Raw genomic sequence first — 576716 nt, 5'->3', positions numbered from 1 at the left:
TCAATGTTTCTAACAATACACGAACTGACGATTAATTATGTATTATACCAATTGAAGATGGTCCAAGCCCAAAATTCGTATTAGCATAAATAAAAACACATAAAAAAGTGGGCGGATGCTGTATTTCTTAAAATAGCAAATGGTAATGAACCTGGAGATATTTATAGGAAGCAGTCATCCCCTAGAAACAGCTACAAAAAAACTATTAAAAATTTTGCACTGTATTATAAGCAATGTTTTATTATTTGGGCAACGGCCTTGCCGCAGCGGATACACCGGTTCCCGTCAGATGACCGAGGCTCAGCGCCGTCGGGCGTGGCCGGAGCTTGGATGGGTGGCCATCCGGGCCACCATGTGCTGTTGCCATTTTTCGGTTTGCACTCAGCCTCGTGATGTAAACTGAGAAGCTACTCGAGCGAATAGTAGCGGCTCCGGTCACAGAAAGCCATCATAACGACCGGGAGAGCGGTGTGCTGACCACACGTCCCTCCTATCCGCATCCCCATTTGAGGATGACACGGCCGGCGGATGGTCCCGATGTGTCACTTGTGGCCTGCAGACGGAGTGCTTTATTATTTGCATTCAGTTCAGCAGACATCTTGTGAACGTGGGCAGGAAAATACAGTTATCACCGCTACCTACAATACGTCACAATGCATTTGGACGCACCAAAAACAAAAATTTAATTTAATTTCTTTTTTCTTTCATTTAGGATCAGAAGTTCATACAGTGTCAGTAAACAAGGGGCCTGTTACAACATCAAGAAAATTTATACACCCACTTCTTTAACTCTTCAGAATTGTACTCTTTTGGTCCACTGTTCGTTTGCCAATTCGTGATTCAACTATGCAATCAACAACCTACACTACTGGCCATTAAAATTGCTACACCACGAAGATGACGTGCTACACACGCGAAATTTAACCGACAGGAAGAAGATGCTGTGATATGCAAATGATTAGCTTTTCAGAGCATTCACACGAGGCTGGCACCGGTGGCGACACCTACAACGTGCTGACATGAGGAAATTTTCCAACCGATTTCTCATACACAAACAGCTGTTGACCGGCGTTGCCTGGTGAAACGTTGTTGTGATGCCTCGTGTAAAGGTCAGATTGTAACCTATCGCGATCGCGGTTTATCTTATCGCGACATTGCTGCTCGCGTTGATCGAGATCCCATGACTGTTAGCAGAATATGGAATCGGTGGATTCACGAGGGTAATACGGAACGCCGTGCTGGATCCCAACAGCCTCGTATCACTAGCAGTCGAGAGGACAGGCATCTTATCCCCATGACTGTAACGGATCGTTCTGCCACGCCTCAATCCCTGAGTCAACAGATGGGGACGTTTGCAAGACAACAACCATCTGCACGAACAGTTCTACGACGTTTGCAGCAGCATGGACTATCAGCTCGGAGACCATGGCTGCGGTTACCCTTGACGCTGCATCACAGACAGGAGCGCCTGCGTTGGTGTACTCACCGACGAACCTGGGTGCACGAATGGCAAAACGTCATTTTTCTTCGAATGAATCCTGGTTCTGATAACAGCATCATGATGGTCGCATCCGTGTTTGGCGACATCGCGGTGCACGCACATTGGAAGCGTGTATTCGTCATCGCCATACTGGCGTATCACCCGGCGTGATGGTATGGGGTGCCATTGGTTACACGTCTCGGTCACCTCTTGTTCGCATTGACGGCACTTTGAACAGTGGACGTTACATTTCAGATGTGTTACGACCCGTGGCTCTACCCTTCATTCTATCGCTGCGAAACCCTACATTTCAGCAGGATAATGCACGACCGCATGTGGTAGGTCCTGTACGGACCTTTCTGGATACAGAAAATGTTCGACTGCTGCCCTGGCCAGCACATTCTCCAGATCTCTCACCAACTGAAAACGTCTGCTTATGGTGGCCGAGCAACTGGCTCGTCACAATACGCCAGTCACTACTCTTGATGAACTGTGGTATCGTGTTGAAGCTGCATGGGTAGCTGTACCTGTCCACGCCATCCAAGTTCTGTTTGACTCAAAGCCCAGGCGTATCAAGGCCGTTATTACGGCCAAAGGTGACTGTTCTGGAAATTGATTTCTCAGGATCTATGCACCCAGATTGCGTGGAAATGTAATCATATGTCAGTTCTAGTATAATATATTTGTCCATTGAATACCCGTTTATCATCTGTATTTCTTCTTGGTGTAGCAATTTTAATGGCCAGTAGTGTAACTGGAGAAAAGAAACTAACTGTGTTTCCACCTGTAAACTGTAATTGGCGAGAACCCATGGAGACACAGCATTATAATTTTGATACCGTCGATAGTTCTGACGCCACTTAGGGTGAGTGAATGTGTACTTTCCGCGACACCTACTGGATCGTCGCCGGTAGCCACCAACGTTTCGACGCTAGACGGCACGTCTGAAGACTGCACACCGCCCTCTGCCGGAGGCCTGGGGCTCCTCTCATAACACAAAGCACGAGCTCTGTAATGGCCTCCTCAGACATATCGTCACTGCCGCTGCAGAAAACGATAACAGAACTTCTGCGGCTGCAGATGTCGTTCGCCCACAGCTGCCGCTCCCTAAACGGCTGCAGAAACGGTCGGAAATAGCGCTATATTCAAATGGCGGCGCACGCCAACCTGTACGGTTGTGGAGCGCAATAATCCGCCCATAGAAGCACTGAAGGCTGTGACCCAGATTATGCCGCGTCCTCGGGAGTCCAACACGCCGCATAAAAAAGAAAAACGGCGCAGTGACGTCCTGCGAAGTACACTTTTGGTCTTTGTCATGAGAGGCATAAAATGTTCATACTACAGGACATGGGCGGTATTTTCTTTTTGGTGCAACACGCGATAAAAAATGCTGCCCACAGTAAGTTGAAAAATTTTCACTTTTTTCTATGATCTTTATACTAAGTTGTATGTAGGCTCTTTAGGTTTTTATGTTGGTAACGCCATGTAGCGCTCTGTATGAAAATCACTGACTGTGGTGTGTGCAGTCTGTGGCTGGGTGACATTGTTGCAATATTCGCTATTGTAGTGTTGGGCAGTTGGATGTGAACAGCGCACAGCGTTGCACAGTTGGAGGTGAGCCGCCAGCAGTGGTGGATGTGGGGAGAGAGATGGCGGAGTTTTGAGAGCGAATGATCTGAACATGTGTCCATGTGTCCATCAGAGACAGTAAATTTGTAATACTGGATGTCATAAACTGATATATATATATATATATATATATATATATATATATATATAAAACTTTTGAACACTATTAAGGTAAATACATTATTTCTTCTCTATCAAAATCTTTCGTTTGCTAACTATGCCTCTCAGTAATTAGTGACGTCAGTAGTTAGAATATTTTATTTAGCTGGCAGTAACGAAGATTTTTGTGAGGTAACTGATTCATGAAAGATATAGGTTATTGTTAGTCAGGACCATTCTTTTGTAGGGATTATTGAAAGTCAGATTGCTTTGTGCTAAAAATATTGTGTGTCAGTTTAGAGTTGATCAGAATAAGTAAAGAGAGAAATGTCTGAGTACGTTCAGTTCTGCTCAGCTGTTGGAAAATCAAATAATGTAAGGGTTTTATCAGCACAATGATTCATAAATTTTTCTAAGGGGACATTTCATATGGCGACCCTGCCAGGATTCTGCATTGGGTTTCACCCAATTCGCTGCCCTCCATCGGGCATGGGTGTGTGTTGCCCTTAGTGTAAGTTAGGTAGAATTAGATTGATTAGTGTGTAGGTCTAGGGATCGATGACCTCTGTAAGAAAGAAATTCTATGACAAGAAGACATAAATATATTGAACTTAACCTGGATGTGTATATTATGAATTAAATATGATACAAGAGAAACTTTTAATGACAAATGATAGTAAAAGGACAAAAGAAGATTTCCAAGCAACATTCCAGAATAAAAGACAAGACAAGTACATAAACTTCAAATTTTCGTATTTACAAATTAAGTGGCTTGTGATCATGTTAATAAAACTAACAATAAATGAAGATAAAATCTATCAATGGAAAATTCGTTAACAAATAAAGAAACAGTGAATCAGGCAGTGGGACTGCTACAGCGTAAAGAAAAATTAATTAACTTGACCTTCGACTTTGACACAGATTTGGCAGGTACTGTGTTCAAACTCTCTCTTGATTTTTTTGCCTGAACTCATAGATTTTAAAATTTTGATGTGTCTAATATAAAACTATGTGAAAAAAAATTATCTATACATGAATATATTATCTTTGTGGCTGCTGTAAGGAAAGAACAGGTTAGGTACAGGATGAGTTGGAGCTCGGAGGCTTCTGTTTCTCTGGTTCTCACAAACGCCAGGCAAAGTCGGAGAAAACTGCTGCAACTCGCAATGAAAACTCCACCTCTCGTGGCAGCTAAAGTACTTAGAGTCACCATAAGATTTACTGGAAACACTTTCTGAATGAGAAGCTTGAACAACAGTGGCAGTATGATGCCTTCTTACTAACAAACTGGTCACTTAGGGAACGTCTTCAACACACAAGCTGACGGCGAAATATTTCGCATCGTTTGGACCGTGATAGTAGCAGATTCACCAAGTATTGTTAATTTTCAAAGAAATCGCTATGCACTGGATTCCTAAATACACTCATCTTTTTATGTAGGTCTGGGGATTCAACATCGAATAAACGTTTGTAGACTATATTTACCTTATTTTACACGAAATGAATTTGTTATTGTTAATAATTGCGAATACAAGTTGTATCTCCTCTGTACTTCAAATAGTCCTTACCACAAATTTGCAACTAAGTAATTCAATATAATTTTGTCTCGCGTTACCTTAACATAAAATTAAAAAAAAGGAAGTTGACACTTCAGCGTTTCGATAAATGTTGACGTTTACTATGTAAGTCGCCGACGGAACACCGTGAACGGAAACTGGCCGACTAGACGCCATCAGGAGTAGTAGTGGAACTGTCGATCCTGATCAAAAGAACTCTGTTGCGAAGTAACGCCTAGATTCAGTGTTGTCGCTTACAATATTATTACTTCCGCTTAATAGAGAGTCACGAAATACTGATTTTACAAAAAAATGGTTCAAATGGCTCTGAGCACTATGGGACTTAACATCTGTGGTCATCAGTCCCCTAGAACTTAGAACTACTTAAACCTAACTCACCTAAGGACATCACAAACATCCATGCCCGAGGCAGGATCCGAACCTGCGACCGTAGCAGTCGCGCGGTTCCGGACTGAGCGCCTAGAACCGCTAGACCACCGCGGCCGGCACTGATTTTACAACTTAAATGTAATAACATCTAAAATGAGTTTGTATTCGTACCTTGGAGAACATCGTGATCACACTCTGTTGCAACTGAACATTTATTATTCGTCAGAAACGGAAGTATTTATTTCTAGTACCGGTTTTGATATCTAACAAAGTACCTCACATCAGCGAAGAAAATACAGAATATGGAACCACAATCTCAGAAAAGGTTTTAGGACAAAGTTCCAAACAGAGATATGAAAAACGGTAGATGAAATAATTTTCCTTCAGCTGGGAAGACACAGGAAGAAATGTAGTTATCTCTCTAGATAGATATTGTTTAGGGACACAGCCGAAATTTTTTAAGACTAATAAGCCACTCATTAGTTACAGCCCTTGTCAGAAAAGTCAACAATGATCTTAGCAAGAAACTAAAATCCCACTGTCTATGACTCACTACCGTACAGTGCTGTGCTCCAAACGTACATGCTCCGTGATTTTTTCCTCAATTTAAGGCATATGTTTGGCACCAATAGGCTTCTCCTGACCAGGAACGCCCTTTTTGTGTGTGCTAGTCTACTTTTTGTGACCTCGTTGCTTCATCCCTCGGTCATTTCGCTTCCAAGCCAACAGAATTGCTTAACTTCATCTACTTCGTGACAACCAATTATGAAGCTATAGTTTCTCGCTATTCTCATTTCTGCTATCTCTCACTACTTTTGTCTTCTTCCAGTTTACTCTCAGTCCATATTCTGTACTCATTAGACTGTTCATTTCATTCAATGTATCCTGTAATTACTCTTCGTTTTCAGGATAGCAATGTTATCAGCGAATCTTTTCACTGATACTCTTTCACCATGAATTTTAATCCCACTCTTGAATCTCTCTTTTATTTCCATCATTGCTGCTTCGACGTATAGACTGAACACTGCTTGCGCTATCAAGCGCAGAATCAGAACTCCCTCTCTGGTACCTTTTCCCTTGCTAAAGCCAAATATGACTATGATAAGTAACCAAAAACATACTGTGGGATCGGTGTATCTTCCGTGATAAGACGAGAAGCGTTAATGACATTTCCAAGTGTAACTACAGCACAGTGAAGAAATCACGTGAGATGCAGGCCGCTCCAAGTCTGTGCTAAGTAACTCTTGCTGACAGACGCGTTTACTCAAACGCTGCGGCTTCCACACCACGCAACGGTCGCGTCTGGTAATGGCGGACTCGAAGCGTTGATACCATGTCTTCCATCAGAGCCGCAACATTCGCTTACAAAACGTCAAAAGTAGTTTTCAGTGATGATAAACAAAGCTAAAATGCACTAACGCAGTGCCTGTAGCAGAACACATAATACTTTTAAAAACATCTGCAGTATTCGTCTTTTCAGAGCCGCAGCAAGCGAATGGTATTCTCACATTTTGCATATGTGCTTTCAGTAAAACAAAAAAAAAAAATCTAGGAAACACTGATTTACGAGGAAGATACATGCAAGATGTCTCTCTCTCTCTCTCTCTCTCTCTCTCTCTCTCTCTCTCTCTGTGTGTGTGTGTGTGTGTGTGTGTGTGTGTGTGTGTGTGTGTGTGTCCCAAGGACACTCTTCAGAGAGGAACAGAAAACGGAGCATTCAAGTATAGGAGGACAAAACCGATATCGGCCCTCTTCCTATTTCGTAGTTCCTGTAAAGCACAGTGGGTGAATGTCGTGAGAATGCTTAGAATCTAGCTACGGCCAAATTCTTGCTCTGTCGTTGTTGCTCTGAGGCTCTGCTTGCTTTCCATTACCTTGGTACATTCAGTATGTTAATGTATAACCCTCTTCAAAAATAGCAGGGACATCGTTAGAGTCTTTGATGAACTTACCGACAAATTTTGAGGAAATATACAACGATGTGGCAAAAATCGTGGGACAGCAACACGTGCATATTCAGAGAGCGGTAGTATCGTGTATTGTTTCTTTCTTTTGCTACTGCCTTTATCCGGCATTGTGCGCAGGGTCGGCAGGGTTAAGTACGGAATTGGCATGGTTAATTTTTAAGGGGTGGTCGGATGCCCTTCCTGGCGCCACCCCATACCCCCTGGGACGGAAGTAGTGTACCGTAGCTGTCTGCGTCAAGTGTAAATCGTGAAATAGTGTGAATGTGTTTCAAATGTCTGAGAGTCGTGTGACTGAGGCGGTACGTGGTTCAAAAATGGTTCAAATGGCTCTGAGCACTATGCGACTTAACTTCTGTGGTCATCAGTCGCCTAGAACTTACAAATAATTAAACCTAACTAACCTAAGGACATCACACACATCCATGCCCGACGCAGGATTAGAACCTGCGACCGTAGCAGTCGCGCGGTTCCGGACTGCGCGCCTAGAACCGCTAGACCACCGCGGCCGGCACGGTACGTGGAAACAGCCTGGTATTCACCTAGTAGAATGTGGAAAACAGCCTAAAAACCACATCCAGGCCAGCTGGCACACCGGCCGTCGTCGTTAATCCGCCGGGCGGATTCGATCCAGGGCCGGCGCGCATACCCGAGTCAAAAAAACCAGTGTGTTAGTGCTCTCAGCTACCCTGGCAGGTTGGTAGTATCGTGTATACAATGCATAAAATACTACTGCATTTGCACAGCTGTCATTTGTGCTCACGTGATTCATGTGTAAAGGATTCCGAAGTCATTATAGCCGCACGATGGGAATTAACAGACTTTGAATGCGGTAAGGTAGTCCGAGCTACAGCATGGGACATTCCGTTTCGGAAATCGTTGGAGTATTCAATATTCCGAGATCCACAGAATCAAGTGAGTACCGAGAATACCAAATTTCAGGCATAACCTCTCAACAGGGACAACGGATTGGCCGCCGGCCTTCACTTAACGACCGCGAGCAGCAACGTTTGCCTGGAGTTGTCAGTGCTAACAGACAAGCAACACTTCGTGAAATAACCTCAAAAATCAATGTGTGACGTACGAAGAAAGTGTCAGTTAGGACAGTGTGGCGCAGTTTTTCTTTACTGAGCTATGGCAGGAGAGGACTTAAGTGAGTGCCTTTGTTAAGAGCACGACATCGCCTGCTGCGCTGGTGACTATGTCGGTTGGACCCTAGACAACCAGAAAACCTTGCCCTGGTCAAATGAGCTCCGATTTCAGTTGGTAAGAGCTTGTGGTAGGGTTCCAGTGTAGCGTAGTCCCTCGAAGCCATGGATACATGTTGTCGACAAGGCACTGTGCAAGCTGGTGATTGCTCCATAATGGCGTAGGCTGTGTTTCCGTGGAACGGATTGGCTTCCCTGGACCAACTGAGCCGATCATTGATTGGAAATGATTATGTTCGCCTACCTGGAGATCGTTTTCAGCCATTCATGAACTTCATGCTCCTAAGCAAGGATGGAATTTTTATTGATGACAATGCGTCACGTCACCGAGCCGTAAGTGTTGGTTTGAAGAACATTCCAGACTATTCGAGCGAATGATTTAGCCACCCACATCGCTCGGCATGATTCCTATAGGACACTTGTCGGACATAATCGAGAGGTCAGTTCGTTCACAAAATCCTGCACCGTCAACACATCAGCAGTTATGGCGACTATAGAGACAGCATCGCTCAGTATTTCTGCAAGGGACTTCCAGCTACTTGTTGAGTCCATCCGACGTCGATCTGCTGTACCATTCACCTCAGTATGCGTCACTTACAGGTTATCGATTATTCTTAAAAACCATCTTTTTCCTGAATAGTCATTTACGAGTTTTGCGCTGGAGATGTCCATTACGTTCTGAAAACGAACATCACGAATACTCTTCTCATTCTATGACAGGAGCGTTCTATTACATTATTATAGCCAACCAGCTGCAAATCATTATATAATACATTTACGTAGGGTTCGACACTTCTCAGGATGTCTCGCAATTTAACTTTAGGGCCTCTAAATTTTCATTCTGATGAAGACATTCTTAGAGGTCGAAACCTAGGTAAAAGTATTAAACAGTTATCTGCAACCAGTGGGATGTGTTATTTCTCCATTGAAACTTGTATACGGTGCTGAAAGGCAGCCATGTTCAAAACTACTATAGTTGTTCATTTTGTCTGGCCGGATACTAATTACAAGAATGGTTCAAATGGCTCTGAGCACTATGGGACTCAACTTCTGAGGTCATTAGTCCCCTAGAACTTAGAACTAGTTAAACCTAACTAACCTATGGACGTCACACACATCCATGCCCGAGGCAGGATTCGAACCTGCGACCGTAGCGGTCTAGCGGTTCCAGACTGCAGCGCCTAGAACCGCACGGCCACTTCGGCCGGCTACTAATTACATGCTGCATATCTTTGTAGAAATGATTATGTGCAGTGTGGCAAGATCATTCCATGTGTCGTGTGAGAACTCATAAGCTCTGCTGGAGTAATTCACAGTTCACGGAAATTGCAGAATAAATGTAAATCATTTAGAAACGAAATCAATGTAAAATGCTCAGAAGATAAACCGAAGTGGTTCAGGAAGACTGTATAGAAATTGAAAAGTAGACCATAGTCAGAAGGACAGATTTGGCATACAGAAAAATAAAAATGAATCCTGGAGAATTCACAAGCAAAGCCGTCAAATTTAAGTTAAAAAAACCTCTCTACGAGGCGTGGCAACAGTCTGATGACATGAAACCGGTACAAAAAGGAACGGGTGTCGATTTGGAGCACGCGGAAGATAAACTCAGAATTTGACAGAAATCTAGAGAATCTGAGGCAGAAGGAATATATGGTATTCGTCCAGCATTTCAAAAAACCTATGGAAGAAATGGCATACAACGGTTATTCATTTTCGTGTGCATAAAACATGAAACTAGAGATATCGACAGCACAGTCGCGAAACAGAACGGTCATATCAACGCGATAACTATCGAACACTGAGGTTACCAAATTAGCATCGCTGTTGATGGAAGAACAAACACAAGAAATTAGAAAGAAAATTAATTCTTATATGGCGAGCAGTTTCGCTTTAGGAAGGGTAAAGACGCCAGGGGTGCAGTTATGAGGTTATGCTTGTTAATGGAAGCAAGACTTTACAAAAATGAAGACACCGTCATAGGATTTATGGATCACAGAAAAGCGTTCGACAACGTAAAATGGATCGGGATGTAGGTAGGCGGTACATAATTTGTATAAGAACCAAGAACGAAGTGCTTTGATCAAAAAGGGCGTTAATAACAGACGAAGCTTTTCTTCTTAACTATTCCACCTGTGCGTCGTAGAAGAAACGCAGGAAATAAAATTCAGGGATTAAAACAGAGGGAAAGAATAAGAGAAAAAATTACACCACCCGTTGAATATAATGGAAAGTCTACTAAACAGCTAGCTGAGAGTAAGAAAACGAAACACGAAAACTGTGTAACAGCAATAATAACACTATCGGTAAATCAAATATCACAAGTTAAATCATCTAGTTAACGAAATGAAGCTATGCTCGTACCTCATAAGAAAATTACATATACCGAATGAAGTAAGGAAGACAAAAGAAGCAGAGTACCATCGGTAAGGAAAGTGTATCTTGTCAAAAACGGAGCTTCTAGTATCAAATATTGCCCTCAATTTCCGAGAGTGTATCTGAGCAATACAGCATCGTAAATCATGGAGTGGGGCAAAGCGGGGAAGGAACAAATCCAAGAGTCTGGGATCGGGTGGGTTAGAAGGATGATGATGATTAAGTAGACTGATATGGTTAGAAATGAAGTGGATCTTCGAAGAATCGTTAAGAAAGGGAACACGTGCAAATTTTTAACTAGAAGAAGGGGCAATATTGAAGCAAATGTGTTGTCAGAAATTAGTCTCTACGTAGGGACAACAATAAAAGAAAATTTTTTAAGGGAAAACAGAGACTGGAATCGATACAAAAAGAGTACAGGATGTTGGACGTAGGTCTTACTCTGACACTGGAGCATAGGTCGTGTTGAAAAGCATTATATCAACCAGGAGACTGCTGACTAATTGAAGAACGCATTTTCTTCACATAGTCCCAAAGAAACCAACAGGCGTTAACCAACTCAAACCCACGAGGTAGGTATTCTTAGACTTATTCAGCGTTCCGCAAATGTTACCGTCACTTGCGCTGACAGCATTTCTTTTTCATGAAGTTCAGGTTCACTCGTCGTCAACAAACGAAGAAAATTGAAGGATCTGTTGTAGATCTCCGTTTGTAGATGACTCTTCGAACTTGAGACCCACTCTTTTTTTCTTTTCCCAGCATTCCTTCTTCTCCACAATGGTATATAATGTTTTTGTTGTTAAATCATCCAACATCCTTGTACATACACTGACGAGATGAAAACCAGCACTGAAAAATAATTAATTTATAGTAATACAATTTAGGGACTACGTTTGTCCAGGTAACATATTTAAGTGACTAACATTGCAAGATCGCAATGAGGTTATTTCACGAAGTGTTGCTTGTCTGTTAGCACTGACAACTCCAGGCAAACGTCGCTGCTCGCGGTCGTTAAGTGATGGCCGGCGGCCAATCCGTTGTCCCTGTTGAGAGGTTATGCCGAAAATTTGGTATTCTCGGTACTCACTTGATTCTGTGGATCTCGGAATATTGAATAATCCAACGATTTCCGAAACGGAATGTCCCATGCTCTAGCTCGGACTACCTTACCACGTTCAAAGTCTGTTAATTCCCATCGTGCGGCTATAATGACTTCGGAAACCTTTACACATGAATCACGTGAGCACAAATGACAGCTGTGCCAATGCAGTAGTATTTTATGCATTGTATACACGATACTACCAACCTGCCAGGGTAGCTGAGAGCACTAACGCACTGGTTTTTTGGACTCGGGTATGCGCGCCGGCCCTGGATCGAATCCGCCCGGCGGATTAACGACGACGGCCGGTGTGCCGGCTGGCCTGGATGTGGTTTTTAGGCGGTTTTCCACATTCTACTAGGTGAATACCAGGCTGTTTCCACGTACCGTGCCGGCCGCGGTGATCTAGCGGTTCTAGGCGCGCAGTCCGGAACCGCGCGACTGCTTCGGTCGCAGGTTCGAATCCTGCTTCGGGCATGGATGTGTGTGATGTCCTTAGGTTAGTTAGGTTTAATTAGATCGCAGATTAATGTTGTGCAAGTGTGAAATGCTGGTACATTAACAACCGTTGTGACCGCCACAATGTCGAATGAAAGCATGCAAACCTTTATGCTTTATGTTGCACAGGTTTATGGGATGGATTTCCTGCCTGTTGCATTTGGTCTGTATATACAGGGACTGTTAATTCTGTTTGTGGATGACGCTGGAGGTGTCGTCTCATGATGTCCCATACATGCTGCGGGCTTTCAAATAAAAAAATGGGTGGATGAGGTGACCCTCAACTACGTACCCTCAAACTCAGAGTTGAAATATTAAAAGTTTTGGCTGCTTTCTTTGTCTAGGGGCTGGGATACGTAGTTGCCGCATTACAAGCCAAATACTGCTGAGTCTACAGTATACAATATGAATATACACATGAATCGAATGGTCACTCGGCAACTGCGAATTTTGAATGCAACATAGAAATTTATAAATGAAAGATTGCAATTAAATAAAATCTGCAGGTACTATTTATAACGAATATAAATGATGAGTACGATAGCAGAAGTACCTTTAAGAATGCCGTTTATTACTGCAAAACACTTATTGGTGTCGATGGTCTAGCAATTAAATAAAATGTAAGTTGCATAACAGGGAAACAATAGATTCCTACTTCACGTGATTAGCCATGAACAACAACCTAGCTCGCGAGATATTCACTTCTAAACGCATACTACGTCTTCACTGCAGAAGCCACGGAAATCTCACAAGTGAGCAAGTCGGCACTACGAAATATTTCTATCTCCTGCGACCACGCCCAAAACTCCACCCTCGACGTAGTTCCTGCGACCGATCATCGCTGCTTCCCATCCAGCACTCTTCTGTCCTGTCCATCACTCCCTCGTGTCCTGTCCATTAGCGAGCGCTGTGACTGGCTAGAGCGCTCTCGCCATTTCTCCAAGCCAACGCACACTCACAAACATATTGAAACACATACGAAATACTGGATTTACATAATAAGTTATTTAAATTTAAGTCCCATAGTCCTCAGAACCATTTGAATCATTTATCTTTTTCAAAAATAGCGTCACGGGAACCTCTAGGATAGGACACAACAGCCAGCTTTAGTATAACGCCTGCAGTCTAAAATTACTGGCTACGCGAACAAGAAGCAATCAGGTTGTGTACCCAACGACACCTGTACCAGTACGCTAGATTCTGGGCTCACACAACATCGACGAATGTTCCCTGGCAGCTTTTGGTGTTCTCGGAACCTTCACAATGAGCCGTACGCGGCCCCTGTTCATGCTGTTATTCCTTGACATCTTGTCTTGGTAGTACTCCCGTCTCGTTCCTTATTCGATTTACTGGAGTCACTAAGATGCTGGCTTGCCTGTCCATGAGTGGCAGCAGCAGCGTTTGTCGATAAGAGCACTGTCGTACTATCTTTAGAGCGACCACTAGTATTTCCGGGTCGTCGTGTGTTGGGAGCTCAGTGGGGACGGAACAGCAGTGAGGTCCGGACAGCCATGATTCGCCCGACCATTGCCAGCACAAATGACTTCAGTGGGGACGACCTTGATTGGTCGTTCAGTCTGTCGTCTCATCGGACGATGTGTATTTGATTGCCGACCGCTTCCGGGTTTCTGTGTGTGTCGACTTGTGATTCCTCCTAGTTGTTCCACAGTGACTGGTTTTAGTATTGTTCGAGTAGTTTGTGGGATTGTTTTGCGGAACTGTGGGTAGTTTGTGTGGTTTTGACTGAGCAGTTATTTTAATGCTTTCTGCATGCTGGATCGAGTCAGTCGGGTTGGACAGAGCAGCAAGGAACTCTGCGGTGTGAGGCCAGGCCAGGACCACTGGCGGCTTGCACGCGCTGTCAGATCGTGAGGCGCTAGCTGCGAGAGCGACAAAGTTCGTTGCCCACCGAGCCTGGACGCTGAAGTTGAGTGATCACTTAACCTGTTATGACACCTCAGCTATTATGACATTTCTTCGTTCATTTGCGGGTTGTTGCTCCAAGGGCCATTCGGGCTAGCAGCAATGTGTGATGTGTTGGCCTTGGCAAAATCTTGCAGCCGTCTTCCTATATTGTGATTAATTATTAACTTGACTGTTACTTAAAAGTGAAGTGCACCAGCGGCATTTTCTGCCCTGTTGCCGTTAATTCCCCATTTACCTCCCCTTGGTCGTTAGCGTACTTTTCCGGCAGTGTGCCTTTCCTTGTCGTGTTGATGCTGTCCGGCATGGCGTGCAGTTCGACTGCCTTGTAAATTGTTTGGTTCATATTTTGCTTAGAGTGGTTATTGTTCCCTTGGCTGTTTTTAGACGCCAATTTCTGAAGACGTAGTTCTGTTCGTATCCTCGTCCTTGACCGATATTTGGCGTCGTTGTGCCGTTGGTCGGACGGAAGGGAATTGGTTAAATTGTTGGTCGGTCCTTGAGCCGTCCCTAGTTTGGTTTGCCATCCGATTATTTAACTTCAACTCTTGGCTGCCTGTCTCACCTCACCTTACGTTTGAGATACCTTCTCATGCCAACCCTTGGAAAACTGCTAAGCACCATTTGTTCTGTTTGCTTTTGATTGATTGTCATTTCAGTTTGAAGTATTGTGCGAGGCCTTCGGCCGCGTATTAATTCAGTTCATTTTAAATTTTACATAAAGGTCTTCAGCCATGTTAAATTAAAATGTTGAAGATGGATTTTATTTTAAAAAATATATTTTTTCCTTAAAATTTGTTCTAACTGAAACTGTTTGTAATCCAGGCTCTAAGCCGTTAGTTGTTCGATGTGTTATGTGTGACCTTCAGCCAAGGATTTATGTGAACCCTTTTTAATAAAGCCTTCAGCCGTGTGCATTCTTTAAAGGAAAATTTTTATAAGAAGGAAGGGGTTTATTTTAAATTGTTTGTCTGACTTGTTGTTCAGGCCTTCAGCCGTTGTTTCTAATTTGTTTGTGGTCTTTAGCCATGCAATAAGTTAATATTTCTTTAATTAGGCTTTTGGCCATTCTGTTGTAAGTTTAAAAAGAAATTTCTTGGATGGAAAAATTGTTATTAATGTGTTTTAATTATAGTAGTGCTTCAGACGTGTAGTGTAGGCCTTCAGCCGCCAATTGTTTTCAATTGCATCTTTTTTTTTATTTTACCTTCTATTTTTAATTGCTTTTGATTTCTTAGCCAGGCCTCCGCCATTGTTGTTTTTGGTGTGGTTTTGGGCCTTCAGCTCAGAAAGCATCTCAAGTTCTTTAACTAGGCCTCCATCTGTATCGTTGTGATCTTTTAAAGCAATGTATAAATGAGTGGTTCTTAGAAAAACAAAGCCGTGTGTTTGATTGTGCAACTCACAGTAACTGTTTACGGCCACATCCTCAATCATAACGTTATCCTGTGCGCTCTCTGAGTACCTACCAACCAGGTTTCATTCACACACTGATAAGTCCATCTTGACTCTGAACGCTGAACTGGTACTCTTATGACGAGACGACGTGGCCACTCCTATGTTTAGTTCTGTTGTTGGGTAGGCGCTTCACATTGCGTCCCTCTCTACTGCTACGTCAAGCAAGACTTAAGAATGATCACCATGCTGCCAGTCCGTGATCCTCCATATGTCGTTGTACCGTCAATGTGCGTACATATTCTAACATTCTGCGTGGTGTCTGTTTGTTCTATATCGTGTCTCCCTACCACTTTCGCGCAACGACACTCTGAGCGTGTTTTTTAGGGAGTTGACTAGTTTGAACCTGGGACCTGTTGCTGGTAAGGAGACGCCAGACCACACATGACATGTAGAGTTCAGAAGAGTTCAGTGAGACTAGTGATGATATAACCAAATACTCAATGATTTCAGCGTCAGCTCCACTGCACTCCCTGTAAAAGAATCTTAATACTAACTAAATTTAGTGGAAGGGGTTCAAGGCTTTCCTATTTTTAGTTAGCTGGTAAAATAACGTCGAAAAAGCAGTTAAGTTTACCATTGGAAATTTTATTCTACTCACAAAACATTGTTTATACATTTCACTATTGATAAAAGGAAATGTTTTAATACAGGATGGTAAAAACCAACTGCGTTCAACAAAAATGTGAACGAATATTCCCTGAATGGGTTTCCAAGTTCTACAATGGATCGAAGGATGACCTATGCCATATCACATCTATAATCTAGGTTTAAATTAAGTTTCACAAGAGAGGAAACTATCAAAATGGTCTACAGTGACCCTCAATTATCTTTAATTACTTATCTAACTTGTCGTAAATTACAGTGGCTGATGTGGCTTCTCAATAACTATATAACAGAAAAATCATCGCGTTTCAGATTTTTACTTCAAGTAGCAAATGTGAACACCATGAGCTTTAATTGACGATCGACACTAGTATTACGCAAAAACGGGGATGTAACAGATGGGACTTCTGCAGTTCTGAGTGAAGCTTTATGGGCTGTTATGCGGCATCACGTGCGTTCATTACCTTGTCGGTGTTCGTCAGGGGGCGGCGGGCAGCACAGCTCCACTCACATCGCCGTCTCGGAAGCAACTCTTCTCCTAACTTCTCCTTACTACAATTTACCGAAGTTGGTTTAAAAAAACTATCTGGCTGTGTTTTCATCTGACCAATCAGGGTCTCAATGTTAACCTTAAGCTCCGCCTACAAAAATTCTGTCCATCCAATGAGAAACGTTATACTTTTCGTGGTGGGGCAATGTTTTTAAAGTTTGCAACGTAACAGAGATGCGAAAAAGTCTCACGCTAAAACTTGCGGGTGGTGTGGTCCTAGCGGTTAGCTGGCGACGTGGGTGTCCGTCCGTCCCTTATCGTAGGGCCTTCCAGCTTAACACGGTTCTGCTCTCGGCTTCTGTTCTCGTTTTCCCCTCGGAACTGCGTCTGTCTCACGGTGGGAGGGTATGACATGCATTTAGGCATTCTTGTGTTAGTCTGTGGTATTCCATTTGATCACTCGTTTCTCGTATTACTTTGGTTAATTTAATGTCACGATTTATTCGGAGCTATGTGACATACTACTGGTTTTTCTTATCGTGTCAGGGTTTTCATGGAAGGTGTTGGATTTGCCTGACACCTTACAATATCTTGATGCAAAGGTGCCCAATTCCTGTATAAAAATACTGGGAGCTGGACAAAAGTATTGAAACACAGCGTGAAATGCATGCTCGAACATAAAAACTGATGCAAGCCAAGCCTACAGGTTGCTCTACGGTACCTGACCAGGAATGGCACCTGTGCAATGGCCCACAATACGTTGCAAGTATCATTCGTAGTCAGAACAGTGTTCCCTGTAGTTGTGAGTGCATTTGTCGGAGCTAAGTGAACTCAAACGTCGGCCAATTGTTGATGCTCGTATGGTCGGTACTTCCGTAAATAAGGTAGCCGAAGTGTCTGGTATTTCACGAGACACTTTGTCGAAGATTTGTACCAGGTAGACGGAAAGCATAAAAACATCATCCGCTATGACAAAACGCGGACGAATGAGTGTCGTACTTGTGAATCCTATCAGCATCAAAACAACTGGAAGGGAGCTCCAAAGAAGCAGGGAAATGGAGGACGAGCTGGAATTCCAAAACCTCTCATCAGCGATGCCCTTATAAGATAAACGTGGTGACAAATGAATAAAACCTGGACTGTGGAGCCGTGGAAGAAAGTCATTTACTCGGTTGAGCCTAGTTTCACATTGTTTCCAACTTCCCACCGAGTTTACGTACCAAGAGTGAAACATGGTGGCGCTTCAGTGATGATTTAGGTAAGTCATACGGTGGTATTCCATGAGACCCATGGGTACTCTACAAGACCACATTACTGCCCAGGATTATGTGACAATTTTCGCTTGTCAGCTCCTTCCCGTGGTACAACGTTTCTTTGCCAATGGTGAAGTTGTGTTCCAAGAAAACAAGGCCCCGTTTCACACAGCTCGTGTAGTCGAGTAATGATTTTGTGAGCTCGAGGATGAGTAGTCGCACCTCCCCTGCCCAGCACAATCACCAAAGCTCACTGTTACTGAGCCTTTGTGGTCTACTTTGGAGAAAAGGGTACGCGATCTCATATCGACTTCCACCATCGTTTCCGGAACTTGCCACTATTTTGCAGGAATAATTGTATGGGACTTCCTCGGAAACTATACAGGCGCTATGTTTACTCATCCCGAGACGTTTGGACGATGTTTTGAAAGCCAAAGCTTTCCTACACCATACCAGGGATGGTAATGAGTTGTGTTTGTGGTGTTTCCACATTTTATCCACCCTCTCTACACGACGCTGCTGTACAGTTCTACAGGTCCAAATGAACAATGCGTCAGCACGAGGCAATTGAGGCCGCTGAGAAGGCGTTAAATGTGGCCGTCTTGAACCCAGCAATACCATAATCGCAAGTCAGTCGTGGTATCATGAGGAACACGTGCAGTAGTAATCTCGATCATCTAAAGCTCAGCAGTTGATCCTTTTTAATATTAACAAGAATTCGCAATGTCTATGTTGATATACACTGTGTGATCAAAAGTATCCGGAAAACTGCCTGAAAATGACTTTCAAGTTCGTGGCTTCCTTCGTCGGTAGTGCTGGAATTCAATATGGTGTTGGCTTACCCTTAGCTTTGATGACAGCTTCCACTCTCCCAGGCATGCGTTCAATCAGGTGCTGGAAGGTTTCATGGGGAATGGCAGCCCATTCCTCAAGGAGTGCTGCACTGAAGAGACGAATCGATGTCTGTCGGAGAGGCCTGGCACGAAGTCGGCGTTCCAAAGCATCCCAAAGTTGTTCCATAAGATTCAGGTCAGAACTCTGTGCAGGCCAGGATGTTACTGTCGTGTAACCACTCAGCCACAGGCCATGCCTTATGAACAGGTGTTCGGTCATGTTGAAAGATTAAATCGCCATTCCCAAATTGCTCTTCAACAGTGGGAATCAATGTAGGCCTGTGCTGTGATAGTCCTACGCAAAACAAAAAGGGGTACAAGCCCCCTGCATCAAAAACACGACCACACCGTAACACCACAGCCTCCGAATTTTACTGTTGGCACTACACACGCTGGCAGATGACGTTCCCCGGGCATTCGCCATACCCACACCCTGCCAACTGATCGACACATTGTGTACCGTGATTCGTCACTCCACATAACGTTTTTCCACTGTTCAATCGTCCAACGTTTACGCTCCTTACACCTAGCGAGGCGTCGTTTGGCATTTACCGGCGTGACACCTCCCGCCTAACTGTCATAGTAATTGCAGTGGATCCTGATGCAGTTTGGAATTCTTGTGTGTTGTTAAGGATAGATGTCTGCCTATTACACATTACGACCCTCTTCAACTGTCGGCGATCTCTGTCAGTCAACAGACGAGGTCGGCCTGTATGCATTTGTGCTGTTCGTGTCCCTTCACTCCACTATCACGTCGGAAACAGTGGACCTAGGGATGTTTAGGGGTGAGGAAATCTCGCGTACAGACGTGTGACACAAATGACACCCAATCACCTGACCACGTTCGAAGTCCGTGAGTTGGCAACACTGGGCCGACGCGGACTCTTCGAGTATTTGCTGCAATAAATAACTATAAAAAGCGTTGTTAGTAAGCTCTTTTTAAACGTTTACAGTTGTTATAAATATAATCTAAGTGTTGTTAAATTGGTGGAAGTGTTAGTGAAGTATAAAATAAGATTGAACGGGATAAGAAGCGTATTTTTCTTCTCACGCCTGTAGGACGAATCCTAGGCCTAATTTCACGCGAGCGAATCGTAAGTAAGCAGTGAATTAAACTTATAGGTAAACGTTTCCTGTGGGTATAAATATAATATAAGTGATGTTACATTAGTGGAAGTGTTAGTGAAGTGTTAAAGAAGATTAAACGGGCTAAGAAGTTTATTTTCCTTCTCGCGCCTATAGTACGGATTTTAGGCTTAATTTCACGCGCGCGTATCGTAAGTAGACAGTGACTTAAACTTACATGTAATCACCAGTTTTTTTTTTCATTCAGTACTCTTTCAATTTCTTTATATCTGCCTGAATAGTTTCTATGGTCCTTTTTTTACGTTTTAGTCAGTACTTAAATCAGTTTACACGATTTCTGTTTTTACCATGAGTGAGAAGTGCGTGACATGCCGTATGATCGTTAGTTCCGGGATGTGATGTGATGGGTGCTGTAGTTTCTTTCATTGGGGCGAATTTAGTGGGGTGGGAAATGGGGACATAAATGAGGCTCACCAGTGGTATTGTAGGATCTTCAGTAGAGACAGGAAAATACTGGAACAGGAAGGGAAAAATGCAGCTCCTCAAGCTGACTTAGACAAGGCAAGGGAGGAACTGGACAGGTTAAAGATGGAGAAGGGTGAACAGAGGCGGGAAGTGGCAACTGATAATAGGGGGAACAGGCAAAGGAGAGCATCAGACAGCTTTGTCATAAATCTTGAAAATAGATTTGAACTGTTGCCTCAGAATCGGATGAACCACATGTAGCTGAAGCTGCAAAAAGGGCACAACAAGCTTTCAAGGACTTGAAAAAGGTAGGGAAATTTTTAAAGAGAAAGAAAGTTCTGTTGTTAGGTAGTTCCCATGGTAGAGGTGTTGGCCAACTACTGCAGGAAAATCTAGGTCCAGAGTACCAGGTCACAAACTTTTTGAAGCCTAGTGCAGATCTGGGTCAGGTAGAGGATGTAGGTTCATTATGCAAAGATTTCACGAAGGAGGATGCCGTGGTTATAGTGGGTGGTCCGGGAAACAGCATTGACAGAGACTCTGAATATTCCATAGAGAGTGACCTGGTGAAGATAGCATCAGCAACGAAGCATACACGTGTAGGATTTGTGTCTGTGTTGAGACGCCGTGATCGGCCTCATTTGAACTCTTCCATCGGGAGGGTGAACTTGGAGTGGCTGCTTAGGACGGATATAGGGTCCCATATTGGTTTGATTCCTGTGGATGCTATCGATAGGTGGAACTACACTAGGCATGGCCTTCACCTCAATAGGAAAGAGAAGAGAAAACTGTCTGGGTTGATTGCAGAAAACTTAAGGAGGGACCCTGTCGCAAGTGGTAAAATACCAGTGGTCACAGGTGTCAGAGGGATGCCTTTTTTAGGATAGGGAAGGGGGAAAGAAAACGAGTTTTAAGAGAGACTGGCAGACACACTCAGTTTGAGAAAACAGATGAACAGGGGTCAGATTTTAGCATACAGCCTCCATTTAAACAGTGTTTAACAGAAAGTAATCAGAAACTGCAGTTCAATGTTCGCCAAAGCAGTTATAATCCCATTAGTATGCAGTATCAGTTATCTTTATTACACCAGAACATTCCGGGACTCAGAAATAAAGTTGATGAACTACTCATTTGTATTGATGAAATGAATTCATCTAACCAAATTGACATAATCTGCCTCTCTGAACATCAAGTGACGACTGGTATAGATATGTTAGACATTTCAGGGTTTAAGCTAGCCTCCTATTTCTGCAGAGTAGATATGGATGGAGGAGGACTTGCCATATTTATTAAAAACTTCCATAAATTCAAGAACATTGATATTAATAAATTCTGTTTAGAGCAGCATCTAGAAGCATGTGAACAGAAGTAGAGTTCCATAACAGATCCTATGTAATAGTAACTATTTACTGAGCACCTGCAGGAAATTATAATCTATTCATAAATCATCTAGAAGCTCTTTTGGGTTATTTAACAGAAAGAAACAAAGAAATTTTGATTGCTGGTGACTTTAATACAGATTTTCTAATGCAGTCTTCCAGTAAACCTTTACTGCAGTTAGTAATGTTGTCTTTCAATCTAACTCATACTGTAAACTTCTCAACTAGGATCACTAAATCCTCAAGGACAGCCATTGATAACATTTTTATAGACAAATCGAAGGAACAAAATCATATCATAAAAGATATAATAAATGGACTATCAGATCATGACACGCAGCTCCTTGTTTTAGATGTAAATTATAAGCAGATTATCAAGACTGGTAAATCTGAGTACAGGAGAGTAGTCAGTCAACCAAAAATTGAATGTTTTAGATAACTGCTCAAAGATATGAACCGGAAAGTTGTTTATAGTGCTCATGAAATGAATGAAAAATATAACACATTCATGAATAATGTCAGTACCCTGTTTGAAAACTGTTTTCCTCTAAAAGTTACTCAAATTAAACAGAAGTCTTTTATAAAACCATGGATTACACAAGGAATAAAGATTTCCTGTAAGACAAAAAGGAAAATGTATCTGTCGAACAAGAATAGCTCCAATGCTGATGATTTAGCTAAATACAAAGAATACTGTAAAATATTAAAAAAAGCAATTCAGACATCTAAACAAATGCATTATGAGAAGAAGATAGCAATGCCAGGGAACAAAATAAAAACAATATGGGATATAGTGAAAGAGAAGACTGGTAAAACCAGAAAGGAACAGGAGCAAATAGCATTAAGGGTAGATGACACATTAATAACCGATGGGCATAGTGTGGCAAGTGTGTTTAACAAGTACTTTATATCCGTTACTGATAGAATGGGATTGTCAGGATCAGCAAATAATGCCCTTAAATATCTGAAACTAGCCTTTGCAAATAGCTTCAGGTACATGAATATGTCACTCACTTCACCAAAAGAAATAACTTCCATAATAAAATCTTTAAAAACAAAGCATTCTAGTAGTTACAATGAAACATCAACAAAGTTAATTAAAGCATGTTCTTGTGAGTTTAGTACAATTCTAAGTTACTTGTGTAACCATTCAATTATAACTGGGACATTTCCTGACTGGCTAAAATATGCAGATGTTAAACCTCTATTCAAGAAAGGGGATAAAGAGATACCATCAAACTACAGACCGATTTCACTTTTGCCAGCATTCTCAAAAATTTTAGAAAATGTAATGTACAGGCAGCTTCTCAACCATCTGACCACAAATAACATATTATCAAGAACATAGTTTTGATTTCTGAAGGGTTCTAATGCCGAGAAGGCTATTTACACCTACAGTGAAAATGTACTTAATTCATTAAATAATAAATTACAAGCAGCAGGTATTTTCTGTGATTTGTCAAAGGCATTTGATTGTGTGAACCACAACATCCTTTTAAATAAATTAGAATTCTATGGTGTCACGGGCAGTGCTGCAAAATGGTTCAAAGTATAACTTGCTAACAGGAAACAAAGGGTGTCATTGCAAGGGCGTAGTGAATTAAGTCATCAGTCATCATCAGAATGGGAAGAAATTACATGTGGTGTCCCACAAGGATCCATCTTAGGGCCATTGCTTTTTTTGTGTACATTAATGATCTCTCATCAATTACACTGCCAGAAGCAGAGTTCGTTTTGTTTGCAGATGACACAAGTATTGCAATAAACAGTATGTCGAGTGTAGTTCTAGAAAGATCTGCTAATGATATTTTCATGGATGTTAATAAATGGTTTAAAGCCAACTCACTGACATTAAACTTCGAAAAGACTCACTATATGCAATTCAGAAACTGTAAGAGGTTTCCACCCAGCATATGCATAAAGTATGAAGAAGAGCAGATAGAAGAGGTTGACAGTCTTAAATTCCTGGGATTACAACCTGATAATAAATTCAGTTGGGAGGAACACACCACAGAACTGCAGAAACACCTTAACAAATCTGTATTTGCAATTCGAGTGTTAGCTGACATAGGCGCCATAAAAATGAAAAATCTTGCATACTTTGCCTACTTTCATTCCATAATGTCATATGGTATAATATTTTGGGGTAACTCTTCAAGTCAAACAAAAGTTTTCAGAGTCCAAAAGCGTGTAATACGTATTATTTGTGGAGTAAATTCACGGACGTCATGTAGAAACCTCTTCAAAGAACTGGGTATACTAACTACTGCCTCTCAGTATATTTACACCTTAATGAAATTTGTCCTAAAGAATATGTCTCTTTTTCCAACAAACAGCTCAGTTCATACATACAATACCAGGAACAATAATGATCTGCACAAGGACTTAAAAGCACTTACTTTAGTTCAAAAAGGGGTCCACTGCTCATGAACACTCATCTTCAATAATTTGCCAACAAACATATAAAATTTAGTTACAAATAATGATCAGTTTAAAAGGAGTCTCAAAGACTTACTAGTGGCCAACTCCTTCTACTCCATTGACGAATTTTTTAATAGAAACAAATGATGTATTGTATGTATTCATACTATTAGTACTGTTATTTCAGCTTTTAAAAAAAATTGACATGTTCCACGTCGACGAGGATCTCCTCAGCACGTATCTATGGAACGAAAAACTAATGTAATCTAATCTCTAATCTCCGTGGACCGCCCCATTCTGCTTTCTCACGATATCTAACGACTACTGAGGTCGTTGATATGGGGTACCTGGCCGCAGGTGGCAGCACCTACTATCAAAAACGTATGTTTTTGTGGGAATCCGGATACTTTTGATCACATAGTGTACATTTATTACGTCACAACCTGTTTTCTGCGAAAGAACGCCGTCTGGTTGCGCTGCTAACAGCGTAGTCATTTCTACGTCCAAACATGTGGTACTCCGCACAGCGGTTTGATGTTTGTTGTCTGCCACTTTCGAGCAACTGCACTTTTAATGGGCAGGAGCGGATAGTCAAAGTGAGAAGATGTAAACTGCGTAACTTCGTGTGGCGGCAGCTCATGAGGGTGCTATTAGGAGGACGATGTGACTAACGGTTTATGAATCGGAACGCAGAATTTTAGAAGCACGAATGTTAAACGAAAGGTGGAGGATCCGAAAAATGCGCGGGCAGGTTAAAAAACTGAATAAGGATTAGTAAGGTGAAATTGTAAGGGTTAAAGATTTCTGTCAAGACGACTGTAGAGTAATAATAACAGGGTCAGTGAAGAGTGTAAAAGGTCGAAACAAAAATACAGATAGCATGATATGTTGCTAAGAGCAGTCTGTGACAGAATTTTTCTTCTGTGAATTGAAACTAAATGAACACCAACTACTGCTCTACAGGTTTGTGTGCTAACATCAAAAGCTGATGATGGGGACGTACGGAGAATATCTGATTAATAAAATACGTAAAGGGGAACAAGAATCTGATAGGTGGTTCAAATGCTGTTGTAAGAGTGGTAACAGAAGACTAGCAGGTAATGCAGAATATGACCTGACGGGGAAAGGGGAGACGGGCTTTAGGGTTCGAACTACCTTAACTCGATGTACAACACGCTGTTACAGTCCTCACACTAAGAGAAACTGCTTGCAGTTTTTGGGAACAGAACCAGTGCTTCTACCGCTCCGTTACAGAGACGAGCGCAAGTCAAGGCACTGGGCTCGCTCAAATCCCATGTGGGGAACCAGATTTATGTTTTTCTTTGGATTCCAATATCGCTTAACAGGAGTATCAGGATGATAAATTAAAAAGTGCACAGATAACTTCTACTCTTGTTCTTTCTGCATGTGTTAGGCATTTGCCTTTAACGTTCAAACTGTTGATGCCTCCATTCTTTTCCGGATCTCTCTGAAGATCTTCTGCCTGCTGGTTAATAATTCGTCATTAAATTTTGGTATTCTGTCTTCTTCCGTTCTTGTGACAAGGTCCTTCCAGTCGTTCTTGTATTCTTCAAAATGTCCATTTCAGCTTTCCACTCCTAGTTCTTTTCTGATGTCAACATTCCTCCTCCCGTCGGGTAACTACTCTTCTTAGGGCTCACATCGGTTTCCTTGTATTGATTTTCCATTTTTTTTTTTTCAGTCACGACTCACTCCTGTATGTCACGGTTTGCAGTGACATAATTTTGTGGAACTTCCGATGTGTGTGTGAAAAATAATGAGACTGACAACACCGCAAGCTATCTGGCAACACTCTGTTATGAACCGGCACGCAGAATTTTAGAAGTACGAATGTTATACGAAAAATGGAGAAACCGAAAAAAGGCGTGAGCAGGTTAAAAAAACTGAATAAGGATTAATAACGTGAAATTGTAGGGGAAACTTGTGTAGGCGGGCGTGTTATTCCCTTTCTGATGCTCAATTCGAGTTGCAGCTCCGTACAGCCATCACGAATTTTAGAGTACCATCAGCGAAATTGCGTTTTTTTGTTCTATGTTATCAAAACTTAACAGTGAAATTTAGAGCAACGTTATGCCAGCAAGTTTCATGATACACTTGGGGAACCGCGAGTGCGACCATTGCAAAGTCGAAACAGGTCAATGGGGAATATTCCTTATCAAGAGGACAAGTTATCACTGGCACAAATCATTTTTGGATGACCTTGAATATGTTGAAGATGAACTCTCAGCGAGACCTTCAACTTTAAAACCCTAAAAAAATGTCGAATGTGTGCATGCTCTTGTGAGATCAGACCGGCGTTTAACAATAAGGACGGTAGGTGACATGTTAAACATTTCCACAGTACATCAAATTTTGACCGAAGATTCGCACACGCAAAAGGTTTGTACCAAAATGGTGCCGAGAAATCTCACAACTAAGCGAAAGGACAATCGAAGATATGTGTGTATTGATCTTCTTGAAATGGATGCCAATGGCCGCGAATAGTTCAGTCGTGTCATCACAGATGATGACTCACGCATTTTTGAGTACGATTCTCAAAGAAAGCGGCAAAATGAGGAGTGGTGCACTGAGACATCGCCTCCACCGATAAAAACTCTAATGAGCAAATCAGAGATCAAAGGAATGTTGATTCCCTTTTTTGGCAGTAAGGGTTATCGTGCATAAAGAATCTGTTCCTATAGGACAAAGTATCAACTAAATGTTTTACAAATATGTTCTTGGAAGTCTACGGAAAAGGGTGACTTGAGTGAGACCGGAGTTTGGAGACAAGTGGATGCTACACCATGACAACGTCCCATGTCACATGACCACACCCGTGTATCATCGAATTTTCGTGCTCAAAAGGCATTCCTGGTGTGTTACAGCACCGCCTTTTCACCTAATCTGGCTCCTTGTGATTTTTTTCTTTTCCCGAAATTGAAAAAATTCTTAAAAGGGCGTCATTTTGAGTCATGGAGAACATTCAAAAAATGTGACGGACATGTTAAAAAGGCCTTACCACTGAATGACTTTCAGCGCTGCTACTAAGACTGGAAACAACGATTCCGCCCTTCCATAGCTGCCGAACGAAAGCAGTCTGAAGGAGACAATATTTTTGTTTGAAGAAAATAAATTTGGTAAATATAAAATCATCAACTGAAGACATAAAGTCTACATCTACATCTACATCGATACTCTGCAAATCACATTTAAGTGCCTGGCAGAGGGTTCATCGAACCACCTTCGAAATTCTCTATTGTTCCAATCCCGTAAAGCGCACGGAAAGAACAAACACCATACCCAAAAGTAGGTCGGTGTCAACAAAGTATTTTCGCATTCGGAGGAGAAAGTTGATGATTGGAATTTCGTGAGAAAATTCCGCCGCAACGAAAACCGCCTTTATTTTAATCATGTCCATCTCAAATCCTCTATCATTTCAGTGACTCTCTCTCCCCTATTTCGCGATACACAAAAGGTGCTGCCCATCTCTGAACTTTTTCAATGTACTCCATCAATCATATCTGGTAAGGATCCCACGCCGCGCAGCAATATTCTAAATGAGGACGGAGAAGCGTAGTGTAGGCAGTCTCCTTAGTGGATCTGTTACATTTTCTAAGTGTCCTGCCAATAAAACGCAGTCTTTGGTTAGCATTTCCCACAACGTTTCCCATGTGTTCCTTCCAATTTAAGTCTTCGTAATTGTAATTCCTAAGTATTTAGTTGAATTTACAGCCTTTAGATTTGTCTGATTCATCGTGTAACCGAAGTATAACGGATTTCTTTTAGTACTCAAGTGGATGACCTCACACTTTTCGTTATTTAGAGCCAACTGCCAATTTTCGCACCAAACATGTATCTTTTCTAAATCGTTTTGCAATTTGTTTTGATCTTCTGATGACTTTACTAGTCATCTGCAAACAACATAAGACGGCTGCTAAGATTGTCTCCCAAATTGTTTATATGTACAATGAACAGCAAAGGGCCTATATGGCTACTATGGGGAACGCCAGAAATCACTTCTGTTTTCCTCGATGATTTTCAATCGATGACTACGAACTGTGACCTCTCTCACAGGAAATCACGAATCCAATAGCTGATGCGATATTCCATAAGCACGGAATTTCACTACAAGCCGCTTGTGTGGTATGGTGTCAAAAGCCTTCCGGAAATCTAGAAACAGGAATGGATCTGAAATCCCTTGTCAATAGCACTCAACACTTCATGCGAGTAAAGAGCTAGTTGTGTTTCACAAGAACTATGTTTTCTAAATGCATGTTGACTGTGTCTCAATAGACCGTCTTCTTCGAGGTACTTCATAATGTTCAAACACAATATATGTTCCAAAATCCTGCTGCATATCGACGTTAACGATATGGAACCTTTCTTGAACATTGGTGTGACGTGTTTAACTTTCCAGTCGTTGGGACGGATATTTCGTGACTGAACGGTTGTACATAATAGTTAAGTATGGAGCTATTTCATTAGCATACTCTGGAAGGAATCTAATTGGTATATAGTCTGGACCAGGAGACTTGCTTTTATTTTGTGTTTTAAGTTGCTTCACTATTCCGAGGATATCTACTTCGACGTTACTCATGTCGACAGCTGTTCTTGATTTGGATTTTGGAGTATTTACTTCGTCTTCTTTTGTGAAAGATTTCGGATGGCTGTGTTTGGTAAGTCTGCTTTGGCAGTACTGTCTTCAATAGTATCTCCATGGCAACCGCGCAGGGAAGGCATTGATTGTGTCTTGCCGCTACCATACCTCACATACGCCCAGAATCTCTTTCGATTTTCTGCCAGGTTTCGAGATAAAGTTTCGTTGTGGAAACTATTATAAGCATCTCGCATTGAAGTCCGCGCCAAATTTCGAGCTTCTGTAAAAGATTGCCAATCTTGGAGATTTTTCGTCAGTTTAAATTTGGCATCTTTGTTTCGTCGTTTATGCAACAGTGTTCTGACCCGTTTTGTGTTCCAAATAGGATCAGCTCCGTAGTTTGTTAATTTATTTGGTATAAATCTCTCAACTGCTGCCGATATTATATCTTTGCATTCAAGCCACATCTGGTCTACCCTTATACTGTTAATTTGGAAGGAGTGGAGACTGTCTCTCAGGAAGGCGTCAAGTGAATTTTTATCTGCGTTTTTGACTATGTATATTTTTCGTTTATTTTTTAAGGATTTGGGGATTACAATATTCAATCTCGCTTCGACAACCCTGAGTTCACTAATCCCTGTACCCGTTTTGATGCTCGCTATTAACTCAGGGTCATTTGTTGCTAAGCGGTCAAGTGTGTTTTCACAGCCGTTTATTATTCGCGTGGGCTCATGAACTAAATGCTCGAAATAATTTTCAAAGAATGCGTTTCATACAACTTAGGATGGCTTTTTATTCGTACATCCGGAATTAAACACGTATTTTCGCCAACTTCTTTTTTTTTTTTTTTTTTTTTTTTTTTTTTTTTTTTTTTTTGGGACCATCAGTCATCAGTTTTCTGACTGGTTTGATGCGGCCCCCTCCTGTGCTAATCTCTTCATCTCATACTAGCACTTGCAACCTACGACCTCTATTATTTGCTCCCACTAGTACCATGAAAATCATTCCCTCATGTCTTAAAAGGTCCAATCATCCTGTCCCTTCTCCTTATCAGTGTTTTCCACATATGCCTTTGCTCTCCGATTATGCACAGAACCTCCTCATTCCTTACCTTACCATTGGTCTGTAGCACCACATCTCAAATGCTTCGATTCTCTTCTGTTCCGGTTTTCCCACAGTCCATGTTTCACTACCATACAATGCTGTACTCCAGATGTACATTCTCAGAAATTTCTTCCTCAAATTAAGGCCGATATTTGACACTAGTAGACTTATCTTAGCCAGGAATGCCCTTTCTGCCATTGCTAGTCTGCTTTTGATGTCCTTGCTCCGTCCGTCACTCGTTATTTTACTGCCTAGGAAGCAGAATTCCTTAACTTCATTGACTTCGTGACCATCTATTCTTATGTTAAATTTCACGTTGTTTTCATTTCTGTTACTTCTCATTACCTTCGTCTTTCTTCGATTTACTCTCAGTCCATACAATGTACTCATTATACTGTTCGTTCCGTTCAGCAGATCGTGTAATTCCTCTTCACTTTCAGTCACGATAGCAAAGTCATCAGGGAATCCTATCATTGATATCCTTTCGCCTTGAATTTTAATTCCATTCCTGTACCTTGTTTCTATTTCCATCATTGCTTCCTCGATGTACAGGTTGAACAGTAGGGGCAAAAGACTACATCCTTGTCTTACTCCCTTTTTAATACGAGCACTTAGTTCTTGGTCGTCCACTCTTATTATTCTCTCTTGGCCCTTTTAAATATTGTATATTGCCCGTCGCTCCCTATAGCTTAGCCCTATTTTTATCGGAACTTCGAACATCTTGTACCATTGTACATTGTTGAACGCTTTTTCCAGGTCGACAAATCGTATGAACGTGTCTTGATTTTTCTTTAGTCTTGCTTCCATTATTAACCGCATCGTCAGAATAGCCTCTCGCGTGCCTTTACCTTTCCTAAAGCCGATCTGATCGTCATCTAGCGCATCCTCAATTTTCTTTTCCATTCTTCTGTATATTATTTGTGAACGCAACACGCAACTTGGATGCGTGAGCTGTTAAGCTGATCTTGCGATAATTCTCGCACATGTCAGCTCTTGCCGCCTTAGGAATAGTGTGGATGATGTTTTTCCGAAAGTCAGATGGTATGTCGCCAGACTCATACATTCTACACACCAACGTGTATAGTCGTTTTGTTTCCACTTTCCCCAACAATTTTAGAAGTTCTGATGGAATGTTATCTATCCCTCCTGCCTTATTTGAACTGAAGTCCTCCAAAGCTCTTTTAAATTCTTATTCTAATTCCCTATCTCTACTAAATCGACTCCTGTTTCTTCTTCTATGACATCAGACAAATCTTACTGCTCATAGCGGCTTTCAATGTATTCTTTCCACCTATCCGCTCTCTCGTCTGCATTTAACTAACAGTGGCTTTCCTGTTGCACTCTTAATGTTATCACCCTTCCTTTTAATGTCGCCGTAGGTTGTCTTTACTCTCCTGTATGCTGAGTCAGTCCCACCTATAATCATTTCTCTTTCGATTTCTTCAAGTTTTTCATGCAGCTATTTCGTCTTAGCTTTCCTGCACTTCCTGTTCATTTCATTCCTCAGCGACTTGTATTTCTGTATTCCTGAGTCTCCCGGAACATTTTTGTACTTCCTCCTTTCATCGATCAATTGAAGTATGTATTCTATTACACATGGTTTCTCCGCAGTTACCTTCTTTGTACCTATGTTTTCCTTCCCAACTTCTGTAATAGCCCTTTTTAGAGATGTCCATTCCTCTTAAACTGTACTGCCTACTGAGCTATTCCTTATTGCCGTATCTATAGCCTTAGAGAACTTTAACAGTATCTCGTCATTCCTTAGTACTTCTGTATCCCACTTCTTTGGGTATTGTTTCTTCCTGACTAATGTCTTATACTTCGGCCTACTCTTTATCACTACTATATTGTGATCTGAGTCTATATCTGCTTCTGGGTATGCCTTACAATGCAGTATCTGATTTCGGGATCTCTGTCTGACCATGATGTAATCCAACTGAAATCTTCCCGTACCACCCGGCCTTTTCCAAGTATACCTCCTCCTCTCGTGATTCCTGAACAGAGTATTCGCTATTACCGGCTGTAGTTTATTACAGACCTCAGTTAATCTTCCTCCTCTCTCATTGCTTACCCCAAGCCCATATTCTCCTGTTACCTTTTCTTCTACTCCTTCCCCTACAACTGCATTCCAGTCCCCCATGACTATTATATTTTAATCTCCCATTACATACTGTATTACCCTTTCAGTATCCTCATACACCTTCTCTCTCTCCTCATCTTCAGCTTGTGACGTCGGCATGTCTACCTGAACTACCGTTGTCGGTGTTGGTTTGCTGTCGATTCTGATAATAATACCCCTATCACTGAACTGTTAACATTAACACACTCTCTGCCCTACCTTCATATTCATAACGAATCCTACTCCCATTATACCATTTTCTGCTGCTGTTGATGTTACCCTGTACTCATCTGATCAGATATCCTTGTCTTCCCTCCACTTCACTTCACTGCCCCCTACTATATCTAGATTGAGCCTTTGCACTTTCCTTTTCAGGTTCTGTAGTTTCCCTACCACTTACAAGCTTCTGATCTTCCACGCCCCCACTCGCAGAATGTTATTATTTCGTTGATTATTCAATCTTTTTCTCATAGCAATTTCCCCCTTGGCAGTCCCCTCCCGGAGATCCGAATGGGGGACTATTTAGGAATCTTTTGCTAAAGGAGAGATCATCATGATACTTCTTCAATTACAGGCCGCGTGTCCTGTGGATACACGTTTTGTGTCTCTAATTCAGTGGTTTCCATTGCCTTTTGCATCCTCATGCCGTTGATCTTTGCTGATTCTTCCGCCTTCAGGGGCAGTTTCCAACCCCTACGATATGAAAACGCCCCGAGCCTCTGTCCGCCCCTCCGCCCCCTTTGAAATCAAACTCAAGTTTTCTTCGAACCTTTCAACATTTGTATCATCTTAACTGGGAGATTGGTTAAAGCACCGATTTATTATTTTATTCCGGTTGACATGAATGACCTCTGCCCATACTAACTCACAGGAACTATCTACTTCAATTTCGCGACAAGATAAACTACTTCTAACAGCAACAAACACGCCACTGCCAGCCTTGTTTAGCTACCCTTTCTTAACACAGTTAGGGTCTTCGAAAAAATTTCGGCTGAGATTATCTTCGGCTTTAGCCAGCTTTCAGTGCCTGTAACGATTTGAGCCCTAGTGCTTTGTATAGGCGCTTGGAGCTCAAGTAGTTTCCCTCCACAACTACGACAATTTACAACTGTTATACCGATGGTTCCTGTATCTACGTTCTTCCTCTGCTCGGCCTGCACCCTTTGTGACTGAAGCCCTTTTTTGTTTTCCCGAGACCCTCTAACCTAAAAAACCGCCCAGTCCACGCCACACAGCCCCTGCTACTCGTGTAGCCGCCTCCTGCGTGTAGTGGACTCCTGAGCTGTTCAGCGGAACCCGACACCCCACCACCCTATGGCGCAAGTTAAGGAATCTGCAATCTACACAGTCTAAAAATTAGTCTGTGTTCATATTTTGGCCCTTTATTTTACAGATCACACTAACTTTCGCACTTCACTATCATCAGTTTCGGCTATGCCACAAAGATGGCAATAACAGCAACAAATATTTGTACTCTGATGTCTATAAGACCAGTTGCCAAGACTGTGACGAGTTTTATATCGGTCAGACAGGAAGAAATTTCAAGACTCGTTTTAGAGAGCATACGTATAACCAAAATAAGAGCGCTTTCGGTACACATTTGGACAGAGAAAAACATTCGGTAGGAAACACACAGAATAATATGAAAGTGCTGCATAGGGTGCCAATGGGGCAGTAACTAAACCTACTCGAGGAAATGAAGATTTTTGTGCACAAAAAACGGCAACCGGAATTACAACTGAATGAACAGAATGAGTTTAACCTAAATGCCCACTCTGATGTATTCAGAAAACTACTAGTTTGAGCAGCGTCGAGCGCCTCAGCGCATTGGCGTGCGGTCGTGTATAACCCATGGCCAGCGATGTAGAAGTCGTAGGATACTCTTAGCAGTGCCAGTTGTGTTGACAGTTCGAGCGGCGCGGTCTATTGCCCGACGAATTTGTAGCAGTTGTGAAGCAAATGCCGTGAAGTGTTTCCTTCAGGTTAGAAATCGAGTTGGACAGACGGGGGCTTAAGTCAGGGGAGTGCAGTAGGTTCAAATGGCTCTGAGCACTATGGGACTTAACATCTGAGGTCATCAGTCCCCTAGAAATTAGAACTGCTTAAACCTAACTAACCTAAGGACATCACACACACCCGAGGCAGAATTGGAACCTGCGACCGCAGCAGCAGCACGGTTCCGGACTGAAGCGCCTAGAACCGCTCGGCTACACCGGCTGGCGTTGCCTTCTTACGACTTGCTATTCATTCTGTTTCTGTGTTGTGTGGGTGAATGAAGGAGTGCTTGAACAGTGTAGTCTGGCATTTGTGTTGTTACAGATGAAGGGAAGGCATAGGATGAAATCTGGTGCTGGCACACGGATTATTCCTCTCTAACAGCTCCCAGGCGACCGCCGAGCTTAACTTCCCCATCCACAGAATGTGTTCATCAGTAGTGTCGTATGCTCTTTCTCTGTCAAGGAGAGGATACTGGTACAAGTCGAGAGACACTGCACAGGCGCGCATTAACGATCTCTCTGCTGGCTCTGCACGATGCTCCTCACATATAAAAGGATACTAAGTCACCTGCTTTCTTCTTTTTAGTTTTTTGTCCTTGAGGTAAAACTTGCACTTGAGTAATTTTCTCTCTCCCCCTCCTGTCTCTACTATACTCACAAGAGCACGCGAGACGCAGTACCGTACATTAACGGACCTCAGTCTGGCATTGCGTTGCTGCCTACAGCCTCATGCATAATTGCCCACACTGCGCCCCTCATCACTGGAGTTGTTTGCTAGGCACTCTGCGAATGCCTCTGCGTAACTAGAGAAGTTACTAATGTGCTGCGCGGTAGACGTACAAACATGAATTATTCAGCGCAGGAAACTGCAGACAGGCGTTTAATATACGTTACTGCCACGTTTAATGCAGCAGAAGCAAGACGTTTTCTCAGCGACTGCCTTCAAGACGAGTAAACATTTACAACTGCTACAATTGTAAGAAACTCGTGCGATAGACTGTGGGGAACTGGCGAGTGTCAGAAATTTTGGTGTCACAAGTGAGGGTTATGTGGTGTACTGAAGGGACTGACGTACTGCTGTGTGGACCGAAACAGCAGCGGAGGACGATGTGGAAACTTGAGCTAAAATATAAATTTTACCCGTTCCCCACTGGCGCTTTTATTTCACTCACTGAAAAGTTGTCACTTTTTTCTTTCGTACGCTTGGCACAAGCCAGAACTTTACCATCACATAATCACTTTTTGAATCTGAGATCCACATCTAATGCATACAAGGCTTTCACAGATATAATGATAGTACTTCGCGTGGCTGCTTGAGGGCAACAGTCTGTACGTGGGTGAAATGCCGGCTTTATGTAGCTGCTCGGATACTGTTCTGTTTCTCCAGGTTATTTTAAAGCGTCTTTGGTACGACAGTCAGCTATCGCTTTCACACAGAATTTGTTTACATCGCAATATGTTTGTTATTCCTTAAGGCGATTCACGGCCATAGATAAAAATATTGTCTCAGACTGTTACACTCGCAATTTGAGGAAGGGAAAAACGACTGGTTATATGTCTCCGTACAAGCCCTAACTTCCCTTAACAATGTATCACGTCGATAATTGTACTAAAATTACACCGATGAATGCCCATGTACAATGTACACGGAAAACATTGTATCCGTCGGTCAAGTTTTTATTTTGATCTGATGGTGAGTATATACGTACATATACATACATACTCAACAAGCAATCGTACGGTGCGTAGCGGAGGGCACTCTGTACCAATAGCAATCATTTCTTTTCTTGTTACACTCGCAATTTGAGGAAGGGAAAAACGACTGGCTATATGTCTCCGTACAAGCCCTAACTTCCCTTAACTTATCTTGGTGGTCCTTAAGCGAAATGTTCGTTTGCAGCATTAGAATCATCCTGCAGTCAGCTTCAAATGACGGTTCTCAAAATTCTCTCAATAGTGTTCCTCGAAAAGAACTTCGCCTTCCCTTCAAGGATGCCCATTTGACTTCCCGAAAAATGCTCACTCACCTTTATAAGGATCTCCTATTCTATGTTGTAACTTACCTTTGTTATTCATGTACCAATTGTAGTTCTACTCATCAATAGCTTAGTTTTACAGTGATGCCAGACATAAAGTACTATCACTGTCTAAAAACAGAAAATATACTTCATGTACACTGACATTTACATACTTGTAGTTCTAGTTTGATAAGGAAGAGACGCGTACTCCACTGTGGCTATATGGCAGGGACCATGTTGGCGCTTACAAAACTTAGTGTTGCACTGTTCATCCATTTCCGAACACCAGTAACTACACACACTGTCAAATGATATCACGATTCTGACGATGGTATTTGGTTTCAACTTTGTGTACCGTAGCTTCTCATTACCTTATTTAAAACACTGAATCTGCGTAATGAGTGATGTGCTATGCTCAGAAAGAGGATAAGACATTAGTTTAACTTTTGCAGGGCATTGATATTAGGTTTTCCACGAAAGGAAATATATTACAGTGCGAAAGTGTGTTGCGAAATAACAGAGGTGTTTTATTATAATTTCCCTGTACTGCATGTTTCACTAAATCCCTACACTACTTTTTACACGTAATCATTCTCTTTTTAAAATGTGATATTTAACAGATACTTTTTGACTGCCTTCTTAAAAAAGTTTTCTTTAGTAATTTCTTTAATATCGTTATTCAGTTTGTTGTCTAGTTTTATTAGGTTTATGGGCACTCTTTCTTGGTAAATGAAAAGTTATGGATAAATGCTGTTAAAAGGCCCTGCATGTGTTAAATTTTTTATTGCTCGAGATCAATAAATTCTCTATCCGTTAAATGATTCACCCACGCCACGTTTCAAGAAAATCTTCGACATACGAGAAACTCTATAAATAGAGACATCGTAAGCTGAATGTGAATAATGTTGTGGTTGATTAATACCTGTATCCAAGGTTATTTCTATGACAGAACTTGTTTAACAACCTTCCCTCCTTTAAATTAGTTGCTGTTAATTGCCAGTATTACTCTGCCGTAGTTCCTCTCAATGTGTTGGGCCCTATGACGAAGTTGATTAGTTGCTGCGTGCTTAGCAAGGCACCTCGATACAGTAACTACTTTTTGTGGCAGGGGTTGTCTTCCTGTCGTATTCTTGTTGGATACCTAGCTTATTTGGTAAACACGAGAGTAACTTAGTTTCTGAGTTTTCCATTGAAGTTCCTGAACGCCCGGTGTGAAGTAGAAAAAGTATGACTACATCTGACAAAAATTTTAAAAAAATCATCACTTTAAAAAGGTCCTAACTAATACATTACCTATCTCTCTGATTAACTATCACGACTCTTACTGATTTGGTTAACACAGTTTCACAAAAGTGCGTGGAGCTTGTAAATCGTTGACGTGCTTTACGACAACTAAATGGCTCTGAACACTATGGGACTTACCATCTGTGGCCATCAGTCCCCTAGAACTTAGAACTACTTAAACCTAACTAACCTAAGTACATCACACACACCTATGCCCGAGGCAGGATTCGAACCTGCGACCGTAGCGGTCACGCGGTTCCAGACTTAAGCGCCTAGAACCGCACGGCCACACTGGACGGCTACGATAACTCCGACTGCATTAACAAGTATTAGCCACACCAATACTCGGACCACGCTGTATATAACACAAAAAGAATTCGGTATAATGTAGACGATACTAAATCTTTTATTATCCGATGCGGCCTCCAAAACACCTCACTGACCAAAATGAACTCGAAGTATAACGTCTCTTTGGCAGATTTGCCTTAACACAAGATGTCACAAATTCAACTTGAAAAATCTCTGAAATCTCATGTCTGAGATGAACAAGGTAACACGTTCAGACACTCACATTCACTCTTCCAAAACAATGACTACATATCACCATATAAACTCACTATAAGATGACTGAAATAGATAGATGGTTATTAATACACAAATGCTACGAAGTTCGGCTGAGATGATGATTACTGAGAAGCTGTTGGTTATTTTAAGTGAATATATGGACAACTTCAAAAATGGTTCAAATGGCACTAAGCACTATGGGACTTAACATATGAGGTCATCAGTCCCCTAGACCTAGAACTACTTAAACATAAGGACATCACACACATCCATGCCCGAGGCAGGATTTGAACCTGCGACCGTAGCAGCAGCGCGGTTCCCAACTGAAGCGCCTAGAACCGCTAGGCCTCAGCGGCCGGCTGTGGACAAGTATGTCATTTACGTATCTATTAGGTTGTTATGCAAAGAGTAAGTGAACAGAAATACACTGACGGAAAGAAATACCAAAGCTACTGATTTGTCACATCATTATGCACCGTTTACTGCACAAGCGTTAGAGCTCGCGAAGCGACTAACATGGAAGAAAGCAAGTGGGGCAGCATCTACGAGACGAGAGGAAAGCAAGTTGGCTACAATTCAGTTACGAGAAGTAGTCGAGGCGGGAGTTGGGGGGGGGGGGGGGAGGGTGTTGCACTAGACTTGAATCTGTAAATCACACGTGGCATCACTGTGCGTCCCTGTGTACATATTGTGGCACACGATATTTGCAACACTCATTATCCCCTCTAGTGTGATGATGTTACACATGGCATCCCTGTGCGTGGACGTGTGACTAAAGCTGCGTTGACAGTGGCCCTGACAACGGTCGTCAGACACCGTCGCCAGAGGTCGCCCGATAACATCAGCCGATAGTGTGGTCATAGTGCGTCCGATTTTCTCCGTCAGTTTTTGACAGTGTCAAGGAGGATGTGTGAGGTTAAAATCCATTCTATGTAAGGAGTAGGTTAGATTTTAAATTCTCAGTGTCGGTGGATATCACGACGTCTCTGTCCTTGGATGCGAGTGCTCCAATGTCGCTTTTGCTGTTAAAGAGACACCGAATGCATGAGAATGAGCTTTCCTGTATCGTAAAGAACGTAGCGAGTGAAATACACACTGTCCTCAGTTATCAGAATAACTAGACAAGTTTTATAAATATACACACATTAAAAAAGTTTTGCATCGCCCAGTTCCCAGAACTTCTGAAGATAGACATTGACTGTGGATATTGTACCACAGACACAGTCCCTTTGACTGTTCAGAGATGTCACATAAGCCAGCAAAAGATGTAAACAACCATGCATGAGCAGCACCTATTTGAGGGAGGCGTCCGAATTGTTACGCTGGGCCAGGAACTGGCCTCCACAAGGGAAGTGTCCAGGCGTCTCAGAGTGAACCAAAGCGATGTTATTCGCACATGGAGGGAATACAGAGAGATAGGGACTGTCGATGACATGCCTCGCTCAGGCCGCCAAAGGGCTAATACTGCAGTGGACGACCGCTACCTACAGATTGCGGCCTGGAGAAACAAATGGCTGGTTCAAATGGCTCTGAGCACTATGGGACTTAACATCTATGGTCATCAGTCCCCTAGAACTTAGAACTACTGAAACCTAACTAACCTAAGGACAGCACACAACACCCAGCCATCACGAGGCAGAGAAAATCCCTGACCCCGCCGGGAATCGAACCCGGGAACCCGGGCGTGGGAAGCGAGACCACGAGCTGCGGGCGAGAAACCATGACAGCAACGCCACCATGTTGAATAGTACTTTTCGTGCAGCCACAGGACATCGTGTTACTACTCAAACTGTGCACAATAGGCTGCATGATGCGCAACTTCACTCCCGACGTCCATGGCGAGAGTTATCTTTGCAATCACGACACCATGCAGCGTGGTACTGATGGGCCCAACAACATGCCGAATGGGCCGCTCAGGACTGGCATCACGTTCTCTTCAGCAATGAGTGTCTCATATGCCTTCAACCAGACAATCGTTGCAGACGTGTTAACAGGCAACCTGGTAAGGCTGAACGCCTTAGTCACACTGTCCAGCGAGTGCAGCAAGGTGGAAGTTCCGATACGTGAATGCCATCCTCCGATCGGTAGTGCAACCATATCGATAGCATATTGACGAGGCATTCGTCTTCATGGACGACAATTCGCGTCCCCATCGTGCACATGTTGTGAATGACCTTGGATGACTTTCTTCAGGATAACGACATCGCTCGACTAGAGGGGCCAGCATGTTCTCCTGACATGAACCCTATCAAACATGCCTGGGATAGATTGAAAACGGCTGTTTATGGACGACGTGACCCACCAACCACTCTGAGAGGTCTGCGCCTAATCGCCATTGAGGAGTGGGACAATCTAGACCAACAGTGCCTTGATGGGCTTATGGATAGTTTGCCACGACGAATACAGCTATGCATCAATGCAAGAGGATGTGCTACTGGGTATTAGAAGTACCGGTGTGTGTAGCAATGTAGACCACCACCTCTGAAGGTCTCGCTGTATGGTGGTACAACATTCAATGTGTGGCTTTCATGAGCAATAAAAATGGCGGAAATGATGTTTATGTTGTTCTCAAAAAATGGCTCTGAGCACTATGGCACTTAACTTCTGAGGTCATCAGTCGCCTAGAACTTAGAACTACTTAAACTTAACTAACCTAAAGACATCACACACACCCATGCCCGAGGCAGGATTCGAACCTGCGACCGTATCGGTGGCGCGGTTCCAGACTGTAGCGCTTAGAACCGCTCGGCCACCCCGGCCAGCTATGTTGTTCTCTATTTCATTTTTCTGTACAGGTTCCGGAACTCTCGGAACCGAGGTGATGCAAAACATTTTTGATGTGTGTATGTGATGATGCGAAACGTTTTGTTACCTACTTTCCAATAAAGATTTTGCCTATTTGAGGCTTTGAATAAACTTGCGATTTCAGTCCATAGATTCCGAGCTATATCCGAATTATGATATTTCATCCTCTAGATGCCACAAATTCACTCTTTCTAGTCGTAAACTTATCTGTTGCTCACGCTCCATATTTCGTGTGCGAGAACGTCTGTCTATTTGACCGAGGAAAACAAACTGATCTGAATTTCGCCGATTGTCGTCCGAAGTCTGTTCGTCTGGGACGTAAGATCGGTTGACCAAGCACGTAGTGGCGTAGCGAGAGAACTGCCGTCTCCGGCCAGTTCGGTCGGCGGCGGAACCCACCGATGTCGAAACCGTATGACCGCAGCCTAAAGCGACAAATTACATTTTGAATAAGTGTTTTTCTAGCCCTCATCTGATAGTTTTACACTAGGCATCCCTTGTGTGCGAAAAAATGCATTTAAACAGCGTTAATACACTACTGGCCATTAAAATTGCTGCACCACGAAGATGACTTGCTACAGTCGCGAAATTTAACCGACAGGAAGACGATGCCGTGGTACGAAATTGATTAGCTTTTCAGAGCATTCACATAAGGTTGGTGTCGGTGGCGACACCTACAACTTGCTGACATGAGAAAAGTTTCCAACCGATTTCTCATACACCAACAGCAGTTAACCGGCGTTGCCTGGTGAAACGTCGTTGTGATGCCTCGTGTAAGGAGGAGAAGTAAGTACCATCACGTTTAAGACCTTGATAAAGGTACGATTGTAGCCTATCGCGACTGCGGATTATCGTATCTCGACATTGCTACTCGCGTTGGTCGAGATCCAATGACTGTTAGCAGAATATGGAATCGGTGGGTTCAGGAAGGTAATACGGAACGCCGTGCTGGATCCCAATGGCCTCGTATCACTAGCAGTCGAGATGACAGGCATCCTATGCGCATGGCTGTAACGGATCGTGCAGCCACGTCTCGATCCCTGAGTCAACAGATGAGGACGTTTGCAAGACAACAACCATCTGCACGAACAGTTCTACGACGTTTTCAGTAGCATGGACTATCAGCTCGGAGACCATGGCTGCGGTTACTCTTGACGCAGCAACACAGACAGGAGCGCCTGCGATAGTGTACTCAACGACGAACCTGGGTGCACGAATGGCAAAACATCATTTTTTCGGATGAATCCAGGTTCTGTTTACAGCATCATGATGGTCGCATCCTTGTTTGGCGACATCGCGGTGAACACACATTGGAAGAGTGTATTCATCATCGCCATACTGGCGTATCACCCGGCGTGATGGTATGGGGTGCCATTGGTTACACGTCTCGGTCACCTCTTGTTCGCATTCATGGCACTTTGAACAGTGGACGTTACATTTCAAATGTGTTACGACCCGTGGCTCTACCCTTCATTCGATCCCTACGAAACCCTACATTTCAGCAGGATAATGCACGACCGTATTTTGCAGGTCTTGTACGGGCCTTTCTGGATACAGAAAATGTTCGACTGCTGCCCTGGCCAGCACATTCTCCAGATCCCTCACCAATTGAAAACGCCTCGTCAATGATGGCCGAGCAACTGGCTCGTCACAATACGCCAGTTACTACTGTTAGTGAACTGTGGTATCGTGTTGAAGCTGCATGGGCAGCTGTACCTGTACATGCCATCCAAGCTCTGTTTGACTCAATGCCCAGGCGTATCAAGGGCGTTATTACGGCCAGAGGTGGTTGTTATGGGTACTGATTTCTCAGGACCTATGCATCCAAATTGCGTGAAACTGTAATCACATGTCACTTCTGGTATAATATATTTGTCCAATGAATACCCGTTTATCATCTGCATTTCCTCTTGGTGTAGCAGTTTTAATGGGCAGAAGTGTAGGATGCATTAAACCCTCATCATGGTGTTACAAGTTCTTGTTCGAGCATCATGAGTCCTCTCCATCAGTACACCACGTAGGAGCAATCGGCTCTTCTATCAACCGGGCGAGTCGGACAGAGGGGATAGTGGACCTTCTCTCTACCTTTCCTGGGCGCAGATTTACTGGGTGCAGCTTACAGGACGCCGCCCCAGCTGCACAGGGTCGGGTCGGCGTGGGCGCGTGACCGACAGGCGCCGGGCGCGCTTTAAATGTTTAAACTGCTCCCTCCCCCCCCCCCCGCCACGCAGCCTGTGCACAGAACCGCGCTTCAGCGAGGATCTCGCGCTAATCCCCTGCCAGCCCCAGGGATGGATCGCCAGACTGTGCCGTCGCCACCTTCCCGGGATATCCAATGAAGCTGGGATTACTGAATTAGGCAGACCTCCAAACAGGACGTGCACGTGGAGAGGGAGGAGAGTTGTGACGTCATACCGCAGAATTTCACGTTTCAGACCATTCCCAAAATACCGACGAAAATGAAACACCGAACAACAGGTATTTAACGATCTACGTTGCAGACATAACCAAGCAGAAACCAAACTGGAATATGGCTTTCTTCTTCTTCTTCCTTTCTTCCTTGGCTGACGGCTACTTCCTTCAGTAGCCTGGGGTTGTCGCGCCATCTTTTCTTTGCACGGCCTATATTTACTTTGCCAGCTGGTAATTTATTTCTTCCGATTTGCTCATTAATAGAATCCACTTTACATCCTTTTCTAACGCTTTCATTATTCTCTCTGTCTCGCAGCGTCTTCCCTGTAATCCTTCGAAGTATTTTCATTTCCATGTTTTCTAAAAGACTTTTTGTTTTTGATGTTTCCAGTCTTGTCTCAGTTGTGTATTACATAATTTGTCTCACTATTGTTTTGTATATTCTTGCCTTTGCATACTTTCCTACATGTTTGTTTTTCCAAGGAGTATCATGTAAATGCCCTGACACTTTATTCGCTTTTTCTTCTTGCTCCCTAACTTCCTTTTCGGCTTTTCCATTGCTGGACAGTCCGGACCAACAAATTTAAATGTCATTACCTACTGATCAATTTTTCCGTCCCCTTCCAATTTGCATTTAATTGCTTCCAGAGATGTGGTCATACTTTTTTTTTTGAGTGGATGTGGCCACATTTAGGTTTTTGGATGCCACGACTTTTTTTGAGTCGTCAGTCTTCTGACTGGTTTGATGCAGCCCGGCACGAATTCCTCTCCAGTGTCAATCTCTTCATCTTGGAGTAGCACTTGCAGTCTACGGCTTCAATTATTTCGTGGATGTATTCTAACCTCTGTTTTCCTCTACAGTTTTTCTCCTCTACAGCTCCCTCTATTACCATGGAAGTTATTTTTCTCCTCTACAGCTCCCTCTATTACCATGGAGGTTATTCCGTGATGTCTTAACAGATGCCCTAATGCCCTACCATCCTGTTTCCCATATATTCACTTCCTCTCGGATTCTGCGCAGAACCTCGTCATTCCCTACTTTATCAAATTGCTCTGAGCACTATGGAACTTAACATCTGAGGTCATCAGTCCCCTAGAACTTAGAACTACTTAAACCTAAATAACCTAAGGACATCACACACATCCACGACCGAGGCAGGATTCGAACCTGCGACCGTAGCAGTCGCGCGGTTCCGGACTGAAGCGCCTAGAACCGCTCGACCACTGCGGCCGGCCCTACTTTATCAGTCCAACTGATTTTTAACATTTGTCTGTAGCACCACATCTCAAATGCTTCGATTCTCTTCTCACAGTCCACGTTTCAATACCAAACAACGCTGTGCTCCAAACGCATATTCTGGGAAGTTTCTTCCTCACATTGAAGCCTTTGTTTGGTACTAGTACACGTCTCTTGGCCAGGAATGCCAGTGGCAGTCTGGTTTATATGTCCTCCTTGTCCCATCCGTTATGTGTTATTTTCCTGCTTAGGTAGTAGAATTCCTTAACTTCATCTATTTCGTGACGATCAATCCTGATGTTAAGTTTCTCGCGGTTTTCATTTCTGTTGCTTCTCCTTACTTTCTTCTTTCTTCGATTTACTTTCAGTCCATGTTCTGTACTCATTAGACTGCTCATTCCATTCAACAGATGCTGTAACCCCTCTTCACTATAGCAATGTCATCAGCGAATGTTATCACAGATATTCTTTCACCTTGAATTTTAATTCCACTATTGAACCTTTCTTTTATTTCCGTCATAGCTTCTTCCATATATAAATTGCACAGTAAGGGCGAAAGACTGCATCCCTGTCTTACACCCTCTTTAATCCGAGCACTTCATTCTTCGTCTTCTACTGTTATTGTTCCCTCTTGGTTCAATGAAAGGCAAAAAGATTGACTGGCCCGGATAATTTACAGTCCAAGACAGAGTACTGCGCATTCCTTAGATCAGAAGTGCCAGTATCCACAACTCCAGCCGTCTGTGGAGCTTCAGTTTATTGTTTACATCGTCAAATAGAAGCAATATAACAGCTGCAATACAGCATATGTCGAGATTCATTGCAATATAACTCATCGTACCATTTCTTTCGAAAATCATTATTAGAGCACGTAGAAACGGTTGAAATACAAGAACTCCACGTCGGCAGAATTGATACATCGACTAACATTTCGCACCTGCTTCAATGACTGAGTGTATACAGCACGGCAGCTCAGCGTGTTCGGTCAGAGGGTTTGCTGCCCTCTGTAATGAAGCACTGAGTGAATGGATCAACGATGAACGGGTGTCGTGGGACGTCCGGCCCGCACAAATGCAACGAACAAATTGAAAGCAACAACAAAAAAGTCGAAAAAACCAGATAGTCTGATGGTTTAAGGACGTAAAGGACGAGCGCTAGAATCTAACTGAAGTCAGTTGCCCTTTCTTTATATAGACCTGTGCAGGTAATATTTTAAGCCTTAATTCACTACAGATTGTGTAGTTGTAGCCTTTTCTAGATTTCACGTTCTTTCAACAGATTCCGTTTTATAATAGGTTTTATCTTTAGCCGCGCGGGTTTAACCGAGCGGTCTGAGGCGCTGCTGTTACGGACTGTGCGGCTGGTCCCGGCGGAGGTTCGAGTCCTCCCTCGGGCATGGGTGTGTGTGTTTGTCCTTAGGATAATTTAGGTTAAGTAGTGTGTAAGCTTAGTGACTGATGACCTTAGGAGTTAAGTCCCATAAGATTTCACACAACTGCAGTTGAGATATCTGAAGCTATAACGAGTGAACCATTCCTATTAAAGTCAGCTGTAGAACTGGGCAGTGCCCTAGCTTGTCTCGTAAGACCAGCCGAGTGGCGACTCGCGGGTCCGATGTGTACTGACGGACCGCGGCCGATTTGAAGCCGCCTACAGCCTAGCAAGTGTGGTGCCTTGCGGTGACACCACAATTTGTATTTTTATGGGAAGTCGGATGAATACCACCCTCCGAGGACGATTATTTTTATTGTTGTGGGAGCTCAGATAAACATTATCTTCCAAGGAAGATTAGTCTCAGACATCAAATTTACAAACCATAATTAATTGTTTACCGAAGTGAACTCTGAAAAAAGTAAAAGAAAGAAAGAAAATATGATTTAATAACGAAAAGTAAATAAAGCACGAAACATTTGCGACGCAAAAAACAAAAATAAAGGCCGCTGTGAGATTGTATCCGATGCATACTACAGGTACCGATGGAGTAAGCTGACGCGCTATCAAAGAACTACCGTTCTCTTCTTTTTAAAGTATTTGTCGAATGGATCTCCCATAGTTGAAGAACGAATATTGAACTGGAAACAACAGATACTGGATGGCACATCCACTCGCTCGTGTAATCCGCACGTAAGGTCTTAGAAAATTTGCCAGTCAGCTGATACGTCTCTGTTAGCTGAAAACTATAGAGACACCAGGTGGCGGTCGAAATAATTACAAATAAATACGTCCATTTTCAATATTTTTAGTATGGCCATTTGTCTGTTTGTTTAAAGGCTAGACTATTATAGAATGGAACCGTTTGAAAGAATGCGGAACTTACAAAAGCCTACAACTGCACAATTTGCAGCGAATTAAGGTTTAAAATATTGCTTGCACGGGTCTAAATAAAAAGAAACCAGTTGCCTCCACTTACATTCGAATGCTTGTCCTTTACGTTCGTAAACAATCAGCCTACCCACATGTTTTGTTCCCCCCGCCCACCTGCCCACTTCTTTTTTGTCATGGACCTATCTTCTCATCTAGCTAAGTGAGTCGTGACTGGCTCATGCTATGCGTTGGATTAAACCTTGGTTCCTATTCTGTGTTAAGTCTCCCGCGGTTATCGCGATTATGCTGTTATCCTGTCTTTCCATGGGTGGCAGCAGCGGTGTGTATCGATTCATAGTTTGTCCGGGCCCGCTGGCGGCCTCTATGTGTGTGGTGCTGTTCCCATTGCTACGAGGTTCGTGGCTCACCGATCCTGGACATGAAATTTGAGTTTTGACTTAATCTACCGGCAAGTCACGACTGTTCACATTGTGGCGTTTGGAGTTTGTTGTCAGCTGTTGGACATTCCCGCGAGCGACAACTTGTGTTTTCAAGTTGGCAAATTTTAGCCATCATCCGGTGGAGTTTAACTGTACTTGGTTATTTGAATTGAAGTGCACCAGCGGAATCTTCTGCCTTGTGGCCGTTAACGTTCCTGTTACCTGCCCTGGCCGTTGACGTAAATTCAGGCAGTGTATTTTCCTCACCGTGTTTTCGCTGTCCAGCATGGTGCGTAGTTTTACAACTCATTGTATAATTTGCTGTGGGCGCCAACACCTTCTACGTTCTACATTGAATTCCCTGTTGAGTACTGGTCAGGTGAGGCAGAAGTTATCTTGTCGGTGGGTCCGTTGACTGTCTGTCTTTTGGGTTGTCGTCAGATCGACAATGGTTGGGCCGACTGCCTGTCTCACCTAAGCGAGCGTTAGTGTTTGAATTCCAGGCCGACCCTCGGAACTTCTGAGCGCCCTTGGGTGTACTGCCTTTTCTTGTTTGTTCTTGTTGTTTGTACTTGTATGGCTTCTAGCCGATTTTTAAATTATGGTTGCTTTGCCCTTAAGGCGTCACATAGTTTGGGCCTTCAGCCTAATTTAAGAACTGTTTTACATAAAGCCTTAGACATTTTTAAAATTGATGTTATTGAGTCTTTAAGTGTTGGGCATTCAGCCGATTTTCAATTTAAGTTGTTTTGCTGTTAAAGTGTCAGATTCTTGGGGCCTTTGGCCAGTTCTGGATTAAAGTTGTTCTGCTCTTAAGGTGTTAGATGGTTTGGGCCTTCAGCCTAATTTAAGAACTGTTTTACGCAAAGCCTTTGGCATTTTTTTTTTTAATTAATGTTATTGAGTCTTAAGTGTTGGGCCTTCAGCCGATTTTGAATTTAAGTTCTTTGCTCATAGAGTGTAACATTATTTGGGCCTTCATTCTAATTAAGGAACTGTTTTAAGATAAGGCTTTGCCTTTTAAATTTCTGATTTTGGTTGACCTTTAAGTTATTGGCTTTCAGCCGTTTTTAAATTATAGTGGTATTGCCCTTAAGGCATGAGATTGTACGGCGCATTCAGCCGCTAATTAAGTTCCAAAACTAAAGCTATAATTTTAAAAAAAACGTTCTTGGCTCTTGTAATGTTTGATCAAATAAAAGGTTGTATGTTCTGGTGTAACTGACAGACGCTTATTTTAGCCCCTTTCCACAACTTAAACTACCTGTCCTGCCCTGCACAATTAGGAGGGCGTCTCACTAAGTTTAATCTCCAAAAGTAAAAGATACAACAATCAAATCTACCGCTACTTGACAGCGCCACATTAATTCTACCATACAAAAAGAAATGAACTATCCGTCACCAGTAGTTGCTCCTAACAGTTCTCAAAAATTCTCCCAAGAGATAGGTTTCACTCGTCTATAATGTTTTTTATTTCTTTATTTTCTATATTTTATGCAATTACATGATTATAGTTAGTAAATGTGTACAAATGAAAATTTTATAAAGCAAAATGTAACACTAAAATGTGATTCAAAGTATAAAGTAAGGAATCAACTAATCGAAGTAATGCCTTTCCTTTGTCACTGCTTGCAATTCAGGTCATTCTGTCCTCGATGAGATGCTGCGCCGTACGTTACAGTGAGCCTGGCACTCCCCAGGTAGCCGGGGGGGATTACGAAAAAGCTGCGGAAATAATTTTACAGTGCGTGCGGTATCTCGGTGTGCGTGCAAGAGCGGTCTGAGCGTTTTGCAGGTACCACCACTAATCAAGTTCCATTTTTTCCACTTCGCCTGAGATATAATCCACCGTCATTCCCTTGAACCAGGTAAGAGCATGGTATTGGGTGAGGGGAAAGAAACAGTCATCCCGACAAAGAAAGGATCGAGGCTCAATCATGTCAAGTGGAACACACAGGTAACAAGCTGAGATCCTCTATGTCAGTCGCCAAACGCCGGAAGACGACACTCACGTGAAGCGATGTTCGTCAGTTTCCAGGAGGCGACAGCCGGGGCAAAGTGGGGAGTCCGTTAATCCGGTAGTGTGGAGCCTGTGTCTCATCACATATTTTTTATTGGAGACTTGATATCATGTCGTATGTACGGCGGTTGGCAGAAAGTGGTGGTGTATAGTTTTCCACACTCCTGGCCAATTGACAATTGGGTTCTTTGTTTCTACCACGTTACGCGGAATTGCCCACAGAAGGGTGGTATAAAAGTCTTTCGCCTTGGCAGGGTGCGTTTTAGGGAGATCCGAGGCCACATAGACGTATTCCAGAATGAATGTCGATACATGGGGGAGCACCGGCACCTGTGGGGCGTGAGAGACAGGCATCGGGGCATCCAACAGACGACCCATGAGGGAAGTGTGTTGACTGGTCCATCGTTTCCATATACTACTCATATGAAAGGCAGCTACTCATGCTCGGACATTAACCAGTCCCAGCCCTACATTGCGTAGAGAGGAGGATAGAGTGTCATAACGCATGTTAAATGTGTGCCCCTGTGGATAGTCGGCCGGGGTGGCCCAGCGGTTCTAGGCGCTACAGTCTGGAAGGTCGCAGGTTCGAATCCTGCCTCGGGCATGGATGTGTGTGATGTCCTTAGGTTAGTTAGGTTTAAGTAGTTCTACGTTCAAGGGGACTGATGACCTTAGAAGTTAAGTCCCATAGTGCTCAGAGCCATTTGAACCATTTTTTGTCCTGTGGATGGGAAATAAACGAAGGCCACCTGAAGTCTGCGACCTGTCGCCACTGGTAGAGGGCGGACCGGTGCCAAGTGATTATTGATGCCACGTAGTGAATCAGGAGTTGATCTGCCAGAGTAGCTGCTTCCTGGACTCGGGTAGGCGCTCGGGCCCAGGATCGAATCCGCCCGTCGGATTAACGACGAGGGCCGGTCTGCCAGCTAGCCTGGATGTCGCTTTTAGCGGTTTTCCATATCCCACTAGGTGAATACCGGGCAGGTCCCCTCTTTCCGCCTCAATTGCACGACTCGCAAACATTTGAACATGTTCTCACACTTACATGGCTTCCACTAGATGCAGACAGCTGGGGTACACTACTTCCGTCCTGGGGGGTTTTGGGTGGTGGCAGGAAGGGCATCTGGCCACCCTCTGTAACTAACACTGCCACATCAATAGTAACACATCCAACCCCGCGTTGAAACGGGATATAGGCTACAAGAAAGAAAGAAAGAACTGCCACATGTTGCAGCTGGTTCAAGTCCCGGAGAAGGTCTTGGCGCATTATCACCCAAACAATCTATAGCAAACCGTTCACAGTTTGCCGCGGCCGTTCCGCGCACATCCTTCGTAAACGAGACTCCTAAACAGGTCAGTAACTGGCGGGAGGGGGGCGACAGCGCCCGGCTCGAGACCACGCCCGACATCCAGCGCTGTCGACTTGTTGAAACAGCAGTAGTAGGTCGTCGGCGTACGCCCTAGAGTGGAAGGTGGTGTCTCGAACGATGATGCCAGACAGCCTGTGGTTGAGACCCCCGGGAAGTGGCTAGAGCGCGATTGCAGAGAGGTAGTAACTTTGTCGCAGAGTCCTCTTGACGGGTATCGGACCACCATCCGTAAGCTGACCTGGATCTGAGAGCTGGCTACCCTCAGAGAGTGCTGCATGGTGTCGGTGAGCCTGGGAGAAAATCCCATACGGTCCATCACCTGTAGTAGAATGTTGTGGTGCACTCTGCCAAAGGTCCGATTGTAATCGGTGGAGACGATTGCCGCTCATAGTCACAGCTGGCATGCCGAGGCGATTGCTATTCTCTGCAGTCGCCAGCGGCCATTTGTTTGTTGGCACCTCCCCCCTGCGTCGTCGATTCTGTGGCGAGAATCACTGGCGATGTCTGCTTATGCTAAAAGCCTAGCGAAGATCTTGTAGTCGGCGTTCAACATTGTAAGTGTCCGATAGTCATTGACCGATTGCCCTCCTGCTGGATTGTGTAGTAGTATCAGGAGTCCTTTTACGAAGGAAGACTGGAGACATGAGTTCTCAGAACACTGTAATCCACTGGGGCATCATCATGTCAGGGAAGGTGCGGTAAAATTCGACAGGTAATGCATTGGACCCAGGAGACTTGTTGACCACACCTTTGTCCAAGGCGTCGTCCACTTCCTCAGACGAGACTTCCTCCAGCAATGACGCTGTTGTTACCCAGTCAATAGCGCATGTCACCTATTGTAATGCTTTCCCAGTGGTCTCGTCGTCTACATCTCTTTCCTGGTAAAGATGACGAAAATGATCCGCCATGACTCTACAATGGTTGCTTGGCTCGTACAGGAGCAACCTTCTTGCGTCGTAAGGAGTGTGATAAACTATCGGAGGTGTCGGCGCACGTCCACCGTAATGTGTTGCTCGGTGGGGACCTCTTCTGCTGTTCCGTCGTGTCTTCGCGAGCTAACTACAGTGCCTTCTAAGCGCCGCTTCAATAACAATGTGTGATCTTTGATTCGGCGTCGTTCTCGTTGTCTGTCCGGTGATGGGGTTAGAGCACCGAGGCGCCTGAGGGCCGCATAGCGCAAGTCCCAGCTCTGCCGGTGCCACACAGCTGCGTCCTTGCTGAACTGCATAAGTTGCTTGCGGACTGCTGGTCTGGCGCAGATGAGTCGATTCGTATCGGGACTGACATCTTTCACAGTTCGCACACGTTGTGGCAACTTGTCGTCGGCAGTCCGGGTCTTGGAGGTACGTTACATTCATCTTACAGAGGCTGTTACTACGCCAGTAGTTTTGGAGATCCACCGTGGTAATGTAGCCACTATCATCAGAAAAAGCCAGAGGTCATCGTTTAGCGGCCACCAACTCCTGTGTAAGACCTTGTAACGCATATATGCGATCCAGTCGCTTCGCAAATGACTGGTAAGATGCGTGTGTGTGTGTGTGTGTGTGTGTGTGTGTGTGTGTGTGTGTGTGTGTGTGTGTGTGTGTGTGTCTGTGTGTGTCTGTGCAGAACTGTCGCCGTGTATCTTTTTCCTCGTGTCGTACAAATGAATATTCTGAGTCACCATACCCAGTTCCTGACAAGGAGTATAGTGCGGGATTTGGTCTTTGGGATGAAGGACGCAATTAAAATCGCCACACTGTTTGGATCTTGGGAGGAGATCTAATTATGATGATATTCATCGTGGCAAGGCGGTAAGCCTGGCAGTGTGGTGGCTGGGCAGGGTTATCCATGGTGACAGTGGAGAAAGCCCATTGGGCTCCAGATCGGGGTTCTGCTGAGTCTCGGTGTCCTACGATGTGGACGCGGAAGTCTGCTCATGTTCCATAACATCATGGTGGTTGATAGGGAAGGACCGAACGGCTTCGCAGCCTGCAATGTGAGCCGTACTGTCTCCTAACTCTGTGTTTTCGTGAACTTTGCTGTCTATCTGCGTTTGGTTTCCCGCCCTTGTTGCGGTTACGTCGTGGTTCTTCTTCCTTCTATGTGTGGCAGCAGTGATGTGTATCGATGTTTGCGCCGTGTACCATCTTTGGTTTGGTGCATATAGTTTCTGGCAAGGGGGTCTAGAGTGAGTCGGTCGGTTGTTGCGGACGAGGGAAGTTCTCCGCGTAGTGCAGTTCGGCTATGGCTGCTGGCAGTCCCTGCACAGTGTCGGAGCGTGTGTGGAGCTGTGTAATCGCTACGAGCTTCGTGGTTCACCGACCCAGGACGTCAAAGTTGAGTAGTGGTTTCAACTACCCAAGCCACGTCTATTCTTGTTGTGGTGGTTTGCTTCGGTGGTTTGTTGTTGGGGAGGTTTTCCGGTGAGCAACACCGAGTGGTTCTACTACTGAGATTTAGCCGCCATGCGGTGCAATTAACTATTTTGGTCGACTACTATTTGAGTGCACCAGTGGAATTTTCTGTCTTGTGGCCGTTAGTGTTGTGGTTACCTACCCTGGGCACTGACGTAAATTCAGGTAGTGTTCTTTTGAGTGAGTTAACTATTACCGTGTTCCAAACTCAAGCGTACCAGCGGAATTTTCTGCCTAGTGGCCGGTAGTGTTCCGGTTACCTACCCTGGCCACTATCGTAATTTCAGGCAGCGCCCTTTCCTCACCTGTTGTCACTGTCCAACATGGTGTGTAATTTTGACAGCTAATACGTACTCCATTGTGGATTATCACGTTTGTAACATTGCCGGTTCGGGTTCTCATGCACTGATTGACGGGAATCAAGTTGTTGTGCCGGTCGGTCCGTGGCTGTTCCCTGGTTAGGTTCCGACGGATCAAGTGTAGTTGGGCTCACCACCTGTCTCGCCTAAGTGAACGAGGGCAGACCGCCCTCCCTGGAGACCGTCTGAGTGCCACCGGTGTTTAATTATCTGTTGTCAGCTATTTTAAATTTTAGGCTTATGGCTATTGTTGTTTCTTAAAATTTTGCAAAATTAATTTTTAAATTTACCTTTCAAGTTTAAACACTGCAGCCTTCTGCCTTTGAAGATTATGGTAATATATTTTGAAATTTTGAAGTTTGATTGTGACCCTCAGCCATTAGTATTGCACCTTGCATGTGTTGTTTCCTCAATTTATTTTATTGCTATCTTAATTGGATTTTTATCTTGTTGATTGTTAAGATTTCTTGTTAAAAATGCTGGCCTTCTGCCATTAAAGGTCTATGTAATATATTCTGAAGTTTTGAAATTTAATTGTGGCCCTCAGCCATTTCTATTGCACTTTGCGTATAAATTACAATAAATGACAATTAGAAGCACAAACTGACCTCAACACTTGGCCCTTTTCACAGTCCTATTACCTGTTCTGCCCAGCGAGTTTAGCTGGCATATCACAATGGAACCTTCGTGTTGATCATTGTTCTTCGCAGAGGACTGGCAGACGACTCCGCCCCCCCCCCCCCCCCTGCTATCCGCTCTGGAGGGGTGGAGTCAGTGGCAGTGGTATCAGTCTCATAGTCGGCGTCCTGCACGTTTAGTTCTTCTTTCTCCAACGAGTGGGAGCCGCCGTGTTCCGACTTGGTCCTACGCCGTCGTTTCGGCGTTTCGGTGAAAGTTGTTTTCGCGTGTGGCGTCCGGGTCGGACGATGGCGCTGACTCACGCCTCCCCAGCACAAAAGCTTCCCTTGGTACGATAAGTGCATCGATTGCCATCCTGCTGTCGGCAGTGCCTGCAGTGTCCGCTGCTATCAATGGCCCTGGACGGAGTTCCGCCATTGGCCAGTCTGATTGATGGGCCTGGTGTCTGTGACTGTGACGTCAGTAAATTACTGGGAGGATTGCGGCGTTGGTGGAGGTGCCACGGGATGTGGTCCTGTCACGACGTCCTCGGTTCACGATGTGGGCGCAAAGTCTATTCATGTTTCATAATATCGTGGTGGTTGGTAGAGAGGGTCAGAGCGGCTTCTCGGCCTGCAGTGGGATCTTTCTGTTGATCACTGTTCGTCGTGTGTGTGATCCGACGTTGGAGGGACGTAAATGACCTTCCTTGCCGCATCCAGAAACGTTTTAGGCTGATCATTATAAGTAACTATGACCCGGCAGCCTCCTGTTTGTAGGTATGATGTTACGTGCCGTCAGAGTTCAGTGCGCACCTGGCGTACGCCGTTGAGGACTGCATACGTCTTAAATTGGGTCCACTTTTTCGTGTACTGTACCGGAGTGGTGGAGCGCTGCCGCGACGTCCGCCGCAAGGAGTTCGAAGGCAACCTCGAATATGCAGGGTGATTATAATTATATATATGAAGATAGTAACTGTTCTCGAAAGAACTAATACCATTGATGACCGTGCAGCTTCTCTAGAATAAATGATAATTAATTGAAACCTTCAGCTGCCGACAGGTGTTGTTGACATACCTCGATGGGGACAGCTGAAAATGTGTGCCCCGACCGCGACTCGAACCAGGGATCTCCTGCTTACACAGCAGACTCTCTATTCATCTGATCCACCGAGGACACAGACGAATGGCCCGACTGCAGGGACTTATCCCTTGCACGATTCCCGTGAGACACACATTCCCAACTGTCAAAATCTACATACGTAATGTACCTAATAGATATTTGCCCATCCACTCATTACTCTCGCACACTGAGGTGGAGATTCCCGTAAGAGTTCGGGCAACGTGTGCGCATTCGCACAGACGAAGGTCAATGGCTGCGTAATCTTTAACCATATATATGAAGATAGTAACTGTTCTCGAGAGAACTGATACCACTGATGACCGTGCAGCTTCTCTAGAATAAATGATAATTAATTGAAACCCTCAGCTGCCGACAGGTGTTGTTTATATACCTCGATGGGGACAGCTGAAAATGTGTGTCCCGACCGGGACTCGAACCCGAGATCTCCTGATAAGTACCTGCAGTCGCGCTATTCATCTGTGTACTCGGTGGCTCAGATGGATAGAGCGTTTGCTAGGTAATCATTAGATCCCGCGTTCGAGTCGCACACATTTTCAGCTGTCCCTATCGAGGTATATCAACAACACCTGTCGGCAGCTGAGGGTTTCAATTAATTATCATTGATTATAACAAAATTTAAACTTTCAAACCGCTGTAGAAATAACACCATTGGTCAGAATGACGTCCAGTTGCAACGGAATATTATCGGAGAAGGTGGAAACGTATGGCAGAAGGAAAATAAGTAGTTACAAAATATAACAATATGTGACTCTGTAAGCATCATAATTTAATAGTGGTCAACTACAAATGACAAATGAATCGTATAACAATGCCTAAGGTGTACGTTTGACGTTAAACAAACTGTAATGCTCAGAGTTCGTGAGTGTGATACTGTTAGTTACATAAGCCCATCCACCACGGCAAGCCCATATCACATCCGATGGGAAAAATCGATTTTTAATGGTCCTGAGGCCAAAGCCCGCATAAAAAGTATCACTCAAATTGTTTTTTAATTTTCCTGAGGCCAAAACCGCATCAAATCGGATTATTAATTTCAGTGTGACTGGTCCAAAACATTTTCAATATGCTGTCCACCGTTTTCTGCAACAAGTTGAAATCGAGAAACAGCATGTTCCGCAACTGATCGAAGTGTTTCCGGGGTCACGTGCAGAATGTGTTGCGAAATGCATGCCTATAAAAAAATAGCTCTGAGCACTATGGGACTCATCTTCTGAGGTCATTAGGCCCCTAGAACGTAGAACTACTTAAACCTAACTAGCCTAAGGACATCACACACACATCCATGCCCAAGGCAAGGTTCGAACCTGCGACAGTAGCAGTCTCGCGGTTCCAGTATGAACCGCCTAGACCCGCACGGCCACTCCGGCCGTGCGTGCCTACAGTGCAGATAAGTTTGCAGTCGGAAATCTGATCACATCTTCCAGATAGCCTCACAGCCAAGTCACACGTATTAAGATCAGGTGATTGGGACGGCCAGGCTGTAGGGAAGTGCCGGCTGATAATTCTAGCATTTCCGAAATAGCGCTTCAGCAGCTGCTTAATAGGATTTGCAATGTGCGGGATCGGCCATCTTGCACAAAAATGATCCCATTCTCGCTGTTGGAGAGCTGGATTGACGTGGTCGCGCAAAAGACACTCACAGTGCTTACCAGTGACGGTACACGTAACAGGACCGGAAGCATCAGTTTCTTTGGAAAAATATGGCCCTATGATAAATGATGCCGTAAACCAGCACCACACAGTGACTTTTTCATGGTGAAGTGGTGCTGGTTAATTTGCGTGTGGATTTTCCATTGCCCATATTCGACAATTCTGTGTATTGACATATCCTGTCAGATGGAAGTGGGCTTCGCCTGTCCCCAAAATCTTCCACGGCGACTCGTTGTCCACTTCCATGCGAGCAAAAACTTCTAAAGCAAAGGTATCTCTTGCTGGCAGGTCAACAGGGAGCAACTCGTGCACATGGCTAATTTCGAATGGAAAGCAAAGAAGGATATTTCTTAGGATTTTACGCACCGTACTGACGGGTATGTCCAATGTTCGGGACGTTGGACATTGGACATTACGTGCACTACATGTTTGCACACCACCACCCGTCTCCTCCAACATTGCTGTGGCCACTTCTTCCATTGACGTCGCATCAATTCGTTTCCTCTCTCTCTACCGCATTGCAAACCAAAGGAACCCATCTTTTCGAATTTACGAATCATTTTCTCCAGACCTACAGCAGTCATCGGACCAACGCCTTTTTTCAAACACTTGAGTATTCGGAACTTGTGCAGAGCAACGTGTGCACACTCATAATTCTCGTGACACAGCTTTACAAGCAGAGCGCGATCGTGCATTGAGACGGTCATGGCGAACGTCGCAGACGCGAAAGGAGGGGAAGCCGTGTACCCGGCGTGTTTATACCAACTTCAGTGGGTCGTGCGCATGACAGGTGTTTTCGTTTACGTATTCTGACACATACAGCGCCATCTATTGATCGATTTTCACACTATTTTTTTTCCTTCTCCCATACGTTTTCCCCCTCCTCCGATAATATTCCGTTGCAATTTGACATTCTGATCAATTGTGTTATTTCTACAGCGTTTTGAAACTTTAAGTTAAATTACAATCACCCTGTATATGCAGTCTGCAGTCTCAGTCCGGAATGAGCAACCACCTCGTTGCCAACTTTTCCGTCTGTCTGCCAGAAGCATAGTCCTTGCTTCATGTCTTGAAAACCCTGCCGCACCTTGCGTCGTTAGTACAGGGTGTTTCAAAAATGACCGGTATATTTGAAACGGCAATAAAAACTAAACGAGCAGCGATAGAAATACACCGTTTGTTGCAATATGCTTTTCAGGCGGACAAACTTTCGAAATTATAGTAGTTACAATTTTCAACAACAGATGGCGCTGCAAGTGATGTGAAAGATATAGAAGACAACGCAGTCTGTGGGTGCGCCATTCTGTACGTCGTCTTTCTGCTGTAAGCGTGTGCTGTTCACAACGTGCAAGTGTGCTGTAGACAACATGGTTTATTCCTTAGAACAGAGGATTTTTCTGGTGTTGGAATTCCACCGCCTAGAACACAGTGTTGTTGCAACAAGGCGTTCAACGGAGGTTTAATGTAACCAAAGGACCGAAAAGCGATACAATAAAGGATCTGTTTGAAAAATTTCAACGGACTGGGAACGTGACGGATGAACGTGCTGGAAAGGTAGGGCGACCGCGTACGGCAACCACAGAGGGCAACGCGCAGCTAGTGCAGCAGGTGATCCAACAGCGGCCTCGGGTTTCCGTTCGCCGTGTTGCAGCCAACGTCCACGTATCGTCTCATGCGCCAGAGTTTACACCTCTATCCATACAAAATTCAAACGCAGCAACCCCTCAGCGCCGCTACCATTGCTGCACGAGAGACATTCGCTAACGATATAGTGCACAGGATTGATGACGGCGATATGCATGTGGGCAGCACTTGGTTTACTGACGAAGCTTATTTTTACCTGGACGGCTTCGTCAATAAACAGAACTGGCGCATATGGGGAACCAAAAAGCCCCATGTTGCAGTCCCATCGTCCCCGCATCCTCAAAAAGTACTGGTCTGGGCCGCCATTTCTTCCAAAGGAATCATTGGCCCATTTTTCAGATCCGAAACGATTACTGCATCACGCTATCTGGACATTCTTCGTGAATTTGTGGCGGTAAAAACTGCCTTAGACGACACTACGAACACCTCGTGGTTTATGCAAGATGGTGCCCGGCCACATCGCACGGCCGACGTCTTTAATTTCCTGAATGAATATTTCGATGATCGTGTGATTGCTTTGGGCTATCCGAAACATACAGGAGGCGGCGTGGATTGGCCTCCCTATTCGCCAGACATGAACCCCTGTGACTTCTTTCTGTGGGGACACTTGAAAGACCAGGTGTACCGCCAGAATCCAGAAACAATTAAACAGCTGAAGCAGTACATCTCATCTGCATGTGAAGCCATTCCGCTAGACACGTTATCAAAGGTTTCGGCTAATTTCATTCAGAGACTACGCCATATTATTGCTACGCATGGTGGATATGTGGAAAATATCGTACTATAGAGTTTCCCAGACCGCAGCGCCATCTGTTGTTGAAAATTGTAACTACTGTAATTTCGAAAGTTTGTCTGCCTGAAAATGTACTGTTGTCCCAAGCATATTGCAACAAACGGTGTATTTCTATCGCTGCTCGTTTAGTTTTTATTGCCGTTTCAAGTATACCGGTCATTTTTGAAACACCCTGTAAGTTTCACATAGGCCGTGTTACTTACGATCGGAAAGTGGATGCCGACGATGTCGGCAGCTGCGATCTTGGCGGCTTCCTTTAAAAAGCGCTCGATTCCCAATACTTTTGGTCTGGCAAAGTCGTTCGTAAAAGCGAATCTCAGTGTTGATTTTAGGTATTGATTCGCCATAATCTTGTGGCGCTACGGCTTTAAGTCAGTGTCAGCCGAAGAAAGTCAACAAGGCGAGCGGGCCCGCACTGCAGGCGGAAATACACAGCACGTCCGCGCTGCTAGGCCGCCAAAGCCGTACTGCGATCCTCTCAGTCACTGAAGCAGACGCGAAACTCTCGTCGTTGTAGTAATTCTGTCGAAGATCTTATATTTCAACCGTATCTATGTGCTCGAATAACGATTTTTCAAAAGAAATCATACGATGAGTTATACTGCAGTGAATCTCGACATATACTGTATCCTAACTACACTCATGCTCATAAATTAAGGATGTTGCAGAATGTGGTGCCACACAACGTGGCACTACACAAACCTGGTGCTAATAGCATAGGAACACAGGGAACACACACGACACCGATCTGTGAGTCCATAGTATTGGTGATAAGTTGCGAAAACCGTCCCGAAACACTTGTCCTACAAAACGCCACTGTTTCCTGCGCCTGTACCCCGACATCGATTTGGGATATGATCACTATGCACACGTACACAGGCCGCATACTCTGGATCAAGTGGTCGAGCAGCTGCTGGGGTATAGCCTCCCATTCTTGCACCAGTGCCTATCGGAGCTCCTGAAGTGCCGTAGGGGTTTGAAGGCGTGCAGCGATACGTGGTCCGACAACATCCCAGACGTGCTCCATGGGGTTTAGGTCTGGAGAACAGGCAGGCCACTCCATTCGCCCGACATCTTCTGTTTCAAGGTACTCCTCCACGATGGCAGCTCGGTGGGGCTGTGCGTTATCATCTGTCAGGAGGAAGGTCGGACCCACTGCACTCCTGAAAAGGCGGACATACTGGTCAAAAATGACGTCCCGATACACCTGACCTGTTACAGTTCCTCTGTCAAAGACATGCAGGGGTGTACGTGCACCCTAATCATAATCCCATCCCACACCATCAAACCACGGCCTTCATACAGGTCCCTTTCAAGGACATTAAGAGGTTGGTATCTGGTCCCTGGTTCACGCCAGATGAAAACCCGCCGAGAATCACTGTTCAGGCTATACCTGGACTCGTCCGTGAACATAACATGGGACTACTGTTCCAATGACCATGTACTGTGTTCTTGACACCAGGCTTTACGGGCTCTCCTGTGACCAGGGGCCAATGTAAGGACCTTGCAGGTCTCCGGGGGAGTAAACCTTGTCCGTTCAGTCGTCTGTAGACTGTGTGTCTGGAGACAACTGTTCCAGTGGCTGCGGTAAGGTCCCGAGCAAGGCTACCTGAAGTACTCCGTGGCCGTCTGCGGGCACTGATGGTGAGATATCGGTCTTCTTGTGGTCTTGCACACTGTGGACGTCCCGTACTGTAGCGCCTGGACACGTTTACTGTCTGCTGGAATCGTTGCCACAATCTTGAGATCACACTTTGTGGCACACGGAGGGCCCGTGCTACGACCTGCTGTATTTGACCTGCCTCCAGTCGCCCTAGTATTCTACCCCTCATAACGTCGTCAATATGTGTTCTTTGAGCCATTTTCAACACGCAGTCACCTTTAGCACGTCTGAAAACGTCTGCACACTTACTTGCTGCACCGTACTCTGACATGCACCAACACACCTCTGCGTATGTGGAATGCTGCCAGCGCCACCGTGCGACGACCGCAGGTCAAATGCACCGCGTGGTCATATCCCGAGGTGATTTAAACCCGCAAATCGCCTACCAGAGCGTTGTTTCACCATGTATCAACATTATCCTTAATTTATGAGCATTAGTGTATTGTACTGCGTCTATTTGACCATGTAAACACCAAACCGAAGCTCCAATTACCGGTAGAGTGGTGAACATTGGCACATTTGAACTTCGGCATGCGCAATGCTCTGTTCTTGTACTCAGTTATTCGGGTCGGTCAATCTTTTTGTCTCTCATTGTACATATTTTATACTATCCGTTTTTCCCTATAGCTTACCTTTATTGCACCATCTGACATTGTGGAACGATTTTTCCAGGTCGACAAATCCTATGAACACGTCTTGATTTTTCTTCAGTCTTGCTTCTGTAATGAACCGCAATACTGCCATGTTAAATATATGTAAAAATTTTGCAGGCTATCTTCACTGTTTGCCTGCAGAACTGCATCATCAGCATAAAAAAATTATTTTTGTTATTTCGACCCCTATTCTATACTACTATCAGCCAGTACCTTCTTTATAACCTCGTCCATGACAATATTAAAAAGTAGAGGGCTCAAAGAGTGGCCTTGTCTAATAACAGTATTAACTGTTATGCAGTTACTTAACCTGGAACCAATTTTCGCCTGGATGTAGTTGTTGGAATAAATATCTTCAGTTGTTTCTATTAAGTTGGAAGGAATCCCCCGATTGTAGAGCAGGATTACCACACTTGTTAACTGAATCCTATCGAAACCTTCCGTAAATCAATGAAACAACGATAAACCGGTCTGTTGTATTCAATGGACTTCTCTACAACAGGTCTAAGAATGAATAGTGCAACTCTGCGTGCCCTACCGGGTCTAAAACCATATCGCTCCTCTGCGAGGGTTGCAATGCTTCATATATCTCATTAATTTTTGTTATGAATTTATGGACTAAACTCAGTGGATTTATCCCTCTGTAGTTGGAAAGACTTTTCGTATCTCCTTTTTTGTACATGAGAATAATTGTAATAATATTTCTCCATTCGTTTGGAATTGTTAACGAATTTGGTTAATTGTTCAGTCAGTGGATATCCTCCATATTTCAGTAATTCATTGGGGATCGCACCTTTTGCTAGAGTCTTCTTCTTTTTTTAATAGACTCACAGCTTCTTCTACCTCTGCTTGTGAAAGTTACATCATCATTTACCTGTATACAGGTATCTTTTCATTTTTTGGCGGTTTTTTGCTTTAATACAATTCTGTTAAATATTTAACCCATGGCTTTCTACTGCGTAAAAATTACTACCTGAACATTTCCTTTCTTAAGGGGGCAGTCCTCTGTAAAAATTTGAAAAAATCTATTTCTTTTAAATTAAAGTGTTTTGGGGAGTCTACGTTACTGTAATGTTCTTTCCGAGTTGGCCAGAAACTCCGTTATCGAGTTACATTTGTGAAAAAATGCCTCCGAAAACCATTACGTCGAGAAGAAAAGGTCAACATCGCGTCCAATGTGGTAGCACGTAATTTCAAAGATAGCTTAACAGGCATTATGGAAATTATGGACGTGCTCAAGTTGAGATCTGACCAGCCTGACTTCTGCACAAAAGCGAACGACAAATGTATCGAGCTAGAAGATCAACGAATGAAAAATCTGCCTAAGAGGCTCGCAGGATCACCGTGGTCACAAAGAGGATGGTGGAGGACTTCCTTTTAGAGCCTTTTGCTACATTGTCCAGGGATCGCTGACTAGAGGTGTGTTTGACTTAACTAAAAAAAATGTACCATAAAATTTTAGACGCGCTTTCCTCGAGGCCGTATTTCTCAAATTGGCGAGAAACAAAACGTGAGACCGATACATAAGCTTTTGACGGGAATTTGAAGATATCTGATGAGAAGCCATCATGCAACTTTTATTCATCCAATATTGAGGATATTGAGCCCAGTTATCAATTGTGTGATTGTTGCCGCAACTTGTTTCGGGACAACTTTGTCCCATTTTCAAGGGGTGAATGCAAGGACACCTTATACCGACAGACCCGTAAGGATTACAGATGTCCTGAGTTATAACCTACCTTAAATATTTTTTATGTCACTATGCCTCTTCACAACCTAAAAACAAACTGCAGACATGCACTGTCAACTCAAACAATAAAATTTAAAATGTAAAACATTACCAGCTGCTGGGTTCACCGTTCCCGAGGTACAGTTAAAAACTGAAAGCCGCTGCCATCACCTACCAAAGATGATATTTACTTAGAGCTTAATGCTCAGCACCAATGATACTACTGTCTATCATAAAATCTAGCCCATACTAGCCATACTAACTTAAAACTACTTCTGGGCTGCTATCTGAACAGAAATAACATGTGCAAATCGTATGACACTAGGTAAAATACGTTAGTGGCTGCTTCTTAAGAAGGATATCGCTAAAGTATGCACATAAATGCCCACAACACTCCCAAAACCCCAAGTGTATAACTCTGACATACGTAAGTTCACCTTTTACTATTTGGCAAGTAGCAGCCGCTCAGGCAGTTGCAGATGGCATGATGTATGGTGAGAAAAACGGCAACACAAAAAGCACAGAAAATATGCCGCAAACAGCGACAACAGTGCTTAAAAACATGCCAAAACGTACATAAATAAGATTCAAAACAACAATAAAAATGTAATAATGTGCAACAGTGTTTGCATAACAGTGCTATTTTCCACATGTTTTAAAGTACTCACCCGATGATGGCGATATTTGTCGCTGAAACTAGTTTGGGGAATAAATAAGTAAAAAAATAGCAAAGTGTTTCGCATCAAGGCGGACTCACAGTTACCAAATTGTCTTTTTTTCTAAGCAAACACAGACCAAATGGAAGAGTTCCAAGATGAAGTTACTGTTTCTACGCCATGCGAGGCATTTCCAGTAAAGCTCTTCAACAAACTTAAAAAAAGATGGTGAAACTACATCAAAGAAACATGAACCTCAAGTACAACAAAATCTGCTCAGCCAACATCATTCCTAATTCTATAAAAATTCATGTAAACAACATGTTACCTGCAGCACAGCTTGCTAAACAAACAGCTTAAAGAGCTTGGCTGAAATACGTAATCCGCTCCCTATACTAAAAAAAACAAGAACTGAATGTCAGTTTATACAAATTACACCTATAAATAGGAAACCAAATCACCAGCTTCTCAATATTGTATGACATAATGGATAGAATAAATCACCACTCACACTCAATAATGCGAAAGAAATGGCACAAACAGGAATAGAAATTAAATAAACTCATGAACAAAAACAGCTCCAAAACCAAGACGCACACACAAAACACATTCCATGAACGCTTCATTAATTTTACTGACATAACACTCACAAAAGACGAACAGCAGCCACTTTGAAAGGCCCTAAATAGATTTTGAACATCCAAATAACAAATAAGGCCATAGAAAATCTTATTACTGAGGCTGAATACTTCATAGGACAACATGAAAAACTAACACATCAGACTTCAGCGCAGGCCTAACAAAAGAACTAGCAACAGAGGAAATGAAACAAATCATCAGAAAGAACAAACCATCCATAAACACAAATACAGAAACATCTGATGAGAAAACCATAAACAGCACACACAAGAAACTGAAACAACATAATGCACTCATCACCAAAGCGGACAAAGGCAATGTTCTAGTCTTAATAATACACACAGAATACATTGAGAATACAGGAAAATATCTGAAACAGAATAAAACAAGCAAGCTAACCAGTGACCCACCACAAAGGTACCATAGAAACCTGAAGACTCTCTTAAAAAGCATCATACACACCCTGACACAGAACCAGAAAAAAAGAATGACACAAAAGAACCCTAAATCTCCACTCTTAACAAGCCTGCCAAACGTCCACACACCTCACATCCCAGTGGTGAACTTCAGAAAGGTCCCATCTTACCTTTTAGGGAGACATATGCACATATTCCTACAGAAAACTACACATATACAAACAACAGAAGCCTCAAAAATACAGGAGACATAATACAGAAAATTAAGAATGTCAGCATCCCCCAACAGCAAAACTGGTATCTTTTGACATTACAACCATGTTCACACACATACCCACTATAAATATTACAGAACAACAGCTAGAATTCAAGAAATTCTCAGACATACAAATAAATCAAATCTCATCCATTCTCAGGCTAATCACGGAACAAAATTATTTTACTTTCAACAACGACTTCTATTTGCTGCAACAGGAGGGGCTACCCATGGGGTCCCCCATCAGTGGAACCTTATCCAACATTTCGTTGGATGATATAGAAATCACAATATTCAACAACATTATAAAACAAGAACGGTACAAAATAATCTACTGGTACCGATATGTAGATGACATAATTTGTCTTGTAGATGAAACACAAACAGGGATACAAGAGCTACACTGTAATGTCACCACAGCACACCCACAAATCCACGTTACAATGGAGGCACAAAAAAAATTTCTTGGATCTTAGAATCACAAGAAACAACCATCAACGTGAATTCTCCGTCTACACAGGACCCATATCCACAAGCACTGTTGTCCATAGCTCATCGAACCACCTGACATTGCATAAATACGTCAGTTTCATACACATGCTCCACAGGATAAACAGGACACATCTTAAGCCACAAAACTACACACAGGAACTAAATATAATCAAATATATTGCTGTTAAAAACGACTACAAAACAAACATGACATACAAATTCAACAACAAGGTAAAAGTGAAACACAAAAATAGCGGCCACCTACTCAAGAGCACAACAAAAGGATCTAAAAAAACCAGAGGCAGAACTGCAGACCACACCACATCAGGAAAAAGAGACAGATGTTATCGTAAATAACAAAATATCTCATAGAACTGGAAACATCTTGAAAAAGCAAGGGTCCCAGTAACATTCAGAACAAACAGAGAAAAAGGCTAAGACCAGACAAAAAAACCCACAGACAAACTCAACAATGCTGGAGGTTCTCAAATCATATGTGACCCCTGTCAGGCCAAATACAAAGGACAAACAAGCAGAAATTTCCGAACGTGGTACACAGAGCACATGTGAGCTCTAAAGAATGACAGCACACATTCAACTTTCGCAGAACACCTAATGGACAAAAACCATAACCCCACTAACATCGAAAGCGGTGTACACATTCTGAAGCACAGCAATAGTCTATAACGACAACTAACAAAAGAAGAAAATTACTGTTTACACATGGCTATAATGGAAGGCAAAAACGTAGTAAATGAAAACACAATACTATGCAACAACACACTCTTTACCTCTTTGAGAGAACTGACCCAGGACTTAGAACAAAAAGCACAGGCAAAAGAACCACTTCCCCATCACACACAGAGACATAAATAAGGAACAGATGTCGTCAGAGCTCCCGCTACAGTTTTCATATCCTCCTCGCAACATGCGACACATTTCTCGCGACACACTCGAACAGCAGAATTACGAAAGTTCTGCTTTGCTATGTATAGAATTAGCTGCATGCCATCCAACGAACGTGAATACACACAAACTAACAGCCTGATACACACCATAACTGTATCCACAACACTACCGCAACCCCAAGTGTGTAACTCTGGCATACGTAAGTTCATCTTTTACTATTTGTTTACTAACAGCTGCTCAAACAGTTGCAGATGACATGATGTATGCTCAGAAAAACGGGAACAAAGAAGTACAGAAAATGTGCCGCAGTCAGCGACAATTCTTAAAAACATGCCATAACGAACAATAAATACGGTAGTATGAAAGTATCCACAGAAAACTGTCTTTCAAAAAACGAGCAGTAAAAATGTAATCATGTTTTACAGTGTTTGTGTAACTATGCTATTTTCTGCATGTTTTAAGGAACCCACTAATGTTGGCGATATTTTTTGTTGAAACTAGTTTGGGGAATAAATAAGGAAACCAATAACAGAGTGTTTTGCATCAAGGAGGACTCACAACTGCCGTATTGTTTCAGTCTCTGAAGTTTTTGGAAGGAGAGTGTATGTAACCTAACTGCGGAACTGTCGTCCATGGATTATTCAATCCTAAAGATTAATCAGTCTTGATATTTTCGTTCTAAAGACTACTAACAATGTCGAAATAACCCTCGCCTCATGGCGGCCCTATCAGTAACCGCTTTCCCTTCTACAAAGGTGTATCAGATAAATCTTTCCAGTTCACTACTGTGTCCATTGGGAAGAAACGTTCGGTCTGGTTGTTTCTGAACGCAGACAGAAACGTTACAAACGAGCTCATTATCTCATCATTCAGCCCACGTAACCATTAACGTACCGAGTGAGGATGGCGTTACGCGCGCGCGCGCGCGGGTGTGTGTGTGTGTGTGTGTGTGTGTGTGTGTATGTATGTATGTATGTTGTCAGAGAGAGAGAGAGAGAGAGAGAGAGAGAGAAAGAAAGAAAGAGGGAGGGAGAGAGAGTTCGTACAGATATACATGCGAAAGTGCCTTTAGTGTAAATCAGTTTACTAATTTGTTATTTATTTCACTTGGTCCAAAAAGCTGTAGATAACGGAGCCTTGCTTCAGAATTTAGTCGTTGGCTTCTGGAAAGCCTTCGGTGGAGAGCCCCTCTGTTACATAGTAAACAAACCCCTTGTTTACGGAGTAATGCTGCAGATTTGTAAACTCATTAAAGACTTCAAGAAAACATAATTAAGTCCGTCGTTGTTATTGAACAGGGACATGATCAGCGTCAGTCATTGTCTACGTAATGCGATGAGATCTTTCACCCTTCAAAATAAGCGTTTTCACGGTGTTTCAAAGAAGTGTCGAATGCTTTGAGAGGCGGTGTACTCATCGACAAAAGAGCAACAAATCCAATTAATTAGGATCTGGAAAAGTATAGTTTTGAGGGTATAAATACTTATTCATAATAGGAGGTGAAAGACATATAGTTGCGGATGTGAGTACAGTCGTTGCATTGACTCTCAGAACTGTGTATGGTCCAGGTTTCATCGAATTATGTTACTTCTCAGTGACGCATTATGTAAAAAATATTTTCGTCCTTAAGTTATGTGTGCCACTGTACTTCTCCGAAACTATTAGGCTGCATACCTAAATAAAATTTCCTTATTATCTAGTGCTCTAACCATTCGACGTTGTCGTAAACTCTCTGACCTCGATGTGTTTAGAAAACTCAGGTCTAGTAACCTGAATCTATTCATGGGACGAGTATGATGGAAATTGTTAAAGAAAATGGTTCAAATGGCTCTGAGCACTATGGGACTTAACATCTGAGGTCATCAGTTCCCTAGAACTTAGAACTACTTAAACCCACTAACCTAAGGACATCACACACATCCATGCCCGAAGCAGGATTCGAACCTGCGACCGTAGCGGTCGCGCGCCTCGAGACTGAAGCGCCTAGAACCGCTCGGCCACACCGGCCGGCGACTGTTCCAGCTGTAGGTCACAGGGTCTGCAGCGCCTTGTTACTAACTACCCTGAGGCTGGGGTTCACCTCAACAAAAATGTTTTCTCAGAGGAGCTGGTTTCAATATATGCAGTTTGGGAATTTGGACAGGTTGGGGGTTGCATCAATCTGTGAAACGTTCCCGGATAGCTGAATGGATTGGGCACTGCAGGGTGGAATAACGTTTAAACCCTCCGAAGAGACGTACATGAAGTTAAGGCAAGTAATTTAATATAAGACACATGGGGTCGCAAATGTCGGGAAACACCCCCAAAAGTGAAAAATGCTGAACATGTGACGTCACCAGATGACATAGCTCGCCGAACACACAGCGGTTGAGCCTATCGGTCCGTCGAACCTGATCGTCCGAAATGGTTCAAATGGCTCTGACAAGGGAACCTCCCCATCGCACCCCCCTCAGATTTAGTTATAACTTGGCACAGTGGATAGGCCTTGAAAAACTGGACACAGATCAATCGAGAAAACAGGAAGAAGTTGTGTGGAACTACGAAAAAAATAAGCAAAATATACGAACTGAGTAGTCCATGCGCAACATAAGCAACATTAAGGATATTGTGAGCTCAGGAGCGCCATGGTCCCGTGGTTAGCGTGAGCAGCTCTGGAGAGAGAGGTCCTTGGTTCAAGTATTCCATCGAGTGAAAATTTTACTTTATTTATTCTCGCAAAGTTATGATCCGTCCGTTCGTTCATTGACGTCTCTGTTCACTGTAATAAGTTTAGTGTCTGTGTTTTGCCACCGCACCGCAAAACTGTGCGATTAGTAGACGAAATGACATGCCTCTCCAGTGGGCACCGAAAACATTTGCTCGCAAGGTCATACGTCAACCGATTCCTCCACAGGACAACACGTCTGATATATTGTATACGACACTGGTGACGGCATGTGCGTCACCTGACAGGAATATGTTGTCGACCCATCTAACTTGCACACTTCGCGAATGGGTAAAAAGATTGTTCTACCTTGCCGATTTAGGTTTTCTTGTGGATGTGATAATCACTCCCAAAAAAGTGATGAAAACATAGGAGTTTGTCACATGAACTGCAACAAATGACTGCAACAGTTTCACAGTCGCACAGTTTTCCCTGTGCTCTGTCAAAACATATGTTTCTAACGTTTTCAAATTTTTCCGTGTGTAGACCGTCAAATCCTGCATGTGTCCAAGCAAATCGGAACATGTCCTGGAATTTTGGAGAGCGAAGTTGATTATGTTTGAGTGCCTTAACTTTGATAATAGTCTCAAAATAAAAAAGTTTTCACACGAGGAAGACTTGAACCAAAGACCTTTCGTTTCGCAGCTGCTCACGCTAACCACGGGACCACGGCGCTTCAGAGCTTATTATGCTCTTGATGCTGCCTATCTTGTGCATGGACTACTCAGTTTGTATATTTTGCTTATTTTTTCATAGTTCCACACAACTTCTTCCTGTTTTCTCGATTGATCTGTGTTCAGTTTTTCAAGGCCTATCCACTGTGCCAACTTGTAATTAAATCTGAGGGGGGTGCGATGGGGAGGTTCCCTTGTGAGCACTATGGGATTCAACATCTGAGGTCATCAGTCCCCTAGAACTTAGAACTACTTAAACCCAACTAACCTAAGGACATCACACACATCCATGCCCAAAGCAGGATTTGAACCTGCGACCGTAGCGGTCACGTGGTTCCAGACTGAAGCCCCTACAACCGCTCGGCCACTGCGGCCGGACCTGATTATCCAAACGCAAGTCAATAATTCACGAGTGCGCGACTGTACCGCGTGGAGCGCAGTATTCGAGTAATGTGTTTGAGCAGGCAGTATTTTTTTCATCGCCCGAGTTTACAATGAGGTAGCAATCTGTTTATGTATTTACCGGTCTCGCGCTCTCCACCAGTTTATTGCAAAGTACAGGACAACAAAAACCTAACATCTTGCGTCATAAATAAATGAGTACATACCCCATAACAGCGTCGTTACCAGTAAATAACCTACGTTTTCACTATTACGTAATGTCTATAAACAAAAAAGTAAAAAAGAAGAAGGGAGAAAAGGGAAGAAATACAAAATAAGAACAGCTTTTGCCTGGCTATAGTGAGGACAATACCATTGTATCTTTGTACATTTACAACAGATCACATTTACAAGAGGTGTTCGAAATTTGCACCGTTTGTTTGAACACAAGTATTGCATCACTCAGTCAACAATTCAAGACCGCACTCGATGATACCGTCCATATTCTCAATGTGATGTTGTAAGTAGGCTGTTTAGGTTTTTATATTGGTAACGCCATGTAGCGAAGTGTATGAAAATCACTAGCTGTGCTGTGTGCAGTCTGTGGCTGGGTAGCATTGTTGTAATATTCGCTATTGTAGTGTTGGGCTTTTGGCTGTTAACAGCGCGTAGCGTTGCGCAGTTGGAGGTGAGCCGCCAGCAGTGGTGGATGTGGGGAAGTCAGATGGCGGATTTTTGAGAGCGGATAATCTGGACGTGTGTCCATCAGAAAAAGTACATTTGTAAGAATGGATGTCATGAACTGCTATGTATATTATGACTATTAAGGTAAATACATTGTTTGTTCTGTATTAAAATCTTTCATTTGCTAACTATGCCTATCTGTAGTTAGTGCCTTCTGTAGTTTGAATCTTTTATTTAGCTGGCAGTAGTGGCGCTCGCTGTATTTCAGTAGTTCGAGTAACGAAGATTTTTGTGAGGTAAGTGATTTGTGAAAGGTATAGGTTAATGTTAGTCAGGGCCATTCTTTTGTAGGGATTATTGAAGTCAGATTGCGTTGCGCTAAAAAATATTGTGTGTCAGTTTAAGCACAGTCATGTATAATGTTTCTAAGGGGACGTTTCAATGTCATAAGTTTAACATTCCTCATCCACTTTTTGGGTATTTCCAGACCTTTGCAGCTCCATGTGTCTTACGTAAAATTACTTGTCTCAACGCGATCTGCGTCGCTATGGGGTTCTTTAAACATTACTAAGAAACACCCTGCATAGTCTGACACATGGTTTTAAGCTATCGTAAGAGCTCAGCAGGAAAAATTATTTTGACATTGATGAAGTGCGAAATTATAGCGTACGGTCGTGTGTTTCATCTACAATCGTCATAGATGTGCTTCACGAGTCTGTAAAATACATCTGTTTCTCAAATGTTCAAATGTGTGTGAATTCGTAAGGGACCAAACTGCTGAGGTCATCGGTCCCTAGACTTACACACTACTTAAACTAACTGATGCTAAGAACAACACACACACCCATGCCCGAGGGAGGGCTCTGACCTCCGGCAGGAGGGACCGCACTGTCTGTGTCATGGCGCCTCAAACCGCGTGGCCACTCGGCGAGGCATTTATTTCTCAACTGATTGATATAACTGCTACACTAGAATGGCTAAAATTACTCTCCATGCACGGGGGCACAATGGTGAAAGCAACAGATCGGCGTTTCTGGTTACTGGACTGAAATCCCCATCGGGCCATTCAGGTTTTAAACTTCGTGTGGCTTCCATAGATCGACTAAAGCGAATGTCGGAAGATACATTAAGTTTTTCTTAAAGGAAAAAATTAAGTCAAACTGCGATTCAGAATGCTTTGTTGGAACTTTCTCAAATAGGTTGTGAGCGGAATAAAATTGGCCCGGAAAATACTTCATGCAGCTTTCAATCCGCGTCTCAACTTAGAGCATTGGCCCCAGTTGTCGATGTGTGGGCTAGGTTGGCTATTTTGAGGTACACGAAATATTTTCTGGACCAGTTTCTTTTTACCCATCCTGTATGTCTTACAGATGCGAAGCAAACACTGTTTAAAATTAACATCTACTTTTTTAACAGAAGTAATTCAAAGAATTTTTTTCATAGATGCTACTATTACTGAATTTCAGCTAAAATATATGTTAGTGCCCATCACAAGACAAAATATTACGATTTAAATTTTCGTTTCATTAAGTAATTAAAAAAAATGAATTGAAATTGTAGAGCGCCACAGGCCCCATGTAACTTTTTCTGTGTGTTACATGCTTCACTCGAACAAGGGGAGCATCTTGAAAACTGTGGAAATACAATGTGTTACACCAACGTAGGACAAATTTATAGATTCAACCTAAATTACGCAGCCGACGGTCACGCGTGAACACTGGTCATGTGCATTCTAAAATACACAGCAAGACACTACTTCTTGCTGAGCGAGTCAAAGTACTGTCGTCATCCACTTTCGTTGGAACTATCTCTTGAAGCCTAATGTAAAGCTATTTAACACAAAAAGCACTAATGTCACTAAACTAGGGCAAATATCCGCAGCTTTTTCAGGCGTTCACACACACAAGTCTAAAAAGCATACCTGGTTGTTAAAATAATTTCAAAAGACAAAGAAAAATTACAAATTAAAATCATAATTGCAACTTTCACAGGAGTTAACACACAGGGTGTTCCAAAAAAGTGTCGAATACTTTGAAAGATGGTAGTGCTCATCGAAACCAGAAAAGTAAGTCCAATAAACATGGGTCCGGAAATGCATCCTGACGGAGATAATTCCAGCAAGCATGGGTCCGAAAATACATACTTTCGGCGATAAGCACGTGTTTACAGGAGGTCTTCAGTGTGGCGTCCATTCATGAAGTGGACCCCACTGCCCTCCGCCGTAAGGAATGATGCACCCTTTGAAGCATACCCAGTTGTTGTTATACCTGCTGGCATGCATTTGAGACGCAATCCTGTAGTGTACGCACATCGTTGATTGGCGTGGCGTAGACCAACTCCTTCAGGTGTCCCCATAATCAAAAGTATAGGGTCAGGGGAACGAGCAGGCCAAGGTGTGCCCTCTCCCCCCCCCCCCCCTCCCAATCCTCCCCCATCCCCCGACCACTCCAGTGGTCCTGAAATGTCCGAATCAGATGTTCGCGCACATTGTGACGAAAGTGCGCTGGTGCGCCATCATGAGTGAACAACATTTATATTCGTTGCTGCAATGGCACAGCCTCCAGCAAAATAGGCAATACATTAATGAGGAAGTCCAGATAATGCGCCTCGGTTAACCTTTGTGGTAGCACATATGGCTCTGTTAATCTATCTCCAAGTACACCTGCGCATCGGTGTCGGTGTCCTCTTTCCTGAATTCCTTGGGGATTTACATCTGTTGGCTATGAAAATTAGCAACACCGTCTCTTCCGAACCCTGCCTAATCATAACTAAGATCTTTCACGTGCACAGTAGATCTGTGGCACATTTCTTCAACAGCCATTGACAGAACCGCCGTCTGCCAAGACGATCTTGTGCCTTTATGGCCTGAACGCGCTGTAGATTGTAGAGGTACAGCAATTGCTCATGAAGTACCCCCCAGATAAGAGTGAGACACGCCTTCTTCTGCTACTGCTAATCATCGGACTCTGGTTTCAGGGGTTTCTTCCACCGAACGTAGCACACATCCGTCCATGTCAGGCGTGCGGACTGTGTGGGGCCTTCTACTGTCAGTCTTCCGAGGTGCAAGGGTCCCTGTGTCCCTCAGACGGCGGAAAAATCCGTCCAACAGCTTACCAGAGGGCACTGGGCGCTGTGGATACTTTTCAGCGTAGAAGGCGCGGGTTCGCAGGCTACGTCTATTTCGTAAACCATAGTACACTTATGCTCATAAATTAAGTATAATGCTGATACTTAGTGAAACAATGCTCTGATGGGTGGTTTGCGGGTTTAAATCACCTCCGGGTATGACCATGCGATGCATTTGACCTGCAGTCGTCACACGTTGCCTCTGGCAGCACTCCACATACGCAGAGGTGTGTTGGTGCATGTCGGAGTACGGTGCAGCAAGTAAGTGTATAGACATTTTCAGACGTGTTAATAGTAACTGTGTCTTGATATTGGCTCAAAGAACACATATTGATGACGTTATGAGGCGTAGAATACTAGGGCGACTGGAGGCTGGTGAAACACAGTAGGTCGTAGCACAGGCCCTCCGTGTGCCACGCAGTGTGCTCTCAAGAATATGGCAACGATTCCAGCAGACAGGAAACGTGTCCAGACGCTACAGTAAGGGACGTCCACTGTGTACAACACCACAAGAAGACCGATATCTCGCCATCAGTGCCCGCAGACGGCCACGGAGTACTGCAGGTAGCCTTGCTCGGGACCTTACCGCAGCCACTGGAACAGTTGTCTCCAGACACACCGTCTACAGACGACTGAACAGACATGGTTTATTCGCCCGGAGACCTGCAAGGTGCATTCCACTGACCTCTGGTCACAGGAGAGCCCGTGAAGCCGAGTGTCAAGAACACAGTACTTGCTCATAGGAACAGTGGTCCCAGACTATGTTCGTGGACTAGTCCAGGTATAGCCTGAACAGTGATTCTCGCCGGGTTTTCATCTGGCGTGAACCAGGAACCAGATACCAACCCCTTAATGTCCTTGAAAGGGACCTGTATGGAGGTCGTGGTTTGATGGTATCGGGTGGGATTATGATTGGTGCACGTACCCCCTGCATGTCTTTGACAGAGGAACTGTAACAGGTCAGATGTATCGGGATGCCATTTTTCAACCAGTATCTCTGCCTTTCAAGGGGTGCAGTGGGTCCCACCTTCCTCCTGATGGATGATAACGCACGGCCCCACCAAGCTGCCATCGTGGAGGAGTACCTAGAAACAGAAGATATCAGGCGATTGGAGTGGCCTGCCTGTTCTCCAGACCTAGACCGCATCGAGCACGTCTGGGATGCTCTCAGTCGACGTATCGCTGCACGTCTTCAAACCCCTAGGACACTTCAGGAACTCCGACAGGCACTGGTGCAAGAATGGGAGGCTATACCCCAGCAGCTGCTCGACCACCTGATCCAGAGTATGCCAACCGGTTGTCCGGCCTTTGTACGTGTGCATGGTAATCATACCCCATATTGATGACGGGGTACATACGCAGGAAACAGTGGCGTTTTGTAGCATATGTGTTTCGGTGCGGTTTTCTCAACCTATCACCAATACCGTGGACTTACAAGTCTGTGTCGTATGTGTTCCCTATTTGCCTGTACTATTAGCGCCAGTTTTCTGTAGTGCCACGTTGTGTGGCACCACATTCTGTAATTATCCTTAATTTATGAGCATGACTGTAGAATGCCATATTCCCCACTTCATTTGTCGAGCAGTAGGCTTCCATTGCTAACAAGTGGTGCAAGAGACAAAAAGCGCAACAATGCGCAATGATAGTAAATTCATAAGTGAATCCGATGTTCTCAGTGTTGGCAGTACCGTACAATAAGGCACACAAACACGACGAAAACTGATGGAGGCTACAACACGACTTAAACCACACAACTGACTACAGACCACGTAATAGGAGGTAGAGGACTGTGGGTAAGACATCACGTTGCCCTGCCAACATATTTGACGGAGCGCCAATGCAAAAACTATGCTGATATTCGCAACCAAGCGTCGCACAGCCATTCCTATAAATAAGTGTTTATTTCTAAAAGTGTACGTTTCAGGACCCATGTTTATTGCCCTTATTTTTCTTGTTTCGATGAGTACTATCACCTTTCAAAGTATTCGACAGTTTTTTTGGAACACCCTGTATATGTCACGTATCTTCTTTCACTTACGCCATAGTGCTGCAGCGATCGCAGGGTCGGCGTGGTTAGAACGGATTTTGCAAGGTTATTTTTAGGGGTGGCCAGATGCCCCTTCATGCCCCCACCCTGTACCCCCTGGGATGGAATCAGTGGACCCCAGCTGTCTGCATCTAGTGTACGTCGTGAAATAGTGCCAACGTGTGTCAAATGTCTGCGACGCGTGTAACTGAGGCTGAACGTGGGGACCAGCCCGGTAGTCACTTAGCAGGATGTGGAAAACCGCCTAAAAACCACATCCAGGCTGGCAGGCGGATTCGATCCGGGGCCGGCACGCCTACCCGAGTCCAGGAAGCAGCGCGTTAGCGCTCTCGGCTACCCTGGCGGGTTGTATATGTCACGTATATAAGAAGTTATTAATGGCATTGAAATTGGTTCTACAAACGTTGGTTAAACATACCGTTCAGACGTTCAGACGTTTGACACGATTCCTCTTACATTTACAACTACTAGATTGCAGCATACGGAGACGATGTTATTTACAACATACATATTTTATTGCAAAGCACATGTTTGGTACATAAACGTATTTGTTGATACACATGAAAGTACCAAATTGCATGGAACTTTCGTATTTCAAACAGACGGCAGTTAGCAAGACGATTCATGTTGTCTCTGTTGACGTCCTAATGATGGCAAGGGGTTGCCACTGTTTAATCTTAGAATGCACCTTCACAAAGTGTTTGCGTTAACTGTACACAACCAACTAGTTCCATTTCATATTTAACGGTGGCGCTGTGCACAGTCCGATATTTGCAACTTCACGGTAAATGATGACAGTCAAAACAGTTGCAGGATAAAGATTTGCCGGCCGCGGTGGTCTCGCGGTTCTAGGCGCGCAGTCCGGAACCGCGCGACTGCTACAGTCGCAGGTTCGAATCCTGCCTCGGGCATGGATGTGTGTGATGTCCTTAGGTTAGTTACGTTTAACTAGTTCTAAGTTCTAGGGGACTGATGACCTAAGATGTTATGTCCCATAGTGCTCAGAGCCATTTGAACCATTTGATAAAGATTTATTAAAATTCTTGACCAAGGTTTCGGTATATATAAATATACCTTCATCAGAAGTAAAATATCTAAAATTACATCCTGCAATGGAGATTAAAAAAACAATTGTGCCAAAGGCGTAGTAGTTTGGCTGTCATCATATACCGTGAGGAATTTCAACAGTTGATGTTTCAGCCATGTTTAAAATCTTGCGATATTTATAACTTGTGGCTCTCGCCTGTGTGATGTAAGTTACCATATCGTAAGGTGGATCTGAACGTTGATGTAACACATCGAATTTCCAGAGTTCTGAAGATGCTCGCGTTGGTTGAGCGAACCATGTAAAATAAAGCAAAAGTTACATGCGACTTGTGGGTGCTCTATAGTTTTATTTCTAACGGTCGCTATTCCTCTCCAGGCAAATGCCTGCGATCGCTAAACAAAGAGGAACATTTCAATTTCTCTTCGGAAGAACTCTCTGTCAGTTGACGAAATTCAAACGAAGACAGAGTGCTGCAGCCAGCATCTGTTCTATCACACCATCCACGTACGGAGTAGGAAGGAGTGAAACAGTTTCTCGCAGTCCGTCACTCGCCTCTCGATGGCATGCGCGGCGGATGTCACTCACGCCACGCGAACAAAGTATCGAAAATGAATTTATGCAGCAGCGTTGTCTGAAATGCATACAATACAGAGGCGGGGCAGGTGCGAGCAGGGTGGCTTCTGTATGACGCCGACGGGGTAAGCTCAGAGAGGAGCGCTCCGAATTGCGAGGCGTGTTTGGAAAAGTCAGGGGTCACACCGCCCCCAGCCATACATCAAGAGCACGCCGCCGCCTGCCGCTCCCCGTCAGAATGCGGCCCTCAGCCGGCATAAAAGACACAACCCAGACGGAGCTCCGGCAACGTTCTGCCAGTCTTTCGCCTAAGTGGACCACATCTAGACATTTAAAGCAACGTGGCGGCTTGAATGCAGGGTATTACGAACCAGCGACTGGCCGATATTACACCGGGGTTAGTCCTAAAGTGTTCACTACAAAATACGTGATTAATGTTTTGTTTCTTTGCAGATACGTGTGTACAGTACTATTAAACAGTGGAATCCCCGCTTCGCAGTACCATAGCATGCCGCTAGAGCGCAAAACGAATGGCGAACCTCACTGATAAGATGCAGTTGGATGCAAACATGCGAACAAACAGAAAGCTACACTACTGGCCATTGAAATTGCTACACCAAGAAGAAATGCAGAAGATAAACGGGTATTCTTTGGACAAATATATTATACTAGAACTGGCATGTGATTACATTTTCACGCAACTTGGGTGCATAGATCCTGACAAATCAGTACCCAGAACAACCACCTCTGGCCGTGATAATGGCCTTGATACGCCTGGGCATTGAGTCAAACAGAGCTTGGTTGGCGTGTACAGGTACAGCTGCCCGTGCAGCTTCAACACGATACCACAGTTCATCAAGAGTAGTGACTGCCGTATTGTGACGAGCCAGTTGATCGGCCACCATTGACCAGACGTTATCAATTGGTGAGAGATCGGAAGAATGTGCTGGCCAGGGTAGCAGTCGAACTCTTTCTATATCCAGAAAGGCCCGTACAGGACCTGCAACATGCGGTCGTGTATCGTCCTGCTGAAATGTAGGGTTTCACAGGGATCGAATGAAGGATAGAGCCACGGGTGGTAACACATCTGAAATGTAACGTCCACTGTTCAAAGTGGCGTCAATGCGAACAAGAGGTGACCGAGACGTGTAACCAATGGCACACTATACCATCACGCCGGGTGATACGCCAGTATGGCGATGACGAATACACGCTTCCAATGTGCGTTCACCGCGATGTCGCCAAACACGGATGCGACCATCATGATGCTGTAAACAGAACCTGGATTTATCTGAAAAAATGACGTTTTGCCATTCGTGCACCCAGGTTCGTCGTCGAGTACACCATCTCAGTTGCTCCTGTCTGCGATGCAACGTCAAGGGTAACTGCAACCATGATCTCCGAGCTGATAGTCCACACTGCTGCAAACGTCGTCGAATTGTTCGTGCAGATGGTTGTTGTCTTGTAAACGACTGCTAGTGATACGAGGCCGTTGGGATCCAGCACGGTGTTCAGTATTACCCTCCTGAAGCCACTGATGCCATATTCTGCTAACAGTCACTGGATCTCGACCAAAGCGAGCAGTAATGTCGCGATACGATGAACCGCAATCGCGATAGGACACGTGATGGTACGCATTCCTCCTCCTTACACGAGGCATGACAACATCGTTTCACCAGGCAACGCCGGTCAACTGCTGTTTGTGTATGAGAATCGGTTGGAAACGTTCCTCATGTCAGCACGCTGTAGGTGTCGCCACCGGCGCCAACTTTGTGTGAATGCTCTGAAAAGCTAATCATTTGCATATCACAGCATCTTCTTCCTGTCGGTTAAATTTCGCGTCTGTAGCACGCCGTCTTCGTGGTGTAACAATTTTAATGGCCAGTAGCGTATTTAGCTTGGGGTGCTGACCTTCCTCCCTTAGCCAACTACCGAGAAGATGGCCCAAAGGTGCTTAAGAGTCTTCATGAAATCGCAGAAAAAAGCGGGTCTTCAAATTTTCTTATGAAATGAAAGATTGTATGGAGTACAGGCACCGAAGTGAGAGATATGTGGAAGTAAATCGTGGGAAGATTGAAAGGGCGGAGAAGTTTAAATACCTGGGACAATGGATACAAGACAACAGATAGGATAAGGAGGCAAACAAAGGAAGAGCCAGAAAACTAGACCTGCCCTATAAAGTAAGCCGAACAGATACAGCAAACGGGCACTATCCTACAAGGACAAAATCAGACACCATAATTCGGTAGTACAATCTGAAGCATTGTACGCCTCGGGCGTCTTATTTTACATAAAAACGAGGAACTTCAAGAACTCGAAAAGAAAGAAAGGAAAATACTCCGATCACGGAAGATTACGGATGGGACTTGGAAGAAAAGGGAGAACGAAGAGCTCTAGAAGTACGCTGAAAAGATCACGGACACAATGAGGAGGAAGAGGTAGAATTTCTACGGACACCTTCTAAGGAAGAATGATTCACATTGACCAAAAGAATCTTCAGCTACATCGTTGGGTTAAAGGCACATCTAAATGGGTAGATGAGGTGAAGAGGGATGCAGTAAAAGCTGAAATTACGTCATAGAGGGTCCACAGTTGAAGAGAGTTCAGAAGCAGAGTGAACAGTATAAAATGATTTCAATACAAACCATCAAACAGGAGGATCATTTCTGAGAAGCAGAGGAAACACAGAAGTGAAAGAATGAAGAGATTCCGGGAGGGGAAGAAAAGAAAAGTCAAAAAGTCTCAAATTCTTTGCGGTTCATGGTTGGCCAAATTCAAAAATTAAAAAAGAACTGAAACATTATGACCATCCCTCGTGAACACAATTAAGTTTGTGCCACACACACATCAAGGAAAAATGGAAGTGAGAGAGATAGATATAGACTTCCGTCACAGTGAAGCGATTGGTTGTGTCACGTGACTGATTCTGGCATGACATCCCAGTTTTGGTATTACACTCTGGTGCAGGGTGGAAAAGACTGGCAGCATCATTGCTTTAGATCGGTACCGAGTCGTAGGTGCTACGTAAATAAACTACTAGTGACTTAAACAGTAAACTGTCACGAAACACGCAGAAACATTCCCACTTTCAGAATCGAGAAAGTTACATGCATTTCTCAACATATTTCATTGCGCGGATAATTCCGTGGTGTGAGAAAATAAAAAACAAACAAAAAGCAGGAAAATTACATGACATTCAGATCAAAACCCGCATTGGAGCTAGTGCTGCAAGTCATCAAGTAATCCTCTCATGAGGTGCATTTATATAGGAATGACTTCTGGGTGCAGAGGTGTGGCCTTCCACAATCTCTTGTTTTGTTTTGAAAGTTACAAGGGAAGGCTGGCCATGTGATATTTCGGGCGTTTATTTGTCCTGTAAGAAAACAAGCCTTTATACCATCGAGAGGCACGAATGCTGATCTGTCCCCAGGAATTTCCAAATAGAAAAGACTTCTGAGAATCGCCCGACGAAAGAATTTATGTTTTTATTCTTAATATTTCCAGCTACTTGCTGCTTCTGTTAAACTGTATCATATAGGTAAGAAAAAGTTCTGTCTTTAACAACCCAATGTTTTATTTTCGTCTACCAAAAACGTTTCGTCTATTCATGGTAGACATCCTAAGTTCCCGATAATACAAAGAAAATTATTTAATTATACATATTTTTAAAGATCTGCAGCGATTCTTGGCAGGTCATTTATGTTATTTAACTATTTACAAATATATGGCTGTGTCTTTTTTTACTTACGCTTACATTCAATTTCATGACCTATTGAGGTATCAAAATTTTATTGAGTAGGATAGGTTTGTAGTTGATAAGTCACCTTTAAATATTTCACAACATATAACCTGTACTTAAGCACTCTGCTCATGGTCTTGCTCACATGGCGTAGGGCTGACTTAGGCATTATCGGAGCTGTAAATATTTGTAAATAGCTAGATCTTTTAAATGAGCTGTCAAAAATCAATATAGATAGCCAATCAAAAAATGTGTAACTAAGTAATTTCTTTGTGTTATAGAGCGCCGAAGATGCCTACCATGAATGGCTGAAACATGTTTGGTTGACAGAAATAAAACATTCGGTTGAAAAAGACGGATTACTTTCTTATCTGATAAAATTAATTGTAAGGAGAGGACGACGGACTTTATGGAGTACAAATAACACTCCCTTGTCCCCAAATCACATTGCTTCCACACCACAAAGCCGAAGGATAAGCTTGGCTGTTTGAGGTTGGATGGCCACGCCTCGAGTGAGAGAACTGGATGAAGTTCCCTCCAGAAAGGACTCAGAAGAGTGCATTCATGTTTTGGAAGAACGTGTGTTTCTAACAGGTCGATTTAATTCTGCAGAATATATGTCTATAAGCAACATCATAAATGATAACAGCGAAGTATCTAGACTTATATCTGGAAGAGGAAGTTGTGACATTAATGGTTCGAGACTAGGAGCTATGTCAGGATCGTACGCAAAAGAGACCTATTTTGACGTGTGGGATAGTTGTAACGACATCACCTCACAGATACCTCCATCGACTCTTCCATTCCTCGACGACTCAGGGAAGTGTTGGACAACAAGGATGGTTGACTTCGTATTAAAAAATTAAAATTGATGATTTTTGTGGTACGTAGAGTTCGTTAATGTAGCAAAATGTGAAGAAATTAAATTAATTTTGTGCTTTGTAATCTAACATTTGCATAAGTGAAACTTAATTTAACAGATGGGAAAAGCAAATTGCGTTTGATCATTTAAAACTAAGCTAGTATTCTGTTTCATATGTTTGTAGATTTCAAGTTTTTCGAGCAGCATCATGTTTCTGTTTTTCTTAATAATATGTAAAACGTCGCAGTCTACATCGAATCGGTGAATTTCGTTAAAGGTGTTGGGCAGAGGTTGCATCTGTGTTTCCTATACTCCAGCTCCTCTCATGTTACGATAACTTAACTGCCACAGCACTGACCGACTGACCGACGTATACATTTCCACGGTACTTCCAGGTGATTTTTACACACCACATGGTGCCAAAGGTTTCATTTTGTCTTTACTGTTGAATAATAATCTAGCTACCCTGCAGCTTTTTTAGTTGAGAGACCTTAAATTTTTTGTAGAGATATCTAAGAAGTTGTCAACATATGGGCTAGCATATCCGTTTTTGCAACTACCGACAGGTTGCCTTTGGCCAACGTTCAGAAGCACCGTCCTCCGATGCATTTTCCTTCTTCGTAGAATATTAGAATATCATCTGTCAGGTCAGAGCTGTAGCTATTACTGAAAATGTTAAGTATGATAGTATATATTTCGGTCTGAGAGGGAGAGTCAGATAAGGAACAGGTATGAGAGACTATTCCACATGCTGGCTATAAAACCAGATAGATGATACTGCTCGAAATACTTGAAATCAGTGAACATGTGACAGAGAAATGCAGCTTAGTTTTAAGTGACCAAACACAGATTCCCCAATTCCTTTGTTTAATTACATTTCAGTTATGCAAATGTTATGTTACAAAAGTAAATTCTATTTCTATTTCTTTTGTTACATGTAATGAATTTCACTTCACTCTAAAATTTAATTTTAATTTTATGTTGCTGTTAAATATAACGATATTTGCGTAACATTAAAACGTAATATGTCTAAATTAAGTCCCAGTTATGATTGAATTCACCAATGTAATTTAGTTGCACTGGTAAATCAACTTTTTACTTTTCATCCGATATAACACAAAAGCTTTATTTTTGCTTTTTTGTTAAATGGGACGATATATGCGTAACATAAGAATATAATAATTTTGTAAACGCCTAAAGGCTATCATTTTTGTACATTTTGAAATATTCTGTTCAGTTAATTTCTGTGAAAGTTGCACATCATTTTATCTGTTATTGCGACATACAGTTGTCACTTGAAGATCGTCTAAGAAAAGGAAACTCACTTCGTGACGAAAATGATAGAAACCGAGCGAGGTGGCGCACTGGTTAGCACCCCGTACTCGCATTCGGGAGGACGACGGTTCAGACCCCCATCCGGACATCCAGATTTAGTTTTTCTGTGATTTCCCTAAATCACTTAAGGCAAATGCCGGAAAGGTTCCTTTGACAGACCACAGTCGATTAACTTTCCCATCCTTCCCTAATCCGAGTTTGTGCTCCTTCTTTAATGGTCTCGTTGTCGACGGGATGTTAAACGCTAATCTGCTCCCTCTTGCTCTTCCAAATGAATAATATTTTTCAGAACATCAGGGAAGTGTTTCCGATTTAATATTACTGTTCGAAAAATTCAGTTAATTTGAAAATATAATTCATTGGATTCTCATTTTTAATTCATAACTATACATTATATTAATTATAGCTAAGCTAACAACTGGAAAGATTCTTGAACCAGCTCACATAGGTGCAAACTTATCAAGTATGACGGTGTTTGTTTTATAGAGAAAAAAAACCAACCAGTTGCTTTTAAAAATTATTGATGGGTGAACGATTTTCAGTGTTGATGGTCTGTGAGTATAACGTCAGCCAATAATGAGATGGGATTACAAAATTTATAATGTATTTACATTTTAGTAGTATGAATCTTCATCTAAAAAGGTCGTTATTATTATTACTATTATTATTTTAATATTTAGGCACGTGACTTATTGGCATTCGCATTCTTGCTTCCCAAGACAATGTTTATAAATGAAAATTGCAATCACTTAATTTTGTACGCTCTTTTAAATGTTCTTTGTTCATTATCGAACCAATCTTGCTACGCAAAACACATTATGGAGACGAAAGGTGAGGGGTCAAACAGTCATGTCAAGTATGCAAGCATAATAAGGCTATTATTTCTCTTATTGGTTCACTAGGCATTAGTGAGTCGCTCCATGAGGCTTTTGCAGACATTTCCCTCACTTGAAATTTTATTGTATCGTTTTAATTCGTATCGAAATATGTTGCTGTAATTTGGTTTCTGCAGATGTTCCCCTCAAATAAAATTTTGTTTTAATTCGTCTCGAAATATGTTGTTAACAGTGCATTTCACTGTAAAATACGACATTAGTTCTTGCAATCTGTTCAATGTTTGTGTCCTTCAGACTCTAGAAAATTTGCTTCCTCATTCCCGTCTAAGCCATAGTGAGATGATATCCACTAAATTACAATTGTCTTGTTCTTTTGTTGTTGTTGAATTACTTCTTCAACTTATTCAGTCTGAATGATTTTTGGAGCTTGTGAGATGATAACTGCTGCTATTGCTGCTCTGGGATCACAAAATGCGACTGCTTCGTGGAGTGTGTCAAAAATGCTGTTTATCTGACATTGTATGTGAGATGGCTTCAACTTAACCATCAACATTTAAGCGGTGTGGTTTCTAAGTATGATAAAGCAAAAATTTTGCTTTATATTCCTCGTGTTGAACTACATTTTAATCTGTTTTAAAATGTCCATTCAGTAAATCATCGTTGTCAGTATTGCTAATTTTTGAGAAAGAATACATATCATCAAAACAATAATGTTTCGTCGTAAGCTTCTATAAAATTTTACAAGTCTCGTCAACAATTTTAGTAAAGGGTTTGGCTGTTGCTAAGAGTTGTTCGCTCTCTTAAACATAACATGCGAAACGATGCACACTCAGCCTGTGTTTTTGACAGCGTCAGCCGAACATAACGGCTGTACAGTCTTTTGAACACGTGTGCACTATAGCACTGTTCTGAAGGTGATCGACCCATTTCGTTAGTAAGAGATTATTTTACCAAACCATAGGCGAAGTTTTCCTGCATCCTAGATTCTTCACAGCAGGTTCGTAATTTCACAACTGAAATTAAAAAAACAAATGGCATTCCACTCGAGGCGAGGCTGCGATGGTAGAATCAATCGATATCATCTGCAGGCTCAGCGAAATCGTAGCTGTGTGGCTGCATCGAGCACTGCAGGAACTGAGCCACTACCGGAACAAGGGAGCCAGTACAGTGCGAATTGCCACTACTGCAAGCTGTCGTCCGTACTGATAGCGAGGAAACATTTGAATATTATATTCTGCATTCTTCCATGACGTCCTCCATTTACGACTAATTGCATTGTTAACGACTTCAGGCTGGAAGCGGTTCTGTGAGTTTCAGGGCAGAAGTTAACAATGGAGTAGACGTCTCATCGAGTGGATTGGGATAGAGGAAGAAAGAAATTCGTTCAGTCTGCACGAGAAATGTAAGAAGGACGTAGAATAAGATGGCATCATGATAGAACGGGATGCGATTCTGTATGAAGGCAGATCGATGTCCTGTTTGAAATACAAAAAAATTGTTTATTTATACCCGAGCGACATTTCGATGCTCAGGAAATTCTAAGTACATAAAAATCAGACGAATGTTTCTCGTTCCTTTTTTAATCTATGATTCTCTGACTGGCCAGAGAGCAAATCAAGACCACCCCTCCCCTCCACTCAGTGACGTAAAACTGAAGTGGAATACCCCTGGAGAAAAGCAGAGTACGATCTGTGACTAGTAACGTAACAACGTCAATTAAAGACAGCTACCAAAGGAAGGGTCAGGCTAATTTGACGCCTACTGCGATATTCAGAAATAGTTCACTTGGTACTGGAAGCCACAACAGAAGGAGAAAAATAGTAGGAACAGACACTAGAATATACAAATCGGATGATACAGATTGTTAGAAATTGCAGTGCATCAGAAGATGGAAAACGACAACAAAGCATGAGATGGACAGTTGTCTTTAGGAAAAAATAAAGACTACACGACCACAGCGCTCAATGTACCTGAAATACAACGAAAAATAAGGGGCATAATTCCTAACACATCTAACTTTGAGCACGTGAAGGCTTTGGCTGCGACCTCTTATTAATCTTATCAACCGCATATACAATTCTCAGTCTCATCTATATGTCATGAATGATTAACGAAATTGAATTACAGACTTACATTGCCTACCCACAACCCAACTATATGCTACAATCTCACCATGCAGTAAATTCAGCGACCAGCAATAGCCTTCAACCCAAACACTTTTCTGTGCCACAAAAACACAAGAGTAAGTACTATTCGAACACGGGTTCCAGCATTCCTTGTGACCAGGCAGAGTTCACATTGACTTGTTTACAATGATCTGATTACCCAGATGTGCAAAGCATGAATCCTGTAAACCTTACTGACTAACAATGAAAGGTAACAAGTTGGTTGTTGTCGATACTTGGTACAGAAACGCATCTCTGCAGTAACCCTACAACAGCTAGCACGTGAAAAATCACTGAATTGTAGAATAGCAAAACTGAATAATGAAAGTTACAATTTAACAGCCAATTTTCAAACTTTTTGTATTTGCTACCAAGGTGAGCAATCCGCTGCAATGGATGCACTCAGGTAGTTAGGAACAATGATACATTCACTAAGTCTAATGAACAACATACAACACAAGTTTCTGGGATAAAAGTTCATACTACTTGGTTCAGCATTAAATCAACACTGACATGGTACTGAAAGATTCTTGACTGAAATTCTATCACTGACACTGTAGTCCAGCGAGACAGTGAGCTCGTGGATGGTTGAAAATGAGATCCAGTGAAATGGTTATCTTGAGAATGGTTGAAGGTGAAGCCCAGCAGGGTGAGGGATTGAGGATGGTTGATACAAGGTCCAGTGAGGCACAGGCTGAAGGTCAGCTGAGATGAGGTCCAGCATGGCATGGGTTCGAGGATTAATGATATGAGGTCCAGAGATGCATGGGCGAGGACAGTTGAGATCAGATCCAAAGAGTGTGGGCTCGCGAATTGTTCAGGTGATGACCAGTGAGGCATGGGAGAGAGGGAGAGCTTAAGGACAGTTGAGATGAGGTCCAACAAGGCAAGGACTGCAGGCAGGTTGTGACAGGGCTTAGTGAGGTGGGTCCAAGGACAAGTCGGACAAGGTCCATCGAGGTGTGGTATGGAGGACATTTGAGATGCCTAGCAAGGCATTGGCTCAAGGACAGTTGAGACAAGGTCAAGTAAAAGCATGGGCTCAAGGACAGTTGAGATGAGGGTCAGCAAGACAAGTGATTGAGGACATTTGAGGTGAGATCCAGTGAGGATTGGGTTCAAGAACGTTTAAGAGAGGTGAGATCCAGTGAGGATTGTGTTCAAGAAGGTTTAAGATCAGTCCAGTACGACATGGGCTCATGAACGGTTCAGATAAATACCAATGAAGCATTGACTCAGGGATGGTTGAGATGAAGACCAGAAAGGTTGGCTCATGGATGGTTGAACCAAGATCCAGTGAGACGTGGGCTTAAGAATGGTTGAGACAAGGTCCACTGAGGCTTGGACTCAAGGATGTTTGAGACAAGGTCTAGCAATGTCTGGTATGTAGGATAGTAGACATCCAGCAAGATGTATGATCAGCGACAGTTTAGATGGGGTCAAGTGTGCTCAAGGATGCTTGAGGTGAAATCCAATGAGATGCGACTCAAGGGTAGATGAGATGAAGTCCAATGAGGTGTGGGGTCAAAGACAGTTCACATGCTCCAGCAAGGTGGGCTCAAGCGTGATTGAGGTGAGGTTTAGCGAGGCAGCAGCTCAGGGATGGTTGAGGCAAAGTCCACTGAGACAAGGGCACAAGGATGAACTCTGATTGACGATTAGCAGAATGTCCAGATGGTGAGTAAGAGCAGAGTGTTACTTCCGATTGATGGCTTCTAAGCACGCCAGTGTAAGCCGACAGTGTACATTGGTTTGAGTTTGACCAGGCAGCGGCTCACAAAGCCCAGCTGAAGGATAAGGTGCAGCGTAAAGCACGCATCTGATTTCGCCAAGAAGAAGTTGTGCCCACGATTGCAGCGCTGTTTACTGAAATATGCGCACTGCTACTGGCAACGCTCGCGCTTCATGGTACGTGTTGGTTGCTGGAGGGAAGGCTGAAAACAATCCAGCGTGCTTGCGCCAACACCGGAATGTTTCTGTCGACCTCGCTGATCTCAGCTGTGGCAACCAACAGTACACGCCTATATGGTTTGGTGGTGTGTCGTAGGTGGCAGCCTGTGGGTACAATAACATTCATTAAAAATCTTTGAGTTTTCGTATTCATGATCCTTGTACTTTGTTGATATTCAAAATTGAACTTTCATTGCAGTTTGGTGTCTCTGGGAAGCCACATCCACCGGCAGCTGTAGCTTTCTTCCTAGGCCTTGGTCCACTGTGTTGCTGTGTATTTATATTGATAGGAGCCTCTCGGGTTGGTGTTCTTTAATTGTTTGCTGGGCACCCTGGTTGTTGATATTCGTCACAGTTTTTAAATGCTTTGTTTAATCCCACAGATAGAAATTCATAAAAGTTTCTTTATAGTGTGATGTTTCCCTTGCTTTCTCATCTTGGTTCCATAGATACGATAGAAATCGAAATACTTCGGTGTGACATGGACGGAAGGTGACACGCACTATGCGGGCGAGTATCCATTTGGAGAGTGATCTCTTGCATGCAGGGAATGGGCTAAAGCCTGGCGCCATGATGTTGATGCATCAAAATGGTTAGATGCATTACTGATGATCATGCTGAGCATTTGTTTACTAATTCGCCAAACGGCTGCGACCATTCTTTACAAAAATCTGTGCTCCAGAACGACTAGTTCAGTGAACGTGTCTCAGGACTCTGGATAAAGTGTATGCGCTGATATGAAACTTGTTGGTCGATTGAAACGGTGTGCCAGTCTCGAAGCTGGGACCTTTGCCTTCCACGGGAGAATTCCTAATAAGTTTAAAAGATAGGGATGAGGTACTGGCGGAATCAGGACAGTGGAAGCGGGTAGGGAGACGTGCTTGGATGGCACTCAAGGTCAATTACGTTGTTAAATTCTGACTTCAAATTGTTGATGGGCACTCTTAACAACGTACTCTCAATGACGAATGTTCAGTCGCATATACATGTTCTGACAACCAAACCCATCAACACCATCGTATTTTAAGACCTAAGTTTGCCTAATGCATATACTATCTGCTCCCGATTTACACTCCACCTTCACTGATTTCATCGTCACATGCATCAATTGCTCAAAATCGAGTTAAAAAACAGATGAAACGTTGAGAAACTAGTCTCTTATCAAACGGGCCTTCGACAAGGTTGGCCTTTATTGCTGGCTTGTTCGTGGTCGGCATGGAATCCTTGCTGCAACAAGTCCAACACACTCTGTCGGGCATCAATCTATATGTCCTCAAAACAGATGTCCAAGCCTACGCAGATTATGTCACCCTGCTACTCCAAGACAACGGAAACACACAACTCGCGCAACAGATTCTACTACGGTAGTGTAAGGTTGAACGTACACAAATTTGTAGTCTCACTTACATGTTGGCATCTGCACGAACAACAACATCGCTGGTTGCAACGAATGTATATCGGAAAACATCTGTGGATTTCTGCCCAAACGATATGAGGAGGATGAACTGGCGCATTAAGATGCAAAATATAAAAGCCATCTCACGTAGGCAAAACTTGATACACCTTGATCGCATCCAAAAATGTCATCTTTGTCAACCTTTACCTTGTTCCGCGACTGCAGCATATAGCACGTGCTAGCCTTAACATCCTGATATGTCTCGCAGATACAGCAAGTAAGGGTGACTTGGGCTTGATCCACTGCATGGCGATTCTCCTCAAACCCAAACCCCGAGATGTCAGACACTCAGATCGGTATCAAACATTGTATGGTCGATAGAGTATCAACCATAGCTCCGATTTAGTTCTTACTAAGTGCTGTTGTCCAGAAGAACGTACGTAATCGTTAATTAGAAGTAATACCTGAACCATGGAGTACAGGAAAGTACTCACGCATGTTGCTTCCTGTGGGGAAGTTGGTAGCCCGTTAGATCCCAGTGCACAAAATACCCGGTTTAAACTCAACTACGATGAAATTTTTTTACTGTGTTATGCGTGGAAGTAATATATGGGACAACGTGTTTATATGACATATAAAAGAACTATTTCGAGTTTACAGCAACGTTCTCTTGGTCTATCTGCTTTCGCTTCGTTTCTTTGAAAGTAAAAAACCTATACAGTACATTTTTATTTTCACAGAATATACAATCGGAACAGAAAAATAAAGAAGCAATTGCTTCACAAGTGCGGAAGTAACTAATAATAATAATAATTAATAATAAACAAAATAATAAGGTTAATTATAAGTACATAACGTTCAACTAACGAGGCGAAATCAGAATGCCAAAAGAACATTTCCACAAACTCCAAAAAGTTCTTTTCCATGACAGGAAAACGTTTTTCCACATAACAGTGCCACGCGTAAACAGTTAAAAGAAATTGTTATCAGCGGGGTATCAACGCGGAACCTTTGGTACGCTCTACTTTTCACCCAACCTTTTATTTTTAGCTGATTTTGTTCGTTATTGTTCGTTGAGTTTGTTCTGGGCAGACGTCACATGACACCCTTTCAACTTCATCGTTGATGCATTCAGTCAGTTTCTTTTACTACAAAGGGCAAATAACCCTCTGACAGAACACGCTGAGCTACAATATAGTCACTCACAGATACACTTTTCCTGTGCTGCGTAGCTATGGTGACACTTTTAATTACTGGACGACGGCACACAGCACGAACTAAATCGGTGTTTTGGTTGATACTCTATCTACATATAGCGTTTGGTACCGATCTGAGTGTCTCACATCTGGAGGTTTGGGTGTCAGAAGGGCGTACAAAATCATCAGTAACAACTAACGACAGCACATCCAAATACCTCTCTGGATTCCACTAGGAAATTAATCCATCGCTGCCTCCAGACATCGCTGCTAATGTTTTGTCACAAGATGTTACCATTTACTAGCAAACCCTGAACCAACTGAGCAAGAAATTGCTTCGCAGCTCCACGTCATTCATCTATCAAACATTGCTTAGTACTCTTCCGCCGTCGCCCTAGCCATCTAGTTGCATAGTTCAATCTGACCAGGGTATGAAGCAACGTCTTCCATCGAATGATACCCGCCATCGCACAGATGACGAACTATAACATGTCCAGCAACTCCGTACCTACGCGTGAGGTGTTGAACTGAGCCAGACTGGTACAGAGCCCGCTGAAATGTTGCTTTTTTTTAATAAGAAACAGAATAACCCCCAATCATTTTATTGAGGCTAAAATACATTAAGAATTAATTTTCTCCATGTAAATAAATGTGTAAAGTAGGGAGAAAAGGTCTCGATTTAATGTAAGGAATGTATTTTTTTGCTGTTCCGATAAAGAATGTTCCAGAGAAATGTTTATGTATCTAAACAGTAAAACAAGTTGAAGGCAGTAGCCGTTATTTCTTTTTGGATTATATAAAAGCAGGAGCTGTGAGCTCTCTCTCTCTCTCTCTCTCTCTCTCTCTCTCTCTCTCGTTTGTTTTCGACGGCTGTTTCACAAAGAGTCGCTCTGGTAGCTATAACTTTTGATTAAATAGTTACGCTAATTTGATTACAATAGCCGTGTTTAATTTAACAATCTACTTTCCTCTTTCATTAATTCCACATATCAAACTATTATGAAGCATTTTAGAACTTTTTCAGGTTGCAGCGAAGGAGAGTTGCCAACGACCTGTTTGGCGGCCGCAGCCGGACGCTGCTAGTGTTCTGTCGGCTATTGCTTTACCAAACTTTTATTTCAGCATCCCTGAGATCTCTTTTACCGGTCGTTTCTATCAGTATCCGGGCAATGTAATTACGCAAACTGCGTAATTTTGAGATCGGTTACTAGCCTCTAAACAAAGCCGTCGCGCAACGTTCTCATCGGTCTGATGGGAATCTGATACTGGTTGGCAGAATATAAAATTTCATTATCCACAAGTAAAAATTTCCTTTGCACCATTTTACCATTTCAGAAGCTTTGCCACCAGCAAAAGCGATAAATATAATATTACATTTTTTTAAAAAAATACCAGCCCACTCAGCTACAGTGGCGGACCTGGGTTCGATTCCAAGCTTAATTGTTTGGTAGCTTCAGTTAAATTGCTCTTTTCCTCATTTAATGTTTGTTTGTTGTCTTCAGTCAAATAGAACAGTTTCTAATTTTAAAAGTGTACAGTTCATCTCTTTCCAGTTATTGAAGTTTCTCAGAATCATTAAAGAAGTGCTAGTTCATACATCTTTGCAGTACTGTTTTTGATGAATAGTCTTTTCTGGTTCAAATGATTCTGTCAGCTTAGCACTCCTAGCTCCTCGATAGCTAAAGCATTTCAACTTACGCTAATATTTTCATACTTTTATATAAATAAATATTGTTTTTCATTTCTAAGGCATGGTAAGTCTGCTTTCTGCTACTTCACTTGAATTTCCATTACAAGTGATTTACCTGTAATTAGTTATCTTTGAAAGATTGTTATACACATATTCTTTTTGAAAATCCCTCTGTTACATTCGCAAACTAATATTTTATAAATCTAATTCTGTTTTTTATTCCAACCTACAATCAAATAAGACGCCCTAATTTCATAAAAGCACGCAGCAACTTTGTATACGATCAGGGTGCATCACAAGAACAAAGCGAACAGCAGAACTTCATTCACTACACAGGTTTTAATTCCAGAGAATGATTTGGAAAAATAAATACATTCTGTAAGCGAAGTTCGTAATTGACTTATTTTATTCTCTTATACGTTACTGACTGAATCGCTGGGGTGTTTCTCAATACAACCACTTTCAACCACAGAATTATCTTCCTCATACTCTATAAGAAAAAAATCACAACAAAATGCGCCAACACTTCAATTTTAAAATATGAGAAACACAAAGGTATGTCATAACTGCACACACAATGAAATGCAACATTTTCCGTACATATGTGTCTTTAAATATAGAAAAAATTGACAGTCAAAACAAGAAGAACAGGGAATTTAATAGTAACAACCGGTATTGGATACAGCAAAATACGCAGTGACCTGTTATGCCCGCACACACACCGTCGTCGCGACTGCATAGATATCGCTTCGCCATTTCCCCCTCCCCCCCCCCTTCTCCCCGCAGCGGAGCTGATCTCAAAAGTTTGTGTATACATTGTCCCGGCTAGTTAACAACCATTCCCTGCCGTGTGGGTCGGGCATAAAACATCTCTGAATCACGTTGTGAATCTAGTCGTGTGAACTAGCAGTTGAAAATTGATCGCGTTTTTTCAGAGATATTTCATACACTTTCGACCACGACGGACCCAAAGACAGTCTTTTTTTATTACTCTGGCGTAAGATATCAATTGAGTTCCAGTCTATTTTTAATTATTTGTTTCCCTGAGTAATTTTATATAGTTACTTTAGCAGTCTGTATGCATTCGTTGAATCCTATTAAATCTGTCTGTAAATAGATTTATCAGCTTCCTTCAACAACCCTTCAATGTACACAGATATTATTGTTTTTGTACTAGCTGATTATGAAATTTAGTAAACACTGGCAATGTCTCGTAGATTTCTGTTTTATTGACACAATGAAGTTCGTGAATTAATGTGAGATGGCACTGGGGGATCAATGAAAAGAGAGTTGATCCTAATGTGTATTGTTTCGGTATGATAACAGTCAGTACTACATTACTTCGTGTACCTATCACCAAAGAAATGCTTTCCCATGAAACTGTCCTTTGCCATTAATGTGCGATAAATTATAAATATGTCTCTGGGCCTTACAATGTCTCAAATTCTCAATTCTCACGACACAACATTAATTAGGGGTTCGAATCCCTTCAATGTCTGTTCAGCACAAGTTTAGTCTTTCAACAGGCACTATTTTTCACTTCTCGTTTATTAGCGGAATTACCTTGAAACGAGCGACAAAGATACTAGTGTGATAAGGTCCAAACTATTTTCCGTCCCAATACTCTTTAATAATTTGCATATAGCAAATAAAGTCCTAACTGAACAAAAAAGTTTCCGTATTGTCAATAAATCTCTTCACAATCGTAAGTATACGATCGTAGCGTTTCGTTTAACACGTACAATCACCATTCACTGGAATATCAGTGTTCGTACACGCAATCACCTCTAATTGACTCCGTCTCTGAATTTTTCCTAAAATAATCTATTCTACACCACTCCAATGTCTAATCCAGTTCTAAGAATGCAGTTTAATTAGGCTTCTAATCCCAAAATTCCGACTACCACGGAAGAACTGCGAACACTCGCCACCACTGAAAACAAAAATTCAAGAGACCTAACAATGCTGCGCATTGGTTTATATATTACATTCAGAACAAAACGCAGCTCTGTCATGCCTTCCTTGGATTCCCTTTGTTCTACTTTGCGTTACTCTATTTCGAATATCTACCCTTTGTAAAATCTTAACTAGCTGTTACTTAGAAATACTACTACCGTTTTTTGGCCCTTAGGTCATTTCGTATTACAGAATTTAATCTAATATTCGTTTCTGTATAACCACTCACTAAAGAGTGGTTACACTGTACAGAAGTAAAAACATTTAGATTAATAAACCGCTTCTATTTGATATGCAATGAAATGTATAAGATTATAATTAAAGGTATAGGTTTACTTTTTATTTTAGTTTACAGGACAGGGGCGTGTATTAAAGAAGCAGGGAAATGAACAGATTCTTTGCGGCTGATTTAGGATCACCACAAAGAAGTACTAAATTAAACCATTAAGTGCTAATACATTGCAAATAATTCAGCAAACTACATAAGTGATAACGTACAGGAGAACGATTTTGGTTCAGATAAGAAGAGGAAAGTCTTCAGGAAAATCTATGATGTGGTACAAGAAGAGATCGTGGGGTAATAGAGGATCCGGCGTAATTCTGAACTGGATAAGGTATACAACAGATCAACTTTTGTACGCTTGATGAAAACCAAACGGCTTATAATTGCAGATTATCTCGCTCAGATGGATAAACATCGATGGCCTGCGAAATCCATGGATTTTATTCCCCGCAGAAGATGATCGTTAGGTAGACCATAGAAAAGGTGGAGCGATGGAATTCATGACGACTTGCTGCAGATCGTTGAAGAGGGTGACTGGCGGCAGAAAGCAGGAAATAGAACCCAATGGAAGACGAAACTTGTACGAGGGTGAGTCAAATCAAAACCTTAATTTTTTTAAATATTATTTATTGTGCAGAAGTGGTACAAAGCTGTATCAATTTTCAACTTAATCTCCCCCACGCTCAGTGCAAGTCCTCCTGCCCTTACAAAGTGCATAAATACCTTTAGAAAAAATTCTTTTGGTAGTCCGCGCAACCACTCATGCACCGCGTCGCGTACCTCTTCATCAGAACGGAACTTCTTTCCTCGCATTACGTCTTTGAGTGGTACAGACATACGGAAATCACTTGGGGCAAGGTCTAGTGAGTATGGTGGATGAGGAAGACACTCAAAATGCAGGTCTGTGATTGTTGCAACTGTTGTACGGTCAGTGTGGGGCCTTGCATTGTCATGTTGCAAAAGGACTCTTGCTGACAGCAATCCACGTCGATTTGATTGCCGGCAGCAGATGATTTTTAGGAGATCTGTGTATGATGCACTGGTGACAGTGGTCCCTCTAGGCATTTAATGCTCCAAAATGACGCCGTTTTCGTCCCAAAAGAGAGTCAGCATAACCATCCCTGCTGATGGTTCTGTTCGAAACTTCTTTGGTTTTGGTGGTGAGGAATGCCACCATTCCTTGCTCCCTCTCTTCGTTTCCGGTTGGTGGAAGTGAATCCAGGTTTCGTCCCCAGTAACGATTCTTGCAAGGAAGCCATCACCTTCTCTTTTAAAGCGCCGAAGAAGTTCTTCACAAGCATCAACACGTCGTTCTCTCATTTCCGGAGTCAGCTGACGAGGCACCCATCTTGCAGACACTTTGTGAAACTGAAGCACATCATGCACAATGTGGTGTGCTGACCCATGACAAATCTGTAAACATGCTGCAACGTCATTCAGTGTCACTCAGCGGTTTTCCTTCACTATGGCTTCAACTGCTACAATGTTCTGTGGAGTCACAACTCGTTGTACCTGAACTGGACGACGACCATTTTCCACTGAAGTCACGCCATTTGGGAACTTCCTACTCCATTCGTAGACTGGCTGCTGTGACAAACATGCATCACCGTACTGAACCTTCATTCGTCGATGATTTTCAATAGGCTTCACACCTTCACTATGCAACAACAGAATAACAGAACGCTGTTCTTCCCTGGTGCAAGTCCAAGTGAGGCGGCCATCTTTATACTGATACTGCGACGGTATGTGTGCATCTGCACTATGCTGCCACCTACAGGACATTCTGCACGCTGTTTCTAGCACGCTTACCAACTTACAGGATAACGGCGCGAAATTTCGATTTGTTATTAGAAATTTAAGGTTTTCAATTCACTCACCCTCGTAGATGCGTGCAGTGCTCTTGGTCTATTCTCGTAAAGTAAGCAAGAAGCGAACAACGAAAAAACATCGGAATACATCACGAGAATACTTCCGGGTACAGTCGTCACACTGGCAGCATTTCAACAGGTAACGGCCCCGTCATTGTGAAGGATTTTCTAATATTTATTTACTCATTATTTTTTCATGCCTTGAGAGTAACGCTAATGTTACTCGTCAACATACAGCCGCTATCTGAAGATACACATTTAAAAAAAAAAATCAGCCACGGAACGTTCCTGACTGATTCAGCGAATGTCAAGTATGTGAGTACATCACGGTTGCTTGCCTCAAAAGTCATTCAAGTCAGCATGTAAAATAGTGGCTAAGAAAATTCAGTAACTAGCACAAAAGTTACTAAATATGTTAAATATGTGTCAAAGTAAACTTCATGGGATCCGGTCAGACGTGTAGCTTTTAGATATTGCAATACTGTGTGTCTGACAGTAAAAACCAAATCCGAAAGTAGCTGTGCGACAACAGGCAAAATCAAAGATGATTCTAACGTACTTTCTATTGTTAATTTTTAACAAGCAGTGTCAAATGTTGGCGCTTCTCGAAAATTTCTTTAAACTTTTGCTTTCTCCATAAGTATGGAGTAAATTGGTTAACAAGTCGCCTTGAAAGAAAGGGTACAGTAAAACGCTACGGTATTCAGTCAATTCATTTACATATTAATAATCAGTAGACCTGTGAGTAACAGGACAGGAGAAATTAAAAGGAGGCGTTTCTACGAATATCGATAGATTTAGACCGCGTAAAACTTCGAGTCGCCTACAAGAGAGCGGAATAAAGTGGGAACCTCCTCGCCCCAACTCCAGTACGCTGGCATTTGGCTAAACCGAGTGAATTAAAAAAAATTACGTCCATAAAGATCTTGTACAGTGGAAGAGATGGACTTCATTCACAGCAGAGGCTTTTGAATTCTAACAGTTTCTAGAAACTCGAATGGGCACTAACTACACCTTCGCGGCTACCTCAAAACATTGTATTTGTGTTGTCTTACTTATGATTCATATTCATGTTGTTCACAGTGAGTGTAATTCTGCAAGAACGCAGTGTTCATTTTTAATTGACTATCCAGAATTATTTTTAACTTTTTGTATGCCGTGTGTCCCATTGTTGGAGTGGATCATTGTTTTTATGTTCTTCGTTGTACGCTACAGCACTGGTCGCTTGTCACCCGATTCTGTAATTTATCATTTTTATTTATGACCCTCCTTTCGATTCCATGGAGGCTGCGCATCATTAGCATGCCTGCACAGTGTTTCGTGCCTCTAATTTTTAAAACTTGCATATTTTATGAAATGCAGAAACAGTATCGTTCAAATGTAATAGAAGGGCACTTGCAATAAAAATTCATAAATTTGGGGAACCTACTCAGGCTTCACTAGATATGGAATCACATCAGAAAGATTTTGTAATTGCTGGAGCACATTAACTTACAGGATGAAATTCATTACCTACATGAGCCTATTTTCTGTGTTTCAGATCTGCAGAGTCATTAGAGGAAGATAGATTCACCATCTGTGAGTATAACGCACAATATCTTTCAAATATACATACAGTGGTTTCTACCAATCAAGGAAAATTGCTAAAGTAGTATTTAGTATGAAAGATACGAGTAGTGCAACTACAACAATTGTCTCGAGAGAAATAAACACAACGAAGAAACACATTATATAGACTTGTATACGAATTAAATGCTTCAAAATGAAATGAATGGATCAACGGAGATGAAATTATTGATGATGCTATGACATGAAATGACCTGATCTCATCCAAACCGGCCATTTCCAAAAAATGGCTCTGAGCACTATGGGACTTAACATCTAAGGTCATCAGTCCCCTAGAACTTAGAACTACTTATACGTAACTAACCTAAGGACATGACACACATCCAAGCCCGAGGCAAGATTCCAACCTGCGACTGTAGCGGTCGCGCGATTCCAGACTGAAGCGCCTAGAACCGCTCGGCCACTGCGGCCGGCTCGCTCATTTCCATCCAATGATGTACATGACGAACGTTCACAAACTGAGGCCCATATTTCGTAAGACCTGTTTCCTTTTGACGGAGAATACTCCCTTTACCTGTTGTAGCCTGATTATTCTGACTTACTTTCTGTCTCCACCATGCGTCACTTCGCTTCCGACGTAGCAGACTTCCGTCACTAAGTCACTTTCGTCGCTTCGTCTATTACGTACTCTCCCAACTTTTACGGTGGATTTCTTGCTTATCTCATTTCCGCTGATCCTCGAAACTTTCATCATCCTATGCTTCACTCGCGGTCCATATTCTGTGATCACTAGGCTGCTCATTCCATTAAATAAGTCCTGTAGTGGACCTTACCGAGGTGGAGTGGCTTACATGCCACAAAGATTCAGCTAGCCGTAACACACGTGCGGACACGTCGAAGGAGTTTCTGTGGAAAGGGCAGACTAACATATGCTGCCTGAGGAGCAACTTTTCGGTAGTTGCAGGTGCAACAGTCTGGCCTTGTTATATTGGTACTGAGGACAGCTGAAGATTAGGGGTAACCCCAGCCATTTTTCTTTCCAGAGGCATGCATCTACTGTGAGGTTCAATGATGATAGCATCATCTTGGGTAATATATTTCGGAGGTAAAATAGTCCTCCTTTCGGATCTCCAAGGAGGTTGCCATCAGAAAAAAAAAAACTGGCGTCCTAATAACTGCTGTGTGGAATGTTCGACGCCTTAATCGGGTAGGTAGATTCGAGAACTTCTAGAGAGAAAAGGATAGGCTGAAGTTAGAGATAGGCTGAAGTTAGATATAGTGGGATTTAGTGAAGTGTAGTGGCAGAAATAATGGAGTACAGAGCGAGAAGGGGCGGCCGCAGAGAAATTCCACGACGCCCAATAGGATGACTTGAACCTCTATCTGCTCAGCCGCCTTCTTTCGAGTAGAACGTTTACATAATTTGGGTGACTCATACGGGAAGCTTCGGCCGCCATATCTGTTAACTTTCATTCGGTACTTAAACAATTGTTGGGGGCTAGTGGAGGGCTCTTTTCCTTTGTATTCATGCCCCGCAACAGATCTGTAGAAGTCACGTTCTTATGTCTCTTCGCCATACAATATTCTCTACAAATTCTGCTCTACTTTCTCATCCCTGCTGTTAGGCACCAATCACCCACTCCAAATTATCAACTCCATTTGGTTTTTAATTAAAGCCTCTATTTCCTCAAATATTCTTTCCATTCCGTGTGTCGTGAGCAAGTTAAGCTGAGCAATACTAGATGTCGTTGGTTTCTGTACAACAAGGGGAACATACAAGGTGTATAACTTTGCTTCCGCCATTTGCCGATAGGTGGCGACAACGGTAAGTAGCGGTCGAAAGAAGCAGATCTCAGAAGTCAGGTAGCTAGCTTGGACCTCGGTCAACATAACTTCATTCAAACATTAGTCGATTTGTGTCTGCATCATAAAGCTGTTCTTGATTGAAAATGTCAGTTTATGAGCCTAATTCTCGTCATTTGCGGGAGGTGTCACTGTTTCTTTTTTCAGTATGAAGAAAACAGCGGCTGAGTCTCATCGAATACTCTCAAGTACGCGTGGTATGGACGCTATTAGTGAAATAACGTGCCGTGAGTGGTTTCAACGCTTCAAGAACGGTCATTGTAACGTCGTAGATCGGCACAGTGGTTGAAGAGAGAATGTTTGCAATGATGCTGAGTGAAGACTCGCGTCAAACTCAAGAAGAACTGCCACGATTAGTGCGAGTGACACAGCAAGCCGTTTCAAAACATCTGAAGGCTATGGGCTTGGTTTAGAAAGAAGGAACTTTGGTCCCATGTGAGCTGAAACCAAGAGACGTTGAACGGCGTTTGTGCGTTTGTGAACAGTTGGTTCAGAGGCAAAAACGGAAGGGATTTCTGCATCGCAATGTGACCGGAGACGAAAAATGGGTTCATTACGATAACCCTAAACGTAAAAAATCATGGGATATCCCGGCCATGCTTCCACGTCGACGGCCAAACCGAATATTCACAGCTCCAAAGTCATGCTCTGCATTTGGTAGGACCAGCTCGGCGTCGTGTACTGTGTGGTGTTTAAACCAAGTGAAACAATCACAGGTGCTCGTTATCGAACGCAGTTAATTTGTTTCGTTAAAGCATCAAACGTTGGGGAAAAAGCGGCGGAAGCAAAGTAGTACACCTTGTATTTATGCGGTTACTACATCGCTAACAAGAGCCGGTTCACTGATGCTGTTGTTGTAGTTCTGCGACCAACAAACCCGAAATCCTGTTTTCAAATGGTTCAAATGGCTCTGAGCACTATGGGACATAACATCTAAGGTCATCAGTCCCCTAGAACATAGAACTACTTAAACCTAACTAACCTAAGGACATCACACACAGCCATGCCCGAGGCAGGATTCGAACCTGCGACCGTAGCGGTCGCGCGGTTCCAGACTGAAGCGCCTTTAACCGCTTGGCCACACCGGCCGGCGGACTTAACATCTGAGGTCATCAGTCCCCTAGAACTTAGAACTACTTAAAACGAACTAAGCTAAGGACATCACACACACCCATGCCCGAGGCAGGATTCGAACCTGCGACCGTAGCGGTCTCACGGTTCCAGACTGCAGCGCCTAGAACCGCTCGGCCACACCGGCCGGCTCCTGTTTTCATTTAAACACATTAATCCCTAGCAAGTCTAACTTTAACTTGCTAGCCGCTGTGTTCATATTCTTCAGTTTCCCTGCAAACTCCTGACATTACACGTCTATATTCGGAGAACGTTAGTCTTACTTCTCCCCCTCATGAAGAATCCTTTCGAAGCAGTTTACACTCGCAGTTCGTGTCAGGAATATTTGTATAGAAAGTGTTCACCCGGAGAAGGCTTCAGATGTCTGCATGTTTACATACATTACCTGACCAAAAGGACCTGAACACCCCTATTCAATGAGGAACTGACCACTATATCTCAGGAGACGCGGACCCACCATTATAGAGGGATGTGGGAACTACCAGGAATGCAGTTAAATAAGACTGGGTTGGTGAGAAGGGCTCAGCGGCTTTCCTACTGGACTAGCCGTTGAGAACTTCACCTTAGCAACAAATCCAATATGGACATTTTAGCTCCTCCAACGCTGCCCAGGTTGACTGTTGCTGATGTGACTGTGAAGTGGAACTGCGCAGGAACAACCGTAGCTAAATCAACTCCAGACAGACCTTAACCACTGGCGGACAGCGACCGTCGAGTATTGCATATGGTGGTTATAAAAAATCGCAAGAAATCAGCGGAAGGAATCAGTCGTGAATTTCAAAGTCTACGAGCAGTGCGGCTAGGACAATGATTGTGCCTAGGGAGTTAAAAAGAATGGACTACAATAGTCGACCAGCTCATCAGAAGCCACACATGTCCGTTGTTAATGTTAAGTGACGATTGAGGTGGTGTAAAGAGCAACGCAACAGGACAATTTATATTAAAAAAGTAGAATCCCGCCTCGATTGCGAAAAAAGCACCTAGTGTTAACCTGGGTTTCGGCGTAGATAACTACACCTTCCTCAGAACAATAAAAAAGTTAAGTAGTGGTTTTGAGTTTAGACATATGTACTGCTTGTATTTTCCTTTTTTTCGGTTATAAATGTATAGCTATGGTGTTCTTTTAATCATTCAAAAAGGTCTTCTTAGGCACTTGTGGGTTTTATTGTTCTAAAGAAGGTGTAATTATCTACGCCGAAACCTAGGTTAACACTAGGTGTTTTTTTCGCAATCGAGGCGGGTTTATAGTTTTTTAATATATTAACCAACGATTGCTGACGCGCTGCGATGTTGAAGGTTCTCAACAGGACAGTGGCTGATTGGAAACAAGTGACTTGGAGTGATGAAGCACACTATATCATGTGCCAGTCCGATGGTAAAGTTTTGGTTTGGGTAATGCCTGCAGAATGCGATCTGTCATCACCGCAAACAGCACAAACAGTGAAGTATAGAGGTGGTTTTACGGTATGGGGTGGGTTTTCTTATTGCGTTCAAGAAAGCGCTAAATACGGAACCAAGCGAACAATTGTACAGCAGTAAATACTGCGTACAGTACAGCAACAGTTCGGCGTCTGTTATATCAGCATGATAATGCACCTTGCTCTAAAGCAACAAGTGTAGGGCAACGGTTTCCTGGACAATAAAATTCCTGAAATGGACTTGCCTGTCCAGAAATAGACCTGAATCCTACAGGACGTCGACTTCGCTCTAGACCTCACGTCCTAATATAACTACGCCATTGCTTTCGGCTCTTCAGGAAGAATGTGCCCCCATTCCTCAACAGACATTCAGACACCTCATTCACAGTAAGTGTCCCGTACAGATTTCAAGCCGTCATAATGGGGAAAGGCGGACACAGCCCACATTTTAAGTCCACAATGTCCGGATAATTTAGGTCAGATGGCGTGTCCTGTGTCTCCGTTCCTGTGTACCACATCGCCTTCTACATCGTCATGCCGTTGATCATTGCTTATTTTTCCGGCCTTAGAAGAAATATACCGGGTGATTAAACAGTCAGTATAAATTTGAAAACTTAATAAAACACGGAATAATGTAGATAGAGAGGTAAAAACTGACACACATCCTTGAAATGACATGGGGTTTTATTAGAACAAAAAAAAAAAATTAAGTTCACAAACTGTCCGACAGATGGCGCTGGAGAGCAAAACTGCTACCGGGACGGGTGAGAGGAACGCCAATATGTTACAAAATCGCATCATTCCCAGCATGGATGATAAACACGTGCTGGAACGTACGATTGAAACGTCCCCTTTGAAATATTATACAAGACTGTGCTTAAACTGACAAACCATATTTTTAGCGCAAAGCAATCTGACTTTCAAAAATCCCTACAAAAGAATGGCCCTGACTAACATTAACCTATACCTTTCACAAATCACTTACCTCACCAAAAGTCTTCGTTACTCGAACTACTGCAATACAGCGAGCGCCACTACTGCCAGCTAAATAAAAGATTCAAACTACTGAAGGCACTAACTACTAATAGGCATAGTTAGCAAATGAAAGATTTTGATAGAGAACAAACAATGTATTTACCTTAATAGTGTTGAAAAATCATAATATACGTAGCAGTTCATGACATCCAGTCTTACAAATTTCAAAACTCCGCCATTTCTCTCCCCACATCCACCACTGCTGGCTGCTCACCTCCAACTGCCCAACGCTACGCGCTGTTAACAGCCAACAACCCAACACTACAATAGCCAACAACAATGCAAACCAGCCACAGACTGCACACAGCACAGCCAGTGATTTTCATGCAGAGCGCTACGTGGCGGTGGCGTTACCAATATGAGAACCTAAACAGCCTACTGATACGATGTTTATGCAGGATGGCACTCCACCCCATATTGCTAAACGCGTGAAAGATCTCTTGCGCGCGTCGTTTGGTGATGATCGTGTGCTCAGCCGCCACTTTCGTCATGCTTGGCCTCCCAATTCCCCAGACCTCAGTCCGTGCGATTATTGGCTTTCGGGTTACCTGAAGTCGCAAGTGTATTGTGATCGACCGACATCTCTAGGGATGCTGAAAGACAACATCCAGCGCCAATGCCTCACCATCACTCCGGACATGCTTTATAGTGCTGTTCACAACATTATACCTCGACTACAGCTATTGTTGAGGAATGATGGTGGACATACGGAGCATTTCCTGTAAAGAACATCATCTTTGCTTTGTCTTACTTTGTTATGCTAATTATTGCTATTCTGATCAGATGAAGGCCATCTATCGGACATTTTTTGAACTTTTGTATTTTTTTGGTTATAATAAAACCCCATGTCATTCCAAGCATGTGTGTCAATTTGTACCTCTCTATCTACTTTCTTCCGTGATTTATTCGTTTTTCGAATTTATACTGACTTTTTGATCACCTGGTACTACCTCCAAGCAAAGAAGTTTCCCTGAGTTATCACTGGGTCCTTTGCCCATTTTTGATGGTTTTTAGCGATGAGAATAACTCGTATACGGATTCATCCGCCACGACGTTCATGACTTATTGAAAAACCTAGCGGTGTGTTTTATCCAAACCGCTTCCCGAGCCCCGGTTCCCGGGTTCGATTCCCAGCGGGGTCAGGGATTTTCTCTGCCTCGTGATGACTGGGTGTTGTGTGATGTCCTTAGGTTAGTTAGGTTTAAGTAGTTCTAAGTTCTAGGGGACTGATAACCATAGATGTTAAGTCCCATAGTTCTCAGAGCCATTTGAACCATATTTTTTATCCAAACTGGCTTTTTCCGATTAGTGGTCAGAGAATGACATGTGACTAGAAGACATGCCGATGCTGCCTATCAAATGTACATGTATTCGTGATGCCAATAGTCATTCAACTGGTTTATGGATTATAGCATATGGGAGGCAGAGTCTACGGAACACACAGTCTATGGAGCTCGCACACGATGAACAGGATGTAAAGATTCAAAAGAGAATATTTCTATTTGTACCGATGGAGCAGAGTCCCTATGACTGCCTTTGTCGTTACTTGTCGTTCGGCTACCTAGACTATACAGACGTTTTCGTAGTCGCCTTCATTTTATCTTGACATGCTAATGATATATTTTACTTGTATGATTTTTACTTATCATACACGTGCTTATATTGATAATACTGATGTTTTCTATCACTATAATCGCTGCAGTTGGAGTGGGAGTGGACGGGAGGGACTCCATCACATCTAAAACTGTTAACAGAGAAGGATCTCATACCACGCCCGCATTAGGAGGCAGTGATCCTACACTCGAAATTACTGAATAGAAATCAGTGGAACAGACTAGTCATACTTCCTTAGGGAACAGTGACCTGCTTGTAAATATTCTTTAGAATATATTTCACCTTCCAGTCACAGTTTTTGCCCTCTACAGCTCCCTCTAGTACCATGGAAGTCACTGCCTCAGTTCTTCACAGATGTCGTATCATCCTGTCCCTTCATCTTATCATTGTTTTCCACATATTGCTTTCCTCTCCGATTCTGCGCAGAACCTCCTCAGTCTTTACCGTATCAGTCCACCTAATTTTCAACATTCGTCTGTAGCACCACATCTCCAATACTTTTTTACGGGTTTTCCCACACTCCATGTTTCACTACCATACAATGCTGTACTCCAAACATAGATTCTCAGAAATTTCTTCCTCCAATTAAGGCCGATATTTGATATTAGCAGATTTCTCTTGGCCAGGACACCGTTTTTTCCAATGCTAGTTTGCTTTTGTAGTCCTCCTTGCTCCGTCCGTCATTAGTTATCTTACTGCCTAGGTTGCACAATTCCTTAACTTCATCCGCTTCGTGACATCAATCCTGATATTGAGTTTTTCGCTGTTCTCATTTCTGCTAATTCTCATTACCTTCGTATTTCTTCGATTTACTCTCAATCCATACTCTGTACCCATTAGAGTGTTCATTCCGTTCAGCACATCATGTAATTCTTCTTCACTTTCACTCAGGATAGCAATGTCATCAGCGAATCGTATCATTGATATCCTTTCATCTTGTATTTTAATTCCACTCCTGAATCTTTCTTTTATTTGCATCATTGCTTTCTCAATGTACAGATTGAACAGTAGGGGCGAAAGGCTACACCCTTTTCAATACGAACACTTCGTTCTTGATCGTCCACTCTTATTATTCCCTCGTGGCTGTTGTACGTATCCCTATAGCTGATTTCAAACATCTTGTACTATTTTACGTTGTCGAGCGCTTCTTCCAGGTCGACAGATCCTTTGAACGTTCTTGATTTTTCTTGAGTCTTGCTTCCATTACCAACCGCAACGTTAGAATTGCCTCTGTCGTGCCTTTACCTTTCCTAAAGCCAAACTGGTCGTCATCTAGCGCATCCTGAATTTTCTTTTCCATTATTCTGTTTATTATTCTTGTAAGTAACTTGGATGCATGAGCTGTTAACCTGATTGTGTGGTAATTCTCGCACTTGTCAGCTCTTGCCGTATTCGGAATTGTGTGGATGCCCCTTTCCCGAAAGTCAGGTGGTATGTCGCCAGACTCACACATTTTACACACCAACGCGAATAGTCGTTTTGTTGCCGCTTCCCCCAATGATTTTAGAAATTCTGATGGAATGTTATCTATCCCTTCTGCCTCATTTGATCTTAAGTCCATCAAAGCTCTTTTAATTTCTGATTCTAATAATGAATCCCCTGTCTCTTCTAAATCGACTCCTGTTTCTTCTTCTATTGCGTCAGACAAATCTTCCCCCTCATACGCTTTCAATGTACTCTTTCCACCTATCCGCTCTCTCTTCTGCACTTAACCGTGGAATTCTCGTTGCGCTCTTAATGTTATCACCCTTGCTTTTAATGTCACCAAAGGTTGTTTTGACTTACGTGTATAGTCTGTCCTTCCGACAATCATTTCTCTTTAGATTTCTTCACATTTTTGCTGCAGCCTTTTCATCTTAGCTTCCCTGCAATTACTATTTATTTCATTTCTCAGCGACTTGTATTTCTGTATTCCTGAGTTTCCAGGATCATTCTTGTACTTCCCCTTTTCATCGATCAGCTGAAGTGTTTCTTCTGTTCCCCATGGTTTCTTCGCAGTTACCTTCTTTCTACCTATATTTTCCTTCACAACTTCTGTGATGGCACTTTTTAGAGATGTTCATTCCTCTTCAACTGTACTCCCTACTGCGCTATTCCTTATTGCTCTATCTGTGGCCTTAGAGAGCTTCAGCCGTATCTCGTCATTCCTTAGTCTTCCGTATCCCACTTCTTTGCGTATTGATTCTTCCTGACTAATGTCTTATACTTCAGCCTACTCTTCATCACTACTATATTGTGATGTGAGTCTATATCTGCTCCTGGGTACACCTTACAATCCAGTATCTGATTTCGGAATCTCTGACTGATCATGATTTAATCTAACTGAAATCTTCCCGTATCACCCTGCCTTTTCCAAGAATGCCTCCTCAAATGGTTCAAATGGCTCTGAGCACTATGGGACTCAACATCTGAGGTCATCAGTTCCCTAGAACGTAAAATTACTTAAACCTAACTAACCTAAGGACATCACACACATCCATGCCCGAGGCAGGATTCGAATCTGCGACCGTAGCAGTTGCGCGGTTCCGGACTGAAGCGCCTAGAACCACTCTACCACCGCAGCCGGCTATGCCTCCTCCTCTTGTGATTCTCGAACAGAGTATTCGCTATTACCAGCTGCAACTTGTTACAGAACTCAATTAGTATTTCTCCTCTCTCATTCCTTGTCCCAAGCCCGTATCATCCTGTAACCTTTTCTTCTGCTCCTTCTCCTGCAACTGCATTCCAGTCTCCCATGACTATTACATTTTCATATCCTTTTACATACTGTATTACCATTTCAATATCCTCATACACTTTCTCTGTCTCTTCAACCTGAGTTTGCGACGTTGGCATTTATACCTAAAATATCATTGTCGGTGTTGGTTTGCTGTCGATTCTGATAAAAAGAACCCTAGCAGTGAACTGTTCACAGTGATACAATCTCTGCCCTACCTTCCTATTCACAACGAATCCTACTCCCGTTATACCATTTTCTGCTGCTGTTGATATTGCTCTATACTCATCTGACCAGAAATCCTTGTCATCTTTCCACTTCACTTCACTGAGCCCTACTGTAGCTAGACTGAGCCTTAGCATTTCCCTTTTCAGATTTTCTAGTTTCCCTACCACGTTCAAGCCTCTGACATTCCACGCCCCGACTCGTAGAATGTTATCCTTCCGTTGTTTATTCAATCTTTTTCTCATAGTAACCTCCCCCTTGGCAATCGCTTCCCGGAGATCCGAATGGGGGACTATTCAGGAATCTTATGCTAAAGGAGAGATCATAATGACGCTTCTTCAATTACAGGCCGCATGTCCTGTGGATACACGTTTCGTGTCTTTAATGCAGTGGTTTCCATTGCCTTCTGCACCCTCATGCCGTTGATCATTACTGATTCTTCCGCCTTTAGGGGAATTTCCCACCACTAGGACAAGAGAATGCCCTGAACCTCTGCCCGCTCCTCCGCCCTCTTTGACGAAGCCTTTGGCAGAATGAGGGTGACTTCTTACGGCGGAAGTCTTCGGCCGCCAATGCCTATTATTAATCAAAATTTAAGCAGCGGCGGGTTTCGAACACGGGACTGAAGATATATGGGTATGGTGTCTGTTCTTTCGGAGATGTCCGAAAGAACAGACACCATACCTATATAAGTATATAGTTCTGGCAATACCGGCCACGACCTTCTTCTTCTGTGCGGATGCACACATATTCCCCGAACTCTTACAGGACTTGGTAAAAATGTCTTCCACGAGTAATTAGTATGTTGGGGTGTGACACTACGAATGTAGTGTGTGGACATACAAGGTGAGAATGTGGGTCTCGCGGGGTGCGTGCGCGAGATAGCCCCTGCGGTCGCGCTATCCTCTGTGCCATGGGTGGCTCAGTTGGATAGAGCGTCTGCCATGTAAGCAGAACCACGTGGATTCGAGTCCCAGTCGGGACACACATTTTCACCTCTCCCTGTTGGTATATATCAACGCCTGTCAGCAGCTGAAGGTATTAATATAATTCTAATTTCGGGACCGAAGATGTTTATGAATGAAAGACGCTATCCCTAGATCACGGGTACTAACACCAAAAAAAGTACACTGCGGTGCCACGAGTCAAAGGGTACCCCTTAACATAGCGTTGGACCTCCTTCTGTCCAGCGAAGTGCACTAACAAAGTGTGACATGGACTCAACATGTCGTTGGAGGTCCCCTGCAGAATAATGAACCATGCTGCTTCTATGGTCGTCCGTAACTGCGAAAGTGTTGTCGGTGCAGGATTTTGTGCACGATCTAATCTCTCGACTATGTCACATAAATCTTCGATGGTATTCATGTCGGGTGATCTGGGTGGCCAAATCGTTCGCTCGAACTCTCCAAAATGTTCTTCAATGCAGTCGCGAACAAATATGGCCTAGAGACACGGCGCATTGTCATCTAAAAAAAATTGCGTCGTTGTTCGGGAACATGAAGTCCATGAATGGCCACAGATGTTCTCCAACTAACCGAACAAAACCATTTACTCTAAATGATAGGTTTAGTTAGACCAGATAACTAGTCCATTCTAAGTAAATAAGCCGACACCAATATGGAGGCATCATCAGCTTGTGTCTTTGGCTTCGTGGTGTCTGCGCCGCACTCTAATCCTAACATCAGCGCTTACCAACTGAAATTGGGGCTCATCGGTCCAGGCCACAGTTTTTCAGTCATCTAGGGTCCAACTGTTATGGTCACGAACCCAGGTATGGCCTTGCAGGGTATGTGGCGCTGTTAGCAAAGGCACTCGTGTCGATCCTCTGCTGCCATAGCCCATTGACGCCACATTTCCCCGCACTGTGCTGACGTACGTCCGACATTGATTCTTGCTGTTACTTCACACAGTGTTGCTTGACCAATCTACGGAAACGGGCGCTGCTCTCGGTCGTTAAACGAAGGACATTTGCCACTGCGTTGTAGGATTCTCGACACTCTCTTGCCGATGTGGATCTCGGAATATTGAATTCCCTAACGGTTTCCAAAATGGAATGTCCAACGAGTCTTGCTCCAACTAGCAAGTCTGTTAATACCCGTCGTGAGGCCACAATCACGGCGGAAACTTTTCACATATCACCTTAGTACAAATGACAGCTCCGCCTATGCACTTCCCTGTTCTACCTTGTGTACGCGTACTACCGCCGTATGTACACTACTCGCCATTAAAATTGCTACACCAAGAACAAATGCAGATGATAAACGGGTATTCATTGGACAAATGTGTTATACTAGAACTGACATGTGATTACATTTTCACGCAATTTGCGTGCATAGATCCTGAGAAATCAGTACCCACAACAACCACCTCTGGCCGTAATAATGGCCGTGGTACGCCTGGACATTGAGTCAAACAGAGCTTGGCTGGCGTGTACAGGTACAGCTGCCCATGCAGCTTCAACACGATACCACAGTTCATCAAGAGTAGTGACTGGCGTATTGTGACGAGCCAGTTGCTCGCCCACCATTCACCAGACGTTTTCAATTGGTGAGAGATCTAGAGAATTTGCTGGCCAGGTCAGCACTCGAACATTTTCTGTATCCAGAAAGGCCCGCACGGGACCTGCAACATGCGGTCGTGCATTATCTTGCTGAAATGTAGGCTTTCGCAGGGATCGAATGAAGGGTAGAGCCACGGGTCGTAACACATCTGAAATGTAACGTCCACTGTTCAAAGTCCCGTCAATGCGAACAAGAGGTGACCGAGACGAGTAACCAATGGCACCCCATACCATCACGCCGGGTGGTACGCCAGTATGGCGATGACGAATACACGCTTCCAATGTGCGTTCACCGCGATGTCGCCAACCACGGATGCGACCATCATGATGCTGTAAACAGAACCTGCATTCATCCAAGAAAATGACGTTTTGCCATTCGTGCACCCAGGTTCATCCTTGAGTACACCATCGCAGGCGCTCCTGTCTGTGATGCAGCGTCAATGGTAACCGCAGCCATGGTCTCCGAGATGATAGTCCATGCTGCTGCAAACGTCGTCGAACTGTTCGTGCATATGGTTGTTCTCTTGCAAACGTCCCCATCTGTTGACTTAGGGATCGAGACGTGGCTGCACTATCCGTTACAGCCATGCGGATAAGATGCCTGTCATCTCGACTGCTAGTGATACGACGCCGTTGGGATCCAGCACGGCGTTCCGTATTACCCTCCTGAACCCACCGATTCCATATTCAGCTAAGAGCCATTGGATCTCGACCAACGCGAGCAGCAATGTCGCGATACGATAAACTGCAATCGCGATAGGCTACAATCCGACCTTTATCAAAGTCGGAAACGTGATGGTACGCAATTCTCCTCCTCACACGAGGCATCACAACAACGTTTCACCAGACAACGCCGGTCCACTGCTGTTCGTGTATGAGAAAATGGTTGGAAACTTTCCTCATGTCAGCACGTTGTACGTGTCGCCACCGGAGCCAACCTTGTGTGAATGTTCTGAAAAGCTAATCATTCGCGTATCATAGCATCTTCTTCCTGTTGGTTAAATTTCGCATATGTAGCACGTAAACTTCGTGGTGTAGCAATTTTAATGGCCAGTAGTGTATATTTGCATGTCGCTATCTCATGACTTCTGTCACCTCATTGTAATCAATTGTAGAGTAATGAAATTTCTGGTATATATTTGTCAAGGTGGCATTTTTAAGCGATTAACATTGCAAGACCACAGGACGCAGTACGACGTTTCGCAGTGACACGCCGAGCAAGACGGTCTTCCCTCTCGGTAGTGCCCTGTGGCCGCCCGAAGCCCTGTCTTCTTACGTTGTACCTTCCCGCGACTGTCGCTGCCAGCAGTCATGTACAGTCGCTACATTCCTGCCAAGTCTTTCTGCAGAATCGCGGAAAGAACATCCAGCTTCTCGTAGATCCATTGCCTCTCAAACTCTGTGCCATGAGTGTTGGATGTAGGTATATATTTTTTGTTACATTAGCGACTACTGTAACGAAACAGTATCCGAAGTATTTCCTTCTTCTGTTATCTGTCTTCTCTCTCTGTTTTTTTTTTTTTTTTTTTGGCATTCCTTTTTCTGCGGGCTCACAGTTGTCTAACGGTAACTTGTTCTTTCATGCTGGCTGTTCAGTGTTCACTTCCGGTCACAAGGATCTAGTTTACTAACAACGGAACACGTCTGCAAGAGGCATCATCCATCCTACGTTCATATCGGAGCGTGTTTTGTGTCTCCAACTTACTAGATGGCTTACTGTTAGTCGTAATTACCTTTAGTTATGTACTGTGTGTGATTTCCAGCGTTGTTTCTGGCACTAGTACGTACAGGGTGATTGTGCTGGGATTGGATAAAAGTGGTGGCAACACTATTATAATTCATATCAGACCTTATTGACATACGTTCACCACATCACATGCCCTAAGTACAATCGCCCTGCATCTCTGTCTCTTTCCCTCACACAGATGGAAGGCGTCGTACACCAACAGCGCATTCATTGCTGTCAGTGTTTTGCAGGGATCACACTTTGTCAGGGATGATGTCTTCTCTTGTGTTGTGGCATGTGCCACAAACAGGTTAGTATTGGAACAAGGCGGATTCTACCCCAAAGTACCATTATCTAAGATGGCGGCCGTGATGTCACAGACACACTCCCAGTGACGTGATCTAAGATGTAGTTCGTGATGTCACAGACACACACTCCCAGTGACGTCACCCAAGATGGCGGCCGTGACGTCACACACACACACCCCCAGTGACGTCAATCAAGATGACAGATTTTGGCGGGAAGTTTGAATTTTGGCGGGAAGAAAGTCAATTGGGCTACCTTCACTAACCTAACCCCCCTTCCCCCCCCAGGAAATGTTGGGAAGTTCAAATTCCAACAAGATAATGCATCACACCTAGTAAAATGGCGGGAAAAATGGACTTGCCTTTAATTCATAACCAATTTCAAGCATGTGTGTTCACCACTGGGTCTGGACTCCAACTGGCTTAGTTCATATCGTCTCCACCAGAGAGAGCCACTGTGACATCAGATTATGGCACAAGTACTGTTATTTAAGATGGCTACACACAGTGTATCCACCATGTGGCTTGGTACACAGAGGACGCTGTGGTGACGTCAGCTTATCATGTGAATACCGTTATTCAAGATTGCATAACATCCCGAACACGCCACGCCGTCTGACAGTGCATGGGCACGTTGGGGCTGTTGATAGCTGCCACGTTGTCTGAGAGTTAGCGAGCACATGGGACTGCCCGGTCTCTGCAACGGTGCATGGGCTTGCGCTAATAGCGCGCCGTGGTCCTGCCTGCTGTGGCAGCGTAACTGTACATCACCATTTGACTCCACAGCCTCAAGCCCGCACCTTTATACTCGCGCCGTACATAGTCCTCTGTAAATATGCTAACTAAAGCAACACCCACATCGCCCATCTAACCTATCAGTTACCTAAATACTTAATTCCATTTCAGTTTTAATCATTTTCAATAATTCAATTTACAATTTCAATATTCAATGATCAAAGGAGAAGTTCCACAGTTTCCCACTATAAGCGTGGTGTTCATTCACGACCTAGCACCCCCACCCCTAGAATGCTGCACTCCTATTGGCCACGTGATTCGACTTCATATAGGTATGAACAGGTGTTCACTATACTTTCAACCACCTAGTTTCAACTACTTTTCAAGGTCCAGACCGCCACCTCTTCCTAGGAACCGCCGCCAAGTTTGAATTCTATCAATAAAGAAAGGTCAGTTGTGCTTTTGCCACCAACCTAAGAAAATTGTTGCAAACGAAGCTCACCACCACTAACCTAAGCCTCCAGGGCGCAACCTGTTCATAGGGGTTGCTGCTAAAAGGACTCAGCCTGCAATAAGCTGGTGGAGAGAGGAAGGAGCAATTTATTTAGGGATGGAGTATATGTATCACAGAACACATGTTCAGACAATCCCCACATCATACAGACCTGCAAACTACTCCTACATAACTTGTCCATAACCCTCTACACACAGGTTTGCTAATTGTAAACCATCAAAAATAGCACATTGCACTACCTACAGACATGCGAACCACTTGTAAATAATGCAAAACATTTACGTCCAGATAGCCAAACAACTCTTAAATTGTCAAAATAATAATCCATCTAAAAGACTCTACTTGCTAATCGTCAACTGTTGAAATCATACACCAACCTTTATTTAAAGAATTAGTGGCAGCAGCACCACCAAGCGTATTCGCCACTGAGCCCATAGCCCAACTGACTTAGTTCATATATATGCCACTAGAGGATGCTGTAGTGATGTCAGGTGATGACGCAAGTACCGATATGTAAGATGGCGCCACCTAGTGAGTTCACCATGAGCTCCAGACTCCAACTGTCTTAGTCCATTTCGTCGCCGCCAGAGAACGCCTCCGTGACACCACATGATGACACAAGTACAGTTATCCATGATGACAGCAAACTCTGTGTTCTACACGAAGTGTAACATTCAGTACCACCAGCAGAGGAAGCTGTCGTCCTTTTCGTGATGTAAACCAAGATGGTGAGGGAAAATGGTGGGAAAACAACCGAGCCTGCACTGGGCTGCTGGGGAGAGTAAGGATGGAGTGCACTCTATTTATTTTCAAATAACTTATTTAACGATAGAGTATATCTGTCACACTGTTACAAAAGGTCCACCCTGATGTGCCTAGGGTCATGTTGCACAGCCCACAGACACGCAACCAACTCTTAATTTCAGTATACAATAGCAAACTGCTCCTAAATAATTCTTCACACTGATGTGTAGACACGCTCAGTACTCGTAAACTGTCCAAATAGCGTATAGCAGGGCCTACTGAGCCACTCGCAAATTAATGCAATCAATGTGCGCAAGCACAGTCCACCGCCTCCTGTCCAGTAGAGTACACAGGAGGTAGCGCTAAGTGACTCATCAGCCAGGTGTCAAACCACACACAGCCCCTGCTCAGCTTCCACAAGGATGGGGTGGCGGCACCCCCATTCATACATAACACCTGAGAATTTTCTATCTGCTAGACACCGATGATGACGCGATCACACGTACTGTCGATGCAGCTGTCAGCTGTCAAAGCACTCACAGACCTCCATTTAGGGCCGCGCGCCACAACACCTGCAAAGTGAGGCTGCTGCAGCTCCTGTCCCATGCGCTCCGTCACAGTCCCTGAGCTGGCGTCGTCGAACACCAGTGAAAGTTGCATGCCTCTATACAGTCACCGTTACACTGTCATGGCATTCCAAAGTGTGGTCACGCCAGTCTCATATTCGAGGAATCTCCAGGTGTCAGTTGTCTTTACCATTGAAGGAAGGATGTCACAGAGCATGTGGACACATGCATTCAACAGCACGTACCCGCCCATGCTTGACTGACACATCACCATCTAAAACAATCTCAATATTATTCTTACATCACATGACTTTGTGAAAAAAATATCAGCCAAGTCCAAAAATAGTTAAATCCCGCTTTCTTGTTGTCTCAGCTTGTATGCGCCAAAATTCCTCCCCTAACAGAACCTGTTTACCAAAATATCGTCGAATCCAGTCTTCCTCCCAGACATAACGTGATAGCCTGCCTGCTCTCAACATACGCAAATGATCTCACAGCTCCTATATCCCACCACAATCAATCAAGTATTTTCTTTCAGGGGCTTTCTGTCGTTATTTTGCAAAGATTGCTAAATTGCACCGACAGGTCCCTCAATCTATACACCCCCAACCTGTTCTTTCTTTCTACTGATGCTACACTCAGACGCTACACTCAGTGGTAATAAACTATTTTACACTGATCACCATTTTACACCGAAAACTAAACATCGCAAACCTGCCTACAGGTCATCAAATACATACGATACTCGCAATAATATTGGAGCGTCAAACCGATCTCCAACCAGGGACTGTATCACCGAGTACTGTCTCGATCTAGTAAACATGCAATTCATATCCCCCACCATACCAAATCATCCCCTTTACATCAGCGAAACAAAGTCACTCTCTCAGAACTGATGTGCAAAGACAGGTTCGTTTCACCCCGGCACAAACACGTTACTGTTTCCGCTTCCTTGCTCGCATTTCTACAGACATCTCCATGCCCCTCGATTAAATGAACAACCATATTTTCGCCATAATATTATACGATTTTCGCCGTACTTCTCGATATCAAGCACACAGCAGAAGCCTCCCGATCGCTATCACGACATAATGCACTAGATATAGATTGTAAATTGTTTTTCCAAAAACACCAAACTATAGCGAGGTGCAGCGTGCTGTAAACCATTGACTAACTAGAAACAAATAGAATAAACATAGAGTAAACATATTTGCACTCTCGAATACCGAAGTCGGTGATGTAACAGATTCCAGATGATCAATATTTTTTATAAACCAACTATGGTCTTTCCCACGTCTAGAGAACGGGCAAACGTGTGTCCAACACACCACAATCGATATTCCCTCAACCAAATAAAGGCACCAAATGTACAGAAGCAGTCGACCGAACAATTTACATGTGAGGGAATAACGCTCCACCGCAAACGCACCATCTTCTCAAAGTTACACCTGATCACGAAAGCCGCCCGGCACATAGTACGTATTAGTTCGCTATTCCGTCGTCTAGAGGACGGTAAAGTTAACTATGATACATCCCTACACTCCAACAGGCCTCTGTATTCGGAAGACTGCTACCATTAACATGGGAACGCGAATCAATATCACCACAGACTTTGCATACACGAACACATTCTAGAAAACCCCTCACATATATCTCCTATCATTATATTTACAATTAAATCTTACGATCGGTGTCTCTACTGAACAGTATTCGGCAATGAGCGAAGTATTGGAAATACACTCTGTTGAACGCTGTGGACCTGGAAATACCTTTATATTCCTTACCACTAGACATACTCTGCCCTCCGCTATTACAGTACTCCAAATCAAATCCATACCCTCCCTACAACAACACATAGACATTTGCTTTACACAAACAGATATACTTTATAAACCTGATGCTCAAATGCGAACATATCACACACCCAGCACTAATACTAAGTATAATATTATCTCCTCAATAAGTGGACGCATACGACACCAAATAATACTGACCGAAAATCAACGATGGGTGAGCGTGGCTCTTACGTTATTCCTGCGAGTCAAACCACCGTGTCATAGACATAATGGAGCAAATGTTAAAGAAAAAATCCCGATCCCAACTACTACTCCATGTTACTCACACAAGAGCTCGTTGTTCTACAGGTACACCCAAGTATCCACGTTAAAACCTATAACCGCTTCACGAATCGAGGTACGACATTACCTCTGAATGAGGTAGTGTTTTCCGGACAAATATGCTGATCGTAGAAATGTGTGTATTAAGAGCCAACGATGCAACCTCGCGATAAACTCAATGAACTTTGAAAGTCATTTGGCTAAGGAACGTCATATGCAAGCGCTATTTGCGACTCCATCACACAACACGCAACTGCATAATTCATTAGTTTTTGCAACTCATTATGTCTCGAGACCATATCAGACGTTCCGCGATATATCCGCTGAGTTATAGGCGATGACAGACCGTAGTAGTAGTAGATGATGTGCTGGTTGAGGTCCTAAGAAGAAAAATATACACCAACTTCTTATATCTCTAACCTTACGCTATATACGAGAAATTACGTCCATTCAAACACATACTTACATAGGCTCACACCCACAAGTCAATCATATTTCACTCACTCTCATATCTCTAAACGAGCCACCTTCCTCTAATCTGTCTACTACAGTAAAATTACAACCTCATTTTAATCACACCCTACACATCCTCCAGTCGCACCCATTTCTACAGCTTTCCACAAGTGCTAGTTCCAATTTAAGTCGGAGAAAGACATATCCAAAACCTTCTGCAACCCGTGTAGAAACAGATCGAGCTGAGTTACTGCAACAGGACCGTGTTTTGAACATTCGGTGGAAATGCGCGCAATGTGGTGCATACCCGAACTAGATGCAAGTACTACAGATGCCCAACATGCTGTCTTCGTTATTCTGTACCCACCCCAACGTAGAAAAATTACGAACTATAAAAGCTCATCCTATTTACAAATCACTTAGGCGTCGATGCGGGTTCAATGACGCATAGCTACGGTGGACCTCCAGCGTGAAGAAAGACATTTCGCAATACTTCCCCAGACAAACCGCAGCTGCCTGTGTGTAGACGATCATATTAAATATACAAACACCGCATAGACCACTGTAAACTTTCATCACCTATACTGTGAGCGAATTATCGTATGAGACACTCCCTCTGCTCCTGTTTCAAACACTGTTTTCTAACACGCTTTTGTACATTGCCAAACATTTCGTTTTCTGCCACGACTTCGAGGTCTGTGTCAGATTCTAAACTGACATTAAGACGCTGTGATCCACGACCACTCACAGAAAATTAGACATCACACGGTGTAAATCATATTCTTACGGCGGATAGCATAAGAATCGATCATTTTTAAATAAAACGCACTCACAACATAAGGAAACTAGAAGAATTTGGCAGCGTTGTCGAGAGTAGCCAAACTACTGCCCGAAAGTGATTGACGACCTCTACATTTAAACTCATGTGCCACAATGATGGAATAGATGATGGCTCCGCGTTCCATTTCTACTCATGCCTCATGTTGAACTCATGTTCACGATCACTGTTTCACTGCTCGTAACCCCAGAAGTTGTCACCCATCCACAAAACGTCTTCCCCAACTCAAACAAGCGATGTCATTCAATCATTATCTGCTAACCAATGCAGGGATGCGATGGAAAAGACACAGTCGATGTAGCTAAATCATGCCCTCTCCACGTTGCGAGTATCATTGCGAACATCGATAGATGACTGAGCAGTACGTCCATTAACTCTTAATTCTCAAACACATAAATCATCAAAGTATACGAGACAGCGCTGTACATATTTCTATCACCTAGAGCATAGTGTTTAATTTACGATCTATCTCTCAGCGTATGGGAGTCACAGAGCATTCTCAACTCCAAATTATTGTTCTAGAGTCTAGGATCTGTACGTGGAAGGTATTGGTAAGAGAGAGAAAACATAAACACACGCACTCCTAAGACTACAACGTTCTGCACTTCAAAACGGGCTATAATGTTAGATCGATTACCTTTCCGGCCTATCAGACATACATCCTTCTTCCCAGTTTCTCTACGCTAAACTATCTTATTGAATCGTAAAACGAAAAAACTACTTCCATAAAACATTCACTTTGCATCATACGAGCACAATATAGCTTTGCGGAGGCGTATAGTGTCCGCTGTTCACATCCTATGACAGTTCAGAAATTATACCATGTCTGCATCAGGCCTATATAAAATGATAGTTAGTAGCTGTGGATACTTCCTACAAGGAAACAGAGAAAACACATAGCAGCATCGTCCGACATGTGAAAATTACAAGCCATTCCTCCACTAACTCTGCAAACACAACATATGTCAGGCAAATGTGTACACGGGGGTTGTAGCGCGTCACAAGCTCATACCGATAACTTAGTTATGACGCTGAAGTGTCGATTTTACACACACAACACGCGACAGGGGCGATCGCATAAATCAAAGCCCGTTTAGAGGATTGTGTCAAGTTTCTTCACACTTGAGATGGAAGTCCTCTGATGACAGACAGGTTTACCGTTAACGATCGCAAGTAGACAGTGCTTTAAAACACATACAGAACACGTGGCTGTATACGAGTAGAACGCTGGCTATGTCACGTGACTGATGCATCCGGACAGAAAGCTTGAAATTGACCTCAATCAACTTATCCTTCTCTAGAATGAATCTGGCAGCCATTAAATCGTACCTCGCTACAACTCCATCTCAATCAATCACCCGGTCCACTCTCTGTTATGCTCTAGCGCAGATGGAAGTAAGTTTAGGAATGAAAAGTTCTCTGTCATCGCAAAAGGCATCAACTACAGTAATCAACTCGCGTGTATCACTGGTGCCTCAATAGACATAAAGTATAATGCTGCGTCAATGGGAAAAAATTGACGATCTCCCTTATTTCCTTAGTTTCGATGTCCACGTTTTCCCGCATTCCTCCTGGTGCCGCATACTTGGTCCCATATACAAACTGTTCGGCGGGAACCAAAAGGTAGCAAAGTACTTCGTCAATTTCACCGCATTTGGGTCTATATTCGGTCAATTCATACCCATTCCCTCGTCATTTTTCTCAATTCTAATGATTTATGGTCAGATCTATCCATGCGATCATGACGTAACATCTAGTTCTATGTTCTAAAATTGATTGTAAATGTAGCACAGCTGCCAACATCTAGCCCAAATGCACTGATCGGGAGGTGTAATATAGCACTGCACTCGACTGTATCCAGTTACCTCCACATTCGGAGAGCGTTTTTGATATGCCATGTGTAGCCGAACCCATTTACATTATGAAGCCATCTAGTGGTAACATTTCCGTTAAATGTTTTTCATTTCTGTAATGTTTCCCCCATCTTCGATAATGTTCCATTGAACCTTGACCTGATTCTGAGCAGCGGTTCTTTTTCTACAGATTCTTAAACTGGAACTTTAATTATAATCACCTTGTACCTCCTTGTTCCAAAGCATCACTGTGCTAGATTTTAGATAAGTAACATTGATTTGGTACCTTGACAATCGTATTTTTGTATCTCAGCTTCAAACAATATTATTTTTATATCGTAAGACAGTTGTCTACTCCCTTTTCCTGTCAACTGTAAACAGGATGAATGATTGATGTTTTGTCATTTACATTGATTGTAATGTTTGCACATATCAATAATCTGTATTACGTTTTTCTCGTTTACGAGAAAAGATGTTTTTTATTCACTACACATTGTAAGAGAAGCAGCGAGACAGAGAGATAGAGAGCGAGAGAGAGAGAGAGAGAGAGAGAGAGAGAGAGAGAGAGAGAGAAAGAAAACGAGGTTGGGGAGAAGGGTAAAGCTGAGATTATATAGAAAAAAAAATGGAGAGAACCAAACAAAGAAGAAAGAGAAAAAGAAAAAGACAAATTATTTGCATAATTATCTTTCGTAAAGCATCTGTATATTGATTGCTCAATTCTGTCTTGGTATCTAGAAATTCGAATTAATTGTTGATAGGTTCTGCAGCTGAAAAATGGGTTTTCGGAAGCATAATGATTCTAAGTACGTTCTCCGAAATTTGCAATTGAGAAATTAGTACAAATGACAGAACGAAATGTTAGCAGTTCACTGTTCCTGAACCGTCCTTGAGGATCACATTAGGAGCATCAGTGAATCGTCGAGATAATTCACTGCTATTTATCTGCAACGGATAACGTTTTTATGGCAAAAGTCTGTGTAGCAAGCTTGTAACATTATAAAATAACGTATGTAGATTCAACAAATCTGTGCTGGTGAAATATCATTTTTCGTTGATTAGCTGTAGTTTAATACGTGCACCGTTAACCAATCACCACTGATCACGTGCACTGTGTCGCTAACACAAACTGCCAAGTTTCGCTTAAAGTCTGGCTGATAGAAATAAGCGTGCGCAGCCGCGCTGCTGAAATTTTCATTCAGCAGAAGGCCGTTAACGAAGGCAGTAATTACGGCTGGAAGAGGCAGGGCGTTGTTATACGTGTCGGCTCTCTCTGGCTGTTACGACATTCATGTTGCAATAATTACTAAACTTGGCCCGCGGCTGACGTACGGTAACTTGTGATTAAGGGATTAATTACAAAGCGATGCTGTCTACACACGTAAATTATTCGTTTCAAGTACCTTCTACTCTTAAGACTTTCAGAAAGGCTATGGAATATTGCAAGTGATACAATCGATAGAGAAATTATTACTTTGCTCAAAGACGTGATAAAATAGCGAAAAAACAACTATCTCATTTGGTTTATTAACTTTTAACCAGGCGAGGTTCGATCTATTCACCTGAATTTCCGGACGTGGAACTATACATCAGTTGTTGCTCCTACGTTCACAATGACTTTCGCTGCATATACTTTAATGTTCAATGATTAACCAAATTTTCAATGTTTTTCTTACTGCTTCCTACAGAGTAACTCTCCTCAGTTCTACTAGTGTTCCCCAAACTGGATTTGATATGCGTAGCATGACATTACCTTTCCTTTCGTTTACGAACATTTGAGAAATGAATGCATTTTCGCGAACATGTCGAGGTTACATTGACGCCTCTGTCATAGATAATTATATGAGGTGGGAACTTATTCTGAATAATTTTTCTTGAACCTTTCGATAACTATATCATCTAAGTCGGCTGATCGGTATAAGAAACCACTTATTAATTTATTTCGCTTGTCGATTATCACTTCTACCCATACTTACTCACAGCAATTTTGTACTTCAGTTTCACTTGAAGATAAACAGCGAACAGCAACAAACACAACCCTCAGCAACTGAATTCAGTCTGTCTTATATACACCGTTGATAGGCTCTCGATAAAAACTTTTGCTGAACTTATCTCCGCCTTTAGCCAGCTTTCAGTTCCTAAAACGATTTCTGCTCCAGTAGTTTCTATGAGCGCTTTGAGCTCTGGTTCTTTCCCACCACAGCTGCGACAATTTACAGTACCGATGTTTCCGAGGGCTACGAGCGTCCTGTGTTTAACCTGACCTTTTTTTTTAGAGACGCTCTAACCTACTGAACCAGCCAATCCCCTCCACGCAGACTTCGGTACCCGTGTGGCCGCCTTCTGTGAGTAATGCTCTGTTGGTAAAGCGAATACCGACACCTGTCCACGTTATGACGCAAATCAGGGAATCTGGACCACTCTAATTTGTTGTGTAACAAGTTACATCAAATTTAATAATGCTGTGAGGATCAGACGATGATGCACAACAAATGCTTCTGATTTAATTACTGTACCAGGAATACGCAGTCGAAAGAGGAACGACATTTGTTCTTGTGTTAGAATGGCTTCTCTAACTACACTTAACATTAACTGAATTTTCCATTTGTGATTGACAGAACATTACAATATCAAATAGGAAACACTCCCTAATGTTCTGCAAAATTATACACTCCCGGAAATTGAAATAAGAACGCCGTGAATTCATTGTCCCAGGAAGGGGAAACTTTATTGACACATTCCTGGGGTCAGATACATCACATGATCACACTGACAGAACCACAGGCACATAGACACAGGCAACAGAGCATGCACAATGTCGGCACTAGTACAGTGTATCTCCACCTTTCGCAGCAATGCAGGCTGCTATTCTCCCATGGAGACGATCGTAGAGATGCTGGATGTAGTCCTGTGCAACGGCTTGCCATGCCATTTCCACCTGGCGCCTCAGCTGGATCAGCGTTCGTGCTGGACGTGCAGACCGCGTGAGACGACGCTTCATCCAGTCCCAAACATGCTCAATGGGGGACAGATCCGGAGATCTTGCTGGCCAGGGTAGTTGACTTACACCTTCTAGAGCACGTTAGGTGGCACGGGATACATGCGGACCTGCATTGTCCTGTTGGAACAGCAAGTTCCCTTGCCGGTCTAGGAATGGTAGAACGATGGGTTCGATGACGGTTTGGATGTACCGTGCACTGTTCAGTGTCCCCTCGACGATCACCAGTGGTGTACGGCCAGTGTAGGAGATCGCTCCCCACACCATGATGCCGGGTGTTGGCCCTGTGTGCCTCGGTCGTATGCAGTCCTGATTGTGGCGCTCGCCTGCACGGCGCCAAACACGCATACGACCATCATTGGCACCAAGGCAGAAGCGACTCTCATCGCTGAAGACGACACGTCTCCATTCGTCCCTCCATTCACGCCTGTCGCGACACCACTGGAGGCGCGCTGCACGATGTTGGGGCGTGAGCGGAAGACGGCCTAACGGTGTGCGGGACCGTAGCGCAGCTTCATGGAGACGGTTGCGAATGGTCCTCGCCGATACCCCAAGAGCAACAGTGTCCCTAATTTGCTGGGAAGTGGCGGTGCGGTCCCCTACGGCACTGCGTAGGATCCTACGGTCTTGGCGTGCATCCGTGCGTCGCTGCGGTCCGGTCCCAGGTCGACGGGCACGTGCACCTTTCGCCGACCACTGGCGACAACATCGATGTACTGTGGAGACCTCACGCCCACGTGTTGAGCAATTCGGCGGTACGTCCACCCGGCTTCCCGCATGCCCACTATACGCCCTCGCTCAAAGTCCGTCAACTGCACATACGGTTCACGTCCACGCTGTCGCGGCATGCTACCAGTGTTAAAGACTGCGATGGAGCTCCGTATGCCACGGCAAACTGGCTGACACTGACGGCGGCGGTGCACAAATGCTGCGCAGCTAGCGCCATTCGACGGCCAACACCGCGGTTCCTGGTGTGTCCGCTGTGCCGTGCGTGTGATCATTGCTTGTACAGCCCTCTCGCAGTGTCCGGAGCAAGTATGGTGGGTCTGACACACCGGTGTCAATGTGTTCTTTTTTCCATTTCCAGGAGTGTATTTATTCTGTTACGAATCGGCTTTCGACTTCTTAGGCCATCTTGATGTGGTAGCTTAATGTCGGAAAAATTGGACCTGAATACAGATATCAGCACAAAGAGCCACTTATTACAGAAAAACAATAGCTACAGATGCAAACAATGGAAAATCCAGGATGGAATGCAACAATACAATGAAAAGGATAGTGGCTACTCGCCATATTAGCGGCGATGCTGCGTCGCAGAAAGGCACAATAAAAAGACTGTCACACAATTAGCTTTCGGCCAACAAGGCCTTTGACAAAATTAGACAACATACACATATGCACACATTCACATAAACGCAACACACATACACATGACCACAGTTTCTCGCAGCTGGAGCCAGACTGGCCACAGACTGTGTTAATGCGTGAGTGAGTTGCGTTTGCGTTAGTGTGTGCGTGTGCGTATGTATATGTTGTCTAATTTTGACAAAGGCCATGTTGGCCGAAAGCTAATTGTGTGACAGGTTTTTTGTTGTTCCTCTCTATGACTCACTATCTCCGCTATATACTGAGTAGCAACTATCCTTTTCGTTATATAGCTACAGATACAGTAATCTGTGCAAGCTCCAAGTTTTTGATAATATAGCAAGAAAAAATGAAATGCATAAAATTACACTGCTTCCGTACGGTGGCCAAGAGGAACTAGTCATTAGTTATAAAAACCGGTGCATTACCCAATATACCGGCAACATTTCGGATAACCTCGCTAAAATTTTGAAGTCCCGCAATTGCAAAACTGGATTTTATAATACTAATCACATACCTAAATTTTTATTCAGTAGTAAAGGCAAACTACAACCCATAAAATCACATTCCAGCACTTCGAGAAAGTATTGTTCAGAGCTGTGGCATTAAAATTATCTGAACATGAGAGAAGCTGGAGATTAAGAAAGAACGATTGAATCTTTTGACAGAAAACCGCTCATATGATATAGAGTGTGAAGTTTTAAAGTCTGTGAGGAAAAGAAGAGACATGACCCAGCTGGAAGTACTGGAAATCAACAAACAACATGTCATACAGCACCAGCTTATGTCACATGATCAGACTCAATTAACTTTTCTTCCTCCCTTAAATTAGGTTTAGTTACAAATAATCGATTGAAACTGAAAATTATTTTTTCATCGGTTGATAAATGTAAACACTCTATATGTCATTATTTTGTATCTTTAGCATGTAGGTAAAAAGCGAAGGGAGGGGGCGCTGTAAACTTTCGCTGTACATTGCTTTGAAACCAGAGCGGACGGGACTTGCAGTCAACTTAAACAATGCAAAACATCAGCAGATTACAGTCTACGATTGCTTCTTCTTCATTATTTCCGTCGCATGCACGCAACAGCTATTTTAAATACTAAAAATTGGATTGCCTACACGAATAAAGGCAATTTCGAACGCTTTTCTTTTCTCGAGTGTGTATTTCCTCTAATAATACGACATATTCTGCCTCGCTACTGTAACTTCTTTTTTGTTGATATATTTCGAATAACTCGGAAGAGAAGGACAAGATGCGAAAAGGATACTTTCGTAACCCATTTAATTCCACTTTTACTGTATCTGTATCTGTAGCAAACGAAGCTGAAACTCCGAAACCAAAGCTTGTTCCCTTAATGGTGCTGCTTCTTGCTCGTTACATTTCCAGCTTTCAACTCGTCTGCATAACATTTTTAATGTTTACGTTTGCAAAAAAACTGCCTACGTGCTCTTTGTTAGCCCGTAAACGTGTGCAAGAAGGAAAGAAGTAAGTATTTCTATATTATATCGTGAATGTGAGTCGAGGGACATGAAAGGGAAGCAGTGGTTGGGAAGGGAGTGAGACAGGGTTGTAGCCTCTCCCCGATGTTATTCAATCTGTATATGGAGCAAGCAATAAAGGAAACAAAAATTCAGAGTAGGTATTAAAATCCGTGGATAAGAAATAAAAACTTTAAGGTTCGCCGATGACATTGTAATTCTGTCAGCGACAGCAATGGACTTGGAAGAGCAGTTGAACGGTATGGACGGTTTCTTGAAAGGAGGATATAAGATGAACATCAACTAAAGCAAAACGAGGGTAATGGAATGTAGTAGAGTTAACTCGGGTGATGCTGAGAGAATTAGATTAGGGAATGAGACACTTAAAGTAGCAAAGGAGTTTTGCTACTTGGGGAGCAAAATAACTGATGATGGTCGAAGTAGAGAGGATAAAAAATGTAGACTGGCAATGGCAAGGAAAGCGTTTCTGAAGAAGAGAAATTTGTTAACATCGAGTATAGATTTAAGTGTCAGAAAGTCGTTTCTGAAATTATTTGTATGGAGTGTAGCCATGTATGGAAGTGAAACAGGGACGATAAATAGTTCGGACAAGAAGAGAATAGAAGTTTTCGAAATGTGGTGCTACAGAATAATGCTGAAGATTAGATGGGTAGATCTCATAACTAATGAGGCAGTATTGAATAGAATTGGGGAGGAGTTTGTGGCACAACTTGAGTAGAAGAAGGGATCGGTTGGTAGGACATGTTCTGAGCCATCAAGGGATCACCAATTTAGTATTGGAGGGCAGCGTGGAGGGTGAAAAAAATGGTTCAAATGGTTCTGAGCACTATGGGACTTAACTTCTGAGGTCATCAGTCCCCTAGAACTTAGAACTACTTAAACCTATCTAACCTAAGAACATGACACACATCCATGCCCGAGGCAGGATTTGAACCTGCGACCGTAGCGGTCGCGCGGTTCCAGGCTGTAGCGCCTAGAACTTGTCGGCTACCCCGGCCGGCGTGGAGGGTAAAAATCGTAGAGGGAGACCAAGAGATGAATACACTGAGGAGATTCAGAAGGATGTAGGCTGCAGTACGTAGTGGGAGATGAAGCAGCTTGCACAGGATAGAGTAGCATGGGGAGCTGCATCAAACCAGTCTCACGACTGAAGACGACAATAACAACAATTGTGAATGCTGAAATGTCAAAGAAACAGAACTGCATAGAATTGTGAATGCTGAAATGTCGAAGAAACAGAACTGCATAGAATTATACTTCCACGGAGATCAGAGTTTTTGTTTTATTAGGTTCTCAGTGCATCAGCCTCACTGTAGATTACGCAACTTCTCATTCCGAAATCTTATCAATGATGCGTTATTCAGTGTGTGACCAATAACAACATTTTAAAGGAAAAAGATACAATTTTAAAAAAAACTTTAGATTACTATCACATCGATTAGATACACTCGTAAACGACGATAGCTGCCATTTTTTATGAAACAACTACGTCTCCACACAATCAAAGTGCAAGATGCTATTTGGGATACAAACACGAATGCTGATAGATATCCCCAACGGTCGAAACGAGGCACGAGCACATCAGACTGACGTCACGAAGAAGTATTACCGAGGTGAAACATGGAGGTATAAATGCGGTGAACTTAACGTTATGGGCTGTGTAATACGACTGTCTTCGGCCTCAGGTTTCAGACGTAATGACAACTCCTTTCTTTCTTTTATTTCCATGATTTTTCGCATCTTCCGTGTGAATAATATCTGTGTACGACGAACGTCATTTTATCTCTGTTTGCAGCATTCACTTGTCAGCTGAAGATGGCCTAAGATGCCGAAAGCTGGTTCGTGGCCAAATAAATACCTATATAACTTTGGAGAACAGTAAAAAGTTTGCTGGTTAATATAAATACATTTCACCTTTTTACAACTTTTTTTATTGCCATGATTTTTCGCGTCTTCCGTGTAAATAATATCTGTGTACGTCGAACGTCATTTTATCTCTGTTTGCGGCATTCACTTGTCGTATGAAGATGGCCTAAGATACCGAAAGCTGGTTCGTGACCAAATAAATACCCATATAATTTTGGAGAACAGCAAAAAAGTTTCCTGTTTAATATAATTACATTTCACGTTTTTACAACTATTTTTGCAAATTTTGTACAGTAAACTTAATCCACGAAAATTGTTACATTCGTGTCTGTTCCCTTTTTTTAAATACAGAGCAGATGTTTAAGCGAAAAAAGCAGATGCTGCCTCTCGCATGCATTACATGAACACCACCGACAGAGGGCTAGGCGTCTAGGGATACCCATACAGAGGAAGCTGCCGGCAGGATCGGATAGCGGAAGGCTTCAAATTTCTGGCGCATAGCTGGACGGCAGGCTCAATTTGCTGTCGGGATATTGAGCCTCCGTCGCCGCAGCGCAGCCAAGGCCGCGGAAAGCGAGCCTGATTGAACCGCCAGCGATTAATTGCAGCTGATCCGGTTGCCGTCCGGCCCAGCGGAACTGATATCGCTCGCGCTGCTTCCTCCCGCTTCGACCCCCTTGCCAACGGGTTCTTCCCGCTCTGCACTCTCCTTCCTGACGTGAAATGTCGACTAGAGCATTTGCGGAGGGAGGAAGTTAGTCGCTCCGACTGAGATGTAGTACCAGTCAGTTTTGCTTCGAATCATGTACATCCATATTCCACAAGCCACCTAGCGGTGTATAGAGGAGGATACTTCCACTATCACTCGTCGTCGGCTGATACTCGTATCCGAGTTTTCATTTCTCTCCTGAGATTTCCTTTGTCACGGTTCAGGCGTGGAAGTGTCGTTGATGGCTTAGCAATCCAATCCTAGCGTGGAACAGGCGGCCACAGACATTACAGCTGATGGAAGGTGGAGGACGTGGCTGAGCCTGGAGGAGTTTACGTCTCTGGCGTTTGTCATTCTCCATTCTTCGACGTTCCAGCTCAAAGGTTTGAAGAGCATTTGAGGTAACTGAGCGCCAGCGACTTCAGTCTTCTGCTATTGTGGACCAGTTACTCGGATCGATGTTCAAGTTTTTCAGATTTTTCTTGTACTGATGCTTATAACGTTTGAGAGGGGCACCTCGTGGCCTTTTACCTGTGCTCACTTCGCTGTACAGCATTTGGCGTGGAAGTCTGTCATTTTTCATCCGCTGGACATGTCCGACCCATCTGAGTTGATGCCCAATGATAAGAGCTTCCATGCTATGATTCCCGGAAATACATCGCTTAAAAGCGATACGAGATGCAGCTGGTCGTGGTTACTCTTACGAGAGGTAATCATAAATTTTAATTATCAACTCGAAAAAATATGGCGACCTAGCTAATTTTCCTCACTTTGTAGTCGCAATAGCCACGCCACAGCATCGTAGAAGTCTGCTGTTGTTGTGGTCTATAGCCCTAAGACTCTAGAGTGGTGGCTAACTACACTGACGGGAAAGAAAGAGTTGTGCGATGTAACGAAAGTTTGACAGGCGTGTTTCTACATATGGAAGATGATTATTCAAATTTCGCACCAGTCGCACAAGAGTGCGCTAGTGGCGCCACTATGAGCAGACAAATGATGTTTCTTTTAAATAAACGCTGTAACCCTGGTAAGCGTTAATTGCCGTTGAGACTGCACGTGATGAGTTGATTTTTGTCAAGAAGACATTTAAGGCAACAAAGACGCCATTATCAACACCCCACTGAGTTTGAAATGGGTCGTCTAATAGGGCTATCAGAAGTGAGCCGTGCGTGGCTCGTGTTCGTGCCATATCTCATTTTACATCCTGTTTTTACTGTAGTACCACCTCGTTATGTTAATTTCAATTACTAGTGTCACTGAGTTGCCGCCTTGCCTGCCCGTGAGCGGCAGCAGCAGCGCTTATCGATATAAGCCCTGCTGTATTATCTTTGCTGGACTGCTATTACTTCCCGGTTGTCGTGTGTTCGCAGTTAGTTCGGATCTGCCAGAGAGTTGAGAGGCGCTAGCAGTGCAGTTCGGACCTGGCAGTGTTTGACTTAGGACGCGGCAGAAGTTCAGTCGGGGCGCGGCTGCAGTGAGGTCCGGACAGCCATGACGCCGGCCGCTGGTGGCCGAGCGGTTCTAGGCGCTTCAGTCTTGAACCGCGCGACCACTACGGTCGCAGGTTCGAATCCTGCCTCGGGCATGGATGTGTGTGATGTCCTTAGGTTAGTTAGGTTTAAGTAGTTCTAAGTTCTAGGGGACTGATGACCTGAGATGTTAAGTCCCATAGTGCTCAGAGCCTTTTGAACCATTTGAACAGCCATGACTCGCCCGACGGTTGCCGATACATACCACTTGAGTGCGGACCACCTTGGTTTGTCGTCGGTTGGTCGTCTTATCGGACGATGTGTGTGTTGGCCGGCGATCGCTTATGGGTTACCTGCGTGTGCCGACTCGTGATTCGTCCTTGTTATTGCACAGTCGTTGCCGTCAGTACTGTCTAGTCCTTCGTGCAAGTGTTCGTGAAACTGTATGTAGCATGTGATGTCGACTGCTCAGTTATTTTAGTGCTGTCTCCGTGCTGGGGTGCAAGGAGTCGGTCGGTTGGCGTGGAGCAATGAGGAATTCTCGGCGGGGCGTAGTTTGGTCGGGTCTACGCGGTGTCGGAGAGTGTAGCGCTGTTTCCATTGCTACGAGGTCCGTGGATCACCGACCCTGGACACGAAAGTTGAGTTTTGATTTAACCTACCAGCAAGTCAAGACTGTTCACATTGTGTCGTTCGTTGTCGGATATTGGGATACTCCCGCGAGCGACAACATGGTTTTCAGGTTGGAAGTGGAGTTTCACTGTAGTTTGGTTATTTGAATTGAAGTACACCTGCGGAGTCTTCTGCCTTGTGGCCGCTAACGTTCCGGTTACCCGCCCAGGGTGTTGACGTAAATTTCAGGCAGTGTAGTTTCCTCACCGTGTTGTTGCTGTCCAGCAAAAAATGGTTCAAATGGCTCTGAGAACTATGGAAATTAACTTAGGAGGTCATCAATCCCCTAGAACTTAGAACTACTTAAACCTCACTAACCTATGGACATCACACACATCCATGCCCGATGCGGGATTCGAACCTGCGACCTTAGCGCTGTCCAGCACGGTGTGTAGTTTGACAGCTCCGTGTATGATTGGTTGTGGGTGCCAATATCTTCTACGTTGTTCCGTTGAACTTCCTGTTGTGCCCTGGTCGGGTGAAGTGGAAGTTATCTTGTCGGTGGGTCAGCTGACTGACGGTCGGTTGGGTTTTCGTCAGATCGTGAATGGTTGGCCCGACTGCCTAAGCGAGCGTTAGTGTTTGAATTACAGGCCGACCCTTGAACATCTGGGCGCCCTTTTGTGGACTGCCTAATTTTTTTAAAATTTATTCTTGTTGTTGGTACTTGTATGGCTTCTAGCCGGTTTTGTGTTTTAGACTAGAGTTGTTTTAAGGCCATCAGTCTAGTTTAAGGTACTGTTTCACGTAAGCCCTTTGTCATTTAAAAAATTTTGAATTTTTAAGTCTTCAGCCGATTTGAATTTAACTTGTTTACTTCAACGTATTGAAATTTTAAGTCTTCGGCCTTCAGCCGGTTTGAGTTTCGTTGTTTGTTCTTAAGGCCTTCAGCCTAAATCAAATAACTGTTTCACGTAAGGGCTCTGGTATTTAAAAAAATTTAATATATTGGAGTTTTAAGTGTTCGGCCTTCAGACGATTTGCTTGTTTACTTCAGCCTAACTAAAGAACTGTTTTAACATAATGCTTGCCTTTTAAATTTCGGATTATGCTTGCGTTTTAAGTTATTGGCCTACAGCCGTTTTTAAATTAGAGTGGCTTTCAGCCGGTAATTAAATCCCAAAGCTCTGTGTTTAAAAAAAAATTCTGGGCTCTTGTGATTTTTGATCAAATAATAAAGTTATATGTTCGAGTGTAACTGACGGGCCTTATTTTGGCCCCTTTCCACAATTAATACTATCAGTTCTGTCCTGCGGAATTAGCAAGGCGTGTCGTCTGGTGATTCGACAGGTTGTGCTGCCGTTCATGACGAGCATTCCAGGTGGTGTTTTCCAGCAGGATAACGCTCGCCCACTTAACCGCTGTTGTAACAAAACCTGCTTTACAGAGTCTCGATATGTTGCCTTGTCCTGCTCCATGACCAGATCTGTCTCCAATCGAGCACATACGGGACATCACCGAATGGCAACTCCAGAGTCATCCACAACCAGCATCAACTGTCCCTGCATTGATCGATTAAGCGCAACAGGCGTGGGGCTCCATTCCTCGAACTGACAATACATTGCCTTCAACATACTGGCGGTTACTCCGGTTATTAATGTACCAGTATTCCAAATTTTCTGGCTTATCTCGCGCTTACATTCACTTATGCTCTTGCAATATTAATCCCTTAGATATCTTACCTAGTCAAATTTCATTACTCTGTATTGATTATTCCTTGGTGCTGCGATTTTTTCCCGCCATTGTATTACCAACACATCTGGATAAGAGCTTAACAATCCTACATGGCTATCATTGATACTGCCGCGTAACGTTGTTAATATTAACTACAAGTTGTTAGGGTTAATGTGAGGGTGGACGAGAAATTGAAACTTGGTGATGCTGGTATAGGTCGACTATGAAAGGTAGAGCCTTCCATGCAGCCGGCTGTTTACTCTGAAACCCAAGATGTTAAACAGCCCACACAAAACCTCGCTTTCATTCAGACCCGAGCTCTTCTGCAGTCTAGACGTGTTCCTGGGCTAGCACAACCAGTTCAAACTACAAGGTACTACCTGCTAGGTGCCACATGCAGCAAGTTAACTGCGTATCAGACGACAGGACAGGAAGTCGATGTAATGCTACCAGTTAGTCGGAGAATCAATCCGTGGTCTTGTTGCCTACTAGTTGCGACAATCTGAACATCTGAAATAATGATGTTCACCAGTAGTGTAATCGCCGCCCGACCATCCACGCCTCCATGCAGCCGCTGATGTGAACTACTTCGTTCAACTGCCGTGTGTCATCATTAGACAATATCTACCTCGCTCGCCCTCAATTATCTTTTCTGTTTCTCCCTTTTGCTAAGTGTCCTTTAGTAGTTTGTATGTACAATTTCCTCGTCTGACTGAGTATTGTCTCTCGATCCTGTAATCTGTGTCTTGATTAAAGGAAATGTTGCCACCAGTTTTAGTGCCTCTTTATCTTGTATGAATTCCATTGTTGATGTAATTCTGGTCCTCCCTTTACTTCCAAATTATACGTGCGTAAAATGGTCTGTACTCAGTATTTCAATACTGCTCTGCTATCCCCTTCTGTCCTTAATCTACGCTCACTTCGGATCTGTTCCCTAGTGATCACGTAGAAAAGGTCGAAATACGCTTCGAAGTGCAAGGTCGAAATGGTAGGGAACAAAAGTGATGCTTTAGGTACGATTTGGGCAGGACTTAGGGCTGTGGTGGCTCGTTTCTAAGCCACACAGCTGGGAACATGGTTCCACATTTACAATGGAAATGAGTATATGGCACCGTTGGCTGGGAGCCCCTATTCGGGGAAGTTCGGCCGCCAACTGCAAGTCTTATTTCAGCCGACGCCACATTGGGTGACTTGCGCAACGGTGATGAGGATGAAATGATGATGAGCACAACACAACACCCAGCCTCTTAGTGGATAAAATCTCCAACCCGGCTGGGAATTGAACAGAAACCCGCTTCCGTGGAAGGCGAGCACGTTACCAGCCAGCTAAGCAGGTAGTCTCCACATTTACAAAAAACTAGTCTCACACTGCTCTCTTTGTTAGTCTGTCCTTAGCATTACTGGAAACCTACACACATTTAAACATGCTTACTCTATTCATCCCTTTGTCTCTACAATTTTCCCCCCAAACCACACCAAATTTGCTATTTCTTGATGCATCATGATGTCCCCCAGGGGACTTCATCTAGAAGTTCATAAGTGGCATCTGCGGGGCCCCGAGCTGAGTCTGACATTACTTCCACTTACTTGTGTCAGACTCCACCTGTTTTCTTTCCTGTCGGCTTCCCTTGGCCGATTCTTGTTTTCTTTCAACCCCAAAGTATTAGGGGTCCCAGGCGATGCAGTGCCTGCGGAGAGGACACACCGCCTGCGCCTTCAAAGGTTCGAATGACAACACGGGGAGTCGCAGTTACCTGTTTCAAGACGTGACATGAGGAACATGTGTGCGGGCGCCAGGGGTGACTCTGAGTCGGTGAGTTAGTCCATTGTGACTAACTCGCTGGTAATCGCCTGCCTCAAGTTGGACAGCCCCAGTCAGTAAGGTACTAGACTGTCCCCCACATTGGGCTTCTAAGGGAGTATAGAGCAGCGAGCATCTCGCAGTGCTTGGTACAAGGTGGGTTACTGAAGCACCTGCAAAACACAACAATAAAGTAACTTTTATGCAAAAAACAGACAGTTAATTTACTCGATTTGCCACCTGGAATGTCGGGACTATGTTACCCTGACATGACACTTCTACAGACATTGCCCCTGTAGTCAGAAAATCAGCCATAATCGACAGAGAACTGTTGCGTCTTCGCATTGATGTAGCTGCATTACAGGGAACTCGTCGCTCAGGGGAAGGCAGCCTGCTTGAAGATAATTACACCTTTTTCTGGAAATGGGGAGAAATTGGAGAAAGACGTGAGCGTAGAGTTGGCTTTCGAGTATGAAACAGTCTTCTTAGCCGCTGCGAACAATGAAAATCTATTTCTGAGCGATTAAAACGACTTCGAGATTAAGGACAACATCGGGCCCCGTCACATTAATCTAAGCACATGCTCCCACTATGAAAGCGCCACCTGAATTCAAAGATAAGTCTTACGAAGATCTGCAGAAATGCTTGGAGAACGTTCGTGGATCAATAAACTCATGTTAATGGGAGGCTTCAATGCCAGGATTGGGGAGACATGGAACAACTGGTCTGACTGCATTGGCCCACACGACACTGGAAATATGGACGAGAATGGTCAGCGACTGCTGGAATTTTTCACCTCTCTTTCTCTCTGCATCACTAATACTTACTTCCGGAACAGAGCCATGCACAAAGTAACATGCCGTTGGCATTAGCTCGACTTCATCATAACCAGAATATGTAACTTACGTCATGTCCTTAACTCATGCACATATCACAGTGAGTTACTGTCAAATCACGGTTCACACCAAAGAAGATTCACTCAGCTGAGACCATTTATCAAAGAGTGAAGATCAACACTAAAGCCATCCAGGGTGATGCGCTATATAAAAAGTACAGAGAAGATGTTCAAATGAAACTGAACCCTGAGCAGCTGATAACTCCACAGAGCGTCGAAAATATGTGTCATCTAGCTAAACAAAATATTGTTCAAACACGTATTAGAACATTTGGGAAGCGGGGTAGGACTAAAAGCGACTGGTTTGCTTAATGTGAAAGTGAGTTGCGCCCATTTATAAGCAAGAAGCGTAATGCTCATATACAGGTTGTGAATAATCCTACAGACTAACGAGTAACGCTTACAATGCCTGCAAAGCAAATCTGCAACAAGTTTCTCGCCATTGTGAAAAATAGATATTGGAACAATCTTTGCAAATCTGTCCAGATCTGCCGAGACCAAAGAGATTAGCGTGGCATGTATTATCGCATCAAAACGGCCATTGTACCAACAAGCAGGAAGTGTGCTGCAATAAAAGATGTAAATGGTGCCCCAATAACGATAAAAACCAGCAGCTAGATAGATGGGTGCAGCACTATCCTAACCTATACTCAAAAGAGGTCAACGTTTCTTCAGAACCTCTGCGTGCTTCACCAGCTTATGCTGTTATTAAAGCTTTAAACATGGCTGCGTTGTCAGCGACCGTTACAAGGTAAAATTAAAACAATTACAGCCCTCGGTCGCGAAAATAAAATCTTTTTGACCTAGGTTTCGACCACTTCTAAGAGTGCTTTCATCAGAAGTAAAACATTTAAAATTGCCCTATAACATAAGTACAAAGCTTTACGAAATTTTTTTTCTAGTGTAAGTACTGACTAACAGTGTAAAAAGAAAAGGGCCTAGTACTTACACGTCACGTATAAAATAAATCTGAAGCGATAACGCTTTAGTCACAAAATATTAAAATAGAAACCCTTATATGTTTGAACGAAAATAATTTTTCGGAATTGCATGAGAATCCGACTCCGGAATTACAACAAGAAGTCAGGTCAGCTGTCAGTGGCGCAAAATTTTTAATCGAACCTTTCCATAAGAAAATGCTTATCAGTATGAACCCACAGCCCCCAAAACATCGTTCTCAATTCGAAATTGACAAACCTAACCATCCAATACACCCGATTTATAATAGTATGAATAGTGCACACCATGATTAAGCCAAATTTCTTCGTGAAACTCTGAAAAAAACCATACGTTTTCCAAAACAGTTATTTCATCCCTAATAGTCACGCCTTAGTCCATAACATAAAAGATTTAGAATGTTGCCAAAATACCAAGTTGTTTTCACTACACATCCAAAATCTTTATACAAACGTTACCGTACAAGAAACGCTTATAGTCGTGGAAAAAAATTTCCGCAATTTCAAAAAAGAACTTTCAGACAAACAAATAACTGACTTTACGAATTTAATTGCAGTAGTAGTCAAATACAACTATTTTGAATTTAATGAACAATTGTCTGAGCAATCCGACGGTCTCGCTATGGGAAATCCGTTAGCTGCATCCTTGCTGACATTTTCATTAACTCTCTAGAAGAAAAATTCTTCAACCGTTTCTCAGCTACAGCGTTACTCATTCTCTCCTATTTCGGATATGACGACGATCTTTTAGTCATCTACAAAGGACTTTTTGATGGCACTGACCGTATTTTCAATCTCTTCAATGAACCTCACGAGAAAATATCCTTCACCAACGAACTGGAAAACGTGGCCCGTCGATTGAATTTTCTTGGTTTGACGCCCTCAGTAGAAGGAAATAAAATCTCATTCAATGTTTTTAGCAAAGAAATATATACCGCTCAGATCGTACCTGCGTCTTCTATGCACCAACGATCTCATAAGAACGCCTTCTTTCACTTTACTATTCACAGAGGTACTTCTATTCCACTCTCGAAAGAAAAATTCGAGGAAAAAATTAATATAATCAAAACTATAGCAGTTACTAACGAATACGAACCTGCCATAGTGGATAACATCCTTAAAAAGAAAACTGTAAAAAGAGTTACTACAGTCGGCACCTCTATCATTGAGTCCTGCCTAAAGAAGAAGTTTTTTTCTATTCCTTGCTTGGGGTCCATCTTCTATCAGATTCAACGCCTTCTTCGTAATAAATACAACTCTAATGTCACCTTTTCAACTAATAATAATTTTTTAAAAATTTTATTCATAATGTGGTGTCACCGCCAGACACCACACTTGCTAGGTGGTAGCCTTTAAATCGGCCGCGGTCCGTTAGTATACGTCGGACCCGCGTGTCGCCACTGTCAGTGATTGCAGACCGAGCGCCACCACACGGCAGGTCTAGAGAGACTTACTAGCACTCGCTCCAGTTGTACAGCCGACGTGAATAGTAATGGTTCACTGACAAATACGCTCTCATTTGCCGAGACGATAGTTAGCATAGCCTTCAGCTACGTCATTTGCTACGACCTAGCAAGGCGCCATTACCAGTTAATATTGAAATTATAAAACATGTACCGTCAAGAGCGATGTTCTCCAATTATGGATTAAAGTTAAGTACTATATCAACTACGTACTTTATTTGCTACTATTAATTCCCTTAACTGTTCCAGACCTCGCGCCAGCCTGCGTGAGCTTTAAAAGCGTGCATTTCGGCCTCCTCTAGCAAAACGGTGTTGGCTCTTCTGCCAACACTTCACATAATTTAAAATCGACACATTCCCCTTTGAAAAACTCTGATTTCTATAAGATTGTTGCGACACTTGCTCTTCTTACTACATAGGACAAACTGGACGTGCCTTTACAGTGAGATTTAAAGAACGTCTTTTATGAAAAAATGGCACTAGCATCCAAAATTCTTCTTTTGCCGACCACCTTCTGATTACAGGTCACGCACCTAAAGCTGCTCACGATATCAACATTCTGCACACTGAGAAGAAAGGGTGTAGATTAGATGTTCTTGAAGAATTAGAAATGTTTAAACATCTTTCTCGAAATGATGGCCTCTTCTTCATGAGCAGCTACAATTACGTAATAAAAGTTTTTTGAACGGTTTAAAGCCGTTACTTGGTATTTGATTTCGTGTTCCCTCCTGCAGTTACTGAAAATTTCTTCTATATAAGTCGATTCATAACTGTTTGTTCATTACATGATTTATATTAACTACATTTCATGTTATATCGTTTTTCTACTCGCTGAGTTATTCAGCTCCCTTTGTAATTCTGTAATGTCGTTTTTCAGCCTTTAAACTGTACTTCTAAGCTCTCATGTAAACAAATTGTTACCAAGTCTACTGCTGACAGATAAAATATTGCCCCTTACTTCATGTATTAAACATTTCGCCTGTCTATATTTTGAATGTTAAGTAGAGAAAGAAAACTGGCGTTCTACGGATCGGAGCGTGGAATGTCAGATCCCTTAATCGGGCAGGTAGGTTAGAAAATTTAAAAAGGGAAATGGATAGGTTAGTGGGAATTAGTGAAGTTCGGTGGCAGGAGGAACAAGACTTTTGGTCAGGTGAGTACAGGGTTATAAATACAAAATCAAATAGGGGTAATGCAGGAGTAGGTTTAATAATGAATAAAAAAATAGGAGTGCGGGTTAGCTACTACAAACAGCATAGTGAACGCATTACTGAGGCCAAGATAGACACAAAGCCCATGCCTACTACAGTAGTACTAGTTTATATGCCAACTAGCTCTGCAGATGATGAAGAAATAGATGAAATGTATGACGAGATAAAAGAAATTATTCAGATAGTGAAGGGAGACGAAAATTTAATAGTCATGGGTGACTGGAATTCGTCAGTAGGAAAAGGGAGAGAAGGAAACATAGTAGGTGAATATGGATTGGGGGGAAGAAATGAAAGAGGAAGCTGCCTTGTAGAATTTTGCACAGAGCATAACTTAATTATAGCTAACACTTGGTTCAAGAATCATAAAAGGTTGTATACCTGGAAGAATCCTGGAGATACTAAAAGGTATCAGATAGATTATATAATGGTAAGACAGAGATTTAGGAACCAGGTTTTAAATTGTAAGACATTGCCAGGGGCAGATGTGGATTCTGAGCACAATCTATTGGTTATGAACTGCAGATTGAAACTGAGGAAACTGCAAAAAAGTGGGAATCTAAGGAGATGGGACCTGGATAAACTGAAAGAACCAGAGGTTGTAGAGAGTTTCAGGGAGAGCATAAGGGAACAATTGACAGGAATAGGGGAAAGAAATACAGTAGAAGAAGAATGGGTAGCTCTGAGAGATGAAGTAGTGAAGGCAGCAGAGGATCAAGTAGGTAAAAAGGCGCGGGCTAATAGAAATCCTTGGGTAACAGAAGAAATATTGAATTTAATTGATGAAAGGAGAAAATATAAAAATGCAGTAAATGAAGCAGGCAAGAAGGAATACAAACGTCTCAAAAATGAGATCGACAGGAAGTGCAAAATGGCTAAGCAAGGATGGTTAGAGGACAAATGTAAGAATGTAGAGGCTTGTCTCACTAGGGGTGAGATAGATACTGCCTACAGGAAAATTAAAGAGACCTTTGGAGAGAAGAGAACCACTTGTATGAATATCAAGAGCTCAGATGGCAACCCAGTTCTAAGCAAAGAAGGGAAGGCAGAACGGTGGAAGGAGTATATAGAGGGTTTATACAAGGGCGATGTACTTGAGGACAATATTATGGAAATGGAAGAGGATGTAGATGAAGACCAAATGGGAGATAAGTTACTGCGTGAAGAGTTTGACAGAGCACTGAAAGATCTGAGTCGAAACAAGGCCCCGGGAGTAGACAACATTCCATTAGAACTTCTGATGGCCTTGGGAGAGCCAGTCATGACAAAACTCTACCATCTGGTGAGCAAGATGTATGAGACAGGCGAAATACCCTCAGACTTCAAGAAGAATATAATAATTCCAATCCCAAAGAAAGCAGGTGTTGACAGATGTGAAAATTACCGAACTATCAGTTTAATAAGTCACAGCTAAAAAATACTAACGCGAATTCCTTACAGACGAATGGAAAAACTGGTAGAAGCGGACCTCGGGGAAGATCAGTTTGGATTCCGTAGAAATGTTGCAACACGTGAGGCAATACTAACCTTACGACTTATCTTAGAAGAAAGATTTAGAAAAGGCAAACCTACGTTTCTAGCATTTGTAGACTTAGAGAAAGCTTTTGACAATGTTAACTGGAATACTTTCTTTCAAATTCTGAAGGTGGCAGGTATAAAATACAGGGAGCGAAAGGCTATTTACAATTTGTACAGAAATCAGATGGCAGTTATAAGAGTCGAGGGGCATGAAAGGGAAGCAGTGGTTGGGAAAGGAGTGAGACAGGGTTGTAGCCTCTCCCCGATGTTATTCAATCTGTATATTGAGCAAGCAGTAAAGGAAACAAAAGAAAAATTCGGAGTAGGTATTAAAATTCATGGAGAAGAAGTAAAAACTTTGAGGTTCGCCGATGACATTGTAATTCTGTCAGAGACAGCAAAGGATTTGGAAGAGCAGTTGAACGGAATGGACAGTGTCTTGAAAGGAGGATATAAGATGAACATCAACAAAAGCAAAACGAGGATAATGGAATGTTGTCAAATTAAATCGGGTGATGCTGAGGGAATTAGATTAGGAAATGAGAGACTTAAAGTAGTAAAGGAGTTTTGCTATTTAGGGAGTAAAATAACTGATGATGGTCGAAGTAGAGAGGATATAAAATGTAGACTGGCAATGGCAAGGAAATCGTTTCTGAAGAAGAGAAATTTGTTAACATCGAGTATAGATTTAAGTGTCAGGAAGTCGTTTCTGAAAGTATTTGTATGGAGTGTAGCCATGTATGGAAGTGAAACATGGACGATAACTAGTTTAGACAAGAAGAGAATAGAAGCTTTCGAAATGTGGTGCTACAGAAGAATGCTGAAGATAAGGTGGGTAGATCACGTAACTAATGAGGAGGTATTGAATAGGATTGGGGAGAAGGGAAGTTTGTGGCACAACTTGAGTAGAAGAAGGGATCGGTTGGCAGGACATGTTTTGAGGCATCAAGGGATCACAAATTTAGCATTGGAGGGCAGCATGGAGGGTAAAAATCGTAGAGGGAGACCAAGAGATGAATACACTAAGCAGATTCAGAAGGATGTAGGTTGCAGTAGGTACTGGGAGATGAAGAAGCTTGAACAGGATAGAGTAGCATGGAGAGCTGCATCAAACCAGTCTCAGGACTGAAGACCACAGCAACAACAACAAGTAGCCGGTTTGTATTTGCGGCTATTAGATGGCACTTTTGGTATAGCGTTCACCTGCCCGCAATTGCTAACGTGGGCGCCCCAGTCTGTTGCCCCTGCAGCTCGACATGTGGTGCAGCCGTCAGTGGCCTGCCTTCTGTGTTATCTATTTTAATATTTTGTGACTGAAGCGTTATCGCTTCATATTTTATTTTATACGTGACGTGTAAGTACTATGTCTTTTCTTTCTACACTGCTAGTCAGTACTTACACTTAACATTTTTTCCCTAGAACTTTGTATATATGTTATAGGACAGTTTTAAATGTTTTATTTCTGATGAAGGCACTCTTAGAAGTGGACGAAACCTAGGTCAAATAGACTTCGTTTTCGCGACCGAGGGCTGTAATTGTTTTAATTTTACCCTGTTGTGTCTGAGCTAGATTATCCTCCTAGCCTCCTACCTACTCGCACTTGAAAGTCTAAAGCTAGGTGAGAGTACAGGCCATGATAACCTATCGGCTGAAATCATCAAACTTGATCATGTTTAGCCATACTGTGTCAAATTCTACTGCAGTGCTGGGAAGAAGGCACAATACCTCAAGACATGTGAGATGCAAATATACACTCCTGGAAATTGAAATAAGAACACCGTGAATTCATTGTCCCAGGAAGGGGAAACTTTATTGACACATTCCTGGGGTCAGATACATCACATGATCACACTGACAGAACCACAGGCACATAGACACAGGCAACAGAGCAAGCACAATGTCGGCACTAGTACAGTGTATATCCACCTTTCGCAGCAATGCAGGCTGCTATTCTCCCATGGAGACGATCGTAGAGATGCTGGATGTAGTCCTGTGGAACGGCTTGCCATGCCATTTCCACCTGGCGCCTCAGTTGGACCAGCGTTCGTGCTGGACGTGCAGACCGCGTGAGACGACGCTTCATCCAGTCCCAAACATGCTCAATGGGGGACAGATCCGGAGATCTTGCTGGCCAGGGTAGTTGACTTACACCTTCTAGAGCACGTTGGGTGGCACGGGATACATGCGGACGTGCATTGTCCTGTTGGAACAGCAAGTTCCCTTGCCGGTCTACGAATGGTAGAACGATGGATTCGATGACGGTTTGGATGTACCGTGCACTATTCAGTGTCCCCTCGACGATCACCAGTGGTGTACGGCCAGTGTAGGAGATCGCTCCCCACACCATGATGCCGGGTGTTGGCCCTGTGTGCCTCGGTCGTATGCAGTCCTGATTGTGGCGCTCACCTGCACGGCGCCAAACACGCATACGACCATCATTGGCACCAAGGCAGAAGCGACTCTCATCGCTGAAGACGACACGTCTCCATTCGTCCCTCCATTCACGCCTGTCGCGACACCACTGGAGGCGGGCTGCACGATGTTGCGGCGTGAGCGTAAGACGGCCTAACGGTGTGCGGGACCGTAGCCCAGCTTCATGGAGACGGTTGCGAATGGTCCTCGCCGATACCCCAGGAGCAACAGTGTCCCTAATTTGCTGGGAAGTGGCGGTGCGGTCCCCTACGGCACTGCGTGGGATCCTACGGTCTTGGCGTGCATCCGTGCGTCGCTGCGGTCCGGTCCCAGGTCGACGGCCACGTGCACCTTCCGCCGACCACTGGCGACAACATCGATGTACTGTGGAGACCTCACGCCCCACGTGTTGAGCAATTCGGCGGTACGTCCACCCGGCCTCCCGCATGCCCACTATACGCCCTCGCTCAAAGTCCGTCAACTGCACATACGGTTCACGTCCACGCTGTCGCGGCATGCTACCAGTGTTAAAGACTGCGATGGAGCCCCGTATGCCACGGCAAACTGGCTGACACTGACGGCGGCGGTGCACAAATGCTGCGCAGCTAGCGCCATTCGACGGCCAACACCGCGGTTCCTGGTGTGTCCGCTGTGCCGTGCGTGTGATCATTGCTTGTACAGCCCTCTCGCAGTGTCCGGAGCAAGTATGGTGGGTCTGACACACCGGTGTCAATGTGTTCTTTTTTCCATTTCCAGGAGTGTAGTAACAATCAAAGAGAAAAGGCGACAGAGGTGATTATAACAACTATAGAAGAATATCTCTCCTGAGCATTGCTGGAAAGGTGTATGCGAGGATAATCCTGAAAACACTGGAAACTTTGGCTGCTTGGATCTATTCTGAGTCACAGTGCAGATTTAGAGTTGGCAGATCCACAAGTGACATGATATTCACCTTGCGCCAGCTACAAGAAAAGTCCTGCGAACGTAGAGTGTCATTATATGTGGCTTTTGTCGATCTCAACAAAGCCAGTATGGAGGGATTCTACAGCACATTGGAAAAAATTGAATATTCACCAGCTTTGGCTTTGTTGTCCTTAATAATATCTTTTCATTACAATATTCATGGCTCTGTAATCTTCGATGGTAGTACGTCTAAACCATTCAATACGAACTTTGGCGTAAGACAAGACCGCAGTTACACGTTTCGGAATTTTCTTCTCCGATCTGCTCCAAGTGGCCTTTGAATGGAAGGCTTTTCAACGTCAGTCTTCTGAAGAGTAAGACAAAGAGCTCGTTGCTTTTAATTGATATTGTATAATTGCTTTTAATTGATATTTTATACAATATTTAAGCAGTTCCATGGTTGTAAAGAGATATTTTATGCATAACTATTTTTATGTTATTATTGTACTTTGTTTTTTTACGTTTTGACGATTATGTGAAACCGTTTTACACTGATTTGTTGACGTGAGGTAGAGGGAGAAGAGGTAGGCTGAGCATCTTCGTATTTAAGCGTATGCCCGTCACTTGCTGGCACCAGTTGACATCACAGCAGCTCAGAAGAGTGCTCCACCTACCATCTTCGAAGGATGCCATGGGTATAACAAGTCTTATTCTATTTTATCCTTATAAGCATTTTGTCGTATTTTATTGTCAATCTAGTAAGGTTTCTATTACTTTCTAAATTAAATTACAGGTTTGATGATGGTCATATGATATGACCGAAACCGGTCACCTATGTTGTTGTAGCATACGTGGTGCGATCGAGACTGGATTTTAGAAAGAAAATTTTTTTAAAAATTTTTTCGACCGCTGTTCCAAAAATGTTTATTAAAATGCATGATACTGTGAATAACAAGAGAGAAGTGTGGCGATGGAATCGAACAGCAAAATCAGGATTAACTTCCAGATTCTGTTACATCGTTCAGATGCTTGGATGTAGTTCAGGAAACCGGGGAAACTGCATGAAATGGATCAACGGCCTTGCTGCAGTGGTAACACCGATCCCCGTCAGATCACCGAAGTTACGCGCCGACGGGTGACCGTCCGGTTCTGTCCAACGTTTTTGGCAAGCGGGGTGCACTTTACCCTTGTGAGGCCAATAGAGGAACTCGTTGACTGAGAAGTAGCGGCTCCGTTCACGAAAACTGACAAAGGCTGGGCGAGTGGCGTGTGACCACTTACCCCTTCATATCTGCACCCAGTGCCGCCTGTCGTCTGAGGGTGACACGGTGGACGGTCGGTTCCGTTGGGTCTTCCGAGGGCTGTTCGCAAAGAGCGATTTGAAACAGGGCAGTCTCCTGAATGAGAAGTAGAAAAGAAGAATGGAATTCTTAGATTATTGAATGTGATCTGGAAAGCTGCGATTTATCTGTAAAGGAAATCGCAGTCAGGACGTTAGCAGAACCGTTTCTAAGAATGCTGCCCCTGCGTTTGCAGATGTTATCAAGTCGTCAACACGGAGCCACCGAACGAATCCAGAGGCGCTTAGTTAGCGCCGTATAAATTAGTGTGTTCAACGCAAAACTGTAACAGAGTCGCTCGTATATTTTAAATGGACATCTTTCAAAGGAACGCGATTCTGTCCTAGCCAAATCCTACAGAGTATAATACGCTAAAATATATTAGAAGATGACCGTTCATCAGTTCTACAGCCTCCGTCGTGTACTTTACGTAGATGTCAAGAGAATGGGATGAAATATGATAGGTGCTATTGTATGTAACATTTTCCTCTCTCACTTTATGAATTAAATAGCCCAGAATGTCTGTAATACTCATACAGTCTCCGTCATGCTCTCTGTACAAGTATGCAGAGCGGAGAATGCACATCCTGATGCTGAGCGTTACACGGCCTGTTGCACCAGTATTCGGATCATAATCAAGTTTCATCTCTACATCATCATCATCATCATCATCGTCGTCATCATCATTTAAGACTGATTATGCCTTTCAGCGTTCAGTCTGGAGCATAGCCCCCCTTATACAGTTCCTCCATGATCCCCTATTCAGTGATAACATTGGTGCCTCTTCTGATGTTAAACCTATTACTTCAAAATCATTCTTAACCGAATCCAGGTACCTTCTCCTCGGTCTGCCCCGACTCCTCCTGCCCTCTACTGCTGAATCCATGAGTCTCTTTGGTAACCTTGCTTCTCCCATGCGTGTAACATGACCCCACCATCTAAGCCTGTTCGCCCTGACTGCTACATCTATACAGTTCATTCCCAGTGTTTCTTTGATTTCCTCATTGTGGACAGCCTCCTGCCATTGTTCCCATCTACTAGTACCTGCAATCATCCTAGCTACTTTCATATCCGTAACCTCAAGCTTGTTGATAAGGTAACCTGAATCCACCCAGCTTTCGCTCCCATACAACAAAGTTGGTCGAAAGATTGAACGGTGCACAGATAACTTAGTCTTGGTACTGACTTCCTTCTTGCAGAAGAGAGTAGATCGTAGCTGAGCACTCACTGCATTAGCTTTGCTACACCTCGCTTCCAGTTCTTTCACTATGTTGCCATCCTGTGAGAATATGCATCCCAAGTACTTGAAACTGTCCACCTGTTCTAACTTTGTTCCTGTTATTTGGCAGCATCCCAAGAACTTGAAACTGTCCACCTGTTCTAACTTTGTTCCTGTTATTTGGCACTCAATCCGTTTATATTTCTTTCCCACTGACATTACTTTCGTTTTGGAGATGCTAATCTTCATACCATAGTCCTTACATTTCTGATCTAGCTCTGAAATATTACTTTGCAAACTTTCAATCGAATCTGCCATCACAACTAAGTCATCCGCATATGCAAGACTGCTTATTTTGTGTTCACATATCTTAATCTCACCCAGCCAGTCTATTGTTTTCAACATATGATCCATAAATAATATGAACAACAGTGGAGACAGGTTGCAGCCTTGTCTTACCCCTGAAACTACTCTGAACCATGAACTCAATTTACCGTCAACTCTAACTGCTGCCTGACTATCCATGTAAAGACCTTTGATTGCTTGCAAAAGTTTGCCTCCTATTCCATAATCTTGTAGAACAGACAATAACTTCCTCCTAGGAACCCGGTCATATGCCTTTTCTAGATCTATAAAGCATAGATACAATTCCCTGTTCCACTCATAACACTTCTCCATTATTTGCCGTAAGCTAAAGATCTGGTCCTGACAACCTCTAAGAGGCCTAAACCCACACTGATTTTCATCCAATTGGTCCTCAACTAATACTCGCACTTTCCTTTCAACAATACCTGAGAAGATTTTACCCACAACGCTGATTAAAGAGATACCTCTATAGTTGTTACAATCTTTTCTGTTTCCATGTTTAAAGATTGGTGAGATTACTGCTTTTGTCCAATCTGATGGAGCCTGTCCCGACTCCCAGGCCATTTCAATTATCCTGTGTAGCCATTTAAGACCTGACATTCCACTGTATTTGATGAGTTCCGACTTAATTTCATCCACCCCAGCCGCTTTATTGCACTGCAATCTATTGACCATTTTTTCCACTTCCTCAAATGTGATCCTATTTCCATCATCATTCCTATCCCATTCTACCTGGAAATCTGAAACATTACTGATCGCATTTTCACCTACATTGAGCAACTCTTCAAAATATTCCCTTCATCTGCCCAAGGCATCCACAGGATTCACCAGCAGTTTTCCTGACCTGTCCGAAATACTTGTCATTTCCTTCTTACCTCCCTTTCGAAGACTGCTAATTACACTCCAGAATGGTTTTCCAGCAGCTTGACCCATAGTCTCCAACCTGATTCCAAAGTCTTCCCACGATTTCTTCTTGGATGCTGCAATTATCTGTTTGGCTTTGTTTCTTTCTTCAACATAACTTTCTGTGTCTACCTGCGTTCTGGTTTGTAGCCATTTTTGATACGCCTTCTTTTTCCTTTTACAGGCTGCCTTGACTGTATCATTCCACCAAGCTGTTTGCTTCATCCTACTTTTACACACTACTGTTCGAAGACATTCTTTAGCCACTTCTAGTACTGTGTCCCTGTACCTTGTCCATTCCTTTTCCAATGACTGTAATTGACTACATTCAACTAACTGGTGCCTTTCTGAGATCGCTGTTATGTACTTTTGCCTGATTTCCTTATCCTGAAGTTTCTCCACTCTTATCCTCCTACAAATGGACCTGACCTCCTGCACTTTCGGCCTCACAATCGCAATTTCACTGCAGATTAAATAATGATCAGTGTCATCAAAGAATCCCCTGAATACACGTGTGTCCCTCACAGCCTTCCTGAATTCCTGATCTGTTATTATATAGTCAATGACAGATCTGGTTCCCCTGCCTTCCCAAGTATACTGGTGAATGTTCTTATGTTTAAAAAAGGAGTTTTTGATTACTAAGCCCATACTGGGACAGAAATCCAAGAGTTGTTACCCGTTCCTGTTGGCCTCCATATCCTCTCCAAATTTACCCATAACCTTTTCATACCCTTCTGTTCGATTTCCAATCCTGGCGTTAAAATCACCCATGAGCAGAACACTGTCCTTGTCCTTTACTCTAACAACTACATCACTGAGTGCCTCATAAAAACTATCCATATTATCTTGATCTGTCCCTTCACAATGCGAATATACTGACACAATCCTAATTTTCTTGCTAGACACTGTCAAATCTATCCACATCAGTCGTTCGTTTACATACCTTATTGCAACTACGCTGGGTTCCATTTCTTTCCTGATGTAAAGCTCTACACCCCATTGTGCTATTCCTGCTTTGACTCCTGACAGGTAAACCTTGTATTCTCCCACTTCCTCTTCTTTCTCACCCCTTACCCGAATGTCACTAACAGCTAAAACGTCCAGCCCCATCTTACTTGCAGCCTCTGCCAGCTCTACCTTCTTCCCAGAGTAGCCCCCCATTGATATTAATAGCTCCCCAGCTCATTACCATTTGTTTGCCAAGTCGTATCTTTGGAGTCCCTGGTTTGTCAGTTAGAGGTGGGACTCCGTCACCTCCAAAGGTCCGAGGCATTTTGCTCTGATTGTTGCCAGCATCATATTTAAAGTACCAGGTAAGCAGGTTGTTAGCCTTACTTGCCCCGAGTCCCATTGGGTTTTACCCCTAAAGGCTGAGGGACTAACCGGTGGATTTGGTAGTCTTTGCCGTATGAGCACAAAGGTGACCACGACTCAGAATATGTCCGAGATGCCCAGCTTTATTCCAAAGTAACTGGTATCCCGACTGTCGGGACCACTTACTTGACCACTCATATGTTGCCCGTGGTTCATGAACTAGGACATGACTACAGGAACCCACACCATGAACCACTCAGTCTTCACAAATACGGTACGGTGAATGGTGTTGACGGCCATGATGGAAAGATCTGGATCTGTCGGATGTAAAGTACCCCTTGCTCAAACCAGTTCACTACACTGTGTTACATCATGAATCTCACTTGGCGTTGCTTTACAGTGTGTTCATTACAGTTTCATATCAATGTTATCGAAACTGCTGCAAGTTAGAACCTAAACCGTGCTTTGCAAAAATAATCTTGATTTGTTGAAAAGAAATTTATCTTTGAAGTGATACTCTGTTGGTGTTCTGGTGGATTATTAGTTGAGAAGCTAAGTGCATGTCCGTTTCCATGCTGGCGTAACTATTGTGAACTAGAACCTAAACGAAATTACAGGAGTTAGCCTGGTACCATGGGATGTGGAAAGTTAGTTCCTTCAATCAGCAACGAATACTAACTCTAATAAACTCTGTCCGAACAGGCCTTGGAAGGCTCAACAGTACCGATCGGCCACCGTGTCATCCTCAACCCACAGGCGTTACTGGGTGCGGATATGGAGGAGCATGTGGTCAGCACACCGCTCTCCCGGCCGTATGTCAGTTTACGAGACCGGAGCCGCTACTTCTCAGTCAAGTATCTCCTCAGTTTGACTCACAAGGGCTGAGTGCACCCCGCTTGCCAACAGCGCTCGGCAGACGGGATGGTCACCCATCCAAGTGTCAGCCCAGCCCGACAGCGCTTAACTTCGGTAACGCGACGGGAATCGGTGTTACCATTGCGGCATAACCGTTGACAACGAATATGAACACTGGTCACCAATTCCTCTCCATGTGGTGTGTTGACTAGATATCACAAGTGGTAAGAAAAGATCTGGAATAATCTTTCCCCGCTTCCTAAAACGGATAGCAACATCAGTCGTCAATGGATTCATACTGACATCTGGTCAGCTGAGAGATTACTTCATTTGTATTTCTATTTTTAATCCCTGAAGCAAACAGAGGGGTGTCATAAGTTTAAGGTATGTATCTGTGTATCTTTCTGTTGCACCGTGGTTCCCAAAGGAGAGGTCCGATTTTAATGTAGTTTTTTTTTATTATTATTATTTGGAAACTGGTTTAATCGGAACGGTTATTAACTATGTTCTATGAAAGGTTGTCCAGGCGTTTAAATTTCATCAGCTAAATTAAATAAAAATGTTTTCCACCAGCGTTCTCTCTTGACATGCGCTACATGATACATAAGAGCTACATGAAGTTACGTAGAACCAAATTGTAGAGCTCAGAAATATGTACAAAAAGTTCTGTGAGAACATATGTTTATGTTTTAACGTTGACCAACAATGACGTATTTTGTATTTTGAAGTCGTCCGTTTCAGCACCTGCAAAGCAGAAATGGGGTGATTGCGATTCAGCTGTAAAAGATGCTCTCGCAGATTTTTTTGTAGTTATTTTTGAGGTCTACAATTCAGTACTAAATAAAATAATTTGGCAGCCTATTGTAGCATATTGCAAGAGATCACAATGACATCCCACTTTCTTCCGCCTTGATTTAGAATTATCGCCACTGCTAATTGCTTATGTCACCAACAGTAGATAAATATAAGCTAAAACATAGTCAATGAATATATGTGTGAATTAAAAAAAAAAAAAAAGAGACTCGTAATTTGCATAAGTGAAAAAGATCTTGTGTAGCAATTCCTTTCTTTCGTCTGGGCAATAATTGTGTGAATGTGGGGATAGAGTGCCGATTGTATCGTGTCTACTTGTAAAATACAAAGTTTACAAAGCATGAAATACAATTTAAATTAAAAATTTAAAAAGTTCGGACACTAAAAATATCTAAAAGAGAAAAATAATATGTGTTGTCCCATTAAATTTAAGGGGAGCACACCGCGGTTCAGGTTGAAAAAATCGATTTTCGGTTTTCATCATATTTCGAAAGATTAAGGTTTTATTTAAGTTCTCTGAAAAGGACTTTACTGAAAAAAAATTTTTTTCGAGCATTTAAAGAGCATTTTCCTACCACGTGTGTTTATGTGCCACGCCCACTTTTCTGTCACCCACTTTATGCATATATTTTAGATCATTATATCCCCTACATTGCACGTTAGGGTTTTTTTTTACTCCAGTGTGTGTTGGCTATCCTTGGAATTTAACGGTCGGTATTCTTTTGTTTCTGCTGTTTGAGCGGACAGGGTCGGTTAACTAAAACTGAAATAGAAAACTTGAAGGTATACTATGGGCAAGCAATTAGGAGAAATAAAGAAGATCTGGAGGCAATGAAAAGATATGTTTGGGCCATATTCTTCCATAAGTCCCCTACTGATGATAAGCCATGTCATGGATTGTGTCGATCAGGAGAAAATTCGTGGTGCAAATACAATAGGGCTCAGGCAACTGGCGAACCTGATTCTCACCAGCATTATCTTCCTGCTGCTGTTATTACAGCAATTAAACCTATTTTCAGAGACTTGGCTCACCCTGACCTTCTAAGGAAATGTCTGCATGGGCAGACACAGAACCCAAATAAATGTTTCAACAGCATAATTTGGAACCGCCTTCCTAAAACTGTATTTGTAGGCATTCATGCAATGAAACTAGGAGTTGTTGATGCTGTTATTACATTCGATTGCGGTAATATTGGAAAGTGTTGGGTACTGAAAAAGCTAGGAATTAATCCTGGCGAAAATATGATCACTGGGCTGCAACATTGCGATAAAATGAGGACAGCCAATGCTGACAGGTCTGCATCTAATATGTCCAAGAAAGCAAACATCCAGGAAGGTGAAAAAGGAGCTGGAAGACCTGCTAGAGGCTAAATAAGGGCTATCATATGCAGCAGGACAGTTTTAATTAACTGTAAGTAACAAATTTGAAAAGTTTTTTCTTTAAAGTCAATTTCCAGCAAACTAAAATTTTCAGTACATATGCCCCATTATATCAGAAACTATCACAGATAAATAAACGAAATTTTCAGAGACTCTGCATAACATAAAAGGCCAGCTGTGGTACTACATTCATTAATATTCCCACATTAGGGAGTTCACAAAAAATATTTTCTGCAGAAAAAACTTAACATTTTTTGTAAATAAATTTAAGAAGTATTTCTTAAAAATTATAAAATGGATAAAGTAGATTTTAGTACAGTTGACTCTATTAGCATCATGTAACATACAGTATAAATATTAAGGTCCTGTATCAAATAGTTTTTCAGAAATGGGTCAAATACTTGCCTAAATTAACGTGGGTTAGATAGGCAGGGCGTGGTCCCCTTAATATAAGTAGACATACTTTGATTTAAGCGTCGTCGTTGCGGGGAACCGCTAAGTAAATAAAATAAAAACAGAATACAACTAAAAATAAGGGGTTGATAACCTTGCACTTTAGTCCCTTTAACCTCCAAACCAACCATCTAAAAATGATAAACTGTGAAATTTAAATGCAAGTAAGCTACGTAAGCAACGTAGGTAAATACCTAGTCGTTGAGTCTAAGACTTAATTAGTTTGCTCCGAAAAATTCGCAATACAGACACAATGTCAACGACGCTTGTCCGTTCGGATCACCGAAATATGGCCACCTGACGCACCGCACACCGCATACAGCGCACCGCGCGGAACGCTCAAGCAGTTTGATGAAGCATTAATGAGTACCCGCTATCATCAGACCACTGCAAGATATAGGCCTCGTAAGAAAGATTAATGCATGAAATTAAGTGCGTACGTAATTATGTAAAATTGTGACATAAAATAAATAAGTAACTCTATTCTTCAACAATGTTAGGCTGCTTAATGACGGATAGGTTTTCATACTTTATGTAGTACATAATTATAACTTCACTAGCTATTATGAGCTGTGGATGCTGGACCCGCAGTACTGGCCGATGTGGTATGAGACAAGAACAACGTGCAAAAATCCAGAATGCAAAGGCACCACGTTTGCTTCACGTGAAAATTGTAAACTAAAATTTTGCTTGAATAAGACAAATAACTTTTTCACCTCATTTCACAAACAAATGGAAATCGCTTATACATATTTTGATTCCAACGCATTTAATTTTTTTCTCTATTGTTGTAATTTTGATAGTTTTGTTTCAACATTGTAAGAAAAATATGAAATAAATATTCGTTTGAATAATAAAAATAACTCTTTCACCTCATTTCATGGATGAAAGTCACTTAGTTCCATCCAAATATACTCTAACTGAAGGTAACATTTCAGTTTTTTCCACTGTTTTTGTTAATTCTGTAGTTTCGAAATGTTTCATTTTTTTTTGCTGTTGAGTTTACCTTATCACTTAGTTCGATTATAAATGCGCTGCTCTGCATATGCGCAAAGTTTCATAGAGTGAAATTTACGACTTAATCCGACAATACATGCGTGGCTTTGCATATGTGCTAAGTGTCAAAAAATCAACTGTTCTCAAAAACTGTAATCGGAAGATTTTTTTAAAAATATTTTTACAATGTTCTATAACCCGTCCTAAATGTCTGTTAGATTATTGTTACTGAGGAAAAAAATCGCGTAATGAAGGAATAACTCAGCAATCAGTAAAGTATGCTGTTCTAGAGCGGATAGCTGCTGTCAGTTTGTTATCTTTTTAAATTTACTTACCGGTCCCCCAAAGCGGTGACTTATGGATCAAAATATTACTATTTATATTAAACTTTAAGGGGCAATATATGCATTTTTTATTTCATATAGTTTTTGGTGTCGAAGAGCAACAGGCCCAAGATGTAAAGACGGTATAAGAAAGCAACTGTGGCGCCAGAAATTCACACAGGCGGTTTTGACAGAGAAAAAACGAAAGATATTCTCGATGATCCATGAGTGAAGGCGATCGAGACATCGCTGAAGACGCCTCTCAATGAGACAAGTCCGTGGAGAACTGCAGTTTTTTTTTGGGGGGGGGGCATCATTCTTCTCACTGGTTTGGTACGCCCGGCACGAATTCCTCTCCTGTGCTAACATCTTCATATCAGAGTAGCACTAGCAACCTGCGTCCTCTGTTATTTATTAGATGTATTCCAATCTCTGTCTTCCTCTACAGTTTTTGCCCTCTATAGCTCCCTCTAGTACCATGGAAGTCATTCCCTCATGTCTTAGCAGATGTCCTATCATCCTGTCCCTTCTCCCTATCAGTGTTTTCCACGTATTCCTTTCCTCTCCGGTTCTGCGCAGAGCCTCCTCATTCCTTACCGTATCAGTCCACCTAACTTTCAACATTCGTCTGTAGCACCACACCTCAAATGCTTCGATTCTCTTCTGTTCCGGTTTTCCCACAGTCCATGTTTCACTACCATACAATGCTGTACTCCAGACGTACATTCTCAGAAATTTCTTCCTCAAGTTAATGCCGATACTTGATACTAGCAGATCTCTCTTGGCCAGGAATGCCCTTTTTGCCAGTGCTAGTCTGATTTTGATGTCCTCCTTGCTCCGTCAGTCACTAGTTATGTTACTGCCTACGTAGCGGAAGTCCTTAACTTCATCTACTTCGTCACCATCGATCCTGATATTGAGTTTCTAGCTGTTCTAATTTCTACTACTTCTCATTACCTTCGTCTTCCTTCTATTTACTCTCAGTCCATACTCTGTAATCATCAGAGTGTTCATTCCATTCAGCAGATCATGTAATTCTTCTTCACCTTCGCTCAGGATAGCTGTGTCATCAGCGAATGTAATCATTGACATCCTTTCACCTTGAACTTTAGTTCCATTCCTGAACCTTTCTTTTATTTCCATCATTGCTTCCTCGATGTACAGATTGAACAGCAGAGGCAAAAGACTACATCCTTGTCTGACACTCTTTTTAATACGAGCGCTTCGTTTTTGGTGGTCCACTCTTATTATTCCCTCTTGGCCTCTGTACATATTGTATGTGGCCCGTCTCTCCCTATAGCTTATCACTATTTTTCTCGGAATTTCGAACATCTTGCACCATTTTACATTGTCGAAAGCTTTTTCCAGGTCGACAATTCCTACGAGCGTGTCTCGATTTTTCTTTAGTCTTGCCTCCATTATTAACCGCAACGTCAATACAAGGCAAAATTATCAATTAAAAGAGAGCCGGAGACGCCAGGCATGAGGCAGGCCATGATAGGGTTAATGGCGATAGCAAAGAGGACAACGCTCATGATGGAAAGCTGAGCCACACCGTCTTCCTGGATAAGGATGCCCGGCAAGGCAGAACCCACATGTACCTAGAAAGCTCGGTCTTTTAAAAATTCCTGAACGAAGGGGGATAGGCGGCCATAGAAGCCGCACTTGTAGAGTGTACGGAGGATACTAGTCCTCCTGCAGCCGTCGTAGACTTTCTCCAATTCAAACAACACGGGCACAGTCTGGGATTTCCGCAGAAAGCCATTCATGACATGGGTGGATAGAGTGACAAGATGGTCAACTGCAGAACGGAGCGCTCTAAATCCACACTGGGCAGTGGTTAGTAAATTACGAGACTCGAGCCACTATACCAGCTGGGCATGAATCATACGTTCCATCATGTTACAAATACAGCTGGTGAGAGAAATGGGGCGGTAGCTAGAAGGAAGGTGTTTGTACCGGGCTTAGGTATAACAGTGGTTTCACGCCATTGTCTGGGAAACATGCCCTCTGCCCAGATGCAGTTGTACGTATGCAAGAGAAAGATGCTGCAACATCTGAATGTGAACGTCGTCTCGCCCTCGTGCGGAGGATCTGGATGAAGTGAGAGCATAATCCAGCTGCCTCATAGTAAAGGCGGCATTGTAGTACAATTCTGAGAAGAGAAGGGTATCGCCCGGGCCTCCTCCGCACGTTTCCCATGGCGGAAGGCGGGGTGATGGTGGGAGGAGCTCGAAATGTCCGCAGAATGGCGGCCCAAGGTGTTGGAGATAGCAGTAGGGACCACTATGACATTGTCTGCTACTGTCAGGCCGGAAATTGGGGAATGGATCTTGGCTCCAGATAGCCGACTGTCGTTGGCTCACACGACGGAAGAGGGAATGGAACTGTTAAAAGAACTAGTGAATGAAATCCATCTAGATTTTTTGCTATCCCGAAGAACACTACGACACTGTGCACGCTTTATAATGAATGCAGTTTGCCATTGTAGGACGACGATTAAAAACGCGGAGAGCACGTCTCCGTGAAAAATTGCGTCGCGGCATGCCTCAGCCCACCAGGAGACTGGGACATGGCGTGGTGAAGAGGAAGTGCGAGGAATGGAACGTTCAGCAGCAGTAGGGATAACGTTTCTAAGATATTCCACTTGTTCATCACAACTGGGGAAATGGTTGTCGAAGATCGCCGGGGAGGAACAAAGCCTCCAGTCGACCTTAGAAAGCTGCCATTTGGATCTTCTCATAGGAGGGTAGGAGTCAGCAGACGGATAGCATACCGGAAACGGTCGCTCTAGTACGTGTCAGAGAGAACAGACCACTCAAGACGATGGGCAAGCTGCGCAGTGCAGAAGGATAGGTCCAAATGGGAATCGGTGTGCGAGGAGTCTCAAAGGAACGTGGGTGCTGCTGTGTTAGGGCAGAGGGCGTTAAGTTGATTGAGAAGGTCAGCCAAGAGGGCATCTCTCAGGTTCTAGAGGAAATGAGCAGCAGAAAGGGATGAGGTAGCTGCCCACTAAGCTAGAGCAAGTCTGCCCTGGTGTCATCGAATGACGGAGGGATGTATAAGGTATAAAGGGAAAAGTTCAATAGCTTGAAGGCGGGTAGTCAGGGAGCTGGGTTGCCTACAAACATCATTCTGTGTGAGCAGCATACCTCCCCCATGCGACGGAATGCCGTCCTCGGGGAGAAGGTCAAAACGGACCGGGAACAAATGTGAAAACTCAAAGCAGTGGAGAGGATGCAATTTTGTTTCCTGGAGGCAGACAACAAGTGGACGCTGAGACGCTAAGAGTAGCCGTAAATCCTCTTTGTTTGATCAAAGGCCACGAAAGTTCCACTGGATGAGAGCCGTAACAAGGAAAAGGGAGGAGGGAAAAAATGAAGGGGTGTCTCCTCTGTGTGCCAGCCTTCAAAGAGTCACTGCTACAGGGTGCAGAGGCTGGAGGTTCATGCTCCATGACATCTACAGAGGCGTCAGCACTCGTCGATCTGCAGAGTCCAGGGCAGAAAAACGGTTGGCGGTGTACACCAGCGACACGGAGGACGGCCGGGCAATGGTGTCACGTGGCGTGAGTCCGCGAAGGAAGAGACTGTGTGCCTTTGTTTGAATTCTTGGAGCCTTTCTGATTGGCAGAGGAAGACTCAGATGTTTGTTGGATGGAGGGACACAGGAAATCTTCGTGGGAGTATTTCTTCTCTCCTTTCTGGCCTGTCGGTTGTGTAGCAGATGACTTCGCCCTTGTGTGCATCCCTACCATAGGTAACACATTTGGCCGGATGTCGAGTGTGGTTGAAATGATGGCACTGATAGCAGCAAATTGGATTCGGAATGTACAGACTGTGAGAATTTCATAGTCTGTTTTGATCTTGGATAGAGGCACCACCCTTACAAAGATGAGAAAAAAAGTGCATTTAGGCAATAAGGATGCCTCTACTTTTCATTACCCGATGGACGTCAACGACCCCCTTATCATAGAGGCACGTTTGAATTTCTGCATTGGTCAGACCATCGATTAGCGTAGTGTAAATAACAACACGGGAAGAATTCAGTGTTCTATGGGCCTCGACACAAACAGGATAGCTGTGGAAAAGCAAAACGGCAAGCAGTTGTGCTTGAGAGCCAGAAGTAGTCTCCAAAAGTAAAATGCTATTGTGTAAACGAGAGCAGGATTTCACAGGGACGGCAACTGTATCAACACCTTTCTCAATAATAAACGGATTTACCTCAGCAAAGGACTGACCATCTTCAGTATGTGAAACCACGAGGAACCGTGGTGTGGCTGGGAGGGCGATTGAATCTTTAGCCTCATTCCGTTCACGTTTCGTAGTCGTTGACTGTGAAGATTATTGGCTGATGCGAGAAAATCGCCCACGATTGCCAGGGCCCCCCTTCAGGAGGGGGCGCACCAGCCTTAGGTGATTGTTCACGCCTCAAGTCAGACCTCCAGATCACGTGACCAATCGGCGTTTTGGGAAGGTAGTAGCTCAGGTAATCACCCCTCCCTGGGCCTGGTCTGTGCCATGGGTTACATGCGAACCCTACCTGTCAACCCGCGGTTGGGAATTACGCATTACCCAGTTACCTGCTACGTGTCAGACACATGGGCTGGCCTCCAGGAGCGCACAGGGAGGAAGAAGAAAAAGAGGAGCCTCAAACGCCGAGGCGGAGGAGGGATGGGAGAAGGAGAGCGAAGAAAGGAAAAAAGGAAACGAAAAACAGTGGAGAGAGTGATCTTATGTCAGCTACAGAAAATGTGGAACATTCCCAAAAACACCCTAGACACGTTCCCCAAGGGAGCAGAAAAAGAATATCAGGAGGACAGACATAGAGCACTGAAGGGGAAAGATGATGCAAAGGCTGGGGCCCTGTACCAGCAAGGCATAAACCCGCCAACGAGCGGCGAGCCCCCTGGGGGGGGGGGGGGGGGGCATTTCCTTATGTTGAAGATCATTTGCCTCTCGCTGCATCATACGTGGATGCTTTACAGATCTTCCTGTGCTTCACTACAATTTTCTGTATAGAACAGTATCATCCACAGAAAGACTCGTGGAACTTTCGATATTGGCTGCTGTGTGACATGCACTGTGAGCAGAATAGCGTTGCCTTGGGATACACACAAAGTTACAGTTACGTCTGAAGAATGCTCTCCGTTGTGAATGACATACTGTGTTCCTTTTGCTGCAAACTCTTCAATCCAATCACACAGCTGGTCTCATATTTCGTTCGTTTGTATTTTTTTCATAAAGTGGCACTGCGGAACTGTCCGAAGGCCTTGTGGAAGTCAAGGAAAACGTCACCTACCTGGGCGCCGGTAGCCACCGCCTTCTGGGTCTCGTGGATGAACAGGCCGAGTTGGGTTTCACACGATCGATGTTTTCGAAACCCATGTTGATTCCTACTGAAATGACTTATGCTTTTACCAATCATTAGGAACACTTCACTCGTTCAGATATCTACAGTAAACTGCTGCTAGAAGACGGGCAAGCTACTTCGCAAACTATATGTAGAATCTTATTGTTATCCCGGCAACTCCAGTGGCCTTCCCTCTGCTGAGCAATTTCATTTGCTTTTCTATCCCATGGTTACTTATTTCTATATACGCCATTACATCATAAGTGAGCCTGCTTAAAGGAGGTGCGACAGTGCGACATTTCTCTGTGAAATACACAGCCTTAAAATAAAATAGTATACCCTGAGCCGTGCGTGGCTCGTGTTCGTGCCACCTCTTATTTAACATCTTTTTTCTTACCATACTGCACCTCGTTATGTTAATTTCAATTACTGGTGTCACTGAGTTGCCGCCTTCCCTGCCCGTGAGCGGCAGCAGCAGCGCTTATCGATATAGGTCCTCCCATATTACCTTTGCTGGACTGGTATTACTTCCCGGTCGTCGTCTGTTTTGAGTTAGTTCGGACCTGGCAGTGTTTGAGTTGGCACGCGGCACAAGTTCAGTCGGGGCGCACCAGCAGTGAGGTCCAGACTGCCAAGACTCACCCCACCGTTGCCGACACACTTGATTCGAGTGGCGACAACTTTGGTTGGTCGTCGGTCGGTCGTCTTGCCGGAAAACGTGTATTTGGCTGGCGATCGCTTATCGGTTGGCTGTGTGCTGACTCATGATTCGTCCCTGTTATTGTGCAGTCACTGCCGATAGCGTTGTCTGGTTCATCGGGCAAGTTTTCGTGTAACTGTGTGTAACTTGTGTGATTTTGATTGACAAGTTATTTTATATGTTGTCGGTCTACTGGCTCTGAGCAGTCGCTCTTTTGGTGTGGATCAGCCAGGAAATCTCCTTGCGGTGCAGTGGGCCGGGCCCGCTGGCGGTCGGAGAGTGTGGGAGTTGCTTCGATTGCTACGAGGTTCGTGACTCACCGACCCAGGACAACAAAGTTGAGTGGTGATTTAATTACCGAAGCCAATCCGTTCACATTGTGCCATTGGTTTTTATGGTTGGCTGTTGGGGGTATTCCCGTGAGCAGCTGCCGGTTTTCGAGTTGGTGAAAGTTTGCCCACCATCCAGTGGAGTTTAACTGTATTTCGGTTATTTGAAGTCCAAGTGCACCAGCGGAATTTTCTGCATTGTGGCCGCTGACGTAAAATTCAGGCAGTGTCGTTTCCTCGCCGTGTTGTCACTGTCCAACGCGTGTGTGTAGTTTTGACAGCTTATGCATACTTGGTTGTGGGTGGCTACGCCTTTTATGTTTTGGCTTTGGAGTTCCTTGTGTACTGGTAGGGTGGAAAGTAAGTCGTCTTGTCGGTGGGTCCGTTGACTGTCTCTTGGTTGGGTTGCCGGCGGATCGGATATAGTTGGACTGACTACCTGTCTCCCCTAAGCGAACATTAATATTTCAAGCGCAGACCGATCCTCTGAAACTTCTGAGCGCCGCTGGCTGTACTGCCTTTTCTTATTGGCGTTTGATTGTGTAGTTTAATGGCTCATAGTCAATGGTTTGAATCTGTATTCTTTTAGTTGGGTTATAAATAATGGGACTTCAGCCATTTTAAAATTAAAATTCCTTACTTATCATGACTTGCATTGTTTGGGCCTTCAGCCTCATTTTAAATGTTATTTAAGGATAAAAGCTTGCACCTTCTGCCTTTTGAAAGTTCATTGTAGTTGTATTTTTCAATCATGGGCTTTCAGCCTTCTTAAGAATAAAATTCCTTACTAGTTAAGTCTTCGATTGTTTGGGCCTTCAGCCGCATTTAAAATATTTTTGGATAAAGCTTTGGGTCTTCTGCCTTTTGAAAATATATTGTTGTTGCGTTTTTCAGTCATGGGCTTTCAACTGTCTTAAAATTTAAATTCCTTACTTGTTAAATCTTAGATTGCTTGGGCCCTTCAGCCTCCTATTTTAAAATTATTTAAGGATAAAGTATTGAGTTTTCTGCCTTGTAAAAATTTATTGTAATTGTGTTTTGAATCATGGGCCTTCAGCCGTTTTAAAAGTAAAATTCCTTATTGTTAAGTCTTATATTGTTTGGGCCTTTAGCCTCCTTTTTTAAAAATTATTTGAGAATAAAGCTTTGGGTCTTCTGCCTTTAAAAATTTATAGCAGTTATGTTTTTAAATCATGGGCCTTCAGCCGTTTTAAAATTAAAATTCCTTACTTGTCAAGTCTTAGATTGTTGGGCCTTCAGCCTCATTTGAAATATTATTTAAGGCTAAAACCTTGCGCTTTCTGCCTTTTGAAAATTTATTGTAGTTGTGTTTTAAATCATGGGCCTTCAGCCGTTTTAAAAATTAAAGAGGTTGTGCCCTTAAGCCATAAGATTGTGTGACATATTCAGTCGATAGTTATGGTCGGAAATTTGCGCTGTAATGTTTGGGCAACTAAATAAAGTTATTGTGTTCGAGTATAACTGACAGATTCCCACTACCTGTTCTGTCCTGCGGATTTAACCAGGCGTTTCATACCCTTCTAGAGGTTTCCAATTCACTCAAGATTTATTGTTGCAACAGTGCATATGAAGTACATGAAATGATTACAGTTACATATCTACAGTACCAGCGGTTCTGAGGTACCAGGCATCGAGTAAGCCAGAAACATCCATATCAGCATGTAGTGTAGCCCTCACGGGCGGCAACGCAGGCGCTTACTCTGGCGTCCAGTGGATCGTAGAGATGGTGAAAACTCTCCTGGGAAACTTTATTCCATGCCTGCTCGAGCTGTTCAGGTACTTCTGTAAGAGTTACAATAGTCACTTCTCCTCCCACCACACCCTACCCATGCTCGACTGGGGACAAGTCCAGAGATCACGGAGGCGAGGGAAGTTGCCGCACGTCTTGCATAGTACGGTGAGTTTCACGAGCAGCGTGTGGGACGAGCATTATCCAGCTAAACAGCAAAATGGCTCTGAGCACTAAGGGACTTAACTTCTGAGGTCATCAGTCCCCTAGAACTTGGAACTACTTAAACCTAACTAACCTAAGGACATCACACACATCCATGCCCGAGGCAGGATTCGAACCTGCGTCCATAGCAGTCGCGCGGTTCCACACTGAAGCGCCTAGAACCGCTCGGCCACACCGGCCGGCGATAAAGAGCAGGTCCAACAACATTCTGCACGCACCGAGCGCTGATAAGCACCCTCTCCAGAAGTGCCAAAGATGAGCTAAAGTTGTTGCTTATCGCACCCTAGTCCATAAGGAGTATTGGACGAATGCACTCGACGAGACAGCTTTCACCAGGTCTACGTCGTACGCGCAAACGACCATCACTTCCGTGCAGGAAGAATTTGCTTCCATCGATGAGGACCACTGCGTATCATTCCATCTTCCAAGTGATCCTCTGATGGCACAAGTCCAGCCCTGCACGTCGATGCTGTGGCATGAGTGGAGGACGGGTTAGAGGTGTGTGTGCCGTAGTCCCATTGCTAATGACCAGTTCGCAACAGTCCGTGTCGACTCGTCTAGGCTCACAAGCCCTCTTATCTGTGCTGTGCTAGCTGTATGGTCTGTCACTGCTGCCCTTACAGTACGACGATCTTGGAGGACGTCAAAGCAACGTACATGTCAAGAAACTTCCAGGCAGATTAAAACTGTGTGCTGGACCGAGACTCGAACTCGGGACCTTTGACTTTCGCGGGCAAGTGCTCTACCATCTGAGCTACCCAAGCACGACTCACGCCCCTTCCTCACAGCTTTACTTCTGCCAGTACCTCGCCTCCTACGTTCCAAACTTTACAGAAGCTCTCCTGCGACCCTTGGAGAACTAGCACTCCTGTAAGAAAGGATACTGCGGAGACATGGCTTTCTTGCATGAAGGCTAGTTCTGCAAGGGTCGCAGGAGAGCTTCTGTAAAGTTTGGAACGTAGGAGGCGAGGTACTGGCAGAAGTAAAGCTGTGAGGACGGGGCGTGAGTCGTGCTTGGGTAGCTCATTTGGTAGAGTACTTGCCCGCGAAATGCTAAGGTCCCAACTTCGAGTCTCGGTCCGACACACAGTTTTAATCTGCCAGGAAGTTTCATATTAGCGCACACTGCGCTGCAGAACGAAAATGTCATTCTGTAGACGTCCATAACCTCGTCTACGGGTGTAAGAATATTCATGTGACCACTGATAGCAGAATCGTTGCACAACTGACGAGCTCATCCGACATGTATGGCAGTTCTCCGAAAGGACAATCCCGCTCCTCGGAAACCCACAATTTGACCTTTTCAAACTCGCCAGGTTGGCTATAGGAAACACGAGAGCATCTCTGAGGTATGGCTGCGTGCTTGCATCACACGTATGCACTGTATGCACTACACGGGGCCTTTTGCTGGAAGCATTACGTATTAAAGAATAGACGCAGATGGTGCTATGGTAGCTATACCACTACACTATCCCTAACGTCCCCCACGTGGCATATGTCGTCATTGGATCAAAATCGACATCGTCTTTCTAGGTGTACTAATTTCTTTTCCGGCAGTGTAATTTTGCAAAAGGACGTTCATTATTTCCGTCTTTTCTGTGTCGTCATTCGTTTCAGTGCCATTAGGATCACAGTGTCCGCAAAGATGGATGCGAGCCTCTTACAGTTTTAACAAAAGACGAAAACTTCTTAGGATTACTGGCTTATGGCAACGCAGTGGCCGTCTTTTATTTTTTTACCACATATTTCAGCCTCCGATCACACTGAGATTTATCTTCACCGGAGGCTGAAACACACATTGATGGGAATGTAAGGTCTTGCACGATGAACACCTTGACGGAACGCTATCACACTGATACTCCAGTATTTTCATCCCTGTTGGATATGTTGATATAAATTTCATGCTTGTGCGAGCTTGTTTTCAGTACGTAAAGAAAGTCATTCTTACAGATGAAGAATGGTGTAACTACACTCATGCTCATAAATTGATAATGCTGAAAGTGAAATAACGCTCTGGTAGGCGGCTTGCGGGTTTAAATCACCTCGGGGTATGACCATGCGGTGCATTTGACCTGTGGTCGTCGCATGGTGGCGCTGGCAGCACTCCACATACCATCAGTGCCCGCAGACGGCCACGGAGTTCTGCAGGTAGCCCCCGGAGACCTGCAGGGTGTAGTCCACTGACCCCTGGCCACAGGAGAGCCCATAAAGCCTGGTGTCAACAACACAGTACATGGTCATTGGAACAGTGGTCCCAGGTTATGTTCACGGACGAGTCCAGGTATAGTCTGAACAGTGATTCTCGCCGGGTTTTCATCTGGCGTGAGCCAGGAACCAGATACAAACCCCTTAATGTCCTTGAAAGGGACTGTATGTTGGTCGTGGTTTGATGGTGTGGGGTGGGATTATGACTGGTGCACGTACCCCCCCTGCATGTCTTTGACAGAGGAACTGTAACGGGTCAGTTGTATAGGGACGTCATTTTGCACTAGTATGTCCTCCTTTTCAGAAGTGCAGTGGGTCCCACCTTCCTCCTGATGGATGATAACGCACGGCCCCACCGAGATGCCATCGTGGAGGAGTACCTTGAAACAGAAGATATCAGGCGAATGGAGTGGCCTGCCTGTTCTCCAGACCTAAACCCCATCGAGCACATCTGGGATTCTCCCGGTCGACGTATCGCTGCACGTCTTCAAACCCCTACGTCACCTCAAGAGCACCGACAGGCACTGGTGCAAGAATGGGAGGCTATACCCCAGCAGCTGTTCGACAACCTGATCCAGAGTATGCCAACCCGTTGTGCGGCCTGTGTTCGTGTGCATGCTAATTATATCCCATATTGATGACGGGGTACAAGCGCTGGAAACAGTGGCGTTTTGTAGTATATGTGTTTCGGTGCGGTTTTCTCAACCTATCATATCACATATTGATGTTGGAATACATGCGGCAGGAAACAGTGGCGTTTTGTAGCACATGTGTTGTCTCAACTTATCACCAATACCGTGGACTTACAGATCTGTGTCGCGTGTGTTCCCTATGTGCCTATGCTATTAGCGCCAATTTTGTGTAGTGCCACGTTGTGTGGCAGCACATTCTGCAGTTATCTTTAATTTATGAGCGTGACTGTACATGATGACAGCGGAGTGTATCCGACGTTAGTGGTTAATCGAAGTTGTCAGGTGCAGGTCGCAACACAGAATGCGCAGGGACGTGCACTTGCAACTTAACGCCATCTTTCGGGCACTGAGCCACACAACAGGCCGTGTTGCAGTGACTACGGAACGAGCTGTGGTGAGACACTCTGGAAAAAAGCGTGGAAAGAAGAGTAATGACAAGCCCGTTTAGAAAGACTGTACCATAATGTTATCGGTTGGATCTGACGAACGGTTTGTTAACAAGGGCTGAAATCCAGGTGGAGACTACAGGTAGAGTGTTACTACGAGCCTTTGGAGACAGAGTACTGGAAGATGCGTTGACATATCGAGTTGCTGTGTGTCGTTTGCCGCTTACATCATAACACAGGGATTTGCACCGTTTCGAATCATACTTACCTGGGACATTAAGTCGCATTCTGTGTTGTTCACCGATTATCCTGGTGAAAGGTCATAGGGAGCAGAGACCAATACGTCTCCAACACCTGGAATTCTGGTGTGGGATGGCACTGGATGTAGTAACAACACATTTGGAAGTTGCTGAAGGTAGGCTGATAGCGCGCCGCTATGTGACAAGATTGGCAATCCCTGTTACTATGCCACTCAAGACCAGGGTACCACACGGCGTATTGCAGCGGAATAAAGCAAGACCCTACGCTGCAGTTCACACCAAAGACCCATGATGAATATACAGATCCTTCACGCCTAATCCATCCCCTGACCGTTAAGTTTTCATTCAGATTACAGCAGGTGGAGTTCCAAATCTTGTTGAGAATAGTTATGGATCCATGAGAGGTACTGAATATATGCAAATGGAATCCTAAATAAGTAGCTAGTTTCGCTTGATGCACGGTAACACGTGAATATCTTTTTTTTTTTTTTTTGTTTGTCGTATATCCTCAGACTGGTTTGATACAGACATCAAAGGCTTCCTCTCCTATGCCAGCCTCAGCATTTACGCCCAACGTCCTCAATTATTTGCTGGATTACATTCCAGTCTGTGCCTTCCTCTACAGTCTTTAGGTTCTACAGCTTCCTCTAGCATCATCATCGTGTACCCTCTTGAGTAGGATATTTCCACCTACTTCTTTCCTCACTAATTCTACGCTGAACCACTTCACTTTTTTTTGTATCAGTCAACCTAATTTTCAGTTCCTTTCTACAGCAAGACATACCTAACGCTTCGTCTCTTTTCCTACCGCTTTCCCGATAGTCCATGTTTCACTACCATAAAATGCTGTGCTCCAAATATACATTCTCAGAAACATCTTCCTCAAATTAAGGCTTGTGTTTGAACCAGTACACTTCTCTAGGCCAACAATGCCCTCTTTCCCTGTGCTAGTCTGCTTTTTATATCGTCCTGACTTCGACTGTCACGGGTTATTTTGCTTCCAAGATGGTATAATTCATTTACCTCGTCTCCTTCGCAATTTTGAAATTCTCGCTTTTGTAATGTGTGCTACTTCTCATTAATTTTCGTGTTTCTTCGGTTTATTCTCAAATATCAATCAAAATATACAAAAAAATTAAATCAAGATTATACAAATCCACAAAATTACCAGCAATATTGAACCAATAAACGTCTACAATAAATGATATGATATAGAACTTAGATAATTATTATCATTGCGATGCTGCGGATGGTGAATACCATCAATGTATGATTAAAGTCTATAACATGCAATCTGCAGAAAAATATAGAAAAAAACAGAGCGGAAAAATGGAAAATATCTAATTCCACTAGTTATGAAAATATATTTGCTATCAACTTTCCTTTACAAGAAATAATATAACAGACGTCAGTCTCCATTTATTTAGGAGGAAAAAAATTTCACGTTATTGTTTGGTTCCTTATTTTTGTAGATTTGTTCAATTATGATACAATTTTATTAATTTATATAATTTTTAATATAAAATGCTGATGTTCAGGAAGGATTTTAGAGGTATTTTAAGTTTCTGAATTTTCACACAGGAATTTCAGTTTCTGATTTCTAGAGATTTTCACATTATATGAAATAGCATAGATATCATCTTAGATTCAGATATTTTTAAAATTTCGATTTAAAAGATGTTAGAAAAGGCATTAATCTCCTTGGATTTTATGCTAAATTTACATGTTTTTTAGTGATATAATATTTTGTGGAAAATTCTCTGGAGCATAAAAAGAGGATTTTTATAAGATTCTTAAAAAACCTTGAACATAGGTGTAACTTGATGAAACATATGTTTTAAGGAAGCTTTTTATATTAAAATATCAGCTGTACTAGAGCTGTACAAGAAGACCCATTTTATATGTACTGAGATGCAGCTACATTCAGAGGAAAAGCAACAGGAGAAATTCAACAGATGCGGAGACTGAGTTGGTTTGTATGCTTTTCGACAATTCCACTAGGCAGTTTCAAGATGTACAGCTTATTTACCAGCTGTCGGATTGTATTGTCAATGACTCATGGCGACCCTCTCAATAAAATCTTCGAGGAACTTCCACATACACTTAATCTCTAATTTGGGACTTTGAAGTCCTCTTTGCTTTGCCTCCTCTTTTGATGGATGATCAATGACAACATGATCCTTCAGTGCTGTCTATGAGTTAGATCAGCAGGTTGCTTTCCCGTTATTAGGTTTGGAGTTGAGCAGTAAATTGTAGATACTTCTTGCAATGATATCTTTATTGTTATGTTCTCCCCAGTAGTCTGTATCATGGCTTCGTTTAAAGTCCTGTCAAATCTGTCTACTACATCATCTGAATCATCGTGAAACGGAAACGAAGTAAGGTGTTCTGAGCCATTCCTTCTATAGCAATCTTCGATTTCCTTTGATACAAAGTGTCTGAAATGTTTGTCTTCGGAAGTCCTTCTATTAAAAAGATTTTTAGTGTCTTTTGTGGCTTGTGTAAATGTTGAAGACATTGCAAATATATTTGGGAACTTTTAGTATGCTTGTACATGTGCGAACCAGGATGATTTCCAGAACAGTAAAGTATAATCAGTCTCAGCCCTTTCCCATGTTATTGTTACCTGCAGCAAATTTTGAAAATAGGTTTTGGAGTTTAGTTTTGCTGTTTCACAAAAATCACATTGTCAAACCATTTCTCAGAATTCTTTCTTCATTTATGGTCATTTGGGCCTTTTATCTCATTGTGACCATGCTCCAGCATCCGTCATGAAATTTCAGAATTTCCTCTCAGTATATTCTGGGTATAATGACTCTTGTGAAACCCATCTGAAGAAGTAACAAGCAATGACGGTGGGGATGGTTGTCCTTTTGTCAAAATATGGCTTTAAAATTAAGTTCTCATTTGTAAAGGAGTTAGACCATCAATTTTACACATAATGATTGTCAGTGCCACATCTCTGCTCATGGTTCAGCCGGAAATCTGACCTGTATCAGATCAGTTATACCCTATCAGTGTGACTGTCAATCTTTGTAATCTCTGGACTGTCATCCCTTGCAGGTATGTGGTCGTATGAAATACTGAAACCGGAGGCTTACGATCTGTGATCAGTTCAAACCTTCTTCCATAAAGATAGTGAAATTCGTTGACCCCATAAATAATGGGTACTGCTTCCTTTTCAACGTTTTGTATCTGGCCTGAAGTCCATCTAAATTCTTGGAAGCAAAGGCCGTGGGTTTTTCTGGTACTTTAGGGCACTTTCGAGGCAATACTACTCTGATTCCATATGATGATGCACCTATTGCTAATATCATATTTTGAGTTGGGTCAAAGTGCAGCAGTTACGTTTCCTTGATAATTTCCTTCTTGAACTTCACAAGTGCTATTTCTTCTTCTTTAACTCATTTGAAATACATGGTTTTTCTTCAAATTTGGCGCAATAGTCCAGCGATTTCATCAAACCTTTTGATGAATTTGCTGTGGTAGATTAGATAACTTTTCCAGTAGATTACTTTTCTAGTTCCTTGATATAGTTTTTTTATTGCTTATGTACTATCTTCTGGTGATTTGATTCCCCTTACATGAGTGACACGGCACTGGTATTTTAATAAGTGTTTGAACAGTTCACATTACTTGCTGAGGCCATTTTTCTTCCAGTTGTGTGAGAAACACGCTCAAATTCTTCATGTTATCAAGCATATTTATATCTGTCACAATTGCCAAATTGTAGCCTCTACAAGTGGAGTACTGACGACCATCAGCTTCTAGGATTCTTTGTCCATTTATAACTGGAGAAATGCATTCGCAAAATTTATTATTGTAAAATGTTTTATTTCATTTCTGGCCTTTCATTCTTCAGGCCTTGGATACTGAGTTGTTTCTAGCTGTGGATTTACATGAACTTTGAAGTCTCTACAGGTTCTTATTGAACCATTCGGATTTTCTGCAGCCACAATTGGTGTAGCCCACTGGCCCACTGACTGAACATCACTGGCTCCCGTATTCCTTCTTTGGTCAGCCTTTCAATTTTGCTGCATCATCTTAGTATAGTGATCACAACGGAACTCGTGATCAATGGCTAGTAATCCGACAGCCTCTTGAAACAGCAGTGGAACAAGACAAAAATGACCCTCAGAAAAATATTTCAGCGGCGAACCAGAAAATACACAGATTTTAGGAAAACAGACTAATATTTGGTCAACAAGGATTTAAAGAAACATGGTGCTTTCCAGCCCATCTTCAAATCAACTGGAGAGAAAGTGTATTTGAAGAGCCCCTGAAACTGTTTACGTTTTAATACAACTTCTGCAATGTATAGAAGTATCGTGATTGTCAGGTTTGTGTTCAGTTATTAAGCTGTTACGATATCATTCTGCTAACTTAATACCTTGTTTTCTGAGTTAATGAACGTGTGTATTATTACACCAGCCGTCTCAAGAATTACAGGTAATGTGGTTGATAACCAAAACCAGAGCTCTGTATGATTTTGTGAACTGTGACTATGGTGGTTCAAATGTGGCACCTGATTCCCGAAATTATCCAGACTAAAAAAAAAAAAAAAGGATGTGGCACATATGACATAGGCATCCACAGGCCATGCATGTAGAAGTTGACTTGTTACTTTCCAAATATCTAAACTACTACAACGTGGGCTCCAAAAGTATGTTGATAACATCAGATAAGGACATGTGAGAAATGATAAAGATGCCCAAATGGTCCTACTACTTGCATCATATGATGAGTCTCATTTTGGAGTCGCTTTTCAAATTTCCACCGAAACTATGCACTCCTGATTCTAAAACCTTGTGTACAACAAAATATGTTGAGCTATAAGTGACAAAATTCCCTAGCGGACTCCAAGAAGATGACTGTCATGTATGGGTACTAGCTAATTTAATGACGTGTTCTCTCCATAAAGCAATCACTTATTGGAACTACTATAGGCTTGGTCATAACTGAAGAGTGGTCTGTATTGTTTTGGAATCTAGGACCTTGGCGCTTTTAAATGCGTTCCCTGGTCGGATATATTACTCAGGTGCAACATGGGGCGTGTCACACAACTCATACTGATTTGGATATTACAAATGTAGGTGTACACTTGTGATATCTTTTCCAAATATACACCTGAACTACTGCATCATGTCGCTGACAACAAGTATGTACATGAGACGAATCCCATTTGGAAATTTCCTTTACTGTCTACAGTCTCGACTGTAGATCTGTGTTCATCACAGGAGATATGGAACTGTCACAAACGATAAGTGGTTTTGAATTTGAGTCATTAAATGAGTTACGTCTGGTGCATTGTAACTATCAATTTTAATGAGATGTTATCTGTATATACCTATTAGACATCATAGCTTATACAGACTCGCCAGTTGTTTATATAATTTTGAAATCTGGGAAGGAGGCACTTGTAAAAGGTTTCCCTCCATCCTAGATATTACCCAGCCTGCAAATGCGACGTATGATACACATCATAGTGATTCACAGACTATACTGTGTCTGTGAATCACTATGTCTGTGTCCAGTTCTAAGCAAAGAAGGGAAGGCAGAAAGGTGGAAGGAGTACATAGAGGGTTTATACAAGGGCGATGTACTTGAGGACAATATTATGGAAATGGAAGAGGATGTAGATGAAGACCAAATGGGAGATAAGATACTGCGTGAAGAGTTTGACAGAGCACTGAAAGACCTGAGTCGAATCAAGGCCCCGGGAGTAGACAACATTCCATTAGAACTTCTGATGGCCTTGGGAGAGCCAGTTATGACAAAACTCTACCATCTGGTGAGCAAGATGTATGAGACAGGCGAAATACCCTCAGACTTCAAGAAGAATATTATAATTCCAATCCCAAAGAAATCAGGTGTTGACAGATGTGAAAATTACCGAACTATCAGTTTAATAAGTCACAGCTGCAAAATACTAACGCGAATTCTTTACAGACGAATGGAAAAACTGGTAGAAGCCGACCTCGGGGAAGACCGGTTTGGATTCCGTAGAAATGTTGGAACACGTGAGGCAATACTGACCTTACGACCTATCATAGAAGAAAGATTAAGAAAAGGCAAACCTACGTTTCTAGCATTTGTAGACTTAGAGAAAGCTTTTGACAATGTTAACTGGAATAGTCTCTTTCAAATTCTGAAGGTGGCAGGGGTAAAATACAGGGAGTGAAAGGCTATTTACAATTTGTACAGAAACCAGATGGCAGTTATAAGAGTCGAGGGGCATGAAAGGGAAGCAGTGGTTGGGAAAGGAGTGAGACAGGGTTGTAACCTCTCCCCGATGTTATTCGATCTGTATATTGAGCAAGCAGTAAAGGAAACAAAAGAAAAATTCGGAGTAGGTATTAAAATTCATGGACGAGAAGTAAAAACTTTGAGGTTCGCCGATGACATTGTAATTCTGTCAGAGACAGCAAAGGACTTGGAAGAGCACTTGAACGGAATGGACAGTGTCTTGAAAGAAGGATATAAGATGAACATCAACAAAAGCAAAACGAGGATAATGGAATGTAGTCAAATTAATTCGGGTGATGCTGAGGGAATTAGATTAGGAAATGAGACACTTTAAGTAGTAAAGGAGTTTTGCTATTTAGAATGCAGAAGATAAGGTGGGTAGATCACGTAACTAATGAGGAGGTATTGAATAGGATTGGGGAGAAGAGAAGTTTGTGGCACAACTTGACTAGAAGAAGGGATCGGTTGGTAGGACATGTTTTGAGGCATCAAGGGATCACAAATTTAGCATTGGAGGGCACCGTGGAGGGTAAAAATCGTAGAGGAAGACCAAGAGATGAATACACTAAGCAGATTCAGAAGGATGTAGGTTGCAATAGGTAATGGGAGATGAAGAAGCTTGCACAGGATAGAGTAGCATGGAGAGCTGCATCAAACCAGTCTCAGGACTGAAGACCACAACAACAACAACTATGTCTGTAGGCGACAGACACCAATTTGATCCTGCAGCCGCTACAAATCAAGACACAAAATAGCTGAAGACATTGGCTGCCATTAAGCGTTGATTTATATCAATGTGCAGTTGATTATTTGGGCTGGAACAGGTTTCGAACCCCAGTCTCCCGCTGACTAGGCAGATGCACTGACCACTACGCCATCCGGACACACTATGTCATATGCACACAGTGGTCTCCGAAACTGCACGGACTAGCCTAGCACGCCTCCCATCAGACCAAAATTCTCAACTTACACCACATACTAATGATGCAGTGCTACTGTTGATTAGCCTAATTACTCACGGCACGTCGGTTCAAATGGCTCTCAGCACTATGGGACTTAACATCTATGATCATCGTTCCCCTAGAACTTAGAACTACTTAAACCTAACTAACCTAAGGACAGCACACACAACACGGCACGTCGCTGATTCGTGTAAGAGTTAAAGCTTGTTGTGCTTCTCCCCTGAAGGGATCATTGGCCGCATATATATACGACGCGTGTTTTTTAAGTAAGTACCGATTTGAAATTAAAAAAAGACGTGCTAATATATCTCAATAATTTTATTTTTACATGAAAGCCTGTACCTTAATCTAGTTTTCTACATAATTTCCGTTAATATTGAGGCACTTGTACTAGTTTTTGAATATCCTTCTCATAGAAGTCTGCCGCCTGACTTGTTTACCACAACGTCACCACTGTTTTGACTTCGTCATCGTCTTGAAGACGCTGACCGCCCAGGTGTTTTTTCAAGTACAGTAACAGATGGAAGTCACTGGGTGCAAGATTGGGGCTGTACGGAGGATGATCTAGAGTTTCCCATCGAAAAGATGTGATGAGATCTTTGGTCTGATTCGCCACATGCGGACGGGCATTGTCTTGCAGCAAAACGATGCCCTTGTTCAACTTGTCACGTCTTTTGTTCTGAATTGAACGGCGCAGATTGTGCAGTGTGTTACAGTAAGCTGCTGCATTGATTGTCTCATTACGAGGCAGAAATTCCACAAGCAATACTCCTTTTCTGTCCCAAAAAACTGTGCACATGATTTTATGGGCAGAAATTGTTTGCTTAAACTTCAGTTTTCTCGGTGAATCTGAATGGCACTGTTGCTTTGATTCTGGTATGACGTAGGCCACCCATGTTTCATCGCTCGTAACTATTTGGCTTAAGAAATCATCACCGCCATTGTGGTACTGCTCAAGGAAAGTCAATGTACTGTCTAAGCGTTTGGTTCTGTGCACATCCGTCAACATTTTCGGTACACAATGTGCGCACAATTTTCGGTAATTCAAGTGCTCGGTCACATTGCCATACAAAACACTACGAGAAACATTAGGAAAGACATCCCGCAAGGAGGAAATCGTAATGCGTCTGTTTTCTCTCACCTTATTGTCCACTTCCTGCACCGAACTTTCATTAACGACCGAAGGACGCCCACTCCATTGTTCATCACGCACAGTTGTGCGGCTATCATTAAATGCACTCACCCACTTTCTTGCCATTCCATCATAATGTTTTGTCCGTAAACTGCACAGACACCACGATGAATATCGATCGCTTTTAGGCCTTTAGCACAAAGAAATCTTATAACAGCCCGTACTTCACAGTCGGCGGCACTCACGATTACCGGAGGCATCTTAAACACTCAGTACACAACGTAAACAAGGATGAATCAGACTGTAATGGCGTCATTGCGTAGATTAAGGTACAGGCTTTCATGTAAAAATAAAATTATTGAGATATCTTAGCACGTCTTTTTTTTAATTTCGAAACGGTACGTACTTAAAAAACACACCTCGTATATATATATATATATATATATATATATATATATATATATATATATATATATATATAACGAAAAGATCGCACAAACACTAAGGTCATGACATCCAATGATCCCTGCAGTGCAGATGACGCACAACTTGCTCGAACTCTTAAGGAAATCGACGATATGCCGCGAGTAATATGGATGATGAGCAGGGGCACTGTATCTTTAGTGTGAGGCTTAAGTTTGGAAGCTGAGTCTGATGGGAGGCATGCTAGGGTACTCCATGCAGTTGCAGTGACCACTGTGTACAGATGGCATAGAGCCGAGTGAGCAAGAGACTCAGGTTCGAATCCCAGGCGGACACAAATTTTCACCTTGCCCTGTTGATATATATAAATATCTTTAATTCCCTTATGTATCTAAACTGTAAACGTTCACTTTGAATTTACTTTTCGTATTTTCGTCCAAAGTAAAACATTATAGATTGAAACCATATGATAAAAGCAGACAGGGAACTTTGAGAGACAGTAAGGACGTTCGAGTGGAGTCCAACTTGTGTCACAAAATGGGTCAAATGGCTCTGAGCACTATGGGACTTAACTTCTGAGGTCATCAGTCCCCTAGGACTTAGAACTACTTAAACCTAAGTAACCTAAGGACGTCACACACATCCATGCCCGAGGCAGGATTCGAACCTGCGACCGTAGCGGACGCGCGGTTCCAGACTGTAGCGCCTAGAACCGCTCGGCCACATCGGCCGGTTTGTGTCACGAGTCGAGTCAGATTTGGTGCACGGCTACTGAAGAGTTTAGTAATGTTTGGACAGTATCCTATAGGGCATTATACCGACTCTTTCTGAGCCTGAAAGTACGATTTAAATTAGCGTTTCGACCGTCTGCCCATCACTCTTCTTCAGGCACCAGAACCGCTAGTTCTGGAGACGCCCGCCGGTCGTTGTGGCCGAGCGGTTCTAGGCGGTTCAGTCCGGAACCGCGCTGGTGCTACGGTCGCAGGTTCGAACCCTGCCTCGGGCATGGATGTGTGTGATGTCCTTAGGTTAGTTAGGTTTAAGTAGTTCTAAGTCTAGGGGACAGATGACCTTAGATGTTAAGTCCGATAATGCTCAGAGCCATTTTTCTGGAGACGCCTGTGGAGGAGTGGTCGCACAAGCATCTTTACTTTGAACTGCTTAGTGACGTTCAGGAAAGCGACGTTGGTTGCCACATGACAGCACAGGTAGGACAGTGTGTATGGGAGACTGTCCCAAGAAACCAGCAGTTTAGTCTACCTGAAGAGGATCACTCCAATGACGGTCGAAACGTGGGTTTTAACAGTGATTTTGGTTTCAAAATGACGTGAGTTGATGTCCAAAAGGATTTTTCTCGACCATGAAAGTCTCTGCACGTACTTTCACGATATGTTATCTGCAATTATCGTTTTTCGTAACTACCGTAGACCAGGCACCAACTGATGAGTGGTCTGGGTGCTCAAGAACGTCTCCCCTGATGGCAGAGGTGACCCAGACCCCAAACGGGACGTGCGCCCAGTGCCCTGACCCCTCCAGCCGGCTGCAGTGGGCGGCTGGGGAGCAACTAGGCCGCCGCCGCCACCGCCGTAGCTACAGCTACAGCTACGCCGGCGCCCTCCCTCCTCCCCCCCCCCCCCCCCCCCCGCCATCCAGCGTCGCGGCGGCGGGCGTCGTATCGATCGTCGCTGCCAGTGCGCACGGCGCGGCACGCACAGCTGGCGCCATCTTGCCCTGCCCGATCGCAGCGCGGGGCAGCGGGGGCGACGGAGCCGGGCAGTGATGCGATAGCTGGCCTCTGGCTGCCACCTGCTCCTCTGTACTCCACTGTACTCGGCGGCCGGACCGCTCCCCCCTGAGGCTCTCTCCCGCGACGGCGACGGCGGCGGCGGACGCGGCGCCTGCGAACACGACGACGGCGGCGGAGGCGGCGGGGCTGACGGAACACCCTCAGGCCTGAGCCCGCGGTCACTTCTCCAGGTGGGTCCCACGTCCTCCGCTTGCGTTCCGCCACCCCGCCCATTGGCGCTCACCTCTAGCGAAATGCCGCTCAGCTTATTCCGTGTGAGCCCGTACCACTCCTTTTCTTCGATGTGTCCGCCATGTTTCTTGGCGAAACCGGACTTGGTTCTCCTGCTTTGCCAGTGTCGCCACGTATCACTTAATAAGTAAAGACTCTCAAACTACTACCGCCGACGTCGCCTACTTCACTTGCCCGTAACTCTGAGAATAACTCAGCAAAACTCTTGATTAGCGCGTACACACAAGAAACTGATTTATCAGGCAACATAAAATAAATATCGCCCACTAAATCTCATATTAATGGGCACGTTACAGAGAATGTAGAGCATGGCGCCTGTATCCAGAAATTTCCAATACTCTAACGCACTAACGGAGCTATATAAAACCCCTAATCATTTTACAGGCGTATCTTGCAGAAATACAAAATAGCATCTAGACATTACTTACCTGCGAAACGAAAATTATTTTACATCGTGTTACAGCACAATCGCCTTCGCAGTAATACGGTATCGGATACTCACTCCCTACCTTAATCCACTCACGAACATTTTTGACATGTTAAATATGTAATAAATACAAACATAGATTCTAAAAAGGTTAATTATCACGTAAGTTACTATCTCCGTCGGGACTGGAAGAAATCGATGTATATTATGAAAGTCATCTCAGTATCTCTCCACATTTGCGTAAAGCACAATGTCGCCCACGTCACCTACTTTTGCTCGCTCGTGCGTCTCCGAATAAAACTCAACAAAACTCATGATCTTCACGTGCACAGACGAATCGTAGATATAAGAATTTCAAGTACGACACGGAAGCGTTTATCGCAGAAAATGAACAGTATGGTGGCTGTACCCAGAAATTTCTGACACTACTCCACTAAGGGAAATATGAAGGGCTTATTTCAATAGTGGTACAAGTCCATTACCTGCACTTTTCTGTCTATAATGCTTGTGAAATTAATGAGCCAAACAAACAGAAAGAAAGGTTCATCTCTAGCAAGAATCCGTGTGCTTGAATATTTCTGGTATCTTAACTACAGATTTTTCAGCTCTCATTTAACTTTAGGACTCTGTGTCTCAATATGAACAAAAATGGACTAGTACCACTATTGAAATAAGCTCATCATATATGAGTCACCTTAACACTTTATAGGCGTATTTTATAGACCTATGCGACACCACAGTACCCGTTACTCCCTAAGGGCGAAATATACTTTTTATACCGTACTGTTTCACAAATTTCGTAACTTCTACACTTCTAAGTTTCCACTACTCACTAGCAATTTAAAAACTCAGATTCATGTTCATTACACATGTCATGCGTCAAAGAAATCTCTCTCCTAACATGTTCAGAAACAACATGAATAAATGACTCAATAACGCGTTAAACGCAGCAGCTACGTATCAGCTTTGTACAACGTTAACAGTGCAATTTATAACAACGCAAGTCATCACAATTATTACTGACATGTTAAATGTGCAACGATTATGCACTTTGATCTGAAAATGGCTAATGAGCAATCTAAACTAGTAAGTACAAAATTTACTGTCTCTACAGAGAATGATAAATTTTGGTGCATTTTAAGAACATTGTCGCAGTGTTTTCCCATTTGATGTTAACCACAGTGTCGGCAGTTTTGCGTGTATTTTAAGCGATACGTTTCGTATGCTTCAATTTTTCATCATATGTCAGATCTAAACATCTCACCTATAAAAGGATGAAGCCATGATGAAAGTATAGACGACACTAAAAGCAACATTCCAAAAGAACAGTTGTGTGAAATCATCAAAAATCAGTATGAAAATTTCTTAATTTTTGTTTGACAACGTATTGATAGCAAAACTCACAACTAATGCGTTCTGATTTAGTTGAAGGTGGAAGGAAATAGTAATTATAAGCGCTAACTGTAGTTACAATACCCACTTTAACGGTATGGCAATTACTTCGGTAATATACTGCAAGATACAGCCAATTTCTGAGAGTGCGCCGTCAATCCGGAAAATCAGACCCATGACTTTTTTTCTGTTAATTGTGTGTTTCGCTGCCTCAGTAACCCCTGTGATTGGAATACACGACAGCTGTGCTGTAAATAAGAAATACAAATTGCAGCAAACCAGACGAGTTCGCCTTCTTGCGATACGCCGACTCGGCTGCGTCCGGCAGCGCTTGCGTACGCTATTGATTTCTGATTCCTTTGCCGCTTACCGAAAGTCATTACTCCAAAGATGGTTAACTTCCTGTGCATTTAAATCGGTAACTCCTGTCAAGTTTCTTTGATCCTTATGATCAAAGCGTACAGCGACTCTTTCTAACATGCGCCTACTTTGGCTATTATGTTTTATCTGGTACCGAGCTGTGCCCCACCTTATACTTCTGTAACTGCTATACAAACCATTCGTAAACTGTGAGATTTATTGACATAATCAATGCTCCTGTACCTAAAAATGTCTTGGTAGTACTCGCGGAATTACAGGCATTTATGTACAGGAATTAAAGAACCCTCATTTAAGTTGAAATTAGAAGAAGGGTACATTTTTGCGTCCCTCAGTTTGTAGCTTGCTAATAAAACTTGTTCCAGTTCCATGTTCCGAGCTTCCACCGAGAGTAATACACATTGATAACAAAATTCCTATGCTGGTACCGAGTGAGGCGGTAGAAATCGCTTCGACTCAAGGGATTCAAAAGCATTACTACAGTCTTTAGCTGATTTCTATTTGCTTCTTTAAACAATAGTATCCTGAAGAGGAAAAAAGTTATAATTTCTTACGACGTAGCATTAGTCCTTCTCCAAAGGTGAATGGTCAGTACGGGTGACTGCCATGGGTGGACCCGGGTTCGATTCCCGGTGTTACTAGAAACTTTTCCTTGTTTGGAAGACCGGAACGAGGCCCACTCTGCCTAGCGCGGCCAATGGAGGAGCCGAATGGTAGCTACTCCAGGTCACCACAGCTGACAACGAGAGAGCGGTGTGATGACACCACGGCTTTCCATATCGCATCCAATGACCCCATAAGGAGGTTGACACGGCGGTCGGTCGATACTGATGAACACTCTAGGTCCTGTGGACGGAGTTTACCTTGCGACACGGCATTCGATCACTACTATTTTAATATAAATCTAACAGTTCTTTGTTTTAGAGCACAAAGTTTATACTTCTTGCCTATTTTCATGCAAGGTCAATAAAAACCAAGTTGTTGAGCCCCATCAGAACATTAACCCTCACTCTCCATCCATCGATTCATTGAGCCTCCTGCATGTCCTCACGGCCAGTTTATTATCAATGCAAACGCTCAGGCTTCTGGTCTCTAGAGTGACACAGCAGTATTACGAGGGTAATCCGAAAAGTAAAGTATCCTATTTTTTTATTAGTACATAGACCTCTTTATTTCTACAATGGTTTACATCAGTTTACAGCTTGAACATTTAGCTATTTTTCGACATAATCACCATTTCTGTCGCTGCATTATTATAGGCGATGTGGCAGTTTTTGTATGCCCATGTCATACGAGCTCGCCGCCATGCTGTTCAGAAAGTTATGAACCTCTTCTTTCACCTCGTTGTAGGATCTGAACCACTTTCCGGCCAAATGTTCTTTTAGCCTAGGGAACAGGTGATAGTCACTGGGCGCCTAGTCAGGACTATAGGGTGGATGGATGATGATGTTCCACTGAAACTGTTGCAGGAGAGCAACGGTTTGCGGAGCGATGTGTGTGCGAGCGTTGTCATGGAGAATGTGTACGCCCTTGCTCAACATTCCTCTTCTCCGGTTCTGAATTGCCCGTTTGAATTTTTTCAGAGTCTCACAGTACCTGTCAGCGTTAATTTTGGTCCCAACGATTCAGCTCCGACGACGAGATGAAAGAAGAGGTTGATAACTTTCTGAACAACATGGCGGCGAGCTAGTATGACATGGGCATACAAAAACTGCCACAGCGTCTATAAAAATGCATCGACAGAAATGGTGATTATGTCGAAAAATAGCTAAATGTTCAAGCTGTAAGCTCACGTAAACCACTGTAGAAATAAACAGGTCTATGTACTTATAAAAAAATAGGAGACCTTACTTTTGGGATTACCCTCGTATAATCTTCCGTGCTGTGCATTCAACACCGTGATTAATTTGTACCGGACGTATGTGACACAATATCTGCTCACCGAGCGACTGCTACAGAACTTTACACGCAATGTTCTTCCTCACATAATGAATTTTCGCGTGGGCCGTAGTGCTCTGGCTGTTGAACTGACAGGTTCAGTCAATCTTTATATTTAGCGTCTCGCTCCGGAATGATGTACCAGCCACAATTACGTCCATTTTTAGGGTTACGTGCTTCAGTCGGTAAAAACGAAACCCTTATTGGATTACTTTGTTGTCCTTCTTTACGTCTGTCTGTTTACAGACCTTTTTCTCAGGAATGGGTAGAGGTATCAAGTTGAAATATATTTGAAATACTAGCGTGTACACTCCCTTGACGCTGTATAACTTTCAGACTTGTAAGTCAATGCAATCAAAACGTACAGTCATTTATGTCACATATTTCGATACTCGAAACTTGACTCATCAAAACCAACAGATTAATCATCTATGTACATAATTAACTCTCAAAGCACCAGTCCTACTCGCTTTATCGGGCTTCTTTGTTCCTTCCCTCCACCCTAATCCCCAATTCTCCCTGCTAGATGAGAAGATATTTTTTGTTCTGTTTTGCAAGTTTTTCCGGTGCCACATCAGTGAACATTTATTTAATAAAGACGCGGAGGTCCCTTTCTAACGAAAGTGATTCGCTGTTCTTTCAACATTTCAATTATCTTCATTTTCATCGTCCCACAGCTAAAAAGTGCTTTGCAATATTTGTGTTTACTTCATCTACTCGGTTATGAGATACGGTTTTTACATAGCTAAGTAAGAGGTTTTTCTGTCATAACGTGAGCATCGTCTTTTCCCTGCCGGAGAATGGTCCATTCTGAGACACTTATTTTTCCTAAACTATCATACAAAAGTGCGCTGCAATTAATTGTATATCTGTAGCATTTTTTCCAGTTAATCATAGAAAACTTTCCAAATAATAATCTATGCCATTAATTCTCAAAGATATTGAGCGACGTAACTGCACTTTTATCAGACTTATCTGCTATGAAGCCTTGTTTGAGTAGACCCTCAGGGCCTCGCCATCTTGAAACTCTGGGTCAGCCGTGATGGCTGGACGGATTAGCTAAAGGGCAGGATAAACTGGACAAGACCAGTGTTCTGGTACATCCGCTGCTACCACAGCTACTATAATAGTGCACGTGTTCCTAGCTCCGTTTGGTATATTCGTTGTTCTGTGGCCGACAAATCATTTCACTATCTGCCATAAGGACCTTATCACTCATGCGCATCACCCACTATCAAGCTTTCTGGCTAGCGCTTATGTACACGTCCAACGAATCACATAATTGCATTCTTATGCAAAAGACAATTAGGATCCTTGTCGGACACTCCGAACCCAAAGGTATCGTAAACAATACGGATATATCTAGACAAAAAACTTTCTTGTAGGGGATGGATAAAATAAAAGTAGCCTGGCCTTAAGATGGCCAGTCCAAACTTACAACATCCGCCCCAGATTGAGGGAGCTAGTTCACACTGTGAGGAAACTGAGTTATTGTGTATGGAAGCTTGTTGATTCCAACAAGTGTTAAAATCTCTAGCAAGTGGTATGTTCCACTTCGCCAGCAGTTTCCACAAAGCCACCTATTTCAGTGTGATAAGACTCATTTGCAGCCTCAGGTATTCACTTCTGAAGGTCGATGGTTTTTAATTGTGTTTAATGCCATTACAATGACGTTTTAAGCTTCTTATTTCGAATTCTTCGATACTGAAATACACTCTGTAGGTTACACTCTCTTGTTCATGAAATTATTTAATGAATATCATTGTTATGAAACTAATGAACCCCTAATCTGACATCGTTATGAAGAGAAAATGAAGGAAAATGCTACAGGGAACAAACTAAAATGTAAGGAACCGTCTTGAGGAAGTTGCATAGCATTATTGTAGGAACATGTCACGTCGGAGCTGGACAAATGAAGACAACTGAATTGAATGTTCTCATGTTGACAAGTTAGAAAGAGCGGTCTGTTTTACTTTGTAAAAAAATTTCTGTATCCAAGATCGCATAAATTGTTCTTTGTTTTTGACAGTGGATTTCGACAGATATAACTGTCATCTTCTGGTTCTGAAAATAAAAGTAATGTGTCCAGTGTTAAATTTATTGGCCATTTTAATTGTTATCTTGTATTTGATGGCTTTAAGTCATCATAAAAAGAATGGTGAATTGAAAAATTTCATTGACTATAGGACTCGTAGTTTCAGTGTAAGAATACGCCTCCCTTCCTCAATCAACGATGCTAGCACAGCAATTAGTGCTATAAGAAATTATAGCCTTAGGATCTTTTCTTCGTTTAATAATTCCACTTTCCTTCGTAAAAAAATTGTCTATAGCCAAGTTTGCATAAATTCTTCTCTATTTTTGACAACCGGTTTCGACAGATATAACTGCCGTCTTCTGGTCTTCAAACATTTTTTGTTACAAAAGGTGTTCATTGCGATTAGAACCTCATTCCATGTTGTCATAATGATGGATAAAATGGAGCACATTATGCAAAGGTCTGTCAGAAATGAAACATTTACAATTAAAAATCATCTTGTGCATATGGTTATGTACAAATACGTGGCGCTCAAAGACGGTTTTTGAGTCTTAAAAATCACAATATACAGAAAAATGCATGTCTGCAAGCTGTTGACGTTTGCGTGACATGTTCCATACACTGACGATCCAACTTAGATTAGGAATATGGTTTAAATTCAACTGAAGTGGACCATCAATGTATGGAACATGTCACGCAAACGTAAACGGATGTGCATATGAGCATTTTACTGTATATTGTGATTTTTAAGACTTAAAAATCACCTGTGAGCCCTACGTATACGGACATGGCCACGTGCTTAAGGGCTGTTTAATTACAAATGTTTTATTTCTGACATACTTCTGCATCATGTGCTACATTTTACCCACTATTATGACAACATGGCATGAGGTTCTGACTTACAATGAAAATGTTGTGCAACAAATATTGTTTGAAGATCAGCAGACAATAGTTCTATCTGTCGAAGCCGGTTGTCAAAAACAGGGAAGAATTTATGCAGTTGCGGCTGTATAAAGCTTTTACTAAGAAAAGTGGAATTATTAAACGAAGAAGAGATCCTAAGGCTATAATTTCTTATACCGCCAATGGCTGTGCTCCTTCAGACTCATTCAGGAAGGGAGGCGCATTCTTACACTGAAACTACGAGACCTGTTGTCAATGAACTATTTCATCTCATCAGTTTACCAATCTTTTTTATGACAGCTTAACACCTTCAAATAGTAGATCTCAATTAAATTGGTCAATAAATTTAATATTGAACACATTACTTGCATTTTCCACACTTCTCAAATGTTTTGAGGACTGTGCATCGGACTTATTTATTTGCACCAATGGTTTAATCTGCTGACAAGTTGTGTTGAAAAAAGTATAAAAAATAATTCTTATGTTTCAGTTTCTTGTATTTTGCAGTTATCTTCAGTATGTGGATGAGACACTGAACTCAAGAAACTGAATATCAATTTTGGAACACGTATTGTGTTCGAGTATAATGACTTTTCTGGAGACAAGAAATCTACTCTGTAGGAATCAGCATGGGTTTCGAAAAAGACGGTCATGTGAAACCCAGCTCGCGCTATTCGTCCACGAGACTCAGAGGGCCATAGATACGGGTTCACAGGTAGATGCCGTGTTTCTTGACTTCCGCAAGGCGTTCGATACAGTTCCCCACAGTCGTTTAATGAACAAAGTAAGAGCATATGGACTATCAGACCAATTGTGTGATTGGATTGAGGAGTTCCTAGATAACAGGACGCAGCATGTCATTCTCAATGGAGAGAAGTCTTCCGAAGTAAGAGTGATTTCAGGAGTGCCGCAGGGGAGTGTCATAGGACCGTTGCTATTCACAATATACATAAATGACCTTGTGGATGACATCGGAAGTTCACTGAGGCTTTTTGCGGATGATGCTGTGGTGTATCGAGAGGTTGTAACAATGGAAAATTGTACTGAAATGCAGGAGGATCTGCAGCGAATTGACGCATGGTGCAGGTTCAAAAATGGCTCTGAGCACTATGGGACTCAACTGCTGAGGTCATTAGTCCCCTAGAACTTAGAACTAGTTAAACCTAACTAACCTAAGGACATCACAAACATCCACGCCCGAGGCAGGATTCGAACCTGCGACCGTAGCGGTCTTGCGGTTCCAGACTGCAGCGCCTTTAACCGCACGGCCACTTCGGCCGGCCATGGTGCAGGGAATGGCAATTGAATCTCAATGTAGACAAGTGTAATGTGCTGCGAATACACAGAAAGATAGATCCTTTATCATTTAGCTACAAAATAGCAGGTCAGCAACTGGAAGCAGTTAATACCATAAATTATCTGGGAGTACGCATTAGGAGTGATTTAAAATGGAATGATCATATAATGTTGATCGTCGGTAAAGCAGATGGCAGACTGAGATTCATTGGAAGAATCCTAAGGAAATGCAATCCGAAAACAAAGGAAGTATGTTACAGTACGCTTGTTCGCCCACTGCTTGAATACTGCTCAGCAGTGTGGGATCCGTACCAGATAGGGTTGATAGAAGATATAGAGAAGATCCAACGGAGACCAGCGCGCTTCGTTACAGGATCATTTAGTAATCGCGAAAGCGTTACGGAGATGATAGATAAACTCCAGTCGAAGACTCTGCAGGAGAGACGCTCAGTAGCTCGGTACGGGCTTTTGTCAAAGTTTCGAGAACATACCTTCACCGAAGAGTCAAGCAGTATATTGCTCCCTCCTACGTATATCTTGCGAAGAGACCATGAGGATAAAATCAGAGAGATTAGAGCCCACACAGAGGCATACCGACAATCCTTCTTTCCACGAACAATACGAGAATGGAATAGAAGGGAGAACCGATAGAGGTACTCAAGGTACCCTCCGCCGCACACCGTCAGGTGGCTTGCGGAGTATGGATGTAGATGTAGATGTAGATAACATTGTTTGTGTAAATAAAGTCTAGCAAACGTTATTTTTCTCAAGTTTATTCTCTCTTTGGATAGCTCCCTCTGTCATTGTTGTTGTTGAGGGGCTTCAGATCGAAAAGTTTGATGCAATGTCTACGTTATTCCGTGCGAGTCTCTTCACACCTGCATAACTATTACAACCTACGTACGTTTCCAACCGCTTGCTTTACTTGAACCATAATCTCCCTCTAATATCCCACCCAATGTTCCACTACCAAACAGACGATTTCTTGATGCCTGGGATGTGTCCAATCCACCGATGCCTCCTTTTAGTGAAGTCGTGCCATAAATTTATTTCTTCCACATATCGACTCAGTACCTCGTCATTTACTCGTTCCACGCTTGTAACCTTCAGTATTCTTCTATAGCAACACATTTAGAATACTTTGCATCACTTCCTGTGTGCGCAGTTTCTCATCCACGTTTCACTTCCGCACAAGGCTATACGCTGTACACTACATAAGCATCTTCAGAAAATACTTCCTAACATTTAAAGTCATAATCCACGTTAACAACTTTCTCTTTTTACGAAATGATTTTCTCTCTACTGCCAATCTGCATTCTACATCCTCTCTACTTTGGCCATCGTCATTTTGCTACCCAAATAACAAAACTCATAAACCACTTTTGGTGCTTCATTTCCTAATTTCAATCTTCCTTCATCACCTGATTTAATTCGACAACATTCTATTCACCTCGTTTTACCTTTTCTAATGTTGATGTTATAATCTCATTAATAGATGCTATCAATTCCATTCAGCTATTCTTCCACGCCCTTTTCTGTTTTTGACAGTATTATAATGCCGTCAGCAATTCTCAAAGGTTTTATTTCGTCTTTCTGAACTTTAATTTCCTTTACAAATATCTCCTTAGTTCCATGTACTGTTTACTCATTGTACTGATAAAATAAGATTGGGAAGAGTCTACATCCCTCTTCCGTCTCTTCTGAAATGCTGCTTCCATTTCATGCCCTTCGACACTTGTAACAGCAATCTGGTTTCTGCACAAGTTGTAGCCAACTGTTCGCTCCCTGTATTTTATCCCTGCTACCTTCAGAATTTCAAAGAGTTTATTCCAGTCAACATTTTCGAAAGCTTACCGTAATCCTACAAACGCTATAGGTTTTCCTTTCTTCAACCTGTTTCGCAGGGTAAGTCCCAGGATCAGTATTGCTTTGTGTATTTCTTCGGAACTCAAACTCATCTTCCCAAAAGAGGTCGGCTTCTACCAGCTTTCCCATTCTTCGGCAAGTTATTTGTGTCAGTATTTGCAGCCTTGGCTTAGTAAACTGATGATTCAGTAATATTCACACCTGACGATGTGCGTTCTTTGGAGTAGAAATTTTTACATTTTTCTTGATGTCTGAGAGTATATCGCCTGCCTCATATATATGTTGCACACTGGGTGGAACAGTTTTGTCATAGCTAGCTCCCCCAAGAGATAATGCAGAGAGTATAGGCCTTACATTAACCCCTTAATTACCGCTAACGAAGTATAAACAGATGGACAGTCTCTTCTTTCCAGTTGATATTCAGCAACAAAATGTAAAGGAGATGGTGTAAGTTATTGGCATGTAACTGTTTTAGACCGGAAATGTGTCTGTACACTATGTCAAAATTCGTAAAAATTGGTTTATTCGGTGGTCGTGGAAGAACATTCAATGCGCAAGAATATAGTTTGAGATCTCAAACAAGGTGCGCTCTAATATGGCACCAAAAATAGGACCTTGGTGATGTAATAAGTGTTGTGCCTTGTTCTCTTTCCTTAGTCTCGCATTTGTGTCAGATTACTAAAGTAATCAGAGTAAAGATTGCAGGCATACATTGTACATACGTGCTAAAATAACTTTTTAATACGTCGTCGCGCCAGTAATCAGCTGTGCTTTTACACATAAACTCAGTCAAGAGAATTTTTATCTTACTGCAACGGAGACTAGAGTGTATAAACTGGCGTGTAGAGCGTCAGGCTGTAATTCTGCTGCGGTGCTCTGGTTAATCGCAAAATTTTATCTTCAAATTTAGCGACAAACCCTCTCCTATGCCGATTCCATCGGTCAGGCTAAAGAAACCGTCTCAGTCGATTTATCCGGCCGTAGGTACAAATTCGTTCGATGTAAGCTCGCTGTAAACATGGTACAAGGTCTACCAAGAATACCCAACACTTTCTCAGTGATTCGACATACCAGCCAAATGTTTCTTGATGTTTTGTGTGCTTTGTTTAGACCTCATAGTTAAAGCACGTAGTTCTATGCGTTATGTACAGCGAAGATACAGCGGTCTTAATAATAATTATTTATCTATTTTTAATCCCGACCCTAACAATTTGTATTTGACATATGACCTGCCCCAAGGATCACTTTCAGGCATATAGAAAAGTACAGTAGTGATGTTAAGAGAAGGTTGAACTCGATCTCGGTTAAGGTATAAAATCAGTTCTTGCAGCGTCTATTTAACAATATAACTAATGATGAACTTTACTATTTTGTATTTTCTATCATACTGATTCAGAGGCGGCAAAGTTAAACGGAACAGACAGTGTCTCGAAAAATGATTATACGACAAATGTTAACAAAAGTGAAGCAAGGGTAATGGAGTCTATCTGAATTACGTCAGGCGACGCAGAAGGAATCAGATAAAGTATTGAGGCCTTAATTTAATAGACGAGTTTTGTTTCTTGTACAAGGCATGCTGGCAGGGACAGCTGCTTCAAATCAGTCTTCGGACTGAATGCCCCAAAGACAATAACGCCTACAGCCACTCTCATTTTTTATATAGTACTCACGCACATGAAACTTCAGCTTAAGAAAACTGTAGCTTCCATAACAAGAATAGAATGAAAGAAGAAGAATAGGAAGATGAAACCTCAATACACACAGCTGCTGCCGCAGATGGGAATTTTCATCTCTCTTTCTTTAAAATTATTTCTCTGAGTGGATTTAATACTCCTGTTTCTGAACTTTTTATTAATTTTTCTTTGTTTTATTTATACCTTACTCCAGTCAGCCATTTCGGTACCTCTATTTCTGAACGTTACTGGCTTTTTGTGGAGGGACACTACTATTTTGTAACCCTAATACTTCTGATCAAAATTTTCTTTCATATTCTCTATTATTTTTCTGGCGTTCAATTTGCACAACAGTCGCCGTAAACAGCAATTGTGATTCATGTTTCTTTTAATATGCGTTGCTCGTTTTTATATTCATCTTTACTGTTGCTAGCTGATTCTTGAGGGTAATTAAATGGCTCTGAGCACTATGGGACTCAACTGCTGTGGTCATAAGTCCCCTAGAACTTAGAACTACTTAAACCTAACTAACCTAAGGACAGCACACAACACCCAGCCATCACGAGGCAGAGAAAATCCCTGACCCCGCCGGGAATCGAACCCGGGAACCCGGGCGTGGGAAGCGAGAACGCTACCGCACGACCACGAGATGCGGGCTGAGGGTAATTACTATGACTTCCCGTTCACATTATTACTTCTTGATATTCTTTCTTTAATTGGAGTCGATGATCCCAAACATTGTCGTCATTCTACTTCTTTCCGTCAGTGACGACTACCTTCAGATCAGTTAAAAACTTACCCTAATGTAACAAAGCCTGTTCGGTAGCTTCAGCAGGTGTAACATAGAACTGATTGCTGGAGAGAGTGCTTATTTCAGTTCTTAATTCCTTTCTTAACGAAATGCGTAGAATATCGCATTCCAGTACGCAATGTCAAAGGAATTATGTCTGCGACTGTTTTAATTTCTTAGTCTTTCTTCCGTTACCAGGCATGAAGACAGTATCATACTCGTACGTTGATTACCCTTGTACGAAGCCGAAATGATAGGCATCGATTGTCTCGACCACGCCTAGGCTGGAAATCATTGTACCGACTGGAGGCCTGCGTTCATAAATCTCCTGACGTTTTTCTTCCTGTGGAGGCACAGATAGTCATCAGCCTGCTTTATATCTCAGTCTAAACCGAGAAGGACTCTCTTCCTATAGTAACTGCTGCCCGACTAGTTTTGTAATAGACACAGTGAAAGCGGCAGAATCTCGCGCACATTTCCAAAATATGTTTTGTGGTTGGTTTCAACAGCTATTGTCATCTGTGGGGTGTTTGTGTATATCAGGACCACAACGTCGATTTTTCTTGACACGTGTGCACTTCTACGAGGGCTATTCGGAAAGTAGGTCCTGATCGGGCATGAAATGGAAACCACAGCAAAAATGCTACGAAGCGTTGCACGGATGTGTTCCATTGTGTTTCTAGTATGCCCGCCACGTCGCTATTTCAGTTCTGAGCGCACAGTGAGCACGTAAAGATGCCGAGGAAATAGTCTCTCCCACCAAGTAAGTGGGAATGAACAATTTCGCCTGATGTCATGCAGCCCACATAACTATCATGCGTTTCCTCCTTCACGACATATCTCGGCCGCACTCTGCAGGGGCAATGAAGATGCTCCTGCAGCGTTTTCGATGGGAATTGTTTGATCACCCACAATACAGCCCGTAATTGGCTCCCCCTGAGTTTCATCTCTGCTCACATGAACCGCTGGCTATGAAGACAACTTTTTGGCACATACAATGAGCTCGAGACCAGCGAAGAGAATTTCCAGAAAGCACAGCCTTCTGTGACGAGGGTACTGGAAAGGTGGTACAGCGCAACGAAAAATGTCGAAGCGGCACCTCCGTAGAGAAGAAGCTAGAAGGCTTAGCTAACGATGCACAGAAAATATTTTCACAGTGGTTTTCATTTCGCAACCGATCGGACCTTACTTTCCGAATAGTCCTCTTACAACATTGAATTTTGTGATGTAACGTCAAGCAGTGATTTTGTGGATTACACAAGCAGTAATAACGATTATATTCGTCGTGAAAAAGAAATTTCGTCGTTTGAATGCCTATGTAGTCTATCAAGGGTCTGGAACATCGCAATGCTGCAGATATTTGTCAAATCTTATATTCATCTTTCCTAAACGAATACATCTGGAAATATTGGACCTGCACTGCCACGTCAGTTTTAGATTATTTTAGAAATCTGTGTGATTAAATTCATTGTTCTCCTTCACCTTATCTGATTTTAAAATGAATTTATTGAAAATTACGAAAAGTTACGTCCTTCTGGTAACTAAATTATCTGTTTCCTCAAGTTGGAGCAATGCAGTTTGGAACCTGTTCTACATCCACCGTTACGTACATACTCCTCAACCCACCGTACGGTGCCTGGCGGGAGGTACCTCTTACCGCTACTGGTCTTTCGTTTTCCGTTCTCCTCGCAAATAGAGCGAGGGAAAGACGACTGTCTACATACCTCCATACGAGCCCTAATTTCTGTTATCTTCGTGGTCCTTATGCGATATGTACGTCGGCGGTAGTAGAATCGTTCTGCAGTCAGCTTCAAACGCTGGATCTCTAAGTTTTCTCAGTAGCGTTCCTCGAAAAGAACGTCGCTTTCTTTCCGGAGATTCCCATTTGAGTTCCCGAAGTATCTCCGTAATATCTGTGTGTTGATAAAACCTACCGATGATAAATCTAGCAGCTCGCCTCTGAAATGCTTCGGTGTCTTCCTTTAATCCGCCCTGGTGCGGATCCCAGATACTCGAGCAGTACAAAATTGTTAAGGCTTTCGTGGCCACTTGTTGACAAACTGCCTATTGGCTTCTGTCTCGGGTTCCATGCCAACATAAAATTTATCGTGAAAGTAAAAAAGGACAAAAAACTGCCATTTCTAGATGTGCTGGTCACAAGGGATGGTGAAAACTTGGGACACAGCGTGTATCGAAAAGCGACAGACACGGACCGATACCTGCACAAACTATCAAACCACCACCCGAGCCAGAAAAGAGGCATGATTAATGCGCTCGTAACGCGAGCAGGACGAATATGTGAGCCGCAGCACCTCAGACGCGAAATGCAACACCTGGAAAGTGTTCTGAGGAGCAATGGGTACTCCACAAGTTATATTAGAAGTGTAACAGAGCCAAACACTCGGCGAAGTAAGGAATCAGAAAAAGAAATGTCGGGTGCGGCCTTTATTCCATACATTCCCAGGAGCGACGGACAGAATCGGCCGCATATTGCGCAAACATGGCGTAAAGACGATTTTCAAACCGACAACGAAGATCAAAGAGTGTCTTAGATCGGCAGAGGAGAAAAGGGACCCGCTTGCAATGTCGGGAATATACCGTATACCATGCGCATGCGGAAAAGTTTTTGTTGTAATGACTGGACGATCAATCAACATCAGGATCAAAGAACATAAGCGACATTGCCGGTTGGGGCAGATGGAGAAATCGGCCGTGGCGGAGCACGCACTGAGTGAGACCGACCACGTAATAACATTCGCCGACACCGAAGTTCTGGCTGTAGAGAAGCATTATCATACGCGCTTGTTCAGAGAAGCTGTAGAAATACAAAAAACAAGCGAACAGTTTCAACAAGAAAGAGGAAAGCCTTAAGGTAAACGAATCCTCGCTTCCCGTACTGCAGCGAACGACCATCGCAGGTAGCAAAAGGAGAACCGCACCGGAAATGACCGCAGAGAAGCCCTCGGACGTTGGCGCGCCAGGTACATATAGTCTGCGGCCGCGAGCACGGCTCCAGTTCACCAAGGCAATGGAGGGTGAAACTTTGACAATGCCAGCCACTCGTGCTGGCGAAACGTCAGTAAAATCATTAGATGAACGTCGGCCGAAGAACCCGAGACAGAAGCCGCTCGAGCAGTACTTAAGAATGGGTCGCTCTAGTCTTGTATAAGCAGTCTCCTTTCCAGGTGAACCACACTTTCCTAAATTCTCCCAATGAACCGAAGTCGACCATTCGCCTTCCACTGTACAATCCTTATATGCTTGCTCTGTTTCATTCCACTTTGCAACGTTACACCTTAGATATTTAATCGAGGTCGTATGTCAAGCAACACACCGCTAATGCTGTATTCGAACATTGCGGGATTCTTTCTCATCTGCATTAACTTATATTTTTCTACATTTACAGCAAGTTGTCATTCGTCGCACCAGCTAGAATTTTTATTCTGAAGAAACTTTTAATAGCTAAGGTCTCATTCAGTAGTATTGATTCCTTATGATCGATTCAACAGTTAAGACTTAAAGAACTTGTCTTAAAGAACTTGTTATTAGTCTTACTGTTCCATTTTGATTATATCATACATACCATGCTGACATTATAGTGGGCAGTGTGCAGCACTTTCCACACAGGTTTGTTAAAAAACTGGTTTGTCACAAATAAAACAACAAATTAAAAAGCGCCTTGTGTAACTAAGGTGTCCACACACACAACATTCCACTGATGTCTGTTAGGTGATGAATTGCGTAACAGTGCACAGATGTTCAAAATAGCTCTAAGCACTATGGGACTTAACATCTGAGTTCACCAGTCCCATAGACTTGGAACTACTTAAACCTAACTGACCTAAGGACATCACACACATCCATGCTCGGGGCAGGATTCGAACCTGCGACCGTAGCAGCAGGGCGGTTCCGGACTGAAGCGCCAGCCGGGGTGGCTGAGCAGTTCTAGGCGCTTCAGTTTGGAACCGCGATGACTGTCCCATGAAAGATTATGAACTAATACACATCCATACACTGACGGTACACGTTTATACTTCACAGATGTATACTTCATAAAAAGACAAACCTTCGTCACATTTCAAATGGTTCAAATGGCTCTGAGCACTATGGGACTCAACATCTTAGGTTATAAGTCCCCTAGAACTTAGAACTACTTAAACCTAACTAACCTAAGGACATCACACACATCCATGCCCGAGGCAGGATTCGAACCTGCGACCGTAGCAGTCCCCCGGTTCCGGACTGCAGCGCCAGAACCGCACGGCCACCGCGGCCGGCTCGTCACATTTCAAAACTTATGTAACAGTGTCAGAAATCAGAGTAGTCGGACATCTAAACTTAGGTTTCCCCTGATTTCGCTAAATCGTTTCAGACGTTTGCCGGGTTGGTTCCGCTGAAAGGGCAGGGCCGATTTACTTCTCCATCTTTCCACTATCCGAGCTCGAACTCCGTCTCTAATGACCTCGTTGTCGACAGGTAGTTAAACACTAATATCCTCTTACTGTCTTCGATCTCTTTATATAGGCTACACTGTGGTCGAAATAAAAATGGTCCGAAAAATATTTCATGCACCGTAAGACAGGTATCTCACTATACACCATCCACACCAAATGCTTTTAATTTGTTTTTGTTTGGATACTTTGCTCCAGTTGCACACTTTTAGGAACTGGTAGGAGCGGAGTTCTTTGACTGAAAATACATTTCTTCGCCTGTGGTGGTCTACTTGTAATACCGCCCTTGTTTTGGCTCTATTGAGCAGTATTCGTCCTTCCTATATTGCAGAATCCTTACCTTTCCTGTACTACTTGGTCGTTCAGTCTTGTTTTAAGGAGTCGTTATTCTCCTTCCGCTACTTCTAGTTACCTTCGTGTCGGGCTCGGTGGTCGACCGGTAAAGCGCCTGTCTGGAATTCAAGACAAAGCGTGATCGAAAGCCGGTCGCATCAGGGAAGTTTCAGTTTGCTTTTAATCCAGCTTTCACTTCTCAAATATGCGAGGACTGAACGTTAAACTTAGCTACCCTTTCCCTTGTTGCGTAACACCGGTAGATTAAGGACACGCAAGTCACCGGAGTGGCATCTAATTGAAAGACTCACACGCGGCCATTTAGTCACACCAATCAGCTTCGTCTTTGCTTTGTTTACCCTTAATCCACAATTATTTTCCACTGCTCTCGTAACTCTTCTTTATTTGTGGACAGGCGGCTCATGTCGTCTACAAAGCTGAACATTCATAACAGTCCGCCTCCAACTTTACTCCTTTTCCAAAATTTTCTTTCAGTTTCATTATTCTTCTTTGACGCACAAACTGAACGATAAGAATGAAAAGCTGTAACTCTGTCTTATCTCAGGACATCAAATTAAACACCTTACAGTCGTCTAGTTTCCAACCTTATTTTATTTGGCAACCAGTTTCAGCTCGTTACTACGACATCTTCAGGGCCCGACGTGTAGGAAGATGCTAGCTCGGTTATGACCAAAGATGGCGTAGTAAAACGCTGAAACTGGCTGCCAAATAGAATAAGGTTGCGTACTAGACGGCTCAAAGGTGTTTAATTTGATATCCTGTATCGAACAGTCCCGCATCCATCTCTAAAAAGATGGACATACAGAGACTGTCTTACCTCTGTCTTGACACGAGCCTGTACTTCTTGTCCTTCCAAATTTTTACTCTGACTTTGCTTTTGACCACTTGGGTGCGCTTCTTCTGCGTCTGCTTCTACATGAATACTGCAAAAACCACCCCACTGCGACTGGTGGAGGGTACTTTGTGTAGCACTATCATTTCCCCCTTTTCCTGTTCCACTCGCAGGGTGTAGGGCTGGTAACTTTCAATGGTGGTAGTGTGGACAAAAACGAGAAAAAATGTCCAATAAACCTGGGCTCTAAATTGCATACCTGAGGAGCTCTGACCATTCGTTCATCTTCGCTAATGTGAAACACATCTGCTCTACTGAGCAAGTGTTCATACCTGTTAAGGTACGCAGTTTAGAGCCCACGTTCATTGGAAATTTTTTCTCGTTTTTGTCCATACTACCACCATTGAAAGTTACCAGCCCTACACCCTTCGCAACACAAGAACCGGTACATGTATTCAACTCTCAGAGGTACCAGAGCGGTTTTCGTTTATAACTTTCGTCTCGTTCGTTTCCGGTACAGAGATCCTTACTTCACATTAATACATTTATCGTTCTCCATCATCCTAGAAAGTCTGTAACATCATCACGGAATCACCCTGTGTATACGTACATTTACAGATGCCCGCGCCTATAACTTTGACGCTCTGTAGTCTCGTTGGATGACGTTTCCGGACATGGGTTCCTTATTCAAAATACGATGTACTCACTCACCTCTACAAGTCCTAGAAGTCTGTAGCGGGAATTTCCGACCACCCTATATAATGATCAAGCACAGTTCTGTTGTGAAGCCGCGCAGGATTAGCCGAATGCCGGCACGGTAGCTCAGCGTGTTCGGCCAGACGGTTAGCTGCCCTCTGCAATAAAAAAACTGAGTTAATCGATCAACAACGAACTTAAACCGATGACATACGACGTCCGCCTCGAGCAGATGGAACGAACAAAAGCGAACAAAATGAGATTTTAAAATAAAATAAAAAATAAATAAAAAAACGGTCTAAGGCGCTGCAGTCATGGACTGTGCGGCTGGTCGCGGCGGAGGTTCGAGTCCTCCCTCGGGCATGGGTGTGTGTTTGTCCTTAGGCTAATTTAGGTTAAGTAGTGTGTAAGTTTAGGGACTGATGACCTTAGCAGTTGTCCCATAAGATTTCACACACATTTGAACATTTTTTTCCTGTTGTGAAGGTTTTAATTTCTTTCCACCCTAGTCCAGCTTTACAGATACAAAAGTTGCAGAATAGGCGCTGTGGTTTTCCTTTTGCTCGCCGACATATCGTACAACAACACACGGTTGCCGCGTGAGCTGAAGATAAGCACGGACGGAGTACGGGGCAGGCGACGCATTACTGCTGAAAGCGGCTAATGAGTTTGCCATGTAGACAGACGCACACCGGACCGATCGTTATCAGCGGCGATCGAACTCTCAGCTACATGGCGCCCCGCCAAAAAACGCACCGTCCGCGGAAGCCGACGGACAAACACGGGCGATCGCTTCCGGCTTACAGCAAACAGCGGTAGGTGCAGTTTACGGGGAAAATCTTCAAGTTAATCCCGTAGAGAGTACCGACAAGGCAATGCATACGGTTCTCACAGCTTCGACGTCACGTCCTGAATGCAAGGTCACACCAACCTTCCGTCTCTATGCAGCAGGGAAGACTGGGATTTAACCCACAAGTCACTGGAACACAAGCTAACGTTGGAGAAGGACGGGAAAGGAAATCGGCTGTATGTCTTTCAAAGGAATCATCCAAGCATTTCCAATTAAGCGATTTAGGGTAATCACGGAAAATTTAAATCTAGATTGCGAGACGAGCATCTGGAACGCCGTTCTCCCAGATGCTGGTGGCGTATCACAGCGCACTCGCAAACGATATGAGTGACAACTCAATACAGTGACCCCTGACTGAACAAACGAAGCGTGCTTTTTTTTGTTTAATTAGGGGGGGGGGGGGGGGGCAGGGGGGCTTCCGTCGTCAAATTGGTCTGAGGTTGCTGCCAGGAATTCCCCTCTCATTCTGAACCCTACATGCTCAACCTACATACATAGGGAGGAACGATCACAAAGATAAAATAAGGGAAATCAGAGCTCGTACGGGAAGATCTAGGTGTTCATCCTTTCCGCGCGCTATACGAGATTGGTTGGCTCAAATGGCTCTCAGCACTATGGGACTTAACATCTATGGCCATCAGTCCCCTAGAACTTAGAACTACTTAAACCTAACTAACCTAAGGACACCACACACATCCCTGCCCGAGGCAGGATTCGAACCTGCGACCGTAGCAGTCGCGCGGTTCCTGACTGAGCTCCTAGAACCGCGAGACCACCGCGGCCTACGAGATTGGAATAACAGAAAATTATGAAGATGGTTCGATGAACCCTCAGCCAGGCACTTAAATATGATATGCAGAGTATCCATGTAGATGTAGATGTAGAATTCTTTGTTGGATCTAATTCAATCTCCGTCTCCCCTTGTAGTTTTTTTTTCTCTCTACAGCTCCCACTAGATCCATGGATGTTATTCCTTAATGACTTATCACACGGCCTATCATCTATTCTTGTCAATATTTACCAGGTTTTCCGCGTCCCACCGATTCCGCAGAGAACCTTCTCGTCTTTTATATTATCCGTTCATCTACTCTTCAGCACCCTTCTATAGTACTACAACGCTTTCTTTTCTATTCCGATTTTCTCCAGTCCATGAGTCACTACCGCATACCACCGTGCTCCAAGCGTATATTCCCAGATATTTATTCCTCAAATTAATGAGGCATAGTTTGATACTAGCCGCGCATACCCTATTTGCCTATGCTAGTGTGCTTTTTATATCATCCTCGCTCCGTCCGTGACGTGTTACTTTGCTTCAACACAGCAGAATTCTTTCATTCATCTATTTTGTGTTCCCCGACTTTGATGGCAAGTGTACCGCTAATCACATTTCTGCTTCTCATTACTTTCGTCGCACTCCGGTTCACTCTCAATAATTGTTTTGCGCTAAGGAGACTGTTCATTGGATTCAACAGTTCCTGTAAATCATCTTCACTTTCATTGAGGATAGCAATGTCGTAAACGAATCTTAAAACTGATATCCTTTCACCTGAATTTTAAGCCCATTATTGAACCTTACTTTTTTCCATCATTACTCTTTCGATATAAAGACTGAAGAGTAGGGGCGAAAGGCTACATTCCTGTCTTACGCCATTTTTAATCCGAGCACTTCGTTCTTTGTCTAATAGCCTTACTGTTTCCTCTACGTTCTCGTACATACTGTATATTACCTGTCTTTCCCTACAGTTTACTCCCATTTTTCACAGTATTTCGAACATTGAGGATCATATTACATTGTCTAAAGCTTTTTCTGGGCCGACTAATCATATGAATGTGCTTTGATTTTTTAAAGTTTTGTTTCCGTTATCAAACGGTACGTTAGAACAAACACTCTGGCGTCTTTACCATTCCTAAAGCCAAACTGATCGTCATCTAACAGATTCTCAAATTTCTTTTCTGTTCTTCTGTATGTTTTTCTTTGCAACAACTTGGAATCATGGGCAGTGATTGTGCGATAGTTCTCGTATTTATCTGCCCTTGCCATGATCACGATTGTGCGGATGAAATTTTTCTCAAGTCTAATGGGCCGAGCGGTTCTAGGCGCTACAGTCTGGAACCGCGCGGCCGCTACGGTCGCAGGTTCGAATCCTGCCTCGGGCATGGATGTGTGTGATGTCCTTAGGTTAGTTAGGTTTAAGTAGCTCTAAGTTCTAGGGGACTGATGACCTCAGATGTTAAGTCCCATAGTGCTCAGAGCCATTTGAACCATTTTTGATGGTCTAATGGTATGTCCCCAGTCTCATATTTTGTACACACCAATTTTTGAACAGTCGTTTGGTTTACATTTCCGCCAGTAAATTTAGAAATTCGGAAAGAATGTTTACCCCTTCTACCTAATTTAATCTGAAATCTTCCAAAGCTCTGTTAAAGGCTGAATGTAATACTTGTTCCTCTGTTACGTAAGACATAGAATATGCTAAGAAAAAGAAAACATTACAATTACCCCAAGGAGGAGCGGCAGGGCTGATAATGTTCTCAATATACAGGGGTCTCATAGGGAATTGTCAATATTCACGTATGTGAGAGGAACGCTAATACGGAACGAAGAAGTCTAGTAACCATGGGCTGTAAAATCCATGCCTTGATAGCTATGGGCACTTGTTCATCTTTGCTACTGTGAAACACACATCTTATACGGAACTAGTTCTCATAGCTCTCAACTAAGGAATTTTGGAGCACATGTTTATTAGACAATTTTTTCTTGTTTTCGTCTATACTACCTCCTCTCAAAATATGGAAAGAAATAACTTGCAGTATAATAGATTTGCTTCGCAGTGTCGAAGACGAACAAATACTCTTAGCTCTTAAGAGACCGTGGTCACTAGGCTTACTATGATGTCCCTAAATATTGGCATCGCTCCTGGGACACCCTGTATGTAAACAGTTAACATATGCGTCAGTTACACTATGAGACTGTTCGTTTATGATTTACGTTACTTGGTTGGATTAAAAAGACATGCACTCTTAACCCGAAGTGAAGTGAGGGTTTTATTTGTCAATCACATATTACGAACTTCGGTTAGAACCTCCCTATGTAGAGTAGTAGTCAGCTTAAATTGTCGCTATGAAATATAAGTTCCATATCAATAATCATTTGCGGTCATTAGTTCCTTATCTTCTCAAATTGGAAGGGGGAGAAGGAGAAAGGGGAAGTTCTACGTCCCGTCGATGACTAGGTCAATAGAGGTGGAGCACAACTTTGTAATGCGGAAGGAGTTCGACTGGAAGCATCCGTGACCTTTTCAACGGTACGACAACAGAATTTACCTTAAGCTATTTAGCAAAAATCTCAGAAAACCTAAATCCTGGATTTGGTTCACCATTATATCGAATGTACGTTGAGTGACTTTATCATTGCGACCACCTACTTCGGCTATAAATGTCCATGCCGCGTGACAATTGCAAGAAGTTTCGAATGTTATCTGCTCTCCGCAGTTGCTCTTTGACCTTCACGGCCACAGTACAATTACTGCCTACAGTTCATTTACAGTGACTGTCAGCGATTCAATACGTAGCCATTCACCTAAACCACTTACAGGAATTAATGTTGCAACGCCGTTCTGAGAAATACAGCCCTTTCTTTCTCCTTGCCCTTGGCCTTTAGCTCGCCTCAGTACGACAACACTGCACCCCGGGCTATTTCCGCGCTGTCTCGGAAGGCAAATGTGACAGAATTAAACGCTAGCGCCGGCGCTCGAAATCTGCGGGTATCGACCGCCAGCCCGCTGCTACCAGCCAGCCAGCCAGCCAGCCAGCACGCGAGACGGTCGCGCGAGCAGGGATTCCGTCATGAATCATTCAACAGCTCTCTGCCTTCTCTGTAGTGGCTGCAGAGAAATCCTCTGCTGCCTGCCACTGAGGGGGCAGATTTAGTAGCTTTAAAACTCCTCCACTCGTTATTTGCAGTGCAGTGGTTGACTTTCGAGCACTGTGAACTCCTTAGCGGAATAGCATCCACAGGGTGTTACAAAAAGGTACGGCAAAACTTTCAGGAAACATTCCTCACACACAAATAAAGAAAAGATGTTATGTGGACATGTGTCCGGAAACGCTTGATTTCCATGTTAGAGCTCATTTTAGTTTCGTCAGTATGTACTGTACTTCCTCGATTCACCGCCAGTTGGCCCAATTGAAGGAAGGTAATGTTGACTTCGGTGCTTGTGTTGACATCTGTGAACGTTTGGGCAGGCATTGTTGGTGATGTCTTGATTGTGCCCCATGTTCTTCCACCTACGCTCAATGGAGCGCGTTATCATGATTTCATACGGGATACTCTACCTGTGCTGCTAGAACATGTGCCTTTACAAGTACGACACAACATGTGGTTCATGCACGATGGAGCTGCTGCACGTTTCAGTCGAAGTGTTCGTACGCTTCTCAACAACAGATTCGGTGACCGATGGATTGGTAGAGGCGGACCAATTCCATGGCCTCCACACTCCCCTGACCTCAACCCTCTTGACTTTCATTTATGGGGGCATTTGAAAGCTCTTGTCTACGCAACCCCGGTACCAAATGTAGAAACTCTTCGTGCTCGTATTGTGGACGGCTGTGATACAATACGCCATTCTCCAGGGCTGCATCAGCGCATCAGGGGTTCCATGCGACGGAGGGTGGATGCATGTATCCTCGCTAACGGAGGACATTTTGAACACTTCCTGTAACAAAGTGTTTGAAGTCACGGTGGTACGTTCTGTTGCTGTGTGTTTCCATTCCATGATTAATGTGATTTGAAGAGAGGTAATAAAATGAGCTCTAACATGGAAAGTAAGCGTTTCCGGACACATATCCACATAACATATTTTCTTCTTTGTGTGTGACGAATGTTTCCTGAAGGTTTGGCCGTATCTTTTGGTAACACCCTGTATATTGCCAAAAGGCTAAACCGGTGGTATCTTAGGGCTTCCAGCGGCAACAAAACTTTATTTTCAACATTTCATATAATTATTGGCCAAATTTAAAAAGCTGTCAGAATCTACTCACATATACAGGTTGCGGCGTTTAAACACGGACAAATGAAACTTTTTTGAGAAGCAAATTTATTACAACAAAATACAAACGAAAATGAAAACCCTTTTACATATAAGTAGTGGTATCTTTCAAGAGTAACATTACTCGATGTAACCCTCTTCAGCCGCAGTGATCACCTCCAAACTTGTCGTGAAGCGACTGCTATCCATATTCGCGAATGCTGCTTCGATAGCGGCTCATAGAGATGCGACATTACGGTGCCTCATCTTAGTGGTAACTCTTTCGACTATGCTCCACACGTAGTAGTCAAGTGAGCTCAAAGTTGGGCTATTCAGTGGCTATAATTACTTTGACCAGAACATATCAACCTCATCCGAGAGTCAGTTTTCGACTAAACGGCTCGTAAGAGGCCCTCCTCAGCCATCCCACGCATTGTTCGCTCGCTGACATTCAGTACTGACGCCAGGTACCTCAGCGATTGCTCCGGATCCTCCGAAATCCTGAACCTTTTCGATGACTGTCGCAGTTCGTGACACGCGTTTCCTCGAATGAGGTTTCCTCGCCGAGTTTTCGTAACCTTCCTCAGACTTCTCCAAAGCATTATACTTGGCCACAATATTAAACACTAGATCTCGGGTACCCAAGAATCGAACAATTTCAATGGGTGAACGCCCAGCGAGAAGATTTTCGATAGTCGCGGCTCTTCGGTTGTACTCCGCACTTGTACGTAACATCTCGGCCATTTTGAGGCTCTGATTGTTTACTGGATGCCTATAGCTTTCAAGAAACCCAATCGCGACCTCTGGCGGAACTACGATACGGCGAGAAATTCAAATTGAAATTTGTCCGGATTTAAGCTCCGCACTCTGTAGTCTTGCGTGAAAGGTTCAACGCAGTAAGACAAATACTACCGCTACAAACAGTGCACATGTCTTTGGGCAGAGCAACTCAAGGCGCGCATATTACCCGTACTCATAGTTGCGCCCTACCAAAACTACGGTCCGATAGCCTTGATGGACTACATAAATGAAGTAGTGAATGGTAGGATTACCGGTAGCATTGGTAGAATTGCAGGGAAAGAAACATAAATGTATGTGCAAGAGAGATAACGGGAGCCGACGACTTCTCTCTGTTTCTTTTTTTTTCACATAATGAGAAACTGATATTATTCAGGGTTAGTCCATTATGTATTTTATAACCTTACAGAATACAAATTGCGTTTTATGTGAAAAAATTAGTTGATCGCGTAACTTCTGCGCTTTTATATAACCAAAGCAATTACTTTTCATGCAAGTACAATTTACATTATTTTGTACTCAATAGCACTTTCCTTATCATGAGCAAAGGCAAGAGTTTTATATTGTTGTTGATAAATGAGAAATTTGTTACGAATAACAGAAACATGGTTTATATAAGTGCAACGAATTACCGAAGTGATGTTTGAAATATTTTTGTTTTGCGGTTTTTTTATTTTACCATTTTACTAAGGAAATATGGGTTTTCTTGCGCCATATGATAAATCAACGTCGTTTTATTTACTTTTACTACAACATCCCTCTGTTTAACTTACAAATCAGCAATTTTCCTATAACACCTGAATTAAACCTTGACAGTCTCAGTTTCGAAGAAATACTGCCTATTCTTAAGTAATAAGCACGTAGAAAAAAGTGGTCTGTAGGCTACTCGGCCCTTTTGTATATCTTTATTCAGTTTTACCGAGTCCCGTAAGTCCGAAAGAACAGATACCATCTCCATATAGTTAAGGCTAATCTGCCATTGACCTCCTTCTTCTGTGCTGGCTGCACACGCATTGCCCGCACTCTTACGGGACTCGGTAAGATTGTCTGTCGCGAGTAACAGGTGTAATGGGCAGGGGCACTACGAATATAGTGTGTGGACGTTAAGTTCGGAATGTGGGTCTCACGGGGAGCGTGCAAGGGATAAATCCCTGCAGTCGCACTGTCCTCTGTGCCACCGAGGGGTGGCTCAGATGGATATAGTGTCTGACATGTAAGCAGGAGATGTGTGTGTGAAATCTTATGGGACTTAACTGCTAAGGTCATCAGTCCCTAAGCTTACACACTACTTAACGTAGATTATCCTAAGGATAAACACACACACCCATGACGGAGGGAGGATTCTAACCTCCGCCGGGACCAGCCGCACAGTCCATGACTGCAGCGCCCAAGACCGCTCGGCTAATCCCGCGAAGCAGGAGATACCGGGTTCGAGTTCCGGTCGGGGCACATGTTTTCAACTGGCCCCGTTGATGTATATCAACGCCTGCTCACAGCTTAGGTTCTTGATTTACTTATCATTTCATTCTAAGAGAGCTGCATGTTCACCGACGGTATCTGTTCTTTCTAACATATCCGAAAAACAGATAACATTTTCATACTGTTGTAGCTGGTTTTTATCAGCAAACACTGGTATGTTGGTGCCTCTCGTTTCCACTAGAAACCTCGTAATGAAGATGTTACAGATTTTTTTAGTGACTGATTAACGGTAGCATAAGGCAAGGTGGAAGGTCGCTGAGATGATACAGTTGCGTAATTTTGTGTGAGGATGTGCAGAGATGTGTACAGTCATCAAATAAATAGCGTGCACTACTTCCCTCATGAAGACTACTTGCGTCGTTAAGAGAAACTCTGGAGCTCTTTGTAACATGACGCAGTAACAAATCTACAACAGATTTTACTGAAACATGCGAGACATTTTTGGCTCTACGTCCCGAGGTGGGGGTGCGCTGACTCTTCGCCGTGGCTCTGTGACATTCCAAGACGTGCATGTGATAGTGATATCCGGTGATTTTGACGATTTTGCTCCCGTAGTTTGTATAGCTGGAAAATACCATTTGCTCCGGGAAAGAAACATGTAGTTTCGAGGAAAACATGTTTACTGTTAATAATCTCTAATCAGTCATACTACTTTTGTACTACTGTAACAATGAAAATTGTTCGCTTCTTGTTCTCAGGTAGCCAGCAGATTAGTTCGTCCTTAAACGTTACGCTAGAAAGCTCCAGACGAACGTTTGCCGTAAACAACGGCCTGGCACGGTAGGTCAGGCCCAGTATTTATTTTTGCCTGTTCTTCACGTGCTGCTCCAGAACTTACAACTACATACTTTATAGCGGAATAATGCAAATAATTGTAAGTCTGAAATAATCTTCTACATATCATTTTGTTCTTCGAAATTAACATTTTTAAAACATGTAGCAAACAGCCTATAGCGCGAACACATAACAAACGAAGGAGTTGTAAAAGTAAAAACATTAGACGAGAAAATTTGTATAAGTGACCCACTGAAACCTCTTAAATTTTAATCCAAGTTTTTGTGAGTAGTAACATGTTAGTAAAAGGTAAAGACATCTAAAAAAACTGTACAAGAATCGGTCAAATCTTTTGTGAACAACTTAGTCTAAAAGTGGAAAAGAAAGTAATATACATTAGAGAAAAAATTCACGCGCCTTTGGGACGTACTCGAAATAATGTGCAGCAAATGAAGCGTCGAATGAGGAATCAAAATTGATTGTTTAACTTAGAATTTCAAAAAGTACAAGAGGAACTTCGTGTCGAACTATGTAGACCGTGCAGTCTGTTTTTGTGTGGCCTTGACATGGACGTCATTTGGAGCATCATTCAAAGGCGCTTTAAATATTTCTCTAATCTATAGCTTTTCTTTTGCATCTGACTGTTTTCTTTCTTTTTTTTATTTTTCGTGTTTTGTTAGGAAAAAGGTTTGTTTATAGTTAAATTTCACACCATTGTGGCTTTTTACGAGCAAAATAGCTAGGGCTTGAGGAAGTGAGCTTTTTGGCACTTCATTTTCTAGCAGCAGCAGAAATGAAACATTTCAATTTTCCCTCAAATCACAAGTTAAATTTTTCTTAATTATCGCGATTATTTTCAATTTACTGAAGCCTTTTTTGCAAAACTATACCACACGCTGTTCAACTTGGTAGCCTATTTTTTCGTTTTCCACTCCTTGTTTGCCTAGCAAAATTTGGACAAAACTCCATTGCGTACTTTCCGGGGTATCTTGTTTTCGCTCCGCGCAAACATGTGACCAAAAATGACTTAATCATTATCTGCACAATAAAATAGAGAATGTGAAAATCGAAGACAATAATCACGTAAGCTAACAGTATTGTTTACATTATTCCAGGGTAGATGCTAAATTTTTGAACCTTAGTCTACGGGCCTTATCATCCTGTGATAATTGAAATTCGAACTACCTTTGGAACTTAACAGTACAGGATTAGGAAAAGAAGGGCTCAGTTCCTCGATCAAGTAAAAGAAATGAGTTAATGGTCGTACTAATATTATACACAGTCGTTTATGGTGCTATCGTTCTGAGAGGTGAAGTGCTAATATTTATAACTGTAGTCCGGTGTTGTAATGACATGATGAGTGCCTCAGAACTGTTCTTTGTAAGGATTGTAGTTAAGGTTTCAGGTAATGTATTCTGATATCTATTACATAGGAGAGTTTAGTTACTTAATTTTTCGTAACTCGTGCATGTGATTCTCCCTTCCCACTGTTTGTTTTTGCGTAGTTAAATTGTGAAAACCACTTGTGTTTGACCTAGCTCCTGTGCGCGGCAAAGGACAGCTATCCGTTAGCAGCGCGTTCCACATACTGCGGCAGCCCAGTCGCTCATCGACAGCCTTTAGCTCGGTAATTGCTTCCCAGCTGCCCAGAACGTGTAACTGACAAGAGTGTTACTTCGCGTACGTCTTCAAGCGTGCTTTTTACGTAACTAGCTAGGTACGTAATCAACAGAGTCAGAATGCCTTTACTGCCATTGTACTGTTAAAAACGAACGCGAAAAAATAATAGCCCACAATAAAATCGACATTAGAGGGAAAATGATCTCTAGCTTTCAACTCTTTCAACTCATTACATAACTCTGGCACAGAATGTGGCCAATTGAATACTGCAATAATCTGCGTCGCCGCGATTACTTAAATTTGCTGTTGGACGATTCTGACATTTTGAAACTGAAAGAAGAATTTTACAATAGCTAAAGTGAGTGTGTGTATGAGAGAGAGTGTTTTACCAGTTCTCTTACTAGAAAGGCAGACAATGTTGTGCAAACACCTACATATAGTTCTTGCCAAATAGATTACCGTTACATTTTGACAAGACTCTGTACGGACACTCGATTACTTCTCACACAACTGCACACGCTGTAAAAATTGTCTGCTCACACAATGAAGACGAGACCTACATAGCGTTAAGCGTTTGGGACTACAAACATATCACAATTTGTGGAAAACTCACCCAGTAGAATTAGTGAAGTACCTCAATTGAGCTACGGTTGTAGTATGTGTGATTACTCCCATTGTCGGATTAAAAATTAGCTTATTCCGCATGTTTCCGTTAGACCATTACTGACAATTTCATTTTTTGCTGAATCTCAGTTTACAAGAATAATGTTTTCGGAATACAGAAAGGCGTTATTAAAATTATATCTGGTGTTAGTTCTGGACCATCCTGCTAGGTCCTCTACAGAAAACTTGATGTTTTCACATTTTAAACAAAACAGCGGTTTGTTTCCAATTCGATTTCTCTCCCATTGCTTATAAATAATTAATGTACCTACATTTAAAACCAAAACAGATGAAACGATTTTCAACTTTATGGCGACAGGCAATCTACCGACTATGACACCCATCACACACTTCGAACTGGCAAAGTGTTTTGATAATGACAGTACCACAAGATAATTGTTAATGTAGCAACTGTAGAAAATATTTCTTTGCTTGTCCCGTCTAGCAAAAACAAATGAGCAAACAAACCTCCTGAATGACGTAACAACTGGGGGAAGCAGGTAAAGCTGCTCATCCGAGAAGTGAAATCTTTCCTAGTCATACGATTTTTCTTCCACGGTAAAAGAAAAAAACTATGAATTACGTAGTTTTTTATTAAGACCGCTTTAGTATCTAGTGTTAATGGATTTTTCGTCTTGAACGTTTTCACATTGCCGGTAAACTTTTTTCTTTGTATCTCGACCCGGTACATAATTCACAGAATATTTTAAGTAATATAAATTAACATATGGGCATAAGGAATATAAATTACTAACACGTATAATTCGCTCGGCTAATATAATATTCCAGATAAATATCCCCTAGATCAAATCTTATCTTCTGATATGCGTAAATATAACATTCCATTCTATTCCATTACTATTTTCAGTATTATGCAAAATTCTGATCTTCGTGTTTCTATTCTTATGTCAACTCGTTTCAGTCAGTATCTAGTAAAGAAGATTTCTATACATCAAGAGCCACTGCTCTGATTGCGTCTCCATCTTGTATTGTGAACACTTGGCCAATGATAAATTAGTCTTCAAAGAAAATTAACAATATAACAACAAAAGATTGAGTTATATCTCCAATCGTAATAACGGCGTCACGAGCACACGTTAAAAGAATGTACGTCAATAGAAGTTAGTGCGTTATAATAATAGGTAGAGACATAAATTTTGCCTCACATTTTACGTGCAGTTATCAGTGAGTTACATGACAATTTTTATGTTGACAGTACTGTTTTTAAACGTTTGACGTTTGAGCTTATGTTAGTTTTAACAACAGTTTTTCTACGAAGGTGATAAATAAGTAAATATATTACATGAAGTATCTGATTAAGGGGGGTAGGACGTGAAACGGGCCGACTTCGAGCAGGAGAGGCACCACAGGACATTTTAATTTCCACTGTCTATACTTTTACAAAAAATGGTTCAAATGGCTCTGAGCACTATGGGACTCAACTGCTGTGGTCATCAGTCCCTAGAACTAAGAACTACTTAAACCTAACTAACCTAAGGACATCACACACACCCATGCCCGAAGCAGGGTACGAACCTGCGACCGTAGCATACACTTTTACAAATAAATGTATAGAACTTTGTCAGCATGACCAGGAAGGATTCAGGATTCACACTCATAGCAGAGGAAGTTCAAAAACATAACAAAACAATTTTTTTTTTACATGTGAATTTTCATCATTTTTTCACTTGGTATTGGCTGCATTTGTTGCTGTAGGTACACATTTCTTCATAAGTAAGAGAGATTCTTCGATGAATTTTGCACAGCATACAAATCATACTTACAGGTGTATGAAACTCTAGAATTTCCCAAATCTGTTAAAAACTGTGGTAAAAATTCAGATAATTAACCATAAAATTCGAGTTTTCTCTAGTTTAAATCGTAACAGCCCATTCATTTTTCAATAGATTAAATAAATTCTAGAGTTTCATACACCTGTAAGTATGGTTTGTAAGCTGCGCAAAATTGATAGCAGAATCTCTCTTACTTATGAAGAAAAGTGTGCCTATAGCAACAAATGCAGCCAACAGTAAGTGAAAAAAATCATGTAATTTCACATTTAAAAAATATTATTTTTTCGTGTTTTTGAACTTCCACTGCTATGAGCGTGAATCCTGAATCCTTTCCTGGTGATACTGACAAAGTTTTATGAATTTATTTGTAAAAGTATAGACAGTGCAAATTAAAATGTCCTGTGGTGCCTCTCCTTCTCGAAGTCGGCCCGTTTGACGTCCTACCCCCTTATGGTCGTACGAAGAGAAATAGATTCAAAACCACAAGATCTGACAACGAAGCGAAGTTGCAAAACAGGGGTGTGGTAATAACGAACTTCGTGTTTTTGTCGCCCGGCATATTTACATTGATGAGGCATCAAAACACTCGCTAATAAACAATAAACACCATCTTGACAGTAATAGAAACATCTGATAATGAGATTGATAATCTCAAAACCGACCATGTGAATACAAAAAGTAAATGTTCCAGCAGTGAGTGTGGAAAGACAATTTATTGTTTTCCAGCCTAATGCATCGCTTCGGGTGCTAAGTACCCGATGACAGGTAGCAACACGAAATATTTGTAGCGTTTGCGGCGTCCTGAAACGGATAGATTGATTTTGAACACTTAAAATTTGTGGAAAAATGATCTTTGTCCAATACTTTGTTCTCATTTTTCACTTACGTCGGCCATATATTCTGTAAAAATGTTTTCCCTTGTAACATTCGACGAGATGTGCTTGAGTTGTATCTACGCTGACGGAAAAAAAAATCGCAACACGGAGAAGGAATTGTGCGATATAAACGATGTCTCTTCAAATTTTGCCCCATTCGGATAATATTGGCGCTAGTAGCACCACAATGAGGATGCAATTCAGGTTTGCTTTAAATACATGCGGTAACGATCGGGAGCATTAGTTATCTTTGAGATTGGACGTGATGAGTTGATTGATTTGAGAATGCTTCTAACGGGCAAAGACGCCATTTTCAACACCTGACAGAGTATGAAGGAGGTCGTGTAATGGGGCTATGAGAACTGTAGTTCCTTCTGCGATATTGCTGAAAGACTTGGATGGAATGTAGCCGCTCTACATGACTGCTTACAGCGGTGATCACGAGAATGTACGGCCACAAAGAGACCGAGCTCCAGACGGCCAAGTGGCACTACAGAGAGGGCAGACCATTGTGTTCTGCATATGGCTCTGGAGCATCGCACTGCAACTGCAGCAGCTATTTGAGCAGCAGTTGGCGTCACAGTGACGCAACGAAATATTACAAATCGGTTACTTCAAGGACAGCTTCGAACCTGATGCCCTGTAGCGATTTATTCCACTGACCCCAAACCACCGCCATTTGTGACTACAGTGGTATCAAGCGAGAGCTCATTGGAGGGCAGGCTGACGGTCTGTTGTGTTTTCTGGAGAAAGCTGGTTCTGCCTCGGCGGCAGTGGTGGCTGTGCGTTGGTTAGCAGGCCACTTGAGGGCCTGCGACCAACCTGTCTGCGTGCTAGACACTCTGGACTTACACCTGGAGTTATGGTCTAAGATGCGATTTCGTATCACAGCAGGAGCAGTCTCGTGATTATCACACGCACCCTGACTGCAGTTTGGTAAATCTGGTGATTCGACCTACACTGATGCTTGTAAATTAAGGTTAACCCATTAAGTCCCAAATTAATTTTTTTTAATTTAATTTTTTATTCCTGAATTATAATGTAGATAGTGTATGAACCACAATAAGTACAAAAACAGCCAAAGAATATTTATACTTGCTGATATAAAGGCCGTCCTCAAAATAGGACTCTGGGATCTAACAGTATCGTATAGCATTCCAAACTGTTCTAGTCTCAACTATTTATTTCTTGTGAAATGGTACAATACACTTCACACACAGTGTTAAGGGCATTTAACACGATATGTGTAGTGTCACCGCCAGACACCACACTTGCTAGGTGGTAGCTTTAAATCGGCCGCGGTCCATTAGTACATGTCGGACCCGCGTGTCGCCACTGTCAGTGATCGCAGACCGAGCGCCACCACACGGCAGGTCTCGAGAGACTTACGAGGACTCGCCCCAGTTGTACGGACGATTTAGCTAGCGATGCAACACTGACGAAGCCTCGTTTATTTGCAGAGAAGATAGTTAAAATAGCCTTCAGCTAAGTTAATGGCTACGACCTAGCAAGGCGCCATAGCAATTGATAGTTATCGTATGAAGCATGTCTCATCATGAAAGATGTATACAAATGATGGATTAAAGTTAAGTATTCCAGAAGCTACGTACTTTTCTTTATAGCATTCATTACGTATCCTGTTTCAGACCTCACGCCATCCTGCGTGAGCTTATAGCGTGCATTTCGGCCTCCTCTAGCAATATAACAATATGTTTTTGGTTTCCCTTTCCATTTAGCTCTTACACATCTTTGCGCGCTTCTTTTCTCAATCATATGACCAATTCCATCAAACCTGATGTCTGGTATCACTATCAACTGACTTGATGGGTATTCCATAGGACGTCCAATATTCACTCTTCCAGTGTCCAATTTCAAGTATGTAACTGTAACAGTACGTCTGAAATCCAGTAAATCCTGTGCATTTTTCCCATGTACTAGTCTGTAGAAGAGTCAGGAATTAACGAGGGCAAACGTGTAATAGGACCTAGTACCATTTTTTCCCTCTAATTACCGTCGCATATTTTCCAACCAACCAGTCATGGCGGCCAACACCTCCCATGTACGCGTTATACGACTTCAAAACGGCAGGTTATTTCACTTGTGTCTTTTTACTTGCTTGTCTACTGTACCACGCAGCTGCTCCCAAAGGTTCAACTTGGTCAAAATTTGTATCAATTGAACGCATCTGTTGTCGTGCCATCGAACAAATAAAGACTTCACCATTCCTGTCGAACTGGTAGTATAGTTTCCTCGAACTGTCTTTTTCAGTTCATTGCTGCTCAGTAGTGCACAGTCACCGACTCGATTCTCTCTGACAGTCCCAGTTGCTCGAAAACCTAAATTTCTCAGATGAATCATAAGATCTCTACTAGTGAAGATGTGACGATGTACACACAATGATTCTCGGGTTTTTCAATGCAGTCCAACATGTTTAGGACTACTCTTGATCCCAATAGTAGGTCATCCCTTGCAGTATCTTCTGGATCCTTTCCACAGTATAAATCAAATTTGAAACAGTAGCCACTTGCTCCACAAAGAGACCGCAACTTATAGCCAAGTCTAATAGGCTTGCCTCGGATAAACGTCCATCTGGAACTGTAGTATTTACTAATGGGTAACATATTCATAAATATACTTACATAATACACTGTAAATTTCAAAGTAACTTCATATCCTGTAATTACTTACCTCAGCAACAAAATCTGGTAAAATTACCACGTTCTAAAAAGAAAATACATCAGCAGTAGCAGAGTTTCATATTGGAACGTGCAGCAATACAAATAACTGAAATGATAACACCAAGTCCCACTGTCCTATTTCGAGTACACCAAATTTTATAACGATGGAAAACAATGAATATAACTCCAATTGAGCTAAAAATGCAAGTAGTTCAAAAGACACATTGTTGACTATAAATAATCGCAAAAAGATCTTTGCCACATATTTCATATATTACTAAATTGTCGATAAAGTAAATACCTATAACAACGAAAAGTGTGCCTTGGTATTCAATAATCAATTAATGGTAGGATTTATTGCTTTTAATTTCCTCTAAGCATACATTTGTTATAAAAAGCATCAACAAATGACGTAGAACAGTAATAGATGCAAACTAATAATTTATTGTGTATTTATAAATAAATATGTGCTCTGTCCTCAAAATAGGACACTGGTACTTAATGGGTTAATTGCAGAAAGTGGTGCCACACAATGTGGCAATACACAAAACTGGCGCTAATACCATAGGCACATAGGGAACGCACACGACACAAGTCCACGGTATTGGTGATAAGTTGAAGAAACCGTTCCGAAACACATGTGCTACAAAACGACACTGTTTCCTGCGCATGTGCCCCGACTTCAATATGGGATATGATCACCATGCACACGAACACATGCCGCACAACGGGTTGGCATCCTCTGGATCTGGTAGTCGAGCAGCTGCTAGGGTATAGGCTCCCATTCTTGCGCCAGTGCCTGTCGAAGCTCCTGAAGTGTTGTAGGGGTTTGAAGACGTGCAGCGATACGTCGACCGAGAGCATCCCAGACGTACTCGATGGGGTTTAGGAGAACAGGCAGGCCACTCCATTCGCCTGGTATCTTCTGTTTCAAGGTACTCCTCCACGATGGCAGTTCGGTGGGGCCGTGCGTTATCATCCATCAGGAGGAAGGTGGGACCCACTGCACCCCTGAAAAGGCGGACATACTGGTGCAAAATGGCGCCCTGATACACCTGACCTATTACAGTTCCTCTGTCAAAGACATGCACATACGTGCACCAATCATAATCCCACCCCACACCATCAAGCCACGACCTTCATACAGGTCCCTTTCAAGAACATTAAGGGGTTGATATCTGGTTCCTGGTTCACGCCAGATGAAAACCCGGTGAGAATCACTGTTCAGACTATACCTGGACTCGTCCGTGAACATAACCTGGGAACATTGTTCCAATGACCATGTACTGTGTTCTTGCACCAGGCGTTACGGGCTCTCCTGTGACCAGGGGTCAGTGGAATGCACTTTGCAGGTCTCTGGGCGAATAAACCATGTCTCTTCAGCTGTCTGTACACTGTGTGTCTGGAGACAACTGTTCCAGTTGCTGCGGTAAGGTCCCGAGCAAAGCTACCTGAAGTACTCCGTGGCCGTCTGCGGGCACTGATGGTAAGATATCGGTCTTCTTGTGGTGTTGTACACTGTGGACATCCCGTACTATAGCGCCCGGACACGTTTCCTGTCTGCTGGAATCGTTGCCATAATTTTGAGATCACACTTTGTAGCACACGGAGGGCCCGTGCTACGACCTGATGTGTTTGACCAGCCTCCAGTCGCCCTAGTATTCTACCCCTCATAACTTCATCAATCTGTGTTCTTTGAGGCATTTTCAACACACAGCACCATTAGCATGTCTGAAAACGTCTGCGCACTTACTCGCTGCACTGTAGTCTGACATGCACCAACACACCTCTGCGTATGTGGACTGCTGCCAGCGCCACCGTACGACGACCGCAGATCAAATGCACCCCTTGGTCACGCCCCGAGGTGATTTAAACCCGCAAACTGCCAACCAGAGCGTTGTTTTACCATGTGTGAGCATTATCCTTAATTTATGAGCATGAGTGTATCTTGCTGCCATTCATGAACAGCACTCCAGGCGTATTCTCCCTCGCCCATACCGATATTGTAATCCAACGTCCTCTACAGAGGATCGACGTGTTGTCTTGGCCTGCTCGATCACCAGATCTGTCTTCCGTCGAGCACACAGGGGACACCGTCAGACGACAACGCCAGCTTATTTACTGGCGACTCCATGGAGTGCTGTGTGCACAACGACCATATATGTTAAATTAAAAGGAAGGTCAGCGTTGGACGTAATATTGATGATTTATTGAGAGCAAAATCGATTTTCAATCACATAGTGGTCATCTTCAGTGCTGTGCTGTACAAATTAAACTCATAGACACTGGTATCAAGTTATCAGTAACCAAAACTGAGAAGCGATCACAAATAACTCATCACGATCACAATAACTCATCGCTTCTCAGTTTTGGTTACTGATAACTTGATACCAGTGTCTGTGAGTTTAATTTGTACAGCACAGCACTGAAGATGACCACTATGTGATTGAAATTCGATTTTGCTATCAATAAACCATCAATATTACGGCCAAGGTGACCTCCTTTTAATTTTAATTTTTAATGACAACGCTAGCGTCATCCGCCGACCAAGTGCAACAGGCACGGAACTCAATCCCACAAACTGACATCCGGCACCTGTACATGCATGTCTGCATGCTTAAATTCAACAATCTGGTGGTTACACCGTTTTGTTGATGTGCCATCTTAGATTTATCATGGCTGATCTCATACTTACATTAACCTGTGATGTTAATCACTTAAATAGACGAATGTATTCCCGTAATGTCGTAACTCTATATTAATTATTTTTTGGTCTTCCGTCAGGGTAGTTTTATGATTCATCGTTGTGCTAAATTAGCTAGTGAAATTATCAGTGCCAATAATCTGAATTTAATGACTGCAGCGTACATACACTTTGCTTTCCATATTTTGTGAGGTGGCATTTTTGACCAAATAAGAAAGAAACGGCCAATAAATAATGTACTATAAAGTCGACACCTTTAAAGTTATGAGTGCTTGCTCATCTTCGCTACTGCGAAACACATGTCTTCTTCTTAAAAAATGCTCATAGCTCTTAAGGTATGCATTTTAGAACCTCGTTTACTAGACTTTTTTGCTTCGACTGGTCGTAAGCCTGAATATTGATTTTTCCTCCTGAGACACCAGATACTGTATATACAGTATGTCTATGTAGGACGTAATAGACATGAGCGCAGATATTATTTATATTTGATGAAAATCAGTGTGGGTTTAGGCTTCTTAGAGGTTGTCAGGGCCAGATCTTTAGCTTACGGCAAATAATGGAGAAGTGTTACGAGTGGAACAGGGAATTGTATCTGTCTTTATAGATCTAGAAAAGGCATATGACCCGGTTCCTAGGAGGAAGTTATTGTCTGTTCTACGAGATTATGGAATTGGAGGCAAACTTTTGAAAGCAATTAAAGGTCTTTACATAGATAGTCAGGCAGCAGTTAGAGTTCACGGAAAATTGAATTCATGGTTCAGAGTAGTTTCAGGGGTAAGACAAGGCTGCAACCTGTCTCCACTGTTGTTCATATTATTTATGGATCATATGTTGAAAACAATACACTGGCTGGGTGAGATTAAGATACGTGAACACAAAATAAGCAGTCTCACATATGCGGATGACTTAGTTGTGATGGCAGATTCGATTGAAAGTTTGCAAAGTAAAATTTCAGAGCTAGATCAAAAATGTAAGGACTATGGTATGAAGATTAGCATCTCCAAAACGAAAGTAATGTCAGTGGGAAAGAGATATAAACGGATTGAGTGCCAAATAGGAGGAACAAAGTTAGAACAGGTTGACTGTTTCAAGTACTTAGGATGCTTATTCTCACAGGATGGCAACATAGTGAAAGAACTGGAAGCGAGGTGTAGCAAAGCTAATGCAGTGAGCTCTCAGCTACGATCTACTCTCTTCTGGAAGAAGGGAGTCAGTACCAAGACTAAGTTATCTGTGCACCGTTCAATCTTTCGACCAACTTTCTTGTATGGGAGCGAAAGCTGGGTGGATTCAGGTTACCTTATCAGTAAGGTTGAGGTTATGGATATGAAAGCAGCTAGGATGATTGCAGGAACTAGTAGATGGGAACAATGGTAGGAGGGTGTCCACAATGAGGAAATCAAAGAAAAGCTGGGAATGAACTCTATAGATGTAGCAGTCAGGGCGAACAGGCTTAGATGGTGGGATCATGTTACACGCATGGGAGAAGCAAGGTTACCCAAGAGACTCATGGGTTCAGCAGTAGAGGGTAGGAGGAGTCGGGGTAGACCAAGGAGAAGGTACCAGGATTCGGTTAAGAATGAGTTTGAAGTAATAGGCTTAACATCAGAAGAGGCACCAATGTTAGCACTGAATAGGGGATCATGGAGGAATTTTATAAGGGGGACTATGCTCCAGACTGAACGCTGAAAGGCATAATCAGTCTTAAGTGATGATGATGATGATGATGATGATGTTGATGACTTTAACATGCATACACTTCAGTGTGTTGGTTGTTTTCTTTCCTGTGTCTAACAGTCGTCCCACAGACACGTCACATAATTTACTACCCGATGTTTCTGCACTGTCATAAATGCGGCTCTGCATCCACGTCACCACAATTCAACACCTGACCTGCTGTTCAGGGGAGAATAAATATAAATGGCTTGCTCTTACCAAGTGTACTTGGAGGTACTAAACAACCTAAAAACATACTATTCCTAATAGTTATAGTTATTAGGCAGCAAATGACGAAAATACTGATGTAATGTTGTTCAGTACATCAATAGAAATATCTGCACATATACCCATTACGCCTTGTATATATACTGAAGCCCAATATCAAGTGGTTACCAAATTAACATATTTGGAGCCAAACATTTATGGCAAGAAATAAAACGCCAAAAATTATTCATTGCATATCACTGTGCAAATTAACTTTACCGGTACTCTGTGACGAAGTCAAAGTATATGCATTGATACAAAGTGATGGGTTATAAATGATATTACTTCTCATTGGTAAGTGGTTTTTAAATTGTCAGTAGAGTTTTGCAGACTTATAATTCGGTTTTCGTGTTCCTTTATTGTGAAAATATAATATAATAATCAAATAAACAGATCCATTAAATTAAATGTCATTTGATATCAGCTGAATTTCTTTCCATAGCTTCGTAAAAGACAGAACAGGGTAATTTAATTTAGAAGTGTGTGAAACTCATTAATGCCAGAAAATATTTCGTTCAAACTACCAAGACCAGAGCACTTTCTAAAGGCAGCAATATAGCTGCATGAAGTGCGCACGGAAACAGTCGAATAAATTTCCAGTTATTTGCAATATTGCCCTCCACGCGAATGCAATGTGTGACGTATGCTGACATTTGAAGTACTCCGTATCCAAGAATTTGCATTCAGTGGCTCCCATATATGATGTTTATCATGTATGATTGCTATCGTGTACCAGCTAACTAATTGTGTAAGACGAATTAGCTATCACTCAGCGAACGTCGTGCCTATACCAACGTGTTGAGGTATTTCAGAAACTAAAAAAATCTTCTTCATACGAATCTTAATGACAATATTGGGCTCGCAGCGGACAGTGTCGCCTAAAAATTAGTTACCCTGTAGTGTCGTCGTATGACGTTTCGACCCTGGGTTCCTGTCCACGCCATCGAATACGTATTTTTTTTGTATTTTTTAATTTCATTAGTCACGTATTCCTGCATTTATTATGTCATACATAGTGGACAAATTTAAACACTTGCGAAATATTTAGTGCACCTTACATCATCTGCTTCTGGGGCGGATGATGTAAGTTGGGTTGCCTATCTTAATGTGCATTAAATATTGTGCAGGCCAGTTTCATTTTACCCACCTCGTTCATGTTTGATAAGTCAACAAGACCATCGCGTTCAGCATACCGCCTTGCAGAAGCCGCAACGTAATTATACGAGTGTGGCCAGACAGCAGGCCGAACACTGCAATGGACTGTCGACTTTTGATCTTGATGACTTGGCGAAATATGTACAGTAGAAGTACGGCTATGTCCTGATTGTATTTCACAGCAAGGAACCATCCTTTGCTCCGATGTAGTGTTAATCAGTGACCTGAAGGTGATCAGTTGACCGCAAATGGTTTTCTGTGAAGAAATATACATTACAGCAGCTTTTGGTGGCTTTATGACGCCGTTCTTTAAATACATTGAAGCTGTGCAGCGCTATCCGCAGTAAATATTTTGCTGTAATATTGTCAGAAGATGGCTCACAACGGCTGAAATCGGTTATTTCGTTATTCATTATCCAAAATTAGAGAGAGAGAGAGAGAGAGAGAAGTAATTTAACATAAGACACACTGGGTCGCAAATATCGGGAAATACCCCAAAACTGGATTAGTAATGTTGGACACGTGACGTCACCAGACGAAGTAACTAGCCGTGGAACGGTTGGGCTTTGTCGTGAAGGGGTGATTGAGCGATATAATACTTTCATTCGGACAAACGGACCAAATTTCGAACATATTTTGTAAAAGTGATCTGTTGTAAAAGTAGATGTTACAATAGTAGTGTCCTCTCCGTAACCAAACAATATTTGTTCTTATTTTGAGTTTATTTCCCTTTGTCTACTTTGTTTTTGTTTACAAACATTATTTAGTGAATAAAACCGTAGTTCATCTACTTGTAACGACGCAGTTCGGAAGCTTACTTACTTGTGGCGCAGTACGGTAGGTTTTTGTTGTACTGTACTTTGCAATAGACCAGTGGAGACGGCGAGGCCGGTAAATAAAATGATAAATCTTATCTCAGTGTAAACACATAGTTGTCTAGCCCAATGGAAAAATTACTGCCTTACAGATGCAAGAAGCGAATTTTGAGCCCCACACACTAAAGTCGTTGACTTGGGTTGGGATTATCAGCTGCGACCATCTGTATTATATTAAATTAATTGTCTCAGCATCATCTACTTCGCTTTGTAAGATTTTAAACATTAATAATATGTCTTCTAGTAAAGTACAAATTAAATGCGCTCTCTTCTTACGTAAAATTTCCAGGCGTCTAACTGATTTTGAGAATTGCTCCCCGTAGAGTCTTCTGATCATAGTATGAAGGCTTTCACGATTTGCAGAAAAATAATTGCTGCAGATACAGTGATACCTGAAAACTTCCAGCATCCACACAGCGACAAACCTGCATGCAGCTTTCCATTCGACGGTGCATCGCCTCATATCTGTGCCATTATCTGAGTCTGCCTTTCAAACAGAATGACAGATCATCAAACATATCGCTTGCAACAACGCCCGTAGCTCTGCCCTGATTGATAATACACAGCGAAAAAAGAAAATGTGTAGAAGTGCATCATTTCGGTATGCTGCTCAGACAGAACGATACCATTCTGATAACCTTGCAAAAAAGTTAAAGTTTCGCAGCTAAGTACCTGCATTTTGTAATACCAACAGCACATCAAAATTTTTATTGAATAGTAAAGAAAACTACAATCCTAGGCACGTAGTGGTGTGTATAAAATCACATGCAATCAGGATACTAATGTATACACAGGTGAGTCTGGCAGAGCTGTGGCAGTTACGTCAACTGTGCATGAAAAAAGCTCTAGATTAAGGAGGAAAAATTCAACCTTTCCTGACCATTTTTTAACAGAAGGCTGTTCATATTATGTACAATGTGATGTTTTACAGTCTATTAAGAAAGGCAAAAATGTTACCCCACTGAAAGTACTAGTAATCAACAAACACGTGACCCAGAATAACAGCTTAGTATTAAATTATCAGATTCAGTTTCCTTTTTCCCCTTTCTTAAATTAAGTTTTCGTTACAAATATTAGATTCAAACTGTAAATTCAACTTACTTCTCATCAACGTTTAAATATATCTCCACATAAAACCTTTTTACCACCCCGTCCCCCTTTTTCTAGTTAGTGTGTTTATTTCTGTGCCAAACAACGTAAGACTTCCCTATATGAACATACTATGTCATGTTTGTATCTTCTGCACAAATAATATCTCTGTGGCCGGCCGCAGTGGTCGAGCGGTTCTAGGCGCTTCAGTATGGAACCGCGCGACCGCTACGGTCGCAGGTTCGAATCCTGCCTCGGGCATGGATTTGTGTGATGTCCTTAGGTTAGTTAGGTTTAAGTAGTTCTAAGTCTAGGGGACTGATGACCTCAGATGTTAAGTCTGTGAGTCGCACATAATTTTTATACCCGTTTAGTTACCAAATAAATATAATTTTGGAGAAGATTTGGAAGGATTTTACCATTTAATACTACTATAATGTTCTGCCAAGCACCGATGGAAAATCTAGTTAATATTCCACATATATCTGTACACGTATTGGATTTGTATCTCTGGCGCAATTTGCCCTGCAGTTTAATCGAAATTCTAAAGAAACTTATAATTCTGCCAGCAACTGATTGTCGTTTCGAGAAAAATGACTGTTACTGCCACCTGTCTGATTCTCCGCTGTTTTAGGCCACGCGACTCTAGAGATGACATCAAAATGACTGTCGTATTGACGCATGTGGCATGAGTGTTGACCCCAAAATGGGCTGGAAAGACTATTGGCTCACGATGCAGTTGGTGCAATGAACAACGCAAATAAAAGAGAGATTCCCCTTCATACTTTTAAACTATTCGAAGTCAACTAATTACAGCCGGCCGTTGTGGCCGAGCGGTTCTAGGCGCTTCTGTCCGGAACCACGCTGCTGCTACGGTCGCAGGTTGGAATCCTGCCTCGGGCATAGATGTGTGTGATGTCCTTAGGTTAGTTAGGTTTTAGTAGTTCTATGTCTAGGGGACTGATGACCTCAGAAGTTAAGTTCCATAGTGCTTAGAGCCATTTGAACCATTTGAACTAATTACAGGGAAAATATACTAACAGGTATTCTACATGTCACCCCCTTTTCATCGTCACCCAAACCCCTTGCGGTAGTAGAAGTACATTAAACCAACAGCAGTTTTTGCAGATAATGTGTCATCTGTATGCCAAATTTAGTTTAAGTTGCTCCAGACGTTCGTGAACACTTTTACCTGACGCTATTTGACCCCTGCTCTCAGCCGTAGGGGTCTACATGTTTCTTACTGTCACAATAAATTTTCCGTTTAGAAAGTGATACTTATGCCAGTTTTGGTGTAAATTTATTTAGATCTTACAGAGATTGGTTGATGTCGAGGCCTTTGAGTCCCCTCTCATAACCGCAACTCTAGAGGTGAAACGTCATTGTGACTGCCACCAACATGTCTAGCGACACAGAAAACTATGGATTTGCTGCTAACATCGGTTGCCATTGAATATTTTTACATTTCAAGTCTTCTCACCCCCATCCCCACCCGTAGGGGTCATTGGGGTATATTACCCTACAATATCCGTATACAATTAATGATCAATATATCCCCAAAATTGTATTGAAACTGCCACAGATTTCCCTGCATGAAGCTTCTATGTCTCCCTCTTTTGACCCCCAACCACTTTATGTGGTATTTCCTTCGTACCGCCACAGAAACCTTGACAGGTGTCTACACAACAAGTCAATAAAATTTCATCAGCATTGGATAAATTTTTATTTTTAGGAGAGCCTTCAATAAGTAATGCAACACTTCTTTTCTTGGCCAAGTTCGACTGAAAAAATGCGGAATTTGCTGCGGGACATCGTGGAATATTCCCGCTTTAGCTCCTACAGTTTCGTGAAGCTCTGATTGGTGACGGCGCTGTACGTCGCCTGCAAAATGGCGTCTGTAACGGAGGTGCGCCACAAGCAGAGAGCTGTCATTGGCTGGCCGGGGTGGCCGTGCGGCTCTAGGCGCTACGGTCTGGAACCGCGGGACCACTACGGTCGCAGGTTCGAATCCTGCCTCGGGCATGGATGTGTGTGATGTCCTTAGGTTAGTTAGGTTTAAGTAGTTCTAAGTTCTAGGGGACTGATGACCTTATAAGTTAAGTCCCATAGTGCTCAGAACCATTTGAACCAAGCTGTCATTGAGTTCCTTTTAGCGGAAAATAAGGCGCTTGCAGAACGTCTATGGAGACATTGCAGTAAACAAAAGCTCTGTCAGTCGCTGGGCGAGGCGTCTGTCATCAACGCAACAACATCGCACAGACCTGTCCGATCTCCCAGCGGCTCACAGCAGTGTCTCCAGAAATGTTGGAACGTGCGGACATTCTCATTCGACATGATCGACGGATCACAGCCAAATATCTGGCTGCTCAACTGGACGTCTTTATTGGTAGTGTTGACACTCCCGCCAGTCGGGGTATTCAAAGATGAGTTCCTCGTCGCCTAACAGAAGACCATAAAAAGCAACGAAGGACCATTTGTGCGATACGTGGCAGACCGTGCCAATTTTTGTCGAAGCGCAACAACACCTCTCCTCCGAAGAAAAAGTTCAAAGCCGCACCGTCAGTAATGTCATGATGACATTCGTCTGGAATTCTGAGGTGTTATTCTGTTTGATGTCCTCCCGCCCGGCGCAACTCTCAACTCTGTAGTGTACTGCACTACTCTCGGGAACGACTTCAACGTGTTCATCGACATAAAAATGTGAACTAACTTCTCCTTCTCCATGACAAAGCAAGGCCCCATACAAGTATGCGCACCTCAGGGGAGCTCTCAAAACTTCATTGGACTGTTCTTCCTTGTTCACTCTACAGTCCGGATCTCACGCGTTCCGACTTCCATCTCTCTGACCCAATGGAAGATGCACTACATCAGAAACAATATGTGGATAATGGGGAGTTATCGATGCAGAAAGACGTTGCCACAGTAGAGTGGTACCAAGCGGGCATACAGGCCCTTCTCATAAGGTGATGCAAGATGGGTGCATTGAACTGAGATTATGTTGAAAAATAGGCGAATAATATAGTAAACCAGTCTGCTTTAAAAAAGTCTTTCATTACTTACTGAACGCTCCTCATATACAGTAGATTCGTATTTTTGTTAACAGGATTCTGTGCATCTGTTATATATTAAAAGTGGAAGTGCCAGAAAATTATTTTGGAGGAGGGGGGCGTATAAAGTGTGACACTTCTCCTTCCAGAAACCACCTCTCCATCCACACACAGCTGTAGCTTGCTTGCAAGTGTGCGATATACAGGTTTGCGCATAGGCTTCATCTGTCGAACTGCATCTCCCCTTTCTCGCAGCAGCCATTCACAGCGTAGCCACCACCACCACCTTTGTTCCCTCCTCTACCGAAGCGACTGCACAGAGACAGGTCAAGCTGTTTTGTGTGCACCCTGCATTACAGATTACTTGTCAGTCTCAGTTCCTTACAACTGTTTTTCTTCGGACTGCGAATATTTTAGTCCATGTTACAGTACCTGAGATTCGCTGTACGACGATCATCGAACGTATTCCTAAGAAAGAGAGAGAAGGAGGAAAAAATCCCGCTCAGGTGAAATGTGCAGTTACGGAACAGGCCTGCTCCTTGTAGGTAGGCTGGCCAAACAGCACCGCCGTGCGGCAGGCTGCCAGCGGCAGGCGCACTAGGGGAGCAGAGTTGGGTGGAGGGTGTTTGCTGTGTGCTGCGGCCGTGTTGAGGGTCCCCGTTGGCCCACATCCCAGCGGCCGCTGTATCGACGTTTCGCGAGATGAAATGGGCGCCCTGCCCAGTCCTCCTGCCGACGAGCTCCGCAATGCGACTACGTGTTTCTCACTTGGAACATCGCCTTGCACTATCGTGGCTATTGATTATCGAGCAGGAAGGCTGTTTCGTCCCTTACAAGAACCGTCTGCCAAGTGGCTTGCGCTCCACTTCCTTCTATCCAAGGTCAGAAAGTTTAAACACGAGCTTTACGGTACCCTTTTCATATTACACCTCATGTTTGTTTCGTGGAAAATGCTCACTTACTAGCATTTAAAGTCGTACGTTCACGACCTACTTTTTTACGCACTCGAAGATGAATATTCTATTGACACGCATGTTTTAAGGTCATTGAATATGGCAATGACTTCCCTTGGCAATCGGAGAATGCCGTTCAAATAAAATAAACAATTTTCTGCTTGAAAACCATTCAAAAGCTAAGATCGCACAAAATATTTTTATTCAAGGCTGTCGGTTTCAACAGTCTTAGCTGTCATCATCAGGTCTTAAGCATTTTGCTTTTAGTTCACTTTACGCTGAACCTCATGCACTAGATGTCAAGTGAATAAAACTCAGCACGTTGTAAACGTTTGTCATCGCTAAAATATTTAAAAACACGCAGCACCTTGTACAAAAGGTCATGTCCATATACAAATTGGTCACAGATGTTTGTACCGCATTTGTATCATGAACAGGCATGTGGTATTAAGTATCTGTGAGCGGTATTTATGTGGACATAACCTCCTGGACAAGGTGCTGTGTGTTTTAAATATTTTAGCGAAGATAAACGTTTATAATGGCTGAGTTTTATGCACTTGACATCTTATGCATGAGGTTCAGCGTAAATGAACATATTTTACTAAAAAAAATGTTTAAGATCTGGAGATGACAGATAAGACTGTTGAAACTGGTTGTCTTGAATAAAAAATATTTTGTGCGATCTTGGCTTGAATGGTTTTTTTTAACAATTAAAACAGATCACTCCTCAGTATTATGACGAGAAAAATCAAACATCTTTCTTTCTTGCCTCCGCAGTCGTATGAACAGACTCCTGGCGCCATCCTATCTGCTTACCAAACCCTGAGCATCTTGTTAACAACAGCTACTTGATTGCCGTACATATACATACAGAGAAGTCTAGAAAAATGTAGACAATCTTTGATGGTTCATATCTTTGCAACAAAATGGCATATCGTTGGAATTTTGCGCGGTAGTATTGTGCACTGTTTTGTCAGCAGGTCTTGGCTCGCATTTTCCAGCAGATGACAGTGCAGTAATGAGTGAAATATGATTGTCGTTGGAGCGAAGTACGAGAACATGATGGAGGTATAACGGCAGTATCGTAAAGTGTAAGAAACTCAGTCTCCCATACGTACAACAATTTAGCGTTTTCGGGATAAATTTGAAGTCGAGGTCGCATGAGGAATCATCTGGTAGACCAAAAACATCAACATGTCCAGCTTCCAGCGCTGCTGTGTTGGAACGTTTTACTAGGTCACCTCAAAAGTGTGTGAAGCGGGGTGTACGTGAAAGCAAAGTAAGCTGATCAAGCGTACGACGTATTCTGAAGGCTGCAAAGTGAGAAGTGTACATTCCAAGATCGCTGCACGCTATGAACGAGGATGACCCGGATCGAATGATGGAGTACTGCGAGTGGTCTGAAGGCAGGCTTTGGGACGATGAACAGTTTTCAGGGATGGTTATCTAGTCTGACGAGGCGCAATTCAAACAGAACGGTACTGTAAACCGTCACATCTGCGTGTACGAGGCTCCTGAAAGTACTCGTGTTCACGTTGGCAAACGTGTTAATCTATCGGTTATTAATGTGTGCTTTGGCCTGTCATCACGCGATTGGATTGACCCATTCTTCTTTGTAGGTATCGTAGCTGGTGAGGTGCGGCGCCATATGCTGCAAACATCTGTTTCACCTGACACCGGAGAGGTGTTTGGAAATGAAAGATTTTACTTGCAACAAGATGGCGCTCAATCTCACTCCCACAAATATGTCAGGGCCTAATTGGATGAAAATCTACCTGAACCATGGATAGATCGAAGAGGAGCTGTTGAGTACCCACCACGATCTCCAGACAATACACCTCTTGGCTTCTACCTGTGAGAGACCTTGAAAAATGTAGTTTATCAACAGAAGCCAGCTACACTGAACAAGCTACGAGAAACCATCGAGGTGTCCTGTGAGGCTATCACACTGCAAACACTGACAGCCGTAGTTCGGTCAACGGTTCAGCGGCATCGACGTTGTTTGGTTGCTAAAGTGAGTCACTTTGAACATGTAAAATAGCATTCTCACCGTGCAAGAATTGTCACGGTATGTAATTTTGCTCCATTAATGTTGATTAGCAAAGAGTGTCTACATTTTTCTGGACTTCACTTTATAACACAGGTGCCAGGCTGTGGAGTGCTCAGGAAATGTATCGTTCACCCTCGAAGGAGGTAGCTTACAAAACCGTCGTTCGATCAATACTTTAATGTTGTCCGTCAGTTTGGGATCCGCGCCAAATGGGATTGATAGAGGAATCAGACTAGATCCAAAGAAGAGCAGCGCGTTTCGTTGTACATGTAATAATAGTGAATGCTGCAGAGGAGACTCTCATCGAAATCCAGTGGCAAACGCCACAAAAGAAGCGTTATGTATCACTACGTGGTTTTCTGTTGAAATTCAGACGGCGTATGTTCCTAGAAAAGCCAACCAGTGTATCGGTTTCTCTTTCGTCTATTCCTCAGAAAGTTCATCCAGATATACACTACTGGCCATTAAAATTGCTACACCGCGAAGATGACGTGTCACAGACGCGAAATTTAACCGACAAGAAGAAGATGCTGTGATATAAAAATGATTAGCTTTTGAAAGCATTCACACAGGGTTGGCGCCGGTGGCAACACCTAAAATGTTCTGACATGAGGAAAGTTTCCAACCGATTTCTCATACACAAACATCAGTTGACCAGCGTTGCCTGGTGAAACGTTGTTGTGATGCCTCGTGTAAGGAGGAGAAATGAGTACCATCACGTTTCCGACTTTGATAAAGGTCGGATTGTAGCCTATCGCGATTGCGGTTTATCGTATCGCGACACTGCTGCTCGCGTTGGTTGAGATCCAATGAGTGTTAGCAGAATATGGAATCGGTGGGTTCAGGAGGGTAATACGGAACGCCGTGCTGGATCCCAACGGCCTCGTATCACTAGCAGTCGAGATGACAGGCATCTCATCCGCATGGCTGTAACGTAACGTGCAGCCACGTCTCGATCCCTGAGTCAACAGATGGGGACGTTTGCAAGAAAACAACCATCTGCACGAACAGTTCGACGACGTTTGCAGCAGCATGGACTATCAGCTCGGAAACCACGGCTGCGGTTGCCTTGGACGCTGCATCACACACCGGAGCGCCTGCGATGGTGTACTCAACGACGAACCTGGGTGCACGAATGGCAAAACGTCATTTTTCGGATGAATCCAGGTTCTGCTTACAGCATCATGATGGCCGCATCTGTGTTTGGCGACATCACGGTCAACGTGAACGCACATTGGAAGCGTGTATTCGTCATCGTCATACTGGCGTATCACGCGGGGTGATGGTATGGGGTGCCATTGGTTACTCGTCTCGGTCACCTCTTGTTCGTATTGACGGCACTTTGAACAGTGTACGTCACATTTCAGATGTGCTACGACCCGTGGCTCTACCCTTCATTCGATCCCTGCGAAACTCTACATTTCAGCAGGATAATGCACAACCGCATGTTGCAGGTCCTGTACGGGGCTTTCTGGATACAGAAAATGTTCGACTGCTGCCCTGGCCAGCACATTCTCCAGATCTCTCACCAACTGAAAACGTCTGGTGAATGGTGGCCGAGCAACTGGCTCGTCACAATACGCCAGTCACTACTCTTGATGAACTGTGGTATTGTGTTGAAGCTGCATGGGCAGCTGTACCGGTACACGCCATCCAAGCTCTGTTTGACTCAATGCCCAGGCGTATCACGGCCGTTATTACGGCCAGAGGTGGTTGTTCTGGGTACTGATTTCTCAGGATCTATGGACCCAAATTGCTTGAAAATGTAATCACATTCAAGTTCCAGTATAATATATTTGTCCAATAAATACCCGTTTATCATCTGCGTTTCTTCTTGGTGTAGAAATTGTAATTGCCAGTAGAGTAAGTTAGAGAGATTCGATTACACACAGAGGCTTACCAACAATCGTTCTTCCCTGGAAACATTCGCAACTGGGGCATGAAAAGTAGTATGTATATGGGGGAGGGTGGAGAAAAGCGACACTGGTACGTAAAGTATCCTCAGCCACATTGTGTAAGGTGGCTTGTGAAGTGTAGATGCAGTTGATGTTTATGTTGTGAGTCATTTATTTCTTGCTATCTTTAGATTTATTGTCTATGTTTATGCAGTGGGTCGTCTTTGCTACATTCTTAGAACACGTTATAAAGAAAATTGTGGTAAGATCTTATGGGACCAAACTGCTTAGGTCATCGGTCCCTAAGCTTACACGCTACTTAATCTACCTTAAACTACCATACGCTATGGACAACACACACAACCATGCCCGAGGGAGGACTCGAACCTCCGATGGGGGAACCGCGCGTACCGTGACAAGACGCCTAAGACCGCGCGGCGAACTCGTTATATTAGGTAACTAATAGCAAAGTTGTATCTGAGCACCAAGTTAACAGTAGCAAACATAACAATAATGTGAATTCGTCCATGTGTCTTGCTGTAATTATGGACGCATACGCATCTTCTCTAACACACCACTTCTCTCAGTTCATGTCCCAATCTTTCACAGCAGTAGTTTCACCTGCAAGCACATCGTCATACACATTTAAGCTTATACGTCTCCTATCACTTTCACTTCTGTGCACGGCTGGGAGGAGGGCGGTTGAGATTGGTAAGCGTAATTTCTTCCTATGTTTGTCTTTTTTCTGTAGAGAAAACGACGTTGACGACTTCGTCCGTTGTCTCTACCAATCTCGATATCTTAGAAGTTAGCATATGGGTTAGGGGGCTGAGGTATATAGCGGTTCGTTACAGATTTTAGTAGTCCCAGTTAACCGGAAGTGGGGCCAAGAGATTGCTGCTTTGGAGAATTTGGTAGGTGACGTCAAACACAGGCACTCGTCTACCAAGCAATGACGACCGTCCAAACACAATCAGAAACGGGACGTTGGGACGATGCAATAAACTGGGCGCATTCGGGGTCTTTCAGTGATACATCGACATTTAGACTACAGCGAAATCGTCAAATTAGGCCAGCGTGCGATATGAAGGAAGGTAAAACTTCAACCAATCGTCGACTTAGAGACCCTTAGCGTAGGAACACAAGCTTGGGTTGAAGCATCGTGAAGAACATCTTGCGCGTATATCCATAAGAAGCCAACCCAACATACGCCTAAATTGCTTTGCAGAAACTAGAAGTCTAAATGAGGCTGTCTGGACGGGAGCCCAGTCTGAATTTATCATCATACGAGATTTAAGCTATAGCTGCTCACTCATCCCATACAGCATAGAATGTCAGCTCAGTCGTTCCTAAATATATCCCCCCTAGTATGATAGTCAACGTGACAAACAGTGCAACTAATACAGTGATGGGTGATCCCCGGAGGAAACAAATAACCTGCTTACATAAATTCTTACACTTACACAGCAATTATTGATTTTGGGTATTAGGACACGTCATTATAAAATACTAAAAACAGCTATGAAAGTGTTTCGGCAGGGGCAGCAAGTCTCTTGAGAGTAACTGAACTGCTGACAAGGGAAATTCCGTTCGCACCCGCCTCAGCTTTAGTAGTAAGATGGCTGGGTGGATTGCCTGAAAAAACTAAACATAGATCAAGCATGGAAATAGGAAGAAGGTGTACTGAACTGTGAAAAAGAAGTAAAATCGGATCAGTGAACGGTCAAGTTGTAGGTGTGTAATATCGGTCAAACTTGAAGAACCATAGCGTCGTGGTTGTATGGTCACAGTGTTGGACTCAAGAGGGGGAATCAGTGTTCAAATCTCCCTTGTGCTCTGTATATCTTTTTCACAAAATTATGAACTGTCCGTCCAGTCACTGACGTGTCTGTTCGCTGTATTTAGATTTGTGTCTGTGTCATGGTGTAACGTCCGTTAGCAACAGCGAGGTGTAAGGTTCAAATGGCTCTGAGCACTATGCGACTTAACCTCTGAGGTCATCAGTCGCCTAGAACTTAGAACTACTTAAACCTAACTAACCTAAGGACATCACACACATCCATGCCCAAGGCAAGATTCGAACCTGCGACCGTAGCGGTCGCTCGGCTCCAGACTGCAGCGCCTAGAACCGCACGGCCGAGGTGTAAGGAAGGGACCTCCAGACAAACGTACAACCTATTAGTTCTACATGTACCACATGTTATGACTCTTGCATTCCATTTTGGAATTTTTGACTCTTGAATCCCGTTGTTGTTACATAGTGCACACCCCTTTATTTGGTTTTAATTTCTTTGACAGTTCCGTGTGGCATCTCGCACTCCACATGAGTGCTAAAAGGAATCCGTTAAGCCACGGTTACACGATAAATCAGTCAAATATCAAGACCGTAAATTCAACTAAATACCTAGGAATTACAATTACGAACAACTTAAATTGGAAGGAACACATGGAAAATGTTGTGGGGAAGGATAACCAAAGACTCCGTTTTATTGACAGGACACTGATCTACTAAGGAGACTGCCTACATTACACTTGTCCGTCCCCTTTTAGAATACTACTCGGTGTAGGATCCATACCAGATAGGACTGACGGAGTACATCGAAAAAGCTCATAGAAAGGCAGCACGTTTTGTATTATCGCGAAATATGGGAGAGTGTGTAACTGAAATTATACAGGATATGGGCAGGACATCATTAAAAGAAAGGCGTTTTTCGTTGCGACAGAATCTTCTCACGAAATTCCAATCACCAACTTTCTCCTCCGAATGCGAAAATATTTTGTCGACAGCAACCCACATAGGGAGAAACGATCACGAAGATAAAGTAAGGGAAATCAGAGCTCGTACGGAAAGGTATAGTTGTTCGTTCTTTGGAATAATAGACGATTGTGAAGGTGGTTCGATGAACCCTCTGCCAGGCAGTTAAATGTGATTTGCAGAGTATCCACGTAGATGTAGACGCTCTCACTGTTCGTTGCGTTTACTGGCGACAGTAATATATTCTTAGCACATGACTCATATTCTGTAACCAGTGTATAGTATGACGATTGGCAGGGCTACAAAAGGACGACAAACACATCAATGACCGGACGGAACGTTCATAACTTTGTAAAAATAATGGTATACAAGGGAGATTTGAACACGGATTTTCCATTTTGACACACAATCACGACGCCGTCGTTGTTGCATTTCAGTGTTGCACATCCAGAGCTTGGACCGGTCAATGTTTCTATTTTGATTTTTCTTCACAGTTCAGTACACGTTCTTCCCATTTTCATGCTTGACCTGTGTTCAGTTTTTGACGGGCTGTCCACTAGCCATCTTACCACTTTATCTGGGGGAGGGGGGGGGGCGCTATGGGGAGTTTCCCTCGTCAGTTCCGGGAATTGCTCTTCACTATATACATTATCAGATTGTTACGTGGTAACCGAAATGGTAGGGTATGTAGGATTGATGATTCTCGGAACAGAGGAGTATAGTTTCCAAGACAGGGCCCGCTCCACAGACTGTGTACACGTCGATTATGTACTAGCTTGTTCGCTATGTTTAGCTTCGACGCGTCCTAATTGCCAAAACTATATTCTTCAAATTAATTTGCTTGAGTGCCGATGCCAATAGTAAGTCCTGGCACTTGATCAAGTAAATTAAACAAATCCATCTAGCATGTAGCGTTTACTAAGTCCCTCGTGTCTTGGTTTTGGCAACGGTACGTCGTGAGATAGATTTACGCCAAGTGACATTAGGTTCCATAAAGTCCGTGAACGATTCCTCAAACTACTATAACATGAATGAGATTTTCACTCTGCAGCGGAGTGTGCGCTGATATGAAACTTCCTGGCAGATTAAAACTGTGTGCCGGACCGAGACTCGAACTCGGAACCTTTGCCTTTCGCGGGCAAGTGCTTCCCGAGTTCGAGTCTCGGTCCGGCACACAGTTTTAATCTGCCAGGAAGTTTCATATCAGCGCACACTCTGCTGCACAGTGAAATTCTCATTCTGGAAACATCCTCCAGGCTGTGGCTAAGCCATGTCTCCGCAATATCCTGTCTTCCAGGGGTGCTAGTTCTGCAAGGTTCGCAGACGAGCTTCTGTGAAGTTTGGAAAGTAGGGGACGAGGTACTGGCAGAATTGAAACTATGAGGACGGGTCGTGAGTCGTGCTTGGGTAGCTCAGATTGTAGAGCACATTCCCGCGAAAGGCAGAGGTCCCGAGTTCGAGTCTCGGTCCAGCACACAGTTTTAATCTGCCAGAAAGTTTACTATAACATGGTTCAGACGAGAGAGTGATATCTTGCCTTTCTGAGTGTACAGGTTGCTTGCGTGGTATTGGAGCTGAAAAAAAGCACACGTTGTAAGACAATTGTTTCCTGTATCGTTCGATGCTACGTGATGATGACAGACGTGTGGTAGTCTACATCTTCTTCTACATGGATACTTTGCAAATCACATTTAAGTGCCTGGCAGAAGGTTCATCGAATCACCTTCACAATTCTCTATTATTCCAATCTCGTATAGCGCACGGAAGGAATGAACACCTATATCTTTCCTACATAGGTCGGTGTCAACAAAATATTTTCGCATTCAAAGGAGAAAGTTGGTGATTGGAATTTAGTATGAAGGTTCCGTCGCAACGAAAAACGCCTTTCTTTTAATAATTTTCAGCCCAAATCCTGTATTATTTCTGTGACTCTCTCTCCCATATTTCGCGATGATGAAGTCCCATTTCGTCCCATATACTATGTGCTATGTGTGGTCAAACAGCAACAGGGCTATTACTTTTACTTCGACAGAACTTTGTTTATTTCTCTCCATTAATGTTACCTTATCCGAAATAGTAGACACAGCTTTTTCGACTCCCCGAAGCACTTCCGGAACTCGATCTTTGGGATACGTTTTAGTTTTCTCAGCTCCGTATCTAATGACCTCGTTGTCGACGGGACGTTAAACACTAATATCCTCCTCCTCCTAGCTTTCTCAGCTATGCGTTTTTAGTCTCATCTATGTTTGCATATCGACGGCCCTCTAAGGTTTTCTTTATTGTTGCGGACAGGAAACAGTGACAAGTGACATGGGACAAAGTCTTGTGAATATGGAGACTGGGGCAGCATTACAGTATTGACTTTGGCCGAAAAGTTCACGAACGAGCAACTGTATTATCGTGGTGTGGAAGGCCGTGAATAGTTTCCGTATTGCTTCACATAAACAGCGTTGAACTTTTCTGTAGTACTCCTAGTTGATCGTTCGACCTTATAGCAGTACTTCACGGTGTATTAAACCGTTAAATCGGACATCGTAGTAAGCATAACCTTCACATTTGAACGCACTGGCCGATCTTTTCTCGGTAATGGTGGTCCAGAATGCTCCCAAGATTCAGTCTTAGTTTCGACGTTGCCTCCGTAAACCCATTTTCATTACCTGTTACGACACGTCTCAATAGCTTTGCGTTGTGTTTTCATTTCGTCTAGCGACTGCTGACTGATTTGCATTCGCAGTTGCTTTCGTTAGAAATTCAACAATTTTGGAAAAAATTTTGTTTCCAGATGAGCAAGTGGACATGTTAACATCAGCGACTTTTGCCATTGTGATTCAGCGATCGTTCATATCATTTCTTACACTTTTTCCTCGATTTCTTCGGCTGATGAAGTGCTATGGCGTCCAGGGCGCCCATCATCTTCAATGTCTTCACGGCGTTCTTCGAAACGGCTATACTACTCATAAATCGTTGTTCGACTCATAACAGATTTGTCAAGCAATACTTAACATTTCCATACTTTATTACATTTATTCCATTCTTAGTATAAATGCTCCTTTCCATTTTTGTGCAATTTAAATTATCACCAGGTCTACCAAAACACATGTAAACTTTTCGACAGCTGAAAATAGACTGAATACCCGACTTAATTAACACTGTGCACATACCTTTCAGAAGGGCGCTGGTGAGTCCGCTGTTTAGTGCCCTCACCCACAAATCCTCAACATAACCTTTACAGACACGTTAAACAACATAACAGAAGCAACGCGCAAATCGGGCTAATATTACAGACCAAATTACAAATTTCCCGGTGCTTTTGATCACAACTTTTAAACATCCACCATACCAGAAGAGAACCTCTCTGAACGCGTCTTGCTGTCATGCTACGTGCGTCGTCCTATGTCGTATCGATGCACATACGCACTGCAATTTGTTTGCGCTAACGTATCGCGACTAGTTAGTCCTGCAGCATCCAATGGCGCCGTCGAGGTGCACTAAGAAAATATATACTTCATGGAAATAGAGGCTTTCTCGGCGAATTTCAACGATGAGGGGGTGAGGGGGAGCACTGGTAATGGAGGGGGATCTGGGCATTGAGTCCTGTGGGTGGTAACTATCTATTCCGCCCACTTCTTCAGAATCAGGAACGCTGTGACGCGGAAGTGCCCAAGACAACGGGCGGAATAGACAGGCAGCATCACAATTCAACGTCTGCCACACCTCCCCCCCCCCACTTCACCCCCTCGGTGCACTCCCCCCCCCCCCCCCCGGCCCAACATGGCCGCCATATCTGTCCTTTAAGCAGACGACTGGCTCACCGGTTCAGCCCTTCGGAGTCTTCGGTCCAGGGGCTGTGGGTAACGAATTGGACAAGAACCCTACACTTGGCCTGAAGATGACGAATAGGAAACTCGTCGAAACGTTGCAGTAACACGACACCACGACTCGGCTGATAATACGAGAAGATTTCATCAAGATGCGCTTCAGTCCGCCACAAAGGCTATATGTGGTACGACTGTTCACGCCATGCGTTCCAGGTTTAAACTGGCGCTCTCTATCTGCTGTCGCAAAAAATGGCTCTGAGCACTATGGGACAGAACTTCCGAGGTCGTCAGTCCCATAGAACTTAGAACTACTCGAACCTAACTAACCTAAGGACATCACACACATCCATGCCCAAGGCAGGATTCGAACCTGCGACCGTAGCGGTCACGCGGTTCCAGACTGTAGCGCCTAGAACCGCACGGCCACTCCGGCCGGCCTCTGCTGTTACAATCCGAGATAGTGGACACGATGTAGTTGTCTCTGAGGACGGTCTCTGGAGAATCGAGATACTCATAGTGCGTTTCATGAGCTAGATACTTCTGCTGTTTACCGCTTTCTTTGCAAAATGAAGTCATTTGGTAAACTTTATTGAAATAGGGCGTCGCCCAGCCGAGATAAGGCGTAAATGCGAACGTCTTGGCTTCCCAGAGCGCACAGGGATTCGCTGCCGTTGTTTGCAGTCTGCGCTTTCCTTCCACGGCTATCTCAGTTTTAAGCTGCCGACTCTCATTCCTGCAGTGCCAGCACTCATTTGCAAGTCGGAACGCCGACCGCCTTGCACTGTTTTGCTGCGAAGAGCTTCCCATGAATATTTTCTGCCTACTTGTAAGAATATCAAAGCAGGCTGGGTACCGCCTTAACGTCTGTCATACTTTACTCATCCGTTGACTTGATACGCAGATGTTTCATCGCTCTACAGTATGTTAAAATCTAGGACATTTCCACAACAGGAAAATACAATACACTTTGCTATACAAATCTTCGACTTTCTTTTGGTTACACCACATAAAATTTTTAATGCTACATGAGGGAACTACGAAAAAGTCATATTATGAAGGGCAACAAACATTCTGTGAAATGAAGAAACAAATATCAATTCCTTTATGCACTTCTGCCATTAAAATTACCATACCACGAAGGCTTCATGCAACAAAGGTCAACTCGCCATGAGGTGTGCTAGTCACTTAAAAATGTAAATGATTTTCATTTCACCACAACCGCACAATGCAGCTAGAAGTAAAACTAACGTCATCTACATTCTGTATACAAACAAAGACCGTGCAGCGGGTTTCTCCTTCATAAATCTGATCTGAAAGTTCATTGTCTATGAGATCTGATCTCGTCTCGTGTAAGGAGGAGAAATATCTAGCAGTACCTTTCGCAGTTTGACAGTAGCAGAATCGTGGCCTATCCAAGCTGTAGCTTAGCTACGCGACTAGCGCCTGAGAGGGCTAAAGTGCAGGGTGATTCAAAACGAATACCACAACTTTAAAAACGTGTATTTAATGAAAGAAACATAATATAACCTTCTGTTATACATCATTACAAAGAGTATTTAAAAAGGTTTTTTTTCACTCAAAAACAAGTTCAGAGATGTTCAATATGGCCCCCTCCAGACACTCGAGCAATATCAACCCGATACTCCAACTCGTTCCACACTCTCTGTAGCATATCAGGCGTAACAGTTTGGATAGCTGCTGTTATTTCTCGTTTCAAATCATCAATGGTGACTGGGAGAGGTGGCCGAAACACCATATCCTTAACATACCCCCATAAGAAAAAATCACAGTGGGTAAGATCAGGGCTTCTTGGAGGCCAGTGATGAAGTGCTCTATCACGGGCTGCCTGGCGGCCGATCCATCGCCTCGCGTAGTTGACGTTCAGGTAGTTACGGACAGATAAGTGCCAATGTGGTGCTAGCTCTGCGAGTCGATTTTCCTGGGCTGCGAACAAATCGGTAAAAACAGAACCTTATAGAATCATTTTGTTGTCTGTCTGTCCATCTGTCTGACTGACTGTTAAAAACCCTTTTTTCTCACGAACACGTAGACGTACAAGTTGAAATTTAAGTCACTTGCTATGGTATACGGTCCCTCGCCGGTGTAAGAAATTGAAGCTTCGAAGTTAATGCACTCAAAAGATACGGCCCTTTACGTAATATATTTTGACACTAGCAAACTCATACTTCCCGTTGGTCTAGAATCGTGAAATTTGGCAAGAAGAAAGGCGTCACAGGTATGTCAAGGGAAAATCCAAAATTATTGTCATTTTACTATGTAACACGAATTTTTCTCTGTCTGTTCGCCTGTCACTCCGTCTGTAAAGACCCCTTTTTTCTCAGAAACGAGTACGGGTGTATTAATTTGAAATTTATGTCACATACTGAGATCTATGGTCCTTTGATAATGCAAAATAAAAGCAGCACAAAAATAGCTGTAGGCAAGGCAGGTGGAAATTAAAGTGATCTGTGAGGGAGGTACAATACATTCGTTTGATCTTTTTTTTCTGCTATTCCTCGTCATTATGGGAGCATTATCAGGTAGGACTAAAAGATACAGGAAGATTCAAAGGAAAGATTCTTGAGATAGGTTCCTTTTTTGTCACCACAAGAGTGTCAACTAGATGCTCGTCCAACTTCAGGTAGACCCTATTCATCCGTCCACAGTGACAGATATTACAGAAGTTTGCAACACGAAGAGGTTTACTATTAAAATTCTGAGAGCGCGTCAGGTAGTACAGGACTGGTGGGAAAAAGATAACAGGTCCAGTAAATATTTTATGCTCCTTCAAATAGGCAACCCAACTTACATCATCTGCATCCAGAACAGATGATATAACTCGGGTTGCGTGTTTGATGGAGCATAAAATATTTACTGGGCCCGTTTTGTTTCCCCCATCCTGTGTATTATATCCGTCCACATATATCTCAGGTAGTGACTGCGACAGTAAAATAAGAGAAACTATCAAGTGTCGATTTTGCTATACATCATTCTCGCTCGAAACAGTAAAAGGGAGATATAATAAGTAGTTTACCTTCCACAATTCACGAAAGGTGTGCTGAAGTGTATTTATGCTTCTTCCCTCTGAAATTTTAACATGCAATCTTTATCATTTCTGTCTTTCTTTGTAACTTTTTAATATGAACAATAATTTTACTCCTCTTAAGTGTTTAGCACTACAACATGAAATTATTTATTAATATGGATTTATGTACTCTGTGCAGCTCACTTAAATAAGAAAACGAATAGTTGTTTAAGAATTCTAGGGGCAAGTGTGTAGATTTTAAGTATGTCCAAAAACTAATATGCACGGTTTCAGATCAAACGTGGTACGCCGCATTACATGCATAGAAATCAGATGGCTATAGATCATTTATTTTAAAATCCAAGGGTTAACGGGAGAAGTGTAGACTTCTCCGGAAATGCTAAGAATCTCCATCGCAGAAACTTCTGTGCCATGATGTAATATCGACCCCCATGTCAAGTTACTGTCATATCTTCTCCCACGAAGAAGTTTGGAACCGACAAGCAAAGTTTGCCCACAGCACGCGAAGCAACTACTCGTGCTTTAGGCAAGAGGTTTTCGTGTCCTTCACGAGAGTAATCTATATCTCAGTTCCGCGAGGTTTTGAAAGTTTTCTTCGCACACCAGGGAAAACTAAAATACATCTCGTCTAGCAGGACAATACTAATACGAACCTTACGGATGGTCTCTGAAATTTCTTGATAGGTTAAAATGACGTCCCAGACGGAATTCAAAACCGAAGTCATATTCCGCTGGAAACACCAATACCATCCGAGTTATCCAAGCACGAGTCATGGAATCAGGTACTGCGTTAACAGACAGTACCTCTCTGCTGCTTCCAAACATCCAAAGTGGCCCCTCCGCATTTATCGTTGGACTACTTTAATTCGCAGATCGCTTCATCACAGCCCTGAAGCGGAATGTATGCCGAACTGAAACTTGCTGATAAATGACAACTGCGTGCCGGAATAGCTCAAATGTTAAAGAGGAAAGAAAACATTCGTATTCGAATCCCTGTGCAACACATGCTTTTAATCTGTCAAAAACTTCGAATTCAACATACCTTCGCAGCAGTGCTAAAACCCTTTCATGACTGACTTCGGTTTCCTCTTCCCTAGATTTCGGGAATGTAGACAGTTAGCGAAGGTTCGAGCATACGGAATACTCGTAGGCTCCCAGATATGAGAGTGTCTCGAAGACTTCTGAAGTAATGGAACTCATCACGCAGTTCTCGATAGGCGAATCGTCAGCAGTGCCCCAGGGAAGAGTGACAGTGCGGCTGTTGTTCTCTACACTCATGCTCGTAAATTAAGGATAATGCTGATACATGGTGAAACAGCGCTCTGGTGGGCGGTTTGTGGGTTTAAATCACATCGGGGTATGGCCATGCGGTGCATTTGATCTGCGGTCGTCGCACGGTGGCGCTGGCAGCAGTCCACAAGGTGTGTTGGTGCATGTCAGAGTACGGTGCAGCGAGGAAGTGTGTAGACGTTTTAAGACGGGCTAATGGTGACTGTATGTTGAAAATGGATCAAAGAACGCATATTGATGACGTTATGAGGGGTATAATAGTAGGGCGACTGGAGGCTGGTCAAACACAGCAGGTCGTAGCACGGGCCCTCCGTGTGTCACAAAGTGTGATCTCAAGATTATGACAACGATTCCAGCAGACAGGAAACGTGTCCGGCCGCTACAGTACGGGACGTCCACAGTGTACAACACCACAATAAGACCGATATCTCACCACCAGAACCCGCAGACGGCCACGGAGTACTGCACGTAGCCTTGCTCGGGACCTTACCGCAGCCACTGGAACAGTTGTCTCCAGACACACAGTCTACAGACGACTGAACAGACATGGTTTATTCTCCCGGAGACCTACAAGGTGCATTCCACTGACCCCTGGTGACAGGATAGCCCGTAAAGCCTGGTGTCAAGAACACAGTACATGGTCATTGGAGCAATAGTCCCAGGTTATGTTCACGGACGAGTCCAGGTATAGTCTGAACAGTGATTCTCGCCGGGTTTTCATCTGGCGTGAACCAGGAACCAGATACCAATCCCTTAATGTCCTTGAAAGAGACATACATGGAGGCCTGGTTTGATGGTGTGGGGTGGGATTATGATTGGTGATCGTACACCCCTGCATGTCTTTGACAGAGGAACTGTAACAGGTCAGGTGTATCGGGACGTCATTTTGCACCACTATGTCCGCCTTTTCAGGGTGCAGTGGGTCCCACCTTCCCCTGATGGATGATAACGCAAGACCCCACCGAGCTGCCATCGTGGAGGAGTACCTTGAAACAGAAGATATCAGGCGAATGGAGTGGCCTGGCTGTTCCCCAGACCTAGACCCCATCGAGCACGTCTGGAATGCTCTCGGTCGACGTACCGCTGCATATCTTCAAACCTCTACGACACTTCAGGAGCTCCGACAGGTACCGGTGCAAGAATGGGAGGGTATACCCCGGCAGCTGCTTGACTATCTGACCCAGAGTATGCCAACCCGTTGTGCGGCCTGTGTACGCGTGCATGGTGATCATATCCCATATTGATGTGGGTACATGCGCAGGGAACAGTGGCGTTTTGTAGCACATGTGTTTCGGGACGGTTTTCTCAACTTATCACCAATACCGTAGACTTACAGATCTGTGTCGTGTGTGTTCTCTATGTGCCTATGCTATTAGCGCCAGTTTTCTGTAGTTGCACGTTGTGTGGCACCACAGTCTGCAAATATCCTGTAGATAAAAGATATGATAGATCAACAGCTATCTGAAACTGCTTGCTCATGACGTCCTAGTGTACGCGAAAGTATCGTCGTTGAATGACTGCTGGAGGGTACAGGATGACTTGAACAGAATTTCTATTTGGTGTCATGAAAGGCGGATTCCACTGAAAGTAGATAAATGTATGTTAATGCAGACGTGTACGAGAATCAATGTTGCAATTTTAGAATACGGTATTACTGTTGTGCTTTCTGACAGTCACGTCGATTATATGTCTATAACTTTGCAAAGCGATGCCAAATGGAACAAGCACGTGATGTCGGTAGGAGGGAACGCGAGTGGTCGATTTCGGTTTATGGGGAGAATTCTAGGAAAGTGTACTCGTACATAAAGCAGACCTCATGTAGATTGGTTGTGCGACTCATTGTTGAGTAATGTTAAAGTGTTTGGGGCATAGAATATCATCGGCGTGCCACTGTGCTCTAAGGGTGGCAGATATTATCATCGACGTACCACTGTGCTGTAAGAGTCACGGAGATTACCATCGATGTACCACTGTGCTGTAAGGGTGGCGTAGATTATCATCGACATCCCACTGTGCTCTGAGGGTGGCGGAGATTATCATCGACGTACCACTGTGCTGTAAGGGTGGCGGAGATTATCATCAACGTACCACTGTGCTGTAAGGGTGGCGGAGATTATCATCGACGTACCACTGTGCTGTAAGAGTGGCGGAGATTATCATCGACGTACCACTGTGCTGTAAGGGTGGCGGAGATTATCATCAACGAACCACTGTGCTGTAAGGGTGGCGGAGATTATCATCGACGTACCACTGTGCTGTAAGGGTGGCGGAGATTATCATCGACGTACCACTGTGCTGTAAAGGTGGCGGAGATTATCATCGATGTACCACTGTGCTGTAAGGGTGGCGGAGATTATCATCGACGTACCACTGTGCTGTAAGGGTGGTGGAGATTATCATCGACGTAACAGTGTGCTGTAAGGGTGGTGGAAATTATAGACATACCACTGTTCTGTAAGGGCGGCGGAGATTATCATCGACGTACCACTGTGCTGTAAGGTTGGCGAAGATTATCATCTACGTACCAGTGTGCTGTAAGGGTGCCGCAGATGTCAAGCAAAGGCGTCCTATGAAAAGAAATGCCACCCAAGACCAAGGGTGCTCATACAATAGTCTGTGGGAAGGGGGGGGGAGGGGGCTAGACTTGGGGTGCAGTATATTTTCAATATTTTCAAGACGAATGGTGACTTGTAAGTAGACATGGAAATGTCATGTTAAAAACCTGTGTAATACTGACTTAAATCGTTTTCGTGGAATAAAAAAGCTGAAAGCACTATATTTTTTCCTTTCCCTGAAAGCGCCTCTCCCCCTCGCTCCCCCTCTTGCTCACATGGACGCCCTTGCCCAGGCCATCATTCCAGGTTGTCAGGCCGTATAGTGGACGATACTCAGACTCCTATCCCACAGCTCTCTGGGGCGTTTCTTTGCTGGTCATTTTGGCTCAGTTCGAAGCGGGATTCATCACTGATGACAGTTATACTCTACTCAATGAGATTCTAAGTCGAATGTGGCGGACACCATTGCAGCCGGGCTTGTTGGTGTACGGAGGTCAATGGTATTAGGCGCAAGGAGCGCTGTGAGCTCAGCCCCCTTTCTATGAGCCAAGTGTTACCTTTGTAGTCAGTGAAGCACCAACTGCATTTCGAATGGTTGATAAAAGTGAATCCGAGGCTCTGAATGCGTGTCTTATGGTTGCTCTGTCCTCGGGCTCTGTCGTCTCTCTGTGTCGCCCACTTCCTTCTTGACGCTCTCTTCGGTCATGATTCACCCATTCCTGCCAATATCGTCGAATAGTGGCATCACTACTATTCAAATATCGAGAGATTCACCGATTACTGCAAGCGGCTTTCTGCTGGGTTCCAGGGCACGTCGGCTTTGCTGGGAACGAAAGGGCAGATTTCGCAGCCAAGGAGGCGTGTCTCGATCCGCAAGTATTTTAGTATGCTATCCTCCTGCACGCACTCACCTCGCTGCTGAGCTCACGAGTCATGCGTCGGTGGGAAGATGAGTGGCTGGAAATGACTGACAATAAGCTCCGTTTAGTCAAGCCCACAACGCGTGTGTGGTGTACTTCCTTCCAGCCACGTTGACGGGACGAGCTCTTCCTCACTCGGCTTCCGAAAGGCCACAGTCCTATGACGCATGGCTTCCTGCTCCGGCGAGAGGACCCTCCAGTGTCTGGTGCTTGCGGCGTCCAGGTCACTGCGCGCCACGTTTTATTGGATTGCGTTTTATTTTCTGACCAGCGAGGCCGCGGCTGACTTGCCGGCGGATCTGCCATCTCTTTTAGGAAATACTCGAACGGATGTGGTTAAAGTTTTAAAGTTCTGTGACTTGTCCAATGTTTTTACCAAGACTTTAGGGAGAGGGTCTTAATTTGTTCACAGGGTGACAAGCTCGCCCATATTTTATGTAAGTGGCCAGCCAATGACGATTCCTGTGGCACTCTTGAAGCTCCGTTTTCGTTTTCCTTACGTTTTACTATCTCATGCAGCATTTTCCTTCTTTTCCTGATTTCTTTGCGCGTTTCCTTAGGTTTTGCTAAGTCTGTCCACATTCGTTTCTCTCAATGTGTGTCAGGGCGCTGATGACCTCGACGTTGAGCGCCCGTAAGCCCCAACACACACACACACACACACACACACACACACACACACACACTTTGAACGTATATTGTTCACGCGCTTGTCTGCGAAGCATAATTACTGTTCATCTCAGTACACGGAATGAAATTAACGAATATTTTATGTCCTGTTATGGACTTGTCTCCTATTTATTACCTTTGCCAGCTGCGCGGTGAAATTACGCAGCAGTATCACACACTCATCCATCGGCCGCCGCAGTTGACAGTTATGCATTTTTCTTCGATGCCTTTTGTAACCTACCTTCCTAACTCAGTGGTACGTCTTTTTTTGTGTCTTAGAGTGTACACTGTACGGTGTGCAGATGAAAGTACATACTGTAAAAGAATTATTTGCCCCTGCTTATACATGGTGGGCAAAATAATCTGACTCTTAAAATTTAAGGGGCAGCCAAACAGTTTCCTTTCGAAGGCCTTACAATAGAGAATCGATATGCCAGTCGGCCAAAATACCCGTAAGCATTGAGTCAATCATACCACCGACGTACCAAGTTGATGACACCCGTTTGGTAAAACACCACATATTGCCGCGTGGAAAAGTCCGTAGCTGCCTGCTGCACATCCTCATCCGACTGGAATCTGTAATCATTCGAGGCCTTTTTTAAGGACCGAAGGCGCGATATTCGCATCGGGGAGGTTGGTTGGTTGGTTTTGTGGAAGGAGACCAGACAGCGAGGTCATCGGTCTCATCGGATTAGGGAAGGAAGTCGGCCGTGCCCTGTCAAAGGAACCATCCCGCCATTTGCCTGGAGCGATTTAGTGAAATCACGGAAAACCTAAATCAGGATGGCCGGACGCGGGATTGAACTGTCGTCCTCCCGAACATCGAGGAGGGATTGTGATTTTAGGGCGAGTATCTCCCACTTGAGTATATATAAATGACCTAGTAGATTGTGTCGGAAGTTCCATGCGGCTTTTCGCGGATCATGCTGTAGTATACAGAGAAGTTTCAGCATTAGAAAATTGCAGCGAAATGCAGGAAGATCTGCAGCGGATAGGCAGTTGATGTAGGGAGTGGCAACTGACCCTTAACATAGACAAAAGTAATGCACTGCGAATACATAGAAAGAAGGATCCTTTACTGAGTGATTATACTCGTATGATAGCAGAACAAACCTTGGTAGTAGTTACTTCTGTAAAATATCTGGGAGTATGCGTGCGCAACGATTTGAAGTCGAATGATCATATAAAATTAATTGTTGGTAAGGCATGGGCCAGGTTGAGCTTCATTGGGAGAGTCCTTAGAAAATGTAGTCCATCAACAAAGGAGGTGACTTACAAAACACTCGTTCGACCTATACTTGAGTATTGCTCGTCAGTGTGGGATCCGTACCAGGTCGGGTTGACAGAGGAGATAGAGAAGATCCAAAGAAGAGCGGCGCGTTTCGTCACAGGATTATTTGGTAACCGTGATAGCGTTACGGAGATGTTTAGCAAACTCTAGTGGCAGACTCTGCAGGAGAGACGCTCTGCATCGCGGTGTACCTTGCTGTCCAGGTTTCGAGAGGGTGCGTTTCTGGATGAGGTATCGAATATATTGCTTCCCCCTGCTTATACCTCCCGAGGAGATCACGAATGTAAAATTAGAGAGATTCGAGCGTGCACGGAGGCTTTCCGGCAGTCGTTCTTCCCGCGAACCATACGCGATTGGGAGAGGAAAGGGAGGTAATGACAGTGGCACGTAAAGTGCCCTCCGCCACACACCGTTGGGTGGCTTGCGGAGTATAAATGTAGCTGTAGATGTACAGTCTCCTAGCTGAGACGTGTTGTGCCGAATCGCAACTAGCTCGGAACTTGGTGCATTCCACAACGGTGCTTTTCGACACACATGCTACCCCATACAAATTCTTCGTTCTCCGATGAACGACTGAACGTTGGTCCTGTTTGGACGCATTTGGTAATAAAGTCGCCATAGTTCACGTTACCGCACGTACAGCACGCGCTTTGGAAAGACACGAATGTCACAGCTGTCCCTTGCCTTTATATCTGTGTTTATGTACCCGCCTCGGAGTTGCACCGGGCTGCAGCAACAGCTTCAAACGGAAATTTTTTTATCCCCCTTACATTTCATGCGCCTTGAGACAGCCAAGTCATCTTAGACCTTCAACACCTGGGAAGCATGATTTTAAAAAAATATGTGTGAAATCTTATGGGACTTAACTGCTAAGGTCATCAGTCCTTAAGCTTACACACTACTTAACCTAAATTATCCTAAGGACAAACACACACACCCATACCCGAGGGAGTACTCGAACCTCTGCCGGGACCAGCCGCACAGTCCAGGACTGCAGCGCCCCAGACCGCTCGGCTAATCCCGCGCGGCGCATGATTTAATGGCTCTGAGCACTATGCGACTTAACTTCTGAGGTCATCAGTCGCCTAGAACTTAGAACTAATTAAACCTAACTAACCTAAGGACATCACACACATCCATGCCCGAGGCAGGATTCGAACCTGCGACCGTAGCAGTCGCACGGTTCCGGACTGCGCGCCTAGAACCGCGAGACCACCGCGGCCGGCACGCATGATTTAAGCTGAGTTGCTTAACTTAGAGTATAATAAATATTTTCCTGTCCAGTTTTGTTTTATCCGCCCTGTACCATCAGTGGGTGGTGTGCGGGAAGAAAATTGTCGACAGTGCTCTCTATAACACCGAATTGTTTAACTTTTTTGATCGTTACGGTGATACATGTGCAGCAGAAACTGACATATTTCTTGACTCGTTTCGGAAAGCGACGTCTCATAATGTAGTTGTTAAGACTCCCTACAATGCTCAGGGTCCTTTCTGCTGTAACATTTTCCTCCGCAGTTTCAGTCTGCTTTCCGCAGCGCTGCGGCGAGGACGTCTTGTTTACGTCCTGTCCGCGCGGTCGCGAGTGCCCGTAGTTGTATACTACTGCGTTGACGCTAGTTTAGAGTCCATCACTACCGACGCAACATGGAACATTCATACAGACAAACCACCATCAAGATCAGTTTTCAACCCGATCATGCACGACCGCGAGCTTTTGAAGTGGAACGTTTTCTACCTGACGTCGTTAAAATTGAACCGCGAGACATAATTGGTATCCATCTCTCCATCACGAGCAGTGTTGTCTACGTCAAGTTGGTAAGTGACGAGGTGTGCAACAGAATCATGCGCGCACATGCGAACGATCTTAAATTCAAACATTCTGATGGCCATATTGGAGCGGTCTCTATCGATCATTCGGGGCTTGGCCTCCGTACGATACGTGTCTTCGAACTCCCTTTCGAAGTACCACCGGACGTAGTCACCGCGGCTTTGCAGCCCTACGGGAGAGTGATCAGCCATACGGCCGAAAAATGGACCATCTTTACAACGCACCCGTTCTTAACGGGGTAGGACAGATCAAAATTTAACTGACCAAACATGTACCGTCATATCTTGTCATCGGCGGATGTAGGGCGATCATTATGTATGACAGTCAGCCACGCACTTGCTCTGGTTGTAGCCAAGAAGGGCACGTCCGGTCGGATTGTCTCCGACGACGGTGAATCTATGACTCCTCTACGGTGACGACCCATCCTCTCAATTACGCCGAAGTTGCAACCCTTTCCGATGCTGACGACATTAGTCCGATAGCCGCCCCCGATAGCGAGACCATGATGGATTCTGCAGTACCGGATCCGGCCTCTACAACGGCACCCCCACCTGAAGATAATCACCGACCGACCTTGCAAGAAGGCGTGGATGCCGGGATGGACATTGACCCACGGGTTGTGCCGACAGCGGCTTTTCTTCCAGACACCGGAGCAGCTGAAGAAATCCACCCACATTCAGATACTGAAACACACGTCCGTAAACAGCGTTCCCCGCGAAAGCACAAGAGACGGCGGCGTGCTCCATCGGACGAGTGTTTGCAGCGATCGTCTGACATGGACTGTGGACACTCCGACGACGGTACCGGCCGTACAGAGGCCACTGTAACATCAAACTCAACAGTTCGCCGTGGTGATGGCTTCAGCCCCTCCGACCCCACAGAACAGCAGGATCACAAACAGACAGCCGCTGCCGATTCCCAGCCAGTAGAGCCGTTGGAGTCAGCAACGAGTGCCACAGCAGCCACCAATGGTATTTCATGGCGACTGGGCGGACGACGATGAGGAAAACTCCTTGCCCATCGTGTCGGACGACACGGGGGGAAATTTACCCCACCAGTGTTGATCCTTTTCCGCCATCAGATACAGTGACGAGACAGCCTTACAAGGGTATTGATGGCCAACACGGGTGCTATGGATAGACCTCAAACCATAAACATCAACACTATACTGACGCGCGCTAAGTTATCCTTGCTTCAGGATATGTTGAACTCTGCTTCCATAGATACAGCCCTTCTCCAGGAAGTGTATGTCGACGACTTCCCAGGCATGTACGGTTACGATGCTTGTGTCTCTCCAGCTTCCCCTACAGGCAGCGGTGTCGCTGTACTTCTTCGGGAAGGGATAGTGGCGGACGATATCCTGTTTCTGCCTGGGGCAAGAGGAATGGCACTCACAGTACTGGGTGTCCGCCTTACCAATATCTATGCACCTTCCGGGACGGACAAACGCCGCGAACGTTCACGATTCTTTGCGGAAGACGCCGCCCCGCTCTTCCAAGGCCGCCACGACCATCTGGTGTTTGGAGGTGACTACAATTGCGTACTGGCGCCCAGAGACCAACTCCCAACGACATAATCCGTGCCCGGAACTCGAGACGCTAATTCGAGACCTGCAGGTGGTGGACACTTGGGAACATCTTCACGGCCACCGACCGGGATTCACACACTTCACGAGTCACTCTTCCAGTCGTATCGATCGGATTTATGTCTCACGCTCTCTCGCCGCTGGAACACAGGATGCGGAACTGTGGCCTGCAGCCTTCTCGGACCACTCAGCTTACATTTGTGCCGTCACCCTGCGGCGGCAACAAGTGTGGAGAAGCCGCAGCCCGTGGAAATTAAACATCGCTCACTTGTCGTACCCGGATTGCCACCAAGCCGTTGAGGATACTTGGCATTCGTGTGAAAATCGCCTCCGTGCATATCCCACAACGATCCGCTGATGGTTGGACTGTGCCAAACCGGCACTGAGGCAAACGTTGATAACCTACGGTCGCGACCACACTACTTGGCGTAGACATCCACATACTTCAGGGTACTGCGTGACTGCGATGCTATGGCGCCATCTCCGGAACGGCAAACGGTGGTCCACCGTTCTAAGGCTCAAATCATCGCTCATATGCGACGCCACCTAGAGGGGGTAGTCATCCGCTCGAGGACGCAGGATCGGATACCGAGCGAACGTCCGTCAATGTTGCACGCCCTTCGTCAACGTAAACGACGCCAACGAGCGCTGATACGCTTCATCGACACGGAGGACAATCGTCGCCTCACCACGCAACAAGACATAAACACAGCGTTCTACGATCATTATTCCCAACTCTATTCCGCTCAGACCCCTGATCCGACAGCACTGGAGGACGTCTCTCAGACGATTTACGGCACCATCACCCCGCAATGGAAGCGGCCTTGATGGAAGAAATTACAGAAGAAGAAGTGATCGACGTCATTAGAAAAGGAGCTGTCAACAAGTCTCCGGGTCCTGATGGCCTCCCCTTGGAATTTTACCGGACTTTTCAATATTTATTAGCCTCCCGATGGACGGACATCTGTCGCGAACTGCTATCCCCGGAAGTGCGGCTCCCTGCGACCCTTGTGGAAGGGATGATTATTCCTATTCACAAACCGTCCGGTGGCTCACGACTGCAGGATTACCGCCCGTTGACGCTATTGAACTGCGACTTTAAGATCTTTTCTCGACTGTTGGCGGCGCGGATACGTCAGACCTTACGAACTGTCATCTCACCCGATCAAGCGTCATTAGGAGGCGACAATAATATTCAAACAGCACTCAGAGAATATCGTGACTTGATCTCACTGGCGAGGGAATGTCGTCTGAAGGGTGCACTGGCGGCAATCGATTTTAGTCAAGCTTTCGACCGAGTGGACCACGACTATTTGGAAGCGGTCCTCCATCACATGCGGTACCCACAGCCATTCGTCACTGTCGTCATGGGACTACTCCGTGGCGCGACGTCCAAGGTGATCGTCAACGGCCGACCTACGCAGCTAAGGCTGCCCTCTGTCCAATTTACTTCACGCTGTGGCCATGGAACCACTTCTCTGCGGCCAGTGCCAACGACTAACGGGTATGACGTTACGAGGCCACACTTTCCGATGTAAAGCGTACGCTGACGACCTGGTGACTGTCATCCTCAACGGTGACGACACCGCTAACGCACTGAATTGGATAGCGAAATATAGCATGGCCACTGGTAGTCGTATCAACGTCGCAAAATCGGTGGCGATGAACATCGGGGTCGGATTGTCTGAGAACAGTGTCACCCGCTCACAGCTCAGAGATAGTTTGAAATGTCTCGGCATTGAGTTCACAGACGATATACGACGGACCGCTGCTCACAACTTTCGACGGCTTTTACGAAATGTTCGGACAGGAATTGCCAACAACCACCTACGAGCCCTGGGCATCGTCCAAAGGACCCAGTATGTCAACACACATTAGCGTCACGCATTCTGCACATCGCCCAGATATTACCTATACCGGTGATGTTAGCACGCCGTATACTTGCGGCTTTTGGGTCCTTCGTGAGTTCAGGAATGCTTTTCAAGATCAAATATGAGACTCTCACCCTTCCCCCGGATCGGGGAGGGCTTGGCCTTTATCACGTTCATGACAGAGCGGTCGCCCTATTTGTGAGCACATTAGTCAAACTGTGGCACCGCCGTCCGGACAGTCTGACGAGTTTGTTAATAGAAGAACTAACACCGCCCTCCCTGTTGCCACCTGTGCCGACAAACCACGTCCCCTCCTCGCTCTTCTACATCGGTGTCTTTTACCTCGAACTCAGTTACGTTCGACTTGCCTTACCAGCGACTCAACTGGCGACGCCAAAGACGGTTTATCGGGTCCAGCAATGTGGACGACCCGATAACGTCGTGGAGAGGAAGCACCCGAACGTCAACTGGCGAGTAGTGTGGAGGACAATTCATGACGTAAGACTGGACACTGACGTCATGGCGATGTGGTATATCACCGTCAACGGTAAGCAGGTGACCAGATGAAGGCTACGTGCGATCCACGTGGTAGACTCACCCACGTGCACGAGCTGTGGCGTTCAAGACAACGGTGAACACCGTCTTAGCTGTGGCGAGTCTACGGCAGTGTGGCACTTAGTGAGGCAAATGTCAGCATACTTCCTTCGAGTGACGCCGAATCATATCGACACCAAGACTATCTTGTTCCCGGATGAAACGTATTACCCACGCACTAAAACTGATGCAATGACATGGCTTCGTGGACATGCAGTGCATTATTTGTTTCAAGACTGCACTAAGGACACTTTAGACTTTTGGAACTATTTGCAGGAACGACATTGCAAGATCCTCCGTAACCCAAAGCATCGACAATATTTTTCCAATTATTTGTGGAGTGCGTTCCACGACCCTCCACGTAGCTGGTACATCACGGGTAAGAGAAGCTAAAATTACAATACGGTGATAGAACACTACACGGTACAACGAGGGATCTACTTTCATCATTACGAGAAGTCATACCTGGATGATACAGCAGATGGAGAGTTTCGTTGTGAACCCTTACACTCTGTAGCAGTATTTGCCCCATTTCCTCTTTTTGTCCCCGGTGCGAAAAGGTCTTCACAGTTTTTGTTTCCCATCCGGTGCAAGATGTAGCACTGGTTAATGGTGGTATGGATTCCACCCTTCAGTTTTGTTTCATGGTTTCCTTAGCCCCGCACTTTGCTCTCTTTCTTTATGCCTTTTCTACAACCATTAGCATGTTTTTAGTTATGTGCGTCCCCAACTCGACGCAACGAGTGCACTTACTACTTTTCAGTTCCTTACTGTTAAAAAAAATAAAAAAAAATTAAAAATAAATAAATGAATAAATAAAATAAAAAAATTCACAATAATACACCCATCTCACCCTTTGTACCACATCCCCAGGATGGGACGGAGGAGACATCGTGGCCAGGCCTCGGGTTGCGATCCCTACCCACCTTGCCTCCACCATCCCACTAACCTGATCCATCTCACACACACAAAACAGAAAAGCGTGTTTGGTGACGGAATACAAACCTACAGCGCTAACTGTCATTGGTTCGCGTCCAGGAACGTGCAATAATTTTGAAATGGCGAGAGCGATGATGTGAAGTATACAATTTCTGATAACAAATGACAAAAATAAATGCACTGAGCTCTCTTAAATTTTATTTATCGAAATAAAACAATACAAAAAAAAGAGTAACGCGCTTGCGTGTCAGGTGCAGGCTGCCTTTGTTCGCCTTTCGAGACTCGCTGAATGCAAGACTTTTAATTCTTTTGTAGCAGAACTACAAGCAGGCAGATACAAATTCAATAAGGGAATGGTAAGACAACGCTCTAGCAAAATTCGTCTTGCTACTTTTAGTAACCCTTAGTGTCAGAGCGAAAAACCTAGCGGTACTGCCAAATTCATAATGCCACTTTTGTTTTCTGCCGACATATTTGTTGTTGTTGTGAATTATTATTATTATTATTAAGCATTACAATCCATGAAGGCTTTTTGCTGCAGAATGGACAATGTTGAACCACTTTGCTCTGTCTTTACAAGTAATTTGCCACTGTCTGTCATGTCCTAGTTTTCTGAGATCGTCTTGAATATTGTCCAAGTATCTCATGCGTGGGCGTCCAAGAGGTCGTCTTCCGGTGGGAATCTCTTCAGTCACTTTCTTGATGGTCCTGTTTGGTGGTGCTCTGATGACATGCCCTATCCATTTCAGTCTTTTGGCTTTAATTTTGGCCACTATATCGGAGTCTTTATATAATTTGTAAATTTCATTGTTATTTAGCAATCTCCATTCATCACTGATCCTATCTCTTATGGGTCCAAATATTTTTCTCAAAATTTTTCGTTCAAATACTCTTAATCTGTTTTCCTCTTTTTTTGTGAGAGTCCAGGTTTCAGATCCATAGGTGAGTACTGGTATAATCAATGATTTGTATACTTGTAGTTTGGTGTTCCTAGAAATTAACTTGCTTTTGAAAACTGTCAAGAGACTATAGTAGCATTTGTTAGCCTTCTGAATTCGTGATTCTATTTCAATTTTTATGGAGTTGTCAGAGGTTACTATTGTACCAAGGTAATTAAATTCATTTGTCTTTGTGAAAGCTGTGTTATTAATTTGCAGTACATTATTATTTGATGGATAGCGGGATAAGATAAAGTACATTGTTTTGTCTGTATTCAACTGGAGGCCTGTGCCATTTGTGGCTTTAATTAATTGTGCTGTAAGAAGCTTCAAATCATTCTCACTGTCAGATAATAATGCAATGTCATCAGCGTATGCTACAATGTTAATTTTGCTTTCCAGTTGTGCTCCAATTTGTAGTAGCTTTACTTTTTGGATTATTCTATTGATTACTATGTTAAAAAGAACTGGTGAGAGTGAATCCCCTTGTTTGACTCCAGTTTTAACCTCAAAGTCTTCAGAAAGTTTGCTAGCTACTTTTATTTTGTATTTTGAGTTTAAAGTGCAAGATTTTATTAAATTTATCAATTTGTTAGGGATGCCAATCTGCCTCATGCACTTCCATAAATATTCCCTGTTGATACTGTCAAAAGCTTTTTTAAAATCAATGAAAAGCATATGTACATTTTGATTGAATTCATATTTCTTTTCACCCAACATCCTGAGGACATATATATTGTCAATAGTCGATCTGTTAGGTCTAAATCCACATTGGGCATCATCTAGGGAGTCTTCAACGTAAGGGCTTATCCTTGCTAACAGTATATTTGTCAGAATTTTATATGTTGTGTTTAGTAACGCAATTCCTCTGTAGTTTGAACAATTTGTTGGGTCCCCCTTCTTGTATATAGGGCACACAACTACTTCTTTCCAATCATGTGGGACCTGTTCCTGCTTCCAGATGTTGGTGATGATTTTGTGTAAGCAGTTTACAAAAGGAAATTTACTGAGCTTCCATATATCTGTGTCTATACCATCACTTCCAGGAGCTTTATGTCTCTTCAGCTTCTTGATGCTTTCTTTAATTTCTGCTAAGCTGGGCTCTTCGTCCAATGGGTCAGCAGTAAGATATTCATTGTCATCTTCCTGAGAGACGCTTATAGTTGGAGCATTTAGTAACTCATTAAAATATTCCTTCCATCTGTTAGCAATGTCACTTCTTTCTGTTAGCAAGGAGCCATCTGGGTCTGTTATGAACTGTCCATAATTTTTTATATTCCCACTTTTAAACATATTTATGCTCTTGAAAAATCCTCTGGAGTCTGTGGTACGGTCATTCTCAGCTCTTTTTAATTTGTAATTCATAAAATCCCTTTTCTTTTTCCTAATGAGTTTCCTGGCAAGTTTCTGTTTCTCTTCAAAAATAAGTTTGTTTTGTGTTATTGGTTTTTGTAGGAATTTTTCCCTTGCTAATTTTCTATCTTCGATAGCGTTCGAGCACTCGGCATCAAACCAGGGGTTCTTAGTTGTAGTAAAATGTCCCAAAACTGAGGTAGTTGCTCGTGTGATATTTTCTTTCAGAGCGTTCCAGGCTTGATTAGTATCATCATTGTTAATTTTACTTTCCACTTCAGGTTTGTGTGTTTCTAATTCTCTAATGTACTGGTTGAGAATGTTTGGGTTTTTCAGTTTCATTGTATTAAACCTAGGAACACCATTTAATTTAGACCATTTATATCTTGAGAGTGAGATCTTGAACTTGGCTTTTACAAGAAAGTGATCCGAATCACAGTCTGCTCCCCTTTGACTTCTGATATCATGTATGCATTTATGGTGTTGTTTTTCGATTAATACATGATCAATTTGATTTTTTGTGATGCCATCTCTTGAAGCCCATGTTTGTTTATGTGAATACGTATTAAAAAAAAAAAGAAAAAGAAAAAATGAAAGCTGGGTGGTAACGTGCTTGCGTCCCATGCAATGGGCCCGGTTCGATTCCGTGCCGGGTTGGAGATTTTTCTCCGCTGGTGGACTGGGTGTTGTGTTGTCGTCATCATCATTTCATCCTCATTACCCAACGTGGCGTCGAAAGGGATAAGACTTGAACTTGGCGGCCGAACTTCCCCGAATAGGGTCCTCCCGGCCAACGATTCCAAACGCTCATTTCCATTTTTTATCCCGCCTGAACGACCCACGACGAAGCGTGCTTTCTCTGATATTCTCCATCACTTCCGTTATTCCAACCAGGTGAGAATCCTAAAACCTCGAATAACAACAATTAGTAGAACGAGGGTTATGTAAGCAACATCATTCGTGTCTGGATTACAGTCACCAAGAAGTCGTCGAATAAACCCAAGTCCAGCATCTCCCAAGTCAAGGTTTATGTGGTCGTTTCACTTTTTGCCTATTAATGCGCGTCACTTCACGTTTATTTATGTTAAAGTCATTATTAAAAAAAATAGTTCAAATGGCTCTGAGCACTATGGGACTTAACTTCTTAGGTCATCAGTCCCCTAGAACTTAGAACTACTGAAACCTAACTAACCTAAGGACATCACACACATCCATGCCCGAGGCAGGATTCGAACCTTCGACCGTAGCGGTCGCTCGGTTTCAGATTGTAGCGCCTAGAGCCGCTCGGCCTCTCCGACCGGCTGAAGTCATTATTACTTCAGCCACTAATCACATGCGAGTCTCTTTCCTAACAATGTCCTAGCGACATCACATCGCTCTACACACTTGCGTCGACTGCAAACATTATTTATTTATTTATTGCTGTATTTCGTTGCATATACGCTTTGACCACATTATATTAATTTGTTTACCATTGATGTCTATTTACTAGCTACCTACGTATACATAAACACTGGGGTACTGGAAATAGCTAACAACGTGCAAAGCAATTCTGATTTTACTGATTACCTGTGGATGAAGAAAGGCAAACCGCATTTACAGAATTTGTCGATTTAGACAATCTTTTCACACAGAACACCGCAATAAAGGCTTCGAAAGGTTAGCTACAAGTTATCCAGAAAACAGAATGCAGTTTTAACCCTTTCAGTCATTCTTTATCACTTCTGGGATGAAAATTTTATGATTTGATATCCAAGAAGAACTAACTTTTAAAAAATTTTCATACAGCAGAAACCAAAACTGGACTATTCATTTTATGGATCGCCCACTACAGAGGAATCTGTTACTTAAAGGTGAAATTCTTCATAGTTTCCAGAATTTTTATTGTGTACTTTTAATCTCTAAACTTATTGTGACATCTGTTTTTAGAGGAATGGAACACTTAAATAATAGTCTTGACAAATATTTATGGACATTTATTAGAAAAGACTTTACAAAGGCGAAATGATGCTGCTGACATTGTTTTTTCATGTAAATTTTATTTTCTATAGAACTGTAGAAAGTAGTTGTACCCTCTCACCATACAAAGATGAAGCTTGCATTTGGCACACCACATGTGCGTTTTAGTTTTGCACCCAGGATTTTTGCATCTAGACGCCGATTTCTGCTGATCAAAGCATGGTAAATGGTCCACAGAATCATACCTCATATCCTCTAACCGTTTCAGATTATTGCAGGCACATATGATTATGCTGGGGCAGTTTCATTTCAAAGTTTGCCTCCCCTATTTATGGTCCGTTTTCGTGCCATAATCCACGATTCTGCAATGTATTGACGATAACTGTGTAGTTCCAAAGTTTTCTTTTTAGGAAGCGCAAGACCTTTAGCCTCATGCAAAAAAAAATGGTTCAAACGGCTCTGAGCACTATGGGACTTAACATCTGAGGTCATCAGTCTCCTAGAACTTAGAACTACTTAAACCCAACTAACCTAAGGACATCACACACATCCATGCCCGAGGCAGGATTCGAATCTGCGACCGTAGGGGTCACGCGGTTCCAGAATGAAGCGCCTAGAACCGCTCGGCCACCGCGGCCGGCTCATGCAACAACTCCAGCCATGAATTGGCTGCCGCCATATCAGGAGAAAGCATGCGATGTGTCCACTTTTGTGATCGAATAAAGTTGCTGTAACTTGAAATCAAAAACTCATACTTGCCAACACTACCCATGGCCATGTTGTACACTTTCACAGCCTCATATCTCGGATAATCGACGTACAATTTATTCTTTTTATTCCAACATCTGCAGATATCCTTGGCTTAAATGCCTTTGAAGTTTCAACCCGAAGTCACTGTGCTGTTGTCAAAGCACTTTGTGGGTATTACAGCACCGTCATTGCTGATAACCTCCTGCATGAATCCTCATGGTCCGTTTCTCGTTATGTTTGCATCAGTAGATCAACATCAGGCTGACTCTCATATTACCTTCATCTAAATGTTCCTCCTCCAGATAATCCATGTCTGGGGAAGCTCATCATTGCTATCAACCACTGAAGAAAAATTGTCATCATATTCAATTTCATATTTTCCGGAATTTCTAAAATCTATTTCACACAGTTTTTTTTATAATTCCTGATCAATGAAGAAATAATTTCAATCAGTTACTAGCAACAAACTGTTGTAAAACTGAGAGCAAACACTTAGAACTAGCACACACGCAAAACGTGAATTGTCTCTGAAAACCAAAAATTAGGATGGCTGTAGTTACTTTGTTCACTGTCGTCGAAGATTTTTTGAAACATTGCTATTGTAACCGTAACTCCACTAACTTATCTTTGTAAATAGTTTTGAAATTACAGGCACCTCTTTCAAGTGGAAAAAATGCCAGAACTTCTTTGAACACATATAAAAATATGTACAATTATAAAAGCTTAGAATTCACACTCAGCCGCAGTCTTTGTTCAGGTGACGCTCTGTGCATGCAGTGGAAGTTCAGAAACCGGTCAACAGAAGACACTGGCATGCAGACTCGTAGAAGAGAATGTCCACGACAAAGTACGCTATGCCCAGTGCCTTACAATGCTTGTAGAGTGCGTATACTGCCTGCAAATAAAATCGTCCACTATAGGGGACGAATTCGCCGAAAGGGTTAAGAATCGAAGGACATGAAATAAAATGAGATTGTTGTAGCCTAACCCCTTATTAAATATGGGAATAGATCAAACAGTACACGAAACCGAGAGAAATTTGGGAAACGAATTTAACTCCAAGACGAATGAATAAGAACTTTAAGATTTACCATTACATTCTAATTCTGTCGGAGACAACAACGGACCTGTAAGATGAGTTGAAAGAAATTGATAGTATGTTGAAAACAAAGAATAAGACGAACATCGGTAATAGTAAAACAAGGGTAATGGAATGTAGTCGAATTAAATCAAATGATTTTGTGGCACTGGATTAAGAACTAAGATATGAGGTGCGACAATAAAGTAATGAGACTGATTTTCTTTGCAAGATGTGGCAGCCCTCCAGCCTTCCCTAGGCACAATATCTTTGACCGTGGTCTATAAGCTGCTTCTAGTCCAAGCGGCACATCGATGCAACTGCTCAGTCGTGAGTTGTGCTGTAATAAGTTAACACGTTTTTGTGTCTCTTGTCACGGAAATGGAACCGCATAATATTGAGCAGCGGTATGCCATTTCCTTTTGCGTTAAATTGGGTGAAAACGCGATGACAACTTACGGTAAGCTTCAAATGACTCTGAGCACTATGGGACTTAACATCTGTGGTCCCCTAGGACTTAGAACAACTTAAACCTAACTAACCTAAGGACATCACACACACCCATACCCGAGGCAGGATTCGAACCTGCGACCTGCCACAGCGGCCGGCTCTTCATTAATCCACCCCAGATGGAGGTTCCTTATAACAAGAACGGCTTTTCTAAAAAGTAACAAGCAGTTAACATCTGATATAAAGTTAACAACTGGTGGCAATACGATGAAAGCAAGCCTCATGGCTTTCGTAGCTTCATCTGCCTCTGTCATTACTGCAGCTGAGATTTGTAGATTGTTCAAGCGTCCATGTGCTTCAATGCCTTCGCATCGTTATTTAGAATGCATTGTTATCTAGTCGAATGCATTCTCCAAGACCATATCAGCTGCGAACCAGCCCAAATTTTGTAATTATTCCTTGCAATGGTCTGATGGCATTTCTACTGTACAGTTCAAAATGTGTTCAAATGTGTGTGAAATCTTATGGGGCTTACCTGCTAAGGTCATCAGTCCCTACGCTTACACACTACTTAACCGGCCGGCCGGTGTGGCCGTGCGGTTAAAGGCGCTTCAGTCTGGAACCGCGTGACCGCTACGGTCGCAGGTTCGAATCCTGCCTCGGGCATGGATGTGTGTGATGTCCTTAGGTTTAATTAGTTCTAAGTTCTAGGCGACTGATGACCTCAGAAGTTAAGTCGCATAGTGCTCAGAGCCATTTGAGCCACTACTTAACCTAAATTATCCTAAGGACAAACACACACACCCATGCCCGAGGGAGGACTCGAACCTCCGCCGGCACCAGCCGCACAGTCCATGACTGCAGCGCCCCAGACCGCTCGGCTAATTCCGCGCGGCTACTGTACAGTGACCAAAGCAAATGTACTAGACCATCGATCGCTATCTGAGGCGTCAAACACACGTGTGTGTATTTGTGTGTGTGTGTGTGTGTGTGTGTGTGTGTGTGTGTGTGTGTGTGTGTGTGTGCGTGTGTATGTGTGTGTGCGTGTGTGTGCGCGTCTGTGTGTGAAAACCCTTCCCGTCTCAGTAGCAAGTGCACATCGACTTACGTAAGTCCAGCACGTCACAGTTGATTCTAACTGCGATGAGCGAAGTGGTCGTTCTCTGAAAGAAGTAAACAAGCTATCCGCTGGACAGGAAAGTAAGCAGACAGCTCGCATTCCACACAGGCAGTGTCTGCACTGCATTCATAAAATGTGCCTTGCGTGGCTTGAGTGCAAAGGAAGACAATAAATTGCGTTTACGTCCAACTGGATAAGAATTTTCAACCGTAGATGTAGTGCAGGGGCTTGATGTATTCTAAATACACTGACTGGCAAAAGTGAAGCACCCAGAACGGGAAGGAGGAGACGGAATAAAGCTTCACAGTTCGGGAGGCTATGTGATGTTATTCCAGCGACTACAATTAGCACAAGGAGCCCACTTATCAGTAAGACGTTACTCTCCCTCTAGCCTTTATGCATGTACTGATTCGGTTCAGGAAGACGCTATAAATGTAAATAAGTTACATAAAACAGCAACCAGTGACTTTTTTGAATAATTATGCTTTATTCCATAAACCAGTTTTAGAACCTTTTCAGGTTCATCTTCAGATGATTTCTGGAGGTTATGGTCCAATGGCTCTGAGCGCTATGGGACTTAACTTCTTAGGTCATCAGTCCGCTGGAAATTAGAACTACTTAAACCTAACTAACCTAAGGACAACACACACGTTCATGCCCGAGACAGGATTCGAACCTTCGACAGTAGCGGTCGCGCGGTTCCAGACTGTAGCGCCTAGAACCGCTCGGCCACTGCGGCCGGCTTCTGGACGTTACATTAATATTTTTAGCATAATGCTGGTGCTGGCTCTGTGATAACAAGATGGAACACGCTTTAATGTATCGCGCTGACTATAGTTTATCTGACGATATGAATGTAAATTTAGTTTTTTACTTACTGCAACAGTATGGGCGGCTTTTCTCTTTAGTGTCCATCTGTCTGCTTCCATTTTGGTGGTTAGTTAGTATACCACTTCGCACACTTTAACACAATATATATTAATTTACACTCTGACAGCGAAACTTTGCCAGCATCCACAATGTGCTGTATAACTGTTGCTTGTAACAAATATGTTGACAAAAAGATATGGTATAGGCCTACTTTGCACAGAGATGTAATTTGTTCTTTTTTACATGTATTAAGGTCGTTATAAGGGCAAATATTTTAATCGGACTGGCGATAACATAATAAACACAAAATAAAATAAATAAATAAATGAATTACTACGAGGAAAAGCTACAAGTGATATGGTGTCTTATTTCTATTTGTATATTAACGTATAATACAGTCAGTTTATAGCATATATTTTAATCAAGATTGGCATTAACATGAATGCCCAGGAGTCGATAATACGGAGTTGTCGTATACGACACAGAGAATTGCCACTCTAACCATTTACCTACCCAACGATAGCGTATACGTATACGAGTGTTGACATCCGACTCCGTCTTCCGAATGCTTCCCTTTTGGTCAGGTAATGTATATTATAAATACGAAGATAACCTAAAAAAATATGCGAAAGTTGGTGAGTGTGAGAAGTAGATGGCGCTACAATAACGAGCATTACGTACCTTTTTTATTTTTATTTATTTACTCATTTTTGCGGGTCTGGTCATTTTCGTGCCAGCTCTGTGAGCATAAACGATGGTCCAAGACCACTTAAGCCTACAACATTAATTAACGATCAGAAAGTAAGGTTTCTGCCGGATGCTCCTGAAGGGCGTCGGCGTGTAAGGGTGAACAATTTTCTGAGACCACAGGGATTCTATCAACGACAGTATCCCGAATTCCGGCAAGTGTCTTAAACAAGAGAAAAATTTCTGCAGAATGGACACATCACTGCTTGCCTGCTGAGCAGAAGTATATCGAGGCGTTGTCGTGACAAATATTTGACGTTGGAAGTAAAGCATTCTTGCATCTATTACTTTCCTCTGGGCAGGTATCACAGTCTTAAAAAATTTCTGAAATGAAATCATTTCCGGCATCGGTCGCAGTTGTGGTATCCTTTCCCCTGTTATCCTGTTTTAGCTGTTACATCACTGTCAAGTGGTAGTTAACCTGCTCGAGGACAGACCACCAACTTATTGAGCCACCAGAATATGGTGGGCAAACACAAAACTTGGACAATTAATCATGCATCAAACTGGCATGACTACTTGTCGCAAGTTTTATGATTGTCGACTATAGACTAGTTGAGAAAAGAATATCGTCTTACTTCACAGTAAAATTGCCCGGAAAGGGTGTACAAGAAGTGAAAGTATTCAGATAGCTATCCAGAAAGCAACGTAACGCAGAATGCACCACGGAATACCAATCTGAGAAGTAAATAGGCACAGACGAAAATGGTTTCCTTCAGTAAAACTGCTCTACTAGCAGAGAATATTACTATGGAATTAAAACACTTTTTGAAAGCTTATGTGTGGAGGACAGAATTACCTGATACAGTGAAGTGAATCGGGAGAAATCCAGAAAAGAAATTGGACGAATATGCAATGTGGGGCTGTACAAATGTATTAAAAGTTAAAGAGGATAGCCTGAGTAAGAATGGAAGATGTACCAAAAGGAGCAAACGAAAAAAATGCATGGAGAATCATTACAGAAAGACGTAATAAATTAATGGCACATCTGCTGATATTCACAATTCATAAATGAGTAGGAATAATGTACACTGACGAATAATTACACGTAAAACACAAATCGTAATATTTTTTCTTCTTCTTATCCTATTTTAGCCAATTATACACAGTGTGGAATTCTAGCCTGTTTTGTCAGTCTCTTGTTTTCTCCTGAGAATGTGCTCGTTCTTTCACTTCTTATCTTCCACTCCTTCGTGAGTAGTAGAACTTCGACTCCAATTCGAAATGGTCTCTTCTGCTATCTACTGACGTTTTCAGTTCAGCTTCCATTCTCATTTTTGTCATACATCTGTTGCACGCCCTTCTTTATCTTCTCTGGTTACTATTAATCTATAGACAGACTGGAGAAATCCTATGAACAAAATAGAAAGGTCAAGGAAAAGAAAAGTGTGCTAAAAAGATGGAATGTAGGCTTCATGCTCATCTCCGCTGTCGGTTAAACATTCAAATTGTAAGGAATGACGTGAAAACGATTTAATATAAAAAGAAATATGGTTAGTACTAATGAAAATAGCGACTTCAGTAGTTAATAAATGACTGAAGACCATCAAAACTTCGAATGACTGAGTACCAATAGGTTTTAAGAAGCCTCCTATCTAGCAGGTAAGTAATTATGAGTTAGAGAGAACCGGCTTCTTTCAGGAACACAGTTTTCTTGTATTGTTTAATCCCCAACCACGCTCCACCACAGTCGTGCCATCTTCAGAGAGTTATTGACGTTATTATTTCTGAGAGATATACATACAATTTTTATGTAGCAAGCTAGTAATAACCAAGTTCAACCATGTTTCAGATGGCGCTAAAATTACAGAAATTAGAGCCCATACAGAAGTGTGGGGAGAGGTTTTAATGTAGCCTCTGCCACACACACACAAAAATGGCTCTGAGCACTATGGGACTTAACTGCTGAGGTCATCAGTCCCCTAGAACTTATAACTACTTAAACCTAACTAACCTAAGGACATCACACACATCCATGCCCGAGGCAGGATTCGAACCTGCGACCGTAGCGGTCGCGCAGTTCCAGACTGTAGCGCCTAGAACCGCTCGTCCACCCCGGCCGGCTGCCACACACACATTACTGTGGCTTGCGCAGTACTGATACAAGTGTGGTTCAGAGTACTCGTGAGTTTCATCAGCAATAGTTTCCATCTAGGCATCAGACGAGCCCCTCGAATTAAAATGTCCAATAATTTATCTAATAAATACTACTTCGTCCGTTGCATTGCTAACTTGAGATGGCTGTAAACAGCTGAACATCATTATTTCCAGCAAAAGCGATTCAAGAACCGTGCTTACCTGCAGTGCCCGATGATAAAAATAATTCCAGCTCTTTCATAGAAATTTGTTGCGCGTATGTCGACCTAGCACGTAATGTTGCCGTTTCCTATACCTAGTATCTGCCCATGGATATCGAAAACATCTTGTGTAATTCACATCGATAATCCTGAATGATGATAATATTAAATACTTTGAGAAAGACGAATTCGTGGATTTAAATACTGTTTCCTCGAAACAGAGGAGAGGGGGCTCGAAAAGGAACTGATGAATATGATATGAAGCAATTACCGAACATAACTGTTTGTTGTGGAAGGCCTTAACGGCATAACAACTACGTAACAAAGGGGCTAGAAACGGTCACCTCAGAGCAAGGGAGTGTAAAGGCGTGTCGCATTGATCTACCTCTAGCGTGACTGCATCGCTATCACTGTAGGGGCAGGGAGAGGAGCGGGGGACAACGTCAGCGACTTCCAACGACCACGCCAACAGACCCTAATACACTAGTCCCGAACTGCGATTTTTCCGTCAATATTCCGGGCAGAGTTCCAACTCTTCGGCGATTAATGTCCACTGCCCTAAATATAAAACGTCTATATATATCTATATACAATGGTGTCCGCCCCCGGTACCTGAGTGGTCAGCACGACAGAATGTCAATCCTAAGGGCCCGGGTTCGATTCCCGGCTGGGTCGGAGATTTTCTCAGCTCAGGGACTTCCATCCCCACAGACGCGCAAGTCGCCGAAGTGGCGTCAAATCGAAAGACTTGCACCAGGCGAACGATCTACCCGACTGGAGGCCCTAGTCGCATGGCATATATACAATGGTGTGCAAAACTTTCGCACGATATGACGTTGCGAAGCGACAGATTTCGATGAAACTTGGAGCATACACAGAAACAACTGCTACAGTACAGCAAAGCACATCATAGCAGGTAACAATAGAATACGACATGAGACGAACAGAAATAACTTCATTCAGAGACAGTAACTGCACGTAAGTCACCTGGACATTACAAAAGACGTGAAGTCGTTCTTAATAGGGCGTAGTGAAAAATTCATGCTGTCCAAAGTGCTCCAATCCTACGCACAAGGTTCCTCCGATTCCTCCACCAGCAAAGTTTACAACCGTTGGATGGTCGTTGCTGCAGGCGGACATGTCGCAATACGTCCCCACACGTGCTCGATGGCATTTAAGTCAGATAAACTGGCAGGCCAGTCAATTCACCGAATATCCTCTCGTTCCAAGAGCCCCTCCACCTGCGCTGATCGATGCAGTCGCCCATTGTCCTTCATAAAAATGAAGTCATAGCCAAGTGCTCCCCTGAAAATACACACATGCAGAAGGATTACAGTGTCACAATAACGTTGACTTCTGAGCGTACCATGTTCAAACTTTTGGAGCTCAGTTCGCCAATGAAACATCATACCTTCTCAAACCTTAGATGTGGACCACCAAAACGATCAGGTTCGACATTACTGAACGTTAATATGGCGAAACATGGGAACACGTGTTCAGCTGATTTACATTACTTTTAAATCTATGGAGTGTGATTGGTCTCCTATTTGTGCTGCTCCGTGGTTCAGCCAGGCCACTAGAATTAGCACTACAGCCAGTCATCATTTTGTCCACGTGTCTCCGAACCTAGGATAAAAGAGACCGCGCGACCACTACGGTCGCAACTTCAACACGATACCACAGTTCATCAAGAGTAGTGGCTGGCGTATTGTGACAAGCCAGCTGCTCGGCCACCATTGACCAGACGTTTCCAATTGGTGAGAGATTTGGACAATGTGCTGGCCAGGGCAGCAGTCGAACACTTTCTGTATCCAGAAAGATCCGTACAGGACCTGCAACATGTGGTCGTGCTTTGTCCTGCTGAAATCTAGGGTTTCGTAGGGATCGAACGAAGGGTAGAGCCACGGGTCGTAACACATCTGAAATGTAACGTCCACTGTTCAAAGTACCGTCAATGCGAACAAGAGGTGACCGAGACGTGTAACCAGTGGCACCCCATACCATCACGCCGGGTGACACGCCAGTATGGCGATGCGAATACACGCTTCCTATGTGCGTTCACCGTGATGTCGCCAAACACAGATGCGACCATCATGATGCTGTAAACAGAACCTGGATTCATCCGAAAAAATGACGTTTTGCCATTTGTGCACCCAGGTTCGTCGTTGAGTACGCCATCGCAGACGCTCCTGTCTGTGATCTGCGTCAAGGGTAACCGCAGCATGGTCTCCGAGCTGATGGTCGATGCCGCTGCAAACGTCGTAGAACTGTTGGTGCAGATGGTTGTTGTCTTGCAAACATCCCCGTCTATTGACTCAGGGATCGAGACGTGGCTGCACGATCCGTTACAGTCATGCGGATAAGATGCCTGTCATCTCGACTGCTAGTGATACGAGGCCGTTGGGATCCAGCACGGCGTTCCGTATTACCCTCCTGAACTCACCGATTCCATATTCTGCTAACAGTCATTGGATCTCGACCAACGCGAACAGCAATGTCGCGATACGATAAACCCCAATCGCGATAGGCTACAATCCGGAAACGTGATGGTACGCATTTTCCTCCTTACACGAGGCATCACAACAACGTTTCATCAGGCAACGCCGGTCAACTGCTGTTGTATATGAGAAATCGGTTGGAAACTTTCCCCATGTCAGCACGTTGTAGGTGTCACCACCGGCGCCAACGTTGAGTGAATGCTCTGAAAAGCTAATCATTTGCATATCACAGCATCTTCTTCCTGTCGGTTAAATTTCGCGTCTGTAGCGCGTCATCTTCGTGGTGTAGCAATTTTAATGGCCAGTAGTGTAAATCGGCATTGAAGAATACTGTGTAGTAACAAATACACAACGTAAAAAGAGAGCTAGTAAAAGTAAAAGGTATTGTGCAAGATCATAAATCCATAGGACACGATTCTGATAATAAATTCATCTCTGAACATTGAGCAGGCAGCAGGAACTGCAAGCTGGGCCTCAGGCATGGATATCCTTATGTTAGGTGTAAGTAGTTCTAAGCTCTAAGCCGGCAGCAGTGCCCGTGCGCTTGTAGGCGCTACAGTCTGGAACCGGGCTACCGCTACGGTCGCAGCTTCGAATCCTGCCTCGGGCATGGTTGTGTGTGATGTCCTTCGGTTAGTTAGGTTTAATTAGTTCTAAGTTCTAGGCCACTGATGACCTCATAAGTTAAGTCGCATTGTGCTCAGAGCCATTTGAACTATAAAAGAGACACGGCTGAATGCCACAGATAAATTTGTTGTCTTCTCTGGAGTCGTCTCGTGTAAAGCAGTAGGGCAGCAGACATATTTGTGTGTAATATACACTGATAACCCAAAACATTATGAGCACTGCCAACCACGACGTCGGTTACCCCCTGGTAGCGTTGCAGGAACGTGATGTGGTAACAAAAGTACGTGAGCGGAGGAGACACGGACAGGGGATCACCCTAGCCAGGATATGGCGTGCAAATGGGGAAATACAATGACACGAGCAACTTTGACAAAGGACAGATTATTATTACGCAGAGCCTGGGAACGAGTATCTCGAAAACGGCGAGGCTGGCCAAATGTTCACTTGCTACCGTCGTATCTACGGAAAGACGCAGGAGAGCGAAACTATCAATAGGCGCTAAATGGTTCGACGTCCACGACTCTTCACAGAATATGGGGTTCGGAGGCTCGTCTGCTCTGCAAAGTAGGATAGAAGATGATCTGTGGCATCTCCGCCGAAAGAGCATAATGCTGATGCACGTACAAGTCTTTCGGAGCACACCGTTCATCGGACATTGAAGCACATGGAGCTCCTGATCATTCCTACGTGTCCACGTTTAGCCCAACGACATTGTCGATTACGATGGCAGTGAGCACGGGAATATCGGCATTCGACCGTCGATCAATGGAACCGAGTCGTTTCTTCGGGTGAATCACATTTTTGCTACACTAGGACGATAGTGGTCTCCACAAATTCCGTCATCAAGGCGGAAGGCGGCCCGTAACGCTCAGCGCGCCACGGATGCAGTTTAGTGGAAGCAGTACGAGGTGCATTCAAGTTCTAAGGTATCCGATATTTTTTCTAACTAACTACTCACCCGAAATCGATTAAACTGGCGTTACTTCTCGACGCAATCGCCCTGCAGACGTACACATTTTTCACAACGCTGACGCCATGATTCCATGGCAGCGGCGAAGGCTTCTTTAGGAGTCTGTTTTGACCACTGGAAAATCGCTGAGGCAATAGCCGCACGGCTGGTGAATGTGCGGCCACGGTGAGTGTCTTTCATTGTTGGAAAAAGCCAAAAGCCACTAGGAGCCAGGTCAGGTGAGTAGGGAGCATGAGGAATCACTTCAAAGTTGTTATCACGAAGAAACTGTTGCGTAACGTTAGCTCGATGTGCGGGTGCGTTGTCTTGGTGAAACAGCACACGCGCAGCCCTTCCCGGACATTTTTGTTGCAGTGCAGGAAGGAATTTGTTCTTCAAAACATTTTCGTAGGATGCACCTGTTACCGTAGTGCCCTTTGGTACGCAAAGGGTAAGGATTGCGCCCTCGCTGTCCCAGAACATGGACACCATCATTTTTTCAGCACTGGCGGTTACCCGAAACTTTTTTGGTGGCGGTGAATCTGTGTGCTTCCATTGAGCTGACTGGCGCTTTTTTTCTGGATTGAAAAATGGCATCCACGTCTCATCCATTGTCACAACCGACGAAAAGAAAGTCCCATTCATGCTGTCGTTGCGCGTCAACATTGCTTGGCAACATGCCACACGGGCAGCCATGTGGTCGTCCGTCAGCATTCGTGGCACCCACCTGGATGACACTTTTCGCATTTTCAGGTCGTCATGCAGGATTGTGTGCACAGAACCCACAGAAATGCCAACTCTGGAGGCGATCTGTTCAACAGTCATTCGGCGATCCCCCAAAACAATTCTCTCCATTTTCTCGATCATGTCGTCAGACCGGCTTGTGCGAGCCCGAAGTTGTTTCGGTTTGTTGTCACACGATGTTCCGCCTTCATTAAACTGTCGCACCCACGAACACACTTTTGATACATCCGTAACTCCATCACCACATGTCTCCTTCAACTGTCGATGAATTTCAATTGGTTTCACACCACGCAAATTCAGAAAACGAATGATTGCACGCTGTTCAAGTAAGGAAAACGTCGCCATTTTAAGTATTTAAAACAGTTGTCATTCTCGCCGCTGGCGGTAAAATTCCATCTGCCGTACAGTTCTGCCATCTATGGGACGTATTGACAATAAACGCGGCCTCATTTTAAAACAAGGTGCATGTTTCTATCTCTTTCCAGTACGGAGAAAAAAAATCGGAGGTCTTAGAACTTGAATGCACCTCGTATTATGCTATGGGAGACATTCTCCTGCGCTTGCATATATCCGTTTACGAAGGCACATAAAATTTCGCTTGATGACTTCCTAAAAGACAGTCCCACCTCTAAGCCGTGTCAGCTCGTTTTTTGTTCTTGTATCTTTGCCTACCAGAGTCAGATCTCTAGACCGACAACCAAGCCCTTTGTTAGGTCCTTGCTCGACGCGAGAGACAGGGAGAATTGGTAGGTAGGCTGTCCGCATCCCCACCTTCCTTTCTCAAGTGTAGCATGTTAGAGGGTCTGATAATTTCTGACACATTTACTCGACTATTTGTGAAAGATAATGAGCCAGTTCTCTAACCTTCTCCTCATGCAGAGGTTCTTGTGGGCAGCATTCCTACTGAGGTTCCCCACCTTCCTAGTGATTTTAAGGGTAAACAAAATCAAAACCCCGACTTACCCTCCATTTGTAGGCACCTCTTGGCTGGTATTTCGGTACCGGCTGTACCTCGCAAGAGAGAATCCTTTCGCAAGAAATGGGTACGCACTTCCAAACCAAAATTTGTTTGCCTGTCTAGCTCGTTCGGTCAATTTTTCGTTACTACCATGGTTCTTTGACGGGAGGCCACTTAGGCATCCACAAAACGTAGTGAAGATTCGCCACCATGGCACTTGGCCCAGTCTTTCCATGGATGTTCGTTGTCTACTGGAGGTGTGTAAACTTCGTAAATCACCAAACCTAACCACAACTCACGCCAAGACCTATTCTCAACCCCTGGATAAGCTGCTTATTGATTACGTTGGCCTACTGTCCCGTAATAAGGCCGAGAACCGTTACATTCTGGTCTTCGTGGATGCCTGGTCCCGTTTTCTTTGGCTGCTTCCTACTCAGGCGATGACGGCACCTTCAATTATCAACCAACTGAGATATATTCTCTGTTGGGCCCTCATAGTGCATTAGCAAGTGATAACGCATCCACCTTTATTTCCAGGGATTTTAAGCGTTTTTTTCTGCTGCATCAAGCACATCACCACCCCTCCCTATTACCCACAGCCTTGCATGTGGTAGTTCAAAAAATTGTTCAAATGGCTCTAAGGACTATGGGATTTAACATCTGAGGTCATCAGTCACCTAGAACTACTTAAACCTAACTAACCTAAGGACATCACACATATCCACGCCCGAGGCAGGATTCGAACCTGCGACCGTAGCAGCAGCACAGCTCCGGACTGAAGCACCTAGAACCGCTCAACCACAGCGGCCGGCCGTGTGGTAGTGATCGAAGACACGCTGACAGCTTCGAATCAACTGCATCCCTTAAAGATTTATGTCTTCCCCGAAGGCAATGTAATATTTCAGCAGTATAATTGTTCGTGTCTCGGAGCCAGTGGTTTGAGGAGCACTACAGTGAACTCATGTCAATGTGTCGGCGACCAAATACTCCTGACGTAAATCCTATGGAACTCATCTTGGTCGCTATCGGGCGCCATCACCGCATGCGTAAATCAGCGGCTCGTTGTTTAGGCGAATTACATGACCTTAGCGTGACATCTAACGCCACATATCTCCACAAACCTACCAACAAACTGTTGTATCCATGATACGCAGAATCAGTGATGTATTTCATTCCAAAAGACAGACAAACAAGCTATTAAACAGATGGTCATAATGTTTCGGTTGATCAGTTTATGTCACACACGCATATGTCCAATATGTCCCCCTAAGACCCTGGATCTATTTCATCCAAACATGGTGCACATATTGTTTACAATCTGTCAAGAAATACTGAAGTGATAAAATCCACCAACCCCACACATAATGTTGTGATGGACAGGGAAGGCGGGCAGAAAAGGTGGAAGAGTGAGGAAGGTGGATTAGAAGATCTCTGAGAGTCATATGATTCGATTTTTTCTTTTTTCTTACATTTTGGAAGAGCTACACTATGTGATCAAAAGTATCCGGACACCCACAAAAACATACGTATTTCATATTACGTGTATTCTGCTGCCAGGTACTCCATATCAGCGATCTCAGTAGACATTAGACATCGTGAGAAAGCAGAATCGGGCCCTCCGCGGAACTCACGGACTTCGAACATGGTCGGGTGATTGGGTGTCACTTGTGTCATACGTCTGTACGGGACATTTCCACACCCCTATACATCCCTAGATCCACTGTTTCCGATGTGATAGTGAAGTGGAAACGGAAGGGACACGTACAGCACAAAAGTGTACAGGAAACTTGTGGTACGGTCTTCAAACTGCTGACGTCATCGCTCCATAAGCTTACGCACTAGTTAATCTAACTTAAACTAACTTACGCTAAGGACAACACACACACACCCATGCCCGAGGGAGGACTGCAACATCCGACGGAAGGAGCCGCGCGGACCGTGACAACACGCCTAAGATCTCGCAGCTACTACGCGGCCGAAAGCGTACAGGCCAACCTAGTCTGTTGACTGACGGAGACCGCCGGCAGTTGAAGAGCGTCATAATGTGTACTAGGCAGACATCTATCCAGACCATCACACAGGAATTCCAAACTGCATCAGGATCCACTGCAAGTACTATGACAGTTAGGCGGGAGGTGAGAAAACTTGTATCTCATGGTCGAGCGGCTGCTCATAAGCCACACATCACGCCAGTAAATGCCAAACGACGCCTCGCTTGGTGTAAGAAGCGCAAACATTGGACGATTAAACAGTGGAAAAACATTATTTGGAGTGACGAATCACGGTACACAATGTGGCGATCCGATGGCAGGTTGTGGATATGGCAAAGGCCCGGTGAACGACATCTGCCAGCGTGTGCAGTGACAACATTAAAATTCGGCGGCGGTGGTGTTATGGTGTGGTCGTGTTTTTCATGGTGGGGGCTTGTACCCCTTGTTGTTTTGCGTGGCACTATCACAGCGAAGGCCTACATTGATGTTTTAAGCACCTACTTGCTTCCCACTGTTGAAGAGCAATTCGGGGATGGCGATTGCACCTTTCAACACTCTTGAAATTCATACAGTTGGTTCTCTTTTCTCCAAAGGTCTCTTAGGTCTTAGAACGTAAGAAATTGTTTGTGGAGATGCCAATGTTTCGACCACAGTTGCAGTAGCCTTGTTCTGGTTGTACAAGTGTGTTTGAGCTGTGCAGAGTCGCTTACATTTTGTCATTACTTCTCACGGAGAAGATAGTTGTTTAGGAGATAGTCTAGGCCAAAGGAGTGAATATTGTAATAGGTTACAGCGGTGGAGGGAGCGGGGATCTGCTGTTGTCTATCGCTTCTGGCATTGTGTGCCTTGGTCAATGGTCAAAGGCGAAAGAAGTGTGTTTTCCTACTGCTGGATGAAGGCCGCGCGGCAGCAGCTGCTCGCCGGCAGACTTGGCGTCACTTGGTGCGGCCTGTTGGACTCTCAGGGCTTGCAGCCAGGATGGGAGAGAAAAGTTATGTCCACACGATGCCTTTTTCGTCGTGCGCAGTCGCAGAAGCACGGGAATAAAAGGGCATGCACATAAATCTGTGCAAATAACCCATGTATCCATGTGCATTCTCGTGTCCACACGATGGCTCATTGCGCAAGCATTCTGCTATGAATCTCCTCATTTGCTTGGGAGCTTATGTTGCGTTTATTGGGTGAAAAGACGACAGGGAAAGAAAACGCAAAAGCGACTGTAGGTAAAGCAGTATGTAAACAACAGAGATATGAGAAATACAAAGTGATGATAACGTTTTGTCCGCAAAATTCAGGAGGTCACAATGAGATTTTAGATTTTCTGCTTGGGAAACTGCAGCGATAAGGTCGACAATAAAATTTTGTAAGCTAGTAACTGTCATATATACTCGTTTGAATTATTTTTTCTTCATTTCAAAACAAAGCATTTCTGTTCTACAAAAATTTTAACTTATAACGTAGAATAATTGTTACTTATTATTTGGACATTTTATACCTCTTTTCACTCTAAGAAATGTCTAACCCTGCAGTTATTAGCATATTTTGTTCCTATATAATATTACAATTTGTGTGTATTAACATCTGTAAGTATTGTTCTCATGCACAATTATAATTCGTTCAATATCCATACAATTCTCTTGCATATCGTATCAACGGAACATGAATAAATAAATAGAAATAAATCTGATTACTCCTGAAATTGAGAAATACTTAGGGTGAGATTCTTAGTCTTTATGTGAAGGTTAATTTTTCTTCAACGCGTCATTTGTAGTTGATCATGATATATTACCCTACTGGCCATTAAAATTGCTACACCAAGAAGAAATGCAGATGATAAACGGGTATTCATTGGACAAATATATTATACTAGAACTGACATGTAATTGCATTTTCACGCAGTTTGGGTGCATAGATCCTGAGAAATCATTACCCAGAACAACCACCTCAGGCCGTAATAACGGCCTTGATACGCCTGAGCATGAGTCAGAGCTTGGATGGCGTGTACAGGTACGGCTGCCCACGCAGCTTCAACACGATACCACAGTTCATCGAGCGTAGTGACTGGCATATTGTGACGAGCCAGTTGCTCGGCCACTATTGACCAGACATTTTCAGTTGGTGAGAAATCTGGAGAATGTGCTGGCCAGGGCAGCAGTCGAACATTTTCTGTGTCCAGAAAGACCCGTACAGGACCTGCAACATGCGGTCGTGCATTATCCTGCTGAAATGTCGGATTTCGCAGGGATCGAATGAAGGGTAGAGCCACGGGTCGTAACACATGTGAAATGTAACGTCCACTGCTCAAAGTGCCGTCAGTGCGAACAAGAGGTGACCGAGACGTGTAACCATTGGCACCCCATACCATCACGCCGGGTGATACGCCAGTATGGTGATGACGAATGTGCGTTCACCGCGATGTCGCGCAAACACGGATGCGACCATCATGATGCTGTAAACAGAATCTGGATTCATCCGAAAAAATGACGTTTTGCCATTCGTGCACCCAGGTTCGTCGTTGAGTACACCATCGGAGGCGCTCCTGTCTGCGATGTACCGTCAAGGGTAACCGCAGGCGTGGTTCTGATCTGATAGTCCATGCTGCTGCAAAAGTCGTCGAACTGTTCGTGCAGATGGTTGTTGTCTTGCAAACGTCCCCATCTGTTGACTCAGGGATCGAGACGTGGCTGCACGATCCGTTACAGCCATGCAGATAAGATGCCCGTCATCTCGACTGCTGGTGATACGAGACCGTTGGGATCCAGCTCGGCATTCCGTATTACCCTCCTGAACCCACCGATTCCGTATTCTGCTAACAGTCATTGGATCTCGACCAACGCCAGCAGCCGGCCGCGGTGGCCGAGCGGTTCTAGGCGCTTCAGTCCGGAACCGAGCGGCCGCTATGGTCGCAGGTTCGCATCCTGCCTCGGGCATCGATGTGTGTGATGTCCTTAGGTTAGTTAGGTTTAACTAGTTGTAAGTTCCAGGGGACTGATGACCTCAGCTGTTAGGTCCCACAGTGCTCAGAGCCATTTGAACCAACGCGAGCAGTAATGTCGCGATACGATAAACCGCAATCGCCATAGGCTACAATCCGACTTTTTTGAAAGCCAGAAACGCGATGGCACGCATTTCTCCTCCTTTACACGAGGTATCACAACAACATTTCACCAGGCAACGCCGGTCAACTGCTGTTTGTGTATGAGAAATCGGTTGGTAACTTTCCTCATGTCAGCACGTTGTAGGTGTCGCCACCGGCGCCAACCTTGAGTGAAAGCTCTGAAAAGCTAATCACTTGCATATCACAGCATCTTCTTCCTGTCGGTTAAATTTCGCGTCTGTAGCACGTCATCTTCGTGGTGTAGCAATTTTAATGGCCAGTAGTGTATATGTAGAGTAACGTCCTCGCACTCGACAAATTTGGGAATTTCATAGACCCCAGAATGCACTAGGATGGTGGTTGTGTTTTTAACTTTCACATTTTTTGCGTCATCAGTGTACTTCTTTTGTATTTTTAGTAGTTTGCAGAGGAGCTACTCACACACACCATCACTTCTTTTGTTCAGATGCTAGGCTCCTCGGATGTGCTCTTAAGTCGCCATAACACGAATATTCGTCGACAGTTATCATATACACTTTTCATAAATTTTTGGCGTATTCTTCTTAGTTTTCCTACTTCGAAACTTACGGTATTTTATTCGTTACTGAAATATGATCGGAGACTTATTATCTAGTACGTGACGCACAGGGTAACACTTCTCGGATTTTTGTTCAAATAATCTTCAGTAGCGGCAGTGCACATGACTTTTTTTGTTTGTCTGTAATCATATAGAAACTTCAGCGTGCTTCCGTAAGAGTCAACAGACATCACTGCACACAAATCGCTTCACGGTATAATCTGAACACACCACACAATCAAACACATACGGTTCCCTGCTGCCTGTCGTCTGCAAAATAGCGCAAAGATTCCCATCGAACGCGGGTAAAAATGCTCACAGCCTCCACTTTCAGGAAATTACGCATGCACAAATGCGCATGCTTAGTTGTGGTGTTGGAAATTGATGCTCATGAGCAAAGTTGAATACAAAAAGGCGCCTTAACTGCCGCCGCGCAGGAGAAAAACTACAGCCCACATCTCATTCGCCGTTGACCACCAACCAAGGCACTCAATGCCAGAAGCAATAGACAACAACAGATCCCCACACCCTCCGCCGCATAGCTGCTCCAAATTCGGACTATTGCTTGTTTAGCAATGATTTAGCAACGTTTCATTCTGATGAAGATAGCCATAGTAGGTGTCGAAACCTAGGTCAATGCGCAACCAGTTGGCTGTTTTATCCTATGTTGAAATTACTACACAGTTGCTGAGTAACAGCAATGTTCAAAACTGTATTACAATAAAGTGTACACTTCTTTCGCCTCAAGAGACAAATTACAACAACCATCTTTTAAAATTGTGACTTAATGTCATACTCAGTGAGCAATAACGGCAAAATACGGGGTGTTCAAAACGTCTCTCCGCAGTGCCGTATGACTGTTAGCCGCGCGTGCCGTAAGCCGCAGTGAATATACCGAAATGAAATTCAGTGAAATACAAGTTATTAATTTATTGAACATTCATTTTTACTTAAAAATTTTCACATTGAATGTTGAAAGTGTCCCCACCGTTATTGAATACACAATTCAATTCGTCTAATCATGTTTCCAAACACAAGCTGTAACATTTCTTCTGTAACAGAAGCAGTGAAACTGGATATTGCAGTTTTCAATTCATCGATGGATTTTGGGCGATTTTTATAGACAGTTCCTTTCGCTGCACCCCAGGAGAAAAAGTCAGGTGGTGTAAGGTCAGGCGATCGTGGCGGTCAAAGTCCCTGTGAAATTATGCCATCACCAAAAACATCAGCAAGCAGTGGTGACATTGAAACGCGAGCTGTATGCATGGTTGCACCATCTTGTTGAAAATAACCGTTCAGTATTCCACTTAACACAAGTTCTCCTATGAATGGGTACAGAATATCACTGCAGTATCGTTGTGATTTTATTTGTTTCGTTGAAAATCCCAGGCAGGCGAACAATCATACGGCACTGCGGAGAGACTTTTTGAACAACCCATGTAAGACTCTGCAACACACCTCTATACCAGCCGCGCGGGATTACCCGAGCGGTCTCAGGCGCAGCAGTCATGGACTGTGCGGCTGGGCCCGGCGGGTGTTCGAGTCCACCCTCGGGCATGGGTGTGCGGGTTTGTCCATAGGATAATTTAGGTTAACTAGTGTGTAAGCTCAGGGACTGTTGACCTTGGCAGTTCAGTCCCGTAAGACTTCACACACATTTGAACATTTGAACACCTCTATACCCAGCAGATAGGCTTGGCTCTGAGCACCATGGGACTTAACATCTGAGGTCATCATTCCCCTAGAACTTTGAACTACTTAAACCTAACTAACCTAAGGACATCACACACATCCATGCCCGATGCAGGATTCGAACCCGCGACCGTAGCAGCAGCGCGGTTCCGGACTGAAGCGCCTAGAACCGCTCGACCACACCGGCCGGCTCTGTACCCAGCAGAAGGCCACGTAATTCTGTCCGAAACATCGGATTCTCAAGCAACAGTTTCTCACATTATAACGCGGTACGAGCTGCAGCATGTTCACACTGCCGTCGTGGTTCATACCGAGAATGGTCAATGATAGCAACAGAGAAGGGGACGCGTACGTTACTTACGTGCTCCGTTCGATAGTTAAGTGCTCGTTCTTAGCAGCTGGTGAGAAGTGAGTGATAAATAAGGGAACGAAATGCCCTGCACTGCCAGCTCACACATTGCACTTGTATTCGTGATATTTTCGGACATTTCTCTTACACTCACACTAGGTACGCGGACAGAGGGAATGCAAGCAGATGAAGGAACAGAGACAGCCAGCGAGAGAAGGGTCGAGTGGTGCAGAGGAGGAGGAGGAGGGTGGGAGGGTGGGGGGGCAAGGCGACGAGGGAACAAAGCGCTTCCAGAGTGGCAGGCAGAGCAGCAGCGGCTGGCCGTAATAAGGGAATTGCGCACGAGCGACTCGGCGGGAGGGTAGCCGGCGGTGCAGTAGCCACTAGCCGCTAGCCAGTAGCCAGTAGCCAGTAGCCGGTAGCCTCATAACGGGACCCAGCGCGTTCTCAGCAGCACCACCTGCGCCGTAGGTGCTCTGCTGCCCTTCTCTGTGTAATAACGAAAAGCGTCCTCAACTACTGCCCCGACACCAATTCGCTACCTCCTACAAAGAACACGAGCCAGTTACAGGGTGACAATTATTGAACTGTATCGAGAAAACATAAATTACACTACTGGTCATTAAAATTGCTACACCACGAAGATGACGTGCTACAGACGCGAAATTTAACCGACAGGAAGAAGATGCTGTGACATGTAAATGATTAGCTTTTCAGAGCATTCACACTAGGTTGGCGAAGGTGGCGACACCTACAACGTGCTGACATAACGAAAGTTTCCAACCGATTTCTCGAACACTAACAGCAGTTGACCGGCGTTGCCTGGTGAAACGTTGCTGTGATGCCTCGTGTAAGGAGGAGAAACGCGTACCATCACGTTTCCGAGTTTGATAAAGGTCGGATAGTAGCCTATCGCGATTGCGGTTTATTGTGTCGCGACATTGCTGCTCGCGTTGGTCGATATCCAATGACTCTTAGCAGAAAATGGAATCGGTGGGTTCAGGAGGGTAATATGGAACGCCGTGGTGGATCCCAACGGCCTCGTATCACTAGCAGTCGAGATGACAGGCATCTTATCCGCATGGCTGTAACGGATCGTGCAGCCACGTCTCGATCCCTGAGTCAATAGACGGGGACGTTTGCAAGGCAACAACCATCTGCACGAACAGTTCGACGACGTTTGCAGCAGCATGGACTATCAGCTCGGAGATCATGGCTACGGTTACCCTTGACGCTGCATCACAGACAGGAGCGCCTCCGATGGTGTACTCAACGACGAACCTGGGTGCACGAATGCAAAACGTCACTTTTTCGGATGAATCCAGGTTCTGTTTACAGCATCATGATGGTCGCATCCGTGTTTGGCGATATCGCGGTGAACGTACATTGGAAGCGTGTATTCGTCATCGCCATACTGGCGTGTCACCCGGCGTGATGGTATGGGGTGCCATTGGTTACACGTCTCGGTCACCTCTTGTTCGCATTGACGGCAGTTTGAACAGTGGACGTTACATTTCAGATGTGTTACGACCCGTGGCTGTACCCTTCATTCGATCCCTGCGAAACCCTACATTTCAGCAGGACAATGCACGACCGCATGTTGGACGTCCTGTACGGGTCTTTCTGGACACAGAAAATGTTCGACTGCTGCCATGGCCAGCACATTCTCCAGATCTCAGGTCAATGGTGGCCGAGCAACTGGCTCGTCACAATGCGCCAGCCACTACTCTTGATGAACTGTGGTATCTTGTTGAATCTGCATGCGCAGCTGTACCTGTACACGCCATCCAAGCTCTGTTTGACTCAATGGCCAGGCGTATCAAGGCCGTTATTACGGCCAGAGGCGGGTGTTCTGCGTCCTGATTTCTCAAGACCTATGCACCCAAATTGCGTGAAAATGGAATCACATGTCAGTCTAGTATAATATATTTGTCCAATGAATATCCGTTTACCATTTTCATTTCTTCTTGGTGTAGCAATTTTAATGACCAGTAGCGTAGTTACAAGCTACGGGGTGCACACACTTTATTCAACACGTAAACGTCACTACAAATATTCGGAATTAGGTTATGACATTTACGATGTGCCTGCAATCAAACTTGTTACCTCCTACAAAGAACACGAGCCAGTTACAGGGTGACAATTATTGAACTGTATGAAAAAAACGTAAGTTAGTTACAAGCTACGGGGCGCACACAATTTGTTCAACACGTAAGCGTCACTACAAATATTCGGAGTTAGGTTATGACATTTTCGATGTGCCTGCAATCATGGTGATGATGTGACGCTAACGAATAGCGGAACTCCGCATGATCAGCTGAAGTGTCGGATCATCGATGCTGTACGACCTTGTGAATGGCTGTTTTCAGCTCAGCAATGGTTTTGAGGTTATTTCTGTACACCTAGTCTTCAATATAGCCCCACAAAAAGGAGTCGCACGCGTTCAGGTACGGAGAGTATGGCGGCCAATCGAGGCTGATGCCGCTGGCCTCTGGGTGCCCAAAATGCTCCTCCGGAACTCACTTTCCTGCTTCGATGGTGTCGAGTTCCGTCTTACCTGAACCACATCATGTCGAAATCAGGATCACCTTGGACAATGGGAATGAAACAGTCTTCCAAAATTTTCACGTACCGTCCGGTAGTCAACGTGCAATCAAGGAATATTGCACTGATTACTCCTTGACTGGTCATTGCACGCCACACAGTCACCCGTAGACGGCGAAGAGATTTCTTGATCGCGAAATGCGGATTCTCAGTACCCCATATGCGCCAGTTTTGCTTATTCACGAACCCTCCCAAATATTCACATACTAATACCCATCAAGCCCCACTGCCAACCGTGCAGTTTGAATGTCCTAACGCAAACCGTTCAGAAGTTATGACGATTCTATTTCATATGGTTCAATAATTGTCACCGTGCAACATCACCACCTTCTCTGGTTTCAGCTCTTGAGGAAGAATTAGCTGCTGCCATTCCTCCAAAGACATTCAGACACCTCCCGGAAAGTCTTGCAGATAGAGTTCAAACCGCCAAAAGGGCGAAAGGTGGATATAATATCCACTAACCTGCGTCCGGACACATTTGATCAGATAGTGTACTCCACAGGTAGTTTTATTAAAGCGTGCCGTAGCGATGCCACTGTGGCGAAAATGATTGTTTTATCAAATTCTTTTGAACGTTTGGCGGAGACACAATGTTTGTACTGTAAAAAGCAGTTGCGAGGCTGATGGTCACTGCAAGACTTTCTCGCAATGTGTCGTGCGTACGGTTTGCTCCAGTACATAAATAAGAGCACACTGGCGAGAAATCTGGCACTCTAAAGCCTTTCGTAGTCCAAAAAGGTCCAAAGTTGTAGCCGATGTGTAAAAAAGCTACCTAACAGAGGATTCTCCATCCACAGAAGTTGAAGAAAGTTTGCATAATGATATCCATCTTGTTCGAGAGACGGTCTTTGTTTCGGCTTACAGTCCCTAGTTATTCTCTCGATGGATAAATCATTTTTTGGTGAGTGAATTCAGTACACAAATTATCCAAAACCTTACGGACTTCCAGCATGCTGGAATAGCTGTGGGTCAGCAACTTCTGTTAATCGTACAACGAAAAACCAGTTGCAAATTTTACTTTTTTTTATTAAAAAACTAGTCATCGAGTTAATAAAAAGAAGTAAAATTTGCCACTTTGGACTGAGGTTTCATTAAATTCAAATTCTTGCCTCCGTGTGCTGTATGGATATTTTCCCGAGTCGTGCTCATGGTTTAGCAAGTCACATATCAATGGAACAGAGCTCTACGTTATATAAAGTAAAAGTTTTTCACAAGACAAGGTGCCTGACGACTTGTCTAGGCATGAAAGTAGTTACGGTGCAATAAATCAATCATTCACATGATTTGCCTGGTCACAGTACTATACTTCAATGCTATTCTCTTTTCATTTCATTAGGAAACTGTTTATTTTCAATGCGTAATGTGCCTTGGAAGAAGACATAAGCAATAGTGGCCCCTTGTTGCTGGAATCAGTCCGTTTTCGCCTTCCCACACTCACCCGGCACTTACGGGGTTTCAAGCACGACGCGGCTTCATTGAAGCAGACTATGAGCTAAGTCGCTTTTCGTGTGAACGGATGGAGGAATGTTACACGGTATCGATCAAGTTCCTCGAGTAAGAGCCAGCAGTCGCTGACTACACCGCCAGCAATCATCAACGCTCCGCTCCGTCCTAATACGACGGAACACGGTAAAAAATAAATTAATAGAATAATTTTTTTTTTAATTTTGCTTGCCAAGAGAGCTGCAAGGTAGAGTAGCATCTCACCAGCGCCATTTTTAAACTAGACTCAATGAAGGAAGTGAAATATTATTTTAGAGGATGAATTAATGATACCACTGCTAACGTTGGCAGAGAAGATGGAGCTTATGACCGAAAATAAGAAATAAGGAGTCGTGTCGAGTGGAATGGACTGCATACTTTGTACACAGTGTGTAATATACATCAGCAAAACTAACACAAAGGTTGTCAAATCTGAAAAACTACTTCTTCTCATCCTCACTACCTTTCCCTAAAAAACTGGTATATATGGCCAATTTCCCCTCTGTCAAACAATGAAGCAAACGCTCCAATCTTCTCCGAGTTAACCTTCTTTCTCTTTTCACAGTCATCAAGCTACTTTCTTTGCTCCTCACTCCATTACTTGCGTCTGTCATGTTCCCTTTATCTCAGTCTCACCACTTAGATTACTGCGATTCGTTTTCGCGGCACTTTAGTTTCTGAGCCAGACTCTATATCTTTCAAAATGGTTCAAATGGCTCTAAGCACTACGGGACTTAACATTTGAGGTCATCAGCGCCCGGTTCTATATCTTTCAGACTATCCCACTTCAAAGCATCTTAAAATATTACAGAATCCAGCATTTTATGATGTTTTCACGTTTTCTGCGAACTCGAGGACTACACTGAAAGACCACTGGAAAATTCACCTCTTATTGAATGATATTCCAAATGTTTATTCCTTAAGGCATCTTTCTCTAGACAGGCGGCAATAAAATTCTCTTTTCCGAACATAAAGCTCTCGTAGCATATGAACGCTTCACATTCACGGACAAACGAAATGTCTTATTTCAAACAAAAACAGATGACATATTTTACTTCCTGGTCCCTGGCAATGACCTTGAGCTATTCGTATCAACTGCATTGTTTACAACTTTTTTCTCGAACGTAGATTTCATGAAGACATGTCCCAATCTATTCCTTGGCAACCCATGTCAACAGCAATGAAGCAATTAGTTATGATGGCAGACATGTAGAAGCACAAGACAAAATTACGTCTAGCGACCACATGTCATGTAACCTGCAGTGAGCGAAACTTCTGTTCAGTGGAACGAAAAAGGTGGCGGAATGGTAAGACACTTGTATTCGCTATGGCATCAGTTCAAATCCACCCCTCCGGTCACTCAGATATAGTTTTCCGTGCTTTTCTTAAATCGCTTATGGAGAATTCCGGGATGCTGCCTTTGAAACTGCACAGTCGGTTTCGTTCTCTATGCTTCCCCACCAAGTACCTGCGTTCTGTCTCCGATGACCTCATCATTGACGAAACTTTAAACCCTAGTATTATTTGATTCATTTCGGCAGAAAGAGAAAACCAAACGCTTGCCCAAATGTAATCCGCTTATAATATTTTATACACTTTCATTCTACGAAACATCTGCACATCACGATCATTGTGAAAATCACTGTCCACACATCTGCACAAAATTTCATCAAATGGTGCCAGCAACAACAGTGGCGTAGGGAGGTGAGGTTGTGGCATAAAGTTACTGGTCATCAGGCTTTACTTCAAAGTCACTGAACAATTTCTAAACCGCTCCGCATTGTTTCGTAAGGGACAGTGAGATTGTTGATGGTGATTAATGCCTCGAATGGGGACTTTAATTTCGCCCTGCCCCTTGGGAATATTGAAAAGGAGTAGGCTTAAAAGGGAATCGCGTCTGAATCCGCTATAACTTATAGAAAAAGTTTTTAATATACAGTGATGGATTATTCTATCTCTCACAAACACCACTTACCTGTAAAATATCATTTCGTGTTTGTAGATATGTGTGTGTGTGTGTGTGAGCGCGCGCGCGCTCGCATCGTGCTGTGTTTCTGCATATGCCCTACACACCAAAGTTTTTACACCTTCCTGCACAGAGGTCTCTCGTGACAGCTGTGCCTTGAAAGTAACTGGGTGTGCAACCGTTGAGATATCAGCTGTTGTCGGTGATATCACCCGGCAGAATTCCTGTTAGTTTTCCGGATATTTACCAGTATTTAACAAGGCCACCTAGTCAGAATGAGGTATGTAAGCCTAGGTTTGGTCGTGACCGAGCCTATTTGCTGAACGATTAGACAACTTTATGTACAAGAGAAGGCTCTCAAACAGAATTTTAACAATTTCATAAGAACTAATAAAGCACAGTAATATTAGAACAGATGTTTCTCAATAACGTCTGCCAAATTTTAAACTTACAACCACTTCGCTTTGCAATAAATTGACGACGTCAGAAAGGATATAAAAGAACACCACAAAACAATATACAAAGTGATTCCGCTGCTCCTATTGATGCAACCCGCTCTACGTCTTGTCAGAAACAGTATACAGGCAGACGACAGATGCATAATCGAACACAGAGGTGACAAAGGTCACGGGATACATCCTAATATTGTGTCGGATCTCTTCTGTACCGGCATAGTGCAGCAATTCGACGTGGTGTAGAGTCAAGTCTTTGTTAAATCTCCTGCAGAAATATTGAGCCATGCTGCCTCCATAGTTGTGCATAATTACGAGCGTTGCCGGTGCAGGATTTTCTGCACGAATTGACCTCCCGATTACGTCCAATAAATGTTGGATGGGATTCATGTCGGGCGATCTTGGTGGGCAAATCACTCGCTCGAATTGTCTAGAATGTTCTTCAAACCAATCGCGAGCTATTGTGGCGTGGGGAAATGGTGCATTGTCATCCATAAAAGTTCCATCGTTTTTTTGCAACACAACGTTCATGAATGGCTGCAAGCGGTCTCCAAATAGCCGAGAATAACCATTTCCAGTCAATGATCGGTTCAGTTTGACCAGCGAACACAGACAATTCCACATAAACACAGCCTACACCGTTGTGGAACCACCACCAGCATGTGCAGTGCTTTGTTGACAATTTGGGTCCATGGCTTCGTGGGGCCTATATTGCACTCGTCACCAGTTCTTACCTGCTGATATTGGGCCTTATCTGACAAGGCCAAAGTTTTCCAATAGTCTATGATCCAACCGAGAAGGTCTCGAGCACAGCAGAGCTGTTAGCAAAGGCACTTGCGTCAGTCGTCTGCTGCCAAAGCCCATTAACGCCAGATTTCGCGACACTGACTCAACGGACACGTTCGTCCTACGTCTCAGATTGATTCGGGCGGTTATTTTACTCAGTGTTGCTTGTCTGTTAGCACTGACAACTCCACGCAAACGCCGCTGCTCTCGGTCGTTAAGCGAAGGCCGTTGGACACTGCGTTCTCGATGATGAGAGGTAGTGCCTGAAATTTGGCATTCTCAGCACACAGCTGACACTGTGGATCGCGGAATATTCAATTCCCTAAGGATTGGTTCAAATGGCTCTGAGCACTATGGGACTTAACAGCTGTGGTCATCAGTCCCCTAGAACTTAGAACTACTTAAACCTAACTAACTTAAGGACATCACACACATCCATGCCCGAGGCAGGATTCGAACCTGCGACCGTAGCAGTCGCACGGTTCCGGACTGCGCGCCTAGAACCGCGAGACCACCGCGGCCGGCAATTCCCTAAGGACTTGCTTCTAGCTCCAACTACCATTCCGCGTTCAAAGTCTATTAATGTCTGTTATTTCCAATAGTACGAACATAATGACATCGGAAAAGTATTTACGAGAATCATCTTAGTACTAGTGACAGCTCCGCAAATGCACTTCCTTTTTATACCTTGTGTACGGGATACTAACGCCATATATATATATATATATATATATATATATATATATATATATATATCGCTATCCCGTGACTTTTCAGTATAAGTTCCCTCTCAGAGGATCCGTCCATTGCTGGAAACAAGTCACACCGTAAAAAATACAAGTGAGTGTTGGTCATGAGTTACACGGTATATTTGGACCGACAAAGGCCTTGCTTCTGCTTTACTTATCCAAATGTCTACAATCTTTATTTGTGTAATTAACGGCGTAGTCATAAAGATTTTGGAACGCTCTGAGGTTTGTTCCGTTTATAGTACTTCATCTTTTGTAAATGTTTCGGAAACGTTATCTTAAAGAGTGTGTTTCGCCATCCGAAACAACTAAATTAACAGGAGTTCTCGAAGTGAAAGTAACAACTTTCTGGTGTATAACACAATGAAAACATTAATATTTGACTCGCGGTGTTAACGTGCTAAAGTAGTTCCATAAATAAAATTTGTACAATAGGTCTAAGACATCTTCGTATAGTTTACCAGTTAGTCTGCAACGGTTTGGCAGTGTGCTTCACATCTTCACTGCGAACTGGCCAGCTACGTTGTTCTGTCATGTGGGGTTGCATAAAACGACATCGGTAGGGGCAGCTGAACCATCCTGTGTACAAACAGGTCAGATCAGTTAAAGCAATAGTGTACGAATGACAGATAGTATCAATCACTCTATAAAACGAAATACACTGTCCGGATCAGGATCGCTCGCATGCACGCCACACCCCCACAGCACTACCCAGTCGTCCGCTGTGTCTTTGACAGTTTGCCCCGCCCACACCAAGACAGCCGTCCACGGCAAAGTAGTTGCTACGGCCAGAGAAATAGTCGTCCTCTCGCCAGCGCACCGCTGTCCGTTCCTCAATGTAGCACCATCTCCCCAGCTCGCAAGCGCCGCCTAGTCCCCCAACTAGGGGTCCAGCACAGTGGACAGTCTAAAGTAGACGGCGCCGTAACTTAAAATTAGCGCGCCGAATAATGGTACAGTAACATTAAGAGTTTAAATAAAGTAATTAGTGTTAGGAAATTTTGGCAGTGCACAGCAAATTACGTTTATGGTACGGTGAATTAATGAGGTTGTCTAGTTTCGCCGCGTGCTGCAGAACCGAACGTCACGTTGTGATTTACGGAGCGCCGAGGCAAGTTTGCTGGAAGAAGATAATCCCTGAAAGAAAAAGTACTTTACGAGACAACTAAATTTAGGGTACGCCGTAAAAACGTGGAAATAGTCTCATTCATTCCAACAAAAGAGTGTATAATAAAAACGTCACCATAGCTTACGTTTAAGTTGAACGTTGGCACAGCTGCAGACACACATAGTACATCTGATGATAATAGGAAACGACTGACTTGTTACGTCATTCTATACGCTCAGTGAAATGATAGTAGATAGTGCCGTAAGCGTTCTGTTTACTGAAACGATAAAAGCGCAAGCTTATGGAAAACTTTTAAGAATCTCTTGTCAAACATTATGATACGAATTAATTCCAGAAGCTGTGGCAATATAGCTGGTTTCTGTTCCAAACTCACATTTCATGTGGTGTTTTTCTTATTTTTGTTTCACTCTTGCAATTATTCATACAACCAAGTAAAAAATTCGAAGACAAATGGGATGAAATTAAACAAAATTAAATTTATAAGTTATTTGCTGTCATGGACATAAAGACACTGAACATTTGAGATCCAAAGTTAAGTTCTGACATAAACCAATTAAATCGTAGAACCAAGCAGGTAACAAACCTAACGAATATGTAAATAATGTACTAGTTCGGTTAGTCCAATACTTTAAAAGTAATCAACAATTTTGAATTCTTTGTGCAATATTTCCTCCCCTTCTTGTTCATCTTTTACACATACCATTAAAAATGCAGAACGCGATCTTCAGTTGTAGAGTAACCGCAGTTGTGACAGGGCATTAACTTTAACACGGAAATCGTTTTGTTGGCAGCCACGTGACCTGCTCTTAATCTGGTCATGATGACTACTTGCTTAAGCGTAATCCTAGAATTAGTAAACCATGGCGTATGACGAAGGGCTGTTGGATATCCTAATACCAATTCTAAATTTAACTTCACTACATATCGTTGACCACGCTACCTTTGCCTTCGTTATCATTCGTCGATGGTAATCAGAGTGGGCAAGATATGTTAAAATGGGTGTTAATTTATACACGCTTTCTCTTATAAGCTGATAGGCGCTGTGACGTTATTCCAGATAAGATGGTTCTCAAAGGTGCAGTAGGAATTTAACATTTTTACGAACGGCGCGATTTAGAACAATACAATAGTCGCAACATGGAGTCAACCCTCATTGATGATAGATAATTTTACTAAGAAGTATACAATATAGCGCGTCACAGGAAAAGGTCTTCGCTTTTCTAGTGCAATTTACCTTATACAAATCCACAATCTTGCAATTTATTTGCAGATCTGCGTTGTATTGGCCATTGAGTACGCTGGCAGATCCGCGCAGTTTAAACATGAAATGATCGGAATAAAGACCTCGGAGGTGAAGAGGTGAAGAGGTGAAGACCTCGGTGGGGGGGGGGGGGGGGGGGAGGGGGGGGGGGTTCGAGCACTCAGTTGAAAAGTTATTAACGAAAGGACACTGATTATGTCCGATCGTTCGTGTCCGAGCAATCTGCCGCCAACCCCCCCCCCCCCCCTATTTTTTTTGCTGTAATATTCAGAAATCTTAACGTAAATGACTAAAAGACGAGGTAATGGCTTGAAGAAATAACGGAGCCGACACAACACACATATTTAAATAAAATGTATCGAACAAATATAATTACAACTAATACACTTAACATTTGTTCAACTCGAGCTCCAAACGACAAAAGCTGATAAGAGAAGAAGATAAAACAGCGCTCTTTCATATATTAACTGTGGCTTTGCATTCATCACTTTCACATCTTCTGGAAGTTACGGCACGTTAAATGCAGTCTTTGAACATATACCAAAATCGTGACTTCCTTACATTTATTAAACATGATTACATTAGCAATTATGAGAATAAAAATTAGGGCAAAACGTTAATGAAACGTTTCAGTGCGTTCGTTGCTCTCTTTGTGGATATGGAAACAGATCGAGCTATGGTGTTCTTCCAGTCTTGTAGCATGGCTTAGGACGCCCGACGCTGGATTGCAGATTTTGGCGATGCCGCTATTGGAAGGGACGACAGAACATTCGTGGAATGTGTACGTAGCAGAACTCTGTCAACTTTTATCTCTGTTGCATGTTGTATAGCTTATAAGGCAGCATGTAACTCAGCTAATACAACGCACATTTCTGCAGGTAGCAACAAGGACCGGTCGCTTCACGTCTACTTCATTCAATGAATGCAGCCCCAACAGAAATGGCTGGTATTTTAGAGCCATATGTAAACACTTTGTGCCGTTTCCACAGAAATACAATTTGAACAGGATTCAGACATATAAAGGCACTCACGGATATAATCACTAAACCAAATTGACAATTATTCGTCCGTTAGTTAGTGTTTACCTTGTTTCAGTTACGGGCTCCACTGTACTCAAGTTTATTTTTCTCTAACTCTGCGGCCGGATGCCCTTGCTGTCGCCGCAGCCTTCAGTTATTCGCGGAGGGAGGGGTGGGGGGGGGGGGGGGGAGAACTTGTGCGCCACCTGTCTGCGACTATATAAACTTTGTTCTGTAAGTGCTCGTATTTTAACTAACTAAACTAAGTTGATAACCATATATTTAGTAAAGAACATGAGTTGGAATACCACTTGATTAGCATTCGTTTCCCCAGTAGATATAAATTTAGACTGACAAATAGTCCACGACATTACGACTACAATGTTGATAACAATGGTTCGTCTCCCTTCTTTGTTCTATTTATCTATTTATTTAGCCTATAGCTGGCCAGATATTTAAGCACTTATGTTCTAATTTAATATGTTTACAAATTATATATCCATCTGTTATTTTAGAGCAAAGTTTCGATGTGTCTTTCTCTTTTTAAGTCGTATATTCTTCCTCAAAATAACATAAACATATAAACTTTCTTATTCTTCTTATTATTCTTTCTTTATTATGAGACCATTCGTAGTGTCGCGTATCTCAATCATTAGGGATGAACACTTAAGAGGGCTAGTGATTAACACTGTGCGTAAATAGTAAATTATAAAATTTAGCTTTCCTTGACGCGTCTCCTGTGGCTAGGCGTCTTCACGTAATGAATTAAGAGGTAAATGTCCATCTCTTCGCAAGACATTTTTGGCTGTTGGCTTCTTGCAACGTGTTTTATTCTCAACAAAGTATAGTAATATGGTCATTTTTCATTGCAGAGAATACGGAAGGAGACGGGTGTGGAAGTGGCAGTGGGGGGATGGGGGTGGGGGACTCGTTTATTAGATCCAGTGCCATGTAAGACTCAAAAGGCGACAGCGCGGATGCTTCGTTGCCAGTATACAGTTGCGCCATCTTGCTAGAATTTTACTCAGACCTACATAGTAAGCTACCAACGGGAAAAACGGATACCCTCGTATGATGCATATTCCGATATACTTAGTCACACAGCGTATTTTCAAAATGAATAGCTTAGTTAAATCTGTATGTGACAATCCGAAACAGATATTCATTAATTTTATACTGAGTTCCTTTTTCACAATACATGCGGACTTCGCAAATACCGATACACACAATTATTCCACCTTAATGCTCTGCTAAATTTAAAATCACCGTGTGGCAAGAAACTGTTTTTCCCTTCCCGTCCAGAAACTATTCTCAGAACGGCACACTCCGGAGAATCTTCACTTGAATCATACAAAACTTTGAGGTGCTTACTTTAAATCCTGCCGATTAAATCTGTGACTTACGCTGGTTTAGCTGGCTTCAGTCTCATCTGCAGAACTGCAGTGAGCCTACGAAATACTTCAGCACCGTAGCCGAATAAGTGGGAATTACTGAACACTTTTCCCATGTCTCGCTTTATCCACATCTCATACGTTCGCTTCAGTCTCAAGCCTGTTGGCTTTGCCAGAAAGGATAGCAGTGTCAGTACCTAAGTAGATTTTGTAGTGATCAGCGCACAGAAGTGACTGCTGTTAATTTTTAATTGCAACTGTGTGTAGATGTCCACAGGGAAATTTTGAAGTGTTTCCGCGAATGTAGATTCCTTATTCTGCTGTCAAGCAATAGAAAGTAACAGTTTATGGGGATTTTGATGTAGATTTTCTGAACGATTGTGACAGAAAAAAAATCTGGAAACTTTATTTCGATCCTACAATTCGATCTGAGTAGTTAACTTTAAAACACGGGTGGATAAACACAGCAGGACGGTAACTGATAATGTTCTGTTTGAAAAAACTCTGAGTTGGGGAATAACGGTATATCCAATAACAAATGCTCTCTGTGATCATAATGCACAGTTAGGCTGAATAAGACAGTGACTTATAGTATAGCTACACCTTAGTGTAAATCAGCTATAGTAATTAACGATTCCAGAGCAAGCAAGTCTAAGAATAATTTATAAGAGCTAACCTAAGACGAAATTTTTAATGACTTAGATGCTGACATAAAATTTAATTTATTCATTGATAAATTCACACTATTATTTGAAAATATCTTTCCACGTAAGCTATTCTCAAATGACAAACTGCCATGTTGAAACTCACGGATCATTAGAGAGATTAAAGTATCCTGTGGAAGAAAAATTGGTAAAAAGCCAGGGAACATGCACATTTCATCTGAAATCAGTAATTCCTATAAGGCTATGTGAAATTTAATAAAACGATAGTTAGGGCAACAAGCCACAAAATAGCATAACATTACCATCAATTTAAACTGTGAGGCTGTAGATGAGGAGGCGCAGGTAAGAGATATGTTTAATAATTATTTCTGAAGTGTGGTTCAAATGGCTCTGAGCACCGTGGGACTTAACATCTTAGGTCATCAGTCCCCTAGAACTTAGAACTACTTAAACCTAACTAAGCTAAGGACATCACACACATCCATGCCCGAGGCGGGATTCGAACCTGCGACCGTAGCAGTCCCGCGGTTCAGGACTGCAGCGCCTAGAACCGCACGGCCATCGTCTGAAGTGTGGTAGAAAATATAGTGATGAACAATTCAGTAGAAAAATCAAAAGATAATGTTGAACAAGCAACTTATAAGAAATTCAATAATACGGATGTCTCAACCACTTCTCCTCATGAAATTAAGAACAGCATATATTCTAACAAAAATAAAAGCTCGTCTGGATTTGATGATGTTCTCAGCAGAGCACTAAAGACTTCCTGTATAATAAGCACTATCTTACCTTAAATACGTTATGCACCAAGGTATTTTTCCAGAAAGACTGAAACACGCCATCGTCAAAATTTCTCCATAAGAAATGTGGTAGGAGAAATGTCAATAGTTGCCGACGCTTTTCCCTACTGAATTCACTTTTAAACTTTTGAGAAGGTGATGTGTTCTAGAATAGTATCCCAGCTGATAAATCATAATATCCTCAGTGAATCACAAATTGGATTCCAGACGAATTGCTCAACTGAGAATCTGTTTTTACACATTTAGTCAGCAAATTTTGCAAGCACAAACAGCAAAATACCACCAGCTAGCATTTTCTGTGATCTACGTAAGGTATATGACTGTGTTACTCACAGTATTCTGCTGGATAAACTGAGCTTTTATGGAATTGATAGTATAGAAAGTTATACTTAACAGCCCAACCAACGTAAGCAGGGGAGATTTTTGTAACAAGAAGGAAATCACTTAACAATCCAACCAACGTAAATAGGGGAGATTTTTCTAACTGGTAAGAAATCACTTATGTGTTTCCAGAGGGCTCAGTCTTAGGTCTAATATTGTTTCTCATATACGTAACGAATTTTCATCTGATAGACAACATACAGAATTAGTTCTTTTTGCAGGAGGCATTAATATTATAATCAGCGCTAACAAATACACAGCAACAGAGGAAATGGTTAATATTGTTCTTATAAGTCTTATTGAGTGATTTTTTTTTTAATTGTCTACTTCTCAATTACAAAAAGACACAAAAATATCAATCCTGCGCATCTAGAGGTTCTACGCCATTAATATGTATACTACATGGTGAGAAAATAACAAATAGGGCGAGAATTTCAAAACTATTAGGTGTCATATTGATGAGAATTTAAACCGGGAAAAATGCGTTTTGCAGCTCCTAAAATAACTTAGTCCAGCCACATTTGCACTTCGAGTTATTGCAAATCCTGGGGGGGGGGGGGGGGGGGGAGAAAAATCAGTAAGTTGACGTATTTTGAGTATTTTCATTCAATTATGTCATCGGGAATAATGTTGTGGCGTAAGAAAATGTTCATTGTTCAAAAAGCGTACTGCAAGTATAATATGTGGTGCTCACCCACGATCATCCTATGGGCATTTGTTTAAGGAGTTAGGCATTTTAACTACTGCTTCACAGCATATTGATTTCATCATGAAGTTAGCTGTAAAAAGTTTACTGCAGTTCAAGAGGAAAAACGACGTACATAATTACAACAACATAGGAAAAAAGTCATCCTTTCGACACGTTAATGTTGTCTTGAGTGCTGCCACCAATATTTTTGATCACTTACCCAATTATATAAAATTTCTGACAGACAGCACCGTTATATTTGAAAACAAACTGAAAAAGCTTCTCATTGATAACTCCTTTTATTCTGTAGTAGAATTTGTGTTTTTGTAAGGTGTAGAATGCAAAGGGGAGAAATTGGTAACGAATTTTTCTTTTTCTAAGACTCCTTGTAAATGGGCAACATGTAGTCCAGAATGTATAACTTGAATGTAAAATGACTCGTTCTACATCATACAATTAATGTGATACATGGGACATGAAACAGCTAACAAAAAAATGGTTCAAATGGCTCTGAGCACTATGGGACTTAACTTCTAAGGTCATCAGTCCCCTAGAACTTAGAAATACTTAATCCTAACTAACCTAAGGATATCACACACATCAATGCCCGAGGCAGGATTCGAACCTGCGACCGTAGCGGTCGCGCGGTTCCAGACTGTAGCTCCTAGAACCGCTCGGCCAACCCGGCCGGCGAAACAGCTAACATGCCGATCTGAATGACGCCATTGTCATTGGAACTTATAATGTTTCGCTAGTTCTGCGAATGAATGGGTGATGTAACTATGTATTTAGTAAATAGACCATTCCATATAATGTATGTCATGTGATTCAATCAGCATGCAAAGACGGTTTTTTGCGGTACACTATTTATTAAAATGATGCAGTCAATATGCTTGAATTACTCTTTCTGTAATTTATTTCTACGGTCACATACACCAACATCTCATCCGGGCCCAAAATTGACGTGATACAAAGAAATCCCTAACTGCCGAAAACTGGCGTAATACTGCGGCGAGACTAACACACTGTGGGTACCATCTCAGATCCTTATGTAATAGCGAACCTTTACAGAAGCTATCTACTTTTTGCTTGAATTGTGCATAATTAAAATTACAGTTGAAATTTATGTCCTTTCATAAAACTGGTTACAGATTTTGGCTTCACAATGTTGATATCATCACTGATATAATTAGTATGTTGAAATAACAGGGTTTTCATTAATGTGTCATGAAATATGCATTGATAAACGTATTTTGATTATTTTTGTTAAGCAATTCACGACTGCATCATAACTTTTAGTCCCAACATGAATCCGGTGTCTTTTCAGTGAGTTCTATCATTATTGGTATTATTCTTTTGTGTACCAGTTCCACGAAGGATGCTTCCAATCCGTGATTACACTTGGCTTAACATACAAGGGGCGTTCAGTGAGCAATAAAACACATTTTTTTATGAATGCGAGTTGGTTTCATTCGGGACTCTAATACACTACATTATTCCCCACTCTTATAGCTACAAGACCCTATTTTTCAATATTATCTCCGTTCGATGTGATGGCCTTACACGACGTTACTCGGAGGGCCTTTATGCCCGGATGGTGCCACTCTACTAGTCGATCTCGGAGCCAACATCTTGCTGCATCAATAACGTCCCTACCATCAAAAAAAAAAATGTTCAAATGTGTGTGAAATCTTATGGCACTTAACTGCTAAGGTCATCAGTCCCTAAGCTTACACACTACTTAACCTAAATTATCCTAAGGGAAAACACACGCACCCATGGCCGAGGGAGGACTCGAATTTCCGCCGGGACCAGCCGCACAGTTCATGACTGCAGCGCTTGAGACTGCTCGACTAATCCCGCGCGGCTCCCTATTATCCACATGCTGCTTCCCGCGGAGTGCATCCTTCATTGGGTCAAACAGATGAGTACCATAAGACCGCCGCCGTGACGTTACAGGCCGAAAGTGCAGCTTTAAACATTTTCTTCGGAGGAGAGATGGGGTGGCGCCACTCTATGGATTGCCGTTTCGTTTCCGGTTCGTTGTGATGAACCCACGTCTCATCACCTCTGACAGTCTTCGACAAAAGATTGTCAAGATCAGCCTCGTAACGTGCAAGCAATTGCACACAGATAAGCCGCGCGGGATTAGCCGAGCGGTCTCAAGCGCTGCAGTCATGAACTGTGCGGCTGGTCCTGGCGGAGGTTCAAGTCCTCCCTCGGGCATGGGTGTGTGTTTGTTTTCCCTTAGGATAATTTAGGTTAAGTGGTGTGTAAGCTTAGGGACCGATGACCTTAGCAGTTAAGTCCCATAAGATTTCACACACATTTGAACATTTTGGAGCACACAGATAGTGCTTCGTCGCTCTTTATGGACTTTTGCTAGGCAGCGAGGTGCTAACGGGCACATACCTCTGGTGCCCCAACTGATGGACAGGTGTGTCAGCGCTAGCAACAGAGACGTCCAGTTGTGCAGTGAAGTGTTTGATTATGATCCGTCGATCACCTCGAATGAGAGTGTCGGCACGTTCGAACACCGCAGGAGTCACAGCTATGTGAGGCGGCCGGTAGGCGAGAGACTGGATAGGTTTCTGCGACTTTGTTGCGATGATGACAGCCGCTTCGTCCTACGACTCATCGTGCTTTTGTTCATTGTCTGGCCTCCGTGGTTATTGTACAAGCGCCTACGAATATCTGCGATGCTGTGGCTTTCCAGCAAAAGAAACTCAATGACAGCTCTCTGCATCGAACGCACTTCTGTTAGGTCGGTATTACACTATCACATTTCTTTGTCAAAGATTTGATCAAAGATGTGATCAAATATTCGTCAAATATATTTGACAAAGATCTTTGACGTGGCGCTAAAAAGGGGTATTACACTGTCATCATATTTTTCTCCAAAGTTCAAGATGGCTGACAACAACAACTTGTTATTAACCGCAACAGTTACATGTACCACAGTTGCACTGTGTGCACATGCGCAAGAGAAGCGGGGGATAAAAGGAAACGTAACTGGGTGAAGCCGTGGGTTTTACGAATAGACGATAAAAGCATTCAACATAACTCATTGTGTGAGCTTGTAGTATAGGATGTCAAGTCGCAAATCAGTTAGATAAGAATGATGTGCATACATTGTGCATACATTTCTGCATGTGCTCAGTGAAGTGTATCCTCATATCACAAAGCACAATACCCACTTAAGAACTGCTATATCTGCAGAAGACAGGCTCACTGTAACGCTCCGATTCCTTGATGCAGGAGAGAGTTAGGTTAGATCAGGTTAGGTTAGGTCAGGTCAGATCAGGTCTCCGTTCTTAATCTATTTTTGTATCGAGGGTGCCTCACGTTGTAAAGCGCCTCATCAGCTTCATACATCTCTATTAATGTTGTAGTTGTTAGTACACACCAATTGTATTTACCAGCAATGTTTATAAAAACACTACATGCCGGCCGCGGTGGTCTCGCGGTTCTAGGCGCGCAGTCCGGAACCGTGCGACTGCTACGGTCGCAGGTTCGAATCCTGCCTCGGGCATGGATGTGTGTGATGTCCTTAGGTTAGTTAGGTTTAAGTAGTTCTAAGTTCTAGGGGACTGATGACCACAGCAGTTGAGTCCCATAGTGCTCAGAGCCATTTGAACCAAAAACACTACAGATGACAGAATGCTGCAGCGATGCCAGCCCTCCACGTGGTAACAAATCACATTGCAGTGAACAGAAGACAAACGACTTCTTTGATCAAATCTGCAGCGAGGCCCTAAATTTGATCAAATATTTGACGACATTTGACAAAGTTCCCTATTACACCATCAAATTTCTATGACAAAGATATTTGACAAACATATTGGACAAAGAAATTTGATAGTGTAATACCAGCCTTACAGACATTATTTCGAAGGCCATGTATAGTGCTGCCACCTATCGGAACTTCATGAAACTGTAGGTGCTGAAGCGGGAATATTCTACGACGTCCCACCAGAAATTCCGCGTTTCTTCAAAATTGGCTGAGCAAAATGAGTTTATTACACACCGAACGCCCCTCGTATTTTTGTGTATAGTACCATTGAGTATAACTGAACACTACTGACTGGATTTCATCGTAAGTTAATTGGCTTTTACAGATACAGTAAACTAGCAATGTTACAATTTAAACTTCTACATGTCTATAACTTCGTCAGTGTCAGTGTCAATGTCTCGACCATGTTTGGGAATCGTATTCTGCGTTTTACACTGCCCTATTCTGGTAGCCTACAAGCTCCATTCCTGGCCCTAAAATTTTCACCCTTCCTACATTGTTTTAATTATTGTTTCACATTTCGCATTCCCTTACAAAGCAATTGCCCACACTTTGCTTGAAAGTTGACGTGATCCGGTTCATATAGTATGAGCACGTCCCTCAGAAAGCAGATGGAGGGGTATACTACTGGTCACTGAGTGTGTGAAGTCCCAAACACGTCCGGAAAGATATAGTACTGGCGCATAGTATCTCGAGAGTGGGAGAAATGACCTCGCACCAGAGCTATGAGCGGGAAAGGAGGTGTCTTTGCAGACGACGATCAAAGATCTCTGTACAGACTGATTCAGCTATCCGTTGTTGTTGTTGTTATGGTCTTCAGTCCAGAGACTGGTTTGATGCAGCTCTCCATGCTACTCTATCCTGTGCAAGCTTCTTCATCTCCCAGTACCTACCGCAACCTACATCCTTCTGAATCTGATTGGTGTATTCATTTCTTGGTCTCTCTCTACAATTTTTACCCTCCACGCTGCCCTACAGTACTAAATTGGTGATCCCTTGGTGCCTCAGAACATGTCCTACCAACCCATCCCTTCTTCTATCAAGTTGTGCCCCCAATTCTATTCGATACCTCCTCATTAGTTATGTGATCTACCCATCTAATCATCAGCATTCTTCTGTAGCACCACATTTCGAAAGCATCTATTCTCTTCTTGTCAAAACTAGTTATCATCCATGTTTCACTTCCATACGTGGCTACACTCCATACAAATACTTTCAGAAATAACTTCCCGGCACTTAAATCCATACTCGATGTTAACCAATTTCTCTTCTTCAGAAACGCTTTCCTTGCCATTGCCAGTCTACGTTTTATATCCTCTCTACTTCGACCATCACTCAGCTATCCGTAGGAATAGGTTTTATGCAACCTGCAATGCCTTCGAAAACAACGAGCGAGATTTTCATGTCCTCTCGCTCACTTCGCACGAACTATTAGTCCTAAACAAAAAAACAAACAGGACCTTTTTGTAGAAAATTTAATGTAGTTAATTTTTATACTGGGATACGTATTTGCTGGAGGCCACCGTTTTTCGTATTAGTCAAGGAAAACGCGCCTGAAGGTCACTTTTACACTTTTTCTTGAATAATTCGAAAATTACAGCCTCTAGCGAAAGCATATCCTAGCACAAAATTTAACTACACTAAATTTCCTACAAAAAGTTCCTGTTCACTTTTCCTGTAGGAATAATAGGTCGTAGAGAGCAAAAGAATATGAAAATTTTCCACGTGGTATTTGGACGGGTTGCGGGTTGCATAAGACCCGTAGGTACGGGCAGTTAGTACGTTGCAAAAGGCAACGTCGACGCAACTGCATTACACGCGACTGCATTCGGGTAGTTGTAGAGCAAGCCAAAGTGTTCAGTGGCGCGGTGAGGACTTGAGAGGGGTTGAGGAACGGCGGATTGGGGCGTGTACGCCGCCTCTCGGCCCATCGACCCGGCGGGTCGCGCATGCGCACTTCGCCGGCCCCTGTGGCAGACCGCAATCGGTCCCGGCGCACACTGCCCAGCCAAACGGTGGCGCCGTCCTATCAACTCGGCGCGCCCGCTAAACTGTTGTCCGGCGCATTGGACGCTGCCTCGTCATCGTCACCGACAATTAAAACTGCCACCTCCACTCACACCGTACCCAGGGACGCCGCATTAACAGCAGATTGGATGCCGCGATCGCTAAGTTCATTTGCTCGTTTGCTGTCACTGTTGTAATGTAACTGGAAATGCAGTGATAGAATGTACTTGAGTAAAATCGTCGCTTGCATTCGTTATGCGTAATACCTAGAGGCACCTGCTTTTCGCAAAGCGCGAAATCGCGAAATTTCACGAAATTTTACACATTTTGCTGAAAAAGCGAAACTATTAACTTTTAAGCCAAATCGCGAAATAATTGACGAAACTTGGCAAAATCTCGTCATTTGAACTTAACTGCGGAAATTCGATTGGAGTTATGGTAATACAATCCGGATATCGATTGTACGCCATTTCGATATATATGATATATCGAGTATTCCAAAGACATTCTACTACGAAACTTCCTGGCAGATTAAAACTGTGCACCGGACCGAGACTCGAACTCGGGACCTTTGCCTTTCGCGGGCAAGTGCTCTACCAACTGAGCTACCCAAGCACGACTCATGCCCCGTCCTCACAGCTTTACTTCTGCCAGTATCTCGTCTCCTATCTTCCAAACTTTACAGAAGCTCTCCTGCTTGGGTAGCTCAGCTGGTAGAGCACTTGTCCGCGAAAGGCAAAGGTCCCGAGTTCGAGTCTCGGTCCGGCACACAGTTTTAATCTGCCAGGAAGTTTCATATCAGCGCACACTCCGCTGCAGAGTGAAAATCTCATTCTGGAAACATCCCCCAGGCTGTGGCTAAGCCATGTCTCCGCAATATCCTTTCTTTCAGGAGTGCTAGTTCTGAAAGGTTCGCAGGAGAGCTTCTGTAAAGTTTGGAAGGTAGGAGCCGAGACACAGGCAGAAGTAAAGCTGTGAGGACGTGGTGTGAGTCGTGCTTGAGTAGCTCAGTTGGTAGAGCACTTGCCCGCGAAAGGCAAAGGTCCCGAGTTCGAGTCTCTGTCCGGCGCACAGTTTTAATCTGCCAGGAAGTTTCATATCAGCTCACAGTCCGCTGCAGATGATTAATATGTTAGTGACAGTTTTCGACCGAGAAAAGGAACTTTCGTCACAAGGATTTTACGTTTTCGACAAAAGTAGGAAGATACTTATGTGCAAATACCGCAATGTGCGTATTGAGTGGCTGAGGAAAGACATGTGCCTGAAACACCTCAATAACAGTTCTTTCCATAAGAAGAACAAGGAGAAGGCGCTAACAACTACTTGTATAAAAAGACAAGCTACGCTCACGGAACTCACTGCAGCGGCAAAACGAGCGAAAAATGATAAAGAAGAATTCATTTTATCGACTACTCGAGCTGATAAAGAAAATTCCGATTCTACTAGAACTTCCAACGTCAGAATTTCTTGTACCATACACATGGTTTATGGATTTAGTGGCTAGTTCTTGTAGAGAAGGTAAAGATGTTGATGTGATTGGTATTCTTCTCTCCCTGAAAGCAGAGTATGGACGTTTTGTGGAAGCTGCAGTGAAGGCTTTGTGGAGCCCAGTCAGTAATGTTGACAGTGAGAGATCATTTTCTAGATATTGCAATATAATGTCTGACAGGAGAACATCTCTGACTCCCAGTAATATGGAAGTCGCGGTATCCTTGTCTTTCTCAGACTGACTTGTGTGTTGTGTACATAGACTAGGACAGTATAAATGTTTTCCAAACTTTCATGATTTGGTATTTGTGTTTTTAAGTTTTATAATTTTTATGCTTTTCCAATTTATGTAAAATAAAAGATTTTTCACTGCAAATGTGCCACAAATGTATTTCCTTTACCTTTTACTAATGAAAAATGGAAATAAAATTTAGCGAAATTTTTGACGCAATGGAAAAAAACTAACGAAAAATATACAGAAATAACTTTTTAAAAAGGACGAAATCGGACAAAAATTGTCACCACAAACAGGTGTCACTAGTAATACCTTTCCATTAACAAGATACGTGATGGTGTGATCGCTACGTTCATTCCAATCCGTTGATTTGCTTTGGTTGATGTTATGTACCTATGAAGGCAAGGGTGATGGGGATATAAAGTTCGGAAATGGACAAAGTTTTGGCCTGGGAAAAGTTCATGCCAAGCAAGTGTAGGAGCTTACATTTTATTAGCTTCGTTTGTCGTCGCGAACAGAGGGTCTCTAAAGGAAGGGGTGTCACACAGGGGAGACAAACTGGTGTTCTTCAAAGAGAAATGGCTCGTTTCCCACGTATGCTGGATGTCATACAACTTTTTTGGATAGGTACGAAGTACGCAATATTGCATGGGGGCTTGATTAAAAAGAAAGGACTAATATTAATGAATAAATGCAATTATTTTAGTAGCTGTGTGACCGGTTACGAAGTCTCGTAACCGGTTGGCCCTGACTAGTATTAGCACGCAATCTGACTGCATAAAATAAAAATAAAGAATGACAAGGATTTTACTATAAAAGCTACGAAACAGCAAAGCACAAGTGTAACTGTTCTGTGTGTGGTAGTGTGACTCAACGTACATGTATCTGGCGCGGTTCTTTCTCAATACGACTAAATATTTTAAACACCATTTACAATGAACTAATTGAAAAACCAGAAATACGATAATTGCACATAGAAACCAGAATTACAATTCTAATAAATGAACACGAGCCAGATGCTTTGTTGACTGTACCTGTGAGCAAGACGGATTGTCATTAAAGAAAACTGTAATACCTCTTTACCTCATTATACATTGACGAAAATATTCCATTACACCAGCATCAAAAATCAAAAGCCCATCTCCTTTCTCAAATATATTCTGACAATTGCAACTTCTTCCATCTATACATTGCACCAACCGAATAGCGTCTACTCTCTCGCCCAACTGAACAACAACTGCCCTCGACATCCTCTGAACTACTACTGCCAGTGGAGGCGGCGGAATAATAATCTTTGGCGCAATCTCTGGCGCTGTGACTCAGTGTAGCCACCTTTCAATATCTCATGGATATTTGACTATTGATGAACATTGTGGGAGGTAAATAAAAATAAAAACAGTTACCCATCTCATCTTAGTGCAGGTTGAATGATTTTCCTGCGAAATAACATAATGATGGGAACGAAACGTGTTTGAAACTTTGTAAAATCTAAGGCATAAGCATGACATTTCGGCGGAGCTAGTTACTTTCGAGACTCGTAAATTTATAGATGCTGGACCATTCAAAGTCCGCTGCAACAGCACAATAATCCCTCTATTCAATGTATTTTCACACCGTGAGTTCACGCTATATCTATAAAAGGTATCGAGGTATCACTGAATATGTTTCATACATGTCTGACATTTAAAAAACGAAGTTAATACCAGTACATAGGTTATTAATGAAGTTGGGAGAATCAGTTGCGGTTTATTTCGTGAGCCCATTAGCTAGAGTGATCCCAAATTATTCTAGCCCGATATTAGTTTTATGGATACGTGTTAATAGGCACAGTAAAACAAGAAGAATAACTACTCCAGCACCACCTTGGACCGCGCTGAGAGCTACCCCCATGCAGCTGCATCTGATGAGTCTCTACTGGAGTATTGGGTAGTCTTCTCCCGCTACCCGTCATTGAAAGTTTTTATTTTAGTCATGTTTTCTCAGAGACGGTGTTCAAACTTCCGTATCTGTGTGCTGATGATTGTCTAGTACCCGCAAAGCAACCAAGTGTTTCAAGACTGATGGCTGCAGCTTCATCTAATCGTGTAGTTAGCTCTTCTGGAGTGTATCTCTTTTGACTGTTTGAGGCAAATCATTAGCAAGTAGATGCAATATGTCCATCAAAGTAGATGGGCGACATTTTCGGCAGCATCTCTAAAACAATATCCATCATATGATAGAACACCGTCTATCACCACCACTAGTGTCAGTCAAAAATTTTGTGTGTGTGTGTGTGTGTGTGTGTGTGTGTGTGTGTGTGTGTGTGTGTGTGTGGACTTGTTTCATCAGACTTTCATCTAGTTTGATACTGTCCTCCATCTTTTCCGAACCTGCGATTTTTTCATCTATCCGTAATTGCTACACCTATTATCAACCCTCTTCTTTTACAATCTAGTCTATCTGTCATTCCTATTTATTTTCCCATTTACCAGTCCTCAAACCACCAAATTCCACTAACCTCTCTCTCCTTCTAACAAGAACCTTCCATAGACTCCCTTTCTCATCTATTCTTTGTACTATTTGTTGACATCGTTCTGTATCTGCCCTCTCAACTTTTAACATTCTTCAATTCCACCACATTTTAAATCCATCCAGTTTCTTCTTCTCTGGTACTCCGATATTCCACGTTTCACATCCATACAATGTTGTGCTCGAAACACCACTTTCCCCAATTTTGATTTTTATAGAATAAATTTATAGGGTATAAATCCGCTTCAGTTGACAGTAATATCTTAATTTATTCCACGACCAGTTTCGAAGCACAATGCTTTATCTTCAGGTGGCACCAAATAATTATGGGATAATAAATGTGTGGCGGTCGTGACAGTCATGGGGGGTCACACCCACATCAAACAAACGCTTGGGAGTGTAGGGCCAGGAACCGTAACGCCCACCTGGAAAGCACGACAACTGGTGGCACCTGAAGATGAAATTCCATACTTCGCGTGTAATAGATTAAGCAATTACTGGCCACTCAAGTGGATTTTTATTCTACGAATATGTTCTTCAGTTGTGGATGTTCATTGGACCAAATATTCTGTACTAATTATGAGTTAAGTAAGTCGTCATCCTTAGTCACGATCATTTTCTTCTTCTTCTTAGCCGTTATGCTACGTTTACATGGCAAAAGAACTGGCACGTCGTTACCTCGCTATTGGTACGTCTAGCAATTTTCCTTATCTGACACAGAGGAAATCGACTATCAAACGCAACGATAGACGACACGGCTCAGTCGGAATTGTTGTCTTGGAAACAGGTAAGTGACAGATATGACCTATCAGGGGTGCTGTTTCTTCCTTTCTCTTTTATAATTAGAAAGGAAATGAATTATGAAATCGAAAACGTTAAAAATTGAGATGGAGTACCTCACTCGCACTCTATATTACGTTAATGCTAACAGTGATATTTCTTAAAACATCTTACGAAGAATACCGCTCTACCTATTCAGCATTACAAACAGCTGTAAACAGTATCTTTCATTTTCTTCCTGGCGATACTCTTCTTCGACGTGGGGCATTGGGGAATTTTATTTATCTAGCATAGCGGAAGAAAACAAAAGAATTTCGAGACGCTAAAATGTGACTCAGTTTATCTGCGAAATTATGTGAAAATTGTTCGAAAAAAGACTACTTTTTTCTCGCGAAACGACGTTCAATAAATTTGAAGATCTTTATTCGACCTAGACTGTATGAAATATACTTTACCAGGTATCCCCCATAATGACGTGAGAGTAAAAGGCACTGGTGCGCGTATAGAGGCACACGAGAGCGTCAAGCGTATTCTGAAGTGGTTACTTAAAAATATTGTTTCCTATTCTCACCATTAAGAAACTAAACAAAGGGATCTAGAGATCGACGGGATGTCTACATTTTCAAATCAGATGGCCTACATGAACGGTTGTGAAATGGGAAACAAAAAGGAACGATTTGTGTATGAGCTTATCTATTCACCACCGCAGCGCATGAACATTATTTCCACCAGACGTCAGCGGCGACGTGAGACAGTACTACGGCGTTATTCGCACTGAGGGTCAATAACCGAAATGGACTCAGCGATAAAAGTAAGACGAGGATAACCTTTTGCACGTGTGCGACATTTTCGCGAGTGAGAATGTCAGTCGCGCTACGCTTATCTCCCTCCTTGCCGCTCCCCTTTTTATAAGCTTCTTTGCGCCGACACGGCATCAGATTGCCCGCTGCGCTGCTATTGGGTGACGAAAGTATACACAAAGAGTAAAACAAAACATCGCTTAGCTGCAGCATTATTTTCTCCTGCCCCCTCATCGTGATAATGGAAAAATGCAACGTTAGCAGCCGAAACTCTAAAGGCAGGAACTTCCGCCACCATTTTTAGACGTAATTAAATGGGGCTTTCCTGCCTTTGTTTTTTCTGCTTAACTTATTCAAAGCCTCTTTCCCTTTAGTAAACGAAGAGCTTCCTTTTTTTATAGCCGTGCTTAGTTATCCGTGCTAAAAAAACTACACACGATTCGGTTCTCCGTTTTCACTGGCCAGCGTCGCTGAAGTACTTGTCATTAGCATTTTTTTTTTCCTCAGTTCGATGTGCCGCATTATAAATGTGATGTTTTTGGAGCTATTAGTTAGTAGTGTATTCTGTCTTCAAGCAAATTTTCACTTCGACTCTTTCTTCAGCGTGTACAACTACAATGCACATCATACAACTATATCTACACTCGACAAGCCACCTTACCATGCCCAGATCCATTTGCGAGTGCTCCGTGGGACGAACAAGTGTCGATAAGCTTCCGTATGAGCTCTAATTTCTTTGTCTTTCTCGCTGATATTTTGCGAGACACCTGTGAGGGCGTTTTACTTGGCACGTACGATCTCGGCATTTCGGTTCTAAACTTCTCTCTGGTAACGTGTACCATTGGACTTGTCGAGCATCTCCGTTACACCTTCACCCTCAGTAACAATCAGATGACGAAACGATTTGCTTGTTTCCATTGGCTCATCTCTATCTCTTCTTTCAGTCCAATCTGGTAAGAATCCCAGACTGCCAAGCAATATTCAGGAATCTGCCGAGCCAAAGTCCTGTAAACCACTTATTTCGTAATCGAAATACATTTCCTTGACATTCTTCCACTGAACCCTCAGCGTACCGTTTGCTTTTCCTACAACTATTTTTGTCTGGTCCACTTCAGATCATTCCGGAAGGTTACTCCTAGGTATTTTATGGTTTGTCACTGACAACAATGATTTATCACCAATAGTGTTATGGAACAGTAATGGCCGTGCAATCGTAGTGGTATTACATGTAGAGAAAATTACATGTTACGACGTTGTAATGCCTGGATGTATATGAACTTTACTTTGATCGTGTACGGTAAGGTGTACGCTACCACTTTACAGATTCGACCATTTTGAGATGAAAAGAAAAGGCGAGAAAGGTTAATATTATTTCTGTTTAAAATTCCTGCTTGAAGACATCGTAATTCAGTTGTTGATTATTCATGTCACTTAGACAACTGTCGATATTACTTAATGTTGCTTTCCGCTGGATTCACGGAGTCAAAAAAATGGTTCAAATGGCTCTGAGCACTATGGGACTTAACATCTTAGGTCATCAGTCCCCTAGAACTTAGAACTACTTAAACCTAACTAACTTAAGGACGGCACACAACACCCAGCCATCACGAGGCAGAGAAAATCCCTGACCCCGCCGGGAATCGAACCCGGGAACCCGGGCGTGGGAAGCAAGAACGCTACCGCACGACCACGAGATGCGGGCAATATTCACGGAGTCCTAGTTCGTGTGGTAGTACTCAAACACGAAATTAAGTATTTTCCACTTTAATGTACTTCGTGCCATTCATCAAATCATAGAAATTCTGTCCAAGTCATCTTGTACCCAATAACGGCTGTTGATAAAATATCGATATATCGATATTTTTTCAGAAAGATATTGATGTACATCGGCAGTACTTTTTCCTCGATATATCGCAACATTTACACAGAGATGGCAATATCGAGTGCCGATATTTTTATTTTACATTATATTTCATCGCAATTTTGGGTAAATATATGAAATTGTTCTTTTGAAATTGCAGTAGAACATAATTTTACTTTCACTGTGTGAAAGTCTTACTACTTTTTGACCTCCCATCATCTCCAGTCTTTCTCTTCGGCTGTGTAAAGCAAATAGAGGTGGCACAAAGAAGAAGTCCGATTGCACTGGGGGCGGGGGGTTGGGTTGGAATGAAATAACAAGATTTCCGATGTGGAGAAATATCACACCAGTTGTGTTAAAAAACAATTTTTAACGCAAGTAGTGTGCTATTTCTTCGTTTTGGCATTCTTCAGAAATAGTTGCTTAAGAAGATGACCATAATCTAACTGACGAGAGTGGTTTTTTCGGTGGGCGGAGACGTGTGAGGGATATGCTAACGCAATCGGTGCTCAGCGCTGCGAACAGAAATTGCAGTGTTTAACTTCATCACGCCATTTTGACAACTGCTAGGTCGATGGAATTTGCGGAAATGTAAAAAAACAGGAAACTCGGCATGAAGTGTTCCAGTTACATACAGTTACCAGTGTTAACAAAGTGGTTATCGCCAAGCGTGATCGTGCATCGTTTTCCTGTCAATTCTTGCTCTAAGGGGGAAAAGTAGGCCGCTAGTTTGTTGACGTACAAAAAATCTAATAATAGATCAATACTTAAATATACAGATCTAACACCGGCAGTGTATTTACAATGAGCAGCCGATATTTTTATAGACCGGTACGTCGTTACTTTATACATCGATACTTTTTCTCGATATATGGAGCGCCGATAATGATATCTTATTGCCGGCAGGAGAGGCCGAGCGGTACTAGGCGCTACAGTCTGGAACCGCGCGACCGCTTCGGTCGCAGGTTCGAATCCTGCCTCGGGCGTGGATATGTGTGATGTCCTTGGGTTTGTTAGATTTAAGTAGTTCTATGTTCTAGGGGCCTAATGACCTCAGAAGTTAAGTCCCATAGTGCTCAGAGCCATTTGAATCATTTTGATATCTTTTTAAATATCGGTATATCTGATTCCCAATATTTTTTAAAAATATCAACAGTCCTGTACCCTACATCGCTCACCGAACGCGGCCTTTCCCGTACACTCCACCGTCTTCAGCAATCAATCGCACATTGCTGCTCACCCAATCGTTTACCTATTTAGAGAACAAGTGCTGCCCTACCACACTTCCCTGGGGCATTCCTGAAGGTACCTTTCTCTCCGATGAACACTTGCCGTCCAGGACAACGTGCTTGTTTTCAACACTTAAAAATCCTTCGAGTCACTCACGTATCTGACCGCTTATTCAGTAATCTCGGACCTTCGTTGCCAGTACGTACTGGGTAACTGTGCTTTCCGGAATTCTGGTATTACGGAATCTCCTCGATACCTTTAATCAACGGTTCACAGGTTGGTGTGCGAGAAAAGGGTAAACTGAGCTTCGCAAGAGCAATGCTTTCAAAATAGGTGTTCATTTGTACTTATCTTTTCTCGCTCAAGTAAATTTATCATATTCGAAATTAGAAAATGCTCAATAATTCCGTACAAAACTCGAGATAAATCGGACTAGCTATGAATACTTGTGCAATATACACTTATAACATTCGGCTGTTTGATTTCATCATCCTTCTTATACCGTTTTAGGGTTCATGTGCCCGGATAGGCGACGTAATTTTTCAAATCCCCTGTTCTCTTCATTGTTTTCTTCGTCGCTAGTGTCCTCATTAGTTCTCAAATGGTTCAAATGGCTCTGAGCACTATGGGACTTAACATCTGTGGTCATCAGTCCCCTAGAACTTAGAACTACTTAAACCTAACTAACCTAAGGACATGACACACATTCATGCCCGAGGCAGGACCTTTTGCTGTAGGAGGAAGCATACAGTGTACGAGGACTGGAAACTAACAAACAACTGAGAGTCTCCATCTCAGGCTCGGTTCGTGGCAGTGCTTGGTAGTTCGCTGAAGTACATTTTAGGTTTTATTTCGTGTTCAGCAATCGTGCGGCAGTATATTTTATTTTGCGCTGCAAGTATTCTTTTTCACCGTCATGGAAGCAGCGAGGCACCATTACGCTCAGTTTTGATTGAGTCATTCACGGTAGAACGCTCATAGCTAGGTCGACTGCGTTTAAGGTGTAAATATTCGGCTTGAACTGCGAGAGATCGCCCTCCCGCTTTTGTCAAAGTTAATTCGGTAGTCTTTGTCCTGCTGCTCCCGTCCGTGTCTTCGCAATGTGTTTCCACTAGTGGCTTTTTACCATAATTTGTGATTCGTATTCTGGAATTCATCTTTGTAAAGCTTCAGTAAAACGCTCTCTAGCGATTGGAATAGTTGTCCTTATCTTTGTTCGCATTTAGTGTCTTTCCATGTAATTGTGGCTTGGTTGTTTAGTCCGAAAGTGTGCACTGGCTAGTTACCACCTACTTATGTCGAGGCAGCCTCTCATTTCAATGTGTTTACGAGATACACTGCATCTGCTTTTCTCTTAGCTCTCCGTTACTGGTCTGTAATCTCCGCCTGTTCTCGTCATTAACCAATTAATTTCAATTAGCAATCGACACCCCTGTAGTGCATGAAGAAGAATTCGACGCCATCATAGTCTGCAGAGCAGCAGATCATCGGGTGACTTCTAATCTGACGTTATGGAAGATGGTGACGGACAGAATTCATTTATTTCTTTCGTTTCAGTCCTTCAGAAGCCAAACGAAACGAGAAAGCTACACACTTTCAAAGAATTGTGCGTAGCTCTTACGAAGAGTAAAGGAAATTAATGTAATCAAACCAAGGCTAAGTTTAACTCCGTTTTTTTGTTCCGATAGCCAGAACAGCTGAAATAAGTGTCTGTTTATAATCGTCACTCTTTTTTGTCGTTATTGAATTGTCTCCACAGCTCGCAACAAACAATACAATCTTCGTATAGGCTCCGAGTAACCGCGCGCAACGATTGGCAATCAAACACGGCACTGCAGGAGTGAGCTTGAAGCAGTCAATCATAGCTCACGTTTCAGGACATACGGCGATGGTAACACATACCAGCTTGATATCATCTCCTGGCTAGGATCTTAGGGAGTAGTGGGGCGAGCAGCGATGGTGCGGATAAAATGGGCCGGTTGCAGTAGTCGCACGGAGATTGACAATCCGCGCGAATATTTTTCTTTTCCTTCCTTCTCATCCCTTTGGATCCAGAAATCACATGATCCGTGTACCTTTCTGTTATCAGCAGTACTACATTACTCCTTTGTTTCGTTTTGACTAGAGCAGCGGTGGTGAAACGGTCAGGTCAAGAACTGACAAACTCGCGTAAGCAGTGGCATCCCATATAACTTGCATTGTTGACTTTGCGAGCAATAGTAAAAGAGGGAGCAAATATTGCCATATTATACTCTTTTCTCAAGGGGTTTCTTATTAGTGCGTCATTACTTTCCGTTAGTTACCTTGTTTTGTTAGCGACCGGTCATTTAATTCTTCTATTTATATACTTTTGCGGAATGGAATTGCCACTTCAATTCAAGAAGCCAAGTAAGAGTTCAAATTTGAATTCAGGAAATCTTGCACTCTGGTATCATTTATTCCGAAGGCAGAAGTGTGATGAAGAGACGGACAAAGCAGAAACCTACGACAATGCGAAAGAATGTGTAGACACGTTTGACAGTTGTATGCTGTCTACAACTGCGCAAGACACTCTCACTGACTGCTTACGTTCATATTTTATTGCCTGCTGAATGACGGAGATATCAATGCCTTAGTAACTCACGCTGCTAACAACCCAAACAGCTGCACAAAACGAAGAGATTTTCTGCACCTGTTGTCTCATCAGCTTGTTTCAAGAGACATGGAAGTCCGAGCTGCTATTCAAAATTTTAATATGGTAAATTATATATTCACAATTACTTTGTTGCTTTTACTTATAAATTTATATTTTTCTCCATGCGGACTGACAGTTCGCAGCGACTACTAATGATAGGAATCATGGCGAAGCCCCACACTATGGCAGTCCCAAAAAGCACTCAACGTTACTTTGTCCATTACTTGCTTTGCTGCTTTCTCTCGAAGTCCTACTAATACACCCAGCTCTCTCCCGTAATGACAACGCAGCTAAAGATGTCATTCGGATTTTCTTTCCTGCTCGGTTCGGCGGGTTTTTTGAATGGGTGTGAGCAGTCGTGAGTCCCTCACGAGCTACATTCACAATATTCAAAATGTCGTGAAAGATTTTGAAAACTGACTCATGACTGATTTCGGTCTACCAGCACCAGGGATTCCACTTCTATAGCGATCGCCGTTTCCTCGCAGAAAGACAGTCTGCCATTTCGTTGGGACTTGTTTGACTACACTGGAAGCGTCTGCACCGACTAACCACTTATCAAATGGTGGTCTATTGTTGGCGTACACTAACAAGCAAGTGCCTAACAGAGATTGAAAGGGGCGTCATTGTAGATCCCCATTTGGCCAATTGGTAGAATCGTGCAATATCCAGCTTTGCGAAACATTCAAATGCGACGGTGTCCCGATGTTGGACTGCAGGGGAACGTAAAGTTGTCACGGTTCCGCAAAGAAAGATCGCCACATCGTCATACCTTCACATCTGCGCCTACCATTTGCTAACAAGTAATGGACTCTCTGCAATACTCTATATCATTTGGCACCAAAGGTGTCTATGATTTCGCATTCCCTAACACCACAACACAAATGACTGCTTTCGAGTGGTTCTGCGACCGGGATACATGGATGCTGCTGACCCTCGCCGCACCGTATTTATCAAAGAACTGCACGGTTCTGCACTACCCGGGACAACCATCGTCGGCGGGTATAGCGTTGACCTGGGGAGAGGTCCCATTCTTCCAATGTTTGGGAGAGTCATGGCAGTGTCACTTCTGACATCATATTGTGGGTCTCCACCGAGTGTGACTTGAGATGGCGGCTGGTAGTGGTTGAGGGATTTCCGGCTCCGCAATACTACGTCACGGACACCCTGCGTCCTTAGGGGTTGCCACTTACGCGACAGTATCGTGGGACCATTTTTCAACAGGAGGTTACTCCTCTACGCGTGTCTCGTGTCTCTATGAAATGTCTGTGCGATGCTGCTGCACTCCCGTGGTCAGAAATATCTGACGATAGAATATCTCTTTGTCCAGCCTGGATGTCAACTCTGTCCCAGGACCAGTTACAACAGTTGTGGACCAGCTCGCCTCAGGAGAGAATACAAAGGCTTTCTGACATCAATTCCACATGTATCAGTGGATTACATTACATTAATACTTGTTCCATGGATCATGAATATGAAATTTCGTAATGGTGTGGATCTCGTCAGTTTAACACAAGTTTGCTTACATGATACTTATGATTACTACTTCACATCTAAAAATTCATCTATTGAGCAGAAGGAGATGTCGTTCAGAAATTCTTTTAACTTGTTTTTAAACGTTGGTTGGTTATCTGTCAGACTTTTAATGTTATACTATTTGGAAAATGATCAAAGATTTTTATGGCAGCACAATTCACCTCTTTCTGTGGCAAAGTCTGATTTAACCCAGAACGGTGAAGATCATCCTTTCTTCTAGTGCTGTAGCTACAAACTTCGCTATTATTTTTTAACTGGGATGGGTTATTAGTAACTAATTTCATAAATGAACATACTTATTGCGAAGGTATCGTGAATAACCCGCGTTACTTAAATAAATGTCTGCAAAGTGACCTTGGGTGGGCTCCATCTACAATACACGCTTTCTCTTAATGATGAATTACTCCAAAACATGACGCCATATGAAGGCAATGAATGAAAACAGGCATAGTACGCTAATGTACTGATTACTTCTCACCAAAATTTTCGTTAATAGTAATAGCATAAGTAGCTGAACTTAACCGTTTCAGCAGAGCATCAATGTGTTTCTTCCAATCAATTTCTCATCAGTGCACACACCCAGAAATTTTGAATACTCTGCCTTGGCAACAGACTTCTGTTTACAATCTGCATCTATCAATGGTGTTATGCCATTTGCTGTACAGAACTGATTATACTGTGTTTTCTCAAAATTTATCGAGAGTCTGTCTGCAGAGAACCACTTCACAATTTTCTGAAAGACATTATTTACAATTTCCTCAGCTAATTTTGTTTATTTTGTTTATTTATCAGCCAAAAGAAATGGCTTTTCATCTTCACGAACATAGAGTGGAAAGTTATTAACATACAGGGTGGATAAAAATGGTGTCACGAAATTTTAACCCTGGATAGCTGCTGCCAGTAGGAACTAAAATTACTAATGTTATCTAGATTGACAACGCACCATTTTTAAACTATGGAAACTTGGTGCCACACCCTTCGATTGACGGCGGGATTGCCCTGTTGCTTTTAGACGGTTGACGGGCAGCGCAATAGTTTTCGGTTCACACATACAAACGTCCCTCGCCCCGTCACTGCCGCAATGTGATACGTTTCCACCCAGTCCAAGGCCTAAATCTTGTGGCGGACCATGAACATAGGCTAGGGTTTTGTCGATGGTTTCTGCGACGTGTTGCTCGAGATCCCGACTTCCCCACCAATCGGATTGCGTGGAGCCAAGTTTCCATAGTTTAAAAATTGTGCCTTGTCGACCTACACAACATTAGTAGTTTTGGTTCGTACTGGCATCAGCTATCCAGGGTTAAAATTGCGTGACACAATTTTTCTCCACCCTGCATTTAAAGAACAATAAGGGACCCAAGACTGAACCCTGTGGGACACCATTCTTGCTGACTCCCCAGCTTGAGGACTCTGCTGATTTTTGCAGACTGTCTGTGTGTATGCATCCATACCAGACATGCTGCCCGATTATACCGATAAGTGGACTCATATTGCCAAGTTATTTCTAAATTTGACTCGATTTTGTAATCACTGAAATCAAAAAATATATGCTCTCAACCCTTGAAGTTTCATTTCGCTTCCTCCTCATCCTCTGGGTGCCCCACGTTTTTTGCTAGGCAGTGTACTTGCAGAACACATGGATGCATACACCAGGGTCTTACCAAGCTCTTCAGCTGATATCATTTTGTACGAACACATCCGTAAGTCCTGGTACACTGTTGTTCTCAGATTCGTCTGGAAACTCCAGTAGGTTTTGACATCTTTCCAAGTCTTGCAGACTGCTCACTTATAGCCCTCACTCTCCAAGTATTTTCAGACAGTCGAACACTTCAAAGTAGTGCAGGTGTTATCTTTTTAATGCAGAGTCAAAGGCAAGTCATTTCCGTTTCTTGATCAGGAAATAATGATTGTAAAATTGTCTTCATTGTGTGCGAAATACTTTTTATATTGGTTACTGTCCTTGGTATGAATCTTCCATAAGCTTTCCCTCACCTGTTTATTTTTGTAGGACTTCATTTCATACTTCATCTGTCCACTTAATTTTTAACTTTCTTCTATACCGCCAAATTTCCATAATTCCCAATTTCTTCTTCTCGGAAGTCCGATGGTCACAGTTCACACCTGTACAGTCCTGACTGGAATTTCTCCTTCAGTTCCATAGTAATGTCTCATACCAGATGAGCTATTGCTGAAGAAACTTTTCTTCACCTACTCCAATCCTGATATTTTACTTATTGTACCATTCTGTTTAAACGTGCTCCTTAATTAGGAAAAATAATTTACTTCTTCCACTAATGCGTCATTCCCTATTTTGATATCAGTCAAGTCGTCATTCTCTTTTCCACTAATTTTCATGACGTTCGTCTTTGCTATCTTTAACCTTAAGCCACATTCTGTGTTAAATATTTTGTCTAGTCCTTTAAGCACGCCTTCTAAATCTGGCGTACTTGCGACTAGAAGGACGATGTCGGCTGCAATCCTTAGCACTGATATATTCTCTTCAACTTTTATTGCTGTTTTATTTTTTTCATTTCCTTCATTGCTTCTTCGACGCACAAAGTTGAATAACAGTCCTCATAAGCTGCTACCCTTACTTACACAATTTTTAGCAGGAACGTCTTCATTGCCCTTCCACTTTTATTACTCCCACTTGGGTCTGGTGGCCACTGTCACTGTGCTATAGACAGATCAGAAAACAATCCCTGAAAATGAGGACCTTATGACATGGCCCATGGGGAGTGCCCGAAAGGAAACGAGAAGTGAATGGGGTGGCAGCAGTTCCTGTCCCTACAGAAAATAAATGATCTTCACTAACCGAAATTCACATGCTGTCCCATCACACAGACAGATGTATCAAAACACAGTATCAGTTTTAAGAAGCGTGGAACGCGCTTTGGATACTGACCAGCAGCAAGTCTACCCGGAACCAATAGTCATGAGATCTCAAAATTATTACTCCCTTCACCGCAAAACTAACAAGAGTTCCCTCCCCCTATGTCTCTTCCTCCGCCGCCGCCGCCCCCCCCCCCCCCCCCACCTCCCACCCCTCTGCACCTCTCAAATTTCATTTCTTTTTACCCTAACCCTATGGTAAATCTTCTCCCACATTGTTTATGGCTTCAAATTTTCGGAGTCACTCATCGGACTACATTTTAGAATTTTGCCGCATATTGACAAAAGAACGTTCTCTAGGGCTCCTTTGTTATATTAGGTTGGTGTGTAAGTTCGTAGCGTTTTTGTTTCACATGTTGGTATATCGACTGCTATGGGTCTATTTATCGATTTCCGTTTTTTATTTGTAGTTCACTGTTGTTGTTTGAGTTTACGTATTGTCATTTTGTCATCTGGTAACAGCGAGTGGAGCTCATTGGAGAAATCGGAATATTTCCGACTTTTTCTTTTCTTTAAGTTCAATAGAGGGATAACAGCAGTGGAGGCAGCCTTCATGCGACATTTGCATGCAATGGAGAAGATTCAAAAATTGGGGGTATGGGTACCGCATGCTCTGCGTCAAAATCACAAAAATCAGCCTGTGGCCATAGATGGATCAAAAAATTTTCAAATGTGTGTGAAATCTTATGGGACTCCCGGCCGGTGTGGCCGTGCGGTTAAAGGCGCGTCAGTCTAGAACCGCATGACCGCTACGGTCGCAGGTTCGAATCCTGCCTCGGGCATGGATGTGTGTGATGTCCTTAGGTTAGTTAGGTTTAAGTAGTTCTAAGTTCTAGGGGCTTATGACCACAGATGTTGAGTCCCATAGTGCTCAGAGCCATTTCTTACGGGACTTAACTGCTAAGGTCATCAGTCCCCAAGCTTACACACTACTTAACCTAAATTATCCTAAGGACAAACACACACACACACACACACACACACACACACACACACATGCCCGAGGGAGGACTCGAGCCCCGCCGGGACCAGCCATACAGTCCATGACTGCAGCGCCTTTTACAGCTTTTTTTTTTTTTTTTTTTAAATCTCATTTTGTTCTCTTTCGTTCGTTGTATCTGCTTGGGGCGGATGTCGTAAGACACCCGTTTCCGTTTCGGTTCGTTGTTGATCGATGAACTCGGTTTTTTTTATTACAGAGCGCAGCTAACCCTCTGACCGAACACGCTGAGCTACCGTGCCGGCAGATCGCTCGGCTAACCCCCCGCGCGGCATATGTGGATCTCTGCTTGCTCGTCATCAACAGGCTCGTAAACAATGCCGACCACTTCTGTCGTGCGTCGTTACTGGTAACGAGAAATGGCGTTTTTATGCCATCACAAGGAAAAGAAAGGAATGATTGCGCTCAAAATGAAGCAATCCCCCGTATAAAGACTTGCGCCCATCCACAAAAGAATGTTATGCGTCTAGTGCAACAGCAACGGTGTGGTGTACTACGAATTGCTTCCCCAAGGTGTAATCATCACTCCCAACATCCACTGTCAACAACTGAGACATCTGGCAGACGCAGTTCAAGAACAATAACCAGGAAGACTGCCTGAATTGATGCCACTCCACGATAAAGCACGCCCGTATTCTGCTAGACCGAAAGAAAATCACCATAGAGGAGCTGGGTTGGGAAGTAATTCCGCACCCACCTTATTCACCCGATCTTGCGCCCTCAGATTTTCACCTTTTCCACTCTCTATCGAACATCCTTTCCGGATGAAAATGCGCTCCGAACAAGGTTCGACGAGTTCTTCGCTTCAAAATCACTTGATTTCTACAGTCGCGGACTCGGGAAAGTAACCCAGCATTGGCAGACTGTTGCAAATAGTGAAGGAGACTATATTTTTGGTGATTAAATCTCTGTTATGTGTTTATGTCGTGTTTATTAAAGTTCTAGAAAAACGCCACGAACTTATGCGCCAACCCAACAGATGTGGGTCAGTAGCCGCCGTAAGCAACTTGCAGTACGAGGTGCATTCAAGTTCTAAGGCCTCCGATTTTTTTTTTTCTAATTAACTACTCACCCGAAATCGATGAAACTGGCGTTACTTCTCGACGTAATCGCCCTGCAGACGTGCACATTTTTCACAACGCCGACGCCATGATTCCATGGCAGCGGCGAAGGCTTCTTTAGGAGTCTGTTTTGACCATTGGAAAATCGCTGAGGCAATAGCAGCACGGCTGGTGAATGTGCGGCCATGGAGAGTGTCTTTCATTGTTGGAAAAAGCCAAAAGTCACTGGGAGCCAGGTCAGGTGAGTAGGGAGCATGAGGAATCACTTCAAAGTTGTTATCACGAAGAAACTGTTGCGTAACGTTAGCTCGATGTGCGGGTGCGTTGTCTTGGTGAAACAGCACACGCGCAGCCCTTCCCGGACGTTTTTGTTGCAGCGCAGGAAGGAATTTGTTCTTCAAAACATTTTCGTAGGATGCACCTGTTACCATAGTGCCCTTTGGAACGCAATGAGTAAGGATTACGCCCTCGCTGTCCCAGAACATGGACACCATAATTTTTTCAGCACTGGCGGTTACCCAAATTTTTTTTGGTGGCGGTGAATCTGTGTGCTTCCATTGAGCTGACTGGCGCTTTGTTTCTGGATTGAAAAATGGCATCCACGTCTCATCCATTGTCACAACCGACGAAAAGAAAGTCCCATTCATGCTGTCGTTGTGCGTCAACATTGCTCGGCAACATGCCACACGGGCAGCCATGTGGTCATCCGTCAGCATTCGTGGCACCCACCTGTATGACACTTTTCGCATTTTCAGGTCGTCATGCAGGATTGTGTGCACGGAACCCACAGAAATGCCAACTCTGGAGGCGATCTGTTCAACAGTTATTTGGCGATCCCCCAAAACAATTCTCTCCACTTTCTCGATCATGTCGTCAGACCGGCTTGTGCGAGCCCGAGGTTGTTTCGGTTTGTTGTCACACGATGTTCTGCCTTCATTAAACTGTCGCATCCACGAACGCACTTTCGACACATCCATAACTCCATCACCACATGTCTCCTTCAACTGTCGATGAATTTCAATTGGTTTCACACCACGCAAATTCATTTTAAGTATTTAAAACAGTTGTCATTCTCGCCGCTGGCGGTGAAATTCCATCTGCCGTACGGTGCTGCCATCTCTGAGACGTATTGACAATGAACGCGGCCTCAGTTGAAAACAATGCGCATGTTTCTATCTCTTTCCAGTCCGGACAAAAAAAATCGGAGGCCTTAGAACTTGAATGCACCTCGTGCGTGCGTGATTAACGTACGGCAGACGCTGAATGTAACGAAGACGGATGGCTGCAGCAAGGACGAGACTGAGAAATACGCCGGCGCCGGGCCTAATCCTGATGCAGCAACTCGATCCACAAGAGGCCGCCATCGATCGGCCGGCGTTGGCGGACGGAGCCATTAGCCGCCGCCTCTGACACCCACTAAAAGCAGCCGCGCGTCTGCTGCGCCTCCGACCGAGGAACACTCTGCCGCTGAGTGAAAGTGGAAATGTCGGACTGAAAATTACAAATCTCTGTAGTTTCCTGCATGCGGAAAGTTCAGAAAGACTTTATATATCAGCAAGGCGTAGAGCAATAATAGTTTATTGCCGATGACGTTTAACTTGTATCGCGAAAAAGTACTGACGGAAATGAGAGAAAGTTTCAACAGGAAAAAAAGTGTAAGGAAAACAATTAATGCAAAGATTCATAAACAACGAAGCATTTTTGGTGACAGTAGGTATAACTCACAAATGAAGCTGTTGCACGGAATAGACTGCCTGCTTACCTAGATTCACAAGTTAACTGCACCACCTGATCAGAGGTATCCGGACACCTACATCTACATCTACATTTATACTCCGCAAGCCACCCAACGGTGTGTGGCGGAGGGCACTTTACGTGCCACTGTCGTTAACTCCCTTTCCTGTTCCAGTCGCGTATGGTTCGCGGGAAGAACGACTGCCGGATAGCCTCCGTGCGCGTTCGAATCTCTCTAATTTTACATTCGTGATCCCCTCGGGATGTATAAGCAGGGGGAAGCAATATATTCGATACCTCATCCAGAAACGCACCCTCTCGAAACCTGGACAGCAAGCTACACCGCGATGCAGAGCGCCTCTCTTGCAGAGTTTGCCACTTGAGTTTGCTAAACATCTCCGCAACGCTATCACGGTTACCAAATAACCCTGTGACGAAACGCGCCGCTCTTCTTTGGATCTTCTCTATCTCCTCTGTCAACCCGACTTGGTACGGATCCCACACTGATGAGCAATACTCAAGTATAGGTCGAATGAGTGTTTTGTAAGCCACCTCCTTTGTTGATGGACTACATTTTCTAAGGACTCTCCCAATGAATCTCAACCTGGCACCCGCCTTTCCAGATATTTTACAGAAGTAACTGCTACCAGTGTTTGTTCCGCTATCATATAATCATGCAATAAAGGATCCTTCTTTCTATGTATTCGCAATACGTTACATTTGTCTATGTTAATGGTCAGTTGCCACTCTCTGCACCAAGTGCCTATCCGCTGCAGATATTCCTGCATTTCGCTGCAATTTTCTAATGCTGCAACTTCTCTGTATATTACAGCATCATCCGCGAAAAGCCGCATGGAACTTCCGACACTATCTACTAGGTCATTTATATATATTTTGAAAAGCAATTGTCCCATAACACTCCCCTGTGGCACGCCAGAGTTTACTTTAACGTCTGTAGACGTCTCTCCATTGAGAACAACATGCTGTGTTCTGTTTGCTGAAAACTCTTCAATCCAGCCACACAGCTGGTCTGAGATTCCGTAGGCTCTTACATTGTTGATCAGGCGACAGTGCGGAACTGTATCGAACGCCATCCGGAAGTCAAGGAAAATGGCATCTACCTGGTAGCCTGTAACTAATATTTTCTGGGTCTCATGACCAAATAAAGCGAGTTGGGTCTCACACGATCGCTGTTTCTCGCAACTCAACGAGCCAACAGACGCAGCAGTTAGCACACTGGCCTCGCATTCGGGAGAACGACGGTTCAAATCCGCATCCGGCTATCCAGGTTTAAGTTTCCCGTGATTTCCCTAAATAGCCCAAGGCAAATGCCGGGATGTTTCCTTTGCAAGAGCACGGCCAATTTCCTCCCCAGTCCTTGATGCAACCTGGCCTTTTGTTCCGTCTCTAACAATCTCGATCTCGGCGGAACGCTAAATCCAGTCTTCCTCCCTTCCGGCTGAACTCTGCTGGAGTGACTGTCAGAGGTGTCTAAATGTCAGTGGAGAAATAGCAACCCATTCTTCCTGAACAGTCGAAAGCAGCGAAGGTAGTGATGTTCGACGCTGGGATCCAGAACGCAGTCAGTGTTTTAAGTCATCCCAAAGGTGTTCCATTTGATTCGTTTCGTAACTCTGGGCAGCCAGTCAACTTCAGGATTGTTATTTCCCAAATGCTGACCCAGTCATCGCCTCCGAATTGTTCTTGTACTGTATGCAGTATACAATGCTATAAACTGTGTTCATATTCATCCGCATTTAGTGTTTCCTTGAACACAATAAGTGAACCACACCTCAACCACGCATGTAACGTTCAGCGTCCAGTCTACTGCGGTATTTTGTCTTTGTAGCTCCATATCCTGAGTATCCTGTTTCACACAGGTATGTTGTTGGGCACAGGAGGAGAAGAGTCAGAGCCTGTGTGATAAGTTGTGGACGTTCATCAAGAACCCTGCACCAACAGTCGAGTGACATTGTTTTGAACAATGATTCCACGCTTGAATCGGACGTTATTTCTCAAAAGCACTCATAAGTTTCGTTCGACATATTTTTTGGCTTCTGTAAATCCGGTAAAAAAGAACTCTGAACCCATGAATTCATTTTCACCTTTGTATTTTGCTCCTTAGGAAAATGTTTCTGAAAAGAGGCGAAAATATCATGTATACTTTGGACCAGTTCTTCAGATACTTCATTTAGAAAGTTTCATGTCCCACCAACGAACGCATTCTAGTTCTCTTTGCCAACACAAACAATCAAAAATTTAATTTTTTTGAAGGCGGTTATTTTGTTGTTGGTTTCAAAAATTTTTGTCTGTCACCTGGTAAAGACATATTTAATTCATTAATTTTTCGAAATAACTGTGCGGAAAAAGCTGTTCTGAACAACCAAGTCGCATTGCTTAAACGGTCTTTTAATTTAAATGTCAGTCACAAACGCTTGTACACTCCTGGAAATGGAAAAAAGAACACATTGACACCGGTGTGTCAGACCCACCATACTTGCTCCGGACACTGCGAGAGGGCTGTACAAGCAATGATCACACGCACGGCACAGCGGACACACCAGGAACCGCGGTGTTGGCCGTCGAATGGCGCTAGCTGCGCAGCATTTGTGCACCGCCGCCGTCAGTGTCAGCCAGTTTGCCGTCGCATACGGAGCTCCATCGCAGTCTTTAACACTGGTAGCATGCCGCGACAGCGTGGACGTGAACCGTATGTGCAGTTGACGGACTTTGAGCGAGGGCGTATAGTGGGCATGCGGGAGGCCGGCTGGACGTACCGCCGAATTGCTCAACACGTGGGGCGTGAGGTCTCCACAGTACATCGATGTTGTCGCCAGTGGCCGGCGGAAGGTGCACGTGCCCGTCGACCTGGGACCGGACCGCAGCGACGCACGGATGCACGCCAAGACCGTAGGATCCTACGCAGTGCCGTAGGGGACCGCACCGCCACTTCCCAGCAAATTAGGGACACTGTTGCTCCTGGGGTATCGGCGAGGATCATTCGCAACCGTCTCCATGAAGCTGGGCTACGGTCCCGCACACCGTTAGGCCGTCTTCCGCTCAAGCCCCAACATCGTGCAGCCCGCCTCCAGTGGTGTCGCGACAGGCGTGAATGGAGGGACGAATGGAGACGTGTCGTCTTCAGCGATGAGAGTCGCTTCTGCCTTGGTGCCAATGATGGTCGTATGCGTGTTTGGCGCCGTGCAGGTGAGCACCACAATCAGGACTGCATACGACCGAGGCACACAGGGCCAAAAAATGGCTCTGAGCACTATGGGACTTAACATCGATGGTCATCAGTCCCCTAGAACTTAGAACTACTTAAACCTAACTAACCTAAGGACAGCACACAACACCCAGCCATCACGAGGCAGAGAAAATCCCTGACCCCGCCGGGAATCGAACCCGGGAAGCACACAGGGCCAACACCCGGCATCATGGTGTGGGGAGCGATCTCCTACACTGGCCGTACACCACTGGTGATCGTCGAGGGGACACTGAATAGTGCACGGTACATCCAAACCGTCATCGAACCCATCGTTCTACCATTCCTAGGCCGGCAAGGGAACTTGCTGTTCCAACAGGACAATGCACGTCCGCATGTATCCCGTGCCACCCAACGTGCTCTAGAAGGTGTAAGTCAACTACCCTGGCCAGCAAGATCTCCGGATCTGTCCCCCATTGAGCATGTTTGGGACTGGATGAAGCGTCGTCTCACGCGGTCTGCACGTCCAGCACGAACGCTGGTCCAACTGAGGCGCCAGGTGGAAATGGCATGGCAAGCCGTTCCACAGGACTACATCCAGCATCTCTACGATCGTCTCCATGGGAGAATAGCAGTCTGCATTGCTGCGAAAGGTGGATATACACTGTACTAGTGCCGACATTGCGCATGCTCTGTTGCCTGTGTCTATGTGCCTGTGGTTCTGTCAGTGTGATCATGTGATGTATCTGACCCCAGGAATGTGTCAATAAAGTTTCCCCTTCCTGGGACAATGAATTCACGGTGTTCTTATTTCAATTTCCAGGAGTGTATTTCGGCTCTTAGTTCGAATAGTCTTGTTAAGGGCCTGCCCTGAGACAACCAACTAACCTGGATGTGGAGCAATAGCGTATTATGTCCGCTCCCATAATCTTCACTCAATATTAGAAACAGTCAGAACTGAAGAGGGTATGATTGAACGTAACTGATTATTTTACTGCTTCATCAAGGACCAATTGTAGATTTATATGCATCTTCTTTATCTCGGGTGCTTGTCTATGCAGCATACAATGGTTGGAACTACAGTTTGGTGCTTTACTTTTTATTAGTGATATCACTCCTGCCGACTTAACGGTTATTACCTTGGCCCCATCGGTACAAATATCAATAGAATCGTTCCAATTGAGACGGTATATTTTTTAAAAAATGTTAATCATGTTAAAAACGTATTTCCTTGTAGTTTTAGTTTGCAGCGATCGCACATAAGCAAGTCTTCGAGTGAATGTTTATATGGATATTGTACAATTATCAGAAAATGGCCAGTTTGTTGAAAGCGACCAACTAGTTCTTGTTTGATATAGCCTGCGAGATCGTTCGTTCGACACAAAACAATGTCGTCGGAAAGTGCCACTGTAGAAAGATGCGTTGCAGATTTTTCATCTAGCATACATTGTGCTGTATCTGGTACACGCGGTTTTATGAAATTCTCAGCAACAGTGTGCGCTTTGCCTGCTTGTGCAACGAGACAGCTAACCAAATACGATGCATCCCTGGCTTTCTCATTCACAATTTTGGTAGTAAACTTCATGGTTTTTTGACTTCTTAATAATTGTTCTTATGCATGAAAACTCTCCATCTTGTCTTTGCAATCTGGGTGTGTAGATTCTGAATGTCGGCACATCTTAGCAGGTGCAATGTAGGTAGCTTCCTACACAACAAGCAGACAGATGAGCCGTCAGGATCAACTAATTTGAGATTGATGTAAAATTCGTCATACTTTTTTTTTTTCGCCTTTAGTGAGTCGTTAGTCCGCCGTTCGTGGTCTTGGGGTAGCGTTCTCGCTTTCCGCGCACGGGGTCCCGGGTTCGATTCCCGGAGGGATCAGGGATTTTCCCTGCCTCGAGATGATTGGGTGGTGTTGTGTCGTCATCATCATCATCATTCATCACCATTACGGGTGGAGGAAGGCAACGGCAAACCACCTCCGCTAGGACCTTGCCTAGTCAGCGGTGCGCGTCTCCCACATCGTTCTCTACGCTCCTCAGAGTATGGGAGTCGTTAGGCATCTTACTGCTTGAAAACATGGAGCTTGAAATCGTTACATTACCTTCTTGAATCTCATATTCTTGATTGGAAATCTTTGAGGTTCAATCCGCACCGTCCTGGCGAACCACCTTCGAACTTTCAAAGCAAAGCCGACGTGCCATTCTGTATTTTGAAATCAACAGTTTAATTTTACAACATGACTAACATAGAATAATAGAGGTATTGAATTGTACTACTGTAGTCAACGAAAAACACGAATCGAGTACACTGCGGTCTGAGAACAGTGCGCACATTCCGAACTGGACTGTGCGTTTCAATCAAAAATTCGAGTAGGAACTGCTGGGTGGTTGGTTGATTTGTGGGAGGGGACCAAACAGCGAGGTCATCGACCCATCGGATTAGCGAAGGAAGGGAAAGGAAGTCGGTCGTACCCTTCCAAAGGAACCAACACGGCATTTGCCGGAAGCGATTTACGTAAATCACGAGCAACCTAAATGAGGACGGCCGGACGCAGGTTTGAACCGTCGTCCTCCCGAGTACAAGTCCAGTGAGCTGATCACTGTGCCACCTCGCTCGGTGTAGAAACTGCACTTCATGTTGCGCGGTGCAGGTTTACAAAATGGTTCAAATGGCTCTGAGCACTATGGAACTTACCTTCTGAGGTCATCAGAGCTCTAGAACTACTTAAACCTAACTACTTAAATCTAACGAACCTAAGGACATCACACACATCCATGCCCGAGGCAGGATTCGAACCAGCGACCGTAGCGGTCGCGCGGCTCCAGACTGTAACGCCTAGAACTGCTCGGCCACTTCGGCCGGCTCAGGTTTACACTGATAAGCCCAAACGTAATGAGCACTGCCCACGGCAACGTTGGGTGCCGATGGTGGAGTTCTGGGCACGTGTCGCGGTAACAGAAGTATGTAATACTAAAATGCAGACTTTCACGGCCGGGAATATCATGTCCATTATAATTATCCGGGCTGTTATGCCGTGGTCGGTTGATGAATTCTGTGTCAACTCCCAACGTTTCGTCTCCGACTGCGGGAGACATCTTCAAGGGGGTCCGTAGCTCGATGGAAGGTCCAACACACCCACTGGCTCGCAGTCAGTAGCGAGCCAGTGGGTGTGTTGGACCTTCCATCAGGCTACGGACCCCCTTGAAGATGTCTCCCGCAGTCGGAGACGAAACGTTGGGAGTTGACACAGAATTCATCAACCGACCACGGCATAACAGCCCGGACAATTATAAAACGTATGTAAATGGAGCAGACACGGACGGTGGATCGCCCTAGCGAAGATATGGGCTTCAAATGTGGAAATCCATTGAGATAAGAGACTTTGTCAAGCGGCAGATTATTATTATGCAGAGCCTGTGAACCAGTATCTTGAAAACTACGAAACTGGTCAAATGTTGACGTGCTACCGTCGTGAGCATCTATAGAAAGAGGTAGAAGGACAGTGAAACTACCACTAGGCTCTAAATGGTTGGATGTCCACGATCTTCGCAGTCTGAGGTCGAGACTTGCCAGCTCTGTAAAGTAGGATAGATGGTGGTCTGTGGCATCTCTGCTGAAAGAGCACAATGCTGGTGCACGCACAAGTTTTACGGAACACGCTGTTCATCGTACATTGTTGAACTTGGCACTCCGCAACAGTCCACCACTATGTGTACACGTGTTGATCCAGCGACATCATTAACGATTTCAGTGGGTACGGGATCATAGGGATTCGTCTGTCGATCAATGGAAATGTGTCGGCTCTTCGGTTGAATCACATTTTTCATAGACTAAGTCTCCACTAACACCGTCATCGAGGTAAGCGGCGGCTCGAAACACGCAGCGCGCCTCGGACGCAGGCTGGTGGGGGCAGCATTATGCTATGGGAGACGTTGTCCTGCGTTTGCGTGGGACCTGTGGTAGTAGTCGAAGACACGCTGACAGCTGCGAACCACGTGCACCCTTCATGCTTGATGTCTTCGACGACGATGCCATCATTCAGCAGTATGATTGTCAGTATCTGTGCTACAGTGATTTGAGGAGCTTTATAGTGAACTCACGTTGATGCCCCGGTGAGCAAATTCGTCTGATGTAAATCCTAACGAATCCATCTGGGACTCTATCGGGCGCCATCATCGCGCACCGCGTACGCAAATCAGCGGGCCGTTATTTACGCGAATTACATGACCTGTGCGTAGACATCTAATGCCACGTATCTCCAAAAACCTACCAACAAACTGTCGGTTCCCTGATATGCAGAATCAGTAACGTATTTCCTTCCAAAGACGGACAAACAAGCTATTAAGCAGGTGGTCATAATGTTTTGCAATAGAACGAAAAACCAGTTCAAGTCGCAAATATTTTATTTTTCATTCGATGACCACCAATTTTCATCGAATGAAAAATAAAATATTTGCAACTTGAACTGGTTTTTCGTTCTAATAATTAACAGAAATTGCTGACCCGAGTTACTCTAGAATGCTGGAAGTTCATAATGTTTTGGCTTATCAGTGTATATACCATCGGGAGGTGACATGAAGCAAAGATATACTTCAACACTGTTCGCGGTTTTTGTGGGTGACAGAGAGAACAGAGAGATGGAAAGAGCATAGCGGAATGTTGGAATGTTTGCAGCATGTGTAGATGAGACAGCACATAGCGGGAGCGAGACGGGGGGGGGGGGGGGGGGGGGGGGGGATGGAAGGGAAAGAGAGAAAGCGTCAGCATGGTCGCTGCGTGCGATATGGGCCATGCAACAATATTGTGACGTCACACTACCAGGCTCTTCCGCTTCCCAGCTCAGCGCTGGGCCCACAGGCAATCAGTATTTAATTGAAAAGGTACCGAATAAAGATTATAATTTTGCTGTGTGCTATCGAGAACTTGCAGGCATTTAAACGCATGGTCAAGAATTATCAAACTCGTCTGAAACAGTTAATCGCTCCCCGGCGGTGACGGCTGCTGGCACTCATAAGAACTGCAGTGTCACGTGCTGTGACGTACACGCCATAACCTGTCTTTATCGAGGGCCTCGTGTGTGTGTGTTTGTGTGTGTGTGTGTGTGTGTGTGTGTGTGGGTGGGTGGGTGGGTGTAGTGACGAGTATCGAGCAGTTACGTAGGGGAAGGGTGGGCATAGTGACCACTGGCTGTTACTGCACTGTACGGTGCTGCAACACAGCGGCGGACACGTCAACTATTCCATTAGTACGCCATCTTAGATGTGTTGAAGGTGGAAGCTGTTCTGATCACTTGTTTAAAAGTTATTGAATATTTTCGTGTTTTTCAACGTCCTGGTGTAAGGTAAGTGTATTTAATTAATTAGTATAACCAAACTTTCATTCATAATAAAGGCAACTGATAGTAACGTCTTAAAAGAGCTGTATTTAGGCTACAAAATGATGTGTCTGTGTAACGCATTGCTCGATTCGTTTAGCCGGTAGAGTAGCGTTTATGTAATGGCGGCGAAGAGGGCAAAGTAACCACGTCTGTCTCTTCAAGAAGCTGAAAATCAAGAAGTAGGGGTTGAAGACTTCTACTGTGGTGTAGATTCGCAACACAAGATTGCTCAACGTCAAAAGGCACCACCTGCAAGTAAAGATAAACCGCCTTCTGGAGACATAGACTGCTGACTAGCAACCTCTGCATCCAAAGCTGCATTTCCTATGTTTTCCAACGACCACAGACAAAATGTCACTGTAGGATCTGGAGATCCAAACTCTACATTTGTTCTAATCTCTAAAGACTCGCCAAAGCCAAGTAGGTCTACTTCAAAATGCCAATCCAGCCCACTGCCTCATTGCAGTTCTTCATGTGATTTAATCAGCATCTCCAAGACCAATAGGCCCTATACTTTTGCTGTAAGCCCACAGGATGTTGTTCCAATCCCTAAAGCAAATATTATCAAACGAGAAAATCAACGAAAAAAGGAACAGCTGTAGTTTTGACCTCAAGTTCTTTCAAGATGAAACTAGTAGCCGCAAAAGCAGAAAAATAAGAAAAGGAAAGACTTAAGAAAATAAAGCTGGAACTGAAAAAAGAAAAACAGAGTAAGAAGAGGAATGAAGGAAGCAAAGAAAAAGTTAAAGGAAAGCTGAAAACGAAATCAAAATCAGCGAAGTGTGCTTTGTTTAATGACTTGGACAGTGACTTGAGATACTGATTGCCTTTTCTGCTGGGACTTATATTCCAAGCCAAGGGACGATGAAGGATGGATAAGGTATTTGGTCTGTTTACGATGGGCACATGACGCTTGTGCCGGGTGTGAAGAAGAAGACATGACTCTATTTGTGACGTTTGTAAATAAACAAAGTGTGAAACTTTCTTCTTCTACGATGGTAATAATGTTTTTATTTTGAAAATACACTTTCATTTAGTATACAAATTCAGTTTAAATTTTGTATTGTATATCGGGCAAAATGGCCACCTCATACCAGGGCATCTCCATAGCGTGAAAGGATTGAGAACTTCTCCTGTACGACCAACCCCGCTATTGTCCAGTAATTTGATTCCACAAATCTACTTCACGAGTGTGTCTGTAGTTTTTAATCATAGCAGTATTATAGATTTAATATGCCGCCCCATACCTACTCTAATAAGCGAAATTCTTTTGTTTATAGTTTTTGACCATAGCATTATTGTAAATTTATTATGCTGCTTATCGCTCATATCAGCTATTACACGCTGAGAGAATAATAATTTTTATAAAACCAACATTGATGAGATATTTATAATAATTTGCGTGAGAAGACTTCATATGCTTTGTTCTTTAGGTTGATAGTATTTTGGCGGAGCCCTTACGTGCTTTGTTCTTTAAGTTGATAGCATTTTGGTGGAGCCGTCGCAGAGGTATTGCGGAGTCCCAGGGCTCCTGGAGTTTCACTGCTGTAGCTCATACGCTAGCGATGCGGAACAGCGGGTAAAGGAATGGAAGAAGCAAGCTTGCCTCAGGCCGTGTAATAAATCCCTCGCAAAAAAGGTCGATTTTTACAACGCAAGACCTACCACGGCATCTCCATAGCGTGAAAGGATTGAGAACTTCTCCTGTACGACCAACTCCGCCGTTGTCCCGTAATTCGATTCCACAAATCTACTTCACGAGTGCTGCGAAAGTTGGAGGAGTAAATCCTCTTTTGTTGCAAAGCACGCTGAAGTCGATTTGTAGTTGGAGGGGTCCAACTGCAACCCCGTACTAGACTGAGACAACAGCAGAACGTTGGCAGAGGTGAATCTGATTTTCCATGAATTTTGTGTAACTAGATACGTCGTAACAACGCATTTAATACTCGCCAGCTAAACTCTTGTCGATAAGAATGATTATAGTCGATAAGAATGATTATAGAGACGAAATAAATGTACTCTCTGTTTTAGCCCAGAAAAACTTTCTGAAAATTTTCTTGGTGAAACAAGTAAATTATGTTAAAATGCAACTAGTGTTGTGAACGTTTCTAACTAGAGCATGCGCGGTGAAATTTGGTCACCTAACTGGTATTTTTCCAAGTAAGTGTGAAGAATCGCACAAAAAACGTACTCAGAAAGTGCCAGGTTTTCAAAAACTGACTTGTTATTTCGAAATACATAGCTCTCACACTCACTGAAATAATTTCGTTACCCCACTGGTGTTGAGGGTCAGACCGTTGCCAGGAAATGAAACATGTTTTTTACATTTTTAATTATTTTATTGCATATCCCCGATTCAGCTTACTATACAAAAGCCGGATCAATATAGTGTGGCGAAATAATGCAAACTCTAATAAATAACACGTTTTATTGTCTGATGGTAGATCGTTCCCCAAACATTGGTCGGATGGCAAAATTATTTCAACGTGTCTGAGAGATGTTTTCCCGGAAACAGAAAGTTCATGATAAAGATGCAAGCCGCAGAGCCGAAATGTTTACTTTAAGATCTGCACGTCACCACGTATGAGTGAAGAAAAAATAAATACCTATTGTAACGTACGTCGAGGTGTTCCAGATATTATGAGGTAGTCACCCACCATTCAGGACTCCATCAATTTACAAGCCTAGATGTAACTCTAATTTCTTGAGTTAGCAAATCGATTGGTTGATGGAGCAGGATCTAAGGCATTATTTATGGACATCATACATTCACAGTGTTGTAGAAAATTTAGAGGCACAGTTTAATATGGCTAATCAGTGGGTGATGGAGTCAACTCCTCAAGCGTCTCCCCTTGGGCAGCCACTGCTGTATCATCGGCACAGATGAAAGGCCTGGAGTGTTCTATAATGAGCTTATCATCAGAATAAATATTCCACTAGTCACAATTACAGTCATGTTTCTACTGTTCCATTTATAATGGATGCTAATTACAGTTAACGATGTCACTGACTGTGAAGGAGAAACCATCTTTTTCTATAAAATAAATATTCCCTATTCGACTGGGAACTTTTGTATGCAGAACAGTAAATGCCACTTGTGATACTTGGTCTGGGGGGTCAGCAGTTTGCCACAGCTGGGGCTGTCGGCTGAGACTCGTGCAGAGGTACGGTCAAAAAGATAGGGGCTGACATCTGGGACTCGTACCAACAGAAGGTGGGGTAATAGCTGTGTTCAGCTGGGGTACAGGTATTCTGCTGGGAGCTGTCCTGGTGCGCCCACAATTTTTTTCTCATGAACTACAGAAAGACACCAAGAGGCCGCAAGGGTCCGGCTAAAAACGAGAGGATAATGAACAATGAAGAGAGTCACTCATAATAAGGAAATGTCTGTTTCACAGCCGGAGCCCTGGTTGGTCAACGCAAGCTTCGCAGAAGGGATTGTACTCAGTTCAATTATCTCTCGAAAAGAAGGTGGAATGGAAAACGTTTGAACAGATTCCTATCTAATGCTGCTCCGAGAGAAGCGACGCTTTTCTGCCTTATTTACTGTGTTTTCAGTCTCCAGGCGAAAGCAAGCTGCGTCGGTCTGACGCCATTCTCGGTAGTTTGAGGATTTCTTCCACCAAAAGCCGGTGAATGTTCTTACTTGGTGTTTCTCCAAAAATACTCGAGGTTAGGAGACTAAGAGCTGATTTTATGGAAATTTCGAACGCGGGTAAACCAAGAATCGGCGGACTTAAAAAAGAAATCGATGATGTAGGATAGGTGATTGGAATGTTCTAGAAATGGCGTCGGTGGGACGCCAGCTGGTAGAGAACCTTTTCCCCTGACTTTTTGGTCGGAGAACAGACAGCACCTTAACAATCACCTAACTGCGCAGAATTTGACGCAGCTTTTTTCATTGGAGGATTGAGTTTTTTGGTGCGGTCTCTACTCAGATCGGGGACAGTAGGCACGTTGGAGACTTTCTTTGGGCTAGGACCGCGAGAAGAAGACTTGGTCCTAAGATTTCGTAGAGTACAGTCCTTCGAAGTTAGGACTGGAGATTTAGGGGCTTCAACGACGAAATGCAGCAGCGAGAGAAACTTCTGCTCTGAGAGGCATTCACACGAGCTTGCAGCTCTACACATCAGGGAGATTATATAGCGGCATCGACTGGTTAAGGAGTCAAGTTACGTGTTTTTATCACTAAATTAAATTCATCTGTGCTCATCCATGAGCAAGCGAACGTGACTAGTTACATGGTTGTTTTCCATTCTCCGTTGGGTGCCATCTTACAATCGCTGTGTAATCACCAGAGGTCATGTTTCCTACAGTTAACTTTTTAGGACATCAGTTAGTACTGAAATTCCCAATTCCTTTTCTGAGAACTTTGCCAGGTTGTCTGTTGCTTATTATGTCTTATTTATTTCTTCTAATTAAGTTACTTTTGTCATGTGCCCAACTAAGACTTATGCAAATCTTATATCTGAAGTGTGCACCCTGAAAATGAGTGAAACTTAGATTCATTTGGGCCAAAATTATTTCAGTAGTCAGTGAATCCCTTTTTCCGAGTTATATGCATTCTGGAGGACGACGGTTCAAACCCGCGTCCGGCCATTGTGATTTAGGTTTTCCGTGATTTCCCTAAATCGTTTCAAGCAAATGTCGGTATGGTTCCTTTGAAAGGGCACGGCCGACTTTCTTCTGTATCCTTCCCTAATACGATGGGACCGATGACTTCGCTGTTTGGTCCCCTCCCCCAAATCAACCAATCAACACAGTCATATAACCTCACCGATTTTTTGCCGACTCTAATACCAGAACTCATTACCACAGCCACCCCTTAGCTACCGTCAGATCTATTGTGCACATTTCTTAATTCAGTATCTGAGTGCTTTGGGAAGCAACGTGCATCTCAGTAGCCCAGCTGTTGCAGATCCTTATAGCAGTCGGAAGGCTTGGATTCATATCTCAGTTGGCACCTTTCACAATGCCTTGAGATAGGCCAATCTTCTGTACGCGAGATCTGCTCTTCTTAATCTGCAGAAATACTTGGAATCTTCTATTCTGCAGCGTAGTACCCATGAGGGATGCTATGACGTCAGTCATCTAAGGCCCAATCCCAACAATGCCCATATTTGCGTATTTTACTTAAGGACCAGAGAAACTAGTCGCTGATTGGACGTCAAAAGACAAGGCAAACGGCTTCAATATTGTCCAACACCTCTCTACCCGTGTGTTACTCTTGACCATACATTGTCTTTCGAGAAACATTGTATAGCGTCAGGCTGAAGATTTGTGCAAGGAAGGATATTTTGATGAAGCTCGCAGCAACCACATGGGGAGGCAGCCCTCACAACCTGAGATTTCTGCTCTTGTGTGTATGTGTGTGTGTGTGTGTGTGTGTGTGTGTGTGTGTGTGTGTGTGTGTGTTAGCTGCAGAGTGCTACTCACGTGAGTATAGTGAATCTCCTCACACCAGGCAGATTGACACTGCAGTCAATAAAAATGTCCGAAAGTTATCGTGTTATATGAAGCCAAATCCAATCGATAAACTCTGCCCAATCGTTGTCAGAGCACCATCATCCATCAGAGCTGCTGTTGCTGCCAATCTGGAGAGGACGGAACGATCATCAGACTGTAATTCTTTGACCGAAACTACAAAGAACATCATCACTAGGAGTCAACCACTGGAGAGAACTCTGGAGTCCAAATGCGTCATCAGATGGAAGGGTAAGCTGCCGCTGGATCTTTCCGTAGAGGAAGAGCTAGCCTGTCGGAACAATCTGCCCTACGCTGTTTGGAAATAACTTACTCGTCACAGAGTGGGCGTCCTCATTTTCAGGACCAACAGACACTAATTTAATTATTGAAACAAAAATAACATTTTAACTTCACACATTTTTAAATTTGACTAAAAAATATGAAATAATTTCTCCAGCCCCTTACATATTCCTAAGCCCATAGAGATATGCCTGAAAATTTGTGATGTGAAACTTTTAATAGCTGTGAAAGTACTTGTAAGATTTATAATCGAAAACCTGGAGTGCAGGCAGTATATAATTGATCCATAAACAGTTCACCTCCTACCTATTATCTGCTGTATGTACCCCCCCCCCCCCCCCCATTTTTCATTATAAATCTTACAAGTATTTTTGAAGCTATTAAAAATTCTCAGTCAGAAGTTCTTGGAACGATCTGTATGGGCTTTGGAATCTGTATGGAATAGAAAGTGTTTTAAAATTTTTAGTCTGATTTAAAACATTTAAATAACCTTTTCTGCTTTCTAGTCTAGTGTGGGAAAAATTTCTGGATGGATTTTAAACGTTTTCATGAGATTTTGAGAGAGGCGTGTTAGATTTCAGTTTTATTTCAATGTCTTTTCACCTGATCATATCTGAAATAGAACAGTGTTATATCTAACCACTAATAACATATCAATCTATTCAATTATTATTTTCATAAAAATATATTTAAGAAGAAAATTAATTTTGTATGAATTTCTATAAGATTTTTTTTTTATTGTTGCAAACTATAGTGACAAGGACTGGGAATGGCTCAAAGAGCCACCAGAGACTGGGCAACACAGCCAGGGCCTGTCAGTAACGGTTAACCGAGTGTGAATAGAACGGCAGACTAACAAAGTTCGAATGAGTAATCCTAGGGCGAAAACTTACGATGTAGTGAAATCTGAGCCCAAACTAATAGTGCTTAATGAGAATGACACGAGAGCCCAGCGCGACTAGGTTCGGAGTGCGACCGCGATCGCTAATTGTCCAGAAAGGTTGGGGGTGGCCCTGCAATACCGTGAGGTCAGCGCTTATAGAGGCCACACGGGTTTGATACACGAGTTGCGGTGGCAATCATTTCTCGTTGTGGCGAGATCTTTTCACGAATTCTCATATACTAGCCTCCTCCTCCGAATGCGAAAATATCTTGTTGGCGCCCACCTACACAGACAGAAGTAGTTATCATAATAAAATAAATCAGAGTGGTTCGTTTTTTCCGTGCACTTGTAAGTAGGCTGTTTAGGCTTTTTTTATTGGTAACGCCACCTCTGTATGAAAATCACTGGCTGTGCTGTGTGCAGTCTGTGGCTGCTTTGCATTGTTGTAATACTCGCCATTGTAGTGTTAGGCAGCTGGCTGTGAACAGCGCGTAGCGTTGCGCAGTTGGAGGTGAGCCGCCAGCAGTGGTGGATGTGGGGAGAGAGATGGCGGAGTTTTGAAATTTGTCATGAACTGCTATATTTATATATGATGATATCAAGGTAAATACATTGTTTGTTCTCTATTAATATCTTTCATTTGCTAACTATCCCTATCAGTAGTTAGTGCCTTCCATAGTTTGAATCTTTTATTTAGCTGGCAGTAGTGGCGCTCGCTGTATTGCAGTAGCTTGAGCAGCGAAGATTTTTGTGAGGTAAGTGATTTGTGAAAGGTATAGTTTAATGTTAGTCAGGGCCATTCTTTTGTAGGGAATTTTGAAAGTCAGATTGCGTTGCGCTAACAAATTATTGTGTGTCAGGTTAAGCACAGTCTTGTATAAATTTTTCTAAGGGGACGTTTCATATGTCGACCCTTAGCCGAGGATACCTCACTGGAATCTTCTGATTTTTTTCTTGTAGTTTGTGTAATTAGTGTAGATTTTGTTTATTGCTAGCGCGTAATTGTAGAGAGAATCTCCTTTGTAGTTTCAGTCTTTCATTGTGGTACAGTAAAACAGTTGTAGCATGCATGCAGTTTTACACCAAGTATTTCTCAGCAGCGCGTGCAATTAACTAGATATTTTTTCAGTGCTATATTAATGTGTTCTCTTATTTTTGCTCTTCAAATTGTGCTTTTCTGTGTTATCGTGTGAAATATTGTGGCAATAATGGCGTGTGAAAAACGTAACACTAGGCTCCAAAGTAAACTGAGAAATAATAGTGACGACGAGCGTAGCTTATCAGCGCCGCCGAGTAATGAATTTACTAATGTTCAAAGTAGTAAGTTGGTAACTGTGCATAGGGAAATGGAGCGGGCGTCAAATAATGGTGTAGACAGTGAAACAGGTAGTGAACAGGGAAGCATTATCGATCGATCGGTCGGCAACAGCTCGCCTCGGGAATCGGGAATGACAGAACACAATATTGCAAATACTGTAGACTCAGGTTGTCGTTAACCGCCACTTCTTAGTCTCATCACATATTTAGTCCTTAACGGAAACAATAATCTAAATTTCCGGAATTCGAGCTAATTTAACTAAGTTAAAAATATTGGAATTAATCTTGGAAATACTTTTCCAGTATGCCATAGTACGACAAATGTGGATGAAAAACAGTGTTCCTTAGATTGTTACATAATTTATTTTGAACTGCGCTGCTACGAAAGTTAAATGGCACTGACAAAAAAATTCTCCATTAATGTTCAACTTACTACATCCGAAACGCCTTTCGAGCTTGACGTGAGTTTGTATAACGCCATTGGGTTGTCAGTCTAGCGGCACGCAGACACGATGTTAGGAACGTGTTGACAAATGTTGTCTGCTCATAATATAACATTGTTGTAGGCATAGATAATAGCCTAATTATTAATTATCAATGTATGTGAAAACAGTTACTGTGTACAGTTATCGTACGACTGGTAAACAGTCTACATCTGTGTACACAGCCCGCAAGCCATCACACGGTGCGTGGTGGAGAGCATCTTGTACCACTACCAATCATTTCCTTTCCTGTCCCATTCGCAACTGGAGCGAGGGGAAAACGACAAAACGACCGTCTATACGTTTCCGTACGAGCCCTAATTACTCTTATCTTACCTTCGCTGCCCTTACACGAAATAAACGTTGGCTGCGGTAGAATCGATCTGCAGAACATGGGACTGGTCCAACCTGACATGTTGAAATATACCCTGAAGTTTCTTCGTGCAGGAAGAATACATAGAAATGCACTGCGAAAATTTTAGCTACTACGACGCATTGCAAGTATTTTTTAAAAACTGTTGAAGTTACTCATTTTTGCTTCACGAAGAATCGCTTATGGCAGCGGTCTGAACAGCCATTCCTGCCTAGAGCGTGGTAGGCCGTTGCAAGAGAGCGTAGCGCCGCGTAGTTTCAATATTCGGTGTGATGCAAGCGAATTTGAAGCAACTGAAAAATGGTTCAAATTGTTCTGAGCACTATGGGACTTAACTTCTGAGGTCATCAGTCCCCTAGAACTTAGAACTTCTTAAACCTAACTAACCTAAGGACATCACACACATCCATGCCCGAGGCAGGATTCGAACCTGCGACCGTAGCGGTCGCGCGGTTCCAGACTGTAGCGCCTTGAAGCATCTGAATCATATAAAAAATATCACCGATCATTAATGTTTGGAATACAGGGCAGTTGGTTTCGACAGCTGAAAACTTGTGTTTGTAATTCTTAGAAAGGTAACTAGCAGAGGAAAATAAATCAAGGCAGTATTTGATGTTATATTACAGATGACTTCCATCAACTGTAACTTTAATTTTTTGAAATGAAATATTTCTTACACATATATCATTTCATAATAACTCCTGTAGCAAAGTTCTTGCGTTAATTTTGAATAATGTATATTTTAGTAACAATGAAACGGAAAAGAATAAAGCGAAGTGTCATTTGAACTACGAAAACAGGCATTTTCCTTACACCAGGCACATCTGACGAAAGAAAAAATTAATGCTTTCAGGTACGTCACAGAAATTACTAGTTTTATTGGACAGAATTTTTGTGGAGTAAGAAATGGTCCTGGCCGTTCCTCTGCATGTTATGCTGAATACCGAGCATACTTAAAGCAATTTGTAAATTGTAGCAGTCCAAACTGATAATGCACTAACGACTGAAATTGAGGAATATTGGTCTCCTGCAACCTCAAATGGAATGGAGGAATCGGAAATTAAACTGTCCGGCAATTCCCATAAAAATATCTTCCACAGTCCAAAAAAATCGATATCGAAGAGACAGTTGTTTTGGATGGAATCTGAGTTACATCAACAGTCTTTTCGTCGTCCTCGTGAAAGAGAGAGGTAACGTTATGTCCAGACGAAGAGTTCAACAAAAGCAATGAATTAATTTCTGCAACTATTTAGAAACAGTCTTTAATGAAATGTTAAAGATTATTCTTATCTGTTTTTCCAGATTTTGATAGGTCTATTGTAAGATTTTTACCACTAAGCAATCTTGTTTTATTTTTTGGTCCTAATATGCCTTGGGATCCCTGATGACACATATAAAACTGCGGAAGTAGTAATCAACTCACATTTTATCACTGTCATTGTAGTCTACGAATCTGTCATAGCATTAATCGATTGCACAACGGACTCTCTGTTTTCACCTCGAAATGATAAAGTGCGGTTTGCTCGCAGTTCTCTCACGAAACCTGACTGGTCGGCGTTAGACACAGCGGATGCGGGGTTATCAGCAAGCTTCGTCTTCATGCCACCTACGAATTAATGGCGTCCCCTCTACACTTTTACTTGAAGTAAACTTCGTTGTTTTGCGACTCGCTGTGCGGTATGATTTCTTCAGTCTGCTAAACCAGAGACTTGAAATCAGTAATGTTCATCTGAAATGCGATTCGGAGGCTCCAGTCTCATAAAACTCTTTCGGTAACGCAGCATTGCCTCCCTACATTGCACACATCTTAAGGAAACCCCTCTAGAGAACTGTTGTTCGTTTTATTTCTTCAAGTTTATAGTTTATGTTGGTCATTAATGGGGTTAACAGGACACTGTGGTTACCCTATACTATAGATCTCTCGAATAGTTTTGTGAGTTTCATTTTGGCGGGTATTTATTACTTCTTGTAAGTCTTTCTTCCGTTTATACAGATCACGGTCGGGGTTTAAGAAGCAAAATCGGGTTTTCATATTGCTTAACATTAAGTGTTAAACACAATGAATATTAGCTCCCCTGTTAACACACTACCACAAGAGCAACTGGTATTTATTAGGGATATTAAATGAGCTGCAGATCTCAGCGAACAGTAACCGCAGACAACTGTTTCAGAAAAGCTATCAACGAAAACTGAAAATCTTTTTACAAATTACAGCTGCGCTGAGTCGTGTTATCTGTTGCGCCGTCAACCAAGGATATGCGCCTGCCTTGCTGAGCATGCACAGTCTGCTACGGCTCCGATAGGGGAGTACAGTTCTGTGGCGTGGCGAGCTACTAATTTGGAAATTTTCAAAACTTCTTAAAATACTTGCAGCGCGTCTTAGCAGCTAAAATTTTGACAGAGCCTTTCTTTCGGTGTATTCTTCCTCGCTAAAAAAATTTCAGCGCATGTTTCGACGTTTCGGACTGGACCATTCCCTTGTCAATTGCAAATGCTAGTTCTCTAAATTTTCTCAACAAGGTTTCGCGGAACGACGTCGTGCTCACCCCAGGAATTCCCATTTGGGTTCACAGAGCATTTCCATAACGCTCTCCTCTTTAAAAATAAACATGGATTCCGCAAATAGGGACTCTGCGAAACTCAGCTCCGTCTGTTCCTCCATGAGATCCAGCGTGCCGTATAGACAATGGCTCTCACGTTGATACCGTCTTCCTTGACTTCAGAAAGGCATTTGACACCGTGCCGCACTACCGTGTAGTGAAAAAAAAAATACGACCTTATAGAGTATCGGATCAGATTTGAGGCTGGATTCAGGACTTCCTTGCAGACAGAACTCAACACGTCACCCTTCAAGGAGCAAAATCGACAGATGTAAAGCTAATTTTTGCTGTACCTCAAGGAATTGTTTACAATATATATATATATATATATATATATATATATATATATATATATGTGTATGTATATTGTGTGTGTGTGTGTGTGTGTGTGATCTAGTAGAAAGCGTCGGATGCTCTCTAAGGCTGTTCGCAGGTGACGCGTTGGTCTGTAACAAGGTAGCACGCCAGAAAACAGGAACGGTTTGCAGAATGATCTCCAGACAGTTGATGAATGTCCAGACTCTGGCAGTTGACCCTGAATGCAAATAAATGTAACATACTGCGCATACCTAGGAAAAGAAATCGCTAATATATAGCTACACTATTAATGACAAACCGCTGGAAACAGTATCTGCCGTAGAATATCTAGGGGTAACTATCCAGAGCGACCTTAAGTGGAATGACCGTATAAAACAAACAGTGGGAAAAGCGGATGCCAGATCAGATTCATAGGGAGAATCTTAAGGAAATGTAACTCGTCCATGAAGGAAGTGGCATATAAGGCGCTTGTTCGACCGATTCTTGAGTATTATTCCTGGGATCTCTACCAGATAAGACTGATAGAAGAGATAGAGAAGACCCATCGAAGAGCGGCGCGTTTCGTCAAGGGATCGTTTAGTCGGCACGAGAGCGTTACGAAGAAACTCCATTGGCAGACAAGAGAGACGTTGTGCATCACGGAGAGATTTACTATCGAAATTTCGAGAGAGCACTTTCCGGTAAGAGTCAAACAACATATTACTTCCCTCTACATACGTCTCGCGTAGTGACCATGAGGAAAAAATTCGAGAAATTAGAACCAATATAGAGGCTTACCGACAACCACTCTTCCCACGCGATATTCGCCAGTGGAACAGGGTTGGAAGGCTCAGTCAGTGATACAAAAAGTACCATCCGCCAACCACCATTAGGTGGCTTGCAAAGTGTGATGTAGATGTAGACGTGTTGATAGAACGTAACAAATCGAGCGGCACCCCTCTGAATTGCTACGATGCCTTCCTTTAATCAGACCTGGTGGGGGTCTCAAACACTCGTGCAGTACTAAACAATGGGTCGCGCTAGGGTTTCCTTTATAGATGAAGTACACTTTCCTCAAACTCTACCAATAAAAGAAAGTATACGGTTCACCTCCCCTATTACCGGCCGTAAGTGCTCCTTGCTTTTCATATCGCTTCGCAACGTTACGCCTAGATATTTAATGGATGTCACAGTATCAAGCAGCACACATTGTAACAATATTTACGATATTAGGAAAGGGAAATCTATGATCACTTCTGGTATCTAGCCTGTAACCTCTGCAGCGTAGTCACAGGCGCTACCGAATATTCGAGTGAGTCACAAACGTGAAAACGTGGAGGGTGGTGAGTGAATACGTTTACTGTGAACCTCTCCGTGCCTCGTGTGTGGAAACTTCGCGGCGAAAATGACCGCGTGTCTGGCTTTATCGTTCCTGTGACGCAATCTGCGGAACTGTACAGTCACGAGCAGCTGATCGATGTTACTCAGCCACGTATGGCGCCCTAAGGGACTCGGTATATACTTCGGTAGTGCCATTATAGTAGTTCCATTAGCTGACAACGACACAACCGACAAAAAACGCGCTCATATCGACGTTTGCGAGCGTGAGTTGGTCGGTATGGCGAGCCCCCACGAAAGAGCACGGACATTTCCAATCTGTGCCTTGACGTTCTGTCGGAAGTGTCACACGGTTATAGTAAGTCTTCAGCAGCCATTAGAATTTGTTACTTGATATGGTGGCGTATCACTTGAAGAAGCAATAGTTCCATGTTGTTATTAAACACATTCACTTCACAGGTTCGATACAGTGCAGAAAAAGAACTGTATTGCGCGCTGGTATCGGTTAAGTAGTATCTGAATTCATGATTTTCTACCTGGTGGTATAAACACATTTGAACTGTGATCATGTCGAGCATTTGATAACGTCATACAGGAAATCATTAAAAAGTTATTGTAAGGTTGCGTTATGAATACGCACGAAATAGCCGATATCGTAGACACCCAGACGGAACGAGTTCGCTGCATTCTACAATGAGAACTGGAAATGATGAAATCTTATGGCACCGTGTGCCAAGTTTGCTGACTCTTGGCCAAACCTGGATGCGGATGAACATTTCAGTACTGAATCCAGCAATGCTTAGGCACTTTTCGCTCTGATCCGTGACTCCTGCATCCTCGTAAAAACCGTAACCGTGGAAATGTGTAACGGCTTTTTTTCCTAGTGAAAACCAGACGCTTTCTGTCACACCGACAGGACAAAACTGTTTTCCTACGAGTTTCATTACTGGACCGTTCGAAACAAAAGACACGTGTTTGTCGCGATAATACTCTAGGCCACAAACAGCAAAATTATAGGTGAACATTCTCCTATTTTAATTAGGAGTGGTCCCTCATTCACCTTACTGCACTGTTTTACCCCTAAATAATTTATTTATATTCACTAGCTCGACTATTTCGATGGTGAGAAGACATTTTAATCAAACAAGGACGCGATCGACTTCTTAACGGAGTATTTCGTCGAAGCTAACGAGTCGTTCTTGTCCAGTGGGATGAAAAAATGCACTCACGCTGGTTCAAGTACACAGGCTGTGAAGGAAGCTTTTTGAGAAGTATTTATTTAACAAAATATTTCTTTATTGCTTCGTCGCCACCTATACACAAATGCCGAAACTGTTCTAAGAAATTGAAAGAACAATCATGATAGTCGTGCCAGGTATGTAGTTTTTCTGTTTATCTTCAAGGAGATCAAGCAATCTTAATGTCTATTGAAAACTTTTGAGGGATCGATCAACCTAGTCTTTTCTCATATATGTGTGGCATTCCAGAGGTATTAATATTCTTGACCTTCTGTTGAAGGAAAATGGGATTCATATCACCTTCTCGTTGTTCTAAATGAGAATTTTCTTGACTGCGCTGGAATTAAAATAAAATCACTAAACCGTCATTATATGGTACATGACTATCATCGTGCAGGAAACAACAAAGTTAAACTTTTACATACGTGGCAATTTGTCTTAGAACTTAGCCGATACTCATTGTGTGGCCCAGGCATATATTTAAACGTGGATCTCGTTAGCATTTCTGTGAATGTGGTTCAAAAACTAACGTAAAAAGATTTCTTGCTGGTAATTTCGTTTGCACTGGCACCACGGTTGGAGTGGCTAAATTAGTCCTTGGTTTCTGGGCAGTGGCAGCTCTAACATGTTACATGGGTGGGCGAAGGGTGGGGCAGATTATAAGATGGGTGGGCCTATCCGTGAGCGCACATGGATAAATATGAAGGACAAAATGTAATTTATAACATTAATTTATTAACCTTAAATAATTACGCTAATAAATTCATTGTAACAGACATCACGATTTGTAGTTAATATTAAATTTAGGTCTGTGTACTGCGTAATTATTGTAACGATACTTGCAGTTATTGTGTGCATTAATGTATCTGCATTAACGAGATAAAATTTCATTGAGTGACTATATATATTTGCAGCTTACAGAACTTCTGTTTGCCATTTTTTCATCAGTCATTATCTGATTTGTCACGACCCCTGAAAATTGTGTAATGTTGCATTTTATTAACTTGAAATAGCTCATGGCATTACTTTTCCTTGAGGAACAGTAAACAACGTTGATTTCTGTTTACAGTGGTAGGAACAAGTAAAGTTGTAGTAAAAACCAGCGAAAGAATCGAACCACGTATAACAGTAAGCTATAAACTTTTCACTTTCGTCATTTTATGAGGGTGTCAGCGAGAAAAAAGTTTTGAGAAGGTTTGAAATAACGTGTACAGTTTATCGAAAGTCCCTGCATGCTATCATTCTCAAATACGGGATGAATCAAGTCCGGGCATTTGCGCGCCATCAGTTCGTGCTTCGAGAAAAACACGCAGTTTCTAACTGTAGCAGTTGCCTTATTGTGTCAAACGTTTAACAAAAGTTTATACCACTTAATGAGAAGACTATGACATCATTTTAAATTTCTAAAGTTTGTCAATAATTACGAAAAATATTTACTGCCCCTGGAGGTAGTTTGATAGGCAACCTGCAAATGGGTTTGGGTACTGTTCCCCAAGTTACTCGTTTAGTACTGTAGATAAGGACAATCTTTTCGATGCAGAACAAATTGCAACAAGATTGAAAACATCACGATGACTTTACTTATAGCTGGACAACGGAATGTAAATCAATGTAATTTGGGCATGTACCACCTGAAGATTATGGAGTAACCATCGAAGTGCATTGTAATTACGTAACAAAGCCAGTGACTGCTTCCGTCTTTTTGCTCGTTGACACAGTGACCGACGCACCGTGGCAAATTTTCATTCAAAGCCCTGGCCGAGTTCATTCGTTTGTTCGGAAGGGGAGGGCAGCAATGTTTACAAACTTTTGGCAGGTCGGCGATGACAAAATCGAGACGCACGTCCTGCAATTTTTCTTAAACTATTTGACACAAGCTATTCGATAAAAAATTCTTTTTTGTGTTACTTACAGCTTTATATTTCAGGTTCGTGATGATGTACCCATCATTTCGTTAATGGTCATAGTTATTGTGATATTCACACCGAAGTAAGACTCTGCGCGAAATTCTAAAAAGTTTACAGTGAAAAATAGGCGTCGCTATGGATTTGCGTTTGGTGTATATTAGATAATATGTTGCTGCGTATGAAATTTAGCTAAGATATTGAATTTTTCTTTAGATATGGGCGCAATCGCGAGAAAATTGATCTGTAGTAGCACACTCATTTGCGATTGCTCCGTGCCAGCGATAAAGCAAGAGTGAAATATCCACGACATTCCTCACATTTCATAAACGGTTTGACATACCGAAAAGAGATTTTGGCAAATGATAGCACGCAAAGAGGAGAATATTTTGCAACCATTGTTATTACGCGGAGCTTCATTATATACCGTGTTATTCCACTAACTACACGCTTTTTCGATGAAGGAATGCAATTTATAAGGGCCATCAATAGCCTGTGAAACGAGAAACGCTATGGGTTTTGGAACAACATAAGGTAAGACACTACATGTTTATTTTGTTCCGAGGATGAGCTTTTTCACAAGCTACTGACCTTAATTTTTCTCAGTTCCTCACTTAATAAACTACTGTTTCAGAATTCTCTCGCAATTGGGTCTGCACATGTTAGTGAGGTGACACTGTATAAACTCCTCTGGGTTTTGGCAAAAGAAGGAGATTTTAGTTTGGCAGCTTAAGAAATGTGTAGCTTTTCCTCAAAATGCGCCACTCACAACACCTCTCTGAAAGTTACGAACAATTAGCAAGCCAGGTAAAAATAAATTGCTGCATTTTCTGCAGAACGATTTTTAGATACTAACCAATGCAGAGTTGAGATCTTTTTGAATGGCCACCATCCAAGTGCGGGTGTGGAGGGGCTCCACTTCAAAAAATTTGAGCGTAACCATCGGTTTAGAATTGCACTTCTCCTCCAGCACAGGGCTCGTCATTTTTCCCACAGCGCCTGCGCGTAACCCCCACCACTGCTGCTCTCCCCATGCATGTTCTGCCGACTGCACATCGACCGATCACGTTATTCTGCGTGCTCTCTGTTTTGCACGGTTATAGACTCAGAAGCCATTCCACCCTGGACGAAAATATTTTTAAAAAACAGATAATTTACACAAGTAACTTAATAATAATAGTGACTTAAGAGACAATAAAGTATTTGATGAAGGTTTCATTTCTACAACATTTCCAATTTCTGTTTGTTGCTGTGGCCATAAATACAATGACTCTGTTGCTGCCTCACTATCATCACTTCCCACACCAACCTCTCCTACACCTACATAGCCTGACGTTTTCATTCCGCCCCAAACAATCGGGATAGCGGCGAAAATATGGGGGGGGGGGGGGGGAGGGGACAACATAAACATTACAAAAAACGAACAATGAACAAATTCGGAAGCTACAGCACACCTACATATGTAACTGTATTGCTTGATACTTTTAGTCCCCACCACTAACAGTAAAATGGTGACGAACATTGGTTCAAAAATGGCTCTGAGCACTGCGGGACTTAACTTCTGAGGTCATCAGTCCCCTAGAACTTAGAACTGCTTAAACCTAACTAACCTAAGGACATCATACAGATCCATGCACTAGCCAGGATTCGAACCTGGGACCATCGTGGTCGCGCGGTAGCCAGACTGTAGCGCCTAGAACCGCTCGGCCACCCAGGCCGGCTGACGAACATTGCTGTTCCTGTATCTGAAACTTCGGTACACCATTATTTTCCAGTTCTGGCACTCCTTTGTAATAGCAAAATACCGCAAAAATATTTCCATTCTTGCATTGGAAACTAAAGAACACATATGTACACTATGTGATCAATAGTATCCGGACACCTGGCTGAAAATGACTTACAAATTCGTGGAGCCTCCCATCGGTAATGCTAGAATTCAATATGGTGTTGGCCCACCCTTAGCCTTTATGACAGCTTCCACTCTCGCAGGTATACGTTCAATCAGGCGCTGGAAGGGTTATTGCGGAATGGCAGACGATTCTTCATGGAGTGCTGCACTGAGGAGAGGTATCGATGTCGGTCGGTGAGGCCTGGCACTAAGTCGGCGTTCCAAAACATCCCACAGGTCTTCTATAGGATTAAGGTCAGGACCCTGTGGAGGCCAGTCCATTACAGGGATGTTACTGTCGTGTAACCACTCCGCCACAGGCCGTGCATTATGAACAGGTGCTCGACCGTGTTGAAAGATGCAATCGCCATCCCCGAATTGCTCTTCAACAGTGGGAAGCAAGAAGGTGCTTAAAACATCAATGTAGGCCTGTGCTGTGATAGTGCTACGCAAAACAACAAGAGGTGCAAACCCCTTAATGAAAAACACGACCACACCATAACACTACCGCCTCCGAATTTTACTGTTGGCACTACACACGCTGGCAGATGACGTTCACCGGGCATTCACCATACCCACACCCTGCCATCGGATCGCCACATTGTGCACCGTGATTCGTCACTCCACAAAACGTTTTTCCACTCTTCAGTCATCCAATGTTTACGATCCCTACACCAAGCACGGCGTCATTTGGCAATTACCGACGTGATGCGTGGCTTATGAGCAACCACTCGACCATAAAAGCCAAGTTTTCTCACCTCCCGCCTATCTGTCACAGTACTTTCAGTGGATCCTGATTCAGTTTGGAATTCCTGTGTGATGGTCTGGATAGATGTCTGCCTATTACACATAACGACCCTCTTTAACTGTCGGCGTCTCTGTCAGTCAACACACGAGGTCGGCTTGTGCGCTTTTGTGCTGTACGATTAGTTTCCTTTTCACTATCACATCGGAAACAGTGGACCTAGGGAGTTTAGGAGTGTGGAAATCTCGCGTATGACGCAAGTGACACACAATCACCTGACCACATTCGAAGTCCGCGGAGCGCCCCATTCTGTTTTCTCACGACGTCTAATAACTACTGAGGTCGCTGATATGAAGTACCTGGCATTAGGTGGCAGCACACTGCACCTAATATGAAAAACGGGTGTTTGGGGGGGGGGGGAGGGGTGCGGATACTTTTGATCACATAGTGTACATAAACTACGTTTTCTGATACACATACACGCTATTAACAGCAAAGTCTTCAAACGTATATTCGAACACTACATCGGGGGCAGTCGGGAGCTGTTGCATAAACAAAAACTCGGCTGGCCCGAGAGGAGAGGAGCTGAGCGAGGAACAAGCGCCGCATCCCTCTCGCAGGACTGGCATCCTATGTCCGTGTTCTACGCTCCTGCGAAAGCTGAACTAAACTAATCCTCATACGGGATCGCCAGACCCTTCTGGTGCTATGAGGGTCGTACTCGAACCCGATCATGAACCATATTTAGCCTGTTCACTCATTTCAAACTTTGAAAAGAAAACATCGATCAACGCACAACACAAGGCAAAACGGAGTGCACAAAACATTCGTCAACCGCTACCGAGCATTTGTTTACTGAGGTTGGCAGTATCGTAAATGTTTAGTTCGGATCCAACCTCAGCCAGTATCTTAAGGAAACATAGACGAAAAAACCCTCCAAAACTGCACGATGTAGTGTCTGCATAAAAAATACTCGCCGGCCGGAGTGACCGAGCGGTTCTAGGCGCTTCAGTCTGGAACCGCGCGACCGCTACGATCGCAAGTTCGAATCCTGCCTCGGGCGTGGATGTGTGTGATGTCCTTAGGTTAGTTAGGTTTAAGTAGTTCTAAGTTCTAGGGGACTGATGTCCTTAGAAGTTAAGTTCCATAGTGCTCAGAGCCGTTTGAACCATTTTGAATAATTCTTATGTTATCGTTTTCTAGTGCATCCGTTTGAACCTTTTTGAATAACTCTCATGTTATCGTTTTCTAGTGCATTGTAGCGAGATATTTGCAAACTTAGCACTGTTTCATTACAATGGATAGATCTGGCAATGGAGTGTACAGAAAAGTAAATTTAACGCTATAGAAACCTTGATATTGAAAAGGAGTAAACCATTTGAATGTAAGACACCCCTTTGCCGACATGCCACTCAACAAAAACAAATTATGCATCGAAACAAGCTAAGTATGCTGCAGGAGGACCTTCTCATGAAATTTCAATCGCCAGCTTTCTCCCCAGAGTGTGAAAATATTTTTTTGGTGCCCACCCATACAAGGGGAAATGATCATCATAATAAAATAAGAGAAATCAAAGCTTGCACGGCAAGGTTTAAGTGTTTGTTTTTCACAAGCGGTGTTTCAGAGCGGAACGCTAGAGAACTAGCTTAAACGTTGTTCGATGAACAGTCTGCCAGGCACTTGTGATATATGAAGACAGCAACTGTTCTCGAAAGCTCAGATACCATTGATGACCGTGCAGCTTCTCTAGAATAAATGATAATTAATTGAAACCCCGTAGCTGCCGACAGGTGTTGCTGATATACCTCGATGGGGACAGCTGAAAATATGTGCCCCGACCGGGACTCGAATCCGGGATCTCCTGCATACATGACAGACGTTCTATCCATCTTCTTATTTATTTATTTATATTTCTTTTGCTCTCATTTTGTTCTATATTGTTCGTTGAATTTGTTCATGGCGGATGTCAGATGACACTCGTTCTGGTTGTTCGTTGATCCATTCACTCAGTTTTTTATTAGAGAGGGTAACTAAACTCTGTGACCGAACGCGCTGAGCTACCGTGCCGGCATCCATCTGAGCCCCCGCGGACACAGATGAAAAGCGCGGCTGCAGTGACATTCCTTGCACGCTTACCGTGAGACCCTCATTCCCAACTGTCCACAATCTACATACGTAATGTTCCACTCATTACTCGCTCTCACTAAGGTGATGATTCCCGTAAGAGTTCAATAAGAGTTCGGGCAACCTGTGCGCATTCGCACAGGCGAAGGTCAATGGCCGGGTAGCCATTTGACTATTTATGAAGATAGTAACTCTTCTCGAAAGAACAGATACCTTTGATGACCTTGCAGCTTCTCTATAACAAATGATAATTAATTGAAACCCTCAGCTGCCGACAGGTGTCACTGATATACCTCGATGGGGACAGCTAAAAAGGTGTGCCCCAACCGGGACTCGAACCCGGGATCTCCTGCTTACATGGCAGACGCTCTGTCCATCTGAACCACTGAGGACAAATACGAACAGCGCGACTGCAAGGACTTATCCCTTGCACGCTTCCCGTGAGACCCACATTCCCAACTGTCCACAATCTACGTACGTAATGTACCTAATAGATATTTGCCCATCCACTGATTTTCATTGCCCGAACTCTTACGGGAATAGTCACCTTAGTGCGCGACAGTAATGAGTGGATAGGCACATTACGTATTTTTTATTTTATTTTTTTTTTTTCCAATCTACTAACTGGTTTGATGCGGCCCGCCACGAATTCCTTTCCTGTGCTAACCTCTTCATCTCAGAGTAGCACTTGCAACCTACGTCCTCAATTATTTGCTTGACGTATTCCAATCTCTGTCTTCCTTTACAGTTTTTGCCCTCTACAGCTCCCTCTAGTACCGTGGAAGTCATTCCCTCATGTCTTAGCAGATGTCCTATCATCCTGTCCCTTCTCCTTGTTTTCCACATATTCCTTTCCTCTCCGATTCTGCGTAGAACCTCCTCATTTCTTACCTTATCAGTCCACCTAATTTTCAACATTCGTCTATAGCACCACATCTCAAATGCTTCGATTCTCTTCTGTTCCGGTTTTCCCACAGTCCATGTTTCACTACCACACAATGTTGTACTCCAGACGTACATCCTCAGAAATTTCTTCCTCAAATTAAGGCCGGTATTTGATATTAGTAGACTTCTCTTGGCCAGAAATGCCTTTCTTGCCATAGCGAGTCTGCTTTTGATGTCCTCCTTGCTCCGTCCGTCATTAGTTAGTTTACTGCCTAGGTAGCAGAATTCCTTAACTTCATTGACTTCGTGACCATCAATCCTGATGTTAAGTTTCTCGCTGTTCTCATTTCTACTACTTCTCATTACTTTCGTCTTTCTCTGATTTACTCTCAAACCATACTGTGTACTCGTTAGACTGTTCATTCCGTTCAGCAGATCATTTAATTCTTCTTCACTTTCATTCAGGATAGCAATGTCATCAGCGAATCGTATCATTGATATCCTTTCACCTTGTATTTTAATTCCACTCCTGAACCTTTCTTTTATTTCCATCATTGCTTCCTCGATGTACAGATTGAAGAGTAGGGGCGAAAGGCTACAGCCTTGTCTTACACCCCTCTTAATACGAGCACTTCGTTCTTGATCGTCCACTCTTATTATTCCCTCTTGGTTGTTGTACATATTGTATATGACCCGTCCCTCCCTATAGCTTACCCCTACTTTTTTCAGAATTTCGAACAGCTTGCACCATTTTATATTGTCGAACGCTTTTTCCAGGTCGACAAATCCTATGAAAGTGTCTTGATTTTTCTTTAGCCTTGCTTCCATTATTAGCCGTAACGTCAGAATTGCCTCTCTCGTCCCTTTACTTTTCCTAAAGCCAAACTGATCGTCACCTAGCGCATTCTCAATTTTCTTTTCCATTCTTCTATATATTATTCTTGTAAGCAGCTTCAATGCATGAGCCGTTAAGCTGATTGTGCGATAATTCTCGCACTTGTCAGCTCTTGCCGTCTTCGGAATTGTGTGGATGATGCTTTTCCGAAAGTCAGATGGTATATCGCCAGACTCATATATTCTACACACCAACGTGAATAGTCGTTTTGTTGCCACTTCCCCCCAATGATTTTAGAAATTCTGATGGAATGTTATCTATCCCTTCTGCCTTATTTGACCGTAAGTCTTCCAAAGCTCATTTAAATTCCGATTCTAATACTGGATACCCTATCTTTTCTAAATCGACTCCTGTTTCTTCTTCTATCACATCAGACAAATCTTCACCCTCATAGAGGCTTTCAATGTATTCATTCCACCTATCTGCTCTCTCCTCTGCATTTAACCGTGGAATTCCCGTTGCACTCTTAATGTTACCACCGTTGCTTTTAATGTCACCAAAGGTTGTTTTTACTTTCCTGTATGCTGAGTCTGTCCTTCCGACAATCATATCTTTTTCGATGTCTTCACATTTTTACTGCAGCCATTTCGTCTTAGCTTCCCTGCACTTCCTATTTATTTCATTCCTCACCGACTTGTATTTCTGTATTCCTGATTTTTCCGGAACCTGTTTGTACTTCCTCCTTTTATCAATCAACTGAAGTATTTCTTCTGTTACCCATGGTTTCTTCGCAGCTATCTTCTTTGTACCTATGTTTTCCTTCCCAACTTCTGTGATGACCCTTTTTAGAGATGTCCATTCCTCTTCAACTGTACTGCCTACTGCGCTATTCCTTATTGCTTTATCTATAGCGTTAGAGAACTTCAAACGTATCTCGTCATTCCTTAGTACTTCCGTATCCCACTTCTTTGCGTATTGATTCTTCCTGACTAATGTCTTGAACTTCAGCCTACTCTTCATCACTACTATATTGTGATCTGAGTCTATATCTGCTCCTGGGTACGCCTTACAATCCAGTATCTGATTTCGGAATCTCTGTCTGACCATGATGTAATCTAATTGAAATCTTCCCGTATCTCTCAGCCTTTTCCAAGTATACCTCCTCCTCTTGTGATTCTTGAACAGGGTATTCGCTATTACTAGCTGAAACTTGTTACAGAACTCAATTAGTCTTTCTCCTCTTTCATTCCTTGTCCCAAGCCCATATTCTCCTGTAACCTTTTCTTCTACTCCTTCCCCTACCACTGCATTCCAGTCACCCATGACTATTAGATTTTCGTCCCCCTTTACATACTGCATTACCCTTTCAATATCCTCATACACTTCCGCTGTCTGTTCATCTTCAGCTTGCGACGTCGGCATGTATACCTGAACTATCGTTGCCGGTGTTGGTCTGCTGTCGATTCTGATTAGAACAACCTGGTCACTGAACTGTTCACAGTAACACACCCTCTGCCCTACCTTCCTATTCATAACGAATCCTACACCTGTTATACCATTTTCTGCTGCTGTTGATATTACCCGATACTCATCTGACCAGAAATCCTTGTCTTCCTTCCACTTCATTTCACTGACCCCTACTATATCTAGATTGAGCCTTTGCATTTCCCTTTTCAGATTTTCTAGTTTCCCTACCACGTTCAAGCTTCTGACATTCCACGCCCCGACTCGTAGAACGTTATCCTTTCGTTGATTATTCAATCTTTCTCTCGTGGTAACCTCCCCCTTGGCAGTCCCCTCCCGGAGATCCGAATGGGGGACTATTCCGGAATCTTTTGCCAATGGAGAGATCATCATGATACTTCTTCAATTACAGGCCACATGTCCTGTGGATACACGTTACGTGTCTTTAAAGCTGGGCTTTCCATTGCCTTCTGCATCCTCACGTCGTTGATCATTGCTGATTATTCCGCCTTTAGGGGCAATCTCCCACCCCTAGGACAAGAGAGTGCCCTGACCCTCTATCCGCTCCTCCGCCCTCTTTGACAAGGCCGTTGGTAGAATGAGGCTGACTTCTTATGCCGGAAGTCTTCGGCCGCCAATGCTGATTATTTATCAAAATTTAGGCAGTGGCGGGGATCAAACCCGGGACCGAAAACGTTTTGATTATGAATCAAAGACGCTACCCCTAGACCACGGGTCAACTATTACATATGTATAGGAACATTACGTATGTAGAGTGTGGACAGTTGGGAATGTGGGTCTCATGGGAATCGTGCAAGGGATAAGTCCCTGCAGCCGCGCTATTCATCTGTGTCCTCGGTGGCTCAGATGAATTCCGGCGAGATAGCTCAGCGTGTTCGGTCAGAGGGTTTAGCTACCCTCTGTAATCAAAGACTGAGTGAATGGATCAACGAACAAACAGAACGCATGCCATCGGACAACCGCCATGAACAAATTCAACGAACAATATTGAACAAAATGAGAGCAAAAAAAAAAAAAAAGAGATGGCTAGAGCGTCTGCCATGTAAGCAGGAGATCCCGGGTTCGAGTCCCGGTGGGGGCACACATTTTCAGCTGTCCCCATCGAGGTATATCAGTCTTGTTGGATTCTGCATACAGCCTCTCTGCATCTGTTAACTGAGCATATCTCTAGGTACCTGGGACTGTTTTCGGTGTAATTGAAAAAATACCAAACACCTATCTTCTATGAGTGGAGAGGTTCCTCATTCAGAATATGACGGTTGTTCTGTGACCAGCATCTGCAGTTCTAGTAGTTTACGTGACCTGACAAATGGAGCCAGGCCTCGTCCCTAATCTGTCATGAAGTAAAGCAAGGGGTCCAAGTAATCGTTAGCAATTGATGTCAACAGCCAGTTACAAAGACGAATTCTTTTTTCGTGATCCTCAAATTTCAAATCTCGCACCACATGCACATGATAGACTTAATTCCATATCTTTTAGTACACGATGACACGATGTACGAGATGCGCCTACCTGCTGTGATAACTTCCTTATCGACTTGCAAGGACTTCTCGTTGTGTCCAAGCGAATTTTGTCTGTAGTTTCAGAGGTCCTCACTGTCGGTCGCCTATTCCTCTGTTCATTCTGAACAGTTCCTACAGCCCTCCAATTCTTGTACAGATCTTGAACAGTGCTGGTCGTGGGGAGTGCCTACCAGGATCCTTCGCTTGAAACGTGTCTATACATTCCTTGATATACCCTGTATTTCTGTAACACTCCACAATATCAATTCACTTTTCTAATACAAACTGCCCTATTCCTGTAACAGTTCAACAATGCAAGCATCTCACAACAACTGACTCACCAACACAGCCGCACTCAATTTTCCAGTGTAGCCAACTTTCGAGCCACTTCATTACCAATTCTACTAGAGATGATTAGCCGGTTCGTGACGTGTACCGGTTTTATGTAGGACACCGTGTATACGATCGTATGGCCGGAGAGCTTACATGTAACAGCTGAAAAAAAAATTTCTGGGTGGATAAAATTTCTGCGGGTAGATTTGTTAATGGGGGGACGCTAAAACAATTTTTTGATTTCTGGGTGATAGGCAGAGTTTATTTTTTCCCTGTCGACCCCCCCCCCTTACACGTATGGTGAGGGATGTAAGAACAAATAGATAAAAATACATATGCTTCTAGAGAGCGGGATTCACCCAAAACAGAAAATACCCGAGAGTGGGTGTGCATCTATAACAGGAAGTATCCCAGAGCGGGGATGTGTGGATCCCAAGCTAAATAACACTTTGTGTCATACTGCAAAACTTGACAAATGCTAGTGGTTGACATGATGGCTTGTGTCACGTTATACGACATATCATGTGTCATCATATTTTACTTGGCACGGTAAATTACATTACACGACGTGAGTACTAATACTAGCAATTAAAAAGGCAGGAATATATTAAGATTTTTGATTGAAATGTCTTCGAAGTTGCCAGATAAGCTGAAAAGATAGTTCCGTCCTTTTCATCCCTAACTTTGCTCAGGTCATACTTGCATGTCTTTGCGCTAGATGAAGCATTTTTCATTCTGGTCAATTTATGTCCCGGTCATTACGAGGAGGCCGAGGAAATGCAATCTAAAAAGGTGACTGCTTACAAACTACTTGTGCGACACATGTTAGAATATTGCTCAAGAGTATGGGACCCATGCTAGAAAGGACTAACTCGGAATATTAAAAGTACATACGAATGGCAGTACGGAGCGCCATGAAAATGAGAGGCGTGACATCAAGTGCTCCACCAGTGATTACTTACTGCGTACTGCTCCTGTGGAAGCTGCGAAGACAAGATTAGACTAAACCGAACTACATATAGTCTACATCTAGAAGTACAGCGAGCTCAGGGACATTAAGCAGCCATTCTTCCCTCGCTCCATCACGAAAGGACCGGTAAGAAACTATAACGCCTGGTGCGATGGAGATTACCCTCTGCCATGCGCTTCACGATTATTTTCAGTGTATAGATGTAGATTTAGATGACTCTCCATGTGAACCCACAGGCGCGAACTTTGACAAACGCAGCTATTTACACATATGCATATCCATGTACCATACTTTTTAGACGTGCGTTGAAGGTAGTGTGATCGCAAAAGGAGAAAGACCCGGAAGAAGGTAACGGAACGTGGGTCGATAAAACCCGCTCTGTGTCGGGGAACGAGACCGCCATCCCACATGTGACGTGCCTTAGCTATAATAGCAACAGGATGCAGCGCCGCTCAAAGGCCGCTAGTGCAAAGCGAAACCAAAATAAACACGGCCAACAAGGGCACGACTAACGAGGGAAGAGGAAAGATCTTTCTTTGGCCACACTTCTACCGTTCCTCTTTGTCCCGTAAATTCGTGATCGATCTCTTTGTTCTCTGCTTTTTCTGTATTTCACGAGCTAGCCTGTACTGCAAAGTGAACTGTTCCATTATGCCACTACGCTAACTATATTACTACAAGGGTAAAACCGACACCCAGTCCCACTTGCAGTATTTAACGCTTTCAAGTATTTCGTATAATTATTTACCAAAGTCCGCCTGCTTAGCTGGATGGTAAAGTGATTGCCTCCCATGCAGCGGGCCCGGGTTCGATTCCCGGCCGCTCGTGGACTGGGGGTTGTGTTGTCCTCATCATCATTTCATCCTAATCACCAGCACGCGAGTCGCCCTATGTGGAGTCGACTGCAATAATACTCGCACTCGGCGGCCGAACTTCGCCTGTTGGGGCCTCCCGGCCAGCAAAGCCAACCGATCATTTAATTTCAATGACCGAATTTAGCACCTTCGAGTATTCTGCACAACTACCGATCGAATTTAAACCTACTCCTCAACAGGAATAATCTTACTCTGAAGATTTAACGTAGTAAGTCAAGTATTAACGTTAGAAACTGTATATAAGACTTGAGGCACTGTAAATTACCCAGACTCAAGTGGCAGACTCTGCAAGAGAGGCGGTGTAGCTTGCTGTCCAGGTTTCTGGATGAGGTATAGAATATATTGCTTTCCCCTACTTATACCTCCCGAGGAGATCACGAATGTAAAATTAGAGAGATTCGAGCGCAAACGGAGGCTTTCCTGCAGTCGTTCTTCCCGCGAACCATACGCGACTGGAACGGGAGGGGGAGGTAATGACAGTGGCACGTTAAGTGCCCTCCGCCACACACCGTTGGGTGGCTTGCGGAGTATAAATGTAGACTGTACTCATTGTGTTCGATAGTCAGAAAACTTAAAGATTACCGGTAGTACATTATTCGAGTGATATTTTTACGTGTATCAAGCTATAATCTTTTTATTTGCTTTTTATTTTTTAGTTTTCAAAGCTAAGCTCCCAATCTGTTTGAAACTGAGAGCATACAATCAGTATTGCCAGTTGCAACTTAAATGGTTCTAAGCACTACGGGACTTAACATCTGAGGTCATCAGTCCCCTAGACTTCGAAAGACTTAGAACTACTTAAACCTAACTAACCTGAGGACAGCACACGCATCGATGCCCGAGACAAAATTCGAACCTGCGACCGTAGTAGCAGCGCGGTTCCGGACTGAAGCGCCTAGAGTTGCAACTTAGGAATCATAAACCTTCAATGCGTAAATCATACAAACACTGAGGATTACTCAGACAGTAACTAACGTATCAGAGAATGGTTCTGCATAATTCTCATTTAGAGCGCAGATAACCTGTTTATTCGACGATAATTTTTTTCTTCGCATGTTTCTTTTTCTTTCAGTTTTTGGTTTTATGAAGCCAACTGCGTGATGGCAGGGTGTAGCTTTTTTTTCTTTTTTTTCTAGCTGAACATGCTATGTGAAAGCAGGTGTACTATGCTTTATGCAAAGGTACCTTTTTCCTTACCAAATTCCCTTGCTTCTACTTCAGCTCTCTATGCTAACTTTACAAAACAGGGGCCAGCAATACTGGTATTAGTAGATATTTGCTACAGTGATCAGTTCAACCATCACCTGTCGACTGTGTTTTGATCACAAGCGAGGTAGATTCTTCCTACACGTCGGTCAGGGGCCTCAAGACGGCTAGTAAAAAGCTGAAACTGGTTGCCAAATAAAATCAGATTGAAAATTGACGGCTGAAAGCTGTTTCATTTGACATCCTCTATCGAGCAGCTGAGTCCCGTAACCATATCTAAAAAGATGGACATACAATCGATGAAATCTTCTGTTAATCGTAACGGAGGCGACAAACGTAAAAGAGAGCCATAGAACTGGGAGGTAACAGCCAGATAGCCATTGTAAATGCTTCATTATATCACCGATAAAATTCTTCCTACTCGCAACCGAGGCGTCAACCGTGATTAAAAGTCGCAAAGAACTGGGACTGATGGTGGGATGTTATGAAGCTTTGACAATGGCTTTTTGGCTGTTATGTCACAGTTCTTTCGGACTCTTAATGTACGGCACCTTAGTTACGATTGACAGAAGTTTTTATCGATTGTCTGATTATGCCTGGAGCAGGCGAAAGGCGTCACATGTGAATTAAATAAACCTATATTGTCCAACCAAGACCATTTTTTCTGTTCTTGAGAGGTTTCTGGTAACAACCTTTCCCATTTATATATTACATACATACATGTTTCGAGTCAAATTACGAAATCTTTCGCAGAAAGTTATCTTCCACATGCATTGAAGGTAAAAATGTGCAAAATTTCATCAAGATCGCAATAAAACTGTACATTTGTATTAATTACAAATAAATAAACAAAGAAACGGACACTCTTCTTTAAATAGGTAGATAGATAGACTCTCGATGACGAGTATTGCCATTTCGCCTACGTATTCTTGGTGAATATGCTGTGGAAACTCTCGACTTCCAAGATGAGGCCAGGGCTACATACATACGTTCCTGGCTCGACGAACGCGCGGCTCGACTAGCGTGCTCAGTCAGCTGGCCTGAATCCCATAGAAAATGTATTGCTACGGAACACCCGACCACAGATAGTGAAAGGAAATGTAGAGAACGGGACGTGGTCAACTGCAACTGTGCACGAACGCTCTATATGTATTCGACACTTCATACAATTCGGTGTTTGACGAAGGCTGTTGTGAAATCGTTTGGTCCGCCACTCCTCTTGGTACGAAATGGCTCTGAGCACTATGGGACTTAACATCTGTGGTCATCAGTCCCCTAGAACGTAGAGCTACTTAAACCTAACTAACCTAAGGACATCACACACATCCATGCCCGAGGCAGGATTCGAACCTGCTACCGTAGCAGTCGCGCGGCTCCGGACTGAGCGCCTAGAACCGCGAGACCACCACGGCCGGCCCTCTTGGTACGGCATTATGTCTGCAAGACATGAGTGCTTACGGTCGTAGACGTGCAATTTGGTGGCTCGAAGACGGTCACAGTGTCACTATTGTGGCCATAGTAATAGGTATGTCGAAAAGTGTCACGCCGCGATTAAAACAGGCCGCTGAAGGTGGAAATACTATGCAGAAGCGTGCCGGTGGTTGTAGATGGACAACCACACCGCAAGAGGATCGATACGTAGCCCTAATGGCGAAAAGGAGCAGAAATCTCCTTCATAGGCAGATTGCTGCAGACCTTGCAAGCGCTACTGGTACTCGTGTGTCTGTCAGAACCTTTTTGCGACGATGAAGCCAGGCTGATTTGTATGCTCGCAAGTCTGTTAAATGCATCCCACTTCAACAGCGCCATCGTCGAGAAAGTATTCATTGGTGTAGGAAGCATGCCGTTTCGGGTCAGCAACAGTGGCCCAGATCGATGATGTCCAACGAATCCTGCATCACTGTAGAAGTGATTACGGCCACCAGTTAGTGTGGAGAGAGAGGGTAACATGTTACACACCACAAAATGTTCATGAACGTCTTTGGTGTAGACCAGGCGTTATGGTGTGAGCAGGCTTTATACACAGTGGCTGAACACTGCTGTATATCTTTGTGCGAGTTACCGTTACAGCACAACGGTAGTGCAAGGAAGGTATTCTGCATTATGTCCATCTGTTTAGGGGTGCGGAAGGTCTCGACTTTCTCTTTATGGGCGGCAATGGCAGCGCACGTAGAACCGATGAGGAGTCGGACACACTGGAAAGTGAAGATATTGAACGTACGGAATAGCCTGCTTACTCCCCGGACCTAAAATCTACAGAACATGCCTGGGATGCTCTTGGCAGACGTGTTTCTCAACGAACGACCCCTACTCAATTGTTCCCCAAGGACTCCTGAACGGTTTGATAGGCAGCATGAATAACAGGTGCAAAAAATGTGCATTAGTGCCTGAGGAGGGTACATCCCTGAGAATGTGATATCGACTTTTTCTGTAGGGATTCTCACCCGTGTCGATCATGAACGTTGCTTATGTCTGTTATCTTACATTCCCATGTGGTGAAATCTGTATCATTTTTCATAAAAGCATACCACACCACTAGTATTAGGTACGAACTGGGTTTCATGTCGTCCATCATTGCCTGAATTTTTTTCCTGTCCAACGATGTCTCTGTTGCTCAGCGATTGTCAAGCAGTGTAATGACTGACAATGACTCGACGCCTTATCGAGCCTGACTATCGAACGATTTAATATTAATTTTTCTTTGTGTGGTTTACCGCAAACATTTCCAGTTCCTCCGTTTTAGTTCCGCTTTCACTTTCGTTAATAAGTGAGGAGGGGTGCTGAAAATGCACTTACTAACGAACAATTGAAAGCAGAGAGCAAATAACGGAAAATCTGTTGTTATCCAACGACAATTCTAAACGTAATGTTGTTTAACGTTACTTCACAATTTTCGAGTACACTGACGGGAATAGAAAGACATTAGCGAAGCAACGTTACGATAAACTAAAGCACATCGTTTCGATGTGGCAGTAATGGGAGGTGAATGTCTGTCAAGCAGTGCGACACGCGAGCGGGCCATCAGTCAAGCTACGTGTGCACTTTGAGGGCTGGGACATCGACAGGAAAGTTGACTGATATCTGCCAGATGAATTTTTCATGTTGTTTGTAGCTCCGCGCTGACGCGTCTAATGCACAGTCGAGTATCTCCCTCCTTCCTGTTTTTCTTGTAGTCTGGATTGTATGGATGTTGAGAAACGCTTAAAAAGTAATTGTAAGTTTAAATATTAGTAAGAAGCAGCCTCGCAACTGAATTGTTCTGCTCATTTAGAATATTTTTGTATTTCGAGTCCTTTGTCAAACCAATCATCAATACGGTGTGAAAATACCTTCATTTTGAACACCTGTATTGTTTTCATGGTGCTCATCGTAGCTTTTACGCACGACTGCTGAGAACGGATATTAGGCTTGCTGTTTGTCTTATCTAATATAAAAATGTACTCCACTTGTAGTTGGGTGTGACAAAATTTCAAACCGGTAAAGGGAAACAAAATAAATTTAATAACATAAATAAGGATTGGTTGCTGCAGTTCCTTCGTCAGTAACAAGCATCGAGCTTTGTTGTGTGATTTTTTTCCACGGATGGGAAAAGAGCGCTGCAGAATGAAGTAGCAACATCTGTGGAGTGAAGCTTTCAAATACGCCGAACGGAATTTTTGTCTACACCATAGTTTGACTCCAAAAACAATGTGACTACGGCTCGACGTTAAGGTTCGTCCGCCAGCACTCTGCAGATTTTAAATGTCATTACATCGATACTACGGAGATATTCCGTTCTAAAAGACGATGGATTTTGTGCAACGTTTCACAGGGGCCTCAATAATTAGTATTCAATATGTGGGATGAACTTAGCTTAAAGTTTTGAAAAGATAAATGCAACGGAATTTCGCTTGTATACAACAATGTCACAAGTCGTATATCACTATTTTATATTATAAAAAATAGGGGTAGCCATAGACTACCAGCTCAGAGAAGTTGACAAAACTTGTTAGGTTCTGTGGCTCGAATTGTAAAGTTTTTTTGTCTTCGTTTCTTTTCTGACAGTTGTGAGAGTTAGTGGGTAAACAGAGAGTGGGCAGCTACAGAGATTATCGACTGGGCCTCCACTTTTGAATGCATACAGGCATTTTACAGCTAAAGAATCATATGCATAAAAATTATTTTCACATAGGACTTTAGACAGTGATGTCAATGATGTATACAGGCTGGAAAAAAATACGTTTACAAGCTGATATGGCACACCAGATATACAACAAGGATCAGCAAGCACATAGGAATCGATGGTCGCAAACACCACGAGAGGTCGTTACGGTCACGAGAGGGCGTTGCCATACAAACACGGGCGTAGCGCAGGGAGATCGTCGCCATTCACTCCGTGGACGCGTTGGGAGTCACGTGGCTAGCTACACCTACCGCGAAATGGGTGAGATGCGTTTGATTTGTGGCATGACCAACCGCAATAGACGAGAAGCCGTGGGATTGTATCGTGCGAAATGTCCTGATAGAAAGGTTCCGTGCCACACATCATTCGCCATCCTGCGTTGCCGATTGTGCGAAACCAGCTCTTTCCATGTGCACAAGCTGGATTCTAGCCGCCAACGAACAACACGTACAGTCGCAGGGAAAGAACGAGTTTTCGAAAGGGTGCAGCGTACGCCGTCAACAACCACACTAGGTGTAGACGGCGCCATTGATATCTCCCAATCCAACGTCTGGCGCATTGTACACGACAAAGGACTGCTTCAGTTTCATTTCAAACGCCTCCAGGCATTGCAACTGGGGGACTAAAACCAGCAGACGGTATGTGCGTGGTGGTTTCTGCAAGAATCGACTGCAGAATCTAATGAAACAGCCCCTTAAGCATCTTTGCCGCCCCCTGAAGTGGCTACATTTGTCTTATGCTTAATTAATCTTTTAATGTACAATTCTACCCTGCACCTATACCAGTAATTAATCTATTTGAGGCAACTTACGTAAAATCTGAGTTTGCTATTGTATTCTGCGCTCAATAACGAGTTTGTGAGCATGCTAGAAATATTGTTTTCAATAATCACTAAGTAATTGATCTAAATTTGCTACGCTGCTGAGTCTGATCAGTAATATTTACCAAAAACCACAATGACCTGCATAAAGAAAGTGGATTTTCAACTTACAAATTTATTTTCGACAAATCGGCTAGCTATTTTTGATTAACATTATTTGGAGTTGATACATATGGTAAGAACACTTTTCATTCTTTCTTTCGACTGTAATTAACTAAAAAATAAATGTATTGTTTTTTGTTTTTTTTTGGAAACCTGTAAATTACTTTGGAGTTCTTAACGAAATTATGTCCGCGTCCAAACAAAATTGTAAAGCATTATTTCAGTTATTTTTTTGTGCATGTAAATTAATTTTATTACACACTTTTAATTGCCATTTCGTAAAATTTGTAAATTCTGATTGTCAATTATGGTTGTAAATCGTATAAATACAAGCGGTTTGCGTACAGCAAGGGGGCAGTTTGTTACCAACCATCAACAGAACAGCATGTAGAACTTTGTTTACATATTTTCTCGACGCCGATCATCTTGCGTGCGAATAAAGCAATCTTGCGGAAAATCTGTAGCTGGAATTCATTTCGCGCATTACAAGATTAGTTTTGCATGTACAGCAGCACAGCAGAGGAGCTCAGCAGTATTTGCAACGAGGCTACACCTCGAGAATGAAGATCTACAAGTTATGTAAATTTCACGAACATTTTTAGTAACAACATTTTATCTCTAAATTAATGAACAGTTCTGCATGTTCCAGTTCAACCAATTTGTTGAGATAGTTGCATCTCAGCTGGTGGAGGCCCATTTTTTTTTTTTTAATTCCAGCGGTTCGCTTTGTTATTTTGGCCGCAAAACTTGTGGTAACTTTTTGGTATAAACGTTCAACTTTTGTAAGTCTGTAAATATTTTATTTTGCAGCAATCCATATTATATTCATCCCACACCACGCTGACTTCTTCGCTATCCGCAGTTCCATTTTGAGACCGAGGCTGAACAGGGAGTTTCGTCATCATCGATGAGGCTGCGTTCTCACTCCACAGTGTGATAAACGTCCACAACCTGTATTTGTGGGCGGATGTGAACCCACATGCTACACGTACGCATGCCTCACAAAGCAAATTTACCCTTAACGTGTGTGCTGGTATCGTTGGAGATTGTTTAATTGGGCCGCGCATTCTCCCGGACCGCCTTGACGATCGCACGTACCTTGTATTTCTGTGAGAGGTTCTCCTGGACATGCTGATGATGTTCCCATCCCTGATCGTCGCTGCATTTGACTTCTGCACTGTGAATTTCAGCCTCTCCGGGCCGCTGGATTGGTCACGATGGGCCAGTCGCTTGGCTACCACCACCACCTGATCTGTCTCCAGTCGGTTTTTTCCTGTGTGTGCGCGTGTGTGTCTGTGGGGGGGAGGGGGGGGGGCTGGCTGTCTCAAGGGCCTTGTGTATGAAAGACATGTCACATCGCCGGAGGACCCAGTGGATAGAATTGTCGCGGCAGCAGGATGCCTTCGGGATGCACTAGGCATCTCCGAGAGTGTGCGCCATTCTATGGAGTGACCACGTTAGACGTGTCTCGATGCATCAGGACAAAACTTTGAGCATCTTTTGTAATGGGCGCCCATTTGTAGCACGTGACTACATAACTGCAACGCCATTTAGCAGCCACGGTTGGCCTTTGTGACTCCCAGTTCCTAAGTGATTACCTATCTCTTTTGTACGTCCAATGGGGCCATGTCAGTGTGTAAACATTGTTTTCAATCGCCGTATGTATACAGGAGAGTCAGGAGGAAAGGTCCACGCTTTGACGGGTGATACTACTGGTGATTCTGAACAAAAATCTTCTAATAAACATATGCCATTTTCTTAACCGTCTCCGGTTAAACCAATGAAAACAGCTAGGAACGGGAAAGGTGCAGGTGACGGTAAACTAAGATACTGTTATGTTATGGTTTGTTTAATTGTGTACGTTTCCTCACAGGTGGTGTTCAAACAGTCCATCGTCAACTTCAGTGAATGTTGCTGCTCTTGTAGACAGGTGTTGCGTCGCCGATCGGAGCTCAGTTTTGCATTCCTTTACCTGGGCACAAGCATCTCACATACGAGCGAGAAGTTCCTCTCTTGTGTCCACTCTGCGCTTGTAGACATCGCTCTTCAGCCACTCCCACAAACAGTAATCCAGTGGGGTAAGATCGCGTGACCTCGGTGGCCAAGCAATGACTCCACGGCGACCGATCCAACAATCAGGATACGTTGTGTTGAAATACTGTGTCACTGGCCGTACGGAATGTATAGGAGCTCCGTCATGCTGAAAGTAAATAATAGCTCGTGTTACCAAAGGGATATCCTCCACATATTCTGGTAACACATTTTGAAGAAACTAAAGGTACCATGTCCCAGTGACACGGTTATCTAAAACAACTGGACCGTTGAGTTGGTCATCACACGTTGACTGAGAAACGTCGGTGAAAATTCGTTTCCACAGTACCGTGCACATTTTCATTTGCCCATACGTGAGAGTTGCATGTGTTGTTGATTCTGTTGCGGGTAAATGTTGACTCATTGGTTAAGAAAAAGGGAAATGTTTATTAGGAGTTTTTTGTTCAGAATCAACACAAGTATCGCCCCTCAAAGCATGTACCTTTCCTCCTGACTCACCCTGTATAAACGAGTGGCGTTCAATAAATAATGCAACACATTTTCTATGAAACCAGGTTGGTTTTATTCAGGATTCCAATTCACTACTTTATTACCCACTCTTTGGGCTACAATTTTTTCAACATAATGCCCGTTCACTGCGACAGTCTTACGCCACCTTACATGCCTGCTTGGTACCACTTTACTGATTGACGTCCTGTTGCAACAATAATCTCCCCGTAATTCACCCACTGCTTTCCGTGGAATGCATCCTTTATTCGGCCAAGTATATGGAAGTCGTAAGGTGCGAGGTTTGGGCTGGTGTGACGCTACGCCATGGATTTCCGTTTGTTTCAGGTTCGAAGCGATGAACCCATGGTTCGTCACCTGTGACAATGTTCAACAAAATATTGTCATGATCAGCCTGGTAACGCGCAGTAATCGCACACACAAGACCCGCCATTGCTCTTTATGGTCATCAGTTAGGTGGTGAGGAACCCAACGGGTACACACCTTTCAGAACACAACTGGTGAGCGAATGTGTCAGACCTACTACTAAAAGACACATCCACTTGTGCAGCGAGCTGTCTGAATGTGATCCGTCGATCACCTCGAATGAGAGTGTCCGCTCGTTTCAACATAGCTGAGTGCGGCCGGCTGGTAAGCTGAAGATTGGACAGGTGTGCGCGACCTTGTTGCGATGACGACAGACGCCTCGCCCAACGACTCACCGTGCTTTTGTAGACTGCCAGGTCTCTGTAAACATTTTGCAAGCATCTGTGAGTATTTACGATGCTCTCGCTTTGCGCCAAAAGAAACTTAAAGATAGCTCCCTGTTTGGAACACAGCTCCATTACAGACGCCATTTTGAAGGCTCTGTGTAGCGTCGTCACCTATCGGAACTTCGTGAAACTATAGGGGCTGAAGTGGGAATCTTCCACGATGTCCCACCACAAAATGCGCATTTTTTTCAACGGCAATTGGCCGAGGAAAAGTAAGTTTCATTACTTACTGATGGCCCCTCGGACCTATCTCATGCTCCATATCCAATCTTAGGGTCATCTTTGTTTATTACATAAGATACACAAACACACACACACACACACACACACACACACACACACACACATTCATCACTCCTCCAACGAAATCGCCTTTCCTTATCTGATGATGAGATCCGGCCTGATACCCACCCATCCTACCAAATCTAAAAGAACCCACCTCACCTCCTCCGGTCAGGGTTCCTTTCTGTTCCCCTTCTCTCCACTCCTCTCCACTCAAACCCTAAGAGCGGTCGGGAACAGCATCCCTCTTCACTCTCCTGAATTTCTCATCCAAGCACCTGTCCACACAAACACTCTCTTATGCACGACCTCAACTGCTATGTTTCCATGGTACCCCTCCTCTTGGCAGTCTACATCTACATCTACATCTACATACATACTCCGCAATCCACCATACGTGCGTGGCGGAGGGTACCTCGTACCACAACTAGCATCTTCTCTCTCTGTTCCACTCCCAAACAGAGCGAGGGAAAAATGACTGCCTATATGCCTCTGTACGAGCCCTAATCTCTCTTATCTTATCTTTGTGGTCTTTCCGCGAAATATAAGTTGGCCGCAGTAAAATTGTACTGCAGTCAGCCTCAAATGCTGGTTCTCTAAATTTCCTCAGTAGCGATTGACGAAAAAAATGCCTCCTTTCCTCCAGAGACTCCCGCCCGAGTTCCTGAAGCATTTCCGTAACACTCGCGTGATCTAGCAGCCCGCCTCTGAATTGCTTCTATGTCCTCCCTCAACCCGACCTGATAGGGATCCCAAACGCTCGAGCAGTACTCAAGAACAGGTCGCATTAGTGTTTTATAAGCAGTCTCCTTTACAGATGAACCAAATCTTCCCAAAATTCTACCAATGAACCGAAGACGACTATCCGCGTTCCCCACAACTACCATTACATGCTTGTCCCACTTCATATCGCTCTGCAATGTTACGCCCAAATATTTAATCGACGTGACTGTGCCAAGTGCTACACTACTAATGGAGTATTCAAACATTACGGGATTCTTTTGCCTATTCATCTGCATTAATTTACATTTATCTATATTTAGAGTTAGCTGCCATTCTTTACACCAATCACAAATCTTGTCCAAGTCATCTTGTATCCTCCTACAGCCACTCAACGACGACACCTTCCCGTACACCACAGCATCATCAGCAAACAGCCGCACATTGCTATCCACCCTATTCAAACGATCATTTATGTAGATAGAAAACAACATCAGACCTACCACACTTCTTTGGGGCACTCCAGATGATACCCTCACCTCTAGGTGCACTCATCACCTTACTCGTCTATATCTCTATCTTAATCAGTCAACTCACCGACTTTTTACTTTTCTGTCTTATGCAGCTATCCTTGTGTCAAACTTTTAATCAATAAACAAATCCGCCTTTTATATTATCCAATTGAATATATATGTCTTTTTATCATCTCGAAAATTCGTTTTGTCATCTGCTTTGTCCAGTTTTACAGTATGTTTTAAAAATTTTATTGTCATGTAGGTGTAGAGCGGTGTCATGTGTCCGCTGACAGCCCACTCCCTGTCCATGTGGGGCAATGGGAGTAAAACGACAAAGGAAAAATAAATGTGCATTAATATGTCAGAACCGTTACTTAGTTCACTTCATGCGCTGCATTGTCAACATTTTATTGACCGCGAACAAATGCGACCATTTACTGACCGCCTGACGTCGTCTGTGTTGCAGTGAAGAAAGCCACACGCAGCAGAGCAGAAGATGGCGCCGTCCTTGAGGCTGTGGAGGCGGGAGGCGGGCGAGCTGGAGCCGACGGAGGACTCGACGGAGGCGACGACGGTGGCGGAGGAGGCGGGGGGCGGCGCGCTGCCCCCCACCACCACGGCCGTGCCCTCGCTGCCCCACCACGGCCACAACATCCTCGCCGGCAACAACCAGCAGTTGCCCACCACCGCAGGTACGAGCACCACGTGCAACACATGCTATGGGCCCGTCTCTACCAGGGGGTACCACTTCCTTTTGGGGAGCATTAACTGTTCGGAATTTTGAATTGAGAATAATAATAATGTGACTCTTCAGCCTTTCCCGGCGGGATCTTGGCATGTGGAATGATCGGGTCTACTGCCAGATGTTTGTGTCCCTCTGGCACAATATAACGGAACGCCCGACACAGGGTGGGCCTCAGACAGCTGCCACAGATGGCAACCAAGTCGGGCGCGTACGTCCGAGGGAGCACTGGGGAAGAGACAACACACTACAAGCAGCTCCAGGCGGGCGCGGACGGCAGAGAGAGCACCCAGCGCCCTCTGGGCATAAATACTGGACAAGATGCTCCAATACGGTAGTCTCAGGTACCACCTGAAGAAGGCAACGAGCTACGTGGCCGAAATACTGTGCCAGAGCGACACAAACATCCGGCAGTACACCGGATTATTTCACATGTCAATAATAATAATGTTTAGGGTAATGCACACATGACTGCTGCATTCCACAGCACTGGTTATAGGAGATCAGTGACATAAATTCCAGTATTTTCTAAATTTGAAGAATACATTCATCATAATCTATTTTAACCATTACAGTTTGGCAGAAGCGAAGCTCTTAACAAGACTACACTAAAAGTCATTTAGTAATAAATATGTGATGTCTGTTTTATATATATATATATATATATATATATATATATATATATATATATATATATATATATATGCTTTTTTCCTTAAAAAAAGTTTGTGGGTACTCCGACATTGGATATAACGCAGCGAAAATTACTTTTATATCTGAAGCATGGGATACCACCCATCTGCTTTTAGTCATAACGTCATTAACATGACGAACTACATAAAAAATGGTATCGGACTCTTCAGTTGAAATGCTGCTCAAATGAAGCAGGCGATACCGAGAAACATACAAGAGAATGTGGTATCGAACACTTCAGTTTAGCCGGCCGGTGTGGCCGTGCGGTTCTAGGCGCTCCAGTCTGGGAATTCCCACGGGAAGAAGTCCGCTGGTGTGAGGATTACCCGGCCATCGAAGAGGTCATTTAAATATCCGCGCACAGCACGACTGTTATGTGCGGGCGCCCCATCATGCTGCAACCACATGCGTAGCCGTATCTCCAGGGGAGCATCTTCCAGTTTCTTGCAATGAGTGAAGACAATTTGGCCCAGTAAGTCGAGGAAGTATGCGGACCGGCCCAATCAGATGGTCAACCACAATGCCTACCCTAATGTCGAGCGATCCCCATGGAAGGAGCACTCGTCGGTAAACAACACAACGGCAGAGAAGTCGGGAGATCGTGCAATACGTCTCAGAAACCACCGGGAAAACTCTAGCCTGTATTCGTAGTCCGCCAGAGGATTTAGATCTTGGACAGGGTGGAAACTAAATGGCTGCTGGCCGTTATCCCTCAAAACCTCCCAGACTAACCGATGAGTGACCCCCATGTCGTGTCCAACCGCTCGAGTACTTGTCGTAGGTGCTTCCTCGAAGCGCTCGAGAACAGTCTCTTCAAATGCAGCATCCCGTCGTGTTCGAGATCTTCCAGCATCACCACGATATCCCACTAACTAGCGGGTGTGGGTGGCGTCTTGCTGGGTACCGTTCCTCATACAACATCGAGCTTCATGAGCATTGCCGTCGGCTAGTCCATAAACAAAAACCGTGTTTCGTTGTTCGTCAAACGAATACTATGCCGCCATGCTTACTGTATGATTGAATCGCAGTTGACGAGTCTGTGCTCCGAAGCGAAGCTTACGGGTCAACGCCTCTGACGTGAGGTGGAGACAAACAGCAAGACCTATTCGACACGTGTGCGTATCACGTTGTGGCAGTGACGGGGTGCGGGACGTTTGTATGTGTGAATCGACAACCATAGCGCTGCCCGTCAACCGACGAACGGCAACAGTGCAATCCCACGGCCAATCGGAGCTCGTGGCGCCAAGTTTCCGTAGTTTACAAATGGTGCGTTGTCGACCTACACGACATTAGGCATTTTGGTTCCTAATGGCATCAGATATCCAGGGTTAAATTTTCGTGACACAATTTTTCTCCAAAGTCTGATTCATGTAGTGCATAGCATCAGGAGAGCCCACATAGAGGTTAAAATAGTTACTTTCACTAGTATGGAGCCTGCTCGCTGTGTGTTTTGGTTTCATGAAACAAACTCTGCAACCACTGTTCTGCGTAAATTTTGCACCGAATGCGCTAAGGAACCTCCAAGCAGGCTTGCAATTTACTCTTGGCACAAGAATGTTGTTGAGACATGTCGTCGCTCGCATGTTAATGATTATGTCGAACAGATCAGGGAGAGCTTTGCCTGCAGTCTAAAAGAATAAGCGCGACATACGTCTCGCATGACTGGAATTCCACAAAAGACTGTTTGTCGAGTACTGCGTAGACGTTTGCACTTTGCAACCGTACACATTCACAATGTCATTAGCGATGCAGATAAGGTTGCTCGTGGGGAATTCGGTGCAGAAATGTTGCATCAGACAGAGGACGACCAGACATTCCTGAACGCAATAACCTTGAGCGATGAGTCAACGTTTCATATCAGTAGCATGGTGAACAGCCAAAACTGCAGAACATGGGGCAGCGAAAATCCACATGCATTCCTGGCAAACTTTTGTGTTACCCCCAAAGTTAATGTGTTTTTTGCCCTTAGCAAACTGAAAGTGTAAGGCCCTTTCTGCTTTAAGGAGAAAACTGTCACTGGTATTGTGTATCTATATAGGCTTGGAAACTTTTTAATTCCACAGATCGATGAAAATGACGGAGATAGGATGGTTTACTACCAGCAAGACGGTGCACCACCTCATTTCCTGACGGAACTTCGAGATTTCCTCGATAATCGCTTCGCAGGTGGTTGGACTGGCCGTGAAGGGCCAATAGCGTGGTAACCTCGCTCCCTAGTTTGCCACCACTGGGTTTCTCTCTCTGCGGTTTCATTAAAGATTGCGTGAATGTCTCTCACCTACCGAACAATTTAGCAGACCTGAAAAATCGATTCTACGCTGCCGTTGTAGAAGTTACACCCGATTTGCTGCTACAAGTGTGGAAAGAAATTGATTACTGGTGGGATGCTTGTCGCATTGCAGTTAGCAGTTACACGAAATCAAAATGACACTTGAAACTTTTATATGAATCTTGAGTTTGTTTGCTACAAAATAACACATCTACCGATTCATAAGTTACCTCAATAAATTTCTATATCATTCCAGAGTTGTAAAGTCCTTTCCGACTCACGAAAGAGAAATACCAGTGACAGCAGAATGAGAGCAATGAAATAATTCAATGCCGAATTGGAACTCGAACCCAGATTTTTCGATTTATGCGAAGTTCAAAAAATGTGTGTGTGAAATCTTATGGGACTTAACTGCTAAGGTCATCAGTCCCCTAAGCTTACACACTACTTAACCTAAATTATCCTAAGGGCAAACACACACACACCCATGCCCGAGGGAGGACTCGAACCTCCGCCGGGGCCAGCCGCACAGTCCATGACTGCAGCGCCTAAGACCGCTCGGCTAATCCCGCACGGAATTTATGCGAAGGATCACCTTAACCGCTTCGGCTATCTGGGCACGTTTCCCTTCCAACCCAAATTCCCAATGTTTTGCACACTTGTTCCATAGTGTAACAATATCAATTTTACTCGTTGGTTGCAGTACCTCAATTGATTCCCTCAGGAAGTCGGACTTAGGGTGCATCTGCACTGAAGATAGCATGAAGTGACGTCAAGGTTTAATTTACTATTATATGAACGGCGACTTTTCTTGCGGGAAATCATGACAGATGCTGCGATCAGTGAGGAAAATGGACAAGGGGCACTATGGAAGAAGTGTGCGACAAATTGGGAATTTGGACTGGACAGGAAGCATGTTCAGACATCTGATATTTAACCACAAACGTTTCGCCATGAAGGCACTGAGTGTCTAATCTCAGAGTGGGATAAATGTACCAACAGTTATAGCGATTCCTTGTGAAATAATAAACAGTTCAGTTACTTTTTTCCATCTGTGTCGTTTCATTTTACTGCCCGCTATAAACATCCAAAGTATCTAAAAACATATGCAGGGTGTTCCTAGAATGAATGTAAAAAATGAGAGGACTCGTAGAGTAGGTCATAACAAGCAACTTTCACGTAGTAATTCACGTCCGCATCGGTTAGCGTTCTGCGCTAGGCGCCATTTAACAAAAAAAAAATGGTTCAAATGGCTCTGAGCACTATGGGACTTAACATCTTAGGTCATCAGTCCCCTAGAACTTAGAACTACTTAAACCTAATTAACCTAAGGACATCACACAACACCCAGCCATCACGTGGCAGAGAAAATCCCTGACCCCGTCGGGAATCGAACCCGGGAACCCGTGCGTGGGAAGCGAGAACGCTACCGCACGACCACGAGATGTGGGCGCCATTTAACAGGGTCACGCGCTGCCGGGGAGGTAGGCTTACAACTCGGCATCCGAGTCGACATGTAATCAGATACTTAGGGCAGGTCAACACCACGGAGTTTCTTTCGCCATTTGTTGGTATGCGAACAGATTGCGTTTGGCAGTGTAAATGCCTGTCTGATTTGATGTCGCACAGAGGGCGGCGCCTGTGTACACTGCAGAGGCTGGTTCGCGCTTCGTCAATGTGTGAAATCCAATGAGGATTCTTTTCCGTTTAGTACTGTGCGGAGCAGACGGAAAACGGAGCCTTTTCTTGGAACAAAAGGTCAGATGTACGCTGTAATTACGGGGCGATCGATGGAAATGCTCTCGCTGCTCAACAGTTGTACGTTCTACAGTTCCCAAATTGTAGACAGTCAGATCGATGCATGTTGAGCGCCACCCATAGATCCCTAAGAGACACAAGTCCACTTGAGGTTAGTTGTCCAGCCGCCGGTGTGACCAAGCGGTTCTAGGCGCTGCATTCTGGAGCCGCGCGACCGCTACGGTCGCAGGTTCGAATCCTGCCTCGGGCATGGATGGGTGTGATGTCCTTAGGTTAGTTAGGTTCAAGTAGTTCTAAGTTCTAGGGGGACTGATGACCTCAGATGTAAGTCCCATAGTGCTCATAGCCATATGAACCATTTTGAGTTGTCCACCGACGAGATTTCGTAATGGTGCACGTGCATTTAAAGGCTGTATCGAAACCAGATACATTCATTTTGTGATACAGTTGCGAAGGACGGACTGACACAAGCGTCAACACACAGTGCGTACATCAGAGTTTGAAGAGGAGACGTTAGAACTGCTGTAAACAAGCTCATTAAGTCTTCCTCGAGAAATGGGTAGAAGTCATTCCACAATGGCGTGTGTGGAATGAAGATGATTTACACTCTTACTGCCTTCAGAAAATTCACCCCTGAATCCAGAAGATTTTCCAGGTCGCATTGACTTCTGCCAGTTAGTTTTTGTAGAAGTGTACCATTCTACCTGAACTCCAACACTTTGTACTCTTTACGGATGAGGCAGCCTTTACGATGAGTAGGCTGTTCTATGATACTGATGATATGACAATTGGTAACATGGGAATTGTGTGAACCTTGTATGGAAAATTATTGGGAAATTAGAAAACACGTAATCTCTCTTAGAGGATTATTACTTCGTTAATTCATAGGCGATGGGATTATCTCGCCAATTTTCGTTTTCATTTGTGTGTGCTGCCATCCCTGTTTTTTTTTTTTTATTTTGCCTTCATTTCTGTCTTTATTTATTTCTTCCTTTTTAGTTTCTAAACTCATCACTTGCCTCACACCTGGAGAGAGAGGTGTATTTCTGAGTAGTGTGTCGTCGCTCCCTGAGGCATAGCAGAGTATGCCTCCGCTTTTATTTTCGGTTTATGGCAATAAGTCTTGCTACTAACAGCGCCTTGCTTTACGTGCTGCGTCGACACTAGAGGATGGCGGTAAAGAAAAAAAAAGAAAAAAACTGTTAGCTTCTAGATTAGCGCAGATCTGACCGGCAACGTAACCTTTAATATCATCTAAAAGTGGCCAAGCTGTAATGGATTAAACTGTTAGCTTCCCGAATAGCGCACATCTGGCCGGAAACTTTAGCCTGTAATATCATCGAAATGTGCTATGACTTCCCCATATACAGAGTCAGGCCTTTCTTCTGTTACCCAATTATCGCTGCCTATAGCTTCCGCAAATATGAAGCGTGTCTCTTCGTTCGCCGGCCGTAGTGGCCGAGCGGTTAAAAAAAAAAAACAAAAAAAGAAGAAAAAAGAAACAAAGAAAAAAATTAAATTAAATTAAAAAAATAAAAAAATAAATAAAAAAAAAAGAAAAAAAAAGAAAGTGTGTTCAACAGCCACACTCAGTACGTGTGGACACAAGAAATCCGCACGCCGCCTTTGTTCTTAGTCACAAAGAGAGCTTCAGCGTTTGATCTGGTTTGTTAGGCGATAATCTGATTGGTCCATACATGCTCCCCCGACGACTGAACACAAAGAGATACCTAATCTCCTTCAGGCAAATACTGCCGGAGTTATTGGAATGTGTCCCACTCAACGTGCGACAGGGTATATGGTACCAACATGGTGGTGCATCTGTAAATTTCGCTCATGCGGTGTGAAATAATTCCGATGAGACCTTTGGTGAGAACTGAAAAGGGCGCGATGGGCCGATGGCACGGCCTGTACGTTCCCCAGCTTTACGGCCCTTGATGTTTTCGTCCGGGGCCACCTGAAATCTGTCGTTTACGGAACACCTAGACCGATGAAGAGCAGATACCGCGAATTATGGTAGCTTCGATGCAATCCCACAATTTTCCAGGTTGTTTGAAAGGGTGCTACAATCACTCAGGCCTCGTTACACAAGGTCCATTCAAAAAAGAAGGATGTAATTTCGAGAAATTTATGTACCTATTTGCAAATTAGGATATGAAACGTCAACTACCCTTCCCTTTAAACCTCAACCCCACTTTTCTTTTATCTTGCTGTGACAGAGAAATTGAAAACGCTGTCTGCCGACCTGCTACCATAACGATTCGGATGGCAGCTTGTATGCCTGTGTCCCAGGCGGGAAGCGATGCTCCTCAACGAAGCCTAGGACTGAACGTTAAGGGATGCAGCCATGTGTTGCTATGTGAAGGATATTTGTTATGACCCACTGTATCAGCCCTCTAATTTTTCACATTTATTTTAGAAACAGCCTGTAAATGGTTAGAAATTACAAGCACAATATCGTGTATGTTCCAATGTATTCATTCATTTTGTTAACCGGTTTCGGTTTACAAGCTCATCATCAGACTTTAAATGACTGTCGTTGACAAAGGAGGTACAACATTCGTGAACAAGTTGAAGAGCGCAGTGATAATGCAAATAAAAGCGAAACAGTAGATAAATGAAAGAAAACAAACAAGAAAAACATTGACGTTTAACTCTAAGAAAACATTGCGATTATAACAGTTTAAATTAAATTAACAGTCCCGATAAAACACAATTATTACATGACAAGAGTAGTGAACAATAGTCCCGATAAAACACAATTATTACATGACAAGAGTAGTGAAGAATAGCTAGAGGAGATAGTATACGTAGAGATGAAAAAGCCATGGGATCCTCCCAACATCGTTTCGGACCTCCTTTTTCCCGGCATAATGCAGTAATTCGACGTGGCATGGACTCAACAAGTCTTTGGAAGTCCTCAGAAAAAATATTGAGCCATGCTACCACTATAGCCGTCCATAATCGCGAAAGTGTTGACGGTGCAGGATTTTGTGCACGAACTGACCTCTCGATTATGTCCCATAAATGTTCGACGGGTTTTCCGTCGGGCGACCTGGGTGGCCATTTCATTCCCTCGGTTTGTCCAGAATGTTCTTCACACCAATCACGAACAATTGTGGCCCGGTAACAAGGAGCTTGTCATCCATAAAAATTGCATCCTTGTTTGGCAACATGAAGACCATGAATGGCTGAAAATGGTCTCCGTATAGTCGAATATAATCATTCCCAGTCAATGGTCGGTTCAGTTGGAGCAGAGGACCCAATCGATTCCATGTAAACACAGCGCATACCTTCTTGATGGAGCCACTACCACCTTGCACAGTGGCTTGCTCACAACACTCACACTCCAACCGTACTATCAGGTCTTACCAACTGAAGTCGGGACTCATCTGATCAGGCCACTGATTACCGGTCGTCTAGGATCCAAGTGATATGGTCACGAGCTTAGGAGAGGTACTACAGGCGATGTTATGCCGTTAGGAAAGGTAGGTCGTCTGCTACCAGAGCCAGTCAACGCCAGATTTCGCCACACTATCCTAACGAATACGTTCGTCGTACGTCCCAAATTGATTTCTGCGGTTATTTCACTAGGAGTTGCTTATCTATTAGTACCGACAATTCTACGTAAACGACGGTGCTGTCGGTCGTTAAGTGAAGGCCGTCGGCCACTGCTTGGTCCGTGGTGAGAGGTAACGACTGAAATTTGATATTCTCGCCACACTCTCTTCGCCGTGGATCTCGTAATATTGAATTTCTTAACGATTGTAGAAATGGAAGAGGGTGTAGATGAAGATGAAATGAGCGATATGATACAGCGCGAAGAGTTTGACAGAACACTGAAAGACCTAAGTCGAAACAAGGGCCCGGGAGTAGACAACATTCCATTAGAAATATTGACAGCCTTGGGAGAGCCAGGCCTCACAAAACTCTACCATCTGGTGAGCAAGATGTTTGAGACAGGCGAAATACCCTCAGACTTCAAGAAGAATATAATAATTCCAACCCCAAAGAAAGCAGGTGTTGACAGATGTGAAAATTACCAAACTATCAGGTTAATAAGCCACGGCTGCAAAATACTAACACAAGTTCTTTACAGACAAATGGAAAAACAGGTAGAAGCCGACCTCGGGGAAGATCAGTTTGGATTTTGTACAAATGTTGGAACACGTGAAGCAGTACTGACCCTACGACTTATATTAGAAAATAGATTAAGAAAAGGCAAACCTAAGTTTCTAGCATTTGTAGACTTAGAGAAAGCTTTTGACAACGTTGACTGGAATACTCTCTTTCATATTCTGAAGGTGGTAGGGGTAAAACACAGATAACGAAAGGCTATTTACAATTTGTACAGAAACCAGATGGCAGTTATAAGAGTCCAGGGGCATGAAAGGGAAGCAGTGGTTGGGAAGGGAGTGAGGCGGGGTTGTAGCCTATCCCCGATGTTATTCAATCTGTATATTGAGCAAGCAGTGAAGGAAACAAAAGAAAAATTCGGTGTAGGAATTAAAATCCATGGAGAAGAAATAAAAACTTTGAGGTTCGCCGATGACATTGTAATTCTGTCAGAGACAGCAAAGGACCTGGAAGAGCAGCTGAACGGAATGGACAGTGTCCTGAAAGGAGAATATAAGATGAACATCGACAAAAGCAAAATGAGGATAATGGAATGTAGTCGAATTAAATCGGGTGATGCCACGGGAATCAGATTAGGACAAATGGTTCAAATGGCTCTGAGCACTATGGGACTTAACATCTGTGGTCATCAGTCCCCTAGAACTTAGAACTACTTAAACCTAACTAACCTAAGGACACCACACACATCCATGCCCGAGGCAGGACTCGAACCTGCGACCGTAGCAGTCCCGCGGTTCCTCAGATTAGGAAATGAGACGCTTCAATTAGTAAAGGTGTTTTGCTATTTGGGGAGCAAAATAACTGATGATGGTCGAAGTAGGGAGAATATAAAATGTAGAGTGGCAATGGCAAGGAAAGCGTTTCTGAAGAAGAGAAATTTGTTAACATCGAGTATAGATTTAAGTGTCAGGAAGTATTTGTATGAAGTGTAGCCTTGTATGGAAGTGAAACGTGGACGATAAATAGTTTTGACAAGAAGAGAATAGAAGCTTTCGAAATGTGGTGTTACAGAAGAATGCTGAAGATTAGATGGGTAGATCACATAACTAATGAGGAGGTATTGAATAGAATTGGAGAGAAGAGGAGTTTGTGGCACAACTTGACTAGAAGAAGGGATCGGTTGGTAGGACATGTTCTGAGGCATCAAGGGGTCAGCAATTTAGTACTGGAGGGCAGCGTGGAGGGTAAAAATCGTAGAGGGAGACCAACAGATGACTAAACTCCACAGATTCAATGGATGTAGAATGCAGTAGGTACAGGGAGATGAAGAAGCTTGCACAAGATAGAGTAGCATGGAGAGCTACATCAAACCAGTCTCTGAACTGAAGACCACAACAACAACGATGATTTCCGAAATGGAATGTACCATTTGTCTAGCTCCAACTGCCATTCAGTGAGCAAAGTCTCTTAATTCCCGTCGTGCGATCATAATCGTCGGAAACCTTCTCTCACGAATCACCTGAGTACAAATGACAGCTGCACCAATGCGCTGATCATTTATAACTTTTGTTCTCGATACTACCGCCATCTGTGACTTTAGACACATCAGTGTATTCTAAATACGTCCCACAACACACTTAAGAGACCAATTGGAAAAGTGATAAATGTGGTAACGTTCCGTTTACTGCCGACAGTGATTTGCACGTTTATTTCCAGTCATCCGTTCCTACGTCGTTAAACCCTACTGAAACGCTGAGCAAGGCGCCGTCCGCGTCTTTCGGAGTCGCCGGCAAACTGCCTGAGGCGCCGGTGCGGGCTGAGACGGCAGAGCGCGCCTTATCGACTCTAGGGCGTCGTTGGCGTGTCGACCCGGCGGTGTTCTTGGCTGAATAGCGGCGGTGGTGGGGCGCCAGAGGTCGCCTATCGATATTGAGCCTCGCGCTCCGCCCGCCTGCCCACGCAGACCTCACGCGGTGACGGCGGTTCGCCCTTCTCGCTCATATCACCTATTTTAGGATTCTACAACATCCGTTAACTCAAAGCCAAACAAGTACCACCTTAAAAAATGAGAGAACTTGTTACCTCCCCACAGTTAAGTTCCGAAACCTCCCAACAATATAAATACACTCCTGGAAATGGAAAAAAGAACACATTGACACCGGTGTGTCAGACCCACCATACTTGCTCCGGACACTGCGAGAGGGCTGTACAATCAATGATCACACGCACGGCACAGCGGACACACCAGGAACCGCGGTGTTGGCCGTCGAATGGCGCTAGCTGCGCAGCATTTGTGCACCGCCGCCGTCAGTGTCAGCCAGTTTGCCGTGGCATACGGAGCTCCATCGCAGTCTTTAACACTGGTAGCATGCCGCGACAGCGTGGACGTGAACCGTACGTGCAGTTGACGGACTTTGAGCGAGGGCGTATAGTGGGCATGCGGGAGGCCAGGTGGACGTACCGCCGAATTGCTCAACACGTGGGGCGTGAGGTCTCCACAGTACATCGATGTTGTCGCCAGTGGTCGGCGGAAGGTGCACGTGCCCGTCGACCTGGGACCGGACCGCAGCGACGCACGGATGCACGCCAAGACCGTAGGATCCTACGCAGTGCCGTAGGGGACCGCACCGCCACTTCCCAGCAAATTAGGGACACTGTTGCTCCTGGGGTATCGGCGAGGACCATTCGCAACCGTCTCCATGAAGCTGGGCTACGGTCCCGCACACCGTTAGGCCGTCTTCCGCTCACGCCCCAACATCGTGCAGCCCGCCTCCAGTGGTGTCGCGACAGGCGTGAATGGAGGGACGAATGGAGACGTGTCGTCTTCAGCGATGAGAGTCGCTTCTGCCTTGGTGCCAATGATGGTCGTATGCGTGTTTGGCGCCGTGCAGGTGAGCGCCACAATCAGGACTGCATACGACCGAGGCACACAGGGCCAACACCCGGCATCATGGTGTGGGGAGCGATCTCCTACACTGGCCGTACACCACTGGTGATCTTCGAGGGGACACTGAATAGTGCACGGTACATCCAAACCGTCATCGAACCCATCGTTCTACCATTCCTAGACCGGCAAGGGAACTTACTGTTCCAACAGGACAATGCACGTCCGCATGTATCCCGTGCCACCCAACGTGCTCTAGAAGGTGTAAGTCAACTACCCTGGCCAGCAAGATCTCCGGATCTGTCCCCCATTGAGCATGTTTGGGACTGGATGAAGCGTCGTCTCACGCGGTCTGCACGTCCAGCACGAACGCTGGTCCAACTGAGGCGCCAGGTGGAAATGGCATGGCAAGCCGCTCCACAGGACTACATCCAGCATCTCTACGATCGTCTCCATGGGAGAATAGCAGCCTGCATTGCTGCGAAAGGTGGATATACACTGTACTAGTGCCGACATTGTGCATGCTCTGTTGCCTGTGTCTATGTGCCTGTGGTTCTGTCAGTGTGATCATGTGATGTATCTGACCCCAGGAATGTGTCAATAAAGTTTCCCCTTCCTGGGACAATGAATTCACAGTGTTCTTATTTCAATTTCCAGGAGTGTATAATTATTTATAATTTACATTCAGCGTAGCCTCCCAATAAATGAATTCCGTAACCTACCAATTATACAATGTGACTAACCTCTCAATAAAATTGTGGCTCACTTATAACCTTTCAATAATTGACTGTGAATTTAAACTGGTAAATTTTGGACGACGGCAGTGCTGCGTCATGGCCCTGAAAATTCATTCTGAATAATCTGAAAATTCTTACTTCAATAAGGTCGCCAGATACCGCGTATATATCTGCTCCTATAAGAAATTTACTGGCACAGCTCAATGCAATGCTGGCCGATAGATTTGTCATGTATAGAAAGAAACAACTGATTTTTCTTTACAATAGTCAGGATGACCATGAATTGGAGAAATTAGTAAAATCTTTAAATTGAGTTGAATAATTGTCAAGGTTAATTTTTATAAGAAAGATTATTATTAAGAGCATTTACATGGGACTTGATATAATAAAAGTACATATGCGCGAGGCTGCTTTTACCTTATACTACAACGCTCAGGCACCGCCATCGCTCCACGCGACAGCCCCAGCCAACTCGATACACCAGACTGCACACTACTTCTTACTCCTACTGCTACAGACACTGCTCTTACTGCATACAACACTGCTCTCTGGTCTGAGACTCTCTTATAGCTTACATATCGCAGGCAGCGTGTGAGCAATCCATCGAAATTACATCTGCTCGAGTGCGCTAGCAACAAATTCTTTAATCATGCACCTCTTACAAACTGAATTAGAACATCAAAAGCCGAGCGTTAGTCTCGAGTACCCGCCAGTTTAAACCTCTTATTCGGCGCTGTTTTTCGAAACTGATATGTTCTACAGATTTCGCAATAACCAACCAACACGATAGACTGTGCAAGGTGGCGCAGTGTGGGCGCTAGCTTCACATTCTGGAAGAGTGGAGCGCAGTTGACTGATCAACCATCCAGTTGTAGGTCTTCTATGGTTTCCGTCAGGGGTGGCTCGTAGTGAGGTGTGCAACAGTCCCAAAGGACAAAATAAACTCTGCGAGACAAAGTGAAACACTCAGAAGACATGACCGTTTGTCAATGTAACTTCGTACACATAAGCACCATCAATTGGTATTTAAAAGATGAGAGTTTCAATTCTCTGTGACGGATAGGACGGAGTGCATTAGTGTTCTTCGTGTTTATCATTGTTACCCGGCCTTGTAGGGTATACACTGTCGTGACAAAAGTCATAGGACACCTCCTAATATCGTGTCGGACCTCCATTTGCCCAGCACAGTGCTGCAACTCGAAGTGGGATGGACTCAACAAATCGTTGGATGTCCCCGGCAGGAACACTCAGCAGTTCAGCCTCTACAGCCGTTCATAATTGCGAAAGTGTTGCCAGTGCAGGGTTTTGTGCACGAATTGACCTCTCGATTGTGTCCCATAAATGTTCGATGGGATTGATGTCGGGCAATCTGGGTGGCCAAATCATTCGCTCGAATTGTCCAGAATGTTCTTCAAACCACTTGCGAATAATTGTGTCCCAGTGACATGGTTCGTTGTTGTTTGGTCACATGAAGTACACGAATGACTGCAAATGGTCTCAAAGTAGCCAAACACAACCATTTCCTGTCAATGACCTGTACTGGATCAGAGAACTCAGTCCATCCCATGTGAACACAGCCCACACCATTATGGAGCCATCATCAGCATGCGCAATGCCTTGCTGACAAACTGGGTCCATGGCTTCGTGGTGTCTGCGCCACACTCGAACCCTAGCGTCAGATGTGAAGCTGGGACTCATCTGACCAGGCCACGGTGTTCCAGTAGTCTAGGGTCCAAATGATATGGTCACGAGCCCAGGGCAGGCGCTGCAAGCGATGTGGCGCTGTTAGCAAAGGCACTCGTGTCAGTCGTCTGCTGCCATAGCCTATTGACGCCAAATTTAGCCACTGTGTCGTAACGGATACTTTCCTCGCATGCCCATATTGATTTCTACGGTTATCTCACGCAGTGTTGCTTGCTTCTTAGAACTGACAACTCTAAACGTAACAGTTCTCGGTCGTTAAGTGAAGGCCGTTAGCTACTGGGATGTCCGTGATGAGAGAAATATCTGAAATTTGGTATTCTCGTCATATTCTCAACATCTCGGAATACTGAGTTTCATAAAGATTTCCGAAATGCAATGTCCCATGCATGTAGTTACAACTACCATTCCGCGTTCAAAGTCCGTTGATTCCCGTCCTGCGGCCTTAATCACTTTGTAAGCTCAAATATGGTTCAAATGGCTCTGAGCACTTAACTTCTAAGGTCATCAGTCCCCTAGAACTTTAAACCTAACTAACCTAAGAACATCACACACATCTATGCCTGAGGCAGGATTCGAACCTACGACCGTAGCGGTCGCGCGGTTCCAGACTGTAGCGCCTAGAACAGCTCGGTCACCCCGGCCGGCACTTTGGAAGCCTTTTCACATGAATCACCTGAATACAAATGACAGCTCCGCCAATGCACTACCCTTTCATACCTTTTCTACAGGATACTACTGCCATCTGCATATGCGCATCTCGCTATCCCACGACTTTTGTCACCTCTGTGTGTAAGGGCGGTGAACAGCGTCAGATGTTGAGTGTTCACTGTGAAGGACACGGACACCTCGAGCGAGACGGTGTTATCAGCACCTGACAGTGTTTGGATGGGGCCTCACAGTGGGTCTCCATTTGGCTGGCTGGTCGAGTCGTGCAGTGTCCAAATTTGTGAGCCATTCGGGTGCGACAGGGGCCTGATGCTGGACTGCATGGCAATGTGAGGGCAGGCATATTGATCGACAACGTTCCAGTCGACCACGTCTGACCACCAACAGGCAGAATCGCCATATTGTGCACCAAGCACACCGTAATCTCTTCACATCTGTGTCTGCCATCCGAAAACAATTAATGGACATGCTGCAGCGGTCTGTGTGATCCTGCACCACTGGTTGGAGATTAGAAACAGTCGAATTAGGTAACTACTGTCCCATTCGTAGGCTTGTTAACACCACAACACAAACTCCTCCATTTGTAGTGGTACCGTCACATGGAATCATGAGCTGATGAATGGCATCGCGCTGCGTTCAACTACTAATCGCAGTACCGCACCACACCGGACGACCATCGTTGGCGGAGACCTGGCGAGAGGTACCATTCTTCCAGTACTTTGGAGAGGTACGTCGGTTTTACAGCTGGCGTCATGATGTGGGAAGCCATCGGGTATGAGTTCAGGTCATGGCTGGTAGGGGGGAACGATGATACGTCATGGCTATTCCATGTCCGCATTTTTACTTTTCATGCGCCGGTATTGTGGAGCCATTCTTCAACAGGTCATTGCTCGCCCACACACACCACTGTGTCCATGTTGTTGAGGTACTGCGATTGACAGCAAGATTCCCAGACTTGTCACTAATAGAACGTTCGTGGGACCAGCTCAGTCATTGACACCGGACCAGTGCTAAATATCCGGGATATCAAGAATCTGTTAGAACAGTTGTGGGCTTGTTTGCCTCAGGGCGGAATACAACGGCTTTGTAACAATCTTCTCAACCGAATCAGTGCATGCATCCAGACCTGGTCATACTGATAAGTGATGTCATACTGCCAAGTTTTTTGCAAATTTGTTTCGAGTTTGTAATCACCGAAACAATATCACATCCTCTCCCAATCTGTCAAGTTTAGTTTCGTTTACTCCTTTTCAATATCAAGGTTTCTATAGCGTTAAATTTACTTTTCTGTACACTCCATTGCCAGATCTATCCATTGTAATGAAACCGTGTTAAGTTTGCAAATATCTCGCTACAATGCACTAGAAAACGATAACATAAGAGTTATTCAAAAAGGTTCAAACGGATGCACTAGAAAACGATAACATAATAATTATTCAAAATGGTTCAAACGGCTCTGAGCACTATGGGACTTAAATTCTGAGGTCATCAGTCCCCTAGAACTTAGAACTACTTAAACCTAACTAACCTAAGGACATCACACACACCCATGCCCGAGGCAGGATTCGAACCTGCGACCGTAGCGGTCGCGCGGTTCCAGACTGTAGCGCCTAGAACCGCTCGACCACTGCGGCCGGCTAAGAGTTATTACTTAAGGAGAGTTTCAGCACTAATCTCTCGACCCCAATGTTCAAGGCAGCTCTAAATGGCTAACTATTTAATAAATGAGTTAATGTGTTAAATATTTAATGTTAGGCATGTATAACCTTTAAGGCGCGGACGTGAAACTATAATTATGTTTCCAGAATGAAATTTTCACTCTGCAGCGGAGTGTGCCCTGATATGAAACCTCCTGGCAGAATAAAACTATGTGCTGGACCGAGACTCGAACTCGGGACCATCAGCGCACACTACGCTCTAGAGTGAAAATTTCGTTCTGGAAACATCTCCCAGGCTGTGGCTACGCCATGTCTCCGCAATATCCTTTCTTCCAGGAGTGCTAGCTCTGCAGGTTTCGCTGGTGAATTTCTGTGAAGTTTGGAAGGTAGGAGACGAGGTATTGGCAGAATTAAAATTGTGAATCGTGCTTGGGTAACTCAGTTGGCTGCTGGCACGGTAGCTCAGCGTGTTCGGTCAGAGCGATATCCGCCCTTTGTAATAAAAAAAAATGATTTAATGGAACGACGATGAACTTGAACAAGCGTCATGGGACGTCCGCCTCGAACAAATAGAACGAACAATCACGAACAAAATGAAATAAAAAAAGAAAATCTTGGTAGAGCTCTTGCGCGCAAAAGACAAAGGTCCCGAGTTCGAGTCTCGGTACGGGACACAGTTTTAATCTGCCAGGAAGTTTTATAATTATGTTCTTTATTAGTTTCGGGTTACTCCTCCATTGACTAATGAAGAGCTCTCAATATCAAAAGCTGTAAGAGTACAGTGTGGGTATTTTGCGCTCCGTTTTGAGTAAAGTTAACTTTTCATTCGCCAAAATGTTTAAACCTCACATTTCCTGTAGTAATTCAAGTGTCTCATTTCCTAATTTAATTCCCTCAGCAACACCTGATTTAATTTGAATATATTCTCTTATCCTTATTGTGATTTTGTTGATGTTCATCTTATATCCTCCTTTCAAGACACTGTCCATTCCGTTCAACTGCTCTTCCAGTCGTTTGCTGTCTCTGACAGAATTACAATGTCGTCGGCAAACCTCAAAGCTTTTATTTCTTCTCCATGGATGTTAGTTCCTACTCCGAATTTTTCTTTTGGTTCCTTTGCTGCGTGCTTAATATACAGATTGAATAAAATCTGGGATAGGCTACAACCCTGTCTCACTCCCTTCCCAACCACTGCTTCCCTTTCGTGCCCCTCGACTCTCATAAATGCCATCTGGTTTCTCTACAAATCGTAAATGCCTCTCGCTCCCTGTATTTGACCCCTGTCACCTTCAGAATTTGAAAGAGTATTCCAGTCAACGTTGTCAAAAGCCTTCTCTAAGTCTACAAATGCTAGGATGGTAGGTTTGCCTTTCCTTAAATAGTCTTTTAAGATAAGTCGTAGGGTCAATATTGCCTCAGTTGTTCCAACATTTCTACGGAATACAAACTGATCAGCCCTGAGGTTGGCTTCTGTCAGTTTTTCCATTCGTCCGTAAGGAATTCGTGTCAGAATTTTGCAGCCGAGACTTATTAAACTCATAGTTCGGTAATTTTCACACCTGTCAACACCTGCTTTCTTTGGGATTGGAATTATTATATTTTTCTTGAAGTCTGAGAGTATTTCGCCTGTCTCATACATCTTGCTCACCAGATGGTAGAGTTTTGTCATAGCTGGCTCTCCAAGACTATCAGTAGTTCTAAAGGAATGTTGTCTACTCCCGAGGTCTTGTTTCGACTTAAATCTTTCAGTGCTCTGTCAAATTCTTCACGCAGTGTCATTTCTCGCATTTCATCTTAATCTTTGTCCTCTTCCATTTCCATAATATTGCCCTCAAGTACATCGCCCTTATATAGACCCTCTACATACGCCTTCCAACTTCGTGTTTTCCCTTCTTTGCTTAGAACTGGTTTTCCATCTGAGCTCTTGATATTCATGCAGATGGTCTCTTTTCCCCAAAGGTCTCTCTAATTTTCCTGTGGGCAGTATCTATCTTACCCCTAATGATATATGCCTCTACATCCTTACATTTGTGCTCTATCCGTCTCTACTTAGCCATTTTGCACTTCCTGTCGATCTCATTTTTGAGACGTTTGTATTCCTTTTTGCCTGCTTAATTTACTGCATTTTTATAATTTCTCCTTTCATCGATTAAATTCAATTTCTCTTCTCTTACCCAAGAATTTCTACTAGCCCTCGTCTTTTTACCTATTTGATTCGCTGCTGCCTTCACCATTTTATCTCTCAAAGCTACCCATTCTTCTTCTACTGTATTTCTTTCCCCCATTCTTGTCAATCGTTCCCTAATGCTCTCAGAAATTCACTGCAACCTCTGGTTCTTTCAGTTTATTCGTGTCCCATTTCCTTAAATTCCCACGTTTTTACAATTTCTTCAGTTGTAATCTACAGTTCATAACCAATAAATTGTGGTCAGAGCCCACATCTGCAACCGGAAATGTCTTACAATTTAAAACCTGGCTCCTAAATCTCTCTCTTACCACTACATAAGCTACCAGAAACCTTCCAGTGTGTCCAGGCCTCTTCCAAGTATACAACCTTATTTCATGATTCTTAAACCAAGTGTTAGCTATGATTAAGTTCTGCTCTGTGCAAAATTTTACCAGGCGGCTTCCTCTTTCATTCCTTAACTCCATTCCATATTGACCTACTACTCTTCCTTCTCTTCCTTTTCCTACTATCGAATTCTAGTCCCCTGTGACTATTAAATTTTCGTCTCCCTTCACTTTCTGAATAATTTCTTTCAACGCGTCATAGATTTCTTCAATTACTTCATCATCTGCGGAGCTAGTTGGCATATAAACTTGTGCTACTGTGGTAGGCGTGGGCTTCGTACTTATCGTGGCTACAATAATGCATTCACTATGCTGTTCTTAGTAGCTTACCCGCGCTTTTTTTTGTTGTTTTTTAAATCTACATCTGCATTACCCCTATTCGATTTTGTATTTGTAACCCTGTATTCACCTGACCAAAAGTCTTGTTCCTCCTGCCACCGAGCTTCCATAAATCCCACTATATCTAACTTTAACCTATCCATTTCCCTTTTTATTCTAATCTACTGCCCGATTAAGGGATCTGACATTCCACGCTCCAATCCGTTGAACGCCAGTTTTCTTTCTCCTGATAACGACGTCCTTCTGAGTAGTCTCCGACCGGAGATCCGAATGGGGGACTACTTTACCTCTGGAATATTTTAACCAAGAGGATGCCATCATCATTTAGCTGCATGGCCTCGGGAAGAATTACAGCTGTAGTTTCCCCTTGCTTTCAGCCGTTCGCAGTTTTGGTTAATGTTACAAAGCCAGATCAGCCAATCATCCAGACTGTTGCCACTGCAACTACTGAAAAGGCTGCTGCCCCTCTTTCTGTCTGGGGTACTTCTTGTTGTCAAAGAATGATTAGTTTTGCAACATTTATTGTTATTTTTCTGTGGTTCCATATTTCCATTTATAACTACAATTATCTTTTTGCCATTTATGGCTTTCAAATATAGCATCTGAAATGTTTCCTCAGCACCATATTCTCTAAGTTCGTTGATTTAGGTGAATTTTTTGGCAATCTAGATAAAGCATCGGCCACATAATTATCTGCATGTTTAAGGTAACAGACTTCACAATCGAATTGGTGTAGGAACAGCACCCAGCAGAGTAACCTCTAATGTAAAACACAACAATCTTTCAACAACGCCCGGGCTTTGAGATCGATATGTGTGATCACCCTGTGTCCTCACAGATAATTCCTACACTTTTTAAACCCTCTAACATCACCAGGGTTTCCTTTTCAGTTATTGTACAAATTTTCTCAGATCTGGTCAAGCTTATAATTGCAAACACAATAATTGTATGTATATTTCCGTCTGTCATCTACTTCCTGGAAAATTTCTGTGCCTACACCATAAAAACTGCTGTCAGCACTCATATGAAATGGTTAAGATGAATCTGGATGATACAAGATATTACTTTTTATTAATTCCTTCTTTTCAGTTCTTCACAAGCAGAATGGCATTCTTTGGACGACACAGGAGCATTATGTTTCCTGAGTAGGTTGTTCAGATTCAGATTATTGAAAGCATGCCCCTATGCAAATTTGTGATAAAATCTACACTGACCAAGATATTCTTCAAGTTGTTTCATGTTTTCGGGTGGCAGGCTGTTGACATTGGCTGTTAATTTTTCAGGATCCTTACCAGTACCAGAGCTGGTCATTACATGCCCCGGAAATTTAATTTATTTCCTAAGAAACTCGCATTTCTTAAATTTCAAAGTAATTACGCCAGCTTGAAGATCTTTAAAGGCTTCGTTTAACAATTGATAATGTTCCTTCCTTTCTTGCATTGCAGCCAGCAAGTCATCTACATAAACAGTTAATCTTTTCACAAGATAGAATCTAATGCATGTATAAAAACAGCAACAAGGGTATTAAGACCAAAAGAAACCAGTTTATAAGGATAACATTTACCAGCAAAGAGAAAAGTTGTATATTTCATGATTCATGAGCTAAAGGAATTTGTCATTAGCCATCTGTAAAGCCAAGTCTAGTTACATAGCGTGCACTGTAAAATCTCTGTAGCATTTCATCAAGATATTCAGGATGATCACTTTTCATTTTACTATTTTGTTCAACATATATGCATCAAGTGTGTCTTTCTTGTTTGATATGCAGGTTATTATATTCACTGTTGCTTCTTTCAATCACACGCTGTTCTAACATTTTATCACTTTCCTGTTGAACTGCTTATTTTTTAGGGAATGAAACTGGGTAATGATGCACAAAAAACTGTTAGTGAGGTTATACTTCCATAAGGTGCATGAAGTTTTCAATGAGCCTTGATTTTTCAGAAAATAGATCACAGTTCTCTTCAGAATGTCGTGTAGTTCACATTCCTATACACTGGTAAGATCTGGTGCTTCAGCAACTAATTCCTTAAAGTCATCATCATTTTGTACAATACTGCCCTTGGTAACTTTCAAAACTGTTAGCCAGACTAGCATTTCCACATTAACCTCTATTTTCACAGATTTAAATTGTTAATTATTTTCGCATTATAACGCTTCAAATTCCATTTTTAAACCTCCTGACAGCTATCTTAACGATTTTGTCTGTACAGTCAATAATTACATTTTCTTTGCCATTAGCCATCTATCATGCCAAGACGACATGCTCAAATTGATATCCTTTTATATTAATGTAAGTAAGGAGTTGGGCCTATAGGTTTACTGGCCTTCCCAGTTGCACATATAACTGTGATAGCTGTTGCAGGTGTAATAACTAGTAGCCATTAACTTTTTATGTATTCAAATGAAGTCTCAGAAAATGCACTGATTTGTGACCCAGTGTTTAGGAGTGTTTGTAATTTTATCGGCACAAGAGTTTGTTTTCTTGCTCTGTTCTTTGTATTTTCCAGCTCCTGCCACAAGTCTTAGTAGACCATACAGTCAAGGACGTGTTGTTCATTCACAGCTCATATTTATTTTGAGGCTTTTCTGTTTCTCTGATCGCCATATTTTGTGCGACGATTACTTGGGGTTAACTATAGGTAGTTTTTCTAGAGGTTTCGTTTTCTCTAGTTTGGTTTCAGTTTTTAGTTTTGCGTTGCTAGTAAGTCAGGTGACTCAGCATTGTCGTTCTTTACAGCTTCAGGTACTCCAATCGTGCTTTCATCATCATCGCCTCACAAAATATCGGCTTGCACTTCATATATTACGTAACTGTCATTCATTTCAATCACACGTATGAAGTCATTTGGAACTACATCATCTCACCTTTCTACAACAGTTCCTTTCACATTTTCTTCATTGTCCAGAGATACTTCATCTACAGTGCTAGTAATTTCATCATCCTCTCACCTACCATTTGCAACATTCTTTACTTCATTAGTAACAATTTCATCTTTCTCTGTAGCTCACATACTTCAGCGGCACTTTTTGTTTCCCTACTACCACTTTTATGACATAAGCGTCAAGAGTATTTTGCGTGACACTTCCGTTTGTTGCACATATTTCTTCCTTTATATGGAAAGACATCACATTTCACATTATAATGCACTTTCCTTTGTCTATGTGTCTAAATAATTTTCTGTAGCTTCTTTATTCATATCTTCCCATACTCATTACTTTAAACCTTTATAAAGACCGGCAATCAGTTCTAACCAATTATGCATTCCTGAAAAGTGATTCCCGCAGAACTACTCAGATCCGTTTTTAGATTAATTGTTGTTATTCACAAATGTTTTTTCGTTTCCGACTGGCACGGTAGCAGTATATTTTGGAGTGGGTTCAAAACTATCTGCAGCGATATCATCTGTCTGTCTCACCACCATAGCTACTGTGTTCACTTGGTCAGCTGATCTGCCTGCCACACCCATTGTCTGAGAGAGCTCTACTTCAGGGCTCACATTCATTTTTATCGCCTACCTGCAGGGACTCGTCTCAGTGGACACTTACAGCAACGACTGCTCAGTATCGCAATGCTTATCTAATATTATTCCATGTGTGGACTTTCTACTTCTGTTACATTCGCGTCTCTGAAGGCTCTCGAATACGATCAAACAACTGTTAAAACTGTTTTTCAAATATTTGACCATGTATGGCACTGTTTGATGTGTATGTCGCATGTACAGCATGTTTCATTCATTTGATAAGAATATTTGATAATGGATAAATGCTGTTTGCATTGATGTTCCACAACACGTTTAGCGAAAAGGCTTTGTTACAATTTATCTCATTGTATTGCGAGTTTCCACAACTATGGAAAGTACGATCAAGGTTAAATAATAGAACTGTCAGTTACAAAATGGTAGAGGTATTGCATCTTTCCCAGCCATATTTTACGCAGCCAGAGATTAAGAACAAAATCAATATTCTACACACAAAATACAAGCAGAAGTACAGTAAAATAAAGAAATCGAAGCTTTCCAGTCCTTCCATGTATGATGTATGTTCACTCTTTGTGGTATTTTAATGAACTCTCTTTAGAGGGCAAAGTAGAAGAGAATAAATTTTCACACACTTGTGTCTTCTTTTTCAGTGTGAGGGCAGAGGAATTCTAACTAGTTATTAATAGCTTGACTATCTATCTGAAGAAAGCTGATGTAATCACGAGGTTCTGAGTGTAATATTTCCTCTACTAGATTGTCTCAGTTTCAACCATCTTCTTTCGTTTTTCTTCTTTAGAGAAAGTGCTAAAGGCATTGCAACACGCGCTTAGTCTGCATTCGTAGCCATTCCCACTAGTGTAAAAATCCTGCATCATACGAACAGTGTCTGCTTCAAAAGTGAGGTTAAATTGACAAACTTTGTTGGTACATGTATGGACTTGCTTGACGAACTCGTGGAAAGAAAAGTGTGAATGCTGCAAACAAGATTGATCGTGTATGGGCGCCTTTACTTGTGGGCTAACAATGTCTCTCTGTGCCTATTCAGCTGATAACGTATGCGACCGTTTGCTTTCGTCACTGCCTTGAATGACTGATGCAGTTCAAATCTTCTCCCAGACTTTGCTGAGTTGAATCTGCCATGTCGACGACCTCCAGCATCATATTGACTCGTTATCTTTTGTAATCATTTCTTTCATTATTATTTTGGCCATTTCTGTTATAAGATAGGCTCTGGATCATTTTTTCAAATACAGAATAACATATTACAAAAAATATACTTTGTAGCATTTCTCTTAGCAAAAGTAAGTAAACTTAACCCAATATTTTATGTATTTACTCACTTTTTTGAACATGTGGAACAGTTAAAATTTGTGTTATCTCTGAGGTTAGAAAATATTAATGTATTTACCATGTGAAACATGGACGATAAATAATTTAGACAAGAAGAGAATAGAAGCTTTCGAAATGTGGTGCTACAGAAGAATGCTGAAGATTAGATGGGTAGATCACATAACTAATGAGGAGGTGTTGAAGAGGATTGGGGAGAAGAGAAGTTTGTGGCACAACTTGACTAGAAGAAGGGATCGGTTGGTAGGTCATGTTCTGAGGCATCAAGGGATCACCAATTTAGTATTGGAGGGCAGCGTGGAGGGTAAAAATCGAAGAGGGAGACCAAGAGATGAATACACCAAGCAGATTCAGAAGGATGTAGGTTGCAGTAGGTACTGGGAGATGAAGAAGCTTGCACAGGATAGAGTAGCATGGAGAGCTGCATCAAACCAGTCTCAGGACTGAAGACCACAACAACAACAACATTTACTCACTTGTCTGAACATTTGGAAAGTTAAAATTTCATTATCTCTGATGTTAGAAACTATTTTATATATTTATTCACTTGTTTGAACATGTGGAATAGCTAAAATTTGTATTATCTCTGTGGTTAGAAACCTAGCTCCACTCAAATTTTGCACACTCTACCTAGTGATGTAAATAATTGTTCATATAAAGACTTTCACTTTTAAGATCACTCAGAACTATTTATGAAGTAGGATTAGTAACCTAACACTGTGTGAATGATGCAGGTCAATAATGAATGCCTGACACATTGTTCAAATTGACACTTAACGAATATCACGAAAATGCTGATTCATTAAAATATAACAATTTCTACTTATTACATTGTCTGAGGATGGTCGAAAAGTTGAGCTACTGTGACAGCACCACTGGCCAGTTGTATGCAGCTGGGGCCCTTCATGCTTTTCAGAGCCTGCCACAATATGCGATTTCGCCGTACACAAATGCCAATTTCACCAGAGACTTGTGTAATAGACTTAAGAGGCGATGTTGCTTCGCTATTCACTCCACTTTTTTTCACATCAGTGGCTGGCCATAGACTAGTAACTGCGCTACAGTTGGCGCAATAGTTTTGCGCCCTTCCACCTCTCATGTTGGCGCGTTCACCTCCCATGCGTAAATGAACTTCCCTCCACGTTTTCCTCTCGCTAACAATTCTAAGATCCCTACGCATAACCCAGCGATATTCCATAGTTGTTTCATACATTTAACATACAGCAGGAAATACATTTCGTAATAACATTTAGCAGAGTACACAAATATGAAAACATACAAACTTTACAAAACAATTTTACTTACATATATGATGTGAAGTATCAATAATGTTACATCATAGATACAGAATATACGTGTTACAGCTTGAACTTCGACAGCAAAGAACTGTTTTTATGGTGCTAATAACAATGCAGCCCCCATTTTTTCCTCTCTTTCTGTCCTTGACTGTCTTTTTATGAGGTATTATTTGCGAAACTTGCAGCGGCTCGTGTAAGGTGAACTGGCACTCGTCATTTCCAGCTATGTAACTGAATATCTTCTCCATTGATAGACAAGTTCCTCCATCCTCATGGCGTCACCTTTTTGTCGACATAGGTACTGAACCTATAAAAAAAACTTCTCATAGCAGTTCTCGTGGTGTTTTGCATCTGCAGTGTGTATATCCCCATCAGAGAAGAAACGCCTTCGGACGAGGTCTTCCCATTCATTCTTCCTCTCCTGTGCACAAACCCAGCTATGTATAAAATTCTACCAGGCGGCTTCTTCTTTCATTCTTTTTCCCCAGTCCTTATTCTCCTACTATTTTTGTTCCTTTTATTTTCCTATTGTCGATTCCAGCCTCCTATTGCAATTAAATTCTCATCTCCCATAACAATGTGAATGATTTCTTCAAACAGTCTTCAGGTTCTTGATAATCTGCAGAGCTGATTGGAAAGTGAACTTCTAGTATGTCGGTGGGAACTGGCGTCGGATCAGTCTTGGCTACGATGAAATGTTCACTATCTTGCTCGTAGTAGCTTCCCTGCACTCTTATTTTCTTGTTCGTTGTTAGACCTGCTCGCATCGCCCCTGTTTGATTTTGTTTCTATAATCCTGTATTCCCCTGGCGAGAAGTCCTGTTCTTCCTGCCACCCGCACTTCGCTAATTCGCACTATATCTAACTTCAACCTATCCATTTCCCTTTTTAAACTCCATAACCAACCTACACAATTAAGGGATCTAATATTCCACTCTCCAAGCTGTCTAATGCTGGTTCTGCTTCTCCTGATGACAAAACCTAACCGGAACCTCGTCGGGACACACTGAGACGAGGCTGTAGAAATGAAACAAAAAATTTATGTAATATAATTACTTTTTATTTAGATCGCAGTTACATGGCACTTGTTGTGGCACACGAAAATACTCTTACCACAGTGGCGTTGTGTGCGAGAACAGAAAACAAATACTCGTATAATTTTTGCAGCTGACATTTGCATTCAGAATTTCCGGTTTCCTTAAGAAAGTAAATCCACTTTTTTCGACGGAGTGTTTCGACTTCCATTCTTTCGAGTGACGCTTCGTTTCTAAAAGGCTCTTCAGATACACATATTCATGAAAACAATTCTCACCTGAAATCTTCCCACTATGTTTAGTCAGGCATGTAACAGTGTTTTCAATCAACACCCAGTATGACGTTTCAGATAGCGTCATTCAATCAAATACTTAATATTTATTAAAAGAAATAGCCCTTTTCTCTAAGTAAACAAAAGCTATGGTATAGAAAGTCATTGTCTCTTCCTCAAATTTCAAAGTTAAATTAATTATTTCTTGGTTAGGGTTCTCATTCTTTGAACTGTTCAAATTCATCTTGGTTTGCATGCCAATAGAATTGGCAATCTTTCTTTCATTCAGACATCTCTGAGTGCCGATAAATATATTTCTTGCTTCAATTGTCGAGACTTTATTCTTCTCCGCGCTTTTTATACATTTTTTCAAACGGAACCAAGTTTGACTGCAGTAACATGTAGTAAACTTCACTGATCGGACTACTGAAAAACTCCAAAATTATTCTAGATGGCCTGTCTTCGGCGTCAAAAAAATTGTTTTAATGGAATCCAGAGCTTAAGAATTCTCTCAGCTGGCGGCATTAACGACATCCATCTTGTTTCTGAGTACGATAAAAGAGATTGATGATTGACATCAATGTATAAGCACAACTCTTTCATTTTCTTTGTCCTTACCGTGTATATTGAAAAAGAATTAAATATTTTTCATGACAACTATTTCAATGTCGACAGTTCAGACTCCCGCAGCGCTTGATATAGTATTGTGGAGAATATGAGCGGCCAACCAATTCCTTCTACAGTTTTTACAATTTTACTAGTTCTTTAATTTTGTGAAACTCATTCCGCTGGTTGCGTCGATGAAGCCTCCCGAAGTTAATATTGCTATTGTCTCCAGAGAAAGCGAATCATTTGTCTAATGGAATTTGCAGTTGCCCTAAATTGTGTAGACAAAACCTTGCAGTTGTCTCCGATGTTTCGTTATTCAGCGAATCAAACTTCAACAGTTGGATTCCGTCAGCTTCAGTGAAGTATTGAATAACTAAAGGAAACATCTTTTCAGCCGGTTTCATGAGTCGGCGCCTATGCCGTAGAATGAAACTTCTTGTAATTGTTTTATGCATTCGGACACGGAGTGTGGTGCGGGAATATTTTTAATACTCGCTGTTGCTCTGGTGCTGGCTGTAGATTGCTTTGCGGCGACTCTGGAGTCAGGATACATATAGCGGCATTCAGTTTTACGGTACAGTCAAGAGAACTGAAGGGCTGATGATGCTTGACAATTTCATAAGCTGTTGTTAGTTCTGCAGCAGCAACGAGCGATTCTTCCTAGGTATGTTCTTTAATCATGAGCGTAGAAATAGACTTTGATGTCCATGCTACCGAAAACCTATTCGTATGATTCTTCGTAGAAATGTAATGCCTCACACCACCTTACATCTGTGAGTTACTGAGACGAAACAGCCACAAATTTCACACAACGCTTCCTGATTCGTACGTCCGTTCTTGACAAAAGACCACTCTTTTGTGTAATCATTCGAAAAGTGATACTTTCTCTTTCAAACCTTAGTCATTTTCGTAAGCTCTGATAAGTTTATTAAATGGTAAGCAGTCAACAATAACACTTCAGTCATCGAAGTACACGTCACTATACACTTCACGCCCTACATACCCGCAGTAAACACTTCAAACATTACTCACTTCCACTCATTGTTCGTATTACGTTTAGAAAGATCACCATTCAGATGGGAACTGCCCGATTCACCAACTTTCTCTTCCGAATGCGAAAATATTTTGTTGACACCCACCTACGTAGAAAGATAAAATAAGAGAAATCAGAGCTCCAAAGGAAAGGTTTCGGTGTTCCTTTTTCCCACGCGCCATTCGAGAGTGGAATGGTAGTGAAGTATGAGAATGGTTCGATGAACCCTCTGCCAGGCACTTAAGTGTGAATTGCAGAGTAACCATGTAGATGTAGATGTAGATTATTCCGCGTGGTGCTGCTTACTACTACTGCTCCATACTACTGGAGAAATCTGGTATTTTCTCGAATGATGGCGCTAGAACTACAAGGTACTTTGCATCGTCGATACACGCTACGCAACGTTCAACGCCATCTGTGAGACGACGTTGTCAACATAAACCTGTTGGCATGAATAAAAATGAGACTGGATTTACATGCTGCGCTAACAGATGGCGTTACTTTAGTACTTGAGCCAAGCTCGTAACAGTATTTTCCAAAATCGGGACAAAATTGGGTCTTGTCGAGATGTCGGAACAAGAAGATCCATAACGGTGACGGTCCCAATATACTGGGACGGATGGCAGCTCTGCTTCTGAGTAGACCTCACCAGGGATCCAAATGGGGAGAGTATATTACCTCCTGAATGTTTTACCCGAGAGAATGCGAATAACATTTAGCCATACAATAAAGCTGCAGGTCTACTGGAAAAATATCTGCTGTAGCTTCCCCTTTGCTTTCAGCCATTCACAGTAGAAATACAGCAAGGCTATGTTGGTTAATGTTACAAGACCAGATCACTCAATCATCAGGATGGTTGCCCTTGCAAATACTGAAAAGGCTGCTGCGTCTTTCAGGAACCCCATGTTTGGTCTCTCCACAGACACCCCTTCAATGTGTTTGCACCTTCTGTACGGCAATCTGTATCATCGAGGCACGCAAGCCAACCCACCTCCGCAAGGTCGAACCCAAATCCAATTTTGTTGAGACAGATAGCTCGTTTTACATGGGTAATAAAGTGGTTCGTTAATATGCCCCCCCCCCTCCCCCCCCCCCCCCTCAGACGACGTAGAACGGTAAGCGAAACGATCAGCCAACCAGAACATTCGCAGTTCATCTGTTCGCTCGAATAGAGCAACCTTGCTCACCAGAACTGATTTTGCGATACATATCTATCATGTTCCAATTCACTTATGTAAGACTTTCATACATGTTTTAATGCTACACCCATTCATACTACTGCACTGTTCCTTCGACTTTCGTTAATTTGCAAGCTTCCACCACTAAGCCACCTCAGATCAGAGTTTCCCTATATACGACAAATTTTACTTTTTAACATGAGCTGTAATAATTTATAATCAATTACGAGAAAGCCTGCACAAGTCAGCGCCTGAAACGAGGGACTGATGTCAGATCTGATTGCTGGTAATTCGTGCTGTGGTAAAATCTGGAAAAGTCGGTGCCTTATACTCACCCGTAAGGGACAACAAAAGTGAAAACACTCAGTTTCAGTACACAAAGTAGACAGTGGTTCAAAAACTTTATTTAAATTTTTTGACTTAGTGACTTACTAATTTATAGTAAAAGGCAAGCTGAGTAAACTTTTCGGAGGTGGTAGCCCAGTCTCTGTGAGACTTTTACCATTGCTCGGATTACCAGCAATCAGAACTGACAACTGCTCGTTGTCGCAGGCACTGAATTGTATAGACTTTTTCGAAATTGATTATGATTTATTACAGCTAAAGTTAAAAAGTAAAATGCGTCGTGTTATGTAAAAGCCTGATCTAAGTTGGGTTAGCGGTGGAAGCTTGAAACTCAACACAACGAAACTCTTCAGCATCCGCTAGAACAAGATGCACTTAATTAAAGCAGTGATGAATATTTGCATGATATGACCATATAATTTTTTTTTTTTGCCCTCATGCGGGAAATGAATCCGTTTTTTGCGAGCGGGCGCTTTTTGCTACTATTTTCGTTTATTTATTTACCTTTTTTCCCTCCTTCCTTTCCTTCTAGCCCCTCTTGCACTCGCCATAAAAAATTACCTTCGCCGGTGTTGGCAACCGACAAAAATCTTTTCTTGGAGTCGTTCCTTCTGGTAACAAGAGAAAAGAAGGGTAACAACCCAACCAATGGTTTAAGTGTATGAAGGAATCACAATACAACAGAAACATCGCTCTTCTTCAGAACTAAAGTAATCTTGAGAACTGAAAATCTCCTTGAGAACTAAAACCATTTTCGAGTTAAAATTCTACGTAGTTTTCAACAAAAGTTTAGTTTCTAAGATCCTCTTGCAAACTAAACGGTAATCTTCCTGTAAACTAAAATTTTCCAGAAAACGAGAACTTTTGGTTGGATAAATGTTTTGGATGGATGGTGTTGAAAACTAATGGCTACTTGAAAATAAAATCTTGAAGACTAAAACCCTATTTGAAACTAAAAATCTGCTTGAAAGATAAAAACCGCTTGAAAATCGATACCTGAAAAATTTAAAGACATTCCTGAAACTAAGGAAACACTTTGGCTCCATGTGTACAGAAAAGAATGATTAATGTTTAACGTCTCATCGACGATGAAGTCGTTAGGGAAGGTGCACAAATTCGGATAGGGGAAGGAAATCGGCCGTTCCTATCGAAGGAACCATCCTGACAACTACCTTAAGGGATTTAGAGAGAAATGGAAAACCTAAATCTGGGTTGTCAGACAGGTATTTGAATCACTGCTTTCAAAAATAGTTCGAATGGCTCTAAACACTATGGATCTGAGGTCATCAGTCCCCTAAACTTAGAACTACTTAAACCTGACTAACCTAAGGACATCACACACATCCATGCCCGAGGTAGGATCACTGCTTTCCACATTACGAGCCAGGTGTGTTAACCCACCTCGCGCGGTCACGCGTGTAGATAACTAATGGTTATGGTGCAGCCAGATCAAACTTGAGGAAGTTCCGGAATGTTTTTCGATATTTCCGGACGAGTTTATTTAACACTGTCCATTGTTGTCGAAGTTAATAAAGCCATTCTCCAACGTTAGGATATTTTGCGTATACGATGTAAACTATTAAATGTTTGAGAATCTATGTGTAATAATTACTTTTTTGCTACGACAAAATATCAACACTCAAGTACCAAACTGAATTCTTTCAGTATGAAGTCTGGCGCAGTCCTGGTAATGAGGACAATTTTTTTCTTTGTCCAGCACCAGGTCAGACATTCCCTTTCGCAATTACTAGGCACTCTTCGTTACACAGAAACATCGCCAAATGGGTCCTGATACTCTCTACCCTCTCAATTACCGACCCCACTGTCAAAACATACCAGTCACTGCACACATCCGATGACAGTGTTGGTAAATGTGTATTCTGTTCTGGCATAAAGTCAAGCTCCGGCATGACGGGCAAGAACGTTAGAGCAGAGACGGCTGGTGCGACCTATTCTTGAATACTGCCCAAATGTTTGGGATCCGTACCAAGTCGGATTTGAGGTACTGAAGCGATTCAGAGGCGCGCTGCTAGATTTGTCACCGGTAGGTTCAAATGGTTCAAATGGCTCTGAGCACTATGGGACTCAACTGCTGAGGTCATTAGTCCCCTAGAACTTAGAACTAGTTAAACCTAACTAACCTAAGGACATCACAAACATCCATGCCCGAGGTAGGATTCGAACCTGCGACCGTAGCGGTCTTGCGGTTCCAGACTGCAGCGCCTTTAACCGCACGGCCACTTCGGCCGGCCCGGTAGGTTCGATCAACACGCAAGCGTTACGAAGCTGCTTTGGGAACTCACATGGGAATCCCTGGAGGAAAGACGACGTTTTTTCTCCGAGCAACATTACTGATAAAATTTAGAGAGTCAGCATTTGAATCTGATTGCCGAACGATTCTACTCCTGCCAACCTACATCCCGCGTAAGGACCACAAAGATAAGATTCAAGAAACTATGGCTCATACAAAGGCATATCGACAGTCGTTTTTCCGTCGCTCTATTTGCGAGTGGTACAGGAAAGAAAATGACTAGCAGTGGTACAGGGTACCCTCCGCCACGCGGCGTACGTTGGCTTGCGGTGTATTTATGTAGATGTACATGTAGATATAGAAAGAAAGTAACTAAGCCTCTACACATACCTAATGTCTCTCTTCTTATTCTCATGGTTCCTATGCGAGAAATTCTATGGTGGCAGCATAACGCCTAGTTTACACGACGACACTAGATTACAGGCAACTGCGCTACCGGCCAGTGCGCATGCGCGCCGCGCGTTTGCGCAACTCATCGGTGAAACTAAACACTTTCGGCGTGTTCCAACTTTGGCGACACTAGTTGCATGAGTTTTGAGGTTATGTGTGTTCGTAAAGTGTAGACAAATTGAAATACGCAGTGAGGAACGGAGAATAATGTTCGCATTTTGGATATCTATGCTTTACATAGGTGTTTGTGGAATTTCAGTTATGCTGATTACAAAAATAAGCACTATATTGCTGCTCATGAGGCCTTCACATGCAATCGGAACACAAAGTTTGAACATATCTGAGCTGCAGGGCAAAATTTGTTGAATTAGAAGCGGATATATAACTGAATTAAGAAAAATACAAGCAAATGTAATTCTAGATGTGGAAATGCTCTCGTCTACAAGACAAAGTAGTTTGCAAACCATTCTCTTCTTAATGTGGCCTGTTCGAATAATTACTACTGTTGATGTTAATAATTATTACTGTTAATGTTCATGATATGACATGCTCAAGATCTTCAACATAAGTCTCGTAATTGGATGCTGTCAGCTTCTTTCTCAGTGTTGGAGGAATTATTTTGGTTTTATTCATATTTAAAAAGAACTGTTATTGTTATGCCAAGTGAAAATTTCGCTCAAGTCTTTCTGCATTCCATCTGATCCTCCAACGATGATACCCTCCTGCAGTCAACAGCATAATCAACGAAAAATTTTATAGTACTTCTGCTCCTATCTAATTAATTGTTTTTGCATGCGCCCACTGAGAACATTACATTATCATGTGGGTCAAAAAATAAGAAAACTTTTTCACAAACAATGTTTCATTTTTCGTTTCTGAGGCGTAATTTCACAATATACTAAAAATCCACGGCAACCAACATAGTGACACACAAGCAATCTTCAGATGCATATTTAAACAGAATACTCATCCATAAACACATCTACATACAAGAATCACAATAGAAAAGAGACATAGGGAATTTATGTAGAACACATATGACAAACAATTAATCAAAAGATTTGCTAAACAGGCAGTGAAAAACAAATAAATGTTATACACACACAACAGACAAAAGTAGCAGACTGAAGGTAACACACATGAGACATGAAACAGGATCCTGTCCTTTCTCCTATCCCTAATCAGAAACCATAGTGGGATGTATTCACTTAGAATAACAAAACTTTGTACAAATCAGCCAACTTTTTGTAGAAACATAAACTTCAGATAGGATAATGTACATAACACACAAAAATTTAGAGCATGTGGGTACATCGGTAAAAGGTACCGGTACTCTGAATAGCTCACAGCGGGACGTCACCACATGAATGTTGGTGGCAGTGACGCTATGGGTCTACAAATAGCTGAAACTTGGGACTGCAGAAAAAGTTTGATATTTTACTTATAAAAAAACTGTTGTAGAAGTGATAATTAGCTAGAAGTTTAGTTTCAGTGCAGAAATGTTAGCATATACATGTTTAAAAGTAGTTAAAAGTCAACTGATAACAGTTGTAAGACAACAACACTTTGTAGGACTTGAAAGCTAAGTATTCTTGTCAACAATAGTGTCTATTTTCTAATGCGTCATTTATATTTCGTATACTAGAGCAGTGGCGAGCTGAATTTAGAACTTAAAAATGAGAAATTACTTTACGCTCCTGCTATATTTAAAAAGTTAGTTTTCATTATATATTCATTTCGCGAACGCAACTTAACGTAATGGCAGTCTACTGTATTGGTAGATAAAAAATGTACTGCACACGAAACTTTATATTTCGTGCAAAATGCAACATTTAGCGAATTCGGTATTGTTTATCAGATACACAGGTCTATGTGACCTGAATCGTCTCTCGTTTTTTGTTAAATGAAACCGTGAAACAGCAGTAAGTCGCCTAATCGCAATATTTCGGTGAACTAAATAGTATTTCTACTCCAAAAAGTCATAACAATGAACAAGCCGCAGGGTAGTGAGACACTGTTGACTGTGCGTTTCATGATAGGTATTATGAAGCAACGAGCTCGGACGAAGATTTGGCTAGGAGCATTTGGCGCTGTACTATAGCAGTGCGTGTTGCTCTTCGATTATGTAGAAAGAGCAGTTGATCAGTTAAGGCCTTCTGAACATTTTGAAGCCTTTTTTAATACGTGACGATATGATGCATTCATTGGCATAATTTAAATTAAGAATCGTGATATTCAGAATGCTTTAACTGAAATTGTAATAGGATATATCTCGAGGAACCTGTTAGTAAATTAATCAAAGTTGAAGATGGAAATCAAACGCTGAAATCGGTAATGAGATCATCGTAATTTTTCAGCGATCGCGGACTTAATAAATTGTTATCTTAAAGTTTAAAAGGTCGCACACTTCTATTTGGTATTATGTCGAGTTTTAAAAAATTAGGACACTTGAGATATGCAGTCGGCATCAGTAAAGCGAGGAACAGGGTAAATGACTAGACTGTGACCAAATGCGTCAGACTCGGCAAGAGATGTTGCAAATTTGCTAGGTTTAGTCTAGATGTCTCCAATAACTTGACTGCTTTGGAGGCTGTAGACGAAAGTGTATCGACAATCCAAGGAGTTCAGTAACATAAGACAAGACAAAGAAAATAGTGTAAGCTAAGTTATTAGTTGTCAGGAGTAAAAGGACACAGGTTCTTCTACTAGGGAGTAGCCATGGGAGGCGAATATCATAACCATAGTACAGAACTCCAGGGGCACTGTGCAGAAGCAATACCAGAATGAGTTCCATAAACTTTTGTCTGTCACGTAACTGTACATTTCCTCGTTGAGCTCCAAGAAAGGACAGGCTAAGAAACCCAGAATGTAGAAGCAGTCACCAGTTTGTTGGAAATTTCTCTCCTGCCTCCTCAGCACATTATATACAGTGTTTTAGTATACCTGGATGACATCTGTTACCAGTTCCATGAAAAAGACCAATTCCTTGAAGAAGACCCACTGTGTTTTCTCTCTCCACTTGCTAAACTTGCACAGCACAATAGCATGCCTTCTGTTTGTGAGCAGTATTGTACAGACACATGGAGGCCTGTTGAGACTACATTTAAGTTTTACATGGCAGAGCAACTACAATAAATGCTGAAGGACGCAGGCATTTTACTCAGTAGGTTTGTTTTACTGTGTTTCGTTCCTTCTGTCATGTTTAATTGCAAGTTCTCTGTTACTCGGCCAAATTCTAATATTCGTTCCACTATGTCCAAATCGACATCAATTCCATCCTCTATCATGTTATGAGACAAATTCCCACCCTTTGTAGAAGCAGAGCTGGTTTAAGGCCCAGATGACACAAGCTACTGCTTGGGTTTCCAAGCTGAGAGGGTCACCAGAGGTACCACAACTCTAAGATTTCTGTATGGGACGTATCACAATTAGTAACAGCCATTTGAGAGGAGTGCCAGGGACACAAGATTTGTATAAGGTACATATGATAATTAGTAATGATAACTGACATATGGGTGAAGGTTTACAAAGGAAAAGGGGGTGGGGGGAGCCATTGATGATTACTTATGTGGGAACATGTTCTCGAACCAGGCCTGTGTAGAAGCATTCACTATGCTTTTCCATGTATCTGTTCTACCCTCTGGATTTAACAGTGGGATCCCTTTTGCCACGTTAATTTGATTCCTTTGTTTTTAAATTTTCAAAAAGTTGTTTTAACATTTTTACACTTAACTAGCAACCCACCCCAAATTTTTGGAGGTAGTACCATGTATCTGCAGCTGGGAGACTTGCCTGGCATAACAGTATAGTTTTGTTTATGGCCACAGCATAGAGTTATGATTAAAATTCAGAGAACATGTTAGGTAATTGAATGTCATTACTTTCATATAACTTGAACAATTTAAACAGAGCACTCAACAAAAATTTTAAGAAGGCTGGAATAATAGCTGTTCCATATTTAATTGACATTTGGAATGACATCTCGTGGCAATGACAGGAGCTGTGAGCTACCATGCCAATTGGTCTGCCTGACCACAGTCTAAGTTTGGTGTGAGTTATGCCACCCAGTAGCAGTAGCTCCTCTGTATGACCTCAGGCCTTCCTCATGAATCAGACTATTAGTGAAAACCATATCAAAATACCTTCAGTAGTGCCAGAGGTTAGCCTTCACATACAGGCAGAAAAATTTGCAGGGGACTTTAATTTTTAAGATGTGTGGGTGATTCCAAAGAGTTCTACCATTCACCATTAGAGGGCAATGTCATTGCCTTCACAGTGACTCAGGACATTAATTCATCATAGTTCATAAAATTTGCAGAAAATATTTGTAAATTATACACAGAAACCTTCCTTATGAATCAGTCTATGTCTTAGTGAAAAGCATATCAAAATCCCTACAGTAATTTCCTGAGAGTAACCTAAACATGGTGTGGGCCTTTTATTGAAGATCTGCCCTCCCTGTAACCATTTCGTGTAGTCTTCACATTTTATTTCTGCAGACATTTTGCTTCAGCTTCCTTTCACTTCTTATTGATTCTTTTTTAAGTTACATATATTGCTGTAGTACTCTCCTTTTTTGAACACTCTTTTTTGTTTTATTCATTCATTGATCAGTTGCAGTGTTTCTTTTGACACTTATGATTTCTTGACAATATCTTTTCCTATATCTATATTTTCCTTCCAACTTCCATGAGTACCCTTTTAATATATGCCCATACCTCAACTACCTATTGTGATCTTCAGTATCATATCTACAGCATCAGAGTGCTTCAAATACACCTTATCATTCCTCAGCATTTCAGTGCACTCAATACTTCTTCAAAAGTTTATTCTTTCTGATAGTTTGCTTCAGTTTCAGCATTCTTCTAGTAATTACTAAATTGTGACCGGAGCCTGCAGTTCCTTCTGGGTAAGCCTTAAAATGCAGTACTTGTTTTTGCAATCCCTAACTATGATGTAAACCAACTGGTATCTTCCTTTGTCTCCTAGCCATTTTTAAGTATACCTCATCCTTTTGTGATTTCTGAAGTGCATATTTGCCATTACTCATTGAAATTTATTGCAGAGCTCAAGAATTCTTTCTCCTCCATCAGTCCTATTGCCAAGCCAGTGTTCTCCATATTACCAACAAAAAAAAATGAATTTTAAGTCTTGCTTACAAACTTCAGTAATTGATTTTTATTATGAATGGTTTGATCTTAAACTGTGTTTACAACTCTTAAACTGGAGGAAATTTTGGTATAAGTGTGTCTGTCTGGACTTTCTTTTTATGGGAAATATTTCGACATAATGTGAAAAAGTATTTTTGAAATGTGTTGCACATGGCATCAAAGTTTTTAAGTCAATTTCAGATTTGTCAATTTTGAAAGGTGCTGCTAGCCAATGATATTTAGTTACTGGCCAAATTTTTCTCTTTCATATTTTTAATTGTCAGTGCCAACCTTACATTGTTGATGCATAAATAAAAATATCCTTTGTCAAATATTTATACCTTAATTCGTTATGTTTTAAATGTAATGAGAATCTTAGTTTGAGTAATAATAGTAATTTCACATGGCTCACTGGCCTGGTGCAAGTTTTTAAATTGGGTGTCACTGTGGCGACTTGCTTGTCCCTAACATATCCCACTTATCCAACTGGAGAAAGGGCACCTACTGTTTAACATGGAATCTGGACCACATGTTTTTTTCTAGTGATTCCTCAAATCACTGAGAGGTGAAAGCTAGGTTAAAATGCAGACTGAAAAATCCAAGGTCCAACCAAGATTCAATCCCATGACCCCTTGGTTTCCAGTCAACTGCTTCACCACTAGATCAGAAGGTACAACTATTCATTATGTTAAAAAAGGTGAAATCAATAATCATACTCAAGTTATAAAAATATGCACTTAGTGTGTACTAATGGCATTAAACTAATAGATAGTTACATAGAATAAATATGGATTGAGTAATAATAATCAGTCATTTGGGGTCTATAATGAATCTCATTTATACACTGTGGATTATATGGTTGGAGCATGACAAGTCTTCAGACTGATTAACTTAGTTATATATGCAATTTCAAGTTATATATTTAAAAAATGAGAATTTCAGAAGCTTGCCCCCCCTCTCCCCAGATAAATTTCTGTCAGCATCTAGGAGTAATGTATAAAATGCAATGGCTCATTTTATCAGCAGTGTATCAATTTCTCTTGCAAATATTTTACACCGCTGTCAAAATGCTAGAGTAGAAAAGTGTTTTCAAAGTGGAGATGGAGCCTATACATGAAAACAGGCTCAATGAATATAAGTGAATTTTACCCATTGATGTACAGGGAGTATTGCAATGGTACTTTTGTATCATACTGTTCCATTATATCAAATCATTCCTTGGTCTATTCTTAGGTAGTGATATCTAAACTCCAATATGTTTACATTAAGATTTTGTTGGTACATTAGCCATTGTAGTCATTTCATAACATCTCCTAACTTGACATAATTTTGTGAAATGAGGTCATTTGTACTCCTGAGAAGACTGGTGAACTTGGAATCGGGTTAGATTATAAAAGTCATTTTCTTGTTCACATAATATTTTATAAAACTGATTACAGGTTTTGGCTTTTCAGCCATTATCGGATCTAAAAATTAGCAGTATCATATAGGTATGTAGTCAGTGTACTGGTAATCAGGACTTTTATAGTATAACTTGATACTATGTATTTAACCAGCTAGGAAAACAAAACACGTCACTCAGTGGAATTCCAGTGTAAGATCATGTTGTTTTTAAAATGCAGTATATGTATGAGGGATAGCAATAAAGTTCTAACTACCACCATGAAAAATATGGTTCACAATTATTTTTTTATATGTTTGCTGGTACACATCTACCTGCATACAAACAATAATTGATTATGTTGCCTTATTTTTCAAGGTTATAATTAAGGCTTTATGACTATGCCTCATATTATATTTTGAAGGAAACTAAGTTATTCCAAGCTAGAATTTAACTATGTCTCACCACATCTCACGTTTCACTTAAGAGAGGTGTGATATGTAACTTGTTGTGAATTTCTTACAGAGACTACTGTGAGCCCTGAAGAGAAATTCTTCAGTTCAACTGCAGCCCCAACAACCAAAAGCAAAGTTGAAGATTTTGCCAAAACTATGGAAGATATTGCCCATCAAGCAGCTGATAAAATGCACATTCCATATTGGGCTGTTGTTTCCATAATAATAGGTATGTTTAAAGCAAAGCATATTTGTACAAGTGTGCACTGGTTGATAAAATGGCATGTTTATCTTGAAGTATCTTTGTAGATATGTGCACTGTTTCATTTTATGATTATTTTATTTTCTTCTAAAGTGAGAATATTAAAAATATTTTCTAATTGTATTAAAAATAAACCAAGTGTAATTATGTTGTGATAATGGAAGTTCCAGGATGAAGTCAAGAATTATAAATGAGGACAGGCAACCACTTACCTGCAGATGACTGATAGGTGGCACGTAGAATACTTAACACATTTTGAGGAAAAGAGATAGAGAGTGGAAAAGGAGACTAGAAAAAAGAGAGAAAGCTTGAAAGCTAATGTGATTTTCATACTTACTAGATATGTATATGCAGCACAACATCTGCAAATATATTTCTCAGCTTGCAGTTGAACAATAGCTTTAGACAGCATAAGTAGTCCTCATATTCGTGAAGATTCCTGCAGTCTCAACAAGCAAAGTATAATTAAGTGAACTGAACAATTGTTTCCAATTCAGTTTCTAAGTCAGTAAGATCACATGGCTTTATATTATGCACACTAATAATAATATTTGCACTGCATTGATGACTTGCATAATTTTTGGTTTTTGTTGTCAGAAATATCTTTATCAGTGCTCTTCTGAACACAGGAAATGGCTAAGTACAGCCACTAGTGTAATGAAGATGAAAATAAACTGGTATTCTCAGTGCCATACAAGAGCACATCATGTACTAAACACTTTATTTGTGAAGCGAGGGCATTACAAATCTTACTGTCACTAAAGTGGCCTCACTTCTCTACCATACTCAGGTTTGCATGCTCATAGTGGGTACTGTCTTTTCTTCTAGTATCATGACTATGATACACACTGTTAGGTTTCTTCCTTGTGTAACACATCATGTAGAATATGTGATGTGCAGCTCATGTGAAGATTTCTAGTTCCTGCAAAAGATTGCTGCTTGTAGCTTTTGGGTAGACTCCACTCATGATTCTTATGGCTCTTTTCTGCACACACAGCAATTTTCTCGCATATGGCCGATTTCCCCAAACTATGGTTCCAGATGCCATAATGGCAAGAAAATAACCACAATAAGCTTTTTTAATGGTTTCCATTTCTATGAGAGCAGACAGTGTGTAAAGTGTAAGTCGCAGAATCCAGTCCTTTGCATAGATCCAGGTTTGACCAGTTTAGTTTCCTATCAGAATTAAGCCCAGGTATTTTGAACTATCCACTCTAGCTGTCTGCAGATCACCTGCTTTTTCTCCTATTTCTTTCTCTGTAGGGGTTGTGTGAAACTGAATACAGTTTGTTTTTGTGTAATGAACAGAAAGAATATTTATGTAAATCAGTTCACAATATCCCTAGAAATGTTATTAGATGACACCTAAAGTTTTTCTATTGAATTATCAAAAAGTAGTGTAGTATCATCAGCAAAGATGGTGAATTACAGTATTCTGCACAAAAGGTACATCATTAATAAAAATAATAAAAGGATAGGGGCCCAGAACAGAGCTCTGAGCCACTCCGCATGTGATAGTACCCCATTCCGATGATGTTGAGACACCTCCTCAATTATCCAGTACAACTTCCTGTTTTATGTTTGAAAGGTACAGATCAAGGCACTTGCCTATACACTACTTACATCTAGATATGTAGCTTTGTGTGTCAGATGTTTTTGTTAAGTCACAAAATGTTCCAACCATCGTCATATTTTTGTTGATAGTCCCCAAAATCTTAGCAGCAAATGCAAATATTGCACCTTCTGCTCATGACCCATTCTGAAATCCAAACTGACTTTATGCAAATATTGCACCTTCTGCTCATAACCCATTCTGAAATCCAAACTGACTTTTGCTGATGACATTATGCTCACTGAGATGCTTAACAATCCTAGCAGGCATTAATTTCTCTAAAACCTTGAAAAAACTTGTCAGTACTGAGATTGGCCTATAATCTGCAGTGTCTGGCTTATCTCTCTTCTTATACAGTGGTTTCACACTACATACATAAGCCTTTCGGGAACTGTTCCATGCTTAAATGATGCATCAGAAATGTGGCAAAGTATTTTACATACATGGCTGCAGCAGTATTTTAATAATTATCTAGACATGTTGTCAACTCCAGTAGAGCTTTTACATTTCAGAGATTCAGTTACTTTTCCAGTTTTTGGAATAGTAACTGCTGTTATCTGGATCTGTTGTACTGCGCTGGGTGCATTAACTTGCAGACAATTAGTGGCATAACTTAAGCCTTGTGACCCTATTTGCTCTGTTACTGTTAATAAATGTTTGTTGAATAGATCAGCAATTGCTTTTGGATAACTAACAAGATGATCCTCATTTTTAATTTGGATATTTTCACCATAAACTGCATTTTTCCCTGCTTCCTTTTTTAAAAAACTCCCGATAGTTCTTAGTTTATTGCTTGAGTGATCAGTTTCTGCCTTCAAGAACACGATCTTTGATGCCTGTATGGTTTTGTTAAGAATTGCATTGTACAATTTGTAATGCCTAATCTTATGTAGATCATTTGATCCCTTGGCTGCTACATAAAGCTCCCTTTTCGCTCTACAAGTATTTTTGATGCCCTTAGTAATCGAAGGCCTGTGAACTGACTTAAACAGATTTTCCCTAACTTTTTTAGGAAATGTTTCATCAAACAGACTTGCAGCTTCATTGGTAAATATATTAAATTTGGAGTTTATGTCAAAATCAGCATATACGGGAGACCAGTCCTCATGCTGTAGTTGATGTTTAAAGTTTTGCATTATGTGTCCATCTATACTTGTAATGTATTTACAAATGAAATTTATTTTTCTTTGTACATTATTTGGTTTTTAGTGAGGAACTGCCCATCATGATCAAAGTGGCTGTTTATAATTTTTTTTTTTATAAGCATCCTCAGTGCTTTATTTGAAGCATAGGGTGGGAGGGAGAGTTTCCAGTATTCCTTACAAGGAATACTGCCACAATCGAGCATTGTGCATTCTTATCTACAAATATGTATCTATTAAAGATTTGAACTGGCTGTTATTCTAGTTGGGCCATCTATGACTCAGGTGTTCAAGATCTGTTCTGTTCCTATTTTCTGTTAAAAAGTCCACATTAAAGTCACCTTTTACAATGAAAGATTTAGTTTTTCTAGACAGATGGGACAAGAGTAGTTCAATATGGCTCTGAAAAATATTTAGACATCCAGTAAATTGACAGCAAAATAACTGTTGTGCTGTCTGCTATTATCTTGATGCCACACACCTCAAAGTGCTGTTTGACACAGTATTTGCTTAAATCTAGAGACTGATACACTATTTTATTTCTAATAAATATTGCAACACCATCCTTTCTTATATTAAATCTACAATAATGAGCAGCTAAACAAAAGTTCTTCATCTGTAACATGTGGATTCCATTCGTGATCAGTGTTCAGAGAAAAACAGTATATCAGGTTCACTTCCATATTCTTCATCTTTTAGGCATATTAGCAGTTGGTATGTTTTACTCTTTAGACCTCTTATATTTTGATGGAATACAAAGTTTGATACTTGCTCACAACTGTGTTTGTACATTTGTTTGGAGCAGTTTTTCTCACTATACTAGTTATTTCTGCTTGGGATCCTGGGGGCTCATTTTGAATACATGAGAGAGATGTTTCATCCAGTTCTGACCACTTTTCTCACATGTGATTCTCCATGAAAAATGCTGAGTTATCTTTCTGTTGTGTGTGGGATGAGCTACTGCTTGTGCTGTGTGTGGCAATGTTTCACATGATAGTTCTGGTACTGAAGGCACTGCTGCTTTTGATGATACTGGTGACACTGGTTTATGACTCTGGTCCCATACATTGAATTATGCTGTTCATTTTCTCTCTGCTTGTAAGGATTTCATTTCCCATCTTACACACAAAGTTCTTTCCCTCATTATTCACATGCTTTCTGTGTCTGGCATGTTGGCATCTGCCCAATTTGCCTATATCAAAGATGCTCTGTGGGAAGTTGCATGCTGACCTGGCTTACACCACAGCAACATGATTCAAACATTCATTCACAGTCATGACACACAAAACATTGAAGATATGCCTTCTAGTGGTTGATCAAGGTCAACAACACCATCTGATGACAGCAGCGGACAAATTATAGCTTTCAGCTACCTAAAGCAGACTGCAAGAGAACTACATACTGTCTTTTTCGAGGCAGCTGTGTTGACTCCAGTAATATGTAACCATTTTGAAATTATCTGTTTGTCATCTAGGCATCCATTGCATACAGCAGGACAAACTCCGCAGTACCTTGATGAGTATAGAAGGTTGGCAAGAGAATACTTAGAATGGAACCTGGATCAGTGTTGTTGGGGTCTCATCTCCAACGAATGTAAGATTTGTCTCATTCCTGAAGATCATCGTAGGAGAGTGTGAAGGTAGTCATGTGCTAATACATGTCTCAGACATGCTACTTCCGTTTGAGTTCAGCAGGATAGTTGTTCATCATATTTTCGGCTAGATGTCAGATTCTCTTTGCTACTGTGGAAAGTTTGAAAACTGTATGAAATACGGACAAGATCCTCCAACCTAATGTCCAACACTCAAGTCAAAATGTTGGTGATGGCTTCATCTCCATAACCATCTCCCTCCACAAGGCAGGAATCAATTGAATGGAATGGCCTGTGGTCTGCTTATGTCAACCCAGTTGAACACACTTCGGACTAGCAGAAAACAGCAGCATACTATGGCAGTAACCCCCCCCCCTCACACACTGGATGATGTCAGGAGAGCTGTCACCAAAACATGGGAGCAGCTTCAAAAGCAACTAGCATCTTGTGGACGGCACGTTACAACACAGATTTTTATTTCACATTTGTGCTCATTTGAATACATTGCCTTCTTTTTTGTTATTGGTCTGTTTTTATTTCACAGTAAAGAATTTCTTTTTTATTTCATACTGTTTTTGCTTTCATTCTCTACTCCCTTGAATTTAAGCCATCACATGTTCACAAATATGCAGGTGGTGCAAAACTTTTGTTGAGAAGTTTATTTGTGGTTATTTGTCGCTCTCATGTTTAATTGAATCTGCTTCAGAATTCATCTGATGTATTGGCAGAGCACTTAAAAAATAGTAAGCAAATGACACTTTGCTTCTGAAATTATAATTGAAAGGTTATGTAAAAGATCTGTGATTGAACATTATATTTTCAATTATTGAAGACGAACATGCGCAAAAATTTATGGAAAGCAAAGTGAAGCTGGTGTGAGCAACAGGCAACTAGAGGCCAGGTGAGGGTTAAAGGAGTTGTACTTCTGCAGTTTCTCTGGATATGAGGGACTGATGGTACTGTTTGTGTTTCTGGGCAAGTTGACATGTACATTATGCACACAGAATATTGACGACTTGCTTCTGTGCTCTAGAAAAGACAGTAGTGCGTAACTGAAAGAAGAACATAGTTGAATACCATTTTTGTTAACTGAGGAAAAGCTGTGCCATCCATTGTGTTTCTTCTACTTCTTCATCACTTTCCTCTTCTGCATGAACACTGGCTGGAATCCTGGCAGCAGCTGGCTGGCTCCTGATACTCTTCTCATGGAGAATAATTTAGGAATTGAGTGATCATTCCTTCAGTCCCCTATTTGAATCACAAAATTACTTTTTGTCCTGAAAAAAGGAAAGCCACCAGATAAGGTGACCTCCTCAGCCATTCACTGACTGTGTGGGTCACAAGCAAAGTATATGACATGCTACAAATTGCTGGAAAGTTTATAATAAGATTACAAAATAACAGCACATTTCTAAGAGTGAGTAGACAAGATATGCTGATTCACTAAGAATTATTGTAGTAGCTCCACTAAATCTAATGTCTAGCTCTCAAAGATATCACAACCATGGATAATTCTCCACTGATCTTTGTCTAACTCCAGCACTTTTCATTGACTTATGCCAGACATCACACAGCATTTGCCTCATTCCAAAACCTCATCAAGAGTGTTTCTTAGACAATTAACCACCCTGTCTTCCGCAAGATGACTGTGAATGTCATACAACTTCCAACAGCCAATCACAATCCCATTAGTTTTTATTATTCTTACAAATATTGCAACAGTGACCAAGAAGACTGATTTAGCAAGAGTTCTAAAGAGTTTCAATCATATTACATGAGAACCAAAATTCATCAATATTCATCTGCCTATTAGAATCTTATATTGATACATTGAGTAATATGACATAGAGAGCCCAGCTCTTTTTATGCTCCCATAAGAAAGTCTGAACTAATGCAACTACACCTGCTTACAACGAACCAGAATAATCCACAGAAACTTCTGATTAAACAGTAGTTCCATAATTATATGCTAAACTGTAACTGAGTGATATGATGTGCTTATCTTGGAAGAAATTTTTCTCGCTTACTGTGAAAGATTGTGAGTAAGCAGTTAAGAGTTACTGACCATATGTTTTGTAAATGGACAGATAAAAAAATCTACTCACAAAGTGACGGCAGGGGAACACACACACACACACACACAAAATGATTTAACTTTTACAAGCTTTCGGAGCCAGTGGCTCCTTCTTCTGGTGGAAGAGTTGAAGGGGAAGGAAGAGGGGTGAAGGAAAAGGACTGGAGAGGTTTTGGGGAAGGGGTACAATTTAGAAAAGTCACCCAGAACCCCGTGTCAGGGGAGACTTACTGGACAGGATGAGATGGGAAGACTGATTGTTGGGGACTGCACTGGACGAGACTTGAAGCCCCCCCAAATCTCAATTGGTGCAGTCCTCAACAATCAGTCTTTCTGTCTCGTCTCCTCCGGCAAGTCTCCCCTGACCCAAGGTTCTGGGTGATTTTTGTAAATTGTACCCTTTTCCCTAAACTTCTCCAGTCCATTTCCTTCACCCCTCCTCCTTTCCCTTCAACTCTTCTGCCAGAAGAAGGAGCCACTGGCTCCAAAAGCTTGTAACAGTTAAATCCTTTTGCATGTGTGTTCCCTGCTGCCGCCTGGTGAGTAGATTTTTTTACCTGTCTATTTACATTATACTATCAATAAATGATTATTTTGCTTGTTAGACCATATGTTTTGTCAAGAATCAAGCTGAAATAAAAAATCATTTGTTTCTAAGAAGAATGAAATTATTTTTAAAGTGTTATGTGTTAGAATAATGATTTCAGATGTCACAGATCTATACTGTTAATGTTTTAGGTGTTTGCCTGATATTCTTCTGCATCTGTGGGTGCTGCATCCGACGATGCTGTCGCAAGAGGAGGACAAAGGATGGCAAGAAGGGTCTGAAAGGGGCGGTCGACCTCAAGTCGGTACAGTTACTTGGCTCAGCGTACAAGGAGAAGGTACCCTGCAGCATGCCGCCCGCCTGCGCGTGCATGCCCCTTTCTGCTGTTTACTCACTCCCTGTGTCTCTGTCCTATGGACTGCAAAATAAAATAAGAGTGTTGGCTGCAATGGCTAAGATGTTTGCTCCACTATCTATGGCTATTTCATGTTATGTGAGATAATTGTAGAGGTTTTCGGAGCTTTTTAAGATAGCTCTAATGACTCTGCACTGAAGTGGCACAAGAAACAATAGTGTTTCTGCAGTGAATTTGAAGTAGAATAATAAGTTAAAATCATCTCGATTTTCAGACCACACCATTCCAGATAAAAATCGTGTAATATCGACAGCTGCCACCATCATTTTCACAAATTCAACTAATGATGTATAGGAATGGCAAGGTGTCCATCTTATACAGGCAAAGCAGAAAGTCCTGGATTGATTTTATGCATGCACAGAGAAAGTTGCTTGCAGCAGGTCAGACCGATGATGACACTGACAAGTGAGTGACATCATCGATTGTTAGGAGCCAGGGTTATCTTGTAAAGTGGTGTGTCTTTTCTATATAGCCACTAAGTATAACACTTTGTTTTTGATCAACATGTATTGAAATTACATATCGGTGATCAAATCTTAACTCCCCATCTAAGTTCTGGTTTCAGCTGCTTTGCCTATATAAGGCAAATATACAGGGCAGTCAGAAACAGTCTGGAAAACTTGTAAGGGTGCTGCAGGATCAGTTGTCCTGAGAAATAACTGTTAAAAAAAATTTGATAGTTGGACCATTTCCCACTTAATTAGCATTGAAGTTAGCCAGTCGGGACACTGCATGCACAAATTCAAGCGATCTGCGAGAGTCACTGTTTCGAAACATGCTCTTCACTTGGTTTCCTAAAAATGAACAAGAGAGTGATACAAAAATTCGACATGGAACAGTAGTAAAGGTCAAACCCGAGCCAAAGCCTGAGCAGTCATGTACACTATCAGCTACACTGTTAGAACAAGTGATAGTAATTGTATGTGGCGGGCCACTTGAATTTGCAAACACAATGGCCTGATTGGCTAACTTCAGTGCTAATTAATTTCGAAATGGTGCAAGTATCAAATTTTTTTCTTAACTATTATTTCTCAGTGCAACATACCTTGCAACAATGTTATAAGCTTTGCAGACTGTTTCTGAGCACCTTGTGTATAACATCCCTGACAGTCAGCCCTTTTAACTTCTAAATATGTTGAAGGTGACAGCTCTCCAAAGCTTAAGAGTTCACTGGAATCAGTGTGATTTTAAAACCAAGAAAATTTTATCTTGTCATGCTGCCTTAAAAGAATCATAGGGCACAAAGTAACACACTGTACCAAAATAAAAACATATAATAACAAATAACAAATTCAACACTGATTTTTCCTCATCTTATTTCTATACTTAACACTTATCTCTTCCTAGACAATATATTGGTACATATCTACCAAGACAACGTAAGATCAGCAATTAAAATAATAGAATTATGGTAGGTAGAATGGTGTTAATCCAGACATAAATCATGAGGGAAAAATTGCATGGTCATCCGTACGATGTGTATTATACCATCTGGAGTTAAACAGAAAACAGCTTTATTACTCATAAAACATAAAGTACCTTACAGTGCTACCACTATGTTATTAAAAAAATCTTTCCCATATAAATAAGAAAACATATCAAGGAAAGTATAAACTAAAATTAAGGCAAAGAAAAGGTGTACCCTGTGTTTACCATATGCAAATATCATATGAGAATCATCAGTCATTGGTTATCGTACTAAGAAGTAAAAAACCAGAATAACTGGAAATTTACTGAAAACATAGCAATCACATGATTTAATACTCGAGACTCTCATTACATGGGGCATAAATTATATTTGTTTCTGTGATATCCATTACTAGAAATCAGTAAATATCTGATTTCCATACTAGAAAAAAAATTCCAGGTGAAGCTAAGTATTGTTTGACTTATCACTGATTCACTTCATCAGAAATGTAGAATTTTCTTCAGTATAGCTGATTAAAATGAGGGACACATACAGTATAAAGGTAATTTCTAATATATGTTAGGATATTGAAAACTGTGCTGATAAAGGATATAGCAAGGGCAACTGTCTCCTTGGACTAAATAGTCTGTAATATTGCAAATACAATTAAATATATAATACAAGACATGGCCAATTTCCTCTATCATCCTTGTTCAATCCAATCTTATAATTCAGTTCTAATGACCTAATTGCTCATGGGACATAAAACCATTATATGCCTTTTTCCATCTTCTGTTGAGCATACTGTGATTAAATAGTATCTCTCTTGAGAAACAGTTTTTCCTTACTGGTGACTATCAAACCATCAGATGTATCTGCTGAGATTTATGTTTCCTTACATTACTATGAAAATAGGTACCATTTCTTACTGTAAAAGAATTAAGCAATGAAGGTGAAGGACATTATATTCTAGTTCATATCGAAAACATATATAAAATTTATTTCTGCCAAATTACATCAGCTAAAGAATCAACACTTTGTTGAAAAGCACATACCACAATACTAGGAGATGTGCTGTTGCCAGTATAAATCAAAACATTGACTCACACAGCAGCCAGATCCCATTTGGATCTTATCTCAATTTTATCGGGGTGACTTACCAGATGCGTTGCTGGAAGAGTACTGCAGATGAAAACATGTTGTACAACAAGCAGCATATGTTATTTATAGAGAATATTTTAATCCTTTTCCACGTGTGCAAAGGTTAGGCAAATAGTGCACCATCTTTTGCACAAAATTTTGCAGTAGTCTATTACCTCAGGATGATTCAAGAACATGCAGAAACCTCTGAGTTTTGACAACACCAATTTAATAAATTATAGGCCACCATGCCACAAAGCCTTAACATCTGTACTTATATATCCATGGGTGCCATATTATTTAATCTCATTCTTCTGCATTCCAGAAGACCATAATATTATGTACTGAATTTACCTGATCATAAGACCAGATCTTTTTTCCCATTCGAAAAATACATGGTCATCTTATATTCACAGATTATGAAATGCTGCTGAGGTCAACGTTTTTACATTGTTTAATAGATTAATATAGGGATCTTCTTACTTTTACAGATGATCTTTCACTATTGAGGACTCGTACAGATTCGTTTTGAACAACCCAAACGATAAGGCGTAGAAAATAATGCTTGCATTCAAAGCGGCTCGAGATTTCTCAATACGCTGAAGTGCTCGGTACAGTATCAACCTTGCTTGATCAGTCACGTCACATTTGACTTGTGTCACCAACGCAAGGGATATGCGAGAAACTGTGTACTAGCAGCAAAAGTCTAATGCTCTGCTTAAAAATTGGCGATTTTGTGAAACACCATAGGAAATAACATTAAATTCTATCAACTTACAAACTTTTGTTGTATTTGAACAGATTTGTAATATAAATTCTCATACATATGGATACCGTATACATACATTTGTGCTACTTTTTAAGTAAAGGGAACATTCAAAAGCGAAAATCTTCTCTTTCAAAAACCATTACTCAATTCTAATCCCAAGTAAATATATTATTTGTTTATGAGAAATTGTAATAATTTTTCACTTGGGTTGCAAATGAGAAATTCAGTCACTTCTCATGTATTAGAATATTGTGGAAAAACGTTACGAGCTTTTAATCAGCTTTTGAGTAACGTGATGATATTCAGATGAAATGAGAAAGAAAATTAAACCAGAATTAAATTTCTAAAAAAAAAAAAATGAAATAAATCACATTAAACTGACTGCTGTAATTATTATCCTAAGATTAAATTATAACTGGAAGTCTCGTTTTGGAGATAGCATCAATGGAGATAACTGCATCAAGTGTTTGAAAATTGGACTGAATCATGATTGCGATCTTTTATCAAACCAAACTGCTGTTGTCACATATGACATGCAGTCTGGAAGATATTGCCGTCCATGTTTCACTGTTGCTCAAGAACAGCATTACGAAATGTTGGATGGGGCACAGTGAAACAATTTGGCCTTCAACGAGCAGAAATTACATTGTGTTGTCAACCACGGCAATGTATGCTGGGCACTTTTGCTTTTTATGAACATTTTCCACTTTTAAACTGCAGTTTGCCTGAATCCATTTGCATTCAGAATCGAACTGACTTTAAAATTGGACAAATAGTCACCAATAGCATACATTTCTGCAGGATATGCTAAAAGTTTAGATTGGGGCCAGTGGTGTACTTAATGTGTTTCATGCTGCAATGTTGTAATTGCTCACTGTCTCACAATATGACGAGAATTAAGGCGGGCAGGGGCATGAATTTACAACTGTCCTGTTAGGATGATGACGGTGATAATGATGATGAAAAATAGTGATACAACAGATGACAGTCTAAGTAAACAAAAAAGACAGTGAAGATAAAAATGGTTGTAAATGGTTTGTTTTTGTTTATTTCATTTCTCCATGTATTATCAGAATGTGGACAATCAATAAATGGCATAAGTTTAGAACAGGTTATTTTAACTGTTTAGGCAGAGAATGTTTGTAATTTTGTTTAGTCAGAATATGTTTAACACAAATTTTTCTAAAGGAGCCTCTTAAAAAAGGAAGGGTCATTGTATAATTGAGTAAACACTGTATGTGTCAGTTAATATTAGACACTTAATGCCAATACAATTTCAGAGGCTGGGTAAGCCATGTCCCAATAAGTACACAAACTCAAACAAAAATCCCCCTCATTTTACTATATTATCTATGTTTCACTCATAACTGTGTTGTGGACATTGACTTGACAACTGAAGAGCTAATTGACATTATTACTTAACATTAGTGCTCATTTCAGTCCAGCTGAAACCCATTCCCTCCTCTGAGCCAAGATGGCATTTCACAGTGCTAAAGCTCTTTCCTATCTGTCTTAAACCTTCTTTGTACGTAGTTTTTATAATCGGTACTGTAATGTTTTCTTCTAGTCCCTCATTGATTTTAGTGTATTAAAGACAACAATGTTGCTTGTCTATTTCATTTTGATCTTATGAACATCATAGCTATTGTCACTATTGTCTCCTCTTTTCTTGACCTGTACATGGAAATTATGAATCTGCATTAAGATTTAGATTTCCCATTAAACTATGCTCACAAACTGTCTTTACATTGAGAAAACGTAGGAATATTTGGGGCTTGCATCGTCATAAGGAACTGGTACAGTGAACTTCGCAGACCTGATTTGCTGTACAGTGTATCAGACTGACAGTACTAATGATCCTACTGGGCAACATCTTATTAGCTGCAGGCTATGATCAACCCGATATTTTTAATGAGTAAAACATATTTCTGGCATTTCTACTACATCATCAGATGTCTTAGTGTATTGTTATAGTTTCTCAAACATTGCTGTTGTTAAATAGCAGTAATATTTCTGACAAAACTATAAACATCCTAACAGGTTGACAAAATGTGAGGAAAGATGCCTATGAAAATTATTTAATAAAAATATCCATGCCTGTTACAGTTTCTAGTAGCCTGCAGCTGATCTTTCCATCTCTTCTTATGAAGCCCAATACTTCTTTTCCCTTGAGGTATACATTTGTATGTTAACTTCGGTGTTCATTTACCTGACATCCTTTGAATGTGTTCATGCCATCCCTTTCTGTACTTCTCTGTTTTCTGAAGTCTGCTTTCGGGGCACAGTTCATTTCTAATTTTACTATTCTGTATCAGACCTATGAGTCTGTACTCATCTAGTGATCTTAAGAGTCTGTTTCAATACTCCTACACTTATAGGCAACTAAGAGTCCAAGTCTGTGACCCATATAAATGAAATTTTTGAAATTTGTATGCTTAATTATTGGATGTAATATATAAGATCTCACATGCTAGGTACTTGAAAGTACTTATTTGCTCTAGTGCTTTATAATCAATTATTATTTTTGGTCTTAAATGCTCATTACCGTGGAATGCCACTATCTCAGTTTTATCTGTAGATATTCTTATATTACAGTCATTTGCTACCTTGTGCAAGGATCCACTTGAGCTCTGTAACATACCTTCCAAGTCGTCTAAGAATATTTGATCATCTCAAAACAGGAGCATATTTATGACTTTATTATTAACCTCATAATGGTGCACCACTTTATTCTACCATGTCTTTATGAGGCCAACTGTGCGTAAATTAAATATTGTGGGTGATAAGGAACACCTTTGTCTCGCTGACCAGGAGATAGTTCTCGCAAAGAGATTTAGTTTTTGTTCTTTGATTTTTACACTTACTATACACTCAGGTATACTATTCTTTTCTAAAACTTCCCATTATTTAACTATGTTAAGTTAATCAAAAGCTTTGTTGTACTCGATAAAGGCTGTGTATGTGGGACGATTATCTTCCTATGCTCCTCAATAATTTAGCAGACTTGGAAAACACTATTTAAGCAAGCTCTCTCACTGCAGTCCTCTTCTTTCTCATTAAAAATGACAGCTGTGTTGTCCATGATTTTTGTGGAACAATAAGTTTCATCCAAGACAACCCTAAAGAAAAATATCTTCCACTTAAAAAAGTGCACAGTCTGTAATGTGCAGTACACTTCATTACGTATGTTACACATGTTCGTGCTGATTTCCCTGTGTAGCTTAGTGTGCTGTCTAGTGAGAAATCTAATACACTGATGCTTCTTGACTCTTATACTAAGGCTTTCTACATTTCTTCCTAACAAAGAGATTTGTAAAAGACTGAAATAAATCTGAGGTAATACTGGATTATGAGGAAAAGAGAGAACAATGGTGAAATGCAGGAAATCACTTTATAGGAAAGTATAAGTACATGTGAGAGATTAAGACAGAGTATGAAGAAGTGTTCTCTGGTACGAATTTTAATCACAGTACCTGCAACGACAGGTTAAAGATGAAAAACACTACACTAAAATTATGAATCTCTAACAAGATTAACTTGTATCTTCAATACATTGTATCACATTTTAGTTTGTAATATCTTTTTTAATTAGTGTTCAATGTCATAAGACGATTTGTAAGTATTGGAAACATATGTTTGTGTGCTACTTTATCATCATTATTGAGACAGGTATTCATCCAAGTCATTTGAGAATTTTTGATCATTCCGAATATTTTGGTTACAAAATACACTTATTTGAGGCTGACACATATTTCTGTGGAAACAATCACTCTTTTATATTGTCTTTCATTTTTCATTTGATGTTATCAAGAATTATTCTTTGGGCAGTCAAATTGTAGACTACATGTTACATACTTCTAATAGTTCCATAATCAATACATCAACATAGCATAAACATGGTAATAAAACAATGCATTTTCCCCCCAAAAAAATGTTACATCTCTTTAAATATTTTTAATACCATTTTCTGTACATTTTGTGAAATATGAATTCACTACAAGGAAGGTTATACCATTTAATACTTTTGCTAAATATTAATATGGAGTGTGTAGCAAGACTACATTTCAGATGGTCCAGAACTTTGCAGACACAGGGAAGTCAGAAACATGCTTGTAGCTAGTTAGATATCTTCATTAATATGCAGATTTGAACGTAGCAAGAAACAGGTACTATTTTCTACTTATTTCACTTTGATTTTCTTTTTTTGCTGCTTTAATTTTAACCAGGTCAATTTGCATTTCTCCACTAAAACTTTTTTCCATATTTATTTTTGGATTTACTAGTGTTTTACACATACTTGTAGCTTAAGCACAATTTTAAGTCACATTAGAAGATGCCACCAGAAAATATTTCATTATGCCACACTTGCATCCATACTGGCAATAAAATATCTGATCTTCCATAACTGACTGAAAAAGATATAAAAAATTCCATTAAATCTCTCAAACTATTTATTGAATCAGAGACATGAAGTTTGTCTTACATAGCTACACAGTTGAACCATTTATACTGGAAATATAATTTGTAAAACTATGTTTAAAAAGGTACACTGCAGAATTTACAAATCAAAAAACCAGCACGTTTTGATTCTTAGAGTTCTGAAATATGTCATCGTACTAAAGAAAATTTTGTTGATGTTATCTTTTGCATTACATTGCTAATTCAATACTTTCTCATTGAAAACTAGTCATTCAGTTGCACATTATGTCCCAATGTGGGGTCTGTAAATAGTAAAAAAGTATGATGCAGAACATATCATAGACAGATATTCGAAAAATCCCAGAACAGCACTTGGGCAGAACTTGCATAGTATGCATTTTTCTGCATCACACAAGTTGCAAATTTAGTACTGCGTCTGGCATTGCCTGGGAAGGATTTCCCCCTCATGAATAGTTTTTTTAGATATAAAAAACAGTCGTTTGGCTCTCATCTTATTACTGTTGTGGTATTACTAAAGCTAACAAAAATGTTGCTATGGAAAAATGGTAAATGGTGATTGGTTTTCAGATTTAAAAAGTGGCCACCTCTTGATTGATGAATCAGAGACATGAAGAGTGACACGAATCCACTGAATACATGGACAAGTTAATGTGACTGTCTTCGAGACTGGTTCAGCAAAATTCAACAGAAGATATGGGAATTACAAGGGTTACTGCCAAAGTTGTGCAAAAAGATACTCATTTGGAAGAGTGCTGTGTTTTAAAAGGACAGTGCAAAACTGACTCAGAATTTTTTTTCCAAAATCAGTTCTTGTGACAAGTTATGGTACTATGGTTACACCCCAAAAACCAAACAACATTCAAGCCAGTGGAAGATGTCATTGTCACCCCACATATAAAAGCTCATCCAAGTGAAGCCAAAGATCTAGACAATGCTAATATTCTTTTATTTATTTGTTATTTTTTTATCACTCTGTTAGTAAAGCTTTTTATTTTGAGGTTCTAAGATGGTTGGGTAACAGTTTTTGCCATCTGCATCATCAAAATGTGCCTCCTCATACATACATCCCAGTGAGCCAGTTTTTGGCAAAACATGGCATGATTCAGTGTGACTTCTTGTTATTAAATGAATTTTCCATCAGTACCTAACAGAACATGACAGTTGTATTAAATAGGAATTACTTTCCGAATTTTCGAAGTACACTATTTATTTGACAATGAACCAGCTTTCAGCTTCCTAGGTCACCAAGTGACTACTGAATGTTGCAGCCACAGACAAAATGATAAGGCACTTATACAAATTTTATTGATACAGAGGCTACACAGAATGATGAGATACAGAGTGTACACAAAAGAGATTATTAATTTTTTGCATTTAACAAAATACAAAAAACAAATTTGAAAAACAGTTGTAATATAAAAGTTGCATCATAGAAACATCGTTAGCACAGCGGAGAAAGGAAATTGTGTTGATCATTTAAAACTAAGCTGGAATTCTGCATCATATATTTATTGATTTAAAGTATTTCTAGTAATTTCATCTTTCTGCTTTTGTTGACAGTATCTACAGTGTCACAATCTACATCATTTTAGTTGTTTTCTGTTAAAAGATGTTCTGCAAAGATTGAACCTGTCTTTTCTAGTTTCCAGCTTCTCGCAGGTTCCAGTAACCTAATTGCCACAGCTCTATCTAACTGATCAACATATACTTGTCCACAGTGCTTTCAGGTGATTTAATACATGCCACTCTGCCACAATGGTCTCATTTTGTCTTACTGCTGTTATTGTAAAATGTGGGTCTGTGTTTTGGGATTTTAACTTTTTTGCAAGGCTATCCAAAATTTTGCCAATATAAGAGCTAGTGCACCAGTTTTTATAATGACCAGCTGGTTTCTCTTGACTGCCCTATATAAGAGGTGTAATTTCATACATTTTCCTGTTTAATTGTATATTATCAATCAGATCAGAGCTATAGCCATTACTGAAAGCAGAACTTCCCTTAGCTGGCATTGGGCCAGTGCACTCCATCTCCATGGGGCTCTTGTGCATCTGTCATTAACTCCTCCCCCTCTTCGAATCCCTTCTCCAACACAGATGTTGCACCTTTGCCTTGTTTAGTAGAATTGTAAGTTTTGTTGTCAACTAACTACCAATATAACAAAAGATTGTTGTAACAGCAGATCTATTGTTGTGGTATGAAAATAGTCCATGGGAGAAGAAATCTTAATAGGTATGGTAATTAATAAAATGTTAATTGCAAAAACTAACTTACCAATGGTAGTCCTACAAATTTAATGAAATTCGAATTCAAATAAGCTTTGCAGATATTTTTTGGGATGCACTGTCAAATGCATTCATGTGAAACTGAATTATTTGAAATTTATAGACACTAAGGTTTTTCTGCTTTTCACATTTTACACAAAATATTTTTCCTTGCTTTTTGATAGCAGATTCATCAACAAAATCATCAAAATTCAGTTCTGAAACCATGTTGTGGTCCACTGACAACACAGTAAGAGAGGGCAGGTGTTCTTGTGAGATGTTGCTTGTGAAATAATTCCTGATCATCTTCAAACCTGAAATCTCCTTTCATTAGAGGTGATGGTCACTAGCATGATTAGGAAAATGCTGTAGGCAAAGTAAACATTGTGAAATGGGTTTCCAATTTCACTTATGTATTACAATATTAGCATTGGAGTTATCCTTGGGCCATTTCTCTGAACACTTTGATTTCCGTCAAATATTCTGATGCAACAATGTCTTTTGAATTTTCACTATTTATGTTTACATGTAGCTCTTTCTCAAGGTTTTTATGTAGTATTTTCAGTTCTCTGTCACTTCCTGGAGAAAACAAAAAGCTGAATATTTTGGAATACTTAGCCAGTTACCCAAACTTTTCTTTCAAACTTTTTAATACTGTGTCAGTAACAGATTAGAAAAATATTTCATAATCAGATTGCATCATCTTCTTGCCATTTCTTTTTTCTTGAAATTTTGGCTCAATCTGTAAACTTTTGGCTTTGTCTTTTGCAGTTACCTGCACATTAATAAAACCTAATTCATAGAAATTCTCAATAAGGTTTACTAAATGTTCAAGCGATTTAATTGCTACTTTCACATCCATGTTTTATGCTTGAAGTGCCTTACTTGCTGCATTAATGACAAAGAGAAGTTAATATCATATGACAACACCTACAGTAATCTGGAAGTTTTGTAATTTGTTCACAACAAGTGGGTGTGCTTCACTCTTTGTTTTCAATTCATCAATGCTTTTGTTCACCTAAAGAAGGGAATAGCTTACATTTCTTGCCTGGAACCTTATGGCTTTGACACCCTCTATCCTACTTGCCCATAGAGTACCTTGAAGCTAAGTTGCTGTCCTGTTCATCAGGAGTACAATAAGGTATAACTGAAGAGTATCTACTTTCTTTTACAAAATTGACAATGCTGTTTTTTCATTTGTTGGCAAGCAAATTTATGGGTTCATTTTGAATGTTTTTTCCAAGATAATGCTCATAATTTTTTTGAGTTTTTACTCACCTTAAACATTCCTTCAAATGAAGGTCAAATTCTACTGTCGTTTAAGTCAAACCAAGGAAATTAGTATTATTATCTTCATAGAGCTTTATGCTGTTTCCTCTGAAGACCATATCATGCTGAGTCAGGTATCTGATGGTGAGTGTAATTCGCTTTAGATTCTGACACCAATTTTCTTTCTTTTATTCTAGTCAATTAGTTATTAAGGTCAATTCGATAAATACCAATTTTTTATTTCAACCATATCTCACATTCTGTCCATTTTTTTTTTTTTTTTTTTTTTTTTTGTATCCTCTGTGTAGTTAAATGATTGTTCATGCTCTTTAAGTTTATTTCCTAAATGAACCCAATCACAGAGTCCTTTACTTGATAACTTAATTAATCAAACAATGGAGAACCCAGGATCAAATGTAACAATATTATGAAGTGGGTAGTTACTACTCACCATGTAACTGAGATGCTGAGTCACAGAAAAGGATAACAAAAAGACTGTGTCCATTATAATTATCCGGGCTGTTATGCCGTGGTCGGTTGATGAATTCTGAGGTGATTCCCAGCGTTTCATCTTCGACTGCGGGAGACATCTTCAAGGGGGTCCGTAGCTTGATGGAAGGTCCAACACACACACTGGCTCGCTACTGACTGCCGCTAAATTCCGTGTCCGCGTGCCCCCGCGCCGCGGCGTGACGTCATGTGTTTTGAAAACATCAGTGCAATTGGCCGCTGTCCGTCGCCGTCGATCGCCGTTGCCATCACCCAGTAGTGGACGAGTGGTACACATCTTCTTTAACACTGGCATCCATATACCGTTTAATTTGACGCCCTCCTCCTTTCGGTTGAAATTATTTGGGTGTTTGGCGATTTCGATTGCCTCCCTGTAGAGCCTTTCATAGTATCCGCTCGTGGCCGCTAGTACTTGGGTCTCCTCGAAACAAATATTGTGGTTCCCTGGCTGGAAATCATGTTCCGCAACAGCTGATCGTTCCGTTTCTCCTCTTCTACAATTTCCCTTGTGCTCTTCCAAACGTTTAGAAACAGTTCTTTTGGTGGTACCCACATAAACATCATCACAGCTGCATGGGATCCTATACACTCCAGATTTTTCCAATGGTTTGCGAGCGTCCTTGGCAGGCCTAAGGTATTCCTGTATCTTCCTGGTGGGCTTGTAAATTACGGTAATATTCCGCTTCGTCAAGATCCTCCCTATTCTTTCCGTTACATTTTTAACAAACGGCAGGAAAACCTTAGATTTTGCAGTAGCGTGTACGTCAATATGATTTCTGCGTGGCTGCCCCAACGCACTTAGGCCTGTCGAGGACGCTCGCAAACCATTGGAAAAATCTGGAGTGTATAGGATCCCATGCAGCTGTGGTGATGTTTATGTGGGTACCACCAAAAGAACTGTTTCTAAACGTTTGGAAGAGCACAAGGGAAATTGTAGAAGAGGAGAAACGGAACGGTCAGCTGTTGCGGAGCATGCTTTCCAGCCAGGGAACCACAATATTCGTTTCGAGGAGACGCAAGTACTAGCGGCCACGAGCGGATACTACGAAAGGCTCTACAGGGAAGCAATCGAAATCGCCAAACACCCAAATAATTTCAACCAAAAGGAGGAGGGCGTCAAATTAAACGGTATATGGATGCCGGTGTCAAAGAAGATGTGTACCACTCGTCCACTACTGGGTGATGGCAACGGCGATCGACGGCGACGGACAGCGGCCAATTGCACTGACGTTTTCAAAACACGTGACGTCACGCCGCGGCACGGGGGCACGCGGACACAGAATTTAGCGGTAGTCAGTAGTGAGCCAGTGTGTGTGTTGGACCTTCCATCAGGCTACGGACCCCCTTGAAGATGTCTCCTGCAGTCGGAGACGAAACGTTGGGAATCACCTCAGAATTCATCAACCGACCACGGCATAACAGCCCGGATAATTGTAATGGACATGATATTTCCGGCCGTGAAAGTTTACATTTTAGTAACAAAAAGACTGTCAGAAATTTAGCTTTCGACACACACACACACACACACACGACCACAGTATCTTGCAGCTGGAGCCATAGACTGTGGCCCTGTGTGTGTGTGTGTGTGTGTGTGTGTGTGTGTGTGTGTGTGTTTTTGACAAGGGCTTTGTTGGCTGAAAGCTAACTTTCCGACAGTCTCTTTGTAGTGCCTTCCTGCGACTCAGCATCTTCACTCGATAGCTTTCTTGAAGAAGAGCCAAAAAGATTATAACAATAACAAAAAAAGCTTTGTCAATAGATTTCAAATACACAAGCCATTTTTGATTCCATTTTTCTCCATTGGGTAAAGTGATACTTAAAAATGAGCTGAACATATTGTTCTGTTCTCATTTAAAGAATTAAAATTCATAATTTTAGTAGGGCCCTTTCTGACAGATTTCATCTATCACAGAGGATGTTAACATATTAGGCCAAATGTCTGGGTCCAGGTTTATGATTATTTCACGATTGTTAGTGGGAGGCCTACCTGAATATGGGATAAGAGGAGGTTTACATCCCAATATTTCATTTTCATTTTTATCTAAACCACCATATGATGAGAGGCTACTTTTAATGCCATCATCATTGAAGCATACTTCAGTTTTATACTTAATTTGTGAAGATGTCGTTTGAAGAAACTTTTCGAAAACAGCTTTTTGTGAGTTCAAAAATTGTTCAAGCTGTAGCATTTTCTTACTCCACAACACAGGAAAAACATATTTCAGTGAGAGGTACCTGCTGACCAAGCAATGTATGCTTGACTGTTAGCCACAACAATGATTTGGTCACAGAGGGGTGCTGAGAGACAATCTGTATCTCTCTAATTTACAAATGAGCAATATCCATATGTTAACAGTATATATTACTATTGTGCATCCTTATCATACTCCTCGGTTCACGCAACTCTGATGAGGCAGTACTGTAGCTTTCTGTGACATGCGTCCTTATCAAATTCCATGTTCCTTCAACTCCAATGCAATGATGGTTTTCTGTGACCAGTAGCCATGTAGTCATGTCACAGTGGGTATATACTTCAATTAAATTACATTTGTGTTAAAATTAAAGTTTTTTTCAGAAACACCTTACTTTATTTTTTCAATTTATCTATAATACCAACATTTCAGGTGGGTTTAAAAATATGCTTGTAATTCTTTGTGTGGGTCTGCAAGAAGCACAGGGCCGTGTGCAGTTGCACCTTTTGCACATGCCTAAGGCTGGTCCTGACTGAAAGTGATAAGCCTGGCAGTCTGTAATTCAATTTGAAAGGCGGATTAAGATAATAGAACTGGTGTGAAGTGATGCAGTTCCTTGACAGTGCCTATCACACTGAATTACAGGCTACTAAACATAACACTTTAAGTAATGGGTATAGCTGTAACCTGATTGATAATACCTATGAGAAAGGAAAATGCATAAAATTACATCACCTGTGTCTTCTGACCAAATGCAACTAGTCAGTGGTTACAAAAATTGCTACACAAATTCACATGTTGGCAAAATGATAGCTGTGGTGTTACCACCAGACACCACACTTGGTAGGTGGTAGCCTTTAAATCGGCCGTGGTCCATTAGTATACGTCGGACCCGCGTGTCGCCACTATCAGTGATTGCAGACCGAGCGCCGCCACACGGCAGGTCTAGAGAGACTTCCTAGCACTCGCCCCAGTTGTACAACCGACTTTGCTAGCGACGGTTCACTGACAAAATACACTCTCATTTGCCGAGACGATAGTTAGCATAGCCTTCAGCTACGTCATTTGCTACGACCTAGCAAGGCGCCATTACCAGTTACTATTGATACTGGGAATAATGTACCGTCCAGAGCGACGTTCACCATTAATGGATTAAAGTTAAGTATTCCACCAGCTACGTCCGTTTTTTCTAAATTCTAATTTCCTTGTCCTGTTCCAGACCTCACGCCAGCCTGCGTGAGCTAAAAAGCGTGCCTTTTGGCTTCCTCTAGTAACACGGTGTGGGCTCTCCTGCCAATCACAACAATAGCTTTGTGAAAAAGTTAGAGTCAGTACTACAGAGCTGAGTTTTACAAGAACAGCAGTGTAGCTAAATTTTTATTTAATAGTAAAAGCAAAGTGAAATCTTTGGCACTGAGCAGCAAATGTGAAATGACCTGCAAGCACTATGTTGGCCAATCAGTGGCAGTTATGTTACTGAAACATGAGAGAAGCTGGATGCTAGGGAAGACAGATTTAACCTTTGTGGATCTCGTTTCAGCAGAAACCACACATACATTGTAACTGTGATGTTTTACATACTGTTAAGAAAAGCAGAAACATGACACCACTTGGAGTATGACACAGAAAGCCAGCTTAGTTTTAAATGACCAAGCACGGATTCCTTTTTGTTTTTCCTGTGTTAATTAAGTTTCAGTTAGCATACAATAATTACTTTTAACCTTTATTTTCATATTTTGTTAAATGTAAAAATTTCTGTGTAACATAAAAAATTAATATTTTTATCCTATGACGTAGCATGTAAATTTTGTTGACAGAGGGATGAGTTGAAATCTTGTAACCCACACAATTAGATCTGAGGATGGTTCATATTGAACTGAAATTGGTCATTTTAAAAATTAATGCAATCAAGACAAGTGATAAAAATTCTATTTTACAACCATTCATTTTGGACTTTCTCAAAGGACATTATGTCAGTCTTTGCAAATTTTGTTAAATTATTGATTCCCTGGGAGCATGAAAACCTTTATATTTCATTTGTTGAAAAATATTAAAAAATCTGTGTGATATAAAAAAGATACATTCTTTTGTAAACACTCTGCTTTCATCATTTGATATGTTTTCTATTTCTATCAATTATATCTGTATGAATCGTGCAACATTGTATATGTAGTTGTGACATGCAGTTGCCTCCTCATGATGACCTAGGAAACTGAAAGCTAGTTTGTGGTCAAACAAATAACATTTTTCAAGATACCTGGAAGGGTATTCATATTCAATTTGATTTCTTCTTGTTCCTGAGAATAAGAAGGGGCATGGAATGGTACTGATTTACTGGCATAGAAGTGCTCAAGAAAAAAAAAGGAGGGAGGATCTGCTCCCCATCACTGCAGACAAAATGTATGAACAAATGTATTATGTATGATGGCAGTATTTTTAACATGTGAAATTTGTGTTCTGAAAAGAAAAAGAAAAAACTGATGAACAGTACATAGCTCTTAGGAAAGATCTGTGTTCTTCTAAGTACCCCATCACGTACTAAATGTATTTTACATCAACACACACACACACACACACACACACACACACACTTGATGGAGTTCAATACATGAGCTACAGTCAGGACACCTGATTTAGGTGTTTAAGTACTTTCTCATATTGAGGACAATAATGGCAGCAGAAACTGAGAACATGACCCAAGTAACAGTGTGGAAACTGTTATAAGAGTAACTCCTTTATCCATACCATCTTCAGATTGGCAAGATCTTACTGAAACAGATTTTCAACCCAGGAAACAGTTTTGTACTTGGTTACTGGCGATGTGTGCCCTGCACCAACATTTTCTGTCTACAATACTATTCAGTGATGAAGCAAAATTTACTAGGAATGGAATGCAGAATTTTCACAACACTTATGTATTCTTTTGCAGTTTTGGAAGCAAGAATCAACAACAGTTTAGCTTTAATGTATGGGCTGCTAAACTGGATTTTTTTATGGAACATATAAATGTTTTCCTAGAAGAACTTCCACTACACTGACATCAGAACATGTTGTTCATGCACAAGAGGCACTACAAGCAAGAACAATTTTAAACCAGCATTTCCCAAATAAGTGAATAGGTTGTCAGGCAGCAACATTTTGTCTAGCTCAAACTCCTGATCTCAGTCCATTGTATATTTATTTTAGCGGGAATTTAAAAGATGTAGTATTCAAGACCAGTTCCAAATGTCGACATTCTTTGCCAATATATTCAAGAATAATTTCATCTGATGCCTGGAATATGGAAGTCAGCGAGACAATCCATGATGCGGCATTTAGAAGCCTATGTTAGAGCTAATAGTAGACATCTTCAGCATTTCATTTAGCCATCAGAAGACATTGTTTGAAAAGAAAAGAAAAATACCTGTAGAACCAAGCTGGAAATATGAGCTGGCCAGGGTAGCTGAGCGGTTCTAGGCGTTACAGTCTGGAACCATGCAACCGCTACGGTGGCAGGTTCGAATCCTGCCTCGGGCATGGATGTGTGTGATGTCCTTAGGTTAGTTAGGTTTAAGTAGTTCTACGTTCTAGGGGACTGATGACCTCAGAAGTTAAGTCCCATAGTGCTCAGAGCCATTTGAACCATTTTTTTGGAAATATGAAAACAGGAAGACAGAAACAAAGCAAACACTTAACACAAAATAATGTCTGTGGTGAAGAAAATAAGAAAAAATGACCACATTTATATCTGAACTTTGTTCTTCTTTTTAAGCCCTCTGTCCATTTCACAGAGGTTTCCCCACATATTAGTATTCTTCAATTGAATAAGAGTATAAGAGTAGGGATGCTGTAAAAAGAACTTTACAGATTTCTCGAATGTTTTGACCTCAGTATTTGATTTTATATTCATGGAAAGTTTGTTATAAAGTTTAACTTCCATGTGAAAAGTACTGTTTTGTCACAGGGATGTGTTACTCTTTTTTTCTCAGTATGCTGTCCTTCCCAACTACCCTGACTTTTAAAAAATACAAATAATCATAACATAGATATGTGGTAAAGGAGGAATACCAGAGATGTGAAACAGTGCTTTACCTGATTCTCTGGGTTTCCTTCCAAACATGATTCAAAATTTAAGCTGTGGCCAGGATGAAATCCAGGAGTCAAGACACTTTTAATTACCAGCCAACTATGTTACCCCTCGATGACAGTGCCAGGAACCCATAGTATAGCTGCAATCAAATGTGTTGATATTGTGTGTCGCCTGTCATGAGCACAGCTGTCATGCTGATATTTCATTTGCCATGGTAATGAAGATGCTCCCTCTCTGTCACAGCAGTGGCCTGTAATTCAAGTTTCTGAACATGTTTGTATGTCACTGAACTGTGGGCACTCTGATGGTATTACAGACCCAATATTTTTGTTCAGACTCTGATAGCACCATCATGTCACTAGTGATGTGGCAGAAACTCGTGCACTCTCACAGGTGTCCCACATACCATTACCATTTTCCCAATCAGGGCCAATAGTCCAATACAGCTTGACTGTGAGCATTTTAATATGACACACATTATTGACTCTCTTTCCTGGTGCAAGTTATGCAGTGTTATGTGACTTCGTAGGCTTTCTGGTGTAATAAGTCTCTTCGGGTTTGCTGCTCGATCCTAAAATCAACTTGACTCAATATTTTGGTAATCCAACTTCCATCTTCATGGAGAATGCTGTTTTTACTGATGAGTCCTGCAGTGTTATACCATGTTAGGGAGTTGAAGGTTTTAATCCAGATAGAGTGATGCATATAATTTAGAGAAGACCAAAGAGATGTATATGTTGAAGATGAGTAAGAGCAGAAGTCAGTTGTGAGTGAATGTGTAGTGCAGTGAGTGGGTCAAGTCAATGGAGATAAATTTTGTTTTATGAATTCAGAACTCACAAAGGACTTATAGACATTTCTGGATCAGCTCAATACAACACTAATACAGAGATTCCCAGAAACAGTACCACAAATTTTGGGCATTGAGGATGGGCAGAATGTTGACCAACAACCACAAAACTTTGCATCTTTACTTTTTTCAATACATGAAAAGCAAAAGTGCATTGGATGTGATATATGTGTATAAACCCTCTCTGATATTTACACCTGTTAATTTCTGATTGTAGTGGGTGATTAGTGAAAATATTGTCCTCAGATGTTGAGAAAAAGTAGTCTTTTAAAACTAAGTTCCTTCCACAACTTGTGTATAGATGTTTGTGGCCTACTTACTGAGGTATCTATTTGTGACATTTGTGTGAATCTCAGTAGTTTCATTTCTCCTTTCGAATGACAAATACATGCTCTCCGCCTCCCCACACAAAAAATTAAAGAAAAAGCTTGCAACTTGTTTATCATATATACTTTACTCATAAATATATGAATATGCTTGTTTCATAGATTTCTCTTTTACATTTCATGCATTTTAATGAGTTCAAGAACCTTATTTCATGATCTCAAGTGCATTGTAACATATGTATTGTGCAACAAGTATTATCTTTCAATTTTTGTTGCAGTCAAAGTTATCAGTGATGTTTCACGACCATTTAATTTCTATTTCTATTTTACACTTTCCTACTCATTTGTTAATGTTTGACGTATTTGCAATGCCATCCTTCACTATATGGAGGGTCCTGGTTTGTATAGTGACAATTGATTGGCATTTATAAGTATTATCTTAAGGTAGACACCATGAACTCTTTTTAAATTTTTAATTTGTTTTCAAGTGATTGTATATTCTGCAGTTGGAATCTCTCAAATCTTTTCTGTCACCACACAGTCACAGGTATACATACTTATATCTATATTGTTCATAACGTAACAATACTTACATATTCTAGTATTTCACACTACATTATAGTTATTCCTCCACTAAACATCTTTTACAAACAACACAGTGACAAATATAATCAGTTACATCAGTCCGCCAAAGAACAGAGGTATATTACTGAAGCTTCTTTCTAAGAGAGGCTTCTATAATGTACTTAGAGCTTCTGTTTCTAACAAAAAAATTTAGCTTTCATTTTTTGTTTCATTTTTTCTTGTGTGGCAAAAGAAAAAAAGAAAATAATATCAAAAGACTACAGAAATCACATGCTGCAAAATTGAAAGTAGTTTTCTCTATGAGATGTGTAGCATATAAGTAAAAAAAGACAGCATTTTACATATAGCAACTGATGAACAACTTGCATGTAGCTGCATTCCATGAAGCTGGATAATCTTTAAAACCATTCTCCATCCTTCATAGGAGATAGTTCTTGATTGGCTTAAGTTTTTGTTTATCTCCAGTATTAGATCTGTTAAATATGATATGTTAGCATGGTTCCAGTACTCTCAAAAGACATGTTGCACTGTTCCATGACCAGAAAGAATGATTTCATAGTTTGTAGAATATTATCATTGTGCCATTATGGTTTCTGTCATCATGACAGATTCTTGGTTTTTAATATGAGCTGGACTTTAATCACATAAGCACTGCCAGGATCCGAAAAAATGCATTTAGTCAAAAGGCTTGAAATCAGGCATGATTTACTTATTGCACGGCTTGTACTAGCAATTATTATGAGATCATGTGTTCAATAGAATGATACTTATTCAAAGAGATCTGTTGTTACTCGCTAATGTTACAAATTTTCTTGCCAACACAGCTTATGGGTACCAAACACTGCATGACATTTAAATTCTTTTTAATATTCCATGCTCAGTATCAGTTTTCCTTTCTCTTTTTAATGTTAATTTGTTTATTACAACTTCATTACTCAGTTAAGAAAGTATGGTCAAACTTCAAAAAGCCTATGATTAAAAATTTCATTGTATTTGACAACATACCTTACAGGATGATCATTCTCCAAGTAAAAAGTACCAGAGGCTACAGTTATAATCCCATCATTTTCTTTCCTGTTTCAAGTTTCATAATAATTTATTATATCTACTTACCAAATATGTAACACAATGGGCATTATGACTTCCATTATGTAACAGAAAACATTTCTGCATTCGCCTTGCTTCGGGTAGATGGTAGAGAGAAGAGACAAAACATGATTCTGACCAATGCAAGTTAAAGAAATGCAGCACCAGTACAAAAAGACAGAAGTTAAAGCAGGATAAAAAAATAAAATTTGGGAAGTTGTCATGTAACCATCCTCATCGTAAAAGAAGTAGAGAGCTTACACTAAGAATTCTCTTTTTTATAAACATTGACAGTATTTTAAAAGTTCTTATAACTGTGTTTCTAAGATAGCTATGCAACATGGAGAAGAATGTGTACAACAGCCCGAAAACAGGTGGTGGTCTGATGGGCCTTAGGCAGAAATATATGTTGGAATCAAAGAAGAAGAATGAAATAATGTTTTCTAACTATAATGAGCAGCTGTAGTAATGAATTTATTCAGTTGCAGAAATTTTTCATTAAATTAGTTACTTTTTCATTTAAAATTTACAACAGTATATTGAAATGACAAGCCTGTCATCTTTGTGCTGACAGAGGAACTAGAATTTGAATGGTTATAATATAGTAAAAGTCTACAACAATTATCAAATTGTGCAGTTAACTGTGCTAAATATTCAAGAGTCGTTCAAAATGGTATATCAGGATATATATGTAAAAAGAGCATGTTGTTGAAAAATATTGAGAAAAGAGTGATTAAATAAAAGAAACAGTTTTTATCATTTAGATATGAGGTGTCTTTAAAAATGTTTGTTGTTATTAAATACGTACAGTTCTAATTAGCCAAAATTAGATATATTGATGGGATGATTTTGTTTTGTCAATGACAAGGTCATTAGAGGTAGAGCACTCAGATCCATGGAAATCATAAATATGGATGGCCAGATGGGTATTTAAATTACCATTCTCCCACGTTCAAGGCTACCGTTGGAGGAATGTTTGAAATGAAAACTGGAGCATTCTGTTTTCAATCCAATTAAATACTCTAACTTTACATTCACTTACAACCTCACAACTTTCATTCTTAACTTCATATTTGAAGTTTAAGGTATGAGATGAGCATACCATAGCAATATTATAAGAAAACTGGGAATAGAGACTGAGAATACAGAAGGAAATACTCTTCCTTATGCCTGCCTTTATTGTTCTTTTAAGAGAATAAAGACCATACAATATAATAAAATTTTCATATCTTGATTATAAAAGGTGTACAACTTTGCTTCCGCCATTTTTCCCCAACATTTGAGGCTTTAATGAAACAAATTGGTTACACATGTATCATTCAAAGTATTTTCCATTGTTGGCCACTACTTTTTCCTATCGTTCGGGCAGTGTATGAATCCGGCGTCGAAAAAATTGTTCATCTTTTGAAGTGATCCACAAATCAATCCAGTTTGTGACTTCTTCAGAGATCGGAATTGTTGGTCAGCCAGGCCATGCTCCATTGATCTATACAGGTGATAGTCAGAGGGAGCAATGTCTGGAGGATATGGCAGGTGGGGTAGGACTTCTCATTTCAAAGTTTCCAAGTACGTTTTGACCTCATTTGCAACGTGGGGTTGAGCATTGTCATGCTGCAAAATTGCTTTATCGTGCCTCTCGCTGTATTGCGGCCATTTGTCTTTTAATGCTCTGCTCAAACACATTAATTGCGTTCAATAACGAACACCTGTGATTGTTTCACTTGGTTTTAACACCTCATAGTACACGACACCGAGCTCGTCCCACCACTGGAGCCATGAATATTCGGTGTGGCCATCAACATGGAAGCATGACCAGGATATCCCCATGATTTTTTGCATTTAGGGTAATCGTAATGAACCCATTTGTTGTCCCCGGTCACAATGTGATGCAGAAATCCCTTCCATTTATGCCTCTGAAGCAACTGTTCACAAACACACAAACGCCGTTCAATGTCTCTTGGTTTCAGCTCACACAGGATCCAAGTTCCTTCTTTCTGAACCATGCCCATAGCCTTGAGACATTTTGAAATGGCTTGCTGTGTCACTCCCACTAATTGTGCCAATTCTTTTTAAGTTTGACGCGAGTCTTCACTCAGCAATGTCTCCAATTCTGCATCTTCGAAAATTTTCTCTCTTCCACCACTGTGCCTGTCAACGACATTAAAATCACCATTCTTGAAGCGTTGAAACTACTAATGACACGTTCTTTCACTAATAGTGTCCTTACTTCGATGAAGCTCTCACTGTTTTCTCCATATTGAAACAAAGCAGCAACACCTTCCCCAAATGACGAGAATTAGGCTCATAAACTGACATTTTCAATCAAGAACAACTTTATGATACAAACACAAATTGACTTATGGTTGAATGAGGTTGCGATCTGTTTCTTTCAACTGCTACTTACCATAGTTGCCACCTATCGGCAAATGGCAGAAGCAAAGTTGTACACATTGTAATTATGTAACTAAACTGCAATTGATAGCAAATTATATTTTTATTCTACCACACTTTTAAAAGTAACATTGTCATCCAAAACAAGAAAAAGTTTCAAATCTGAGGGTTTGGCTTTGTGAGTTCTAATCTCAATCACTTAAGATGGTCAACAAAGGTAATATGTCATTAAAACAAGTTCTTTTATTCCTGAAAATATGTGTTTATATCTTCTCCAAATAATGAGTAAGTGAAACTTGTGCATCATCTTAGCAATGGTTCCAAAGTATGTTTAATTGAGAAGGTGGTCCAGAACTGCTTTGTAAGATAAGCAATGACAGTTTCATCATTTTTGAGAATAGAAAGAAATTATGTAGGTTCATGTTTTCTTAAATATTTCAAGCTCTGGTTACTCAAATGCTATTATTATCAGTTTTTATTTATTACCAAGTCATCAGCAGATAATCTTATTAAAAAGAAAGAAAAAGATGTGTGATAAAATACTACACACAATTAAAAATGTACACAACATAAATTGATTGTGAGACAAAGCCTCGTGAAAGTGAAAACATGTAAAAAAATTACTCAGTTTGTAATGTAGATAAGTGTGGTAACACGGTTCACACTTTCTGTCGCACTTCACCTAGCGTAGACCGGGAACCGTCTCCTAGGCATGCCCGATGTGAACTGACTGGGCACGGCCCGTGCTGCCTGAGTTGTTGTTGTTGTTCCGCCGGCAGAGGTCGCGGCCGAATTCTCGCGTGCCCTCTGGTGGACGGGACTCTACTTGCAGCAACTACCGTCTGTGATGCACCGTGCCGATGTGCGCCTCCCGCGATCTTTCTGGTGGCTACTGCACTCCTCCTCCTTCGGGGGAGGGGGGGGGGGTGAAGCCACTGTGATCCACTGCATCAGAAGGTGGAGCGTTTTGTTGCAAGAGCGATGACCTCCACGTCCATCGGAAGGCTGGAGTCGAGGGGATTGGCCAACCCTCGAGCCGGAACCTTCGAATACGGCTGGAAGTGACCCACATGAAGAGGCCCCCGTCATCCCACCACCGGAGCCCAGGACAGAACGGGAGACAAGCCGTCGAACTCCGGATCCTGGTCCACCTTGGGAGGGGCAAGACCCAGTGGTGGGGACGATGTGGAAGGGACGACCACAGGTGAACCTGCCTCCTGAGAAACCGGGCCTACGAGGGAGGCCGGCTCTCGCTGGGGCATCTCTAATGATGGCGATGCCGGTGCTGCAGCTACTGGAGGCTGCCAAGGCTGAGAACCATTGCAGTGCGGCGGAGTCCCAGGGGCGAGGGGCAGTAGCGTCCCCTGAGAAACCAACACGTGTGCCGGCAATGGAGAAGCTGGTGCCCGAGGGGTCGGAGGGTGGGAGCCCAAACGTGGACGTAGCTGATTTTGGTGACGATGTACCTCCCGGTCCCCCGACTGCAAGGTATAGAGCCGGCGGCCATTTCAGCGCAGGACCACCACCGGTATCCAACGTGGATTGCGACCAAACCCACGTGCCCAGACCAACATACCTGGTGAAAAGCCGGGTACTCCGTTTTGCAAAAACTGGCGAGGACCAGGCTGGAGGAAGTGCAGCAGAGTCCTAGGTTGGTGCCCATGGAGGAACACTGCGGGGCTGCATTCTTCCATCGATGTGGTCTGGTATGCAGTCAGGAAAAACGTCAACGCCTCCTCCCCAGGAAATTCGTGCACATACTTTTTCATCTGCATCTTAAATGTGTGCACCATGCGCTCAGCTTCCCCATTCGATTGTGGATGAAAGGGGGGAGAACAACTGTGCCGAATACCGAAGCGCCTACAAAAATCCTGGAAGGTCTGCAAAATAAACTGAGGTCCATTGTCCGAGACCAGGGTGACTGGCAGACCTTCCACAGAAAGAATTTTGCTAGTGCCTGAATTGCAACTCCTGAAGTGGTGGAGGAGCAGCGAACCACATATGGGAATCGGGAATAAGCATCAATGACAATGAGCCAAACGCCATTGAGAAACGGGCCCGCAAAATCGATGTGAACACATTCCCATGGCTGGGTTGCAGGCGGCCATGAAGAGAACGCTGACCTGGGAGATGCCTGTTGGCTCACACACTGGGAACAGGCGGCCACCAAGTGCTCAATTTCTCTGTTAGTACTGGGCCAGTACACATGTCTGCGAGTCAAGGTTGTAGTACGGGAAACACCCCAGTGCCCCTCATGTAATAACGTGAGGACTTCCCTTCGCAAACTTGCAGGAACAACCACGCGAGGAGCTGTATCATCGGTAGCCAGAAGCAGAACTCCTTCCAAGACAGAGAGGTGGTCTCATAGAACAAAATAATTACAAAGAGGGTCCGAGGCCCGGCCTGGAGGTCGGGATGACCACCCCTGCTGAATGAGGCAAACGACTTGCTGGAGAAATGGGTCAGCTGCCGTTTCCCTGGCGACTCGAGAATTAGTGATCGTGAAGCCATCAACCGCTTGGCGGGACGCCACATCCAAATGAAAACACATGATCTCCTCTCGATCGAACTTAGGATCCGGGCCCACCGGAAGACGGGAAAGAGCATCTGCGTTGGCACGCTGTCCGGTAGGGCGAAAATGAATGTCATAATGGTACTTAGAGAGGAACAAGGCCCTGCGCTGTAGTCTGTGGGCCGCCCTATCCAGAATCTGAGATGTGGGGCCAAATAATGATATTAACGGCTTATGGTCAGTGATTAACTGAAACTTGGTGCCATACAAGAAAGGGTGAAACTTGGTAACAGCGTAGACAATGGCCAAAGCCTCTTTTTCCACCTGGGAGTAATGGGCCTGCACGGGACTAAGAGTTTTAGACGCAAACGCCAGTGGCTGCTCGGAACCATCCACGTTGTGATGGGCCAAGACCACCCCCACCCCATACTGCGAAGCATCGGTTGCCAGGACCAATGGCTGATGGGGGACAAAAGTGGCTGAACAAGGCGCTGACGTGAGGAGGCCCTTCAACAAGGTGAACGCTCGCTCGCATGCAGGCGACCAATCAAAAGGAACACCCTTGCGTAGAAGGCAGTACAGGGGCCGGGATATGGTGGAAGCCCCGGGAATGAACCGGTGGTAATAGGCAATCTTGCCTAAAAAAGCTTGTAACTCCTTCAGCGAAGTGGGTCACGGAAGGTCGACAATACCTTGGACCAAACTTCCTAGTGGCTGGACACCGTACCGAGAGATGGTGTAGCCCACATACTCAATGGACGGTTGGAAGAAGTTTGACATACGCAGGCTGCAACGCAAGCCCACGGACCTGAATTTGAGAAAGAGGGTGCGAAGGTTGTGCAAGTGTTCCTTCATGCTGCGGCCTGTGACAATTATGTCGTCCAGGTAATTAATACAATGAGGTATTATCGACGTAACTTGCTCAAGATAACGCTGGAATATCGCCGGGGCACTGGATATTCCGAAGGCCAACCGCTGGTATTGGTGAAGGCCAAACGGGGTGTTGACGACCGCCAGCCGTTTGGAGTCCTCATCAAGTGGTATCTGATGATAAGCCTCCAAAAGATCAATTTTCGAAAAATATTGGCCTCCTGCCATGGCGGAGAACAATTCATCAGTACGAGGCAAAGGATAGGTGTCTACCACCAATTGGGAATTAATGGTGGCCTTGAAATCGCCACAAAGACGTAATTTTCCTGAGGGTTTCCTGACAATAACGAGGGGCGAAGCCCACTCACTCGAAGAAATGGGAAGAACGACCCCAAGGGCTGTCAGCTGGTCAAGCTCTTCTTTCACCTGAGGGCGGAGAGCCAAGGGGATCTGCCTCGGATGTAGAAAACACGGGCGAGCCAACGCCTTCAACGTTAAGTGAGCTTCAAAGTCTGAAACACACCCCAGGCCCTCCTCAAAGATATCCGGAAAGTCAGAGATCAAAGATTCCAATGATTGATAGGGAACGTCGTCGGAGACCAACTGTATGGTGTCAGCGATAGTAAAACCGAATGCTTGAAAGGCATCCAAGCCAAAAAGGTTAGCAGAGCTTGCATCACTGACAACAATAAAAGTAATACGCTGAGTGACTGATTTGTAAGTCATGCCGGTAGTGAATTGACCCAGTAGGGGAATGAATTGTTTACCATAACTGCTTAGACGCTGGTAAACTGGCGCCAACAGGGGCGACCCAAGGTGGGAGTAAGTTTGTGCATTCAACAAAGAAACTGCCGCGCCCGTGGCTACTTGCAGTTACAATCGACGAGACCGAACAGACACCTCGATAAAGAGTTTGTGTGCCGATGCGTCGGAAGCCTGGCCCAATGAAACTTCCTGAATGTCAACGTCCATGTCCTCTGTACCTGCTTCCTTCGATTCTTTTGAGGCTGAGCGGCAAACTTTAGCAATGTGTCCTCTTTTATTACATTTGTGACAAATGGCCCAACGCTGGGGGCACTCTGACCAATCATGATGTATATAGCATGATGCACAGGACTGTAACAGGGGCCGGCGGCCGGTACTCTGTTTACGCACCGTGCAGGAACGGCTGTTAACAGCCGGATTGTACCGCTCGCACGTCTTCCACCCTGGATGCAGTGGACGTGGCCATGCCACCCTGAACCAACGCAACGTCGCACCACGCTTCCAACTGTTGACCTGCGGCGTGAGAGACTTCATACGATTGAGCAATGGACAGGACTTCCTCAAGGGAAGGGTCTTCCAACTGCAGGGCCCGTTGCCAGACCTCTCTATCAGGGGCCGAACAAACAACCATAACGTGGGCATACGACTCTCGCGACTGCTCCGTGACAAAATGACACTTGTGACTAAGACCGTTCAGGGTAGCGGCCCACGCCCGGTAAGACTGATGGGGCTGCTTCTTGCATTGATAGTACTCGACCCTAGCCGCCTCAACATGCGTGCGGCGGCGATAATATGAAGACAGCAATGAACACAATGCGTCAAAAGACAAGGATGAGGGTTCCTGCAACAGTGCTAGCTGCCGCAAAACTTGATACAGCAAGGGCGATATCCAAGACAAGAAAAGAGCACGACACACCGCAGCATCAGCAACATGAAATGCCTGGAAATGCTGCTGAAGGCGATGTTCATATGCGTCCCAATCCTCCGCCATCTCGTCATACAGGGGAAAGGGAGGAGGGAATGGCGCTGGAGCAGACTGCATGGAGAGCAATGCTGGAAGCACTTGTTTCATGGTGGCCATGAGCTCCGTCTGCTGCTCAACCAGAACCCGCACTAAATCCTCCATGCCGTGGATAAGCTGCGAAACCAGAACAATGATGCAACATGCGAAAGAACGACCCTACTCGTCGCCATTTGTGTAGTAACACGGTTCATGTTTTCCGTCGCAGTTCACCTAGTGTAGACTGGGAACTGTCTCCTAGGCATGCTTGATGTGAACTGACTGGGCACGGCACGTGCTGCCTGAGTTGTTGTTGTTGTTGTTGTTCCGCTGGCAGAGGTTGCGGCCGAATTCTCGTATGCCCTTTGGTGAATGGGACTCTACTTGCAGCAACTACCATCCGTGACGTGCCGTGCCGATGTGCGCCTCCCACGATCTTTCTGGTGGCTACTGCAATAAGCTAGGTCTACACTGGAAGCAAAATAGATGATGCCTTCCTGCAGACATGATCTGCAAGCAGTAAACTAGTAGCTGGCAGTCACAAGTGTAAACTAAGTAGTCATATTGAAATAAAGACTAAATCAAACTACCATTAGACAAGTACCAGACAGCCTGTATGTGATCAGATTTGGGGAATACTTGTAAGTATAGTGACAGGGGATTCATCAATATATGCTTGTTTTATAGTCATCCTGTGAGAAAGCATACTGTACTAGTGGAACAGGATTCCACATATTCTCAATTTTGACCTTTTCTCCTGATTTTGCAACATTTAGTAAATCAAACCCAAGCATAACAGCCTTCAGTTACTTTTCTTCTTCAAGTGTGATATTGATGCATGGCCCACATTTCTTGCTCACTTCATTAATGCTGACTCTACTTAAACTGGGAAGCTCCACTTTATATCTGAATCAAATTTTTTGCAGTCATGTTTCATTACTATAAATTTTGACATGCCAAAATAAAATCTGTGAGCTTCTGTTAGCAGAATTGCAAACACCGAGCCTGTTGTTCTTGGGTTAAACAATGAGGTATCAGTCATTGGCAAATGTTTGTTACCTAAAGCTTTTCCCCCCCCCCCAGATCTTCAATGGTTGGTAATTTAATCTCATTAGCTTGCTGACTTTTTGAATGTGCATCCTTCTTGTTTATTCTATAAACATGAAATTCATTTTCTTTTATAACTACTGCTTGGCATCCTGACACACTTGTCATCTTGATCTACATCTTTGTTCTATGAGGTGCATTCAATAAGTAATACAACACATCTTTTCTGAAAGCAGGTTGGTTTTACTCAGGATTCCAATATGCCATATTATTACCCACTCTTTTGTCTAAAAAGATTCACACATTTCCATTTATTATGGAATGCTTTTCTTAACACAGACACAGTGACAAGTGCCATAATTTCTGTCTGGCATCATAAAGATGTTGCATGGCCAGGAAAGTGTACACTTTTGGATGAAACAAACCATTTGCAAACCCAGCATAGTAAGTAACATATAAAGACATTGTCAGATTATATTATGGGACTGAAATATAAATGAGGAGACAAAGAGTAGTTGCTCAAATATTTGCTGAAGAGGGTATTTCATTTCTGTAGTCCTGAGAATGTGATTACCTGGAAGCAAAGTGAAATGGAGAAGAAAATTGATCAAGTTTAAACATGTAGCAAAATAATAAACAAGTAAAACCGATTTTGTAATTTCGTGTTATGTAACTGGATTTATTACATTACCAGCAGTCTCCAACACACCATGCACGCCCACACACACATGCACAGATACACGTGCACAGTGTTTCATTAAGAGTTTTGATTTATTGTGATTTGGCAGGATAATAGAGCAGAGTATTAGGTTATTATCTTTGTCACTCGGCCAGTGTGTATCCTATGGCCCCAGCCAGTAAATCTTAGGAAAAGAGGTAAACAACAACACAGGAGTATAAATGCACAATTTTTCAATTATACAATTTAGTAATGCCTTCTCAGGTGTCATAAAATAAATTACAGAAATGTATATGGGAATGCAGGTTTTCTTGGTGAATTTCATTGCTGAAATCTTCTCGGGGTATCAGTCAACTGACAGTGTCATCTTGTAGCAATATTTCATGAATTTCTTATTCATAACCTTCATGCAAAGTAATAATAGACAATGTCCTTAATGTAGACGGTAGTTGTCAGCTGAATATGGTGTGGTAGGTACTCATCAAAAGGTGGATGGCCAGTAGAATGTCTTCGTAAGGAAATCAACAACATGAATTAGGATTGATTACTGTTCATCTCATAGATGAGGCACTAAGTGGCAGACAGGTACATTAAGAGTAGACTTTTGTATATTACAAGGATATTTGTTTCCAACAACATGGCACTCAGTAGTTACTACTTGAAAATGACAAAAAGGCTTGCGGTTCTTGGACCATTACTATTAACAAAATGACAAAAAGGCTTGCGGTTCTTGGACCATTACTATTAACAAAATGACAAAAAGGCTTGCGGTGCTTGAACCCTACACTTCACTATTAACATATGTTTTATCAAAGGAAGACCTGGGAGGTAACTCATACCATAAATGTGATGATGTGCTAGCACTATCAGCTTTTTATATCATCATGGCAGCTACTGTGTTATAAGCAAAAATAAGGAGCTGCAAACAGAAATACTACACTAGTAGCATACAAAACCATGTTAAAAAGCATATTGATACAATAGCCATCATCTCAATGTCTTTCATACAACATAAATTATTCAGGTTCTTCTTTCCAGCACTGGTAGCTTAGAACTTCAAAGATGGAAACTTGTGTAAATTTTTGTTTCTTCTCATTCATTTTGTCTCAGTTCTCTGCTTACACTTCTCTTTTATGTGGTGTAATTTATTGTTATTTCCTTTCACTTTTCCCCCCACCCCACTTCTTGCTTTACAACTCCATTTTCTATGCCACTGTACATTTTCATCTCATCTACATACTATTCCTGCTCTCTCCTTTTTTTAATTTCTGGCGTGTTAATACCCTCCCTGCCACTTCTAACTTCTGAATTTTTGTCAGATCTATCTTTCTTTCTTTCTTTCTTTCTTTCTTTCTTTTTTTTTTCTCATCTCACTCTTAATTTCCCTCTCATTGTATCCTGGTGTGTGTCAGTGGAGTTGCAGGTCATGTACGGCTGTCTTGGATAATCCATCAATAGTCATAATTCTACCAGCTTCTTCCTGTTTATTCCTTTTGAAAGCCATCATTCGCTTTAACTTTCTTTCAAAGTTACCAGCCTGTTGTTACTTTATAATGAGAAGAGTTGAGTCTATTTTGTAGTATTTCATTTTGGCACATTTGATTCTTTATAAAATGTAACAGGAGTCATACAAGCAATACACATAACTCGTTACACTCATCCATCCCCATTCATTTTCAGCATAATAATGTCTTTTATATCCTGCATTTTCAATAACTTCACTAGCTTCTCAGATTTTTTTTTTTCCTTTTGCTTATTTTATCTTTGAAAGAAAATAAGCTTATTGTTTCAGTGGTATTTTAGTAAATTCTTATTTATGATGCTGGCCACTTACAGTTATAACTGTTAACAGATATGGTCAGTTGTACTTACGTTTATCAATGTGTAAAACTTGAAACTATTGTACTTTTAAAATGGATTACTGAATTTGTACACTATAGTGTACACATCAATGTGTCAACAATGTGTATAAACCTACAGTTAATAGATTCACATACAGCTCACTAGAATGGCTCCACATATAGCAATAACTAAATAACAAACAAGGAAATGTCTCAAAATACGTTAAAATAATAATACTACAATAATGTAAATTCCAGGATAAAAATAATCAACAAAAATAAGAGAAGTAACTATGTATCTGAAGCTGACAGATCCACAGCACACAGATACACATAACATCTCTGTGATGTTAATTGTTTCTCTATGTTATGCATCAACCAGCTTGAGCTGACTGCTTGCTTTTCCATATATTTGTTTGTTAAAATGTATATCATGAAAAATGTAGAAACTTTTAGTTAAAAATATGTGTACAGTCTCGCCATGGATAATTAATTACTTGGAGAGTGATCTGCAGTAAAACAAAATTAATAGCAATAAATGAAAGGAATGAAAGAGAAGGAAGTACAAGGAAAGTAGAAGTTGCTTTGGATACAAAGCATCCTTTGCACTTTGAGATTTAGAGTGGCAAATGAAATGGAAATTTATGTTAGATACAAGAAAAAAACATAGCATAGCACATTAACATTTAAGTCATGACATTAGGTAGATCGTAGCTTAGAGAGTGTATATCTGTGGTCTGAGGATGTATTGACAATATTTTGTATGCCTTTAACATTGTGTGTACAATGTTTTTATGAATACATACTTGTCAGTTATATGTCACATACTGAAACTGTTTTCACATTTGGTAAGTCATTAATGACCTCGCTTGTGCTTCAGGTAATATCAAGAGATTCCACTTGTGCATTCTTAACATCTTGTGAACAAGTAATGAGGAGTGTTAATCACATATTACAATTTGTTGTTAAATTCTATACTAAAATTTGAAACTATCTTAGTGTAGTTTAAAGTAAACTTTGAAATAACTTAATGTTTCAATACCTAAAATACAAATCAGTCAAAAATGTAAGAAAACTACAATTTTTACTTCATCTGATTTTAAAATAAACCCACAGACCACAGAACGTCAACAACTTTTTTAGGAACTTGATTAAAGGTTATAATATCTGACTTACATATAAAACAACTTATGTATGATTGTAGGTTCAACCAGATCTAGAGGAACTTACCGAAAATGCTGAAGAGGGGGGAGATGAAGCTGAAAGTAAACAAAGTGAAGTTAAACTTGGACGTCTTCAATATAAGGTAAATTGATCCTGTTTCTTTTAGGACGTGTTCATTTATTCTCATACTATGCTTATATGCATGTGTATATCTACATATGTCCTTTGAAAACTGCCCTACACTGCGTTGTGGAGGACACAAGGTGTATAAATTTGTTTTTCTTCCTTCATGCCACATTTACAAGTTGTATTTAACAAAAAAGATTGGCAGCAAGCACCTGTATTCACCTAAACAATTCATTTTCCTTCTGTGGTCATTACAACAGATATAGGTTGTGGAAGTAATTTTTCTTGACTGCTATTGAAATGCAGTTATTTCTAGTGTAAGCTTTTCTGTGATGCTCTCTTGTTGACTAAAAAACCTATGATGATTGTGTTTAGTCATTCATTTAATCTCCTCTGTGTGTATACAACTTGGTAATTGTCAGATCACTTAATAATATTCAAAAGTTTTGTAAGCAACCTCCTCAATTAGTGAACTACACTGCCTTAGGACTTTCCCTAAAAGAAGCTCAGTCTGGTATCTGTGTCCTTATGACTACATTTCATGATCATTCAACTTAAAATTACTGTGAGCATATATTTCAAGGCACTGGACTGATGTGACTGAGCTTAGTGTCTGATCACTGATCGTGTAACAGAAAGATATTGTTTTCTTTTTGTCTATTTATAGTCTCTCTCCAATTATAGGAAGGAAGGTTCTACAAAATAAATATTTAGGACTAAGGGAGACCTTTAACTGAATAATGGAAGCATCAAGTAACCGACACAGACACACACACACACACACACACACACACACACACACACACTCTCTCTCTCTCTCTCTCTCTCTCTCTCTCTCTCTCTCTCTCTCCTTTGTCCTTGGGGGTGGGTTGCTAGTGGCTCAAAGGGAGACAGCAGGTTTATTGGGTAGGAATGCAGGAGGGAGGGGTGATAGGTGCATTTCTTAGTCATGTGTTGCATAGGCACTGGAGCCAGTGGAGTGAAGTGCATGGTGAAGGTGATGGAAATGTGGATTTGGGAGGGAGTGACAGGTCAGAGGAAGGGGAAACTGTTAGGTGGAGGTGTGGGTGCAGTGAGTTAATGGAGACTGAGGCTAGGAGGATTGCAGGAGTGAAGGATATTCTGTGAGGATAACTCGCATCTGTATAGTTTAGAAAAGCTAGTGATGAAGGGAAGGATCCAGATGGCCCAGGTTGTGAAGAAGTCATTGGAATTGAACATCTTGTGGTCAGTTGTATATTGTGCCACTGGGTGGTTAACTTTGTTCTTGGTCATTCATCAGTGTCAACTGGTAAGTTGTCATACTGACATAAAAAATTGTGCAGTCATTGCATTGGAGTTGGTATGTGACATGGCTGCTTTCATGGGTGGTTCTGCCTCTTATTGGTAAGATAAGCCTGTGACAAGAATGGAGTAGGAATTGCTGGATTGGTGGATTGGGCAGGTCTTGCACCTGCAACTTGACAGTGATATGATCCCGCAGTTGAGGTTGGGAGTGGCATAAGGATGGACCAGGATGTTGTATATGATGGCCGTGTGATGGAATGTCACTTTAGGAGGAATGAGAAGTATTTTGGGTAGAATGTATCTCATTTCTGGACATAATGACAGATAATCAAAGCATATGGTTCAGTTAAAATCAAACAATGGAAAGTCCAAGATGGAATGTAACAATATTATGAAAAAGAAAGTTGCCACTTTCCTTTTTATCATATGGTTCAGTTGTTTGATGAGGAGGTGGCTCATTTGTATGTGATTCTTGGGGGTGTTGGGAGGATTAGGGATGTGTGAGGATGTGGCACAGGAAATCTGTTTGGAGACTGCGTTTGGGGGTAATGCCTGTCCACAAAGGCCCTCATGAGACCTTCAGCTTACTGGGCAAGAGAGTTCTCATCACTGTTTATACACTGCCCACGGATGGCCAGGTTGTATGGAAGTAATATTTTTGGTGTAAAGTGATATTCCATCACCCAAACAACGTACACAACATCGTAGTCCATTCCTATGCCACTCCCACTTGCCACAGGGATCTTATCCCTATGAAGATGCAGGCACAAGATCTGTCCAATCCACCCAGCCAGCACTTCCCACTCCAGTCTGATCACAGGGTTATCCTACTCCATCAGAGGCAGAGCCACCTGCAAAAGCAACCATGTCACGTACCAACTCCGCTGCAATCACTGCACAGATTTTCCTGCTGGTATGGCAACCAGCTATCCATCAGACTGTGATCAAGAACAAAGTGACCACCCAGTGGCATAAGAGGTAGCTGAACACAACACGCTTCATTTCAGTTGCCATTTCACAACCAGGCCGTCTGGATCCATGGGAGCTATGCTTGCAACACTTCCTTGCTCATGTAGCCCTTCTCCTCTTCATTTCCATTAATCCACTGTCCCCATACCCTCCAACCAATAGTTTTCCTTCCTCTGTCCTGTCACCCCCTCCCAGTTCATGTCACCTATATTGTGTGCTACACCCCATTGGCTACGTTACCTATGCATCACCCACCTAACCCATGCACCTGCCAACCCTTCCTGCTGCCTCCCTTCGAGCCACTAGCTACCCACCCCCAACCCCTCTTCCTGCCTCCTGTCTTTCTCCCCCCCCCCCCCCCCCCCCCCCCATGGCCATCCTACCCAGCTTAACCCATACCCCACTGTAGACTGTCAACTGAAACACTGTCCTTGCATTAGGTGTCCACCTGGCACAATATGTAGGGACACAGGTGTGTGTGTGTGTGTGTGTGTGTGTGTGTGTGTGTGTGGGGGGGGTGCACTCTACCTTGACAAAGGATTTAATCTAAAAGCTAGCATGTTTCTTTTTCTTTTGTGTGGGCCTGCCAATGATTCAGTGCTTCTCATATTTCTGAGTGGTCTCTTTTACTCCTAAATATATTCTCCTTCCCTCCCTTTCTCCATATATATATATCTCTCTCTCTCTCAGAGTAAGGTACAAAGCCGAAAAGAAAATGAAGGAATAGCAACACAGCTTCATAGTGTGGAGGTGAACAGACATACTTGTTGTAAGGCAGTTTACATGCAAAACAGACTTAGAGAGTGTCTGGAAACTGTTCCAGATGATATCTGTTAGATTACATTCTTATAGCTGATAGACAGCTGTGACTCTTTGCACCAACCATTCATCATCTTCAAGTTTCCCTGCATTTTATAAAAATTTTCTAACAACATGAGCTCACTGTATATAGCTGAAGAAATACATTATCTAATACATTATTTGCATTGTCAAGAACAGCATTAGTCTTATTAATGTTCAGTTCCCTGGTTCTTACACAGGGTGAGTCAAATAGGACTTTACAACTTTGAATGAGATAGAAGTCTGTCAAGATAACTTATAGAATCAGCAGATGTGTCGTTTTGTAGTAAATAACATCAGATTTCATACAAAATTGTCAAGTGCCATTTTGGTTCAGTGTGACTACCATTTGTGACATGGAATACATCCCACCGGTAATCAATTTCCCCCCACACTTGTTGCACCAAATCGTGCATAATCTGGGCAACAGTAGTGTAGATTTGATTTTTCAGGTAAGGAGGGACATATTAACTGTCTTTAATGAAACCCCGGAGTTAGAAAGTCCACTGACGTGGGAAGCAATTATTGAAGAAACCTCAAACTTCTGTGAGGAAATGAGGTGGTGCGCCATCTTGCTGGTGGTAAACCATCATCCCAGTCATCTTCAACAGTATGTCTAATTAAAAAGTTTTCAAGCATATCCTGATACACAATACCAGTGACAGTTTTCTCCGTGAGGAACAAAGGGCCATACACTTTCAGTTTGCTAGAGGCGCAAAACACATTAACTTTGGGGCTGTCACAAACATGTTCCAGAGTTGCATGTGGATTTTCACAGCCCTCTATTTTGCAGTTTTGGGTGTTCACCATGCTACTAATATGAAATGTTCGCTCATCGCAGAAGTTTATTGTGTTCAGGAATGTCTCATCTTCCTCTGTCCAATGCAACATTTCTGCACAGAATTCCCCATGAGCAGTCTTAGCTGCATCACTAATGTGCTGTGCCATTGAGAATGTGTATGGTTGAAGTGTAAACGTTTATGGAGCACTTGCTGAACAGTCTTTTGTGGAATGACAGTATCATAGATGCACATTATATTGATTTTTGAGGACTGCGGGCAAATCTGTCTCTAACCCATTCAACACAACCGTCATTGCATGGGTGCCTGGTGATTTATGGGTTCTGTTCAAAAAATTCCAGAACATTTGTAATTTTGCGCCAGTGGTGTTGGAGCGAATAGCAGTTGGTATCCCTGCATATGCCTGTGTTTAATATGTGACTTCCCAAAGTTTCATTGTTGTAAGTCTATTAGTAATTGTTCGCTGCTGTAATAAGTAGAACATTGTGTCACACAGCTTGTGAATTTCGAGATGGCAGAGTTAGAGGAGCAATGTGTCTGCATTAATTTTGGATGAAAGTCAAGAAAACCCTTACAGAGACACACAAAATGATGCAGGAAGGCTACGTTGATGAGGGCTTAAGCCGTACTCAGTGTTGCAAATGGTTCACATGGTTTAACAATGGCCGAATGGAAGTTAAGGATGACCTCGTTCAGGATGCCCTTCTACATCTAGCGGAAATGCTAACGTCAGCAACATCAATGAAATTGTGCATGCCAGTCGAAGACTGGCACAGAATCTTGGAATATGTCATGGTGTCACCAAGCTTGCCTCATGACTCATGAGTCAAGACCAGAAAGACCTTCGCCTCACAATCTGTGAAGAGCTTTTGAATTGCACAAATGAGAATTAGATGTTCATGAATGAGAATTAGATGCTCATAACTGGTGATGAGACATGGGGTACAGTTAAGATGTTGAGACTGAAGCTCAATCTTCACAATATGTCAAGAAAGGTTCTCCAAGACAAAAAATAAAAAAAGAATCTTGTCAGGCCAGGTAAAATGTCAAAGTCATGCTGATAGTTTTCTTTGGCTTTGAAGGATTAGTTCATCATGAATTTCTGCCACAGGGACAAACAGGTAATCAATGGTACTATTGGGACGTGTTGCAACACCTGTGGGAAAATGTGAGAAGGAAACAACCTGAAATGTGGGAAGACAATTTATGGCTCTTGCACCATGATAATGCACCCGCACATTCATCCCTGTTGGTGCATGAGTATTGCACTGAAAATGAAATCACTGTGCTGCCTCGTCCTCCATACTCTCCAGACCTGGCCCCTGTGGACATTTTTATTTCCAAAGTTGAAAACCCCATTAAAAGGACAAAGATTTACAATTATAAATGAGGTAAAAGAAAATTCGCAGATGGTGCTGCATGCGATCCAGCAAGAGGTGTGCCAAGACTGTTTCTGTAAGTGGAAATAGCATTGGGAGTCATGCATCAATTGTGGAGGAGACTATTTCTAAGGAGACCATGAACAGTAAGTAAAACGTAGGGATAGAAAAATTTTGTGGACATAGTTCCAGAATTTTTTGAACAGATCTCGTATCATGTTGCTGTGAACAATACATCTCAAAAAAGTTCTTGTGCCCAGAGGAAATTGTAGGCCTGATTGGGGGTTCCTTAGTGTGTTCAGTGAGAATTTTACACTTAATGGTTGTTGCAGAGTTTGTTTCATGAAACCAAACACACAGCGAGCACTCTCCACACCAGTGAAAGTGGCCATTTTAACTGTGCACTATGCTGGTATTTCTGGTGGCGGTTGGGGTTGGGTTGTTTTGGGGGAAGAGACCAAACTGCGAGATCATCGACCTCATCGGTTTTAGAGAAGGACGAGGAAGGAAGTCGGTCGTGCCCTTTCAAAGGAACCAACCCGGCGTTTGCCTGGAGCGATTTAGGGAAATCACGGAAAACCTGAATCAGGATGGCTGGACACGGGACCTGGTGGCGGAATAGGGTACTGATGCTCCTCATGAATCAAATTTGAGGTTGTTTGCTACAAAGTGACACATCTACTGATTCTTCTGTAAGTTATCTCAGTAAATTCCTGTGTTGTTCCAAAGTTGTGAACTCCTTTTTTCCTCACCCTGTAAGTGTCTGAAACATATAATGCACAAACTGTACAAATTAAAACAGAGATGCTTACAAGATAACTTGAGGTAACAAGGCACATTACAAAATAGTGGTGGAAACTTAGTCTTTAGCTCACACAGCTCACAGTTCACTGTTCGTGGGATAAATAAGAAAATTGAAATAGTATGTAAAATAAAGGAAAGGCAACCACTCACCTACAGCTAACTGATGTGTAGCATGCAGCAGGAAACTATTTTTACTAGCCCCAAAGTATATTTGCTCTTTCTTTAGTGGATGTTCACACACAACCACACAAACACCCAAATGCACACACCCATGGCTATGGCAAGACTGACTGTTGCTTATTGGTAGCGGTCGCCTGGGGAGATGGAGGAGGAGAGGAGCTAGGGAAGGACGCAGAAGGCAGGGAGGGTGTAATGGGATAATTTGAGGCAAGTTTGTCCATAGATGATGAAACGGCTACACAACAAGAAAGAAGTTCAGAGCTCTGACAGCATAGAAAACGAAGGGGGTGAATGGAAAGGCACAAAGGAGAGGAGGTGGAATTGAAAGGGAGACAGGAAGGGAAGAGAGAAAGGGAGAGGGGTACAGAAGGGGACTGAAGAGGGGAAGGAGAGACAGATGGGGGAGAAAGGAGTGAGAAAGAGAGAGAGAGAGAGAGAGAGAGAACGAATGCCTACATGGGTGGGAGGAGGGGGGAGGAAGAGTAGTGGGAGAAGGCAATACGTGATCTGGATGGAGTGGTGTGGACAGAGGAGAGAAGGAAATATGAAAAGTGAGGCATGGGAAACAGGTTAGTGGAGTTTTAGGCCATGGAGATTGCGATAGCACAGAAAATGCAGATGATACAATTCCCACCTTCATACTTCAGAGAAATTAGTGCTGGAAGGGACTAACCAAATGGCTTGCATAGTGAAGAAGCTGTTGAAGTCATTTGTGTTGTGATGTGCTGCATGTTTGGCACCTCAATGGTCATGTTTGCTGTTTGCCAGAGTTTGGCAGTGGTCATTCATGCAAGTAGACAGTTAGTTACTTGTCATGCACATTGAATGCTCTGCAGTAACTGCACCAATCAAAAGCCTGAATAACCTGAATAACCACCTTTTACAGAATGGACCGCTGCTAGACATGCAGGAAAAAAATTGGTCACGTTCTGGAAGGTATTGACAGGGATGTGGAGCCATTCCAGCTCCAGTGCTGTGGTGCACTGCTGTAGGTTTTTCAGTTGAGAATCCATGGCATGAACAGCCTGATTGATGTTGTCACACAGGTTCTCGATTGGGCTTAAATCTGGGTAGTTTGGTGACCAGGGGAATGTGGCAAACTTATGCTGGTACTCTTTGAACCACATGCATATACTGCAAGCTGTGTAACTTGTTGCTTTGTCCTGCAGGTAGATTACATCAGGCTGAGGAAAAACAAACTGCATGTAGGAGTGAACATTATCTGTAAGGATATGTACGATACATTGTGCCTTCCAGAATGATGATATCACCAAAGGAATGCTACAAAAAATTTCATAGACCATAACACTCCCTCCTCTCGCCTGAAACTTTCTGAGCACTGTTGCAGTGTGTTTGCCATGTGTCTAATGGAATATAAAATGTGATTCATCTGGAATGGCCACATGTTGCCATTCCGTGGACATCCAGTTGCGGTATTGGCATGCAAATTGCAGCCTTTATAGCTGATGAACAGAATCGTTGCATGAACCAGATGCCTTGCTGCAGTGGCCCATACACAGCAACATCCGTTGAATGGTTGTTGAGGAGACACTCTTGGTTCACTTGGGTGGTATTGGCATGCAAATTCCAGCCTTCATCCCTGATGAACAGCATGGGTGCCTGAACTCGGTGCCATGCTGTTACAGAGACCTGTACACAGCAACTTTCTCTGAATGATTGTTGAGAGACACTGTTGATAGCTTCAGGGTTCATTTAGGTGGTCCGTTGCTCAACAGTTGCATGTCTGTTCACCCGTATACATCTCCGCAGCTGTCATTTACCCTTGTTATCTATGGCCCATGGTGCACCACAGTTGCCTTGGTGCTGGTCTTGGATAGTGCCATCTTGCCATGCATGGTATACTTTAGCTACAGCAGCACATGAACTGTTTACAGACTTAGCTATTTCATAAAAGCTTTGGCTGTTGGCCCACAAACCAGTGATCATGCACTTTTGGATGTCAGATAAATCACTCTGCTTCCGCATTACAACAGCGACTGTGCTGTTTACCACATCCCCCAACATGCCTTATATACTCTCCCTGCTAGTGCTGCCACCGGTCATCTGTGAGTGGTTATTGCACATTGAAGTCAAACTCGGACATCACATTAATGTGACTGGTCCTTGTATAACATGACTGCTTTCACTGATGTCCCTGCCTGTTATAGGGTAGGAAATGCCTGTGACTGGACGGCAGTGGGAGGTGGTGAGTGAAGTATGGGACAGGTATTGCATCTGCATCAATGTCAAAGGAATGACCTAAGAGGTGAAGGACTGGGAGCAGGATTAGAATATGGATGGACAAGGATATTCCGTAGGTTGGGTGGTTCCCAGAACACAACTTTGGGTGATGTGGGTAGGGTGTCATCTCAGGGCACAATGAGAGGTAGTTGAAGCACTGATGTAGAATGTGGTTTAGCATTTCAATTGCCGGGTGATATTGGGTGATCAGAGGAGTGCTGGTCAGTGGCTGGTTAACAGAAGTACTGGTTTCAGAGGAGGACGTGGCACGGAAGATGTAGGAAGTTGGCTCGTTGAGTTGAGAAGGACAAGCTGAAGTAGATTTTGGGAGTAGATGTTGATGTTATGAAGGTAAGAGCAAAAGTTTTCCGTATCATGAGTCCAGATAAGGGGTTATATCTATTGACTGGAGAGGAAGGATTCCTCCAGATGGCCCATAAATAAGCTGACATAGGATAGTGTCTCATGAGTACACATAGCAGTATCACAGATCAATGCCATGTTATTGGGGAACAAAGTAAATGGACTAGAAGAGACGACAAATTGTGGAGTAAAATGGGAAAGAAAATATCCACAAGAAATTGCTAAACAAGCAAAATATGTTGACAAGTCATAAAGAAAAAATAAGATTACAGGAGGCATCATCTGTGGATAAAGATTAATAGTGTTTATATTGTTCTTTGATCTACTGACCAAACCGTGCCGATGTTATGTTTGTTGCTTGTTTTACTTTTTGACAGTTCCTTGTTTACTTTCTTTTGTCATGATGTAGTTTTGTAACAACTGAATAAAATCAGTTTATTTGATTACATGAGTATTATTGGATTATTACTACTTGTATTATGGAAGAATCCTATGAGATCATACAAAACAATGAGACATGTGATTGAAAACATGTGCTGGGAATCCAAACCAATTGTTCATGAAAATTGCAAATACTGCTATATATTATTTCAATGGTATCACACAGCATATATTGTATTAAGAATTCTAGGATGTTCTGGATTTACTGCATGAAAGATTACTTCTAGAAATTGTGTATTTATTATACTAAATTTGAAGCATAATTCCGATCAACAGAAAACAGTTATGAGGATTTACAAATACTGATGTTCGAAGTGTGTTAACATAAATGTTTATTTATTATTAAACAAAAAAATTAAGTACGTAAATCAACTGAAATATTGTAAACTACCATTACAAATGCCCATACAACTTACAGTATAAATTAAGAAAAAAAAGCTTGTGAATCTTAACATGAACGAAAGTATGTAAAACTAAAATAAGAACAAATAGTAACAGTCTAAATCACAGTTCCTTTAGTGTTGTTGTTGATGACTGGTTTTGGTTATCACAACCATCATAAGGCCAAAATTAATTTACTCAGACCACATGAGGAGCCGGTGTTCAGAACAGTTGTGTACTACCAAAAGGTAGCCATCACCAACTCAAATCAATTTTGGTAAGATGATGGTTATGAATAACTAAAACCAGCCAGCACCAATAAAATTAAAGGTATTGTGATTTAGATTGTTACTAATGTTCTACTAAAAAATGAAAGTCGCTGGAAATCAACATGTTGCCAATAAAACTGAAATACTTTTCAAATTGAATTACATAATAAAAGATAATCCATACTCTATTATGTCAATAAAGAATGAGTATAGCTCCTTTCCATGGCATCGTCATGCATTAGCTTCAGTCTGCTAGATGATTAAATTCTAAATGTTACATTTCTAGAGATAAAGACAGCACCACATGGTACAGTGTAGGGGCAGAATGTAGAAATCAAGATGGGTGTGTGTCTGTGGAAAGAAGGGGTGGAGTGGATGAGAGAGAGAATGACAGTAGTAGTTAGTAGTTCCTTCTCCATCAGTGAGGTTGGGGTATAATACACATATGGTTGCAGGATAGAGGAGACCATAAAAAATTACCTTTAGATGTGTAGAAGATACATAGTATAAGAGAGTGTCCAAGTAGGTCTTGGAAGATACATTCATAGGCATCCAAATAAAGTGGATTCAGATTGAAGTAAAATGATGGTGAGAAAGCAGAGGGAGGTTAGAAATGAGCTAAGGAAGAGGTAGGCAGAAAGTAGGGACAAACGGAGGGCAAGGCCAAGCGATTTGTAGGATTGATGGTTTCCATCTATGCAACTATTGTAAAGCAGTCGTAAAGTTGACTGTGGTGAGCTGAGCAATGCTCTCTGAAGCCTGATGGTCAAGTTTGTTTTTGACCAAATTTAAAAGTTGCGCTTTCAGTGGCTGGTCTTTACACTTGCATAAAAAAACCATACGATGGCTGCAGAAACATTGATATACAAAATGGTTGGTATAGCAGGTTGCCTCTAATAGAAAAAGGAATACTAGTGGCAGGATTTGAATAAACACACTGGCAAGTCTTGAAACTAGCAATTTCACAATTTCACATAGATATGATTGATGTCGCAAGGACTTGGAGACAAAGTGCCATAAGGATGTATCAGTACATTTAGTAAGTTGGGTAGGCAGTACAATATCATTTTGGAAAGAACAGAAAGAATTTTGGTGAGAACATTCCTCATTTCAGAAGATGGTAAAATATAGTCAAAGCACTGGCAAAGGATATAGTTTGGCTGTAGCATTCCAAGGTAGTATTTTTTTTAAATATGCCGAGAATCACCAACACCTACATAATGTTAGGTATGTAGATTGTTTCCTCACACATGCAAGTTTAGATTTCTTCCAAAACCAAGTTGCCATTTTTAAATACTAAATTAAAGTTGCTGAATATTTAATACTGTGAAGTTTCTCCACAAATGTGTGTGTACAACAATTACCATTGCAGCATGCTAATTGATAATTCTTATTAAATAATAATCTTAGAAGTGTCTAAATCATAATAATAAAATAATAATTACCATTTTGCAGCTTGAGTATGACTTCAATTCAAATAGCTTGGCTGTAACCGTAATCCAGGCAGAGGATCTACCTGCACTTGACATGGGAGGAACATCAGATCCCTATGTGAAAGTCTATCTACTACCTGATAAAAAAAAGAAGTTTGAAACAAAAGTGCATCGGAAAACACTGAGTCCTGTCTTCAATGAAACATTCACATTTAAGGTTTGTCTCGTGATTGTACATAGAGATAACTATTTTAGTATTGAATGACTTTCCAGTACACTTTAAGTGTCACCAGAGACAAAAATTTGAATGAAATAAACTATGCTGTTGTGCTATTGTCAGCAATGAGTGTGGTAGTACTTGTCATTTACATTGCTTGCATATCAGCTGGTGTATTCAAATCTTGGCAGTATCCACAACACTATATTTTCCTACTGGCGGCCTATTTTAACAAGATAATAATAAGTTGTCTCTTCCTCTATGAATAGATGATGAATGCAGCTAGCCTCTAACTTTGTGCAATGTCTTGTCTGTATAGACGTGTATCTGTTGTCTTTAAGACCCTTTCACCTTCACACATAAATCTATACAGTAATGTAAGGGCCTCCCGTGTCTTGCCTGATCCGTGATACGACAGGCGAAAAGTTATACTAATGGAGGATTATTAATATTATCTCTATTTTCATTCGCTCTCTCTCTTTCTCTCCTTTATCTATGTACAGTTTTTATTATAATATTTCATTACGTGAAATCAGCCAAATAGGATCTTTGGTGGAGTCCTTCGTCTTGGTAATCAGCGGCTGGCTTTCTGCAAAAGATCTTTACATTTATTATTACTGTTAAACACTGTATTCAATCGGGAGAATCAATCGTGTGGACAATTTGTTCCTTTTACGAAAGATTGCGAATTCCAGATGTGTACGAAGCCTTTTTGGACGATTTAACACAGACTCAGTGACTGCAGGCTCTCTTCGACACAGCTGAAACTTCCCCACTAATTACAGGGCCAACGTGATCATCAAATGGTTCAGAAAAAAACTCATTCGTTCATTCACTCCGGAACAAAAAGTCACAAACCTTATTTATGAAGGAAATTGTGTATTAAATCCATCTCCATTACATGTCCAGATCTCCGGTGATTCCACGTCTTAATTATTTTCCGTTTACACTCTCTTTCTATTCAAACAAACCGCTAGTGGCACACAAGTTAATTCGCTCGATTTAGCGAGAAGAAAATCAGAATATGTATCTCTCAGAAATACGTCAATCCCTCAATCCCTACTCCAGAAGCTGTCCTAGTTACCACTCTAACAACCATGGAGAATGCATATGTGCATCTCTGTTATTTCAAAGAATAAACGTGCTAGAAAATACTTTGGCGTCGTCTAGCTGTTGCCGCATATGTTACGAGAAAATCAGATCAGATACTTTTCCAAAGTGAATGAATGTGGATGGTTTGATTGACAGTGATTAATTTGTGCATGGTAGAGGGTATTTTCTGTGGGGACGTTACAATGCCCCTTGCAGCAAGCAAAGTTTGTGAGCCTAATTTTGATTTACCGAACACACTTCGCGAATTATCTATTAGTGTGGGTAACACGGAAGTGATGAGTGTCAGTCCTCCGACTGAAAAAGATTAATTATGGTTAAGACAGATGAAGAAAATAAACATTGGAAACAGAAGAAATGAAGAGACAGGTACCGCGGCTGTATTGCTTTTACGTGCATCAAGGTGTTATGTTTGCTGTGCACAACCAAGGAAGATGATCTTTCATGAGACTGTTATCAGGGTCTAACCATTTGGGAACTTTCTTAAGCAGGGAAACCTTGGAAAACCTCTTAAGCCTAGACCCCCAGCCTACGGTACATAGAAGATAGGAAAGCCTGCAGAAGAGAAAAAATAATTTTGAAATTGATCTCTAAAGGAAAGATAGGGATCGATTTATATAACGATTTGGAGAAGAGTGATTTGTGCCTCTAGCAAAAAAAAAAATTACAATAAATAACTCGAGTTTCTTTTTTTACAATCTTGTTCCCAGGACAATATCTTGCGATGCTGAAACTCCCCCGGATCTTGCATGTCCCCGACGTCCACATTTGTAGTCGGGCTTCTACGCGGCCCACAATGGGAAGAGTAGAAGGAACAGGGATACCAGATTTCACATGCAACATTCATTCCAAAAGAATTAGCAATGACCGAAAGGGAAACTCCTCCTGTAAAAGAACTGGTTAGGTTCCACCGTCCAAGATTCTCCTTTTTGAAAACAAAATCCCTATGGCTTCATGCATCCTTTTTCTTACGATGTACTGCAAGGAATTTAGCCATTGACTTAAAGTTTCCATTTATCCATTGACTAATGCTGTTGCCGAAAACATCATAATAATTACTCTAGTTTGAATTTTCTTTTGGACTTCGCATCACCATTTGTGCTTGTAAGTCCAAAAATTCTGACACATTTTCTGTCAATGATTTGTTCTTCGTAATTTAAAGGATTCATGCAACTTGCAGTAGATTTTGGATTCAAATCATTGAATAATGGAAAGTGTGGTTCATTTTATACAAAGACATAATCCATCATTTCCTTGAAAAATCATATCATTTATCTATACTCATAAAAATTTTATCCTAAATACATATATTTCTCCGCTTGATTGCTGTAATGTAAAAGTTATTAGTAGTGAGGAATGTGGATTCTCTTCTTTCATTTATTCTCTGATTCATCCGGCATTCATATATGCACATATATGGAAATGTATTTTCAAACAAAATTCCAAAGTGAACAAGACCCATTAAATAACTACTAATTCTATGAATCTTAGTTTCTTTTGACATTCAACAGTAAATCAAGAACTCTTAACATCTAATTATGACACTTTTTTGAAGTTCACATCAATCAGTTTCCCCTCGCGTTTGATGCGAGTCTCTTAAAAAGCATATCTGTGTCGTCTATATCGATTCTAACTCTCGCGCCGGCGTCAATTGTTTTGCGTGGGAAATTATCCTTGCTGCGTTAACCGTCACTCATGATTCACTGCCTAAACGCATCATTTCACACGTTTACACATCTAAGCGTGCACTTGAAATTATATATGAACATTCACTGGGAACCTCTTTTGATTATGCAGCGTCATTTTCGGAAAACATTTCTTTCTTCTTGAAGGTCATTCAGATCCTTTATAAATCTTGATGACATTAGCAATGCTAAAGTTCCATATTTACCCAAACACAGGTGAAGCCTATCTCCACTGTCTTCTTTGCAGCACTCGATAGTAATAGTTAGTCACTATTTCTACAATCTGTGTCACTGATTAATTATTTCAGTTAAAAGTTTTCTAACACTAAACACACACAGTTTATTTTTATGTTTTTTCGAGCGTTCATCTCTGTCACTCGCAACACCATTCCTCCCTATCTTCTAATCTTCATTAAATTTTTTCAAGTCGTTATGGGAAAATAACCCTTTAATTTTGTTAGATCCCGGGTATGCTAACAGATAAGCCCCAGGGTTCGGAATTTGTAGAATTATGTATGGGCCAGTATATAATAACTCCCATTTCTTTATACTCTTCTTTATTAAGGATGATTTGGTATGTCTTTTGACTAGTACCTTCTCTCCGACGTGGAACGCCTGTACGCTTTTTATTAATTTGTCATATTGTTGTTTTCTCTGATCAGCCTTTTGTGTCATATTTATGATGGCTTGCCTTATTTTTTCTTCCCAAGGCATCTCAGTTTCCTGAGTTTTGGGCATATGTTCAGTCCAGAAGTTTTCTTCTTTTGCCTCAAACATCAATTCATGAGGTGTATATCCAGTGGAGGAGTGGGGCATGTTGTTGTATATCTGCTCAAATTCTTGCACATAATTTGCCCACGCAGTCTGCTTATTATGGCAATAGGTCCTCATAAATCGATTGAACTCTCTAAAAATTCTCTCAACCAAATTGCCTTGTGGGTGGTAAAATGATGTTAGTATGTGTTTCACACCGACTTGAGACAAAGCCTGTTTCAATCGGAGTCCCGTGAATATCTTAGCATTGTCTGTCATTATCGCCTTAGGTATACCAACATGTGGAAGATAATCCCTTGTCAATCTTAATACAATTACTTGGGCTGTAGCCGCCTTTATCGGGTATAGCTTTACGTATTTCGTACACACATCGAGAAATGCCAACACGTATCTAACACCTCCTCTTGAAGTAGGTAACGGTCCACACAGATTGCACGAAATTAATTCTTTTGGTTCTCGGATTAATATAGAGCATAATGGGTGCTTACTCCCTTTTGAATCCGGCTTTGCTTTTTGACAGATTATGCATTTCTTCAAGACCTCATGCACTCTGCGCTTTATGCTGGGAAAATAACAGTACACACTTATCTTGTTTGCACATTTTGTCGCACCGAAATGTCCCCAGGTTAAATGGGTAAACCATACGAGTTTCTCTATTTGCGCCTCAGGTATACAAACACACCAACGGATTTTGTTTAGCCTTCCACAGCGGAAAAATAATACGCCAATTACCAGCTTGTAATAATTTGCCATCTGATCCGAAGGTTGCTGTTGTAACCTTTGAATGACACTTCCCCATTGAGCATCTCTTTTCTGTAACTGTGCCATATGTGCACACAAATTGACGTAGTACATCTTATATGGATTTTCCTGCAGCAGCAATACAGGGAATTCTGAGTTATTATTTACTTCAATATCTTTGGTCAAACCCTGTGGTGACCTTGATAGAGCGTCAGCAATAATGTTTTGCTGTCCTGAGACATGCACGATCTTAAATTGGTATTGTTGCAGAGCGAGAGTCAATCTAGCCAGTCTGGGGTGTAACAGTTTACACGTTTGTAAAAACATTAATGATTGATGATCGCAATATACGATAGTCTTTGACCCATATAGATAATAATGAAATTTTTTAAATCCCCAGATGACCGCAAGAGCCTCTAATTCTGTCGTCGTGTAAGTTCGTTCACAGTTGGACAAAACACGACTAGCAAACGCAATAGGACAGAAGGTGAGTTTTCCATTTATCTTGCGTACTTGGAAAAGGCACGCTCCAATACCCACATTCGAAGAATCTGTTGACAAGTAAAATTCTTCTTGCATGTCCGGATGGTACAAAAGCGGTGCATTTACTAATTGCTTCTTTATCTCTTCGAATGCTTCTTGACACTCTAATGTCCAGAGCCAGGGCACATCCTTCTTCAACAGATTATTTACAGCTGCTGCGCTCATCGCCTGATTTGTTATGAATCTTCTAAAAAACGAGGCAAGGCCCATAAACCCTTTTAATTGCCTCCTATTCCTGGGTGTTGGAAACTTACTAATCGCAATTAGCTTCTCCGTGGTTGGTAAAATTGCATTTGTGTCAATTATATGCCCCAGGAACTTGATTCTGTTTACTGCAAAATGGGATTTCTGTAGGTTAGCAGTTATTCCCATGGTTTTGAACACATCCAACACTCGGTTCGGTAAGGTAATATGCTCCTCCCAAGTTTTCGATGCAATAAGCAAATCATCAACAAACACTGTTATCCTGCTTCTGAGTTCTGGGCCTAGTGCATAATCTAGAGCTGCTATAAAGATTCTGGCACTAATGTTGAGCCCGAAAGGAACTACAGTAAATTGGTAACTTCTTCCGGAATAAATGAAAGCCGTATACTTCCTTGATGACTCATCCAGCTTGACTTGCCAATAAGAGCTCCGCAAATCAATGCTCGTCAAATATTGAATATCCTGGAACCGTTGTATAAGTTCGTCTATGTTTTCTGGATGTGTTCTCACTGGAATTATGATTTTACTTATTTCTCTGGCATCGAGTACCAGTCTAACAGTCCCATTTGCTTTTAGCACGACTAACAGTGGGGAGCAGTATGGGCTTGTAGAGGGTTCGATCAAACCACTTTTCAACATGCGATCTATTTCCTTTTGAACTTGAGCCTTTAACCTCCAGGGAACAGGATAGAAAGTTCTACAATACGTTTCGTGCGGCTTAACGTAGAGATGGCATATGTATCCCTTAATAACTCCTGGCCTTTCATCAAAAACGTTTTCATACGTTAATAATAATTCATTGAGCTGCTTCTTCTGATCTTCGATAATGCAGTCGGATTCATTTAACTTTTCAAACACTAATTGACCGAAATCTTCTTTGACTTGGAACTCATTAATTACATGCTCTTTCGAATTTTGGGCCGTCCTGATTACTTGCACACTGATCCCACAATTATATTTTCTCGTAAGGCTTTTTTTTTCTCAACAACTCCAACTCAATTTCTCGTTTATTAACATTCAACCAAATTTTTCCTGTTTTAAAATCTATTCTGCATCTGTATTGACGTAGGCTGTCGACTCCGATAATGCAATCTACCACCAAATTTTTCACAACCAGGAATGTGCTTACTATTGCTACATTTCCGAATTCCACACCAAGTAGTGACTGCACCTTTACATTAGCCGATCGAGCCCCAACAGCGCCTATTATTCTGCAATTTTGAACTGGAAAAATTGGTACTCGTCTTATATTTCTGATCCTGTTGAATAGTGCCTCCGAAATAACATTTGTGGTTGCAGCTGTGTCTAAAACCGCCACTATAGGTACGGTCTCCATAATGACTTGCACTTCGGCTACTGCCACCTGTTCCTTATCCTCATCTTGTGATTCTAAGTCCTCGGTCAGTTCATCTGCCAGTAATCATCCATCATTATACGTTAACATGGGTACACATATCCTGTTGCCCCTCAACCAATTGTTGACCGCTCCTCCGGGGCACGAGTGGGTTGTTGGATTTTGATTTGTCTGCTGGTTGACATCATCCGTCACTTCGGTAATTACCGGTTGATTCGAAGATGTCTGTCCCCACTGATGTTGGCTATTTGAATTCATTTCTCCCGGTTGATTCCACTTCCTATTATCGTTATTATTCCAGGCTTGGGGTCTGAAATTTCTTTCGTTCCCCCACACGGGATTGTATCTTTTCCCGTTCCTGTTGTTCCTTGAATAGCCCCTCGCAAGACCATTGCCGGGATTACTATTGAGATTTTGAGGGGTTTCTCCATTACTTAACGATCTCTGTTCATTCCTTCTAAGTGTCGATTGATCGCCATTGGCATAACACATACTTCCACCTTGCCTACCGTTTGGTGGAGGTTCTATCTCCCTATATTGGAATCTGTTATTACGGGCTTTCTGGTTGTTCTCTTCGATAATATCTATATGGTCTAACGTCGTGAGGAACGACTCCAAGTCTTTGTCATTGCCGTAAATCAATTGATTCCGGATGCTAGTTGGTAGTCTTGCCTTAAGTATGTTTATTATGTCTGGCAAAGGCATAGGTCTGTCCCAGTATCTCGTTTTATTTATATATTTTTCGAAATACTTTCTTAGGCTTCCTTTCGAAAAGGAGAAAGGCTCTGGGTAGAGCAACTCCTGCCTTAGATGTTCCTGTACCCCTTCTGACCAGAACTTTGCTAAAAACGCCTTCTCAAAATCGTCATATGTCGAGCAAACAGAAGTCATGTCCGAGGCCCAGATCGCCCCCGAACCTTGTATATATCCTGTAACAAAACTGATCTTCTGCCAATCTGACCAATTTCTGGGTAACACGCCTCTGAAACTTCGAATAAAAACAATTGGATGGACCCCCCTTTTGTCAGGGTTAAAAATCTGGAATTGCCGATGCTTTATCATTTTTTCTTCGGCATGGCAAAGGCTTTCGTAATCTCCGTTAGATAAGAATTCATGCGAACAGCCCGCTTGTGGCAATTTAATGTTTGAATTACTTACACAAGTCGGTATTGTGTGCGAATGGGCAGTAACTGGCTCTATAGTCGCTGCCAACTTCTGCTGCTGCCCTGTATTCATTTGTTCTGAGCTTTGTTGTGAAGCGTGCATCGACTCTTCTATCGTTTGTTTCCAATGCTCCAAATCAGCACCTAACTGGTGTCGCACCTCCTCAAGTCCTTTCGCAAACAAATTCTCTTCCTGTTTGCCAGATAAACTCTGGAATGCTGCCTTAACATTATGCTCAACGTTTTCACACATTAGCCTTTTGTTTTCTAATGTGATTTTGGATAATTTACCCGTTAATACGTTAATTTGGTGGTCTATAACGTCTTGACGCTCTGTCAGATGTCCAACGCTTTCCTTTAGGTTAGCCTGTGTACGTGCCAATTCAGGAAGTTGCGCAATTGCACATGACATGGCGTCTTGCTTTTGTATTAATTGCAGAACCATTTCCACCTGTTCCCGTACAGTATCTATCTTAATAGCCACATACTCCTTCATTTCGACACATACACGGTGAGTAGATTCCTCACATTGTACTTTCACCAATTCTATTTGTGCAGTTAATTTTCGTTCCGTCTCTTCGGCCTGATCTTTGAGTTCCTTGGTCTTCGCCTCTATCCGCTGCTCTAATTCGGAAAGACTGTCTTGTAACTGCTGCTTAATCTCAGTCTGGACTAATTTCATTTCTTCTTGAGTTTGAGTGATTGTCACTAATTGTGCTTTAATATCGGTTTTCAGATTTTCCTGCCCTTCAGTAACTGCGGCTAATTTCGTATTCAAATCATTTTGCCCTTCAGTAACTGAGGCCAATTTCGCGTTAATGTCGATTTTCAGATTTTCCTGCCCTTCAGTAACTGAGGCTAATTTTGTATTCAACTCATTTTGCCCTTCAGTAACTGAGGCCAATTTCGCGTTAATGTTGGTTTTCAGATTTTCCTGCCCTTCAGTAACTGAGGCTAATTTCATATTCAAATCATTTTGCCCTTCAGTAACTGAGGCTAATTTCGCGTTAATATTGGTTTTCAAAGTATTCATGCTCTCGGTTATCATCTGCATCTGTCTCATGATAATTACCAATGGATCTAATCCCTGCTGTGTACTTGCTGTTACACCTCCAGCCGTGTCTACAGGGCATTCTATTGCGCTATCTGTAGCCATCGGTCCTACAACATTTCTTACTACGTCATTATTATCAGTGCTAACAGCTGAAGGCTGTTGCGTGCTGCTTTGCTCTGCTTGACTCATCCTAAACGTTGCCCTAGTTAAAACCATATAAATGTTCTACTGTTACTATATATATAACTCCCTTCTACTGTCACTATATGTAATTCCGTTCACACAAGAGTACTTCTGTGTCTACCTTCTTAATGTACATATACAGATAAATGCAACTGGGACAGGTCAATGAAAATAGATCCATCATGAACAGAGTTAATCAATGTTCAAAAATCAAATAACTTTAAACAAAAAAGCATATACTTCAACTATACTACCAAGCTATAATAATAAAAATATAGATCTGGCCTTTTCTCTGCGCCCAGCGTGCTGTCTTTCGGCTTTATTTGTAGATCCAATTATATCACCTGCGAGTCTTTCCTCTCTTTTCCAAGCATCAGTTAGGTTAGCTCGTTGTAGTTGACATGAAACAGAGAACAAAATTATTTTAGCAACGTCCAAAAACGTGTCCTGTCACGGATTGGCCATTTTAACAAGATAATAATAAGTTGTCTCTTCCGCTATGAATAGATGATGAATGCAGCTAGCCACTAACTTTGTGTAATGTCTTGTCTGTGTAGACATGTATCTGTTGTCTTTAAGACCCTTTCACCTTCACACATAAATCTATACAGTAATGTAAGGGCCTCCCGTGTCTTGCCTGATCCGTGATACGACAGGCGAAAAGTTATACTAATGGAGGATTATTAATATTATCTCTATTTTCATTCGCTCTCTCTCTTTCTCTCCTTTGTCTATGTACAGTTTTTATTATAATATTTCATTACGTGAAATCAGCCAAATAGGACCTTTGGTGGAGTCCTTCATCTTGGTAATCAGCGGCTGGCTTGCTGTAAAAGATCTTTACATTTATTATTACTGTTAAACACTGTATTCAGTCGGGAGAATCAATCGTGTGGACAATTTGTTCCTTTTACGAAAGATTGCGAATTCCAGATGTGCACGAAGCCTTTTTGGACGATTTAACACAGACTCAGTGATTGCAGGCTCTCTTCGACACAGCTGAAACTTCCCCACTAATTACAGGGCCAACGTGATCATCAAATGGTTCAGAAAAAAACTCATTCGTTCATTCACTCCGGAACAAAAAGTCACAAACCTTATTTATGAAGGAAATTGTGTATTAAATCCATCTCCATTACATGTCCAGATCTCCGGTGATTCCACGTCTTAATTATTTTCCGTTTACACTCTCTTTCTATTCAAACAAACCGCTAGTGGCACACAAGTTAATTCGCTCGATTTAGCGAGTAGAAAATCAGAATATGTATCTCTCAGAAATACGTCAATCCCTCAATCCCTGCTCCAGAAGCTGTCCTAGTTACCACTCTAACAACCACTCTGTTATTTCAAAGAATAAACACGCTAGAAAATACTTTGGCATCGTCTAGCTGTCGCCGCATATGTTACGAGAAAATCAGATCAGATACTTTTCCAAAGTGAATGAATGTGGATGGTTTGATTGACAATGATTAATTTGTGTGTGGTAGAGGGTATTTTCTGTGGGGACGTTACACTATGTCAGTAGATTGTAGCAGATGGAAGGAAACAGTAAATGTGTTACAAATAGACACCTTGCACAACTTATATTTATTTTGAAGTGCATTATGTGATAAGAATGAAAAGAAAGACATTTATTTTAGAGATTAGAAAGTTGAAGTGGGTGATCATAAAATTAACCAATTCCAAAACCTCCTTAAGGTAGCCAGCTTAAACTCCAATTTAAAAAGTGCATAGAATGCTGGCTTTGACAGCCATTATTTTCACTGTAGGCGATTTTTGTTTCATGGGCATTAGGCCATGGTCCAAGGCATAATTATCTGCCGAATATTTTGTCTTCCAATACTGAAGACATCAGCAGAGGCTTTAAAGCTTTTAAAGCAGTTACAGTCTCAAACAAGCTCAGCATATTGAGCTCGTTTATGTGTATCCACACAGTGGTCAGTTCATTACGTCATCAAACTGCCTAAGATCGGAGTGTTTTATTGAGATTGTAGTGGGGAAGATTTGTCAGCATTTGTTTTATTTTGTGCTAAGGTCAAGAAATTGTCTGATTACAGTTCTATGCTGTTAAAGTTGTTTTCATGCTCCTGTATTTCTATGCCCCCTCTGTAAATCCTAAGAAAGTGTAGCCAGCAGGAATGTATAAAAACCCTTGTATTTGTGGTCTTGTGTACGTATGAACTACAAAAAGAAGCATTAACACATGCCTTAAGAACACAAGATCAATTGTCATGTGTGCAGTACAGATAAATCAGCAGTAGCAGAACATGCACTGGGACAGGGAACCACCAAATTCACTTCTCTGGTACTGTAGTTTTATCATGATCTAATCATTACTATTCTAGGATTTACAGAGGGGCCATAGAAATTCAGGTAATGTATGACACAAAATGTTAAAGTATATGAACAATTTTCTAGCATTTTGTATGTACAAATGACAGTGGCTTCATACAGTGGTTATAACATACTTGCGTCATTTTCATGTGAATAATGAAACAATTTCATAGCATGTATGAAGTTATAATTAATCTGTAGTATTTAAATTTATAATGTTATGAAATTATTTCATTAATAACATGATAAGGATATGATTTCATAGCATAACATGTATGTTATAATTAATGAAATAATTTTACAGTATTTACATTTTTAATGTTATACTATGAAATTATTTCATCAACCATATGAGAACAACTCAGGTTTGTTATAACAATTGTAATGAACCAATGTGATCTGTACTTGCAGGATTCTAGAAAACTGTTTATATACATCAGTATTTTGTATTATACATGTTGACTAATAGTGTACTTTTAACAGAAGTAATGATTTGAATATCAAAAAGTGCACATGAAATTAGACATTATCAATCCAAATGTAAATGCAGCTACACAAAAAATTAAAGAAATAGTAAGATTAAATAAAACTGTCAGTCCTTCTGCCATTGTACTGTTGGCATTCCATTTTCACTTCTATACATATGTCAACGATTCTCCAAGCAAGATAATATGTTGCCTCCATCCTACCAAGGAATCTCATATATTGTCACAAATTTGATTTGATACCATCTGACTTTCGGAAAAGCATCATCCACACAATTCTGAAGACGGCAAGAGCTGACAAGTGCAAGAATTATCGCACAATCAGCTTAACAGCTCATGCATTGAAGCTGCTTACAAGAATAATATACAGAAGAATGGAAAAGAAAATTGAGAATGCGCTAGATGACGATCAGTTTGGCTTTAGGAAAAGTAAAGGGACGAGAGAGGCAATTCTGACGTTACGGCTAATAATGGAAGCAAGACTAAAGAAAAATCAGGACACTTTCATAGGCTTTGTCGACCTGGAAAAAGCGTTTGACAATATAAAATGGTGCAAGCTGTTCGAGATTCTGAAAAAAGTAGGGGTAAGTTATAGGGAGAGATGGGTCATACACAATATGTACAACAACCAAGAGGGAATAATAAGAGTGGACGATCAAGAAGGAATGCTCGTATTAAGAAGGGTGTAAGACAAGGCTGTAGCCTTTCACCCCTACTCTTCAATCTGTACATCGAGGAAGCAATGATGGAAATAAAAGAAAGGTTCAGGAGTGGAATTAAAGTACAAGGTGAAAGGATATCAATGACACGATTCGCTGATGACATTGCTATCCTGAGTGAAAGTGAAGAAGAATTAAATGATCTGCTGAACGGAATGAACAGTCTAATGAGTACACAGTATGGTTTGAGAGTAAATCGGAGAAAGACGAAGCTAATGAGAAGTAGCAGAAATGAGAACAGCAAGAAACTTAACATCAGGATTGATGGTCACGAAGTCAATGAAGTTAAGGAATTCTGCTACCTAGGCAGTAAAATAACCAATGACGGACGGAGCAAGGAGGACATCAAAAGCAGACTCGCTATGGCAAAAAAGGTATTTCTGGCCAAGAGAAGTCTATTAATATCAAATACCGGCCTTAATTTGAGGAAGAAATTTCTGAGGATGTACGTCTGGAGTACAGCATTGTATGGTAGTGAAACATGGACTGTGGGAAAACCGGAACAGAAGAGAATCGAAGCATTTGAGATGTGGTGCTATAGACGAATGTTGAAAATTAGGTGGACTGATAAGGTAAGGAATGAGAAGGTTCTATGCAGAATCGGAGAGGAAAGGAATATGTGGAAAACACTGATAAGGAGAAGGGACAGGATGATAGGACATCTGCTAAGACATGAGGGAATGACTTCCATGGTACTAGAGGGAGCTGTAGAGGGCAAAAACTGTAGAGGAAGATGGAGATTGGAATACGTCAAGCAAATAATTGAGGACGTAGGTTGCAAGTGCTACTCTGAGGTGAAGAGGTTAGCACAGGAAAGGAATTCGTGGCGGCCCGCATCAAACCAGTCAGTAGACTGATGACCAAAAAAAAAACCCAATGTGACCATACTTTCATCAATGAATGATGGTGTGTTACTGAGTCAAATGCTTTTTGCTACTTGAGAAATACTGTATTCACCTGATTGTCTAGATCCATGGCTTTCAGGATGTAATGTGAGAAAAGTACAAACCGGATTTCAGATTAACAAAGTTTTCAGAATTCATACTGCTTGTTGTAGAGATCATTCTTTGGAATGTACTTCATTATCTCTAAGCTCGGAATGTGTTTCAAGATTCTATGACAGATGGATGTCAGTGACATGGACAATAGTTTGTGGATCATTTCTGCTACCCATCTTGTATTGGGTATGACATGATTCCTTCTTATAATTAGGCTCGTGTTTTTCTTTGAGTGGTCTCCAGTGTATGATGGATGTGAGAGCGACAAACTTAGCATTTTATTCAGTGTATCTCTATCTGTCCCTAAGCTTTGTTTTACACTTATTGTGCCGTAGTCACTGTTCCGTTAGAAGTTTCTTTACAAGTAATGTATATCATAGAGCGTGTCTCCTATTATGAATTGTTCTATTAGGTACATATCTATCCAGTTCTTGGTCAACTATTCTCCATATGCTAATGGAAAAATTGTCATCACCATGAGAATTACAAATTTTTAACACCACAATAATTTTTAATTGCCTTAGACACTGTAGTTTAGAAACTGAGCAGTCTTCATTAGACAGCACACATCACTTCTCCCAGTCATAAACACATAAAATTAAAATAGAAGTTTTTATATTTGCTGTATGTTGAGAACATGAACTTTGGATAGAGTAATTAAACTCTGGACACTTCCAGGCCAGTGGGCATGCTGAAGAGGGTGAAAGTGGACTACTCCCAGCATGACATTTTTCATGCCATTTCAAGCCGTTATGCTGTTATTTTTTTAATGCTAGTCCATGTTAATTGCTTCTTTTAATGCTCCCACCAAAGCATAGCTTTGACCCTGCTTTATGAAATTACAGGAAATGTTAAGGAAATTACTAAACTGTTTCCAAAAACTCCCTGTATTTAAATTATGTTTAGGTGTTTTAATTAATCAGACAGTTTCACATCCACTCATAAGATTGTGTTTCTACGCAGATAATTTGCATACTGACATGTACTGCATTTGGTGCAATTAATGATATAAATATAATAAAAAGAAACATTCCACATGGGAAAAACATATTAAAAAAAGATGCTGTGACTTACCAAACAAGAAAGCGCTGGTAGATAGACACAAAAACGCACAAACACACACGCAAATTTCAAGCTTTCGCAACCCACAGTTGCTTCATCAGGAAAGAGGGAAGGAGTGGGAAAGATGAAAGGATGCGGGTTTTACGGGAGAGGGTAAGGAGTCATTCCAATCCCGGGAGTGGAAAGACTTACCTTAGGGGGAAAAAGGGACAGGTATACACTCACACACATGCACATATCCATCCACACATATACAGACACAAGCAGACATATGTAAAGGCAAAGGCCCAAACTCTTTGCCATTTTTTCTTTAGTCTGTCACTCAAACTCTGTGATAAGTTTACATAATACTCACCATTGATTGCTTGTCTTCCTGAAAATAATCAATGAAAGTTATCCCATGTGCATCCAAAAAACTGCCACCATGACCTTGTCTGGAGATGGATCTGTCTTCACCTCCTTTGGAGCTGATTCTCCCCTGTCAGTCCGCTATTTTGACTGTTACTTCATCTCACATGCAAAGTTTCATCTATGGATATGCATCAAAGCAAAAACTCAGTTTTAATGGAGCAAAACTTGCCAAACATTCAACTGGAACCCTCACATTGCTGCTGTTGTTCTCCTGCAAGTAAATTTGGGACCCATCTTGCACACAGCTCTCTCATGTCCAAATTTTCAAACAGTAAGTGGTGTACAACACTTTTTGAAATCTCTATGATGTCTGCCACCTCACACACTTCCAGGCGACAGCCATCCAGTACCATTTTTTGGATTTTTCTCACAATTTCTGGCATGGTCACATCATTTGGTTGACCACTGAGATGTTCATATAGGCGGGTCATATGACCTTGCTTAAAGTTTGCCATCCAACATTTTACTATTGTAAATGAAGGAGCAGACTGCCCCAGAGTATAATCTGGTTCAGTTTGTGGCTAAGACCTTTCAAATGAAAGTACTTTATCACACAACAGTGATTAGTTTTATATATTTTTCTTATTCACTGAGAGCTCTCACACATACTAAACAACACAGCCTTTTCAAACTTCAAACTTGATTTTATAATGTTGGTACTTTCTACCATAGAATTTGTTTGAAGCAACAACTGTTTTCTATACGTCAGGTCTAGTACCTGCTGGGATAGTCCTTATATCCAGGGTGTCCAAAAAATGTAGAATACTTTCAGAGGTGGTAGTACTCATCAAAACAAGAAAAATAAATCCAATAAATATGGGTCCGGAAACAGCTTTCTGAGATAAACAAGTGTTTATAGGAAGGACACGTGTCGCTTGCTTGAGGATATTAGCATAGTTGTTGAATCGGTGCCCTGTCAAATGTGTCAGCAGGCTATTATGATGTCTTACTCACAGTTCTCTACCTAACATTAGGTAGTCTGCAGTCAGTTGTGTCATTCGAGTTGTGTTTTAGGCTACATTAGGTTTCATCGTGTTTGTGTGCCTTCTTGTACAGTACTGTCAACCATGGGTACAAATTGTTGTATTTTACCTTCTTCCAAATGCGGATTCACTTATGCATTTGCTGCTATTAAGCTGTCTCTACGTACAAATGGTGTAGTAGATTTACATTTTCTCTCTTCCACCATTTGTTAGCAATGGAATTCTACTACTTGAGAACCGAAATGTCGGATACAATATTCTGCTACGGTTTAGCAAATGGATGTAGCCTACGAGCCTGTGCCTGCTACACTGAAAAATATCCACAGCACAAAGTGTCCTCTGATAATCTGTTTGGTAAGATTTTCCAGTGTCTGAGGGACACAGGTACCCTTTCACGTCAGAAGACTGACAGTAGAAGAAGCATGTCTCATATTCAGTGGTAGAGACCCCTGAAATGAGGGTGTGATGATTATCAGCAGCAGAAAGCGTGTTTCACTGTTTTATCTGGGGGGGGGGGGGGGGGGGAGGAGTATGTCATGAACAACTACTGTTAGCATATCATCTACAGCGCATTCAGGCCATAAGGCCACATGATCATCATGACAGGTGGTAGTTCTGTAAATGGCTGTTGCAGAAGTGTGCTGCAAAACCACTGTTCACATCCAAGATTTTATTTACCGATGATGCAGAGATGATGTTGTGAATTACCGCAACCAGTATGTATGGACAGATGTAAACCCCCGAGCAATTCGGAAAGAGGACATCATTGCAATTCTCAAACAATGTATGGGCAGGCATACTTGGCAATAGATTAATTGGGCCATACATGCTACCAGAAAGGTTAACTGGCATGCATTACCTGGACTTTCTCATTAATGAATTGCCTATATTTCTGGAGGCTGTGCCATTGCAACAATGAATAAAAATGTGATTCATGCATGATGGCACACCAGCACACGTTTGTCACAATGTGTGCAAACATCTGTTGTATACATTTCAGGACCGTTGGACAGGACCGTTGGATTGGTCAGGGGCCCCACACCTTGGCCTGCTTGTTCCCCAGATGTGAACCCCTAGACTTTTGAGTATGATGACACTTGAAGGAATTGGTCTATGCCATACCAACAATGATGTGGAGACACTATAGGGTTGCATCTTCAATGAGTGCCAGCAGGTACAACAACAACTGGGTATAATTCAAAGAGTGTGTTATTCCTTCCACCAGAGGCAGAGGAGTGCATTTTCATGAATGAACGCCATGTCGGACACCTCCTGTACACACTTTTCACTGAAAGTGTGCATTTCCAGTCCCATGTTTATTGGACTTATGTCAGAAAGTATGCCTTCCCATAACCATGAGACTTATTTTTTGTTTTGTTTTGATGAGCACTACCACCTTTCAAAGTATTTGACACTTCTTTTTGAACACCCTGTATATCTAAAAAGAATCATATGACTCCATCGGACATTGTCAGCTGAAACTCAACAGATTAAAAATTTGCAAATGGGAAATACTGCCACAGAATGAATCACCACAGGACCAAGGGCAAGTTGGAATGGAGATAGAAAAAGAATTTATGGAGAAATAATGAGAGTTCCTTGAAAACTCTGAAGATCAAAACACAACAGCTTTTGCATGATCCAATTGGGTCCGATCACATGCCCAACAGTTGCTATTGTAACAGCAATGGTGTGAGTCCACGGTTATACTTGCAAACTCATGTACTCAATCTCCTTTTTATGCTAGTTGAGTCCACTTGTACCTGACTAGACTCTAGCAATGAGTTTACAGTTAAATGGGCAGTGGTGGAGACTCAGGAGTCGAGTCTCTGAGTATACAGAGATGGGAAGTTCAGAGATAAAGTCATAGGACCTGCTGACAAGTTTAAAGTGAGTATACGGAGGTTATTTGTGGACTGACCACATACAGAACTCCAAGAGACCCAGATAAGTCCAAAACTGTTAAGTTACTTCACAAAGAAAAAGAAGTCTGGAAGTTTCTAAATACTTCATGTTTTGACACATGACTTACCTTTTATCACTACAATTCATTATGTTAAACTGAGATTTTTTTTTCCTAGCTGTATTTGGCACAAGTTTTGTTACGGAATTTATGTCCTTTTTTAATCTATATAAAATCAAGTAATTAGCATATTCTGTCATTTTTTTACGTGTACAATTCTAACAGCAAACTATTATATGCACATTGTGTAGTTTTACTGAAAATTTTTCCACAACTCTTATATCATTAGATAAAATGTATTCAAAAATCAAATGAGTTTGAATGAAAACAATTTTTATTGTATTTTACAGGGTGTGCCATATGCTGAAGCAATGAATAAAACACTGGTTTTTGCTATTTTTGATTTTGATCGATTCTCAAAGCATGATCAGATTGGTGAGGTAAAAGTCCCATTGTGCCAAGTCGATTTGGCACAAACCATTGAAGAGTGGCGTGAGTTGCAAAGTGTTGAGGGTGAAGGTGGACAGGTAGGTAATTTCCTCTTAGTCATTTCCAAATATCCCAACTGCTTTAAAACGCATGTCTTTCTGGGTGGATAAATTCAAATGGACTCTACACACTCCTTGCACAGTCAATTTTTAGCAAGAGTGCTACATTTGGGCAATAAATTCAGTGTCTTTTTATCTGATGATCTAAAAAAAACTAGTGTGTTTCAGGCAACACTTCCCGAGTTAGTTTGTGTTAGTTTAATGTATTCTCCCATAGGATTCATGCTGACATCCGTTGTTGTGTGCTGGTTATACTGCATAACTTCTCTGCAATATTACAACTCTCTCCAAGTTTGTCTCATCTATGATAGAAAATTTCTCTACAAAGTAACAACCTTTGTCTAAAAAATACAGTTCTTTCTTCTACAGCTTCTTTGAATGATTTGAATATAAGATCTTTTGATACATTATCAAAACATATTTATCTTCATTGTTCAAAAGCTTTCAGACAAAGGAAACAAGTTACTGGTTGGGATAAATCTTCTCTGTCTCAGCTAAGTTCACTTTCTCCCAAACAAAACATAGGAATGATTGTGTGGATGCTGAAAAATGTTATTTTGGCACTGGATCAGTGTTCAATCCAGAGATTAGAAGACAAGTTTAGTGTCTCAATTACACCAAGAATTTCTTCAGTATGAAGTCCTTGGTGCAGCTTCTGAGCAGTTTTAGACAAAAGACTGCCTGCCAGAGTGACTTCATTTCTTCTGACACTTGTTTGCACTGCAGTTGTCTCTTTTATGCTAATGGATCTGTAGGAACTTTGACTGTAGGGGACAAAATAGTTTTTATCATGAAATTGAATTTGTTGTGAACAGTGGATTCCATGGTTTCAAGCTACTCTGGTTTACCCAAAAGTAAATTTATTTACTTGTGTGCAAATTTTCCAGTTGTTATTGTCCGTAAATGTTCAGCAATTGCATTTGCAGTGCAAATGTATAAAAAGTGAAAGAGTTAACAACATTTAACAGATGATGGAGATGACATCAATTGCAGTGTTTTATTAATTTAATTTTATTGGAATCATGTGAATAATATCTTTAGTAGTCTTTTAAAGGATTTCTGCAATAAAAGTAAATCTTCTAAAATTGTATATATTGTCAAATTGGTCCTGCTGTGAGTTGTGAACTTGTTCCACACATATATTCAGATGATGCAGCACTGACGGTATTTTCTTGAGAGTGCATGAACATCTCGAACAAGAACAAATACCATCTCTAATTGAGTCCCTTTTGGTTTTCTCTGGGCTGAAAATTGATAAATACCTCAAGATTTATGTGGTTACTTTCCTTATATTATACTAGAAACAGTTTGTTAAAAACAGTGTAGAATCACCAAATTCAAAAGTGTCGTATAGGTGTGTGCAATATTTGCCTACAGCTGATACATACTGGGTGATTGTAATTATTGGGCAGCTACTCACAGAGGTCCAGTACGGCTTGTAATTAGCGAATGGCAGCGAAACTTGGTAGAAATGCTAATGCATTAATGCGGAATTGGTGCATGCTGGAAAAAAAGTCAGTTCTAGTGTGGCTGCCTGGTGTACTGTATATGTGTGTATGACTGTATGACATCCACACTGTTATCTGACGAGTCATAATGTGAGTGAACAGTATGACAAGTCAAAAGAGAGAGAGTGCACTGTTAAAGAAACCAATTTGTGTGAATGGCAGCAATTACAGTGTTGCATTGAGAGAGTATCACTGACTGAAAGGTCTGAGGAGAGGGACCAATGTTATTAAATGGTTTAAAGAAAATGATAATGAAATTCGAAAACACAGATGAGCTTGGTGTGACACATGGAAGAGGAAGGTGTCCTATCCCAGTGGAGGTTACTGATGACATTGCTGTTGCTGTAACTAGCCATGCAGCACTTCCTCCGGGTAGTGCTAATGCTCGTGCAGTGTCACAAGAATTGTGCATCCCATTGTCAACAGTATGGAAAGTTTTGCAGTCTATTTTAATGCTGTTACCTGTACAAGATTTAGGCAGTGCACAACTGAAGCATCTTGATCCATAGCAATATTCTGAATTTGTTCTTCGGTTTCTGGCACAGATCAAAGTTAATGTGGCTAGGCAGTATTTTATGGAGTGACGAGGCACATTTTACACTACAGGATGCAGTGAATACACAGATACACAGAACTGCCAAATTTGAGCCATTGCACTTACCATATGTGACTGTATGGTATGGTTTCACAAGCATCTTTATTCTCGGAGTGTTCTTCTTTGAGGAAAATATGCCCAGAGGGCCTTTTAGATGTACTGTGACGTCTGCACATTATCAGGTCCTCCCTGTACAGCATGTGATTCCTAATTTGGAAGAACACAACTGAGTGGAAACTGCTGTTTTCATGCAAGGAGAGGCAACACCTCATGTCACTCACCCATTAGAAGATCTGCTTAATGCAACCTTCCATGAATGTATTATCTCCAGACCAGAGGTTTTCCAGATGCATGACTTGCAAGATCACTTGAACTGAATCCATGTGACTTTTGACTCTGGGGATATCTAAAAGAACGCATTTACCATGGACATGTTCAGTCTCTACCTTATCTGAAGGCCACTATTCAGAAACATGTTGCTCAGATTCCACTGGAGCTGCTGTGAGCATCTGTTGATCATGTCATTTTTTGGATGCAGCACCTTGCAGATTTACACCTGGTGGCCAAAATTGGAAATAATTTTTTTTTTTTTTTTTTTTTGTATAAATCAGTGCCGCTTTAATGCATTAGAATATCTAGCAAGTTTTTCTGCCTTATGATAATTACAAGCTACACTAGAGTTCTGTGAGTAGCTGCACCCGAATTATAACCACCCAGTTACTCAGTCCCAGGTGCACATCCTTATGTTATGAAAGTAGTGTTGTCCAAGCAGCCATCCTGTGCAATTCAGAGGTTCTATCACTATGGCTGAACGCCATATAAATTTCAAGACTGAATAAAACATTCATTTCATCTGATGTTCATGTGAATATTATTTTGACAAAAAGTTCACAAAAAGGTCTTCTGATCTCATTTTCTGTAATGAATAATTTACTGCCCATTATGTGGCTAAATCTTTGGGAACTGCATAATAGTAGATCCTTCATGCAGATGGACTCCAGATACTTTTATTACACGATGAACAACATTTCCATAACGCTGTGTAGACTCAGTTATATACTTCACAGAACATGTCCCAGGTGTGTTACAGTTAGAAAGTCCAGTTAACTAAGATCAGCCTCATTGACACTAAAGTAATTGTTATGAATGATGTCTTAAAATAATTAAATTTATTACAAAATAGGGAAATGCACTGTAAGCTGTAAATAAACGTAACTAAGTCAAACTCACTGACACTAAAGTCACTGTGGTGATAGACCTCCTAAAGTAATTACATTCATTGCAGGACAGGGAAATATTCTGTAAACTATACATAAATATTAGCTCATTAGAGAAGTTTTTCTGTTTAAAACTGTTAATATTTTTTACAATTTATTATAGATGTTTCCTCAGACATGTGCGTCCCGTCAGTGACAACAATGTAAGAGATGTATTAGGAGTAAATAGTTTCCTTATAAATGGCAGACTGAACATAAACTGACATTTCTGGGATGCAATGTTTACACATCCCATGAAAATTAATTACTATACAAATATGTAATAGCAACAACAGTTTTGAATGGCACTGAAGGAATATTTCTCAAGCCTTAAAACTTCTTTTTGTCAGTTTCAGTTCTCCAAAATATTCATCATTGGTGTTACTCTTTCAACTCTCATTCTGCTTCCATGCTCTACCTGTCCTATAGCCAAATTAAAAATCTTCAAATATTTCAGATTTGTCCATTTTGCCTTTTATACTTCCTACAGGATTTGTTATATTTCATCAAGAAACACATTCATCCTCATTTTTTAGTTTTCATTTATGAAGTAAAATCAATTTCTGGAATGCTAATATATTAATAAGTAATCTTACTAATTCTTCACAGTGTGCACATGTTAGCACTTTTCAAAGTTTTGCTTGCAAAATTGGTAATGCTTGAAAAATTCATAAGTAATATCAAAGAGTTCATTCTTCCACCTCTTCAATGGTAAGTTGCCACTAAGTATCTGCCTGTTCTCTTTCTCAGCTGTTTTGAAATGGCTTCTAATGATTAGGAAGCAGTTAGATTGTTTTGTTAATCTTTGTGCATTACTATGCACTAAATAGCATTTCATCATTTCAAGGCCATATCTTGAGCTCTGATTAATTAACTCATTGCATATGGAAAATAATGAATCTTTGTATGGGAACACAGATTGATTGTGAAAGCCAAATTTTGGAGGAGAAGTTGAGCTACAAATGATGTTCTGTACAAAGTTTTCTTTTCAGTAATTTCAGTTCAAAATCCATGTCTAGCATTAATTAAAATTGTTTCAAAATTTAAATATGCATCAAAGAATATAAGTATCATGAATAAAAAAACATTAGTGCTTCCTTTGATTAGTTAAAAATATCTCAATCTTTTTTCCTTTTGTGGATACTGTCTGTGCTACCAAAAAAGACACAGTCCAGAAATACTGCTGCCTAATAGAAGTATAAGAGATCAACATTGGAAAATCATACAAGTTAAATCCAAATAATTCGTAGAACATTACACCTTAATATTTTTGCAGAATGCTTTGCACTCTCCTTGCAAGAACATGCTTACTTCTAAATATTAATATGCTCATGGACATTTCTGAATTAACTGAAATGATTATTTTCTATTTTCAACCTTATTGTTTATGGAATATTACATTTTGATTCTGTTACTGATGCTTGCAGTTCATACCACCTGCATGTTTCCAGTCTAATTAAAATTTAAATTTATGTGCAACAAACTTTTTATTTGCATTCTCAAATAGTGTTTTAGATGTAAGAGAAATCTCCACAAAAATGTGCTGCTTATTTGTATCATTGTAGATTTCTTTTAAAAAATCAAGCTGCTAAACAAGTTTCTTCCTTTCACAGTGATAACAAACAGTAAAATTCTGATTACACTTTTTGTGACATAACAATTATTGGTGTACTGATTATCTCTGGTAATTTGATAATGTTTAATTTCAACAATTACATCGTCATTCAGGTCATTATGAAGAATGTTGCAGAAAACAATCTTGAAATTCATTTATCTGTGATCTTAAATATGCTTATCTTACACTTTTCAATTTGCAAACAATCAGTCATAACTTGCACCCACCAATTTGTTTGGAGACTAAATGGCAGGGTCATCATAAAATTGTGTGAAATTATAGAAACACAGTGAAACAATGAGACAGAGAGAGACTCATGTTGCCAAACAATAAACAAGTTAATACTGTGTGTTATGGATCTAGCAATATAAGAGTTCATTTGCTCTAGTAGAATCACAGTCTAGTTTTCCCATTCTGATATAACTCTCCCACTGCCTTTTACACAGATAACACTGTTTCTTCATTGAAATTATGGCCAATTCACTCATTTTCTGTTATGAAATTAGTAAAGTTGTTTCAGAGTATAGAATTTTGCAGACAGCAAACAGGCTATAGTTAACAAAAGGTGATTTGTTGCACAAATAAGCTGCAATTATGTGACAGAATGTGGAAGAGGAAGAGAATGCTGATCATATGCAGATAAGAGGTGCAAACACCAAATTCAAAACAAAGGGCAAACACAGTAACATAGAACACTGGAAGAAAACTTACATTTGTAATAGAAGAAATATAATGTGAATGAAATTCCATTACCAACTGAGCTATGTGATGCGCATGACACTAAAAATAAAGTCTACAAACTGATAACAGCAATGAAGATTGAAAGATATATATAATGACTTTGTATCACCCAAAATTATATGAATGTGTTGTGTCTGTTGTTTCATACATGATTCTACATAAAGTCCCGATGCAGCTGATATCGATAGTCCCTTCCCTTTCCTTCCTCCCCCTTTCACCTTCAATTTGTTGTTGTTTGTTGTGGTCTTCATTTCACAGACTGGTTTGATGCAGCTCTCCATGCTACTCTATCCTGTGCAAGCTTCTTCATCTCCCAGTATCTACTGCAACCTACATCCTTCTGAATCTGTTTTTGTATTCATCTCTTGGTCTCCCTCTACAATTTTTAGCCTCCACACTGCCCTCCAATACTAAATTGGTGACCCCTTGATGCCTCAGAATATGTTCTACCAATCGATCCCTTCTTCTAGTCAAGTTGTGCCACAAATTTCTCTTCTCCCCAATTCTATTCAGTATTTCCTCATTAGTCATGTCATCTACCCATCTGGTCTTCGGCATTCTTCTGTAGCACCACATTCTGAAAGCTTATATTCTCTTCTTGTCTAAACTGTTTATCGTCCACGTTTCACTTCCATACGTGGCTACATTCCATACAAATACTTTCAGAAAAGACTTCATGACACTTAAATCTATACTCGATGTTAACAAATTTCTCTTCTTCAGAAATGCTTTCCTTGCCATTGCCAGTCTACATTTTATATCCACTCTACTTCAACCATCATTAGTTATTCTGCTCCCCAAATAGCAAAACTCATTACTACTTTAATTCGACTACATTCCATTATCCTCATTGTGCTTTTGTTGATGTTCATCTTATATCCTCCTTTCAAGACCCTGTCCAATCCGTTCAGCTGCTCTTCCAAGTCCTTTGCTGTCTCTGAGAGAATTACAATGTCATCGGCCAACCTCAAATTTTTAATTTCTTCTCCATGGATTTTAATTCCTACTCTGAATTTTTCTTTTGTTTCCTTTTCTGCTTGCTCAATATACAGATTGAATAACATTGTGGATAGGCTACAACCCTGTCTCACTCCCTTCCCACCCACTGCTTCCCCTTTCATGTCCCTCGACTCTTATAACTGCCATCTGGTTTCTGTACAAAATGTAAATGGCCTTTTGCTCTCTGTATTTTACCCCTGCCACCTTCAGAATTTGAAAGAGAGTATGCCAGTCAACATTATCAAAAGCTTTCTCTAAGTCTACAAATGCTAGAAACATAGGTTTGCCTTTCCTTAATCTATTTTCTAAGATAAGTCATAGGGTCAGTATTGCCCCGCGTGTTCTAACATTTCTACGGAATCCAAACTGATCTTCCCTGAGGTCGGCTTCTAGCAGTTTTTCCATTCGTCTGTAAAGAATTCATGTTAGTACTTCGCAGCCGTGGCGTATTAAACTGATAGTTCGGTAATTTTCAAATCTGTCTTGAAGTCTGAGGGTATTTTACCTCTCTCATACATCTTGCTCACTAGATTGTAGAGTTTTGTCAGGACTGGCTCTCCCAAGGCTGTCAGTAGTTCTAATGGAATGTTGTCTACTCCTGGAGCCTTGTTTTGACTTAGGTCTTTCAGTGCTCTGTCAAACTCTTCACGCGGTATCATATCTCCCATTTCATCTTCATCTACATCCTCTTCCATTTCCATAATATTGTCCTCAAGAACATTGCCCTTGTATAGACCCTCTATATATTCCTTCCACCTATCTGCTTTCCCTTCTTTGCTTAGAACTGGGTTGCCATCTGAGCTCTTGATATTCGTGCAAGTGGTTCTCTCTTCTCCAAAGGTCTCTTTAATTTTCCTGTAAGCAGTATCTATTTTACCCCTAGTGATAAATGCCTCTACATCCTTACATTTGTCCTCTAGCCATTCCTGCTTAGCCATTTTGCACTTCCTATCAATCTCATTTTTGAGACGTTTGTATTCCTTTTTGCCTGCTTCATTTAGTGCATTTTTGTATTTTCTCCTTTCATCAATTAAATTCAGTATCTCTTCTGTTACCCAAGGATTTCTATTAGCCCTCATCTTTGTACCTACTTGATCCTCTGCTGCCTTCACTATTCCATCTCTCAAAGCTACCCGTTCTTCTTCTACTATATTCTTTCCCCCATTCTTGTCAATCGTTCCCTAATGCCCTTCCTGAAACTCTCTACAACCTCTGGTTCTGTCAGTTTATTCAGATCCCATCTCCTTAAATGCCCACTTTTTTTGCAGTTTCTTTAGTTTTAATCTACAGTTCATAACCAATAGATTGTAGTCAGAGTCCACATCTGCCCCTGGCAATGTCTTACAATTTAAAACCTGGTTCCTAAATCTCTGTCTTACCATTATATAATCTATCTGAAACCTGTCAGTATCTCCAGGTTTCTTCCATGTATACAACCTCCTTTTATGATTCTTGAACCAAGTTTTAGCTATGATTAGGTTATACTCTATGCAAAATTCTACCAGGCGGCTTCCGTCTTCATTCCTTACTCCCATTCCATATTCACCTACTACGTTTCCTTCTCTTCCTTTTCCTACTACCGAATTCCAGTCACCCATGACTATTAAATTTTTGTCTCCTTTCACTATCTGAATAATTTCTTTTATCTCATCATACATTTCATCAATTTCTTTGTCATCTGTGGAGCTAGTTGTCATATAAACTTGTACTACTGTGTTAGGCGTGGGCTTCGTATCTATCTTGGCCACAATAATGCGTTCACTATGCTGTTTGTAGTAGCTTACCTGCATTCCAATTTTTTTATTCATTATTAAGCCTACTTTTGCATTACCCCTATTTGATTTTGTTTTTATAACCCTGTATTCACCTGACCAGAAGTCTTGTTTCTCCTGCCACCGAATTTCACTAATTCCCACTATAACTTTAACCTATCCATTTCCCTTTTTAAATTTTCTAACCTACCTGCCCGATTAAGGGATCTGACATTACACACTACGACCCTGATAATGATGTCCTCCTGAGTAGTCCCCGCCCGGAGATCCGAATGGGGTACTATTTTACCTCCGGAATATTTTACCCAAGAGGATGCCATCATCATTTAACCATACAGTAAAGCTGCATGCCCTCGGGAAAAATTACAGCTGTAGTTTCCCCTTGCTTTGAGCCGTTCGCAGTACCAGCACAGCAAGGCCATTTTGGTTAGTGTTACAAGGCCATATCAGTCAATCATCCAGACTGTTGCCCCTGCAACTACTGAGAAGGTTGCTGCCCCTCTTCAGGAACCACACCCTCCATTGTCGTTGCACCTGCGGTACGGCTACCTGTATCATTGAGGCACGCAAGCCTCCCCACCAACGACAAGGTCCATGGTTCATGGGGGGCACCTTCAATTTATATAACCCTAGTATTAGCTGCATAATGTATCGTACTGTGTCTCTTAAGAAATAATGAGAGATTTCCTTCACAGTAGACATTAATATTGTGACAGTCTATCAACAGAGATATGAGTACAATGAATTATGTCAAAGCAATGTGAATGTTGGAGTTGTGACAAAATAACAAAGGATGTAATTAATCAGTCACATCCTGCCTAAAACTTAAGGCTGTTTACTTTGCTAGAGAAAAGTAAAGAGACCTAGTAATATATTTTCATTATACCAATGGCAATTGCTGTAGGACACTACAAAATTACAGATGAGAAACACAGAATCAGAATTGCATAGATAGTGCATCATTTGGTCTTAACAAACAGTTTGTTTAGGATTGAAACGTTTAAATATAATAGCTGCAGGCCAACTCCTTTAGATAGGAGATTTGTGTCAGCAAACCAAAGATGTTTCCAGCTACAAAGGGTTTGAAAGCATGAAGAATGGCGTGGAAGATGACAAGAATTCATTTTTCTGATCAGTTTTGTTTCAGATTGGGTTGGGTTGGGTTTGGTTGTTTGGGGAAGGAGACCAGACAGCGAGGTCATCGGTCTCATCAGATTAGGGAAGGAAGGGGAAGGAAGTCGGGTGTGCCCTTTGAAAGGAACCAACGCGGCATTTGCCTGGAGTGATTTAGGGAAATCACAGAAAACCTAAATCAAGATGGCCGGATGTGGAATTGAACCGTCATCCTCCTGAATGCGAGTCCAGTGTCTAACCACTGCACTGTTTCAGATGATCTATGACAATGGCCAAATACATGTGGGTCTCTATAGTGATGAACATTATAATCCAAAATACATTATCCATATTCATACAGCTGAAACAACTACAAGATGATATTGCGTGACATTGAGTGTTGTGTCATCTAGCTACTCTGAGTTGTGGAACTTGAAGTTCTGATATTGTTACAATGTATTCTGTGATCTGTATTCCAACAAGTCAATGTTCAGCCATCAACTTTAAGGACAACCTCTTCCCTGACCTGTTCATTCACCCCACACATAGCTCATTCACCTTGTGTGTCATTTCACCTATTGGAGAATATTGGTATGATATCGACTCTGATAGATTGTTTTTGGAATACCATTTGTCAATGAAACATTTAAACTCTGCTCTACTTGGTTTCACATTGCGTAAAACCAATTATTGGTGGTAATAAGCACAGATCCAGGCACAAAATTCTGTTTTATTCTTCTGAATATTTATTCATTTCTTATCAATGTGAATCATATGTGGACTACTGTTATTTCATTTCTGATGATTCCATCATGGTTTAACCTAAATCAAGATGGCCGGACGCGTAATTGAACCATCATCCTCCCGAATGTGAGTCCAGTGTCTAACCACTGCACTGTTTCAGATGATCTATGGCAATGGCCATATACATGTGGGTCTCTATAGTGATGAACATTATAATCCATAATACATTATCCATATTCATACAGCTGAAACAACTACGAGATGATATGGCGTGACATTGAGTTTTGTGTCATACAGCTACTCCGAGTTGTGGAACTTGAAGTTCTGATATCATTACAATGTATTCCGTGATCTGTATTCCAACAAGCCAATGTTCAGCCATCAACTTTAAGGACAACCTCTTCCCTGACCTGTTCATTCACCCCACATATTGCTCATTCACCTTGTGTGTCATTTCACCTATTGGAAAATATTGGTATGTTATCAACTCTGATTGATTGTTTTTGGAATACCATTTGTCAATGATACATTTAAACTCTGCTCTACTTGGTTTCACCTTGCGTAAAACCAATTATTGGTGGTAACAAACACAGATCCCGGCACAAAATTCTGTTTTATTCTTCTGAATATTTATTCATTTCTTATCAATGTGAATCATATGTGAACTACTGTTATTTCATTTCTGATGATTCCACCATGGTTTAGTCATCAGAAAATTATGAAAAATATATGTAAAATCTATCTATTCTGAGAGTGTTTAAAGGACTGCACAAAGATCATGCTTACTAATTTTTTTCTAATACTTTAGTCTCAAAGAGGTACATTGCCCAAACACATTTTATTTATGGCTTTTGTTACTTGGCGTGATGTATACTTCTATTCTATATTCTGTCACTGCTATGCAGCTTTGACAATGTAGTTATTTTCAGGTATATAGTATAAGTCTATCTAGTGTGCATGTTACACAGTCAAACTTACAAACTAACATTGGCCACGCATTGTTAAAATGTGGTTGAGTTGGGAGAGTGGAAGGGTGAATATAAATGACAAGGAATGAGTTCAAAGGATTAGGGCTAAGCAGTGGAAAATGGGCATGAGAACAGGAATGGAGCAGATGAGGAGGGCACATACAGAAGTTTAGGTGAGGGGGACTCCAGAAATACTTGATGTGCTGCAGTAGCAGTCCCTTCACCTCCCCATTCTCTGCCCACTCCGCTGCAGTAACAGTCCTCTCTCTCCCCTTGCACTTCCCACCTCTCCCAACCACGAACTACTGAGGGAGGCTCAGTTTGGGATGATCGAAGCAGCGTGAGCACTGAAACAGCCCTGTTGATATCACAGTGAAGTTCAGAAACCTTGTGGTCATGTTTGCTGTAAGCTACAATTTGGCAATGTATATTTATGTGGGTAGACATCTGATTCGTTGTCACACCCACACAGAATGTGGTGCATTGGTTGCAGCACAGCTGTAGATAATGTGGCCACTTTCATGTGTGGTCCTATGTAAAGTTCCTGTGACTGGACTGATTTAATGGTAAAAGTTGAGTGTATGGAACAGAGCTTACATCTGATTTATCAACAGGTAAGTGTAAGATTGCAAGCAGAAGCAGTATAAGGATTGACTAGAACATTGCATAGGCTGGGTGAATGACAAAATATCACATCTGGAGCTGGGGATGGAATTGGGGTACATTACTCCTATTCTTAGGGCACAAGAGTGTTAGTCAAACACCTGGCAACAGATGTGGTTGAGTGTGTCACCACTTAGGTGATAATGGAAAATAAAGTACTTGACATTAACTGCATCACAGTGCCAAGGGTTTTTGTGGTCTCACTGGAAGAAATTGTGCAGAAAATCTTTTTCTGAACAAGTGGAGCAGGAAACTGTGTCTGTGAAAGTTGCGGCAAAGTTAATAGCACATTTTTGATCACCTGTTGCATTCCAAAAGTCTCTCCCCTACAGCCCTCGTTTGCGAGTTACTGATTAAAAAAATTGGGAATTTTTTGTGATATTCAATAGTATTAAAAAAGTTGTATTATTAGTTTGGTTGTGTGGTATAGTGGATAGGATAACAGCTTCCTATGCAGGAGACTATGGGTTCAAATCTTGTGTGGTGCAGTAACTTCTTATTTTTAAATCTTTATCAAAATGACTTTTATCATGACTCTAATTCAGTTAATTGCTTTAAACATAATTTTTTAATTCCATTCCTTTGTCTCATCTTTTCAGCCACAATATGAACTTCATTTACTCTCATTTTTGTTCCTATCATGAAATCTTTGTTCAAGTGTTTTTTAATTAATTTTATGTATTAATTTCAGTTTAATTTCTTTTGTCTTATCACCCTGTTTCATCATCCATATTACAGTATTCATTATATCTCATTTTGCTTGACTTTAGTTCTACTTATAGTCCTCTCTTTGATCTGCGTTATTTTGTCCATAGTGCAATAGGTATTTAGGTTATGTTTTAAATGTGCACATCTGGTAACAGAAATACATTTTTCACACCACTGCACAAATATAAATAGATTATTTCATCTTTTGTTTTTTAACTAATAGATCAAAATTTGCAAATAATTGAATATTATAATAGGTAAATATAATTAAATTTGCATTCACAAAAATTCCTGCAGGAAAAAGAATGATATAATGAAAAACTGTAACAAATGAAAACGTTCATATGGTGATTAAAATGATGTGACACAGGAATGGAAGTAAAAAATTACATTTAAATGAATGTCATTTTGATAAAGATTTAAAAATAAAAACAGAAGCTACCAATCTCCTACATGTGAAGCTGTTATCCTATCCATAGACCATATAACGCAACTTGTTTAACACTATTGAGTATCACACAAATTCTTAATTCTTTTTTCTGTCAGTTACTTGCAAACGTGGCACCACGAAGGTGAATGGCTGGGATCTTAACCTACATCACCGTATAGATAGTTTCAAAAAGTTGATTACACCTCTCCTTGTAAGATGTAACTTGCTGAATAAACACTTTTAGATTAAAGGATACCACTCAGCGAAAAGCAGAATCATTGAATCATCGATAGGCACACACAAAATGAAAGAAAGAAAATTTGCTAGCCGTCAGAGTAATCCTTTTCCAAGCTAGAGTAAAACACACACACACACACACACACACACACACACACACATATATATATATATATATATATATATATATATATATATATATATATATATATATATAAAAAACAAAGATGATGTGACTTACCAAATGAAAGTGCTGGCAGGTCGACAGACACAAACAAACACAAACATACACACAAAATTCAAGCTTTCGCAACAAACTGTTGCCTCATCAGGAAAGAGGGAAGGAGAGGGAAAGACGAAAGGAAGTGGGTTTTAAGGGAGAGGGTAAGGAGTCATTCCAATCCCGGGAGCGGAAAGACTTACCTTAGGGGGAAAAAAGGACGGGTATACACTCGCACACACACACATATCCATCCACACATATACAGACACATGTCTGTATATGTGTGGATGGATATGTGTGTGTGTGCGAGTGTATACCCGTCCTTTTTTCCCCCTAAGGTAAGTCTTTCCGCTCCCGGGATTGGAATGACTCCTTACCCTCTCCCTTAAAACCCACTTCCTTTCGTCTTTCCCTCTCCTTCCCTCTTTCCTGATGAGGCAACAGTTTGTTGCGAAAGCTTGAATTTTGTGTGTATGTTTGTGTTTGTTTGTGTCTGTCGACCTGCCAGCACTTTCATTTGGTAAGTCACATCATCTTTGTTTTTAGATATATATTTCCTATGTGGAATGTTTCCGGAAGGAAACATTCCACGTGGGAAAAATTATATATAAAAACAAAGATGAGGTGACTTACCGAACAAAAGCGCTGGCAGGTCGATAGACACACAAACAAACACAAACATACACACAAAATTCAAGCTTTCACAACAAACTGTTGCCTCATCAGGAAAGAGGGAAGGAGAGGGGAAGACGAAAGGAAGTGGGTTTTAAAGGAGAGGGTGAGGAGTCATTCCAATCCCGGGAGCGGAAAGACTTACCTTAGGGGGAAAAAAGGACAGGTATACACTCGCACACACGCACATATCCATCCACACATACAGACACCATACAGGTGTCTGTATGTGTGGATGGATATGTGCGTGTGTGCGAGTGTATACCTGTCCTTTTTTCCCCCTAAGGTAAGTCTTTCCGCTCCCGGGATTGGAATGACTCCTCACCCTCTCCTTTAAAACCCACTTCCTTTCGTCTTCCCCTCTCCTTCCCTCTTTCCTGATGAGGCAACAGTTTGTTGCGAAAGCTTGAATTTTGTGTGTATGTTTGTGTTTGTTTGTGTGTCTATCGACCTGCCAGCGCTTTTGTTCGGTAAGTCACCTCATCTTTGTTTTTTTATATATATATATATATATATATATATATATATATATATATATATATATATATATATATATATATATATATATATATAAAGCTATGACATTACATGGTGTCAGCTGGGCGAAACAGTTCATTCACCCAGCTGGCACCATATAGGGCCATATCCATGTGTATGTGTCTGCGTTTTCTGTGTGTATTTTACTCTCACTCAAAAAAAGATTACTCCAAAAGCTGGTAAGTTTTATTTCTCTTTTTGTGTGTGTATCAATGACTCATCGCTTCTGCTTTTTTCTGAGTGGTCTCCAAGTATTTACACTCTACCAGAATGTTTCTACAACTTTTATTAATTCATTTATTTAATGTGGCAAAATTTTACTCCCATTGTTCATCATTTTTAAGAGTAGGTAGAAACTGAATAAAATTATTTCACTGAGATTGAAAGAAAGACCTTTTACGATAAACTATTTCATAATATCCAAACCTTATTTTGACACCTTGAGTTCGTTTACTGAATTATCAATCAATACTGTTGTAAGACCAGTAAAGTTATTAAATTTACAGTACTTCCTATAAAGATGTAGGTCATTTGTAAAAATAAGCAGCCCAGAACAGAGCGCTGAGGCACTCTACAAGTACTTGTACTCCATTATGATATTTCTGAAGCTCCTTCTGCACTATAACTTTATGCTTTTGGTTAGAATGATGTGAAATGAACCTCTTCCCTGGTGCATCATTTATAACTAGATATTTGGTTCTGAAATTAAAGTTATCAAGTATAGAAAACAACCTATAGATTCCAGATAGCTGCATATACCAAACACAAACAGCGTTTAGCAACAGAATAGTGGAAAGAATAGAACTATATACTGACATACAACCAATTCATACAGGACTAAGAAAACACAACAGATCTGAATCAAGGGGAAGTTAACAAAATACCATAGTTGCTTATCTCTCTTTTCCTGCTGTGTGTTGTTGACCCAGAGTTCTGTATGAATTTCATAACTATTCCTGATAGTTCAATTTTCTCCATTTCCTCTCTTTTGTTATGAGGAAATCACCAATTCCTTACAGTAGGGTTTTCACCATCTTTTGTTTGTGTTTAATCTAGTAAGAAGTTTACTTTTGATCTTTGTTGGAAAAGATATTGCTCCTTTCCATAAAGATGACACCTTCAGTTACAGACAGGCACAATTAAAAGATACATATACATAAGCTTTTGGCCACAGCCTTTGTCAGAAAAAGAAAGAGGAGCACACACCATTCATTCGCACAAGCAAGTATACCTCTGGCACATATGACCGCCAACTCCGGCAGCTCGGACCGGAATGCCACTCTGGTCCAAGCTGTCAGAGTTGGTGGTCATGTGTGCTGGAGGTGTGCTTGTTTGTGCAAGTGAATGGTGTTTGTTCCTGTTTCTTTTTCTGACAACGGCTGGCTGAAAGCTTATGTGGAAGTGTCTTTTAATTGTGCCTGTCTTTACAGTAAGTGTCAACTATCTTTTCATTCATTGTTGATATTCCAACCTGGAGTTTCCATTGTTTGATTTTACTTTTATCTTTGACTGATTACCTATACATTTCATACAGCAAACTAGTAAACTTAAATCGTAAGGTAAAATGAACAAAAGCAGTGCATTTTTGTGTAGATTTCTGTTATGTTATTTAAAATAATATTATATTCAACATCAACATGATCAAGTTTGAAAGCAGCACGATTTTGCAAATAATAATACAGCAGTTACATATTGTGTTTTTTTTCTGTCAGGGATATTTAAGCCTTTTGCCGTGTGTAAGACACACCCAATTTTGTTTTGTATGCTGTAGGAGTTAATGATTACAAACTATATTTTTCATATTTGTTAAATTTTAGTTCTTAAATCTTTAACTGCATGAAATTTAATGAGTTCTGTTAAAATCATTACACTGGTGACTTCCACAAGGTACTGATTAACTATACTATGCATGGTTCTACATGAAAAAAGAAATATCTGTAATTTAAATACTGTGATGTAACAGTCACAACAGTGCTTGGAGAAAAGTACTATTTTCTCTATGTGGATTTTGTGAAATTGACTCTTACAGTCTCAGCTGTCGTCACTTGGTCTGGTTCACCCTCCATCTGAACATACTATGAAAGCTATTAAAAATAAATAAAATTCAGTGAAAAATTAACCATATATTTGGAAGAGGATAAGTATTACATTTATCCATTTCATTAAAAGGCAATCAATGTACTTTTAAATAAAGAACAGTGCAAGTTTGATATTTTTTCAGTCATGAGAATGTTGAGATTTTTAGTCAGTTTCACTATAATCCATGGGTTGTAAATTATATATTCAGGCAGTTGAGGGTCATTTTGATAGAGAGTGGGAAGGCCATTTATTGTGTAGAAGAATGTAAAAGTCTAAAAGGAGACTATTTAGTAGAGATGCAGAGAAAAATAGGAACCAAGTAACAAATGTTCATTAAATGTTTTCAGGTAGCGCAGAAAACAGCAAATTTTAAAACATGGTAATTTAAGCTGCCAAGAAAGTTGAGAACAAAGTAGTTGCTCTTTACTGTCATCTTTCTCCTCTCTATATCATCATCCTCACCTGGTGCTGACATTCAGCCAAAAATTAATATAAAAATATGAAATAGCAAACAGTTTTTCAAAATTCAAGATACAGTAGTGGTTTGAAGCACAAATAACATTTACAGTTTTAATTCTGATTTTTTAATTCTTTGTTGATAACATATGTTATTATGTTTTGATATTTGCAATATGTAATATGCTTTAAATAGCTTACATACTTTCAAGGAAATGCACAGCCAAGCACATACAAAAAGCTGAAAACAAAAGTGGAACACCTTTGTCTAAATCTGAAGAAGTTTTACACATATAAGGCCAACATTGAAAGTAGTCATTTTTATTCATTAATTAATCCATGTTGACTCTTTTTTCTCTCTCTTTTCTCCCCAAAATTTACTCTACTCTGCTTTTGGCCTGTGTAAATGGTTGTGCTCTTCGACTCATTTGCATGCTGCTTCAAACTAAAAAAACACGTAAGTATTCTTGTATCAAAAATAGGTTAACTCAAAACACTGAACACTGAGAAAACTGGTCCACTGAGGTGGACACAGAATTATATTTATAGTGTTTGGGCAACTCATTACCATTAAAGGCAGTTTAACTCTGTAAATATATAATTAGAAATTAATGATAGATAATAGTTTAACTTGAGTTCTAGTGGCATGTGTGACATATTCCTGTAAATAACTTTCTTTGCTTTGCTTTTGTGTCCTTGGTTTTTATTGTGGCTTCTCAGATTCCAGAAAATTTAATTCTCATTATAAATGCTTTCCTACTCTTTGCATGGCTGGCTACTGTATGTGCATTATATTTTTGTTTCTTGTGTTATCAGCACCTTACATTATCACTAAAATTCAATCATCATTATTACTTCCCACTTACACCAAGCTATTCTGTTGTTAGACATGTCATAGTGACACAAAAATTGGTTTCCACATGACCAGATAACCAAATAGCTAGTACAAATACCCCTACCCTTTTGATTTCCCCAAGATCACAGTAGCAGTTCATGTAAACTGTAAATGTACCTGTTTGTGTCCATCTGTGTGTTCGACTGATTTCCTAAGCTTCTCGTATTACCATTATTCACACCAAAAATATCGTTCCACACTGAATGTCATGTTGCTGTAATAGCTTCCATCCATCAAATCCTTTTTAGATTTGTTGCAGTTTTTGGGTGGGTATCCCCTACATTCGGATGAAATATATGTCTATTTGAAAGTACCTTGTAAAGTTCATTTCCAGTAAGCATCACAGCATGGAAATTTTTTTTCTGACTGATAGCCCATTTCACAGAATGAAATTAAAAATGTTTAAGCTGAAACATACTGTTTATAATTTGTAAGCAGAATCCTTTCTTTGTTTTTCCAGTAAAACTAAATAGGTAAAAAATATTCAATTATTAACTCTTGAGAAATGGGAGTGATTAACAAACAATAATGTTGTATAGAATGCTCTACAATGTTACTGCATTAGCTTCAAGCAGAATGCATCTAGCCATTCAAAATGTGACAATGAATAAGAAAATAGTGCAGTGGGTGTGGAAATGATAGGGTTTTTGTAGTTAGATAATGATTGTTCCCCTACCCAGTCATGAATATATGTGTTTGTCTTTCACTGTATTTCTCTCTCTGTCTCTCTCTGTCTCTAGTGTGTGTGTGCGTGTGTAGTTGTCCTAGAAACATGTGTTCACGTATGTAGACTTCAGAAGAATTCTTTATTTAGAAAGGCTCTCGTATTATCTGTTTCCACAATATTGTTGTTGCCTCTCAATTATGATAATAAAGTAATTGTGTCCTTCTGTGTTTAAATTACTTAGATACTTTAATATGAAGCAGGTATAGATGTAGGTACATGAGGAACTGAAATTTCCATTCAGTAATCATAAGGATTTGTCCTTTTCAGAAGATATATATATATATATATATATATATATATATATATATATATATATATATATATATATATATATATATATATATAATTGCACAAAATGAAATGTTAGTATGTCTTTAATCTCACTTTGTTGGCACTCTAGCAGATGGTTCGTATAATATCATTAAAACAAGAAAACGAGTTTATCTTGGCGAGCACTTTTTTAATATTTCTCAATGTCCTGGTAACACAGTTAGTCACAAGAACAAAATTATAATTCATCTAAATATCACTATCATGAAGAAAACTGTCAAATATGTGCTACATGCCCTAGAAGTATGTTAGTAGTGCAAAGCAATTAAAAATTGCTTCTCTGAGATACGCTACACATTGTCTAGCATTAATGATAGTCCTTCTTATGTCATATCCATGAAGCACAGTTGTGAAAGAAAGAAATGTTTTCCCCATTCAAATGGCTTAAAAAAATTTAAGCTGACTGGGTAGCACAGTGGTGCTCATCTATCTGATTTTATTTGTCAGAGCAAAGCTTGTCTTCTTCTGATTATGACTATTATTAATATTACTGCATCTATACTCTTCATGTCATTTCCAATCCACTGTACCTTTTGAACTCAAAAGGAAGACAGTATTTTTCATTATGCTTCCCTTGTAAAATCAAATATTATGTTAATTGTGACACTTCTACGTCATTCTTTCTGGTATATAACAGTCTGCTGACATTTTTTCTCAACTTATCCCTTACACTTCTTAAATCTCTTCACCATTAATTATATTGTATTATCAGCTGAGCAATAAGCTACCCACATCTAATTAATCTTTATATAGGGTGTTTATAAATTAGTTATAAAAAGTAACTATTAACTATGAAAAGGGTAAATAACTTACAGAAATGTTTGATACAGCACTGAATGTAATATATCTTCAGGCTCTATGCCCACCTAACATTGTTAGCGCCTGACATTCCCACTAAGTGGCATTCACAAATGAGTTTTTTGTAATACTTTCCACACTGTAACACTAAGAATATTCAATTATAAGCTGGCATGTCTCATTGATTTACTCAGACTATGAATGTAAGACCGCCAGGTTTGTTCAGTTGCTGTGTTAGAGACTGCTGGCCGACCCTGACCTGTCATCCTATGTGGTATACAGCCAGTTTCAGGGAAACTATTGTACCAGTTAATAACAGTTTGTCATTGAGATGGCAGCTTGTGATATTTTGTCCTGAATTGTCACTGAACTGTAGTAGCAGATTTGGATTCATGAAACCTTAACCAACACGGTGCACGTTCTGCACTGTTATACAACTCCATGATGTCTGTTAGAATAACCAGTTCGTGCATGCCACCTAGTGTGAATATTGGGAACTAATGTATTAGTTGGGAATAAAATGAAGCTATACTGCATTCAGTGCTGCATCAGACATTTCTGTAAGTTATTTACACTTTTCACAATTAAAGCTTACTTTTGTAATCTAATTTATAAACGGCATGCATATCATGTGCACAAAACCCACATGAAAATGTGCACTAAGACTACTATTTTCAACAAGAAAATTAGTTATTCTGTTACTGTTTTGCTTTTAAACAAAATAGAATTTTATGAAAACTGAGATGAAACAACTACTAGGAGGCAGATGGAGTGTTACAGGCATGCTAACAGCATTTGAAGCTTTGTCAGTTTGAAACTGGATGAAAATTTCTGGTCCTCTTGACACAACACTAGTGAAAGTGCAGTTTTCCTAGGGAAATTATGTAACCATTATGGGATATTTTATTTGAAAAAAGAAAAAAAAAAGATTCTGAGGAATGATAATAGCTGGTGAACTATGATTTTTGTTAAGTGACTAGGAATACCTTTTAGTAATTCATAAAACATCAGTTTTTCGGAAGTATAAATTGTACACAATCAAATGAAGTGTGTCCTGAATATGTAATACTTTCCCTGGGAAATTCTGCAATTGTAGTATGTGTAGCTGTCTGCTTGTTAAGAGAAACCACTGGAAATATTTTTCACATCCACATTTCAGTGCCTCCAGTGGCTTTCAGAGAATAAAAAACATTTTAATCTAATATATTTAGTAGATACATCATTATATATGCACTTCTGGTCACCTGATTCTAGATTTAAAAAATATGTTTCAGTTTGTAACTCAATAATGTTTTATTATTGAAATTTGCAGTTGAGCAACCTAATCAAGAATATGGCAGAGTAATGGGACACTTACTATCAACAGCATTTTTATGGCAAATGCTAGAAAATATCACTGTGACAGCAATAACAGGGATTGTTTCAGTGGAAAAGAAATGTGGCTGCCCACTTCCTTGTTAAATACTAGCAACATACAGCAAAAATTATCCATACAATATTTGCGTTTTTCCTTTCAATGAAAAATCATTGCAGTTTTATGCCCTTTATCTTCATTATTTTAATATCTGGTGCTTAGATTTGAACCCATGTTTAACAGATTTATCACATGCATTATAGTGCATTTGTGTGGAACTGGCAGAAATATTTTCTGTGGATATGACACAAGTTAATTTAAATTGGATTTTGACATCAGATATAATTGTAAAACTAGCATTACCTTATGTCTTGTAATATTAATTTTGACAGTTCATATCTAACAGAGACTGAGCAGGTAACAAATGGAACTGGAAACCCATGAAAAACCTAAATCAAACTTGTCAATCAGGAAACACAGTCTACTCAAAATTTAGTCTTTATTAAAACTGCAGTTCTTATTAAAACCTCTGTTGGAGAACTTAATAGAAGGTGTAGATACAGAAAAAAAAACCAGAAATCCCTTTGAAAATCGGTTCTATTATATCTCTGCAATTACATCAGTAAAGTGAATAGATACTTACCCCTCTTACAACAAACTTTCTTCATAACAAATCTGGAGAATGCATTATCAGATTCTGTTACATTGTTTATTCAGTAATATTGTGATAGGGGGATTACAAATAGAAAACAACTTTAAGTTACAAATTTAGCATATCATGTATGTACATATAAACCAGTCATAGCTACAGTTTATAATAATGGACATAACCAAAATAATATGATTTCTTCTGACTTTGGCTGTACACATTATAAAATTAACTAAGCTCACTGGACAAAATTAGTCACCCCATTTGAAGAACAGACAGGCCATTTGGGAGCCCTATAGATGGTGCTGAACTGCTGCCCAGTGGTCATGTAACTCTCAACTACTGATGTTAATCATGGCAATATGTGCCAGTGAGCTGTGCAGAACCAGCTCAGAAGATGGGCCAATATGACAGAATGGTAGAAAAGAGTTATTGTATTTGGACATACCCATACCCACACTGTGAATGCTGTTGTCCAGTTTGTTAGTGTATCAACATGAACTGTCAAACATGTCTATAAGGATTGATGTACCAGCTGCAGCCATCTTACACAGTGTGTGAACAGTAGTAGTAGAAAAGAACCCGACAACAGGGAACAGAGATGAGTATCATGATTTACCTATGACAGCCTGTTTCAAAACTGGACAAGACTTGCTGCTGTCAGTGAGTGCAGGTTCTTCTCAACCAGTTTCTGTGTGAACATTGTGAACTGAGCTGCACGCAATGGACATTTGAAGTCATGTACCTTATTAAAAACCATTTCTCACAGATGCACATAGAGCTGCTTGGTTTCAGTAGGCCACACAACACAGATATTGCACAGTAGATGACTAGAGGCATGTAGTGTGGTCTAATGTGTTTGGGGAGTGTTTTTTCATACCATGACTTGGGCTTACTCATTCAGGTTACCTTGAACATGAACTAGAATATTTACTTTGACATTCTTGGTGACCAAGTGTTGCACTTTCTTCTTGATGATGAGCATTCTGTGGACCGTCTAGTCTTCCAAAATGACAGCAGGCACATTCACAAGCTGGGCGCATATGTTCCTTATTTGCCAACACTCGGGCATCCTGTCACATCTCTGGGCTTCCACAGAATATGTGTGGGACTATTTGAAACAGTGTCTGAATTGTAGCAATCAATATCCCCATAACACAGTAGCATCACAGGATCTAACCTATGGGTTCTTCAGTTGGATATGGCATACCTGGAAAAACTCTTGGTCTCACTTCCTCATCAAACTGAGTCTACTATCAAAGACAGAGGTGGTGTTACATGGTATTAGTTTGATGTTCCCTGAGCTTGACTAATTTTTTGTCCAGTGTGCTTCAAAGTAATGAATGGAAGTATCTTTGACTTACATCATCACAGTGCTGTAGAGACAAACGAAATCTGAACAACAGAAAACAATTTCTATATTAACTTGTCTACACAACAGTAAAAATCTTATTCCAAAAATAGTTCTTACTGAAGAAAACAATTTCTGCATCTTCTAACTGTGTGGCACCAGCAGAGTTGCATTTTTGCATACCAGCTGAGTGAACATTTTGAACTTCAGTATATAAACTTGAAAGTGTTGTGCTGTTCTATACTGGAAGTAATGCAGTCTTGTTTAAGTAAAAAATTATAAATTAGGGGACAGTGCTCTTCAAACATTTACTTATTAAAGAGACCTGTATGTAGTTTTTTACTGTTTACTTTAAAACTCCAGCTATTACTGTGGTATTATAAATTGCTGCATAACATATGGGAAAGGTAGATTGCTATTTACCACAAAGAGGATGCACTGAGTTGCTGACAGGCACTATGACAAAGAATGGTACAGATGTTCATCTTTTGGGCTACATCCTGCATCACAAGTAGAAAACACACATAAATTCACACAAACTCACAACACGTGGTCATCATCATTTTGTGGATGCTAAGCCCTGAGTGCAACTGTGTCTGAGGTGAGCAGCAGACTAGGAGGAATAGGTAGTTGGAGTGTGGAAAAGGTTTGGGGCTGGGAGGAGGCAGAAGGGGGGGGGGGGGGGAGAAAGAGAGAAGGGAAAAGGGCTGTGCTGTGTATGTGAGTTGATGGGATGGAACGGGAGTGTAGTACTGAAACTGATGTGTGAGCAGGAAGGGGAATAGGCAAGTGGGGGAAGGGAACTGGGGGAGATTGAGTTCAGGAATGTTGTGACAATGAAGGATATGCTGCAGAGAGAATTCTCACCAGCACAGTTCAGATAAGCTGGTGTTGGTGGGAAGAATCCAGATGGCACAGGGTTTTAAGCACTTACTGTAGCGAAGCGCATTGCGTTGGGCGGCTTGCTCAGCAACTGGTTGGCCCAGCTGTTTCTTGGCAACAGTTTGGTGGTGGCCTCATGCGGACAGACAGCCCATTTATAATGTGGCACAGTGGTTGCAGCTGAGTTAGTAGATCAGATGGGTACTTTCCAAGGTGGCCCTGCCTTTGATGGGGTAGGAAATGCCTGTGACAAGACTGAAGTAGGTGGTAGTGAGAGGATGTATGATACAGGTCTAGCATCTAGGACTATTGTTTGGATATGAGCCATGAGGCAAGGGGCTTGTAGCTGGAATTTCTCCAGCTGGTGGAGCATCAAGGACTACTGTAGGGATTTGAGCCATGGGGCAAGGAGCTTGTGGGTGGAATTTCCCTCACCAGGCAGATGTATGATACAGGTCTAGAATCTAGGACTATTGTATGAATATGAGCCATGAGGCAAAGTGCTTGTAGCTGGAATTTGTCACAGATGGCAGAGTCCCTTCACCAGCTAATACTAGTGGTTCACAACCACAGTGGTGGGGCCTTTGTCAGCACAGAGGATTATAAGATCAGGATCAGTTCTTAGGTGGTGGATTGCGGTTCCGTCTGCAGATGTGAGGTTTGCTTCCATGTTGAGGGATTTATGGAATGATGTTGAGTCAATGTTTGAGGTTAGCAAATTCTGAAAAGTTAACAGGTGAATTATTTGGGGGCAGTGGATGTGAATCACAAACAGATCTAGAAACAGATCGCCATGACTTGCCTCCCCAGTTAGCTACCATCCCCCACATACCCACTATCCAACCATAAATGAGCACTCCTCTTGTGACTCAGTACCACACAGACTGGAGCAACTGAATTACATTCTCCTCCAATGTTTTGACTATCTCTCATCATGCCCTGAAATGAGAAATATCCTCCCCATTATCCTACATACCCCTCCCACAGGAGTATTCCTCCACCCACCCGACCTAAGCAATATCCTTGTCCACTGCTACTCCAGCCCTGCTCCTAACCCCGTGACTCATGGGTCACATCCCTAGAACAGACCTAAACGCAAGACCTGTCCCATACATCCTCTCACTACGACGTACTCCAGTCCTGTCACAGGCATCTCATATCCCATCAAAGGCAGGGCCACCTGTGAAAGCAGTCATGTGATCAACAAATGTAACTATAATCACAGTGCGACAATCTACATAGGCATGAGTACTAAAATGCTGCCTGTCCAAATGAATGGTCACTGCGATACTACAAACAGTGGCAAGAGACAGCTGGACCACCCAGTTGTTGAGCATTCCACCCAATATGATGTGCTTCACTTTAGTGGCTGTTTCATATTCTGTCCCATCTGGATTCTTCCCACCATCACTGCCTTTATTGAACTGCACAGGTGGGAACTCCCCTTGCAGCATATCCTTCATTCTTGTAACCTCCCCAGTTTCAGCCTTCACTCGTCTGTGTCCTCCATTTGCCTATTGCCTTCCGTGTTCCTGCTCCAGTACCATACATGCCTTCTATCCAGCCAACGGATGTGCATAGGTGTCCCACTCCCCCTCTTCCTGCAGCACAGCCTCCAGATGTTGAAGCTACCATCTGCCCCCCCCCCCCCTCCCCATCATGACCCTGCATACTCCTACTGGCAGCACACTCCCCCCCCCCCTATCTCATGCCCTGCTATCCCTCCTTCTCCTAGCCATGAGGCTCTTCCATATCCCCAATTTCCATATGCCAACTAGGTTGCTGCTCACCTCACACACAGTTGCAGTCAGGGCTTAGTGCCTGGGGACAACAGTGGCCATGTGTGTGATTTGTGGCTGTGTTTTCTATGTTTTCTATAAAGGACATAATCCAGAATATAAATATATCTAGCATTCTTTTCATTTTTCCTATGTGTGTGTCATTGCTTTCTCTATGTGGTGAACATCAGTCTATCCTTTCCATATTGTTGTTCCATACTGAACATTCCTCTGTTTGACTACATAAGTTATTTCGGAAATCAGGTATCAAGAGTTCAGCTTTTATTTAAAATGCAACATTATGAGTCCTTCAACAATCAATCGTTCTTGTGCATAAGTGCTTGCTAAGGTCTTTCTGTGAATCACTTTGAGATGTAAAGTGATAGTATGTGTCTCATTACACATTTAACACAAACTATAAAATGTGTATAGTATAGATAAAACAGACTTCTAGGCTGGTTGTAGTGCATTCTATATGTCAGTGTTTTATTTTAACTATTCCACAGTCCTGTTATGCAGAAAATGAGATAAGTTGTGTGAGCCAACCGGTTGCAACAAGATTTCGTTTTAACCTTTATTTCGACCCCAATATGTGAGTCTTCATCAGAAACCCAACAAATGCAATTAGTAACAGATGATTATATTTATGAGCAAATTGCTCTCATCAAATAAAATACTTGGGAAGAAGATAATATTTAAACCATAAAAAATTACAGACATTGGAACTGACATAAAATTGTTAGTTATCAGGAAAATTATAGCTACATGGCATAGCACACTATACACCACTAAGTGATGCAAGAGGAAACAGGCACTGGAGGTGGCATCAGACTTTATCTTCTTATGAAGTATTTTATATGATGAGAGCATTTTGCTCATACATCATTTCATCTGTTACTTTATGTAATTATTTGGATTTTCTGATGAAGACACCCACAGTCAGTGTCAAAGCCCGGTTAGAGTAGTAAAATCTTGTTGCAATTGGTTGGCTCCATTATACGAATCATAAATTATGTACCAAAACTCTTTAAAAATGGCTAATGTCCTCCTTCCAAGTAAAGCTGTCTGAGATGAAGCAGACCATAAAAGCTTGGCTATCCTTAAATGCCCAAACATCACAAATTAAAATCTAATGGTAATGATCCAGCCTTCATTTTTCTCAGCCTCTACTGTCTTTCTTTTAGTTTGTTGTATCCATTCATTCAGTCTGTGACTCTGTTCTCGGCTCTCTTTTATCCTTAGTACAAAAAGAGTTCAAGAATGTGTTCTTGGTGATTTCTGTCTTAAGAGTATTAGGCCATGGTGCAAGGTTTATTTCTGTACCTAACAATCATATCTTAATGCTGGAGAAAACATCAGAGGCTATAAAGACTCAGATAGCAGTTCAAGAAGTTTAAGGCACCAGAGTGGACTACTGTGTAAATTATAAAAATAGCAAACACAAACATCTGGTGTGACAGCAGAAAGAAATATTTATAAAAAAAGTCCCTTAAAATCATTTATGCAAATTGAACTAAAAAAACATTACAGCTACTATGAATCGCACTCTCTGATAAATCATCTCTAAAACGTTTGTAAAGAATAACCTTATTAGCTTTTAACATCTACAGTGATATGAATAAATAAGTTTGTTTATAATGCTAGGATCAGACCTCAACTCACCTTCAAAACCAAGTGTTGAATAGTATCAAAAATTAGTGATGACTGCTTGGATTTTTGAACTAGCATTTTTATCCATTGGAAAAAGATCTGACATATTACTCAACTCATAATTCTGATATCAAGAGATTGCTGGAATTGATGTGATGTGAGAAGAATATGTATGTAGGAAGACCAGAAGGGGAGGAAGATGACACAAGGTTGCAGAAAGCTTGGAGAGGGAGGGAAATGGCATGTTGTTGTTGCTGCTATTATTGTTATGGTCTTCAGTTCAATGACTGGTTTGGTGCTGTATTTGAAACTACCTATCCTGTACAAGCCTCTTCATCTCTGCATAACTGTTGCAATTATGTACATCCACTTGAACCTGAAGGAACTGAAGTCAATGAAGTCAGGAGTGGTTTTACACACAAACAGTAGGAACAAACTAAAACAAATAAATGAATAACAGGAAAGGAAGAGGAGGCATTGGGTGAAGATCTTATCAAGACTTTTACTGATTGAAAGTATTTCCTCATCAACCTCATCTTGCATCCTTCTTGACTAAACACAAATAATCTGAAATCATAATAATTATCTGTATTAAAAGAATTATAATAACAACATTTAATCAGCTCATTAATTAGACAGACCAAGTGTGATAAACAAATAAAACTAGCAAATTAAAAAAGCAGCAACATCATTAATAAAAAGAATGTCATGAATACAGAATATGGAAAAAAATCAGTGAAAGAGATAAAATCATTAGTGAATGATTTCAGGCGGAATACAGGAAATCAGAAAAAGCCAGAAGTTAGTGAGAAAGCTGTAGGATGCAGAAGAAAAGATGAGGTGCATCCAGAAGAAGAAAATAATGATGGGATAGCAGTAAGATGTGAAAAGGGGGGGGGGGGGGGGGGGGTTAATGACAAAAGGGTGAGGATCTTGAAGGAGGTTTAATAAAATCCCAGTCTCAACAGATGTTTGAGGACAACCCTAAATGCAACAGTGACAGATGAGAGGATCCAGCATGCAAGCTGGTATAATGAACAGCCATTCCACAAGTCACATTCTATAACGCTCTGTATCACAGTATCTGAGACTTTCCAATAGTAATTTATTCTGTAGATTTAGCAATATTTCTTCTTTCACAACTAACTTTCCCCTTAGTACCCTGCTTGTCCCTCCCTCATCATGATTTATCATCCCCTTTTTGTCTCATTCATAGCATTTTCATTTATCAGCTATGATATTCTCAAGCCACAGCAGATTTTATTTTCTCTCTTTAAATAAGAAGTTCAACTTCAAAAATTTCTGTTATTGTCATAATTTACTTTTTTAATGATAATCAGGAATCTGTGTGTCATTATTCGATTAATAACTTAGTATTCAGTATTAAAAATATTGCACCTGATTTAAGGCCCTGCTAATTTACTTTTATCTGCAGTTCCTCTATTAGTTGCAAGAATGAGAGAAATGTCTAAGACAGAAATTGATGAAGGTATTCATTTCATGAAGAGCTTTTCATGAACTGATCAGCCAGAACGATTATGACCACCAACCAACTATCAATATAAACCCATCCAGGCGAGGAATAACCGCTAGTCAGACACACGCATGGTGCATGTAGTAGTGTCAGTGAGTGTGCTGTCTGTGTGTAGAATGGGGAAGGTGTGCAATCTATCTAGTCTGACCAAGGGTAGATTGTGATAAGCTAGAGGCTTGGCATGAGCATTTTGGAAACTTCACAACTTGTCAGGTGTTCAAGGAGTACTGTGGTGAGCGTCTTCAACATGTGGCAACAGGAAGGTGAAACCATGTCCAGAAATCATGGGGCTGGGTGTCCACCCACCCCTCATTACAGGTGTCAGACGTCGTAGGCTGGGCAGACTGGTAAAATAGGACAGGCAGTGAAATGTGGTGGAACTAACATCAGGCTTTAATGCTTGGCAGATTACAGGTTTGTCTGAACACACAGTGCACCACCAAACGCTCCTAACAATGGGCCTCTGCGGCTGGCGATCGTGCATGTGCCAGTGTTAACACCACGATATCAGCAGCTATGGCTGGAATGGGCACATGACCATCAGCACTGGAGGTTGCTGCACTGGCAGAACATTGCATGGTCTGATGAATCCCAATATCTTCTTCGTCATGCCGATGGGAGGGTGCAAAACCGTCGTCTTCCAGGGGAACAGCTCCTTGACACCTGAGATCCAGGATGGAGACAAGCTAGCGGCAACTCCATTATGCTCTAGGAAACATTCATGTGGGCATCCACGGATCCAGTGGAGCTGATGCAAGGCACCACGAAGGCCAAGGAGTGTTGTATACTGGTTGCAGACCACATACACCCCTTCATGATGATCATGTTTCTCGACGGCAGGGGCATTTGTCAACAAGAAAATGCACCATGTCAGAAGGCCAGAAGTGTGACGGATTGGTTTGAGGAACACAGTGGTGAGTTCCAATTGATGTGCTGACCCCCCAACTCACCAGATCTGAACCCGATTGAACACATATGTGATGTGATTGAATGTGGCATCAGAGTCGTCACTCCCCTCCCCAGAATTTAAGGAATTAGGTGACTTGTGTGCACAGATGTGATGCCAACTCCTTCCAGGGACCTACCAAGGCCTCAGTGCTTCCATGCCGAGGTGTGTTGCCACTGTTATCCATGCCAGAAGTGGACGTTCCAGCTATTAGGCAGGTGGTCATAATGTTCAGCTGATCAGTGTGTTTATAAAGAGTGTCCTGGAACTCCTGTTACACTTATGATTTAATTATGATCCTTAGAGGCAGTTTCGTAACCATTAAATACTGGAAAAGTCTTCCATTATTGGTGAAAGGCTAACTGGTTTTTATAGAGGCAATATTAAAATTACAGTAGGAATGCAGTCTTCTGTTCTGTTTATACATGCTTATCTTTGACACCATGTGTCATCAGTACTTTCTTAGTATTTTCACTTGTTTGTGTGTCAAAACCAAGTGTGCTTTTCACTTCAATCAGTTATCACCTACATTACTTGCTCTGTGTGCAAGCATTGTCAAATGTCCATATCACTGACACAGATGGTGGCAGCTAGTCAGTGGAAGTATGTATCATTTAGGCTCCATGGTACAGAGTGCCAACATACTGCTTCTGCACATGGACATGAGAAACAGTACCTGTTCTTCTCAACCTCCAAGATGGATTTAATTAATCTTGTTTACATTGTAAAGTAATTTATTTAGGGAGTGACATCAACATTGACACAACATGGGCTTATAGGCTCCATAGCTGTGAAAATGTCATGGTGGCCATGATGTTGTCAGCATTTTGCCTTGAGCTTCCTTACTATGGATTTTTGCACTGTATATGACACATGCTAACCCATTGGAACCACATTTATGTGCTCAGGCTAAGTTAGTTTCAATATTGCTTAGTAACAACACACTTCCTGGAAGGTGCAAACTGCCTTGAAGAAGTTTTTCAATGCTGTTAAATGAATTTTATCAGTGTATGTTATAACAAAATCGAATTTTGATGGTCTGTGTCTTTCCATGGAGGGGGGACAGGGGGAGGGGGGCCATACACCCATTTCCCAAAAATACTGTGACCTCACCATTACTTTTATACAATGTATTGATGAGCTCTGACTGCATCAAAATATGAGGACGTGTTGGAAAGCAGGGCCTTAGAATTTTTTATGTGATAACTCTTATTGCTTTTTAAATAAACCAAGCATTATTAACATTTTGCATATTTATTCTTCATGTCTACATATTTATTTCTCTATGTAGTCACCTTGGTGATGAAGATATTTCCCACAATAAGAGACCAATTTCTTGATACCGTCACTGTAGAATGTTTGAATTTGTTGATGGAACAACAACCTCATCTCTGCTTGCACCACTTCATCACTATCAAAGTGAAATCCTTGAAGGTATTCTCTAAGTTTCAGAAATGGATGAAAATCCAATGGGGCCACATTGGAACTGTATGGAAGATTACCAATGGCAGGGAGCCCAAGGCATCAAAATATTGCATATTTCACAGCACTAGCATGTGGCCTGGCATTGTCACACTGAAGGAGAGGTTGCACCATGTGTGGATGAACTCTTTGAATTCGGAGCTTGATTACAGCATGCTGTTTCCATGTAATGACATAGTTATGGTACACACCACCATGCTACCATTCAGAGCCCTTTTCCGGCAGAGGGCTGCAAATAGTAGACATGAAGAATAAAGATGCAGAATGATTATAACATTTATTTTATCTAAAAAGCTTTAAGAAATTACACATAAAAAATTCAGTGGCATTATTTTTCAACACATCCTTGTATTTGAGTAATAATATGCTTCCCACAGTGTGGAAAAAATTTGGAAGACATCATTTTTCCATCTGGGAGTATATTAATATTATTATACCTTGTAGTTTGAAGATTAGGTAGAACTCAGTGAGTTATGCACTTTAAACTTTGACTGAAGCACCATGTAACAATCATGGGTCACAATGGAGCTTTAGCTACATAGAAAATCACTCTAGCAACAATAACAATACCATAGTGTGATGAAAACATGTAGGCTACTGCCACTTGTTCATGAAGCTCTAATGGGTTATCTACGTTAAACACAAAGGTAGGCCCAACAGCCTATTAGTTTTTTAGCTTTGCCTTTTAGACTTGTGCCATGTGTGTACTTCAGTGATATCATGTTGAAAATCTGTATTTTCTGTTTCTATCATGTTCTCTTTTCTGAGTATAGTATTCTCTATACTCACATAAGACATGCCACCTATTTCTTTTTCCCCTGTCAACTTGGGTCTGCAAAAGAGGTAGGGAAGAAACTAAATTTTTTATGACCACATCATTTCACTGATAAAGAACAACCATTCATTTACTGTAAAGCAAATACTACCAGCCTGGAAGACATACTAGTCAGTTTTCAGCTTTACGATGATGTTTAATGAATTTAATGCTAACAGGAAAACAAGCTGGGAGACATCTGCTTCTCTCTACGGTATGTGCCAACAGCAGGCAAGCTCACAGTTGTCATCTTAGAAGCAAAGAACCTGAAGAAGATGGACGTGGGAGGACTTTCAGGTTACAATTATAGCTTTCCTATTAAAAAAAATTGTAGTACTTTTGTAAAATGTTTTCTTTGACTGTTGGTTGCAGCAATAAATTTATGCATTTTTGTTTTTTCCTTCTTCATTGATTTTACATATAAGTTTTCAGGCAGAGAGAATTAAAAAAAGCGTTACTTACACAAGTAACCTTTACAGTTTCAACTATTGCAATGCCAGATGATCACTTTCCTTGACATAGACATACACTGTGTTGACAAAATCCGTGAAATATGTCAAGAGGTGACATTTTTACAGAGGTAAATTAAATGATACAATTACCACTTTGTCTTAAGTATCAAGTAGCCTTTCAGCTTGTCTGCGTTTCTACATATCAGTCATGACTACAGAAATGACTGCTGCCATTGCAGCCTATGGAGATTTTGCGATTTTAACCACGTAGGCCTTAATCCTTGGCAAGATATATCCCACCAGTGATGTAGTGAATTCTTATTTAGGTTTTTATAAGAAGGCAAAAATATGACTCTGAATGTAGAAAGTTTTTGTTAAATCAAAGCTTTCTACAGCAAGAGTGGTGTTTCTCTGCCTTCTTATAAAAATGTGTAGGTTTCGCTGTGGTTGCCTGCAACTCAAAATAATATGTACAGATTAATTTATGCATTCACAAACATTATCCTATAAATTTGATGGAGCACTACATAATTTGATGACTCAAGTCCACTGTCAGATTCATTTCCTAGAATAATGGTAATGAATGGTAACTGACGTCATTAAAGAAAAAAAAACATCCATTCATTTTTGTAAAAAAACACGCCACTGAAAATGTTGGCTCCAGATGCCCCTAAAGATGTTTAGTTGTGAAATGAAGCCTTTCTGATACAAATAATTTTATGCATTCAGTATGGGACTTATGATTTATGCAAAATGAAATTCTGATTTATCACTGAACATCAGCTTAATGTCAAAATTGTACTTTTCATCATATTATTGAATTTCTCAAACTTGTTTCTGACAAAGAGGAAGTTGTTTGGAGGAAAGAACTTTTGTTAACTTGCCGGAACTTCAGCAGTTTTTACTGTACATATGAAGAGCTGCTGTTTTCATGGCTTTGCTTGCTAATACCACCATCAGCAGCAGCAGTAACAAGTAACATGAACAAGATGTATTCTCCAGAGTATATGAAATTTATATCTTCAGCTTTTTGTGTCTGCCCTCTCCGTTTGCTCAAGTATTTGTACTTGTGCACCATACTGATATCATGTAGTTGCAGTTAAGTAAGATGGTAAGATAGCTTTTGTTTCATCTTCTTTTCTTCATTTTCTACAAAGCCGGCTGTTAAATATGTCAGGAGGATATACTGGAATTTAATCTGTGTGATCTTGATTCTGCATTCTTATTGGACTGTCACAGTGCAATATTCTGCTTCATCTTACAATGTGGATGTGATAAATTTCGTAAGTCAGAACAGTGAGTTTCCTATAAAAGCTTATTTTACTAGTTCCACATAAGTATCTTAATTGTATCATTTTAATATGGTTGCCTGTGATTTTATCAACATGTAAATGAAAAATATTTGAACAAGGTGATTACTTTTGTTCAAGAACAGAAAACTGTTCCTTGTTATCTAGTGTAGGGTATTTGACATTTATTCTTTTGCGCTGTACACACACAGCCATTACATTAACACTGGTTTTCTTATTTCCAGCATCACCTGTGAGTCTCACTACAGTCTTTGACAATGGGTGTATGTTTTCTGATTAGCTGGGCTGTTTTAAATCAAATGTGCTTTAATAGGACTGGAGAAAATGACTCACCCCAGGTTTAATTAACCACAATCCTTCCCACCCCTCCTGAGAAGTGGTATTACACCACCCAACCAATATCGTTGTCTACCCCTATGCTACACCCACTCCCAACCCTCCACCACATTGGTAACATATCGCTTCAGAAGACTTAGGTGCAAGATCTGTGTGATCTACCTGCCCAGCACATCCTACTCCAGTCTCTTCCTAGGCTTATCCTATCCCATCACAGGCAGGGTCACCTGCAAAAGCAGCCATGAAATATACCAGCTGTGTTGTTACAATTTCTGCACAGCATTATGTGTGGGCACAACTATTAACCATCTATTCACCTGAATCAATGGTCACTCTCTGTCTATGGCTTGAGCAATGTTGATCACTTAGTGACAGAAAACACTGCTGAGAGCACATACTCAGTTTCAGTGGTTGCTTAAAAACCTGTGCTGTATGAATCCATCTCCCCAGCACCAAGTTTTCTGAACTGATTAGTTGGAATTTGCTCTTGCAACATGTTCTTTTTCAGGTTTCCTTGTTTATAACATATTCTTCATTCTCATAATCCTCCTGGCCTTAATTCCTGTTAATAGCCCTGCCCCATGCCCACCTCCATCCTGCATAAAGACCTTAAATTCAATCACCCTGCACCTATTACATCATCCTCACAGTCTCCCCCTCCTCTGCTGTAATGCTTTACCAGTCCAGCCCTCTGCATTATTATCTTTGTGTGCTGCACAAACTCACTGGTACCCAGGCCTGTGTGTTCCTTTTTATCCCATACACCTGCTTCCTCTCCCTCCCACATTCCTAACCCATACACCTCATGCCTCCTGAGAAAGGACTTGTCCAAAAACTAGACAGTTTTTAATGTTGTTTGTGTGCATGTTAACAATTCAGTGCATCTACTATTCAGTGATTTTTAATCATATTTATGTCTGTCACTCTGTGAGAATACTGCCATTCATAATGTTTCAAGATCTTTGTCAACCAAAAGGCTTGCAATTTTACAAATTATAAAACTGAATACTGCCTTTGTAAAGTTTCAAGAACTTTTTCAACTACAAGACTTGTAATTTTACAAACTATAAAACTGTGGTTATTACTTTTATTGGGTGAAAGTGGGTTATTCCAAGTGAGTTGTGTGTGATGTTTTCTTTGATTCACTTAGAAGTGTAACTAGTTTTAACTAATGTGTATGTTTCATGTTAAAGACAAATGAAATTAATATTATTTCTGACTGCAAAAATGGACTTGTCATAAATATGTCCATTATTCCCCAAAATAACTTCAAACACATGGTAAACAGAGTTATATGTCAACATGCTTGTTTTTATAGTTATGAGTACAATTGTTTCGTTTTACAGACCCATATGTAAAGATAGCACTGATGCAGAATGGAAAACGCCTCAAGAAAAAGAAGACAAGTATCAAGAAGTGTACATTAAACCCTTACTATAATGAATCATTTACTTTTGAGGTGCCATTTGAACAAATTCAGGTTTGTACATACTTTTTACACTAATGAATTTCAGTTTTAAATGACTCATGAAAAATTGTAGCAAATATGCAGTAACACCTAATAATTATTATTTCATTTGTGCACCGATTTATGATTTTCATTTTTGTTTACTATGTATGTGAGTTACAAACCACTGAGAAAAGCTGTTATTGAAAATTGACCATTCACTTGTTTATTAATACCCACTGCATCTTGTGTGTGATAATGTGTAACTACTATCTTTGAGCAATTTCTTCACAGCTGTTACTCAACACCATAGATTGTAAGTGGAAGTTTATGGATTCATATAGTATTACCCAAGGAAAATGTTCATTCCCAAAAAGCTAATGAAAGTAAATGTTAAAATTTGAAATTGCAGTAATGAGATGTGTTAAGCAAGGTATTTAACCCTTTCGTGGACCGTAGTGGATATACTCCACACTAAAAGTATTTCTTTACAGCTTTTGAGGGAATATGTGTTTGCACTTCTGTACACTCCTGGCATCTAGTGGCACTCCACTGCACTAACATTGTAGCAAATATGCAGTAGCACCTAATAATTATTATTTCATTTGTGCACAGCTTTATATTTTCATTTTTGTTTACTATATATGTGAGTTACAAACCACTGTTGTGAAATATAGTCCTCAGGACTGTGGGAAGTATATATCCCAGCATATAATGGTGTTTTAATGGTTACTGGGAAGTATGGTTAATACCAAAATAGTTTCTGGAAGAGGCTTGGCGAGTATACTTACCACAAAATTGATCTGTCACCACCAACTTCGGGGTATCCCAAAGCTTTTGCGGTAAGTCCTACAACCTCTGTCTATGCCTGACATCGTGTGATACTACACTGCACCATGTGTATGAAAACTGCTACAACATCCAATTTCTGTTTGTCATGGGACCACTACTGTTGTCAGAGCACATTGCTTTGCTTCTGCAGTGTACATTATTGTGACCTGCATCAGATCATACCTTTATTGCATGATAAAGTTTCAAGGATTCTTTTCACATTGTGTTAAGTAAACTTTAATATCAGTGACAACTATTTTTTTAAATAAGTTAAAAGAAAAAATTAAATAAAAACCGAAAACACTGTTCATTATTTTTTACATGTAATGGCATCACCTAACAGCTCACAAAAGGGAAGTGGGAAATCCATTTACACCATAGTTTCAATCCTTCACAAAGTTGCTGTGGTGATATATGTACCACCATAGTTTTTGGTCCTAAATCACAAAATTAAAGTTATCAAAAAATAAATATAGTCAGTTGATCACAATTCTAATAGGACAGCAAAAAAATTATCTTCACTAAGTTGCTACAAAAAATGCGCCTGCAAAAGGGTTAATCAGCTTAATCTAATGCAGCATTTCTAGTTGTCCAGGTTATTTTTTTGTTGGTGTACACGTATGTATGTGTGTGTGGGTGGATATGCATTTCCTTTTTTTCACCCGTGATAGAGACTCCTCTTATTGCTAAACACTCATAATATGTGTTGAACCTCCGCATCCATGTCATGTAATTATCAGTATTATAGTATTTATTCACTCTCCATTGCCTGTATAGCTTATCCCAGTTAAGATAAGTGGTCACTGTAGCTCTATCACTGTATATCTTTCTCCATCTTTTGTTCCCCCAATTGGACTTCAAAAGGCAAAATTCCCTAATACTGCAGATAGAACCACTTAAATGTAGTAAATTGTGACCCTACCTATCTGAAATACCATTTCAGTTGCACATGCCTCTAAGTGCCACACTGCACAGTCTTTCTGAATGTCAAAGGCTTTTCGAATACTTGATTTTACAAAAATTCCCTAAAAATATGTGAGAGCATTGAAACAAACAGGCTCATTGTTAACTGTTGCTCTTAGAATATTCTGAGCCTGTAAATTACCTTGATTGCTATAATGATTGAAGGGGAATAAGTTCTGAGTGTGCAGTCATTATGTCTTCTTCTTGCATATTTGCTATATTCTGTGATTAGTAAACAACTCCCTGCTAAAATTGCTTACACTTATAACACAAAATGCTTGCAAGTCTTTGTTAATTTATTGTTCGTTTGTGAGGTAGCTTCATTTGCATATGACCATAGATCAAATCATGTCTCTTTGAAATGTTCACAACAAATACCTTGGAGTGATGAAGTGCCAAAAATTTCTCCTTGCATATTTGCATAAATCATAACCTTCATTGCACACTACACCATCTATTAGGTTCACATAATCATTTTTTGTGCTTTTAAGATCACAGCCTACTAACATTTTTTGAACTTAAGTACCAGGATTCATGATTCCACACACCTCAAGAGTGTTAAAAAACTGTTTTCTACAATGTTTGCCATATATCTTCCATGATTCTGCAAGAATATGTCCATGTTTTGTGACAGTTTTTATGTATAATTAGAATGCTTATCATCTCCAGAGCTTACACTTATTATTGCTGAAACTTTAGGCTTTGATACATCAAACATAACTCTTTTTGACACTTTCAACAATGGACTTTCCAGAAAAAAGTGTGTGCCAAAGCAGATATCTATGGGTGTACATGCACATCTTTACAACATCCCCTTACTGTTATTGGGATCGTTGGAAGAGCCATCCATGACAAAACTTTTCTGTGTGGTGTGCAAGATAAATGACATGAGGGAAATGCCCTCAGACTTCAGGTAGAATGTAATAATTTCAGATCCAAGGAAGGCAGGTGCTGACAGATGTGGATACTACAAAACCATCAGTTTAATATTTCTTCATTGCAAAATAATGGCAAGAGTTATTTGCAGAATAATGTAAACACTGGTAGAAGCTGACCTTGGGGAAGATCAGTTTGCATTCCAGAGTAATTTAGGAATACACAAGGCAATGCTCACCTTACAAGTTATCTTGCAAGATATGTTGAAGCAAGGCAAACCTGTGTTCATTAGATTTGTAGATTTAGAGAAAACTTTGACAGTGTTGATTGGACAGTGCTCTTCAAAACTGAATGTAGTAGGGATAAAATGCAGGGAGTGACATTAGTTACAAGTTGTGTAGAAACTAGACTGCAGTTGGAAGAGTCAAAGCACATGAAGAAGAAGCAGTAGCTAATAAGGGAGTGAGTCAAAGCCTATCCCCAGTGTTATACATTGTGCAAGCAGTAAAGGAAACCAAGAGAAATTTGGACTGGGAATTAAAAGTTCAGGGAGAAGAAATGAAAACTTTGAGGTTTGCCAATGACATTGTAATTCTGTCAGAGATGGCAAAGGTCATGAAGTCTTGAAAGAACAGTTTAACAGAAGGATAGTATCATGGAAAAAGGTTATAAAGTAAAATCAACAAAAGTAAAACAGGTAATGGAATGTAGTTGAACTAAATCAGGCAATTCTGAATTAAATTAGAAGATGAAGAAAGAAAGTGTTAATGGAATATAGTTGAGTTAAAACAGGTGATTATGAGGAAAGTAGATTAGGAAATGAGGCACTACAATTAGTAGATGAATTTCACTATTTGAGCAGCAAAATAACAGATAATAGGTGGAGTAGGGGGTATGTAAAATGAAGACTGACAAAAGCAAGAAAATTATTTCTGTAAAAGAGGAATTAGTTAACAACTAATAGAAATGTTAAGTCTTAGTACACTGTATTGAAGGTATTTGCATGGGATATAGCCTTTAATTAGTGTGAAACTTGGACAATAAGTAGTTCAGATGGGAAGAAAAGCTTTTGAAATGTGATGGTACAGAAGAATGCTGAAGAGTAGATGGGTAGAGCAAATAATTGAAATGAAATGAGCGTTTGGCGTCATTGGCCGGGAGGCCCCTTACAGGGCAGGTCTGGCCATCTTGGTGCAGGTCTTATTACATTTGATGCCACATTGGGCGACCTGCATGCTGGATGGGGATGAAATGATGATGAAGACAACACAACACACAGTCTCTGACTGGAGAAAATCCCCAACCCAGCCAGCAATCAAACCTAGGCCCCTTAGGATGGCAGTCCATCATACTGACCATTCAGCTATCAGGCAGACAGCAAATAGTTAATGAAGAGGCACTGAATCAAAGAAAACTGGAGGCACAATTTCACTAAGAAGGCAGTGGTTGATAGGACACATCCTGTAGCATCAAGGAATCATAAAATTTCAAGTGGAAGGAAGACAGTATTATACTGAAAACTCTCTGAGTCATTGTTTGGCTCGTATTATCATCAGCACTTATCTCTCGGTCTTCTGGTCTTATTGTTCCCTGTTGGTTTTGGTACATATTGTGTATTGCCCATTTTTTCCCTTCTAGCTTATATCTGTATTTATGAGGATTTCAAACATTTTGCCCAATTAAAATCATCATTTTCTAGGTTGACAAATCCTATGAGGGTGCCTTGATTTTTTTCTAAGTCCTACCTCTGTTATCAGGAGCAACATCAGACCTGCCTCTCTGGTGCCTTTATCTTTCCTAAAGCTGAACTGATCATCATCTAACAGATCATCAATTTTCTTTCCCATTCTCCAGTATGTTATACATGTCAGCAACTTGGATGCATGGCCTGCTCAACTGATTGTGCAATAATTCTCGCATTTATCTGCCCTACTTATGTTTGGGATTGCGTAGACAATATTTTTCCAAAAGTATGTTGGTATCTCTGCTGTCTCAAAGATTCTACATACTAGTACCAACTTGAACAGTTGTCTGGTTGCCACTTCCCAAGTGATTTTAGAAATTCCAAAGGAATGTATCTATCCTTTCTGCCTTATTCAATCACAAGTCTTCCAAAGATCTGTTAAACTCTGATTATACTAGTAGAGCTGCATTTTCTAAATCGACTTACACTTCTTCTGTCACATCAGGAGACAGTTTCTCCCCTTGGTAGAGTCCTTCCTGGTATTCCTTCTAACTATCCGCTCTCTCCTTTTCCTTAACAGTGGAATTAATTTTGCACTCTTCATTATGATGCCTTTGCTTTGAATGTCACCAAAGGCTGTTTTGACTGTTCTGTATCCTGAAACTCACCTTCTGACAATCATTTCCTTCTCGATTTTCACATTTTTTCTCTAGGCATTGCATTTTAGCTTCTCTCCACTTTCTATGTATTTCACTCCCACGTCACTTATATTGCTGCATTCTTGTTTTTTGCTGAACAGTTCTGTACTTTCTTCTTTCACTGTACAGTTAAATAAAAATAAATATCATGTGACTAGGGCCCCCGTCGGGTAGGCCGTTCGCCGGGTGTAAGTCTTTCGATTTGATGCCACTTCAGTGACTTGCGCATTGCTGGGGATGAATTGATGATGATTAGGACAACACAACACCCAGTCCCTGAGTGGAGAAAATGTCCGACCCAGCCGGGAATTGAACCCTGGCCCTTAGGATTGACATTCTGTCACACTGACCACTCAGCTACGTTGAGCGAACACTGTACAGTTGAAGAGTTTCTTTTGTTAGTAAAGTCTTTTTGCAGTTATCTCTTGTACCTATAGTCGTCTGCCCAATGTCAGTAATTGCCCTTTTTACAGATGTTCATCCTTTTTCAAGTGAACTGCTTCTGTCATAGTCAGTATTATGGTATCTGCAATCTCAGAGAACTTCAAGTGCAAACCATCATCCCTTAGTATTTAATATTTCACTTCTTGACACATTGGGTCTTTCTAACGATTTTCTTAAACCTCAATGTACTCTTCATGATTACTACTTTGTGATCTGAGCTGATATTTACTCCTGGGTATGCCTTACAATCCAGCATCTGATATTGGAATCTCTTTCTCACCATGATTTAATCCTATCTTCCCAGGTCTCCAGGCCTTTCCCTAGTATACTTCCTTCTCTTATGAGATTTTTGAACAGTGTGTTTCTTATTACCAGCAAATATTTACTGTAGAATTGAAAAGTGTTTCTCCTCTCTCATTCCTGCAACTGAACCTGTGTTTCCCACTAACTCTGAGTTCCATTTTTTATTAGATTTTCATCCCTATTTACATACTGAGTTATAAGAATGAAAACAATTTTCGACAAAATAATTTAATTGGATGGATAAAAAATCTACTCACCAAGCGGTGGCAGAACACATACTTAGAAGAAGATTTTAATTAGGCAAGCTTGCAGAGCCAGTGGCTGCTCCTTTGGGCAGAAGGGTTGAAGGGGAAGGAAGAGGGATGAAGGAAAAGGACTGGAGAAGACTAGGGAAAGGGGTAGATTTTGAGAAAGTTACACAGAACCAAAGGTCAGTGGATACTTACCATATGGGATGAGAAGGGAAGACTGATTGTTGGGGACTGCATTAGATGAGATTGAAATCTCATCTGATGCAGTCCCCAATAACGATTCTTTCCTTCTCATCCCGTCCGATAAGTGTCCCCTGACTTGCGGATCTGGGTGACTTTCCCGAAATCTACCCCTTTTCCTAGACCTCTCTAGTCCTTTTCCTTCACCCCTCTTCCATCCACTTCAGTCCTTCTGCCTGAAGAAGGAACCACTGGCTCTAAAAGCTTGTCTAATTGAAACTTTCTTTTATGTGTGCGTTCTGTCACCACTTGGCGAGTAGATTTTTTATCTGTCCAATTAAATTACGTACTGAGTTAACCATTCAGTATCCTCATATACTCTGTTTATCTCTTCATGTTCTACTTGCGTCATCACTGTGTATATGGAAGTTATCTGTGATGGTGTTGGCTTGCTTTTGATTTTGAAAAGGCAAGACCGCTTTAGCTGTAAGTCCTTTATTCATAGGCATTGCCATTTTCATTGTATTTTAGCTGCATCATCAGATGCAATAAAATCAAGTCATGTTCGTATTAAAAAAGAGAATGGGATGACCCATTGTTCATAATCAGCAAATTTTCTGCAAGTAGCAGATGTCAAAAAAGAAAATCACATAGAATGTTCCTGTGATACTATGAGTTCTCTTTTTTTATGTGAATGTGACTTGATTTAATTTCACCTGCTGATGCTGCTAAAATGCTGCAAAACTGATTGCGTCTATTCATTTAGGACTTGCAGCTAAAGCGGTCTTATCTTTCCAAAATATTACATAAAAGCTGTGGCTGCCCTGACTTCAAAGTTTGCTGTGAACTCGCTTTTCAACCTGCTTCATACTCATAAGCAATAAAGCTCACGTCACACAGTGTTCTGCTGCTACTGATATTACCCCATATATATCTACCAGAAACCTGTATTATCTACTTTCCATTTCATTTCACTGACTCCAATATATTTAGATTGAGCCTCAGTATCTTCCTTTTCTGATTTTCTACTTTTCCTAACCCATTCACACTTCCTGACATTCTACAGTCCAACTCGTAGAGGATTACCTACCATTTTGCTGGTATTTCAATCATTTTACATGGCCACCTTCACCTTGGCAGTAAACTCCTGAAGATCTGAATATAGTTTTTATGTTAATTATTTTCCATGCTACATTTCATTTGTTGCTGGATTCAAGACTGAAATTACCATTAGTTCTTTCTTAGCATCACTTTGTCTTTTCTGTACACCTCTTCCCATCTGCCATAAGGATGTTACAGTAGTTATTCTTGTAGAATTTATCATAATACACCCTTAAAATAATTTGTAATTACTACAGGTAAAGTGTATGTCAATTGATAACATTTTTCTTCTGTTTCTTGGCACATAAACAATTTGGTTCTGCTTTGAGTGAGCAATATTCATGAAAGCTATTTCAGTATTATGTAGGCTATAATGAGATGCTTGAGTAAATAAGTTATTTTGCATTACTTTGGATACCAATTTTGACTCACAAATCTATAGTTCTGTGTTGTGACATTTATTATATTTATTATGTTTCTGTCATTTAGCTCTCTACTGTGGGTAGATAACTACACTGTTTGTAGTAGCTCACCTGTATTCCTATTTTTGTATTCATGATTAAAACTACTCCTTCATTACCCCTACTTGGTTTCATGTTGATGATCCTGTACTCAGCTTACCACAAGTTTGTTCTCTCTGCTACCACACTTCACTAATTCCCTCTATATCTAACCTATTCATTTCTCTTTTTTTAAATTCTCTAACTTACCTATCTGATGAAGGAATGTAACTATTTTCAACCATCCCTTAGAAAGCCAGGTTTATTTATCTTGATAACAGCATCCTTTTGAGTAGCCCCCTCCCAGGGATCCGAATCCACCACAGTATTACAAGTTCACATGTCCATCAGCTCTCCAGGTGATGAATGTATGATTAGATAAAAGAAAGTATTTGTATTGTTAAGGGACACAATGAAGGACTCAGATTAACTAGTAAAAAAAGAAACAGATGGAGAAACAGTAGAACATGAACCAGAGGAATGGAAAGAAAGGAAAAGTCAGTCACTTGGCAGTATTTTGCATGGGCACAGTCAAATCATTACTAATATTTGGGTTAAGAATCATTGAAGATGGTTATATGTGTGGAAGAGAACTGGAGACTCTGGATGGTTTCACATAAATTATGTAATTCGTGTACAGAAATTTATAAACCAGATTTTAAATGGCAAAATCCTTCCAGGTACAAATGTGGATACTGATCATATTTTATTTATGAATGTTAAAACTGCATAGACTACAGAAAGGTAGGTAATTAGGGAGCTGTAACTTGCATCAGTTGAAAGAATCATTGGCTGTCAAGAGTTTTAAATGCAGCATTAGGTAACAATTGACTTAAAGAGGGGAAAGGAATACAATGTAAGATCAGTGGATAGTTCAGATAGATAAAGTGTTGAAAGGCACAAGGGAACAAGTAAGCAAAAAGATAGAGCCCAGTAGGAATCCTTGCGTACACAGAATATATTTATTGAATTTAAAGTATGACAGAAGAAAATATTAAAAATGTTGCAATTGAAACAGGCAAATAGAAGCACAATGTCTAAAAAATTAGATTGACGGAAAGTGTGTAACAGTAAATCAAAAATGGCCACAAGAGAAGTGTAGAGCTGTTGAACCATGCATAATAATGAGAAAGATAGACACTGCCTATAGCAAACTTAAAGAAATCTTTAAAGAGAAGAGAAGCATCTGTGTAAATATCAAGAGATCAGATGGCAAGCCATTAGGCTACTAAGGAAAGAAGAAGGCTTTCAGTAATTAATATATAAAAAGTACCATATGAAGGAAACAAACTTGAAGACAGTATTAAGGAAAGAGAAGAGGAAATATATGAAGATGATTAACTTCTTCTAATACGGGCCCAGAGCATCAATAAATTGTTTAAATAACATCATTTTCAGTTTTATCTAAAACTGTTTTCAATGCACTATTGCATTTTTCATTGTGCACTGTTGTGAAGCATAAGATTTAATGCCATATCATGGCATGGAGATAGGTTAAAAATAACATTCTTGTAGGTCTGTGTCAGTCCCTGTGGTAATAGAATGAAAGACTGTTATCAATGACATAAGTAAAATTGTGTCATTTACATCCAGGATGGACGCCATAGAAATAACAATGGCACATAATCTGAAACTGCAATAGCGCAAATGAAAAAATTACAACTAAAAGCAAAAATAATGTCATTTAAAGATGAAGGTGGGGAATTACGTGTTACCCCGTCACCGGCTACATGTGGGAACACGTGGGTCGGCCTTCAGACATGCACAGCAAGGAAAGAAAGAGAAAGGGAGGAACAAGGAAAAGGAGAAGAATCCTCAAACACTACCACGGAGAAGAAGGTAAAGAGAAGAATCAAGGAAAAGAGAAGGACAAAGTAAGAACAGAGACTTTCCAGTACAGAGATAGAAGAAGAGAAACCACGTCTTACAGTCACAAGCATCCATCTCCGAACATAGGCATGAAGCATACTCCCACAGAGAGGGAGAAGGGGAAGGGAAGGGGAGGGGGAAGGATCGGGGACAGGGAAGGATGTGGAAAAGGAAGATATGCAGCCTGGAAAGGAAAGAGAGCTGCACTAGCTCGGGATCCCGTGCTCGCCACGCACGTATCCACAGGAGTTGTGGACCCCCTGGAGGGTGTCTCAACAGTGGAGATGTACACTCCATTGAAGAAAAAGAATGTTTTTGATGTTTCTTGGCACAAAACATGTGAAGGATGAAGTAATTGCTTGGTGTGTCTCTCTCTCTCTCTCTCTCTCTCTCTCTCTCTCTCTCTCTCTCTATATATATATATATATATATATATATATATATATATATATATATATATATATATATAAAGATGAGGTGACTTATCGAACAAAAGCGCTGGCAGGTTGATAGACACACAAACAAACACAAACATACACACAAAATTCAAGCTTTCGCAACAAACTGTTGCCTCATCAGGAAAGAGGGAAGGAGAGGGGAAGACGAAAGGAAGTGGGTTTTAAAGGAGAGGGTGAGGAGTCATTCCAATCCCGGGAGCGGAAAGACTTACCTTAGGGGGAAAAAAGGACAGGTATACACTCGCACACACTACATATCCATCCACACATACAGACACAAGCAGACATATTTAAAGACCTTTAAATATGTCTGCTTGTGTCTGTATGTGTGGATGGATATGTGCGTGTGTGCGAGTGTATACCTGTCCTTTTTTCCTCCTTTTTTCCCCTAAGATAAGTCTTTCCGCTCCCGGGATTGGAATGACTCCTTACCCTCTCCCTTAAAACCCACTTCCTTTCGTCTTCCCCTCTCCTTCCCTCTTTCCTGATGAGGCAACAGTTTGTTGCGAAAGCTTGAATTTTGTGTGTATGTTTGTGTTTGTTTGTGTGTCTATCGACCTGCCAGCGCTTTTGTTCGGTAAGTCACCTCATCTTTGTTTTTATATATAATTTTTCCCACATATATATATATATATAAAACAAAGATGATGTGACTTACCAAATGAACGTGCTGGCACGTCGATAGACACCCAAACAAACACAAACATACACACAAAATTCAAGCTTTCGCAACAAACTGTTGCCTCATCAGGAAAGAGGGAAGGAGAGGGAAGGAGAGGGAAGGACGAAAGGATGTTGGTTTTATGGGAGAGGGTAAGGAGTCATTCCAATCCCGGGAGCGGAAAGACTTACCTTAGGGAGAAAAAAGGACGGGTATACACTCACACACACACACACATCCATCCACACATATACAGACACAAGCAGACATATTTAAAGACAAAGAGTTTGGGCAGAGATGTCAGTCGAGGTGGAAGTGCAGAGGCAAAGATGTTGTTGAATGACAGGTGAGGTATGAATGGCGGCAACTTGAAATTAGCGGAGATTGAGGCCTGGTGGATAACGGGAAAAGAGGATATATTGAAGAGCAAGTTCCCATCTCCGGAGTTCGGATAGGTTGGTGTTAGTGGGAAGTATCCAGATTACCCGGACGGTGTAACACTGTGCCAAAATGTGCTGGCCGTGCACCAAGGCATGTTTAGCCACAGGGTGATCCTCATTACCAACAAACACTGTCTGCCTGTGTCCATTCATGCGAATGGACAGTTTGTTGCTGGTCATTCCCACATAGAATGCGTCATAGTGTAGGCAGGTCTGTTGGCAAATCACATGGGTGCTTTCACATGTGGCTCTGCCTTTGATCGTGTACACCTTCCGGGTTACAGGACTGGAGTAGGTGGTGGTGGGAGGGTGCATGGGACAGGTTTTACACCGGGGGGCGGTTACAAGGGTAGGAGCCAGAGGGTGGGTAATGTGGTTTGGGGATTTCATAGGGATGAACTAAGAGGTTACGAAGGTTAGGTGGACAGTGGAAAGACACTCTTGGTGGAGTGGGGAGGATTTCATGAAGGATGGATCTCATTTCAGGGCAGGATTTGAGGAAGTCGTATCCCTGCTGGAGAGCCACATTCAGAGTCTGATCCAGTCCCGGAAAGTATCCTGTCACAAGTGGGGCCCTTTTGTGTTTCTTCTGTGTGAGGTTCTGGGTTTGAGAGGATGAGGAAGTGGCTCTGGTTATTTGCTTCTGTACCAGGTCAGGAGGGTAGTTGCAGGATGCGAAAGCTGTTGTCAGGTTGTTGGTGTAATGGTTCAGGGATTCCGGACTGGAGCAGATTCGTATGCCACGAAGACCTAGGCTGTAGGGAAGGGACTGTTTGATGTGAAATGGGTGGCAGCTGTCATAATGAAGGTACTGTTGCTTGTTGGTGGGTTTGATGTGGACGGACATGTGAAGCTGGCCGTTGGACAGGTGGAGGTCAACATCAAGGAAAGTGGCATGGGATTTGGAGTAGGACCAGGTGAATCTGATGGAACCAAAGGAGTTGAGGTTGGAGAGGAAAATCTGGATTTCTTCATCACTGTGAGTCCAGATCATGAAGATGTCATCAATAAATATGTACCAAACTTTGGGTTGGCAGGCTTGGGTAACCAAGAAGGCTTCCTCTAAGCGACCCATGAATAGGTTGGCATACGAGGGGGCCATCCTGGTACCCATGGCTGTTCCCTTTAATTGTTGGTATGTCTGGCCTTCAAAAGTGAAGAAGTTGTGGGTCAGGATGAAACTGGCTAAGGTAATGAGGAAAGAGGTTTTTGGTAGGGTGGCTGGTGATCGGCGTGAAAGGAAGTGCTCCATCGCAGCGAAACCCTGGACGTGCGGGATATTTGTGTATAAGGAAGTGGCATCAATGGTTACAAGGATCACTTTGCTACGAAGAAAAATGATCCTAATCCTACTCCTAATGATCCAACTCCCCAAGACACTATCCAAATTGAACCCTGGGAATGACCAGCAACAAACTGTCCATTCGCATGAATGGACACAGGCAGACAGTGTTTGTTGGTAATGAGGATCACCCTGTGGCTAAACATGCCTTGGTGCACGGCCAGCACATCTTGGCACAGTGTTATACTGTCCAGGTCATCTGGATACTTCCCACTAACACCAACCTATCCGAACTCCGGAGATGGGAACTTGCTCTTCAATATATCCTCTCTTCCCGTTATCCACCAGGCCTCAATCTCCGCTAATTTCAAGTTGCCGCCATTCATACCTCACCTGTCATTCAACAACATCTTTGCCTCTGCACTTCCACCTCGACTGACATCTCTGCCCAAACTCTTTGTCTTTAAATATGTCTGCTTGTGTCTGTATATGTGTGGATGGATATGTGTGTGTGTGCGAGTGTATACCCGTCCTTTTTTCTGCCTAAGGTAAGTCTTGTGTGTATGTTTGTGTTTGTTTGGGTGTCTATTGACGTGCCAGCACTTTCGTTTGGTAAGTCACATCATCTTTGTTTTTAGATATATTTTTACCATGTGAAATGTTTCCCTCTATTAATTATTTATATATATATATATATATATATATATATATATATATATATATATATATATATATATATATATATATATATATAAAAAAAACCAAAGATGATGTGACTTACCAAACGAAAGTGCTGGCATGTCGATAGACACACAAACATACAAACAAAAGTCAAGCTTTCGCAACCAACGGTTGCTTCATCAGGAAAGAGGGAAGGAGAGGGAAAGACGAAAGGATGTGGGTTTTAAGGGAGAGGGTAAGGAGTCATTCCAATCCCGGGAGCGGAAAGACTTACCTTAGGGCAGGCTGTTTCAACCAAGCTCCAGGGAGCCGGAGCGCTCACTGCGGCAGCTTGGAGCCTGCGTGGAGGGGGAAAGCGAACTCACTGCCCCCTGGCCGCATGCAGCCGTAATAATCCGTGCTCAATGACAGCTATGACTAGCCGCGGGAGCTCTGTACCTCTATTGGAGGATACCTTTCTATTCATTGAGAGGGATGGTCGACCGCAGTGTTTTGTATGTCATAAAGTATTTAATTCTGCGAAGAGGTACAATATACAGAATTAAATACAGTCAGGTAGAAGGCGTTGCACGCAGAGAACTGGTAGCCAGGCTTAAGAACTACATACCAGTAGACGTATGTTTAAAAACGGATTCGTAATACGGAGGGTATCAAAACATGCAACATAGATCGTGTTCTGTAATGCACCAAGAGGCACTGTGTGCTGAAACAGTAGAGCTAGGTGGCGTAATGAAAGATGTCGTGAACTGTGTGAATTTTGTGCGTCGTCAAAGGATTCCTGAAAGATGTGGAAGCGGAGTATGGGGATATATCTTACCACAGTACAGTTCGTTGGCTGAGTCGGGGAAAAGTTCTTGATGTTTTCTTTGCCATTAGTGATGAAATAGCCATTTTCTCGAAATGAAAGGGGAAGAAATGCGTTGTCTGAAAGATATAAAATGGATATCAGACCTGGCGTTCCTAGCTGACATAACTATGCATCTGAATAATTTAAATCTGTCATTGCAGGGCAAAGGGCAGCTAATCGTTGACATGCTCGACCAGATCAAAGTGTTCATGGAAAAGTTACATTTATTTGAGAGACAGATGAGTAATGGACATCTAACGTTCTTCAATCATCTTGCTTCTGTAAAACTACCTGATGGTACTACTTTCGGCGATTACCAAGCAAAGTTAAAGCAGCTCATCACATCGTTTGAAACATGATTCCGAGACCTCACTAGTTTGGAAATGGAACTTAAGGTATTCAGCACTCCTTTTTCAGTTTCCACCGATGTCATCGTCGCTTCAATTGGAGATTATTGATTTGCAAAATTCAACTTTGTTGAAAGAGAGGTACTACATCACATTGTATTTGTCATGATGGTAGTGTTCATTACAGAAAAAACATTTCCCAAACTTGATAACAATGCCGCTCAGATCATGTGCATGTTTGGATTTCCGTTTTGATGTGAGCAGCTTTTCTGAGCAATGAAAACAGTTATAAAGTAAGGAACGATCGCTTCTTCAGGATGCAACAATGAAGGCCATCCTCCGCATTAACGCTGCGAACACTTTGATGCCTGATATTTCCGATCTTGCAATGAAAAGAAAATTTCAAACTACAGAGGTCCAATAAATTTCGTATGCAATTTCTTGTAAAACATTTGTTTCTTATTTATTTCCTGAAGATCGTATTTCCTGGTGTAGCACGTCACCACGTCTTAGCAGCTAAGAGTGTGAGGTTTTCGATCTTGTGAGATGCAGCTGGCACATCAAAACCCTTGCCTTGCCGCCTGCCTCAGTCAGCCGTGCCACGTGCCGGCATGCCGGCCCACTTGACTGGTCACAGCGAGCGACGCGGCTCCCTGGAGCAGGGAGCGCTCCGCGGCTCACAGCGGAGCCCACGAGCTGGAACAGCCTGCCTTAGGGGGAAAAAAGAACAGGTATACACTTGCACACACACACATATTCATCCGCACATACACAGACACAAGCAGACATTTGTAAAGGCAAAGAGTTTGGGCAGAGATGTCAGTCGAGGCAGAAGTACAGAGGCAAAGATGTTGTTGAATTACAGGTGAGGTATGAGTGGCGGCAACTTGAAATTAGCGGAGGTTGAGGCCTGGTGGGTAACGAGAAGAGAGGATACCGAAGGGCAAGTTCCCATCTCCAGAGTTCTGACAGGTTGGTGTTAGTGGGAAGTATCCAGATAACCCGGACAGTGTAACACTGTACCAAGATGTGCTGGCCGTGCACCAAGGCATGTTTAGCCACAGGGTGATCGTCAATACCAACAAAAACTGTATTTCTGTGTCCATTCATGCGAATGGACAGTTTGTTGCTGGTCATTCCCACATAGAAAGCTTCACAGTGTAGGCAGGTCAGTTGGTAAATCACGTGGATGCTTTCACACGTGGCTCTGCCTTTGATCGTGTACACCCTCTGGGTTACTGGACTGGAGTAGGTGGTGGTGGGAGGGTGCATGGGACAGGTTTTACACCGGGGGCGGTTACAAGGATAGGAGCCAGAGCATAGGGAAGGTGGTTTGGGGATTTCATAGGGATGAACTAAGAGGTTACGAAGGTTAGGTGGATGGCGGAAAGACACTCTTGGTGGAGTGGGAAGGATTTCATGCAGGATGGATCTCATTTCAGGGCAGGATTTAAGGAAGTCATATCCCTGCTGGAGAGCCACATTCAGAGTCTGATCCAGTCCCGGAAAGTATCCTGTCACAAGTGGGGCACTTTTGGGGTTCTTCTGTGGGAGGTTCTGGGTTTGAGGGGATGAGGAAGTGGCTCTGATTATTTGCTTCTCTACCAGGTCAGCTGTTTTCGGGTTGTTGATGTAATGGTTCAGGGATTCCGGACTGGAGCAGATTCGTTTGCCATGAAGACCTAGGCTGTAGGGAAGGGACCGTTTGATGTGGAATGGGTGGCAGCTGTCATAATGGAGGTACTGTTGCTTGTTGGTGGGTTTGATGTGGACGGACGTGTGAAGCTGGCCATTGGACAGGTGGAGGTCAACGTCAAGGAAAGTGGCATGGGATTTGGAGTAGGGCCAGGTGAATCTGATGGAATCAAAGGAGTTGAGGTTGGAGAGGAAATTCTGGAGTTCTTCTACACTGTGAGTCCAGACCATGAAGATGTCATCAATAAATCTGTACCAAACTTTGGGTTGGCAGGCTTGGGTAACCAGGAAGGCTTCCTCTAAGTGACCCATGAATAGGTTGGTGTATGAGGGGGCCATCCTGGTACCCATGGCTGTTCCTATTAATTGCTGGTATGTCTGGCCTTCGAAAGTGAAGAAGTTGTGGGTCAGGATGAAGCTGGCTAAGGTAATGAGGAAAGAGGTTTTAGGTAGTGTGGCAGGTGATCGGCGTGAAAGGAAGTGCTCCATCGCAGTGAGGCCCTGGATGTGTGGAATGTTTGCATATAAGGAAGTGGCATCAATGGTTTCAAGGATGGTTTCCGGGGGCACCGGCTGGGTAAGGATTCCAGGCGTTCGAGAAAGTGGTTGGTGTCTTTTATGAAGGATGAGAGACTGCATGTAATGGGTTGAAGGTGTTGATCTATGTAGGCAGAGATACGTTCTGTGGGAGCTTGGTAACCAGCTACAATGGAGTGGCCGGGATGATTGGGTTTGTGAATTTTAGGAAAAAGGTAGGGGTGCGGGATGTCGGTGGGGTCAGGAAGTTGATGGAGTCAGGTGAAAGGTTTTGTAGGGGGCCTAAAGTTCTGAGAATTCCTTGAAGCTCCACCTGGACATCAGGAAAGGGATTACCTTGGCAAACTTTGTATGTAGTGTTGTCTGAAAGCTGACGCAGTCCCTCAGCCACATACTCCTGACGATCAAGTACCACGGTCGTGGAACCCTTGTCCGCCGGAAGAATGATGATGGATCAGTCAGCCTTCAGATCACGGATAGACTGGGCTTCAGCAGTGGTGATGTTGGGAGTAGGATTAAGGTTTTTTAAGAAGGATTGAGAGGCAAGGCTGGAAGTCAGAAATTCCTGGAAGGTTTGGAGAGGGTGATTTTGAGGAAGAGGAGTTGGGTCCAGCTGTGACGGAGGACGGAACTGTTCCAGGCAGGGTTCAATTTGGATAGTGTCTTGGGGAGTTGGATCATTAGGAGTAGGATTAGGACCATTTTTCTTCGTGGCAAAGTGATATTTCCAGCAGAGAGTACGAGTGTAGGACAGTAAATCTTTGACGAGGGCTGTTTGGTTGAATCTGGGAGTGGGGCTGAAGGTGAGGCCTTTGGATAGGACAGAGGTTTCAGATTGGGAGAGAGGTTTGGAGGAAAGGTTAACTACTGAATGAGGGTGTTGTGGTTCCAGATTGTGTTGATTGGAATTTTGAGGTTTTGGGGGGAGTGGAGCTGGAAGTGGGAGATTGAGTAGATGGGAGAGACTGGGTCGGTGTGCAATGAGAGGAGGGTGAGGTTTGCTGGAAAGGTTGTGAAGGGTGAGCGAGTTGCCTTTCCGGAGGTGGGAAACCAGGAGATTGGATAGTTTTTTGAGGTGGAGGGTGGCATGCTGTTCTAATTTGCGGTTGGCCTGTAGGAGGACACTCTGAACAGCCGGTGTGGATGTGGGAGAGGTAAGTCTTTCCGCTCCCGGGACTGGAATGACTCCTTACCCTCTCCCTTAAAACCCACATCCTTTCGTCTTTCCCTCTCCTTCCCTCTTTCCTGATGAAGCAACTGTTGGTTGCAAAAGCTTGAATTTTGTGTGTATGTTTGTGTTTGTTTGTGTGTCTATCAACCTGCCAGTGCTTTCGTTTGGTTAGTCACATCATCTTTGTTTTTAGATATATTTTTCCCACGTGGAGGGAAACATTCCACGTGGGAAAAATATATCTAAAAACAAAGACATCTCTGCCCAAACTCTTTGTCTTTGAATATGTCTGCTTGTGTCTGTATATGTGTGGATGGATATGTGTGTGTGTGCAAGTGTATACCCGTCCTTTTTTCCCCCTAAGGTAAGTCTTTCCGCTCCCGGGATTGGAATGACTTCTTACCCTCTCCCTTAAAACCCACATCCTTTCGTCTTTCCCTCTCCTTCCCTCTTTCCTGACGAAGCAACCGTTGGTTGCGAAAGCTAGAATTTTGTGTGTATGTTTGTGTTTGTTCATGTGTCTATCGACGTGGCAGCACTTTCGTTTGGTAAGTCACATCATCTTTGTTTTTAGAGATATATATATATGTATATATATATATGTATATTCGTTTGGTAAGTCACATCATCTTTGTTTTTAGAGATATATATATATGTATATATATATATGTGTATATTTTCTCAAGTAAGTATAAGTTGATGTTTTGAAATCTTTGGATGACATCTTGCAGTGGGATTTTCTGTGATTTGTCAGTTTCTGTAATTCTTCACAGATGTTGAATTTTCTGATTTTTAGAGCACTGAGGGAACCATCTGTGTTTACTTGCTAAACAACATTCAGCAGCCAAGATCACACAAAATATTTCTTTATTTAAGACAAGAGGTTTCGACAGAATTTGCTGTCAGCTTCATATCTCAAAAATCTTTTGTTGTGAAACATGTTAATATTATCCACTTGACAACTTGATGATGTGAGGGTCCATGTAAAATGAACACATTTTGCAACAAAAAAGATTTTTAAGACCTGAAGATGAAACAAAAATCTGTCGAAGCTGGTTGTCTTAACTAAAGAAATATTTTATGCGATCTCTACATCTACATCTACATTTACATCTACATGGATACTCTGCATATCACATTTAAGTGACTGGTAGAGGGTTAATCTCAATTCTCTATTATTATAATCTCGTATAGCATGCGGAAAGAACGAACTCGTAAATCTTTCTGTACGAGCTCTGATTCCCCTTATTTTATTGTGGTGATTGTTTCTCCCTACATAGGTCGGTGTCAGCAAAATATTTTTGCATTCGGAGGAGAAAGTTGGTGTCTGGAATTTCGTAAGAAGATTCTGTTGCAACGAAAAACGCTTTTCTTTGAATGATGTCCAGCCCAAATCCTGTATCATTTCTGTGATACTCTTTCCCATTTTTCACGATAATACAAAATGTGCTGCCCTTCTTTGAAGTTTTTCGATGTACTCCGTCAGTCCTATCTGGTAAGGATCTCACACCATGCAGCAGTATTCTAAAAGAGGACGGACAAGCGTAGTGTAGGCAGTCTCCTTAGTAGAACTGTTACATTTTCTAAGTGTCCTTCCAGTAAAACGCAGTCTTTGGTTAGCCTTCCCCACATTTTCTATGTGTTCCTTCCAATTTAAGTTGTTTTAATTGTAATACCTAGATATTTAGTTGAATTTACAACTTTTAGACTAGACTGATTTATTGTGTAACCGAAGTTTAACGAATTCCTTTTAGCATTCATGTGGATGACCTCACACTTTTCGTTATTTAGGGTCAGCTGCCAATTTTCGCACCATTCACATGTTGTTGTTGTGGTCTCCAGTCCAGAGACTGGTTTAATGCAGCTCTCCATGCTACTCTATCCTGTGCAAGCTTCTTCATCTCCAAGTACCTATTGCAACCTACATCCTTCTGAATCTGTTTGGTGTATTCACCTCTTGGTCTCTCTCTACAATTTTTACCCTCCACGCTGCCCTCCAATACTAAAATGGTGATCCCTTGATGCCTCAGAATATGCCCTACCAACTGATTCCTTCTTCTCGTCAAGTTGTGCCACAAATTTCTCTTCTCTACAATTCTATTCAATACCTCCTCATTAGTTATGTGATCTACCCATCTAATCTTCAGCATTCTTCTGTAGCACCACATTCTGAAAGCTTCTATTCTCTTCTCTATTGTCCACATTTCACTTCCATACATGGCTACACTCCATACAAATACTTTCAGAAACGACTTCCAGGCACTTAAATCTATACTCGATGTTAACAAATTTCACTTCTTCAGAAACGCTTTCCTTGCCATTGCCAGTCTACATTTTATATTCTCTCTACTTCAACCATCATCAGTTATTTTGCTCCCCAAGTAGCAAAACTCATTTACTACTTTAAGCGTCTCATTTCCTAATCTAATTCCCACAGCATCATGCGATTTAATTCAACTACATTCCATTATCCATGTTTTGCTTTTGTTGATGTTCATCTTATATCCTCCTTTCAAGACACTGTCCATTCCGTTCAGCTGCTCTTCCAGGTCCTTTGCTGTCTCTGACAGAATTACAATGTCATCGGCCAACCTCAAAGTTTTTATTTCTTCTCCATGGATTTTAATTCCTACTCCGAATTTTTCTTTTGTTTCCTTTACTGCTTGCTCAATATACAGATTGAATAACATCAGGGATATGCTACAACCCTGTCTCACTCCCTTCCCAACCACTGCTTCCCTTTCATGCCCCTCGACTCTTATAACTGCCATCTGGTTTCTGTACAAATTGTAAATAGCCTTTCGTTTCCTGTATTTTACCGCTGCCACCTTCAGAATTTGAAAGAGAGTATTCCAGTCAACATTGTCAAAAGCTTTCTTTAACTCTACAAATACTATAAACGTAGGTTTGCCTTTACTTAATCTATGTTCTAAGATAAGTTGTAGGGCCAGTATTGTCTCACGTGTTCCAACATTTCTACGGAATCCAAACTGATTTTCCCCAAGGTCGGCTTCTACCAGTTTTTCCATTCATCAGTAAAGAATTCATGTTAGTATTTTGCAGCCGTGGCTTATTAAACTGATAGTTCAGTAATTTGCACATCTGTCAACACCTGCCTTCTTTGGGATTGGAATTATTATATTCTTCTTGAAGTCTTAGGGTATTTCACCTGTCTTATACATCTTGCTCACTAGATGGTAGAGTTTTGTTAGGCCTGCCTCTCCCAAGGCCGTCAGTAGTTCTAATGGAATGTTGTCTACTCCCAGGGTCTTATTTCAACTTAGATCTTCCAGAGCTCTGTCAAACTCTTCATGCAGTATCATATCTCCTATTTCATCTTCATCTACATCCTCTTCCATTTCCATAATATTGTCCTCAAGTACATCGCCCTTGTGTAGACCCTCTATACACTCCTTCCACCTTTCTGCTTCCCCTTCCTTACGTAGAACTGGGTTTCCATTCTGAGCTCTTGATATTCGTGCAAGTTGTTCTCTTTTCTCCACAGGTTTCTTTAATTTTCCTGTAGGCAGTATCTACCTTACCCCTAGTGATATGTGCCTCTACATCCTTACATTTGCCCTCTAGCCATCCCTGCTTAGCCATTTTGCACTTCCTGTCGATCTCATTTTTAAGACGTTTGTATTCCTTTTTGCCTTCTTCATTTACTGCATTTTTATATTTTATCCTTTCATCAATTAAATTCAATATCTCTTCTGTTACCCCAAGGATTTCTATTAGGCCTCATCTTTTTATCTACTTGATCCTCCGCTATCTTCACTATTTCATCTTTCAAAGCAACCCATTCTTCTTCTGTTGTATTTCTTTCCCCCATTCTTGTCCTTCATTCCCTAATGCTCCCCCTAAAGCTCTCTACAACCTTTGGTTCTTTCAGTTTATCCAGGTCCCATCTCCTCAAATTCCCACCTTTATGCAGTTTCTTCAGTTTTAATCTACAATTCATAACCAATAGATTGTGGTCAGAGTCCACATCTGCCCCTGGAAATGTCTTACAATTTAAAACCTGGTTCCTAAATCTCTGTCTTACCATTATATAATCTATCTGGAACCTGTCAGTATCCAATAGATTGTGGTCAGAGTCCACATCTGCCCCTGGAAATGTCTTACAATTTAAAACCTGGTTCCTAAATCTCTGTCTTACCATTATATAATCTATCTGGAACCTGTCAGTATCTCCAGGTTTCTTGCACATATACAACCTCCTTTTATGATTCTTGAACTAATTTTTAGCTATGATTAAGTTATGCTCTGTGCAAAATTCTACCAGGCAGCTTCCTTCTTCATTCCTTACTCCCATTCCATATTCACCTACTGCATTTCCTTCTCTTCCTTTTCCTACTCTTGAATTCCAGTCACCCATGACTATTAAATTTTCGCCTCCCTTCACTATCTGAATAATTTCTTTTATCTCATCATATATTTCATCAATCTCTTCATCATCTATGGAGTTAATTGGCATATAAACTTGTACTATGGTGGTAGGCGAGAGCTTCGTATCTATCTTGGCCACAATAATGCGTTTACTATGCTGTTTGTAGTAGCTTACCTGCATTTCTATTTTCCTGTTCATTATAAAAGCTACTCCTGCATTACCCCTATTTGATTTTGTATTTATAACCCTGTATTCACCTGATCGGAAGTCTTGTTTCTCCTGCCACCGAATTTCACTAATTCCCACTATAATTTTAACCTATCCATTTCCCTTTTTCAGTTTTCTAACCTACCTGCCCGATTAAGGGAACTGACATTCCACACTACGACCCGTAGAATGCCAGCTTTCTTTCTCCTGATAATGATGTCCTCCTGAGTAGTCCCCACCCGGAGATCTGAATGGGGACTATTTTACCTCTGGAATATTTTACCCAAGAGGACGCCATCATCATTTAACCATACAGTAAAGCTGCATGCCCACGGGAAAAATTGCAGCTGTAGTTTCCCCTTGCTTTCAGCCGTTCGCAGTACCAGCACAGCAAGGCCGTTTTGGTTAGTGTTACAAGGCCAGATCAGTCAATCATCCAGACTGTTGCCCCTGCAACTACTGAAAAGGCTGCTGCCCCTCTTCAGGAACCACACGTTTGTCTGTGGAGCTAGTTTGCATATAAACTTGTACTACTGTGGTAGGCGAGGGCTTCTTATCTCTCTTGGCCACAACATATCTTTCCTAAATCGTTTTGCAATTTGTTTTGATCTTCTGATGTCTTTATTAGTTGATAAATGACAGCGTCGTCTACAAACAACCTAAGATGGCTGCTAAGATTGTCTCTCAAATCGTTTATATACATAAGGAATAGCAAAGGACATATAACACTACCTTGGGGTATGCCAGAAATTACTTCTGTTTTACTCGATGACTTTCTGTCAATTACTATGAACTGGGACCTCTCTGACAGGAAATCACAAATACAGTCACATAACTGAGATGATATTCCATAAGCATGCAGTTTCACTACAAGCTGCTTGTGTGGTTCAGTGTCAAAAGCCTTCCAGAAATCCAGAAATACGGAATCAGTGTGAAATTCCTTGTCAGTAGTACTCAACACTTCATGTGAAAAAGAGCTAGTTGTGTTTCACAGGAACGATGTTTTCTAAACCCATGTTGACTGTGTGTCAGTAGACAGTTTTCTTCAAAGTAATTCATAATGTTTGAACACAATATATGTTTGAAAATCCTGCTGCACATCGACGTTAACGATATGGGCCTGTAATTTAGTGAATTACTCCTGCTACCTTTCATGAATATTGGTGTGACCTGTGCAATTTTCCAGTCTTTGGGTACGGATATTTTTTGAAGGCATTTTGGAAGCCTGTGTTTAGTAACTCTGCTTTGGCAGCACTGTCTTTGATATTATCTCCATTGCTATAATGTAGAGAAGGTATTGATTGTTTCTTACTGCTAATATACTTCACATACGACCAGAATCTCTTTGGATTTTCTGCCAGGTTTCGAGACAAAGTTTCACTGTGGAAACTGTTATAAGCATCTCGCATTGAAATCCACTCTAAATTTTGAGCTTCTGTAAAAGATTGTCAATCTTGGGGATTTTGCGTCTGTTTAAATTTCGCATTTTTGTTTCATTGTTTCTGTAACAGTGTTCTAACCCGTTCTGTGTACCAAGGAGGATCAGCTCCCTCGTTTGTTAATTTATTTGGTATAAATCTCTCAATTGCTACCGATACTATTTCTTTGAATTCAAGCCACATCTGGTCTACACTTATATTGTTAATTTGGAATGGGTGGAGATTGTCTTTCAGGGAAAGCGTAAAGTGAAATTTTATCTGCTTTTTTGAATAGGTATATTTTTTGCTTATTTTTGAAGGATTTGGGGATTACAACATTCAGTGTCGCTGCCGCAACCCTGTGTTCACTAATCCCTGTATTGGTTTTGATGCTCGTTATTAACTCAGGATTATTTGTTGCTAAGAAGTCAAGTGTGTTTTCACAACCGTTCAGTATTCGCGTGGGCTCAGGAACTAACTGCTCGAAATAATTTCCAGAGAATGCATTTAGCACAATTTCAGGTGATATTTTATGCGTACCTCTAGAATTAAACATCTATTTTCGTCAACATATCGAGGGTAAATTAAAAGCACCACCAACTATTATTGTATGTGTCAGGTACGTGTTTGAAATCAAAGTCAAGTTTTCTTTGACCCTTTCAGCAACTGTATCATCTGAATTTTTTTTTTTGGGAGGTCGGTAAAAGGATCCTATTATTATTTTATTCTGGTTGCCAACAATGGTCTCTTCCCATACTAACTCACAGGAAGTATCTACTTCAATTTTGCAACAAGTTAAACTACTTCTAACAGCAACAAACACGCCACTGCCAACTGTGTTTAGCCTATCCTTTCGGAACACCGTTAGGTTCCTCGCAAAAATTTTGGCTGAGCTTATATCCGTCTTTAGCCAGCTTTCAGTGCCTATAACAATTTGAGCATCAGTGCTTTCTATTAGCACTTGGAGCTCTAGTACTTTCCCAACACAGATATGACAATTTACAGCTGTTATACCAATGGTTCCTGTATCTACATTCTTCCTGTGTTCGGCCTGCACCCTTTGTGACTGAAGCCCTTCTTGTGTTTTCCTGAGACCCTCTAACCTAAAAAACTGCTCAGTCCATGCCACACAGCCCCTGCTACCCATGTAGCCGCCTCCTGTGTATAGTGGACACTTGACCTATTCAGCAGAACCCGAAACCCAACCACCCTTTGGCGCAACTCGAGGAATCTGCAGCCTAAACGGTTGCAGAACGGTCTGAGCCTCTGATTCAGACCCTCCACTCAGCTCTGTACCAGAGGTCTGCAGTCGGTCATGTTGACTATGTTGCACATGAGCAGCTTTACCACTTCTGTTAGCCACTCAAAACCAGAGAGAATCTCTTCTGATCCAAAATTACACACATCATTGGTACCAATGTGGGCAACCAACTGCAGTTGGCTGCACCCTGTGCTCTTCATGGCATCCGAGAGGACCCTTTCCACATCTGGAATGACTCCTCCTGGTATGCACACAGAATGCACATTGGATTTCTTTCCCTTCTTGTCAGCCAAGTCCCTAAGGGGCCCCATAACGTGCCTAACATTGGAGCTCCCAACTACCAATAATCCCACCCTCCATGACTTTCAGATCTTGCAGGCTGAGTAGTTTCCTCTGAAACAGGACAGGCGACAGCATCTGGCTCAGCAATTGAATGTTTCTTAGCTTCATAGAAGTCTTCTATCTCCTCAGAATGTGAACATCTTGGTACATAGACTTCAAATTATTTTCATGGGATACATGTTAGTTATTTTTAAAAGAAATCATCTTATTCTGTCTGAGAGTCTTTGATATCAGGAATACTGTTTAAATTTTTATATGATACTAACTTTATATTTCATTTCAATTTTCAGAAAGTGCAGCTGGTGATAACTGTGGTGGATTATGATCGTATTGGTACCTCGGAACCCATTGGTAAGGTTGTTCTTGGGTACAATGCCAGTGGTACTGAACTTCGTCACTGGTCCGACATGCTTGCATCTCCACGGCGCCCCATTGCACAGTGGCATACTCTCAAGGATCCCGATGATGACAAGAAGGATTAAGGAGGTAGGCATGTCTTAGCAACATACAAGATTTATTTTCTCCTTTAACCTCAAATGATGTTATCTTGGATTTGCTGACTCACTTCCTAGAGATATAAGCTATAGTTCTTCTGACTCATTTCCTAGATATATAAGCTATAGTTCTTTATAAGAGCTGCAGGATATTAGCCAATCAGTTTTTGGAACACCATACAAAGCTAAAATTAAGGAAGGAAGTTTAGCATTTAATGTCCTGTCAGTGGCAAGGTAAAGAAGGAAAAATGAAAAGACGAAACACAGGCTGGAATGAAGAAGGACAGAGAAGGAAATCAGCCATGCATGACCTTTCCAAGGGAACCAACTCAGATTTGGGGGAAGCATGGTAAACTGAAACATGGTTAGGTGGATGCAGATTTCAACCACCATACTCTCAAATTGGAGTCCAGTGTCTTATCACTACACCACCTCTCTTTCTTTCCTCTGTTTGCACTACCATTCAGATTTCTTACATTTATGACACTATACCTATCTGTACAGATAGCTGTACCATAGGTTTAACCACAGTGGAGGGATATATGTTAAGAAGCAAGACAAATGTGTGGTTCCTGAAGAGGGGAAATATTCTTTTCAGTAGTTGCAGGTGCAACAGTCTGGATGATTGATTGGTCTGGCCCTATAACGTCAACCAAATCGGCCTTGCTGTGCTGGTACTGCAAATAGCTGAAATCAAGGGAAAACTAAAGTCATAATGTTTCCCAAAGGAATGCAGCTCTGTTGTATGGTTAAATGATGATGGCATCCTCTTGAGTGAAGTATTCTGAAGGTACTGTAGTTTCCAATTCGCATCTCGGGGTAGAGACTACTTAGCAGTATGTCATTAGGAGAAACAATACTGGCGTTCTACAGGTCGAAGTATGGAATGTTGGATCTCTTAATTGGGCATGTAGCTTAGAAACTTTAAAAATGGAAATGGATAGGTTAAAGTTAGATATAGTGGAAACAACTGAAGTTCAGTGGCAGGAGGTATATGACCTCTGGTCAGGTAAATATGGGGTTACAAATACAACATCAAACAGGGTTAATGCAGGAGTAGGTTTAATAATGAATAAGAAAATAGCAATGCAGGAAAACTACTATGAATAGCACAGCGAAAGCATTATTGTAGCCAAGGCAAACGTGAAGCCCTCACCCACCCCACTAGTGCAAATTTATATGCCAACTAGCTCCGCAGATGGTGAAGAGATTGAAGAAGTGTATGATGAGATAAAAGAAATCATTCAGATAGTTAAGGGAGATGAAAATTTGATAGTGATTGGGGACTGGAATTCAATAGTAGGAAAAGGAAGAGAGGAAAGAATGGTAGATGAATGTGGACATGGGGAAAGGAATGAAAGTGGAAGCCGACTGGTAGAATTTTGCACACAGCATAATTTAATCATTACTAACACTTGGTTTAAGAATCATGAAAGAGGGCTGTACATGTGGAGACACCAGAAGGCTTCATATTGATCATATACTGGTGAAACATAAACTTTGGAAACAGATTTTGAATTGTAAGACATTTCCAGGGGCAGTTGCGAACTCTGATCACAATTTATTGGATATGAACTGTAGAAGAAAACATAAGAAATTGCAAAAAGGTAGGAGATGGTACCTGGGCAAGTTGAAAGAACCAGAGATTTTTCATAGTTTCAGAGGGAGCATTGGGCAACGATTAACAAGAGCAGGGGAAAGGAATACAGTGGAAAATGAATGGGTCGCATTAGAGATGAAATAATGAAGACAGCAGAGGATCAAATAGGTAAAAAGACAAGGCCTAGTAGAAACTCTGGATAAAACAGGAGGTATTGAATTTTGGTTAACAGAAGAGTAAAATATAAAATGCAGTAAATGAAGCAGGCAATAGGGAATACAAATGTCTAAAAAATGAGATTGACAGGAAGTGCAAAATTGCTAAACAGGAATTGCTAGGGGATAAATGTAAGAATTTAGAAGCGTATTTCACTAAGGGAAAGATAGATAGCATCTACAGGAAAATTAAAGAGGCCTTTTGAGAAAAGGGAAGCAGCTATATGAATATCAAGAGCTCAGATGGAAAACCAGTGCTAAGCAAAGAAGGGAAAGTTGAAAAGTGGAAATAGTATATAGAGAGTCTGTACTTCAGGACAATATTAGAGAAATGGAAGAGGGCATAGATAAAGATGAGGTAGAGGATATTAGATGAAGATGAGGTAGGAGATAAGGTACTGCAAGAATAATTTGACAGAGCACTGAAAGAACTAATTCGAAACAAGGCTCCGGGAGTAGATGACATTCTGTAACAACTACTGATAGCCTTGGGAGAGCCATCCACGCCAAAACTCTTCCATCTGGTATGTAAGATGTATGAGACAGGGAAAATACCCTCAAACTTCAAGAAGACTGTGGTAATTCCAGTTCCAAAAAAGCAGGTTCTGACAGGTGTGAATATTACTGAACTATCAGTTTAATAAGTCATGGTTGCAAAATACCAACTAAGTTCTTTACACAAGAATGGAAAAACTGATATAAGCTGACCTTAGGGAAGATGAGTTTGGATTCTGGAGAAATGTAGGAACGCGCAAGGCAACACAGACTCTACAACTTCTCATAGGAGATAGGTAACAAAAAGCAAATCTATTTTTATAGTATTTCTAGACTTAAAGAAAGCTTTTGACAGTGGTGACTGGGGTACTCTCTTTGAAATTCTGAACGTAGGAGGGATAAAATATGGGGAGCAAAAGCTATTTGCAACTTGTACAGAAACCAGACAGCAATTATAAGAACAAAGGGACATAAAAGGAAAGCAGTGGTTGAGAAGGGAGTGAGGCAGGGCTGTAGCCTGTCCCAATGTTATTGAGCCTGTACACTGAGCAAGCCATAACGAAAACCAAAGAGAAATTTGAAGTAGGAATTAAAGTCCAGGAAGAAGAAATAAAAACTTTGAGGTTTACCGATGATATTATAATTCTGTCAGAGACAGCAAAGGAGTTGGAAGAACAGTTGAATGGAATAGGCAGTGTTTTGAAAGGAGGATAGAAGATGAACATCAACAAAAGCACAACAAGGATAACAGAGTTTATTCAAATTGAATCAGGTGTTGCTGAGGAAATTAAGTTAGGAAATGAGACACTTGAATTACTAGATGAGTTTTGGTATTTTGGCAGCAAAATAACGGATGATGTCTGAAGTAGAGCAGATATAAAACATAGACTGTTAATGGCAAGAAAAGCGTTTCTGAAGAAGAGAAATTTGGTAACACTGAATACAGATTTCAGTATCAGTAAGTAATGAGACACTTAAAGTAGTAAAGGAGTTTTGCTATTTGGGGAGCAAAATAACTGATGATGGTCGAAGTACAGAGGATACAAAATGTAGAATGGCAATGGCAAGGAAAGCGTTTCTGAAGAAGAGAAATTTGTTAATATCGATTATTGATTTAAGTGTCAGGAAGTCGTTTCTGAAAGTATTTGTATGGAGTGCAGCCATGTATGGAAGTGAAACATGGACGATAAATAGTTTGGACAAGGCGAGAATAGAATCTTTCAAAATGTGGTGCTACAGAAGTATACTGAAGATTAGATAGGTGTATCACATAACTAATGAGGAGGTATTGAATAGAATTCGGGAGAAGAGGAGCTTGTGGCACAACTTGACTAGAAGAAGGGATCGGTTGGTAGGACATGTTCTGAGACATCGAGGGATCACCAATTTAGTATTGGAGGGCAGGGTGGAGGGTAAAAATCGTAGAGGGAGACCAAGAGATGAATACACTAAGCAGATTCAGAAGAATGTAGGCTGCGGTAGGTACTAGGAGATGAAGAAGCTTGCACAGGATAGAGTAGCATGGAGAGCTGCATCAAACCAGTCTCAGGACTGAAGACCACAACAACAACAACAAGTCTTTTCTGGAAGTATTTGTGTGGAGTATAGCCATGAATGGAAGTGAAACGTGGACGATAAACAGTTTAGACAAGAAGAGACTAGCTTTATAAATCTAGTGCTACAGAAGAATACTAAAGATTCAATGGGTAGATCATGTAACTAATGAGGAGATATGGAAGAGAATTGGGGAGGAAAGAAATTTGTGGCACAGACTTACTACAAGAGGGGCATGGTTGATAGGACATGTTCTGAGGAATCACTACTTTCTTCATATTGGAGGGAAGTGTGGGGGGTAAAAATCATAGAGGGAGACCAAGAGATGAATACAGTAAGCAGATTCAGTAGGACGTAGCTTGCAATACTTATTTGGAAATGAAGAGGCTTACACAGGACAGAGTATCATGGAGAGTTGTATCAAACCAATGCTTGGACTGAAGACCACGACAACACACAGCGTTATCATTGAAGCTGAGGATACCAGTTTGCTGAGGCTGAGAGTTCTCTTACAAGGCATATATTAATGATCTCTCACAGAAAATGAAAGCAGCTAGCTTTATAATTAGAATAGTGATACATCCAAATTTACTAATTTCATTTGCTTATATTACTTGTGATTGATACCATGGACTTTTTTAAGGAGAACAGCAATGACACAAGAAAGAGGACCAATCTCTGTGTTGTGAGCAAACTCCTTGATTACAGTTGGATTTCAGTCCCAAGCTGTGAGTTCCATCTCGGCAAACTTATAACTCCATGCAATATTACTTTAAGTCCACTTAATTGTGCTATGGGAAGGTAATCCTTCCGAATGAATGAAACAGCAAATAATATTGTTGAATTATAAGTTTTTTGAGTATGTTTAATTGTGTCATGGTATCTGTAACTCATTGAAATCTATGAAAAAGTAGGAAAGCAGTTCATCAGAAGGTGATTCAGGCTTGTTCATTTGATACAGCAAAACTGATTTGGGATTTCCATAATTTTCCAAAACTGAACCAGGCAAATACCAGGAGGGTTCCTGCAAATAGACTATGGGCATCATTTTCCCCTTTCCTTGTCTGTTATCAAGAACTGCTGTGTTCACTTTTTGTTTACGCCAGACTGCCGAAACTTGATTTTCATGTGTTCATATCTTCTATCTTTTTCTAACCACTTTTCATTGATTATGTTGTTGCCCTTGTAAGTGATGTTGATGGCCCACATTTTCTTGTTCTTTATGATTGTTATGTCTGGCATATTATGTTTCATTATTCAATCAGTCTGAAATCATAAGTCCTGCAGTACTTTGCCTTGTTCATTTTTGACCACTGTTTTTGGCTAATGGTCCTCATATTCTGGATCACTATATCATTGCACGGGTTTCACACAAGATGAATCATTACAAGTTTTCTGTTTCTCCTGTCCAAGATATTATTACCACTAAATTAGCTGTGTCTGCCAAGAACCCAATGAACAGTTCTGCAATTGTTTAGTACAAATGTGTTCTGTAGTTGCTAACACTTGCAGGATGCAGTTTTATGTTGTGTAGGCCCTTCACAGTCCATTTTGGGACAACTCAAGTGTCCCGATACTACTACAGGGATGATATGTTCTGACTTCTGTTTCCACATGGTCTTTATCTCATTTGCCAGGCCCCTGTATGTAGCCAAATACTCATTGCAGGTGGTTTGAAAATTATGGGTGCTGGGTATGGCAGTGTCTGTGAGGAAGATGAGTTGCTTATGGTTATTTGGAGTATTCTGGTATTTCATATTTCCAATTTTTATTATTTAGTTTTCTTAATACCTTGTTATGACGTTGCATCGCTGTCACTGTTGCGCAGTTGAATCGAAGTTGTTATTGTTGCAGTCACCAGTTTGAAGACTGATTTGATGTAGATCTCCATGTTAGTCTATCATATGCAAGTCTTTTCATATGTGCATAACTACTACATCCCACATCCCTTTCAACCTGCTTACTATATACAAGCTTTTTTGAAAATACTTATTAATAATAACTTTACAAATTGTAGTGCATAGAGAACTACAACAAACAATCAACATTCAGAAATATAACGCAAATGTTGCTTGTGATGTATCTAGGGTTTCTTTCATTTGGGAGAACTATGGTTCAAACCCATGTCCAACCATCCAGATTTAGGTTTTCTGTGATTTCCCTAAATCACTCCAGACAAATGTTGGGATGGTTTCTTTGAAAGGGCACGGCCAGTTTCCTTCCTCGTCGTTGACATCATCCGAGCTTGTGCTCCATCTCTAATGACCTTGATGTTGACAGGACGTTAAATTCAATCTTCCTTCCTTCCTTCCTTTTTGTTTTCTTTCATCAAGTGAATAAACTCTCGACACTTTATAACACTTCATTCTCCTTTTTGTCCTTCGCATTCTTAGTTGTTTTTTTTTCTCTTTTCTCCCTTCTCCTTCTTCTTCGCCCTCTTATTCTTAAATATGGTCATGTGAGCATTGTGTTGAGCCAATTGCTAAATAATTGTCCTTAGTTCTTATGGAATATTATTATTTGATGTTCTAATTGTATGTGTGAGTAATAATAATTACACATGGCTAAGTGATTGTAAATTATGAATTAGCCATGTGTCTAATAACCCAGATTGGTATGTTGTTTTTGGATCATGGATGCCTTATCATTTCCATATTATTAATGCAATTTGGGGTTCTGCAATCTGTGATTATAAGTTTCCTTTGGATGTAATGGCAGATTTCAGATGCAGTTCCACAGGTGAACCTTTGAGTTAACATGTAAGTGAGACCATATGTTTCACATGTGAAAGTAGGGCTCTGGTAAATATTGCATCATTTGTTTCTTGGTTGCTATTTTTTCCATTGATGATCGTGTACCACATAGCTGACTGATAGAACAATGGTTTCTAAATTGCTTCAGATAATATTCCAGTTTATCTGAAATCGGTTCCTCCCTCCCACACTTACACACACACACACACACACACACACACACACACACACACACACACACACACACACACACACATTCTCACATCTCACACTCATATGCCCCATATCTTTGGCCAAACTGCAGACAGTAACTGCGCCTGATAGGAGCAGCAATCTGGCATAGGTGGTGCAGCTAAGCAGGAGGCGTAGGGTGGAGAGGGGGAAGGATAACAGGGTAGGGGTGGGGAGAGGTGTAGTGCTGCTTATGGAAAAATGCAGTGATGTGGTTGGAACAAGGTAGGGGTGTCAGTCAGGAGGTTTAGGACAGGGGAAGGGTAGTGAAAATGAGGAATATCCTACCCTCTGTCCTTCCTATCCCTCCTACAGTGATGTTCTGCTATCCACTGAACCTACACAATATCATTGTCCCTCTTCTCTGAAGGGGGAAAAGGCTATGAGGTGCATTGACAGAATAGAAGGCTGTGTACTGCTGCAATGGTAGCAGTGAAGGGGATAGGTAGGTGGAGGACAGTGACTAGCGAAGGATGAGAGCAGGGAGGTTACAGGAACATAGGATATTTTGCAGAGAGAATTCCCACCTGTGCAGTTCTGAAAAGCTGGTGTTAGTTGGAAGGATCCAGATGGTGCAGGCTGAGAAGCAGTCATTGAAGTGGAGCACATTGTATTGGGAAGCATATTCAGCAACTGGGTTGTCCAGCTGTCTTTTGGCCTCAGCGTGTCGGTGGGCACTCTTGCGGACAGATAGCTGCTTGTTAGTCGTCGTGTCCACGTAGAAAGCAGCACAATGGTTGCAGATTAGTTTGTAGATTTCTTGGCTTCTTTCACAGGTAGCCCTGTCTCTGAAGGGAAAGGAGATTCCTGTGACTGGAATGGAGTAGGTGGTGTTGGCAGAAGAATGTATGGGACAGGTCTTGCATCTAAATCTATTGCAGGAATATGAGACATGAAGCAAGGTGTTGATGGCAGGGGTTGAGTAAGGGCGGGCAACGATATTGTGTAGGTTTAGTGGGCAGTGGAATATCACAGTACGAGGGATGTGAAGGATAGAGAGTAGGGTATTCCTCAGTTCAGCAGCCGTAAAATCTGTAGAACTAAGCTGCAACCACTGTGCTGCTTTCTGTGTGGGCATGACAACTAACAAACTGTCTGTCCGCATGAATGGCCACTGACAAACTGTGACCAAAAGGCAGCTAGACCATCCAGTTGCTGAATATGCTGCCCGACACAATGTATTTCACTACAGTGACTGCTTCTCAGCCTGCACCATCTGGATCCTTCCTACTAGCACCGGTGGGAACTCTCTACCTGCAACATATCCTACATTCTCATACCTCCCTGCCTTCAACCTTCCCTAGTCACTGTCCTCTACCTCCCTATCCCCTTCACAGCTCCCACTGCAGCACTGCACGACCTTCTATTCTATTGACACACCTCTAGTCTTTTCTGCTTCTGTACTTCTCTCCTTTTCTGCTAATTTGTCCCTCTAGTGAACCTCCTGACTGCATCCAGCACCCCTACCTTATCCCAACCACATCCCTACATTCGTCCACAAGCAGCACTACACCTCTTCCCACTCCTACCCTCTTATTCCACCCCCTCCACATCCCATGCCTCTTGTTTAGCCACACCACCTACACTGGACAGCTGCTCCCGTCAGGCACAGTAGCTGTCTGCAGTTCAGCCACAATGGCCAGAGACACTGGGCATATGTGTGTGAGCTGTGTGAAGGCATGTGTTTTTCCTATTTTGCAAGAATTAATTTTGGATGAAAGCTTAAGTGTGTAGCAGTCTTTTTGTTGTGTCTGCCTGTGACTCAACATCTCCTGTATATTTTCACAAAATAATGTTGTATTCCATCTTAGACTTTGCATACTTTCATCTAATCAATAGCATTCTTCTGCAGCACCATATTTCAAAACCTCTCTGCATCTGTAAATAGGAAGTGTTGGAAAGCTAAGGCAAAATGGCTGCATGAAAAATGTGAAGAAATTGAAAAAGAAATGATTGTCAGGATTGACTCAGCATATAGAAAAGTCAAAACAACCTTTGGTGAAATTAAAAGCAAGAGTGGTAACATTAAGAGGCAATGGGAATTCCAGTATTAGATACAGAGGAGAGAGCAGATCGGTGGAGAGAGTACATTGAAGGCCTCTATGAGGGAAAAGAATTGCCTGATGTGATAGAAGAAGAAGCAGGAGGCACTAGGGAAGAGATAGGGGATCCAGTACTAGATCAGAATGTAAAAGAGGTTTTTAAGACTTAGAATCAAAAAAGGCAGAAGGGAGAGATAATATTACATCACAACTTCTAAAATCATTGGAGGAAGTGGCAACAAAACAACCATTCACATTGGTATGTAGGATGTATGGGTCTGGTGATGATGATGATGATGATCATCATCATCATCATCTGGTGATACACCATCTGTATTTGGGGAAAGTATCATCCACTCAATTCCGAAGACTGCAAGAGCTGACAAGCGCGAGAATTATTGCACAATCAGCTTAACAATTCATGCATCCAAGTTACTGACAAGAATTATATACAGAGGAATGGAAAAGAAAATTGAGGACATGTTAGATGATAATTGGTTTGGCTTCAGGAACAGTAAAGACACTAGAGAGGCAATTGTGAAATTGCAGTTGTTAATGGAAGCAAGACTAAAGAAAAACCAAGACACGTCCATAGAATTTGTTGACGTGGAAAAAGATGTTCAACAGCATTAATTGGGAACCAGTGTTAAGATTTGCTGATGACATTGCTCTCCTCAGTAAAAATGAAGAGGAATTACAGGATCTGGTGATTGGAATGAACAGTCTAATGAGTACAGAATGTGGATTGAAAGTAAATTGAAGAAAGACAAAAGTCATGAGAAGTAGCAGAAATGAAAACAGTGAGAAACTTAACATCAGGATATGGTGATGAAGTAGATGAAGGTAAGGAATTCTGATACCTAGGCAGCACACGGATGCAGCAAGGAGACTGTCAAAAGCAGACTAGCAAAAAGACTGGCAAAAAGAGCATTCATGTCCATGAGAAGTCTGTTAGTATCAAACATAGACCTTAGTTTGAGGAAGAAATTTCTGAAAATGTACGTTTGGAATACAGCATTTTATGGTAGTTAAACGTGGACTGTGTGGAAATCAGAATAGAAGTGAATTGAGGCATTTGAGATGTGGTGTTACAGATGAATTTTGAAAATTAGGTGGACTGATAAGGTAAGGAATGAGGAGGTTTTGCACAGAATCAGAGATGAAAGGAATATATGGAAAACACTGACAGGAAGAAGGGACAGGATGATAGGACATATGTTAAGACACCAGGGAATGACTTCCATGGTACTAGAGGTATCTGTAGAGGTAAAAAAGACAGAGATTGGAAGACAGAGGTTGGAACACACTGGGCAAATAATTGAAGATGTAGGTTGCATGCAAATGCTACCCTGAGATGAAGAGGTTGGCAGATTCTTCTTGCTGCCACCAGTTATTTTACTGTCCACATAACGAAACCCATCTACTATTTTCATTGTCTCATTTCCAAATCTAATTCCACCTTATTTAATTCAACTAAACTTCATTACTCTTGTTTTGCTTTTATTTGTATTCATCTTATAACATTTTTTTCAAAGCATTATACATTCCATTCAACTGCTGTTCAAAGTCCTTTGTTATCTCTGAAAAAATTACAGTGTCTTAACAAATATTAAAGTTTTTATTTCTGCTCCTGAATTTAATTCTCTTACAAAATTTGTCATTGGTTTCCTTTACTGTTTGCTCAGTGTACAGACTGAATTACATTTGTGGTGCAGGAGGGGGGGGGGGGGGGGGAGGTATTTTACAACTCTGCCCCCACTCTGTTCTCAACTACTGCCTCACTTTTATGTCTCTCAACTCTTAGGATAGTAGTCTGTTTTCTGCATGACTTCTACAGAGATGAAGTAGTTTTTGCCAACTTCCCATATTTTATGCTGTAAACAGTATTCTAAGCAACATTATCAACCACTGTTTCTAAATCTACAAAAATTATGTTTCTACTCAGGTATTTCAGTGCTCTGTCAAATTTTTCTCGCAGGTTTACATACACCATTTCATCTTTATCCACATCCTTTTCTCCTTCCATAATATTGTCTTCAAATATCTCTCCTTCATACTGTACTTCTCTATATTTTCCGACTTCTCAGTCTTCTGTTCTTTGCTAAGTAGTGCTTTGCCATCTTAGCTCTTCTGTTCACACAGTTGCTTTTCATTTCACTAAATATTTCTTCAATTGTTCTACAAGCAGCATATATCTCTTTTGGAGTCATGCATGTTTTATGGATTTTATTTGTACTCTTGCCCTTCCTCCTTTGCTGCTCTGCATTTTAGTGACGTCAATCTCATATTTTAGGAGTCACTTCTGCGTGTGTCTATCCCTTTTTCCTTTTTTTCCAATTTTCAATTTAAGTCTTTATTTCATAATCAATAAATTAAGACCAGAGTTCACATCTGTTCCTTGAAATATTTTGCAATTAAAAACCTTGTTTCTCAATCTCAATCTTATCATTACATTTAAACTATTAGAATGTTCAGTGCCTACAGGTCTCTTCAAAATATCTTGTCTTCTTAACCCATAATGAAATTGTACTCTATGCTTGTACAAGTGCTGCATCCACATTCCTATTTTCTTGCTTATTATTAGACATGCTGTTCCATTAACTCTGTTAGATTTTTTTATTTGTAACACTGTGCTCACATAATCAGGAATACCATTCCTCTTGCCACTCACTTCAGTAATTGCCATTACATCTAATTTCAATGTACTCATTTCTTTAACTTACCTACATGATTAAGAGGTTTTAACATTCCATTCTCTGACCCATAGAACACTAGATTTGTTTTTTCTGATGATAACATGATCTGGAGTAGTCTCCACCTACAGGTAATAATGGAGGACAGTTTTCCCCAGAAGGATCCCATCATCATTAAACCATACAGAAGAGGTACATATCCTCAGTTATCCATCCTTTCAACTTTTTAAATTCTTCTGCCACTCTTCAGGAACTATTTGTTTGTCAAGCCGCTCCAAGGATAGCCTTCTGATGTTGTTTGGCCTATGGCTCACTTGTCTCCCTGGAGGATGAGAGAGATTGTGGGATGAAGGAATCTTGTGGGGCTGGAGGGGCAAAGAGTGGGGCAGGTACAGAGTTGGAAGCATATTTAGGGCAGGAATGAGTGGAGATGGGCAATAGAAGTAATTAGGAGCTTAATCAGGCACTAAATGGGGTGGTACTAAGTGATGATTGCTCCTTTGTGGCTGCCTAGTGGGCATGGCTGATGAGTTAGCAGTGTGGAAAGGATTAAATGTGTGAGATTTGTTTTGTAAAACTGTATCTTTTTTTGGGGGTTGGGCAGAGAGAGGTTGGGGGGAGGGAAGTTGTGGTAGTTACTGTCTGAAGGCTGTGGCAAAGAGAAGAGTTATACAAGACTCCGTATGTTCCATCCATGGGTGTAAAGCTATGATGAGTCTTGTTGGTGTGGGAGGAACAACAGCTGTTGAAGTTTGGGTACAGTTGGTGGTTAATAGACTTAATTTGGATGGAGGTATTTATGAAATTATGAGAGAGTTGAAGGTAATAATCCAGTAAGGTGTATCATCAAGACAAAGAGTACCAGATAAAACAAATGTGACAAAGGGGTGATGCTGTAGTGAAATGATGACAAAGGTATTGACCCTATGATCATACCAATGAATTCAAATCAAGTGCAAGATTTAGAACTTTGGTTGGCTAAAAAGGACACCTATACTTGGAACATGAAAATGTCATGTCACTGTTCACAGAAATACTTTTTATTCTTCCCATCATCAAGCAACATAGTTGTGGATCACAATTTAGTATATCAAATGTGTATTGAGTGATGCAGTTGGCATTAATCAGCAGTGCATAAGGAATGTTGATGTTTGATGTCAGCAAGAGGATGAGAATGGAAGATGGTGACAATCAGAAATAGTGCAATGTGGTAGGAAATGTTGAAAGTTGATGAAAGAAAGAGTTGATACCAGTAATAATGACCAGCAATGTAGTCTCAGTAAGTAACGCTATTGTTGGCCGTAGAGATATCTGTCTCCCCCAATAGAATGAGCTGACCCCTATGTTTTCTCCTTCCCCTTGTAGGAAGGTATCTCTGATTACAACAGCTAGTTTTAGTGTCTGATTTAGATGTTCCTGTTGAGCAGCTATCTACCCTTATAGTCTCACAGCCAGTAGTGCATTATGATTTTACTATTGTCTATGAACCATGGGTGTAGCCACAATGGAGGGATATCTGTTGAGAGGCCAACCAAACATGTGGTTCCTGAAGAGGGGCAGCAGCCTTTCCAGTTGTTGCAGGGGCAACAATCTGTATGACTGACTGATCTGGCATGTAACATCGACCAAAATGGCCTTGCTGTACTGGTACTGTGAATGGCTGAAAACAAGGGAAAACTACAGCTGTAATTTTTTCTGAAGGCAAGCAGCTCTACTATATGGTTAAATGATGATGGCATCCTCTTGGATAAAATATTCTGGAGGTAGAATACTCCACTATTCACATCTCCTATGGGTCAGAATATGGAATGTTATACACCTTAATTGGGCACATAGGTTATAAAATTTAAGTATGAAATGGATAGGTTGAAGTTAGATATGGTGGGAATTAGTGCAGTTCAATGGCAGCAGGAACAGGACTTCTGATCAGGTGAATACATGGTTGTAAATACAAAATCAAATATGGGTAATACAGGAGTAGCTTTAATAATGAACAAGAAATTAAGAATGCGGCTAAGCTACTATAAACAGCATAGTGAATGCATAATTGTAGCCAAGGTAGACACTAAGCCAACACCCACCATACTAGTACAAGTTTGTATGTCAACTAGCTCCACAGATGATGCAGAGATTGAATACATGTATGATGAGATAAAAGAAATTATTCAGATAGTTAAGGAAAATGGAGATTTAGTTGTGATGGGGGAATGGAATTCAGTAGTAGGAAAAGGAACAGAAGGAAAAATAGTAGGTGAATATGGAATGGGAGAAAGGCATGAGAGAGGGAGCCACCTGGTAGAATTCTGCACACAGCATAATTTAATCATTGCTAATACTTGGTTTAAGAATTATGAAAGAAGGTTGTATACATGGAAGAGATCTGGACATATTGCAAGGTTTCAGACTGATTATATAAGTAGAACAGGGGAAGACATATAGTAGAAGACAAATGGGTAGCTTTGAGAGATAAAATAATGTAGGCAGGAGAGGATCAAACAGATAAAGAGATAAGACCTAGTAGAAATTCTTGGATATCACAGGAAATACTGAATTTATTTGATGAAAGGAGGAAAATAAAAATGCACCAACTGAAGCAGGAGAAAGGGAGTACAAACTTCTAAAAAATGAGATTGACAGAAACTGCAAAATGGCTCAGCAGGAATTGTTAGAGAGAAGATGTCAGGATTCAGAAGCATATTTCAGTAGGATAAAGATAGATGCTGTCTACAGTAAAATTAAAAAGACCTTTGGAGAAAAGAGAAGCAGCTGCATCAATATCAAGAGCTCTGATGGAAAAGCAGTACTATGCAAAGAAGGGAAAGCTGAAAGGTGGAAGGAGTATATAGAGGGCCTGTACAAGGGAGAGAGACTTTAATAGAATATTGTAGGAAAGGAAGAGAAGGTAGATGAAGATGAGATGGGAGGTATGATACTGCAAGAAGAATTTGACAAAGCACTGAAAGACCCTATTTGAAACAAGGCTCCTGGGGAAGGCGACTTTCTGTCAAAACTACTGATAGCCTTGGGAGAGGCAGCCATGGCAAAATTATTCCATCCTAAGTGCAAGATGTATAAGATAGGCAAAATACCTTCAGATTTGAAGGAGTATGTAATAATTCAAATTCCAAAGAAAGCAGGTTCTGACAGATGTGAATATTCTAAACTATCTGCATAATAACTTATGGCTGCAAAATACTAACATGAATTCTTTACAGAAGAATGGATAAACTGGTAGAAGCTAAACTCAGGGAAGAGCAGTTTGGATTCTGAAGAAATACAGGAATACATGATGTAATACTTTGTAGACATAGGGAAATATTATTACAATGTTACCTGAAACAATCTCTTTGATATTGTGAAGGTAGCAGTGGTAAAATACTGGGTGTGATAGGCTATTTACAACTTGTATAGAAATCAGAAAACAGTCATAAGAGTCGAGGGTCATAAAAGTGAAGCAGTGATTGAGAAGGGATTGAGACAGTGCTGTACCCTGTCCCCAATGTTATTCAGTCTGTACATTGAGCAAGCCATAAAGGAAAAAAGCACTCTGTCTTCAGGCCACAAGTGGCCCGTTGGGACCATCTGACCACCGTGTCATCCTCAGCTAAGGATGCAGATAGGAGGGACGTGTGGTCAGCACACCACTCTCCCCATCGTTAAATGGTTTTCTTTGACTGGAGCCGCTACTATTCAGTCAAGTAGTTCCTCAATTGGCATCACAAGGCTGAGTGCACCCCAAAAAATGGCAACAGCGCATGGTGGATGGGATGGTCACCCATCCAAGTGCTGGCCACGCCCAATGGCACTTAACTTCGGTGATCTGACAGGAAACGGTGAATCCACTGTGGCAAGGCCGTTGCCAAGCTATAAAGGAAACAAAATAAAAATTTGGAGTAAGTATTAAAGTCCAAGAGGATAAAATAAAAACTGAGGTTTGCCGATGACATAATTCTGACAGAGATAGTAAAGGACTCGGGAGAGCAGTTGAATGGAATGGGCAGTGTTTTGAAAGGAGAACATAAGATGAACTTCCACAGAAAGCAAAACAAGGATAATGGAATGTAGTTAGATTAAATTAGATGATGGTAAGGGACATAGATTAGGAAATGAGTTTTGCTGTTTGGACAGCAAAATAACCGATGTTGGCGAAAGTAGCTAGGACATAAAATATGTACTGGCAATCACAAGAAAAGTGTTTCTGAAGAAGAGAAATTTGTTAACATCAGATATACATTGAAGTGTTAGGATGACTATTCTGTAGCTAGTTTTGGGGGATGCAGCCTTGTATGGAAGTGAAACATGGATGATAAAGAAGGGAATAGAGGCTTTTGAAATTTTGTGCTACAATGGACACTGAAGATTAGGTGGGTAGCTCATATAAGTAATGTAGAGGCATTGAAGAGAATAGAGGTGACAAGAAATTGGTGGCACAACATAACTAAAAGAAGGGATTGATTAATAGGACACATTCAGGTACATCAAGAGATCACCAATTTAATACTGGAGTGAACTGTTGGGGATAAAAATTGTAGAGGTAAGCCAGGAGATGAATACAGTAAGTGGATTCAGAAGAATGTAGATTGCAGTAGTTACTTAGAGATGAAGTGGCTTGCACAGGACTTCAGACTGAAGCCCACAACAACAACAGTATAACAATTTCCAATTGAACTGGAAGCCTCTTGAAGATAGTTGCAAACTATCCTGAGAAAGTCTATTAACAAAGTTGAAAGAACCAGCTTTAAATGATTACTCTAGGAATATACTACAACCTCTTACATATCACTCATGTAGAGATTGTGAGGATAAGATTAGAATAATTACTGCATGCACAGAGGCATGCTAACAATCATCCTTCCCACACACCATACGTGAATGGAACAGGAAAAACCCTGATAACTGGCACAATAGAATGTACCCTGTGTCACGCACCTCATAGTGGTTTGCAGAGGATAGATGTAGATGTAGATATCTGATAGGTACTTCTACATCCTACATCACACTAATGTCTATGGTGATGAAGGTATGAATGATTATCTAAATATGACTCTTATGCTAAATGTATGCAAAAGAGAACAGAAAGAAGCCATTATTTGATGTATCTATAGCTTATTGCCCAGATGTCACATCTCATTAGAAATTTATATCTAAATCTGCACTTAATGTACTAAAACAGAAATACATCAATTTTGCTGTGACATACGTCATGTCTAAAACTACTAAGCCAGTAACATGCATCTTTACAAAAGCCTTTTCACTGTTTATTGTTAATAAGCCTCCTTTACTTGTATCACAGTAGTCGATAACGTATTTCAACTTTGTCAATGTTACAAGGTTGAGCATTGGTATTTTACAGTGAAACACCAAAGGAACTGGTACAGGCATGCGTATTCAAATACAGAGATATGTCAATAGAATGCAACACTGAGGTCAGCAATGCCTAAATAAGACAACAAGTGTTGCCGCAGTTGTTAGATTGGTTGCTGCTGCTAAAATGTCAGATTATGAAGATTTAAGTGAGTTTGAACGTGCTGTTACACTTGGTGCACGAGTGATTGGGTACAGCATCTCTGAGGAAGTGATGAAGTGGGGATTTTCCCATACAATCATTTTACAAGTGTACCGTAAATATCAGGAATCAAGTAAAACATCAAATCTCCAACATCGCTGTGGCCAGAAAAAGATCCTGCAAGAATGAGACCAATCACAACTGATGAGAATTATTCTATGTGACAGAAGCACAATCCTTTTGCAAATTGCTGCAGATTTTAATGCTGGTCCATCAACAAATGTCACCATGTGAACCATTCAATGAAATATCACCAATATGGGCTTTTGGAGCTGAAGGCCCATTCTTGTACCCTTGGTGACTGCACAACACAAAGCTTTATGCCTTGCCTGGGCCCGTCAACACCAACATTGGACTGTTGATGACTGGAAAGATGTTTCCTGCTCAGATGAGTCTCATTTCAAGTGGTATTGAGTGGATGGATGTGTACAGGTATGGAGACAACCTCATGAATCTGTGGACCCTACATGTCAGCAGGGGACTGTTCAAGCTGGTGGAGGCTCTGTAATGGTGTGGAGTGTATGCAGTTGGAGTGATATGGTACCCTTGATAGGGCTAGCTATGACTCTGACAGGTGATATGTACATAAGCATCCTGTCTAACCACATACATCCATTCATATCCATTGTGCATTCCAATGCACTTAGGCAGTTCCAGCAGGACAATGCAACTCCCCACACACCCACAATTCCTACAAAGTGGCTCCAGGAACACTCTTCTGATTTTAAACACTTCCGCTGGCCAACAAATTCCCCAGACATGAAATTATTGAGAATATCTGGGATGCCTTGCAACGTGCTGTTCAGAAGAGATCTCCACCCCCTCATACTCGTACGGATTTATGGACAATCCTGTAGGATTCATGTGTCAGTTCCCTCCAGTGCTACTTCAGACATTAGATGAGTCCATGGCATGTCATGGCTCTTCAATGGAAAAGGACTCACATAAGATCACTATTGTATTAATGGAAAATCCTAAGTGACTTTCAAACTATGGAACTGGAAAATACAAACGCTCATCATTCAACAAAAAGGGTGGTTGGTTGAAGTCCTCCTCCTTCTCACCGCTGCATTGGTATGCAGAGAAAGCATTGAGAAGCAAACAGAAAAATAAACTATGTTTAGATTTAATTATCACAGTTTACAAGCTATGTTAAGTTTACTTAGCAGTAAATTCAGTGGACCTGGTCATAGTATTGAAAATTGTGATGTTTCTCAGATAGATCACTTGCAGAGTTTAACTTGGGCAGTGGCCTTGATTAACTTTAATAGAAAAGAACTATTTGAACCATGTTTAAATGAGTACACTTTAATTAATAACATTGCTGTTGTTGCCTTTAGTACGAAGACTGGTCTGATGCACCATACCACACTAGCCTGTCCTGAGCAAGCATCTTCATCTCTGAATAACTTGTGCAGTCTACACCATTTGAATATGCTTACTATATTCATGCCTATGTCTCCATGTACAGCTTTTACTCCCCACACATCCCTCCATCTCCAAATTGACAATTCCTTGATGTCTCTGGATATGTCATATCATATAATCTCTTCCTTTAGTTCAGTCATGCTTTAAATTTCTTTTTTCCACAATTCACTTCAGTACCTCCTCATTGTTTATTTAACCTACCCTCAACATTCTACTGTAGCACTACATTCTGCAGCTTCTGTTACTTTCTAGTCTGAATTGCTTACTGTCCAAATTTCACTGCTGAAAATGCCAGACAAATACCTCAGAAATGACTCTTAACTCTTCATTTATGCTGAATGTTAAGAACTTTCTCTTTTTCAGAAATTCTTTTCTTGCTATTACCAGTCTGCCCTTTATACCTTCTCTGCCTGGGCCAACCTCAGTTATTTTGTTGCCCAAATAGCAGAACACAGAACATTGCCACACAGCATACTTAATAAGACTGCCAGAGAGATAAATCAAAGAGCAATTATTTCAAAACTACAAGTCAAGACACCAAATGTACATATTAACATCATGCACAATCCATAACAACAGGAAAATAATTAACTCTCAAAACTCCCAGTTAATTATTTTTCACCTTAATTCTTTGAACATTTCATCCATCAGGTTTGAGGTTGGTTGGTTGATTTGAGGGAGGGGACCAAACAGCAAGGTCTTCCATCCCATCAGATTAGGGAAGGGTTGGGAAGGAAATTGGCCGTACTCTTTCAAAGGAACAATCCTGGCATTTTCCTGTAGTGATTTAGTGAAATCATGGAAAACCTAAATCAGGGTGGCCAGACATGGGTTTGAACCATTGTCCTCCCAAATGCTAGTCCAGTGTGCTAACTGCTGTGCCACCTCGCTCAGTCAGATTGGAGCTCCCAACATGTTTTAATTTGACAGTCTTTTCTGTATGTTCAGAAATTTCAATATGCTGATATTATTTTTCTGTCATAGGTATTCTTCAACACATGTAAGGTAGCTTGAGTGTCAACACACAGTTCTGTCAGTCGATTCAGACATGAAATTTTAAGTTCTCGTTGGAAACACAATATCCAGAATATATCATCTATCAAGAAGATAGCAACTTGGTACTCTGTTTCAGCTGTTGAAGTCAACATACACATTGTTTTTGAGTGTACCAGACAATGAGTCCACCATTTGTGATGAGAACTGCACTGGTGGATCATCTGACAGCGACATCAACTCCTAATCAGATCAGTAATGCAAGCAGTGTTGAGTTTCCATCAATAAATTTAAGAACATAGACATTCATAAATTTTGCCTAGAACAGCATATGGAAGCATTTGCAACAGAATTAGAATTTCACAAAAAATCCTTCATAATATTAAGTGTATATCGAGCACCTGCAGGTAACTTTAATCTGTTTGTAAACCACCTTGAAGCTGTACTGGCCCATTTAACAACAAAAAACAAAGAAATAGTGGTTGCTGGTGATTTCAATGTAGATTTCCTTAAAGACTCTCCCAATAAGAACTTATTTGAGTTAGTAACACTATCATTCAACTTAATTCCCACCGTAAAGTTCCCCACTAGGGTAGCATCTTGCTCACAAACAGCCATTGATAATATCTTTATAGAAAAGTCCAATGAACAAAATTATATTACAAAACCAATAGTCAATGGCCTCTCAGACCATGACATGCAGTTCCTTCTGTTAAATGTTAATACTGAACAGGATATAAAATCTGTTAAATCTGAGCTCAAGAGGGTAATCAGTAAGCCAAAAATTGATTATTTTAGGACACTCCTCAGAGACATTCACTGGACTGATGTTTACAGTGCTCATGGCATGAATGAAAAATATAACACTTTTGCTAATAAAGTGCTTACCTTATTCGAACACTGTTTTCCCTCAAAGCTTACCAATTTTAGAGCAAAGTCTACAAAAAAAGCCATGGATTACTCGAGGAATAGGGGTATCTTGTAAAACAAAAAGAAAACTGTATTTGTCAATCCAAAACAGTTCCAATGTTGATGCTATAGCTCATTACAAGAAATACTGCAAAATATTAAAGACTGTAATACGGATGACAAAGCAAATATATTACAAGGAAAAGATAGTCATATCAGATAACAAAATAAAGACAATATGGGATATAGTGAAGGAGGAGACTGGTAGAACCAGACATGAAGAGGACCAAATAGCGTTAAGAGTAAATGATACATTGGTGACAGAAGTGTATAGTGTGCAGAACTTTTTAATAAACATTTTATAACTGTTACCGAAAAGATGGGGTTGTCAGGTTCGGTAGATGCTGCTATGGAATACCTCAGACCAGAAATTTCAAGCAACTTGCATAATATGAATTTGACCCTCACTACCCCAACAGAAATAATGTCCATCATAAGATCTTTAAAATCAAAAACATCTAGTGGGTATGATGAAATATCAACAAAGTTAATTAAAGAATGTGATTCTGAGCTAAGTAACATATTAAGCTATCTGTGTAACCAGTCATTTATCAGGGGAATATTTCCTGAATGGCTGAAATATGCTGAAGTGAAGCCACTGTTTAAGAAGGGAGATAAAGAAATAGCATCAAATTTCTGTCCAGATTCACTGTTGCCAGCACTATCAAAAATTTTCGAAAAAGTAATGTACAGTTGGCTTTATAACCATCTTATCTCAAATAACATACTGTCAAAGTCACAGTTTGGATTTCTAAAAGGTTCTGATATTGAGAAGGCTTTCTACACTTACAGTGAAAATGTGCTTAATTCATTAGACAAAAAATTGCAACTGGTATATTTTGTGATCTGTCAAAGGCATTTGACTGTGTAAATCACAATATCCTTTTAACTAAATTAGAGTATTATAGTATAACAGGAAATGCTGCAAAATGGTTCAAATCTTATATCTCTGGCAGGAAACAAAGGGTGTTATTAGGAAAGAGACATGTATCAAGCTATCAGGCATCATCCAACTGGGAACTAATTACATGTGGGGTCCCACAAGGTTCCATTTTGGGGCCCTTACTTTTTCTTGTGTATATCAATGACCTTCCATCAGTAACATTACCAGATGCCAAGTTCGTTTTGTTTGCCGATGATGCAAACATTGCAATAAATAGCAAATCAGGCGTAGTATTAGAAAGATCAGCTAATAAAATATTTGTGGACATTAATCGCTGGTTCCTAGCCGATTCTTTGTCACTAAACTTTGAAAAAACACACTACATGCAGTTCAGAACTTGTAAGGGGTGTCCCACGAGTATATGTCTAACATACGATGACAAGAAGATAGAAGAAGTGGACAGTGTTAAATTCTTGGGATTACAGCTTGATAATAAATTCAACTGGGAGGAGCACACCACAGAACTGTTGAAGCGTCTTAACAAATCTCTGTTTGCAATGCGAATTTTGTCAGACATAGGGGATATAAAAATGAAGAGGCTGGCATACTATGCTTACTTTCATTCCATAATGTCATATGGGATTATTTTTTGGCGTAATTCATCAAGCCAAGCTAAAGTTTTCTGGGCACAAAAACATGCAGTAAGAGTTATATGTTGTGTGAACTCAAGAACATCCTGCAGAAGCGTGTTTAGGGAACTAGGGATCCTAACTACTGCTTCCCAATATATTTATTCCTTAATGAAATTTGTCATTAAAAATATATCACTTTTTCAAACCAACAGCTCAATTCATGGAATCAATACTAAAAATAAGAATAATCTTCACAAGGATTTAAAGTCACTTAGTCTTGTACAAAAAGGTGTGCATTATTCAGGAACACACATTTTCAATAACTTGCCAGCAGCCATAAAAAGCTTAACAACCAATGAAATTCAGTTTAAGAGAAGCCTAAAGGATTTATTGGTGGCCAACTCCTTCTACCAGATTGATGAATTTCTCAGTAAAACCAACTGATTTGTGTGTATATATACCAAAATTCAAGCTTTCGCAACAAACTGTTGCCTCATCAGGAAAGAGGGAAGGAGAGGGAAAGACGAAAGGAAGTGGGTTTTAAGGGAGAGGGTAAGGAGTCATTCCAATCCCGGGAGCGGAAAGACTTACCTTAGAGGGAAAAAAGGACGGGTATACACTCACACACACACACACACACACACACACATATCCATCCACACATATACAGACACAAGCAGACATATTTAAAGACAAAGAGTTTGGGCAGAGATGTCAGTCGAGGCGGAAGTGCAGAGGCAAAGATGATGTTGAATGACAGGTGAGGTATAAGTGGCGGCAGCTTGAAATTAGCGGAGATTGAGGCCTGGTGGGTAACAGGAAGAGAGGATATATTGAATAGCAAGTTCCCATCTCCGGGGTTCGGATAGGTTGGTGTTGGTGGGAAGTATCCAGATAACCCGGACGGTGTAACACTGTGCCAAGATGTGCTGGCCGTGCACCAAGGCATGTTTAGCCACAGGGTGATCCTCATTACCAACAAACACTGTCTGCCTGTGTCCATTCATGCGAATGGACAGTTTGTTGCTGGTCATTCCCACATTGAATGCATCACAGTGTAGGCAGGTCAGTTGGTAAATCACGTGGGTGCTTTCACATGTGGCTCTGCCTTTGATTGTGTACACCTTCTGGGTTACAGGACTGGAGTAGGTGGTGGTGGGAGGGTGCATGGGGCAGGTTTTACACCGGGGGGCAGTTACAAGGATAGGAGCCAGAGGGTAGGGAAGGTGGTTTGGGGATTTCATAGGGATGAACTAACAGGTTACAAAGGTTAGGTGGGCAGCGGAAAGACACTCTTGGTGGAGTGGGGAGGATTTCATGAAGGATGGATCTCATTTCAGGGCAGGATTTGAGGAAGTCGTATCCCAGCTGGAGAGCCCCATTCAGAGTCTGGTCCAGTACCGGAAAGTATGCTGTCACAAGTGGGGCACTTTTGTGGTTCTTCTGTGGGGGATTCTGGGCTTGAGAGGATGAGGAAGTGGCTCTGGTTATTTGCTTCTGTACCAGGTCGGGAGGGTAGTTGCGGGATGCGAAAGCTGTTGTCAGGTTGTTGGTGTAATGGTTCAGGGATTCCGGACTGGAGCAGATTCGTTTGCCACGAAGACCTAGGCTGTAGGGAAGGGACCGTTTGATGTGGAATGGGTGGCATCTGTCATATTGGAGGTACTGTTGCTTGTTGGTGGGTTTGATGTGGACGAACGTGTGAAGCTGGCCATTGGACAGGTGGAGGTCAACATCAAGGAAAGTGGCATGGGATTTGGAGTAGGACCAGGTGAAGGTGATGGAACCAAATGAGTTGAGGTTGGAGAGGAAATTCTGGAGTTCTTCTTCTATGTGAGTCCAGATCATGAAGATGTCATCAATAAATCTGTACCAAATTTTGGGTTGGCAGGCCTGGGTAACCAAGAAGGCTTCCTCTAAGCGACCCATGAATAGGTTGGCGTACGAGGGGGCCATCCTGGTACCAATGGCTGTTCCCTTTAATTGTTGGTATGTCTGGCCTTCAAAAGTGAAGAAGTTGTGGGTCAGGATGAAGCTGGCTAAGGTGATGAGGAAAGAGGTTTTAGGTAGGGTGGCAGGTGATCGGCGTGAAAGGAAATGCTCCATCGCAGCGAGGCCCTGGACGTGCGGAATATTTGTGTATAAGGAAGTGGCATCAATGGTTACAAGGATGGTTTCCGGGGGTAACACATTGGGTAAGGATTCCAGGCGTTCGAGAAAGTGGTTGGTGTCTTTGATGAAGGATGGCAGACTGCATGTAATGGGTTCTACGTAGGCAGAGATACAATCTGTGGGGGCTTGGTAACCAGCTACAATGGCGTGGCCGGGATGATTGGGTTTGTGGATTTTAGGAAGAAGGTAGAAGGTAGGGGTGCGGGGTGTCGGTGGGGTCAGGAGGTTGATGGAGTCAGGTGAAAGGTTTTGCAGGGGGCCTAAGGTTCTGAGGATTCCTTGAAGCTGCGCCTGGACATCGGGAACTTTGTATGTGGTGTTGTCTGAAAGCTGACGCAGTCCCTCAGCCACATACTCACGACGATCAAGTACCACGGTCGTGGAACCCTTGTCCGCCGGAAGAATGACGATGGATCGGTCAGCCTTCAGATCACGGATAGCCTGGGCTTCAGCAGTGGTGATGTTGGGAGTAGGATTAAGGTTTTTTAAGGAGGATTGAGATGCAAGGCTGGAAGTCAGAAATTCGTGGAAGGTTTGGAGAGGGTGATTTTGAGGAAGAGGAGGTGGGTCCCGCTGCGATGGAGGACGGAACTGTTCCAGGCAGGGTTCAATTTGGATGGTGTCTTGGGGAGTTGGATCATTAGGAGTAGGATTAGGATCATTTTTCTTCGTGGCAAAGTGATATTTCCAGCAGAGAGTACGAGTGTAGGACAGTAAATCTTTGACGAGGGCTGTTTGGTTGAATCTGGGAGTGGGGCTGAAGGTGAGGCCTTTGGATAGGACAGAGGTTTCGGATTGGGAGAGAGGTTTGGAGGAAAGGTTAACTACTGAATTAGGGTGTTGTGGTTCCAGATTGTGTTGATTGGAATTTTGAGGGTTTGGGGGGAGTGGAGCTGGAAGTGGGAGATTGAGTAGATGGGAGAGACTGGGTTTGTGTGCAATGAGAGGAGGTTGAGGTTTGCTGGAAAGGTTGTGAAGGGAGAGTGAGTTGCCTTTCCGGAGGTGGGAAACCAGGAGATTGGATAGTTTTTTGAGGTGGGGGGTGGCATGCTGTTCTAATTTACGGTTGGCCTGTAGGAGGATGCTCTGAACAGCCGGTGTGGATGTGGGAGAGGAAAGATTAAGGACTTTTATTAAGGATAGAAGTTGACGGGTGTGTTCATTGGCTGAGTTGATGTGTAGGTGAAGGTTTAGGTGGGTGAGGGCAATGGATTGTTCAGTTTGGAACTGGTATAGGGACTGATGGAAAGAAGGGTTGTAGCGAGAGATGGGAACTTTAAGTGTGAGGCCTTTGGGGGTAATGGCAAATGTCAGACAAGCCTGAGAAAATAGAATATGGGAGCGTAATCTGGCTAGGGCGAAGGCATGTTTGCGGAGGGAATGTAAATAAAACTTAATGGGGTCGTTGTGGGGGTGTTGTGAGGGTGACATGGTATCAGAAGGTGGAAAGTGTAACATGAGGCTGAAATGAAAATGAAAATAAAAATATATGGGGAGGGATAAAGGTGGACTGGAGAGTAACTGGAGATCTGGTGTGAAAAAAGGCGAAAAGGTGTAGGTTACAGCTGGGCTATGTTGGACTTGGGTTGGTAGACAACGATGTGCACAAAGGTTAGGTGGTTGTGTTGCCGCCAAAACACGTTAGAGGTTGGAGAAATTCGGGAAAATTTCGAAAAAACTGCGAGTAATGTATTAAAAGGAGTGGTTTTGTGGTGGCAGACTATGAAAATGGGGCTAACAATTGTCTGCCGAAGAAATAATGACGTTAAAGCCTGTGGGAAGCGGCTAAAAATTATAAGTAATGTGGGAAAAACGGAAATGGAAATAAAGCGAAAGTTATTAGAACTAGCCGAAATGGTTGTTTAAAAGGTGAAAGGAACTGTTTGTGAACTAGAAATGGTGGATTTTATAGCGGCGGTAGTGTTGAAAGCGGCTAAAAAATTTTTTGGGTATGGTTTGGAAGTGGTTTACGTATTATTGAGTATATATATAGGCGGGATAAAATTGTATAGCAGATTACGGTAAAAAGGAGAAGATGAATACAAAGTGAAACTACTGGCAAAAACAGAAAGAGAAAATAAGACGACAGAAAAGATTTCGAAATGCAACAGTGACAATAACAAACGTAATTGTTGGGTTCAAATTAATGATATCAATATAATAGAGGGAAACATTCCACGTGGGAAAAACATATTTAAAAACAAAGATGATGTGACTTACCATATGAAAGCGCTGGCAGGTCGATAGAAACACAAACAGACACATACATACACACAAAATTCAAGCTTTCGCAACAAACTGTTGCCTCATCAGGAAAGAGGGAAGGAGATGGAAAGACGAAAGGAAGTGGGTTTTAAATACAATATAACTTCTGCGCAATTTCAGTGCAGTAATATTGTAAATGTGTGTGTGTGTGTGTGTGTGTGTGTGTGTGTGTGTGTGTGTAAGTACAATCTAACTATTGCACCATTTCAGTGCAGTAATGTGTTCATTGTAAATAAGTATTATAGTAGTTGTATTACATGTATTTTAAATTCAGTGCATTAGTATTTGTAAAATGACTTTCATATAGTGTTCATTAAAAAATTACGATCATTCCACTTGGGACCTGTGGAATGGTACATTAGCTTATTTGTTTTAGTTGTAAATATTTGTCATGTATTGTTGTTTTTCTGACATGTTCCACATCCTGGAGGACCTCCTCACTACAGATCAATTGGAATGAAAGTAAATCTAATCTAATCTACAGAATACAGCAGACATTAGAGTTTCTGAAAAATGTGTCACACTGTTTTCCAGTGACTCGCCATTGGTTTATTACAAACTCTGTTTAAGCAAGTAATAGTAAAACTGATCTCCTGGTGAAATATTATTGCAAGGTACAATAGACTGCTGATAGCTTATTAGCAGTATTCTTTTGCGTCCAGTGCCTCATCATTCACAAAATTTTATTTTCTGTCACAATTCCATGTTCCATAGGTATAACTACTGGATTGAAGTTATTAAGGTGAAAACATCCCAGGACATTCTCTATAAATATAGTTTGATTTTAAAAAATTCTCTGTGAAATTACTTTAATTTTCATTCAAAAATAGGACATTTGATTCCAAAACATACATTCAAATGTTATTTCAAATTTTTGGCACCACTTTTTCACAACTTCCCTAATGCTGTCTGTCTTTTTTCCTATAATTAGTTCATCCTCACCAAACAATGTTATAATGATGCTTTGTATCCATTGTAATAGATACAGTGATTGTCACCTGGATTTACATATTCAAATGTTATAAGAAAATTTGAAAATCTCGTGTTCTAAATCTCTGAAGTTTTTTTCTGGTGATATAAAATTTTCTTCAATTTACAAAATCTATTTATACCATCATTGCATCTTTCAGCTTGATTCATGTAAACTCTTCTTGCAGATCACTTTATAAGAATGCTGTCTTAACATCAAATATTATGTTCTTTATTTTCGTAGCTATAAGATTAAGAAGAAGCAGTCTAATCAATTTGCAGTGCACCACGGAAGTAAAAATTTATAAATAGCGTATTCGTTCCCCCTGCTCTGAACCTCTTGCAACTAATCCAGCTTTAAAGCATCCATATTGCTTTCAATGCAGAACCCAACAACAGCTTAAACGTTTTACATTCTGTGGAAGTTCTTCAGTACTCCAAGTTTTCAGTTTTGTATTTATCAGAGTGTACTTCATGTTAGTTTCTTTTACTTTCAGGATAACTGAAACAGAATGTCTTCAGCTTTTTCTATCATACAAAGTTTGTGTTATTACTATGTTGTACAAGATTCATGTCGTAGCCTGCAAATCTGTTAGGTATCCCAAGGTTTCAAAGATAAAGTTTGAGTGGTGAGACTCTATCTAAGTTATCTGATCTATGCTACTGTCTTTTGAGACATCATGAAGTGAATCATCAGACTTCTGGTTTCCTTCATCTTGTCCTTGCAAAAATCTTAACTTCAGTAGTTCTTCTTTATTACTGTTTTTTTTTTTTTTTTTTTTTTACTAAAAAAATGTCATTATCAGAGGCCAAAATGTCTTTTCCATGAAGTAGGTAGACTCTGTAAGAGGGTAAATCCAAATAATATAAGACAAAGATTCTTTTCTTTGATTTCTTTCTGGCCTTTCTTCATTAGTGATCTTCAATTAGAATAATGCATTCAGCCCCAGAACTTCTCAACTTTGAAAGTTCCATTTTATGTCCAGGTGATATTACAGTGTGACTTTTTCCTTTTACTGAACACACATCAGTTTGGTTTAGTGTGAAGATAGCAAACTTGTCATTTTGACCCAAAGATTTTTATTCATGTTTCCTGCATATGTTGTTGATCATGCTGACTTGAAAACTGTGTGGAGTCTCCTTCAGTTGTTCTGCTTTGTTGAAGTGTATGTGTGTTCATCTTCGTGTGAAAAACTCTTAAGTTCATCTTGTATTTTAGGATGAGTATTCATCATTTTGGTACCATCGCCTGACTTTGAAGTCTCCAGTTTCTTCCCATATTGATTTTCAACTATTTTCATGGAAGTTTCTAATTTTTAAACAGCTTTGTCTTTAATCTTCAGAAAATAAATATATTTGAAGTGTGGAAAATAATCTTTGAACAATTAAATATGTCTTGTTCCCCTAATGACAAGATATTCATTTCACACTACTCAACATTAATTATATTGAGTGTATTCTCAGCTATCTTTGTGTTTGTTCAGTTATATTTGCGATGTTGTTTGCCATAGATACAGCCACCACATACTTAACTCTTCTAGTCATAAATATGGTCATGCCAATTCTGTTTAGTATATCTTTGACATATTCCACACTTTGATATGGTAACTTTTCATACCACAAACTAATTGAAATTTCTGTCATACATTTGTTTGACTCTTCCTTAGGATACTTCATTTTGTATCGCTGACATTTGTGTGCTCTATTGATACACCCTGTATACAAATTCTGCACTAGGATCATCTTTACATCTACATGCATACTCTGCAAACCACTACGATGTGTATGGCAGAAGGTACATCCCATTGTACCAGCTAGTAGGGTTTCTTTCCGTTCCATTCACATATGGGGTGTGGGAAGAATGAGTGAGCGCCTCTATGTGTTCTGTAATTATTCTAATCTCATGATCCATATGTGAGTGATATGTAGGGAGCAGTAGTATATTCCTAGAGTCATTTAAGTCTGGTTCTCGGAACTTTGTTAGTAGACTTTTACACCTCTCTTCAAGAGTCTGCCAATTTAGTTTCTTCAGCATCTCTGTGACTCTCCCATGGCTCAAAAAAATATTTGACAATTCGCGTTGCCCTTCCCGTATATATTTATTATACCCTGTTCATTATATTTGGTATGGGTCCCACACACTTAAGTAATATTCTAGTATGGGTCACATGAATGATTTTTAAACAATTTCCTTTGTAGACTGAATTTCCCAGTATTCTACCAATAAACTGAGGTCTGCCACCTGGTTTACCCGCAGTTGAGCCTATGTGCTCATTCCATTTCATATCCCTACAAAATGTTAGACCCAGGTATTTGTATGAGTTGGCCAATTGCAGTTGTCATCAATATTATAGTCAAACGATACTATAACAAGTCAAACACTTCAACAGCATAAGTTACAAGATGAACTGCTGATTGTAATGATAGATGAAATTATCAATAGAAGGAAAGCAAGTTGAAACTCTTGTAGATTCTTTTATCACTAATGATTGGAAATTCCTAACTCAATAATAATGATAATAATAATAATAATACCAGTTATGGGTTAAAAGTTATGAATTACAGTATGTTCTTTGTATCCACATTTGAATATACCTCATTCCAAAAGAAAAACAAAAATAAGTGCTAACACTATTTGAGACAGAGAAGGGGCTGGGGTATTTCCTCTATCTGAAACAGAGCATATGAGCACAACTGTTCAAGTTAAACAAAATTTGATAACTTTTAGAACAGAACTCCTTTCTAATGAACTTGTGTTTGGTGCAAATAAGGGAAAAACAAATAGGAACTTAAAGTGTAATGAGAGACACAACAGGAAACAAAATAAAAATGATCCTGTACCAAATACAGGGTACTTAAATACAAAATTTGTTGCAAACATATTACTGAAACACAGAATGTATTTTAATAATAATTTTGTGAACTGTGATTTGCCAAAAGCATGTAGAATTTGCAGTTTTGTCAAAATATTGGTTTAAAAATATAATAAGAACAGTCAAAATTTCTTAGTTCCTCATATACACCATAAGTAAGTACAAAGTATCATGAATTATTTTTCTTGTTAAATATATGATTTGCTAATCAGTATGTTATTCTGTTTCAGACTGCCAAACTCCACACTTGTGAGAAATATGTTACTGTATGGATTCACAAAAAAGTGTTAAATGTCAAACAAATTCCTCCATAATCCTACCTTATTTGTGTCACACAACTCTGTTCAATAGAAATGTGCTTTAAAAAAGAACATTCTTGCAAGGAAATCTCCTTCAAGCTATAATCACTATTGTCCCCATACATTGTTCATTTTCTTAAAAAAAAAGATCTGTGTGCATATATCCTATATAATACTACAGAAGTTTTGGAGGTTAACTTAATTCCTATCTGCAGTTATCTGTATTTCCATAACATGCCTCACTGTTCATTCAAGTATTGTGGTTAGAAATTATATTACAGCAGTGATTCTGTATGGTGAGGTTAAGTAAGTAACTGAGAGTTGCTGTGTCAGCAGGCTACCACCATTACTCTAAGCCAAAAGCTGCGTTCATTCTTTAAGATGTAAGCTGTTAAAATAATACTACCCACAATAAAGTTTTCATAATATACCATTAAAAAGTTGTAATGTTGGTGTTTCATATCATGATTCTGGAGATGAAGAGCATTGTATCATATGAATAGGCACCAGAATTTTATCAGATAGGGCATAGCCTAATAGGGTGTAGCCAAAGAGGTTCGTTTTGTATACACATCAGTGACAATAGGACTGTAAGAGATTGCTATATGCAAATAAATAGTATCTTTTGAAGTTCACTAATCTATTCACCTTCATTGTGGCTTATCCAGTGATTTTTACTGGAATAAAAGTTAAAAAGTGCCATGCATATATATGTATATGCCTTCCCTTCCTCAGAAACAAACAGTTTTGATGAATATAATTTTAACCAAGCAGAGCTATTTTGCTACAACAACTGACAATATTGTGTACTGCTTCCCAATTTATAAAAACACCACTGGGTGATATAATAAAGCACCAATGGGGTCTGCGAAATTACATCTGTATCTGTTTAGCAAATTCTGGCAGAAGAAGATCTGCATTCTATAAATGACTAAATAGACAAAATAACTGCTGGAAATATATATAAATTTTAGTCGTTAAAGAAGTGGTGGGAAGTTTTCACTGCAGCTAAATAGCACAATGTTTGATGTAATGAGTTCTTCCATTTCTCAGAAAATGCTTTTGGATGCACCACATTTTTTTCTCAGTTTCTTCTAGTTTTGAAGAGGTCATATGCACCATTTGCATTTATCAGCTGCCATGATGAAGTAGTTTCGATCTCCTGATGTTCCACCTTTAACAATTAAAACTGTTAGTGTATTAAATAATTACAGATCTTGTCAGTCAGGAACAATCTCACAGTGAATTACTTGCATATTTTTTTTCTTTTTTAATGGTGATCCATAAAATGCAGATTATAAATGAGAAAGACATGAGAAGCAACTTGTGCAGCAACTGCAGAAATGATGACCAAGCAGACAGAAACATGAAATCACTATACATTTCATATAAACATTTATTATTAAAGTTTCCCATTGGGAAACACTATGAACAAGATTATTCAACTCATAAATCAAGCCAGAGAGAACACTTTCCTTCACAGTGCAAATTCTCTCGAGATGCCAGGATTCTTAGACAGTTTATTTTATTTTAGGATTCCTGTTGTTTTCTTCATGTGGGAAGCCAATGTTAAAGGTTATACTCCTTTAGAATTTTTTGTAAGATAATCATTTTTACAAACTTTTTTTTAACATATGGAATAGATCATCCATACCCTCCTGTTTGCAAATGAGAATGAGATGTGACTGCTAATGACATGTATTTCTGGCTTTAATCTGTTTTGTAAAAAGAGAGTATTGTTTATATATATATATATGAATGTAATGAATAATTAATTCTGCAACCTTGTAAACAGAATGTTACTCAGAAAATTATGTTTAAGACCAGTAAATGCATTTTTATATGCAAAATTATTTACTGGAGGTTAGACAAGTAATACACTATACTTTTTATACAAACAGTATGGTTTTCACAATTTAATGACCCCTGCATTATAGGTTGTGGAATATATATGTGTATATATATGTATGTATAAAATATATTGGTATGTGTGACTGTATGCAGCCTGAGAGAATGTAAGTAAATTAGCCTGTGTGTAGAACTTACTGTGTACTATAATAAAGCCGAATACTAGTCCAAATCAGAAAATAGAAAGTGCAGTTGATTCCATCCAGAGAAATTTACCAACTTTATCACATTACTACATAAAAAACATTCCTTCAGTATTTATAATTAAAAATGTAATTCAAGTAGCTACTCCACCCCTGCAAGTTTTTGGGCAACATAGTGTGCCACTTATGGAGAGAGATACTACAGCTGTTATCTCTTCAATTCTTCAAAACATACACATTCATTTTCCTTTAAATTTATAACAAATAATGTATGCATTATATTTGTCCATTATATGTGTTACTCCTTTTTAGTACAAATGTGCTCATACTCAGTCATAGCTTTTCCCCTCCTCTATGTGGTCTACATCACAAAGCATACAACATTTTTTACAGTATTCAGTGGATGTATTCTAATAGTAAGACCCATCTGCATTCTGAAAATGAAAATGTTCATTATTGTCTATGTTATTAGCCACCATGGATGTGGAAACATTTTTAATTATATAATTGAAAGGTTTACTTATAAGATCCCTCTGATGTTGTTTAAAATAGACTGTTTTTATGTCTATTTATATGGCTGGACAGTGAGAAAAATATGCTTCACAGGGGATACAACAAATGTGAGAATGTTAACTGTATATTTCTGGACAAAGAATTAAATATTTCAGATATTCCTGTAATATTTATATGACTTTTCAGAAGAATTTCTAACTGCTGACAGAAATGCATGCTATAATTTCTGAAGGCAACAGACGTACTGTAAAATGTTAATGGAATCAACAAGTATAGCAAAAGGACATATGTATCATTTATTGTCCTGAAAGGCATTACCATTTATCAGCAGTACCTGCACTTGTACACCTACTGAAATAAAAGTGTCTGACTTACACATTAATGAAAAATAAACTATATCACAGTTTCCAGAATGAATCTTTCATTCTACAGTGGAACATGCACCACTGAGAAACTTCCTGACAGATTAAAATTGTGGACAGATCTGGACTTGAACCTGGACCCTTGCATATTATGAACAATTTCCACAAAAGACAAGCCTTTGGATTCAAGTCTATTTAGAACACAGGTTTGATATAACTCAGTTCTTGATTCAAAAATCACTTCATTGAACAACGAAGAACCACAAAATCGAAATGAAAGAACATATTTTTTTCTGCTCTGATTTTACAAAACATGTTATTAAATATCGGTCTATATTTACATAGAGCAACTTTAATTTCTCCTTTTATGCTCAATCAAGTTTCTACCACATCCAATAATGCAGACTTCTGTTGTGCTCTGAAAAAAAGTATGTAGGGCAACTGGCAAATGAAATTTAATGGCAACCATTACCTCCAAAAAGGGCTTTGTTTGAGGCATACATAATTCCCAAGGTCAGCCCTGGTGAAAGACCTATCCAAAAATCCTAGGAATTCTGGCCACATGTAAAATCAATTAACAGACTCAAAATCATATTCCAACACAAGGATACTATCTCATACCAATTTTTGATTACTGCACATGGACAAAGATGAGAGAGATTGCAAAATGTATTCTAATACTGAAAATCAAATTATAAGATTATTCAAAGCAAACAATGTGTCAGGCCCTGACAAAATTGCTGAGAGATTTTCGTTGAATACACTACAGAATTAGTTCATTTGTTAGCTGTTGAAAAGTCTTGTATGACAGGAAAAGAACACGCCACATCTGTTTCCAAAAAAGGATAAAAAAGTGGATGCCAAAATAGACCAATATCACTAAAATCTACCCATTGCTCAAATATCATAATAGATGTGGACAAAAACAAGCTTCTCTAGAAATATTGGCATGGCTTAGGAAAAACTGCTCGTGCAGATTCTTTCTTTATTCTCACATTCCTTGCAAATAAGAAATGTAGTTAACAAGGCGAATTCCTGCATTCACTAAAGGAGTTCAACACTGATCCACATTGTTGGCTTTAGTGAAAATATAATTATCCTGTGTGCTGCAATGACTGATACTGTAAACCTGAATACTGCTCACTGTCTGCATTCAAATGAGGTATCAAAATGTTGACGACAGAAAATGAGCACATAATGATGCACACATAATGATGACAGATTTACAAAACATATTTTAAATTTTAACAATATAAGGAAAAGGATAAATTGCTACTCACCATAAAGACGACTTGTTGGGTTGCAGTCAGGCACAACAGAAAGACTCTTATTCATTTAGCTTTCAGCCAAAGCCTTCTTCAAAAGAGGACACACACACACATTCATTCACACAGGGAAGCACATCTCATGCACACATGACTGCCATCTCCAGCATCTCAGACCAAATGAATGTGTGTATGTGTTTCCTTTTCTGAAGAAGGTATTTGCCAAAAGCTAAAAGTGTAACAGTCTTTTCATTGTGCCTGTCTGCAAGCCAATGTGTCATCTTTGCAGTGAGTAGCAATCTATCCTTTCCTTTACAATGCTGATATTCCAAACTGGTGTTTCCATTCTTTGTTTTAAATTTCAGTTACACTTCTCACTGGATGTGTCAAAAATCTTCATAAGTTAATAGTTTTAAAATAGTAAGAAGTTTTTACTCTCAAGTTTTGTGTAATATTGTGTCTGATTACCGCTATCTTCACAGATGTTTGTATGTCTCAAAGACTTCATGGTTAATAGAATCCAGTATGTTTTATTTGACAGGGAATGTTGGGCAGAAATGAAAGTGACATCAGGAGCTCCCCAAGGAAGTGTAATAGGGTTAATATACTCAATATACATAAACAATTTAGCAAGTAGGATCCGCAGCACTATCCAGCTGTTTCATGTTGTCTACAGGAACATATCTTTACTGGGCATTCATAAAATTTCCATTTGTTGTAATGAATAAATGCAAGATAAGATCTGACACAAAGAGAAAAAAAGTTGATAGTGTTAGATTGCAAGACTACTGATAAAACTTCAAAAGCTTGTGATATCCTTCATATATTTAGAGGTAACACTATGAAACAGTGTGAGATGGAACAAACAGAAAATCAGTAGCACCTTGTGATATAATTCTATTCAGCTCACCACACTTCTCATAAATGTGAGATCAATTGTGACTGGTCAGTTTATTCCAGTTTGATTACTTCAGATGAAAACTTATTCATCTGTCATAAACTAAGCTTTTAGTATGAAAAGTTGTTTCTGATGTAATATAACAGACACTTTTAGCCTCACCATAAAATTGCTTGAAATTATTGGCCCTTTCCCTATCAATCTTCTTATTTACATTGTTTTATCAGCTTTCTAAGTGTGTTTCAAGTTTTCATGTTTGGTTTGTCTTTCAGAAATAACTGCCAGCTTCACTGGCCTGTATTGGAAGTTAGAACCACTTTTTATATATAGTTACATAATAGGTTTTGTGGAGGAGGGCTTGTGTCGACTAATCTTACAAAGCCTGATGTCGGAAAACTGTTCATCATAATTTTAACACTTATTAAGAAAAAGCCTTTGGAAGCAATGGATGTATTTCAGTAAAAGCAGGAGGTCAAAATATCTTGATTCTGACAGCCAGTTTCATTTAAAAGATAATGTTTTCCTTGCTGTTAATTAATTAAAACACCAATAAAGACATATTAATAACTTTCATAATACCTTGCTTAGACAAAATCAGATTACAGTTTTGTAATACCCTGATGAAATGGAATCACTTGATGTGCATCATGATTACATTCTGTTGATTTTTATTTTGGTGTTTCTCTAGTGATCTTTGTTTTTGTAGTTTTGGTCCTTTCCACCCTTTTCTACTCGTTCAGTCAAAACATTATAAACAATTTGCATGCAACAAGAATCAGCAATTCGTGAGGGATTCTGAATGTCATTTGAATGCACTGAACAATCTACATTATTAGTCATCAACAACAAACTTACATCATACTTAATTTGAGACATAAGACTTATTGTATATCTGACGTACGGCTTGTCTGACATAATGAGAATGATGCCACCAGTCACAGCAGCTCCAGCTGATGGGGAACCTTTTTGGTGATAGCACACGTATCAGCAGTTTTCGTGGTGAGAGTCGTGGCAGTTGACTGCTGTGTGTATGTGTCCAAGATGGTGCTGCTCTGTTTTTGCTTTAGATGAAAGTGGCTACACTGGCTTTATGAAGCAATTGACCTGCAGCCCTGGGCAACAAATGTCTATAAGATAAGCACACTATCTGATCAAAAGTATCTGGACACCTTTATGATGGCTTGAACTATGCTCAGGGCACTTTTGGGGTCTGGAGCACAGCCAATGTTATAACTTATCCCAAAGGTGTCCCATAGGGTTCCATTTGGGACTCTGAGCAAGGAAGCCCATTTCAGGAATGTTATTGTTCACAAGCCATTGCCTCATAGGCACTGTTTTATGGGAGGGTGTCTAATCATGCCAATAAGTCATTGTCTCCAAACTGTCCTCTACTGTCCGCAATACATGCTGCTTTGAAATGTGTTATTATCCTTCCACTCAAGGGCACCCATGCCCTGTGGCAGGGTGGAGGGGGGCTGAGGGCAGCTATCAGAGAAAGAAAAAAATATAGTGTAGTCAGGTGTTTGTCTTTCAAGAAAAGGATTTAGAAGTTCGTGTCATGCAGGTTTTTAACAGGGTCAGACCTGGATGTTTTTTTATGACTACTTACAAGTCACTATTCGTCTTCCAAAATATTAAAAATACTCCATAAACTCAAGTCCAGCCCCCTTACAAACTATCATATGGGTACTCTTACTTACACATTTATAGTTCTATTAAGCACAATAAGGGAACACAACTAACCATGAGAAACACCCCCACATCATAACATGAGCACCCCTGTACTCCACTGTTGGCACTATATATGATGGCAGGTAACATTCTTCAGGTATTCAGTAAACAAAAAGTCTTTCATTGTGTTGCCACAGGGTATATCAGTCATTTTCAGTCATCCACAACCCAGTGGCATCACTCATGTAGCGCCTCAAGTGTCACGTAGTATTGTCTTGACTACAGCAATGTGTGTCTTATGAGGAGCTACTTGACCATTTTGTCCCATTCTTTTTAACTCTGTGTGCACAGTCATTGTGCTAGCTGGGCTGCTGGCAGCACTTTGGATCCGATGAGTGACTTTTTCCTCTGATTTCATGTGATTTTACAACCGCTCTCTTCAATGCTCGAAGGGCCCTGTCCGTCAATATATGGTGTCTGCCGCATCCTGATTTAGCAGTGGTTTTCCTTCGCATTTCCACTTTACAAGCACATCACCAACAGTCAATATGGGCAGCTTTAGAAAGGTTGAAATACCCCTGATAGATTTGTTACACAGGTGACAACCATTGACTAGGCCACGTTCAAGTCACTGAGCTATCCAGACTGACCCATTTTGCTGTTGCTGCTTACCTACTGACAACACAATACTCTCTGCCTCCTTCTGTACTGACAGGCCTGCCTCTCAAGACATCTAATGGTCAATTCTGCTTCATAAAGGGATGCCAAGATACTTTTGATCAGATAGTTTGTATCCATGGGAGTTTTGGATTTGGGAATTAACATTATTAGTGGGAGCTCAGTAAAGAGCCAATT

General features: G+C 41.9%; 1 protein-coding gene and 1 non-coding gene across 5 annotated transcripts; one reads left to right on the top strand and one right to left on the bottom strand.

Moving 5' to 3' along the window:
- Positions 1 to 98611: 98611 nt before the first annotated feature.
- On the top strand, positions 98612 to 572075 carry LOC124619553 (synaptotagmin 1-like). 4 transcript variants are annotated; one of them, XM_047146029.1, is made up of 11 exons: positions 98612 to 98648; positions 365710 to 365935; positions 405697 to 405855; positions 413046 to 413191; positions 446484 to 446585; positions 457979 to 458173; positions 476290 to 476466; positions 509173 to 509290; positions 512438 to 512571; positions 538266 to 538461; positions 569033 to 572075. In XM_047146029.1, the coding sequence occupies exons 2-10, from the start codon at positions 365740 to 365742 to the stop codon at positions 538455 to 538457; spliced, it is 1419 nt and encodes a 472-aa protein (XP_047001985.1). In that variant the 5' UTR covers positions 98612 to 98648; positions 365710 to 365739; the 3' UTR covers positions 538458 to 538461; positions 569033 to 572075. The 4 variants fall into 4 exon arrangements, with proteins under 4 accessions (XP_047001985.1, XP_047001987.1, XP_047001986.1 ...); XM_047146031.1 differs by lacking the exon at positions 98612 to 98648 and adding an exon at positions 176843 to 177063 and having other exon boundaries at positions 413046 to 413158; XM_047146030.1 differs by lacking the exon at positions 98612 to 98648 and adding an exon at positions 176844 to 177063 and having other exon boundaries at positions 509182 to 509290.
- Positions 298382 to 298456, bottom strand: Trnas-cga. The gene has a single exon. It is a non-coding gene; the product is annotated as a tRNA-Ser (tRNA).
- Positions 572076 to 576716: the final 4641 nt, after the last annotated feature.

This window comes from Schistocerca americana, chromosome 6 (assembly GCF_021461395.2).
Source record: "Schistocerca americana isolate TAMUIC-IGC-003095 chromosome 6, iqSchAmer2.1, whole genome shotgun sequence".
NCBI classification, from domain to species: domain Eukaryota; kingdom Metazoa; phylum Arthropoda; class Insecta; order Orthoptera; family Acrididae; genus Schistocerca; species Schistocerca americana.
This window is presented reverse-complemented; position numbering and strand designations above follow the sequence as displayed.

Coding starts and splice junctions, on each gene's coding strand:
- LOC124619553 (XM_047146029.1), top strand. CDS start 365,740: ATGGCGCCGTCCTTGAGGCTGTGGAGGCGGGAGGCGGGCGAGCTGGAG. Junction 446,586..457,978: donor TTGGACGTCTTCAATATAAG/GTAAATTGATCC, acceptor ACCATTTTGCAG/CTTGAGTATGACTTCAATTC. Junction 512,572..538,265: donor TGCCATTTGAACAAATTCAG/GTTTGTACATAC, acceptor TTCAATTTTCAG/AAAGTGCAGCTGGTGATAAC.